The following is a 574,634-nucleotide window of genomic DNA, read 5'->3' on the forward strand; positions in this document are numbered from 1 at the left end:
CATAGAGAAAGCATTCGACAAAATAAACCACGAAAGCCTAATTCAAACAATCGAGAAACAATTCCCGGAAAAAATATACCAAATAATAAAATCATACATAAGCAACAGAGACTTCACAATAAAAATCAAGGACGCACACTCCGAAGTCAAAGACATCAAAGAAGGGGTTCCGCAAGGAAGCGTCCTAGGACCCATATTATACACACTATACACGACCAACATACCAACAACTACCAATAGAAAAATATTGACGTTCGCGGACGACACAGCCGTACTAGTCAGGCACACTAACCCTGTAACAGCAGCCACAATACTATAAGAGCATATCACAAAAATAGAAAAGTGGCTGCAAGACAAACAAATTAAAGCTAACCCTCACAAATGCAACCACATCACATTCACACTGAGAAAACAGATAACACAAAACATCTTCCTGAACGACACGCAAATAACACAAACAAGGCAAGTCAAATACCTTGGACTTCACATAGATACACATTTCACATGGAAACAGCATATCAAATCAATAATAGACAAAATACAGACAGCAAGGAGACGGATGCACTGGTTAACAAGCCGAAAATCCAAATTAAGCACAGAAAACAAACTAAAAATATACAAAATAATCATAAAGCCAATCTGGACATACGGAATTCCACTATGGGGAACAGCAGCAATGAGCCATATAAACAAAATAGAAACAATCCAAGCCAAAATCCTTAGAACAATGGTAAACGCCCCGTGGTACGTTAGAAACGAGGACATAAGGAAAGACCTCGGAATACCAACGGTCAAGGAGGAGATTACCAGATTCGCAACAAGATACAGAGAAAGAATAGAAGCACACCCGAACCAGCTGGCAGCTGAAACGTGCAACACAACAAACATCGCAAGAAGACTAAAAAGGAAACACCCAATAGACCTCATAAAAGATATAACTTAGAAAAAAACGAAGATGGTACCCCGCTGGGGGTAGCCGCCCACATGCTATATTATTTTTTATTTATATTCTTTTTTTTCTTCACCAACAAGATATAACACTTTACCAAATGTCTGCAAGGACAAATTGTAAAATAACCAAAATAGAATAAAAAAAAAAAAAAAGGTCATATAAAAAAAAAAAAACAGTCATTCGAAACTTGAGACAATGAGTTTAGGCTCGAGGCGACAACCGGTCGCCGAGCGTAGCCACGGTCACGGGATAAACATTCCACCTAACAGAGATATAAAGTAACATAGCTTTCCTTTAAAGAATTGGCAGTACAGACACTTGACAATAAGACATTCCAACAGCCCCGCAGCTCGCCACACACAGACCCCATTCTTTGGGCCAGATGATCGCCAGATGCCGATGCATCGTTTACAGTTTATGTTCAGATAACCTGAGGAACCGTTACAAATCTTAGGACTTAGTTAACTAAAGTCCTTCAGATTGACAAACAGTCTTTATTCTATCAGCCTGTAAATCTGTCACCTATTGCGGGAAGATATGGGAAACCTGATTTGGTCACGTACGACGTTGCCTGCTAGGAACTCTCTCTCTAGGGCGGCTAGCATCCTTTTCTAACCGCCAACATAGAAAATGACCAATTAACAGCAACGTCTATTTCCCTCACCCTCCGAGTGGAGGCTTTCTTTGACGAATCCGATGATCTCGTGCCCTTAGGCACACCCCATCATAGTTTTCCTCTGCAGCGTCGTCGTGACGGAAAGTCATTCCTTTTTCTGGCAATCTCATTAGCTAAACGCCTAGTGTGCTAGTACTATCGGAATAATCTCCATCTTAACAAAGAGTCAATCAAACGATCCTTGTATCACGAGTAGTAAGTCGAGTCCGACTTAGATTTTGAAGCAAAGTATATTCGTTATCCCGTGGACCGTGGATTCGCTATATCGAACCTAGGGCCATTGTCATTAGCGTCCAGTTACCGCGTCCGCTTGTCAATCTCGTATCAGCCATATTTGTGTAATAAACATCTGTGCGACAACCATGAACAACACTGGTGGAGATTCATTAAACGCCCTTAACGCCAACCCGACATATATATATATATATATATATATATATATATATATAATCAGAACACTTATGTAATTCTTTCTATCCATTTAAATTTGAAAAAGGTGCCATAAGATTTATAGAAATATAAATTTAGCATTTGGGGAAAGTTAAAGACATTCCCAATTTCACCTAAGTAATATTTTAATGCATAAATTATTCTAAAGGAATGTATGACTGAAGAAATTATAACAATTAAAATATCAAATATCAAAATAGTCGTTGAAAAAATATATTGAATGATATGGAAATTACTTTGATTAAATATACGATATTTAGATGGTACTATGTGCAATTAAAGTTCTACTGCCTAAAACGACATCTGATACGTATTTGAAATTTCAGAATTAACAAAGCTATACTTATTTCTAAAATTTTCGATGTAGGAAATAAATATAAAGGAATACAATATAGAAGATAATCCTGGTAAAGAAACGAATAAATAAACTATATAATAATAAGCAGACAGTGGATTTTTATGCAAATTTATATTTTTAGGAATGCAATTTGAAGAAGTTAAAGCCCTTGCATCTATAAATTTTTCTTAAATATAAAATATATAAATATATAATATAAATATTTGCATTTAATAACGAGAAATGACATACCTGCGATTTGTTACGAATTTTTCAAATAATTGCCCCTCAGTAGGAAATTTGGAATCCAAGAACAACTTTACGCGTTCCCAAATATTTGCACGATTATGAATTCTCAACCAATACCGCGGAACCAAAAAACATCTTACGGATGAAGTAGCTACTATTCTTCGATTAACCATATTTTCTCCTAATTCATAGGTAACAATATTTTATTATAGAAATAATTTTTGTTAAAAAAATTCTTAGAAAAATAAATTTAGTAAAATATTACCTAAGCCGAAACACGCACCCCTGTTAAACGTACAAATTTGCATAAATATTGTACGTACGTCAGTCGGATAACGTTGCTGAGAGGTTGATGAAGGTTCTCTCATTAACATTTCTGCTACATCCGTAATTTTTTGCCATTCATTCATCTGTAAATTTATATGTTGTCAAGATCAATGTCCAATTTATAAATTTTCTATTTACAGTCAGTCACGGTACTTACATATCAATGAAATTACTAAATTTCTAAAAAGGAATTAAAAAATCAAAACAAAATTTATAAAAATTTTGAGGTAAAATTACATTAGAAATGGCAAAACCATGAATTTTCCAATGCTAACATATTTTACTTCTAGTATTTTATATCTTTTCACTTTCTTTTTCTTAATAAAGAAGATAAAAGTAGTTAAATTGTGTTTTAATATACCAAAAAAGCTACCATTCGTAGAGGTACCATTTTGTTATAATACGTTATATATAAAGAACGTACGAATGTAGATTTTTGTAACTGACTGTACTTATATTCAACTTCCTTTCCTGCATTCTTTGTCTTAAATAATATGAAGATATAATAGTATTTGCCGATGTCGTACTTACAACATCTAATAATGTAGTTGTAATGACGCTTGAACGTTCAAAATCCATTCTCCTATCAGTTGCTTTCGATGATAGTAAGAGTTGTGCATAATCTATGAGATCTCGACTTCCGTCGATATCCTCGTCCATGTCACTTGCCTTTAAAATTAGGTGAAAAGTTATAGTATGAAATACATTCGGTATTATTGTACATATATTATTACATTATACAGAAATCCGATTTTAATCTACAAATGCGAAGTACTGATAAATTGTCTGCTGTAAGAAAAAAATGTTTTGACAGGAATTGAGTCTTTAACAGTCTTCTTATAGTAGGCTCTAGAACTAAAATACAAGTAAATAAAATAAGAATAAAATAAAAAATACAAAATTTAGTCCTATTCCCTGTATATTATTGCAAATTACATTTATCACTATTATTAGGCATTACAAGTATATAAAGCATACTTTGGTAGTTTCATATTCGTATTCTAATTCGTCCATCTTTGTAGCCATTTCTAAGCTCTTTAATAATCTGGGTTCCTTCTTTGCATTATTCTTTTCAGGATCGTATAATTCGTATTGAGTTCCATAAACAGAATGTGTTTTACGAACAATCATGTGTTCTATCAGACGACATTCACCTTCTAATAGAAAATGGACATGATTCACCATTCCTTTACCGTCACCTAGCAAAACCTTAAATAATTATTTTGTCATTACATTTACACTTATTCCGCTTCAATAGTATTTAACGAAAAATTTGCAGAAACTATCATAAAGAAAAAGATATATCTTCGATGTTTGAATTATCTTATGAATGAAGAAAGAACTAAAAACCACATTAACATAATTAAATTTTATAATAATATCGTATTTGGCCTCGTTTCAATCAGAAAAATCTCACTAGTGCGATAATGAAATCTTTATTACGAAAGAACGAAATACAAAATTTCGTTGTTGTATTAGCATTGTCCCATCGCGAGCATTTATAAAGTCTTTAGTTACTAATGTAATATAACAAATGTAAGAATATTTAATTTTTGTTTTTCTGTGATATTAATATTATGAGTATTATTTTATGTAATGTAATTTTATACCTCATCAGGTTGAAAATCCTTTAATTTACTGAGAATACAACATTCTCGTATTGTTTCTTCATCCCAACATTTAAAATAATTGAAATGTACTAACGCATCCTGCAATATGTCCCACTCTCTTTTTAAAGGAGACCGCAAAACGTCATCGAATTCTAAGCGAGGAATGCGAATCAAATCTACTGCGGCTATAAGCAAAACAAGATTATGTTTCTTACATATAATATTTTTGTATATTTTGCATATTTTTACAACCTCGGTTACTTTGTTATAAAGCAATATATCTGCGTTACTTTTAGTAACACAAAAAAATGCTTAAGGAACGATTTGTTTGACTCGAGAGGACAGCTTATTATGTTGCGAAACATTCTTTCTTCATGGTCACATTTTTCGAGGTTTAAATATTTTCGTAATTTATTTTTTAATGAAACCTTATATATTTCTGTATATCAGTTGTTAAAAACTGGCGATAAATTTTCACTGATTTCAGCAGTACATCCAGTATATACCGCTTAAAGTTAGAGGTTTATCAAATTTAGCTCCTTAATCCTCGTACAAACTCTAATTTTATCTAACTTTAAGGGGAAATAGACAAAAATACTACGTCACATACGTGCTACTGTTCGGGGAGGCAGAATAGCCTGCTACGAAAGGAGGAGAAATTGCTATTTTTCGGTGTCAACGCGACGCAGTTAGAAAATGCTGTGGCTACGGAAACAGACAGTAGAGGGGAGGGGGCGCATAAAGGCATAGTAACTACCTCATTCTCGAGCAAATAGTTATCGACGAGTTAGCAACTTTAGTCTCATTCATCAAAATCAAAGTTCATTGTCCGCTACCTAACTATCTGCAGTTGTATTGAGGAAAATATTAAGTTGGTATGATCACTAGTTCCTACATGCTAAGTTGGTACGACTTCTTACGACGCTCCTTTGTCTTAGGCGTCGACCACGTGTTAATTATCTAAGTATATCCGGTGTGTTCACATGGTCGTACTTGGTGGTGAAATACAGAACGTAAAAACTAAATCTGAGTGAATCAATAAATACCAAACTCCAAAATCTATTCAATAACAGGTTATGGGCCCAGGGCAGTAAACAACGACAGTGAAGGTATTTATTTGTTGAGTATTTTTGGTTTCTGTAATTATCCGAAAAGAGACCACGCCATGGTTGACCAGGAGAAGATGAATGATGTGGACAAAGACATGAACCCGATCCTCAATAAGGACAACTATGACTATTGGAAGACGATGACGGAAACTACGATGGTTTTCTTGGGTTCTTGAGATGCGGTGGATCCTGGTTTAACGCCAGCAGAAAGGCTAATACCCGAGTATGTTGAAATGGATAACAAAGCAGGTGCTTACATTTTCCGGCATGATCGCCCCGAATATCTTACGGACATCAGCGCTCTAAAAATAGCGAAGGAGTACTGGAAGACACTGGAAGATATTCATGGGAGATCAACATCGATGGACATTGTTTTATGCATGCGGGAACTGGGCACTATCGAGAAGACCCCTAGCATGGATATCTCCGCGTACTGTAGGAGGATTCAAACCCTGTGTGACAAGTTATCCAAAGCCGGTATAAAAATTGAAGATCATATCGTGGCGTGTTTCCTTTTGGCTGGCCTCACGACAGATTCAAATTACTCGACGTACTTCAGAGTAACGAAGATTGATAAGGATCTGACCTCGAGGGCGGTGAAGTCCTACCTTCTACTCAAAGAGAGAAGGATCGACGGAGCTGCGGAGTCGTCCGAGCAAGGCAGTGCAATGGCGACCAGGAGACAATGGAAGCCCAAGGTGGCGTAACGAAATAAAGATGGCGCGAAGCCGAAGAACAGAGACACACATGACCAGAAATGTTACAAATGTGAAAAATGGGGCCAGTGTCAAGGGGAGAAAGGAGATAGAGAGGAGAAGAACTCCGAGAAGAAGAAGAAACAGGAGAATAACAAGAAGAAGAGGGGATCAGAAGACAAACCAAGGTTCAAGGGATTTATATCGACATTGGCCTTATCATCCATCAGTTTGTTGTTGAAAGGGGGAAGATCAGTTACCGTGACTCAGGCGTTTCAAATCATATGACTCCGGACAGGCATCGTGGATTTCACACCTGCGACCGGACATATCAGGAGTAATAAGGGACGTCTGGAAGTTAAGGGGAAGGGAACGATCACTGTAAAAATGACTGAGTCCTGTGATGGTTAGACCCTATCTTTGTCGAATGCTCTGTGGGTGCCTGAGTTAGATGTAAATCTAATCTCAATCAGACAGTTGGCAAAGAAGGGTGTTACCACCGTGTGTACAAGGGATGAGACTATTGGAACGCATGATGATGGCGACGTTGTGTTGCATTCCAAAGTAAGAGACGATGTGTACTACTTGGAGACAATCCCCAATGAAAGGCACGTCGCAAATGTCTTTGTGGAAAACGATCAAGAGGGGCCTAGCCACAGTGACGAAGACATTGAAGTCATTGAGGCAAAGGCATATAGGAGTACTGTATCGTGGCATGAGAGGTTAGGTCACTACATGGAAATACAATGAGGAAAATTCCTATAAGAAGCGTGAGGGAAGATTCCAAGAAACATGATGAACTGTGTGGAGTTTACGTGAAGGGAAAAATGACAAAACTGCCATTCTCGAGGACAGCTCATCACATATGTCAACGCCCTTTGGAGATCGTCCACAATGATGTCAGTGGCAGAGCTCAGTGCAAATCGTTAGATGGAGGTAACTACTTTGTAACTTTTATTGATGATTTCTCTCGTTTCATCAATGGAAAGAGCGAAGTATTCAGGTGTTTCAAAGAATATGAGATGGAAGTGGAGGCACTGCATCAGTCCAAGATAAGCACCCTCCAAACTGACAATGGCGGTGAGTACACAGGGATCAATTTTGAGAACTACCTGAAGGAGAAAGGTATTCTGTATAGGAAGACCGCCCCTAGGAACCCTGAGCAAAATGGCGTTTCAGAACGATCCAATAGGACCCTGGTTGAAATGTTTAGTTGTTTTCTCATCCAGTCACGGCTCCCTGATTATCTGTGGGGAAAAGCTATAAACACTGCGTGTGACATTAGAAACTTATGCCCATCCGCTGCTGTCAAGGATAAAAATCCATTGGAGTTGTATGTAAAGTTTGGTACCTGATAAACCCAAGCGGAAAGAAATATGATAGTAGGCAGATGAGGGGATTTTTGTAGGTTACGACCGACAAGTCAAGGGTTACAGGATCTATCTACCAAGGACTAAGAAGATGTCTTGTCATGTTCGGTTCGAAGAAAATGTGTTTCCCTGCAGGGGTGTTGGTGTGATCACGAGTAATATCAAGAAGAAATTCTTTGATTGGGTATGGAATGTGGAAGATTTTGAATCTGAAAAGGGAATTGAGCTAATTGATATTGAGGTCCAAAATGATGGTGAAAATGATGAGGGGGAAAGTGATTTTTCATGAATAATTTAATTAATGAAAATAATCAGGAGGAAGCTGTAAGTGTACTGATTGTGCCTAGAAGGTCAGCAAGACTACATAAGCTAAAGAGTTGTAACAGTTGTGCTCATGTTGCAACGGTTTGTAAAACTCAAAGTTTATTTGTGTCTGTTAATGTGCACGAAGCCCTGAGGGGACTCGATGCTCAAAAGTGGGCAGAGGCAATGTTGAAGTAGTTGGACAATCTCGTGAATAAAGATGTGTGGGACATGGTGTTAAGACCATTGGATAAAAATGTCATTGACTGTAAATGGGTCCTTGTCGTCAAAAGGGATTCTGATAGATATATAGCTGGGCTTTTAGCTTGGGGATTCTGGCAAAAACCTGGGGTAGACTATTTGAAGACCTTCAGCCCAATTGCAAAACGTAGGACCCTGAGAATTTTATTTGCTCTGTGTGCTGAGAATGAGTGGAACTATGAACACATTGATGTAGAGTGTGCATACCTCAACAGTCCTTTGGATGAGGACATACACATGGAGCAACCTGAATTTTTTGAAATCCTGAGAAAGGACAGAACTCAATATGTATGTAAACTTAAAAAGAGCCTGTATGGACTGAAGCAAGCTGGAAGAATGTGGTTCATACATAGTAATACTATTCTGAAGAGTATGAATCTGAAACCATGTCTGAGTGATTCATGTGTGTATGTGAATGTATCCAAAATCTAATTGTCGCGGTGTATGTGGATGACATTCTTGCGTTTGGAACATAGACTGCGATTGGTATGTTCAAGGCTAGTATTAAGGAAAAATTAAATGTTAGGGTGCTGGGTACTGATACTCAATTCTTGTCCATCTATTTGAGTAAGCCAAACAGCACTACTGTTGTGTTTGATCAATCTGTGTAGATAGGCCAAAGGCTGAATCTATTTGATATTACTCATGAGACTGGAGTGTTAACACCACTAGCAAAGGAGTATGAAGCTGGTTTTGATATTGAGTGCGATGAACCTTTTGACAATAAGTTGTATGAACAAGCTGTTGGGCATATAGTGTATGCCGCTACCGTAAGCCGTCCTGATGTCGTATGTGCAATAGGTAAGCTAAGTCAAAGATGTGCAAATCCTACTGTGTCTGATTGGAAAGCAGTGAAGCATATTTTTAGATACCTGCTAAAAATCAAAGATTTAAAACTAGTATACCAAAAGACAGGGCAACCTTTGAAAGTGCTTTGCGATTCAAATCTTGCGGGGGGTTCAGTAGATATAAAATCTAGAATTGGGTATTCATACTTGCTAATGGTGCAATATCTTGGTTGTCAAAGAAGCAACCTATTATATCTCAGTCGACTTGTGAAGCAGAATTTGTAGCAATGCAGGAGGAAGCAAGGGAGACTGTGTGGATATCCTTACTGTTAAAAGAGTTCGATCAATTGACATATTGTCCCCGCCCATGCAAAATTTTCTGTGACAATATTAGAGCTATTTCATGGTCCAAGGATGAGGTAGTCACTGTGAGTTCTAAACATGTTCAAGTCCATTACTTCTATGTTACTTCTATGTTGAGAATTGCGTGTCTAAGGCTATTTTAGATTATGTTTATGTGCCAAGTTCTGAGAATATTGCAGATATTCTTACCAAAGATTTAAATAGGATTAAGACACAATATTTTACCAAAACTATGGGTCTTGTAGAAACTATGATCAAGGGGGAGTGTTGAGATAAATGTTAGGTTAATATGATCACTAATTCCTACATGCAGAATTGGTACGACTACTAACGACGCTGTTTTGTTTTCGCGTCCGCCACGCGTTAATTATCAGAAAGTATCCGGTGTGTTGTAATGGCTGTACATGGTGGTGAAATACAGAGTATACAAAACTAAATCTGTGTGAATCAATTAAATATCGAACCTATTGATTTATAGCGGGTTCTTAGGTCCTTAGCTGAAAATATACTTTGAGGATAATCTGGCAATCATCTTATCCGAAGAATAGCGAGCCACGGGACAGAAACCGTTGAAAAGTTTACTGTCGAGTGCCGCTATATATGCATTCTATACATTCTTGCATCTTTAAATGTTGCACGAATTCATAATAATTCACAATTTAATAATAATATTAACTTGACTTGATACTAAAACTTAACAATACAAGATTATTTTCAATATTATATGGTAGATAAATTTATAATAAAATGCAAGCAATAGATATGTAGTTCTACTATACATACATACTTTTTGTAAATACTGCTGCTGATCTTGGTATTTCATGCAACAATGCGACTTCACCGAATATATCGCCAGGACTCAAAATGCCCATATCAACCTCTTCCGAATCACCTAAGCACAAATAAAATTTATAACATTTCCTTACGCTTTTATAACACAACTACTTCTGCTCAGAAAATTTAAGGAATCTTTGTGCAAGTCAAAATAAGACGACAATAAAGAATAGAGATATTGTATCTAAAACTTCGTTTGTTAGTTTATGTAGTTATTTGTAACTTTACAAAACAAAATAAATTTGTAACATATTACAGGGCGACTATAAATACAAAATAAATTTTGTTTTGCTTTACATAATTCGAAAAATTTTGTTTTTCGTCTGTAATTTTCATTTACGAAGAATTTGAAGATTTATATAAAGGAAAATTTATTTTACGTACCAGTCCAGCGATCAATAACTATTTTCGATACGCTGACTTCTCCGCTTATAATGAAGTAAAGATTTTCAGCTTCGCGACCTTGTCGCACAATTACGCGATCAGGTCGTAAATATTGATAAAAGCATACCCTCGCTAAAATTTCTCTCAAATGTTCAGGATATTTTTTGAACACGTGAAACTTTTTAAATAATTCATATATATATTTTCTGTCGTCCGATGATCGGTCTTCTGGCCTCGTTAATAAATAAGAACGATCCTTAAATATAAAGTGTAACTTTTATCTAAATTATTTAGATAAATTATGATTAACGACACTTTCTAGTTTTATTGTATTTCATATTATAAGTAAACTGCGGATGTTTATATAAATTCATATTTTCAAAGAATAGAATTGAGGAAGCAGAAGTTAAGCAAAGATTTTTCCTGCACTATTTATAGATTGTTAGAGAATGAATAAGAGATAAGCGTACGTAAAATTTTCTTAAATTTTTTGTAAAACGAATAGTCGATAAAGTGGACAAGCGTTATATATTACATACAAATGTTATCAGTTTACAACTGTACATTTAAACAAAGTGCTCGCATTTTTATAACACAAACTACATAGACTAAAATAACGACAAAAACATTGTTAAATATTTATTACTAGATATTATTACGTATACAATACTCGGTATATTATTTATATTGAATATATTGCTAAAATATTTTGCATATCTGTATTATGGCTTAATTCACAAAAATTTCTTGACCCATCATTTTAATAATAAAAATACGCATAAACAATATGTTTTCAGAAACCCTCGAAATCCTAAGAAAAAAAAAAAAAATAAATGGTGAAACAATCTCTTTTCGTTGTCATATAGTTTAAGAATGAATAATTTGGTATGTGAAGCTTACTATTTTATATTCATAAACATCCGCAGTCTAGTTACATATATAAATATAAAGGAAAAGAAATGTTGAACCTCTAGAGTAAGAGCTTTCTTTTCGTGTTTTTTTTCTTGTGCCTTCCGAATATTAATTGTAATATCGTCACTGACTTCTTCAACTACAGACTTCTCGGTTAACCATTCGATATATTCCAAGACCAGTCTCACTGCAGCTCGGAAAAGATAAATCCCCTTTAACCTATTGACCTAAACAGTTATTATCATTACTATTATCGTATTAGTTTAATATTATGTTTTAACATTATTTTTAATATTATTTTCAGTGATCATATCGTTGGTTTAACGGAGAAATAACATCTCGAAAATTGTTAATTTTCAGATATCTGTAAAAATTGATTCCACATTATTTTGTACCTGACTGTAAAATGTAAACATATTGTAACTATGCATTGTATTTACTAGGACAGAATTGAGATAATTATTCATTACTTTTTAAATTATTCTTACTTTTTAAAAAACTGTTTTAATTCACAAAATCCGTTTACGTCATTTTTAATAATAAAAAATACCCGCAAAGAATATTTTATCATAAATCCGCAAAATTTGAAAAACAATAAAAATAATTAGTAAAACAACATTTCTTTTGGTTATACAAAAATTAAATTACCTGCAATATTATTATTTACAATTCATTCAGAAATTTTCTAACGATTTAAACTTATTAATATAAATTTGATTAAGTTTGTTTTTTTCTAAATTAGATATTAAATTAAATCGGACACCAGATAAGGGTAATAAATAACATAACAAGATTTGATACCAAACAACCACTACCGCTGTTCCTAATAGAACTAGAACCGAACAAAAACAACAAAGAAATCTATGACATTAAACAAATCTTAAACACAATAATCACAGTTGAACCACCCAGACAAAAAAAAGACATACCTCAATGCATGCGGTGCCAGCAATATGGACACACAAAAAACTACTGCAACAGAAACCCGGTGTGTGTCAAATGCGCAGAAAAGCATTTAACAACGTACTGCCCATACACGGGAAAACTAAACGAGGTAAAGTGCTACAACTGCAGCGGAAACCATCCAGCCAGCTACAAAGGCTGTCCAGCCAGAAAAATACTTCAACGTAAACTGTCTCCGCCACTTCGAAGCGGGGCATACAATTACTATCACACACAACAAGATAGCGCAGAAATTGAGACACCAATAAAAGTACAGCACGTAATGAACAACAACCATAATAATACCAACACCACTGGCAGTCGAAGCTACGCGCAAGCAACCAAGGAAGTAACACCCGTAGCCAACCAAAACCACAACAATAACACCAACGACGCTACAGAAATAAAAGAACTATTAAAGCAATCCATCAAAAGCACCGACATGTTAACAAGAACGATAAGCGAACTAAAAGAAGCATTCAAACAGCAATCATTACAAATTACAGCTATGATACAACTGATAACAACCATGCTAAGCAAAAAGTAAAAACGGACATACTAAAAATAGCTGCCTGGAACTCTAACGGCCTACAACAAAGGGCCATTGAAACCAAAGCATTCCTGTACCACAACAACATAGACATACTACTCGTATCAGAAACGCATTTCACAACAAAAAGCTACATCAAAATACCGCACTATACCATATACGATACCAAGCACCCCTCAGGAAAAGCACACGGAGGGACCGCAGTGATAATAAGAAACGACATTAAACACCACCTACACAGCCAAGTTAGTAAAGAACACATACAAGCAACTACCGTTACCGTACAAACTAGCAGCAACCGTCTACAGCTGTCAGCAGTATATGCACCAGCGGGACACTAAATCACAGCGCAAATGTGTGAAGAATACTTCCAACAATTAGGCGACAAGTATATCGCAGCAGGAGACTACAACTCAAAGCACTCAACATGGGGATCAAGAATCACTACACCTCCAGGTAGAACCCTGGAAAAACACAACAGGAGAAACAACCTCAATATATTATCCACAGGAAGACCGACATACTGGCCGACAGACCTGAGCAAAATCCCTGACCTACTCGACTTTGCAGTCACAAAGGGACTAAATGGAAATAAAATAAATATAGCATCCAGCCTCGAGCTTAGCTCCAACCATACACCCATAATAATAACATACAGAAACAAGCCAATACTCTACAACAACTCAGAGACGCTATGCAACAAATCCACCAATTGGCAAACCTTCAAAGAAATAATCGAAAGCAAAATCAACTGCAACATCCCATTGAAAACGCCCGAACACATCGAACAAGCTGTAACGACACTTACAGAAACTATACAAGAAGCAGCACGGGCCACCACTAAACCTGAAACTACCACTATACAAACAAAACAAATCCCATCAGACATCCTCGAAAAAAGAAAAGCGAAAGCAAAATGGCAAAAACATAGAACAAAAGAAAACAAAAAACACCTAAACAAACTCGCAAAGGAAATAAAAAACAAAATAAAAGAGCACAACAACAACGAATTCACAAAGTTCATAGAGTCACTATCTGCACACGAGAACTACAACTATTCACTATGGAAAGCCACAAAAAAAATAAAGAAGATAATAAAACCAGCCCCAGCAATCAGAAAAGCAGACAACACATGGGCAAGAAGCAACGAAGAGCAAGCCGAAGAATTTTCCAACCACCTATGCAACACATTTACACCACACAACATCAATAACAGCAACCACAATAACCATACGGACGACGATGCGCTAACCACTAGCACCGCAATTGACAAGCAATACACCATACCTAAAACAGCGCAAGAAATTGGAAACATAATCGAAAAAACAACAAAGCACCAGGAATCGATCTAATCAATGGTAAAATCTTGACAAACCTCCCTCCAAAAGCGATACGACTAATCACTATAATATTCAATGCAATACTAAGAATATAATATTATCCTAAATTATGGAAACAGGCACAGATCATAATGTTACCCAAACCAGGCAAAGACCCACACGAAACAACATCTTACAGACCAATATCACTACTTCCCGTGCTCTCCAAAATACTAGAAAAAGTAATATACGCCCGACTAAAACCAATAATAGAGAAGGAAAAATTAATACCAGACCATCAATTTGGATTCAGAAACAAACACTTCACCATAGAACAAATGCACAGACTCGTCAACGAAATAATACACACGATAGAAAACAAACAATATTGTACAGCCCTATTCATGGACATAGAGAAAGCATTCGACAAAATAAACCACGAAAGCCTAATTCAAACAATCGAGAAACAATTCCCGGAAAAAATATACCAAATAATAAAATCATACATAAGCAACAGAGACTTCACAATAAAAATCAAGGACGCACACTCCGAAGTCAAAGACATCAAAGAAGGGGTTCCGCAAGGAAGCGTCCTAGGACCCATATTATACACACTATACACGACCAACATACCAACAACTACCAATAGAAAAATATTGACGTTCGCGGACGACACAGCCGTACTAGTCAGGCACACTAACCCTGTAACAGCAGCCACAATACTATAAGAGCATATCACAAAAATAGAAAAGTGGCTGCAAGACAAGCAAACTAAAGCTAACCCTCACAAATGCAACCACATCACATTCACACTGAGAAAACAGATAACACAAAACATCTTCCTGAACGACACGCAAATAACACAAACAAGGCAAGTCAAATACCTTGGACTTCACATAGATACACATTTCACATGGAAACAGCATATCAAATCAATAATAGACAAAATACAGACAGCAAGGAGACAGATGCACTGGTTAACAAGCCGAAAATCCAAATTAAGCACAGAAAACAAACTAAAAATATACAAAATAATCATAAAGCCAATCTGGACATACGGAATTCCACTATGGGGAACAGCAGCAATGAGCCATATAAACAAAATAGAAACAATCCAAGCCAAAATCCTTAGAACAATGGTAAACGCCCCGTGGTACGTTAGAAACGAGGACATAAGGAAAGACCTCGGAATACCAACGGTCAAGGAGGAGATTACCAGATTCGCAACAAGATACAGAACAAGAATAGAAACACACCCGAACCAGCTGGCAGCTGAAACGTGCAACACAACAAACATCGCAAGAAGACTAAAAAGGAAACACCCAATAGACCTCATAAAAGATATAATTTAGAAAAAAACGAAGATGGTACCCCGCTGGGGGTAGCTACCCACATGCTACATTTATTTTTATTTTATTTTTTTTTTTTACCAATATGATATAACACTTTACCGAATGTCCTTCAGGACAAATTGTAAAAAACCAAAATAAACTAAAAAAAAAAAAAGATGATTACCAGATGTCGATTCATTTTCACTATATGTTTCCAACTAGCCTAAGAACCCACTATAAATCTTAAGTTTTAGTTAGCTAAGATCCTTCAAATGGACAAACAGTCATTATTCTAACAGTCCCTATATCCGTCACCTACTACAAGATACGGGAAATCTGCTTTTCTCACGAACGACGCTTCCCGCTAGCAATTTTCTCTCAAGGGCGGCTAGCATCCTTTTCTAACCGCTAACATAGAAATTACCCAATTAAAAGCAACGTCCATTTCCCTCACTTTCCGAGCGAAGGTTTCCCTCGACGAGTCCGATGATCTCGTGCCCTTAGACACACCATCATAGTTTTCCTCTGCAGCATCACCGCGACGGAGAGACACATTCTCGTGCAATGCCGTTAGCGAGAAAAACAACGTCTTTACGATCAGTGAATACACTTGTACTAATCAACATTACCTCGATTGTATAACAACAATGGCTAATTCCAGTGAATATTCATTACATGCCCTTAACCCTAATCATAATGACAACCCGACATATATATGTCGGGTTGGGGTTAGGGGCGTTTAATGAGTCTTCGCTGGTGTTGTTCATTGTTGTTGTACAAACGTTTATTACACAGATATAGTTGGTACAAGATTGACAAGCGGCCGCGGTAACTAGACGCTAATGACAATGACCCTAGGTTCGATATAGCGAATCCACGGTCCACGGGATAACGAATGTACTTTGCTTCGTAGTCTAAGTCGGACTCGTCTTACTACTCGTGATACAAGGATCGCTTGATTAGCTCTTTGCTAAGACGTAGATTATTCACCGATTGTACAAACACACTAGGCGTATGGCTAATGAGACTGCCCGAAAGAGAATGACTTTTCGTCACGACGACGCTGCAGAGGAAAACTATGATGGGATGTGCCTAAGGGCACGAGATCGTCGGATTCGTCAAAGAAAGCCTCCACTCGGAGGGTTAGGGAAATGGACGTTGCCGTTAATCGGTTAATTTCTATGTTGGCGGTTAGAAAAGTATGCTAGCCGCACTTGAGAGAAAGTTCCTAGCGGGAAGCGTAGTATGTGAGGAAAGCAGATCTCCCGTATCTTCCTATAGTAGGTGATAGATTTAGGAACTGTTTAGAATAAATACTATTTGTCCGTTTGAAGGACCCGAGTTAACGAAATCCTAAGATTTGTAGCGGTTACTCAGGTTAGCTGAACATAAACTGTGAATGATGCATCGACATCTGGCGATCATCTTACCCAAAAGAATGGGGTCTGTGTGTAGCGAGCCACGGGGCCGTTGGAATGTTTATTGTCAAGTGTCGGTGCGACCAATTCTTTAAAGGTGTTAAGTCGAGCAACACTCTGCCTCGACCGGGCCACATACCGCGGGCAGTCCGGCAACCAGATGTCCGCACATCATCACCGCGTGCCATGAATAGCCTCAAGGACCCATCCTTATTGTTTACTACGAGAAGATTCGAGAAGATTCGTTCTATCACGTATGATGCTGTTGCGCCGCGAGGCTTAGTATGGATCGTGTTTCTAACCGTCGCCCGCGATCCTCCAACGTCTTATATAAATCGTCTCATCTGCTCGACGAAACATACAATGTATCGACGAGCGTATGGTTGCTGCCAAGCCGCGAGTTCCAGAAACGTCGATTACGGTCCGTTCTTTATTTTCACAAAGAAGTCGGCCTAAATGATCATCGACGCGAGCGGTAGCGTGATCCGAGCGCGGTGCGGGTCGTCTCCCCGAGAGGATAAGGAATTTATCTAAGGGCAGTTAGTCTCATTTGAAAATTCATATTGCATACATCGAGAGCTCTGACGAATAAATCGCTAAGTCTAACGAATATCGAGAAATATCAAAAGTCGAGTTGAATTTCTGTAACGCATTAACTGTATTCATCGCTAAATAATTTGTGACGCTTTTATTATTATTTAATTTATTGTTAAAAATACAAACAATATTAACCTGTTAACACAGTGTTAAATTCATTGAACTACCCCTGTTATCTTAATCGAAACAAGGGGAATGATTATTTCGCGGCGTTTATACGATTATACGAATCGTAGCGAGAATTTACGCCTCTCGCTGACGCGTTTTCCTCGCGTCCGCATCTCTGCGCGAACGGTCGTAACATAAGGAAAGCTATGTAACTCCATGTCTTTGTTAGGTGGAACGTTCATCCCGTGACCGCGGCTACGCTCGGCGACCAGTTGTCGCCTCGAGCCTAAGCTCATTGCCTCAAGTTTCGAACGACTGTGTTTGGGTTATTTTGTAAATGCTACAGTATTGAGGTTTTCCAAGTAATTCCAACAGGGGGGGGGGTTGTCCTTTTATCTCCGACATATATATATTATGATTTTTATTTTATTTTATTTTATTTTTGGTTCTTTTACAATTTGTCCTTATGGACATTTGGTAAAGTGTTATATCTTGTTGGTGAAGAAAAAAAAAATAAAAATAAAAAATAAATATAGCATGTGGGCGGCTACCCCCAGCGGGGTGCCAGCTTCGTTTTTTCTAAGTTATATCTTTTATGAGGTCTATGGGTGTTTCCTTTTTAGTCTACTTGCGATGTTTGTTGTGTTGCACGTTTCAGCTGCCAGCTGGTTCGGGTGTATTTCTATTCTTCCTCTGTATCTTGTTGCGAATCTGGTAATCTCTTCCTTGACCGTTTGGTATTCACAGGTCTTTCCGTATGTCCTCGTTTCTAACGTACCACGGGGCGCTTACCATTGTTCTAAGGATTTTGGCTTGGATTGTTTCTATTTTGTTTATATGGCTCATTGCTGCTGTTCCCCATAGTGGAATTCCGTATGTCCAGATTGGCTTTATGATTATTTTGTATATTTTTAGTTTGTTTTCTGTGCTTAATTTGGATTTTCGGCTTGTTAACCAGTGCATCTGTCTCCTTGCTGTCTGTATTTTGTCTATTATTGATTTGATATGCTGTTTCCATGTGAAATGTGTATCTATGTGAAGTCCAAGGTATTTGACTTGCCTTGTTTGTGTTATTTGCGTGTCGTTCAGGAAGATGTTTTGTGTTATCTGTTTTCTCAGTGTGAATGTGATGTGGTTGCATTTGTGAGGGTTAGCTTTAATTTGTTTGTCTTGCAGCCACTTTTCTATTTTTGTGATATGCTCTTATAGTATTGTGGCTGCTGTTACAGGGTTAGTGTGCCTGACTAGCACGGCTGTGTCGTCCGCGAATGTCAATATTTTGCTATCAATTTTGCTTTCAATTATTTCTTTGAAGGTTTGCCAATTAATGGATTTGTTGCATAGTGTCTCTGAGTTATTGTAGAGTATTGGCTTGTTTCTGTATGTTATTATTATGGGTGTATGGTCGGAGCTAAGCTCGAGGCTGGATGCTATATTTATTTTATTTCCGTTTAATCCCTTTGTGACTGCAAAGTCGAGTAGGTCAGGGATTTTGCTCAGGTCTGTCGGCCAGTATGTCGGTCTTCCTGTGGATAATATGTTGAGATTGTTTTTCCTGATCTGTTTTTCCAGGGTTCTGCCTCGAGGTGTAGTGATTCTTGATCCCCGTGTTGTGTGCTTTGAGTTGTAGTCTCCTGCTGCGATAAACTTGTCGCCTAGTTGTTGGAAGTATTCTTCCCACATTTGTGCTGTAATTTTGTGTCGCGGTGGTGCATATACTGCTGACAGCTGTAGACGGTTGCTGCTAGTTTGTACGGTAACGGTAGTTGCTTGTATGTGTTCTTTACTAACTTGGCTGTGTAGGTGGTGTTTAATGTCGTTTCTTATTATCACTGCGGTCCCTCCGTGTGCTTTTCCTGAGGGGTGCTTGGTATCGTATATGGTATAGTGCGGTATTTTGATGTAGCTTTTTGTTGTGAAATGCGTTTCTGATACGAGTAGTATGTCTATGTTGTTCTGGTACAGGAATGCTTTGGTTTCAATGGCCCTTTGTTGTAGGCCGTTAGAGTTCCAGGCAGCTATTTTTAGTATGTCCGTTTTTACTTTTTGCTTAGCATGGTTGTTATCAGTTGTATCATAGCTGTAATTTGTAATGATTGCTGTTTGAATGCTTCTTTTAGTTCGCTTATCGTTCTTGTTAACATGTCGGTGCTTTTGATGGATTGCTTTAATAGTTCTTTTATTTCTGTAGCGTCGTTGGTGTTATTGTTGTGGTTTTGGTTGGCTACGGGTGTTACTTCCTTGGTTGCTTGCGCGTAGCTTCGACTGCCAGTGGTGTTGGTATTATTATGGTTGTTGTTCATTACGTGCTGTACTTTTATTGGTGTCTCAATTTCTGCGCTATCTTGTTGTGTGTGATAGTAATTGTATGCCCCGCTTCGAAGTGGCGGAGACAGTTTACGTTGAAGTATTTTTCTGGCTGGACAGCCTTTGTAGCTGGCTGGATGGTTTCCGCTGCAGTTGTAGCACTTTACCTCGTTTAGTTTTCCCGTGTATGAGCAGTACGTTGCTTTTCTGCGCATTTGACACACACCGGGTTTCTGTTGCAGTAGTTTTTTGTGTGTCCATATTGTTGGCACCGCATGCATTGAGGTATGTCTTTTTTTTTTGTCTGGGTGGTTTAACTATGATTATTGTGTTTAAGATTTGTTTAATATCATAGATTTCTTTGTTGTTTTTGTTCGGTTCTAGTTCTATTAGGAACAGCGGTAGTTGTTGTTTGGTATCAAATCTTGTTATGTTATTTATTACTCTTACCTGGTGTCCGATTTTGGCTAGTTCGTCACATATGTTGCTTGTGTTTGGCTTTGGGTGTAGCCCTCTGATAACTGCTTTATAGCTTTTGTCAGTTTTGAGCTGGTAGGTGTGGTACCCGGCTTTTTTTTCTTTTAGCACTTTTACCACTTTTCTGTAGGTTTCTGGGGCGTTGGTTTGCACTTTTACCTGGTCCAGTTTTAATTGTTTTATTGAGTAGTTTTCTTTGCCTGCCGTGTTGTTTAGCAGTTCGAGGAGGGGGTCCATTATCCGTGCGTCTATGTAAATTGGTGGTGGTTTCGTGTTGTGTGTTGTTTTTTCCGTTGTGTCTGATTCTTTCTCTTGTGGTAGTGCGCTGAAGGGGTTTTTTAGAGGAATTTCCTGGAGCCACTGCTTACTTTCTGTTTCTGCAGTTCTCCTAGTGTTTGCGTTTGTTGTTAGTTTTCTTCTTTTGCTGGGAGTTACGACCTTCCAGCTTCCGTCATGTTGTGTCATTTCGTTGTTGTTGGCGTTTGTATCGTCGCTCATTTGGGTGATTTCCATTTCGGTTTCTGTGCATTCTTGAACTTCCATGGTTTTGTATATGGCGTATGTTTCGCGGTTGTTTGATATCCTGAGCGGTGGCACTCGTTGCATTTTTTTGTTTTCCCTGTTTTTCGCGCTTTCGGGAACACTTTCTCTCCATGTCCGGTTTCGCGGGAGAAACCTCTCCGGGCACCCGGCACGTCTGCACTCTTCGGCAGTCAAAAGGAAACTGATATATATTATGTGTGTATATTTTATATTATAGATGTCATATGTCTTTCTTAGATAGTAAAACACGTAAATATCCGCAATCTTTTTATTAAAAAATCGTAGGACTACATTTCCATGCCTATGTCGTTGGCAATCCTAATCGCATAAGGAACATCATGTATTGATACATTGCTATGAATACGTCGACCTTTTCTACCTATATCTTCAATTAAAGTCTTCTTGTACTCTAGCCACCTGGAATACGTGAAAATATATTATTATAATTAAAGCTTAGCAAATATATGTTATGTTTTCTTTTAAAATCAATTCTAATGATTCAGCAATACACGTGTGTGTGTGTGTGTGTATTGCTGTGTATTGCTGTGTATTGTTATATATATAGAATCATTAGAATTGAATTGAATTGAATTGAATTGAATTGAATTAGAAAGGATATCGGGGCCTTTCCTTTGGAATGTTCGGGAAGATCCCCAATACTTTAGTCCAGACTTTTTATTATAGCTGTACTTAAATAATAAAACTAAAAAATGGTTGTTTATGATTTAATCCGAGTATTGGTGCCCGAAATTTATGACATTGGACTTGGGCTCGAAGTGACATAACGGATCGCTGAACATAATCACGGTCACGGGAGGGACGTGTACCTAACAGAGGTATGGAGTAATTAAATAGATTGCCCCGAGGGGTACAGAGAGATACGGAGAGGAATATATAAGGGCAGTTCCACTTGGATTGAGATTCAGTCAGATAAGTTTTATTTGTACTGTGGACAAGTACGTTGAGTCACACCCGAATCGCGAATCAGTAAGTTGAGTTCAACTTAGACTGTGGAAGAAATCACATTTGTTATCCCGTTGACCGTGGATTCGTTATTAAGTCTACGATCATTGCCTTTCACATCCCGAGTATCTAATTACCACGGTTACTTGTCAAATTCTGTCATAAACATAATTGTGCTAATAAATACCTTCGCTCTTGCATAACAACAATGTCTAATCCAAAGAAAGATTCGTTACTCACCCCTGACCCTAATGGTAACCCAAAATATATATGTCGAGTTCTCATTAGGGTTAGGGACGTGTAACGAATCTTCACTTGAATTAGCCATCGTTGTTATACAATCGAGGTAATGTTGATTAGTACAAGTGTGAGTATTACAGAATTGACAGCGCTGATTGGACACTTGAGATACTAATGACAATGATCTTAGGTTCGATAACGAATCCACGGTCAACGGGGTAGGAAATGTACTTTCTTCCAAAGTCTAAGTCGAACTCAACTTACTTGTCCACAGTACAAGTATTACTCAACCAACTACTTGTTAAAACGTAAGTATTCACTGATCGTAAAGACGCTGTGTAACTCGCTGATGAGATCGTACGTTCTTTTTTTTTTATTTGGTAGACTTTTTACATTCAAGCCTCATTGAAAATTATAAGTAAATTATTTTAGCATGGTACTGTAACTTGGATTATAAGAGTCTATAGTATATTTGATTCTAGTTGAATTTAATGCTTCAATTTAAAGGGTATTGTCTTTTCAGTTTGCGGATCTGATCCGTCGTGTCCAATAATTAGGTAACTAATGGGTTTTGGTGGTAGTTAACTCTTATATTATATCTGTTTCTGAACTTAATTATTTCTTCTTTGACTGTGGATACATTAAGATCGCAATGAATTGTTTCGTTGGTAACATACCAAGGTGCATCTATTAAGGATCTTGGAGTTTTTGATTGGTATCATTGGACAATTTCTATGTTGGAGTTGCTCGCTGTTCCCCATAGTTGGATACCATAGGTTCAAACAGGTTTTAATATGGATTTGTATAGCATTATTTTACTCTGCATGTTTAAGTTGGAGCGTATGCCAATGAGCCAGTAGAATTTTTTTAAGTTTTGTTTTCAGTTCTTTGGATTTACCTACGATGTGCCGTTTCCATGTCATACTTCTGTCCAGTATCATGCCCAGATATCTGACTGTATCTTTGTTTGGAATTAAAATATTATTTATGGTCACCCGTGGGCAGGGAGGTCCCTTTTGATTGCCGAAGGGTGCAGACGTGCCAGGTAACCGGAGAGGTCTCTCCGTCGAAGCCGAAAGTGGAAAAGAAAAATAGTGCCCACGAAAGTGTGAAAAGCGGCGAAAACGGGGAAATGCAACGAGTGCCACCTCTCAGGATATCAAACAACGGCGAAACATACGCCATACACAGGGGCATGGAGGTCCAGGAGTGCACAGAGGACGAAATGGATGTCACTCAGATGAGCGACGACAGAAACACAACCAACAACAAACTATCAAAACAAGACGAAAGCTAGAAGGTAGTTGGAGTCAGCTGTCATACTCTTCTAAGTCTGCGTTTTTCTGCGATTTTTATTATTATGTAATGGGGATATTCATGTTCATTGACGAAAGACTTAGTAGGGGTGCAAGAACGGATCGCGTTTATTATGCTGGTGTTTAATTATCCGTGGCTGCTTCTACATCTTCGTTTGTTTTTAGGGATATTGAGGTTGATATTGAATGATTGAATACTTCTCTAAAGAGCTGCCAGTTTGTGAGTTGCTTATGAACAAAGCCATTAGGTTGGTTTTGGATAATTGTTGAGTTCATTGTTGCTATGATAGGTGAATGATCTGAAGAGAGTTCCACAGAAGAGTTGATTTAGATGTATGTTGGAGATATTTTTTTAGTTATGAAGAAGTCTAATAGGTCAAGTAGTTTGTTAGTGTCAGTGGGCCAGTAAGTGGGTTCGTTTGTACTGAGGTAGTTAAGTCTGTTGGCGTTTATGGATTTCAAAAGATTTTTGTCTCTTACTGTGGTAAGTCTGCTGCCCTATTGCGTATGTTTAGCGTTATAATCTCCTCCAGCTATGAATCTATTGCCCAGGTCTTCGAAGAATTTATCGAAGTTTTCCGTAGAAATAGAATGTCTAGGAGAACAATATACTGCTAATGCTGTGATTGGACCATGCCAATCTTCTATCGCTACGTTTGTGGCTTGGAGATAGTCCTTCTGGAATGATGGAATCCCATAGTGTTTTATGCTGGTCTTGATGATAATTCCGGTGCCGCCATGGGCCTTTCCACTGGGATGTTGAATGAATCCGTCGTCTAAATTTCAGGAAAGCATCGGAACATGATCAGATAAGTGACAAAGCTACCAAGGAGCTTCCCATAAAACCGCTCTGCGGTATTCCTGGACATTCAGCAGGCGTTTGACAAAGTGTGGGATGAAGGACTTATGGAAGCCGCAACATTCCCAATAGAAACTAGCATACTCTAAGGCAGTGTCCTTGGACCTCTGCTGTTCACCATTTACACTATTTTTTTTTTTTTTTTTTTTTTTTTCGTGGAGGAAATCCTCACGGACACCCGCCGCTTCTAGGGGGAAGAGCGGCATGGTAGTGTCGGACTCCAACTGACTAAAACCTCCACGATGACCGTCCCTATTGCGACCGAGGGGTGCCCGGGAACCGCTGTGGCGACACACCGGGACGGAGAGACCTCTCCGGTTACCTGGCACGTCTGCACCCTTCGGCAATCAAAAGGGACCTCCCTGCCCACAGGTGACCATAAATAATATTTTAATTCCAAACAAAGATACAGTCAGATATCAGGGCATGATTCTGGACAGAAGTAGGACATGGAAACGGCACATCGTAGGTAAATCCAAAGAACTGAAAACAAAATTACAAAAATTCTAGTGGCTCATTGGCATACGCTCCAACTTAAACATGCAGAGTAAAATAATGCTATACAAATCCATATTAAAACCTGTTTGAACCTTTGGGATCCAACTATGGGGAACAGCGAGCAACTGCAACATAGAAATTGTCCAACGATACCAATCAAAAACTCCAAGATCCTTAATAGATGCACCTTGGTATGTTACCAACGAAACAATTCACTGCGATCTTAATGTATCCACAGTCAAAGAAGAAATAATTAAGTTCAAAAACAGATATAATATAAGAGTTAACTACCACCAAAACCCATTAGTTACCCAATTATTGGACACGACGGATCAGATCCGCAAACTGAAAAGACAATACCCTTTAGATTGAAGCATTAAATTCAACTAGAATCAAATATACTATAGACTCTTATAATCCAAGTCACAGTACTATGCTAAAATAATTTACTTATAATTTTCAATGAGAATTGATTGTAAATTGTCTACCAAATAAAAAAAAAAAAAGTATAATTAGTCCATACCTCTGTTAGGTAAAAACGTTCATAACGTGACCGCAGCTACGTTTTGCAATTGGTTGTGTCACTTCGAATCCAAGCTCATTGTCACAAATCTCGGACAAACATAATCAGATTAAATCATAAACAATTACTTAAGTACAGCTTATGATAAGATTCTAGGCTAAAGTATTGGGGTATTCCCAAGGATTCCGAAGAAAAGGCCCCGATGTCCTTTCGTCTTCGACATATATATCGACATATATATGTGTGTATTAGAAATTTACAAACTATTAGATTGAAACGTATTTCATGAAACTATATGCGTTCGTTTTTGGGTTAAGAGAAATCAGATTATCAGTCAAATATTTAAAGTTAATTAAAAAACAAAGCTTCGTATGAAAAAATTGTATTCTGCGTTTTTTTTTACTGAATTTGTTATATTCTTTTAATTATATTACCAATTACAGAACATCCTATATGTATTAAATTGATGCATATGAAACGTCGTTTCTTTGAAGATTGAATTTGACGCGCCAATATTATTCGCTAAATATTGTCCTATCGTTAATTAATAATCAACCATATTAAAGATAGAGAAATTTACTATAACACACATATATTTTAACATTAAGGATATATATACATATATATATGTCGGAGATGAAAGGACACCGGGCCCCCCCGTTGGAATTATTTGGAAAAGCCTCAATACTGTAGCATTTACGAAATAACCCAGGCACAGTGATTCGAGGAGTTCCCTTTTGACTGCCGAAGAGTGCAGACGTGCCGGGTGCCCGGAGAGGTCTCTCCCTCGAAACAGGACATGGAGAGAAAGTGTTCCCGAAAGTGCGAAAAACAGGGAAAACAAAAATGCAATGAGTGCCACCGCTCAGGATATCAAGCAACGGAGAAACATATGCCGTACACAAAAATACGGAAATCCAAGAATCTACAGAAACCGAAATGGAAATCACTCGAATGAGCGACGATACAAACGCCAACAACAACGAAATGGCACAACAAGACGGAAGCTGGAAGGTCGTAACTCCCAGCAAAAGAAGAAAAATTACAACAAACGCAAATACTAGGAGGGCTGCAGAAACAGAAAGTAAGCAGTGGCTCCAAGAAATCCCACTACAAAACCCCTTCAGCATACTACCACAATAGAAGGAACCAGAAACAACTGAAAAACCAAAACACAACGCCAAACCACCACCAATATACATCGATGCGCAAGTAATAGGCCCCCTCCTCGAACTGCTAAACAATACGGCAGGCAAAGAAAACTACTCAATAAAACAATTAAAACTGGACCAGGTAAAAGTGCAAACCAACGCCCCAGAAACCTACAGAAAAGTGGTAAAAGTGCTAAAAGAAAAAAAAGCCGGGTACCACACCTACCAGCTCAAAACTGACAAAAGCTATAAAGCAGTTATCAGAGGGCTACACCCAAAGCCAAACACAAGCAACATATGTGACGAACTAGCCAAAATCGGACACCAGGTAAGGGTAATAAATAACATAACAAGATTTGATACCAAACAACCACTACCGCTGTTCCTAATAGAACTAGAACCGAACAAAAACAACAAAGAAATCTATGATATTAAACAAATCTTAAACACAATAATCATAGTTAAACCACCCTGACAAAAAAAAAGACATACCTCAATGCATGCGGTGCCAACAATATGGACACACAAAAAACTACTGCAACAGAAACCCGGTGTGTGTCAAATGCGCAGAAAAGCATTTAACAACGTACTGCCCATACACGGGAAAACTAAACGAGGTAAAGTGCTACAACTGCAGCGGAAACCATCCAGCCAGCTACAAAGGCTGTCCAGCCAGAAAAATACTCCAACGTAAATTGTTTCCGCCGCTTAGAAGCAGGACATATAACTACCACCACACACAACAAGACAGGGCAGAAGCTGAGACACCAATAAAAGTACAATACGTAATGAACAACAACCACAACAATATCAATACCACTGCCAGTCGAAGCTACGCGCAAGCAACCAAGGAAGTAACACTCGTAGCAAACCAAAACCACAACAATAACACCAACGACGCTACAGAAATAAAAGAACTATTAAAACAATCCATCAAAAGCACCGACATGTTAACATGAACGATAAGCGAACTAAACGAAGCATTCAAACAGCAATCATTACAAATCACAGCTATGATACAACTGATAACATCCATGCTAAGCAAAAAGTAAAAACGGACATACTAAAAATAGCTGCCTGGAACTCTAACGGCCTACAACAAAGGGCCATTGAAACCAAAGCATTCCTATACCACAACAACATAGACATACTACTCGTATCAGAGACGCATTTCACAACAAAAAGCTACACAAAAATACCGCACTATACCATATACGATACCAAGCACCCCTCAGGAAAAGCACACGGAGGAACCGCAGTGATAATAAGAAACGACATTAAACACCACCTACACAGCCAAGTTAGTAAAGAACACATACAAGCAACTACCGTTACCGTACAAACTAGCAGCAACCGTCTACAGCTGTCAGCAGTATATGCACCAGCGGGACACTAAATCACAGCGCAAATGTGTGAAGAATACTTCCAACAACTAGGCGACAAGTTTATCGCAGCAGGAGACTACAACTCAAAGCACACAACATGGGGATCAAGAATCACTACACCTCCAGGTAGAACCCTGGAAAAACACAACAGGAGAAACAACCTCAATATATTATCCACAGGAAGACCGACATACTGGCCGACAGACCTGAGCAAAATCCCTGACCTACTCGACTTTGCAGTCACAAAGGGACTAAATGGAAATAAAATAAATATAGCATCCAGCCTCGAGCTTAGCTCCAACCATACACCCATAATAATAACATACAGAAACAAGCCAATACTCTACAACAACTCAGAGACGCTATGCAACAAATCCACCAATTGGCAAACCTTCAAAGAAATAATCGAAAGCAAAATCAACTGCAACATCCCATTGAAAACGCCCGAACACATCGAACAAGCTGTAACGACACTTACAGAAACTATACAAGAAGCAGCACGGGCCACCACTAAACCTGAAACTACCACTATACAAACAAAACAAATCCCATCAGACATCCTCGAAAAAAGAAAAGCGAAAGCAAAATGGCAAAAACATAGAACAAAAGAAAACAAAAAACACCTAAACAAACTCGCAAAGGAAATAAAAAACAAAATAAAAGAGCACAACAACAACGAATTCACAAAGTTCATAGAGTCACTATCTGCACACGAGAACTACAACTATTCACTATGGAAAGCCACAAAAAAAATAAAGAAGATAATAAAACCAGCCCCAGCAATCAGAAAAGCAGACAACACATGGGCAAGAAGCAACGAAGAGCAAGCCGAAGAATTTTCCAACCACCTATGCAACACATTTACACCACACAACATCAATAACAGCAACCACAATAACCATACGGACGACGATGCGCTAACCACTAGCACCGCAATTGACAAGCAATACACCATACCTAAAACAGCGCAAGAAATTGGAAACATAATCGAAAAAACAACAAAGCACCAGGAATCGATCTAATCAATGGTAAAATCTTGACAAACCTCCCTCCAAAAGCGATACGACTAATCACTATAATATTCAATGCAATACTAAGAATATAATATTATCCTAAATTATGGAAACAGGCACAGATCATAATGTTACCCAAACCAGGCAAAGACCCACACGAAACAACATCTTACAGACCAATATCACTACTTCCCGTGCTCTCCAAAATACTAGAAAAAGTAATATACGCCCGACTAAAACCAATAATAGAGAAGGAAGAATTAATACCAGACCATCAATTTGGATTCAGAAACAAACACTTCACCATAGAACAAATGCACAGACTCGTCAACGAAATAATACACACGATAGAAAACAAACAATATTGTACAGCCCTATTCATGGACATAGAGAAAGCATTCGACAAAATAAACCACGAAAGCCTAATTCAAACAATCGAGAAACAATTCCCGGAAAAAATATACCAAATAATAAAATCATACATAAGCAACAGAGACTTCACAATAAAAATCAAGGACGCACACTCCGAAGTCAAAGACATCAAAGAAGGGGTTCCGCAAGGAAGCGTCCTAGGACCCATATTATACACACTATACACGACCAACATACCAACAACTACCAATAGAAAAATATTGACGTTCGCGGACGACACAGCCGTACTAGTCAGGCACACTAACCCTGTAACAGCAGCCACAATACTATAAGAGCATATCACAAAAATAGAAAAGTGGCTGCAAGACAAACAAATTAAAGCTAACCCTCACAAATGCAACCACATCACATTCACACTGAGAAAACAGATAACACAAAACATCTTCCTGAACGACACGCAAATAACACAAACAAGGCAAGTCAAATACCTTGGACTTCACATAGATACACATTTCACATGGAAACAGCATATCAAATCAATAATAGACAAAATACAGACAGCAAGGAGACGGATGCACTGGTTAACAAGCCGAAAATCCAAATTAAGCACAGAAAACAAACTAAAAATATACAAAATAATCATAAAGCCAATCTGGACATACGGAATTCCACTATGGGGAACAGCAGCAATGAGCCATATAAACAAAATAGAAACAATCCAAGCCAAAATCCTTAGAACAATGGTAAACGCCCCGTGGTACGTTAGAAACGAGGACATAAGGAAAGACCTCGGAATACCAACGGTCAAGGAGGAGATTACCAGATTCGCAACAAGATACAGAGAAAGAATAGAAGCACACCCGAACCAGCTGGCAGCTGAAACGTGCAACACAACAAACATCGCAAGAAGACTAAAAAGGAAACACCCAATAGACCTCATAAAAGATATAACTTAGAAAAAAACGAAGATGGTACCCCGCTGGGGGTAGCCGCCCACATGCTATATTATTTTTTATTTATATTCTTTTTTTTCTTCACCAACAAGATATAACACTTTACCAAATGTCTGCAAGGACAAATTGTAAAATAACCAAAATAAAATAAAAAAAAAAAAAAGGTCATATAAAAAAAAAAAAACAGTCATTCGAAACTTGAGACAATGAATTTAGGCTCGAGGCGACAACCGGTCGCCGAGCGTAGCCACGGTCACGGGATAAACATTCCACCTAACAGAGATATAAAGTAACATAGCTTTCCTTTAAAGAATTGGCAGTACAGACACTTGACAATAAGACATTCCAACAGCCCCGCAGCTCGCCACACACAGACCCCATTCTTTGGGCCAGATGATCGCCAGATGCCGATGCATCGTTTACAGTTTATGTTCAGATAACCTGAGGAACCGTTACAAATCTTAGGACTTAGTTAACTAAAGTCCTTCAGATTGACAAACAGTCTTTATTCTATCAGCCTGTAAATCTGTCACCTATTGCGGGAAGATATGGGAAACCTGATTTGGTCACGTACGACGTTGCCTGCTAGGAACTCTCTCTCTAGGGCGGCTAGCATCCTTTTCTAACCGCCAACATAGAAAATGACCAATTAACAGCAACGTCTATTTCCCTCACCCTCCGAGTGGAGGCTTTCTTTGACGAATCCGATGATCTCGTGCCCTTAGGCACACCCCATCATAGTTTTCCTCTGCAGCGTCGTCGTGACGGAAAGTCATTCCTTTTTCTGGCAATCTCATTAGCTAAACGCCTAGTGTGCTAGTACTATCGGAATAATCTCCATCTTAACAAAGAGTCAATCAAACGATCCTTGTATCACGAGTAGTAAGTCGAGTCCGACTTAGATTTTGAAGCAAAGTATATTCGTTATCCCGTGGACCGTGGATTCGCTATATCGAACCTAGGGCCATTGTCATTAGCGTCCAGTTACCGCGTCCGCTTGTCAATCTCGTATCAGCCATATTTGTGTAATAAACATCTGTGCGACAACCATGAACAACACTGGTGGAGATTCATTAAACGCCCTTAACGCCAACCCGACATATATATATATATATATATATATATATAATCAGAACACTTATGTAATTCTTTCTATCCATTTAAATTTGAAAAAGGTGCCATAAGATTTATAGAAATATAAATTTAGCATTTGGGGAAAGTTAAAGACATTCCCAATTTCACCTAAGTAATATTTTAATGCATAAATTATTCTAAAGGAATGTATGACTGAAGAAATTATAACAATTAAAATATCAAATATCAAAATAGTCGTTGAAAAAATATATTGAATGATATGGAAATTACTTTGATTAAATATACGATATTTAGATGGTACTATGTGCAATTAAAGTTCTACTGCCTAAAACGACATCTGATACGTATTTGAAATTTCAGAATTAACAAAGCTATACTTATTTCTAAAATTTTCGATGTAGGAAATAAATATAAAGGAATACAATATAGAAGATAATCCTGGTAAAGAAACGAATAAATAAACTATATAATAATAAGCAGACAGTGGATTTTTATGCAAATTTATATTTTTAGGAATGCAATTTGAAGAAGTTAAAGCCCTTGCATCTATAAATTTTTCTTAAATATAAAATATATAAATATATAATATAAATATTTGCATTTAATAACGAGAAATGACATACCTGCGATTTGTTACGAATTTTTCAAATAATTGCCCCTCAGTAGGAAATTTGGAATCCAAGAACAACTTTACGCGTTCCCAAATATTTGCACGATTATGAATTCTCAACCAATACCGCGGAACCAAAAAACATCTTACGGATGAAGTAGCTACTATTCTTCGATTAACCATATTTTCTCCTAATTCATAGGTAACAATATTTTATTATAGAAATAATTTTTGTTAAAAAAATTCTTAGAAAAATAAATTTAGTAAAATATTACCTAAGCCGAAACACGCACCCCTGTTAAACGTACAAATTTGCATAAATATTGTACGTACGTCAGTCGGATAACGTTGCTGAGAGGTTGATGAAGGTTCTCTCATTAACATTTCTGCTACATCCGTAATTTTTTGCCATTCATTCATCTGTAAATTTATATGTTGTCAAGATCAATGTCCAATTTATAAATTTTCTATTTACAGTCAGTCACGGTACTTACATATCAATGAAATTACTAAATTTCTAAAAAGGAATTAAAAAATCAAAACAAAATTTATAAAAATTTTGAGATAAAATTACATTAGAAATGGCAAAACCATGAATTTTCCAATGCTAACATATTTTACTTCTAGTATTTTATATCTTTTCACTTTCTTTTTCTTAATAAAGAAGATAAAAGTAGTTAAATTGTGTTTTAATATACCAAAAAAGCTACCATTCGTAGAGGTACCATTTTGTTATAATACGTTATATATAAAGAACGTACGAATGTAGATTTTTGTAACTGACTGTACTTATATTCAACTTCCTTTCCTGCATTCTTTGTCTTAAATAATATGAAGATATAATAGTATTTGCCGATGTCGTACTTACAACATCTAATAATGTAGTTGTAATGACGCTTGAACGTTCAAAATCCATTCTCCTATCAGTTGCTTTCGATGATAGTAAGAGTTGTGCATAATCTATGAGATCTCGACTTCCGTCGATATCCTCGTCCATGTCACTTGCCTTTAAAATTAGGTGAAAAGTTATAGTATGAAATACATTCGGTATTATTGTACATATATTATTACATTATACAGAAATCCGATTTTAATCTACAAATGCGAAGTACTGATAAATTGTCTGCTGTAAGAAAAAAATGTTTTGACAGGAATTGAGTCTTTAACAGTCTTCTTATAGTAGGCTCTAGAACTAAAATACAAGTAAATAAAATAAGAATAAAATAAAAAATACAAAATTTAGTCCTATTCCCTGTATATTATTGCAAATTACATTTATCACTATTATTAGGCATTACAAGTATATAAAGCATACTTTGGTAGTTTCATATTCGTATTCTAATTCGTCCATCTTTGTAGCCATTTCTAAGCTCTTTAATAATCTGGGTTCCTTCTTTGCATTATTCTTTTCAGGATCGTATAATTCGTATTGAGTTCCATAAACAGAATGTGTTTTACGAACAATCATGTGTTCTATCAGACGACATTCACCTTCTAATAGAAAATGGACATGATTCACCATTCCTTTACCGTCACCTAGCAAAACCTTAAATAATTATTTTGTCATTACATTTACACTTATTCCGCTTCAATAGTATTTAACGAAAAATTTGCAGAAACTATCATAAAGAAAAAGATATATCTTCGATGTTTGAATTATCTTATGAATGAAGAAAGAACTAAAAACCACATTAACATAATTAAATTTTATAATAATATCGTATTTGGCCTCGTTTCAATCAGAAAAATCTCACTAGTGCGATAATGAAATCTTTATTACGAAAGAACGAAATACAAAATTTCGTTGTTGTATTAGCATTGTCCCATCGCGAGCATTTATAAAGTCTTTAGTTACTAATGTAATATAACAAATGTAAGAATATTTAATTTTTGTTTTTCTGTGATATTAATATTATGAGTATTATTTTATGTAATGTAATTTTATACCTCATCAGGTTGAAAATCCTTTAATTTACTGAGAATACAACATTCTCGTATTGTTTCTTCATCCCAACATTTAAAATAATTGAAATGTACTAACGCATCCTGCAATATGTCCCACTCTCTTTTTAAAGGAGACCGCAAAACGTCATCGAATTCTAAGCGAGGAATGCGAATCAAATCTACTGCGGCTATAAGCAAAACAAGATTATGTTTCTTACATATAATATTTTTGTATATTTTGCATATTTTTACAACCTCGGTTACTTTGTTATAAAGCAATATATCTGCGTTACTTTTAGTAACACAAAAAAATGCTTAAGGAACGATTTGTTTGACTCGAGAGGACAGCTTATTATGTTGCGAAACATTCTTTCTTCATGGTCACATTTTTCGAGGTTTAAATATTTTCGTAATTTATTTTTTAATGAAACCTTATATATTTCTGTATATCAGTTGTTAAAAACTGGCGATAAATTTTCACTGATTTCAGCAGTACATCCAGTATATACCGCTTAAAGTTAGAGGTTTATCAAATTTAGCTCCTTAATCCTCGTACAAACTCTAATTTTATCTAACTTTAAGGGGAAATAGACAAAAATACTACGTCACATACGTGCTACTGTTCGGGGAGGCAGAATAGCCTGCTACGAAAGGAGGAGAAATTGCTATTTTTCGGTGTCAACGCGACGCAGTTAGAAAATGCTGTGGCTACGGAAACAGACAGTAGAGGGGAGGGGGCGCATAAAGGCATAGTAACTACCTCATTCTCGAGCAAATAGTTATCGACGAGTTAGCAACTTTAGTCTCATTCATCAAAATCAAAGTTCATTGTCCGCTACCTAACTATCTGCAGTTGTATTGAGGAAAATATTAAGTTGGTATGATCACTAGTTCCTACATGCTAAGTTGGTACGACTTCTTACGACGCTCCTTTGTCTTAGGCGTCGACCACGTGTTAATTATCTAAGTATATCCGGTGTGTTCACATGGTCGTACTTGGTGGTGAAATACAGAACGTAAAAACTAAATCTGAGTGAATCAATAAATACCAAACTCCAAAATCTATTCAATAACAGGTTATGGGCCCAGGGCAGTAAACAACGACAGTGAAGGTATTTATTTGTTGAGTATTTTTGGTTTCTGTAATTATCCGAAAAGAGACCACGCCATGGTTGACCAGGAGAAGATGAATGATGTGGACAAAGACATGAACCCGATCCTCAATAAGGACAACTATGACTATTGGAAGACGATGACGGAAACTACGATGGTTTTCTTGGGTTCTTGAGATGCGGTGGATCCTGGTTTAACGCCAGCAGAAAGGCTAATACCCGAGTATGTTGAAATGGATAACAAAGCAGGTGCTTACATTTTCCGGCATGATCGCCCCGAATATCTTACGGACATCAGCGCTCTAAAAATAGCGAAGGAGTACTGGAAGACACTGGAAGATATTCATGGGAGATCAACATCGATGGACATTGTTTTATGCATGCGGGAACTGGGCACTATCGAGAAGACCCCTAGCATGGATATCTCCGCGTACTGTAGGAGGATTCAAACCCTGTGTGACAAGTTATCCAAAGCCGGTATAAAAATTGAAGATCATATCGTGGCGTGTTTCCTTTTGGCTGGCCTCACGACAGATTCAAATTACTCGACGTACTTCAGAGTAACGAAGATTGATAAGGATCTGACCTCGAGGGCGGTGAAGTCCTACCTTCTACTCAAAGAGAGAAGGATCGACGGAGCTGCGGAGTCGTCCGAGCAAGGCAGTGCAATGGCGACCAGGAGACAATGGAAGCCCAAGGTGGCGTAACGAAATAAAGATGGCGCGAAGCCGAAGAACAGAGACACACATGACCAGAAATGTTACAAATGTGAAAAATGGGGCCAGTGTCAAGGGGAGAAAGGAGATAGAGAGGAGAAGAACTCCGAGAAGAAGAAGAAACAGGAGAATAACAAGAAGAAGAGGGGATCAGAAGACAAACCAAGGTTCAAGGGATTTATATCGACATTGGCCTTATCATCCATCAGTTTGTTGTTGAAAGGGGGAAGATCAGTTACCGTGACTCAGGCGTTTCAAATCATATGACTCCGGACAGGCATCGTGGATTTCACACCTGCGACCGGACATATCAGGAGTAATAAGGGACGTCTGGAAGTTAAGGGGAAGGGAACGATCACTGTAAAAATGACTGAGTCCTGTGATGGTTAGACCCTATCTTTGTCGAATGCTCTGTGGGTGCCTGAGTTAGATGTAAATCTAATCTCAATCAGACAGTTGGCAAAGAAGGGTGTTACCACCGTGTGTACAAGGGATGAGACTATTGGAACGCATGATGATGGCGACGTTGTGTTGCATTCCAAAGTAAGAGACGATGTGTACTACTTGGAGACAATCCCCAATGAAAGGCACGTCGCAAATGTCTTTGTGGAAAACGATCAAGAGGGGCCTAGCCACAGTGACGAAGACATTGAAGTCATTGAGGCAAAGGCATATAGGAGTACTGTATCGTGGCATGAGAGGTTAGGTCACTACATGGAAATACAATGAGGAAAATTCCTATAAGAAGCGTGAGGGAAGATTCCAAGAAACATGATGAACTGTGTGGAGTTTACGTGAAGGGAAAAATGACAAAACTGCCATTCTCGAGGACAGCTCATCACATATGTCAACGCCCTTTGGAGATCGTCCACAATGATGTCAGTGGCAGAGCTCAGTGCAAATCGTTAGATGGAGGTAACTACTTTGTAACTTTTATTGATGATTTCTCTCGTTTCATCAATGGAAAGAGCGAAGTATTCAGGTGTTTCAAAGAATATGAGATGGAAGTGGAGGCACTGCATCAGTCCAAGATAAGCACCCTCCAAACTGACAATGGCGGTGAGTACACAGGGATCAATTTTGAGAACTACCTGAAGGAGAAAGGTATTCTGTATAGGAAGACCGCCCCTAGGAACCCTGAGCAAAATGGCGTTTCAGAACGATCCAATAGGACCCTGGTTGAAATGTTTAGTTGTTTTCTCATCCAGTCACGGCTCCCTGATTATCTGTGGGGAAAAGCTATAAACACTGCGTGTGACATTAGAAACTTATGCCCATCCGCTGCTGTCAAGGATAAAAATCCATTGGAGTTGTATGTAAAGTTTGGTACCTGATAAACCCAAGCGGAAAGAAATATGATAGTAGGCAGATGAGGGGATTTTTGTAGGTTACGACCGACAAGTCAAGGGTTACAGGATCTATCTACCAAGGACTAAGAAGATGTCTTGTCATGTTCGGTTCGAAGAAAATGTGTTTCCCTGCAGGGGTGTTGGTGTGATCACGAGTAATATCAAGAAGAAATTCTTTGATTGGGTATGGAATGTGGAAGATTTTGAATCTGAAAAGGGAATTGAGCTAATTGATATTGAGGTCCAAAATGATGGTGAAAATGATGAGGGGGAAAGTGATTTTTCATGAATAATTTAATTAATGAAAATAATCAGGAGGAAGCTGTAAGTGTACTGATTGTGCCTAGAAGGTCAGCAAGACTACATAAGCTAAAGAGTTGTAACAGTTGTGCTCATGTTGCAACGGTTTGTAAAACTCAAAGTTTATTTGTGTCTGTTAATGTGCACGAAGCCCTGAGGGGACTCGATGCTCAAAAGTGGGCAGAGGCAATGTTGAAGTAGTTGGACAATCTCGTGAATAAAGATGTGTGGGACATGGTGTTAAGACCATTGGATAAAAATGTCATTGACTGTAAATGGGTCCTTGTCGTCAAAAGGGATTCTGATAGATATATAGCTGGGCTTTTAGCTTGGGGATTCTGGCAAAAACCTGGGGTAGACTATTTGAAGACCTTCAGCCCAATTGCAAAACGTAGGACCCTGAGAATTTTATTTGCTCTGTGTGCTGAGAATGAGTGGAACTATGAACACATTGATGTAGAGTGTGCATACCTCAACAGTCCTTTGGATGAGGACATACACATGGAGCAACCTGAATTTTTTGAAATCCTGAGAAAGGACAGAACTCAATATGTATGTAAACTTAAAAAGAGCCTGTATGGACTGAAGCAAGCTGGAAGAATGTGGTTCATACATAGTAATACTATTCTGAAGAGTATGAATCTGAAACCATGTCTGAGTGATTCATGTGTGTATGTGAATGTATCCAAAATCTAATTGTCGCGGTGTATGTGGATGACATTCTTGCGTTTGGAACATAGACTGCGATTGGTATGTTCAAGGCTAGTATTAAGGAAAAATTAAATGTTAGGGTGCTGGGTACTGATACTCAATTCTTGTCCATCTATTTGAGTAAGCCAAACAGCACTACTGTTGTGTTTGATCAATCTGTGTAGATAGGCCAAAGGCTGAATCTATTTGATATTACTCATGAGACTGGAGTGTTAACACCACTAGCAAAGGAGTATGAAGCTGGTTTTGATATTGAGTGCGATGAACCTTTTGACAATAAGTTGTATGAACAAGCTGTTGGGCATATAGTGTATGCCGCTACCGTAAGCCGTCCTGATGTCGTATGTGCAATAGGTAAGCTAAGTCAAAGATGTGCAAATCCTACTGTGTCTGATTGGAAAGCAGTGAAGCATATTTTTAGATACCTGCTAAAAATCAAAGATTTAAAACTAGTATACCAAAAGACAGGGCAACCTTTGAAAGTGCTTTGCGATTCAAATCTTGCGGGGGGTTCAGTAGATATAAAATCTAGAATTGGGTATTCATACTTGCTAATGGTGCAATATCTTGGTTGTCAAAGAAGCAACCTATTATATCTCAGTCGACTTGTGAAGCAGAATTTGTAGCAATGCAGGAGGAAGCAAGGGAGACTGTGTGGATATCCTTACTGTTAAAAGAGTTCGATCAATTGACATATTGTCCCCGCCCATGCAAAATTTTCTGTGACAATATTAGAGCTATTTCATGGTCCAAGGATGAGGTAGTCACTGTGAGTTCTAAACATGTTCAAGTCCATTACTTCTATGTTACTTCTATGTTGAGAATTGCGTGTCTAAGGCTATTTTAGATTATGTTTATGTGCCAAGTTCTGAGAATATTGCAGATATTCTTACCAAAGATTTAAATAGGATTAAGACACAATATTTTACCAAAACTATGGGTCTTGTAGAAACTATGATCAAGGGGGAGTGTTGAGATAAATGTTAGGTTAATATGATCACTAATTCCTACATGCAGAATTGGTACGACTACTAACGACGCTGTTTTGTTTTCGCGTCCGCCACGCGTTAATTATCAGAAAGTATCCGGTGTGTTGTAATGGCTGTACATGGTGGTGAAATACAGAGTATACAAAACTAAATCTGTGTGAATCAATTAAATATCGAACCTATTGATTTATAGCGGGTTCTTAGGTCCTTAGCTGAAAATATACTTTGAGGATAATCTGGCAATCATCTTATCCGAAGAATAGCGAGCCACGGGACAGAAACCGTTGAAAAGTTTACTGTCGAGTGCCGCTATATATGCATTCTATACATTCTTGCATCTTTAAATGTTGCACGAATTCATAATAATTCACAATTTAATAATAATATTAACTTGACTTGATACTAAAACTTAACAATACAAGATTATTTTCAATATTATATGGTAGATAAATTTATAATAAAATGCAAGCAATAGATATGTAGTTCTACTATACATACATACTTTTTGTAAATACTGCTGCTGATCTTGGTATTTCATGCAACAATGCGACTTCACCGAATATATCGCCAGGACTCAAAATGCCCATATCAACCTCTTCCGAATCACCTAAGCACAAATAAAATTTATAACATTTCCTTACGCTTTTATAACACAACTACTTCTGCTCAGAAAATTTAAGGAATCTTTGTGCAAGTCAAAATAAGACGACAATAAAGAATAGAGATATTGTATCTAAAACTTCGTTTGTTAGTTTATGTAGTTATTTGTAACTTTACAAAACAAAATAAATTTGTAACATATTACAGGGCGACTATAAATACAAAATAAATTTTGTTTTGCTTTACATAATTCGAAAAATTTTGTTTTTCGTCTGTAATTTTCATTTACGAAGAATTTGAAGATTTATATAAAGGAAAATTTATTTTACGTACCAGTCCAGCGATCAATAACTATTTTCGATACGCTGACTTCTCCGCTTATAATGAAGTAAAGATTTTCAGCTTCGCGACCTTGTCGCACAATTACGCGATCAGGTCGTAAATATTGATAAAAGCATACCCTCGCTAAAATTTCTCTCAAATGTTCAGGATATTTTTTGAACACGTGAAACTTTTTAAATAATTCATATATATATTTTCTGTCGTCCGATGATCGGTCTTCTGGCCTCGTTAATAAATAAGAACGATCCTTAAATATAAAGTGTAACTTTTATCTAAATTATTTAGATAAATTATGATTAACGACACTTTCTAGTTTTATTGTATTTCATATTATAAGTAAACTGCGGATGTTTATATAAATTCATATTTTCAAAGAATAGAATTGAGGAAGCAGAAGTTAAGCAAAGATTTTTCCTGCACTATTTATAGATTGTTAGAGAATGAATAAGAGATAAGCGTACGTAAAATTTTCTTAAATTTTTTGTAAAACGAATAGTCGATAAAGTGGACAAGCGTTATATATTACATACAAATGTTATCAGTTTACAACTGTACATTTAAACAAAGTGCTCGCATTTTTATAACACAAACTACATAGACTAAAATAACGACAAAAACATTGTTAAATATTTATTACTAGATATTATTACGTATACAATACTCGGTATATTATTTATATTGAATATATTGCTAAAATATTTTGCATATCTGTATTATGGCTTAATTCACAAAAATTTCTTGACCCATCATTTTAATAATAAAAATACGCATAAACAATATGTTTTCAGAAACCCTCGAAATCCTAAGAAAAAAAAAAAAAATAAATGGTGAAACAATCTCTTTTCGTTGTCATATAGTTTAAGAATGAATAATTTGGTATGTGAAGCTTACTATTTTATATTCATAAACATCCGCAGTCTAGTTACATATATAAATATAAAGGAAAAGAAATGTTGAACCTCTAGAGTAAGAGCTTTCTTTTCGTGTTTTTTTTCTTGTGCCTTCCGAATATTAATTGTAATATCGTCACTGACTTCTTCAACTACAGACTTCTCGGTTAACCATTCGATATATTCCAAGACCAGTCTCACTGCAGCTCGGAAAAGATAAATCCCCTTTAACCTATTGACCTAAACAGTTATTATCATTACTATTATCGTATTAGTTTAATATTATGTTTTAACATTATTTTTAATATTATTTTCAGTGATCATATCGTTGGTTTAACGGAGAAATAACATCTCGAAAATTGTTAATTTTCAGATATCTGTAAAAATTGATTCCACATTATTTTGTACCTGACTGTAAAATGTAAACATATTGTAACTATGCATTGTATTTACTAGGACAGAATTGAGATAATTATTCATTACTTTTTAAATTATTCTTACTTTTTAAAAAACTGTTTTAATTCACAAAATCCGTTTACGTCATTTTTAATAATAAAAAATACCCGCAAAGAATATTTTATCATAAATCCGCAAAATTTGAAAAACAATAAAAATAATTAGTAAAACAACATTTCTTTTGGTTATACAAAAATTAAATTACCTGCAATATTATTATTTACAATTCATTCAGAAATTTTCTAACGATTTAAACTTATTAATATAAATTTGATTAAGTTTGTTTTTTTCTAAATTAGATATTAAATTAAATCGGACACCAGATAAGGGTAATAAATAACATAACAAGATTTGATACCAAACAACCACTACCGCTGTTCCTAATAGAACTAGAACCGAACAAAAACAACAAAGAAATCTATGACATTAAACAAATCTTAAACACAATAATCACAGTTGAACCACCCAGACAAAAAAAAGACATACCTCAATGCATGCGGTGCCAGCAATATGGACACACAAAAAACTACTGCAACAGAAACCCGGTGTGTGTCAAATGCGCAGAAAAGCATTTAACAACGTACTGCCCATACACGGGAAAACTAAACGAGGTAAAGTGCTACAACTGCAGCGGAAACCATCCAGCCAGCTACAAAGGCTGTCCAGCCAGAAAAATACTCCAACGTAAATTGTTTCCGCCGCTTAGAAGCAGGACATATAACTACCACCACACACAACAAGACAGGGCAGAAGCTGAGACACCAATAAAAGTACAGCACGTAATGAACAACAACCATAATAATACCAACACCACTGGCAGTCGAAGCTACGCGCAAGCAACCAAGGAAGTAACACCCGTAGCCAACCAAAACCACAACAATAACACCAACGACGCTACAGAAATAAAAGAACTATTAAAGCAATCCATCAAAAGCACCGACATGTTAACAAGAACGATAAGCGAACTAAAAGAAGCATTCAAACAGCAATCATTACAAATTACAGCTATGATACAACTGATAACAACCATGCTAAGCAAAAAGTAAAAACGGACATACTAAAAATAGCTGCCTGGAACTCTAACGGCCTACAACAAAGGGCCATTGAAACCAAAGCATTCCTGTACCACAACAACATAGACATACTACTCGTATCAGAAACGCATTTCACAACAAAAAGCTACATCAAAATACCGCACTATACCATATACGATACCAAGCACCCCTCAGGAAAAGCACACGGAGGGACCGCAGTGATAATAAGAAACGACATTAAACACCACCTACACAGCCAAGTTAGTAAAGAACACATACAAGCAACTACCGTTACCGTACAAACTAGCAGCAACCGTCTACAGCTGTCAGCAGTATATGCACCAGCGGGACACTAAATCACAGCGCAAATGTGTGAAGAATACTTCCAACAATTAGGCGACAAGTATATCGCAGCAGGAGACTACAACTCAAAGCACTCAACATGGGGATCAAGAATCACTACACCTCCAGGTAGAACCCTGGAAAAACACAACAGGAGAAACAACCTCAATATATTATCCACAGGAAGACCGACATACTGGCCGACAGACCTGAGCAAAATCCCTGACCTACTCGACTTTGCAGTCACAAAGGGACTAAATGGAAATAAAATAAATATAGCATCCAGCCTCGAGCTTAGCTCCAACCATACACCCATAATAATAACATACAGAAACAAGCCAATACTCTACAACAACTCAGAGACGCTATGCAACAAATCCACCAATTGGCAAACCTTCAAAGAAATAATCGAAAGCAAAATCAACTGCAACATCCCATTGAAAACGCCCGAACACATCGAACAAGCTGTAACGACACTTACAGAAACTATACAAGAAGCAGCACGGGCAACCACTAAACCTGAAACTACCACTATACAAACAAAACAAATCCCATCAGACATCCTCGAAAAAAGAAAAGCGAAAGCAAAATGGCAAAAACATAGAACAAAAGAAAACAAAAAACACCTAAACAAACTCGCAAAGGAAATAAAAAACAAAATAAAAGAGCACAACAACAACGAATTCACAAAGTTCATAGAGTCACTATCTGCACACGAGAACTACAACTATTCACTATGGAAAGCCACAAAAAAAATAAAGAAGATAATAAAACCAGCCCCAGCAATCAGAAAAGCAGACAACACATGGGCAAGAAGCAACGAAGAGCAAGCCGAAGAATTTTCCAACCACCTATGCAACACATTTACACCACACAACATCAATAACAGCAACCACAATAACCATACGGACGACGATGCGCTAACCACTAGCACCGCAATTGACAAGCAATACACCATACCTAAAACAGCGCAAGAAATTGGAAACATAATCGAAAAAACAACAAAGCACCAGGAATCGATCTAATCAATGGTAAAATCTTGACAAACCTCCCTCCAAAAGCGATACGACTAATCACTATAATATTCAATGCAATACTAAGAATATAATATTATCCTAAATTATGGAAACAGGCACAGATCATAATGTTACCCAAACCAGGCAAAGACCCACACGAAACAACATCTTACAGACCAATATCACTACTTCCCGTGCTCTCCAAAATACTAGAAAAAGTAATATACGCCCGACTAAAACCAATAATAGAGAAGGAAAAATTAATACCAGACCATCAATTTGGATTCAGAAACAAACACTTCACCATAGAACAAATGCACAGACTCGTCAACGAAATAATACACACAATAGAAAACAAACAATATTGTACAGCCCTATTCATGGACATAGAGAAAGCATTCGACAAAATAAACCACGAAAGCCTAATTCAAACAATCGAGAAACAATTCCCGGAAAAAATATACCAAATAATAAAATCATACATAAGCAACAGAGACTTCACAATAAAAATCAAGGACGCACACTCCGAAGTCAAAGACATCAAAGAAGGGGTTCCGCAAGGAAGCGTCCTAGGACCCATATTATACACACTATACACGACCAACATACCAACAACTACCAATAGAAAAATATTGACGTTCGCGGACGACACAGCCGTACTAGTCAGGCACACTAACCCTGTAACAGCAGCCACAATACTATAAGAGCATATCACAAAAATAGAAAAGTGGCTGCAAGACAAACAAATTAAAGCTAACCCTCACAAATGCAACCACATCACATTCACACTGAGAAAACAGATAACACAAAACATCTTCCTGAACGACACGCAAATAACACAAACAAGGCAAGTCAAATACCTTGGACTTCACATAGATACACATTTCACATGGAAACAGCATATCAAATCAATAATAGACAAAATACAGACAGCAAGGAGACGGATGCACTGGTTAACAAGCCGAAAATCCAAATTAAGCACAGAAAACAAACTAAAAATATACAAAATAATCATAAAGCCAATCTGGACATACGGAATTCCACTATGGGGAACAGCAGCAATGAGCCATATAAACAAAATAGAAACAATCCAAGCCAAAATCCTTAGAACAATGGTAAACGCCCCGTGGTACGTTAAAAATGAGGACATACGGAAAGACCTAGGAATACCAACGGTCAAGGAGGAGATTACCAGACTCGCAAAAAGATACAGAGAAAGAATAGAAGCACACCCGAACTAGCTGGCAGCGGAAACGAACAACACAACAAACATCGCAAGATGACTAAAAAGGAAGCACCCAATAGACCTCATAAAAGATATAACCTAGGAAACACGAAGATGGCACTCCGCTGGGGGTAGCTACCCACATGCTACATTTATTTTTATTTTATTTTTTTTTTTACCAATATGATATAACACTTTACCGAATGTCCTTCAGGACAAATTGTAAAAAACCAAAATAAAATAAAATCTTCTCCTACAATTAGTAATTACAGGATACGAGGAAATTAAGTGGTATAACCATAACATCGTGATTCGATATCTTTGAATCGCTGGAGATTTATTTAAAAAAGTTGCCGTACTATTGATCTAGATCTTGAAATTCAAAGTTAACCTTTTTTTGTTAGGATTGTATTCTACTCAAACAAAAAACAATTGGTTCGAGAAACATTATAATAAATTGTGTTTTTTAAACAAAATAACAGAAAATATGAATCTATCTTGGACCGGTTTTTGGAATGAATATCTGGATACTTTTCTATATGAAATAACTAGATGCATCGGCCAACGCATAAAGAAATGCAATTCTATTTTTAAAAAACATAGTCGACCTTCATCTGCCATGTACGTGTCCAACTGCAAACATACCAATAACATTAAGTTGTGCTCTCTTCGATGCCATTCAACTTTTGTTTGAAAGGTCGTTTTTTGTACAATAAGTAATTTCATAAAATCATGAAGTTAGTTGCTTTATTCTATTTAAGGTAGGTTATCTTACGTGCTAAGAAATATTATAATTTCCTGTTTTCTCATTAATATCACGTTATTTATTTTGTACCTGACTGTAAAATGTAAACATATCGTAAATTATGTCAATAGAAAAGCCAATGGTACTTTAACATCATTTTTCGAAAAAACAGTTGAGTCGCAATCCATGATTCCTTTGACAAATTTGGTCCCGTGATGAATAGAAAACGATGCAAGTAAAAAAAAATCTAATCTTGAATTTCATCTTTTTTTAACAAATCTCCACCACTTCAGAGATGTAGAATCACTGTGGTAGTCATGTAACTTGCCTTTTTTATCCCTATGTATGAAGTATATGTATACATAGTTGAATCTGGGGCTGCCGAGTCGATCCGAAGTTAAAACACTAACGAAGTACAGGGTATAAGTTAAACTGCTCGCTTATGCTTATACCTAAATCACGTCCCGAAATCCGGAAACTTTTGGTTTCGCCTCCCATCAAACTTTTTTCGACCCGTCCCAATCCCAGATACTCAGGTATCCGCGTACCACTATTTCAACGGTATGTAGAGTAATACAGTATATATGTACATGTATATCATGTCAGTGATATTGTATTTTTTTAGTTGCTAAAAAATATTGATATTGATAAGATATTTTAAGTGCAAACAGTTTAAATGAATTTAACTGAATTTACTTCTCAATATAGAATATATTTTTATAAAATCAACAAATGTAATAATAATATTAACGAAAACTTTCAATTTTATTCAAATACGTATCTTTCACCGAAAATTAAAAGAAACTAATTATACTTACCCTTTTTGGAATTAATGATCTTCTTGCTAGTATTTCAAGAAATGATTCACGTAGTGAAACTCTTCTACTGTATAAACGCATCTTTCATTTTCTTGATTAACTAATTGTAATATTAATTTAATATAAATTATAGTCACTTTATAATTTCATAAACATAATTTAATTTTGTTCAATGCTGAATGGATATGCGATGTGACTTGACGTTTTTTCACAACATGTGTGTTGTTTTATCGATAAAGTTATACAGAGTGTCTTGTAAACGTGCGACTACTGTATAGTTTCCTATACTATACGTATATAGCACGTAATATAGCAAATTTATATTCCATTTATGTTTAAAAAAATGTTATATATCATAATGCTATGCAATTATTGCACGATGTGACAAGTTATACATATGTACGGCGTGTATTAGGAATATTTAGTAATGTAATTTCCTTTGATTTTTCAAAGTCTACTGATTCTTGATCTGTAACATACCTATGTATAAATTGCTACGTAGTTTTTCTGTACAGATATTAACATTTTGATTTACGTTACTATTATTATCTGTAGCGAGAAATGTTTCAAATAAAAGTCGAATCGCTTCAAGGGAGATATATTGCGATACTATCGGTTTTTCTGTAAGTGGGCACAAAAAAGTTATGTAACGATCAACTTTTTAAGTAGAATTTTTAATCAATGCAGTTCGAGATTCTTTATTATAAAAAATGATTAACCTATTTATGTCAAAAAATTATTAATTTAGTGGATACTTTAATTTTTATTTTGTAAAATTCATCGTACGAAAGACAAGGAAAGATGTAACTCTTTCTACTTTTGTATTCCTCTTCCATGGTGGACATTGGTTCGGTAAATATTCATTAAAGAATGTTGGAGTATAATTAAGATCGACCTTGAAATTCAAGTTTATATCGTGTTCTTCTAATCATCACGAGGATGAAAACTGATCAAAAGAACAATGAGTTGTAATGTAACTCATGTTCTCTTTAAAAATGTAAAGTCTTATTAGCTTTTACACTGACATTTATTTTATGTTTATATTTTACAATCGGAGAGAAAGTAAATAGGTAGAATGTTATTAACAAAGAAGCAAGATATTATTTCTTAGCATGTGGAATATTCTACTCAACGTGTCAAATTACTAGAAAATTGCTTACAAATATACGAAATGATTCAAACAAAGATTGAATGACATAAAAAAAGACACGATTTGGTATCATTAATTTTTCTGCAAGTGAACACAAAGAAAACATGAAAAACTATTGCGTTTTTTAAAATGGAGTTCTATTTAAGCCGTTCAGATGCCACATTAATTAACTTTGTGTACAATATTGTGTACAATATGTTGCAAACAATATTTTTAAAATTCACCTTGGAATTTAATATTGCTTATGTCATCTCCTTGTAATAAATGGAAATAAGTAATTTATTTTTTGAGAATGAAACATTAATCGCACATTTACATAATGAAATTGTGAAATTGACAAAAAGTGGTATTGATCAGTTTAGTCAATGACAATGAGAAGCTTAGTGCTTAATGTGTTAAACGATGCAACTCGTTATCCCATACAGAAAAGTGTATAGAATCATGGTGAAATGATATAAAGTATGCTTTACGGCCTTTTGCGTATTTTACAAAATAGCTTTGTAAATATCGCTGAAATTCCCAATGAAAAATTAAGTATTTCAGAAGTTATAATCCCATTGGAAGTCATTCTTTCCCTTATCCGGAGGTCTACATATATAAGAATTCGAGAACTAAATAAAAAAACGAAAATTTCTTTACTTAACAAAAATTATTAGTATAATTGTTAAATTAAGCCTTTTTATGTTTTTTTAATAAATGTTTCACAAACTACATTGCATTATTTAATTAAAAACAGCACCTTATCTATAATTTATATTAATTGATATTTTTTGTACATTGGGTATGTTATTGTCGTTAAAAAATTATTTTGTTGCAATTTAGCATTACAAGAGCCTATACACAAGTATAAGCAAGAACCTATTGAATACCACGCTACAAGAACCTATTTAATTTTACAGTTCTACGGTACATTCATATGTACTTTTCTATCCGAGATGGACGGAATACTAATTGTAAGTTGCCTAAGAAAGAAAAATTAATTGGTTTTAACGAAAGTTGTCTATCGGATTTCCTGACTTAACAATTTGACCTTAGGAGTTTCTTTCTTGTTTAAAGCAAAGGTAATGTGCGAGCACTTATTTTAAATTTGGATTGATTTTGTTTTCTTTCGCCTAGCTCTTTAATATTTTATTTAGATAATCTTGTAGATTTTTTATTGGAATTTCGATATTTTTATGTGTGACTGGTATCGTCTGCAAAGCTGTATGTACCTGTCTCCGGTATTATTGGCATGCCTATTGTGAATACAGGGTAAAGAACAGGCCCATAGACGCTTCCCTGTGATACCCCAGCGTGAATTTCTTTGAGCGTGAAGGTTGCGTTACCAATTTTAACGTAAAAATATCTGTTTGTGACGCCTCTATTTACACGTCTCTGAGAATACGTCTGTACGCACGTCGTATAACTATAAATAGTTAATAGATATAAATATCTACAAAGTTGTTGGAATAAAGTATATATTATAACTTGTTACTTCAGTGTTATAATCAGTCAACCACCTCTATTATCCTAAACGAAATAGGAGATCGACCAATTCGTGGCGTCGATTATCAAATTGTAACGAGAATTTATGATTCTCGTTGACGCGATCTACCGCGAACAATCGAACAATGTTTGTCGTCTATTTTTCGCCCTAGGTAGTTATTGGTTTAGTATCGTCTGCCTTTGTAATTTCTGCGTCGCTTTCGTTCCTTGTGGCTAGAGTCAATGTTTGTTCATTACTTGTTTTTAAAATAGTTGCATTTGTTTGTGCTGTTGGTTGGTTTGAGACATATCCGTATCTGGTTGAAGGAAACAGCTTCCTTTGGAGCTCTTTTCTTGTCACACAACCTTTATAATTTACTGGATGATTGTTTTTACAATTTGAACAGATTACATTTCTTATTTTTTTACCGTGTGTACACTTGTTCGAAAAATGTGTCCTTATAAATTTGACGCATGTCAGTGGTTTATTACAGTAACTTTTCGTGTGACCGTGTCGTTGGCATCTGGTATATTGTGATATATTTCTGTTTGCCCTCGGTGGTTCTATGTTTATGAACGTACTACATATCACGTTAATGTTATAGACTTCTTTGTTGTTTTTGCTTACTCAAGTTCTATAAGGAATATTGGTAGTGGTGCTGATATGCCGCTCTTGATCAGATTGATTACATTACTTATTTCGCGTCCTTTTTCCATCAGGTCTGCCTTAATATATTTTATCGTTTTTCTTTCGACTGCCGAAGCGTGCATACGAGTGTCTAGTGCCCAGTGAAGTTCACAACAAGTGACGACCCTGCGTCGAAAATGAGTTGAAACAGAAATAAAGCAAGTGTTTTCTTGTAATTATATGTCCTGCTTCTAAGCGGCGGAAACAGTTTACGTTGGAGTATTTTTCTGGCTGGGCAGCCTTTGTAGCTGGCTGGGTGGTTTCCATTGCAGTTGTAGCACTTTACCTCGTTTATTTTTCCCGTGTATGGGCAGTACGTTGTCAAGTGCTTTTCTGCGCATTTGACGCGCACCGGGTTTCTGTTGCAGTAGTTTTTTGTGTGTCCATATTGTTGGCACCGCATGCATTGAGGTATGTCTTTTTTTTGTCTGGGTGGTTCAACTTCTAACCACTTGGGATTAAATTTTACATTAACTAATCTTATTTCTGTATTTGCATTTTCCGGAGTGTTAGTTGTTCTTTCTTTTTCCTTGTTTGATTGACTAGTTTCCATTACACACTGACGGTATTTTCCGTTTCGATGTCCTCACTCAATGTATTTGTAGAGCATAGAATCCATAAGTTATGATTGTTTATCGTCGCGTCTCGCGACCCGCGCGATTCATAGCGCGAAAGTAAAATTGATAAATTCTCCTAAACCGAGTGTTGCGTCGGCAGACTCTCTATCTGGACCAGGCCTCACATCGCGAACGTATGACAGCCAGATGTCCGCACATCCTTATTCCGTACCTCTTAAGATTCTCAAGGATTGACCATAAATCTCAGAAAACTCTAGCCAAAGTCTTTCAGATCAAACAAAGGTCTTTTTATGAAAGCGTTTTCTGGGGTTTCTGGTTTGGTTTTGGAAAACACGTGAAAGTTAGTTTTTCACACGTGCGATGCTTCCTACTACCAACTTTCTATCAAGGGCGACTAAGACCTTTCCTAGTCCATCGGCAATCTTAGTAGCCAATAGAAACAATATCTATTACCCTCACTTTCCCGGCCAAAAACCGTCATCAACGAATCCGCATTCTTAGTTCAAAAAGGGTACACCCACATCGAGCTTTCCTCCTAAATAGTACGAGATGGGTCTGTTACTGCTCTTACATACCTCGGACAGTCAACATTACTGTTGTTTCGATCATCGGGCAGTCAAGTCTACAATTCTAACAATTTCTCGGCATTCAACACGCTAACTCTATCAACTCTCGGGTCAATCATTGTACTTTCCAACACGACGAAATCAAATAATTTCTATCTACGCTGTAAGTGTTGTAATCTGGTGGAAATATATATATATATAATATAACTGTAGCCTACAGTTGCATTCATTGAACCACCCCCGTTATCCTAACCGAAACAAGGGGAATGACTACTTCGCGGCGTCGATTAGCCGAATCGTAGCGAGAATTTACGCCTCTCGCTGACGCGTTTTCCTCGCGACCGCGTCTCTCCGCGAACGATCGTAACACCGAGATAATTTAAAACGTTTATTCGAAACCGTGTTTACAGTATTTAAAGTGAAAGGCAGTTAAAGCCACTAAAAATTATATCTTGCGAAAACTCATCTAACTATGTTTTTATATTATGTTTTTATAACGATATTGTTGCGACCGTTCACGGAGAGACGCGGTCGCGAGGAAACGCGTCAGCGAGAGTCGTAAATTCTCGCTACGATTCGGCTAATCGACGCCGCGAAATGGTCGCTCCCCGTGCTTCGTTTAGGATAACCGGGATGATTCAATGAATGCAACTTATTCTACGGTTGTAGAATAAATATGTATAGTTGTATCAGAATAACACTTACAGTTTATATAAGGTGTTGGTTTAAATAGTATCGGAAGTTACCACTAGAATGTTCGAGTTAGATCTTGTACAATGTGACTGATTTGGACGCGACCGTACAGAGAGTTTTCGACTGCGACTGATCGGTTAAAATGTTAGATTGCGACTTTAGATCGTTGTAGACGTGTTGACTGATTTGACGACGAAGACGAACTGACTTGATAGTGACGATGCTGTGTCGAAGGTGAGCTAAGGAAGGGTGTGTCTAACGCACGGAATCATCTGATTTGTTGATGACAGTTTTTGGTTGGAAAAGTGAGGGTAATAGAAATTGTTTCTATTGGTTAGTAAGACTATCGATGGACTAGGAAGGGTATTACCCACCCTCGATGGAAAGTTGGGAGTAGGAGGCATCGCACGTGTGAACACTTAGCGTTCACGTGTTTTCCAGACGCTAACCGGAAACCTTAGAAAACGCTTTCGTGAAAAAGCCCTTGTTTGCGATGAAAGACTTTCGCCAGAGTTTTCTGAGATTTATAGTCAGTCTGCGAGTATCTTCAAGAGTACGCAATAAAGATGTGCGGGCATCTGGCTGCCATACGTCCGCGAGGTGAGGTCCGGCTCAGGTAGAGAGTCGGCCGACGTAACAGATATTATGACAATTTAAATTGTAAACGAAGTCGGCAGTTGAACAAACGTTGGGGATCTTCCCAAACATTTTCAAAAGAAAGACCCGATCTTTTTTCATCTTCGACGGATATAAATGTAGCGACTCAGAGAAGTCAGCATGAGAATATTTACCGTTCGGTTATCGAATAAATAGTTATCGTTTTGTCTATCTAAGAGTCAGTTATCATTTTGTCTATCGAAGAATTAGTTATCATTTTGTTTATCGAAGAATCATCACTTGTCAACCGAAGAATCATCATTTGTCAACTGAAGAATTTCATATCCGTCAGTCAATTATCAATATCGAAATCAAGTAAGATTTCAATAAATCATTTTATATTGTTAATCTACTTTCGAACAACTTTAATCCTCTCCCGTGCCAGTATTCCCGCACATAGCAGGTTAGCCGAAAGTGGAGCTTATTGCCAGTTGCATTAAACGTGAGTTGACGCTACCTTCTCGTCGGCGACTAAATAGAACGTAACATTATTTGTCATTATTGGTGGTTGTTCGAAGTACATCGTCCTGCATTTTATATGCACTATATTTTCTGCCCAGTATACACTACGCAGGGAGGGCGTAAGCCTATGGGGGCTAGCAAACCCATGTTCCCGCAGCCAGGGAGGACCGTCGGAACAAGCGTTCCGCTTACGTGAGTCCTCTATGTACTCCGCAGGGAAGTATGTGCAAGCCGAAGTGCGGCCATACTCTCTCTACGCGATCTTGGGTAGTAGCGCACCCACGATCCTGATGCGAATGAAGGGACCGCCGGGAGAATTCCCTGGATACAAAAGTACCGCAGGTCCCCGCTTGCGTGAAGTCCCATCTGGGTCTGTTGAATGCCCAGTTAGCAGGTCGCCGGGCCAGCAGTGACGTGGCCGTACATCCACACGGTGGTCCCACCAATGACATAAGTTGGTACCACAGGCGGTCGAGTGTTAGCCCGGAGGGAGTAGCGACCACTCTGTTCGTCCAAAATTCGGGTATGGACTCGTGGTGGCAGTGGTTTATAGCCGAGTCGCTGGCTAGGCGGCCGCCCCCCCCCGAAGGCGTGTGCCCCCCTCGTGACTTCGGAACGGTTACGCCGGCTGGTGAGCAGCGTACCAACTGCTCCGGAACCGTCCCGGGAGACGGTAGGGCTTAAGGAAAGATAGCCCCGTTTTACCTTAGACGAGTGAAAGCCCCTGCAGGCCTAACTACTAAAGGTAGCAAGAGTACTGGGTACACTTGTGCGTCGGTTGGGCGTATCCCAACTCCATATGGTCCTAGAGGACCCGGATCCTGTGTAATGTCCGCATCGAGGTAAGGCGCCCGTAAAACACGACACTACTAGTTGCCCAGTATACACCGAGTAGTTAAAAAATTATCCGAAAAAAAATAATTTGAACTCGTCTGTTCGTTTCGTATCGCGTCACAGTAGTCTATAAAACGGTTAAAAATGATGAAAATCGCAGTTTTCTACGATTTTCTGTAAGAAAATGTGAGGCTTGAATATCCGGGACGATCGCCTGACCTTTGCCACCCTCGGCTGGCCAGTGAAAGAATGAAGAGCCGGAAATAATGAAATTCAGGCGACCGCTCCATAGCGTATCGTGTTTTCTTACAAATACATACATAATTTCAGTCCGTAAATTTTTTTTCTGCAGTTGGGTCATAACAAATTCACAATCATATGAAAGTATGCACTACTAAATGATACAAAATTTAATATACTTAGACTTAACTAATTAATACGTAAGTGCTATGGACAAAAACATTTTGAAAACCAACATTCAAATGATACTTTGTCTATAACTGTTTTTAAGGATCTATTAGTAACTGTCTATCTGCTTTATCCTCACCACTGGGGTGGTTCCCCTTTGAACTAGTGTTACGAGTAATGTGACGCAATAGCAGCTTTTCTTTCAAGATCTATATCGCCTTCGTGCCATAGAGACAATGCTAACGTAACAATGAAAATTTTTTATTTTTTATCTTTTGTTAATAAAAAATTCATTAATATATTGGTGAGACTTCTCCGATTGAAACGAGACGACGAATGATATTGTTATAAAATTTGGTTATGTTGTGCTGACATTGTGCTTATGAATCTTCCTTGATTATACTTGTTGCTGTGCAATATCCAGTTGCCTCCTAACTGTTAGAATATAGGCTGAGGACCTAGCGCTAAGGCCCAAACCTTACACGTGTTTAATGGGCGAATAAATAGACACGAACACGATACACCCATAGCACACTAACACTTTGTCTTTTCTCTCATTTTTTTCTTTTTCTTGCGCCATTACATGTTATTATCTTTAATGCTAAATATGTAAACAAAAGGCAGTCGCTGGCTACCTCAGAAGGAAAAGTATTGCTCATCAGTTATTTATTAAACACCTCTTGTTAACTTATCAATCTTAATACGTATAATCTTGATAATTTCAACTATAGATTGAAAGTTAGAGAATTAATAAGTTTTACTAAGAAAAAATAAAAATCGTGAATCACAAATTAGTCATGATGTCAAATCTGATCTGCAGTTAATTTTTTCGTCCATTTTTATTATTTTTGTAAACGAATACATACATATGGCAAAACAGATACATCACGTTAAAAATATTATTCGCAGCTTATCAACTACTAAAATTACTATTAAAATGAAATTTAAATTTTATTATAAAAAAAACATTATCGAAAGGAAAGTAAATTTAATATTAAATCTAAAAGGTTATTGTACATAGAAAATATATCAAAATTATTACATCCATTACCATTCCACTGATCCATTATCCACTGAAGGAACTTTATTTAATTATTCCGTGATTTTGTTATTCTTATACTTGTGTTTATCTCAGATAAAAAGGTATGAACTTTTCGACCGAACTATACGATAAAAGAGACTCTTGTAGCATAGAGTCACAATGAGTAATACCTCGTTTGTGATTGAGCTACATAGGTTTTAGTGCGGAACATCTTCAGTACTTGTCCACTGGAAGCAGCACTAATCTGGAAACAACCAGAACCGCAAATGTTAGTACTTTCATTTCCTTTCTGACAGAACTATGTAAAAAATTCAAAACATAAATTGAGCATTATCGATTATTATTATTATAGTTTGTACACCGAAAAACGTTATTTGATATGAACTCTGTATTATGTATTATTTATGATGTTACCACTGACTTGCATTACTTGTACATGTGAAACGTCAAGGCACATTTCAATGAGTTTATGAACCCAATGAATATATACATATTATGCTGTGAATTCATCTAGCGTGACTTTTGGTTTCCATAAAGGCTTGAATTTCATATAACTAAGTAATAATGGTAAGAAATAATACAAACATTAATTATTTTATACACATTAGATACAATTTATAATATTTTAAATATATATTTTCGAAAAACATTTGTTTCATAATGAGGTAATGTTGTAAGCTAATGTTATAAAAGATATTTACAAATATCTTTCACAACTTTACCTTATTATGAAACGAGTTTGAACTAAAGAAGAAAGTGCAAATTTTCATTGCTTGATTCAATATAACAATGTTAAAATAATATGTTTCAGAGTTTTGGTTTGCCACCACTTGTTCCAAAACCTACTGTAAACGACCAGTTCAACATTCACGATGACAATTATGGTATACCTAATCCAATGGTTTCAGGGTACGACTAAATTATTACACAATTTTATTAACAGTTGAATTTCTAACATTTAATATCAATCATATTATTATTTCTTGTTAGATTAACAGCATCTAGGCAGCACATAGGTTATGCACATCCATTGGAAGCATCTGAGAGAAGTGTAAAAAAAATAATTTTATTTATTGGAGTAACAATTGAAAATCATAGGGAAAGAACAGGACTGTTGATTTTTTTATTTCATTGTCACTTTATGACTAGGAAGGGATATTTTAAAATAAATTAATAAAGTACATAGTTGAAAATGGGAAGAGTTTGTTAAATTCAAAGATATAGTCAATGATGTTTCTTAGAAGCTAAAGATATAACTATTAACACTTAGCCAACCCCATGTGCCACAGCGAACCATACGTTTCTCACTGCAATAAACAAGCCAACCTATACACTGTCCATTGCATATTTTTCCAAGTATTGAGGACTAATTTTCACTACTTAAAAGACAAAGAAGTTTAAAAATTATTTAAGTGGTCAATTATATTCTGCGGTAATGATTTTGCTTAACGATTTCACATATTGTTTATACAAAACATCAAATTAAGAATGCATATTAAAAGTATAAAAAAATAGAGGTAAAGTTAAAAACATTAAAGATGACTAAAGATAAATAACATGACTTGAACGTGAAATTAAAAATTCATAATACATTTTAGTATTTTTTTTATGGTGTGGTATCGTTCAATTATAATTTTATTTAGTCATAACTGATAGTGTACCTTTTTAATTAATTTTTAAACCATTAAATTGGTGTATTTTATTATGTACTGTACTTTATAAAAGCGAAAAAAGTGGCGCAATTAATTGAGAGCAGTACTAGGTAAACAATAATTGATAATAACAAAAAAAAAAAAAAAAAAAAGGAAAAACACGTTACTAAATTCAAAAAAGGAGATCTCCCTGTTCGGTCATACAGCGATATATATATTTCACAGAGGAGAGATCTCCCTGTCTTGTTGGCTAAGTATTAAAACAAATAATATTTTTATATTGTGGTAAACAATATTTTTAAAATTATAGAAAGTGGGAAAGAAATATATTTTTCTAAATATATATATAATTTCAAAATTAAATAAAAGAATAATTTTGATAATATAAGAATATTATTGTAGAATTGTTGACAATATACTCCATTTTAAACTACTTCTCTGTAAAGAATGAGAATTGTGACTTATTGTCTTCTCTTGTGATTTTCAATTATTTGTACAAAAATTTATAATATATATTAAATATGTGTATACTTTTTAGTATGAGAAGAATCGTACTCGCATGAACATGGTGTTATTAAGAAATACACAAGGATTACATGCTCCAATGCGTCTAGCAATGGAATTAAAAGCTACTGAAAAAATTGGAAGACTTCCATTTCTTCCATCATCACACATGATGAAAGATGTGTTACTTGGAAAGGATGAAGAAATAGGGTAAATTAATTAATATATTTCATCTATCTAAATTAAATAATTTATTAGGTAGAGAAATTAATTTGTTACCTTTGATACCTACATTGAACCAACTACAGATCTGCCTGAAATGCAACATTTTCCTCTATTTTTGGATTTTAAACTATCAATTTTAACTATGAATTGACAAAACAAGTAACATAATAGTAATACTCAAATGTAGTAAGAATTTGCGCTATTTAAAGTGACCCAAAATACAATTTCCTGTCATTTAAATAAACTAATATTGGCCTAAAAGTAACAGAGATAAATAAATGCTAAATCATAAATATCTAAAAGCCTTATACAAAAAAGACATTGAATTAATTTCTATATCTAATATAATTAGATTGTATAAATTTATGCATTTATGTGAGATTTAAAGTTATAAAAATAAACAGAATGCTTATAAGGTAGAATAAAAGAGTAGAGCACTCGTTAGAATTTTTAGTAAGTAAAACAATTTTGTATTTAGGTTTCCTTTCATTATATTCATAAAAATATGTATTTGCATAAATATTCCCAATCTATTTATAATTATACATACATCCTCAGGACATTAGTTTATAATTTCTGAAACATTGATTAATACAAATATTAAGATTTTAATAACTTTTTATACATTTAGGTTTGAAGACATATTAAACATACCTGAATTTAGAGAACAAATGGGGCAACCACATGCTATTGTTGAAAAAAGTCTTGGAATATTATAAACATGGATTTCTATTTCTAATGAGTTTGACTTTGTATTATTGAATATCTTAAGTAACAATAAATGTTTGGTTCTTATAATTAGGTAATTTATTTTAAATAGCTAGATTTATTTAAGTGAAAAGTTAAATTTCATTATATATATATATCTGACCATACGAGATGATTTATTCTGCTATTACATATTTTCTTAACTTCTTGAATTGCAACACGTAATTCGTTATCTTTCGTAACTTGCAAACACATTTGAATTGATGTAAGAATTGTTTACACTTTATTTTCCTGCTTATGTATTACAAAAGGAATATGAAATTTTTCCTTGTATCTGAAATAATAAATACACATATTAACGCTATATTTCATAATCCTTTACTCGCAATAAAATTATATAATTAAACTATAATTTCTTTTAATTTACTCAAAAATTATTGTATCTAATAATTGTTTTTCTTGCTTTGACATAGATTCGAGTTCAGGGTTTTGTTTATGATTGTTCAGAATGTGATTCTGCGGTAAAAAATACCCTTAATAATTTTACTATTAAAGCTGGATGTCTAAGCAATACATTTTCCTTTTTTAAAAATAAATGACATAAATACTAGCATATGCAATATATTAATCTCCAAATAATATTTATTTTATTACATAAACAAAAGTCCATATCATAAAATTATGAAATTAAAATTACATAATAATAATTGTTATTGTACATTGTCTTTATCAGAAGTATCCAAATTATCTAAATATTCATAAAAACATCTTTTAGTATTTTTAACTGATGCAAATAATCTCATATGTGCTACATATTGTGCAATATCTGGGTAATGTTCAACAACAGTTTTAAAAAGCCATTCAAATTGTTCAGAAGTTAAAGCAATTACTTCTGATATACTTAAAATCCCACCTAAATACATATCTAATACACAAACTATAATTTAAAAGTTTACATGCATTAAAACTTAATTAAAATTTCACCATTCATAATAAATATTATCTATACAACTAGAAATATATTAACATTTAAAACATTGTTATTCTCTTTCAAATTTATATTTTTTAATAAAAATTGTATAATTCTAGTTATAATAATAAAATAATTAAAAAATGATAAGTTTTATAGTGAGGATACTTACTACTGATACCATTCTGTTCCTTTCTTGAGATATAAACTTCTTCAAACTTCATTGGAGAGAAGCATGCACGAAGTTCAAAAGATTATCAGTAATTAATTTCATGCATTTGGAACAAAATTTTTTAAATAAATCACGATTATTTTTATAAACAGGTAAAAGTATTTATTTCTGACAATTTGTATATCAGTAACATTAACAGCAATAACAACTTACAACTATAAATATAAATTACGTTTCGTTAAAAATATAAAATGATCTTCGATATATTATTGAACTATTAACGCTTAACTATGTTCCATTATTGGTAAATCAAATTCAAGGTTACAGATAAAGAGAGATTTACATATGTATTAAATAAAATAAATGTGGTATAATTCATTATATAAATATATAAACGCATTTAAATATGGTTTTTAAATAATATTAATTATTCTCTCATATACTATAAAATATTCAAAATTTACTTAATTACACCTGAATGTCTAAATACAATATAAATGCAATAGTTTAAAAAACGATAATGATTTTAAAAATCTATTATTTTTAATCGAATGTACGTTTTAAAAACTTAGTAGTATTTAAAGCAATGATCTTTTGAATTGATTGAAGCAATGGATTTTTAAATATTATGTGTTTAAATGTATAAATCTCTTATTTAAATATTATGATTTAAAATATTAAACAAATAAAGTTTAAATTATTCACGATAAAAACTTTAGAAATGTATTATATTTAATCGAATATATATTTTAGAAACATAATAATTTTCGAAATATTATAAATATCTAGATTTAATTACAAACAAAAGTATATTTGAGACAATATGTGTTTTATTTACAATGTATTTAAATATTGTAATCCAACGTAAAACTTAAATTATTCAAGTTACAATGTTTTTCATAGAACATTAACTGTATTACAAAACATTACTTAAAATTTAAAATTTGTAAGAAATCATACATCGATCATTTTACGGGCGATGAAATTCAATGTTATATGTGTTATATGTTATATGCGTTCGATGTAGGTATGTAATAAATTGGGTAATAATTAGAATTAATTTCCTTACAACGTTATTTTGTGATAATAGATTTTGTTTACTCCTCGTTTTAGATAACCTAGCATAAAACCGCAGTTTATCCAAAGAAAAATAAATATTCAGCACCACGACAGACATGAAAGGTTATCGCGATTAAATTACAGAATTATCAAATAGCCAGTATAGTTCAACTCCGTATCCAATTGCGAGATGCTTTTACTTTACTATTAAATATTAAATTAATTTGAAATTAATCACAATATCATCATTTCATTATCAGGTTCATTATTTAAATTTTTAATAGAAAAATATGATAACCTTCGTATTACACAAAACATAATTTCATATAATATTGAAAAATATGGATATTAAGATTTTGGACGGTGGATTTAGTTCACAATTATCCACTCATATTGGTGCAAAAATTGATGGCGATCCTCTGTGGACAGCAAGATTTTTAGCGACAAATCCCGATGCAGTTTATACTACACATTTAGATTTTCTACGAGCAGGTGCAGATATTATTGAAACAAGTACATATCAAGCTTCAGTTCCTGATTTAATGAAATATTTATCTGTAACTGAAGAGGAAGGTATAAAATTATTACACAAAGCTGTAAATCTTGCTAAAAATGCAGTGAATGATTATATTAAAGAAATTATAGAGAACAATGATATTGAAAATAAGAATCCTATCATTGCTGGCTCTTGTGGACCTTATGGAGCTAGCCTACACGATGGTTCTGAATATAATGGAACTTATGGTAAAACAACACCTCGTGATACCATCATTGAATGGCACAAATCACGTATAAATGCTCTTGTAGATGCTGATATAAATTTATTAGCACTAGAAACTATACCTTGCTGTCAGGAAGCAGAAGCATTAATTGAACTTTTAAGAGAATATCCAAACATTAAGGCATGGCTTTCATTTTCTTGCAAAAAAGACAGTCAAAACATAGTAGATGGGAGTAATTTCCAAGAAACTGCTTTACGTTGCTATAAAACGGCATTACCAGGACAAATAGTTGCCATTGGTGTAAATTGCATTGCTCCAGAAAACGTAACTCCTTTACTAAAAAATATCAATACAGGGCCAGCGAATGAGTTTATACCATTAATCGCATATCCTAATAGCGGTGAAATCTATTTACAAAGTGAAGGCTGGATAAAAAATGGAAACTCTGCTTCATTTGAAAATTTTATTCCTGAATGGCTAGAACTTGGAATACGTTATCTTGGAGGATGTTGCAGAATGTATGCAGAAGATATAAAATCAATTAGAAAAGAAGTAAGGAATTTCAAGAGAAAAGGGGAGTCATAATGGATTAACTGTTTTATTTAATCAATTATTTTAAATATGTCATTATGTTAAATGAATTATTTTTTTCCTGTTTATTTTAAGTAAAGTTCTGTGACCTATATATTAAATATTTAGAAAATATATGCAGGTTTTTATATAATCTTATATTTTGACTTATAATATATCTTAACAAAATATATCAAAATTAATAACATCTATATATATATTACGATTAACAATTTTCAGTTAATATTATTTGCTACTAAGGAAGGAAGATATATATGTTTTTTTTATATATTCATTGCACATACATATATATTGTTATATTTTTTTTGTCATAAAACAAACTGTGTATTAATCTTGTTCATTTGTTGTGTACTGCATTACAACAATATGAAAACACTATGAAAACTTAAATTCAGCACTATTAGTAATGATAATAAAAAACAACTTCCAACTTCTGTAACAAAAAATATCAATTAATATTTATTATTAGTTAATGCTTATCACATCAATGTCATTTGCTAAATTTAAAAGTGTTAGGCATATATATATGATAGATATCATAACACGTAGTTTATCGTAACATACGTAAACACGTGACTAAATTTGATCTTAATGTAAAAATTGTACAGTGTAGGTACAAGAAGAAAATTAACGGTTTTTGGAACAATTATACTTAAGCTTTTGTTCACGTTAATATTTATCTCACTGATTCGTTATGGACTTTGGAATAAGTATATTTCATAAAGCCAATTGTAGAAATTATTGCCTCAGACTCGCAAACACATCTAAACGGCCAAGACGTGCGTGAAATAATAAAAGTTGGTTTTCTCGATGTTACAAACGCATTACTATTACACAAAATTATAGTTATATTTAAAATGTTTAAAACTGAAAAATAATTTTATATTTTTATTTGTGAATAGATATTCTTGATATTAAAAATATTTGATAATAATTTTAAAAGAGAATCATGCAAGAAGTGAAGGTGTTAGATGGTGGATTTTCTACACAATTAGCAACTCATGTTGGTGATATAATAGATGGTGATCCTTTATGGACTGCACGATTTCTTGTTACAAATCCTAATACAGTTATTTCTACGCATTTGGATTTTTTAAAAGCTGGAGCAGACATAATTCAGACAAACACTTATCAAACATCTGTTGATGGTTTTTCAAAGTATATGAATCTTTCAGAAGAGGAAGGTCTTAATTTGTTTTCTAAAGCTGTAGATTATGCTAAAGAAGCTATAAATTTATACAAAGATGAGATAAAAAATAAAAGAAATGTTATAAATGCAAATCCATTAATTGCTGGATCAGTTGGGCCTTATGGAGCCTGTTTGCATGATGCTTCAGAGTATACTGGAAAATATTGCTCAACAGTGTCAGAAGAAATTCTTATGAATTGGCACAGACCACGTATTCAAAAATTAATAGAAAGTGGCGTTGATATGTTAGCTATAGAAACAATTCCATGCAAGCAAGAAGCAAAAGCACTGGTTAAATTATTGAAAGAGTTTCCAAATAGTAAAGCTTGGTTGTCTTTCTCATGTAGCTACGATGGAAAGAGCATAGCAGATGGCTCTCATTTTCAGGACATAGCACTATGGTGTTACAAGGAAGCCTTGCCAGGACAAATTTTAGCAATTGGAGTTAATTGTATCGCACCACAAAATGTAACTTCTTTATTAAAGGGAATAAATGAAAATTGTAAACAAGACTTTATACCACTAGTAGTATATCCTAATAGTGGTGAAAAGTATACAGTAGATCAGGGTTGGATGAAACAAGGAGAAGGATATTCTTTACAGGAATTTATACACGAATGGCTTGATTTAGGTGTTCGATACATAGGTGGATGTTGTAGAACAAATGCTGTAGATGTGAAGAAAATACGAGCAGAGGTAGAAAAATGGAAAAGTAATTAAATGTTGAAATTCTATTACATATATTGCACATTTACACTACAGGATAAAAATAAATCCTTAAGAATATGAGCAGAAGATTTAAAATATTTTTATACATATTTATAATTAATATAAAATATTTCTCCTATAATCATTTTTGGATTACATTTTATATTGGATATATTTTAAGAAACTTTCATTTCTAAATGTAAAAATATATATGTACATAAATTGAGAAAACAGTTTTTTTGCACAATTTCTCCTTTAATAAAATACATGTATAATATATTTTATATATATATATATTTAATGATCAAGCCTAATAATATAATTAATAAAATTTAAAGATCTTTAAATATTCTTTATAATTAAAGCTCAAACAAAGAATATGTCAAAAGATTCCATAACTATTTATTAAACATGTAAAAAATTGGTTACAGAACAGTATAAGTTTCTTATCGATCAAAATACATTCAATTTATTAATATAAATTATATATTATTTATATCATATTTAAAAATTCACATTTCATGTATGAAAAAATATTTAAACAATAAAACAAATACATACTTCAATATTGAACGTTTTACAATATTGACATTATTACAAACAGTTATACATAATGTGAATACCTATATATTAATTCTCCAAAGACTGGAAAATATAAATCAATTCATTACCTATATAATATAAACTTCCTTCTACATTTACATTTACATTTTTGTTTTCTATATCAACATTAAATACACAATTGGGTGGAATATGAGTTTTACCTTCTAATATATTACCGGGCCTAGTCTTTATCCTCGGTCCCATGAGAGGATCATTATAGCGATACAGAGAAATTGACGTTGGATCTAAAAAAAAATAAACAATTTAGTGAATACTGTAGGTTAGGTCAAATCAATTTGATTTATGCATACTCTTTATAATTTTGTTTTCTTTTAAGATTCGTGATATTATATCCTCTATAGTGTCTCCATCTGCTATTATAATGTCCATTCTAAATAAACCACTGTACTTCTGTGGATTTATGATGCATATTGACACTCCTTGCTTAGTAGAAAAATTCATGTAAGGTGCACCTGGACAACATTCCTCCTTCGTTTTTTCTGGAGCTTCATCCGTATACCTTATCATGATATCCTCTAGCTAGATGTGAATAGAAAATTATTAAACCTAATAAGAAATATTAAAAAGAATATAATACTTACATCTAATGTATTTTGAAGATAATTTTTGTTATCTTGGAGAATCTTAAACTCATCAAAATCTAACGTTAAATTCAATGCACTTAATCCGACAAGTTGCATTTTCTCTTTCATAACTTGTACAAATGGCATTACCCGTTTCGTATGTTTTTTTAATTCCTGTAGTTTTCCCAATTCTGTTGCAATAATTTTATTTTCTGGTAGTTTATTGTCATTTTTCTGAAAAATAATTTTGCATAAAATATTTTAGTATAAATACATAAATTAATTATATTTATAGTATTCACATATGGTATGAACAGAAGAATAGATTAGAGCTTAACGATTAGTAACTTAGAAAAAGATAATTAATGCGGGTGAGAGTGCGATAGGTAAACATAGGAAATAAGAGAAAAAATACTAAGTTGGAAATATGTCCTAAGCCAATAGGCGAGAATTATATATAATAATAAAATATTTCGAATATTCTATTATATATTACTTACAAGGTATAAGTCTTTCATTGTGGATAAAATAGTACTTTGCCAAGGAGGATATGTTTTAGCTACCCAAATAGTACCTTGATTAGGTTTCTCTGTAACTGGCGTTTCATTTTTTCTCTTAGGTGCTTTCTTTGGCGTTAAATAATTTTTTAAAAGAATCCTAAACGAATGTGCAGCATCCATAAGATATTGTGATGATTTTATAAGAACTTCATCTATTTCGCCTACTTGGGGCCATTTGGCATTTAATATACTACCTTCCTATAAAAATGTTATTTCATTATTTTTAACATTAATAAGTTCATTATTAAATTTTAGTTATTTCATTTAAATTTGTTGTAGTCATTGCTTAGAAGTTGTATTAAGTAGAAAAAACTTACTTTACCAATTAGAGACCACACATGTTCTGCTACATGTGGACAAATTGGAGACAAGAGAATAATTTGAAGTTCTATGAATTTCATAATTAATGTCCAACTAATGCCATCTAGAGAACTCAATTGTAAATATTTATCTCTTGCTGCTTGTAATTCAAAGAATCCTGTTCTTAGTGCTTCTTTGTATAACATTTTCGAATAATTTTCTCCGGTTTCTTGTATTTTCAAGTTCATTTCACTGATATAATTGTAAACTTAATATAGATTTTATAAATTTTTCAAAACGAAACTTTATAAATATTTTCATAAGTACCTTTCGAAAACTTTGTCATTAAATGTAGATGATTGTCTTTGTTTATAGGTATCTTTCGAATCCAACACTTCTTTAACCCATTCAATAAAATTATATAATCTAAGAATTCCAGCATCAGCCATGTTTTCTACGAAATTAGCATCTTCTACTGAATCACCAGCATCGGCTAGACAAAGTCGCATACCATCTGCAGAAAACTTCTCTACAGCTTCAGTAAGTGTTAAGAAGTTACCCTCTGATTTAGACATCTAAGAAAATTACTTGTCATTTTCTCCAGTAATTGTAAAATGTATTAAGAAAATCATATTTTTTACCTTTGCTGAATTTAAGAGGAGATGACCATTCGCTCTGATACCTTTTGGCCATAACTCAGATTGTTTAGGCCAGATTGCAGTATGATTATAAATAAAGAACGTTAGATGATTTTGTACTAAATCTTTCCCAGATACTCGTAAATCTACTGGATACCAATAATGAAATTCACGTCGCATATGATCTAATGCCTCTTTCTTTATATCTGTTTTCGGAAACTTTACATCTTTGAAAAATATATAATCCCATACTTCGGATGTCATTTCATTAGCTCTATAAAAAAATAATTCAAACATAATTTCTTTTTATAAAAAAACTAATGTTAATAAATAACTAAAAGTTAATGTTAAAGCAAATAATAATAATTTTGGTAGAAATTTGGAATTTTACTTTATATTGTAAGTATTTGGTTTTTCGCCTTTGAAAGTCCCTCCTTGTAATAAATGTGCCACGGTATAATAAGCCATGTATATTGTTGAGTCTGAGAGTGATTCTATCAACCAACTTTCATCCCATGGTAATCTAGTACCTAGAATTTATACTTATAATATTATATGGTAGAAAAATTACATAACGTCTTTTCCTTACGAAGTATGTAATCTTACCAAGTCCGTAAGTTCTTGAACATGCATATTCATGTAACCAATTAAGACAGGCTACAAAATTCTTCCTCACTTCTTCATGGAAGGTATTGAGATTATTTAAAGCTTCCATTGCTTCGTTTCTCCAAGTTTCTTCACCATAATCCAAATACCATTGGTTACATAAAGCTACTACACACTCATCATTTGATCGTGAGATTATAGTTTTTTCAGGTTCGTAATATATAACTGCTTTCCCCTCGTTTATCAATTCTTTTTGTATTAGCTTTTTAACTTCTTGAACTTTTTTTCCTTTATATGGACCAACTAGCAATATACCATCATAAAATCCTTTCAGATATACCATTTCTTTGGCTTCTAATAGTTTAGCTGTGTCATTTTGAGATTGGATTTTTAGCTTATTGTATAAAAATATCGCAGATAAATTCCCGAATTCGGGTATTTCGAGAATAGATATCTATCATATACAATTTTGTTAATTACATTTTAGCTTATAATTTGATACCTTTATCATTACAAAAATACACTACACTTACAGGATCATAAGGCAGCACCATTTCATCAGTTATACCATATTTCTCTCTAAGACCTTGCTTCTTTTTTAGATCCATTAAAGCTGCATAATCATCAGGAGAATCGCTAGGTACAGAGGTAACAATTCCAGTACCTTTGTTTTCTTTAATAGTTAACATTGGCAATGTGTAAATCACTTTATTAAATGTAAGAGGTGCTTCTATTGGTAGTCCTAATATGTCCTATCAATTTTATATTATTTATTACGTGATATCATTATAAGCAGATTTTTCCTTATAAATAGTAAAGAAGGATATTACTTTTCCAGTAAGTTCTAATGCTATTTGTATCTTTCCCTCCTCTTTAAAGAAATCTTGGTAAGCCATATTGCGAGCTGCTCTTTTTGTTGAAATATAAACATCTCCATTCAATAGTGTATAAGCAATGTAATTTATATCTGGATGAACCCAGCAATTTGTTTGACCATACATTGTTTCTGGTCTTAAAGTGCCAGCTACTAAATAAACTGGTTTGCCAGAAAGAGATCTATAGGAATATATGAGATGTTCAATACTTAGATCAAATTTTGTAAATTTATTTGTAATACCTACTTTAAACTTGGAGGATAAGGTTCTTGTAGTTTCATTTTAATTAGCGTATATTCTTGTGGTCCTACACCTTCTCCAATTGATCTATCGTGATCCATACAAGGTTGTCCATCTTTTGGTGAATAAATTGAATATCTTTTTCCATATTTTATTTTGTTTCTAGCTTTTAGATGTTGAAATTGCCAACGTACAAATGAATCAAAGAATGGGTTTGCATCAGTTGTAATAAATGTTCTACGCCAATCCACCTAGAACAAGTTTTACATTGTTTCTTTTTCCAAAAATTATTACATATTTATTATTAAGTTATATATTTTTTCTTACATGTAAACCAATTGATTTTAAATCTTTCACAGCAAGAGGTGGAAAATAGTCTAACCAATATGTAGCATCAGCAAATTTCTTGATGTCCTCATCCTTTAAGCCAAGTGTTTGCATTATTTGCCATTGATATTTTGCAGTAACATTTTTTGCAACTGCTTTACTCTAAAAGTAATAATCATTTAAGAAATAAAATATACGAATATTTTAGGAATTAATAATGGATTTTTTACCTTTGTTCCTTTGCTTTTATCTTTTATTATTACATCTTCTATAACTTCCTCAATTCTTTTTTCGTTTGGAAATTGTGGTGGATATCCATATAATTCCATTTCTCTCTTTAACTTATCAGCACATGCTTTAATAGGCATACCAGTACAATGAAAGCCAAATGGAAAAAGGACTTTCTTCCCTAAAAGACGGTTGTACCTTATCGCAAACTATAAGTTATATAATAAATTAAAACTTTTATTTAATTTATACTTGTATAAATTATCTTGTTATTATGAAATGCTTACCTCACATTTTGATAATGAAAATGTATGACCAAGATGAAGTCTTCCATTCATATAAGGGAAAGGAAATGTCGCAAGAAACTTTTCGTCAGAATTTGTCTTTGGTTCCAAAGGTGCATCTGCCTCAAATATTTTCTCAGCTTCCCATTTTGTTTGCACATCTCTCTCAATTTTTTGAAGATATTCTACTTTAAATGTCCCCTTCCTTTCTATTGCCTATTTGTAACAAATAATTATAAATATTAGGTTGGTATATATGAAATGTTGTTTCTTCGAAATTTGAATTTGACACATCAATATCAGATATTAAATTTTATTTTATCGTTAATCACAGTAAATAAGAAATTATAATCAATATTAAGAATATTTACAATGAATATGAAAATTAAATAATTAGCTGTCATTAATAATCAAAATACTCGAGAAATATTTTTATGAAATCTTACATTTAGAAAAATGCCATGAAAGCTTTTAGAAACATAAATTTAGTGTTTGAGCAGGTTAAAAACCTATTTTGTTTGGGTAATTTTTAATGCATAAATTATTTTTAAAAGAATTGTAAATAAAGTTTGTACCATAAATTCTTATTTTATACAGCACGTAAATTTAATAAATAATTTTAAGTAAAAAGCTTTCAATTTTAATAAATAAGTAAATATATAAATTAAAATATAAAAATTATATAAATAAGTTAAAATATGGAAATTTTAAATAAGATTTAATTAACATTTAAAATAAAACAATTAATCAAACAATATAGTCCCTCTGTTTAAGCAGTATAAGAAGCTAAGTGATTGAATTTTACATTACAGCTGGTAGATTTTATCCTTATAGAGGTTATTTATCTTAACTTGTCAATTACTATTCAGATTTTGATTAAGTATATTAATAATAAATGAATATAGTTTCCAAAAAAGTAGTATTAGTACGTACCATTTTGTTAAAGTTACAAGATCCAACAAAATCTGACTTAAGTACGTAAGTGTTGAATACCATGTGTTAACGTTCTTACAAGATAATGAACAGGTTCAATGGAAAATGATGCAATTTACACAGGTAAACGAATAGATGATAAATATTTCATTAAATGATACAGCACTTGATAAAATATAAAAATAAACTTTTTAAACAAATTTTACTGAACTATATAAAGAAATCTATATCAGAAAAAAATATTTTCATGTATATTTAATGTTATCCATATATTTTATTTAAAAAGTTTTTAGTTTATAGCTAAAGTAGTGATGAGAAATACTTATTCATCAATTTAAAATATGTATTTCATTACGTATTAGCACAAAAAGGCAACGGTGGCAATGAAACAGATTTGGAGAATTGATCAAAGAAAATTCAAAGAGATTATAATAGAAAATTACGAATGTTCGATTGTCTGTATACGGGACAGAAATCTAGGAATGGAAAGAATTCCGTGCAATGGCGAAAGGCAAGCAATAACGTTTTACATTACGTATTAGCAGAAAGAAAATTTAGCTACATGCTAAAATCTACAGCGCGGTAAAATTTATATAAAAATGCAAGATTTTTATATATTTAAGAATTGATTTCATAAAATGAAAATAAAAGATAGTATATTAGAATAAACACCAATCTTCAATAAATATGAAAACATAAGTTTTTAGTAAATAAAAGGTTTTATTTATCGTATTTAATTTATTTATATTTATAAAACATATTTTAAGAAGCATAAATTGTATTAATTTTACTTCACAGTTCTTTATAAACAATATGGATTTTATTGTTATTTCATATTATACGTTTATATAAATATGCTTACATACGTGTAACTGATTTTAATCCTAGTATTGAAAAACATTTTTCCATTATAATTGCGGTAGCTTCTGTTAATAAAATACGGCCGATATTCACGTTCACTATCTCCCCAAGTTCGTTTTTTTCAACGCAATAACAGTTATCATAAAATTCCGAAAAAGCGCATGAAATTTCGTAACAATACTCGCAGAGCTGATGCAAGTATAAATTGTTTGTAATTTTTATTAGTACATCAGGAAATTTAATTAATACTTTGGCTAACTTCCACTCCTTCTCGTGTTCTAGTGAAATTGGAGTATCCTCTGCTATTTCACGTAATTTTTCCTGCGAAATATTAGCGGCCCTTGCAATAGAACGTATTCTTGTTAAAGCATATAGCAAGTACACTGCAGTATTGCCTTTATCTTCCAACATTTTATCAAAAGAAAATACGTATTCGTGATTTCTGTTGTGCGATAAGTCTGCATATTTTATGCACCCATAAGCAATAGATTCTTGAGCAATTTTTAATTCTTCCTCCGTAAGTACTTTGTCACGTTCCTTTTCTATCAGTTTCTCTAGTGCTCTCTTCAAACCTTAAATAATAAATAGGGATGTGAAAAAATTGTCCTAATTATAACATGATGAATGTTTTATAAAGTTTCATAACTTTAGAAGGTAAATCACCTTCATCAAGTAAATCGCTTAATTTTATTGTATCTCCAGATCTAGTTTTAAATTTCTTTTTATCATTGCCAAGAACTACACCAAATCCAACGTGGTCTATTCTATGACGACTTTCTATAATATTTGCTCGCTTAGCACAGTTCTTTAATACTTGAAAATGCATAGATTGACCAGCATCTGTTACATATATTACCTATATATAAATGGAATACACACAGATATAAAAATAATACATTTTATTAAAATATAATATTGAAATATATGCAAAATATACCCAATCTGCTTTTTCTTCTTCTAAACGCTGCTTAATAGCCGCCATGTCTGACGTATCGTAAGTAAAACCACCATCGGACTTTACAATGGTCAGAGGAATTTCATTATTCTGTTTGCTCCACATCACTTTTCGTCCTTCATCTTCTTCTAATAGCCCTTTCGCTTCTAAATCCTTTACTATAGCTTCCATATGCTTTTGATAAAAAGATTCCCCTCTTTCTATCAACTTGATATCTAGACGAGTGTATATCTTCTCGAATTCTATACTTAAAACATAGATATTTTACATTACATTTATAAATATTCCAGTTTTTAAATTTTCGCATCGATTGTTTTACCTTTTCTGGAAACATCACAAATCAGTTGCCATGCTTTTATCATATCAGGATCGGATGCTTGTAACTTAACAACACAGTTGTAGGCGCGCTTTTTAAATTCTTCATCTTCATCGAATCTCGTCTTTGATTCCTTATAAAAACTCTACAAATTTTATAATAATTTATTAAAATAGTTCTTTACAACTATAATATACATAGAGCTAATCGTAAAATAAAAATGTATTTAGAATTACTTGAAGATCCATAATAGGTGGAGAGATAGATAAACAATCAGGGAACTTATCTTGAAGATGAGCTATCAACATTCCAAATTGAGTACCCCAGTCACCAATATGATTTATTCTCAATACATCGTGTCCTAAAAATTCTAACAATCTTGCGATGCTATCTCCAATTATGGTGGACCTTAAATGTCCAACATGCATTTCTTTAGCTATATTGGGACTAGAAAAATCTACAATTACTTTTTGTCTTTTTGTATATGGTGGAAATGCTTCCCCATTTTTCACTAATGTGTTTAAGGTTGATTGTGCAAATTCCCTTTTTAAATATATATTTATAAAACCTGCACCAGTGACTTCCAACTTGGAGATTAAGCTTGATTCTTCCACTTTTGACACAATGTTCTTTGCAACATCTTGCGGCTTTGTTCGAATTTCTAAATACGTATATGTATAAATATAAAAATACGTATATCAATATATCCAAGATATTAAAATTTAATACTGATATTATTATATATCAATATTAATACGATGTTTCTTACCATTGTTATTGAGTTGTTTAGAAAGTGGCATGGCACTGTTACATTGGTAATCTCCAAATTTTGGATTATTACTAGATGTTATAATTACTGGAGGATCACAAACATCAGGATATGCAACTGAGATTGCTTCTTTAAATAAATTACACAGCGTATCATATATACTGATTACATTGTTGTCTGTCATTTTCAATTTGTTTCCTAACTTTGCTCTTTCAGCTTTAACAGTCTGTTAAGATCAAACAAGAATGTATCATTATTTTATTCACAATAAAGTGAAAGTCATAAAATTATTAGAAGTATTTTAGATAAAACAGACCCTCTTTAAGATAGCCACTCTGTATTTTAATTTAATATTTTCTTGTTCTAATTTTAGATATTCATCTATAGGTACAGAATTTATCATAAAATTATTAGTTGTGACATTTTGTCGTAAGAATTCAATTTCCTTCCTTAAAAGAGCTATTTCTATTTCCTGCAATATACATATGCAAACTTTATAACCTATATAGGAGTTAAATGACAACTTTAAAGATTACATTTCGCAGATTTTGTTAAATTCTTAAACAGCAAATACAAATCAATAATGTACTTTACCGCCTCGGTTGCTCTTTTGTGGAAATTTTCCAAATTTATGGTGGTCATTCTATTAAAAGTTTACTTTCAGAGATTCTACAAAAATAATGCACGTGGATCTTCCAAAAAATCTGATTTCTCCGTTACTTAATCCAAAATTCGGAATCAGATCATATTAATAGTAAATTACAAATGTAAATAATATATAATATGAAATTAAATGTAAGAAAAAGATTTAAAAGATTTTCATAATTCTATGTATATATAGATACCTGTGTACATATGTACTTATTTAAATTATAGCTCATATAAATTAACGGGTCTTTTTACAGTAAATATTTACATAATTTTATTGTACAAAAATACAAATGTATTCAATAAAAAACTAAAAAGTCGCTTAATTGACAACATATATATTAATTTTTTCCGGAAAAATACATTTAATCGATAGATAAATGTAATTTACCTGCTAAAGAGCAGAAATTTTTCATTATCACTTATGCAATGTCTGTATAATTTTTAAGTAAAAAATTTGAAATTAATTTAAATAACAAAAAATATATTAATTTTTATTCAAGATTATACACGTGATGAAATGTGAATTAAAATAAAATGAATGGAATTACTAAAAAGATATAATTGTAAATTATGAAATATTATGGGATGTAAAACAAAATAGATTTTGTTGACTAAATTACTTAAAAGGGTAGTTAAAGAAATAGAATTTCTTTTTATATCAATTATTTATTTTCCATACAAATTATAAACATGTTTTTCAAATACTGTACATATACTGAATTCTATTATATTTTTAAACCTCTAATTTAATGATATATCATTTCGTTCTTTATTTACTTGTTAAATCAACTACTTTGATCCTCGTTTCGTTTTATTTATGATAATATACAGGTAGATCCCATTCTTTCTGATCATTATTTCATTTAATCATTTTTATAATCAAGCTCAATTCTTTGATATGGCAGTTCCAGGATATGAAGAAATATAAATTGCAAATAGATCAGTGAGTTTCCTATTTTCGTAAATAATTTAGCTATTATAAGAATCATAGTCGATGTTTTCATAGAGATAGTAATTTCGTAAAGTTAAAATTTAAAAAATTGAATTATTTTCAAATCAATAACTATTTATTTAAAAAACATTAATATTTTAACTATTTTATTACTGTAATTTTTAATGACTAAACAAATTACTATAAACAAATAATTTTTACACACGAGTCTCTATGAAAATACTGATGAAAAACTACTACACCTTTTTTTAATTCCAAAAGATTTTACGATTTACAATAAATGAATTTTTTGTTCTCGCCAGAGTATTTTATGCAGTACACAAAACGTAGTCACTGGAACTTTTTCTTTTGATGATTTCTTTTTTATGTAAATATGTACAAAGATATTTAACAAATTTCGTCGGTTTGTCATCGATCGTATCATATATTGTGTACAGTGCAAATCCTTTCATTTCCTCCCTAATCTACTTCTGCGTTTTTTATCTTTATGGATTTCAAATTTTTTCTTTTTTATCTGATATCATCAATATAGAGTGAGAGAGTGCTATTTTCTATCTTCACAGAAGACATAGATAAATATATATTTTCATAATCTTTCCTTATAAATGTAATTCGCTTATTTTAAAATCATTATTCGTTAATGTTAATAATATTAGTGTCGGTGCTTCTTTTTTGCGATTTCAAACTCCTCCCGTTTTTCCTCGTAATTTTCTTTTTTGTTAAAATAAAAATTCGCATAACCAAAACGATATTTGAGTATCTTCTAAATATATTGCATAATTCCTTGCTTTTTTAATAATAACGATTTATTCCGGGTCGAGTTAGAACCATCAAATGTTTCTTTATTTAATTAACATCAACAAATTCATTCTCATCGCAATGTATTATTATTTTCGTTTTATATTCTTCCATTTTATGTTCTTCCATATAAATACTTTTCAAATATTAATAATTATTAGTAGGAAAAACTAATAATCAAATTTGAAATCAGTCACGATTTTCGAAATTATATTAATGGTTCCAACTCCGTCTTAATATAGACACAATTTAGCGCAAAATTACAATTTATAGATACAATACGTAAAAACGAATCTTACAATGAATTATTACAAAAAAAGAAAAAGGTAACAATAAGTAAAAACTGCGAAAATTGTGAAAGCTGCCAGTTATTGAACGAAAGCCACATATATTATTATTTAAATATGTAAGTTCCTTCGTTATTCAGTCAATCACTTAGCGAATTTAATTCTCACCCCGAATAAAAAGCGACATATTTCTGACTAAAAGAGAGATCAAAATACATTGCCACTTGTTGCGTAAAAATTAATTAAAGTAAAGAATACAGTAAGTATTAATTATTTTCTTAAAAGTATACATAATTTGTTTCTGTATTATCTTAATATTCACTGCTCCATAGGCAAGTCCTGTTTCAGAACAAGGAATTGATCAGATTAAAGAATACGAGAAAAAGATTCCTGTGCATTCACAATATGTGTAGTCTCTGTGAGAGATGTGATTAAATAAAATTAACTGTAGGATTTTTAATATATGGTCCTCTACTCTTTTATGTGATCGTTACTGAAAAACAGAATCTGAATGTCAAACATTTCTGGTCCATACATCGAAATGATATTAAGTACGAAACACAAACAAGGTTTTGGATGAACTCTGTTGAAAGTGCGCTCAAATTTAGAGAGCTGCGATGAAGTCACGTTATTATGTAGTACTTCTTCATAAAAAAACTGGAGAATTACGCTCAAGGAACGGATTTTATTTTTATGCTCTTGAACTAATTTCAATGTTCTCCGGTTGAAAAGCATTAAGATGATTGTATCACCAAGTTAGAGAGAAGAATATCTCTGTTCAATGGACGTCATCCGTATCTAGTGCGCGCAATCGATAGAATCTGATGTACTTGCTTCAGTAAATGTGTAGTAGAAAGATAAAAACAAACGAAGTACGCTAAGTAAGAAAAGTCATTCGTGTAAGAACTATAGAAAGAGCAAAAGAACAAAAAAAGGAGAATAAGGAAGAAAGATTTTAGAGTAAGAAATAAAATGATTACAGGAAATACAAACACATCCCTCTAATCTAAGTGTCGCTGCCTAAGAGTGGGTGGGTTTGCACAACTGTAAGTGCGTTTATTAAAAGACTCTTTCAAAAAGTAAAAATCATTATTTTCTTTCATCTGATCATTGAGGATTAAAAAGCTTTGCAGCAAAAAATTCTTACCGTTAGTCGTAATACAGCTAAGAAAAAAAAAAAAGAAAGAAAAAACAGTTCTACCAACAAAAAGCTTAAGAAAAGATCTGTTGTAATGATTACTCCTCAACCTTACTTGGTTGGATAATTAAAAAAAGAGAAAAAGAGAACTATAATGATAATTGTAAGCAAGGAAACTTAAGAAATCATAATGGCATTATCTCTCTATTCAACTTCCATTTCGTTTAAAACTTAGAAATCACTTAGATAACTTTATACACGATCATTTATAACAATGTAAATCGTAATCATTGCATTAATATTTAACATATATATTCTTATATGTAATATATGTATATCTGTGTGTGGATGTCTTGTCTGATCTATTTCCTAGTTTAATAATAAAACTATAATACTAAATTATGTTGGTACCACGCCTTTCCGAGATCAGAGTCTGTTTCTCATATTATTCTTATTTTTTATGTATTTTTTCTATTTTTTTCTCTTCTTCATTTTGGTATACATACACTATATATCCCCGACACGCATTTTTTTTTCCATACCAAATTTATTGTCGTTAATTTCAACTTAACTTTTATTATATCTCTTTTATTAAAATCGCGACAAATTCGATCGTTTGCAAGCGAATGACGGAATATTCATAAAATATATATATTATATATATATATATATATATATATATGATTATATCTGTTTTAATATAAAATTTACAATTTCGTCATCTGGAACGCGCTTCCTGCGAACCACAAGCAGGAAATCCTTTCCACGATACGTTAAAACACGCGTACCAATTCTTTTTGCTTTTAGTACAATTTCTTTCAGCTTTTTGAATCAAACTCAAGCTCGGGCTGGCCAGTACTTCGAACGTGTGAAGGTGTACGTGTATCCCTGTATGTATGTGTAATATATTTATGTATCGTGTATTTCAAGTTCTCTTTAAGGAGTTTTATAGAAAATGTTCGGAAATACTGAACAAAACAACACCTAATTAGAATTAAAAATTACATGATAAGATTAAAAATCATGCAAAAAAAGTACATTTATACAACAATCGCCCAATCTACTTTCTGTTTGTAAAAATAAACATTGAATAAACACATGATTCTATATGTTTCATATATATTTTTTTTCTTCATTTAATAACAGAACATTTTCGATAGAAACTCTGTTATACATAGACGCGAAATGTATGTACTCGTGTATAGTAAGAGCGTGTTTACAATCATGTATTCACGCTTAACCCCTTGAAGCGTACATTTTAATGACCTTTACAAAAATTTACAATTTAGAAAAAATGAGAAAATAAAATCTTAGAAATATGTACATATTTCATATGCAAATGAATTAAAATCAAATTTTAGTATTCACGCAATGCATGATATGAATATCATATTTATTCTACAAATATCATATTTATATCCCTGGTAAAGGATGAAAAGACGAATATGAAATGAAATAAAAAAAACTTAATATTCGTGGTTATATGAAATAACCATGACGCTTTAAAGGGTTAACATTTTTATGTATAATCGTGTGTATGCGCGTATGGATGAATTTTTTTATGTGATGGTAGGCACTGATGGGGGTGGATGGCTGCATGGCGAGCAGGTTCAAGCAGGCTAATCCTTGATCAATCTGTATATGTGATGCTGTGCACCGTGCTCGGACGTCGACACCTCAAACACGTATGCTGTGCACAATAAAGTTTCCTGCGTATCCCTGTTCGTTACAACCTGCAATTTAAAATAAGAAATCAAAACATTTTGATATTTATAAAAAAAGAGGGTAGTAGATCGATTTTTCACATCGCTGCCGAAAGCTTGAACAACAATTCGAGACATACGGTGTGAACTCAGAATTGTTTCTTTCTGTCTTAGTATGTTTAATTTAAAATATATATTAGATGTATCTAATTCTTAAATTGTATATTTTTTCTACTATAGTATATTTAATTTCTAGAAACAGCAGAAAGAGTACGTAATTTAAAAATTAAATATACTCCATATTTTCACGTAAATTATTTACGTAAATTCTGTATAGCATAGAATTTTATAAACAACATTTAAAAAAATAAATAATTATGTATTACTTTATTTTAATAAGCAATTGATTTTTCTTCGAGTTATATTTTATTACTTAGCTGTGAAATATAATAATTCCTTATTTTATTTAATATTTTGTATTTGAAGAAATGTTTTCTGAAATATTATTTGAAATAATTTCTGATTTTAGTATGACAAAACTGTCAATTCTATCAAGCTGTAAAAAAATTTACCTATATTGTCTATAACTCAAACATATGCAAAAAATATAAAAAGTTTTAATTAATATTAAAATCAAAATTATTCGTTATTTTATTTAAAGGAGTTAATTAAAATTATTATGTATTTGTACTTAAAAATAATTTATTTATTTAAAGTATATTTTAATAACAGATAATATTTTAAATTACTTCACTCTCATAGTCGATTAAGTGATTATGTACAGTAGCTATAAAATGTAAATATTACATACATATTTGTACGTACCTTTATTTTTCAATAAAGCGTTTTTTATTAGGTTCTTAAGTACGAAATTTTTGTAATCATATGAAGTTACTACTAACAATAAGTGATACGAAATTTATTATAGTCTGACTTAATAAATAGGTATATAAATGCATTAATAATTGCAGTGCTGCACAAATACTTTTTATAATTACTATACGTGTTTAAATAGCTAATTATCGAAACTATCAATTTTCGAAATTGTATATGTTGGGAAAAGAGAAAAATATTCTGGTAAGAAATTGTATATCATACCTGGAGAATGGTGAAATTCTCGAGAACGCTATTCATCATGTACTTTTCCGGCAGGTGCTTCAATTTATGTATAAAGTTGATCATATACTCGCACATAGGTGAACGGCTAATACGATAGACGAACCTGCCATTCTCGAACCTAGCATATTCTGTCTCCACTTTTTCCACCACCTGTTTTCCGAAAGAGCAGACTTTGGTCGAACACGTTATCGTCATGTTCTCGTTACTCTCGTACCTATAAAAAACAAGTTTAACCAGTGTGGAAGATTCCTTTGGTAATTTTTGATAATTAATTAGAAATTATTTTGGAAAAAATGGAAAATTGGTTCCAATCGTAAAATTCTAGTACAAATAATAAGTTATTTTCAAACAAAGTGTATTAAAATCTTTGATAAAATCTTTATTTGATGTTTATTCGCTCGAATACATTTTTTTATCTTAGAAATTTATAAAGATAATTACACATATACATACGCATTAGAGACTTTACTTCTGCTCGGTCAAACAACTTCAAACACGAAATGAGAGACTAATACTACTAACGTAACGATTGAATGTAAAATTGAATAGAATCCAATGTATCCGTAATTCCGTAATTCAGCGTATTGAAGGGAATTCCCGGAATTAATGTTATCGATTTATTCTGAATTGAGTAGATTTTGTGCAATTTTTCCATGAAATAGAGAATAAAATAAAAACAACAGCCGATGGTCGGTAATTAAATTCCAGAAAAAAACATAAACCAAAATCACAGTACAAATCCAAGAAAAATATATCAAATAAAGCTTCGAATACTAATGGTTAAATTCAAATTGAAATTTATCGAAAAGTGTCGTTTGAATCGTATTTGATCAAATTAAATTACGTAAAAAGAGAATTATATGTTCTTTCTAAATTATGTAAAAAGAACTATAAAAGGTGTATAAAAAAAATCTTATATATCAGTTCATAAATTTCATTGCCGTCTAAGATTTAAGCTGTTTCTGTAAAATGCGTGTAACTGTGATATTAATAAATTTAATTATTTCATCTATTAATGCCCTAATCTATGTTCTCATTGTATTTCTTTTATCATGTATGCCTCAAATCTAATCATGGAAAAACACTACTTTCTGTTTCACAAAAGAAATTGCTTATTTCATTTAATGCGTGCTGCAAGAAAAATAAAAAAGTTCCATTAAACGACAAATGGAACAATTAAAGACTCGTAATAAAAATTACATTCGTCTATGTTTGTTTTCTTTTAACGGAAACAAAAGACTATTTTAATTTATCTTAAATTTTTGTTCAAGGTATCTCAATTTTCGAAAAAGTTCAAATAATTTCATGAGCCTATATGTCCTTAAAATTCTCCTATATAATCATATATATACATAAAATCAAAAAATGAGAGAAATGTACCAACTTATCATGTTTTTATGAACTTCAATTAGTAAATTACTGTGGGAGGCAACCCTGGTTTGTTTTAGATCTTTGTTAATTAAGCATTTCATTACTTACTGGCTTGTTACGCCGTAGAAAGCTCCAGCCTCGTCCTGAATGTTTGTATTGAGATCAGCCCAGAATTTAACCAGGAAGAAGGCCGCCTGTGGTCCCTTGTCGTAAAGTTCCTTCAGGCCGCCCTTTTTCTCTGGGAATTTGTCATATATTTGCCTGACATCAACAGCCTCTAGCAATGGATCCGCGTAAGTCGCGGATCCTCCTATGTGGACGAACAGGTGCTTGTGGTACTGTAAAGGAAAAAGACGAAAAAAAAAAAAAACAATTCGAATTGTTTGTCGGGATGAAATTGCGACTTTCGGTCAACAATGCCTATCCCTGATTACTCCAAGCATTAATTTAATGGGGGTAATTTCGTCTTGTTTTAAATATCAGCCGACACTGAGAACTCGAAATGAGCGAATAACTATTCGATTTTATTGCGACTACTTCGTACAGATGGAAAAAAGCTCCCGTTAATCTGGATATAACGTTGAATATACGATTTGTTAAGTGGTATAACAGTTTTCATAGTTTTCTTTTATACCGGCAGAAAGTTTCAACCGAGATGTTGTAAAAAGATTAAAAAAAGTTGAAGTAGGAATGGTGTGAATTCAATTTTGTACATAGTACTTGTACATGTATCATATTGTACATAGATATACATACACCTATATTCTAATTTTATGAAAGACAGTTAATTGAAATACCGTCAATATGTTTCAATATGACAATAAGTTTATATTTATATAACATTTCTTTCTTATTTTTAGTTATAGAATATACCAGTATCATTTTGCGGAACAAGTACATCGAGTCACCTTGTATATTATTTAATTAATAGTTTTGCTATTTAATTTCACATATACATCAATATATAAATCGTTAAATGTGATGTTTGGAAAGCATTCATCATAAATAAAACCACTTTTGCCACGTTTATTCAAATATACAATATATTTTCTATAAAGAAAAATGGAGATTACAAGAATAATACAATGTATGTAAGTAGTACTATTACAAATTTTTCCCTCGACCATTTATAAACATCGAATGAAATAAGGATTAATATTATAAAAATAAGAAGTTTTGTTCATTATACGTTATCGTAATATATGTTATTCTAGTAAGCTTTTTATGGTTTTTAAGATTTTTTCTATCTAATTGTTTCTTCTGTAATTGTATAATATGTAAAAATATCTAAGATATGTAGGATAAAATATATAGGATAAACGAAAGTAATGTAATATGTAAAAATATCTAAGGAATTTAAAAAACAATATTCATGATATTATAGTATGTATAACAGTAATCCACGAGAGAGTTAACAACTTTCTCTAAAATCTCCGATCTTAATTACCCCAAAATTAGAAAATTCAAAAAACAAAAGAAGAAAACGATTGAATCCAAAATAATTCAATGATCTTAACAGGATTTAATTTTTCAATTCCCATTGGCACCTACAAGCACCATATTTTATCTATTTTATAATACAGTGGAATCTCTGTAATTTGAATCTCTATAATCTGCGAACATTTACAAGGCTATAATTTAGTAGAAAATATGGTAAATCTGAGAATTTATTAGAAACATTCGAAAATTATTATTTCGTTTGAAATTCTGAATTGTAAGGAATTTATACATTTAATACTACATATGTATAATACTATCATTCTCTCTATCTCTCTGGATTATCGTTTCCATTTTCTTGGTATTTGTATTATTAGGTTGTAACATCGACGAAAATATCCGATTTCATCATACGAACTTCCTAAACTTCTCTTTCTCTCAACAAATATTTTTGTTTCTATAGATCATTTTATATATCGCTTCAAAAGAACGTAACTGTTGTTCAACATGAGTTCAACAACATCTAACGAATAATATCAACTCAAGAAAAATTGTTTATTCAACGAATTTATACATATATTTATATACGCTTTTTATACAAAAATGATAACATAAGGATATCGTGCAAAATATAGCGCTATCGAACAGGGTATTATTCTTTATATAAACATTCACCGAAAATAAAGAATAAAATTTGTTTAAACAAACTTTCGTTTTTTAGAAAATCCATCTTTATATCTACATTATTTATGCGTACAACATGTATATTGCATTGTAATCTTACATGAATACAAAATTCTAATCAATTAATCATTTTTTCCTTGATACTTCTAGAAATTATGTAGTCGAATTTAACTCGGATCTTCTATAATTCAAAAACCTTTATAGATCGAAATACATATAATTTCAATTTACTTTAATTACTTTACTCAATTATTTGTTGCGCATTTAGGTATGATGTTTTACCTGTTTGACTCGAATTTAAGAAGCTTAACTTTTGCAAGTCAAAGTGCACGTCTATAAATCTGTTGTCTTTACAATTCGATAATAGGTAAGTACATGTTGCGATGAAAAATCGTATTTCAACCTGCACCCCATGCTCCTCACCCTCGCATCACATGCATGAGCTTCACATATATCCTATACGACGTAAACTATAATTTATCTTTCTAAATAAATAATTGGCCTTTAAAAGTTGAATTTGTCTTCTTTGAAACTCTACAATTCGGAAAATTTTAATCTTTGTAGAATTCCTCTATAAGCTGTTTTTGTTTGAAAAAATTTCTTTTGTTCGAAAAATTCGATAAATCAAAACTTCTTCAAAGTACCTTCAGATTCGAATTATTAAGGTTTGACTGTATTTTACATATATCTCAAAAAAAGTTCTTAAAGTTTGTTATCTTGTGATATTCAAGATAAAAATTACCGGAATTTTGAATTATAGGAATTAAAAGTTTAATTCGTTTTCATTTTTACCATCCGTACTTTTTTCCACTTTCTGTACGAAGCAAATGACCATTCATTTGACAGTCAAGCTGAATATTTGTGGCCATTTTATTTTGCACAGGAGTACTTACAATATCCTGGTCTCTCTGTTGCTCCATGTAGGCCGAGAACTCTACGAGCCTAAGCTTATGGGTTGCGATGGCACGTCCTTCCCAGGGCGGGGGTGGTTGAGCCTGGACCATGTCACCGCTTGAAACCGCTGTCGCTGGTTTTCCGGTATACGCCGGCTGCGAAAACGGTTTGACATCTTGTGACGTTCCTGGCTGCAGACCCGGTTGCCAGAATTGCTGAAAACAGGACATCTGCTTTTTTCCCTTTGTAACGCTGAACAAATTTACCAAGCGTCTCTCGTCATTCAAGCACTACAATGGTTACGGTTAGTATTTGCATATATTTATGTTTTTTTAATCACATAGATATTCACTTTTATTTTTACGATTATTTTTCTTTATTAAATAAAAAATTTTGAATACGTCTTCACGATGTGATTTTATTTACCTTTCTCATTTCTTAGTGAAACATTAGTAATTTGTAAAATATAAGGTGAATACACTTAGGCTTGATGCAGATGAGCGATTTGCGTCAGCATTACCGCTGCGTCGCGCTGCGCCATGTCGCTGCAATTTGCTGCTGCTTTTTGGAACAGCATATATTTGTATGAAGCAGTTTACACGGGATACAACTTTGAATGGCAACTGTAAGCAGTGAGTTTGCGTCCATCGAAACTGACGTTTGGACTGCTTGACCATGAACGAAATGCTGACACTCGACAGTATATTGCTTTATATTAATTTATATAACCCAATCTTTTTACGCGAGCGGTTTGTGGTTATTATATTACTTTTTGCACTTAATTCATAAAAAGATTTTGGGGTCATATGAAAATAATTACAAAATTTTCTCTTGGTTTCCCTCATGTCAGTAATAAAGGAATGTATTCAATATTTTCTCTTTGTCATAGATTGGATATAGCCTTAAACCACGCATATAAAGAAAACGCAGTTTCTAATAATGTTGGTAATGAATTACCGTATCCATGGATAAATTCTAATTAAACAAATATACAATATGAAAGCAAACGCAAAATGTTGTGACAAATTAACGCAAAACGCTCTTATAAATTGAAAGAAAAATTGGACGCGTAAACGTTGTGGCAAATTGCTGTGATGCGTGACGCGTTGACGCAAACTGCTCGTCTGCATTGGATTTTATAATTTTTACTGCATTGTCTTCCATAACTATAAAAACCACCCTAAACTTTTCAATTTTTGTATATTTGAAATAATATTAAGGAACATATATATATTCTTTTCCTTAAGAAAAAAATAGGTTATTGAAAATGCCTCGATTAAAATATGAAGCACTAGAACCAAAGGGATGCAAGTGCTACTTTTGACATTTTTGAATTAAAAACAGGAATAGTTAGTTAAATCGTTAAATATAATATTGTAAATAATTTAAGTAACCCAACTAGAAAAATTATCTGTTAAACAAATAATATCGAAATAAGTTCATATCAAAGGGATGCAAATAATTTATATTACGCATAAACTAAAAGATACAATTCGTTAGAAATTTGTGTATACTATATGTCAAGCATTAAATATAACTTCATTTTCATGACTTTACGTGGAATTTTTTTAACAGCTTTGAATTTCAAACTCAATTTTTTCGATATACAAGGAAATGTCACTTGCATCCCTTTATTTCTAGGTGCCTCTATATATGACTAGACTGCGGATTTTTCTGCCTATTCACATGTTTATGAATATAATTAAGAAAATAGAATTTAGATAGAAAATTGTCTTATTTATTGAATATTATAGAAATTACTATATTCTGAATATTTTATGCATTTTTATAAATTATTTGCATTCTACGTATTTCTTATAACTGTATTAAAATCCGTAGTCTAAATATGACAAATACTTTCCGTACCAATTGTATATATACTATATATTCCACAACTTCTTAATTTCACGAAACTAAAATAGCTTCGAACATGTTAGTTGTTGATCTTGAAAGAAAAAACGATGTATCTTCCAGTTTCTAATGCAGTATTGTGATACTGGCTTTTGCAAGATAAATTTTACTATACGTATTTAACATGTTCAACACGTTCAACTTTCTAGAAAAGTATTTTCGATCCGTGGATCATAACTCAAGCTTTATAAAAAGTATTTAAAAGTATTATATAAAAAGTATTTCTGTCTAAATATTTTGAATTTTTGGTTACTTTTTGTATTTTACAGTCTCATCGCAATAAATTTAATATTAATTCATACATATAAATCTTTGATATACAAATATTAAAATAAAATGAACACTGATGTGCAAATACATTTATGTATATATAAAAATATTTCTGAACAATTGTTGTCAACCAATAATGCATACTGTTTATTAGAAGCATACAGTGACGAGCGTGTAAATAAGAAACTTATTAATTGTAAATAAGTGCATACTAATTATAAATATTATGATGAGATTTTTCTATGTTTTTCTAATAATATAGAATTTTTAAATATATTTCTCGTAGTTTTTAAAGTACTATACACGTATATGGAAATTTTTTAAATTCCTATTCTGAATAATAGCTACAAACTAAATCAACATTGGAACTACCACAGTAATCGAAATAATCAATCCTAATTGGTAGGTTTACAACTGTACAGTTTTGGGAGTTTAAATGAACTTTTCTTCCTTGCATTAAGTATATATCTTTTCATGTACTTCACAATTTTTTTAGTATAAATCTTATTGGTTAGTCAGTCTTAAATTTGGCATAGCTTTCTCTATTTACATGCTCGCTATCGTAACTTATGATCCACTAATTAGAAATATCAATTGAACATATCAAACAATGCAGTTGGTAGGTTCCGAAATGTAATAGCAGGAAGAGATTTCATTTTTCTTTGTAAGCCATCGAGCCCTTGGGTGAGCAGTCATCGTGACACTTTGCAACAGGGCACAGAAAAATTTACTAAAAAAAAATGAACATGATACTAAATGCACGAAAAATTAAATTACAAAAGAATAAAAAAATATATGTATGAGAAAAACGTACGCGCATAACAATGAAGGATATATATATATATAGTAACTGTATTACGTGAAGAGAGAAAGACAGTTTGGTAAGACACAACGACGCCTCACAACATATAATTAATGTCAAAAAATTTCATATACAATATGCACACTCGTATATGTATGTGTATATATGCCCAGGTGATATACATACGTAAAAAAGATAGAGCGACGAACAAATTGAACAATACACAACAAGGGCCCCCAGGGGCGTAGCAGCAGAGAGCAAGGGGATTCCATTTATATGAGGGTGGTTAGTTTTTTTTCGCACAAGCTTCCATGATTGAGAGAGAGAGAGAGAGAGAGAGAGAGAGAGAGAGAGAGAGAGAAACAGCAGGAAGAATAATAAGGAGAGTAATCGAAGGTGGAGATGATAAAAAGTCGCGTAAACACTGTCCTCTTACAGTCCGCTAATATTACCGTCCTGTAATGTTCTTCTTTTTTAAGTGACAATAGTAAGCTGCAAGACGAATGAGAAGAAGATTCGGAAGAACAGCAGCCGACTGGATAAGAAAAAAGATAGAAATTGTAATTGTGTATGTATGTAGATGTATATGTAAAAGTGAAAATTAAGGAACTAAAGAATTGAATTTAGAAGAGGTGAAGAGGTTATTTGCATCGTTTGTATAGAATTTCACTTTTTATACTTTTACCAAGCATATTTTTTAAGAATCATCATACAATAAAATGAATTGTTATACAAATTTATATTTGAGGAATGAGATAAATTTGAAATAATGATTGGTCAAGTCTTCCAGAGATAAAAGAAACAAAGTTTTTGAATAAACATTGTTGTATGAATTGATAATGATTGATTAATAATAATTTCAGAGGTGTTTGAATGAGTAATTCCTGGATATTGAAGCAGAAAGAACGGAGAACAAATATGAGAGTATTTTCTTCTACTACGTGTATGTACATGTTATCCACGAGATATTTAATAAAAATAGGTGAAGTGAGTTTAAACAAATTCACACGTGTGTGATCGGCCTCTCGCAAGCGGATTAGAAACGGTTACATGGCGAAGCAGTTAGAATGAAAAGAAAATAGATACAATGTCAAAGAAGAAGCCAAACTGACAGTGTGTGTGATAGCAATTAAAGTTTACATCCTCAAGACGACGAGACACCGATCGTTCGTCCAACGAAAAATAAAAGCGATTATGAGAGGCAAGAGATGATCGAGAGATCGCGAGCGTCGTTGATCAGGAACACATTTTATTTTCTAAATCAACTTCCGTGTTACCTCTTTTTATGTATACATGTAATACATCTCCACCTTGAAAATTATGATTGACCTAACGATCGTAGTGATATAGATGAATAAATAGCCTGCGGATGTTTATGCATAGGCGGAAAATTTAAAAGTACATAATGTATAGCATATAATTAATATATAAAATATTCGAAATAGATATTTATAATATCTATCTTTCTTTTTACACTTACAAAGATATAAATTTGTACAAAAATCCGCAATATATTGATGATTAGTTTGCGAATGTTTATGCATTCATAAAAAATTCAGTGTTGCAAAAATACACAGAATGCATATGATATGCAAAAATATATAAAGTATCCAAAGTATACTTTTGTATAGCATATCCTTGCCAAAAATTTCTGCTTAGTTTCCATTTCCTTAATTAAATTAATAAAACACAAATTTGCATAAACATCCTCAGTTTAGTGCTAGTGTAAAAAAGAAAAGAAATCTGTGGTTTTTAGTTCAATCTTTCTCTCTTTACGTATCGTGTCGAGCAAGCGTGTCTCGTCGTCTCACCCCAAAGCTCGTGGCTCCTTTTTTTACTTTTTTTCTCTGGAGTATTTTTCTGGTTGCGTAATATGTAAACAGAAAAAATAGACTGTTCAAACAGAAAAAAAATTTGTTCCAAGGGGTGCTCCGTGATCGGGACTTACCGCTCCGGGATAGGAGACAGGGGTGGAAGCATGAAGGGCAAGGGGCCCCACGAGGGCGGGGGGCATCTTGTTGTGTATCGCACTCCCAGCTGATACTATCTGGGCGCTCGACATGCTCGACATAGTCTGCAGCGCCTTCTCCTTGGCGGCATGATCCTAACAAATCGTCAAACCGATTACAACGCATTGCCGACTGTCGGTGAAATCTCGATGGTATGATTGTACTTGTTTGTTTTCTTTTTTATCGAATTATGAGTTTATTGTCTCTCCTGTTTCGTAAGACTTTTATATTAGTTTTTGAAAAATTATCTATTATTTCTGATGGCTTGGTATTGCTTTTTAGTGCATTTGCTGGTATATTGATGAGTTAAGAGCAGGTATTTTTTGCATATAGTGATATAGTGATGTTTAATGCAACACATACATGAATCAAATGCACGTCGTGGGTTTAAAGTATTTATTAAATTACATTTACAATCTTCAATCCATGATAGTCTTTTAAATCAATACATCCGTAAATATCATGTATACATTCGAAAATATATGTATACATTTATTTTTTATATACACATAGTTGTAGTTCAAAATTTGATAAAATTAAAAAGAATTTTTTATAATGTAATGTATATATAATTTATATATATTTTATATAATATAATGTCATATAATTTAATAATATTAGTGTACTTGTTGATTTTAATAAAAAATTACGTAAATCAAAATCTGTTTTTTCATTACTACAATATATTAACATTTTTTTTGTGCTTATAATTCACGATAGTTAAGCTTTAGCATTCTGAACTTCTTATATTTGTTTTATTTTTTGGTTATAGCGGTGGATTATATTTGCTATTGTTGTTTGATTGTTACTGATGAATGTCTTGTCTTATTGATGATGGTTGTGATTAACCTTGCCTTATCTTAAACTTTTATAGGTATCTTCAATAATTTAATAACCTAGCTTAGATTATCTAATTGTATAGTATGTTTTTTAATTTATATTTTGTATATTTTGTAATAAAAAACATCAATGGCATCTAAGGTGTAATATGTAAAATATAAATTAAACTTAAATATCCGGAAATTAAGTAGCCTAATCTTAAATCCAATTCAAACTGTTCACATATCACCTAGTGATACTAGTTAAGTGTTAGGTTATCGTACGTATTAAATCATAATCGTTGCAGTAGCTATAATTCTGATTTAATAGAAAGTTTAATTTATTGAATAATAATATAAGCGGGCACGAAATAATTTTTTATAAAATTATTTATATAAAAAAAAAGTATAGAATAAAATTTTTTTTTCGGAGCTTAGTTTTCGAGAAATTTAATTTGAAAATTCATGCATATAGTATTTTTATTAGACATTTATTAATGTATTTCAGAGAATAATTATAAAAATTAAAACATGTAACACAAATCTTTGGATAAAGTTACATCCGAAATTATAAAATCGTTAATTTTTTAACGCCAAAGAGTTAGCAGAACATTATTGATGCTTATATAAGATGAGGGGAAGGCTTACAAAATATTAACGTAATATTAAGCCTATTATTTTTGCGATTTAATTTAGACATAAGAGATGTATGTAATTTTTGTAATATTGTATTTTTTGTATTCTTTTATGTTTTCTTTCTTAATAAAGGTGAAAATAATAAATTATGTTACATTTTAACAATGTGCGCCTTAATGTGTCAAAAAAAATTTGCAGCGCTAACGTTCCTATTAGTTTTACTATAATATTTTATATCTAAAGGAGTATGTAGACTTTTGTGACTGACTGTATAATAATTGATTTGTACTCATTTAAATATGAACTGAGAAAACCACAAGATAAGGAGTTAAATTTGATTGAGGAGTTAACGATGATAATTGGTGGTGATAATCTTTTGCGAAGGAAATTTCCGGAGTAACTTGATTTTACGATCGACTTTGATTAGTTGCAAAAGCAAATACTTTTTAGAAAAAAAGTAAGTATTTAGAAAAGAATTGTTCAGATAATGTTTATTTTATCGTGTTTAAATTTGTTTCGTTTAATTGGAATACTTAAAGCAAATATGTTATTGTTATTTTTTCAGGATAAATAAATAAATATATATATATATATATATATATATATTGGTATTTTGGGAAATTGTATTATACAATTTGTGTATATTAATTGAACTATTTGTCAGATATTTTTCTCCTAATAATAACAGCATTTGAGTCTGCTAATTTGCTTCTACCAAAAATTTCACTTTTATGATTCAGTATTTTCACCACTGAATGATTTTTCTAAAGAAAATGGGACATTTAAGAATTGTAGATTTAATGTGTTATAAAATTATTCAAAAATAATTTTTTTATATCTTTCATTGTTTTATATACTATTTTGTATACGTAATTATTTATATGAGGACAGACCTCATCGATTTTTATGACCTTGAAATATGTTGTCAAGATCAACATTCTGAACAGCTTTTCCCAATACATGTTATAAAGTTATAAAATTAATATCGCACGACATTAATTTCTGAGATATTAACTTCAATTAACTGTAGTTCTCATTACATTTCGTTTTTACACATAAGTGGCTGTATTTTTACACAGCCCAACCTAAACAATTCATTGATGTTAATCATTTTTAATAAAAATAAAAAAAGATAAATCAATGGGTTGTAGGATGATTTAGATTAATAATCGGCGCTGAGTCGTGCCGTGAGGTGGCCAATAATACTAGCATGATCTAATTTTTATTTTATTCGATTTTGTAAATTTATTGTTACCGCTAAGTTGCATATGGAGGATATGTATGTATATATTGTGTGTCCATTATTTTGATGAATTAAAGGTCAAAATAAAATACAATATTCCATATATCAATAAATTTATCGAAAATTATTTCACGCTAGCATTGGATACTACTCTAACCCAATCCATAATCCATTATTTTTTGGTTATTTTTCTCATCGATAATTATATAATTGAACTATATAAAGATGCTGCCGCTTATTCCAGAATAAAATGTAATCGTAACATAGAAATCTAAATTCTATTCAAGTTTTCTGTGAACATGTCAGGAACTAAGGCCAATCGGTGGTAACATGTATATGGAAAAGTTGTTCGGAATGATGACTTTGGCAACATATTCTAAGGTCACCAAAATCGATGAAGTGTCTTCTAATATAAATCAGCTTTGTATATTTCTATCTAGAATTTTGTCTGTTGCCAAATGACTATATGTATAGAACATGCATATGTGCACAATCCTGGATTATTGCAAAAAAGTAACGTATGTATTGCATATTCTGTTGGTTGCATAGTACGATTTCTGAAGTATTTTAACATCCTAAATATAAGCATTATAATATCGTAAATGTAAAAAAAGACATAATAGATTTATAGCACATAAAAATTATGAAACAAAAACTAATTTTTGTCTAGATATATAGAAACTCCATTTATTCCGTTATAACGATATCTTACTACACACACTCCGGTATGTATTGTCTATGGTATTAAATATATTCGAATACTGGTAAAATACTAGAAATGTATGTCTGCTACATTATGTTGCCGAATTACAATATTATGCATTTAAGGATTAAATTATATGTTTACTAAACAATTATAATTTAACAGAAAGATTGTACAACTTTGGTAACATTAAGAATAACCAAAACTAAAGTTTCATTTTCTTACACATGTATATTTGCTTAACATTTTTAGGATATTTCCTATTCATAATAAACTCTTAGTATTCACTGTTGACTATATAAATTTTAAATTGCACGTATGCCTTAATATAATTGTTAATATATCGGTAGTTACATATAGCTTCTTTATCGTGCCAAGCATTAAATTAAATTGCATTACGACATAAATCATCTATAATTTTTTTCAATTATGGAGTAAATATAATAACTGTTTTCAGACTTCTCAGCAGATACGTTTCAGTATCGAAAATTTCATTATTAATACATTGTTGGTTGGAGATATATATATAGAGCTTAAAATTAATGAAGTGTTTCTTATAAAATTTGTGATAATTTATCATTCACATTTGGTTATGTTAGGTTTTTTTCTGATCTTTCATGTATTGTAAATATAATTTTATTACAAGAGAAGAAGAAATCTTCGGTAAATGTTATGCAATTTTATGCTTTGATTGTTCGAGTGACAATATTAGTTATTCGGATGATGATAGTTCCACAGAATACAGTTCTGATTCAGATGATATGAATATTAAATCAACAAGAAGACAAAAAGATCAGAAAACCATAGTAATCGATTCTGATGTTGAAAATGGAAATGACACTCACGACGTTGGGGAATACTCCTTTGTTTTTACAGAAGAGTAGATTGAAAACTACATTTTATGAAAATTAGGATACACTACCTCGGCCACAGGCGCAAAACTTTGCACAAATTCTACAGTCCACAATCTGTTAAAGCAAACTAAAAGAAGAAACAGAACCTAAATGCACGAATAAATTGTCTATAAAAATCAAACATAACATAAAATAACAAACAACACTAATGAAATTACTAACACACACTACCAAAAAAAAGAATATTCCATTAAAAAATTTAAAATTCCCATGAAGGATCGAAGAAAGCTTCTATTTATTCCCTACTGTGTATCCACACAGATCAAACTGTAAAATTAAATCGATGAACGATTTCCCCTGGTTGCCTGCATAATTTCGTTCTCGCCGCTGAATTTCCAACCTCCTCTCTCGCCCCCTTCGTTCTGTCGCTGTTTTAAGCCCGACCTGAACGCGGTTGATGTCATCGATCGCTATCGAGTGAAACGGCAATGCAGTTGATTGCAGAAACAAGGCTGGTTTTGGGTCGCGAAATTCGCGGGAATTTTGTGCTTTTATCGGAAAGCCGTCGTTTTAATCAGCGCCACCCCCGCGCTGTCGAAAATTGCTGACGAAGCGAACGCGAGAGCTTCGTTCCCGTGATATCCGGGAAATTGGCGTGTACCAACCCTTCCATGATCCCCTCTCACGTTCCTCCACCCCTCCACCCGGTACAGGCCTTTTCAATTTCGTTCATAAATCCGTAATGGAAGAGCCATTACAAGCTCTGCCCATTCGAAATGAAGCGTGCCGCGTAACAATGCACAGCGATAAAGCCTTTCTCTTCGGTCAACGTGTACGGTGAAAAACTGTGAACTTTTGCCTGTTGCCTTTCTCTCTCTCTCTCTCTCTCTCTCTCTCTGTTCTCTTCTGTCCTTTTATATGTAGCAAGGAAACACCATTTTTGCGGAATCGGCTGCTGCATTGGTTCAGATTGAATTGTCGCTTCCTTTTATTGATTGATTTAGTTATTTGGTTGAGATTTTGTTGTTATTTGTATTATAGTGAGATTTGGAGGGTCCAGTTGATTTAATGAGAATGATGCAGGCAGATGTTTTGAATTACAGCGAATAACGAAGGTATTCAAAGGTAGGTTATTTTTCTTGTTAATTCTTCATATTCTTTCGATTTTTCCATAAAATTTTTTGACATAATTGTAGTAACCATTGATTCCAATTCCAGTGCAGATATACATATATGGATTTTTCATTACCTTTGGAGAATTATCTTTTCTACCCTTGGCGGTAATTTCTTTCCACGCTCAAATCGAGATTTATTTGGAATATTTCTATCACTATTGTATTATTCTATTTTGCAATGAATTGCTGATTTACTTCTGTTCAGACAAGCCGCAATTTCTTTTTGCGACTAAGGAATAAAAATTTATACCAGAGGAATTGATCTCGCTGCATTATTTTAGTCGTTCTCGACTCAGTCGTATTTTTCTAATATTAAAAAAATATTTCAAGATTCAACAACATATGAAAAAAATAATATTTATATGCGTGACTTCTCGTTTCAATTTATATCAAACTCTTTTTCAAGTATTAAAAATTCTTTTTGCAGCTTTTGTTTATGTATTTTACGAAAAATCATTTAAATTAAAAGTGCAATAATCTATAAACCGTTGTAAACTTACGACATTTCTATGAAAAATTTCAAATTGGTTATCTTGGCTACTCTGGCAGTTCTAATAACTAATTCTACTTTTAGTTTGTAATTATTACTAATAAAAATTTGAAACCCGCTCTATATTTGTAATGATTCGAATTGCAAGAAATGTATATTTAAATCCTATATTACAGAAATAAAACTTTTTATAATATAATTAGTTAAACTTACACGTAAACATTTTCCATTTTAAACATTTGCCATTATAAGGCTAAAAGCCACTTATTTCTCTTTATTCATCAGATAGTTGAGTGCTTTCACTCACTCACGTCACATTCACGAATACACATAATCGTAAATTCAATTACGCATACACAGAAAACTACATACAATACTTCACATAAAAATCGACAACGCCGCTCTTATACATATGTAAAATGTATAGGTACTGCTCCTATTTTGCACGCGGTGCGATTTCTTTGAAAGGAATGCAGACGAGCGAATTTTCGAATTTAATAGAAAAAAGGGAGAAAACGTACGGGAGAAAGAAAGGGTACAGATAGAGAGATAAAGGCAGATAGAGAGGGAAAAATTATTATCGTGAAATCGGGCGCGCACTGCATGCGAAAAATCCATTTCATTCCGCGGGACCGTTCTTTACCGACGAATCTGCAGTAGAAAATCAATTCGGTTAATTGAGAGGGTGGCTGTTCTCGTGTTATTTTTTTCTCTTCCACCTCGTTTTTTTTCTGTTTTATTTTCCATCTTCCCTTTCTCTATTTTTTCCACCCTCCTTTTTTTCAATTTTCGCTTGTTCTCTGTCTGTTACGGTACAATCGCTCTGTCACGGTACAATCGCTCTGTCCCTGTCCGCGGCCAGCCCCTCATCGCGCAAATACACGCGAGGAATGCAGGATTGGCCCGGGTAACGGGCTGGACATGTTTATCGACATTCTGAAATGCCGTTCGCCCGTTTTTGGGTGTATCGTCAGTTATTGGGAGGGCAGAGAGAGAGAGAGAGAGAGAGAGAGAGAGAGAGAGAGGGAGAGAGAGAGAGAGTCACGTTTACACCGCAACAATCAATTATACTATAATGCTCGATGCAGGATTATTTTGGGAGATATAGATGATGCCGCCTGACTCTCCAAAGAGTGTGCTTCCTAGAAAAATTCGTATACGGCGACTAATCTATTAAGTCTATTATAATCTATTAAGCCAATATACGTAAAAAAGGTGAAACGAATTAATTGTTTCAATACTTTCAATTTGTTACGATCTAACTCTTGACTAGTATCATTGAGTCATCGGAGACTACAACAGGTTGGATTGAATTTGCATAATTATGTAGAATACGATACACCTCACTCATTTCAATAGCTTTGAGATATGTTGTCAAGATCACCATCTCGAATAACTTTTGCATATACATACATATAATATCGCTCGGCTATAATTAGCCGAGATATTAACAAAAAAAATATGAGTGAAAAGATCGGAATTACACGACATTCTGGTATAGACTTCTTCGAAAAGAATCTTTATTTTTATTGAAAATGGCTTGAATGAAAATATTTGTTTTAATAATTTTTTAATATAATAACGATGTTGATAAATATAGAATTTTTTGGAATTGTTTAAAAGTTTATAACAGTAAAAAATTAAAGTTGGACATATGTTTGACTATCAAGGGTTAATTTGTATTCTATATGTTAGACATACAGATACAGAATATAGGCTAAAATGATGTATTGTAAAATGAAGTGCAATACAATGATTTAATCTCCAAACTATTATACATACGTCACCTACAAGTGTATGATACCACTTAGATACATTTTAGATGCATTGATAACCGTACAGTGCAAACGTGAATAAAAATCATATGAGTATACGATTGCAAACAACGTATTTAGTTCAATGTGTACTAAAACGAGCTCATGCAACGAAAAAGATTCTAAAATCTATTAATTCATTCTAACATAGCTCTTTGTATTTGCTTTATCTTTAAATTCATTTTATCTTTAACAGTAAACGAACATTTTAAAGCTATTCATTGGCAATTTCCATATAATCCTCTAAAAAAAATCCTACGAACTCTTCAATTGTCCTAGGACATCATACCACAAACTTGGAGAATTTTAGCGTTCCACGGAAGTTAACGGTGTCGTTTCTAGTGGTTCAGAGAACTTTGATAAGAGAACGCTGGCGAATTTTGGAAAAAATACGACGACGGTACGGTTCGCCGCGAATGGTCTTTAATGGTCGCTCGACCGCGTAGAAAATTAAATAAGGTGTGACCACAGGAAACGTAAACACTGTGCCTAAAAATTCTTTTCTCGCAGAATAAATCGGCCTCCGGTTGGGTAGCATAAGCAGGGTCACCGGCTGGTGTTTCACACCCCACGTGAAACGCGGAAACCAGAAAATTACGTCACACACTGGCCTGTCCTGCCACCGGGTGCTTCTCTGAATAATGCTCGCGGTATGCGACCACTGCAGTACCAGATGCAGTCGCTCTGTAATTCCGACAAAGCTTCAAGCTTTTCGATGTGCACACTAGGTTTTTTTTGAAATTTTTTGACATCTTGTAACTCTGATCCCCATTTTTTGCGGTTTATTAATTAACGTAGTCAGATTTGTTAATAGTTTCACAAAAAGATTTATGATTTTTATTTGTTTTCATCTTTCCATAAATAAAATCCGTAGTATTTTGGGAATAGATCTTTTGTATTAGGTTAATGCATATGATATACTATTTAGTGTTTTCCATTTTTCAAGATATATTGAAATATTAAAAATTTCTCGCGTTTTGGACTTTTTTCCATATACTAGAAAACACTTTTTATAACGATTCTCTTTTAAATCTCCTCTATAACCATATTTCCAAAAACTTGTTACAGCTACTAAATTTAAGACAAACTGTTCCTTCATTATGAAAACGAAACCGATTCTAAAATCATGCAATTCTGAGTTAAAATTAACTATTGTTTTTTCATTTCTTCTCTTGTACTATTTATAATCCTTTTTTATTGTTTTTTTTTTTTTCTTTATAGCAATATTTCTATTAATTTCTTATGATAATTTATTCCCTATAATTGTCTTCATTATGAAAACGAAATCGATTCTCCAAAATCACGTATCCAAACAAATTCCTTCGGTTGAAATTAACTGCTTTTTTCCACCATCTCGTGACAGATACATCGAAGCTGGAAATAAACTCATGCTTCAGCAACGCGTGCCTCTATACGTTAGTGCTGATTAACTGCGTAAAACACGGTCGAATTGCTTAATTTACACGTTCGTTTTGTCTTCTTTTTATATTTGTGCATTCACTATTGACTGTTCCCTGTACAAACAATACTGTGTTGCATGGTTCTCTCTCTCTCTCTCTCTGTCTCTCTGTTTTCCTCCGGTTTATATCGACGGTCCTCATCGCCGAATGAAAGCGGTAAACGCAGCGTTCTGTGATTTATTAACAGCCACGCAATTGTTCCCAAATCGCTTTAATAATTCAACTGTTGATTAAACGGGCCCGGGTTCATTTTTACGCGTGATTTATTCCGCTACAAACCTTCCTGTACGTCGTTCTTGATCGAACGAATTCTCTATTGACAATTAATTCTGGAGCAACCCGAATTGTTTGCGGATGCAAATGAAAAAGAAAAATTTGTGTAAGAGATAGAAGAGAGAGAAGAGAGAGAAAAGAGAGAGCAGAAGGAGGGAGAGAAAGAGAGAGAGAGAGAGAGAGAGAGAGAGAAATAAATGAGCTGACGCGAAAAATTGAAAATATCAAGTGTCGTATGCGTGGATGTGCTGTTTTCGAAAACTAGATATTGGAGTCATATGACTGTACATGAAAATGACAGAAGAAAAATGTAATAAATGCATTCTTATAAATGTTTCTGATATCTATTTAAAAGAGAGTACTTGCTTAACACATTGTTGACCGGATGATTTATGCAGAATAGCCTGTGATCGGTTATTTTTAATGCAATTTTAATTTCTGTATAATATTTTCAATGTTCAGTCTTCAATGAAAGTAAAAGAGCATTCTCCAGCACCGTGAGTGCCATTTTCACTTTCAGTATTAGAATCGATTACGGAGGTTTTACATCTTTTTATTAGTCTAATATTCGTATCGTAGTGAATCATAACTATATATTTTCTGAATGATTATCATCTTCCGAATCACTAGTATTGTCATTCGGATAATCAAAGTATCTGCATAAAATTCACCGAAAACTTCTTCACCAAAAAACTCGCGATGCGCCATTTTTGAAAATCAAATCATAACATAATTGTGTTTATAACATTATAATTTGATATAAGTATTATAATATTATAATTTATGTACATAAAAGGGTAGGAGAAAACCTAATATGATAGAAGACGAATGGTAAACACTTTATGAATTTTACATTATAACAACTTCGTACGGTGGTTCTAACTGCATATTTTTCTCTAAATACGTCGGAATATGTTTCCGCTCAACAACATTCAGGTAACACAATGTATATTGATGTCTCCGGCCAACAATGTATTAATGCATATAACATAGTTGAAGAGGAGAACAATGTTTCGAATTAATTAAACATTTCTTAAATAATTGATAAATTCACGAAGTTTTGTAAAATTTATGAATATTTTTAATATTAGCAGGATTAATTACTATAGTACAAAAACCGAATAAGAAATGTTTCCTTTGTGTTAAATATCATTACATTTTAAATGTTCACATAAAATTTCTTTCCTATAAAATTAAAATATGATCTATATGTTATAAATCATGTTCTGTTTCGTATAGATAGTCTTCGTCTCTGTTTTTGCTCAGAAATATTTGAACGCTTCTTTAATTTTTATAAACTACCTTATAGGTAGTTCCATTATCTTAACTGTTTGTTTTCTGAATGATATTCTAGCGTTATGTAACTATTATAAAACATTACAATGCGAAAGATTGATTTTTGTATGTAAATTATAGAAATGTCATGCATTGGAGCAATAATTGATCCATTATTTAGAATATACTCCATGTATCAATGTATTACGAAACATCCTAAATCTAAGGTTAAAGATTGTTATTATTTTTTAATAAATAAATTTTTACAAATTATATATATCTTTACTTTCTGCTTCCTTGTTTTTTTTTTTTTTTTAATCCGGTATAGTAGATGGACTAATGACAACTTAATTAAATTACTAAAAGATATTCTTTTTATTAATGTTTTCTTTTAAAAAGGGGTGTATTGTATATTTTTATCCGAAGATATTTTTTCCTCACATGCCCTCCCTGCGACACACACGGATTTAGATTATATAATATTTCTTAAATATTTTTGCTTTGATTTCACATTAATTATGTACTGTTGTTAATGTAAAAGCTGTAGCATATCCTTCGAAAAGAAATATAACAGAAAGATTGGTAAAATTGGTTCAACAATTTTTGTCACGTTTCAATACATTACGGCAAAACATAAATCAATTTACTTACACTGTTTGCTCGTAAAAAATTGTAAAAATAAATTTACTTTTCACCTTATTTTGCATGTTTCTTCCCTTAAACACATCCATAAATCGATGTTTAATTCGAATATCTTATTTATAAATATTGCAATAGATAATTTTAGTGTGAAATAGTCTTCTGAAAATTTATCATATATCAAATATTATTTTTCTGTTGTTCACATTTAATTTCCACATATTCGAATGCATATGAGTAGTGTGTATAAAGCTAAATAAAATTATGTTTCAAATGTTTCATCGCCAGATAATATAAATAATAATTTTTAATAATTCTTCTTAAATAAGTAAAAATGATACTTTTTATTATTAATTTCTCTGAACAAACAAAGATAATGATTTTTAGTACTATATTTGCTCCTTTCAAAAATAATACTACAATTTAATAGTAATACGAATATTCATTTTTAAACAATCAGAAATAATAAATTTTGTTATTACTGCTTAAATAAAATGATTACGTTTTACCTTTGCAAAGCGTATATAAGTGTCGATAAAAATGTTTGACATTGTTGTTACGCGTTTATTAGGTATAGATATATGTAGATGAAAAAATAAAAGGAAAATGAAAATAAAAGTGTAAGAAAAATACATGGTACAAGAGGTATTCAGATACTCACCACTTTGAGTTTCGCTTGGATCTCGCGAAGTTTTCGCCTAGCAAGCACTTGTATGTGCGAAGAGACCTGCTTTCGCGTTCTCGTCTTGCCTGTCCTCAGTTTGATGTAACGAGCAATCAGCTCGTTTCGACCTGTAAAACACCAAAAAATAAGCGTTTAGAAAACTGCATTTGTTCTTCATTTCTGACTCATTTCAAATTTATACTATCGTTGGATCATACAGTTATAGATGATATACAGTGTAAAAAGTATCGACACATTATTTGTATCATACTCGTATTTGTTATAGCATTTATATATTAATTAACTGCGTTTAAGTATAGATACATGTATTAAATTTCTTATGATGTAATAGTACTTTCATATGATGATAAAAATTTGATACTATGAAAATGTTCGAAGTCGAACCTCGATAAGTCAAACCTCTATAAGAAGATTACAATTTTTTCCATTCCCTTCCACTCCGCTACGAAAAATTCTAAAAGTAGAAATAAAACTTACTTTAATTCAAATTATATGCTATCTGCATTATTTTACCTCTATAACTCGAGTTTAGAATAGGCAGACTTTTACAACTCTAAATTCATCTTTATAAGTTGAACTTCTATCGCTCCTGTTTCTGCAATTCGATATTGTATCCTCGTCTCCCAACTATTAGAATTGTTTCAACATAACATAAGGCGGAAGACATAAGACGACACAAGCCGTATGCCTATTTCTTCGCTTTTCGGCTACGTGCATATCCATGGAAGTTAATCGTTTTTCATCAATAGAACATATAATTGCTGTCATCTCCCACGTCTTTTACTTTTGAATTTATGTACATTGAATAAAATGAGTTCTAACAGGAATCTTAAAATTCTAACGCTTTCTGAAAAGGTGAATGTAATTGTGCCTTCATATAAAGCTTCTGTCTATGTTGAAGTTTCGTTTGTTAAACCTCCTTTACTCTAAAATTTCGATAAGTCGGAATTTCTACAACTTCAAGATTTTAGTTCTTCCTTTGAGGTTCGAGTTACCGAGATTTGACTGTACTTTGTTTAGTCACTGTTTCTGTAGTCATAGTTTGGGGATTTAACTATTTCAGTTGAGCGTACATCGTATTATTTATCGTCTAAATTCTGCATTTTAAATAATAAAGATTTATCGTTTAACATACAGAATACAAATAAAACTCTCATAGGCAAGACATTGATGATTTATTTATATTATTTATGTAGATTATTTATTACTTATATTATATATTATTTATTATTATATTATATTATTATATATTATTTATTATTATATTATATTATTATTATATATTATTTATTATTTATAATTCTTTTACCATCATGAACTCATACACAATTCCACAAATTTCTATAATATTTCTTAATGTCATTATAATAATACATTATGTAACCAAGAGAAATATTTCCATTCTCTTTCAACAAAAATCTCCTTAAGACTGCCGAAGCGTGTAGACGTGTGTCTAGTGCCCAGTGAAATTCACAACAAGTGACGACCCTCCGTCGAAAGTGAGTGGAAACAGAAACAAACCAAATGTTTCTTAAACTTACTCGTGAAAAATCCAACACTTCTAATCTCTAATTCAAATTATAGCCTCTCGACTAGTTATTTCTATTTGAATTAACTAGCTGGAAGATGGCCCAAGTAACCAGATCAGGCCCTCACGAACAAAACTACAACCGCACCGTTCTACCTCCTCCGTGGCAAAAGGATAATATATCCCACCTTCCAAGCCACACCAAGAGCATCAAAAAACGTGAGCTTGCTTCAGTCAAAAAAAATGTAAATACTAGTCAGAAGGAACCGACAACAAGACACATTACCGCTCACAACAGATTCGCAATATTAGAATCTACAGACAATTCTACGGATATAGTTGAAACATCAACAATTCAACACACACAAAAAAATCCCCCCCCCTCCCGCTCCTCCAATCTCCATTCATGATATTATCGACATTCAAACAATGGTAAAGTCCATAGAGAAAGATATTAACAAAAAGGATTACATACTAAAAATAAAAAACAATCAGGTTAAAATCCTGCCGGCCAATCCATACTCCAGGATTAGAAATGGATACAGAAACCAAACAAAGTTACTAAAAACCCTGAATGCAAACTTCCACACATATCAACTAAAACAAGAAATACTTTTTCGTGTGGTACTACGCAACATCCACCACTCAGCTAACTTAGATGAACTGAAACTTGAACTCTTAAATCATGGCTATGAAGTAACCAACATTAGCAATATAAGACATAGAATCACAAAAAACGCTATCCTTATTCTTTATCGACTTAAAGCAAAAAGCAAATAACAAAGAAGCCTATAATGTAAATCGTTCAATGAATTCGGTAGTAAAGATTGAACCATCTTTTATAAAAAAGGAAATAGTTCAATGTAAAAAATGCCAAAGGTACAGCCACACGCAAAAATATTGCGACCATAATCACCGCTGCGTTAAATGTGCAGGTATTCACCCTACAGATCAGTGCACTAAATCTTCAGAAACTCCTGTGCAGTATCCTACGAACTATAAAGGTTGCACAGCCTACAAGACCGTGTATAAAAATAATTACCCCAAACCCAGATTTAAGGACCTAACCAACCAAGCACTTAATCCACAAAAATTCACTACCCCTTCAATCTCTTACGCACAGACAGTTCAAGGAAATCAAAATAGACTAAAAGTCCATAGTACTCAACCACAAAATAGTGTTCCCAAAATAGTGATAACTTCAATAGACTTGAAAAATTAATCGTCAAACAAACAGAGCAAATTAATAACTTGCTATCATTGCTGACAATCATCGTGGACAAATTAACACGCTCCGACGTAAAATAAAACCAATACGCACAGCTCTTTGGAATGCTAATGGTCTAGCTCAGCATAAATACGAACTAGAATTTTTCCTAAAACAACAAGAAATTGACCTAATGTTCATATCCGAAACTCACTTCACCGATAAAAATTAACTGAAAATAAATGGTTATAACTTTTACCATACCCAACATTCCAGTGGAAAGGCCCACGGCGGTACCGGAATTATCATCAAGACCAGCATAAAACACTATGAGCTTCCATCATTCCAGAAGAACTACCTCCAAGCCACAAACGTAGCGATAGAAGATTGGCATGGTCCAATCACAGCATCAGCAGTATACTGTTCTCCTAGATATTCTATTTCTACGGAAAACTTCGATAAATTCCTCGAAGACCTGGGCAATAGATTCATAGCTGGAGGAGACTATAACGCTAAACATACGCAATAGGGCAGCAGACTTACCACAGTAAGAGGCAAAAATCTTTTGAAATCCATAAACCCCAACAGACTTAACTACCTCAGTACAAACGAACCCACTTACTGGCCCACTGTCACTAACAAACTACCTGACCTATTAGACTTCTTCATAACTAAAAACATATCTCCAACATACATCTAAATCAACTCTTCTGTGGAACTCTCTTCAGATCATTCACCTGTCATAGCAACAATGAACTCAACAATTATCCAAAACCAACCTAATGGCTTTATTCATAACCAACTCACAAACTGGCAGCTCTTTAAAGAAGTATTCAATCATTCAACATCAGCCTCAATATCCCTAAAAACAAACGAAGATGTAGAAGCAGCCACGGAATATTTAAACACCAGCATAATAAACGCGATCCGTTCATCCACCCCTACTAAGTCTTTCGTCAATGAACATGAATATCCCCATTACGTAATAATAAAAATCGCAGAAAAACGCAGACTTAGAAGAGTATGGTAAAGTCATTGAAAACCTGAATACAAACGTAAGCTAAATAACGCAACAAGAACACTAACGAAAATCCTTAAAAATTACAAAAATGACTGTTTTCAAAAGTATCTTGCTAATCTGTCTCCCACAGTTGACTCCAACTACTCACTATGGAAGGCATCCAGGAAACTCACTCGTCCTCCGCAAATAATCCCTCCAATTCGCTGTCCGCATGCTGGATAAGCGCGTGGCCCTATACAAAAAGCCAACTTGTGTGCAAGTCTCTTAACTAATGTCTTCAAACCGTATTCCTCCACTATTGCCGCCAAAATAACTTCCAGATGTCTTCTCCTATTGAAGCTTTCTCATTTCTGGAAGTTATTGAATTAATACGTCGCCTAAACCCCAGGAAGGTATCGGGACATGATCAGATAACTAACAAAGCTATCAAGGAGCTTCCCAAAAAAGGAAATGCTCTCATTACCTCTATTTGTAATGCAATTCTTCACCTTGAATATTATCCGAAATCCTGGAAAATATTAATTATCCTTATTCTTAAACCTGGATAACCAATACACGAAACTAGCTCTTATCGCCCAATTAGTCTTCTACCCACTTTGTCTAAACTATTTGAGAAGATGCTAACGAAACGACTCCTTCCAATCTTAGAGGAGTTGAAAACAATGCCGGATCATCAATTCGGCTTTCAGAAGCAACATTCTACGATAGAGGAAATTCATTGTCTAACACAAAATTACCCAAGACTTAGAAAATAAATAATATTGCACTGTGGTATTTCTAGACATTCAATAGGCATTCGATAAAGTATGGCATGAAGGACTTTTGTTCAAACTGAAGAAAATCCTGCCATACACCTACTACTCCATCCTAAACTCCTACCTAACCAATAGACAATCCATGGTAAAACACTTAAAGGCTATAATCTCAACATTTCCAATAGAAGCTGGCATACCCCAAGGCAATGTCCTCGGACCTCTGCTGTTCAACATCTACACTGCAGACTTACCAACTTTGACAGATATAACCATAGCGACATTTGCTGACGATACAGCTTCAGACCCGACAATTACCTCCTCTATTCTCCAGCGAGGTCTCGACTCTATGGAAGAGTGATTCCACAAATGGCGCTTGGAAGTCAACGAAAACAAATCCAGTCAAATAACTTTCACGCTACGAAAACAAACTTGCCCACAGGTAACGATAAACAATAAACCTATTCCAGATTAAGAGTCAGTCAGTCAAATATCTGGGCATGATTCTGGACAGAAGATTGACATGGAAACAACATATCTTAGATAAATCCGAACAACTCAAAGCAAAATTTAAAAAAAATCTACTGGCTCGTCGGCTGACGTTCCAACTTAAACACGCAAAGTAAAGTTACATTATACAAGGCCATATTAAAACCTGTTTGGACCTATGGAATCCAACTATGGGGAACAGCAGGTAATTCCAACATAGAAATTCTCCAACGATTCCAATCGAAAACCTTAAGATCCCTAATAGATGCACCTTGGTGCGTCACCAACGAAACGACACATCACGACCCCAAGATACCCACAGTCAAAGAAGAAATATCCAAGTTCAGAAACAGATAGAATATAAGAGTTAACAACCACCAAAACCCATTAGTTACCCAATTACTTGACACGTCGGAACAAATCCGCAGGCAAAAAAGACGTTACACCTTAGACCTAAGCACTAGATTCAAGTAGAATCAAATATACTATAAACACTTATTAATAGTACCACGCCAGATAAATTTACTTAAAATTCTCTACGAGAATTGATTGTAAATTAAACGCAAAAAAAAAAAGAAAAAAAATTACGATATATCAGAGAATCTCAACGAACGACAAACGAGGAATTCTTTGGAGCAACGGTATGTGCAGCAACGATCGAAATAAAGTTTTAAAAATATTATTTTATTATAATTTTAGAAAACGAAATTCTATTCTGCAAGAGCGATGCATAGACGTAAATGAAGAATAGACTACCAAAATAATAATATTAACATGGTGAAAAGTATCTAGTACAGAGTTACTAATACTCATATTGGTAAGTTCCAATTTTAAACTTTCTTTTGGCCACAGCTGTTTATCGAAACGAAGTGACGTGATTCTGGTTACTTCATGGTAAATGGTTATTTCAATTACGACACGTTTGATATCGTCTGGCGCCGGTTTTATGGGCACAGCCGTTAAGACTTTACGGCTGTGAAATCTAAGCAACGATAAGGTGCCACATAGAATGCCATTTACTCGATTCAATCGGCTGGAAATCAATTCATCGTTCACCCCCGCCACCCTCCGTTTCTATTCTCTCTCGTTTGTTTTTGTTCCTACCTCTTAGATTACGTTTCATGATCGAATATTGCTTGTCATTTCCCGCTGGATTGTCCCATTGAGATTGCATCGATCGAGGCCATTTTTCAATCGGCCAACCGATTCATTTCCAACGTTTTCGATTCGCGAGAAAGTTTACGGATGTTCTTTAGTCGATGTATAGATACGAACAGGTGGATTTATTTTTTAGAAGAGTTTTTGATTCTTTGGATAGCTTTGCAGTGAATATTATGGTTGGAAATATTATGTAGGAAATTTGGTACTTTTAACCTGTTAATCATGGAAGATGAATTGTCTTTTTATATATACATAATTCCATTTTTGTTACAAATAAGATATATCATATTTATATTTCTAAAGATTAAAACTGCCATAATTAAAATTGATTTCTCTCTACCGTTAATTTTTATGTTATAATTGTACAAATTGTTACTTAAGGGACTACTCGATTGTGGGACTGGGATTTCTATTGAACGAAATTAAAATATATTAATGTGGTTGTTTGGTTAGGAATTGGGTTTCTTTAATTGAAATTTATGTTGTAGAGGTAGCTGGTGACAAATGATAAGCAAAAATTTAAAATTAGACAACGATTTAATTTTTTCAAGAATTTCTATGTCCCTTTGAGTGGGATTGTCGTGAATTATTATGAGCGAATTGAGATATTATATTTTTAGATAAAGTGCAACATTTTATTGGAACTTTCGAAGAGAAACTTTTTCGAGAAATATTCAATGAAATTAAAGTGAATTATAGATGAATTTAGATTTTGTATTTTCAGGAAAACCGGAATTTTTTCATTGATTTTTGCGTCTTTCGGATACGAATTTATATTATAAAAGGTATTTAAAAGTTCGGGTTTCTACAGAAATACGAAAGAAAGATTAAAATACCAAAGATATCGAAAGTAAAATAAATAGTATTGAAATGCTCTGAACTTAAATAGAGACAGAAATTAGATATTTGTTACGTATATTCTATACAGTCTCTTGTCCTTAAATTTCTCACAAATGCATAAAAATACTCAAGTTAAAAAATACTTCTTCCACACTCCATGATTATTCCTCATACTTGACTTGGCTCAAGTCGTTCATTCTTCCATTTCATTGGTCGATATCTTACGGACAACTCGAACATCCTCGAAGACGTCTCGAATAGAGTGATGGTGGTTGTTGGCAAAGGAGAGGAAGCGGACATCGTAAGAGAGATGGCGAGAGGGTGGCATGGCAAAGGGGAAAACAGGCGGGGGAAGGTTACGGAGAACTCTGAAGCATCGGAAGGAAAATATTCGAGATTCCAGGCGAACCGCGTGATGACTCAATTTCGCAAAGACCGTTAAATGGCCCGCTATGAACCACGCGCCGCTACTGGTCGCGTTCCTCCTCTGTTTTTGAAGGCCGAACATTCTTCGAACGGGGGTTGTTCGCATCGAATTGGATCCGCGTGGAAAACCATGTTACAAAGGAGCTACTTCGAGTTTATTTGTCTTTTCCCGGGTTTGGTGTATTGAAACGATCATTTTCTTGAGATTTCCGTTTAGATTTGACCAATTTTCCAGCGAATAGCTTGTCGAAAATATTTAGAGAGTTCTATTCCTTGAAGTTAATTCTTTGTTTAATATTTACACACACTAATATTTTGACTGTCGCAATAATCATAAACATTTCTTCTGGCTGGAAATGTCCTATTCTTGAATAGAATAGCGATTTAAGTGTCAATAAATGTATTTTTTTGGAAAGCCGTACCTCTTCACTGTCTTTTTGCTGAGAAACAACATATAATTTATGCGACCCACATAGTTGAAGTTTGCATTAAAATTCATGTGAATCATACGTTGATTCATACTTTCTCTGGCTATTGTAACTTCCAGTGTTTGAGAATCAATTGTTCATATTCGCGGCTATTGTGGTGGATCCTCCGTGCATTATATTATGTTGTGCTTCTCATAGCAGGCAACGTGTTAAAGTGCGTTTAGGTGGGTTTAAATTAAGCAAGCAAATGCTGGTTATTTCTCCACTTTAGTAAAATAAAAGTGCAAACGTACATTCTTTTGTTGTTTGACGATTATTCATTGAATCGTAGATTGAACATCCAAATGCTCTATATAAGAATGCATTTATAATTATAATTTCTTCATCAGATATCGTTATTACGAGTCCGAGTAAAAATTGGCGTGAGGATAAGTATATGGTATGAAATGATATGATGAAAATAAGTAGATATACGAGTGTACAGTCAGTCGTAAAAGTCTACAAACACCCCTTAAATATAAAATATTATAGCAAAGATAAATAAAATATTAAAGCATAAGTTAACTCCACGAATTTTCTTGACGCATTAAGATATGTACTATTTATGCGTAATACAATTTATTCAATTTCATTGTTATTAAGAGAAAATAAATAACGAAGAATAAAATGCAACATCACAAAAATTAAATACATTTGTTATATCTACAAGAAATTATACAAACAGTAGGTTTAATATTATATTAATGACTTGTAGATCCCACCTTCCTTAAATAAGTTAAATAAATTCAAGTTTTTGTAATTTCTGATAGGTTCTATCCTAAGAATTTTGTGAGTTAAATTAAATTTTTTCCTTTTTTTTCATTCCCTTTAGAAATACATTAATAATGATTGTTACGCTTGTCATCTAGTTACTTTCATATAAATTTGATAGTAATCAATAATGTGGTAGAATTTTATATGTTTGTAGTGGTAAATATATACCATTTCTATATAAAAAATTGCTTATAAGCTGTAATTTAATCTACTATAACGTTGTCAAATATATGTATTATAATTTAGCGTGGCATAAGTTATATTGAATATACTTTACGAAATCTATTCTACAAGTGTAGTATTTGATTTAAAATATTTAAAAAATTGTGTATTTCTTGCAAAATTAACGATAAATTGGGTACGCTTTTGGCTAAAAATATAGGTTAGCTATAAAGAAACTTGAGTTTCAAAGCGTTGAAATCCAATAAAAAGAGACTACAGAGTGGACTATTTCCCTGGAGAAATTTCAAGCTATTTCACCGTCTATCTGCAATCGAATGAAGTTACAAAAATGGCGGTGTGATATTACTCTTTCTTTTTTATTTATATATTATTAAGAATTACTATCTCCCTCTTTAATGAATTAAGTTTATGTTGAGTTATATAAAAAAGCAACCATCTACTCTAAAATAAAATTTAATAGTAAACTAAATTCTATTGGACTTTTTCGCGATATTACGGAAAGTAAGGCCAAGTGACGGTAACATGCATAAGGAGAAGTTATTCCGAATACTGACTCTGACGATATATTTGAAGATTGATCATCAAAATCGGTGGCATCTATCCTGATGTAAATAATTACTTAAAAAATAATTTTTAACAATAATATTTCAAGGTTCAGGGTCACTTCAAGGTCATAGATAGGTGTCGTAGATAGGTCATTCAACTTGTCTTAATATCAAAAAAGGTATCGAAACTCATATATTCCAATTTTCAAATTTGGTGCATAAATATACTTTAGTTAGCATAATTGATTTCTTAAAGACAAAAAGAAAAGAGAAAAAAAGACTGGTAGAGATATGGCGAATTTAAGGATTGAAGTACAATGTTCCACACATAGATATACGCAACATCGAGTATGAAGAAATTAAATCTGCTTTAGATATCACCAACAATAGAAAAACGTTTAAGAAATCCTTTTTTCCCAAAGAATCTTTTAAGGGACGATTCGATGGAATAGCGTAGATCAATGGGCGTCGCGGGACGTAGGACGTAGATGAGATCGACAAGATCCACACTCAATACACTATCCATGAACAGTTTCAGTGGGGAAAGTTACGATCAGAGAGTGAAAGAGAAGATACAAAATATATACAGAGATAGAGAGAGAGAGAGGAGTAAATGCGCGACGCGACGAGCAATCAACGTAAATCACTTGGCTGATGCTCAATTTAACAAGAAAGGCCATTATGATCGCAAACTCGAAGTAACGAGCACGAAGAGAGTGCTGTCCCTGTTCCTCTCTGGTTATCCTACCGTTGGCTCTCGCAGAAATCCGCCGGAAACAGCGTGCAAAGTACCGTTTATCGCAAGAAGACTCGTTACGCCCGTATGTGTAAACGCTTTGTGTAAACGCTGCACAGTACTTCGAAAAGAGACATTTCATGATCGAAACTCAATTTGTCAATTTTTTTCATTTATTTACTAGATTGTTTAAAGATCCCAAAGTGTTTTTGACAGTTGGTACATTCTTTATTGTATTTGGTATGTGTTAATAATTAGAAGCAATAGTTAGTTTTTATGCAACAGCTTATAAATTTTAACTACCTTTAAAACGATGCAGCAATAATAAATGTTAGGATTTACTATATATAGAATACTATGTACATGAGAAACTTTTGGCAAAGTAGATTGATTGACAGAGGTGAAGAAAATAACGAAATTAATATTAATACTAATTATGAGAAAATTTCTTAATTTTTTGACTTTCATGTTACTTTATGATTGAAATTATTTTATCATGAAGTTTAACTAAAAGCAAAATATTATTATAGCATTATTTGCCTGTCAAATAATTTCTCAAATAGTAATCATAATTTATAACTTATAACCTTAAACCCTATAATAGATCAAACAACAATAACTACAATGGCCCGCAAAAAATATTCGAACATTCTTAAAAGCTTTCTATGCATATTTTGATTATAAAAAATATTTTGAAATTTCGTTAGAGGCACAACTATCCTGATTATATTCATGCAGTTTGAAACGGATTTGGTAGTGTATATACAAATTACAAGATATTTGTTGGAAATATACGTCTCGTAAGGATCACTAACTTATACAGTCAGTTATTCATTATATTAATAAGTCACATTTTTAGCACTAATGGTATGTATAAAAGTGCTAGTTATGTTGTTGTATACTAACTTTTCACCAATTATAAGTGTATATTTGTAATCAAAGTCTTGTACCTTCTACATACATTTTCGGATTGATTTCAAATTTTAATATTATAATCGAGATAGCCGTATCTGGCTACAGTACTAATGAAATTTCAGAAAGTTTCGTATAACACATATAATACATTCATAAAATTTCTCTATGGTAAGTGTTCGAATAATTTCTTATACAAGTACATACGTACATATACAAAACCCATGAAGACAATTCATATCTGCCAATTCTACTCTAAAACAACACAAATGCGAATCATCTACTTTCATTGGAAATTTTCGCTTTAATACAATAATAACTGGAACTTGATACGCGAGGTATAACTTAACTACGATTAACTATTGAGTGAACCATTGAGGGAGAACGAAAGATGCAGATAAAAAGCCAGTAGAACAACGAGGATCGAGATTCTGTTCTCCATCTGTTCGCTACCAACTCGTTTAAGGAACATAATACTTAGCCTTGAGTTTTACTACGCGTTAAGTGTATTAGATTTTCGCAACAATCAGTGAAACGCATTTTTGGAAAGAGAAAAAGAGGTGGAACAGGCACCTATATAGATCGTCTGATAACAACACGTGAACAAATAGAATAGGATGGACGGTAAGATTTACCAAAGCTGTGATTATGAGAAACCACAATAGAAAAGCGTTTATCGTAGATTTTTGTTTCTTATGAAACTGTTGAAAGAGAAGTAATCCATATGTAGTGAGAGACAAAAGTATTTGAATAGTAGGAGCGTAGAAATAAAAAAGTAAAACCTTCTCTATTAAAAATATGCAAATGTAATTAAAAATAATTAAATAAACAATGGCTGCAAGAAGTATTGGCACATATCCTTATTATCCAATAAAGCATTTTTTATTAGATCCTACATTTTTCTGAAAAAAGATTGTTCTACTAACGAATTTTGGATGTTTCTCCTTAATTTTCTTTGGTATTCAAATAATTTGTCCGGGTATTGCATCGTTTGATAGAAACTTTCACAATAGTAAATATACTACGAACTATTCGAACAACCTAAAGCATAACTTAAGCCAATCATCATGAATTACCCAAAAAGTAGCCAAAAATGGCTTTCGTATTCCACAATTCTTTTTAATATTCAGCTAAGAGCAATATTCGTTCCAACACCCTATTATTTGACAGAAATTCATAAGTATCTGCGAGCATTGCTAATGATCTAATACATATTGAACTTAATCCCATCGTTAATAATTACCCAAGAACCACTCAAAAATGTCAGTTTTAAACGAGTACATATACTCTTTTAACCTTCGATAACTGAACGACGTCCATGATCTTCGCGACCGTCTTGTCGACCAGGCAAAACATTAACGCTGAAACGCTAATTAGTTTGACGGAGTAATAAGTAGGTCGAGGGTGTGCTTAAAGAGATAATTAATTAGTAGGCAGGGCTTACAGCGAGCATTCTTGGCAATCCACTTTCAATTAGCCGTCCCTCTCGAAGAGAACCGCCAAGTGCATAGCCAGTGTTACGCTGTGTTGGTCCCTGGTTAAAGGCACACGGATCAGTGATCTTGGTGCTTGGCCTTCCGTTGACGGAAGGGATCGCTTTTGACATGTCGAGGATCCCAGCGTTGCAGTGGTCCTCCGGGCTATTCCGGACTTCACCACTGAGTACCATCGTTAATCGATGTTCTGCAAACAGTGGTTCTATGCCGGCGCTCCTCCAACCCATCCAAGTGCGTTTAAGCTCGTTTAGTCAATTAGTAATCGTCGAGCAATCCGATCGAGTCGAGGGATACTCGAAAACCGGCCTTCAAGCTCCTTTCACACCGCCCGCGCCCGCGCCCGCGCCTCTTTGAATACTTCAAAAAAGCTTTTCCTCCGCTGCGAAGTTTGATCTAATGACGCGATTCACGCGAAAGGTGGTGAGTGTTAAATTAAATGGATATTGTAGAACGATTTCATGTTGATTAGGATATGGTAGATCATGGATTCTAAACATCCCTATTGCACGTGTATATACAAGTGTATATGCCTGATAAACGAATCCAAGTTTTAACCTGTGTATTTTTTCGTACATTCTTCTGATGGGCATGTGTTTCTGTCACACGTGTACGAACGTGTATCTAAATTCACAAACATTCATAACCGTTGAACAGCCAAATGTAAAATGACCTTAGACGTGGTTTACCATTTGCTTGTTCTCAGAGATCGGCGAATTGACGAGACGAAAAACATGTGAACTCGAGTAACTAATTTCATGATCAGGCTGACTATCCGTGTATTTTATTACCGTATTCGTGTACACGTGTATTAGAACACCGATCTAATTACAATATAATGTTAAGGGTATTTTCATATACATAAATATATATAGATATAACAGATATATGTAACTTTTGTAACATTGCATTTTATATTTTATTGCTCTTTTTCTATAAATAAGAAATGGAAATAAGAAATTGAAAGTGCTAACGGAAAGATAATGCTAACGGTTTTACTACAATGTTTTGTATTTTATTATAAGTGATATATGTAGACTTTTCCAACTGACTGTATTTTCAGTAAGAACCCAAGATGTTGTCATGATGGCCGATGCATTCGCGGCAAAACAAAGTATTCGGACACGACGCAAGTGAGTCGTCAAGCAGCTGATCCGGTAAGACCATTCAGCAAGAAATACCATGCCACTAACACAAAGCTTCACAATCGTTTGATACACCAAAAGCTGCATCCTCCTCCCTGTTTGATGGGCGTGTATACTCGTCGTCTTTTCGTAGACGAGAGGGCGAGGAGAAGATAGAAGTCGATAAGTGTCCTTGCGCCAGAAGGAGGATCCTCTCGCATCTTGACACGGTGACCCCCACCCCGTTCTTCAAAGCCCCATTGCAAAACCCCTACCAACTCTCCACATAGCCAGTCCTCTCTTCTTATCATCCCTGCCCGCCATTCCATCCATCTTCCTTTCTTTCCATTTTCTTCGCTGCTATGCTACCACTACCAGAGAGACCATCATCCTCTCTACATCGCTATCACTATACACACACGCGCGCGCGCGCGCACACACACACACACACACAAACAGGGAGTATTCTCTACAGAGGTAGTAGTAGAGCTAGGAGGATCCAGCGTCGTGGCACACCATACCAGAAACCCCTTGCTCGCTCCCTTTCCGGGACCATCCCCGTCCCCCAAAACCCGCGCCTCGTGCTCTGTTCACTAATTGCACATTCTTCGCATAGTTTCGCCACCCTCCGCCCATCCCCAATCCCCATCCACGCCAAGGACGGACGCGAAGGGGGATTGTAAGCCCTCGACACATACAACCACTCTCTCTGTCTTTCTATCTATCTCGCTCTCGTTTCCACGGTTCTGCGTCGGATCGTCTCCCTTTAACCTTCGACGCTTTTCAGCGGCTGTCTTTGTCGCTCACATGGACTCATATGTTCATAGCACGTACTATATCGTGGAATGTGTCCTTTTTGCTCGATGGTAGTATCTCTCTTGCTTCATCCTCCTTTCACGGATACCCTCGTTCGAGCATCCCCCATACTTTTGTGCCGCTAACTCAGTGAGTCCACGCTTTCCGGAAATCACGTGTGTGAAACTGAGACTGTGTGTTTTGTGTCACCAAGTACGGTGAGCGTTCATATACAGGAGAGGCGAAGGCTGAAGGAATAAGTGGTGGGAGAGAGATACGATTATGGGACGATTTTTATGTTGTGATTCTTTGGAATAAGCAAAAATAATATAAGAACACGGTTTTTCACTTGTCAATAGATCTTTATATGAATTCTTTGGAATATTACAGACTTATTTTGAAAGTAAAATAAGAACGTTTCTCGAGTGCTTATATTTATGCATTTATCGGCAATTCAAAAATGCAAAGATGTATAGCATGCAAAATTACATAAAAGAAGAGTTAAGTAAAAAAAATAAACAACACTACTTCCAGTAACAATGGATAACCTGCAAAGTTAAATAATAATTCTAGTATGCGGTGGATGGAATAAATAACATTCCTTTCTTCAATTATGTTAACATAAAAATGTGAAATTGCATAACATCCACAACCTAATTATTTCTATCAAAATATTGTAAGAACCCTTCTCGACCGATGCTGAAAATGTTTTTTTTTTTTTTGCTTAGAAGATTTTAAATATTCGTTATCCTGTTTTTCATTTAAAACAGTTATTTATAATTGAATTTTAAGATGGAAAGTTGTTAGGGATTAAGTTAAATAATAAGAAGTTCGTAGTGTTTTTATTATGCATTTCTATCAAATAATGAAATAGTGCTCTTAATTGGATATTAAAATTAATTAAGAAGGAGACATCGAAATTTCGTTAATAAATCATATTTTTACTTTTTTCAGTGAAACAATGTTGAATTTGAGATATCCGATAAATTTTAAATCGTAACTGGAATATTGGTATTTTTGAAGAAGTTGTTTTTCCAAGAAACTCTGTATCGTAGTTGAAATGTTCATCTACATTTGTTGCATTCATTGAATATGATATAGTCTAATTGTTATTGATCTTTACGAAACATAGTTGAAAGATTTGCAAGAGCAATTATCCCATAAGGGCAACGATAAAATGCCGATTTTGACGAACCCTTGCAAATTCACAGTGCCGTCAAAAATGTTAGGGTCATATCTTTCTGTATCGACAATCATCCACATTTATGGAGTGAACGCAGGCCTTAATGTTGGAATTGAAAATACATTTTTTGGGATACATCCTAGAAAAGTACCAGAAATAGAGGAATTGTATCAATGGACGAATTTTGTGCTTTGAACAGCGAACATGTCTGTGTAAACAAATTTTGAAAAATTAACAAATCATTGTAGTGTTAACGGAATTTCAAAATGTTTCATATTCATACGAGCAAACATAAGGCGATTATTTATGAAAAAATGAGAAGAAAAAATAGAGTCAAATTTTTTCACACGATGTTTCGTTTTAGAGAAAATCGAATTCGAAACTCTATCGAGTATATTTGAACATGATTGATTCCAGACTGACCAGGAGTAAATAATAAGCAGGAGGTTCTTCTATAGGAGTTTCGTGCGAAAATAAGTTAAAAATATGAAATACAATTTTTTTACAAGATATTTCTGAGAAAAATAAATAAAAAAATTTATCATACGTCTGTACCAGGCCAATTCTTAACTAAATATGTTCAAACTAAATATTTTTCTGAACATGAAGTACAAACTTTAAATGGAAAAATTTTACTCCACATTGTGATTTATTTTCGTATGCAGAATAACTTTCTGCTGATTATTTACTCATAGTTTGTTTACTCCAGTTTCAGCAAAATTAGCAAAATTCAATGACAAATCTGTTAGCTAAATTTTCTCGAAAACTATATCTCCGACGAGAAATTGTTTTTCTATGCTTTTTTTATTTTCCTATAAGAAGTTACCTTATGTCCTTTTGTATATGTTATTCGGGCAGACCTTGTATTTTCATGAAATATCTGTATAAATGTTGAAATTTTTTTCACTGTACGTCTATGGAACTTTTATTTCAGCGTAGAGAAACCGTAGACGGTTTAATCGACGGAAACGCGGCAGGTTTCAAAATGGCGCCGCCATCCCACAGACGATCAGAGATTGAATGGGGGGCCGTGGAAAGGTAAAGGCGTCGGGATAAGTTGTGGCTGTAACCGGAAAATAAATTTTCTCTCGGTAAAGCTTGCTGACGCGAGACCAGACACGTTCGCTTGTCGTTGAATCTGCACGCTTTTCTCACGTACAACCCTATAAAACTTCCTACACCGATTCACGCCAATACACGCTTGCCACTTTGGTCCCTTTTTTTCAAACGGTGTCTATATTTCAAGATGGATTGGTTAATCGTTTGCTCTAAATCAAAACTAAATACAGAAGAAGCACAATTAGATTTGTGAATATGTAATTGTAATTATATTCTAGTCACAGTATACGTACGTATATGTGGATATCTTTTAGATATCCTTTAAAATTTTTAAATAATGATTGAATTTGGTGAAAGTGAGATCTATATTGAGACTATAATAATTTTTAGTTTATTACTATCGAGTATGAACAATTTTTGATTATTTATAGGAAGTCCATCTGTGAAATGATTCCTGATAGGAACAATATTAATTCATTCAAACAATGTTAATGAAAATATTTACGATATATAAAAATAATTAGTAGTAAAGATGCGATAATATAGAGCAAAGTATGATTATCCATAAAAAGATTAATCAAATACAAATATATGAAATTAAACATATAAAGGTCAAATATGAAATTTATTCAAACCAGGCTTTGTTTTCTAGAAAATCGATATTAAATCGATATTAAATATTAATGGTAATGAAATATGTGTACATGTATCGAATAATAATTTTGTATGAATACATTTAAAAATTCTGATCGATTAATCGTTTCTTCGACACTTTAAATTAATTTTCACACTTCAAACGTAAATGTACGTATAAAAACCTGCTCCTACACTGTATTTTCACAACTCTTATCTTTAATCATCTATCTTTAAATTTAACCGCGATACGATAGCTAAAAATAAACCAAATCGCTAATTAGACGATTTTTAAATTATCGAAAAGAAAGAAAAATAGGTGAAAAGCCTGATAACGCGGGGAACACGATTTGAAACAATGGCAAGAGATGCTCCTGCGCAATTATTTAACATTTAATCAAGCATAATACATTTACGATGTATATTTCAGCAACGCGACGTTTATTTAAACGACGAGCAGTATTGAAATAAAATGTTTGCAAATAAATTCGGCCTGTACATGATAACACGTACTTTTTATGGAGTATGGCATATATATTTCTCTTGTTCTGCGTAATTTTTGTGACGTATAATAATTCTGAAAAATATTCGGTGCTTGCTTATTTTTCACAGGATTTTAATTACAAAATCATGAACAAATTGAATTTAAATTAGCGAATGATTTTGTTCTTTATTATCGCCTCAGTGATGTATAATAGAGCATGTATTGCGACACAATTAATGATTTTTAAAAACCAGTAGCCGTTTGTATTTGTCAAGACTTGTACACATTTCGTCACTTAAGAATCACTAATAAATTCTATATCTTATTATAACATTTAAAATCATTATAATACAGGTATTATTGCCGTTTTTATAAAATTTATAATTAAATATGACATTTAGTTTCTCGAGCCAGTATTTCTAGAGTAAGTATTTGTTTTCAAACTTAACGTTTAAATGGTTTGCAGAAATTCATGATATATAATTCTCTTGCAATTTAAAGAAAGATAATGCAAAAAATATAATGTAAAATATATTCACTGTCAAAAATGAACTTTTCAAACAATCTAGTAAATAATATGTTTGAATTTCTGAATTATATTTTCGTTATTTTATGTTCATTATGAAGCCATTTAATAAATACAATTTTGGTTGCATAATTTGTTTCATAAATTTAAATTTATAGATCCGAAACCTTAAGTGTGTATATGATTTTGTCATGTTATATGTAAGCACGTGTTTGCGTTATATTCTGTCGTATATGTGTTTTTTAAACATTTTGGTAAAATTTACACGTTACTACAGATTGGCCAAAATATACTTATGAGTGGTAGTATATACGCGGACGATTTTATTCGATTGCGGTGATTTTATGGAGGACACAGGAAACGAGATTCGCTCACGGGAAGTTTTCAAACTCGCCGAACGAACACGCGTTGCATTCTCTGTTCATTCATTTTCCTCTATTTTTTTTATCTCTATCTCTTTTCCCTTTGTTTTCTCTTTTTTTCTTTGCGCCTTTGTTAAATAAAAAGAGAAAACGATTCGTATATATGAAGGATAGTTTAAACGTTAAAATAAATTTTTTGCAGCAAATCGTGCGTGATGTGGATGTGATTTTTTTGTAATGTATTAAACTGTCAAGTTGCTTTCTGTCATCCTCTTTTTGCTTACGGTTTTCAATATAAATCCTACCAAAAGTATTTGTAAATTCATTCTAAACTTTTGTGACATTTGTTATTTTCAATAAAACTTTAATTAAGTATAAATATTTAATATAATATCCGATATAATATTTAATATAAATTATGAATTTCCAATTATCAACAATTTGAGAAAACATTATGAACAATATTAATATTTTCTTTTTTTAAAGTAATTTATAAAAATATCAATTGTTATAATAGTTTTAGGTCCTTGATCGTTACACAGCTTTGTGGATTTATCACTTATTTTCGAAAGACTTTAATCTAGGATCTTGTTCTTTTTTCCACCTAACCCCAACTATATTACATCGAAGTACTTATTTCCCTATAAATTAATATTATACATTATCAATTGTGTATTAATTTGTATATTAAATCAACAAACAATAATTTGTTAAGAGGCTGCGAATTTTTCTGCATTTGCGAAAACTTTGAGCGTGCGAAAATTCAAAGAATATAATATAATATAATACGTAAAAGTATATGAAGTATCCAAAGTGCACTTAGTATTTGTTATAGCATTTAGTATCTAGGTAAAACAAATTTTCGTCTCCCTTTTTAAAATATATTCGTAAAAACATGTATTTGCATAAATATCTGCATTGTATTTATCATTTTGTATCTAACTGATCTTCGTATCTTAACATCTAAACATTTCTTTATTTTTACGTCAGAAACATAGTTTCTAACATTTTACTTCTTCATTCTCTCACTTCTTTCCCTTCTATCTTCAAAAACATCAAAATTTCCCTGAAAATAAACTCTTCCAAAATGATGGCGTCCCTTTTCGAGGTTGGTCCGCTTGTTTCCAAAAGCTGCGGATGGTTGCTCGCGATCGAGCTAGACGGCTCGTAAAAGATGATCGTAAAATGAAAAGGGATTAAAGGCAATGGCCGGGTTTCACTAGCGAGAAGGGTAGCCGAAAGAGAGATAGATAGATAGAAAGAGATAGGGGGAGGGAGGGGAGAGAGAGAGAGAGAGAGAGAGAGAGAGAGAGAGAGAGAGTGGTTGAAGGAAGGGCGAAACCAAGGAGTGTATATCTCCGGATTTACGAGCACGATAAACGGGATTATACGCCTTCCGTAAACCTTGAAACGATCTTTCGAGTAAGCGCATAGTTTGCGTAAGGCTGTTATTTCTCTCCGTCTCCATCCTTCTCTCCGCTCCACGTTGTCTTTGATTTCGTTTCCGACGCGACGTTTCCTCCGAACGTCCTTTCTCATCTGTTTCCAATCGATATTTGATTTTATCTCCTTCCTCTTCGTTTTCTTCTTCATTCTTCGTTATTCACGTGTAGTTACTCTTTTAGAATCTTTTGTCTTGTGATTGATTTTTCTGTTAGTTTTTGTTGTTTTATGTTCTGATTTAGAAGGGGGTTTAAGATGGATTGAGAAATTGAAAGAGAGGAGGGCTGCGTAGAGGTGGATTTAGTTGGATAATGTATTTTTAGGAGCTAATTTTAGAATACTTGAATCTATATTTGGTAACACTGTACACTACACAAGTAGTAGGCCTTCAGGTTTTGTTCAACCTCTTCGGTACAGGGCTTGTGTGCCGCGTAATGTCACTTGACGGGAACCGGAATATTCATTAAAACTGAGTGAAATGTAATAACTATTTGTTTAAAAAATTGTACAAGAGTTGACAGGTTACAGATTTATAATAAAATGACCAGAACGATTAAATAGGAAGACATAAACAGATGTTTACAGGTGAAATAATAATTATTTGCAGATTAGAAGAAACGTTGATTCTCTTAATCAAACGATAGTGTGCATGTACTTGCAGTTTGTAATTCATTGAATAATTTCAGTGTCCGACTGTTCCGTTTTTCATTGTTGTAAAAGAAACGTTTATTATTCTGCGTGGATTAATTAATAATAATATTTTTTGTAATCAGACTGTATAATTATTTGTTTCATCTATATAGAGATGAGCGTATAAATAGGCAGGTGGTTACTGCTAAATCCAACTAATTTTATTATAGAAAGTTTTATTTCTATTTTTTCCTAGTAGTCTAAATTATTACATTTTGTATGATATTGCAGGAGGTATCGCAATACTTATGAATGAGAATATATGTTAATAGTAAAAATAACTTATTTGAATTTTTACTTTCTCATTTTTATCTATGTTTACTGTGTTTCTTTTCTAGTTCAGTTTATATACCTAAAAGCAAGTGGAAATATCCCTTGAATCCCTTGAATTAGCAATGTGGAAATTTCAAGCCCTTCTTTATAACGAGAAAAATATCGAGAACGTTAAAAAAGATATTTTTTGCATGAAAGAAGTCTTTGTGGAGAGCAATCTTCATTTTCAGAATCTTTAATTTAAGATTAAATTTTTAAAAGGAAGAAATAAGAAATTAGTTGCAAGTATTTTTTTAGTTGTACTTCAAACTTCTATACGTCTTGATGAACTTCGACAAAATTTCAGACTAGAAGTTTACCTCCAAAAAGTTATTAATTAAAATTGCTTCTACAAACAGTTCGTTATTTACAATCCTTCTGTTCGTAAATTACAAAGTAACCTATAATTATTCTATCAAGTATCATATATAATTTCACTTTATAACTCCTCTTTACCATTTCTCTAAAGATGTAGATTTCCAAGAAGTAATTAGAATTTAATGGTTCATTTAATAAAATATACAATATTCATAATTCTATTGTAGATTAGTACAATAATTTATAGCGTTATTAAAATATATATATCGGAGTTATAAATGAATCTCTCAATTACAATTATGGTATATGTAGGTATATATATATTTTTTAAATAGAATTCTATCTGTCTGTTTATTGAATTTATTTCCTAGCAGAATTTTTAATAATTAAATAATTATATAATAATTAAATAATTTTACGCGCATTCCATGTTTAACTGTTTTGAAGCGAATTTCTATTAAAAGAATGGTTTGAACGTAATTTTTAAAATGCGATGTAAATTACGTTAGGATTTCACCGATTCTTTTATAATATGATATTTTATCAATTTTCTTCTCCCTAAATAATATTAGGAAGTAACAGAATGAGTATCAAACGAAACCATACATTACAATTAAATTCAAATGCCTTCCTTTTATGAATTTAAACTTGGACGTAAAGGCAGTAGGAACTACTTCTAACATTGATACAGTTGATGTATAATTGCGTAATAATTTTCCACTTTAATTGTAGTCCTGAAATAACGCCTCCAAATGAAGGCCTCATAGTTCTTTGTGGTAATAGTATCATTAATTTGATCTGTATTATATTATATTATATTATATAATTGGATTCATTTTATATATATCAGTGAATGTGTTTCTGTATTTTAATATATATTTTGATATATACAATATATTCTTGTTAATAGAATATAAATTTGTTATATGATAAAACGTATATTGGTAAAATGTAAGAGTACATTCAAATTCTAAAGCGTTTTTGAAAATAATTTATTAACTATTGTTAAGATTATTCAGTGTATGTGGAATTAAGGAAATGCGTGGGTAAATCGTAAGGTATTGAAAGTATATATATTGTGAATAATAAAGTACAAAATGTGAAATACAATGTAAGCCGATCCAGATTCTTTCGCTAGCAACGTTACCCTGAGACTAAAACAACTGCCGAAACCAACGTCGTACGTGTAGCGCTTATGGTCTGTCATCGACGCATTCTTTTGTCTACGCGCTATCGATGACCTTAGCGCTTGAGAAACCGAAGACCAGATGTAGAGTTTTCTCAGAAGTGACGATCACTTCAACAACTATGAATCTATTAGGATTAAATATTAAATGCCGGTGGGATCGCGAAGAGGTGAGCAAAAATATGTTTCAGTATTTCCTTTCCAAGTTATTTTTCCATCTAAAATAACTTTCGTCCTATCTACACCACCAATCGTAATCACTGTAATTCTCACTTGTAATCACTGATAATTTCATTAATTCAATAATTTTTCTATTGGTTTGCGCATTTACAAACGGGATATTGAAGGTTCTTGTACAGTAAAACACCGTTGCAATCTAAATTAGCATATGAAGGAGGCGGCAGGAAGAGTAGAGAAGGGAAGAGGATGGTAGAAAGTTCAAAGGAGCAGGGAAAGAAAAGCTCGGCTGCCTCGCCTTCGAAAGGAGATACAGCCCTGGTTTCTGGGGATGTAAGGGGGTGCAACGGCCACGAATTAATATTCATTACCTCGCGGAACGGCAAAGCGGCCTGCTCCGGCTTGTACAAATATGAAACGACGTTGTTGCGCTAATTAAAATACCTGGCCGCTTTCTTGGCTGAACGAAATCCGTAGCATCCTCTTTTCTTGTATATTCCACTGGAAACTGATGGCCACCCTCGAGGAAACGAATCTACGGCAAAGACGTTTCCATCCAGCTGCTTAAGATCTCAATCGTTTCGTTTCGTTTCCTCTATTCAAATGTGTGTATGAAGGTACTGAGAAATATATATACACGTGGAGAAACGTGAAAGGTTCTTGTATTCGAAAAATTTCTGGCCCATTCATCTATTTAGAGTATTTATGTTGATGAATGTGTGGATGTTGAATATTCGACGTTTATGATTTTTAAAGTGTGTACAGTAATCTCTTTTGAACTATTTAGGAATCTTGGCAGCTATTTGGAACTAACTTTTAATGAAAACCGACTGACAATTAACACGTTTACTGCGGATCCAATATTAATTATTAGAATTTTTATGCTAGTAGGAGATTGTGTTCGTGTTCGAGAGATTTCTGGAGCAGCTTATGAAATATACACGAACACGTTAAGGATTGAATACTTGACATTTATGTCGCCCGTCTTGATCAAAATGTTCTACGTAGCATTTTTTCATCTTTCAAGATATATTGAATAGGATAAGGATACTTGTAGTCCCCCTGGTTTTTACATTTTAGGTAAACATACAAAGATCTACATGCTTACTTCTATGTATTGAATTTGTTAAACTTTTTGAAATTTCACTATAATGAAACAGGACTATCATAATTATCGTAAAATTTGAAAGCACTCTGTAAATTTATATTACAAGTTACGAGACGCTTATTGCAAACATATACTTAACAACAAATTTCAAGTATTAGGTTTAAATATTTTCGTATTTCCTGCAAAACATATACTTACATAAATTATTAAATATATGCTTACTAAATATTTTGTAATTTGTATGTACGTCTTCAGATTTATTTCAAATTTTATCAGCATAATCATATCAGTACTAATAGAATATCAGAATGTTTCCTATACCAGACTATATAATGTTTCCTATGACACGTTCACAAAATGTTTCTACAAGTGACCCAATACCGAACCAGCGTACAACATATCTACAAGAAGTGCGGATAGAGATTCCACAATCGAGTGCAACGAACATATAAAAGAGCGAGAAGGATATAGTCAGAAGACACATACACGTACGTGCACACACACAGCCAAAGATAAGAGGACACGACGACGAGGGATGTAATAATCTGCGTCCGCATTGTCCGTCTTGCTGGCATGGCCGAGTCCTTTGACATCTCGCGGAGTTTAATTAAACTCGAGCGTATAATAGCTCCCCGTCGAGAAGGCGAGCCGAGGTCCAACGGCGTTGTCCGACGCCTGCTACCGAACGTAGCGTCGCGTCTAACATTTCGCCGGCACCTGCGTCGTTTTATCCTCTCATATAACGACTACGACATCCGTCGGACGCAGAAACCGCTTCGACATAGCTATTGTATCGTCATGCGCTATACCTCACTGTAAATTTAAAACTTGCTGGAGAATCGCGTTATTTAGAGCTATTTCTTGTGCGTGCTGTAAGGCAGAATTATTTCAGTCATCTAAGCTTCAACATGTTAAAATTTTATCTTCCCCGCAGAATAATCAAATTTATTGTACGTATATGATATAATAACGTAGAAATTGGGAAATATCCGTGTACTTTAGGTTTAGCAAGAAAAAATATCAAGAACGAGAAAATGATTCCAGTAACCCATGATCTTAATAAATATTATATAGCAACTAATAAAACAAAAAAACGATATAACTTCAGAAATAAAGTAATAGTCACAAGCTACTAAATCATAATAATTACCACTTACAATGAGAATATCATAGTAGAAAAATAGTTTTCTATCTTATGTAGCCATAGGGTCGCCGAAATGTTAATATGAGTGCAAGATATATTTAATTTCAATAGTTATGTTTATTTATCTGATATTATCGTAATATTTAAATAATGATTAAGTGAAACGAAGTAATTTGTGGAGTAACGAATGGAATTGTAATAAATTGTGTAAAAATATGTTATATTAATGTTGCAGAATGTTTTAATGTTCTACAAGATTATTTTGTTTCGTAAGATCGTGATTTTTGAATGTTCTTTCGGTAATTAGAATACTTAATTATTTAATTTGGAATAAGATAATGTTTAGGTATTTGGATTATACTAAAGTGGGAACATTACTGTGTTTGGAGTTGGCGGAAGTTTAGATGAAAGTTGAAGATTTCTTGGTGAAATGATTTTGATGCTTTAGTAGAATTGCCGGGACAACGGCTTTAATTGTAAGGAAGTAGGTCATGGGAGCTTTAAGAATATAGCAGATAGTTTCCCGGAAAATATACTTGAGTAAAGTTAAAAATGAATGGTTTGAGTAAAATGAACGCAAATTCAAACAAATTAAAGAAAATAAATTTTCCCTCTGTTTTCCTAGAATACATGTTGCATTACTTATAATTTATAAAGTTTAAATAAGTAATAAAAAGAAATTTCTTTTATACGTTATACAAAAACTTCTAACGACTAAAATTAACTTTTGTTAATAGATTTCAGACATATATTCGTTTTTTCTTACATCTGTTTATTAACAGTTTTGGAAATATTTCATGTCACAGTATAATAATATTAATTTAGCAGGAACTTAATATGAGAACTGAATCTTTTAGTAGAACTTTTATCGTGATATATTAAATTTATTAAATAAATTTTATTAATCTTATGTAAAACAAAGAATAGTTATTCATTAATTTCATTGCGCTTTCATTATAATCATGTTTGTAGTAAAATGTTATTGTTTATATATTATAATATTCACTACTAGGTATATATTGTAATAACGAATGTGAAAATGAAGTTTACTTTTGTAACGAGCAAAATTATATTTACAATGTTTCATCCTACTGAACTTAATTAACACAAATTATTTTATATAAATATATACGAAAGTTATTTTGCAGTGCTCATGTGGAACGAATTATGATTAAAACGAGACAAACACGAATTACATATATCCTGGATAAAATTCAAGCACAATCTAAGGTTCATATAGAGTACAATAATGTAAATAGCCATTAAAATCAAATAACTCCATTGACATTCACTAATTATTACTCTTACTTAGTTATTATCAAAATAATGAAGTAAGTAAACATGGGCACCAAAATTATATAATTATTTTAATGGTTAAAAACAAAGTTATATTTGAAGGTAAACTTGTTTGCAAAATGAATTTTTTGTTACTGAGAACAGTATGTTTAAACTTAACAATCACGTGAATTTTGTCAAGAACTATTGAAACATAAAATCGAAACAAGGGTGTCGTCTGAAATGTCATTATGTTGCAATCAGTCAAGGAAGATAATTTTTGTAACATAATAATTATCTGTAATACTATGTATAAGATCAAATTAATAATGTCAAATTAAATGTTTTACATTGTAAGCATACAATATTTTTCCTAGAAGAAACTCGAACCCCCAGGCATCTAGAAATATGTAGTTACAGAAGTAAGAAAAATAAGTAAAAGTTATAATAAATGTAAGTGAAATAAACCTTCATTGAAATTTTAGAGACAACAATTAATAGAAAAATTTACAGTATTCTAAATAAAAGTACTTATTTTGTTGTATATATTAATTACGACATTGCGGATACATCAAACTACAGTGATTTTTTTTTTAGTGTAAGTATAAATGTATTTTGTAGAGATGGTAAAAATATTTAAACAGTCTATTATTCATTATATGCATAAACTTCAATATGTATTCAGTAGGACCATATTTAGTACTTATTGTATGCCTAAAATAGCTGTCCACGCTGCACAATAATTTTGTATTAAATATGTGTTTGCAATAAATATTTCGTAAATGCTTTATTTATGTTTAGATTGGTTTCAAAATTTTGCCAATATAGTGATAACAGTTGTATCTGATTACACTGCTGACATAATACGCATGTATATTTATACAAACTATGAATAGCAAATGTTAAATTCTCAAGAAGGGTGTAAAAATTGTTGAACCTAGGAAAAAGTCGTTCGCCAAATCTTGTGCTGGGTGTATAGAGATCCTCTTGTAGCGAGTGAGTTTCATCTCTTTGCGACTTGTTTCGCGTCTTTTCAACCTCAACGTCGCGGGATAATCCCCAAGAGGAGAATCCACCGTGCCGTGTCAATGCCCATAATTTCACGCTTCAACGACGTCTCGGCATCGGATTATTGGATCGGATATCAAGAAAGGAAGAGAGAGTGGTCCTAGCGATCGTTGTCCCGCACCAAAAAGAGTAGAATGGACGTCCTTACAACAGAACGAAGACCCTGGGGGACTGGCCATAGCCTCGGAAAAGATGAAAGACCGATCGAAATTGCCGGCCGGAACACTGCTTCCGAATCTTTTTAACTCTCGAAAATTCTTCCTCTCGTAGCTTGACCGATCTTTTCTCTCGTTTGACGGCAGTCTTTTATGTGTATTATACATTATCGAATATTTTAATAGGATTTTATATTATGAGAACAATGACTCTTTCCCCGAAAATATGGGTTTTTGACAGCTGCTCAAGATTTTTTGGATTTGCAGTAATAGGACTTGAATTTCATCAAAGCGCATAAATTAACGATGAATTAATTTTTATTGTGTAAAAGTGTTGATACTAGTTTTAAAGTGTAATCGTATTTATATTATTTTTAAAGGGTAAACGTGGATTTTTCGTATCTGGACTAGTTCAAATAATGCATTAGGGCACCGCATTATTGCGGTACTCATTATAATATAGTTGTGTTCATAAAAATAGAAATATCCATTAAAAAATCGCGGTTGAGTTATAACTTAATTACAATGACTACAGAAACTATGTATTCGCACACCACTCTAGTATATATATTAAACATATCATTTTAATACTTTCATATGATTACACAAATTTAATATTATAAATGTGAAATGTATAAAATCTGATAAATGCGTCATTGGAAATTAAGAGTATGTATAAATAAATTTTGTAGTCGCTGTAATTACAAAATCAAAAGGACGATACTTTTAATAATCAAAATACGTACATGACTAAATTCAAATTCTCCACTCTTCCACTAGAATTTTTGAGTCCATTAATTGAAAATCTACATACATACATATATTAAGAAGAATCTTCTCAATCGTTGACTACATTTTCAATTGAAAATTATTCAAATAGATCCAGAAATTTGCGCATTTCGTAGACAAAACAACCCTGGCAGAAGCGTTCGTTCGTTTGGCTCGCGGATCAGGACGGTTTCAGAATTGCGAGAGAAAGCGTCGCAGTCGGTTGAGACACTCTCCTTCCGCCACCGGTCAATAACTGGACACTACCTTCTCTCCACCCTCTACACAACCTTGTTCCATACCGCATTCGTGGTCTCTCATCCTACCTCTCTCTTTCTCTTACATTTTGCTCGCCTAGCCAACCTCTGTCTGTCTGTCTCCTACGTCTTCAAGGAAAATGCAACGCAATAGAATACGTTCTTGTTATATCAGATACGAATATTGCATCTTCTTCTACGGGATTATAAAACCCATGATGTGAAAATGTTTATGTTATCGAGTCGCTTTATTTGTTCGATTATGAGATCAACGTTTGAAAGGGTGCAGATTTTTGGAATGTTGACAATATATGTATAATTATAAATGTACGTAATCATTATAATCAATACATAATTATAAAAATGATAATTATATATAATTTAGTGAAATTTTTGTGGAAAATTAAGAAATTATAAATAGATTTAAAATAAATATTTTTATTTTTAAAGGACAGTTAAAAAAGTGGAACCTACATACAAATTCAATTCACCTACTGGGGATTATAGTAAATAATTTTAACTTAATTTTTCATATTTTTGAATATTACATGTATCTATTCTTGATTCGAATTTCTCATAAACGAAGAAAAAACTGCAGTCCAACTATACAATAAAAATATTTTACATTGAATACTTTAAAGTTCATTTTTGCATATTATGTTGCTAGTTATGTTTTACAAGTTTTGAACTTATAAAAGATAATATTAAAAAATAGGCGAATTTTGGTATTGACATGGAATAAGAAATTTTGTAAATGAACGAAAAACTTGAAATTTTTGTGGTAATTAAATTGTTAAAGAATTCAATTAGATATAAATTATTGGTGTGGATTTTTATTTATTTATTTACATATTCTATTTTAATGTGCTAGATATATGCAGATTATACATGTTCTCGACATTTATACCTTTGAATTTTATTATTATGGAATATTATAAAATAATTGATCCAGTTGACTTACGATTTTTTAGAGATGTTTTATAAACATCATTTTGGAATTCGTGTCACAGTTATGAAAATAGCTGACGGTAATTATTATCGGTATATCAAGCACCTCACCGATAGGCAGAATTCACTGTGGTGGTATCGACAGTTCTTCTGTAAATATCTCGAAAACTAAAACAATCCAGCCATAACATATAAAGTAAAATGTTGTTTAAAATGTTGATTCCTACAACATATTTAAAAATCGTCGAAAAAGGTGAGGTGGTTGAGATATCGATAATTACCATTTATTTCTTTAAAATTTCATTTACGTTATTACCAAACTTATTAGTGTTATGTAATTAGTTATGAAATATTCATCGATACTAATAATTTGTAACTTATAATTCAGCAATTTTTTATCCAATAAAAGCTTACACTAAAGTTCTACAAAGAAACAGTGATTTAACTTTTTCTACTAACTGATCCGCCAATGCAGTTCTCGTAGAAAGACGAAACTGTCGGCAAAAACTATCCTGTGTAGTGACAGTGGCGACACTAAAGCACGTGAAGAGACTAGTTCCCAAACATTAGCTCGGGCTTCGTCAGCGTTTACAACGCGCAAAATGATTTCCAGCTATTCCTGTTACAAAGGTATCGTGTGACACAAAGGACTCGGAGAATCGCTTGATGACCATTCAGAAACGAACGGTTGCTAGCGGGAATATGCGGGAACCGATTCTCCCGACTATGATTCATAGGCAACTATACCACCATAAACGACTTTCTTGAGTGGATTAACCGGATCACCCATAAACCAGAATATATATATATATATATATATATATATATATATATATATATATATATATATATATCACGTGTGTATCCTTGTTAAAAATTAGGAACCGAATAAAATATACTTTTACCATGTTTTCTTCATGTGATCTTCAATATTGGATTATCAATCAATAATACAATTTTTAATAATTGGACGAAAATACATTTTTATATACGTATGCGCATTGTACATACTCGAAACGTGATAATCAGTCTGTACTAATTATAATTCGGAAACCTCTATAAGATTATAATTTTGTTTTTGAACTATATGCATATTATTTTACAAATAGGAAGGGATTTTTATTTTTATATATAAGAAGATCCTTGACTTTTAAACAACGCTCGAATATTTTTAGAGGTAGAAAGATTTAATATATCAAAAGAATTGTACTTTTACTATACTTTTACACCTTTAATTTAAGTATAAAGGAAGACTAATAGAAAGTTCTTTCTGTTTGTGGATACTAACATCATTGTGTATATTTTCTATTATCTTTTTAAACACTTGTTGAATTTTTATTAGGAGTGAATCTATGTTTATTTCACACATTATTTTTTTGTAATAGATTTGTCATGAACATTAATAAAAATTATACTGTTCAACTAAACTATGTTTTGTATTAAAAAGAACTAATTCTGATAGCTAATTCTGATAAGTCAAAAATACTGCAGAAAACACGTTAGTTTTATGTATGTTACAAAACTAAGGTGAATCTAACATTATTTGCATCACTGTATATACTTATACTTTCTATATATATTTTCAAATTTGTTTCAAACTTTGCCAATATTTATATATATATATATATATATATATGTAACTATGATAGTCTCACAAGTCTATTAAGGAATTTTCAAAATATTTCATGCAATACACACGATATGCTCATAAAAGATATCCATAAATATTCGAATACTTTTCTGAACCTGTATATATATTACCTTTTATTTATTAACCTGTATATCAAGGCACACGATGGCAGTTCTCGTGAGCTTCGTTGAATGAATATGCTCCTAACAGACGTTACCCGCCCGTGTTACTAGATAACTGGCAGGACGTATGCTTGCGGATCTCTGTGTCAGTATCTATTGGGCGTTTGAAACTTCTTGGGCAACGAGAGTCTTATCGTTGAAGGAATTAAGAATGCAACAGGCGCTGCTTGTTTACACGTTACGTGTTTGGATATTCGTGATACCAATCGAGAGGATGCATTATGCTGAACCCGTAATAATTTATCGCACGATACTTCCAATGATTATGCATTCTTGAATTATGCATTCTTTGTATTAAGGTATACGTAGTAATATATGTACATTTTGTACAACTTTATACATGGGTATTATATATTTTCTATATATATATATCATTTGTTATATATAAATATTATAGGATACATATTATAGTAGATTCGCACAAAGAATGAAACATAATCTAAACCTAACCTATTTTGTTTGGCATTTCTGTAAGAAAATGCGGATCGCCCGGGGCGACCACCTGTCCCTCGTCACCTTCGGCTATGAAAAAGCAAGCGTCACACCTAAGGGCGTTATAAATTAAGCACTCATCCGCATGGTGTGTGGGTCAGCGGACCCGATGTGTTGCGATTGCGATTGCCTGAGTTCTAGGAAGAGACAGCGAAACCACGTGAGCCTGTCGAAAGCTATGCCCTCTCCCTCGTTAGAACATAGGCTAGCGGGATCTGACCTTCTGCACGGCTGCAACGCCGAAGGTACTCTGCATTCATTGTGCAATCGTCACCACGTATGAACGTAAAAGCAAAATCACGCGAGCTCTTCATTTTCCGGCTTACAAAACGTGCTGCAAACAGGACTACCATGAATTCGCTTTTAGTGCTTCTTGCATATCAGAAGTGGGATTCGTCCACGTGCTATAGTGCGAAACATTTCACAGTGATCGCATGCAGTGCGGAGTGCGGAAAAAAAAGAAAGGAAAAAGAAGAGGGAATAGGAAAGGAAGAATTGAGTAGACCAGTACTTCATGGTGCGTCCGTTGCGAACTCGAGGAGGAACATGATTCTTCCCCGGATGTCTCGCCGGATGCGGGAACGCGGAAAACGTGAGAAACGTAGACCGAGCAGTGTGTTTAAAACGGCTAAAACGATTGTTGGAGGAAATCCCTCGTTCGCGTCCGCGTTCTCGATTGCCGACGCGTTCGCGTTCACGCTCGCCGCGAGCGTGTCGTATGACCCCGACCAACGACGGTCGATTTAGACCGCTTGGAGCGAATGCTCGTGGACCTGAGCCAACCGTTCACACTCACAGGCGCGCATGCCGACACATACTCGACTCGGCGACGAATCATTAATTCCTGTATCCGACCCCCTGGAAGGCGAAGTCGTGATTGTACAATGAGTACAATGACGAACTTGCCAAACGGTATGGTTGGGACGATTTGATGGTGATGCGGTTGATCGTCACGCCACTGCGGGGCCACGCCAGGCAGTGGCACGACACCCACCAACGAATCACCACCACCTGGGCGCAGATGGAGGTACTATTGGTAGCCTAGGACCCGAAGACAATGCCATTTAGCCGTTTGTTCAAGGAGGCAGCGTTGTATGAAGCACGGCCTAGGCAGAACTTACGAGATTATTGTTTCCAGAAGCTATGTAAATTGCGGAAATTGGACATCGATATACCCGATAAATATCAGGTGGATATGGTGATCGGCGACATACCAGACGACGCTGTTACCCGCACCGTGCGCTTTGCACAGCATGATGACCTCAACGCGTTATATGGAATTATGAACACCCTCGACGACATGCTGTCGCGAGGGCGGTAACGCGGGATCGACCAGTGCCGATTATGTCGGGAGGATCAAGGCCACGTCCGAGGGCCATCAACGGAGACCGTTGAAAGGCGGTGGAACGGCCGGCGATAACCGAGAAAGGACGAAAGGGACATCTACCGAAGACCCAGAAGAAAGGCGCTGCAACCGATTGCAGGGCAGACGCGGCCCGTTGTGGGAATACAATCGGCAAAGGCTTTTAGTGTGTGTTCGATTGGATGATGCAGACGCGATCCGGCTTGGAGCGTAACCGAGGATGAATACGGCTGGCTTCGGTTATCATCTTAGAACGAAACGCGGTCATAACCGATCTCGGAACATAATCGGGAGGGAGATGGACCACGAACATACCTGCAGGGAGAAGTAAGTGGAGTGAGCCATCGAAGGACGTTTGAGAGGAACCACGGCAGCGGTATATCAGATCACGGATGGACTCGGTTACCTGCATCGACTGATAGACCAAAGCTGTCCTCGCACCATAGTCATCACGTTACCGTGCAGAAAGGACCTATTATTTACAGTATCGGGAGTTCCTGTAGATCTGAACTGATAATTGCTTTTTTTGCAGATAGCAAGTCCGAGGATGGATTCATAGTCAGGTTGGCCGAATGTAAGAAAATGTGAAGTTCCAACGGTTGAAGCGACCGCCTGCCCTTTGTCACTTTCTTTCGGCTATGGAAAAGCAGGGGTCAACACTGTTACTTCACGAGGCTTAGTATAGATCGTATTTCTAACCGTCGCTCGCGGTCTTACAGCGTCGCAGACGGATCGTCTTATCTTATCGATGAGCGTATAGTAGTCACCAAGCAGCGAGTTCTAGAGAAACGTCGATTTCGGTCCGTTACTTTATTCTCACAATGAAGTTGGCCTACGTGATCATAGGCGCAAACGGTGGCGTAATCCGAGTGTAGTGGGGATCGTCTCCCCGAGAAGACAAAAAATTAATCTAAGGGCAATCAGTCTCATTTGAAAATTCATACCGCATATATCGAGAGCTCTGACGAATAAAGTCGCTAAGTTAACGAATATCAAGAAATATCAAAAGTCGAGTCGAATTTCTGTAACGCATTAACTGTATTCATCGCTAAATAATTTGTGACGCTTTTATTATTATTTAATTTATTGTTGAATATACACGCTATATTAACCTGTTAACAGTGTTAAATTCATTGAACTACCCCTTATCTTAATCGAAACAAGGGGAATGACTATTTCGCGGCGTCGATTATACGAGTCATAGCGAGAATTTACGCCTCTCGCCGACGCGTTTTCATCGCGACCGCGTCTCTCCGCGAACGGTCGTAACAACACTTAAAAACGCTATAACTTAATGTTCATCCGCATGATGTGTGGGCCAGCGGTCCTGACGATTTGTGATTGCGATTGCCTAGCTTCTAGCAAGAGACAGCGAACCCACGTAAGGGTGCCGAAAGCTGTGTCCCTCTCCTTCGCTAGATCACGGGCTCTGATCTTCTGCACGGCTCCGAGGGTACTCGGTACTCATTGTACAATCGGCACGAACGTAACAGCAAAATCACGCGAGATCATCATTTTCCGAGTTTATAGAACGTGCTGTAAACGGATTACCGTATGTTCCGCCCTTAGTGCTTCTTACATTTCATTAGTTTTACGTTCTAATCTTTTCTTATTTGTTATATTAATAAATAGATTGCGGATGTTATATATGTTATATACAGGGTGGACAATAATATAATTGACTAATTTCAAAGTTCTGCCCTTCTGATGCACAATGCCGCATCTCTTGTTTAGTTTTAGCAATTATTTTATGGATACATGGCAAAATAATTACGGAGCGTTATATAGTTCAAAGGAGTTGAGACTTTTTACGGAATTTTTTTTTTTAAGTACAGTGTATGTCAATAAACCAAACACAATTGAGCAGTTATTTGAAAAAAATATCTAAAAACTGCTATTCAAGAAGCAATAACGAATACTATGTCTTCCAAAACGTGTGAAAACGTAATGAAAAATGAGATTAAGAGGGCTTGACTTTCTATAGCATCTGGAGGCATATCCTTCTGATATTAAATTCTATATATAATTTCCAAGTATTAATACATGACTTGTACTAAAAGACTGTTTGTTGCTTTTAATTTGTTTAAAAGCTATTAAAAATGAACTGAATAGTCAGTTACATATTGTAGTTTTACGTACACAATGTATGTTTATAGAATGTAAATGGAGATAATATGGAAATAATGGAAATAAAACTTAAGCACATAAAAATTTCTGGTGAACTGGTAGGACAGTTCCGTCCTCTTCAATTTTGATGATTTTTTAATATGTTAATATTTGAATATATCCAATATGATTATATTGTGTAGAAATCAATATTTTGACCAATTTTTACCTATACATATAACTGCCAGTCGGTCTTAGTTTCAGAAATTTTCGCAAAAATCTCCCGGTACCATTAGAGTGAATTCTGCCCATAGTTGGCAGGGTATGCGCCAGCATTGGGTCGCCTGGCCGCAGGCAGCTATTTTTCTGTTTACAAACGAGGGTTGAGTGAGCTTAAAGGCCTTGTGCACAACGTGCAGATGCAAAGCTGCAAGAAATTTCTACTGTAATTGTTAAAAATTAATATCCTCAATGTATTGGATTTTGGTTGGAATTTTTAATTACGTCGCCGTAAAGCGGCCGGAAATAATAATAAATTAATTATAAAAATAGGCGAATTATTCATTCAGTACTATTTTACAAAATATAATAATCATTATTATTTCACGCAAGCGTTGCCAGTCGTCTCACGTAGGCTGGATGAAAAATCAAACACAAATCTAGACTCAATACATTGATGATATGCATTCGCTTGAGTTATAAGTTATAACAGGTACTTTTTGTAACCTTGGCTGGAAACCAATACTGACGTATACGTTACCACAGATGCACAGTTATAGTCAAAAGAATATTGCAGTGGTACGTGCAGCTTTTTGCGAATATTTCGGAAATTGACCGAGACCGATAATTACCTATATAACAAACAGTTGTTCAAAATGTTGATTTATATATCATACTCAAAGATCATCGAAGTTGGAAGAGACGGAATGTTTCTATAAGTTCATCATGCGATTAGAAAATTAGAGAAATGGGTCTTTTGTTTCGCATTCTTTGCATAATGCATATGTTTTGCATATTTATGTTTAAGAATATATGCAAAAGCATATTGTATAACAGGTATATCCTTATGTGAAATTGATAGCTTATCGCGTAACCACGTAAAGTGTAAATAACAGTAATATGTAATCAATATCAACATAACAATATAGAACAACATAGAACGACAACTCATGTACTGCAATTTTGAATAATTGGTTAAACGTAAGACGTAGTCGTATTTCGAATTAGAAGAAACGGGGAGCAAACAAATGGGAAGATTTTTTAATTAAAAAAAATGTATTTAAAAAGGCAGATGAGCATTATGTTTTACGCACTAACAACATCGATTGACAACTGAAAATTTGGACAGAGTGCTTGTAATTTGCGATAACATAAACTATACATACCAGAATAATTGCAAAAGTGTTTTAAAAAATCTATTGTTAAATATTGTATTGTAGATAATATTCGCTATATTTCACACATTTTTCGTGCATAAATATTCGCAGTCTAATTATAAGTATCTATAAATACATCTTAAACTCTTTTAACTTCATATTTAATTCTTAATGGTAATTACTTTGTTATGAAATGTTATGTGAAATGCACAATTTCTTATTTGTATTATATAAATAGTATATGAAATATTTAAATTATATTGTACAGAAAAGGCTGTAAGTATTAATAAATATGACGTTGTAAGTGTTCTTTTAAACTTTCAACAATTCTTGACATAGGTATCTGTATCACAGTATAGCATAATGTCTTAGTCTTGAGTCATTATTATCAGCGTATTGAAAACGAGTTTTCTCGGTACTCTAACTTTTTCACTGAACAGAAGCTGGTGACGCAATGGTTAACAGGTTTAGACACTGGTGTTCGTTGCAATGTTTGTCTACTGCATCCGGTATGTAAACGATCTTAAATACCATAATTTACTGGGTGAGTCTAGAGAATTTTAGTAAAGAATTTCGAGATTTCTATTCTGTATTCAAGATTGAATATTTCAAAGTTTTAGGAACAAACGTGTTCCAAGTTTTACAAGTTCATTATTGTTGAATATACACCTCAAAGTTTTAGATGATTATAATATACATCGTGATTCATAATTAATGGAACGCGTGAAATTAAAAGAGAATTCTGTGACAGAAAGTAAGGCGAAATCAAGAATAACAAAATTGTTGAGGTTATTAGATGTGTGAACAGAGGAACGCGTGGATAAATTGTAAAATAGAAAATATATTTTAATACAGAAGTATAAATACAAGCAGGAATATAATTTGAGCTGGTCCAGATCCGCACGCTAGCAGTGTTACCCTATGATTGAAAGCCCTTAAGCCATCGTCGCCTATCTACTGTTTATGGTCTGCTTTTGTCCCAATCTTTTGTCTATCATAGAAACAACATATCTTAGATAAAAGCAAACAACTCAAAGCAAAATTTAAAAAACTCTACTGACTCATGGGCCGACGTTCCAACTTAAACATGCAAAGTAAAATTACACTATACAAAGCCATATTAAAACCTGTTTGGACCTATGGAATTCAACTATGGAGAACAGCAAGTAATTCCAACATAGAAATTCTTCAACGATTCCAATCGAAGACCTTAAGATTCTTAATAGATGCCCGTTGGTACGTCACTAACGAAACGATACATCACGACCTCAAGATATCCATAGTCAAAGAAGAATTATCCACATTCAGCAATAGACATAGCACAAGAGTTAACAACCACCAAAACCTTCTAATTACTCAACTACTCGACACGTCAGATTCGCAGGCTAAAAAGACATTACACCTTAGACCTAAGCACTAGATTCAAATAGAATCAAACATACTATAAACACTTATTAACCATGTCATAGTACTACGCCAGATAAATTTACTTAAAATTCTCTAACGAGAATCAATTGTAAAATAAACGCAAATAAAAAAAAAAGAAAAAGAATCTTTTGTCTATACGCTGTCGATGGTTTCAGTGCTTGAGAAAACTAAAAAAAAAGACCAGATGTAGAGTTTTCTTAGAAGTAGTGACCACTTCAATAAAAATTATATTGGAAGCTTTATTTTTGCGAAAATCGTATTTGAAAAGTTGTCGAACATACGGACTGGATAGAAGTGAATAATAATTAACAGTAAGTTGTGAAAACGAGTAAAAAATATAGAACATAATTAATTTTGTATTTATTTCCTTCTTCAAAATATTCAATCTCTAAATAACAATGAAAATCAAATATCAATTAGTTCTTTAAAATTTTTCTCTTAATTTTTTATTTTAGTTAATTTTTTCAAATAGGAACATATCTCCTTTTTGGAAAAAGTATGAAATATAACGAAATATTATTTATATATCTGTATTTTCTACAAATATTTTAATACTTTTTTATATTCTACTTGTTTGGAATTTTTTAAATATCCTAATCTCGAAGGGGAACTCTCCAGAAAAGGTGCCAGATAATAATATTTGAATATTCTTATTTTTTATAGCAGAAATGGCCAATAAGTCGAGCGCGATCGACCGGTCGATCGCAAAGCAATTTTTGATCGATCTGAGTTGACAGGAGACGATTTCAACATGCAAATGCAACTTAGTCATGACTCGTGGAAACAAACGGTCGTAGCAACTTTTTGTAACTATAAATATTATTAATAAAATAACACGTTTATTTAATATCCCCTTTTCCATTGTCACTTATTAGTACACAAGTTTTCTAAAAATATCTACTTTCGAAGTAAAAGTATGTAAAAACATAAATATTCATATTTCTCTTTAATTAAGATTTCAAATTTTAGGTCACATCAATTACGTGATTATTAGCGACACCATGGGAAGCGGGTGCGTTGCATATTATGGTATTTCACATTATATTATTCTATTGAATAGTCTAGCTTTTTAAATAGGTATATCTCAAAAGATCGTGCCTTTTTCTATCTTCTAAGTTATCTGTGAGAAAGGGTTCCAATGCGTGTGTCTGTCGGAATGTAATGTGCATTTTCGGCAACTCAGGATCAGGTGGTCTATTTTTGTTTGTGTATTGCACTCTTCGCATTGCAGGGTAAGTTCTTTTGATAAGAGGTATGAGTGGATGATCTTGGAATGTCCTAATTAGATTCAGCTATAACTATTTGATTTCTTTTCGAAATATCTAATAATATCTAACCATTTTCGAAATATCTAATCCCCTCTTTCCAGAATGAAACGAAAGCAAAACTTTAATATCCATCTTTTACATTTCTACCAATTTTTTGAAATATCTAATCTATATAATATAACAGTTCAGAAAAGTACTACATATCTTGATATTTAAATTAACTTTCTTCGCTTGTTGCAAATATCTAAAGAACTTAAAATCTTTTCGACAATTATTAAGAATAGGGCACACCTTAATAATAATTCTTAATACTAAGTTCCTCAATACTAATAATCTTTAATACTGGATTCCGAGATATTTGAAAAAAACTCGAGCGAAGAGATTACGATTACACTACATTTGACTAGATTCTGATATAGGTGATCATCGGAGAGCGGCGACCACATTTTTATACCCAATCTAAACCATTTTCATGGCCAATCTAAACCTAATTCATTGATAATAATCATTTTTAATATAAATAAAGAAGAAAAATACATTAATGGATCATAGGTTAAGATACAACATCGACAATATTACTGTGAAGTAATTTTCGATGAATCAATTGATAAATGGAATGTTGCACTTTATTTTGATTATTTTTATCTGCAATCGATAAAAAAATGTAACAAATATACTTATCGTTACTGAAAAATTGTTTGCAGAACAGAAATTTTTTTGAGTAGATTGTTAAGTAACACATGGTGTATTAAACATAAATTTGCCTTATAATTTATAAGTTGAGAACTAAAGGTAAGCAATGCGCCACAGCGGTTATATGCATGTGTAAGAAAGAATTACATACTCGGAATGCAAACCTTGTCGATATATTTTGAAATCATCAAAATCTGTGATAAGTAAAAGACGAATATATATAATGAAATGGCTGTTCGTAAGGATTTATCAATCATAATCGTATACGAATATCTATACACACACACGCGCGCGCGCGTATTGATTTGGCAACTAAGTGATTGCGGATTTAGTCATTAGGATTTGGTCGTTAGGTGTTAATGACAAACCCAACCAAACCCAATATTATAATACAGGATAATTATATAATATAATAAAATGTGTTATATGTATATTACATCCAATTCTCGTTTTCTCTGATCTCAACAAGAATAAAACACATTGTATAAGAGGTTTCACCGGCTACCGGTAAAGATCTGGTGGGTTCACGATTTATCTGTTTAAATACGACCCGAGGCGATGCACAGCCGCGCTCGTGTTTAAACGGCTTGCTACCTGATCTTTCGCGTTCTCGCTCGTTACCTCTCGCTCGCCGCGTGAAAGTTTCCACTGAACTTGCCATAAAATCATTTCCTGCCGTTTACGTCGTGCACCTTTCGTGCAACCGTATACACAAGTATAACGCGTAAATTCGAGCGAAACGTTCGATGATTTTATCCTGGTTGACGCTGGAAACGCTCGCGTTAATGGAATTCGTTTTTAACTGTTGAAGTTTTAATTAGCACCGTGCTCCAGGTAATTAGAGAATCATTTGCTCGAATTACCTTATTGCGGACCCTGTTTGATATTTATTTCAGATATAATGTTTCAATGTTATATAGCTGGTTCTTTTGATTCTTGCCGTTTATTGTGTCCCTTCACTTTTTATCAAAGTTTAAGTTAAGTATATCTCATATAGCTTCAATATAGCTTTGATAATTTTTAAATGGCTTCTTTGAAGTATGATATGCTAAACCAAAAGAATTTTAATACGATTCAATACACGTTCCTATTAATTTAGTCCTTTTTTTTTAATTAAGCTTAAGCATTATTTAATTTTCAAATAGCATTGTTGTGCTGCAGATGACTATCTATACTAATTTATGCTGGATTACTGAAATTTCGGATATTTAATTTTATTTTGTACTCTACGTTCTAACTTTAAATTGTTATTGTCGTCAACGATTCAATGATATTTAGTTAAGAGGTAAATAAAATATTTGAAATCGTTTTAGATATATTAATGAATCGTGTTTCAAATTTTAATATATTATCGCTCTATATTTTCATGCAAATAATTAAAATAATTAAAAAATTAAAATGCTACAAGAACGTAATAAAGTATTGCTTTTGACTATAAGTTTCTCATTAATTTGTGCATTTTACTAATATTAGCCAGAGATTAGCTAAATAATTGAGAGTGATAGTGTATATGTATAGTTTCTTTAGAACAACATATATGTATTTAATCAAAAATATGTTCATTGAGATTCTTTAATTAATTTCATCGTTCTAAATTTTTAAGAATTATTTGGCTCTGGAATTAAACAATTTTTTAAATGGAATTGTCACAGTTTCTTCATTTAGTTTCTCTCCGTTTTCCTTATCATCGTTTAAGTGAACTACAGAATGTCTTCAAGCAAATGCTAAATTTACGTTTTCAGAAATTTTCATGGGATATTTTTTAAATATAAGCTCATATAAAAAATTCAGACATACAAAACTGAATATTAATTAATAATATGTATACCAAAATATTTAAATCTATAATGAAAATTATAATATACCAAGATAATTATAATTTATATAAAGGGATAAGGTAGGTATTTAAAAATTGTTTGTTTCATTTTTGAATCTTTTTTCTATTCTAAAAGTAAATGTTTGATGGATATCAATTTTCTACCGTAAAAAAGTTCCCTGCAAAGCATTTTTTTCTCGTTAAACATGTCTGAATTAAAGGAAATTTAATATGATCAACATTTTAAGCTTGGTCATCTTGCAGGTTGCCCAAAGATAAAAGATGGCAGCAGAATTTTTTGCACATGCGTCCTCATTTTCGAGAAGAAGTATCTCAAAAATTTAATAAGCATGCTTGAATTTAAATGTTTTTTTTTTTTTTTTTTTAAATAGTTTATTTAGCCAATATTTGATTTTTTGTACATTTTTGAGATTCACAATAAACAATGAATTGAGTATAGTGTGTTTAGGCAAAAGTACCGATACGCGTCGGTACGACGTAGCCATGGTCTAATATGTGTCGTGGATTTTCGGTTTTTGCGTTTATTTTTTTGTTTTTTTGGGTTTAAGTCGCATTGGTGCGTGATTTTTGTGTATTCTTGTGTGTGTTGTATTTTGTCCTGAAACTTGGCCGCAAAACAGGACTCCTCGGTGTATTACTTTTATGCGTTGTGGGATTTTGGGGGGGGTGATGAGAGGAAAGGGGAGGGGGGTGTTAAATTATATTATTTACAATGATTACAGTATTTACATATTTACAGTACTTACATCTAGGTTACACGATGGTAGTAATGGTTTTTTGTAGAATTGGTAGTTTTCACTTATATTTTCTTATGGGTTTGGAATCCACCAATATTTTTTTGTGTTTCTTCTGTGTTTGTCTTTAGTGTCTTTTTGGGGGAGGGCCATGTTGTACCTCCACCTGGTGTCTGCAGTCAGTCCGTTTAAGTTTTCCTCGTAGAGTATTGTTTTTATCCCTATTTTTCTTTTTATGTGGAAAATTATCGGGATATTGTTTTGGTCTTGGAGGTAATTTTTTTCGTCTAGGTATAGGAACGCTTCTGGGGGGATGTAGCCTGTTGTCATTGTGTTTTTGTAATATAGTACGTTTGGGTATAAGCCGCTGAAGATTAGGCTGTTTTCTTTTATTTTTGACGCTTGTGCGAAATGATTTCTTGCTAGTTTTAGTATGTGACAGTCAATGCGGTGAATGTTGGCTAGGTCGTAGATTTTTTTGTTTTTTATATATTTTTTGTATCCGCTCTGTTCGGATCTGTACGCATTTTGGCAAGCTCTAATGCATTTTCTTTCGAAAACGCGGATTCTCTCCATTAGCGATGCTGGTATGTTGTACCAGATTGGGCAACCGTATGTTATAATTGGTCTAATTAGAGCTTGGTAGCATAATGTTTTTACATTGCTCTTGAGATGTTTCGAGTAAAATAGTCTTTTTGCTCTCCAGAATGCTTTATTGGCCTTGGCGAGTTGGGTTTCTATGTGTTGTTTGTAATTTAGTTTGTCATCTATGTTTATGCCTAGGTACTTTACGCAGTTTTTGTGTGGTATGATTGTCTCTTCGGATGACTTTTCTTTTAATTGGAAATTTTTGCAGTGTTTTCTTTCTGCTGGGCCGATTTCGCTGGTTTTGGGTTTGAACAGTATGCTTTCGCATTTGTTTGCGTTGATTCTTAGTTTCCATGTGTGGTAGTAATCATTGATTTTGTCGAATAGTTCTTGGAGGTCTGTGTTTATTGTTTTAGTTTTGCGGCCTGTTACGTAGATGATTAGGTCGTCTGCGAAGGCTATGGAGCGTTTGTGGGTAGATTTGTTCATGTCGAACAGGTTTAATATGTCACTGTTGTATATGTTGAAGAGTAGCGGGAAGTTTACAGTTCCTTGTTGGAGTCCGTTTTTTATGGTGAATTCTTTGTTCGATGTATGGGAACCCTCGGTCATTAGGAATGTTCTGTTTGTAATCATGTCCCATATTATTTTGATTAAGTATCTCGGGAAGTTTTTTTTTATTAATTTATAAATGAGACCTGTGATCCAGACTGTGTCGAAGGCTTTTTCGAGATCTATTAAACAGGCGGCTACTCGTTGTTTTGCGTTTAGTGCCCAGCAGATGTCTGACGTGAGTTTGTTTGTCGCGTATAGTGTGGAGTGTTTGTGTCGGAATCCAAATTGGTTTTCTGGTATAATGTTTTTTTTACTTGAATTTAAATGTGATTCTGTTTGTCTGATCTTTTTATGGGACTTTTTATGTTCTTGTTCATCTTCGTACAGGAAGTACATAAAATAAAATAAAAATCTTAGAAAATCGTAGAAAAGCGTAAAAAATCTTTGAATAATAATATAATTACAGACGATTCTGCAAAACTTCAACAAAATTTTATAAATTAATTTATTATATAATATTAATTAATATTGTCAAAAATCAAATTAAATTGATGGATTTTAATATTTAGTCTAGGCAAAGTACCACGCAATTTAAAATAATTGAATGATTTAATTATTTAGTAAGCTTGCAAATTTGTGATACAATCTTTATTAACAGAAATAAAGTAATTACTTTTTTGAACTTAACAGATTCATTTCACTTTTAGCTATTTCATATTAAAATATATTGTATTCTTTTTCAGATCGACTTCATAGACTTTGAATACTACTTCTTTAAATTCTTCCTTAATATTAGCTATATATACATATATTTATTGTTTTTTCTTTTTGAAACGCTTATAGGGGATTCGAATTGATGTACATATGTAGTTGGTTAGTAATTGAAGCTACTTGCGACGTGCTTGAGCCCATCACTATAAATGTTTTAACATGATAAATGCGTCTTTTGTAAACAGTTTTAATAAATTTTTACTACATATACATATGTATATTAGATTGTAATTTTGCGTAAACATATATGCTGATTGATCCATCGTTTCTTTGATACTTTAATCGTGTTATATAAAACCAGCACGTGCTAATATATACTTATCGACGGGAGTGAATGTTGTGTTCTTTACATGAGTCATTAAGAATTCTAATTGACCCTAAAAAATCTTAGCTTTACAATAGGTGGAGAATTTTATTAATAGAACAAATCGGTTTTGACTTTTTCGTCATTTAATATCGAAGTGATATACGATTTAGTATTGCAAATATGATATCTCGCGATCTGTTATTAAGATGTAGCATTGTTTCTAGTGTCAATTGTCTAGTGTTAATGAGATAGTTAGACCTTTAGTTACATATCTTTATGTAAGAGTGTTAACCTTTTGTCTTATAAATTGTATTTAGTTATAATCAATATGCCTCATTTTAATGTTATAGCGATAAGCTTGTACTTTCATTTTGTACGGGTTGTATTACAGATTAATTGATGCTTTGTTCCGATGTATTGTTTTATACATATAGTCTATACAATATTTCGTTTAACATAGAATACACAGATTGATTTATATTTTTTTACTATTTTTACATTATTTATATAATCGATGGGTTTGCAACCGACACGACGTTCAAGCCTCTAAAAATAAGACCATGAAAGAAAATCTTTTATCTTATAATATGTATCTTTTCGATCGAAGCAATTCATTCCGTACGCCTTTGCCCGTATCATTAAAGGTAACAGAGATATCGTTTTGTAACATCTGATTAACAGAGTTACTGAGACATTGTAGCCATTGTGGTCGCTAATAATCGCTAAATTAATGAATATATGTTGAGTATGTTGAATAAGTAATGTTGAAGCTTAATTATCGCGAACAATGAACCTAAAAAAAAGATTGTAATACGTAAAGCCGAATTTACGCTGTTTCACGTTCGAGAATCAATAGGGATGATTCTTGCACAGTGAAAGTGAAGAATGAAACCCGGAATATTTACACCGCTTCACTGGATGAATACTTCAAATGAAGGCAAAGGACACCACTGAAACGTGACACACCGATATTAATGAAACTTTGCAGATATATAATATAGCTACAAATATTCAACACGTATCTGTTTTAGCGTCAATTGTCCACATTTATTGGATGAAGACAGCTTTTGAAGTTGGAGTCAAAAACGCATTTCCTGGATTACTTTGAAAACTATTCACGGTAGAGAAATGGTGCAGATTGACGAATTTTGTGCTTTTGAATGAGAAATATGATCGGGTTCATAGATTTTTAGAAAGCCCATTTGTTTAAATAATATATTAAAAATTGTTGCTTTCTGTTAATATTTCTCGTGTATATTTATCGATTTTCACGTAAACTTGTTTATGTCGACTACATATCCAAACTCAAAACACTAATAAATCAAGGTTTTGATTTTTTTCAAATTAACGAATACAACTCTAACGCCGGCGCATCGTTTCAAGCTTGATATTTCTACCTACTACAATGAAAGTATTCTCACGAAAAAATGAATTAAAATAAATTAGAAGTGATTAAAATTGAAATAAATGAGAACTATTAATAAATTATTTTACAATCATAAAAATATAATGAACGAAGAATAATATAGCATTTTCTAAATGTAGGTATAGTAAGAGCAACAACAAGCTTGTTATGTTTATTTTATCGTTTTTGATACAAATGCTTTATAATATATCAGCTCTCTCAAAAGTTATCTTATTTTTACGATATAAAAAGTTGAGTTTTCTCACTCTCTCTATCCCTTCTCCCTTCGTAATATTAGGGGTACTTAAATAAAACACCTAAATGGGTATTCGGGATTTTTCTAATTGCATTTTAAGCCTTTCGTATAGACCTAATCCAATTAGGGTAAAGGTAACTGCACCTATAGGAAACAGCACTACAGACCTCTTATATCTTATGTAAAAATTTATTACACCACAAATCATTTGCAGTGCACTAAAAGTAATAATCTGCTTATTAGATATTTTGTATTTAGAATAACGTGCCAAATTAGCTTGAGACGTTTTAGAAAATATCGATAATAATTATATTCGTCAATTTGTAAAAGAACTAATTCTGATTTATCCGTATTCGTTTCCATATTCATTTCGTACGATATAAGTATGAAATATGTTGAAACGCGAACTGGTTGTCGGAATATGCATTCAGTACACGCTTATATTTCTTGCTAGTTTCGCTACGAGTGTATTATCCATTCTGTTCATCCAAAGTAGAGCTTGGCTCTACTCTGTTCAGTGTTCACTTTGGAGGAACATTGTGAATTAAACGAGAATGAAAGCGGCGTTTTTTGATTAATCACCCGCGGTGTTCGTCTAAAGTAAAACAATGTAAATTCAGTTTAAGAGAAAAACATCTTGATTTATTCAATTCTTTAGTACAATTACCAAATATACTGGGACAGAATCGCCTTTAACTTCATTAAATTTTGTACTTACTATTATATAGCAGTAAATATAATAAATGTTATATACATTATAAAAAATGTGTATGCCTTTGAATGTTATGTGTGTTGTCTATGTGTATTGATTCCAATACAGGCTTGTGTGACTTGAAGAAATTTGTATCGTTGACTTTAAATGAAATCCAATGACCATTTTAAGCCGACGGTATGCGTTTGATTCACTTGTAGTCGTTGATACAATTTCTTTAAAACCACTGAATGCATATTCTTTACTATTCGTATGCGCCTCATTAAATAGTAATATATCATTATTTGTTTAAAAAATAGCTACTGTTAACTCACAAATGTGACTAGTACCTGTACTAAAAGGCTGATGAGAAACATAAGAAATAATAAAGAGTTTTTCGAAGAGCAACGTAAATATGGTATGAATATCATTATCATTTGCTAATAATAATACATAATAGTAATTCCACAAAAACCGTTCAATTCAACGGACAGATAGTATGTCCTTTTTCTTTGGTCCGTTTAGAGAGGCTGTGTCGAGAGGCGAACAAAGCGAAAAAGGAGCAAGACTCCTGGTCGTCCGCGTCCGGCATCCAATAAACCAGTAGAAATAGAAGGATGCGCGTTCTGTGGAGCATGGAGGAGCGCTTAGAGTTAGAGAAGCGTTTAGCTTCTTGCCAGGTTTCTACAGGAAAGAAAAGAAAAAGAGCCTGTGTAGCTGCGGTCGAGGAACGTATTCGAGTTTCTTCGACCAGTGTGGGTCAACGTTCCGTGACCGGACTGAGCCGTAACTATCTTTTCTTGCAAATTTTCTTCATTCGTCCCTCTTCGCGAATCGCATCCCCCTCCCCCAGCGAAACCGCTGTTTCAAAAGACGCGCCGCGCTTTACGATCATCCGCCTTGTCGACTAAATTTCTCTTGCAAGACTGTATATGTATATTATTAATTTTCCAATTTCATTACTACAATGCGAATTTTTGATCCATCTGTAGGAATTTAAAAGCACAAAATTGCAGAGAACGCTCATAATAAGAAAAAATATATATATTACGTAGAAGAGGAAGGGGGAATAGAGAAGGGATAGAGACGTAGTGGATATATGTGTGGAAGTTAGAAACTCAAGTGCAAATTAAATTTATTTCATAACCGAGAGGCTTGAAATTAATAAATTGTCATTGTCATTGCTATTGTTATAAAACATTTCAAGTATAATGTTTTTTTGACACGTTAAGATACATATTCTGCAATCTCCTTAGCAGTTTGTAATTTCTGGCGTAATGTTATCCTAAGATTTTTGAGAATAAAATGTTTTAGATTTCCAAATTTCTTTTAGAAATACATCAATAATAATTATATTAATATATAAACATAAATAATTTTATGACGTTAATGTGCGTTTTTACTTTCTTTGGTAAGTCAGACGCAAGATTCGATAAATAGGCACTGGTGACTAACTGTAAATGATCGTTAACTCTGAGACAAATTTAAAAAGAAGTGTTTATATAGAACATCGCTATTTTTCACTAAGGTTTAAAATCTTAAATATACAGTTTTGCACGGGTTTTCCATATGTGTGTAATAAAATCTTGTATGACTACATAATTTCAGTTTTCTTTGAAACTGTACCAATGCAATAATACGAATCACTTGTCATTATAGTGTTAGTGAAACTTCAAAACGTTTTGCATAACACATATAATATATTCAGAAAATATTTTTATAAGTTCAAATATTTTTGCGAGTCATATAGAAAAAGTTTTATCAGTATATTTAGAAATTAGTTGAAATAACATCTTTAATATCTAAACATAAATATAAGTAATATAAAAGTAAATATGGATATCTATTCTATAAATTGTATAAATAATATCTAAATAATTATAATAACATCTATAATATATATTTAATAATTTGAATAAGATTAATAATATATATAATATAATATATATTAAAATTTCGTTGTATAATCTATAAAATGCTTTTTATCAACAATTCATGATAGTTCTCCTTTTTTATTTCTTTTATCACTTTATTATCTTTATATTCTTCATTGAATTAATTTGTTTGAATTATTTGATTTCATGTATTTTAACTAACTATATTTATATTTTAACTAACTTCTCAAATTGTAATGCAAATAATAGTTCGTCAGTTAACATTAAAAATGCCCGCGAGTCCAAAGATTATCTCGATCGAGTCCCTAGAGTGGAATTTCGAAGATCGAAACCGAGTTATGCTGTTCCGCTTCCATTAAATGATTAATGTTTCGAGGTACGTCTGATTAATGTTTCAAAGTCGCCATCGATGCGCCCCGACTAAGTTCATAGTTGGTGCTCAAAGCCAAACACGAATTCTCCGAGGAACCATTCCGATCGAAAGATACTGCACGCTGCGGCACTTCGTTTCACCAAGCATAATCTGCGATAAAGTTTCCACCAACTAGATAATACTGCTATTTATCATCGAAATCCTAGCATTTGCGACACCTCCGCGCATAGTACTTTTGTCGATAGGCAAGACGATTAAATTCAAGTATTATCGGACTTTTTACACTTTTACATTCTATGATTTCTACATATTAGGTTATCTTGAAAGTTTCTGCTGTTTTATGCAGTTCAAAATAAGAAATCAAATTATCTATTGACTGAAGCCACTATAAAATGTGTTATATTATTTATCATTTAAGATGATATGTTCCTATCAAGTCTATCTTCCTTTAAGTTATCCATTATCTTTTATTTTATTTACGTTTTCCACTGGATACAAGTTTCGACATAAAGTTCATGGGCTAAAATCGGAAGAAAAAGGAGAGATTTTGTTTCATCATCTGAGTACTACATTTGAAGTTTTCAATTCTATTTTTGTTACTTTATTCTATTTATCTTTATTTCTATTTCAGTTACATGATTATTTCGTAAATTGGAAATTTACAAATAAACTGTGAATTGTTATGCATTCGTGCGAAATGAAAAAATGCAGAAAAAATGGATATAATGCATAAAAGTATATAAAATATCCAAAATGAAGTACTGATTTACAATGTTTAATAGGTCTATTTTAGTGTGTATTTAAAGTGTATAGTTATGTCTATAAAAATATGAATTTACGTAGAAATTCACAATTTAATTATGTATCCAGGAACCTTAAGTACATATATAATTTTATGCGGGATTTTCATACTACGAAGGTATGAATCGACCAAAGTTATCCAAATTTCTATGAACAATATATTTACGTGTTTTCAATCAAATAATTCGGAGAATCCTAAAAAAAAAAACAAATTAAAAATGAAAAATATTTAAAAGTACCCCCAAAAAATCTGAAAAATTCTTATCCTCGACACAAAATCGAAAAAGAAAGAGATCATCGCTTTTATTTAAAACAGCAAAAATTCATTGAAAATTATGTGAGGTGTAATAACATTTGGATAAGCGCGGCGAATTGCGCAGTTTCTGAGGCTGATTCACCTTGACGTTCGTCCGCTGCGGAAACGATCGCTCCTTCGTAGAGAAATCTCGATGTGGGCGTCGACGTCCTGATGGAAAAGAAAGAGTGGAAAGAGAGGCAGTGGGGTGCGAGGAAAGGACGAGAGATCGAAGGAGGTAAATTGCCCCAAGATATTTAATCCCGTGGAAAGGCCGAGGGATCCTTTATTGGCTTGGCGAGTGAGCAACGGGCAAGATAAGTTTCCCATAGGATCGATGGCCAATCGCGTTAAGCGATTTTCGCGCCTCGTTATCCTTTGTTTCCATCCGCGTTCGACGGACGTCGATGTTGTTACTCTCGGTCTCTTTCTAGGTTTCTCTTCCTTTTCTTTCCTATCTTAAGCGGGACGATCGACTTTGTATCGTATCTCGTATTCGACCAAACCGATCAGTGGCTTATTACAACCAGATTGCACAAGTGTTGGAGATTCGGACGTTGAATTTGAATTTTTGGAGTTGTGCATGCAGTTATGTAAGGGTTCGATTTGTCATTCATAATTGTTATAAAAAGTTCTTTGCATCAGCAGACTATAGGTATTCGTAATAATAATTCTCTTAATAATGATAATAATATTTCTTATTATTCTAATGGGATAATAATAATAATTCTTTCCTCTATTTCGCTTTTTAAGAATTGTAATCTAATAGTATAAGGAAATACACATTAAGAGACCCTATAAAACAGGAGATATATTTTGCGCTGTCCGAATTCTCTATTTTACAGAATCGATATAGCAAGTAAACTAAAATAAATTCTATATGAAAGTAATGCAGCTGATTTTGTATAGAAATAACTGTCACACAGTATGCGTCACAATACTTATCATATAAAAGTTATTTCATAACTATGATTTTTGAATCAATTAAAGAACGCATACATTTGCATGTCGGGAATGAATCAAGCCTGCAACAAAGTGCAGAAGGCAAGCGTAACAAAACAATTATCAATATGTAGTGTTCTTGTTCGTCACGTACATACATGTATATAGAATCTCTTTAAGCAATTTTGCAGTTGCGTTAGATGGGTGTGCGGTAGCAATTTTCTGATCATAATGTATAATGGAATTGCTACATAAATAATTTCTATGTTTAGAGTCCAATTGCTTCAATAAAAATAGATAAAAACTAAACGATATTGTAAAGTTAATTTCTACTATTGTAGATAAGATAATGTTACTGCTATGTACAACACTGTTTAAGGCTTCTAAAAGTAAGCTATGTCGAAGCGAAAAAATTTCTAACGTTTCGGTAACATTACAGGAGTATGAGTACATCTTGACTCCTGATGAAGTTAACTGCAATGTTGGAGAAACTTTGGAAACGTTTCCCTTTTGGACACAGAGTATTCTTGGAATCTTCAAACAGTATTATGCCCAGCAAATGTTATCCACGACAATGCCAAGTAACAATATTAGATGTGACAATTCGAGCCGTGAAAGCTTTAAGAATTGTCCTACTAGAATAAAATGAAATTTCCTCGTGTAATACAGCAAATAGAACGAGAGAGTGACAAAAGTCCCGAAAGGACGATACACAGCTTTGTCGATTGTTGTTCTCCTTGTTTTCATTCGTTGTTAGCGAGCCAGACGTCTGAATTAAGCTTCGTTTTCATGAGCGGCCACGGGCCAAGATTGAATTGCCACCCGTCGGCTTTTGCCGCGGAGTGCTTTCGAAAATTAAGCGACATTGTGCCTTAACGAATAGGGATTCAAGCCTACGTCTGCCTGAAAAAAATATGGCAAGAAGGACTGGAAGCAGGATTGAGACTAGAAAAAAGAATTATTGTCGTAATCAATTTTTACTTTATGATATGATTCGTGAAAAATTTGTCTTTCTGTTGAAGAAATTTAAAGGGTAGTAAGTATGATATAATATAGGTAGAAAGATAGTTTGTATTCCCTTTTATAAAATTTTATCGTTTTAGTCTCGATCTTAGCTTTATTTCAACCGAGAAAAGGAATTTGAGTATTTTAAGAAAATCTTCAACACAGAGGTGGAACGAGAAATTACATATGTCGATGGCTATTTTCTCATATCTTCGTCAAATTTCAGAAATTTTGTAACTAAAACAGCAAGATTCTGCCAAAAGTGATCCAGAAAGCGCGGTAGGTCACAACATTAAATTTCATTGCATCTCTCGGCGAGTTTTAATATTTAAGGAAAATCTTTGGCATAAAATCGAAACGAGAAATTACACACACACACACACACACACACACAAATCTAAAGTATTTAAATCAATCTTAACTTCAAATTAAAAAAATTTGTAACGGTAGGAAACTACAATTCGAAAATAAAAAATAAAATAAAAAATAAAATAAAAAATAAAATAAAAAGTAAAATAGAAAATAGGAAAATAGAGCGGCTACAAAAATATTTGCATATACTCTTCTTTTCCAATAGTAAATTTTTGTAATCATATGAAACTTATGAAGGTATCTGCTACTAAATATAAAATTTAATATACTTGAGGTTTAAATCGTTAAATCGCAAATAAAAAATACTATATACCTAACCTTGTGAATTGACGAAAAGTTCGTTAAGAAGGACCGAAAAAAGATAGTGGAAAATGGGAATCTATATTAGGACAAAGATGCTGGTCAAGGGGCTATCTTTCGAGGCGTGGCATTATTGCCTCGGTGGTGAGTTCATGGCGGTTAATGGTGGCGACTACGGTGGTACCCGTGGTCGTAGTAGGCAATATCTGGTCGGTCACGTAGACTGACCTCAGCATCGAGCAATAACGAGCTCGGCTGGACATTTCTACCATCGCAACGCCCGTACGTGAAGCACAAGGAATAGTCCTTCGTGCAACGATGTTTTTCTTTACCGAGATATTCTTTGCGAATAAGTCGGTTCTTGGAAGCAAAAATTGCAGTGGCTATTAAAAATATTTGCACATACTTTTATTTCTCAATGAAGAATTTCTTTTATCAGGTTCTTTACATTTCATTCTCAGTATCAAGTTTTCGTAGTTATATGGAAGTGTTACTAACTGATACGAAATTTGATATATGTACTTGAGTCTCATTACTTAATACCTTATCAATTAGTTAATTAATTAGTTAGTATAATAAATGTAATGGTGTGCAAATATTTTTTCTAGTCATTGTAATTTGTTTGAGTAGTACTTTAAACCTTCTGCTAGGTTTGAGCTTGATTTGATAGTTTTGTCCCTTAAATTTTAGACTTTCTTTTTTACAGAATTTAGTCAAAAAACAATTATATTAGCATGTTTGCTGCAACTGTACATACAGTTTATGCTCTTCTTCTTTTTACACTGCCTTAGGTAATAAAATGATTAAAGTATTTCTAGCGTAAAACACAACAACAACATAACAAATATATTTTTTGATTTGGATCTTGTAACATAATTAACGAGAAAGATAGATGGCAGAAGAATAATGTGTTGTTGCTACTAAACTGACTGGATACACAAGCTCTACATACTATACTAATCCTCTTTGGCAGGTTTTCAATATTAATAATTGGCCGATTAGTATACAACGGACCATAGATAACGCGGTATTATGTTGATAAAAATATCATGTAATATGCTTTTTGAACTCGTCTTAACATTCGCTACAATCTAATAAGAAAATAAATATATGAACCCAATTTAAGAAACCTATGGTGACTTTGTTTTCGTTATGAAAACGAACTATTTTCGAAATTTTTATTGTGGCCACTTCTTTTATATTAAATACCGATAAATTTTGGTTTGAGATTTTGTTTTGTTAAATAACTGTAAATGGTTGAAAAATTGTCCGCCGTATTAGATGGGATACTCTGTATACTCGTGCCACTTCTTTCTCCATCGTCGTGTTCTACTTCCGTATTTTTATTTTTTTATTTTCTTCGCTCTAGCGAAAACGTCGAAGAGAGATTTGCCAGGAAATTGCTCGACTCACCGTACATCTTCCCTTCGTCGGACAGGATGATTTTGCGTCGGCCGCATGGCGGATATATAGTGAGAGCTTCCTGGAAGCTCTGCTCGATATCCGGCGACCATACACCCTCCGCGTCCGCTGCCGATAGGTCCTTCTCGTCCTGCAAAATACGAACGCCACGGATAGGATTTCTCATAGACTCTTTAGCTTATACGGAAACTCTCGTGAAATGTATGCGATCGTCTAAGATTTTTGGTTAATCTGTCTATGTATCATTTGAAGCTTTAAGCCTCATTTAGTTGGATTTTATATTATAATAGCTTGATTTACTTCATATAGGTTATTTAATTGTAAGATATTCGATTTAATTTTATATTCCACGTTGTATATTCTCTCTATTGCAAATTCAGTTCCATTAATTGTAATCGCTTTGTTCATTGCTGATAATCGATGTTTTATTACATCTTAAGATTAGATAACCTAACTTAAATTGTTATAGTCAACATTGTTTCTATGAGTATAATTATTATGATATTGAAGAATGGAGGAAAATTTGAATTTATACAGCCGTCTCCTTTTTATGAAAAAAATCTATAAATTTAAAACATCAGGTAATTACATACATAGTAACGTGATCAATTCTATATCTATATCTATTGATATTTATTGATATTTTGAGCAAATTGAATGCATTTTCCGTTTTTATTTTCTAGTTATTTTGTTACAATGTTATTCATTCATATTATACGTGTCTCACGATGCATATTCATATACAATATTAAATGAAATAAAATTTGTTAAGAATGTAATTGTAAATTTTGTAAACACAAATGTATGTAATAAGTGTGTATATATATAGTACTGACTATATATATACACGAAAATCTACATATACCTATCGAATATTGTGTATTTCATTTACCAAGGAAACTAAAAACACAGTTTCACGTCACAAAATTATTTATATTTACGTATCAATATAATTTTTATTAATGTATTTCTAAAAGGAATTTAAAAATACTAAAATATTTAATTCACAAAAATTATGGAATAAAATTACATCAAAGGCCTTTAACTTTTTTGATGGCAAGGAGATAGTAAGACATTATTGATGACCTACAGGTTATTAATATAATATCAAGACGATTTTTATCATTACATGGGCATGTTAACACACATATGTGATATTTAAACATTATATTTTATGTTCTTTTATCTCTTTTTTCTTGATAAAGATAAAAGACAATAAGTTGTGTTATATTTTGACAATATCTGTCTGAATATGTCTGAAAAATTCGTAGTGCTGATGTTTTTACCATAACATTTTATATTTTAATAGATGTATATACAGGGTGCGCCGTTAGAATTCGGACAGAATTCAATTTGTAGTTCCCACCATATTAGAATTCAGATGTTTGTGCTGATTGACTCTGAAGTTAGTTAAATATGTCAATAAGTCTTCTATAACCTCAAAATGACAGAACTCGTTAAGCAAAACCCGGAATACGATAGAAGAGCGGCGATTATAGAAAGTCTTCGCGCCGGGTGGATGCCAAAGTGAATCGGAGGAACGACCGTTGGCTGGCCCACAATCTCGAAGATGTTCCTGTTGTGGGCAAAACCAAATTTCCAGCAAGTGTTCACGTTTTGAGCGTTGTCTCAAGTGAGGGCGACGTCATGCCTCCGCACTTCTTCCAAAAAGGCGAAAGAATCACAAAGGAGGTTTATTTGGAGGTCCTGAAGACAGTAATAAAGCCGTGGATGGAAATTACGGCTTCTGGAAGGCCGTATTTATTTCAACAAGATGGCGCACCTGCTCACACAAGTCATCTTGTTCAAAATTGGCTCTCTGACAATGTGGACATGTTTTGGTCGAAAGATTTCTGGCCTCCTAACAGTCCCGACCTAAACCCATTGGACTATTACGTGTGGGGCGTTATCGAGAGACAAACTAATAAATGCAGGCACCCCAACGTCAACTCCCTACGAGCTGCTATCGAGTCAGAATTCGCGACAATTAAACGCGACCAGTTGAAGTCAGCGTGCTCGCGCTTTAGAGCAAGAATAGAGCAGGTCATAGAGGCAGAGGGTGGTTACATAGAATAAAAGTTCTCAGCAAGGACCCTTTAAATGAGATATAACAACATTTTCATGTGTTTTTGTGTATTGACTTAAATAAACAACTTTCTGCACAAAACTTCTTTTGTCCGGATTCTAACGGCGCACCCTGTAGATTTTTGTGACTGACTTTACATTCTAACATTTATAACCGACTATGTATAACGTTTATCAACAGGATGATTGAATACAAGTTACGGTTGAATTAAAAATTTCAAAGAATGAGAGAGGTTAGTGCTGCACGAACAGAATAATGGACGATTACTTGGGTCGTTTAGATCAAGCGTAGAAAGACAGAAGGTGAAACGATTCTGCGAGCAGGGGAAAGTCTTTTCTGAGAAGTCCAGTCACGTTTATAATATTGGCTGGCACGCAATTCCACTGGAGCTAAGACCTCGTTTGTGTTTGTATCCTAGCAAGTGTCGGAGTCATAGATGTGTAAAAAATTTTATTCCATTACGTGAAAAGTAAATTATTGTAATTGAAAGAAGAATTTATGGGATTTTTAATCAGGATAAGGAATTAACGGCAGAAAGGGATGAATATTGAAAGAATCGTGATTAAAATTTTTCAACAACACTTGCCCTTTTGTGAATTTAGTTATTAATAAACCTTTAAAATGTTGAAGTGTCTCGTATTAAACCACCAAGCTTTTCATATCTTTTACTTGTTTACTTGTTTAACCAAGCAACTTGTTGCTTTTATTACATTATTTAGATGCAGTTTGGAAATCTTTACAAATTTTGCGATTTTATGATATATTAAATTAAATTAAACGCGACAGTTATGAACGTGTGATTTATTGTTTACACAGTGTAAAACAAAATATAAATGTTGTTATGACTGAATTTATCTTGAAATCATAATTAATGCAGATGAAATAATTCGAAATTATTATTTTACTTAGTATATCATTAACGACTGAAAAATTTACAGAAGAAAGAAATATCCTTCGGTAATTTACAATTCCGAAACGATTTTACTTACTTATAGAAAACCATAGAGTAATCTAATTAAAGAATCACAGCTTAAATTGAGATTTCTAGTCCATCGAATAATATTTCTTAATATTGTAATATTAATTATCTATACCATTAATAGATTCATTTTCTGTGTATCTGTCGCAGTAGAAGTTAATCATCATGTACCTTTAACGAATCATTTTGTGACACGTTATAAAATGACATAATTTCGTAATTTGCTGTTGAACCAAATACTCAATAAAGATTGTAAACAACGATTGTTAATACATGTACATAAATAAACTTTTCTTTTCATGCAAGATTCACATGACTGATGGTGGTCATAGTGACCTTTCATAATTGTCGACCTCTCATTGTTAATTAACCCCTTGACACCGAGCTGCATATCTTATATAAATCGTACATTTATATAGAATAATACGAATCAGTTATTTAAATCATTTTTTGACTCGTCAACTTAAAATTGAGATATCATATCATTTATACTGACAACAGGCATCATCAAAATATGATACGCCAATTTACACAACTTTGGAGATTTATAGTGCAATGGGAAATATTCGACACTTTCACTTTTTTATCTGTATACTTAAAGTGTAAAAACTGCTAAATATTTACAAAGAAACAATTAACAAACAAGTTATAATTTATAATGTATCATTTAAACAAGTGGATCTTTACAAAACTTGTTTACATAGGCATATTCGTTGCTAAAAAGCAGAAAATTCGTTCATCACAATTCTTCCAATTTTCTAATAGTACTTATCTCGATCTTCGCCAATCTTTTTACCTGTAATTCTACCTTCATTTACAAACATGTATAAAAGATCTGAATGTAAGCAAATGGTCTTCTCTATGCTCCTAAGTACTTGAAAACAACTTCATCTATAAGTGAGAATCAAAGTGAGTAGAAAAAACAGTTTTTCGTGACATGATGAAAAATTCGTACCGAATAATAATGAAATATCTGCACCGAAATTGATATCAATATTTGCTGGTTTAACAAAGAAGTACTTGCACAACTATGTCGAAGGAATTTATAGAAGGATAAAGGAACAGATTATCGTTCGAATATTTATCGTTATTCACAGTAAATGAACTTACATCGCTAATTTCGCCAACGTCGAGGTTCTTGGTATCCGAGCCGGAGCCGTTCGCGTCGGGCGGCGGCCCGGAACTCGTGGGAGTCCACGGCGCGGAAATGGTGTCGGCTGCAGCCACCGCACTGCCTGTAACAATCGAATACATCCAATACATTAATCCCTTACAATCATCAAGCTTACAAATATCATTAGAAAGTGGAATGAAGTACGGATAAATAAATAAATAGGTTATTTAAGATAAAAGTAGGATAAGTAAATCTAAGATAAAATAAATACACATACTATAATGTATATCTAGTAATAAGATAGTTGAAATGTAATATAGTTATATTGTATTATGTATTTAATGTAGGGAGAATTCCGAAGAAGAACAACGTAATTATACATTAATTTCCTATATAAACTTGTCAAACATAGAAATACCAAAAAAGAGAAAGAAACAAACCGCAAATAACGTATTAAACTGGATAAATGCAATAGAATCCAACACATATATGCCCTACAATGTTTTCACATTAAGAAGAAAACACGGGAGGAAAAGAAGAAAAGAGAAATTAAACGCGTTACTAAAACCCAGTAATTTCTTCAGATTTAAAAAAGGATGAATCAAAAAAAAAAAAAAAATTAAACGAAGTAACTGTATTACTAAACTCGATAAATGTAATATAAACCAACGCGTACTTATTATTATTATTATATACTATTATTATATTATACACTTCAAAAATTAACAACCACTCAAACCCAGAAATTTCACATTCAAAAAGAGGAAACAAACATTACAACGATCAAGCTACAGTGGTGTGCAAAAATTTTGATGTTCTAACAATAAGTCAGATAGAGTTTTCACTTAATATTACGAAACCAATATTTAAAAGAATTTTAATTAAAATTAAATATAAGTACATGTAAAGGGGTAGAGCAAATAACCGCTATTATTACTTAAAATTCTTTAAAAAATCACTCTTGGAATCGAAATTTCTTGGACAAAATCTATTTACCCAAAAACTTTCTCACAATACCATATAAAGTTTGGTAAATTCAATATAAATAATCCTAAAACAAGTCCAAATATGTAATCCAAAAGAATTTTAATTAACATAATATAAATAATATAATATATGCATAAAAAATAAAAGAAAACAGTACAATTAATGAACAATATTATTAAATAATAAATATCAGTACTATTAAAACTTTTGTAAAACGTCGCTTTTGTATATACATATAGAAATAAAAAACTCTGTCTTGCTAGAAACTTTCTCATACCACTGCATGAAACTCTTCTAATCCAATATAAGCTGTAATTGTAAAACAAAATTGTGAAGAAATTTAAATCTAAAATATAAAAGAATTTCAACTAACATTGTATGTATAAGTGCTTAAAATAAATAAAGGAAAATAGTAAAACTAATAAACACTATACTAATTCAAAATTCTTTGACATATCGCTTTTATACAAATACAAATAAAAACATCTATCGGACGAGATATTTGTTGATAACTTGTTCACTCCACTGCATTAAACTTCTTAAATCCAATAGGTGTAAATAATCGTAAACAAATTACTGTAAACGCGTCCGGAGTCGTGGCCGCGCGCGTATCATATCGAGGCGGCCTGTGCCGGAAGTTCCGCGCGCATCGCAACGAACGAAGAAGATTTACAGCGTTGCACCGCCGACATATCTCGGACTCCGGGTCGCGGCCGCGTGACGGAATCCGCGCGGCTCGTTTTCAAGCCTGGAATATCACAATCCGCCACACAACCCGACCCAACCCCTCGCCCAAGTCTTTCACCAAGCAAAACAAAGAGAGAGACAGTCCCAGTAAAATAGAGAGAGAAAGATACCCACTGACAGTCAAATAGAAAGAGAAACCTTATAGAAAGAAAAAGAGAGAAACCTCTATATAGGAAAGCACGCGCGAAAATTTCACTGCAGTTTGGCGAAGGTGGAACAAGAGGGGTTGCACACGAGAGGTGGGAGTATGGACGGTGGTGGAAAAATCAGCACGTGAAAAATCGCGGCACGAGCGGTCGTTGGCGCGGCTTTCTAGATTCTCTATACGTCGGAGCAACAAGTGTTTGCTGATATCGCGTATCAGTGCTTGGTTGAGTGGTGGGAGTAGATTGGAGGCGGAACACTCCGCCTACAGGGGGTGGAGTGTGTATGTTAAGCCCCCGGAAGAGCCCCTGGCCCCTCGCTTCCGACCGCAATACCGGATCCCCTTTCTCACAGCAACGAACCCCCGTAACACGCCGGGGGAAACTGCATCCTGTCGCGTTCCACGCGAGCCTCTAATCTCGGGGAACTGGTGGCGGCGGCGTTGGCGACGGTACTTGACTTTTGCGCTTCTTTAAGGGAGACGTGACGGGATACTCTTTAGGTGGAGAAAGAGAATAGGAATGAGAGACTGCAAGCTGTATTTTTCGCCTCTTTCTCCAGGTTAGAATGTTTAAATTTTATTTTTGAAGGTTTTACTGGGTTGGATGGAGTTATTACGTTGCGAACTTTTATTAATTGAAGTTTATTTTGGGAAATTTGCCTCGACGGGACGGTTATTACACTGAGAATTTCAATTCAATTTTATTTGAAAAGTTGATTAGGTTGAATAATTTGATAATTGGACAGGATTGTTATACCGTAAACCTTTCTTATTTTTTATGCTTAATTGAACTTGATGGAATGTTACATTGCAAACTTTCATGAATAGAGTTTTATGTTGGGAGATTTGGCTTGACGCGACGTTGGACGCATTGTTGTATACATTGGAATACATTTTTGTTTTAGTTTGAAAGATTTCACTGGAATAGATGATTTGACTGGGTGGGTCTATTACACTGGAAACTTTCACTAATGTGATGTCTTCGTGTAGAAAATTGACGTCTAATACGGGAAACTGTGTTAGTAGATTGCAGGAGTTGTTGCAAATTTATACCTTTAATAACTAGAGGAAAATAATGGAATCATAATAGAAAAATGTATACACCAACTTGTTATAAAACAAGTATAGTAATATATATTCTACAAATTTATCCACTTTTTAATTTTCTATAAATGCAGAAACATTCGCAGTCTATGTATTAGGTACATATAGTCCTATGGATTGATTTGACTTGACGCCAAGCATTTAAATCTGACATTTTGAAACGACACACACGTTTAAGACAGGCAACCAGCTAGTGCAAGAATTTTATCCAAATATGTTACAAACTGCAGAAGAGCTTTAACAAAATTTGCAATCTTCTGCTTTTTAAAAGTAACGTTTTTAACAATACAATATATACAATATTTTACGCCTGGAACAAGAAAGTTCCGTATATTTATATAATGACTACTCATCGCTAGAAATTTTCTGTGCTTTATCAGTAAAGTATAAGAAACTACTGTTTATGCAAATTTATATTTTTATGGACACAATTAAAAGAGTAGAACTTAAGTGGAGATGTGTTTTATCTATTGAAAATCATAACGAGAACTCTATTTTAGATACTTTATACAATTTTCTGCAGTTTGTGCATTTGTGTATCTGTAAGAACGCTAAACTGGTAGACAAACTTTGATTTTTTTTTTTGTTTTTATATTTTCTTCATATCGAATTTATTACGTCGCGCGAGATGGTCCGTGCGACGTCCCTCATGATCTGGCCGCCAAGGCCTATATATCGTTACATTGACCCGCAATAAACCTAAGGAACCACCATAAACCGAATCTTTTTAGCTTAATTTCTATTCATATAAGTATTTTCGGTTTATGGATGGCCCTTAAAACAGTCCTTATGTTTATTGCACGCTGCTACTAATTACGGAGAAAGCGGGTGTTTGTCTAGCGAAATAGCAGGTTGTTCCCATGAACAAGGACACCCATGAGCCACATCTGCAGGAGACTTTCTCCTCAAATTTTTACTTATTAACGTTGACTATAACCAATGGGCATCGCGGATAGTTATCCTCACTTTTCTACCGAAAAGTGTGAACAACGAATCCGCGTTCTTAGTTCAAAAAGGCACACCCACATCGAGCTTTCCTCCTTAATAGTACGAGACGGGTCTACTTCTGTTCTTCCAATATTCGTATAGTCAAGTTAAGGGTATTATCCTTAGAGCAGTCATCTACTGTTCTTTCCATCTCGACGTAGTCAACTCATGAAGTCAGTCAACTCCTGACCCAATAACAGGATATCGTCATCACTACAATCTACATCAAGTTAAGTCAAGTCAAGACATCAAGCTAATATTTTATACTTAGACGACGTAATATCAAGTGTTATAAGTTATTGAAAATATATATATTATAAAACTGTTGATTACAGTTTTATTACACAACAAACACCCCTATTATCCCACAAGAAATAAGGGGATCGATCTGTTCGTGGTGTGGATTGTTATAATCGTAACGGGAATTTACGACTCCCGTTGACGCGCTTCAACGCGAACGCGTCTTCTCGCGACTGGATGAAAATACAGAATTGATTTAACTTTCCTACGTACTTTATATCTATATTTTAACGCTTAACAATTCAAAAAATTTAGTATAGATTTGCAGTTACAGTAAAATTCCGTTTATATGAACTTATCAAAAAATAAATATACATATATGTAATTTGTACACTGTGTATGTGTAATTTCTACATACAATAAAATACTGTTTTGCGCCTTTTCTTGTATTCCATACAATAAGTCTAACAAAATTCAAGTTAAAATATCTTTTAAACCAATCAACTTTGATCGGCCATAACCGTTTGCATCAATAAGAGTAACTAAAATATTAAATAATCCGAGATAAACAAAACGCTCTGTATTTATAATCCAAATTTATATAATAGGAGACCAATTATTCTTTTCACTATCTATAACTTTTCGTTCATATAATAGGAATTCGTCTTCAGAGAAGCAAGTAATTTGAACCAATAAGAATTTACTTAATACATTGACTGTTTGACCAATGTGCGTAATTTTTATGTGACTGAAATTTCTTTTTTTAAAACTCGTCAATCTTTCTAATGCTGTTTGAAAATCATTTGCACATGACATAGACGTGGTGTCACATCAGTGTCATTAGTAAAATTTCGTTCAAATAAATGGAATTTTATTATAGTTTTACCGATTATGTTCGATTGACAACTTATTGTCAGAGATAGTACAAGAAACCATCTAGAAACCATCGAGACTTCAAACTGTTAAGATCAATGATTTCCATAAACTACAGTGGTTTCAACAAGTATTTGTACATACTCTTATTTTTCAATAAAGTGTTTTCAATTAAGTTTTATTGGGTTGGCAGCTAAGTGACTGCGGATTTTGTCATTACCATCTAATGACAAAATCTGCAATCACTTAAGTGCCAGCCCAATATATCTCATGTTCCTAACAATGTTTTTATAGTTCATATAAACTATTAAATGATAATAAACCTTTAAATACTTAATATACATACTTAATATACATACACCTAATTAATTGGTTGATTAATTAGTATGTAAATGATTTGATGAATATAGCGGCGTATAGATATAATATATTTATATTTTAGTATAAATATAAATACTTTCTGTAGCTAATATAAATCCATCATTTTTCAATAGATCTTTCAATACATCCCAAATTAATTTACTAAAAATACTCCCCTTCCTAAGAAAGATACACAAAAACAATAAAACAAACTTGTGTTCCACGAGCTCACTGAATATTCGCAGGGGTTGGATGAGAGTGCGCACAGGCACAATATGCAGCTGAAAATGAGCGGAGCTTTAATAGAGATGCGAGCACAGACGAACAGAGACAGTCAGAGAGAAGTCAGAGAAACAGAGAGTCACGCATACGCATGTGTGACCATCAGATTCATATATCTCTGAACTCCGAGCTCAACCTGGTGTACGCCCTTATGTGAATATCGCGTACCTATCCCCGTATAGGCGATTTAATCGTCCATACAAATAGGTATGCATGTATACAAATACGTATAAATGTATACATACTTGCGTATAATGATATACTTCCGTACATAATAATAGAAAAATAATAACGAAGTATTTGCATAATGAAATAATACTTTTTTTTAAGTTTCTGGATTATAAAGGTTCTACTGTGCCTATTTATAATTGAGTTTCTCAGAAGGTAAACTGATCAACTCCAATTTTTGTTACTTTTTTGATTCTACACGATTAATATGTAATTCTAAAAAAAGAAACAACTACCCGCAAGGTCATTTGCCGCAAAGAAATAATATAAATAATGACAAATTCCAAGGAAAATTTGAAAAACAGTATTTGCAATATCGCCAGCTTTCTGTATCTTTCAGTTTATAGAGTTCATCAACGTGGCTTTTGAACGATTACAACTCTGCTGTATTTCCTATATTTTTTTCTTATCTCGATGCAAAAATACAAAAGCGTAGTGAAAGTGCAATTGCCTCTTCTGATGTTTTAAATTCTTTGAAACCTTCGAAAATATTCAAGAGCCATTTAAAAGTCAAAATCCTTTTTTATTTAAAGTAAATGAGTTCTCTCTTATTTATAAAATAATAATATTGCAATGTATTTGAACGCTCACTTCATAGTGAGACACAGTTATCATGACTACATTGATAAAATTTGAAATTAATCTAAAAATGTATATAGAAGTTACAAGATATTTTAAATACGTTTGTGAAATACATACTTTCACTAAATATCATGTAGCTTCTACGTAGAATTTAAGATTTCTTTCACATTTTATCAATACAATTAATAATAATAATATTTCGCCGCAGTGTTGAAAATATTTCATAGAACACACGTAATATATTCACAGAAAGTTTCTAGAAATGTTTCAACAGTTTCACGATCCACTGTATATCGTATGTAGTTCAAGCATGAAACTGTAGTCTTATAGAGGTCTTTCAATTATACAGTTTCGAGTCAGCAAAATTCTATTCTAGTTGTACTAAAATAATTTGTCTCTAAATACTTGTGGAGGGTAGTGTACTTTTGAGCAGTAGTATAGTCAGTTTGCGCTCGCGCGTACACGCGGAGCGTAATGCCAGAGCGGCAGAAAGCATAGATCATGGCGGATGACGCATGGTTGCATTCGGTGTGCCCGTCGGTCGACGGGGCTCGAGCCCCGTCGCCAGAGGGATGGAAATGCGCGGATGAAGGATAGGGAATGGCCGGGTCAACCGTGATACGGCGCAGGAACTCGAGCAGGGGGTGGGAGAAAGCATTTTGGAATGTCGTGGCTACTCCCGGTCACGGGAGATCCCAGGACACGTCCTTGTCCGGCAATGCACGCCTTGCACTCTCGGCCTTCTCTTCTCCGCTTTCCTCATCCTACTTCGTACGCATAACTAAATTTCTTGCTTCCTTTTCGCTTCCACCGCGACGATTTCGGGTCATCGTCTGGTCGATTTCCAGAATTTCAGTCGGAGGTAGTTTCAGTAGAGATAGTTATAATTTTGCAGTTCTGTGTTGATAGACAGTGGATCGTGCATTTGAACATTTAGGGAACGCTTTTATGAACATGCACATATTATTATTATATGTATTATACAAAGCAGCTTATTTTACTAACCCCGTAACGAGCAGACGTGAATATTTACGCAAATCCATATGTTTATAAAAGCAAATAAAGGGATAGTATGTAACCAGAAATTTGTTTTACTTGCTAAATATTATAATAGGTGCTGAACCTTGCATATTTTATGTAGCTTTGCATGTTATGCGTGTAGATTCTGTGCATTTTTGCAATCTTAAATTCGCCATAAATGCATAAAAATTTGCAGTCTATTGTAGCAATGAGAGATAATGATTATATTATTAAAAGTTTTAAATGAATGGTAAAATGTATAGAGAAACTGTAGAAACTTAATGTTGAGAAGTTCGTTTTAAAGTATACATACAGACTAACATAAATATTGAAACTTAACAGTAAAATTAACAGTTTTATCAGTAGCAAATTACATTTATCGTTCAATATTCTCAAATATAATGTTTTAGGTTTAAAGTGCGTGAAAGGATTAAATTTAACATATTTTGTATATAGATAATTAATTTCTTTAACAACGTCCATCTCCGAATCTTCTACTAAGCATCATTTTATCAAAAAATTTAAAAAGCCACCCTACATCTGTCTTCATCTAAACCCATTAAATCTACTGCGCTGTTTACTTCAAACATAAACATAAATCAACGCCATGCAACCGTTTTCTTTAATATAAGGTTATTCAAATGGTGTGTCACATCCTTCAAGAGGTGCAAAACCGTTTGACAGATCTTTCATGTGTATCTCTCTGATAGATCTCATCGGAAAATATAAACAAATCACCATAAAGTACTGTAGCAATGTATGCATATTATGAAAATCTATTACACAAATTCAAGTTTTTCTCGAGCTTTTTTTCCCAACTAAAATTAGCCTTTTGGGCATACAATTTGTCGAACTGTGCAGGAAGTCGAAAAGACTGGCTCGGTTTGTGATGCAACACGTACTTATTAACGTTCAGCTGGTTCTTCTGAAAGTATTGCTGATGTATGTGATAAAAAAAAAAAATTTTATGGATGTTTGACATCTCAATTTCTTAATTATATCAGTGATAAACAGTATTCCCCATAAAAAATCACTTTTCAAATAAACCTGCCACACCATTCATTCGAAACTCAAACAGCAATCGACAGCATTAAACCAATCTCTCCAGCCATCCCCTTAAAAATCGTGGGGCACTCGAGCGGCATGTCCCGCCGCTCCTATCAGTGACATCCGTAAATCGTTCGAAGCAGCTTTATCCTTGAGCAAACACGTCATAGAACCGCGTATCCGGTTCTTGGTCCCCGGGGGTGTAGTAAATGGCGTGTTCGTGGGTAGTAGTGGTTCTGGCTAAGCTGTAAATTTGGCGTATAACCATTCGGGGGTAGCTCTGGTCGAGTAGGCCAGCTTTGCCAGCTTTGCCAGCTCTCGTGGATGGTTGTGTGCCTGGTAGGGATGGGTACGTGTCTATGTATGTACGTGAGGATGTATGAGGAAGGGTGAGACAGGAGATGGGGGTCGTAGAAGCATTCATAGCAGGGACCAGAGGGTGGCTTCGGTGGAATGCGTCCCGTTTAATATCGCGGAACATTATATATCGCCTCTCTTGTCCCTACGTTGCCCGTACAGCACGCTATAACACGTACAAACACACATACACGTGGATCACACGATCCACCTACGATCCCTTGGCGACATTGACCCGTTCTACGTTTTTCCAACATATGCATGCGCTACGAAAACTCGACGAATTCTTCCTGCTGCGTTTATTCGCGCCCTCCAGGATTTTTTGAGTGCGTCGGATGGATGGCATTGTGATACCACGCATGGGCCGATTTGAGTGAACTTAGGAACTTTAATACATTGTTGACTAGGACTTATGCAGAAACGCCTATGGCTGGCTATTTTTCATGCCTGACAATATTGGAATATCGCCAAAATGTTTGTATTACCAAAATTATTAGATCCGATTCAGACAAGTAACTTTTATTCGTGCAGCGTCGGTATAATCATACCTGACTTCGTTGTGCTTAATTGGGAATACAAAGAAGGGCATATGATTGCAACGACAGCACGCAGACAAATGTCTCTCGACTGCATCGGGCTTTAATCTTACAAATTTTTTTATATTACTATTCGTTATATCAGTCTATTTTAAAGTCATATAAGTTTTATGTGATTCATTCTGTTAATGATACAAGTTTGCATGACAAACTGCCAAATCTAAGAAGTCGTTAACAAAAATTGATTGTGTAACTTAATTTTCACTTTGGGTCTTGTTAACCAAAATAGTTATATCTATAAAATCTCCTAATTTTTGTGAAATGTTGTATTCAATCCACTCTAGAGTCCACTGCGAAGGTAAAAGAGCATTCTTCGGCACAGCTAGGATTATTTTCACTTTCAGTATTAGAATCAATCAGTAAGGTTTTCTGTCATTTTGATTACTCTAATATTCATGTCGTCTGTATCAGAATTATATTTTGAAGAACTTTCATCTTTCGAATCATTAGCATTGTCGCTTGAGCATTCAGATAAAGCATCGGTATAAAATTTACTAAAAATTTCTTTTTTACTCAAAAATTCGCGATACGCCATTTTTGAAAATTCAATGGTAACAAAATTGTGTTTATAATATGTAAAAGATCAGAAAAGAACCTAAGAGAACAAAAGGTAAATGATAAACAAAATCGTAAATTCTATGATGGACATTTTATCAATTTTAAGTTCTAATAACTTCGTACGATGATTTATCTTTCTTTAAACACGTTTGCATATGTCACACTCAGAAATATTCAACAATATTCGGGTAAAGAAAGACGTATTGATACGTTTTCGATCAACAATGTGTTAATAGATGCGCAATCATGGGCGAGGTATCTCGTGACACAATATTGTTCGTATGATGTTGACGAACGTGTTATCTTACGAGTTTTTCTGTATTTACTTGTATGTCTGTATGTACTTATATATGCGTTACATGTAGGTATGTACAAGAAGAATAAAGAAAAGTGCTTCTAAAAAATGTCTTTCCGCCGCCATGAGGTTTCGTGAATTGATATTTTTTTTAATTAGGACTCTCATCCTCATAAATAAATAGCAAGATATCTCGTTCCGTGGTTGCGAAGCGATGAACATATGAACCGGTCTGTTCTTATATTAGCTTCTCATGATAAAAATCGTGGAAGAGTTGTAGAAATCTTCAAAAAAGAAAAACATACTAATTACTGAACTATCGGATTTTTATGCATGTTAAGTATACAACAAAATACCTATTTAAATATGCGTAAAAAATATGTGAAATATATCAGTAATATATAATCATCAAATTATAAATCGAAACTACTTATTAAAAAACATAATTACTATATACACTATCACATACATTTACAATAAACTGATTGCTTGCTATTCGTTATAATAAACCACGAATATTTATGCAGTTTATGTAGTACGAAGATTACATAAAATATATCCAAAATGTATCAGTCGTATCTTTTAGTAGGTGAAAAAAATCTTTGCTTAGATTTTACTTGTGTTGATAAAGATACTTATCTGCATAAATATTTGCAATTTAATTGTAAATAATTGCAATAAAAAATTTCTTGTTAGTTCTTAAGGCTCCGTCTATTCCAATTTTTCGCGAAATTTATTTCATAAAAATGATAAAATAATGATAATTCTCATATTATTTCTTTCATTATAAATTTACCATTATTCACACGCTCCGTAACTGTCGCGAGGTACAAATGAAATTACCATAAAATATCAAGATTACATCAAAATGTTTCCACGTTGCAATTAAAACAGCGTGCTATATTTTCGTCAACGGTGCGAGAAGATCGACGCTGAAATGCAATTGGTCGATGTCAAAGATACCAAAAGAGGAAGGCAATAAGCGAGAGAGAGAGAGAGAGAGAGAGAGAGAGAGAGAAAGCCAGGATTGGCCGGTGTAACATGAATGGATATTATAATTTTCATACCTTTGTGAGAGGAATTAAATTACCATTCACAGGATATTATGGCGACGATACTGAAGGTACATAGTAGTTTTAATATAATATAATTAAATCTACGTTTAACCCACATAAAGGGATATTCTCGTTGGAAAATACTCCAGGAAATTAATTATTATCTTGATGTTGCGCGCTTGCGAGCTATCATGCCGTAAAATTTATTAAGAGGCGACGCTTCACGGATCTATGCGTAGATAAATATTACGACACTTACGAAAACTTAAGTAAACTTGAAAAATCATTAGGGAGTAATCAATAACCTTAAGAATTATTATATAATTTGAAATAATAATATAATGTAACTGACAATAGTCTCGTCAATTTGTAATGAAATTAATTCTTCTCTTTCGATTCTGTTCTTTCGTTCTTCATTATCAGAATCTTTTCATTCCAAGTTTTTAGTGATGAAATCAAGTCTAATATGTATTAAAAAATTTAAATCAAATTCAATACCTAAGATACGTTACACAGGGTTTAAATAGTATTTGTAAAATATAATGGTTCGTTCATTGCATCACTTACATAAGTATTCATTTTCGTGAGCTCGGTTTTTGGATCTCGGAACGAGTACTCACAAGTTTCGAAAATTTACTTATAATCACTTCGATATTTGAACGAGTCGAAGCCCTTGCAAGTAGCGATAAAATCATGAGAGTTAGAAACGCATTACCATTTCATTGAATTCGTCTAACAGACTTAGGAAAATTCTACGAATTACAAACGATAGGTAAAATTCTTATAAAATGTAGCTGAATATTTGCACTTGTAATTATTTAAGAACTAGAAGACAGGACGAATGATTTTAAGCGAATGGAAAACTTCTAGTAAGGAGCTGGTAAAGTTTTGAATGTTTCGAACCTGTTTGAGCAGTGGTCGATTTTACTTGGCTTATTTTATTTCTCACAGTACTTATCTAGCGTTTAGTTTTGAGTCTACTTAAAAGTATTGATTTTTTTTAGAAATGTTTATAGAAATGTATATAGATATGTTTATAATCAGCCGATATTCAAACCTCTTTACGACGTAGGTAAGTACTTGAGCCTATTACAACAAATCTTTTAACACGATAAATGCACCTTTGCAAATAATTTTAAGAAATTTTTGCTATCATACGTATACGAGTATTAGATGGAAATCTTGCATGAATACAAAATTCTGATCAATTAATCGTTTCCTTCATAATTTAGATTAATTTTTACGTTTCGCATAAAAAGTCCTAATATGTACTTATCAACAGGGGTGAATGTTGCGTTCTTTACATGAATAATTAAGAATTCTAATAGACCGTAAAAAATTTTAGCTTTGTAGTAGGTGAAAAATGTTATGAACAAAACAAATCGGTTTTGACCTTTTCGTCATTTAATATCGAAGTGACATATGTGATTTAGTATTATAAAAATGATATCTCGCGATCTGTTATTAAGATGAAGCATAGTGTCTAGTGTCAATTGTCTACAGTTATTTTTACCTTTTATTACTTGTTTTTATCTAAGAGTATTTAACTTTGATCAATATATTTCGTTGTATATATTAGATTAGCTTATACAATACCTTCATTTTGTATAGCTCATATATGCAAATTAAATGATACTTTGTTTCAGTATGTTTTATTTTATCTAGTCTATACTTTTTTCCCAATATATTTCGTTGTACAGGTTTTGTAGGTTAGTTTATATATTGATGTTTGAGATATTCAGAAGTCAAATCCATTAATTCTATTTTCTGTAAATCTTCCATTAGTAAAATCAGATTATGATATTGGTTCATTCTTTGTATTATTCTCTAATAATCATTTTATTATTGTTATGTATCGTTTTATTTATTTGAGAACCGATAAAGAATGGCATATAAAAAATATCTTTTAGCATTATTTGTAATCAACACAATTTCATCATCAGAAAATCATACATGGTTTTGAAAATTTAAGCTAAGATTAAGTTACATATTATTATATCGTCAACAAGTGTTATAAATATGTAAATACGTACATGTAAGAAGTGCACAGAAGGCAAAATTCAGAACTTGATGTTCACATGAACCTTAATTTTACTTAATTTTAAGGCAAGTTTGTTTTATTCGATTATTAAATTATCTAGAAAATAGATTTCCTCCTCAAAAAACAAGGTTATGTAACATGAAGTACATATGTAAATTCTTCGAAGAAGAAACTTTCATAATTGAGTGTCAAAAAGTTTAGTTTCTCCAAAATAATGTTATAGGTACGGAGAATCATCCTAAAAATCTTCGTAGATCTTATAAATATATTATTTATATTAAATTAATACATATTTATTTCTTGTTACTATTATGTCATAATGAGAAACTATAGTAACAACTAAATAAATAACAGAATGATCTTGGTACAGAACGCTTTATGATTTCAATGAAAGTTTGATGCATTTTATTTAAACAAAAATAACCTTCTTACAGGATGTCCTGTTTTTATAGATGATTGCATACATTAACAATTATTATTCCAGAACATTATAAAGAACTTTTACTAAATATGTATTAAAATACTATTATAGATTTAAGGAGTATTAAACAAATACTACAATGTAAGATTAAATCGTAATGCTTTGAAAAATCTTATATTTTATAGTAAACGTGAATTCACACGCATAACAAAGTATGGATTAAATTTAAAATTTATGCAACTCTGAAAAAATGGCACTGGACTCTCTATCATTAGCTGACAGTATGATTTTATTAAATTGCTAGGAGCCAGTCTGAAGGGTAGATTCTCGATGACCTCTAAATTATTATGCTCAAGATGAAAGGTCTTTTATACGTTTTATACTGTCCGCAAATAAAAACGGGAAGTACTTTTGAGGAATTGATAAGAAAGGAACAAGAAGAAAAGACGAGACTGTATAGAGGCAATATCATGACGTTGATTCATGTTTTAAGGTATTATACTACACCGGCAATTAACACTTTCACTACCAATGACGTAGTATTACGCCTTTCAGCTAAGTAGAACGAAAGTTGAGAGACGTCGACTTTACCTTTTCACCATTTGAGAGCTTTTAAGTTAATAGTGCATCTTATCTCGAAATGTGAAGGGTAAGATGCTCTATATATTTACTATGTACATATGTACCTTTAATCGGGAAACAAGATATTCTTCCATGAATTTAATATTTACGAAAATTTCTAGGTTTTTAAATTTGTTAAATTTTAAATAGTATTTAAGAAAGTGTTTAATTACAATTTTTTAATTTCTTAGTTTCTTTATTTGAACAGATTAATACTTCATATTTATTAATTTGTAGAGTAAGGTAATTAAGGTAATTATAATATATATATAATTAAGTATATATAATATAGTTATATATAATATATATAATATAGTTAGTTATAATATAGTTATATATAATATATATAATTATATATATAATTTAGGTTTTGCATTTATTAATGTAAACGAGATATTCTTTGAACTTAATACAAGTGCTTTATAATTATTCATTTGTAGATAATCTGGTTTTTAAAATTATTCAATTTATTACTGTAAACAAGACCATTGTTTTTTTTAAACTAATCCAATTAACATACGCAAGATATTTTTCTCTAAATTTAATAATTTCTTATTCCTTTAATCTTAATCTAATACAAACGTCTAATTCATTATATGCATAGCCAGCTCTTGAACAATTTTTAAACATTTTCTATTAGATATTTTCTATACTATACATGTTTATATTAAAGATACTTCTTGTTTTTCTCATTTTATTAAACTATAAAAGGGTTATTCGAGACTGCCCTTTACGCAAGACTAAGCAGAGCGTAATCTTAAGAAGCGTATAATCTTGAGAAGCGGTTCTAACGACGCTTATCTTTGAATTATTAAAGGGTAATAAGGTGACGTGCTCTAAGTACACGTTTTACGGGTCACATGACACAAGGGTAAAAGAATGTTTTCCGCTTTGACAAGATGTCGTTTAAAAAGAAGAAGAAGAAGCAGCCGAAGGGTTTGCGCTCCGTATGTGCTACGTACGTGATGCTCAAGATACTTTACAAAGTGAACGAGCTCCTTCTCGAGGACTTCCTGTAAGGTGAGAATTCTCATCATCTGTGTGTTCTTCCGAGTTGAACTCGGCGAGGATGAACGTGATAAATGGACGAAAATGATAAATAATGTTATTATTAATCTATTGTGTTTATTATAAATTTATTACAAAGAAAATTTTCATTATAAATTGGTATTAATTTATATTAGTATTAATTACATAAAGATCTATATTACAAATTGACATTATTTGTTTATTATCATAATAATTATAGAGGATGATCTATGCAAGTGGAATGAGTCATTTTTCTTTTCTAGTTCGACATAGTATAATTGTTAAAGCGAAAAGAAATCTAAATGGCATGAAAAGTTTATTTTACAAAATTTTAAGTTAAAAGTTAATTTTACAAAACAAGTAGAAGTTTATCCTATTGATTATTACATTGATTTTATTATTTCCCTGTTTGTGTACGTCATTTCTATAGAATATTGTACAATATTTATTTAATAATAAATTTCTTGCAAATTTAATAATAAATTTCGAAGCACAATAAATACTTATCTCATTAAATTTGGTATAAATACTTTCCCTATACTCGGCCTTACGAAAATCTATTATCCACAACCATTTAAAATCACTGGAGCCTCATCTATTTGCCTCATCTATCTATCACGACTATAGACCGCGTTGTCTATAATAAAGCTAAACATCTTTCCCCTCGCATCCCGCGTTATTTCATTATACAGTGAAAAGGTTCAGCTTGACTCGAACCTCCCCTAACACTTGAATTACCCGCGACACAGCCTGCATTCAGGCTGGCAAACAGCAATCAAAAGACGGCCGATGCAATTAGAAGAGCATTAAACACACGAGAAAGTGTCCGTCCCATCGCTAACGTTCGCTCTTTTACCTCACAGAGAGACAGTTAGATGGAACAAAAACTCCAATGGTGGGGAGAAAAAGGGAAAAGAAGAAGCGACGCGCAGCGAAGAGCCGTAAAAACTCGAGAATTCAACTGGCAAGTGGGGAAGGTTAATTTCCTGGAGCACCCGATAGAAAAAAGCTTGCTTCGAGGCCACAGGTGCATTCATTCAGTGCATGACAGTAATTAATCTCTCCCTGGCCGTTTCCCGCTTTTCTCTGCCACCCTCTTTCTCTCTATCCCGCCACTGTTTTGCCCCTGGAAAGACGGAGAAAAAAAAAGGAAAAAGTCGAGCCCAATTCGCGCCTCGTTTCCTCGCATATATCCACTTGTTCGCGGCCACATGAGCTTCAACAGTGATTCACCTACTAGTACGAGTGGAGAGGGAAACCGTGAAAAGATAGACAGAGAATGACGCATGCGCACTTCGCAGAAGAAATAATAAAGGTACTAGAAAGGTTCCCTGCCTCGCAAGTTATATCACGAGTCGTAAGTTTACAGTAGGTCGAGGCTGAAGAGAATTGAGAATTGAGAATAATCTCTGTCTTTCTTTCTTTCTTTCTTTCTTTCTTTCTTTGTTGTTTCTTCTTGTTTTCTTATTCGAATTTCCCGGATTATACAACTGGTACTTGTGACGCCCGATGGGATGAATTTTTATTTTGACAGTTTGATTCCTGGTGATATACTTAACGTAGAATTAATTCTTTATTGGTTTAGATGCGTGTAGAAACTTTGAAGTATTAGGTCGTCCCAAAAGTTTGTTCTATTGGAACAAAATGGATCACACATAATTCAATAAAACAATATAAAACAAAAAATGTGCATCTACTATTTCCTTGTAAAACGAAAGAAACTTTTGGGAGAACCTAATAGAATTCTACTTCAGTATACAAGAGGAGAGATTAAGAAATTTCATTCGCGAGAGAATGGACTATTATATTTAGGATTTAAGGATGTAATTCTATGATATACAAATTTATAAGTTTATGTTTCATGTATACATAAAGGGGAATGATAAGAGTTGGTTGATTTTGGACCTTGTTATCAACGATAAATTTTATCAGTGTATGTATCGATATCTTTTAAAGACTATGGAATGCATAATTGTTTATCGAGCAGGGAACTTATAGCAAATAAACGAAAACTTTGAAATATTGCCTTAGCACGTTTCTCTCTTCGGAAAGTGATCTATCAGCCAAATAATTACTCCCAATATATAGTAGTAAGTAAATTCTTTCTAGGTTGATGTCATGCATATTCGACAAATTATGAAATTATTGTTATATGAGAACAAGGAGCCGCAAATGCCTGCGAGCCTTTGGAATAGTCAGAATGTTTTATGACACAAAAATTCATCCTCCATAATAACTAACATTTCTAGTACTAACCTAATTCTACTCTATCTAATTCTTTCCTATTTACACTATATTCACCTTCCCAACATAAAGGTCCATCTTTTACAAAAAATATCATTTCCATTAAACGCAACTCTATCATTCGTGCTACGTAGCTGCCGCTCCCAATAAATCCCAGTAAAAGAGCATCATCACCACACCATCGACAAAAGCCACGAAACGAAATAAAAACTGGCTGTTTACAGTTAGAGACTATGCGGTAGGTTGCCATTGATGCTAGAAACAAGACGGGAAACTGAAGAGCGACCTCGCGTCTCCCTTTTTGCTTGACTTCCATCTTCACACGTATTTTTTCAATCCTTAATTGCGATTCCGCCCAACCTGGCAGGGAAAAACAGGAAGGAAAGGGGATCGACAACGAATGGAGACTCTTCAATTAGCGGATCGTCGCGACGATGACGGTACGCATGTCGTTAATACGCTTTTCCAACCGTTAATGACCAACTGAATGGAACTCTCATTCTGTACGTCGTCAAAAAGAATCGGAGTATCCGGTGCATTCGCACACGTTTCCTCGGTTTTCGGCAGCTTTTCAACCGTGTCGGTTCGCGACAAACCTGCGGAAAACCGATTAGCGAAGCAATTACCGCAGCAGCTAGTTCGTTACGCTAAATTAGAACGAAATAATTTGTTTTCGATGAAAAGAATCTTCGTGGAATTAACGTAAAATTCGCTTACGCGCTCTTTAATGTGGATACTTTTTCTATGGTCCTCTTTTGGAATTGTCTCTCTTTTATAGCTGTTGAATTATGTCTATTCTACTGTGTTTTTTTTTTTTTACATGTTATGATTCGTTCGTTAACGACGTCATGCGAGGTTGCGTTTCAGTTGTGGGTCTTTCGAAGTTCACTTTTCGACTTTGTTGCTTGTTAGATTGGGACTAGTTCGATTTAGGACATCAGAGAGAAATATTTCTATACAGCAGTGATAAGATTCTCAATTTGTTTTACCTAAACGCGTGGTCGGACTCGGACAACCTCAAAGAAAACGCCCAGGAAGGATGATAAATCGAGAAAAATTTGAAGAACTTAATTACGTTTATAGAAATGTACCCTTAAAATACCTCCATCTACCAACAAAATCCACATATCATAAGACGTTGTTTAATTTTGCCTTAAGACATTTTTTCTATTATTAATATATTCAGATCAATTAGTTTACATAATTCTACCTCATATATTCCAGTTTATTGATGGTTTCTCTTGCGTGAAGCATCAAATCATAAATATACAAATACTTAAATGTAATTTTTAAGTGTGATCTTATTTATAATAAACAATATACACTAAAAGCAATATTTGTCATTAGACTGTGAATATTGTATTTTTACAAACATAATTTAAAAAATGAGATCTAAGCAGAAATTTATTTCATCCACTAAATAGTATAAAAAGTCATATTTATACTTGTACTTGTGTAAAAATTTTAATCATGTATCGAAGTTACGATAACAGGTATACATAATTTCCATATAAGAAGTTACACACAATGATCTATTCTACTGTATCAGTATTTCCGACGGTTTTTCTACCTATGTAGAGAAATATTTTTTATCCAAGTTATAACTTCAGAATCAAACAAATTGCAGTTAAAGAATTTTCTAAGTAACTATGCAATTTTACAAAATTTGTATATCGAAGGCACTAATTTTATTAATGTATATATGTATAATATAAATAATATATAGTTAACATAACACAAATAATGTAAAAATATAATACAAAGAAAGAATTAATTCTATTATAAAAATTAATATATATACGCGTGTGTGTGTCTTTTTAAATAAAACCTCAATTTCAAGTTAAAACAGACTACAATCATTTCTCTTTTAACTCTTTAATTACATACTCATGTCAGACAGAGGGCAATTTCAGACTTACATTTATTAATTCCCGTTTGACGACTGCACACGACGCGTCCCGGTTCTCTATCGACTATAATACGGTTAATGCTGGTTCTTTAGCAGCGGTCGCAGCGGGGGTCGCGGCTCTTTCCTTATTCTCGAGAAGCATTCAATTATAGACTTCAATTCAAAGGCAGCGCATTAGCATACGCTGAATAATTCATGGTCGAACGGTTAATCCGGCAATATGTAAATTAATCCCACTAATTGCGGACAACAATACGAACGTTGCGACGCGAATCGTTCGGCGATTTATGCGCATATTTCGAGGGTCAGTTTTTAACGAGACTACGCGACAATTTCGCGGTTTGAGAGTCGATCGAAAATGAGAAAGGGAATCAATGTAGTAAGCAAGGCAGAAAAAGAAAGATAAAGAGAAAGAAATAAGAGAGAGATGTTCTATCGCGAATTATTATTTTATCTGTAATTGCTCTGCGAGCGATTTACGAAACGTTGCGTCGCGTCGCGTACGCTCGAACTCCGATCGATCCATCTTCATGATTTAATGGAAGGCACCGTGTGCTCGACGAGCAATGTCACGATGGGTTCGACCGAGTATAAATAATAATAATTGCTACGAGGAAACAGCAGTGACAAAGATACATCTGTAATTAACACTCAAATCCAGAATAAGTTCCGTTGGAAATGCAGATTAGGTTTATGCACGTTTGTGTTGGAGAGATAATGTGATGAGAGAATAGTGTGATGAGAGTGCAAATAGGGAAATGTATTGTGAATATATATTCAGCTGATTTTGGAAAGTTAAAACCTGATTAGTAATGATAAGTAGGGAAAACTTATACAAAACCATATATGTATGTACGAGGATAAAATTATCCACTATCTATTATCTATTCTATCACATTTCATTTTATTTTGTATTGTATTTCGGCAGATAAAAACTATCAATATTATTATGGAATAAAAGATACAATATAAATTAAATACTTAAAAATTCTCATATCATTTATAGATGCAATAGAATTACCTCACAGTTAACAAATACATATGTATATAGTATCATGTAATTCTTTTTATTTTAATCCGATAACAAATTTAATAATAATTTGTCCCAGAAAGTTTTACGAATTAGTCTCATTAATTATGGTGTTCATTTCAAATAGCACGTATGAAGATCACATGTAAACAATATGACAAGTCGATTTTCATTGAATTTCTGATTCCCATAACACTTGAAAGCTACAAACAGAATTATTTTGTACACTTGAAAATATAAACCTTCTGGAAGTAACTAATAAATCCACGTTGTTTTGTAAGAAAGAAATAATATTATTTTATTTATTACATTAGTTCAATTTAATTAACATCAGTCTGCATAATTAATGTTGTGTTAATAATTATTTGAAAGGCTGATAAAAGCACATTTAATCAACGAAATCAAATGAATCGTATTGAATTTTCAAATTACTCTTCTATAAAATATAGGAAATGTTATTCACCTGTGACCTTCGAGCGTAACAAAATCCATATCATAAATACAGCATAGAAAAATTCTTATGTTGAAATTATATCTTTATAAATATATTTAGTAAAAATTTGTTTAAAAAAATTTTGATAAAATTTTCTGGTCCAATTTTGTATTTTGTACTGAAACAAAAAATTTGTAGAAGATGTTAAAATAACATGTGCAATTGCATTTGAAAGGCAAAATCGTTGAAAATAAGTTAGATTATGACAAAGCTTGGGCATTAAACCTGGCGTATGTACGCGTTACACCTGGAAAAACGATGTGGGTGTATCATGCACAGTGGAAATTTCATTTTAATACCGTCTACTTTGTACATAAGCACGAGTGAACTACACGACTCACGCCGCGAGAGCTAGTATCGTTTTAAATGGCGAATAATGCAATCTCCCTACAAAGACCACAGAGACACTGTTGCAACGTAACGAGGCCTCAAGACGCGGAGAAGAAGAGTGATTACGCTTCCCCTCGAAAACACCACTGACGCCGGATTACCGGGAAAATTACAACGTAAATTTTGTGATGCGGAAAACAGGGCTAAAAAATGGAGTAACGGGCGTGAAAATGTGATTTAGAAAGTGAGCTATTTTCATTACTCGATGAATATTTTCTTTATATTAGGCCAAACAATAACATTATTCATCTATTAATATAATAATATTATTCATCTAATAATATGTGGAGAAAGGTCACAGAATATTATAGTAGTTAAACGTTCTAAAGGATAGTATATACTGTCAAAATCTTCTTTCCCATTTTTGTTAGAATTTGTTAATAAAACTTCAAATGATTTGTGTTCATGTTCATATACAGTATCGTGCAAAAGACATATAATAGTGATCTCACTATGGTAACTAGTCATATTTTTAAGAAATATTCCTTTTGTGGTAGTACTTATCTATAGCCACTTTTGGTCGACAATTTTTTAGAAATATTTCAAGAAATTGAATCCTAAATTAATATTATAAAATAAATATAAACGGCATACAATAAGCTACAAAATTTAAGTAAGAATTAATAAATACAGTAAAGCTGAAAGCAAAGGAATAACTTGGAGGAAATGTTCGATAATTACAGATAGAATCAAATTTGTAGACTTTTCTACTAGTTGAACTCGCACTTGATTTAGCGGACGTCTTGCATTTTTAGGGAAATTTAGAGTTGTGGAAATATATAGAAAAATATAGTATAATGTCAAGAAACATAAATATACAAAATATTTATCATTGCCACGATTTTTCACGCTCTTCTGCTAATTGATTAAAAATTATTTCAAACAAAAGTTGACAACAAATTGTAGTAACAAGAATTTTCAAAAACTTGATTTTTTTAAATGGTACTACGTAATTTTTCTCATCTGGTATCGGAGACTCATTTAAAAATATCTTGTATGGAAGTTTCAAGAAACATATAATATATAGGAAAATATATAGAAATTTAAAGAAATATATAGCAATTTAAGAAGTCATAATATTGTTACAGATGAAGAACATTCGGCCTCCACCTGCACTTTTTCAATTCTTCATTTCTGGGATATCGTTTGTGATATACGTCCGGAGGGTACTTTTCTCAGAAACCTTGAACAGCTACTTTTTCATATGCACACGAACTCTTGATCCACTTCTACCATAAAATTTCGAGATTTTCACGGCATAAGAAACCGAAAAATAACGCTCTTACGACAGAATGGTTAGAATGTTACGAGGAGTGTCACCGTGTCATTTTTTTTTTATTAATCAAGTTACGAGGCCTTTCTAACATTCTCTATGACATCCTGATTTCGCATTAGATTCGTCTGCATTTTGTCTAATCTCATAAGAGTTCCCCGGCTGGACGTCGGGTTCGTCCGTGCTTTCCAACCTCCTAGCAGCTCCCCGATTTCGCATCGAGTTTGTTCACCAAGTTTCAACCTTCTGCGACTCCCTTACTTTGAGCCAGGTTCGTCCGCAAATGACTTCATTCTAGAGGATCCCTGATTAGTGATAGCGGATCAGGTTCGTTCTCGTGAACAATAAACCTATGGCTTCCTCACCTCGCATCAAGTGTATCCGCATAGTTGCTAATATACTGCAACCATATTCCATAAAATATTACATAATACTAATAATACAATATAAATACCGCCGGTGCGGTGTGCTGTACAAAGGTCTGACTCGTAACAATTTATAAAAATATTATTTTATTTTATTTTGTTTTTTTTTTTACAATTTGTCCTTATGGGCATTTGATAAAGTGTTATATCTTATTGGTGAAAAAAAAAATAAAATAAAAATAAATATAGCATGTGGGTGACTATCCCCAGCGGAGTGCCAGCTTCGTTTTTTCTAAGTTATATCTTTTATGAATTTATAAAAATATGTATAAAAATTTGAAGAAGCATGAAATATATTATACTATCTGATGTTACAGTGTATTATATAATGTTTTATAAGTATCTTAATACTTAGAGAATAGACTGGTTAGAATCTACAATACAAAATTTAATTTATCGAGTTAAAAATCGTTGGATCTAATTCAAGATTTTTATTCATGAATCTACAATTTGATTCCAGGAGTTTACAATGTATGGTCGAAGGTATGGATCGTGAGCAATGAAGAATGAAGTATTCGGAGCACGTGTGTAGATCTAAGGTGAATCCCAAGTTTCCACGGTCAGAGAGTACGCAGTCCAGCAAGAACAGCTCAATGTCGATGTCACGACTTTGGATGATTAAATTCAAGATAGCACCTGCATGAACATATTCTGTGAAGTTTTAGGTCGAGGTTGTGATCTCACAATGTGATTGCTCGAGAAGTTCTGCCATGTCTTTCGAACGATTTAAATTGAATCTTATTCTGTTAACCTCTTGCCTTATGACATCGAGTCATACCCCTGGCAGAGATTATATGAAGAAAGTTCGTGCTGTTTTTAAATACTGTTTTCTCATCGTTAAACTGTACTGTACTCTAGCAATTAGAAATGTGATTATGTATATTTATTTAATAGAGAATTTACCATTGCATAACACTTATGAAAATTAATCGTTTAAAGTCTTGAAAAAGTAATTTCTATATGAACGTACCAAAGTCCGTCGCAATCAGAGATGATATAGTAAGCGAACATTACAATCGAAAGTGATTCCAGAGATTTTCATGATTTCAAAATCGATAAGACGTTAAACAGAAATTGAAGCGCTTTTTCGATACCTAAGAAGAAAACTTTTATAAAAAAGAAGTAGAAAAGTAGTTGAATCGTTAGAAAAAGATAATAGAAAGCCGAAGGTGACTACTTTCCTGAGTAAACTATCGTTTGACCTACTTTGTCTTCTCTGTCACATTTATCTCACACCTATTAAAATGGCACTTTCTTGGTTATTTAATAGTTGTGATTATAAGTACATAGATTCATGAAAATTTTCGAGTATAGAATTAGAGAATTGACGATTGATTGAGGTTAGGAAAGTTATTTTGTAAATGAAAAATCTTAATTATGTTTGTAGGTTAGGTTGACTTTAACTATAATCCCAACCTTGTTCGGAAATATTAATTTTTTATATTAAAACTAAGAAGTAGATAAAAAGATCTAATCCATTGACAGGAAACATCTTTTATGAATTTATTGTTATGTAAAACTTCGAAATTTTATTAGCAGTGTTAAAAAAAATATTAGAAGCTATTAGAATTAATAGCATTCAAAAAGATTTCTCATTTTGTAATTATTTATGAATAAAATTTCCAAACCTTATATATTTTTAAATACTTCATGTTGATGTACCACATTCAGATAAAGTTTACTTTAATACATCGAATTTGAAACTAATTCCTTTTAATCTTTAAGGAAATTATTTAACTTACTGTTGATTTATCTTATATTTTATATTATGAAAAAAGAAAAATTACTCATAATCACACTTAATTTCTACATCATTTATATTTTGTAAGAAATTTATTTTTATAAAGATGTCCAAAAGTTTATATAAACTTTTATACAAATGTTTATACAAATATATTTTTCTGTTCATTTTTTCTTAACTAATGATACCACCATCTTAATTTAGTAAACTGCAAACTGCTTCTTTTTAAGTAATATTAGTCTTACTTTAATCAATTTCATCTTGTGTTTCCATATCAATGTCAAAAACAATAATTTGGGACAAATATTATTCCATTCAGTCTATAGTATTTCCAAATCGTATTTCCTGAGATCGACAATAGTTATCAGAAAAGCTATTAACTCATTTTGTGTATATTGCTTAAACTAGATAGGCGTAGAACTGTAGAAGATTTAATGTAATACTAGCAGTTCTTATCAATTCGATTTATACAAATTTTTTAAAACTTTTACGAATACAAATTTTAGATTTATTATTTACAAATTTCTTCCAAGCTAAAAATAAAATTACGCATACATTTTCCGCTGATTTCTGGATATTTATGAATATATTCATAAAAGATATTTGATAAATATGTAATATCTTTCTTATGAAATTCAGTCTGAAGATTAGCTAGAATATTTACTATATGCATATACTTTATTTGTTACAATGTTTAAAATAAACAAAGTTGAACAAAATGTTTGTCGAAAATGACTGCTTTCTATACCCACTTTATTTATAACACTATGATTAGTCTGCGGCCATCTGTGCAAATTTATATTTTACAAAATTAACAAATAAAATTTCAGCAAATATTTGTTTTACTCGCTAAATATAATAACGAATATTGTACTTTAAATATGTTAACTGTCTTTGCGTATAATGTGCGTTCTACTAGTATCTTTAAATTTTCCTTAAATGTATAAAATACTACAGTTTAATTGCAATGAACCATTTGTTGCTCCTTAATGGATTAGTAATTCACAGACAATAAACCATTATGTTCACAACAAAAGAAACGCAATTTGCAAAATTCATATTAGGTTACGTTCGATGGTTGAATCCTTCAGAGTCTGTTTTTTATAGGCCATTTCGTCGAACAGCTGATTTCTACGGCCTAGCAGTGGAAACGTTATATCCATGGTGTCGGTTTACATGTAACACGTAACACACTGGTACACGCCGTAGAACGATACACGAACGCAATAAAATGATCAACAGCGCAGAAAAGAAGGTACTGGAGAAGCGAAATCGTGGTCTACTCGTTTCCAGTAATGTCCGGCTTGTCGATCGTGCAACTTAGTCTCCTCTTCGATCTTTCTCCTCTCAGCTACAAAAGACAGTGCAGTCAGAGTCTAGAGACAACAACCGGTTCCCCGTCTCTTTTTTTCTCTTCTTTCTCTTCTTCTTCGTCTTCTCCTCCTCCTTTTTCTTTTTGTTTTGTTTTTTCTCTGGTTTTTTACTGTTTGGTATTTCTTCTTATTATTATTTTTCTTTCTGTTTATCGTCTTCTTGTTGAAATTATGTTAAATCGAATCATGATAAATATTTAAAGATTAAATATTTTAAATATTTTAGAAAAAAGAATATTATAGAACTGAAGCTTTTCATAGTACTTAACTAATTAATATTAAACTCAATTAACAAAAATTAAGGTAAATGTACAAATTGAACTCAAACTCTCCGATATCGATGATTTTTAAATATATGGTGGAGAGCATGATTTTGTATAACTTATTTCTATACATATAACCGGCGGTTTCGCGCAGTTTCCGAGATATTCACAAAAAACTATCGATACCACTACAATGAATTTATACCTATACTGCGTGTAACAATGCATGCGCCAGTACTGTTGGTTGCCGGCGGTTGCTTATCTTCTGTTTACAAACGAGGGTCGGCTGAGCTTAAAGGCTCTATCCACAACGTGCATATTTGCATATGCAAGACTGTAAGAAATATTTCTCCGCAGGGAGGGCTCACTTATGTGAGTCTATGGGGGCTGGCAAACCCATGTTCCCGCAGCCAGGGAGGATCGTCGGAACAAGCGTCCCGCTTACGAGAGTCCTCTATGCAGGGAAGATCGCCGGGAGTGTAATGCGCTTGACCGCGGTTATGCTCTCTCTACTTGGCCTTGGGTAGTAGCGCATCCACGATCCTGATGCCAAGGGTGGGACCGCCGGGATAAGTTCCGGGTACAAAAGTACTTTCAGGCCGCCGCTTACATGAGTCCCATCCAGGTCAGTCGAGCACGGTTAGCAGATCGACGGCCGGCAGTGACGTGGCCGTACATCCAATGACTTAGAATGGTACCACGAAGGTCGAGTGTAAACCCGGAGGAAGTAGCGACCCTTCTGCTCGACCAGTTCGGGTTTGGACTCGTGGTGGCAGTGGTTGATGCCAAGATGCTGACAAGACGGCCGTTTATGTCCCCCCTCTGCCACCCTGAACGGTTCGTTGGCGGATGAGCAGCGTACCATCTGATCCGGAACCGTTCTGGAGAGACGGTAGGGTTTAGAAAATGCCCCGTGCGACCTGAGATGAGTGACAGCCCCTGCAAGCCTAACTAATATAGGTAACAAGGTACTGGGTACCTTGCGCGCTGGTTGGGCGTAATCCCAACTCCTATGGTCCTAGGGGACTCAGGTTCAGTATGGCGAAAAGTCGACGCCGAGGTATGCCCGTAAAAAACAAGACACACTAGTTGTTGCATCCACATGTTTGAGTAGCGGCTTTATTTCATCGGTGTTTACCGTGTATGCCAAAATTGTGCTTTCACTCGTGGGGTTTATTACCACGCCGTAATCATTTAGGTGTTTTAACAACGTTCGCAAATGTTCGCGGTGTTGTTTCTCGTTTTCCGAGGCTACCAGGAATTCATCGATGTACGCGTAAGCAAAATCTAAACCGGGCGTAATTCGTTGACGAATCTCTAAAACGTTTGTGTCGCATTGCGAAGTCCGAACGTGGTATTTACCGCATCGAATAGCCTGAACGGGTTTGCGATCGCTGTCTTTTTGATGTCCTCAGGTGTTATCGGAATTTTATAGTACGCACGGACGAAATCGAGTTTTGAGAAGATTCGTTTACCATACAGTTATTGCGCGAAATCTTCGAAATGCGGCGGCGAATACCTGTCAAGTATGGTATGGGCGTTCAGCGCTTGGTAGTCGCCGCAAGGCCGTAGTCCTCCGTCTTTTTTGGGGACAACGTGCAGGGACGACGCCCATAGGCTCTTCAAGGTTCTAACCTCTCCTTGCTCCAACATCATCTCGAATTCCACCTTCACTTGTTTGAGGCGGTCGGAGGTGAGGCGTTGAGACTTGTAGACCGGTAGACCTGGTGTCGTTTTGATGTGACGTTTCACGCTGTACCCGGGTTCTTGCTCTTCCGAAAACAGGCGGACGGGTTAGGTCCGGGAATTTCACGAGGAATTGGTGGTACATTTCTGGCGGCACTCGATAGCAAATACCGCCGGACGACACCAACTAGTGTCGAATGACGGCAGTGCAGTGGTTAGCGCCTTAGGTTAGGTTAGGAACGTTCAGGACCCGAATTCAAATCCCGGCGACCGGAGTCCAATTTTTCTTTCCACGTACAAAAATGAGAAGAAAAGCAGCAGTACCCCAGCAGTGACTCTACCGACAGCAAAACCTATCTCGGCCTCTACAACAGCGGAGTAGCACTATCACGACGACTAACACATACACTTCACATTGATTTACCGGCAATCGTTTCTATCGACGCTATGTCAGCCTTGGACGAGTATTCCGTCGACGACAGGTTGGTGGTCCCGTCGACGAGGCGTTTGTTTCGCAGGTCCATGAGCAACCTGTAGTAGCTCAGAAAGTTCATTCCAATGATGGGCGTGTTAACGTCCGCCACTACGAAACGCCATTTAAAGGCTCGCCATTTAAAGGAGACAGGTTCAGGGTCACCGCGATGGTACCATACGTCGCGATTCGTGTCCCGTTGGCCAGTTCGTACTCGTTTCTGTTCGCGGGTCCGCATGATCTGTTGCGCAGATACACACATAGGTCGGCTCCAGTGTCTTCGACACTGTTCGACACTCCTGTTGGTTACGAATATACGGCAGGATATGGAGCCGCCATCACGCGCCGCGTTCGTGAATGGCTGCTCGCGTTTCTCTGGTTCCAGCTAGATGGAGGACGGCACCTTGTTGCGCGGCTTCGGAAGGTTTCGTGGTTTAGTAACAGGCTCAGGTACTGCCCTCTTTCTCCAAAACGCGGTCGTCGGCGTTTCCAGCGTCGTTTTGGAGGACGTCATCGACTGTCGGCGCTCAGCACGCTAATTTCCGCTTGCAATTTGTTTAGCTCGTCTTGTATGCCGTCGTAGTCGTAGTTTATGGTTCACTTGCTATTGCTATCCGTCCTGTCTCTGGCCGGATCTCGTGAATCCGGTCTGCTATTTCGATCAGGGCGTTTGCATCCGTGTTCCTTGTGTGACGGTCAAGATTCGCTGGGTGTTTACCGGAAGACGGTCTTTCCAGAGCGTCAGGACGAAGTCGTCCGGGACTGAGGGCGGAAAGGGGAGGGGGGGGGAGAGTGGCCAGCTCCTTTAAGCCCCTGTAGAACTGTGACGGCGTCCGATCTCCCATTTCTTTTATTCTCGAGCAACTTCCACATTCTCGTACTGTCCGAATCGGTCAGTCTTTTGATAAGTTCGTTCTTCAACCGTTCGTAACGTTCCGTCCCCGGCAGGTCGAGCACTATGTCTTCGACTTGTTCCATGTATCGTTTCTCTAAGTTCGCGATGACAATGTTAAATTTCGTTTTGTCCGTCACAATGTGCACGGACTCGACCTGCGCTTTTAACAGGATAAACCACAGCACGACTTTTTGCGACCAAAATTGCGGTATGCCGAGCTGTTGTCCAAAAGCATCCACATTGGCGGTGGTGTTCGTCGCGGACACTTTCTCGCCTGCACTTGTCATCTCGAGCACACGTGATCCCCGGAAATGACGTCTATATGGCACTAACACGTTCACCTATATCGCTTGAGATCACATCGGGGTAACCAATTTGAGGTGTAGGACGTGAAGGGTGCTAAAGGAATAATCGGCGTATTAATTTAACTGTGCATTTATTAATGTTACTAGCGCGTGTTGCCTGGGCCGGACTCGAACTATTACCTCGCACTCTCTGTCACGAGCTTCCTTCGTTTATCTTTTTTATAGGGTGCTGAGCTCCCCAGAAGAAAAAGTTTTCTTCCGAGGTAGGGAAACAGTTTTTTTTTGCCGGACGCCCTTGTCATCTTCCGTAAGTTCCAGGGTTTTCTTCTTTACGACGTCCTGGCCTGGACGGGACGGGGCCATGCGGCCAACACATGCGTTTTAACCTTGGAATTTTCTTTACGACCTTGTGCCGCTACAATGTAAAAGCGGCCCGTTCGTCCTGAGACGAGTGAACGCCCCTGTTGGCCGGAACTGGCACAGGTAACAAGGTCAGGGACTAAGCGGTTCCAACCGGACCAATGGTTGGGTAAATCCCAATTCCGACGACCCTGGTATGGATGGGTCTGGTATATCTTTCTAGCCCAGGAACGGTTTCGTTAAAAACCAACGCTGCGTCTACATTTGATAGGTGCAGTTCATAATACTTGTAAGAAACATCTTCCCGCAAGGAGGACCGCCAGAAGTGTTGCGGCTGTACCCCGCTTGCGTGAGTCCTTTAAGTAATGGCGAACCCATGGACCCGAGCCAGGATGGAGCCGTCGGGATAAGACCCAGGACCGAGACCATCGTTTACCTGGTCCCATCTGGTCCTGTCGAGTAACGGTGGTTACAGAGAACCCGGCTGGCAGTGACGGGGCCGACGAGCCACTCCGATAGTCCCACCAATGACTTAGATTGGTACCACGGGGGCCGAGATCAGCCCCGGGGGTTCCCCCGCTTTCGGTCGCTTGGTATTGGACTCGTGGGAGGTGGTTTATAGCCAAATGGTAGCTAGATGGCCAAAGGAGGTCGCCAGGCGCAGGCTCTAGGTTTCCCTGAAGGACGTCGGCGAGAGAGTAGCGCCAAAACTGCTTTGGTACCGTCCTGATGAGACGGTAGGGTTATGGAAATACACCCCGTTCGACCTGAGACGAGTGAAGGAGCCTACAGGCTGTAGAACTGATACAGGTAGCAAGGTGAGGGACCAAGCACGTGGTTGGGCGTATCCCAACTCCGATGGTCCTAGAAGTGCCCGGGTCTGGTATAGCTTTCTAGCCCAGGGATGGAATCAGTAAAAAAATAACGCTGCGTCTACTTGATAGGTGCAGTTCACGATACTTGTAAGAAATATTTGTCATAATACAATTACAAGCAAATATCATTTATGTATTGAGTTTGAATTGGTATTAGTGTTTATTTTTTTATTTTTTATTAGTTTTTATTATTTTATACATTTGTAAAAATTAACCTAACTCCAAATCCAATATGTACATTGATGATATTCATATTTAATTAAACTATAAATTGTAACAGACATTTCTTACAGACTCGCAAATGTACAATGTGCAAGGGGTCTTTAAATTCGCCTGACCCTCGTTTGTAAATAAAAGATAAGTGGTCGCCGGCTGGCAACTAGTACTGACGCACATGCTGTCACGGACGCACAACTGTATGCAGAATTCATTGTATTGGTATCGATAGTTTTTTGCGAATATCTTGGAAACTACTGTTTTCAAACTGTTGTACAGAATCATGCCAATCTTCACCACATATTAAAAAATGATCGGCATCGGAGAGGTTGAATTCGACCTATACATTTATTAAAATTAATTTCATTTTATTTTACATTCTCCATGGTAGAGATTCTCAATAAAATTAAGTTGAATTAAAAATTCCAATATTACTAGATTAAGTTATAATCTGAGCCTAAATTATTATGGTTCACGATGACTAAATGATACCAGTTAAGAAATAATGATCACATGAAAATTATTATTTCTGTCTAATTTTTCTCCGATAGATCAGTATCAAATCAATTTGTTATTACTTGGCAATGAACGCTTATCTTGGCAGTAATTATACTTCGTGTAATCTTCAAGTGGATTGTGAAATATTATCATTCCCGAAAATGAATGTAGATGCTGTCAAAACGTTATGTATTTTTGTATGTATTAATTCTAACTTTGTAAATAAATTGATCCTACAATGAGTCGCACTAATATTCGGTCATCGAGGTGCGATATGTTACATATTACTATATACATATACCTGTTTATAATAATATAATATAGTAAATGCATAAGTATATTACATAAGTATAGTGCAGCAAGTATATTATAAATGCTACTACGTATTAATATTATAAGAATCTACCAGATAATCTCGTATATTATAAATGCTAAATTGTAATAAGCGAACGACCATCAAAAATATAGATAGACGTCATTCTCCTTATTTTTATGACGAACGGGTGTATCAGTTTTGAAAATCATCGATGATAACCAGATACAAGGAACGCTGAATACATATTTATCGACCAATATAACCGATAAAACAAGGAACAAGCGAAAAAACGAAAAGCGCAACAAAGAAGAAGAAGGCAATAGATAGACACGCCGCACGGATACACCGTTAATCAATTTGCATAAGAGGAAAGCCGATTGGGACATTAGTGAGTGTACAAAGAAGCAAACTAGTTTGGCAGAAAAATAAGAGAGGAAGAGCTGGGTACACCGGAGCATAATTCATGTAATTACAGGAGAGCGCATTACGCGGCAACTATCCAGCAAGGAAAGCAGGAAACGTGTATCGAACGATCGTAAAGTTGATTCGAGCCTATACAACGAGTGACAGGAAAATTAAGTCGAATGACGTAAACGAGTTCGGCGTTCGAGGTGTTCTCCGTCTTTGTCAATCGTGTTACATGGTAACCGGAATTGTAATTTGCTGTGATGGCTATAAATCGATTAATATTATACGTAATAATCTATTTGTGATTTATTTTATACCCTGCTGAAACAAAATTCACTAAAAATTCATGATAATGAAAATAAATATAAAAGAAAGAACTGAGGTAAGAAATGTTATAAATAATAATGTTATAAAATATAATATAGATTTTTATTAATATTGACTTAACATAACGACTACCGATGAAATCAATTATATTATATTATTTATATTATATACATATATTTTTAAAAATTGTACATTTTCCGAGATGCTTAAAATTTACTCTAAAAGTAAATTATTTTCTAGGATTCGAGTATCCCCATTTTATTTAATTTTATTTAATAAATTATGCTATTTAAAAAGAACGTTACATACAATTTTAGTCTCAAAATAATCGTTTTTTAACCCTTCTTTAATTCTATTTTAATACTTTTCTTAATATACCTATAAGCGATCTATACAAACAATATTTTATTGGAGATCATAAAAATTCGAAAATTTTATTTGATTTTGAGATTTAATATACAGTAGCTGTACAAAATATTTACACATATCTTTATTTTTTAATAAAATGTTTTTTTACAAGGTTCTATCATTTTCATAATACCGGATTTTTTTACTCCTATGAAAGTATTACTAAATAATATGAAATTTATACTTGGACCTAATTCATTGGTGTGTAAATCCTATAATAAATATTACTGTGCCTAGACATTGTTTGTAGCCACTTTATATGTTTATACTCTTTTTAAAACATTACTTTCTACAATGTTTCACTTGGAATATTTCAAAGATCGAAGCAGAGAGAGAGGGGGGGGGCGAGGATAAACGCGAGCAAATAGCGGAGACACACGTAAAAGGTGTCTTCCAACCTTAGTTTCCTTTACCTGGCTGTTGTATCCAGCAGCCACGTCTCAGGAGGATCATTTAACCGAAATAATTGCCAAACATTGTTTACCTTGTTAGCCGTTAGAAGCTAGCTCGTAAACTTGTGCGAGTTAATAAGCAGAAGCAAGCAAGCAAGCAAGCAGCCAGCCAGGCCGGCGGAGCTAAGCAAGCTTGAGTGCGAAACCGTGTGTAAATTAGCGTCTTCAATTTGTAACCATTCGCTTGACTTTACGCCGCAGTTCCGAGTGGCTTCGCGGAGACGAGAGCCGGGATAACGAGATACTCGCGCAACTGAAACGCAGTGAAACATCCGGAAAATTATATATTTTTACGCTAGAGAGATTGATAGAGGCAACGGAGAATCTTTTTGTGAAAATTGGTAAAATCAGTGATGGAGGTAGCGTTTATGACGGAATGTTTATTTCGATATACAGTAACTATAAAAAGTATTGATGTACTGTTATGTTTATTATAGCATCTATATGAGCATACATTCAGTAATTAAGTCCAAGTACATTAAATTTTGTATTATGAAGTATACAAATTAAGCAAGTACTTAACAATGTCTTCGCGTAACTACAAGAATTGGATATTATGAAAATGAAAGGTAGAATCTGATAAATAAAGGCCTCGTTGGAAAATACGGATATGTGCTAATACCTTTTTGTAGCCGCTATATATTGTTTAGTTTCAGAGCTTTATTAGAGACTTAGAATACTTGTTAAACTATCCAGAGATATTGCGTTCAATAGGTTTATACCTGCATATAATATTAAGTCTAAGTACATATCGAGTTTGAATTTAATCCCTGAGTGGTCAGTAGTCATTCATTTTAACGTTTACGTTTTTGTAGAATGCATGTTTACTTCTAGTTTTATTAAAAATTATTCTTTACTATTATTACTAAGTTTATTACTGAATTCTTTTATGTAATTGGAACTGTAATCAACTATATTTAAAAATGAAAACTATAATTATGATGTCCTTATTCCTCAGGAAAGTGCATAGGAAAGTTTGTTTCACCCAAGTAGCAAACGGTGTACAAACTATTGTGCACGAATCCTCGCAACAACTGTACAAAAGTCAACAGCCACACTCCAAGAACCCATAAAACCAAGTATGTACATACATATAAAGCTTTCTCTGAACAGCGTCGTTCCACGACCAACAAAAGCGCTCGTGTCACATCTCTAATTGACAGATCATCGTGGAAATCCGTGTAGCAAGTGCACACCACAGTGGATCACCTTCACGCCAAAGCTAACCTCTTCCTCCTATATACCTGTATCTCATCTTTCGCTCTATCTCTCTGTACATGATCGAAGATCGTGGCAGTTGGAAGCATGCGGATGTCGGAGAGAAGAAAGGAGAGACAGCTAGCTAGAATGCAGACGAAGGGAAAGCGGAAAGAGGAGAAGGAGGAACGAGAGGCTGCCGGTTCAGCTGCATTAATTAAACTAGCGGAGGACAATGAGCCTGTCTGCCGGCTCGCTTGCCTCGCTGTGTAATTCACGCCTCTCACGGGAGAGGCAACCCTTCGACTTTGCTTTCCAGGTTCAACCTTCCTATGGATAATTACCTACGCCCAGAGTCTCGTCTCTCTGTATCCCACCTTCTCTCGTTTGTCTGTTGTTTTCTTTCGTTTTCACATCCGCGACTTTTCAGTTCTTTTGCGACACGCGTCGCGCGTGACCGAGCGTGCTATTGCACCATGATGAGCTTGTTGTCTTTGGATAAGTTGATTAATTTGAATGAAGCGAACTGAAAGCGATATCGAGATATCTCGAGTTTGGCAACTGTATCGATGGAAATATTTTGAGGAGGATTTTCAACATTGATGAGAAAGGATTCGCTAGAAAATGCGAAAAGGTTAAATACGTTATCTTCTTAAATTTTTAAATAAATATTTCAATTTGTATTATATCATAAATAATGCATTTCAATTGATGTCATGTTCATTATTTAGTCATGTACAAAAGTTTAAAGCTAAGCAAATAATTGTGAGAATAAGACATTGAGAAATAGATTATCTGAGACAATAACTTTTATTTATTGATTGCAAATTTGTCCTATACATGACATTTAAAAAAGGTAATTAATTAAATTAACTAGAAGGTACATAATAACAGTCGTACATAGTAAGTAAAAGTCTTGGTAAGGATGCATATTGACAAATCTAACGAATAAACATACTAACAAATAGGAAATAGTTTATATAGTGAAGCAACAAATATTTTATTTGATTTCAAATAAATTAATTTCATTTGCGTATAAAATGATGCATGGAATATTTACGTTAATTTAAAAATAGATTATGTATCTTTCAATTTTCTAAGTCCCAGAAAATTTCTATTCCACGTATAAACTGACGTTTCAGCCAGTTTCCTAATCAGAAATCAAGCAGAAACAGCACCTAAGTACAAGAGCAGCTAGAAAATTAACGAAATGCAGCTTTAAAGCACCGAAGCATCAGAAGAGGGCAACAAATCCGCATCCGTTTCTCTCAGCCAAGAGCATGCAAGAGGGAGGGGGAATTTAAGCATCTTTGGAAGGTGAACCGCAGCTGCTTACTTCAGAGTTGAGAACCACGATCTGTTGCGCTCGTCGTCAACCAAGATGGAGTTGAACGAATCAAAGAGAGAAAAGACGAAGAGGAAAGTAGAAGCAAAAGACGATACCCAGCCGCCTCTGTGTGCTCCTTGAGAATCGGCTCGTTAGAAGGTTAGACGGAGAAAAATGCTGCCAAACGATCGACTGATCCTTCTCTTTCTTGTTTCTTCTATCTATCTATTTCCCTCGCGACTATTTCGAGAAAAAATTTCGAGGATTTTGCGGACACTTCAACTTCTCGATCTTTCTACTTCGCGAGATTTCGAGAACACGGAAAGATGGAAATTGATAGAAATCCTGGTTGTGTACGCGTAGCGCGTGAAATGTATATCAACTTCTTAGAACACAGGATTTAAAAATCCGAAAAGGCTCTAATTATACTGAAATTTTATTTCAAATTTCAACCACTTTGGAGAGAATTATGAACACCTACTAACCAAATTAATACGTATCTTTTCTTGTGCATCACGCGTGTTAGTCATATCAGTGGCAACACGAAACCGGTGGAATATATTGTAAAGCGCTGTACTTGGAGGTGTGTTTATATTTTAAGGTGAGATCAAAGATATTCTATTGTGCATGTATGTAAGCACCAAGAAGGCGGGAAGTTTTTTATTCTACTATGTCCCAAAGAATGTTAACACATTCAGTGCATATACAAAATGTAAACTAAATTAACCTAATTTCGCAAGAAAGCGATTAATACAATAAAATTTGTATTTAACAAGATTATAATTTAATATGCATACATAAGAAAAGTTTGTTGAAACTATTTACAAGGATTATAATATACAGTATAATTAATTATAATAATTACATATTGGCTCCACAGTTTGTTAACCTATGTAAATCTTATTAATTTGTTAATCTAAAATAGATAAATAAATATATATATATATTTACATTATATTTAAATGAAGAGCTAGAATGAGCTAATCACCCTAAATCAGTTAATCGGATTCACACGTTTTTCGATCATCGATTCAACAATTCCTGAGGACGAACAAGTTTTAACCAACTGTCCAGAACCGCATGATCTCAATTTGCAACTAATATACTTAGAATACATTAGTATAATATATATACAATACAATAGAAATATATAGGTACCGCCTATGTATTAAAAATTATCCCGATTAAATTTCGGATTCGTTTATCACACGTAAACACGTGTATTTACATGCACGTGAAATAGGGATTTCTACAGATTACATTACATTACTAGCTTGACATATTTTGTCAGATTATGGTTGTTGGATTGAGATTTATTTGATTTCAAAAGGAACCTGTAGACAGTAACGATTGGTTGACATGTTATCAATTGAAGAGTACATGATAAATATATTTTTGTTGATTTTTTAATTTTGATGTTGCTTGTAATTAGTAACTAAGATAGTTCTAAGGCAATATAAGCTTTTTAAAGGTAGATAAATCTATGAAATTTTGTTTAATTAATAAATTTTATCATGTACTCCTCAAATGTTACTGATTATCATTGGCTGACTTCATATGTCGATTAATCGTTAACGTCTAAAAGTTCCAACACGAATAAATTTCGATCTGACAACTAATAAACTAATATATTTAATATTTAATATTATCATGCTTTTCCCCTGCAATTTTTAATTGTGACCGAGAAAATCATAAGGAGTTAGAAATAACAATATTAACCAATTGACATTGATTTTAGTACTTAAAATTGATATACTCTACGATAAATAGAAATATCATTCATCTTCAATAAAATCGACATTCCATTTATATAAAAATACAATACGAGAACAGAGAAGATTAAATTGGATTTTAATAGATTTCATACATAGCAGATTGCATACCAATGCACTTTATATATGTGGAATAAAAATAACGTAAGAAAAATAAAGTATAAACTAAGGAAGTAAGAAATGAAATTTAAATAGGAACTCGAATCTTTAATCTCCGTCTGAAGGCAAAGTCTCTTGCATAAAAACTTTCCCTACCACTTTCTACATACTTCTCGACAAATAATTATTTCTCTCCTTTCTAGTACCATGAACCACCTACCACCCTAAACACAAAAAAGAACAGGAACACGCGAGTAAAGAAAATCTAACGACGATTAAATTCGCCTCTGATTTCATTTTAATTGCGAGTCATTACGTCGATTCCGCGATGGTTAACCTAGTTTCCCGTCTGGAGGATAGATGCACGCGACCTTTCGTGCCGGGACATCCTACTTAAGCTGCGTTTCCACCATCACTTATAAGAATCGAAATGCACTTCCTTCTCTCCTTTTATTTTCCATTTCTAAAAGAAAATACTTTTTGACCTATTATACGAGATTATCTGGCAATCGCGCGATACAATTAGCAAGAGGATGCTTCTAAGTGAAAAAATAAATCGGAAATGTAGAACATTTTCTCATACAACTCTCCGTTTTCCAGAAAATTGAGTTTGAGAATTTGTTTGGTACATACGAACTTAGCTAATTAGCGAGTAAATACGAATAAGTAATTAATAGGTTATTCTATATGCGAAAATAAGTTAAAAATGTAGAATAATATTTTTCCGCTTAAAGCTTTGTTCTCGATAAAAATAAATTTTGATCGTATTTAGTTAACAATTGGCCTGCTATACGCGTGAATTTTATTTTCTCGGGAACGATGCAACATATAAAAAATTGTATTCCACATTTTCGATTTATTCTTACATGTAAAATAATCTCTTGTCAATTATTCGCCTCTGTCCAACTCGGAATTAGTCAAATTCAAGTATACATACGGAACTTCCAAACTCAAAATAAATAGGTACAAACTAATTACTGAAATGTAAAAAAAATGTATAAATTGTTAATTTGTTTGTTATATCGTTATAGAATGTAAAATAAATAAAAAATAATACGTATCTTATGAGTGTCTATGAGAACTGGGGAGTTAATTCTCTACCATTTACGAATTCAAGTAGAAGTAACATTTTCAAATAGATACGAACTAGAATGCATTAAAACCTAGAAATTATTAATCTAGTTATATCATGGAAAGTAAGTAAAAGAAGCAAGTAAAAAAATAATACTTATAGGTTCTTATGGGAACTGCAGAGCTAATTCTCTATTGCTTCCGTAAAACTGTTTCCGTCATCTAACGAATCAATTTCTCTCCCCACACTAAACGTTGTATATTCTCCAATTTTTGAAATAAAACGCGGTTCTCAGAGCGGGACAGGCCAAGGGAAAGTTACAGGGGTGCAGCGTGTCGATGAAGTTTTCAAGTGGGCGATTTAAGCCGCACCAGCCCAGCCAGTAGCAGCGGTAGCCGGATTATCGCTGCGAAAGCACAAGCAGCTTGTCTGGTATGCCAAAATCGATAAAGTACATCCACCTGCGGCCCTCCGCCCCTCATCCACCGTGGAAATTCGTTTGACGTAAAACAGAGACGAAGACGAACATCCTTTATCGCGGTTTTCAAGCGCAACTTATCTCCACGCCAACAAACTTACGTCAGTTGCGAACCTTCACGCGCCACAGAAAATTCTAGTTAAGTAAAAAAAATCGCTTTCAGCTTTGTTCATTGTGACGATGGGTTTTTATTAAAGATTAATGCTCGTGTGAACAACATTTATCAATTTTAATATATATATTTTATTTCATCGATATCATACTATCCTAATACCATAGAAAACGACACATTTTTTTATAAAGATATTACAAAAAAGGTTTTATAAAAAGTTCGCCAATTCATAATATAATTCTAGGTTTATCAGTAACTTTTTAACTAAAATAAATCTTGTTTAAAATCAGCAAGTCTATAAATATTTTTGGACAGCAATATGTATATATATTTCACTAGAATATTTTCCGAAGTTATTAGACAAAACAGGTTCACATGTATATATATATTACATAACGAAAAAAGAAATATTTAATCAAATGCAAAAAAAGAATTGATTTAATGGAAAACTAATTTAAATTAATAGCTAATTTGTACATGAAAAACTTTCGCCAAGAATCTAATTTTTCATTTTTACGTATCGTATGTAGTAGAATATAAACATTTTTATATTTCATCTCAATTTATAAAATTAGATATAAAATTTATAAGAATGTATTAGAATGTAATTTGTAAGAATTTATAAAAATACAATATTTGTAAGAATGTATAACAATATAATTTAGAAGAATTTACAAGAATATAAAATTTATAAGTTTTATTAGAACAGAGTTTATACGAATGCAATATTTATAAGAATAAAATCATTGCATATCCATTTATTCATAATTTCCTAATTAAAACGCATCTCATAAAAAATAATCAAATAAATAGCGCGATTGAAATGAAGATATCTCAGGAGGGAAATTCAAACTTTTTTCATATTAATCTTTGTAAAAAAATCGGGGAAATTAATTAAAATTTGAGAAAAAAGCTCGCTCGATATGAAATTGAGATTAAAAACTTAAGGAGGATGGTCAGGATTCGATGTAAATCATCCCGAGTGATTCGTGAGGCGAGCTCTGGTTTACGAACACGTGTTTTCCTGACCGCCTATAAAGCCCTGTTAACTCCCGGGATCCCTGAAGATCATTACGACTGAACCCAACCGAATACGGAAGAGGCTGCGCAACACGCGGCTGTTTCGATGAGAAATGTTCCGAGAAGGGGAGTTCGTCAAGTTTTCACACACGTACACGTGCGCAACGCTTCTAGTTCCATGGAACGCGAAATCACCTACAATCCAGTTTAGATCACACATATGTGAATATTTGCAGATGCAGCTCTTAAATTTTAATTTAGTTAGATCAATTTTTATTTCATTTCTATTTGTAAACTTTAACAACGGTGTTGGTCCAATTATATTTTCTAATGTTAAAAAATACAGTCATTCAAGAATGCGTTTGAATACTTATAGAGAAATTTTGTATTAATATATAATACGAAACATTTTGAAATTTCATTAGGACTGTAATGAGATACGACTATCATGATCATATTGGTAAATTTTGGAACAAATTTGTAAATGCATATAGAAATTGCAACAATTAAGTATATAATGAATAGTCGAAAAAACTAAAATATACTTGACTGATAGATATGTAAAAAGTATATAAAAGTATATTACATTTGCAATTTCTTAAAACATTTACAGAAGCATATTAGAACAAAATTTTGATTGAAAATTAATTTACGATAAAATTATTTCACTTGAAGTCTCATTTTGTGGAAAATATAGTGTTTGAACATATTTAGTCACATTCCCAAAAATAACTTTGTTATTCTTCGTCTTATTATTTATTTTTAAGATATTTCTTTAACCGTATTCGTACCACGAATTACAGTCTACAATGAATGTATATAGTTTGCAAATAACAAATGATTATGTTTTTGCCAACGCATTTATTTTATACCAATTTAAAAATGTAGAAAAATTATAGGAATAGATAGGCATAACAAGATTTCTCACGTATAATAGAGTGCCTCGTTGTTGAAAACGAGGTCAGTCTGATTCACGAATCGTAGCAAAGAATGAATGCTCGGTTTATAATTTCATTAAAATTAATCCGGTGTTGGAGGAAGCAGATCGTTGCCTAATTGAATTTACGCTTTATAGACTTTTCTCCTCGACTCTTGGTAAAGAATCGATGAGCCTTGTGTTCTAGTGGAAAGTGTCGAGACGAAGACGAAGAGCCTAAAGAGGAGGCGGCCAGTGGAACGAAGAGGAGACCGTAGTAAAAGAAGAAAAAGAAAAGAAAAGGAAGAAGAAGAAAAGAATACACGGAGAAGAGTAAGAAGAGAAAGACGAGGTGGACGAACGTCGCCGACCGCTATTTATATTCGATGCAGCGGACGTTCAACTTACAAGCACCCCCGCCTTACGACGTATCCTCCTCGACTCTTCTTGTTTCTGGTCTTCACGCGATGTATTCAAAACGACTGTCTCGAGAGAAAGTTGTAATTTTCTATTACTTCATTCTAAGTATCTTTTGGACACTTTTAATCCTTTGTAATCCCGTATTATCTTTCATAAGTACCGTAGGACCTTAATTAACCTTTCGGAGCGCAGAATTTTAAAACAAGACAAGATTCTAGGTGCACAGAAATTTTATTTAAATTAACATCACTCTGGATGAGTTATGAATATATATTGACCAGATTAATACATACTTTTTTTTCTTACTACATTTATAAAAACAATTTTCTGAAAACAATAAAAAAATCAAAACACGTAAGAATTATTACCTCATTTGAAACGTTACAATGTAAGCAACCTATACTTGACATCGTAATAATAATTTCATCAATTTCATATAATTGAATTAACTTTTTTTCTTGTATACATAATCAATATATCTAAAGATTTCTAAAAAAACGTAAACAGTAACACGCCCTAAAATTAAATATGTACAATCTGAAAAAGAAGAAAAGAAAGCGGAGCTCACATCGGAAGTTAATTATCCATCCAGTTCGTGTTCACGTCGAAAGAAAATGAAAAGAGTGGAAAGACGTTGAAAGAAGAAATAAGAGCTCGAGGTATTTAGCTTTCTTTGCTCAAGTTCTTCGCTAAGGAACGAATTGGACGAAGATGAGCAAGATGAACCCGAAGGAGGAGAAAGCTGGGTCGTGTAAAAGCAGAGAAAACCATGTATCATCTTTGGTCGTAATTAGAATCCGTTTCGTGGAAACGAAGGCGACCGTTCTTCCGCTCGTGATCCTCTTGCAGTCGAAAGGCGTGTGCGCGCTTATTAATACGATTACATAATGCTCGCTGCGACACCAGATTTCATCCTCTTACGTGTAAAGTGCTCGGAAAATTATTCGAAAGCCTTTAGATTTTGGAAATATGTTTTGTTCATTATTCTGTTAGCGAAAGAATTGAAAAAATTGTATTATTTAAATTTTAGTCATTTTTGGATAAATTAATTTGGCACGAGTCTCTTTCTAATATAATAAATATAAGAAGTCGCTATTTAAGTCAATCTAAAGTATTTTACATTTGACTAATTTTTATATAAGAATTAGTATTGGAAATATGATTATTTTAAGAAATGAAATAATTTGGTAGGAGTCTCTTAAATAAAAATCACTATTTGAGACATTTTATTTTCAGAAATTTTTGAGCAATTTAATAATAGGAATTGATTCCCTTCTTTTCTTTTTTTTTTTTTTTTTGAATAATTTAGTTTGATATGAATCTTTTTGTAAAATGGTGTGAGAAACATTATTTGAAATATTTTGCACTGTACCATTTTTGTAATAAGAATGAATTGAAGTAACTGAACCCTCCTAAGGATAATTTGTTACGAGCCACTTTATACAAGCCATTTCAAATATGTACGTACAATGTACGTACAGTGACTTACGAAAATATTCGTACAATTATCCACACCTTTCATGAACATATTACGTGTGTTATATGAAACATATATAATTTCAAATACCAACAGATAAATATGAAGTTTCAAACAATTTTGAAAATGTATACTTAGAAGTTACAAGATATCTAGTACAAATATAGGTACATATATGTATTTTTCACAAATCACAAAAGTATTTAAAGCAGTAATCATCCACGCTATTAATAAATCTGACTATTCAGTGGGATCGTCTTTGATATTTTTAAACATCAAAACGAGCATTCATACTAACTTTTTATTAAATATAAGTTTGTAATAAATATTTTGCAATTTCTGTACATATTTTCAAATTGGATTCAAATTGGATTCAAATTTTGCCAATATCGCAATCGCAAATATTGCAATCGCATCTCATTGTAGAGTTAATGAAATATCAAAATGTTGTATATAATACATATATAAAAGCTTTTTGTATAAACATTCGAATACTTTTGCGAGAAACTGTATCTCCATTAAAAACAGTAGATTTGCAAATAGAAATAATTAAATAAATATTATATCTATGAAATCCTTTATTTGGTTCGACCATTCGATTTCGATAACGGGTTAAAATTGAAGAAGATCGGTGCTGAAGACTGATCGATCGATGACGACAAAATGTCAACCGGTAGCGCGATTCGTTTAAAAATACCAGGCACCATGAGATGAAAGAAAAAGGACGGTTCAATCGTATCTTCATGCTGCCTGTCAACCTCCGTTAACCTCCCGTATCCCTTCCTTCAGTGATTCTTCTCTGTCTCTCGTTAGAAGGTGTGAGACTTAACGATCTCGTCAACTGGCAACACTCCAGCATCTTTTCGCTACGTTCGCTCTTCTATCTCTGTCCAAGCTTCTTGCTCTGGTAAACTCTAAACTTTAATCCCTCGAGGATGATTTCCGTATGTTACATATACGGACCGTATCGTCCAGAATGGTTTAACTTATAAAACAAATCGTGTAATCAAAATAGTCTTCATTCAATGTCTTCATGGACGCAAAATAACAAAAGTAAAATTCAAAATGTTAAACATAGGATCTATTCGAATTACGACAAAACAAAATCTCTTTATTTCCCGATTTTGGCCCATTTGTTGAACAAAACCTGTAGTATACGCTATACGATATTGCACTTGGACAAAACAAGTGGTAATAATTAAAATCAATTCTCATCTACAGCCAGTCTAGTCATATGTATCAACCATCTTATTCATTGTACATAATTCTCATTTAACTGGATCACATCATATTTCTCGCGACAATACACGCAAAAAACATTTTCATTATTATTTCTTTTACGTTCGTTTGTTTTAGCTTTTTCGTTCCTTATTCTTTGTTCTCAATTGTTATCGCCAAAAAAGTAAACGATGGTTTATCACCATTGTAGTTCAAAATATAATGCTTTACATAGTTTACAGGATAATTTTATCCCATATGGTTATGTCCTATGATGCACGAATATAATCTGCTTATGATTAAGTATGAAAACGAAAATATTCACCAAAAATTGTCGAAATATAATATAGCTAGATGCTGTTAATATATTTCTAACCTACTGATAATCAAAATGCTGTAACATATTGGAGACACATAAAAGCAAGATCCGAACACTTTAAAACGCAAGAAACTTAATAATTTACTGCAGGGTACGTATTCTGTAATAAATCTCCGTTGAGAAACATTTCGATATAATGAATAAATAATCGTGGAAGGATCAGCGAATTTTTTTACTTTTTTAGATAGAGATAAGCATAATATACGGTTTTGTTACTTATTTTACTTCTTTAATTCCTAATTTTCATTCTTTAATTTTTAGAAACAGTGGATTAGTTTGTTGTCAATATACATATTTATGCTTTTCATATTTCTATATACTCTATGCTTTCACAAACTTATATATACATATTTTTCTATGTTTTGTGATTATTCGAATTTCTGTGTGAATTAAAAAGCATTTGTTAATTAATCTAACCTTGTTTTAGTCTTCAATTTTTTAAATCCCCATAGCACTCTCATTTCAAAACACAACAAAATTTTAAACGAAGTTTCAACAAATATTAGATCTTTTAAAAAATAAGCAAGTGTCTGGATTATTTTTGAGCCATAGTGTATTTTATGGTATAGGGGTTGTAATAGATAGGGAGTAAAAGCTGTGTGAATAAGATGGATATCTGTGACTTAGATGGGTGATTGGTACTGTAATGCAGAATTGATTTTGTGGCAAATTGATGAGTGATGAAAGAAAGATTTATAGAAGGGGATTCGTGAACAGCTTCGTTGTTGTAAGATAGCGTCGATATTGATATAAATATTATAAATCGAACCTTGTTGCCATATTTTATTCGTTATACATTCGCATACAACAAACAGAATAATTATTATACAATGAAAAAATTATCTTGCTTTTTATCATATTTTGTTACCAACGAATTTTTAGCATGACGAACTATAAAAATATTTTCAATTATCCAATCTTTTACTGTATAAAAGAATAAATTCACTTTATTTTTATTCATATCGTATTATCAAAGTAGTAAAAAGCAGCAAAGCTGTACTTTAGATACATATGATTATTTAATTAATTATGAATGTGCTTCAATTGTAACGTTAAACTAATTGAGATGTGATGTGATGTACTATTCAAAGTTTAGTAATAACGTAATAAAATTTAATTATTATCATTATTATTAGAAATCTCATAAATATTAGTTAATTAAATTATTATTGTTCTTCAAAGATAATAATAAACTGTTAAAAATTTAATTTTTAATTTAAAATTGATTAAAATTACAGTTACTATCAAAAATAAAACTTTCCCGCTTAATTTCGATATTATTAGAAACCGTAACGATTATTTAATGAATTATTAATATGTTTCAGTCATAATATTTTATCTTCACTTTAATTATATCTGGCAATATGATGAAGCTAAAAATTGATTCTTTATAATTCTTTATAATTTATTTATTTAAACATTTATAATCTATTATACATTTTCAATATAACCATTGTCTAGACGTTTAAACTTATCTCTAGATACTTTCACGTGAATACTTAATATAATATCGTCTACTTGACATCGAGGAAGTGATCGAGGAAGTCTACATATAACGAAGAAAAAAAAAAACGGAATCTTAAGAGATAATGAGATCAGCGAACATGTCGCACAGATTTAAATCGAAATTAAAGAAATAATTAACCAACCATAACAACTTTTCGATCATAATATCAACGTCGTATGTTACTAACAAATCAATATTTCTTTGAAGCAAAAGGATTCTGGAAATCCTATTTTACTTGTGGTTAATTAATCAAGTGGAATAAATCTTCTATTTAATGAATATTATTTTTTGAATATAATAAAAAGAAATACATATCCTCTTTTCTCAATTCATCTTTTTATTTCTTTGAAATCGTATTCATTTAAATATTTAATAATTTAAGAATTACTTATTTGATATTTATTATTTTAATATACACATACTGATTCAGCTTAGTTTACACAATATTTATCAAATTATTTACCTTCCTATTTCACCCTTTCTTTCTTCTAGAAATAATCATTTATCTTTTTATAATACTGTATTATCAATTAAAAATCAAAGATGTTGTTTAAATCATTATTTTAACACATGCGATGAAAATATTTCACTACTTGCCAGAGAAAACTTTTATGGTTATATTGTACGTATGTTATATAAAATATTTTGAAATTTCATTAAGACTATAAACGAGATACGAAAACTGCAATTATATTGACAAAATTGGAGACCAATCAGTACACATTCATATATAAAGGAAAAAGTTCATAGAAATATATAAGTTACAAGCTATTTACTGTAAACACATATTTATTGAAAAGTTGGTACAAAGTATGAATAGTCATTTTAAAGATATATATGTAAAATAAGGTCGCATTGAATAATATTACAACATATTAATGTAATGAATAATTGACATTTAAACACTTTTATGATGCCTATATGCCTATTTCTATAGATGTATATTTTCCTGATTTGTTTCAAACATTATCAAAATGGTCATAATAATTAATATTACGATGCTGATGAAATTTCAAAATGTTTCGTATCTATAATACACATAATATATTCATAACAAGTGTTTACTATCACACAGTTAAATCTTTTATCTAATTTTTTATTTTAACGTGAAAATTAATTTTTCTGATTAAGATTATCTTAATCTATGCTAGAAATATAATAGCAGCGTTAAGATTTTTTATTTAGAAAATAATTTTTCTAATCTTAACAATTGATTTTCTAGTTCTACACTCTACTCGTAACATATCCACACCTTCGTCGTTCTCAGCCGTACTTCTTTATTAAGACACTTGCAGCAACCCTCCACTTCCTTAATTACATCATGTTTTAGTTTCTATTATTATACTTTTCCGCGTAGTACTAACTATAACTTATTTGCAAACAATCCTTTCACATATTACTACATTACACTATAATAAAATATGCATAAAATTTCTATCGAAATGAAACAAACTTCACTCTCCACAAAAAAATCTGTCCTATCAAAAAATTAAAGCTTAACCTTTAATATACTTCCATAGTCTCCCTCTCCTGCCGCAACTTAGATTTCAGTTGTACAAACAATTGAAAGCCACAGTAGGAAAATATAATAAGGCATATCTTGAATGTTTTTTTATAGACGAATAATTTTAAAATTCATTGTATGCATCGTTTATTGCAATTTTGAAAATTCAATACGCTATTAAATAATTCTGCGTATATTATCAAAATCGTTCCGTCGTTTGATTTTAGGATTAAATATACATCGTTTCTGCTATTATGCCCATTTCAAAATTATCTGTCGTTATAATATGGAGTACGCAAATTTTATTTTTATTCTTCGAAAGGTTCAAACTATTTTCTTTTTAGCATTATTGAGTTAGAAATACCCATAAAACCATAAAAATAATCATAAATAATAACCATAATAACCATAATAACAAATAAAAATTTGAATTAAAATTGTGCTAAATTATTTAATTTTATGATGTGTAATCTTCATTTATGTTCTATATTTTACGCAGTAAACGTAAATGTTTATACGTAATGCAAATGCAAATTAAAACGAAACAAACTAAAATTAAGTAACTTAATCTAAACTCCCGTGGATGATTTACGAATTGGGGCTAGAAGATTATAAAAAATTGGATTACGAAGAGAAAAAAGGGAATTTTGTTTCAGAAACACTGTATGTACCACGAAATAATTGGACTTTGGTAGGAGTCAATGTCAAATATCATATAGTGACATTTTATATATATCACATTTAAATTTTCGATAAATGAATAGAAGTTCGCGGTCTAACGATTAATTGAAAGAAAAATTCAATGAAATTTGATTATAAAGAAAAAAAAGTTTGGTTGAGAATCGCTGAATGTATCATGAAATGATTGGGTTCTGGTGGGGTTCAAATGTCATACGGTGACTCACCATCAAATCCAAGCGTCTGCTGTATCTTCTGCCACGCATTATGTGTGTACTATACATATGTTAGTAAATACGTATATATGTGTGTGTATATATATATACCGGCATCTACACCGCGCCTTAAAGAGCTTCAAAATCAACTTCAAATTTATAAGTTATAAATGACGAGGAAAAAACTAGAGACCACGTAAAGACATTGCTCGACATTATTCGTCGCAAAAGGTGGTCTGTGTACTCTTAAGAATATCGGTTATCGGATTTCATACTATTTACATTGATTTTGACTCTGTAGATTGTAGATTATTCTTTGGGTTGTGATAAATAAAGGGTAATAGAAAGTATTGTTCTTCATTAAAAATGATATATGTCACACACTTGCGAGGAAAGCGTTTCAACTCGGAAAAGTACGTTTTCCAGAAGAAACAAAGAACTGTTTTTGAACATAATCAAATCAAATTTATGGACAAGAAGAATAATAATGCTCGTACAGCAGACTCAAGTGTATTTTTTTCATTCCTGGTTCTTAACCCTGAGAAACCACCCTTCTAGTCAGGACGCAACTCATAATCAGACGTATTTATAGAATACAGTACAGTGTTGTGAATCGGAAAGAGCGAAATATCTGTTAAAAATAATACTTCGTATTATTGGCATAAATAAATCAATTCACATATATTGTAAGTTAACATAAATTTTGAAAACGTCTGTTATAAATTAATCCAATCTACATACAATTTCAAGTATTACCAACATAATTACGATAGTCGTATCTCATTACATATAGCACTATTGAAGTTTCAAAAATTAATATATGTCTATATACTACACATTGAAATGAAATGAAAATGAAATGAGTTGCTACACATGATCCATTTGATTATATTTATGATCAACTTGGAGAAAAAAGAATACAGTAACACAAATACCTTTCCTAACCTGTCAATTATTATCGTAACTTATCCTGTTCGAATAAATTCATCAATAAACCTACTTCACCCATTCTAACCTGTAGACCGTGAAAATGGTAAGGACATATATGAACATTGCCATCAAATATAATATACATAGATTCTTTAGAATTCAAGGTATCGAATGAAACAATAATCTTCGAAAATTTTAGTTATTTTTAACGATTCCTCAGATTTACCACATTTTCCAATGAATTGTAGCCTTATAGGGGTTGCCGAATTGTTCTGTAATCTTATTGTATTTTGAATAATGAAATGTTTTCTTATCTTAATGCAAAGAAATCAAAGTACAATAAAAGTACAATTCTTTTGATGCATTAAAAACTTCAAACCCTTTAAAAATATTCAAAAATTATTTCAAAGTCAGGAACTTTAAAACATCTAATACATTATATGCGGAATATCTTGCACGTCTTGAACATGCCGCGGGCTACATACCTTTTTAGTGATTTCGTGAAATGTACCAGACACTACTAAAAGTTACATAACATTTGAAATTGTTATCAGATTCTTCTATTGCCAGCAGATAAACATTGTAGGAGTGAACACGGAATATTTTACTATCCGCATATGAAATGATAAAAATAAAAATACTCTTCTAGTCATGAAATAATATGAAGTACATGTGTACATATTTCATATATTACAACAAAATTGTAATCCCAATGAGGTTTTCGAATGACAGAGGTTTGGATTACCGAGGTTCGATATATACATATGTGACTGTTCGATTTCACGTTAGTTCGGTTACAGTCACGTAGATATGTAACGGGTGTCACGATTGTGCCGGCTGGCACGGAAACGACCGGTAATTCCGTCGCGGTAATTAAATCAGGTAATTAGGGCAGCTTCGGTGGCACGGTGAATATCGCTGCTGTGTCTCGTCGCGATCGTCCCTTCGTGCTTCGATGTGTCGTTAAACGTCGCCGGTAAGCGTCGCTATTGTCAGTTATTACTGTCAAACTTACCGGGACGTACGTGTTTCCTTGATATTAACGAGACGCTTTATTGACCTATCTTGGGGAACAGGCTGTTGTCCGTCCGATTCTATTTCTGAATTTACGCGATCACATACAAACTGGCCCCAATGTCGTTTTGGATCGATTTGTAACCTGAGAGCAACAAATAATCGAATCGATTTCAACATGTATTTACTCGTGAATCCATGTTAATTTCGGCACTGAAATTTCTCTTTATGAGAATTAATTAAATACTATTCATAAGAGATTTGTTTTAAGTATGTTGTTTATTTTTGTTATTATAATATTTATGTATTCGTTACTGATTGTATATTTGTATATTGTATACATATCATTATTGATCAAAATAGAAAGATTTACATAAATTGATAGAAAATAAAATATTTATCAATTATACGAGAATTTCTTGTAATTATAAAGAAATATGTTTAAGTCTTTGTTACAAAGTTATTACTATTTACACATATTCATTGAAAACAATATAATTTGGCAAAAGAAATAAAACATAAAAATAAGAGACTACTCTCATAACTTTATTTATTTTATGTGCAACTATAGATTATCAAAAGAAATTTACGATTAGTAATAATTAAGTTATTTTCGAAATTTGTATTATCATTATTCGCTGCATACTCGATATCGATAAATTTTGGTTTAAAACATCTTTTGTTACATAGCTACAAATGGCTGAAAAATCGTATTTTGCATGAAGCGAAACATTCTCTATACATAAAAATGTTCTATGGTAAGTGTTCATACGAAAAATATTCCATCCTTTTAGTACTTATACTATGTATATATACATTTCATTTCACTTTAAAATATTAAAATAACTCGAAGTGCAACGAATTACAATATATCTCATAGCTTTTGTTTTGAAAAATATAGCAAATATATATAATATAAATATAACAAATATAACGCACGTTTAATAGACGTGTAGGAAAAGTGATATATTAATTTGGTCAGTACGTATTCATACAGTGGCCAAGAAAGTATTTGTACATCATTGTATTTATTATAGCATTTATGTACATATGTACTAATTAATGAAGTCCAACTATCATTTTCTTCATCATCATCATTAAATATCATGCTACTAGAAAAATTTAATACTATGAAGATGATATGTGAAACCTGGTCAAAAAATACTTTATTGGAAAATAAAAGTATGTACAAATATTTTTTATAACCACTGTAACTCATCTGGAGCGGCTGTTTTTAAATAAGATTTCTACAACTAGAATTTTTTGTATCTTAAGATTGTGTGCTCTAAAGAGTTAAACGAACTGTTTCTCTCCGCCACAAAGCAAACATGTCGTACACACACGATTTTCGATCCGACAGACGACGTTTTCACGTCGGTCGAGTCGATCGAAGCACCAACACCGGTAACAACGAGAACCACAGCAGCACGGAAACAAGACGGAGAACGATTCTTCGTCTAACTGTACGCGATCACGTGGATATGTTTATGCCTGCAGTTCATGCGGTGATTTATACTGACATCGATACACCTTTCTCCCCGCATAGAAATGTCAGTAATGCAGTCGATAGAACGCCGTGAGCTATAATGTATTGTCGTTAATGAATCGCTAAAGGGATCAGCATTTCATTTTTCCGTGGCGACGTTTATGTGCCGCGAATTGACAACACAGTAAATCCCGAACGAATTTCTGTCAAGCTATAGCAACGTTACGTACGAAAAGGTCGTACAGGCGAGATTTGTTCGCAGCCGCTTCCAGGATCCGGCTTCGAGCGTTTTACAGACCCTTACCAGAAATAGATAACGGGCTAGAGACAGAGCCTCCGAGCGTGTGTCTATTTTAGAGACGACTTATGTGTCTCACGATGTCGCGAGTATATACGCGACGTTAATGACACGCGCAAGCGGTGCTGTTCGCGTCTGATGGAAATGTTTGCTTTGCCATTTCTTCGAAAAATATGCTTAAGATTGGAAAGATGCGTTGGCTTATACGGCTGTTTTGTACCAAACTTTCATTCTAATAAGACTTTTACTTTATTTTTGAGTTAATTATGTTTTTCAATCGTTGAAAGAGATCTTAGGATTTATTAAAGATATCTAACGCAAAGGTACTATTACTATGTACTGAACTAAAATTTCTACTGCAAAGCACATTTTGTTTCTATTATATAATATATTTAACTATTTTTATTTCTTTTGCCTAATTACTCTTTTTTATAATAGCTTACTATGGTATTTCAATCACATTTTTAAAAGACTAGAAGTGATTTCTTCTGATATCATAATAAATATTAGATATTTACCATTTAACACGTATATTGTTCATCACATATTATAAAAAATACATATATATATATATATATGAGGGTGTTTCCATTGAAGTTTGAACTATTCTTTTAAAGTAATCGCCAAAACTCTATGAAACACGCCGTGAAAAGAAGAAAATAAATATTTTATCTTACACACAGTTTATCATTTACAAAGATATAATTTAAATTTATCAGACTAGTCCAATTGATGAAAACTATAAAGATTAATTTCTAATGTGTATTTAAATATACATACTATATATGAATAATTATCTAGAAGCAATATGATGAAAGTAAAATAAGTATATGTAATCATTAGATTGCAAATGTTGGTGCAAATTCATATCTTTATTTTTCAAAATTTTGAGTATTTTATTTTATTTTTTTTTATATGTTCTTGTATATCAAGTGCGCTAATCTCATTTAATGTTTATAAATATTAATTTTGTCAAAAATCCTTACATGTTTTTAATAACCATAAAAAAGAGAAAACTATATATAAATTCATTACATTTTAATATCATATTTAGTAATTGTGAAAAGAAGAAAGTTACATACCGCTATTTTGACGCAGTTAGTAGGTTTATTTTTAAAAACAGAATATTGGAAATAATCAGATAACTATTACCCAATCCACCTCTCCTATTCTATCATTTCACCCTAGTATCAATCTCACTCCAAAAACTCCATTTATCAGAAACCTTTCGTCCAGTTGTTAGACCAGATAATCGGCGTTTCACTTTAACAACAACCACTCCATGCACTAAGAATCCAAAAGAAAAGTTATCGAGCGCTAGGAGATCCGACAACAATGGCCTCTATCGAGTCAAGAAATTATTATCATTATGATAAACAATTTGCCAATCGTCGACATGGTACGAGTTAAGAGAACTAGCCTCTTTCTCTCTCTCCATATATATATATATACATACCCTATATGTTGTATATACAGTATGGTACAAAAGTCTTGGGTCATTTACAATAATGATTTCATAACGACAACTAATTATAAATAAAAATAAAAGTATTAAGAAATATATGTTTAATATACAGGATATTTCGTTTAATTGGAGACGATAGAATATCTTATGAAGAAGTTATCAACAAAATGTTTTAACAAAGGTTGTTTGGTTCGAAGCAGGACATCATATGGTGAAAGTTACTTTTTCGCAGATTCAGTAACGGGGCAGGAGATTTAAAGTGAACTTTATTCTTTTAAATGGAACTATATAACTAAATGGAATTAATACATTAATCGATTCATATTTATATTGAAAAATGATCATTTTGGTAGATGTCTTAGCTTTAATTTGTTATATGAAAGAAGAGAAGACGCGAGATCTTATATACTACATAATCTTGTGTTTACTTTGTAACGTATGAAAGGCAAAGATAATGTTCTTGTAACATGTAATTAGTGCTAATAATGATCTCAATAAATATTGTGTCTTATATTATATCATTAAATTGTGTCAATGTAGTAAATAACTGATTCTTCAAATTCTTTGATGACTTTCGCAAAGCGTATGTTGGCAATTTCCATGAGCATTTGCAGATTCATGTAAAATTTCACCAATATAATTGTGATATTTGTATCTGATTATTAGAATTTTTATGTATATATGACAAAATATATATATATAATTTTCAAAGTACTGTATCTACTCGTTGTAATATTTAATAGATAAAACAAACCTTTGCCCAGATGCTAATCTTTTAATTGTATCCATAAAAGTATGAATATGAATTCGCATAAAAATCCGCAGTTTACTTTCAAAAGAAATCAAGAAATTTGAAAATGTTTCATATAACAGCTGTACTATATCCATAAAAGTTGTCTATAAATATTAAAATACTTTCGCGAGCTACTGTATACTTATATAGACTTATATATACTTAGATATATGTAATAGAAATGAGAAAAAAATGTAACCAAATTTTATCTGGTAGGTGGACCAAAACTTTTGCACGATCCTGTACATCTCTCGATATCCCCGTGAGAGTTGTATCACACACAAAGCGAAGGATCCGCCCGTAATTTCAGCATTGCACAACAATAATGATTCCCGAGACAATGGCTCGTATATATTGGGTGGCAAAAGCGTTTCGCGTAGGCCGAGCATCGTGCAGGTAATGCACACACGGATGCACGCAGTCCGTGAGAAATTATTACCATCCACGAGCATGAGGCTACGACACGAGAAATTCTGTTGTCTTTCCGCCGTGAATAACTCCGCACGGCTTGAAATTAATCGTCGAGCGATCTTAATAAGCGCGTTAATGAGCGAGCTTCGCAGTCACCAACCCCTCACCCTCCGCGGCTACTCTTTAAACGATACTCTCTCGCTGACAACTCTCGGCCGCTTTAATAACTATTTTACCTTTAATTAAGCTATTTCTGACTAATCTCATCCCCCAGTATGCTTTACTCTGCTTTGCTGCTTCTTCGTAGTATACATATTCGCTGTTCGACTCTAGAAGGTTTTTGGCATTATTAAATCATTGAATCAAGTATAGCTTGTAATTTTTATTCGAGATGAAAATTTAAAATCTGTTTTATATATTACTAAAATAAATATTATAGAAACATAAAAAATAAGTATCATAGAGTTTTAATTAAAAAAAATAGAAGTAAAACTTTTCATAACAGTTAATTTTAATAATTTAACTTTATTTGGTCCTTGTATCACATTTAACTTAATTTATATCGCTTATAATTTTTTTTAAATGTATTTTAAATTATGTTTTCAAATAAAAACTATATCAAATAAAACGGAAAATCCGTTCTGTACTCTCAGCCACATGTTTTAAAGTGAAATAAATGTATACCGATATAAATATTGCATAATATGAAATAGCAAAAATTATAGAAATAAGGTTTTTCATAATATAATTAGTTGAGTTTATATACAATGCCATGCAAGTAAACATTTCTCTGTTCACAATGCAATAATTATTAGGAGAAATTATCAGATAGTCTTAAAATAATGAAATGCATTCGCCGTTTGATCATACAGAGTTCTTGAAATTATTAGATTATGCATATTAAGTTCATTCTGTGCATTTTTACACATTAATATCTTTTATAAATGCATAAAAATCCGCGCTCTAAGTATTATCAATCTAAAATTAACTACAAACAAGGGAACACATCGAATTATCTTAAGAAATTCTATTATCATACATATTTTCTAAATGTATAACGAAAAAAGATTTGTTTCTTCGCGAAGCATAACGAAAAATCGTAAACTAATGCCTGGAGAAATTATCCGTCGGCATCTGGACGCGAGAGGAACTATTATTTCAGGATTCTTAAGAGAATGCAAGTTATTATCACGTCACTCGTTATACCAAGCAGTCAGCCATTATCTTTCCGCTTTTTCCTTCTAAATAAACGACGTTAATTCGTCTTAATGCGACGCATCCGGCGATACGCAAGCCTTGTTCTTCGAAATCCTTCGGAAAGGGAAACGATACGCGCGATGCATCGCTTTTTTCGGCGCGCAAATATTCCACGCCGACGATTCATGATCACCGATTCCGCTTTTCCTTCATAGAAACGATATATCAAGTACATATTACGTAGATGCTCGTGAAAGTTTTCAAATATCGTCAAAATTTGAGAATACTGAAAAAATTGAAAATATTCAAAGAATGGAGATCGAGCGTGATTTTTTCATATTTTCGCTAGAAAATGAAACAAGTTGATAAAAGAAACATAAAAATCGAGTTAGAGAACATAAAAGATTGCATTTTTCAATAAAATTTATATTAATAAAATTAGAAAATTTCTTAAGAAACCGTACATTTTATTTTCGAATTTTGTTCGATAGTATATTTATATTGTATTGCGTATGTATTTTAAATATACGTCCATCTTATAAAATCCCCATTAAAACTTGTAAGCCTATTTTCCATCTTTCACAAACGTCTAGAAATTCGAAGATATGGAGAAAAAAATTCATGTTCCTTTATTTACAAATTTACACTTGATCGTATATTTTACATATTCTTTATTTTATATTCTATTCTCAAATCCTTTATCGGAACTAGCTATAGTTTTGTAATTACTATTTAATCAACAAAATTTACAAACAAATACAATTTAAAGTTTCGCGTCTAGTTTCAATCTTGGAATTTCAATAGCACGGTAATGAGCACAACTAACGTAATTATATTGGAAAATTTTGAAACAAATCTGAAAATATGTATAGTATATATTTGTTCTTCCATTTCTAAAAATAGAAATAAAGCTTTTCATAATAAGTAGAACTTAATATTACATAATAACTAACTTAAATTTACAAATAAATAATTATATTTATATTTATACTCGCCATAATTATCAGGAGAAATTATCGGATAATCTTGGAAGAGTGAAATGAAATACGAATAATTTATACACGTATTCCACATCCTCGATTTGCTTTCATCGCGTGAAATCACTTTCGTTCGATACACGATCCTCTCCTTTCACGATGTCAGTAATGCATGATATTCGATCAACACTTTTCGCGATTTGTCACATGCATATCATACTCCCCCGACGTTCCTCTATTATATTCCTTCGCACACGTGTAACCGCATAACATATAACACTTTGAGGTTATCGTTACTAAATCTTGATCTTTCAGACCACCGTCAAGTAAAACGAAACCTTGATATATACCGTGTCCCCATCCACGTAGCAATTTCTTGTTTACGATTTCTCTATCCACTTACTAGTTTCGATTTTTCGATAGTTCTCGACTTTTCGTAGGATTCACAATATTAAATTAAAAATAGATTTATCAAAAATATATGGTTTATTACGGGGAAACCTATATAAAATCGTACAGCAGAGTAAAAACTGTAATATGCGTATTCGTCAACAGAAATCTATTACAAAATCTTGTAATACACTGTCTTGTTTGCAAATATTTCGATTTTACTTTCAGCGATTCTTCAACGTGTATTATGGTGTTGCAGTAATCTGGAGGTGTAAGTTAGACGAAAAAATATCTTGACAACATGTATTTACATTATATTTGGAAAATTGGTGCCAATTATTTTCATCTTCGTATTTATTAATATAGTCGTTTATCAAAACAAGGTCGTGTCAGGACAAAATTAAAATTAGTTAAAAATGACGAATATTATGATTCATGAATTTTCCCTTCAAGATTACTATTTCGTATAAAAAGGTATTAAGGTACTTGTGTTTAAAAATGATCAATTTGAAAGATACTGTACGTATAAAGATATAGACTTATCGTATGAAGGACAAGGGAAGATTTTACTTTCAAAACAGTATGTATTCTAAGCTCCTGTTCTCTTTATATTTCATAGGTAAATTCAAGAAAATTAAAGTTAAAATTAAAATTAAACTTTCAAACTGATGATTTTTACATATATTTACCTTAATACCTTTCTGTAAAAAATAAAGAACTATATCAGTTGATGCATAAAAAAATATGTAGTTCTTCTAAAAAGAAAAAAAAGTGGACAATGTTAATGACCTTGAAAGATAGCGAAAGATTTCATTAAGGGAAAAAACATGAATCATAGTTTTCGACCTTTTTAACCAATCAACATCGTATCTTGACACATTTTTTGTATCAATGAAAGTAATTAAAATATTAAGCAATCCAAAATAAACGAAACATCCTATATAGTGAAAAATAGATAAAAATGTTGGAAGGGCTGTCATTTTGTAATAATATAAAGGTGTGGCGGCACTCGACAGCAAAAATACCGCCAATCGACACTAACTAGTGTCGGACAACGGCAGCGCAGTGGTTAGCGCCTTAAGTTACGAACGTTCGGAACCCGGGTTTAAATCTCGGCTACCGGAGTTCAATTTTTCTTCTGCGGCATCAAAAATGAGAAGGAAAATGCAGCAATACTCCAGCAGCAACACCGGCGACCCGCAGCAGAATCTGTCTCACCCTACACACTAGCAGTAGCACACGATCACCACAACTATATCCCGGCCGGCAACAAACAAACATGTACACCTCAAAAGTATATTTAAATGAAACGAGGAAGAACATCAGAGCAAGAAGAAGAGCAAAAGCAAACTCATTTACGCTAAAAGATCTTCATTTGACAAACATAATCGAACATTCGTAGAGATTAGACCAAGCATCTAGCCTCTTAATCCTTTGCGCTCGAGAGGCGACAGTTCCTGTTTATGTTAGATTTCGACATCTCCAATTGATGAGAGCACAGTATTAGTTCCGTAAAGAAGTTCCATAGCTCTTTAAGTTCTTTTTTAATGTAAAGTGCTACACTTTCAAATGGAGATAAAGTACTTAATCCCAAATCCTTCTGAAACTATGGTTCTGACAACGTGTCCAGTGTTAGTTCGGATTCGATGATCAGGGCAAAAGTATTATAATTTGGAAGCACTAAACAGATGGTTTTCGGAAGTGAAATTAGCTCAGATGAAGATGAATTTGATGTTGAACTGTTGAGAAATGAGATCAATTGTATTCATAAAAGAATTATTAATAGAGAAAATGAAAGTAGTGATGGAGATGGTGATACTGTCATCACATTCAATTTGGCAAACATGGCATAATGTCACCAAGGAAGAATTTTGGCCAAACTAAGGATACATTTTGTTGAATGCTTTATAAATTATCATAAAAAAATACAGCAATTAATATTATAAAATCATATTTTCAAAGATGTAAATATAGATAAGTTATTAGAATATAATGTTTTAATAAGTTAATTTGTATATAAAATCATTTTACGCTACCTGTAACACACGTGTTACATATCATATGCACTAAATCACTTCGAGCTACTACTTGGCCCGACTGAAAAAGTCCTCGAGCGCAAAGGGCTAGAATGCTCAATAGTTATTCCCAGGTCAGTCTTCACTCGACATCGAATTGATATCAATCAATAATATAAATGCAGTTTTATAGAGCATTCAGATATTCGATTTCAGATTCGAATGCTAGTATAGACAATAATTTTATTAAGGTGGGGAAGAACGAGCATTCGTTCGCTTGATCTAAACAGTCTAAACGTACTATATCGTACGCGTATAGCCACAAGAATGAGCGATTTGCGGCATTACGATCAGTTCTTAGATGAGGCTGCCAATGAACTGTGAGCATCATTTAGAAAACCTGAAACCCGCGGTTAACTCGCATGTACCAGTTTTTTTTCGGACCAAAGAAGGATGCCGAAAATATCTTATCAGGACTTTAAGATAAAAAAAAGGCTCTAATTGTACAGGAGTTTCATTTCAAATCACGACCGCTCTGGATAAGTTATAAACTCGTGCTGATCAAATTAATATACGTTCTTTTCTGTGCGTCTGTTAAACGTGTGTTGGTAATATCTGTGAAAAAACAAAATCGGCGGGATTTGTTGCCGCTAGCTTCGAGTTACCTTAATATTTCAAGCTAGGATAAGAAACATCCTATTGTGCATATATAAATACTAAACAGCGGGACAGCTTATTCCATTATGCTTGAAAGGGTGAACACATTTACTACGTATAGGAAATGAAAAATTAATCGGTTTTATCAAAGATATGGTTCAATCAATCAAAGTTTGTATTCAAAACAACAAGATTGCGATTCAATATACCTAAGAAAAGTTTGTTGAAACTATTCGTAAGAGTATAACAATTATGTATATTGTGTATATTATGTATATTATGTATATTTTCTAACCTTACGATATGTGCATAATACCGATTTAGTATCACTATTAATCAATGAATAACCAAAACAAAATATATACAGTGTTCCCACGTAACTGGAACAGATTCTATCTTCTAAACGGTTAGGAATAGAAGAAGATGTCATAAATGAAAGTTAAATTGTATCAGGCGATGCATAATATGCAACTACTAATTTTATGAACTTGAGGTGGTGTTGGGTCCGTCGTCATGATACTACTACCTCTGGCGTATAGGTCCCTGTGAGGTACTGCTGCTGGTGTATAGGATTTCTATCTTCATTCATTCGTGTTGTCTTTTTTTTTCAGTTAGGAAACGTGGAGAAAAAAGTGGACTACAAGTGCCGGGATTTAAACCTGGTCTGAAACATTCGTAACCAACGGCGCTAACCACTGCTCTATCGTCGTCCGGTTATAGTTTGCTATCGAGTGCCGCTACAAACTTTTGTACATCGGTGCACCAGAAAAATGCAACTGCACTTTTTTTTTAAATTAAAACCTATATTTTTGACTGCATCAACCGATGCAGTTCCTTGTACTTTACATGAAAGTACTAACATACCTATGTTCTAAAGTTATTCATTAGGAAGTTATCGAGCTAACAGTTCTCTGAATTATTTCACTTTCTCAGCAAGTGTTCGGACGGTTCTCCATTGCAGTCCAAGCACTTTTTCATCCGCTTTTTGACGTTGCGCAACAGATTCCTGTTGTCTCTTTCCGTAATTTTGGATATTTCTTGCTGAATGCGTTGTTGGAGCTCTTCAAGATTAGTAATGAGGTGCGAATTCACCATATCTTTTCTTCATCCATAAAAAGAATTCGGGTGGTGTAAGGTCCGGTGATCGCGGTGGCCATAAGATCGGTCCTTGTGTACCAATCCATTTCACTCCATAAGTTTTATTTAAATATCCGGCAACTATCTGTGAATTGTTGAGGTCACCAGACCTCACGCCGCTCGACTCTTGTTTCATAATTTACGATTCAACTGTATTTTTCTATGATTAAATAATTTTTTAAACTCAAAGATAAAATGAAAAATTATTATTGTCTGTGATATGTCTATCAGATACAAATATTATGTACAAACATTTCCTTAAAATGTTAATAAAAATATCTGTTTGTTGAAAGAAAAGTAAAATTGATATAAGAAAATTTGAAGAGTAGGTTTAAATATGCAGATAATGACAATAGACAACAGTAATATCTAATGACTGTTGTCTCGGATTATGACTCAAAAAGCGCAAAACTAAACGATTTAAAATCTCTCCAAATTCTCGCTATTGACAAAAGATTTCCAACATCAATTACCAAATCGTTTCTGACCCACATCTCTCGCAAATCTGACAATTCGCGTCCTACTTAAAGGGCAAAGTTCGTTGATCAACGTAACCAAGACCAGAAAAAAAGAGAACGAGAAGAGTATATATAAAAAAAAAAAAAAAGAAAGAAAGAAAAGAGTTGGTTGAAGCCAGTCGAGCAGCGAGGAATTGAACCACTCCTGATTTTAATGGTAGACGAACTTTGCCGCTCGCGAAGTTTGAAGTTGCAGGTAACTCGATTAATGGATACTCGGTTTGCACGGGGTTACTCGTGGCCGTGTAATTGAGTCTAATTCACACCGAAACTCGTGATTAATGATAAAGCTAACTCGCTAAAATTTCCACGGTGTATGTACGTCTTCCTCCCCCTCTTACTTGTACCTCTTACTTGCTATTAATGAGTTATCGATTTTCGAGTAACCGTCGAGGCTCGATGAAATATTCATTCGTCGAGACTAATTTCGATCTAGCTGTTTCTGTTTGAAACAGCTTGATGCATACAGTCCTTCGTCGACGCATCGAGCGATGATAATTAATATTGAACGTTGCATTAATGGCACGCTGCACGCGCGCTTCAAGATGATGAAAGAGCGTGCCTTCGCCGGTAAAATTAATTGTTGATCAAATTCTGAGATTGGTAAGAAGGTGGGGAGTCGTATTCTTGAAATATAGAGCAACTATGAAATACAATCTTTTTCTGTTTTATTAGGGAAAGTAGTAATTTTAAGAGAAATAAATTTGAATTCTTTTAATCTTATTTAGTCGACTAGGATGTTGATGTTAAGTATTGTAATAATGCAGAACAAGTAATCCCTTATTAAATGTTGTAATGAGACATTGTTTAACCCTTTCGTTGTTGCATCTAAACAACGAGTGAAATAATTAAAAGATTCAATTGGAAGATTTTTATTCACTGGAAGTTTCAATAACCTTGAAAGAAGAAAATGTGAAAACTTATACGAAACCTCTAGATTTACAACTTTTTTTTAATGTATTAAACAGATCATGTACGCAAAATTGTATTTATTATCTTAAACGCCCTCATAATGGGCATAAAATAACAAAAATAAAATTCAAAAGTTCAAATGTAATACTCGAAGTAGCAATAAAATAAAATCTTTCCCTTCTCTGATGTTGATCCATGTGTTAAGTAAAATCTATATCGTGTCTGATCAAAACTAATAATAGTAATATTGAAAATCGAATATCGAAAATCATCAAGTTTTTGAGATCTACAGCCAGTATAGTTATATGCATCTGTCACATCTTATTCATTGTACATAATCTTTATTTAACTGGTTTACGCCATATTTACCATGACATTATACGCGAAAGTTATTTGCATTATTATTTCTTATACGTTTGTATACTTTAGCTTTTTTATTCGCCGTTCTTCGTTTTTAATTGTTATTGGAAAAAAATTAAACGGTAGTTTATGAACAGTGAAATTCGAAATGCAATTTAATAGTTATAAATAATTATTAGTAATAATGACTGCAATTAACGTTATGCGCCATAAGGCATTAATATAATCTCCTACTTACGATTAAATACGAAGACGGAAATAATCGGCATACCTACTGCTTATTAAAACGCTATAATACACTTTGGAGAATCTTCAAAAGCAATATTAAAACAGTTGTATACACAAGAAACTTAATAATTTACTACAGTGTACGTGTTTTGCAATAAATCTCCATTGACATTTTCAATATGGTGAAAAGTAATTGCCAAATGACTTCCAGTTTTTTTAATCAGTTATAGAGATAGGAATGATATAACTTTTTATTTTGCTTTCCAGGTTTTCCTTATATCGATATATCATAGAAATTGATGCACGATGATATTTGCATTAGAGATTCGTATCTTGCTCTATACAAGGTGACAAATCTCACCATAGGCTGTCTGCACAACTTTCTCTACAGATTGCGATTATATATAGTAACACAGTAACGTGTATACTATCCTCCTATCTTAAACCTAGAGGTTAACCAAACACTCTATCCTCCACATCTACAAAGCACATAACCTGGAGATAAACAAATTCCAAGCGAAACAAAAATCAATTTTATTGGAGTCAGCACTATTTCATACAAGCGAACCTTGTAACTTTTCATAAGCACATAGTGTCTACAGCAAACTGCGTGTATTCGCGAGTGCTCGCAGCCACTATTTGCGTCGTGGCAGGCTGTGCTCGCGATCTATTATGTATCAAGCTCAGATGTGTATATCACCATGGTATACAGGACAATGATAGATCAATGCGACACGCTCGGATTAATGGGTTGTATGCTTATACGTATACACAAACCAGACGTTATCTTTACGTATACACAGGCGCTCGTATTTTCCCCTCGTGCTCCCTTCCTATAATCGCGAGCCGTGTTTCTACGTCAAAAGGCCAGTTTCCATCTGGCAAAAGTCATTCTGATAATCGCTGCTCGATTTTCTTGTCCGACAGCAACCTGTGCTTTCCAGAATGAGATCAGTGTGATCAACGATTTATTCGTTGATGGCATTGTTTGCTTTAATGTAGTTTTAGATTGTTATTTGAACATTGTAAGTGATACATATATATATTAGGTTGCTCCAAAAGTTTCTTTCGTTTTATAAGGAAATAATAGATATGCTAAACATTTTTTGTTTTATATTATTTTATTGAGTTTTGCTGCGAGTTGTCCATAATTGTCTTATGCCAGATGATGTTTGTTTATGGGTATGTATTACAATATTTAACAAGTGATATCGATGATTGAGTGCTCGATTTATATGAAATCATAAAAATAGTAGGCTTGATATTATAGTAATATGTATTTCGTAGGTTCTACGTAAGCATCAATAATTCTGCTACCTCCTTGGCGTTAAAAAGAACTAAGTTTGTAATTTCTAATGTAATTTTATGGCCAGATGAAATAAATATTTTAGTCTTTTCAATTCCTTTTAGAAATACATTAACAATAATTGTACTGATTTATAAATATAAATAATTTTGTGGCAAAGCGTGATTTTGGTTTCTTCGGTAAATTAAGTACATAAAATTTAATACTTGTATGTATATTTTTGTCAATGATTATATTGGATTTTGTTATTTTGAACCTTTAGTACTTACGGCTTAAAATATTATATAATAAAGTGTTAGAAATATACTATTCATTGCAAGGAGTACAAAATATCTGATCGGTAAAATTAATCTTTTCAGTAAAAGACAAAAAATTTTGTATCAGATGTTCACTGATTAAATGACATATACATGTCCAATCATATTTGTATAGAACTTTAGATATGTTTCATTTAAAATTAAATACATTTAAAACCATGGAAATTTATCTCTTCCTTCATTTGCAACGAGACATTTAAGTAAGGGAAGGTGTTTCTATAGTGAAACATTTTAAATTTCTAGTAATTTTTTCATTATATAATATTCGATGTAATTTTCTATTTACAATTATGTTATGACATAAACGAATATGGATAAATGTGATTGTGAGAAAATAAACAGTTTAATGGTATACTTTCGCAATTTCAAAGTGTGCTCTGTTAACATACTGTGTCTGAGGAATTGCAAGCTGTGATCTTCCACATTATGGTGCAATTTTACGCAATCTTGCGCGGATTGCTTTTCAACGAAGAGTGATGAGTCAGATGCTCACAGAAAGAGAAACTATATTCTTCTTTAAATAAATATTTCTGCTTAGGCAATATTGCAATAATAATATCATGTTCTTGATTAATAAATGAAACCTATTTTTATTTAGGACAATTTTGACAATTTTCTACATACCTTCGTATATAGAATAAATATATAAATTTGTTGCAATTTGACGCATATAAAAATTCTAATTTCTGAGAAGTTAAATTTTATGAAAACTAATAAAGAAAAGAATAAAGGAATGAAATTAATTAGTAAAATATACGTTATAATATATATATATATATATATCTTTTCATTCATTTATTATTTTATTATTTATTTTTTAAATTAATTTATTATTTTATTAATTATCTTCGCCTGCTGACTATAATATACGTTATAATATTTGGTAAACAAAACTAATTTCAATTAGGATTCTAAATCTTTTATAATATTCACAAAAATATAGAATTTTACAAATATCCGTAATCTATTTATCATGTATTTGTGCAGGATGCTGTTTGACAAATATTGTCTCCAGTTAGGTATCAAATATACATATGTCGGAGACGAAAGGACACTGCCCCCCCCCCGTTGGAATTACTTGGAAAATCCCAATACTGTAGAATTTACAAAATAACCCAAACACAATTGTTCGAGACTTGAGATAATGAGCTTAGGCTCGAGGCGACAACTAGTCGCTGAACGTAGCCGCGATCATGGGATGAACGTTTCACCTAACAGAGGTATAGTATTGCATAGCTCTCCTTTAAAGAATTAGCCGTACCGGCACTTAACAGTAAATATTCCAATGGCCCCGTGGCTCGCCATACACAGACCCTATTCTTCGGGCAAGATGATCGCCAGAAGTCGATGCATCATTCGCAGTACATGATCAGCTAGCCTGAGGACCCGCTATAAATCTTAGGATTTAGTTAACTAAGGTCCTACAAATTGACAAATAGTCTTTATTCTATCAGCCCGTAAATCTGTCACCTATTGCGGGAAGATACGGGAGATCTGCTTTCCTCATGTACGACGCTTCCCGTTAGGAATTTTCTCTCAAAGGCGGCTAGCATCCTTCTCTAACCACCAACATAGAAATTAACCAATTAATAGCAACGTCCATTTCTCTCACCTTCCGAGCGGAGGTTTTCCTCGACAAATCCGATGATCTCGTGCCCTTAGACACAACCATCATAGTTTTCCTTTGCAGCGTCATCGTGACGGAAAGTCATTCCCTTTCTTGCAGTCTCGTGAGTCAGTTATGTCTGTGTCTGTACGATCGGTGAATAATCCACGTTTCAATAAAGAGTTAGCCAAGTAATCCTTGTATCGCGAGAAGTAAGTCGAGTCCGACTTAAACTTTGGAGCAAAGTACATCTGTTATCCCTATGACCACGGATTCATTATCGAACCTAAGGTCATTGTCATTAGTGTCTAATTACCGCGGCCACTTGCCAATCTTGTAACATCCATACTTGTGTTAATAAACGCTACCTCGATTGTATGACAACGATGAGTAATTTAGGAGAAAATTCATTACACGCCCCTAACTCAAGTCTTAACGATAACCCGACACATATATCTACAATATATCATATATATGTAGAGAAGAATCTAGCGTTGCTTAGATAATAGCAAGGGTGCCGTTTAAATGAATATCATGATTAGTTTTCTTTCTAGTATTCACATCAGACTTATTTCACTTATACTTTGCTAATTGATTCAAATACTCATTCAGCTTTCTCATGTGTCTCACATTTATATCATAAAATGTCACGTCTTACAAACTTTACTATTTTCTACTAGCTCAGTACTATTTCATTTACTCGAAAACTTATTGCCAGGGGTAGTATCCATTCGTTAATGCCCGAATCACAATCTCACTTCTCCTCTTCCCACTTCTATGTTTCGGGTCTCGCGGGGCGAATACGTGGGCGAGCTTTGAGCGCATCTGCATAATCGTACGTAAATTGCACGAGACATCGCGCACGGTAATATATTGCGGCCGGAGGGCCGCGTTCATATGCAAGATATGCGCGGATCCGCGTCGACCAGTGTGTACGCGCTCGCACAACGCACGCGAATTCACGTTATATACACGATGCAACGGTAAAGCGGCGCGGCGCGGCGACCGGTTAATTCAGTTAGCGGATACGAAACGGAAGGCTACGCGAGGAAGTTCGATTCCACTCCACACTTCTCTCCTATTACATGTTCAAACATTTATAAAGGGAGCTGTTGCATGTCCAAAAGCAAGCAGATATACGGAGGAGGATAGATCTTCTAGGTGGTTGGAAGCGCGTTTTGCGAGTTGCTTGTCCTTCGGGGTCTTTTTACATGAATCATTTCGGGAATGATGACTGTTAGCAAATGGTACGCAGTGATAAGCTCAAGTACATCGCGATGTTTTGTATGAATAACGTAGATGCAATACTTGAACGATATTAAAACCTGAATCGAAATTTAGATTTAAATAAGAATAAATAGAATACCTATACTACAAGAAGTAGCGGGAATCAAGAAACATAGTAGATACAAACGAAGAGTAAGTGAACGTTGTTATATGTTAAGGCGAAATTTATATTATAATGTTGAACGGGTATATGAATTCTTTACTTGTTTCAAGATTCTATAATCAATATGTATTTTTATAGATTTTATAGGTTTCAAAAAAGGGCCCTATTGCACAACAATTAACCATTAACAATTATTAACCAATAATTAATTACTAATGTAGATTGTTTATTACTATGGACTTAAGTAGACTGCAATAGTTTATAGAAATGTGTATTTTTATAGAACATTCGATATTTTAAATTTCGATAGGAATATATTTTGTCTTGACTTAAGCGGGAATATATGACACATTATAAATGAATTTGTGCTGGCAAAGAATATGTAAGAAATACTTAAAACTTATTTCAATTTAAATTCTAACTATGTATATCTAAATAACAGAAAATTTCATTTTTATTATATGTATGTAGATACTTATAATATATCTCGTATTACAGTTATATACTTTTATACGCGTTCATATATTTATATTTTCATATTTTAATTGCATACTCAGGTATATTTTAAATGCATACACATTCGAAGTCTAATATAACTATCCCGTCTTATGCAGCAAATGTTTAGTCGATAGTAAAAGATATTTCCTCTTCTGAATTGTTCAGAGTTAATCGCATTTTAATGTAAAAATATTATGACATTCAAATATATATAGTAATACAAAATTGTTTGAATATTATAAAATCCAAATACTGTGTTTATTATATATGTCATTTTTGAGGTTGGACTTACCACCATGGTTTGGTATATGTCAAGACATTTTTAATGTTACAGCTGATTTCGTATTACTTACCTGAAACAAAAATATAAGATTCAAATTAATTAAAACAATAGTGATGCATAATTTATATAACATAATTAGAGAACTTTATATTGTAACTTTTTTATGGTTTCTTCCTAAAAATATTGTTCAAGAGTTAAAAGTTAGTGAAATTTTAATAATTAATTACAATCATAATTCTTATCTGCAATTATGATTGTAATATGAATTATGGTGTAATTATATAATTAAATTGTGGATTTTTATTCATTTATGTAACATCTAAACGTGCAAAGGTGTACAAAATATATGTAAAATTTAAAAACATATAACATGTCCAGGGTAAAGTAATCGTTACAAAATTCAGTGGGCGAGACATCTTTATATAAATTTAATTTCCTTACTTACAAACAAAATATGAAATACATGTACGTGAAGCTATGAAAATTTCATAAAAATTCATAGTTTAGTTATAATCAATAAAATTTTTGTCTGCCTTACTTTTTAACAAAGAGTAGGAGGGTAAGTTTCATCGTACATTGATAATTTCATATCTATTCTATGGTTTCTGTTCTCTTGTTACCAGTACTGTAGATTATTGTTCATCGAATCAGTATTGTTACAATGGAACAATGCAATAACAGCGAATACATGATAATATTACTTGCAACAGATACTCATCATTTTAGTTAGGTATAGCTGGGAGAAAATAATATGTTAGAAGAAAAAAGATATAGTTCCAATAATTCATCTATTACTAAATACATATTAACATTTAATGAATATACTAAAATACACTAAATAATACACTACATAAATACACTGAAAACAAAGAAATAAGATAAATAAAAAATCAAGTTGCCTTGCAAAACGAAGGTGCAATTGTATTTTGACATAAAAATTTACAATAAATAAAAAGCCGATTAAAAAGAAATGTAACGGTACAAACATCCTCCATGAGAGGATATTATCAACTCAATAATCATTTTGTGAACAATATTTCTTTCACTTTCACTTTCAATATATCTTTCAAAAGTGACTATACATTAGATTCTACACGCCTTTTTTGCACGTCAAACAGAAAGAAAAATAATGGTTGCAAAAGGTATTTGTACATGCTCTCATTTTGCAGTCGAGCGTCCTTTTCTTAGATTTTATATTTCATTTTCATAATAGAAAATTTTTGCAATCACGTGAAAGTACTACTAAATAATATGAAATTTCTAGTAGCTGGATTTATTTAACTATTAGATATATAACGCAATAATGTATTATTTGCAAGCAATGTATAAATACTTTTTGTAGCGATCGTATGTATCAAATAAAACTGAATATACGCGCGTAGTGTTAATTTTGATAAAGTAAGGGATCATTAATCTTCAACTTTTTTGCATTTTTGTCTGGTAATATACACGAGCCTTTATAACTCACTATAAATCACTTGTTCGTGTTGCCACATCGTTGTCACATCAGAATACAAATATTTGCTGAAAAAGAGAATGCTGTTCAATAAAATAGAAGCTGATAAAGATTATCGGAAGTCTGTAATTTTGGAGTAAAATCATACATCTCACACAGAAACACCTCTATTTTTCTATATAGTGAACTCAAATAACAGATATCTATATATCAAACATAACCTATACTTTTAACAACTATATACATGTAAATATTAAAATACGTAATTTATTTTTCAAATGCATTATTATTCAAATAATGTTATTTAGGGCAAAGTAATAAAGCAAACAACAAATAAAGTGACAATTTTGTTCGAATAAAAGATTATTTCGATAATATTCAATTCTGAATCTTCCGAACGTTTCAAACATGGATGCCACGATGTTTTCCCAATTTTTGATGCTCGTTAATAAACAGAAACGATCATAAAGGATAGTTAATAGGGTGGTGACGCGTCACGGCTTTAATTATCGCGGTCTTCATGCCCTTTTAGTCGAGCAACAGCAGGGGCCACCATGATGCAGTGTAAATGAATTTCGCAATAAAGTTGCAACGGGCAAAGGGTGGCCGTAAAATGAAATAAAGCGTCGCGTCGCCGTGGCTCGTCTTTATGCTTGGTTCGCGCACCGCCGCGTCTCGCGCATAATAAATCACCATTCGCGGCGACATGCGCCTAGAAATCACCGAGCTGCCGCTACTTTGCGTGAAAAATGTTCAAAGAACGTACGATAAAGAACACTCGGACAAAGAACCTTCGGAATAGACGAGCCACTCATGCGAACGAGTCACAGATCATTTTATATTCACGAACTGCTTTCGATTGTTCTCTGTCTCGAGAGTTCGTTTTTCCATCGTTTCACTTTTGTTTTACAATTTAACGATGATTTTTCCCCTTCTTGTGGTTACTGATCGTATGAGGGTGATCGAGGATTCCAGTAGCAGCACATGAAATTTTCCACGTGCTTACTACATGATGTACAGTAGTTCATGGAAATGTTTGAACACTTATTATAGAAACCTTTTATTATTACTAGATATTGATTATGTGTATATACTCTTAATATACATATTACTAACGTACATATTACTTATGTACATATTAATTACCTACATATTACTAATTACCGCTTACTGCGGATATTTCATATCTTTATAAATATAGCTAAAAAATGTAACGTAAATAGGAAATTGTTTTACTTATTAAATATTATAGAGTGTATTCTACTTTGGCTATTTTACATATTTATGCATATTACGTGCATTCTGTGCATTTTTGTATCTTAGAAACTGATATAAATACATAAAAATCAATGGTCTGCTACTTACGTTTGTGTTAATATCAGCGCATTTAATTAAATTACGTAATTGAGAAATAACGACAGGTTATAAAAATATTTAGTCTCCATAACGCGAGATGAAAATAATATTTTAATAAATTCAACTATTCATTATATTGATTGAACTTCAATTCAATGGGATGATTTTTAATACCTATTATATGCTCAAGATAGTCATTCTGGTTGTATACTAATTTATTATCATATATACGTTTCCAATAAGTATCTTGTAATTTCTATATACATTTTCAGATTGGTTTTAAGTTGTAGTTAATTTCAATATATATTGAAATTAATGTTAAATATATTTAATATTTAAACAGTTTCAACATATTGCAATTTTACTACTTTTTGTGTATTCCATATTTTATGAATAACAAAACATTTAGAAACTTCAAAAAAAAAAAAAAAAAAAAAGAAAAAAAGGGAGCATGAAGAAAAGTATCGAGAACATCATGATTAATTTTTGCATTATCAATATTCCACCATATTGTGACTTTCACTTCTGACTATCAGAATGAGTTATCTAAAAAGTGGCAAAATTTAACAAAAATTATTCTTAATGTAAGCTTTTCAACTTTGTATTTAAACATTTTTTTCATACTTTCAATGTTGTATTTCCACATTGTTGTCTGCAAAGATCTGTATCAAAATTATTTCGAATTGAGAAATATTGCAAAGACATTTATATACGAAATTAGAAATATACACGAAGAATTACATGTTTAAATGAAATTGCATTTTCATCGGTAGTTAGAAACAGTTTACTTTCTGTCTTTACGTGTATAATACTATGATATTGCTAGAGAATTCTAAGATAGAAATTGTTTATAACATCCTAATAAATATTCTGTTTCACAAAATTACAATTTTATTTATCGTTTTTTCTTTTCTTATGTAATTGTATAATGTTATTCTGTTCTTTACTCTGTATTCCATACTATATTCTCTATGTTGTATTCTATACTCTCAGGCATCCTTTTATAGAGATAGAATAATAGATAAAAAAAAGTTATTAAAAAGAAAGTTCGGAAGTGCGTAAGTGAACAGTTTGCATAGTGTTTGTGAATATGTTCGTGAAACATACTTCTCTGAAGCATCTATTAAGTTCCCTAAATCTAACCCAAACCAAGTAAATAAATTATGCGCAAACATCGTTTACGAACACGTTTATTGACGAGTATGCACCTTATCATTTCACACTATGAAGTATGAATAATATGTGTCATGTAGCATAAAATATTTTTATTTTTCGTACCAAGTGCCTACTATGTTTTCAAAGCTTAGAATATGCTATGCCAAAATGACATTTTGAAATTGCGAATTTAAAGTAGACTTATATCTAAGATAATATAGATAAAATTGGAAATTTTAGAAATATTCAATTCTGTTCAGTTAAGTTTAAGTTCAGCTTCTTCGTTGAACTTTGAGTAATAAGTATTTCACTTTTTAAATTTATTATTTTTGTGTATTATATGAACCTAATCGACAATTTGAATAAATATATGATTCGGGAATAGTATTCTTAGTTTATTACATAAGAGCTTAAAATTGGCTAATGTAACAAACTCTATGAAAATATTAAATCCTGCTCAGTTAAATTTAGGTTCTCTCAGTTCCTTCATCGAATTTCGAGTAATACGATTTTTGCACTTTTGAAATGCACTAATTTCATGCATTATGTAAACCTAATTGAAGAAATATATTATATAATGTAAGAATGGTATTCGTATAAACGAACCTCAATGTTTTCGAATTTGCGAATTTCGATCAATCTTGGTCTTGAAAATTCTTCTGAAATCGAGCAACTGTTTTTCTTAGAATGATTGTACGAGATGATCTGCAACAAAAGCAGTTCGACGATTTTAAGACGTACAATATGAAAATGCATCTGAATGTATTGTGTAGCTTTCGAATATGTGAATTGTATTTAAATTTTTAAATACCTTCTGTCTAAAAAAGAAGATATTTTGAGATATTTTGTGCTTTCATATCTCGTACATTTAATTTTTTTAAATTTAATATGGAAAAAAGTCTATTTTTGCCCTGTTTATAATTAATAAAAAGAAAGACAAGAATAAAATTGCAACTTATGGAACAAAATATTTATTAGAGGATACTCATTAAGAATATTTATTAAGAATAAAAATTTTTAAGTCCTCACAATATAACATTTCAAGGAAGAGATGAATAAAATTGTAATTGTACAAAATAAAATATTTATCAAGGAATATCATAATACATAATAAATCTTTAGATAAAGGAATTTTCAATAATAAACAAATGTTTTTATTTTGAGAAAGATAGCACTGAATTATTTGAATTTTTTAAATCGTTTGTTTACAATCGTGTCCGCAATTATAATAGATCATTAGCGATTTAATTAAAATCATAAATTAAGTTTTATCATTTTTTGAAAATATTAAGCTCGTTCTACAAATGTTTACAGCTATAATTTTGATTAAAATTTGTTAACTACATAATAAATTATTTCATAAATTATTAACTAATTAAACGATATATGTATTCGTTTGAGATAATTGACCTTAAATGTTGGTGCATCGTCTTTTTCACAAAATCTCCACAAAAATGCATTTCTATCGTTAATAATAAACAACAAACAATTTTTTCCCTCATAACTTCAAAACAGTCCTTTCTTAAAAGCTTTAAAAATTATTATAGAAATTATTAATTATAGAAGAACTCGGTATTAATCCACAAAGACCGGTAAAGCTACAATTTAATATAAGTAAACTTTAAATTAAACTCTCAATTAAATGACAAATTCTCATAACCTACCTCTAAATCATTTCAATCCATTTCGAAACGAAATTAAATATCCAACTGGTCCTTTTGGATCACCCTGTAGAGCCGTGTGGTTTCGCGAGCGTTCGGTCGGTTAGCGTGTTTTCGCGTGCGTTTATCCAATTATGACCGCGCGGGAGACGTGCACAATCAAAAAATGAGTGGCTGGGCCGGCGAACGAAAACGCGTGTTCCAGATAAGCAAACGAGCCGTGTGTCACACACAAGTGTTGTTAAACCGTCAGAGAACTTTTCACGCAGACACTCGACCGGACAATAACGAGGCACGTTCCACTCGTTATCGGTGGTTAGCAGATAAAGTAATATACCTGTTTAAATAATGCCCGCTGCATTCCTTTATGACATTTATCGGTTCATATATTTTGCTGGAAAAAAATTATCAACGCTACACCGTCGTTCCATTATAATTTCGTTCGCGTTTTATCCGCGGAATAATTCCGTGTCGCGATTCAACAGTCGCGTGAACGAAATTGCGTTTAGTGTTTTCGAATTTTCTGTGCATAAACGGATTAATCTGTAACGAACTGAATACACGTAATACATGGTGTGATTTTAAGCGGTTGTTTTTAACGCGTTCGCTGATATTAAAATATGGTTATTCGCTACTTATATTTCCTTCTTGTCAGATAAATTTTTATTTTGAGTAATTAAGTATTTTAACACACTACACTTGCTGATTTATTGTTATTCTGAAATTGTTTTGTTGGAACGCTCTGAAACGCGCATACTGCTCTTCAATTAGTTACCATTTTTCATTTTTCAAAAAACATTGGAAAATTTGAAAATTATCGTGTTTTTATATCTTCACTTTTTTAACTTAAACTTGTTTAATCTATTAACTTAGTAACGTTATTATAGAAAACATTGTATACTTTGTACTTTGTACAGATTTAGTATACAACTATGCCACTCGTATTCGTACACCATTTAAAACAAAATAATTTTTAAAAAATTGCACCAAGTGACTTGTCTTTTTGAGGTATTAGAAGGAATCTAACCCAAAATTAGTGTAAACAATTTTTGAAGAAATTCCAACTGATCGGAATCGCGAAGAAAATATTAAAGGTCACTGTTTACAATTCCTTTATCTGCGCACGTAATACTAATTTAAACAATACATTTCGTAAATTTATGCCAATTATACACATCGTGAAATTTCATCAATTATCTGTTTATGTTCTTATGTTTTCTTGTAATCTAGTTTACGTTAATATTATTTATGTTCAAGTCATACATTTAAAAGTATGAAATAAATACGATTTGGAGCGTTTCCTATGTGAAAATATTCTGTCTCACTTTCTTTACAAAGTTTCTTACTTCGGTTATCTGAAGCATTTCATTAATTGTCATTATTAATTATATAACACATTAATAGTACATTATACTTACCTATAATAATTATATTAGATTTTGTTATCTATAAACATTATACACATATTATTTCGTACCAGAAAGATTATTTCATTTAACGGTGGCAGAATGAAAATGATAAAACTTCGGTTTTCTCGGGCGTTCCGAAATTCTAAAGACGGTATAATATGTGTCCTATTTAAAATGGGATTTAATGTAATATTAACTGCATGTACACACGCACACACGTATGTGATTATTAGTGTGATGATGATGAATTATGTTTTGTTATAGAACACTCTTTCGATTTGTTCACTGTCACGCGTGAATGTGAACATTCGCATTTGATTTCCAAATCTCATCCACCAACATATGATATATGATCTATTATTTCCATTAGGACATAAAAAGTAAAAAAAATATAACGGTACCAAAACAGAACACGAATAAGCATTTGCACAATGTCATACGGGCAATACACGATGAGAATTTCCTCGAAGTATGCATCGAGATGAGGTCTCATGCGATTCTGGCTGGGTCTCATAAGATTTACTCTGGATCTTACGAAACCCAAGTTTCCCGTATTTATGGCCAGTATCCGTTTTGACTTTGAAGTGAACAAACAACTAATATCATCTTTATGCCAAAAATGGTTGCAATTGTTAAGGTATAGCAATAGATATATGTATTGAAGAGGAGAAAATGCCATGTAAAAAAGAAAACGGTGTCAAAGTATTAGCTGATTGTAAGAAATAAAGATCCATTTAGAATTTGGTCTTTATATCCCATAAACATAGGAAATCTCCACATACGTAATATAAGAAAATCTTTCTGGGACGCACGTTTTTTTTGGAATTCATTTCGATTTGCACGGACTTTACCGTGATACGAATTCGTTGTTTATATACAAGTTCATTTTTGGGCACCCGTGTCTGGCGGGATACGATAAAACTGTGAGGCTGCTTTGTTTAAATCATCAGTTTTCACTGCCATACCTGAAACGGATATCATTCTCGTCCCCGTCACCTGATCTCAGGTACTTGATTAGGTCGCACATTTCACCTTCGGCGTATCGGTGAGATAATATTTGTGCAACGACGAAATTTGTTTAATCGAAATGTTTTATTAATAAAAATTTCATTAACACATTGGTGAGATTTACCTGATTGAAATGAGGTCAAACGCAATATTATCTTATTAGCAATCAGCCAATTCTTTGAGACTGTTTTCTTCTTTTTTACATGGCATTTTTTGCTATTCAATACTTTTATCTACTGATATACCTAAACAATTGTAACTTTTTTCGCACAGAAATGATATTTCATTGCTCGGAAGTTGTCCATACTACTCATTATATGTAGGTCCTGCAAGAGCCATATCCCCTCGCATGTGATCTCCTCTCGAGACATGCTTCGAGATAAATCCATAGAGCTTACTTTACGCGTTGCAAATGTGCCAAATCTATTCTCGCCTCCTCACAGAATAAAGGAAAACATCAAGAAGATACGCGAAGGCATACGTGTTATCTATTGCGAATTAATGTAAATATGCATACAGCAATACATATAACGTATCGATATTATACGTATCGAATTATAGCATTATTCAGCAGCGTTATAGCTATATATATATATGTGTGTGTGTGTGTATTTATTTATTTAGTATATATATATATATATATATATAATCCTGAAATTACATAAAAGTATAATTTTGATAATATCGGATGATTTAATAGCGTATTAAACTGATAACTTTTTTATTAAATTTTAGAAATTCTAATGAATAATAACATAAATGAATCAAAACATTGCTCTCCTGTAAAAAAAGAAAAAGGAAAGGAATGAAAAATGTGCCGTATTATGTTTTTCTCCTGTAGCCTTCGTATGATTATTAATTTAGTTTCAATATCAATTACAATGCACAATGGCTCACAAAAGTATTTGAGTATAGATTTTTTTTATTAACACAGAGTGTGCATTATAATAATAAAATTAAGAGTGAAATTATGATTATAATAGTAGAATTTGAAACCAATTAAAAAAAATATATATAGATATTACAATACATTTATTGCAAACATACAACTACAATAAGTTCTAAAGATGGTTTCATTAAATATCATGGTTAAGTGATAATTAATACTGTTCCAATACTTTGATGATCTTCGAGGAGTGTACCTTAAATATCTTATAATTTCTTATAAAATTAATAATATAGTCATGATAGTCGTATTTCGTTACAGTACTAACAAAATTTTAAAATATTTTGTGTAATATATACATAAAAGGTTTCTAAAAGTGTTGCAATATTTTTGTGAGCCACTATATGTACAATTGTAGAATCGGGGGCGAATTAAGTGCAATGTCGCAGTTTTTGAGCTATCCGGTAGTCGGCTGCGCCAATGCACGCGCATTACTCACGGTTCACGGTGCAGCTACATGCGTTGCGTCGTGTATAAGTGCGTGTGCACAAACGCGTGTAAACACTGTCGTGATGCGCACGCGGACCGTTTGAATAATGCGAAGCGCAATTACGCGACTGAACAGGATGACGTGATTCGTTTTTCGCTCGCGAATCTTTTTTCTCGCTCAAGAGCATCATTTTTTAATAATGAACTATAATGAAGACAGAGTGAATTGCATTTCATTCTACTCCTGTGTCGAAACGTTTGAAGATTCTATGTCTTTTATAGGAAGTCAGTAGAATTTCATTCATCCGAATTTTATTTTGACAAACTTTTAGTTGACGTTTAATTAAGTAAACTGTCCAAATTTCATTTGTCTAAACATGAACTATCATTTGAAGTTTGAACACTAATTTTAAGTTGTTTAAAGTATCAACTCCAACTTACAGTAACTTGTTTTACTTATTATTGGAAGATTATAATATAACAATTTAAAAAAATTATGTATATATAATCTATACTTCCTCTTGAAATAAAGGATGTATAAACAATTAATGCATATGAATTCAGATTACCTTCAACGATCTTAATCTTTACATTTAAAAAATATTTGGCATAAGATGTCCGATTTGTCGATATATTAGTTAACTTTAACTTAAAGATATTCTGTTACATAATAATTGTTGTGTAATATTGCATTTTCAGTAAAACAAGATTGGATTAGAATAATATCTTTACAATAATCCGAGAAGTTAACAATAAGGCAGAAGACCTATTGTTTTCTTTAAGGTGTTCTAGTTTATAACATAGGATATATTAGAAATATGCTTTTAACGTGTTTACAGGTATTTATTAGATATTAGATTGTACGAATACAATATGTTATTCGATTCGCAATGAAGAATGTTGTATTTAATGCTAGAATTATATAGAAATTGTCTTCGTTTTGTTGTCTCGATAATAGGTAACAGTCCTTCAGTGTTCGAAAATGTTTCAAAGGAAGGTTTTTTAATAAACTCATAAAAAATATGACTAATCAGTGATTTAAATATAATTCCATTCCAACAGGTGTCTTATCGTGATAATGAAATTAATTATGTATAAATATACAAGTAACTTAATAAATTCAGCGAATTCCGTTTATTTGTAGCATCGGTTAATCGCGACAGCCGTTTATTTGGGGCAAAGCTCAAAGAATAAAATCTAATTTCTTCTCGTATTTGAAACAGCTCGCAGCATATCCCTTATTTGAGACAGATGACTGCAGTACTTTAGAAAAGACAGCATGCGGCACAGCGCAGGGCACGGGACAAGAAGACTACTCTCCTTCTTCGCTCATGGTCACGCGTTGCTAAATCACCTTTTTTTGTAATATGACCCTGTCAATCAAAATGCGTGTTTATCTGTATAATTGTATTGAATCTATTAGAAACAATCAATCAGACCCGCATTTCTTTGCTTGCCATCTTTTCGTAGTCGCACTGCTTATGTTTCGCATTCCTCTTTTGTTTGAAAGAATGAGATTTTTATATAAACTAAATCTTTAATGTTCATTTATTTATTTATTTTTTTTTTAAATAAGTTTGTTATTTTGCTCCGATTGGAGGACTTTAGGACTTTAAAGACAGTTGATGAGAACATTAATGATTTTAAAGACTTAGGACTTAGGAGGACTTTAAAGACAGTTGATGAAAACATTAATGATTCTTTTTATTTATATAATTTTAACTACTACTTTTAAGTACGTATATAATACTTCACATAATTGGGATAGCCGATTAATCGGATCAGAATACGTTAATCCCGATGTGGGACAAATAATCAGAATTCACAATTCTAAATTATCAATATATCGAATATAAACTCCAGTTTTAACAGTTTTCTTAAGATCAACAATTATTCAATGAGAAAGGTTAAATGAAATCAATTATAATTAAAATAATTAAAATAAATTGGAAATTGTTACCATAACTGGTTCCATTGCTTTTGTATCAACCTGTGAATTCAGTAAACTCGGTTTTATCAACGAATTGATTGACGAAACATAACATTAATCTCCGAAAACCAAAAATGCGAATCGACGTGAATTTCAACGCGATTGCCCATGCGTCACGATTTCTTCCATGTGAAGCGATAAGAAAACAATTCACGTTACAATGCAGACAACGTTGCCAGAATGTTTGGCACGTTCGTACGCTATTTACAGCTTTTGATAAAACCTTGAAACAATGACAAAAAGTTTCGTTCTGACGATTAATTGATAATAATTAACAATTCCTGTTATTTCCATAAATGTTCATCCTCCTTCTGAAGCATCTTTTTTATATCGATAGAATTTTTATCGCTTCTTTATATCGATAGAAGATTGATTGTCACGAACTCCAACAAAAATGTCTCTTTGCCAATAAACGAAATCTGTAAAAAAACTATATATGTATCGTATTTATTTCCGTAATTAATTGAAAAATCTTGCCACCATTAACCATTAACACCATTTGGTGTTTCATTAGTAACAAGTCTGTTACAAAACACGTTGACTTCAGTGAATGATCGAATCCCTTGTATTTTCAAGCGTTCTGATCTTATGTTCGACTGTTTTCGAAAGCTCACTATAGCGTTCACGCGTACTTGGCAGGTTTCCAAGTTCAATTTTCTCTTCAAATGAAAAAGTTTTATTTGAAATTTTCGGCCTATTTTAACACATAGATTAAGAGAATTATTCAAAAATTTAATACGCTGTAGACTAAGTCCGTGTTACTAAATTGCTTTTTTTCCATTTAACAATGTCGCGACATAAATTATTCCGTTGGCTTTATACAAAATTTCTTGGATTTACTATCTGTTCTTAAAAAATAATGTATTTTTACACACGGCAGATCGTTTTTCCTTAATACTATTAACATTTTGTTAATATTAACTGCCAAGCGATATAAAAATCAGAAAATCTACAAATATTATGTTTTTTTGTGTGATCTTCAATTAGAATCAATTTATATTCTAGCTCAATTAGAATCATCTATTTAGTATAATTTCAAACAGATTACAAATCAATACTTTTAATATCTAATAAAGGCTTCAAGCAATCCATTCAAATCATTAAACTCAAATTAATAATTCCAAATTCAAATGCATTCAAACCTATATACATATGAACACATCTAAGTCTATGGAGACATCTTCATTTGCAGTAAGAAAAGTGCGGATTTTTATACAAATGTAGGTTTTTATGGGCAGAATTAAATAAACAGAAATAAACAGAGGAATCGTTTTATCTAAAAAAAAGTGATGACTAGGCTGCGGATATTTATGTAAATTCATATTCCTATAAATATAATTTAAAAGATCGACCCTAAGTAGAGAATTGTCTTATCCACTAAAAATTATAACGAGTATCACACTTTTGATATTTTATACATTTTTTCATATTATGTACGTTTTGTGTATCTTTGCACCATAAAATTTTCCATAAATACATAAAAACCGCAGTCTAGATATTCTGTTGTAAGTAAATTATATATTTTTGTATAGTATATATATCTATATGCATTTTTAAACTTATGTATCTTTAAATTTCGCATAAATGCATAAAAATTCATAGACTACCAATAAATAACTCACTCCACTTCAATAAGAACGAGAAAAAGAAAAGAAAGAAAACACTGTGAAAAAATTGGAACAAATACTTCTAAGCCTATCGCTTTCTGGAGCAATCGGAGCAGAAGGCATCGCGATTGTCTGGAGGATCGACGACTCGACAAAATCCCTGGTGAACGCAGGCGAACACAAAGGTTTCGCGAGGACAGCGTCAAAGAAGCAGTCTCGAGGTCGGCGTCAAGCTAACGGAAGCGGTAAATTAGTCAGGACAGAAATCTTCTATTAATATTCCAGCCCATCCTATACCCCCCAGCCTTTTCTTCCTCTCATCCCATTGCTTTCTCCTCACCTCGTCGTGAGTCTCTCGAGTGCCCATTAAAGACGCACTCTGAGCAACACTCTTCCTTTCGAACTCGTTGCTGTAGAAAAAAAAAACTTTCAAATCGTCCAAGAATATCGTGCACTCGCATATACCGCTATACTATAATAAGAAACATTTACACGATTTCTGGAAATGCATATGGATTTTTCTGGACAATATTTAAGATAATTGGTAATATTTGATAGCATATTTGGGGAGAATGAATACTAATTGGTATAGAGTATAGATATAATACGGCAGACTTGTGTTTGTCTTAAAAATCGATACTAATTGATATAGATAGTGAGGAATTAAAATAGATTAGTAGGTACGTTTCGAACGAATTGATAAAAACGTAAGTAGATAGAAGCTTGAAGCCTTTAACAGACGAAGTTTTTAGTACGAAGATAATATATAATATTCGATAGTAACGACTCATAAAACATAATAACATATCACATTTATAAAAGTTTCTTATGTTAAGTGTTTGCATATTTTCACAAATCAAAATTATATCTTTTCTACAGCTCATCGAACGCGATGAATTGGTGCCGAGTGAAAGATTAACGAAGCGGAACGGATTCATTCGTCACGGTTCGTTTTACCGAAGCGACAATCTCGCTTGCAACATATAACCGCTAATTATAATTGCGGTAATTGATCTGTTTGCGTAACTAAGTAAGAGCGCGAACCAGCCCAATTATTCTATGATTGCTTATCTGCCATCGGAGCGGGTCAACGTGAGTCTCGTTCACGCTTGCGCGAGCTTCGCGTTGAAAAATTTAACGTGCAATCCGGAAATCATAGAACCATACGATATTCGTCCTCATAGAGGAAAATTGCCATCAATATACTATGCAAAATATGTTGAAATTTTGTAAAAATGTATACAGATATTACAAGATATTTAGTAAACATATACTTCGCAAAGATGATCAAAGGATTTGAATAATTTTTTATCTACTATGTATTAGTCAATCAGTTAGGTTATTTAATCAAACCAGCTTTAGCACTAATTATACGTTTAAGATTATTATTCATTTCGTATATTAATTTTTCACCAATCGTAAGTGTCTGTTTGCAATAAATGATTTCTAACTTCAATACCTATACATTTTCGGATTGATTTCAAATGTTCTTAATATAATCACGATATTTGCACCCCACTAATGTATGTAAATGTTCAGAATCGTTTAAGATATTACCAATTATGATAGTTGGTTGACACTATAGTATTAATTTTTAAAATGTGTCTTGTATAACACATATAATATAATATGTTTGTGGAAGATGATGATATGAAGTTCAGCAAGTACGTATTCACAGAGGAACCAAATAAATCAGAAGATTCTCACCTTTGAGACATTACGATTAATCTAAGGTTTCCCAGTTACGCAACACAGGATAACGCGGTTACGATTCATTAAATTGTATGTTCACAGGTGATAAGAGAGAAGAAGGGGAGGGAGAAGAAGAGTCAGATTGAGAGAAAGAGAGCAAAAGAAGAAGAGGGACACGGTACACGGAGCGAAATGACTAGCCTGCGGCGTCCTTCCGACAGAATAATTCGACCTTTTCCTTTTCCTCGAGCACCTAGCTCGGCGTTCACTCCAGATTTCGACTAGCTACACCGCTTTCAGGTTGTCCGCGGCGAGGAAATGCAATTTGTAATTTACCGTGTGTTCGTAGAAACGTAATGATGATTCATACGCGGAAAGTGATTCGTCTCGGTCGAGCGGCGCTCGCGAAAACCCAGGAATATCGCTCTCTCGCCTAGATAGGCTTGCGTAAATTCTCCTGAAACCTGCGAAGCTAGTTCCTTGCGCAGTACCTAGAGGTTGCTTAGAACAACAAAAAGTTGCTTTTGCGAATGTTATGTAGATACTTACATAGATATCTTTTATTAGAATTATACGATATAAAAAAATATATTTTACGACGATTTGAGTTACATTTGTAACTCAGTACAATATAACTAAGTACAATGTTTGAGTTATATTTCCATTTCAATATTTTCATATCATAATTGAGATATTTTCCTTATACTGTGAGATCGCAATGAAGAATATTTCTCTATTTAAGAAAATTGTTTTTCCGAATGTTAAGAAAATAGATAGGTATCAAAAGGATATTCTAATATTTCCAATTAAATATTTTAATATGCAAGGGGATGGGAAAAAGTATTTTTCTTTTATTAATGTTAAGTATTAATGTTAAAGTATTTTATTAATGTTAAGAAATATGTAAATATTCTTTATTACAACAATCGATGGATTATATTTTCTATAAAAAGGTATTAAGCCACTTAGATCGAAGACTGACTAGTTTGAAAGATATTTCAACTTTAATCTTGTAATATCTGTCGTGTGAAAGATAAGGTAAGATGCAGTATTTTTATAGTTATATCCTCTTTGTCTTTCATACACTCAATTTGATGCAATTAAAATTGAAATATCCTTTAAACTAAGCATTTTCAAATACAAGTATCGACTGATGTATAAAAAAATTTATAAATGGAAACGACGTTAAAATCTTTAAAACATCATCACTTGCAGAATTGATATTACACGAGGTCGTTCAAAACTATTTAATTTTGTCTGCAATTTTCTACCGTTTGAGGAATACATATAACTTACACCAGTTAAGTTATACCCTGTAGAATCCTACATTGGAAATCTTGAAAAATTTGGAAAAATTTGTAAATCGTAAAACTAGTAAACGAACGACCAAAAGTAACTCATTAAAAAGAAGCAAACAGAGAATTTTTTCTCACGCAAGTGATAAAGGAAGAGTATTGGAAAAGGACGCGAACCAGTTTATAATAGAGGCGCGACAATACTGACTAGCCTGTTGATTCACCGCAATAATGAGGAAATGGACGCAGGGATCCTTGTCTAGAAGGATATCGTGCTTATTACGAAACCACTAAACCGCAAATAGCTAATAGCGCTCATCCGGATGCGTGAAACGCGTAACTGTTCTCTCAATTCTTTTTTCGTTCTTTTTCCAACCGATCGATGAAATATCCTTATCACATTAGACCAACGAACGATTAATGTGCCATTATTATTTTACACATATACGCTCTCTCTCTCTCTCTCCCTGTTTTTTCTCTTAAATATCTTCCGTGTTTTTAATCCCGTTTGAAACGAATCTTATCATTTTATATACAACCAGTGAATAAGCAATTTTTAATATCATTTTAAAAATATGAAATGTTCAATTTCTTTCTCCCTTCTTTGTCTTAAATATTTCCTATATCCTTGGTCTCGTTTTAAATGATTTTTATGGATTAATTATGTACCGGTTGTCCTAGAAATATAAAATTATGCCATACAAGCAATAAGGTAAGTGGTTATCGTATTCTTTTAAAATTTAATAATAATCATTTCTAATTATCAGTTCCAATAATCAACTCAATTATGTTATCAAAACTGTTCTCCTATTTAGTTATAGGGTTGAACGTGTACTTTCACGCTCCATCGAACATTCCACAAGTGATTGTTTACAAAATTTCATAGATCTATAACCTATTCTTGGGAAATTGATATATATGAAGCTAAGAAGTTGTTACTTTTTCAATTAAATTATATCGTTATATTATTTATATTATTATAATAATCATATAATAATAATTATTATATTATGTAATTAAATTATACTATCTTAGCTATCAAGTGATGTCAAGATCAAGAATTCAACAAGAATATAATTCTTTTTATATTTATACATAGTAAATATTCTTTTTCTCAATGTAGAAGTGTTAAGTATCCTAATTATAGATGTATTATAATTTGTTTTTCCACGTACAAAACTACAAATATAAAATGTACAATTTACAAATACAAACATTTTTCCATATGATTTTATAACATATTGTATAAATTGGAAATTTTGTGAATTATCCAGAATCAGGTACATCTCGCCGATATAGCATTCTATTATATTTAGAAAAATGAGGTACTTTTAGGCGTTATATTATACCTATGTGAAGTTAAGAATATCTATGTGAATTATTTGCTAATTTCCTAAAAACGTTTTCTTCTTCCTTCGTTTGAATAGCTCTTATGGAATTTAATAACATTTACTTGAACAACTTTGTGTTACAATACAAGCTTGTATTGCGTTAAATATCAGCTATAAATATAAGCTAAGTATTATTTTATTTGTTATCAAGAAACACGAAATCAATCAGAAAGATTTTACCAAGTCATTCAATTGTTACATAACTGATAACCATAACATTATTAAACGAAATCGTTCAATTAAGAAATTCTTTCTTCGAATTCGATTATCTCAAAGCGGTATCTACTCCATTAAAGGACTATTATTTAAATACCAAACACAGTGGTGACTTATGTTTTAGTTTGAAACGAATAAACGTTAGCCTCGGATTCGTCTAATTTGAATAAATTAAAATGCCCGACAATTCGATTAAATATTCATATGATCACGCCTTAATGTCCTCTAAATGCTTTAAATCGGATGAAGACACGGACCAGAGGGTTCTTTCATGAGAAAGAGCATTTCAAGCGTGACCAAGCGATCGAATCGTGACCGGAAGATGGCACACGCTAAAAGTCGAAGAAGGATCAAAGACCTCTCCGAAACCGTGATTTTCATCCTTGTCGATTCATTAAGAACACCGACTGTGGAACGAAGTTCGCGACCCATTTACCTACATCTAATTATGCGAACTATCAAGTGTCCGTGATAAATAACTGTGGATTTTTATGCAAGTTTATATTTCTATGTACACAATAATGAAATAGAATTTAAATAGAAATTTGTTTTACCTAGTAAAGATTATACCGAGTACTGTACTTTGGGTATTTTATATATTTTTATATATTATATACACTGTGTGCAATTTCTGTATATTTAAATTTTGTATAAATGTATAAAAATCTGCAGTTAAGTGATGAAAAATATTAGTGACGGTGAAAGTAAGGGTAATTAGTCAATTTTCAGGATTCTTCGAATACTGCATATATTATGTATAATTTCTCAAAACTTTATATATATATTTTTAAAAATATCATTAACTAACATTTTCGAGGATACTTACAACAATTTAGTTATCGGAAACTGTATACTATATATATTTATAACTTTCCGTTTTTTCTGAAATACACACAATAATGGTCTTTTAACTTCTTGGCTTGTGATATTCAGTGACACTTACGAAACACAGATTATGATTTTAATTCGACCAAAGCAGGTTTCGTCTTGAGTTCAAACTTAGTTTTAATTTCAAATATTTTAACTGAAAATTAATAAATATAATTTAAGTATTGTATTAACATTCATTACACTCATAACATAACGCTCATAGTATCGTTGAATTGTAGGTGGTCCATAGCAGTTTGGGCTAGATATTACGCTTAATTTTAGAATATCTTATAGGAAACCGGGTTACTCAATAAAATAGCGTAATGTGATGTACCACATCGCCCGTCTCCCTATGATATCGCTAATAACATTATAATTCATGAGACATTAAATCCTAATTAAAAAGAAAATCCTTCTTCGAGTTCTATTTCTTTAATTGTATATATATAAATGTAAAATGTACATAAACATTCAGGATATACTTATAACTTTTCATAATTCTTGCTCTCTGTTTAATCACATATTCTTCTTAAAAAAAGAAAAAGGCACTTTCAAAATAATGAGGACGAAGAATCAAATTCTACAAGATTTATCCATATTCTAAAAATTGTATTGCATTGAAGTTAACAAATGTATTTTATATAAAAATATCTACTTTTACATAAAATAAAATGTCAACAAATAATCTTGACAAACAAAATCTCACACAATTTAGGAAGAAAATCTAAACAATACATGTTTTTGAAATGAATTTGTATTGAAAGAATTTTCAAATAATTTTGACTTATACCAAATCTTGTCACTAGTACAAATCATCAGATGACATCATTTCTGAAACTAAGTCAGTGTATGTAACGTATTATAAATCACACGATGATATCATTCGCGAAATTACGCCACTAGTATGCAGTACACGAGCGAATCTGGCATCGAACGAAGTGTCAACGATCGTAAAATGATAAACCTAGGTATAAAATCGTCAGACGGTTCAAAGTAATCAAGATGAAAGTTTGTTCAATCTGTTTATGAGAAGATTCATCGTTAGACTGCGAACTTTTATGCGAAATTCGAACATACAAAAATGAACAGATTGTACATAATGTACAGAAATCTATGAAACATCCAATGTAGAGTATTCGTTATAACGATCAGAACTAGATATTATATATCTAGTAGGTAACAAAAATCATTACCGAGGTTTCAATTTTTTCGCTATAATCACAAAATTTTGAATCTGCATAAATATTCGTAGTCCATTCATCACTCTGCTAATAAGTATATTCTTCTCTCAATCACGAATTTTACAAGAAAATATATATGTTCAACGAAAAAGTACTTAATTATTTATGTACATATTATTATGTATATTGTATATCATATCATGTATCGTTATATATGTATATCGTTTACATGAAACATTTGCTTATTTAATATTATCTATCTAATTTTCTGAATAGCAACATCTATATAAATTAATCTTCCCATTAATTGATTCTTAAGGATATTTCCATTTAAAGGCATTATTTGGAGGCAACTTTTAAGATTAAAAATTATTATTAGGTTATTATATTGGAAAAGACTTGAAATTTCTCATACATGTTTAATTATATGCTTAGAGATGAAATGTATATTTTATTCAAAAATCAATATTTCAATTAGAACCAACCCTACAGTTTTTTATGTAGATGTAGATTCTATTCATGAAATTTCTGCTGAACATTGTAACCTATTTTACATTTCCCATAGAAAAAGTTCAAAAAATTTGAAAATTTTGAAACATTCACAGAATTCTATTCGCAAATTTACATTCGTTATTTACAGTCTACATGCAAATTTCTCAATCGAAATTCATATTCTATTTTTGAATTTTTTACCGAAGTAGGCATTTTACTTGGAAATTTTTAATTGAAATCTGTATGTTACTTATAAATTTAACACGAAACAATCTATGTATGAATTTTTCACGATACTATTCATTTTATTCGCAAATTTTCTGCAGATATTCGCGTTATTTTTAATCGAAATTCGTGATTTCCACGCATAAAGTGAATTATTATCAAAAAAGAGAATAGAATTAAAATTTATTTAACCTTTTATATAATAAAATTACAATTATAATATTTTATAAAGTTAAAAAAGGATAAAAGGGTATGTTACGTATTTTAACTTTACAAAAATTATTTCTATATCTTTTTCTAAAAAATATCTTATAAGAAAATTTGTAATCAAATATCGTATATTCTATTCGTAAATTCAACGCAAAACAATTTATTGTACTTGATACGAAAGTTCTGTAAGAAACGACACATTTACTCTATCTACTTCTTGTGGCCTTCATAACTATATTCTGAATTAGTTATGGAAATAAGCATGATGTTTTTGTATATGTTTCCCCAAAATTCAACGCAAACTAACTTATTTACAGGTTTTTCGTAGAATGGATGGATTTTATTCACAAATTTTCCATAGGAATTCGCATTATTTTTGATCGAAATTCACGTATAACGGATGATGAAGAAGAAAAGAGACGCGATTGGTGAAATAATTCGGCCGCGTCTCGCTGCATGGCGATCTGCGGAGATTTATTAACACCGCATGCATTATTCAAACGTAATTAATCTGCTCGTAAAGCAGCTAATATCGAATATGGAAAATCACTCGTCCCCCGATTGTTTCGCGGAGAAACGTTTGTTTAAACACGACGCATTCATAAAAAGTGAATGGATATGCGGGATTGTTGTGCAAAAAGACAATCACTCATGCCAACGTTATAAATTCAGAAAATGGAGGAAACAATAATTTCACGATTAAATATCTCTCAATAATATTTCTCGGGTTCTTTGTTTTATTTAAAAGTAATGAAATGAATTCACGCAAAAGAACGAATCATGGAATCTCGTAATAATTAGTAATTATATTATTGATGTAATTAATATGTCGTTTCTGTTGGTAATAGTATTATTAGATCTTTATAATCTAATATTTTGTCCTCTTACTGTGTTTTATAGTAATATTTATCGTATTCAACGATAGATGTTATTAAATTTAGGGACGTATGACAATCCTGCTTTCAAGAAATTTCTCGAAAATTTACTATTTACTCCTTTATGCTGTGAAATATATAATCTTCACTGATATTTTTATTCTTATTAAATACTTCAAAAGTTTTCAAGTCACACGCTAAGTACGGCTTACAAAAAATTAATTTTTGTAATAAATAATATTTTCACCGGTAAGTGAAAATTATATGGAACTTCGAGGTAAATAGAACTGATCACGTGGTATCGTAAGCAGCAGCTCCATCTATTAGTTAGCAAATATTAATGAATTATATCTCTCAAGGACAATTTGTATCTGTACATTCAGGAAAGTAGTCTTCAATTTTGTAATACGGAGGGCGGAAAATCATAATGGTGTAACTCCAAGTGTTCTAGGTTTATTGTTATAAGAAGCTGATTACATTTTTCCGAATCAGAAAAATATATCGTGATAGTAAATTAAGATATAAATCAGTCAATTATGAAACTAAAGGAATAATATTTCTAACAGTTGAAATATGTGACAGAGAGTTCAAGTTCTCAAAATCTTAACTTATACCTACTCTTTTATAATGGTCAGCTCAATAAATCCCACCATAAAAGGCAAAAAATTCCATCTTCCTACTGTTAAAAGAAATACGTATTTCGATAGCCGATGATCACTTGATACTAAAATTCCGTTTCTCAGAGAAGTCATTAATTTTAAGAACGTTTGCAGTCTAGCCTTAAAAAAAATATTTCAATTACTAATGATCACAATATATTCCACCTTCCTACTTATAAAAACAAATGTTTCGATAACCGATGGACAGTTAATAATGAAATTCCATTTTCCAAAAAGAACCAAATGCCACGAAGATTGAAGTGATGGAACATGGAAGGAGAAACCGTTTGTCGACGACGACCACAACCCTAACTCGTATTCGCCGCTAATTTCATCGAGGATATTTCAGCGCTGTGCGTTGCGTTGGGGTTGCACCACGGGGTTAGCCAGCGTGTCTGCACCGGAAAGTTATGTCGCTATGTTGGATGGTTGACGCTCGCACATGAACTCGCGACAGCACCTATGCGTCGTTTGCCGAGCGTTAGTCCGCGTCAACGCGAGTTACGAGAGTGCAATGTGTGCAGTACGCGTGTAACGAACGCGTGCGTTTTCGCTAAGTCAGGAATTAATGCGTACGACTTCTTTTCGTTGAAAAGAGCGACAACAAGACAGATGATAGTGGGATTTTGAGAAACGGCAGGAAGAATCTTTAGTTTGGAGAAATATCGTAATCGGTAGGAAAAATACAAGATTTTGCAGTAAATATGAAAAAACCTATGCCTTTATGCATAAGTGATTAAACATACTAGATTATATTAACAGTGGCTACAAAAGTCTTTATTATATTATGGCATTTATATACTATCGAATTAATTAAACCCAAGTACCTCTATATTAAATCTCATATTATATCATTTAGTAATACGTAATGTCATAAAAGCGCAAAATTTTTATACAATGAAAATTATTAGAAAATAAGGATGTGCAGGTACTTTTTCTAACAACTGTATATGTTGCAATCCATTATTTCTATCATAAGCTTTAATGTATACGAATACAATACTTATTACATATTTAGCGTATATATTCCGCTGATTTCTGTATTTCTTGAATATTTTCTTTAAAATACGAATAAACAATAATTTTTTAAACAAAATTCATTCTGAATATTTCTAAGAATATGTACGCGTCTTCTTATTGTTGAAATATTTTAAATAAGTTTTTAAAACAGGAATCTATTATTTTAAATAAATAGCTTATAAAAAGTAGAATTGAATTAAGGAATACGATCCGAATTGAAGGTAATTTTTCCATACAAAATAAATTTATTTTCTACAAACATAACATTGAAATTATACTATACAGGCAAGGTTTTATTATAAGGATATCTTTGAAATTACGTCAGTTTATAGATTACTAAAACATATAAGATTTATATACATAAAATATCATTTATGTTATATGATAAGTAAAACAGAGCAACTTTCATTTAATATCGTAATTTTATCCCAAGCTGTTCTACAAATAATGAGTAATAATAATAAATTATGACGATGCAATAGTACGATAGATAATTGTAAGAGAAAAAATATAATTATTGTATATATAATAATATACACATATAATAATAAAAGAATATATATAGCATATGATACGAAAATAAAACATTTTTATTTGTGTACTTGCCACTATTTGAATATTTTAAATAACATTATTTTCATGGAAACCTTACTACAACATCAAAGACATAACCAAAAGCAATCAATCGTCATAAAAAGAATTCTCACTATATATCGAAAAATGTCAAATACACTACCAATTTTCATTTAATTTAATTCATTATAAATTATAACTAATTTAGTTTCCTTTATTTATTTATTATTATAACATAAAATTAAAATTGAATTAGAATTAAATTAAAATTAAATATTATTTTTCTACCAAATAGACCTACAGACAATATAACAAGCCACTTTCAGATGAAGAGCAACATGGACACGAGAAGATAAATAAGTGCAAGCGCGAAAAGTGGCGTCGCACCATGTTGTCGGCGTCGACAAAGCGATTCGCGTTTAAACGAACGAACCGCAATTTTCTTGCGGTACAGACTGTTTCTGCTGAAGTATTCACGAGGAATGACTGGGCAAACCAAGCCGATGTAAACGAACAACGCGGCCACGAAAGTCCACCATAGGACAGAAAAAGGGTCTCATGAGGTGCAACGACTTGGAAAGGGCGAACTGTGACAAGTGTACCGACGAAGCACGTCCAAATAGCGATGGCATCAATACGTATGTACTTATCAAGCAAAATCTATTTTATTTTATTTGTTATTTCCTTTGTTACTTCATCTGATATAATATTATTTAGCATGAAATTAATGTATTTGGAAAATAAATTATTTAAATATTTATTATTTTGTTTCATACCAGATATTTATTATCTCATATCAGCAAGAAAATATAAAAACGTTTATTTGTGATACACAGATCTTTCTTTAGAACTAATTTACTTTTCAAACAAGATTGCAAAATTTATTGTCATTTACTGTCATATTTTGAAATTTACTTTATATGAAATAATAAATCGAATTCAGTTAAAATTATTCGAATCGGATAATAATTTATTTATTTTATTTTCTATTCTCATCTTAAAGAAGTACTCGGAGGTTAAGACTATAAAAATTAATAGGGTGTGTCGCCGTACAACACTATATTCTCTATACACCGCGGATGCATCAGAATTTGGACAAGGGAACATTTATACGTTTATGGATAATATAGTTATAATTAAAACTAGAGAATGTACACAACAAACAACCAACAAACTGGAAGAAAATTTCGTCAAACCCAAAAAAAGGATGGACAAATGATTCATTAAGATAAACACCAAAAAAGATAGTAATATATGTTTTACGTTAAACAAAAAGAACAGCCCAGAAATAAGAATCAATAATGTGGCAATACGATAAAAAGATAAAGTAAACTATCTGGGATTAGTATTGAACACAATGTTTATTTAGTGCGAGCATATAATAGAAACCAGAAAAAATGGAACAGATAACCAAGATCTTCTACTATTTAGCCAGGGGAAGTTCGAGACTAAAAATTCACTTGAAACGGCAAATACATTTTGTCAATTAAATCGTTGTGGAAATATGGTACACTATTTTGGTCCAAAGCATTGAAATTTAATGCGAAGGAAACTGAAACAGAGCATGCAAAAATCTTAAGAATAATCAGAGAAACTCTGGTATATCACGAACGAAGACATTAGAAAATCCCTAAATATTAACATTGCCATGAGCGAAGTACAGATACATAGCTCAAAATATAAAAGTCGAATATATAACGACATTAATACAATGTTAATAGGTTGCTGCACATCCAGTAGGTCTCATTAAATAACAATTACGTATGTATATACTCAATAATGTAATAACACAAACTCAAAATTAAGCGTCAAAGTGCAAAATTCACCTATTACTTTATATTACATACACGCTTATGAACTTATATATCAATATATTAACTTAGTAAAGTAATATTATATATAATATATTGGTATAGGAGGGTGAGTTTGATTGTCTCAGTCTGAGATTGTGTGAGAATAAAAGTTACGAGTGAGTGAGATTGTATGAATACATCTTAAGAGTACAAATAATTTCTAATGTTAAATACGCAAAATGTAACTACAAATGGAGATGGAATAAAAAGAAAGATAAAATAAATTTTAAATTAAGTGTGCGATCTTGCTTGAACCTATTACTAAGAAACAACGATCAATGAACCGCAGTATGAAAACGCGGGAAGAAAGAAAGAAGTGCAACGTATACGGACGTGCCAATTACGAACTGGTTCGAAGACGGCCATTAGGACATATAGTAAACAAACGACTTTCCCTTTTTATCGTCTCGATGCCGATCGCCCTAACGATCATCGGTGCACACCTTCGCGTGATTTCACAAGCGACGAAGATCTACTTCCACATTATAGGGTGTCCTAGGAACCGCGATACAATCTACAAGGAGATGATTCTACGTGAAAAAATAAATCGATAATATAGAATAAAATTTATTCATACGCTGCTTCGTTCTTGAGAAAATGGAATTTGGAAAATTTGTTTAGTATATTTCAAAGTGAATTTATGCAATCGTTCTATTCTCTTCAATTTCGGTGATTTTCGAATATAAGTTTAACGTTTTAAACAACTTCTGGTGAAACTGCAGAAAGATTAACTACCGTACGATTTTGATGATTTTTAAATATGTCGTAGAAATTGATATCTTGAATAACTGTTTTTCTAGATATATATTTCTATATATATGTATAAAATAAAACATATAATAAAGTTACGGAACGATTGGTTTGCGAGATTTTCACGAAAAGCTGCCGGTATCACTAGAATGAATTCTACCAATATTTTATTATTCTGTGTCTGTGGTAGCGCATGCGTCAGTGTTGGTTGCTGGTAAAAATACATCAGGAAAAAATACACTGCAGTAGTACCTGCAGCCTTTTGCAAATATCTCGGAAATTAAGAGAGACCGATGGTTATAGGAAAAAATTGTTTAAAACGTTGAGCTTTATAACATATTTTAAAATCATCGAAATTGGAGGATACAACAGTTATATAAGTTCGTCTATTTGAACATGGCTAATCTCTGACTGGGTAGGAATAAACAATCAGGTTATTCTACGTTTGAAAATAAGTTAAAAACATGAAATAGAGTCTTTTCGCTTAAGAAGGTCTCGTTTTCGTGAAAATAAAGGTTGAACGTGTTTTGAACACGTACCTGATAAATTTTTTAATTTCTTCGAGAAGCGTCCTGAGAAAAATTTTATTTCAATTTTCGGCTTATTTTCAAGTCGAATCGCCACCTTATCTATTGTACCATAAGTGCTTGGGCACCCTGTACAACCAGCGTTATTCGTCCCTTTCTTTCAACTGGAACGATTGCTTTCTTTACCGCGATTCGCCTGTCTTTGATCTTGACAGGGGAGAACCATGCGCTGATACGCAGTGCACGTTCTTCCCTCTTTTGCTTCGGCCGGTTCGTCCGGATTTCCCAGAGAGCTGTCTGGTGTGCCGAGAATCAACTACGTCAAACCATCGTCAACCTCTTGTTTCGAACCTTAAACAGCATCCGCCGGGTTGTTTGATTACAAAATTATACCGATACTCTTGCCATACCGACGCCATGCCATAGTGCCATAGTTTCAGTCTTCTCTTTCTGCTCGAACGAAGAAAACTTAAGCTTTTTATCGATTCACACCATTTGATGTACCTAAGTCCTTACATCTGGGCATGTGACGAATGCTAGTGATTGGATGCTTGATATTTTTGAGAGATACTAGTACACAACTGGTGGGGGAAGGTGAGTTTAGATTTTGGGTTAAACGATAAAATTTGTTAGAAGGTTGTATTAGTCGGTGTTTATTATTACGTGTTTTGTTACTTATGTTATATACATATATAACATAACATATAACACGCATAACACTATGCAAAAGATTTTAAAATTTTGTTAGCATTATTATGAAATACATACAATAGGAAAATTACACATATAATAACATCAAGTGAAATAAATATTTCTTTAGATAATATTCCTTTATTTTTATAATTTTCTAACCTTTTCTAGTAAAATTCTATACTTCTACTTCTCTGGTTGTATCCATAAAAATTTGAATTTGTATAAATATTCGCGGTGTAATTTAGAATATTGCAAAGTAATAATAAAAATAGATGTTTACATTATAATAGTGAAATTCTTAATGGCAGGACGCAATAAAGCGAATTAATAGAATTAGAAAAAATGAATGGAAGAATAATTTTTTATATTGAAATCTGATAATTATTATAGAAAATCAATTGCAGTTTCTACTAAAATGCTTTGACGCGAAATATCGTAAAATACGCAATATTTAAACAAACATCACCGCCACAACTTACTTTGGTGGATGTGCGTCCACTATGACGGTGATCTTATTTTTGGATCGATTCACTGTGAGGATATAAATAGACATTAGTACACGGATCTTTTTTACGAATGGCGCTTTTTGTAATAAAAATAAAACATCATTTACCAACCAACAGATCTCAATACAACCAAATACATCTTTTGACGATTGAAACGAGTTTCGCTAATCTTTAAATAGCTTAATTTAGGATCTGTGAAACTATTTGCAAGTCAACTATTTATTCAATTTAAGAATACAAAGTATATAGATAGAGGAAGTCCATGTACTAAATTCGACTTAATTTAGTTTATGATTATTAATTTTAAACGGTATTTGAATAAACTTTTTGAATTTAAATAAATAAAAAGATAAAAACAAAACTTCTTATAATACAATTACTTGAATTTACGATTTTCTTCGAAACTAATATTTTCCCAACGATATTTATAGAAAGGATAATTTACAATTCTTCCATTTCTCCTTATAAATCTTACAATCTTGAAAATTACTATAAATTACACGTTAGTACAAATTTTCATCTTCTAAATAATTTCCTCCTTCGCATCGAAAATTAAATCCTGCCTATCCACGTAAATTCAAAATGGGCCATAATGTTTCCCGACCATAACAGAAGCTTATACAGGACGTTTAAACAGCGATAAGCATAAATCTCGATCGGTGGAACGTGGCCAATTATAATTATCCATAATGAATATAATATTTCAAAATGATTACGCCGGACGTTATCTGAAAATTGTTTCATGCATCGTCGAATCAATCTCGCTTATGAATGCGATTTCTTTCCGTTTCCGCATGCAAAATTGATTTCCCGGCGAGCAGGACGTCGCACCGCGTTGCCATTAAATCGGCCGATTCAACGCGATTGTTATAATATACCGTATTAAGTCTATTCGTGATTTCCAGCGCCAGGGCTCGATATTCAACCATAATTCCGACCCCGCCGCAGGTGGTAGTTGTGGATCGTTAATTGTTAATTTATCGATAGAGTGATCCGTGTGCGCAACCATTTTGCTTCCAATAATTTCCCAGCAAAATGATTACGGTCAATTAAAGACGATAGAAAAGTACAAGCAGATCGAATGCATCTGTGCAATTTAGGAAGCATGATTATTAAGATAACAATAAAAAGACGTGACTTTTTACTTTGAATATTTAATGAAAGGAATTTGTAAATGTTTATTTTTATATTAATGCTGTGTTAATTAATCTTATACAGACGACATTCTCTTTTCATTCGATTTTAAAATTAAATATACAGATTTATTCCTTTTCTAGTTAATCCTTATCTTTATACTAATAGAATTATATTATAAAGTTTAATAGAACCTATTTTTAATTTCGCAACATCTTATATTGAATCTCATTAAATCTCTATTACAAAATTTACATAAGTAAAGCAATCTTTGGATAATTTAGAAAAAAGATCCGATTGTTATTTTATATTTCAAGTGAATATTTATTATTTTACATATGTAAAAAATATAACTAAGCTGAACAAAAATTAACTATTATCAGTTAATTTAAATGAACATTACCCTTAATCAAATCTACTATATATAAATAGTATCTAATAATTAAAATAGTACGACGAAAATAAAATAGAAATATACAATTAAATTTGAATTTCAATGAAAGTTAGAATTACTATTAATGGTTATTCCAAAGGCATCTACATAGACATAATTGTCAATAAAGAAAAGAAACTAAAATCCATCATTTTAAATCTTAAATATTGTTCAATATTCTCGAAGCAAGAACTTCTTAAACTTTTATGGGACGAGTCTCGCTTTCGAAAACCGTAATTTTTTCGCGACCCACAATTGACCCACAATTTCTAATTTTACAATCGTGTCGGATTTTCCTCGACAAAGAATCTGTCATTAAATAATATCTTAATCTTTCATATGGTAGTTCTGTAAAGTATCCTTTACCGTGTCGTTTATTACACATATTGCTGCGCTGCGCTGTGAGAAAGTGCGATTGAACTACAACAGGGGAAACCGGAATACCGTATACAATTGCCATGTTTGTTTTTCGTAACTATGCTCGCGCCTTTTAATAACGCAACGATAGGTGTTCACGATAAGAAGATATGTATTAAGTACATAGTTGCAAGCAGGAACAGTGCCACTGTTAGAGATTAAACGCGTATTCCAAGTAATTTTCCGCAGAAAACAGTGAACAAAAAATGAAAACTTTTCTATAATATTTTCAATTAGCACACACTTCAGCTACTTCTTGCGATGATGAAAATACGAAATAAGAATTTCTTTTTTTGTTTTGAAAACAAAATTTTATATAACTTTATTTAATTTTATATTATTGTAAACTAACGGAGAAATATATGGAATATAATACTTCCAATTACTTTCCGAAGTAATGCAAACTTAGAGCTTGGATTATTTTGTTGCTAGTAGATCGATGGAAAATTTTTTTGTCTTTATAACGTATAGTTCAAAGATAGCTTTAAGATGATTATTATTGATTATATACAGGGTGCGCCGTTAGAATTCGGACAGAATTCAATTTGTAGTTCCCACCATATTAGAATTCAGATGTTTGTGCTGATTGACTCTGAAGTTAGTTAAATATGTCAATAAGTCTTCTATAACCTCAAAATGACAGAACTCGTTAAGCAAAACCCGGAATACGATAGAAGAGCGGCGATTATAGAAAGTCTTCGCGCCGGGTGGATGCCAAAGTGAATCGGAGGAACGACCGTTGGCTGGCCCACAATCTCGAAGATGTTCCTGTTGTGGGCAAAACCAAATTTCCAGCAAGTGTTCACGTTTTGAGCGTTGTCTCAAGTGAGGGCGACGTCATGCCTCCGCACTTCTTCCAAAAAGGCGAAAGAATCACAAAGGAGGTTTATTTGGAGGTCCTGAAGACAGTAATAAAGCCGTGGATGGAAATTACGGCTTCTGGAAGGCCGTATTTATTTCAACAAGATGGCGCACCTGCTCACACAAGTCATCTTGTTCAAAATTGGCTCTCTGACAATGTGGACATGTTTTGGTCGAAAGATTTCTGGCCTCCTAACAGTCCCGACCTAAACCCATTGGACTATTACGTGTGGGGCGTTATCGAGAGACAAACTAATAAATGCAGGCACCCCAACGTCAACTCCCTACGAGCTGCTATCGAGTCAGAATTCGCGACAATTAAACGCGACCAGTTGAAGTCAGCGTGCTCGCGCTTTAGAGCAAGAATAGAGCAGGTCATAGAGGCAGAGGGTGGTTACATAGAATAAAAGTTCTCAGCAAGGACCCTTTAAATGAGATATAACAACATTTTCATGTGTTTTTGTGTATTGACTTAAATAAACAACTTTCTGCACAAAACTTCTTTTGTCCGGATTCTAACGGCGCACCCTGTATATATAGATAGATATATGTATAAATGATAATATATATTTTTCAAAGTTTCCGAGGTCACCTTCAGAAAAAGAAATTCATATTATATATTTTTTTTAATTATATATAATTACGAAAATATTTATATTAATTTCTTTCATCTTTTCATAAATAAACATACTTTTCTTACATATATTCTTTAACGGATATTGAGATGTAAAATAGCTTCCAATTAGATTTCTTAGCATAGAACATGTTAACTTTACAGTGAAATTTTATTTTATCATAAATAGCCTTATTATGTTTATAGGATGTAAATGTAATGATGGTAAATGGTATAATTCAAGAGTTTTACAGAATGTAACTTTTTTATGAAATTTTTATGATCGAAGAAAAGAATTTTACATAATATATTACATAATATTTATCAACTTTTCCCATGTGCATGGGAACAGTGTTACATAATGTAGAGATAACATTATATTTGAATTTTCTTTTTTTTTCTGTCTTGTGTAGTTTTCTGCAAAAAAGACAATTTTATCCAACACTATGTTTAAACTATCGTTTTTCCATTCAAAAGAGAAAATTTTATGTAATATCATGTTTGAATTCTTTCTTTGATAGAGACTCTTTTAGGCAATTTTAGGCAATATGTACACACATATATATATTTCGCTGGAACTCGTTTTTATGAAATGGTTATTCATAAAGTTCCCGGCACTAATTATAGCTTTAATGAAACCATATGTTGACCATACTCACTTTACCGTATCATTTTGCAAGGTACTTCGTAAGAAAAAGTGTAACGTTAATTAATAGTTAATCTCAGCGAAGCAACTTGAGTATTGAGACAACCGAGTTACCTAAAAGTGTTGATAATAATCAAATTTACTTGTTTAATTATGATATGTTGAATTGAAAACAGTGATTGTGTTATTACATATAATTTAGATAATTTAAATTGATTAATTATAATAGCGTAATATTCGGCACTTTAAAGCTTACAAGCATCGATAAACTTAATCACGGCTCTTTAGTTTAATTTAGTTATTTCCGTATGAATATCACAAAGAAGGAATGTATTGTATCTACTTTTGTTCATAATCTGATTTTTACGTTATAGTCTAGCTAACAAGAAGTACTTTAATATGTTATCATTGAAAAAAGGAATAGTCTAGTATTTTCTAGTTTCAATTCGCAAATGATGAACAGGATTTCAAGTTAAGTTATTCAATTTTAAAGTCTGTTGTGTTATAATTTGTATTCTATACCTTAGATTCCTTAATAATATCAAATTATTATTCCTTAATATTAAATTATTATTTTTTAATATTAATTAATTATTTCTTAATTTCTATTCTATGCTTATATGATATATACTATACGTATACAAATCGCAAATATCATTTATCACGGAAAATATAGAATACAAATGAAAATAAAACATTAACTGAAACTATTATCGTCACCTACAATTGAACGATATCGAAAAGGGGATTATCTATTAAGTTTACACAAAATAAATCATAGATCGATGAAGTTTTATGAAAAATTAAATGGATATTTAAAATTAGAACGATCGATAACTTTGAAATGATCATAAGAATTGTAAAAATACGCATTTAATCTTAAAATCAATCAAAAGAATAATTGTGATAATATATAATTAATTAATAATGTATTTAATTTTGAAGATTCAGAATGTCATTATTATCTTTTTCTGTTACAGTGTTTATATTCTAATAAAGAATATTTGACTACTAATGAAATGTTATTCCTCTTCAATTTTATCACATTAGAAATAATCCTATATGTGTAAGTTCCAATTAACGTCCTTCAACCTTTCACTTTTTCAAATGATTCAATAATTTTTTATCTTGCCATCTGAAGGTTTCAATTCCATTCACGCATGACTTTAATATGATCTCATAAATAACTGGAATAATTTCAACCAACGATCAAGATTTTAATTGTCTGGCGTAACGCGTTAATATCATTCGCTCGATATCTCATCTTACCTTTGTTATTTATATCTAAACGAATTATTAATTTTTCCACATCCGTTCTAATTTTATTAGTTATTAATAACATATTATATTATATTATTTCCAATATTAAATATATAATATTATTATTTTATAATACCTTTAGATTTCTATAATCAAATATGATCTACAGAATTAATTTTTAAAAGTAAATTTCATCTTGCATATTCTACGATGGCGCTAATAAAACCGTTTTAGAATCCATTATATTTTCGATTAATCCCATATTAGCAAAACTATCCTTTTATTTGATACTGATTCTAAATGAGTATATCTTCACCCTCTTTGTAAAATTCAAAATATTGTCGTAGTATTGAAACACTGAAAATAACAAAATACTGTTTCTTTTAACAATTATACCTTTGACTTCTTCAAACGTTAATTAAGATCCAAGATGTTTTTTGCAATTTTAGCATTTTTGTACGAAAATATTTCGTTTTATTTCGCTTTATAGGCGTTGAGTACTACTTTTTTAAATTCTTCTTCATTGATATTAGTTAGTTACTTATCGTCTCTTTCTCACGAAATTCTCACAAACGGCTCGAATCTAGTTTGCTTGGTACTTGAGTCCATTGATTAATTAATTTTATCTAAAATTACTATAATATATCGTAAATAATAATAATAAATATAATTAAAATTATAAATAATTTTATCTAAAAGGTTGAATACCCAAATCGTTGAGGTCGTATAATAGGCAAAAGGACAAGCAAGTGGCACTATCGGACGAATAACAATTTCTTTGCAATTTTCACAATCAAAATGTTTGGACTCGCGCGGCGCAACAGCTGTGAACAAAGAGAGAAGAAGAAGAGAGAGAGAGAGAGAGAGAAAAGGCACATAACTAAAAAATCGCATAAAGACTCCAATATCCATCACTACGATCATATATTCAAAATATCAGCTAATATACAAGTAAATATCCCAATATTAATTAGTTATCTCTTCTTTATTACGAAATATTTATAGAGGGTACGAATCTGGTCTAGTTAGTTCTTAGCTTCGTTGTTAACTTTATCTAAAAACTTCTTTAAATCGTTGAGGTCTCACAAGAGGCAAAAGGGCAAGTGGCACTGTCGAGTTAATAACAATTTATTCGCAGTTCTCGGAGTTCTCTGGCTCGCGTGGCGCAAAAGGCGAGAGAAAAGAGAGAAAGAGAGAAAACGATGGAGAACCATGGTTTGCGCGTGTGTCGCAATGTCCCTTAACGGCTGACGGCTGTTAGAGAACCGGTCGACCTCGATACACCTCAGCCTGCCTCTCCGCTGCGTAGTACACCGGCTAATATACGTATTCTCGATACGAGCACCATGTCCGGTTTCAATGTACACGCGCGATTATTTCTACGATTGGTAAATTTGTCTAATACGTGCGTAATTAGATTCTTACGCGCGTCGTTTCTTTTTCGATCTTTCGGCGATCGAACGGAAACTGTTTCTTGTGTTTCTTGCGTTTAATCAGTTGTAACAGGAACACTGTGTGCAATTGGTTCGCTATTCTGTAACTTGTGAAACTGAAGTCACGCGAAGCAAATATTAATAAGAATTTTAATTCTCAGTTGGTATCGTTGAGTCGTAGATAACCACGTCAATTTTGGATACATTTAATTTAGGATACATATCTTCATTCCAAGATATTAAATTTTTATCTGAATTCTATACTTACACGATAAATATCATTGATGGGTTTCACCATGTAAAATATAGAATTTCTTAATTAAGATTTACAAATTAGTAATTTCAACCAACTTTACTCGGTCGAACCATTCATTTTAATTAATTTTAATTTTAAAAATTTGTCTTTTGATCTGCATTATTCTGAAAAGTTCACTTGAAAGTGTTTTCTTCAAGAAAAATATGCGATTGGATAGAAAAAGAACGTGATTACTGTTGTGAAATAAGTTTAAAATGTGTCCGACAATAAACAAATACATAAATATCTTAATAATTTTCTTTACCAGATATCGACAAAACGAAAAAATGCAACACGCAAGCAATACATAAAAACTAACAACCAATATACGCATCACCACAGTTCTCTGCTCAACATTTTAGTCGAACAAATTATCCACCTTCCAGTTTACATGATCCGTCGACTATTTTAACGCTCGCCTTTCAGACCACGTACCCCAGCCACCAGTAGTCGAGAATATATCGGCCATTTTTCTCAAACTAACCGCAGCGGTCACTATGTTTAGCCAGTGAGACCGGTAATTTTTACTTTCAATTTCTTTTCCTCTCTTTTTTTTTCTTTCTACCTCGCTTTCCCCCTCGCCTCCTTTTGCTATTTCTTTCAGGTATACGTGTCACGGGGAATCGGCACAAGATACACACCGGTAATACGTTGAGGGATTTGTAATTGGGTCCGATCGAATCCCTGCCGATGAAGTTATCGCAAGAAATAGTCCAGGCAATTAGCTTGCTCGATAATTACCGGTGCTTGTTCTGTCTGTTAAAAAGCGACCACGGCCGAAGAGGAAATTGACAGCACAGTTACGCTTGATACTCGTTGCTTTTGCGTACTAAATCACCTATATCAAAACTGCACGAAAAATCTTGGCTCTTATGTTTCATTTTATTAAAAACTCTGCTTCGTTACATGTGCGTCAATGAGTTCTTCTTATTCCATAGACAAAAGCATTAAGGTACTTGTGTGTAGATATGTTTAATTTAAGATATTTAAATTTTAATTTCACAAAAATTTTTTAATTTCTTGTCTTGCATGAAAGACAAGAAAAACTTAAGCGCAAGGTTACTGCTCTCGCGTCTTTCCTTGTTTTCATATATAAAGTTTTACAAAATTAAAATTAAACGTATTTAGATGTTGTAAATAAAATTAAACATATTTAGACACAAATATTTTAATAATTTTGTACAAGAAATAAGAAAACCGCATAGGCTGGTGTATAAAAAAATATAAAATTTAATTAAAAAAAAATTATGGAAACATCTAAATGCCTAAAAATATGACTATGAAAAAGAATATTTCACATTATGATATGTGTCTCTTTGAACCAAACAATTCCAAACAATTCATTCCTCACATCATTACAAAAAAAATATCTTTTTACAACAGAGTTACTGAGACGCTCTATATCCTTTAAATATCTTGTAATTTCTTCATATAAGTATTTTCAGATTTGTCTCAAATTTTAAAAATATGATCATGATAGTCGTGCTAATGAAAAATTCAAAACAATGCTAATGAAATTTCAAAATGTTTAACAAATAGATTATATTCGTTGAAGATATCTACAAGTGGTCGAATACTTTCGTGATCCCATGTATGTATGTATATAGATCTAATAAAGAATTAATTGAAAAGGTGTTATTATATTTTATTAATAAGCAGTTATTAACAAGTGAATAGAGTAATATGTCTTTAGATTCAATAACCTACTTGCATAGGCAATACGAGTATTTAGAATGAAATCAATCATTAAATAAGAATTTTTGTGCAATTAGAATGTTTCAATATGCGTTTTAATGTTTCAAATGCAACAAAACAATAAATCTCGGCAACTAATGAGCGCAATTAATCATTTCTGGGCCCCATTCTTCTTCTTCATCGTTCCAGCACATCTAAGAGACATAGAATCGATAAGAAAGGTATAACGATTAATAAGTGGTGCAACGTGTTCCACTTTCTGATAATGCATAATGAAGCACTGTGTTATAGCATTTATAACCGAGATTCAATTTTTTCTCAGTTATCTTAATATTTATATATATGTATTGTTTTCTTCTTTGTATTTTATTAATGCTTTTATTATTTTGTTAACTGTTTAATAATATGAAAATCATTTACAATGAAAGAGTGCTAGAAAGATTAATATTTAAACTTAGTTTTGATAAGAATTGACAGATGAAAATAAAAAACAGACAGAGAAATAACAAATTTCAAATAACTATTCTAATTTTTATCAATAATTACACTTTTGGTGTCCATAAAATTTCGCCAATTTATCAGATAATTTTAAAAGTTATATTTCTGGACTTTAATCGTGAAATGATAATAAAATCAGATCAACAAAAATGTACTTATCATATTATTTTCCTATGACCTTCGTGTCTTCATATACAGAATATCCCACACGCAATTTGAGGCAAGCTATAGCCCTGAAACGGTAGATACGAGAAGAAAATAATCTCATTTGGCAAGATTAAATTGTTTCGAATGATGTCTGACGTTTCAAATATTTAAAAACCATCTCTATTTTTTCAAATAGATTTATACAATTTTTAGTACTTTTTAATATATATATATATCTTTTAATACAGATCTTTGCATTCCCTATAGGAATGTATTATAAAGTATTTAGATCGAAAATTGATTAGCTTAAAGGCATATCGACTTTAATTTTACAGAACTTATCATATGAAAAACAAAGAAAGACGCAGTACTTTTATATTCATATTTCCCTTGTCTCTCATACACTCAATCCGACGATATTTAAATTGAATTGTATTTTAAACTTGTATTTCAGATGCAAGTTTCCTTATACTTTAATATAGAAAATAAAAAAACGCATCGATTGATCTATAAAAAAATTTATAAGTCTATTTAAAAAATAGAGATGACCTTACAATTTTAAAAATACCATCACTTTCAGAATAAATATATATGCTAGATCATGTATTATTCGAAACTGTTTAATTTTGTCCTAAAATTTATTTTTTATGTTTCACTGTGTTTCAGAACTGAAGTTAGCCCTAGTTACATAGGATAACTTGTATATAAACTTATTGTCCTTATATCGCACAAAAGAATTTGTTAATACTAATGATTTATAACTTGTGACTTGTAAAATTTCATCAATAATATTAGCAGAATTATGTGGAAGAGGTCGTCTTAACACTTGCTTTCTTATGCGATTGCGTTATGCATTTATCATAGTATAGACAACAAACAATCGTACACACGCGATCATCTAAATATCCCAACAAACGCGATTTAATAAATCTACAAACTGTCATCGCCTTCTCGTACCGACAATGCAATTTCATTAATAACGTGATGTTCAACGCGTCGACCGATCGACCGAAACTCAAAACCGATCTCGTTAAACCGATACCTAAATACCGTGAACAAAACCAATCGGGGGAAAATAAAAAAATAAAAAAAAAAGAAAAAAAAAAGGAAGAAAGAAAACCAACAAAACACGAGAGTATAATAGGATAAAGCGCGCTCGACGGAACCGGCATTCAATCTCTATCGCCCGAAAAATAACCCCATCTACTATTTATAAACACGCAAAAACTGAGAATAAAAATAGAAAAATAAAGAAAAAAAAGAAAATAAAAGCAAAACAAAATTCACGTATATATACAATGAATTTTATATAAAAAGTTTGGAATGTGTTGGTCAATCGAGCAGAGGGTGGCAGAATGTGAAAAAGCGACGCTTCTTCTTTGACAAATATATGTTTAATCTTTCTTTTTTTGTTCGTAGTAAATAAACTGTGCGTTTGTATGCGCTAATGCAAAATTTGAATGTGCACAAATCCACAAAATTCACATAATACGCAAGGATATATGAAATATACAATGTGTAGTACTCGTTATAATATTTAATAGATTACAACATTCTCCACCGAGATTCCATTCTTTTAATTATGTTCCAAAAATATGAAGTTACATATATATTCTCAGTTTAGCATAACTGTTCCAAAGTATACAATGACGAACTAATCTCAGATATATCGTACGCCAAATGATTAAGAGGAAAAGCAGACTACCATGCAAATACTTTCGTTACTCCCTGTAATTCTCTCAATTTGCAACTTTGATATGTCCAATACACACGTGAAAAGAGCTAAAACCGCAATCGGCGCGGCAACGGTGCCAATGATAAAATCCCTCTCCGACGCAAACTGCATCGCGTACCGCAGTTCTGTTCGGCTGCATCAGCCAACCGATAGCTAAACACCGGTGCGCGGATCTTGTTCGTGAAAGTAACGGGCCTGCCGGATCGTTTATATTTTTCAATGCAACCACGGTTCTCTCGGTTGGCCGGGTTTATGATTTTGCTTAATTAATGGTCGCCTCCCCCGTGGCCTCCGCCGCAGTCCATCCCTTCAACTCTCTATCGTCCAACGTTAACCCCTCTTCTCTATTCACTATTTTCCCCACCATTGCCAACGCCTCCCCACCCATGCCAGAACGACCAGCAACAACCTGGTGGCCATTAGCCTGCACGGATTGCGCAATTTCGGGAAATTGCGAAGTAATTCGCGGTTGCGGCCAGTCTCGCTCTGGAGGAAGGAGAGAGAGGAGAGAAGAGAGAGGAGAGGAGAGAGAGAGAGAGAGAAAGAGAGAGGAAGAGAGAGAGAGAGAGAGAGAGAGAGAGAGATTCTGGGAAAGCACGGCAGGTTTGAGGTTTTGTTGAATAGATATACAGAGTGTCGATATGTTTTCGAATGATTGATTTGGTTGGTTAAAAAACGAAAGAAAGTTGGGGTAAAAGAAGACAATACAGCTGGAGATCCACCACAAAACTAAGCTGTGCTGTGTCGAGTTCAAAAATATTTGGTTCTAGAAATACACGAAGTTTACGGTTCCACAATTTCCACCAACAATGTTCTATCTATTTCGTATTCATCTATTTCATTCTTATACAGCACAGCTTACAATTAGCTTAGTTTTTGACGGAAACGGTTTCGTATATTACGTGTTGAAGCAGATATTTTTAAACCCATCATAGCATAGTATAGCCTAGTTTAGTTTTTCCGGCGGATACCCGACTTCAACTTTTTAAGACTTTAACTTTTATACAGAATCCTAAGGCAAAAAAAGGACTCTTGGACAAAAAAAGGAAATTGCACAGAAATTTTATTTAAAACTACAAATGCCCTGGATAAGTTTTGACCACGTAGTGACTAGATCAATACATGCTTCTTCCTATGCGTCTATTAAACGTGTGTTAGTGATATCTGTGACTAAACGAAATCGAGAGATATATTGTGAATCGCTATGCTTGGAGTTATCTTAATATTTTGAAGTGGAATGGAAACATCTCATATGCTTATAAATATAAGCACTAAGAGGTGGGACACTTTTCATCCCTCTATGTCCCAAAAAGTTAAGAAAATCGTTCGAAGTTAGTCTCTTATTTATTGTTGTGGAATTTAAGATAGTTTGGGAAGATAGAGTTAACTTATCCTTAAATTGCCAAACGTAACTTTACACGGAATAATTCGTTATATGATGCATAAATGCTATGATCATAGAGGAAGTACAGTTGGTCACGGAAGAATTCGACTGCTTGTAGAAATTTTTTATGAGTATATTCTGTGTCTTATATGGAAACATTTTGAAATTTCATTAGCACTGCAACGAAACTACGATGTTCGTATGGTTTGAAACAAATTTGAAAATGTACAGAGAAGCTACAAGATACTGCAAGTGTATAAGTGTATATAATTTATATATAAACAGTCACACACAATTATCAATTTTATTAACATCAATATGTATTCAATAGATGTGAGCTGACGACCGTATTAAAAGAAATGATTTTTGACCAAATTTCATAAGCGCGTATTTGCGGAAATTTTATACAAGCAGAAAGAAGATTTAGTGAGAGTTACAACTAACAAAACTAGAATTTATGATACTTGAAATTAGTGCTACAATATTATATAATCACATCACTCAAAATTTCACAAAAAGAATTATATGTCTTTTATTTGCAAATATTTGCTTGCGCGTTATCCTTGATTTCTATATATGCTTAAAGAAAGATATCACGTATAGAAATATTTATTATGTAAAAATTGAATACCAACTTCCTCGTATTTCATTCTAATTTCCTATATTCACATTAACTGATTATGCTACTTTGTTATATAAAATATCTCATTATCAAATTCATTATATAGAAAATATTAAATATAACAAAATTTTAAATCAAGTTAAATCAAGTTATGGTTACATTCGAATCGAATCAATAACACGATTGTTTTCTCGATTAGAAAAATTTGATCTATAATACTTAAGAATATATGAATTCTACGAAATTGTCTAAATATGTTAAATTTTTAGTTACATAAAATTATTATTATCCATTTACTAGGTTTACGTTTCAAACACTTCCATTTATAAAAATCAAACACGTGACACGTGCCTTGAAAAAATACGTGAGAGAAAAACCATATAGATGAGTTTGATGACCTACCTCGTGCGAATTGCATTTAGAAATTCATCCAGCCTCCTAGAAGAAATTCACCGTCCGCCACGTGTATCGCGAAAATGTTTTACGCAATAAGCTACGAATACAGTCAAATATTTGACATATTAAAGCATAGTACTATACCAACTCAAAAAAGAAAAAAGAAGCCCGAATAGAAAGATTTATTAAAACTATCAAACTTGAATAAATAAAGGAAAAATTATATAAATTAAGGCTATTTCTGTCAGCAAATTACTAAAATAAAAACTTCAATCCTCATCTAGTGTGTCAACAACACTTTTCATTTACCATCACCACTATTTTAATTAAAAAAGAGAAAAGAGAAAAAAGAAAGGAAGAAAAAATAGTTACAGCAAAAAGAGTAACAAATCGTAAAATAACGTAATAACCGCGATCAATGGCGAGCTATTTAAAAAGAAGGGGGGAAAAATAAAAAAAGAAATGGCTACAATACCGATGCTATTCTGAGTACTGAGTTCCCAGTCTTTCATGAGGATTTCTCGGGCAGGTCAGGATGACGGCGACGTGGGTGCACCTATAATGCAGACAGTGAGATCGTACATGTAGAATTACAGTTGTAGATATCAGAGGAATCATGCGGTTGTTGAATATTCGGAAATTGTGTTGCACTGTGGTCGTCAAATGTTCGTCAAACTTTATGAAATAATTAATACTTCTTCGAATTTCAGCTATTGCAATTATAGTAATATTCGTACTTTTTGGTCTAAAATGTGTATCGTACAGGATGTTGAAAAGAGCATCGACTAAATTTTACAAACATTTTACAAACATGTAAAACATGTAACAAATATATATATACACACACACACACACACCCATATATATATATATGGAATGGATGGGTGGTGCATATGAATAGATGTTCTTTGTGTGTTTTTGTAGTTTGAGTTTGGCACGATAATTAATTATTAGAGCGATCATTAAGTTTTGGTTTACTATAAACTATCAGACACATCACAAAAAGAAATATTTCCTAGAAATTATGTATATTTAGTATTAAAAAGATTTGATGGATAATCATCAAATGAATGAATAGTCATGAATGGATCGTGAATATTTATGCAAATTCATGATCTTATAAACATAATTAAAAATATAAATAGAAAATTGTTTAATCTAGTAAATATTTTAAAGCATAGTATATTTTAGGTATTTTGTATATTCTGTATATTCTTGTTATTACTGTGCATTTGGTACTTCGAAATTTCTCATAAATGCATAGAAATCCGCAGTCTAATCATGAATAATCAAAATATTCACGTGCGCTGTCTAAAATAAATAAAATTGGGAAGAGTAATATAAAACATACTTTGTTCCAGCTCGACAATTTTTCAATGCCTGATTTATTTTGGAAGAAACTATAAGTGAAGAAATTATAGCAGCTCTGTACCAAGAATTTTCGAACTGTAGAAATCACATATACGATATTTTGAAGTGTCACGTATAAAGCTACGTGTATAAAATTTTATTAAAAAAGGCGACATTTATAAAATTTATAATAATTATATAGGCAAAATAATGAAATGCTCTTCTGCAATCATCAATTCCTCGTTTTATGGTTAACATTAAATATAAACAGTTTTTTTTTTATTAACTCCTAGGCAAAAATGACTTACATATAGATACGTTTGTTACAAAATCTTATTTCTGTTTTGACAAATAATTTTTGTTTTTGAAATCTATGCTTCTTTCATAATTCTATAAGATTATAAAATTATGGATAGATTATAGAATATGATTGGTTTAAGCCTTGATATCCAGGAATGTTTAGATTAGTATAACTTTGTAAATTGTGGAATTAGATCTGTTAATTTTTATAGATAATTTTGAATTCGTAATTGAATATCTCATCAGATTGGTCAAAACATTCGTATCTCAATTATTAAAAATTGGTAATAATATAATTAGCAATTACAAGTTTTTTATAAATTGGTATAAATATAAAAAACATTTAATAATTAATATTTAAAAAATGGAATATTTAAATAATTTGTGAGAGCTCATAGCATTTGAATAAAATTATAATGTTTTACAGCAAATATAAATGGAACAAAGTGAAAAAGTAGTATTAACTAATCAATTGATTCCAGTAATCTAATTTCAAGAAATTAAGCATTCATAACAGCGATAATCGCATTCAGGTGATAGATTGAGTTATATGCTGAAAATGATGCATCATTAGAATTCATGAAGGATTTGATGCATAATTGACAAAAAGTAAAAGTGTACTCTGTTTATCTTATTAATATATTCAAATATGTGTTTATATTTGTGTGTGTATATATATATATATATAAATATAATAATATATATAATATATAAATATATATAAATATAAATATATACATATATATATGTATATATTTAATTTTAGAACATGTGTTAAAATGAGTCATTAGTCAGTATAATTAATGTAAAATAGCACTATTTAGAATCTATTAAATTTATTTAGGAGTTGTACCTGAACGATTTCACCTTCTATACATAAAATGTGACAAGGGTTCTGTAAAAGTGAAATACTTTGCCACTATATATATTCGGTTACCATTTTAATATCAGAATAATGCGTCAAATACTTGAATAACATTAAATACCGCAAAGCAACCGTAAGTGCAACGTTCGTGATGTATCGAAGAAAAATACCATGAACGCGATAAATTATTACACTAAGTCGACTCGACACGACATAATGCAATAATAACAACAATAATAACAGCTTGCAAACGCGAGTAGGATTTTCTTGCGCTCGTCACGAAGGACCGGACGTCCTGACTTTCACGCGGACTCTATAGTGAAATCGGCTTATTAAGGTGCGTTTAGACCAGACAAGCGAATGTTTCGTCGTTTGGTGATTGTTCGTCGAACATTCGAATATAATTCCTTATGAAAAAGTAAGAAAAGAATACTTATATATTTTTCGTACAGAGCTTACTTTTTGAGAAATTTGAGTATAAAAATCTATCAAGTATACTTAAACTGAAGGTAGCTCATTCTGGCCTGGACAGGAATAAATAATCGGCAGGAGGTTATTCTACGTATGAAAATAAGTCGAAAATGGAGAATAACATACAAAGCGTCACAAGACTCTTTGTTATGAAAAAAATAAGTTATCATATACGGGCCAACTTTGAACTTACATGTTCAAACTGTTGTTATGTATGTGAATATGAAACTTTTAAAGGAAAAAGTTTATTTCATATTTTTTACCTATTTGTGCATATAAAATTACCTTCTGCTGATTTTTTACTGATACCTAGCCGATAATTAATCAAATACAAGCATACTTGGTAAATTTTCGGTTTCCTTGAAAACTAAGCCTTTTTACTTTTTCATAAGGAATCATCTCACGCCCGGTTGTATATATATTCAGTCACACCCAGTATAAGAGTGTACTTATAATTACAATGTTCTTCATCAGATATTGTTGTCACGAGTCCGAGTAACGACTGAACTGGAAATAACTACATACATATTAAACATTTTAGATGTTCCATCTAATCTCTACGAACGGTCGTACGGACACGTCATGAAGAAGCTCTTTTGATATAAAAAAGTTTACGAACAGATTGCTCGATGTTCATTTGCATCAAACGAGGACGAACGAATGTCCCTGCTCTCGTTTTACGTTCTTATCCCTTTGGTTTAAACGCACCTTTACTTACAATCCGCTCATAAGCGAGCGGGCGACTCGTGGTTACGCTCGCTCGCATCTTCGGAAAGCGTGGAGACGAGGAGCTAGCGAATGAGTTAGTATTAAGAGCAATATAACCGTGCACACGCTTTTCCATATCGAGACCGACATTATGTAACGTGATTGTCTTGAATCACGTCGTTAGAGTGCTATCAAACCGCGTCACAGGATTTTATGGCAAACCGCCTTACAAGAATGATTCTTTGTCTGTGAAGCTTCGAAATAATTATACATATATTTATATATATATATATATTATATATTATTAAACACGCACGCGCGCGCACATACACACACATACGATATGTACACAAGGTATTTTGCTGCACATTTGATTCAGAAGAATTTTATGTTGTACTGTGAAGGTGAATTTTATTTCATTTTACTTAAAATACGTTACGTTAGATTAAACACGAATAATTTTTCATTTGCAGATTTTTGGAATGATTAGAAGTAAGTAGAACGTATTTGTCTAAATATTCGACTCCGAATACTTTGAATTTGTGTTTGAAAAATGGATTTTATTTAATTTCACTTAGGTTAGGTTATATTAAGTTAAATTGGAACGATTTTAAAAAGCGTAACTTTAAAACGATGGGAAATTTTTATCTAGATTGTGGGCTTTCTGGTGTGAGTAAAAATTTGGTTGTTTTGGATTAAATTTGAGTTATATTTGGATTAGGTTACGTTGAATTGGTGTGCAACATTAGAGTAATTTGAAACTGTTTCAAGCTTCGAAAGTTTTGAATTGTAACTACAGAGTTTTGGCTCGTTTTGCGAATATGGGTTTGTTTGCTTCTGTATTGATATTTTAATACGAATTTGACGAAAGTGTTTTTATATGTCGTTTAACGTTGCTTCTTCGTTAATTGTAAAAAGTTTGACACTATAAGAAAATAAATTTCACAGTTTGAAGAATGACTGTGCTTTTAAATTAGAATTGTGAACCTAATTAAGGTATCTTATCAAGCTCAAATATTTTCCAAAACCGCTTATGACATGGTCGTGGTAAGAAATTGACTTTTATTTACATGATTCTTAGAATAAGAAACAAAGATGGTTTAAAAACTGCAAAGTTTAGGTTATGTAATCATTACAGCAAATGAGTGATGTATTAATAATATAATAATAATGATTACCATAGAAATTGTGATCCAATGTTAGTAAAGTGTAGTATTACAAATACCTCTATTGTCATTAGCTATTTTATTAAAAGTGAAAATTTTATATTTTTATTATAATTCAGAATTCTTGCATTCGTATTAAGCTTCATAATATAATATTCGTTTTTGTTTTCTTAACAAAATATCAAAGATTGTCACTTATATATGTATTTATATGGGTTATTTCATGAAATATTATTTTGTTCCATACGTATTCTTGAAATTACTTTATCATAATAAACAAAGCCCGTGAAAAAAGTTTCCCGAATTAATCAATAAACAAGTAAATATTTCAATAAATCATCAAATGTCATAAAACCAAATGAAACAATAATAATTTCTGTTGAGCCATGAAAGAAGTGATAAGAATTTGGTAGGTATATTAATAAACAATGTGTTAATAAACACTCATTCGTTTATTTTCCCTTCACTCTTATTTTGTAGAATAGAAGCGATATTTGATAAAATATCCTGTAAATACCTGTAAATACATATAATTTCGAATATGTTTTTTATAAACAACGTTTTTCTATAAATCGAACACAACAATATACATAATAAAAGGTTAAAGTATTCTCATGACAGAAATGAGATTATTATGCAATAAAAAGAAGAAAAATTTTTGTAGATAAATAATAAATCATAACCTCATTACTAGACTGCAGATTTTTATAAATTTATGGGAAATGTGAAAGCGCAAAAATGCACAAAATGCACATAATATATACAAAAATATGTATATGAAATAACCAAAGCGTAGCATTTGTTATGATATTTAATAGGTAAAACAAATTCCTATCTAGATTTCATTATCTCAATTATATTCGTAAAATTATGAATTTGTATAAATATTCACACTCTATTCATTACTACAAAAAAATGTCAAAAGACAACTTATTCATTTCAGACAACTATTCTTTATTTACATGTATAAGTTATTTACAAAACACAGTATATTATCCCAAAAGTCACGTAACAAAGACGCTAAATTATCGATCCTAAATCTACATAGAGCGTAACAATTGGATCCATTATTAGCATTTTTGAGATTAATCCCATGTTACGTAAGCAGAGGCGTCGATTCCTCGTGATATTCGTAGGCGATTTGTTTCCTGGTGATATTCGAATCACCGAAAAACATAAAATTGTCTCCAAACGACGAAATAAGCGGAATTCGAGACGATTTTCATGCTCGTAAATCGAGCGACAAGAAGGAAGTCGGCGTGTATTTCACGATATAAAAATAGATCGACATACCTTTCGTATCTTCAAAAGTTTCCCGTTTTCTTTAAAAGTTGATTTGTTGGATTTTCAAAAATTTTAGCAGAACAGATCTTAGCAAACTTATATGTTAGAAAAAACGAGTTAAATTTCTATTTGAAGTAAATAAAAGTGTTCCGAAAATGCGTTCGGAAATAAAACATAATTTTGTACACTTATTTTACTAAATATTAACTGTTCATGTTTCCTTTAAATATTCGATCGAAAAAGTGAGATAAATTTCTATTTGGAGTAAATAAAGCGAAATTATATTAAACAAACGCTATTTTTAAATAATATATAATAATTATATTTTAATTTCAAGTATTTTCTAAATATTGGCTAAAATAAGCAAGTTAAATTCCTATCGGAAGTAAACAAAATAGAATTATATTAAAATTAAACACATTTTTGTATTCAACTGTTTACCATTATTTAAATATTTGATTAAAAATTTTGTCTAAGATGCAATATCAGTTAAAAAAGTGTGATTAAATCAAATTCATAGTTAAATAATTCACTCAGAAAGCATCAAAAAAAACATAACTGCCAAATTTTGTACGATGATGTGCAAATAAAAAGCAAAACGATCATTTTAATAAATTGTAAACGAAGTGTTAATTGAATCCGTAATGCAAGCACGTTTTTATAAAAAACGCTTTTCACGGGAAATCGTTCGCTTCGGTTGGCATCATATTTTGAATATTTTTATATTTTTTATATTTTTTTCCAATATGGTATCTTGATTATAAAAATATGTTTTCGCCGGAACTGAGGAAATTCTATGAAAAACATTCCAAACGTGGCCTGCGTGCATGCAAAACGGCTGAAAATTTTTTATTATTCGTTCGAGTGCTCGCGTCTCATTGATATTCCTTCGCGATTGTAAAATCTGTTACAGGTCATTAAAACTGATTAAAATAAACTTTATTTTTTTCGAGAACGTGTCATATGTAAATTTTGATTTGTACACACAGGAAGATTAAAAAAAAAGATTCAGAATTTTCGGGTAGATAGTAAGTCGCCAAATTATATTTCAATGATTTTACTTTGATCATTGATAACATTTCAGTTTGTAATACGATCTTAAAAATTATTTTAATCATTAATAAATAAACTAAGAATATTTATGTTTTTATCGGAAATTTAAAAGTGCAAAAATGTACAGAATATACATAATATACAAGAATATACAAAATATTCAAAGTAACGTATGTATTAAAATATTTAGTGATTGAAACAAGCGTGCAAGTAGTTTATATTTAGGGATAATAACACATATAGCTCCAATATAATTTCTTCTTTTATTACATTCATAAAAATATAAAATGACATAAATATCCCCATTTTATTAATACGTAATATATAAAGACTTAATTGAAATTAGTTCTGACGTTCATTTTAAGAACTAGTCTCTAAGAATGAATTATTACATCCAAAGAATCGAAAATTTGTGAAACGAATTAATTTATCTTCCCTAATTAACAAATAAAATATCACTTATTACAAAAATGTACAGTCACTCTCATCAATATTTGGACTTTAAACACTTTCAAAAACAGAATAATCTCTCCAAAATTAGGTCAAACGACACGAGTCCACCTGAGAAACGAGAAGAACCAGTCTACTAAATGAGGTATAAAAACATATAGGAAAATTTAGGATTGGTCAGAACTGCGAAAAGAAAATAGTAAAGGTCATCCTTTATGTCTACACATATGTACTAAGAACTTTATTGAAATCAGTTGATGGGGGAACAAGCTACAGACATCGAAAGATGTAAGAATTAGATTTACAGTTAGAGATCCAATATCGTGCAAAACTGAGATTTTCTTTAATCGTCAATCAACATCTTTAACCGTTTGTAGCTCATAGCAACGTCATCTGACCAAGAAGAAACCTTGAACATGTATACAAGTGACACGAATCCACAGAACGTTTTGTTTAAACCTTCGCCACAGACTCTAATAAATAATATATCAAACAATCAAGATGAGCCATAATTAAAGTTATTAAAGTATTCAGAGATGAATTATATAATAAAATCATACATTTAAGGAGCTTAACTAGTCACATTTGTCTTGTTTATCATTTGTGTTACGCTTCTACGAGTATAAAAAGAGGAAATACTTATTTCAAGCAGCTTCTTGTTTTTGATAATTAATCGTAACAAATCTTGACAGGTATATATTACGAAAAAAACTCTACACCACTTGTAACAGTAATTCTAACGGACACGTTCATTAGTCATCTCATGAAACTTTTGAACTTAGTGCAACTTAACAAATGCACGGGCCATCTAATTTTAAATTATTCTAAATATAATATACTTCGCAAAAAATACAAATTAATCAAAGATAATATAGAAGACAAGAAAATTTATGAATTGTTAATGTCTATGAAGAAAACCAAATTAATATACTTAATCTTAGTGTTTCGTACATAATATGTTCTTTTATGGTATAAAGAAAGAATAAAGAAGGATAAAGAATAAGAAAGAAGTAATAATATTTATATAATAATTATTATTACTTATAATAATTATTACATAATCCGAAATTCAGAATTAATGTTGATAAAGTAAGATAATTATATCCAAATGCCAAAGTTACGATTAAACAATCTAACAAATTACAATCTTGTTTAAATTTCTATTTTATACTTTATTTGTATACAAAATTTTATTAAATTCTTAACAACTTTTTGATACTGAACTACACAAGAATTTCACTACCATACTATTAAAATAGACGTATTTAAAATGTATAAAAATATCGATTTATATAAAAAAAAGAAGAATAAAGAAAAAGAAATATGCACAATCATCATAAAATAAGAATCTATTCATTCACAATTGAAGTTAAGTTTAAGAATTATTGAAGTCTGATATAATGAATATAATTGAATAGCACAGAAATAATATAGAAAGTGATCCCAACATTTGTAATAATTATGAATTAATTCTTAAAAACTAAAGCAATTTGGAAAAATTCAAATAATTATTTCTTACAAATCACAAATATACTGTCGTATTATTGTATTAATCACAATTATTTAAGATTAATCCTTAAAACGTACACAAGAAAGCTTAGAATCATCCGATACAATGAATGATACTAAAGCGTGAAAAACACAAACTAATCGTCTTTTACCTAGAACTTTCCGAATTGTACCCTAAACTAAATATATTCATCGAAAATATAAAGCAAAATCAGCCATCGAAAAGCGGAAGAACATCAGCAACGGCACAAAGGGTCCTGATAAATGCTGTTTATTTTCTCGTATATTTCCCAAGGCACGGCAACAAAACCGTATGGCAACGCTTTCTTTTGTCCCAGGTGGCTCGTCCTTTTCTAGCCGGTGAAAAAAATCAACGACGAACGGCTTCCGGGTATAAAGCTGAGTATCCACGAAAGAATGCCAGGTCCCGTGGAACGCTCTTCTCTACGCGGAAAGGAATCTCGAGGGTGAACCATGCCTCGGGCGTCATCGAGACATCGAGAACGATGCCCCGAGCATCAAGGAAGCCGCGTGCACGCGTGCAAACCCGACCATACGGATAACATTCGCGAAAAACGTTTCTCCAGCTCGTTATCTTTCTCTGTGCAGTTTAACAGAACCGGCCTTTGACATCTTCCAAATTATAATTTGTAATAGCGATGGGATCAAGTTCAGTATATACTTATAGATCCGAGTCAAATGCAATACTCAAGATTCGCTTATATGGTTAATACTATATTTAATATCAAATATAATATGACGATACATCGTTATTCTGTATCATTTTTATTAAATATTTTATATAAGATTTTTGTGTGAATTTCTATACAAGATTGTATACAGTAAAACCAGTTACAAAATATAAGGTAACCTGTATAAGATCCTGGCAGAATCGAAGGAGCATAATCAGAAGAAAATTACTAACTTTTGTGCTGACATACGAAGCTTATTAGTTAAAACAATTCATTAGAAAAATATCTAAAACCAACCGTGACAATATTATAACAAACAAGTATGAAACATACATTAAGAATTTCATTGAACCTCTTTCAGAATAGCGCATTGAATGATTCAAGGCATCATTTCTTAATTATGGAAGCCATATAACGCTTTAACAAATTCTTAATGAGACCTTAATGAAATTATCCTGTCATTCTCTATTCATTTAATATTTTATATAATAATCATTGAAACATTAACTCAACCATGAACATAAGCTAAACATAAAATACTATATTATAGCTACTGATGAGATCAAGTTCAATATGTTCTTACAAATCCAAATACATACATATGTCCACTTCGAACGAGATTTTAAACCTCGGAACGAGTACTTGCAAGTTCCCCTAGGATACTCTACTTGTAACTACTATGTATATATTCGAACCTCTTGTACATGGAAATCGTATCTCACAAGTCAGAAAGGCATTAGCTTTTCATTGAATTCTTCTAACTAATTTGTATATATTAATTATTATCGTATAGATAAACGATAGACGATAGGCGATAGGATTGCTATAAATTTTATTCGAACGTTTATTAAAAAATCATTACATATTCCGATCGAAATCTTCAATTATAATGAAAACTCCATCGTTTATGTATAATAAAATTATATTTCTTCCATATTTATATCCATCGTCTCTCTGAATCACGGTTCCAATTTATTTTTGGTTGCAGCATTTAAAATGTGCCATTTTAATGTTAACTTCCTAAACCTCTCTTTTCTTCGACAAATATTTTTATGACCGTATAAATATATCACGTCACGTAATATATAGATGTTGATGTAGTTCTCGAAAACGTCATTGGAAATGTCACAACTAGTAAGAAAGCTGATTTTGTATTAAAAAAAAACATGGAAAATAAATACATTTTATCCTAATTTATGAGCATTATTTCTCTCACTCTATAGATTTCTGTAAATTTAATTAATAAAATATTGTCTATATATATACAGACAATATTTATATATTATATACTATATTATTATATATATATATTTTTTTTCCAGAAAAAGTAAAATTTAGATACGAGTTGTCACTTTTTGTAAGGTCGCCGTGATATCGTCACGCGGAAGTTACTTCGGTATCATAACGTGTGCGTTTGTATCTTCGATGGTTGTTGCGCACGATGTAATTCAAACAACTCTCGATGCGCTACCAGCGCAGAAGTCGAGGAGCGTTCCGCGGCTTGAACACGACCTCCATTAGCCTTCTTGATCAGCGTGCTAATTGGTTGACTTGAGCGAACGAGCAATGCGCTGTGCCATGCTGCGACCTTTCGATCCCTCGAATCACCTCACACGCCTATAACCCGCTACATCGCGGCTGTAATTTTCTTTTAAGCCGTCGTAAAAACGTTTCTACCGACTGCGGACTGGACAATGTGAACTGTTGAATTTGCTTCATAATTATCCGCTGGATGGAAAATATTTTTATTATTCCTTCCCTTCTTATTATTTTTATTTAATTGGAAATATTTTATAAAGAATGAGCATACGAATTCTGTGTTGAAGGGATGTTTGAGGATTTGGATGCTGTTGTAGTTAGGTAACAGCGAGAAGTTCCCTTTTAAAGCAGGGTATTTTATAGTTGTAAATAAAAGAAAAATGGAATTACCATGAATGACATTGTATAAAAATTTTGAAATATTTGAGTTACAAATAAGTCATTTCTTATATCCAAACAAAATAACACTGAGACTAGAACTAAGTGTTTGATGTAATACGTTTTAAAATATCGAGATTAAATCTCAAACATGTCCGTAACAATTTTTTTGTACTCTAAAGTGAATAAATGTTATATAAAATCCACAATATTACGTCCTTATAATAAATTAAGATCACCATCCATCTGTTCCATTGTTTGTTTGATCGCAATAAATATAAAAAATCATTAAAAAAATTTTACAAAGATGTGATTGCCCGTATAAGGGTTAAGATAATCAATACACTACCATCGTGTTATCCACAATTTTTAACCCTTCTGACAAGCTCGCTGGCAAGCTCACTGGCAAGCTGCTATCATCACGATAGACGAATATACAGTCTGGGATTAATGGCGATGGATTACCAGCACACAATTAACACGACATAGGTATCCGTTTGATTTTACACGATTCAAGCCGCAGGTAACCAAGCTGGTCGGTTGCTCGCCTCTTCATCACGATAATCCACCTCTCTCTCTTCCTGTTTCTCTCTTTAGCCTGGCAGCAACGCGTTTGGAAGGGAAACGGGGCGCGCATTTAATTTGTAAATGCAGATTGCTTTCCATTTTAATATAAATTGTTCGAAACAAAGGCAGTAATTATGGCGTGCTCTCGTCGCTTTGAGAACGATGGTGTTCGTTACCCTGGCGCCGTACTCGCTCACCCTTTTGCGTTTTTCTCTCCCTCTTCCTTCGTCGTTCGTTCTGTTCATATCTCTGTCGAAACTCGTCGCTTCGGAGGAGAAGGAAAGAGAACGAAAGTGTGGTTCTCGTTCGAAGCGAAATAAAGAAGCAAAATAAATGCGAAATATCGTGGACGATATGAAGCTCGCAGAGAAGAAGTTCGGGGAAATATGGCGCGACGAAGTTTGGAGGTTATGTGAAAAATTGCGAGCTTCGGAAATAATTTTATCGTTTTCAAGTATTGCGACATTCACCTTTTTTCATTCGTGGAAAACCCAGTAGTAATATTGTCGATAATAATTGCAATGTGAAAATAGAGTTAGAATTATAATAATGAGGCGATGATGATTCATAAATTCGAAGTACTATGAAGTACATACAAACATACGAAGCAATTTGTAAATTATAATACTTATATAAAGTAGCAAGATATATAAGATAGTACATGACATATGTACCAGTTGAAAGACAGGTTTCGTTAGATTGTCTCTTTGTCCACGAAGCAGTAGTCTACGTCCTAAGCAATCGGAACTTTGAACGACGCACTTAATTACATACGAATAGTTATATTTGCAATTAGAAATGTTTCTTGCGCTTTAATATTACTTTACTCTTCAACTTATTTTCATGGCTAAAAAATATTTTAAATACTTATTTGAAAAACAAATATTTTATTTCGTGCTTTAGTTTATCAGAATACAAATATTTTATTTGTTAAAATTTACAAAGTACTTGTTACACTTAAAATAATATTTCAAGTGTATTTGCTTTAAACTTTTATCCAGTTCAATGTATCAAATAAATTGTAGCGAGATGTATAGTATAACAAGATCAAATTTATATCGGTATTGATTATTATATTATGTGATATAAGTATTAATCATACGATGTAACGAGAAGGATTAATATTCCGATGTTGCTAATAATGATCATACATAAACAATAATTAAATATAAATAACCAATAGTGAGATTCAATGAACGAAATTTTTCCGTAATTTTTGACCATACTTTGATTATTAATAATTATTATCAATTTCGTGGAACGATGAATTAAATTTTAAAGAAGAGAAATTCATGATATTCGATATTGCTGAAAGTTCTAGTACGACGAAAATTTATATGGAGTTTATTGAATTTTATAATTATGTTTTAACTTTGAATATATCAATTATGTTTTAACTTTGTGCCGTTAATATATTAATATCTGACAAAATTTTACGAAAATCATGAGTCAATATGAAATACATATGCCTTAATTAAGTACCTGATTATAGTCCCGACAAAAAATTTTAATTGACACATTTTATATAAATTCTAATATTGACAATAAAAGATGTTTTCTTACTTCACATCATAAAAACTTGCCTATAACCATTGGTCTTCCATTTATTATCAAACAACTATAGAAAGATCCTCTATCGCGAACCTTTCGGCTCCTGCCTGTCATATCAATCATTTGATTAGAGAAAGGGAGGAGACAAAAGATAGAAAGAGAGAACTATAATTGATTGAACAGACAATGAAATGATTTCGTTAATGTGGCTCTTATCGCAGCGCTTTCTTTTAATGAATCTATTTTTCTTTACGCGTGATATTATATGATAATTTTTTAAATTACCAAGGAAATGATTAATGTATCACAATTGTGATTATGATTATTAGACTGTGAATTTTTATGCATCTAAAGGAAAAAACGGAGATACGAAAATACATAGAATGCACGTGTTGTGAGAAAATATACAATCAATTATCCAACGTATAGTATTCTTTACAATATTTAGCATATGAAATAATTTTCTACGTAATTTCCATTTTTTCAGTTATATTTATAAAAATATAAAAATATAAATTTGCATAAATATGTACAGTCTAATAATTGCTATAAAGGACGAATATGTAGAATAAAGAGATTTGTAATACGAGTCCTAGAATTAGTTAAAATTAGGATTGTTTTAATATTTATTATCAATAAAATCGAAATTTTGATTAGAACACCTTTACGAATCTTTCCATTCCTTTCTGCCAAGTCGACCGTCTTACCCAATTAGAAAAAGAGAAAATACATAAAACGGGAGAATGTTAATTGATTGAACGGGCAATGAAACGGTTCCATCAAAGTGGCTTTTATCGCGACGCTTTGTCAGGAACATTGTTTCCCATTGGCGCGGAACGAGCCAAAACGAGCGTAACGCCCGGAGCCTCGAGTGTCAACCGCTTTGTTCGTGGTGTGCGCGTGTGTAGCGGGAGATTCGAATGCCCGGCAGCGCGCGGAACTTGCCTACCGCTTTTCTCTTTGTTTGCGAACGACGCAACCCGCGTTGGCTATCTATTTACCTCGCTCTCTTCCCTGTTCAATGATCGTTCTTCGCTTCTGTTCACTACGACAACGTCGTTTAGTCTCATTTGTCCGGAAGAGCAGAAACAGCGATCACGTGTAATTTACACTGTTGATTTTTAAACCATATACGTGTTCTTCTCATTTTTACGTCGAATTAGCTTTTTCCTTCTCTCTTTGTTCTTGTGTATTTTTTATTGGATTTGGAACTTCTTACGGACTATTCTTTTAATTTCGACAATTAAAAAGGCTAATTATATTTTTGATTTAATATTGTTTAATTTTGTTTGAAAAGTTTTATGGTCATTTCGTATTAATTTGATTTTTAATAATTCAAATCCTCAATGTTTGAAATTTTCAAAACTGCATGTTTTTGGGGTTAAGTGAAACAATGTATGCTATCGATTACTAATACTAATAAATAGTAATTTTAGTTGACGAAAGATAGGATACATAGGAACGTTTAGTGTAAAAAAAGTTAATATGTCACAATAGGTCAATACCATTCTAAACACACTTGCCGCCAGATTCCAAAATTTATGGACATCCACAAGCTATAGTAGAATACACTAGAAATCTCGCGGGCCACGGAGAATCGCGGAATTATGTTAATTTCGCAACGTGTCTCGCGGCTGATATCTGAGGCAGCGGACCAGACTAGCGATGCAGAGGAAGCAAATTAGAAGGGGGCAGAGAGAGCGAAGATCGTGGAAGCATTCGCTACGAATATCTGCTGGTCCATTCAAGGGTGCATAACACAGAGAGCGGCCGAGTGAATTTACCGGTTTCGCCGCAACAACGGACGATGCTCGGCTTGTAAACGATGCATGACAACCGTTCGCCTGCATCCACTAGTCAAGAGTATTTCGTCCTTCCTGTTCACCATCCCCCTTGGCTTCCATCTATCTCTTCCTATTCGATCACACGTATATCTATACACGTTGTGTGCTATCATAGATGGGTAGAACGAACAAGCATAGTGTTGTATAGTAAGAGAAACAGAGAAGGAGAAAGAGGGATAGATAGAGAGATAGAGAGAAGAGAGGAGAGGAGGAGAAGCAGTCGAATTCCTAGCATACCGCGGGACCAACTGGTTAGCAAGCGATTTACGATATTGTAAACCGATGCGACGGCGGCAGCCGTGCCCACCGCCGAACCTCAATCTAATAGTGGCGACTTCGACCTCCAATGCCAAAGGCACGTCGTCCCGATGGTAACATTGTTCGGCCTGCTTTTACTTCCGCACGCGAACCACCCACGCTGGACCATCGCCCCTAACGAGTTTGCCATTCTCATGATAATACGAGAGGAGGGTGTGCTGGGAATGGTGCAGAGATGGGAGAAAATAGTGATTTTGAAAGTGGTTTCTTGAGATTTTTTCAAGTCGGATGGAAATCTGTAACATTTGTACGCTACAAATGATAAATACATTTCCATTGTGTTTTTGATTTTAATGTCATTTTATAACTAAAAAATAGCATTTTGATGTGATGTAGTTGGAAATGAAAACCTGTTTAAATTAAAAATGCACGTTTTTGTAAAAATAACTGATAAATAGTCGGTTTTATAAAAAAAAAAGGGTGAGTGGTTATAGGGTTGATTTCTTGAATTTTATGGACAAGATTCTTTCAAATTTATAGAGAGTTTATTCTATTAGTAGTGGTCCGAGTATCAATATTAATCCGAACAATAATATGTAAAACAGGTTAAGACCTACAATTAGAGGAATCGTGCATTTACTTTTAACGTACCATTAATAATGTTTCGAATAAATAATTTCAACTTCATATAATGTATACCAAGTACTGCTTTTGATAATTGGTTTACCATTAATTCATATATTTTAATAGCAGTCATGTATATTTAGACGAATTGTACAGGGTGTTTAGGTACTTTATAAGCGCTATGTAGTATATACTGAATGGTTAGAAATTACATATGGCATGTTTAACCAACTCTTAACTAGTATCTACCGATGAACTAGTGGGGATTATAATAATTTTGGTGTTACATTACTTAATTTTGAAATTCTTTGTTTAGTGATTTAGATCTATGATTTAGTTGGATTTCGTTTGACCTTTTCTTGCAAATCTATCACGCAGAATGTAAAGTACAAGATAAAATTGAACATCCTACATTTTAGTAATCTAAAATAAATTATTGTAGTTATTTATGATCCAACGATACTATTTGAAGTTGTTGAGATTTTCAAGACTCGGTGTATCATATTTAACAGTGTTACAACAATAAGTGCAAAAGCTACGCTTTGGTTAGAGAGTTGGAATATAACCGACTAAACGCAAAATAAGACACAGAAAGAGAAAGAGAGATGCATTACAAACGGTAATGTACTTGCAAACATAACATAGGGTTGACGCTGGAGCAACTATGTGAAATAATATTGGAATAGGAATGGAATAATATTGGATGGGATTTTTAATTTAATTTCATTCTCGTACTAATTTCTGTAACGAAGAATGTAAAGTTTAAGATAAAGTGAAATACTCCAAAATTTAGCAATCTAAGATGAATTATTATAGCCATTTTTATCTCAGCTATACTATTTGAATAATGCATTGACCAAAGAGTAGAAACAGAATCGACTAAATTCAAAAAAACAAATAAAAGAGAGAGGCGAGAAGAGAGAGAGAGAGAGAGAGAGAGAGAGAGAGAAAGAGAGAAAGAGAGAAAGAGGGAGAAAGAGAAGCGCGTTACAGACGGTAATCTAGTTGCAAACATAGCTCGGGGTTGGAGCTGGTGCAACCATGCGGAATAATGATATGTAATCGCAAAACAGCCGCGGGCTCGCCAAGGCACACGCGAGCGGACGCGTGCGTACACGCGCGTACATTACACGCTACCGGCTAGCGCACACTATCCAGAAGCTGTTGTAGAACAAGCGGAACGCTCGTGACCGGGTAAATGACACGAGCAAACGAATCGACGAAACGCAACCCCTCTTCTCTACTGCTCTGCTTCCCTCTCTCACGCTATTTCGTTTCGACCCCTAACTTTCACGTTGTTGCTTGTAGTTTCGACGATACATCGTGCCGCTTTCAGTGTGCCGATACCACCACTAATTACAGTTTAATAATGATCTGGTCACGCGTTAGTCTGCCAACAGTGTTGGCGAGAGAATTAAAATTGTATGCTAGAGATGGAATGAGCGGTGACTGAGTTTGCTGGGTGATTACGAAAAGGGGATAGTTCTCGAGGGTCGAATACTAATTCTTTGGATCGTAATTTTTTCGATAGATTTGTGTGTTTTTTATAACTGAAAAACTAAAACTATAAAAATAAGAGAATAATATCCTTGAACAAAATGTAATTTTATTATATTACATAATAGCAAACTGATATCTTTATTAAGTACTTTATCTTTATTAAGTATTAGGTATGCATCGTTGGATTAAAAAATATTGTTTATTCGAATCGATTGTTACAATTTGATGATCATGATACAAAAATAGAAAAGAAATATTCTGTAAAAAAACAGATAAAATCTGTAAGAACCAAAATATATAATTTCCTATCCTAGAAACAATTAAGGAGTAATTGCTCTTCACATTCCTTCATCTTTTGCAATTTTACAAATCTTATGTTATATAAATATAAGGTTCTGCTTAACTTGTATGTAAATTCATAAAAAAGCAACAATTGCTTTCTAAATGATTTAATTTGAGTACACATTGTTCGCTTTCTAATCATTCAGATAATCTGCTAATTTACGTATCATCAAGATATAATGATCAAAGAACTATAAACAATTAAAAAATTCACCTCTAAACTAGTCCCTAAGCTCTAAGATTTATATACAACTATATGTATCTCTTTAATTGTCGAGTAATGTCGCTGGATCATATTACTTAATTTTGGAGTCTTTCATTTAATTTAATTTTATTTCCAGACTTAATTTTTGTACAATTTCGCATTTCTATTAACACAACTAAATAAATGCTATAGAAAGAAAAGAACATTTACTTTATTAGGATATTTTTTATATTTTCGCATATTATATGCTTGTACATTTTTGTACTTTTAAGCTTTTTACAAATACATAAAAATCTGCAGTCTATTTATTATTAATCTCTATTATAAAGAATGTAAAATAGAAAATGGAATTAAGTACTTTAAATGTCAGTAATCTGGCACAAATTATTATATTATAGTCATCCGTAACAAAACAATACGATTTGAGGATTAAGGACTATTTCTTCACAAAAGAGAAAAAATTTGTAAAAAATATATAATTCAATATTTCGAAAAATTTATATTTCAATAAAAAATACACGTTAAACGAAGAAGACAAACGCGAAAACACGCAGAGGGAAGAAAATTGACGCGCGCAATTAGCGCGTAGCTGTAAGTGCGCGGGCGGGCAACGAGCTATGTATATGTGCATGTACAGTGTAAAATTCCATTCCACGATCCCGTCCCAACCCAAAAACGGATTTCCGTCGAAATAACTGTTAACGTTGCGAATTGCATCCCTGGCATGCGTGTTGCACGTGCAGATCAGAAAATTTCAACTACAACACTACCTCTCGCCTCGAATGCCTCGTCCCAACTTTCCTCCCCACCTCTATTTTCATTTCTTTTTCTCTTTCACACTTTCTCTTTATCTACGTACCGTATCTATGTTTCTATTCTGATATGTACATCATCCTGTCCACAACTCTTCAACTTTTTCTCTTTTGCAGATTCTATTCGTTCACTTTTACCCCTTGTTTATGAAACTTCTTCATAAATGTTAATCTGGCAAGCGAAATTGTTACAGTCATATGTCAGGTGACATAAATAGATTTCGCTTACTAATAATATTTCAAAAATCGCAACTCCAGATAGATAAATAAATAAAATCTGGCACAATCTTCTAATTAAAATGTTTCGTAAATCAGCGTTTCGTAGTATACATGATTCAATATCTTTTTCATATCTTTTTTTAAATATATATATGATTTCACTTATAAAAATTAATTTCATTAATATAATGTTGCGAATGATACTCATATAACCTCTAATTAATAACCTATTTCATTTTTATTTGAAATATTTAAGACACAATAAACAATATGAAAAATATCTTAGGCTCCAGTTTTAAATGATTTACTCTGCATATACATATATAAATATATAAATGTATAAAACGTATGTAATTTTGTATGTTCCAATTCATAAGTATTAGGACACGTAATTTAGACAGATACGATTTATAATAAAACACTAGCGAGAAATGCATAAATTTTTAATAAATATTAGCAGATGTCTTAACACTCATGGTCAACAGTGTATCTTTCCTCTTATTTATTTCCCTCACAGCTTTGTTACTTTATTCGGTACTTTATATTATGAGACACGTATATGATACGAACGAAATAACAGATTTATGTAATATTTATGTAATAACAATGGATATACATTTTTACTAAATACCAGCAGGTATCTTAACACTCATAGTTGACTCTATCCTTATTCACCTTCTTCACAATTATTTTGTTTCAATCTCTTCCTCTCTTCATTTATTGATCTCATGTTTTTGCATGTTTCAAGCATGCCTCTTGTTTTCCGATGATACGAATGTGCGAACGCACATCCGGGGAACCGTGGAGGGACCATTTCTATCCTATCGTGTTGTTGCTTCCATTCTCTTTCTCCCCTTAACCACCCCAGTCACCCTTTCGGTGCACACTCAACAGCAAAATGCATACACCTGCGCTACACCGCTCGCGTGCAGTTACATTTTTGCGGTTGACGCAACCACTCTGTTCATCGGCCGCGTAAATATGCCCGTGATTACTTTTAATTCCCTCTATTTGTCGGGGCTGCATGCATCGTTCGTCTGTTTCCTTCTTCCATAATTCACTGCTTTCGCAATTCCCCTGTTTCTGCTCTGACTGTTTAATTGGTGGATCTCTGTTGATGATGATGACAGGGTTCATAAGGCGTTTTCTCGTTATTTAGCTGATCCAAATGGATAATAATCCAAGTATTATATACACATGCAATATGGAATTATGTAAATATAAGAATGCTTGTTGGAGATTTTTTAAGGAATTGTTTTAAAATTGTAAGCTTGATATTGTAAAGAAATAAAGAAATAGTATTGTAGAGATCCAGAAACAGTGTAATTTATTTGTTGTAATTGTTTCTCAAATAATTTTACTAGTTTGTATTGTTCTATGTTTAAACTGTTCTTAAGTTGGATATTTTAGATGCAGATGCAAGAGTTAATTTATTAAGAATAATAATGACCATGATGATTATTATCTTTAAGTTGTTACGTTTATGATGAAATTATAACATAAATTAACACATATTGAACTCATTATGTCTACGTTTAATTTCTTTGTATATATATTTATGTACGTATGTTTTTTTTATAACGAAGTTTATGCCAGTATTGACTATGATTAAATTTTATATTTAAAAATATGAATAAAATACGATTTCGACATGTTCCCTACATTGAGATGTCCTATCTCACTCTTTTTATAAATTTAGAATGTCTTGTTTGAGCACTTAATCAATTACTGCGTTAATAACATATTATCTGTATACTTATACACAATAATAATGCAGCGGTTATCAAATAATCGTTACATATTCGTAATTAAACGAAGAAAAAGAAAGATGACAGAAACTTCAGTTTTCTTGAATGTTGACATTTTATCTAAGGACAGCAGTATATATAGAACGTATTTTTCGAAGCATTTAACTCGAAAGAGTTTTGGTTTATACTGAAAATGTAGATATTATTTGATGTCAATTAAATTAGATCGAAACGGTTCTAAGAGTGTAACTTTAGAATGATTATTTTTCCTCGATTGTGAATTTTCTGATTTGTAATGGAAATAAAAATATGTTTGCTCTGAACTAGATCTAAGTTAGGCTTGGATTAGGTAAGGACGGTTTTCTCGAAATAGTAGGTAATATTCTAAATAAGGAATAGAGGAAGAAGGAAATTTCAAAGAGTTGTAGGTTTACATAGAAACGATACCTTTTTGGAGGACGACAATGAACCTTGTTTTCACGAGCACAGAAAGCGGCACAACCTCGTAAATTTGCCGTGTCGCATCAAGCCCGATAATTAAGGCGAAGCGCCGTTAAAGACAGCGAGCCACGCTGTTTCGGAACTTGGCCAGTAGCCAACGGAAGAGAGACGTGTGTGCCAGGAACACGTGCGTGAAGTTGCCTCACCCGTGAATCACGCGCTCGAAGCGGATCCGCGCCACTGAATTTCTGGAGCGGCCACATGTCCGCGCAACCAAATCGTACGGGACGAAGTCTTGGAAACGACGAAACTTGAGGATAATTTACTCGTTATCGAGAAATCGTTAAGTTCGCGCTGTGCACTACTGTTCGTCTGAGAACAGCCTTGCAATTAGCTTGCACGATATTTCTGGGATTGGGAGTTACGAGTTTCTACGAATCCGTGGGATTGGTATTATACGCTAACATTGTTCAAATTTTTTAATATTCCAAATTGAAATTTGAAAATAAATAATCCTCAGATACATAGCTCGAGATATATACAGTCAGTTATGAAAGCTACATAAACCTACCGAATTTTGTGTATTTGATTTATCAAAAAAACTAAAAACACACTTTATCACAAAAGTTATGTATACTAATACATCAATACGATTGTTACTGATGCATTTCCAAAAGGAATGATAAGAGTTTAAACATTTAACTCACAAAAATCTTGAAAAAAAAATTATACCAGAAATCAAACATATATATACAAAATCTTATATACAAAATTATATATACAAAATCTTTAATTTTATCAGTGCCGACGAGATAGGAAGACATTACCAGAAAACAGTTTTAAAAGTAGAAATATACTAATGTATAGATCAGTATCTGCAACATACTTATTAATTACTACAAAAATATTATTTAAATACTTAAAAAGCTGTGGTCACTAATATTTAAATAAAATTAATATTTTCGTATTTTCTTTGTGGTATTTTTCGCACTATATGGTCTCATAATACAAAAGTTCCGTAGTAAAAATAATAAAACCACATATAACCTAAATCATAACCTAAGAAAAAAGAAAAAGATACTAACCCAAAGATTTCACAATAGTCAATCTTAAAATCCATAAATTCTATAGATTCCAGCGTGCAATCGTAGCATATATCGAGTAGTATCATACTAGATCTACTTTTCAATGAAATACATGTAGCAAGGCGATAAATGAATCAGAATCAAACGTGGAATTATTTGAAAATTCCAATATTTGGAAAATACATCGAGTTTCTCGAATTTAAACGAATTGACTTTAAGTAGCAGATATTCAAAATGACCTCGAAAAGCTAGTGTTTATTGAAATATCAATAATAAAGAGAATTTATTTGGTGAATGAAATGAAATTCATTTAAGCGATCAAATACTTGAAAATTAAATATTCTGTTCAACTTAATCAGATAATCATAAAATGATCACAATATTCCAAAACCGTGTTTGAAACTAACAAATATAATACATTTAATAAAACAATAATTTTTATTTTCTAATCTACCATTTCTAAAAGCTAAATGCAATATAAGACATAGAATCATCTTGAAGACCGCTATATATAATTCAAAAATCCAGAGAAATCGCCTAAGGTGTCCGACCAAGCACGTCTTCTGCTCCTTCAACATCAGAAGAACTGTTGCTTCTTTAAAGGTTAACACCCTATATCCCATTAAGGAAGAAGCAACGATAAACAGAAGACTAACAGCTAACTCAAAGAAGCTGGATAAGAGTCCTTCGCACGAAAAGCTTGAATTTTAGATCAGAAGAAGATGACGTTTAATTCCTTGGACATTTTCAGACCTTCAAAATTTTCACGTATGTATGTTTAATACTAATACTGCTACGATAAAAAAGATTACACCAAAGATCGTCTTTTATAATTATAATGATTATATAGTTGTTATTATATGGTATAATAATTTTGAGCATTTATGATTATTATATCATTTATTTCATATTTTGTTGCGTTGAAGATTTCTGTCGCACTGATAAAACGTCTATAAAATAATATAAAAATAATAGTCTCTATTTATATCTTTTATAGGAAATATAGGAAATGTTCATATTTAAGAAGAGGTCAATTAATTTGTTAGAAAAATGGATAGAACCTTTCTCACAACGGTGACAAAGAATCGTTTATCGAAAATTTCGGTCCTCCCATATTTACTCTGCAATTTGGTATTATAATAATTCTAATTAATATTTTCGCATGTTCCAACAATCATATGTGTTATTAATATTAGTCATTAGTAGACTTTCACTGGAAATTTGAAACTGAAAAAATGCACAGAATGTACATAATAAGAAAAAATATATACAATATCCAAAATATGGTACTTCTCACAATATTTAGTAGGTAAAACAATCTTTTCCCCTAGATTCAATTTCTTTAATTATACATATCTATAAAGATATGACTTTATGTAAATATCGGTAACTATTCATAATGCGGAAGTTTAATTATTCTGTGCAAAATTCAAGATTGATGTCTAACTGACTCAAATAACTCTTTTTATTATACGCTTTAAGTTTTACTTTTTCCTTTATTTTATTTTTATCGCCATTTGACGAGGTTCGAAAGCTCGAAGGAAAATTCAAGGAATCGCGGTTTATCTTATCCACGGTGAAATTTAAATCTAACCGTTCAGAGGAGGAGGAGGCTTCCTTCCCTCGCGAGAGAGTTGTCCCCGCGTAGGAGGTCCGCAAGGTGAGCAGATTGTCGGTTGGCTATCGGAAATATTTTCCAGCTCCGAGAATTTATTGGGCGTCTGTCCGGAAATATTTGAAAATTCCTTCGACGCTCGCTGCGAACCGACGATCATAGAACAGAGCCGTTCGGAGAAAGAGATGGCGGAAAATGGAAGAGGAAAAAAGGAAGGACAAGCTTCTCTCGATCCACGATATTTTTCACACCTTAATTAGTAGCCTAATAGATCAGATTTCCGAAGCTGTAACAAGATACAAAATGTCCGAAATTGATTTGATTTCAGATTATTTAAGATTACCTATGTATATTGACACATAATTATAGATTTTTAGATTTTCGTATACAATGATTCGTTAAAGTATTAGAATAATTGTAGAAATCTTCTGTAAATATGTTACGTATATTTTACAAAATATTTCAAGTTTCATTAGCACTGGTGGATTATATTGATAGCTTTAATGTTTTGCAGTTCCAGCCACTTTCAACATTTTATAATGACTGATTCATAGTCATTGGACAAATTCAATGGCCGTTCATGATATGGCTATAATTATATATTTTTGCAATAAACGTAATTACGTTAATATATTTTAATTGAATTAATTCTTAATATGAAGGAATGCAAGTATCCTATATGCTGAAAATGAAGGAAATGCAACGGAAAATAAAGGTACGAAATACAACACATCGAGCTTCATTCAACCTCACATAAAACTTCAAAGGATAAAATAAGAAGACATTTATTACAAACATGGTACATTTAATCACGAAGGGCTACATACACTTACCGATTTATGACGCTAAAACACATCTTGTTACAAAAATTTTACGCTTGTGTACCACAATGCAAAGTTACCTTTTGAATTTACTCACTATATATCAAAGCAATCCTAAAAGAATTGCAAAAATTAAAACATTTAACTCGCAAATCTAAAGAACTTTCATTTTTAAAATGCATTTTTTGAAATTTTATAATATTTTATATAGCATACTTGCATAATATATCTGTGAAATTTTTTTATGGCTGATATTCAAATACTTTCGTGAATTATTATAAATACATATATAAAGAAATGTATATACGTAGTAAACAAAGTTCGGATTGTATTTAAATGTCTTTACTTGAATGCAACTAAGAGTACAATTTATATTATTTATTCTTTCGTTCAAACATTTACTTTAAAGATGAGAAGTTGCATCATGCACACTTCATTGCTGTGATACAATTTACGAGATTGTCTTTTGAGTTCATCTGTAATTATATTAAAAATTATAGCATCTAAGATAAATTTTATAAAGTATGTTATAGAACATTATTAGTCTAGATGCTTGGTTTATAAAAATCTTCAATTTATGAAATTTAAAGAAAATCAAGTTTGAATTGGTTTATGTATTTCACACTGTGATCAAATGTTACTTAAAGAAAATGTCTAAAAACCGAAGATACTTGAAATAAAATCAAAATCAAAATTTCAAATAGTCATCGAAACTATCAATTCGACAATCCTATTAAATTCAATGTAGGTGTTTGATATTTCAAATATTACGCTTATCGAAGCTGATATATGGTTGATCTATCCACAACGCACGACAAATGAATAAGTAAAGAAAATCTTCGATAGATAGGAGGAAGGAATCGGATAAAAGTCGTAAACGTACCTTTCTCGTGCGAGAAAGCCACGGAAGTTGTAAATTATCAAGAACAATAGCCTTAAACGTTCCTCGGTTACGATAAGACCGCAAGTTGAATCACGTCTTCTCAGACTCTGAATAACCACGTACTATTCGAAGATACGGCAACCGAGAAGAAGAATGCTGATTCTGGTGGTGTCGACAATTCCATGAAAAGCATCGAGTTTTGTTTCTCTGTCCCTTGATTTTGTAATTAGTCTTACGAGGACGTTGGAAAAGCATAAGGAATAAAATGTTCGTGTGGAAAGTCTTCGTTTCTTTTTCACTTACATCTTATGAATTTTATGAAAGAGAAATTTTTATTCTCGTATATTACCAATATTAAATCGAAAAAAGCATAATTTCTATTTAGACATTGGTCAAGTATGATCGATTCAATAGAAATATGCATACATATATGTATAAAATGCCAGTAATTTTAGTGTTAGAAAAATAAAGAAAAAAGAGAAACGAATCTGACGATGGATCAAATTGGTGACGTAAGTGGAAATGAAGAGAAACGAGAGAGACTCGATTGCCACGAGAGAGCATACCACTCTCGGTAATATAAGGTGGCGGAATAGATTACGACCCTTCACCCTCGATAGTACTTCTCTTCTGTTGGGGACGGTCGCCGCCCTTATTGCGAAAGACCACGAGTTTATTGCGAACGACTGTGAGCCTCGTTCACCACCGTGCCGATTTATGGGGATATATAAGCACATACCACCGACAAATTTCCCCATAATCACGTGGTCCACTTCCTAACCCTCCGTTTTGTTACAATTTTCTCGCTTTCCTACTGGACATCCGTTCAACAGAATGTTTCCATGATTGTAATTGCATTTCCAGGATCGTTCTCTGATGGAAGAGAAACGAAGTTGATCTTGGCTGGATTTTCTTTTCGTTTGTGTTTTATTTGCTGGAGGTGAAATTAATCTTTGGGATCGCTTGTGAAACACATGTGCGCTTAACGGTCTCTGCATGGCGTGATAGAGGAGTTTAATAGGCATGGCAATTTTATTTGATTATAGGTTTCATGTAACTGTAAAATATTTTGTGACCTTTTATAAATTACAAGGAAGAGAAGTGTTTGTAGATTTTATTTTCCAGTTACTTGAGATATTTTGTACACATTTTGCTACACGAGCAACTGCAATAGTATTGCAATATAATACATATTTTAATAAGTATTTTTTACTAACATAATGTTGTAAAAATTGTTTCAAGAATGTAAAGATTCATGTCCTTAAATGTTTATTTAGAAACATATATGTACTGTGTGTGTGTGTGTGTGTGTGTGAGCGTGCGTGCGTGTATTATTTATTTATAAATATGGATAAATAAATTACTCGTTGATTATGTAGATAGATTTTGTATAAAAGTAACAACAACACTTAATGTGCTTCTTTAAAAAAAAAAAAACTGCCAATGGACTTATTATTCAACAAATAATAATAGGTACGTAATATTTACTGATTGATACTGACTAAATAAATAATATAATTAAGTAAAGATTTATTTCACGTTAATAAATAATACAACGAGTACATATTTTGCGTATTATACGCATTCTGTGATTTTTTGCATCTTCAACTTTTTCATAACTGCTTAAAAATCTATAATCACTCTTTTCCACTTTTGCAATTATGTATGTAGCTTCAAAACGATTCGTTTACGTTTTGAAAATTTGTATGAAGTATTTAGTTAAGGATTTCGTCTCATTTATTAGGAGAAATATTATCGAAGATAAATCTAAATTTTTAGATTTTAGTAGTACAGTTATCTTTGTTATTTTTTTGATACATAAGATTTTAATTGCTCTAATTACTTTTATGGTTAATTTGCTTTTTATCTAACTATTTCTGCATTAAAAATTTATCTTCTATTTTATTACGAATAACAAATATGTTGAATCTTTAAAATATGTATACTCAGAAATACTAGGTGAAAAACTTTTATTTCGTCAGAACAGTGTGGCAAAAAGAATATTAAAATGTAGAAGCATATAGAACCTGGAAGCAAGATTATACGAAAATGTTTATGCAAATTTCTATCTCATATTCCCATATAATCCGCGAATTTTATAAACAGGAAGAAAAACAATACTTAAGCATTTTTCGATTTAACACAATATACAAAATACTTAAATATTCTAGACTTTGATATAATACAGCTTATTTTTATTATGGAATTTTTCTTATGGAAAATTTTGACTAAAATGTTTGACGTTCTCACAATTTTTAAACAAGTGAAATACCAAAGAAAATAAAAAATGATTTCATTTGATATCACATTTTAATACAAACATTATACCTTACAAGTGCTAAAATTTGTAAAACAAATTAATCTTTTTAAATCCTAATAAAACTAAATATTGTAATTTAAACTCACTCGTTGATAACCTATTGTAATGATAAACAATCAATTAAATAAAAATTCCGAGGAACATCATCTGTTTATCCAATTAAAATTATTTATTCAATAAACTAACGCATAATTATCTGGAAATAACATTTAATCAAATAAAATAATATATCAGTTTTCAAATATTGTATTTAGATAAATATTTCAAGCTGCTTTCAGAGTGTCTTAGAATGTCAGATACGTAAAAATGATAAATTCCAAAATAAATATCGTAAAAATTCAAAATTGAAAATTCTAAATTCTAAAGCATAAGATAAAACAATGACAGTTCAAATATAAAAATTTCTTCATGTCGAGTTTCTCGCGTAACACAAAACGTGATGTTCACGTGGGGAGAGTGAAAAGAACGGTTTCTGTTTAAAAATGAATGCTGTTTCAACGCGGTAAATCGATAAATCCACAATGAGCACTGCCGTGTGACGACCCTGAACTACCCCCTTAGAATCACACTTGTTGCTCGGCACCCTTGATCCGTAAAGTCACCCCTTCTGGCCCGCTCTTTCACCCAATAGAAAACTCCAATATTAAAAGAATTTACGAAGCAATTCCCGATCTCGTTCATATGTAGTTGAATGATGATTCTGGGACGAAAAGACTCAAGCCATTCCATTGACTCATTGTATTGGAATACAGAAAAATGAAAATTTTCTAACTATATAATCTACACTCATATTTTGGATTCCTTTATATTCCGAACTCGTTGATCAATTGGTATTGTCTGTCACTATAGTTGCATATGGATTTTATTGAACTTTACCTTTATAACTTTATAAATTTATGAACTCTATCTAATAACAGAAGATGACTTTTATTTACTACGAAAAATCACATTTTCTTGTACATCTCACTATAAATTTAAGAAAATTCTATATTATATTATTTTATCGAATTATCTTGTTGAAATTGTTATTTCAATGTTATTCTGATCAATAATTTTATTATTATGGAATACACACACATATTACACATAATTTTATTTATACTATTGCAAAACTTATTTGTTCATATTATCGCACGATTCTCATTAGTGTTATTATATGTACAATACGTTGTATGTACACCTACAGAGATTCTTTAAATTATATCAAATTTTTAGTTAGAGGAAATTTTGCACCAATGAATTAATTTTTTTAATTCTGTAATGTCATATATAAAACTATTACGTTTTATCGAATTATATTATACCTTCATTTTCTATTATTTTTTTCTCTGCTATTTTCCTTTATTTTATTTAAATTCTAAACAATAACTTTAAATAATAAACATAATTCCACAAGTTGTTATTAAAATTATCGTATATACAACTAATCACCCTATTATAAATATTCAAGTTCTAGTATGAATTCTTCTTCAAATTTCCAGAAAATTCAAGAGTAGGTTTTGTCCTGACGAAAAGCGAATTTCAAGCACAGGGGTAGCTTTGTCCCATCGAAAAGCGAATTCTATTAAGCAAAACACGGTTCGCTCGTTGTCATCGTATTTCATTCTAATTCGAATCTTACGGGTCTACAACGTATATACGTGCTCCCCCATGCAACAGCCGAAGATGGATGCGTGGGGTGGTTTCTGGAATGGTAAATACGCTTCACTCCCCTTTCAACTATTGGCTCTTATCGCAACTCCCCCAACTGAATTGTTTTTCAAAAGAGAAACGCGAGCATAAAACCACTCGTGATCGTTACCGATTCTATCTTTACTCGACTACCTTTATTAAAATAATCTCGTTGCTGTTTTCATTTCTTATGTTTCTGCATGGTGATTTTCACTCTCTATTTCATATACACAGTTGCTTACGAAAGTATTTCAGAATACTTACAATAGAAAAAAATGTTTTATATATATATCACACGTCTTATATTAAATATTCTGGAATTTCATTGGCACTCTAGTGAGACTCGATTTTCATGAATATGTATATTGGAAAAATTTCAAACCAACCTAAACATGTACATTGTACATACAATCAGTTAGAATTTTGTATATTTGTATATCTTTTTATAAACGAACTTTGACACTCTGTCACAATACATACTATTTCTAATTACATACCAATACAATTACATATTATTAATGTATTTCTAAAAGGGATTTAAAAAATGAAAAAATTTAACTTCTTGTATATATATAATATAAATTTAAATATAATAGAAATCTTGGCATATATATAAAATTACATCAAAAATTGCAAAACCTTTGTGCATTTTATTTTATATTATATTCTACGTAAAATTAATAAAGAATCTTTTCTTCCCCATTCGCGCGCGATAATGAAAAGGTGATGAATTTATGCAGCAATATTCAATAACTTCTTTAAATATTCACGCCATTTAGATTTTATATTAAAGCAAATTACATGCATATATGAAAAAGTTTTAAGAAAAGAAACTTAAAATTCATTATTTTGACAAAGTCGACAATTTGTTGAATCTTTGTAATATATTTATCATTTCATTTTAATTAATTAGTGTTTCTGTTTTAATATAAATCAACATCAATTTTATGTAAATTGCTGCATATAGATAAAGTATTCATCGTTGTCTATTAAATAACCGCAAAAAATTCCTAACCCTAGTATTAGAATTCTACAGGACGATAAAAAAAGGAACGATCTTTGATCTACATGTTTACGCATATCCGGAGAATAAGAGGGAGCATTGATTAAGAACAAGGCAGGCAGGCGTTTCTGTCCATCGATTCATCTCCGAAACCCTTTTTCTTTTACCCTCGACTTCACTCCGCTCTTCTCCTCGATTTCCACTATTGGCAGAGCGATAACTCGGTACGTCGACCATAAATCAAACTGCCAGAGTGTTTCACCTAGCCTCTCCTACAGCAAGCTTCCTCCGGCAGCTCCTTCATCCTGTGGCAAATGATCCGCGACCATTCATGCTTCTTTTATTTTGTTCTCCCTCCCCTCTTCTTTTTCTCTTTTTTATCCCCCCTCCCCCACTTTCGACCAACGTCGTCATGAAAAATAAATCCACTTTTCCGAGTTCTGACACTTTGCTAAATTACTTGACCCCCTTTTGTATTGTTGCACAGAGTGTTTCCGGATCAACATGATATATCGACAGATTGGGAAAATGTCGTGAAAATGTATTTATACGCTCCTCGTTTCCAATATTTTGGAAGAGTGAAGCGTTTAATTGTTCGAGATTTAAATCCGATTTGGTGTTATCATATATCATTTTTTATTATCTTTTACTGATATTACTATCTTATTATAAAAGAAATTTATTACTGTATTTATTACTATATAATACTGACAAATTATATATTATTGACCTATAACGTCAGATATTGATAGCATATTTAATTATTAAACAAAAGAATTAAACAAATTCTTAAAAAAATCTTCGTTTTACGACACAATATTCATACAACATTAACTTTCAAATAATGTCGATGAGTTATCGACGACTATTAATCAGTTATGTCAGATTGCTAAAATTTTGGATATCTAAGTTTATTTTTTACTTTCTTTTCTCCGTGATAGGGATCAGCGATAGAATAAGAATAGATTAAAAATTTTAAAATTAAATATTTTTGTATTTCAATTGTGCTCTCGTTTTAGTAATCAGAAAGCATTTGTAATGTTTTAAGAAAATGCTTAATATAGTCCAATTTATAAATAATCCAGAAACGAAAATTCATGCGTGTCAATAAGAATCTTTTCTTATTGTGTTCAAAGTCGAGATATTTTTTAATATTAGAACAATAAATTTGGATCAAAAATGACCGAAATAGTTAAATTGTTATAGTCCTCAATGGTCCAATGATACCAATTAACAGTTAAACACAGTTAACCAAAGCTTCAGTTGCAATTACAAATCGCAAGAACTCCATTCATGTGACACTCTTTGCCTCCCAAACAATCTATCACCTTTTCACGCAACTCCCGCAGCGGTTTCCGCTATAATATTTACGACCGGTAATTTTCTAGCAATTACCACGAGTGTCACACGGTGGACTCATTTAAACGCTCCACCGTCTCATTCGTCACTCTTCTTCCTTTATATCCTCGCGTAACGTTCGCCACTACGCAACGCTACGAAAATTGCTATCATTACGAAAGAAAAAGAACAGAGCCATACTCGTAATCACGGGAACAATTAAATTAGACCTCAAACAAGTAGCCAACAGTGTTTAATGTCTGTGATTCGCCGGCGAATTTTAATTGCACCGCTGTCAACTGAAGAGAACCAATCCTCATTGGATCAATACCGTTTAAACAGTAAAACTAGCCCGTTAGAAAACCGTGTACATATTGCCGTCAATGAAGCGGATCACATTGGAATAAATTTTATTTGAAATAAAAATACAACTTAATGTTTTGAAATAACGAATCACTTTAATTATTTTATTAATTTTATGATAGAAATAGCACAGTTAAAGTAACTCTATTTTGTGCGAAGATTAAACAGTTTCAGTTCAATCATTCATAGAAAATAATTAATAATTTAGATTTCAATATTAATTTGAATTCTAAATGACGTATTTTGTATACATTTGAGACGTAAATAAACTACGGGTGTTCGTATAAATTCATATTTTCCATTTCTATTTTGGAATAGAAATTTTTTTTATCTACTACTAAATGTTATAAGGAGTGTTATATTTTGGATACTGCATATATCTTTCCGTACTATATATTTTTGCATCTTTAAACTTATTACAAATGCGTAAACTTTTACAATTAAATCAGAAACAGACCCTCATTATTTTAGCCTGTTAAGAATAGATAAATCTATGAAATTCGAGTTATCGTTTCGAGAATATTGCAGAAACATTCCTCGACCTATTGTCAAAATGTTGTTATTTTATCTTCATAATGTGACTAGTAGAATGCGGTTATGTTGGTCTACCTAATTCGAATGGAACTACTACATTGCGCAAAAGCGAGATATCATGCAAGATACAGTTGAATCAATTAATTTACCACACATACCTCCGTTAATTTTTCTTTATCTAATTTCAACTTTGTACCACTTATTAATTGTACATAGAAAGTAAATAAAGTTAATACAGGCAAAAAAAACCTGAACATTCTTTTTAAAGGTGAACCTAAATTCATAGATTTATCAACTTACCTCATATTTATTAAACTTAGACTTATCATCACTAATTCGACTACTAAATATGGACGAAATTGTTGATAGACTTTACATTCTTTGTAGTATTTGTTACTTTCATAGGACTTGGATTCAGAGTATGTACAAGTGAAAAAAAGTGAAGTTGATCGGTATGACTTCTGAGAGGCCCTGTACAGTGTATCAATCGCGGTGCAATAACTGGATGCTTCAATTTACAATCTCGTTACGTTTCTTCTAAAGACTTAGACCGTTTCTCTTCGGTTAATATCCGTCTGTTTCCCGATGCGTGCTGCACCTTGAACTTTGTACCGAGTCTCGACCGAATGAATTATCTTTTCCGCGTGCAATTTCACGCAGGTGCATGCCACGCGATCTCGTTGCTGCCTCGACGCACGTTGTTGCAAACAGCAAAGGAGAGAGGGAGGAAGAAAGGGAATCGTGTTCCGTGATTCTCGATGAGAAATCGTATACTCTTCCACATTGCTGCACGAGCTCCGTTCGCTCATTGCGCTTCGATGTCGACGAGATAAATAGAAATTCGTTTTTAGTGGAGTTGCCCGAGAGTTCAGACGAGGGTTTAATAAAGTGGTTGCGAGATTTTAGTTTGTACTGTTAGATGGAATTACATATTGGTTTATAGTAACGGTAAAATGGGTGGGTTGGTGAGAACAGATTACATGAAACGGTTATTGAAACGTGAAATGTTTTTAGTTTCGTGTACTCTTTTTCTTCTTACTACCATGTACATCGTTCGTTAAAATTCGCTTTGAAAATATTTAAACACTTGTAGAAACCATTTATGAATACATCATATGTATTGTACAAAAATTTCATTCGAGAGAAGATTTAAGCTGAAAAATATACGTATTTGAAGATTCAATTTTATTTTCATTTTCCTATGTTTTACTTCTTCTTATTTATAAATATATTATTCTGAAAAAAACATAGTTTTCAGCTCTGCTATCATTAACGTAACATTTTAATTGTTCAGAAGCCATATTGACCAAAAATAAAAAACTATAGAATACAATAGTTCGATGATGTTACAAACCCTGTTATTTTCAAATTTACCTTACAATTTACAATAGTATAATAATAATTAAAGCAATACTAAGTAATAATCTACGGTCAATCATAAAAGTCTACATACACTACTTAAATATAAAATAAATTTAGTAAATACTTATATTCAGCCATACGAACTTTTTTAACGTGTTCAGGGGCATATTGCTAAAGTGTAACACAATTTATTCAGATTTATCCTTATTAAGGAAAAAGAAGTAAGAAAATATAAAATACAATATATATGTATAGTATCTTGTAAGTCTTCCCATACGTAAATATCAAGAATGGTCGTCCCATCTCCTTGCCATTGAAAAAATTAAAATTTTTATTTGTATTCACGGTCTAATCATAATCATCATTTAATTTTGACAAAATATTATATCGCATTTGTACACTTTTTCTTCGGCAATGTTATAACACACTCGTATTATTGAAAATTGTTTAGTCTGCGGACTTTATCTTTATTACTTTAATCACTCTAAAGGATTTAGTAACGTAGATCACTGAGGACCACCATGGTAGTGAACGTATTAAAATAAAATAATAAACAAGTTCTTAAAGGGATATTGATTGTTAAGTAATAAAGAATTATTAAAATGATTATACAGCTATTAATGACATAAATGTCCATCAATTTCCAAGGTCATGAATTAAATTAATCTTAAAGATTTATTATCGGTATGTCAGATAGACATTATGTAACTGTAATATTCACGATTCCCTTTTCTATAGCATTAATTAAGCACTTGGCAAATTTTCAGTTTTGACCTGTCCGTTTGTTCCAGTATTAAGTATCTTGCGATTCATCGATCAATGCTGTAGGATCTAGAAAATCATTCGCAAGGAATTGTTTCTATTCTGCTACTTCGAATATTACTAACCTGTTCTACCAACCGCCTTATTTGTTACTTTCTATTTTACTATCTCGCGAGATCGAACTGATGTTGTTGATAAAATTTGACAAGTTACCAGTTACCGTTGCATAACACAAAAGAATTTTGTAATACAACAAAGTCTTACACCGATACAGTATGGAGACATGGAGCATTAGCTTTAGTTAGGACGTTAACTTAATCTCACAAAAATTTCCTTATACTTTTTCATAAAGAAATTCTTTGCATCCACTGTTCAAAAAAATTACACGAAATTGTAATTAATTTTTTAATGATAATTCATTTTATCGATTCTATCAATCCTTGTACAAAAAAGATTAACTATTATAGTATTTGTAGTTTGTGACTTCTAAAATATCACTAACGATATTAATCCACTTCTCCCAATTAAAGTTCTATTGAAAATTCCAAAATTAGTAAAGAAGTTAACGAGAATTAAGGTCCGTAAACTTGGACAAATTGAAAAAGCACTCGTATAAGTCTGAGCACCACTGAAGACCACCTTGGAAAGTCAGACGGAGGCAGGGAACTCGTGCACGCAGAAACGAGCAAGAACGAACGACAGAAAAGCTAACAGAGGAGGGAGGGTTTAGGTTAGGATGCGCCAGGCCAGGAAATGCACTTGACGCAGCGTCGTCGCGGAGGATGAGTCATCGGAGATACGGAAAACCGGTTCGCCACGGCTATAAGCCTTTTCCCCTGGCAGTCAGCAGTCCCTCTCCTCTTCTCCTATTCTCTTTATCCGTTGGCGAGTTCTGCCACTCTTTCTTTCCTTCCCTCCCTTTTCTTCCGAGCAGTCAGCACTTCCCTGGCCTGCCTCCATCGGCTACCTCTCCGCCGCCACCTTGTGCCGCTGCTGCTGGCTCGTATAGCTGCGATAGTGGGATTAAAGGTGGATCTCGGCGTCGTCAATCGTCACTTTGTCACACCGCGTACGGTTCGTACCGTTTGCACACCGGGTGACCGGAAATAAATTGAACGTAGTTGTTTTGTCAAATTATAAAGAAAAGAAAAAAAAAAGAAGGATAATAAAAATAATAGGCACGCCAATTGAAAAAACCTATTAAACCTATTGTGCATATAATATATAAGTCGAGAATATAAAAAAATATCTATGATTTGAGAAAAATAATTTTTATATCATAGTGATATAAAGTAAGTATGTACTTCGATTTTTTCGTAGATGTTTTATCTAAACGAAAGAGAAACTTGTAGCGAAAAAAATATTGAACAAATTTTTGAAAATCTTTTTCATAATTACAACGAAAATTCAATTAGACTCAATGATGTAATTTTTCAAAATAAATTATATATCAATTATCGTGTTAATGCAATTTCAAAACATATACACTTAAGGTTCTGTAACTTTCGAATTTATAGATCAAATTACGTGTAATCGAAATTGTATTCAGTAAATTCCTGCAGTCTACATGATGAATATAAGATAATAAAGTATATAGAATTCAACAGTTCAAACATAGTAGATACTTAAATAAATGATAAAACAAAATCTATTTTTTTGTTTTCTAATCTAATCTAACAAGAGGAATATTGAAAATTATCAAGTTCTTCATATTCACATCTTATTATATACTGTACACAATCTTCATTTAAGCGGCTTATGCCATTTTTCTCGTAACAATATAATATACGCAAAAGTCACTTTCATTATTACGCATTTCTCCTAGATTTGTTTGCTGCAATTTTTTATATCTTATTAGAACGAAAACCTTTCATTTTAGCAAAATAGATTAATCAATAATTAATTAGATAACATTAAAAATTTTAACAAAATTGTATTCTAAAATATTCGCGAAAATTCGTATTTAAACATATTTTAATGAACTTGAAATAAAGTAGCGCTACCATAATCAGTTGTTGAAGTTCACTCTAGATAACAAAGTAAATAGGAAGAAAAATAAAGTGCCGCTACAATAATACAAAGATCATGCAATATACGATTTATAAATTTCATCTGTATTTAACTTGTTTCTAAGTCTTAATTCGTTTAATCACTATATTCCTTACTTTATAATAACTTTCTTTTGCAAAGTAATATTCCTATACTTTTATACAATCGACACGTGTGTCTTTATGTTAATTAGCGGTGGCTTCGTTTTATCCATGCAAATGATGTAATACGCATGTATACATCAATCAGAGAAGACGTATAAAGTTGAATGTAATTATCATCGTCATTACTTATTGCTAACTTTTAGATAATCGATAAATTCATTTTCGATTGTGACATCTAAAACTACAATATATTACTTATATTGAAATGATCTTATGCCGGTTTTTCTTATTTCTATTTACTTTTTATTTTAAACAAAATTATTTAGATATTTCAGAATTTTTATTTATGTTTCTTAAAATAGTAATACCATTCCCTTTGAGATTTATATCGTATATTACATATTATATACTTATCAAATTTATGTATTACGCACGCGCTGTTTATTTATTATTTATTTATTCATTATTCATTTATTGAAATATAATATATCATAATAAAAAGAGAATAGTAAATATAAGCAATGCTATTAAATTTTATATCGACAAAATCGATACAGAAATTATCTTCAAAAATTACTTGTCTAAAAGAGTAATAGCCATATTTGACAAATTATATTAATAATTCCATATTTCGAATTGTTGAAATCAATTTTTATTAATTTCAGATTTTTGTATCGTTTTACTATTTAATAAATTTATTTGAATTTTTATGAAATAATTTGGAATTTTACCAATTGTCAGCTAATATGTAATTTACGTAACATGGAAGTGAAACGTAATCCCTTAATTCTATTGAACATCGTATACACCGCGTGAAATTCATATCATCCGTTAGCTATAAGATCATATAATCCGATTACTGTATCACTATAATTATATTAACCTTCGATAAAGATCTTCTTGTTGAACAATTTCCTGTAATTTTCAATTTTTCTACAATAATTTAACAAAAAAGTCTTACAGAATTTTTGTGATATTTTAAATAAAAGATCACAATTTTCTTTTTTCATTTTAGTTTTCTAAGAGAAGAGGGATTTTAATATATAATTAAGTACGATTATGTATAAATTTGTGAATTTAGAGTAGCATAATTTCAATACTTTTTAACATTAAAAAATTTTCCTTTGTAACAATATTTATTTTTACTGTTCATTTAGATCATACTTTTATATTTTTTCATTATTTACTTTTTTACTATTTATTTTTTTATTAGAAAAGACTACAATAATTATTCCATGTTGCTTGTGAACTAACACTTATATCTATAATATAATGCAAATTCTGAAAAATTCGCTTATATACGTTATTTGTAGAGCATAGAATTTCGCTCTTGAGATTAAAATTATCGACTATTCCGAGATAACGAAGGTGGCTTCATATTATGTATAACGACCAATCGATTAAATTACTCGTTTCGGACTTTGTAAATTCGAACTAAACTCGAAACAGTAATTTTCTAATTCAATATGCAGTAACCAACAACTAGTTTGTAAGTGCCTGTTTCACTAAATGAATGCATCGACTTATAATAAACAAAAGACAATTGGAAAAATATTCATGATGCTCATTATGTAATTTTAACTTTTGTACGCTGACATTTACGTTGTTTGCATGATGCTTCAGTCAGATATAAGGAAAGTGAATAATCAATTTTTTTTTTCGTAATGATGAGCGATGCTTAGAATTAGTTTATCATAATGGATTCTCAAATCTGCTTATACATCTAATTTATTCTTGTGACTTCTTGAAACAACAGTGTTAAATAAACAAGAATTGCATAAGGATCAAATATATAACTTATACCATTTTCACGTTATTTTCTTAACTATTTATGTACCTATATTGTTTTCATTAAGTCGCATTATTTTTAATAATAATGTTAAATAAATGAAAACTAAAAAGTTCAAACATATCACTGTTTGTATCTTGTCAACCAATTTTTTATAACCGGGGATGTGATTTACTTTTAGAATTATTTAGTGCGTTCGTACATATTATTAAATGTCTGCTATCTTATGGACCAATTTCAATAAAGCCAATATTTCTATGAATTTTTCATTAGTTGAGAATCTGAATAATTAGCAGAGTAAAAAACTCATTAAGCAGTGCTCAGAGTCTATTTCTAAATAAATATACAATTATATAAAGAATGAAGTAACAAAAATTTTATGCAATTTATTTCTATAATTAAATTTTATAAACAGATACAGTTTTCTCCTTTTTCATGTTTTATTATTGTTGTTCTTTTTTTGTAAAACATAATTTATTCTCTTATTTAACAGTTGGAAGATTATCAAGACAATCGAAATTTTAAAAAGTATTTTTTAATTTTGTTACAAGTACCTTAGAATATTTATCTGAAGATTTTACAATACTATCTAAAACATCTAACTTCGTATAGCATTAAATAATACTTGTAGAAATACAGAATAGAAAACTTTGTACGTAACAGTAAAATCTTACAAAGTGACTAATATAGTCAGTGTAGATTTGCATGACTTTATATGTGTATTTTAAACGTACGTAAAATATTTCGATCGATTTGAGAAAACTGAAGTCAAGGCAATTAAAAATCTTTGTTACTAAACACAATGCTACTGCATTTTCAATTTCTAACTACCAATCATTTTCTTATTTCGATCTTAGTTCTTCAATCAGAAATCATTAACAGTGAATAAAATAGAAATAGTGAAATAAAGATATAAAAAATGAGTAAAACGAAGGATTTAGTATAGTTAAACCAGCCTATAAACTATATCAAGTATTAAAAAGATACTACTACGATAACTTTTTCTACGAAAATACGTATTTTATATTTGCCGACGGTACTCATTTGTGTCATTGATTATTGACAAGTATATGAAGAGTACACAGTACTTTTAAGATGTCGCTACAAAAAGAAAATCTAGACGATTTAAATCAGGAGATTGGGGAAATCGTGGCACTGGTCCACTTCGTCCAAACCATCTTTCAGTAAGAGTGTTATTTAAATATTATCGGACGTTGAAAGCAAAATGAGCTGGGTTTCCATTATGCATACATTATTGTTCCAATCTTTCACTGAGATTCATGGAGTGTAATATTAACGACAAGATATTTGTTAAAAAATTAAGACCAGGTGTGACCATTAATTGATTTAACAAAATGACAGGTCCTAAAAATTGATAATCTACTATACCCATTCACACATTCAAAAAGAATTTGGTTCCGCCCATAAGTATTGTACATGTTTATTGTATGTAATGTCACTTCTAATGAATGCAGCTTTGTCAGTAAACGAAATACGTAAAACAAATTGTGGATTCGATGCACGCTCTATGAGAACTCATTGCGAAAACTCTGCTCTCGGTGGATACTCTGATGGAGCGAGAGCCTGCACTCGTTGTATATGATAAGAATACAGTAATTATTGTATATGAAGAATTTTCATCACAGCACGCTGCCTGATTCCCACTGATGCCGAAATTCTCTTCTACTAGATATTCCTGGATTTTCTTTAACCGTCTTTAAGACGCAGACTTCCTGAGTAACAGTTGAAGCAAACGTAGGCCTTCCCGAACGAATGTCGTGTTTCAAATGAACCAGTTTCGCAAAGGCGTTAATAGAGTTTCTTAAACAATGTATGGTATCTTTTAATTTAGATATCTTTCCGCGTAAATAGTACAATAACAAGTTTTCGTGCTACTATAGTGCGATCATTGGCAATTCCATAGGTGTAACGCATATTTGCCGTTTCTTGATTACGATAATACGATGTCACTTTTACCGCATTGAGAAAATTTTGTATTAGCTCTGTAATTGTCCGCTAATCACGAAGAGGTGTGTAACGAAATATCTCTTGCGACGCCGCGTTTCATAACAGAATAATCCTGCGTTATGACACATGCATAGACTAGAAAGACAGATAATCCATTGCTTCCATACGGTACAATAGCTCCTGAAGCGAGAAAGTTACTTGCTTTAACCGAAACAAAAAATTGCTTATAGCTTTGAAACTATATACCGTTTTCGACTTGTGTATACTGGAATCTTTTTCATTTCACAAGTACTATCTATCCTAGAAGTTATGAACCCCTTTTTTGTCTCACCCTGTATAGTAGAGAAATCATGCATCTGTTATATTGATCTCATGAAAATATTATAAGCATACTGTATTATATAGAGTATAGAAAGTATTGTGCGCATAGGTAGTATACAATGTAAAGATATCAATCCTTACAGATTGTTTTTTAGAATAACACGATCTAACCTACATAATGCTTGAGAACTATTATAACTTATATATAATGAAAAAAGCAAGATACACATATGATATATGTGTACATTGTATGATATACAAATAAACATTATCATATTTGCCTGTAACAAAATTATTCAATAGTAAATTATTTGATAAGGTTAGGTATCGATCATTTTCCAGGAAAAAATGGTTAAAGATAAGTAATCTATTCTAATGCGAAAATTTAGAAGCGTCATAAATTTTGAAAACGCCGAGCGCAACTCGTGAAATATGAAAAGGTAATAGAAATGTATACTACTAATACTACTTATTATGCAATTAAATTATCTCAAAAAAAAAAAAAAAAAAAAAAAAAAAAAAACAATAGATGATCTATTCCAAAATGAACAATCATATTACAATCATCGTTTCGATATTCAAAGCCACTCCATTGCATTTTATTGTAGCTAAATACACGTCTCGGCATCGTCTACGTAGACGTCTTTAAACTCACAAAGCAACCGTTCCAAACCATCACCGGTAATTTATTCCGTTTTTAATTTCCTTCGTCGAGCTTCTGCTCGATGGAGCAACGTGGAGTTTCCACTCAAGGCCTTTTCCAACGAGATCGTGCCAGCCTCTGGTTTAATGACATTTGAAAGGGCCAGGAAAAAGGTCAAGATGCATCGATACAGCGCAGCTCAGGATTCGTGCCGACTTCACAAGATGAGCACAGAATCCGCCTCCATCTCTTTCTCTCTCTCTCTCTCTCCTTCTTTCTCTCTTTCTCTCCCTCCTGATTTTACACGCAGCTCTACCTGTCCATCTCTTCTCTCTGGTTCGTTCTTTTCTCTCTGTCCTCGAATCGGTAAACCGGTGCAAAAGGTAGCAAGCAAGAAGTGAAACCGCGCTCGGCGAACGGCGATTTGTCGGCGAACAATAGAAGGTCAGTGCATTTCAGAACACGGCCGTACAACAGAGCATCGCTCTTCGTTTAAGCAACCAGATGCAATGTACTGGGTTAGATGATTTTCCTTAAAGCAATTCACGTTCCGGCTACCGTGGATCGCGGATTTATAGATCGATATAGATCGATACGTTAGAACTCGCGTGATCCACACGAAACTTTCAACCTACTATCTCGATGTTTCTTCAGGGATATAGTGTTATGAGGTTAGAAAGTTTTGGATGAATTTAGATCTCCCTAATGTGAATCATTTAATATTTCAGTGATATACATAGAAACAAGACAAAATTCAATTTAATAGAAAACTATTTTATTTCTTACTTCGTAACTAACAGAATCCCAGTCTACGAAATTGAGATTGATGAAAACCGTATTTGGTGCTCTGGCGCTACTAAGTTTTCTGAAAGATAATTTTAAGAAGTTAGGCAGATTTAGCTGAATTTTATTAAATATATATAGATTTGAAACATGTGTTACTGAGTCGCCTTCTTTCTGTGTTTCCTTACATCAGGGTTTCTTTATATGATAATTTACCAATTAGTAACATTAATGAATTGAAAAAATGACAAATTATTTTGGTTTATTCAAAATAGCAGTTTAAATAAATTACCGAAATTTTTCAGAACATATCTATACATTATTACATGCAATTCGATTTTTATGAAAATATTCATATATCAATTAGTTATTAAATTAACACTCTTTACACTGAACAAAATACTTCTTTATTTTCTTTTTAAATACTTTTATTTACTTTTATGAAAAATTGTTTATTTACTTTTAATAAGTATTTACTTATTTTTTAAGATAGTATCTACCTCGCATATAGATCATACATCAAGTATTTCTAACTTGTTAGATTTAGTAAGTTAGGTTTAGTAACATAAAAATGTATTGAACAACATTGAAAGACTATTTTATGATCAAAATATTCGAACAGATAAGAAAAACAAAATAAAGTTTATATAATCTTAATATTTCAAATTATAGATATAATTAAACTAATGTTCTCAGAGAATTTGCTCTGCCATTAAAGTAACTCGTAATTGGCTACGTAATACGTTAACTATAAAATGAAGAGTTGAATTTTATCTTAACAAAAGCCTTGTTATAGATTCATTTCTGTAATGGATTTAATGATTAAAATCTCATTAGAAAGTTATCTCAAAATACGTTAAAAATCCATCAATTTTAATTTGTGGCTTCTAGACACGATTTTTTTAGCCTTTTACTAGATAAAATACCAACCGATTCGCGTTAGCTGATTAAGCGATCGTCGACTACTAGCAAAACATTAATAGAATACACGTGTCAGTTATGTCTGAAGGAATAATCTGCGTCACTGTGTTTCAAACTTCTTTGTCAGTGAATTATTGAGACATATATATAGAAATCAGGACCTCAGAAATTGTAGATCACAATACAAGCTATACGTAATTAATGTCAAATAAAAAAAAACCATCATAATGACTAATAATAAGAGCAATTATAAATAAAATTTGTCTAATAAATCAGTAAAATCAACAAAAATTATCTAAAGGCAGAGAGGTAAGCGTATTGCAGTAAACCAGAATCCAGGGCGCTCAGGATTCGAATATAATCCGAATATTCTACGATACTCGATATAATGCAATTTAGGCATTTAATACAATAGATTATTATAGCCAGCATGTAGCAACTACGCGCAAAATTTGAGCTAAATCGATGACCCAAATATCACAAGTTCCTCAGTCTCGCACGAAACAACACACTGTCGCAAAAATCGAACTCTCACTCGAGAAAGTGGCGAACCATTTCCCTTTATAACATCTTCCAGCTTGTAGCAAAACATGGAAAGTATAGGGTAAGATACTTGAAATTATTATGTTGATTAATTTATAAAACTTACGCGATATAAAATGACATTTTAGCTAAATATTTGATAGATTACAATAATTCTTTTTTTTTATTATTACTTAATATGAAACATGAAGATCATATGCTTAAGTTATCTCAACTTATATTTTGTATAGAACATAAGTAAAACTAAAAATAAGCATCATTAGTTGCGCAATTATAAAAACTCACTTAAATTATAAACAGATCAATTTTAAAGAAATAAACAAAATTCTCTGCATCTACTGTTAGAAACGCTAAAAATTTTTTCAGTTAATCAAAATTGTTTGCAGAAACTGATCCAACGAAAAACTTGGAACGAGAGGCTACCGATGGAATGATCTTGCGTCACTGGATACGAACCGAAAGGAGAAAGAACTCTATAACTTGTAGTAAGACGATCTCAGGCCATCGTCTACCTGACGACGTGCCACAGGATTTATTGTCATGGACAAAAGTTGACGTGTCCTGCTGGTCTAACATGCACCTGGAGATATAATAGCCATCTCGCCCATTAAGGATCAGGAAAGAGACTAAGAGATCTGGTTTACGGTTGGAGACGGTTGGTTTACGAAAAGTTGAGAAGGTTAGGCTAAGACCGTCGTTGTGGGTGGTTAGGAGACAATGACGTGGATCCGGCAAGAACGATTTTACTCTTTCGACATTCTACGTGACATACGTGTCATATCCTAAGAACCTCGATGGCCACAAAGCAGTGTTTCCCAACGTGAAATGTAAACCCCCCATAAGAAAGTAATTTTAAATATTATGAGACAATTAAATTCGTTACTTTCGTCGATGTAATTACATAAAAAGACATCATTGTATTTTACGCTACCTGGCATTTCTTTTGTGTAACATTTTTACATGTTTTTATTTGTCTGATTAGCTAAAAGTTGCCTACTATTAATTTAAATAAATTAAATGCTTTGCCATAATTGTACTAGGTTCGTTCGACAGTTGAAAACTTGCACATAATCTCTCATATTTTTTAAATTTATATTCATTAAAGACAGTCAAATTATCAATAATTTTACTATACTAGTTATAGCTTTATTATACTTTTAATTTACTTATTAAAACTTGGTTAACTTAATTAGGGAGGGGGCGGCATCAAAATCATTAAGTCGTTTAGATAAAACGTAATCTAAGAAAGGTTAGGGAACACTGCTATAAAAGATTCCGAATCGCAATGAATGCGTTTTAGGATGTTTGCTTCTTCCCACGTAATTGTAAAAATGCCTGCAAATGGCAGAAATGGTATGAAAAGAAAAAAGCCGTTTCTTGTGATTGGATTGGTTTCAGTTCAAAATTTTGATGTTTATTAATGGAAGCACACTATCGTTCATAAGTATTTGGGCACTTCTAAATTATTGCAAATGACATAGGATTCTTTAGAAACATTTAAAATTGACTTTTCCAGCCCCAATCTCGAATCAAACAAAATAATGAAAAAATGAAATAATTATTATTTATGTGCGTAATTTATCGTTCAGATTTTTCTGCTAAAGATTTTTTCCGTTAAAGAACGTCTCAAAAATCTTTCTTTTTTTACGCATAGAATTATTCTACATTTGATTACATTATTTAATGATATTGTATAACCCTGTATAATATCTTGTTGATGTTTTTAAATACAAATTTAATAAAAGTTGCGCATTAAATAAGTAATTTCTTTTCGATCTTAATCTTAATTAAAGTACGACGAGATAAAATTGAATTTTCTGCAAATGTCTTATCTTTCAATTCTCGATAAACATAACAACCATGTAACTATATTTTCGCAATCTTTATTAAATTATCAAGTAACTATTATGCTATTATTACGAAAATATTAAATATATGGAAAATATTTTAGACATTTTATTAAGGGGACTTATGCAGAAAGTAACACTTGAGCGTGACCATCTTTCATCTTAAGTCAATATTGACACATTCATTTGATCCATCAAACTTATTAATCTCTTAGAAACTCTTAGTACATTAATACTGATTATATCACTTTATTTTACAGTTCTTACATATATTTTATATGATTTCTTATTCTGTTGGTGATACATCTTTGTTCGAAAAATGAGAAAATCAAAAAGGTCGTTATCAAAAATTGATTCTGTTACTTGGCTAACACTCTGCAGGTTATTAATTGTAAAATCTTCTAATTTCTGTAAAACGTTACTTTTAAACCGTTTCTGTGCAAGTAAGGGAACACGCCCCAGCGCAGTAAGTACAATTTTCACTTTCAGTATCAGAATCGAACACGAAGGTTTTTTGTCGTTTCATTAGTCTAATATTCACATCGTAATGAATCAGACCTACATGTATATATTCTGAAGAAGTATTACTTTCCGAATCATTAGCATTATCGCTTAAACAAAGTATCAGAGAAAGAGTTACTCAAAAATTCGCGATACACCATACAAAAGGTAAAAAAAATCTAACATGGTAAAAGGCGAATAATAAACACAATCACAAATTCTATAATGGACACTTTATCAATTTTAAGTTTTGACAATTTCGTACGATAATTTTAATTATATCTTTCTCTAAACACGTTTGGTATAAGTATATCTCTGATCAACGATGTGTTAAAAGTCTAAAACAATAAATGAAAAATTAAATAAAAATGTAAAAGTCAAACGAAACGAGGCATAGAAGTTGCCTGAGAGCGTTTCGCGCAACGACGTGTTGCCGACCGATAAATTAGATTCCGAAATGAGTCGTAAAACGAAGCTGCGGTTTTACGAGGTTCGTCGAAACAGGACGCGCTGTACTTTGGTGCAGGTTTACAAATACGTGGATCAATTCCAGGTTTATCGTCCAGCAGCGGCGATTGGCCGACTCCCTACGTTGTATCTACACACGTAAAACGCAGTTACGTGTACGATCACACACATGTATGTACATCGTATATAAACGTATATCATATACATAATGCACATAGATTCTATATTCCGGCTGTGTACCGCCATAATAATTCAGTCTCGAACGTCGCTCTCTCCGCAGTGACCGCAACCTGCAGAGCCGACGAAACACGAGCAAATCAACTGTCCCGGCTATTTTCCGCCTAGTTACGTAAATTAATACTAGTAACGATACCGAAATTATTGTTTCATCGAGACATATGTATAGTTGATGTGAGAGATCCTGAGCCAATCAACGATCGATGCTTTTATGTTTTGGGAATATTCGTCGGTTTTACGCTGTAAAAGTGTACGATTAGTTGGAAATTTGATAATCGTACTTCGGGGAATTCTAAGGTGTTCTATAGTGACATGTAATTATGTAAGTTGCGAATAACGGAGGAAATATAGAAAAATGTTTAGCTCATTAGTACGTCCAACCAATTCAATTACGAAAACTATCTTTCTTTGTGTTTAAGAAATTAAATTAAATTTACGACTTAACCTAATAATTAGTAATAATTAATAACCTAAAAAAAATCTCAAAAGTATAATCCACGAATTGCAGATACAAAAGCTCCTGATTTCAGAGAGTAATAAAATTGTTAAATCGAAATTTCGATATATGTTTTAATGTTTTGCCATTTATTAGACGATAAATTGAATCAAGATTTGAAGAAACATCTACCATTTGTTAAGCGATTAGTACAACTAGTGGAGCTATTTAAAATTGTCAACGAAATCTTTCTGTCTAAAACCTAACTTCTAAAATGGCTGCCACCTACAACTCTGTCAGCTTGATAAATGCGACTGTCCTTGCTTATTATAGAACTGAAAATTTGAAATAAGAAACGAAATAGAAGCGAAACAGTAAAACGAAGGCTAGTGTACTTTTAAGAACCACAAAACAAGAAAATTTTGAAAACTGGAGTCTTGCAAAGCGAATTAACATCATTAATAAAATTTTACAAGTTACAAATTGGTCAATTGTAGCAACTTGACATTTTTAGGTTATGTACAACACCAACCATAAATAGTTATTCAAAAAATATTCATCAATTATTTTTTCTTAATTACTGATTTTCTCATTGATGTTAATAATATTAATAATACTTCTATTATTATTATACTGTACTATTACTATATTATTAATATTGTATATTATGCAATATACATTACATAATAAATAAACTGCGGTTTTTGCATATTTGGAGGATTTAAGGTTTCAAAAATCTAGAGAATGTATATACACAATATACAGAAATATCTAAAATAGAGCATTTGCTAGCTATAATATTTAGTAAATTAAACAATTTTCTACTTACACTCCATTTCTTTAGTTATATTTATAAAAATATAAAATTGCATAAACGTAATCTGATCCGCAGTATAATAATAAATAAACAGACTTTATTGATCTAATTAATTTGCAATTTACACCAATGATAATGTCATGAACACTAATAATAATAGTAGTATAATAGTATAATTATATATTTATATAATTATATATGTCATATAAATTACGTATTATATATAATATAATAATATAAATAATATTATAATATAATGCATATATATGATATAATTAAGTATATGGTAATAAATTAAAGTATATAACATATATTATTAATTAATAAAATTAATAATATTATTATATTATTTATATAACTATTATATATGATGTATATGTAATATATGATACAATATGATGATAATGATATATATATATATATATATGTGTATATGTTATATTTATACATATTTTATACGAAAATAAAACAAATTAAAGAAGAAAATGTTGAAGTTGTGCGATGTTTCGATAGCATGACCGTACTATTTTAATCGGCGATAAATTTAGAGTATTACACATAACATAGTTTAGTTATCAAGAACTCTTTACGTCAGTATTAAACATGATGACGAACTATTTTTATCTCAGATAACGTTACTTTTAAGATGAATATATCTGCAGAATTAATCTATCATCGAACACGTCATTAATCTTCTAAGAAAATTAAAAACAGTAGTTTTGTGACGCCAATTGAATCTTGTGATAAATATACTTCTTACTTTCTACAACTATGAACTTAACTTTCTTGAGATCAACTGTGTTTAAGAGTGATAACATTACACAAAATATTTTCGCTTTTAGCGCGAAATTCAATAAATATCGAGACTAACATTCAACTCTTTGCTGTCTAGTCTTTTATTTTGATTTTGCGTGATAATATAATAGAAAACTTGCTGTAGATAGACAAATACTTTTGTGAGTCACTATATTCCAGGAAAGAAGTTTCACTGTGTGCAACACCTCGAAAAACCTTGATTATTTCGGTACTCTAAAAGAAACGGAGCTCCACGATAAACAAATCTTTCCTTTTCCACGTTCAACAAGGCGATCGAAACAAAAAAGAATTATTTCCCCATACGACCGTATCACAAAGCAGTTGGTTCTGGACGATGTGTAATTGCGATTACAGGCTTGTGATTACGAATTCACCGAGAAGGAGAATTTCGCGGTCGGTATATGCTACACATGTGCACACTGAACAGCGCACGCACCGCAGTTACTAGCCGTGGCAGGATGGAAAACGGTGATCGCAACAGCGGCACGCAAAGTGAGCCGACAAAGGCGTCTTATCGCGGCTAATTTATATTTCAAAAGGTTACTGGTGCCATCGAAAGAACGTAGAAACTCCCGACGCTATTCCCAGAGAAATTCTATCCGCCGAAAGATTTATCAATGCCCGTAGCCGATTTCGCGAACATTTCCAACGAAATCGTCGACTCCACGGTCGGTCTAACATCTTTTTCTCGATACCTGTTATAGAATAATACAAAACAACTTTAACCCTTAACACAACGACAGACGTAATATGTAATTGTAAATATGTAGTTCCTTCTGTCCGGAACTATTTTATCCTCGAATAAGGTAGTGATAAGATTGTTCAAATGTGAATGAATGTACTTTCTCTCAGACAATTTTTCTTTTCTTTCTACTTTTTGCTGAGAAGCACCATATATTTCACGCGACTTACGTAGCTCAAGTTTCTCACAATGGGCAACGTGTTAAGAGCAATCCTCAAAGAAAATCGCATTTATAGGTACATAATTAAATATAATATAGTAAGTTTAAACTCTTTGAACAACTTTTTTCTATCTGAATCAAAGACTCGGTTATAGTTTACAGTACCATAAAAATAATGTTTAATACATTTCGTAATATGACAAAATCTTATTAAAGACGCTAAAAGTAAAACTCAATGGTTATATAACGTTTATATAAAATTCTATTTTATTAATCTCTACAGTAGAAATCTATCAAAACAGCCCATTTAGTCTCAGCTAATTATAAATACATAAATCATACATTATTAATTTTTCGAGAAATAATCACGAATACAACATCGCGAGTAAAAATCCAAAGAACCGTTTCGAAAACACTCTACTTCTTCCTAGAAACTGTCCTATCCACTAGAATCGTAAAATGTTCGATTCCTCTTACAAAATTTTTCGAAACATGAAACAAGAAAAAAGAGAAACTGGGTATATAGAACGATTTATAAAAATAACAAGATAAGAAAAGAAAGAAATAAAATAAAAAGAAGAAAAAACGGCGCATCGAGTAAAAGCAAAGGGGAATCCGAGAGAGGCGCATTGATAGCGGGATTTTATAGAATCCGCAATGGTGAGTCATGGATGGAAACCGGTCTTAAGATGACGAACGTTCATCATTGTGAGGCGATCCTAGCGTTAATTGCTTCGATCTTCAAGATCGATCGATTAACTTTAAGAACATTAACACATTGCACGCGTTTCACTAGATATTTCCATTACGATGAAACTAAAATGTTCAAATTGGATCGAGGAGATATGTGTTTTTCTGCTTTTCATTATTAATTGCGTGTTGAAGAATCGGTAAATTAAGGCGAACGTTGTGAATTTATAAATAGTACAAGATGGCGGAGTTTTTCAACAATTTATGTAAAACTTTTTATGCGAACGAATTGGATTTTGATATATGTAGCTGCTTGTTTAAATCAAAGATATAAAATCAAAACTTAAATTCAAGGTAAACGTTGTTCCCATAAGTTCAAAATTTAAGTTTAAGACGAATATCACTTCCATAAGTTCAACATTTAAATATAAAATAAATATCGTTTTTATAAATTCAAAAATAGATAATATGTAGGTTTAACATGTACAGATAATACTACTCATAAGCATATTTCTAAAACTTTTTTAAATATTATAAATTTCTTCATTAATTCTTTTATTCGTTTTATGTATAGAAATATATACAAATAAAATTTCATATTCCATTATTCATAACTACATAAAAATAAACATAATTTATATAAATATATATACACACATATTGAGGCATTAAAATGATTCTAACGAACAACATAACTTTTAGGAAGAAGTAGAATTTCTAAATCGGTTCTCCGAATTCTTCGTCGTGGCGTACGTTTGTCATAACTATTCCAAAAATCTGGTGGTATCGAGATATTAGCTACGAGAACTGTTTGAAATTGCAATAAGATGTAACGAATCATGATAGTTTCGTTCGGTGTCTTGATTGAAATGAAATTATTTAGAGTCAAAAGACATGTCTATCATTTCTTGATAAAATGTTTTCAATTCATGTGTATTGTTATCGTTATCGTTATTAATGCATTTGTTAAGAAGTATTTAGTAGAACAAATGAATATGTTTTAATTCTTAATGTGAAACAGCAATGTTAATTAATATCAATCGCAGAGGTTAACGAGCTCATTGAATATTTCTTTAGTTGGAATAAAAAAAATTCTGAAAGAAACTGAAGTTTTAAATTTCACATTTATAAAAAGATAATTATACATTGAATAATGTATATTAATTATATTTCTTTGGGCATTTTATATCAAGATATTCGAACAGAGCAATTCAAAAACATTTCGTATAAAGGAATGGATTTGAGAAATGAATTTAATTGCAAAATTTTTATCGTATAAATGTCATATAAATATGAATGAGATGAGGTCTTAAAATAAAATTTCATCTATTTGAAAATACTGTCATTTCTATTATGTTTACCGCAATCGAATCTTTACTACCTATTCTAAGCAATATAACTCCACAAATCAATACACAATTTTCCCAAATACCATGCCTCTTACTAACTCAGCTAACATTTAACACATCATAAATACTCATTATCAACAAATAAGTATGATACATTTCCCCAAATTTCGATATATTTTCCAAGAAAGCTTCCATGAACTTAAACATCGATCAATTCTCATCAGTGTTCTCATGAAGATGACGACAGCGCACAACTTCTACCAAGGAAGGATAGTTTACCTCGCGCGGATCTCTTCCACGACACTATTCAATTTCTCATTCAGGATATCATGCATCATCTTTGAGCTTAAAAATTATCTCTTCGATCTTCCAGGATTTCCGTGCAACGCGTCTTGCACAATCTTCTCGAATCGTCATAAATCATGTCGACGGATTGCGTGGGCGACTATGAAACACGCTCTACCCCTCCAAGATGCATAGTAACATTTTACTGGATTTTTACGCACCGTCACAATTCATCCGATAATGACATGGCCGAGTAAAAGTATAGTCGAGCCCGGTAACCCGAATCTCAAGGAAAAGAGCTAAGATCTTCCAGTAGTGGAGTTTATGGTGTTAAGAGAGATTTAACAAACGAAAACGTCTTAAGAAGAATTTGTACAAAAGTTAATGTTTTTCGAATTTGGAACTAACAAATTTACTTTTCAGAAATCGATCGTTTATTTAGACAAATAAACGACAATATAGGTTATAATATGTAGCGCGTGAGTGACACGCATGTGATGCAAGGGTCAGAAATATGGTGAGTGTTGGTTCAAATGAGATTGTTTATTGCGAGGTGTACACATATCTATTATTTCGAGTTACGAATGAAAAATTTGTACGTGAAGAGATTAAAAGAATGCACAAGCGTTATGTTTATGATATGAGCGAATGAAATAACTCGATATACATTAAGCTTTAGAATTCGCTAAAAAATTTTATTGGAAATTTTATAAACATACGTATTAGCTTATTTCAACTAATTTTTCTCTTTTCTTTTTTTTCTACTTTAAGATATTTTGTTAATATTAATAGGTGGTTTTATCGAATTCTATGTCGCATAATATTATACTTATTCCAATTTCAAAAACCTTTAATTTAAAACTTAATATTTCGATTGTGTAACACAGAATAAAGATATCACAGATTTTTCCCACAAATATCGATTTCAAAATAAATAAATTTAAAAATTGATAGATTTTGGAATTAATTCTCAACAAATTAAAAAATTAGTCAATTTTCAAGTTAATTTTCAAGAGATCTAAGAATTAGGAAACTTTCGAATAAACGCGTAAGTTTTTAACAATATCGATTTCAAATTACATAAATTTTAAAATTACTGAACATTCAAATTAATCTTCAATAAATGTAAAAATTAATAGATTTTTAAACGATGAAACCACAAGCATATCCGCTGGATTGGTATTTGATATGCAACCAAAAAAAAAATGCGAATACGTAATTTCATTTTGGAAGATTCGAAGTAACGAGAGAGTACAAAAAGGAACGAACTCACTCATTAGGCGTACATAATCTGGCATTCCGTGTGTCGGACGCATAAAGAACGCTTCTTAAAAGTGTGTTCGGAATGGTCAAAAAGTCTGCTTCATAGACTTCAAAATAGACTTACCTGAAACAAAAAAGGAAAGAATTCATTAGTTATCGTGTAATATTTAGAAAATGATTTCTATAAAGATATAAAAGAAATAAAAGTTAATCTTTATTAGCTAAATTTAAAGCTAATTTATCCATTAATATTAAGTTATGATTCCAATACACTTCAGTTATAATGCTACACTAATGTTTCTATTAATAAAATATGATTTTTCTTACATAGGTATCTCTTACGGTGTTGTCAAAATTTCAATAATTTGGAATATCTTATTTTCATTATCGTACAAAAATATTAAATGTTAAAAGGAAACTTTATAAAATAGAATAATAGATTATTAATTATACACTAATAATTAACTTTCATATGAAGCTATTATTGCGTACAAGTGTATAATATTTAGTTTGTTAAAATGAAATTAGTTAAATTTTAATTAGCAACTATGTAAAATTAATTCTTAGGTACTCTGACAAATATAATTAACCATTTCTACGACTCATTATGCCATTTGTAGAATATCTTTGTACATTTCCTCCTTAAATCGTAAATTTAATTAGTTCAATGACGGAGAATTCGGAAAATAATTCGAACGCGAAAGGAATCGCTAATAAAATTGACCTTTCCGTTGTGCTCCAACGATCCACGATGCTTTCGAAAGGAAGGAGGGGAAAAGCCAGAGAGAAGGAAAGCGTGATTATTTTCGATTCTTAGAAAACCAGGGTCTCAACGTTGGTGAGCAGCCAGGCGTAGGCGATTGTGAGAAATAACAAAAAGGTATGTTACCTCCCTTCGAGTTGATGCTTTGTTTCATTAACCCTGCCACGTGGATAAGACAGACGAAAATGCAATACATTTGGCATGAAATTATATGTAACAACGTTTGTGAATACATATATTATAATTTAATGCTCAATTAATATCGTTAGGTCATAAAAATAGATTCAGATTAGATTATTTAATTTTTAGATATTTCATTCTACATTTATTCTATAATTTATGTGATGAAAAGACTGCCGGTTTTGATGCATTTATATAGATTTTAAAATGTACAGAATATGATATGTAAAAATATCTAAAATACCTAAAGTAAAGTACAGTCTACTTTATTTACTACCAGGCTCCACTTTATTAATTATACTTATAAAAATACAAATTTCCATCAATATCCGTCTAATAGTAAGCACGATTAATAATATTAATGACATTTCAATAAATCTAATAGGGATAAGTACTGTAGTCATCTTTGACATGACAATAGTACTAGAAGCTGAAGTAAAACAAGTGAATTATGTACCTATTTATTCGATAATTTTAGATTTTTGTACTATTACATACTATTAAAATTTATTAGAATTACATATAAGTTAATATCATATAATATCTTTTTCACGTAATTAATAACAAGTTTCTTTTTGTGTAGTGTAATTGCTAGTCATTCAAACTTCGAAGAATTTTGGGAAACTTATAACATGATAATTCGTATTATAATTGTAAATTGTTCAACGATGTATAATGTATAATGTACTGTATGATATTTTCTCTATGAAGATTTAAATCACATCAATAAGAAATAAATTAATAAATACAAAAATCAATAAGAAATAAATTAATAAATACAAAAAAACCCTATTATACATTAAACAACTAATTCTACAAATTTTCTTAATTTTTTCATTTCTCACAGTTTTAATGACACTCCTAAACGAATAATTGAAAAATACACTTTTTTAATTGTTTATATTAAAAAGGGGAAAGAATCGAGAGATAACGAAAACAGGCTATTAACTACCCTAGTTATTAGCAAATTCGTGAATGAATATACCGGTTACATGATATTCTTACAACATAGTTTTATCTATAGGTGATAATAGTGCGCAAGTATTGAAATAGTGAAACGTATCAGAGTTTACCATCAATCCATAAATACTAATCGTATTATATAATAATAATGGGAAAAGCGTACGAAGGATAATAACAGTTAATTAGACGAAAGTGTAATTAATGCGATAATGAGTTTACTCAAACTTAATGGAACGTTGATTTTCCAATTTTTCCAAAAGAGATACATCGGAAAATAATTATTTTATTCCACTTGAAAATGTATCGGAATCTAACAACGGATAATACACATTCAGTTTCAATAAATTTTAAGTAATAGAAAGGAAATAGTATAGATTTATTATATTAGATAGATACTAGGTGCGTCAGATTGCAATATTTCATTCCTACGCTATCAAATTTTTGTAATCATATGAAAGTACGGAATACTTGCGATAATCGCACAGAAATCGGCGCCCAAGTTTTGCAATTATGCGACGGTGGACACAATTCTATTTCTGAAAGCTGAAATCTTAGTCGTGCCGAACATAGAAATGGACAATATCAGTGAAAGAAGAAGAAGGATTGAGAGTCGAGGCGTTCGGTAAATATTTAAAGGCTCGCGATAAGCTGAAATCTTCAATTCAAAAATCAAACTTTCTCATTTTTGATTTGTGTTGAACGAAACTTTTACCAACATGTTTGTTACATTTTTCTGATTAAAATGACATCAAACACAATATAATCTGGCGCATAGTTGCTTACTTAATAAATGATCATTAAATACATATCAATAAGTAAATATATTATAAGTAAATTATATCGTGTTTGTTCTCGTTTTAGTTAGAAAGATTTCACAAATACCTTAGTAAAAGTACAATTTAACGCTTAGCCAACCGTACGGCGAGATCTCCCCTCTGTAAAGGACATCGCTGCGTGACCGAAAGGGGAGATCTCCCTTTTTGACTTTAGCAAGGCGTTTTCTTCTTTTTTGTTGTTATTATCAGTTATTGTTTACCGGGAGTTGTTCCCTATTAACTGCGACACTTTTTCTGCCTTTATAAAGTACAGTATATGATAAAATACACCAATTTGGTGGTGTTAAAATTAATTAAAAAGTTACACTATCAGTTATTACTAAATAAAGTTATAATCGAACGATACCATAGTATACAAAAATATTAAAATGCATTATGAATTTTTAATTTCACGTTCAAGTCGTCTTATTTATCTTTAGTCATCTTTAATGTTTTTAATTTTACCTATATTTTTTATATTTTTAATATATACTTTTAAGTTGATGTTTTGTATAAATGATATGTGAAATCGCTAAACAAAATCATTACTGCAAAATATAATTGACCACCTAAATAATTTTTAGACTTCTTTTGTTTTTCAAGTAGTGAATATTAGTCCTCGTTACTTGGAAAAATGCACGGTGGACAGCATAAGGTTGGCTTGTGCGGGCGCGGTGGACACCCTATAAGTTGGCTTGTCCAGTGCGGTGAGAAGCGTATAGCTCACTGTGGCGCGCGCGGTTGGCTAAGTGTTAAGAAACATTAAAAATAAAAAAAGTTTCGCCTTAGAATTAGTATCTAGATACATTGTCTCAGCGATATCTAACATTGGATCATGTTACACTACTCGACCGCGGCGGGCCGTCGAACTTCGTGGTGCGTTGAGAGTTACCTCTCCCCTCCTTTTCGTAGTGCGGATGACGACAGTGGAAAAGGTTATTTTTCTGCAATTATCGAATATTTCCCTACTAAAAATGATATGAAATTTATCATAGTCGGGTCTAATTAATTAGTACATAATAAATGTAATAGTAAACACATTAATTACTTTTCTAACCATAAATACAAGTACTTTCTATAGCTGTAAATATAAAAAAAATGTAATTTTATTATGGTTACAGAAGTTCTCTATGATAAGCGTAGGAATACTTTCGTGAGTGACTACATGCCAAACGATCTATCTTTTCTATTGTAATTTTCTCTATCTTGTCACAATAATCTCCCGGCGCTGCTTATACATTACTTTGAGAGAAGAACCGGGCACGAAGAACTCCGGAAAATGACGATCTTGTTCTAAAATAGAAATTTCAACATTTTTTATTAAATGCATTTACAATATGGCCCTCGATCGTTAGTTTAATTAAAAATTTGAAGAATTACAACATTTGTCATAATATGATGTAAAAGATAAGAATACAATATAAAAATATAAAACATGTAGATATAGACTATCAACGAGTCAATCGTGAAAATTTTCCATCGGCAATCGGCGACTAAATTTGGTACGCGCTGTGTCCACGTCTGCATATCAACAGACGCACCGCGATGCAAATTTGCAACTCGTTGCGCAACCACGTTGAACGGTCGTAAAAATACAGTCAGACTATATCGATCGATGTGTAATCGATGAATCTAATAATGGCCGGGCGCGATTATTCAAGATCGACGCCGGTGCACGCGCAAACCGATCGCGAAATCAACGCCGGCTGGGAAAGATATTTTCCCCTGGCTGGGTTTGGTTGAAGTTGGTTGGTGAACTGTTCGCGATGGTAGGCGGCGAGCGTGGGTCTATCCGCCGCGATTTAAATATTTAACTCTGCTTAAACGTCAGCGAGCCAGCGCAACGCTGGCATTACTCGCGTGAGCAATAATTCCCGTCCGCGAGTAAACTCGCTTGGGAAAATCGAGCGACCGCGTGAACCATCCTCCCATCTACTTATAACTGGCTGGCGGGAACGCGCTGGGAAAATTTCATTTTGTATGTTTGTTGCAAATAAAGTAATAAAGGAGAAAACAAAAAGAAGAGAAAATGGAGAAAATGTTCATTATTTGGATTTATGTATATGACCCGGCTTTTTGACAGTAAACAGAAAATTTGATTTATTATTCTTTTCCCCTTGTTTAGTATAATTCATACAATTGGCATTAAAAGATTATACAATTGCTACGTATATGAGACAATGTACTATGGAATAACATATAATTCATTAAATATCTACTACAGTTGAGAACAGAAAATGAATATAAAATATTCACTCTGTCGATGATCGTGCACTACTTGAATTTGATGAAATCGATGATGCACCACATATGTCTTAGAATAAAATCGTTATCAATTAATAGTTAAGAAACTAAAAAGATGTAAACATGTGAAAGGTAATAGCATAATAATATAATGATGAGATATATAAAAATTCAAATTTCAGATTATTCTTACAAGAGAAAAACATTTTCATTGTAAAAGGGTCCAATATACATGCATACACTGGACTCACACATCTAGGCAAGTATTTGAAATCATTTCTCCAATCGTACATCTATCATTAATAATATTCTTTAATTTAATGAAATCAGTTATATGTATTTGGAACAACAAAGTCGGCTACATTAAATAACAAAATCCTAAGCTGATATTTCTGAAAATTATTGAGTTGAATGAAATGTATGACCTATAGCGTGGAATCTCACATATCCAAATCTTTATTATACAAATATTCTAACATAATAGTATTAATAAGAGAGCGAGATGTTTCATTTAGTTGTTACGATGCTTATTGTAATTTAACGTCTGCCTTAGGAAAGCTTGGTTATTATCATTATTATAAGAGTCCAATGTTTTATAGCAATAATGTAAAGAGTCAAACAAAAAGTATTTTTTTCCTATGTAGTCATATTACTCATAGAAAAGATAATATTGTTGAATTGATAGAGTAATACTTAATGTAGTTTAAAAAGTAGTAGATGTGAAATACATATATCTCCATGTGTTGAAATTAACTCAAATGGAAATATCGAAACACACGTTATAAATATTATTTTTTTAAGTATTCCCTTCTTATATTGGAACTGTAATGTTACTTTGAAGTCGAAACAATTAAACAATCTAAGTGCTTAATTTCTAAACAGATATACTTCTCAATAAGGGTAACTGCATCATTTTAATAGAAAATTGAAACTGTTAATGCTAAGCAAACAATTTTGGATGAAGGAGATTGAATTAAATGCTTTGTAGAAAAATTAGATAGATATTAAATTTATTACAGAGATTTTTAATAATTTTACTGAATTATCTACAATTTGAAACATTCCTTCCAATGTATATGAAATTACAATATTAATTTTTAATTACAATATTATCTTATTAAGTAGGTATTATTAAAATGTTTCAAATTCTTAATATTAAATATTTCCTTAATATTCACAATTCTTTGCACATTTTCATGCAATAATCTTTACCTAACAATTTCTGCTTTAATTTTTTTTCTCTAATATTTCTTATATAAAATTCTCCAACATTTGATAAAGAAGAAATAAATATTCTGCATTCTTCAAATATTCTAAGTTGAAATTCAATATAGAATTAGAGATGATTTTATGTTCAGATAAAATAATCGAAGAAAATATAGAATTAAACTTTACAAACATTATCTAACGGAAGAAAGCTAGCAATTGTCACAACGTATAATTCATCTACCCACAATTACTTGAGATTAAATGGATTGTTCTCTTGAGATATGAATTATTTCCTCTATTAAAATGCCTCTTGGAAAGATCATATAAAATCTAGTTCGAATTATAATATTTTCCAAAACCCCTTCACGAAAATAAGCTCTTTCAAAACAAAGACTTTCAATATATATTTATATATAACATGCCAAAAAATTGGGATTACTTTCTCAATTGTACCAATATTGCACTACCTAATGTTACCGCTAATTTTATTATTAGTCTGAAAGTAATGCCAAAGACATTAATGATATTCCATTATTCCAAAAGTTTCTTTCATTTTATAAGGAAATAATACATGCACAACATTTTTTGTTTTATATTATTTTATTCCAATAGAACAAAATGGATCATACATAATTCAATAGAATAATATAAAACAAAAAATATTATGCATCTACTATTTCCTTATAAAACGAAAGAAACTTCTGGGACAACCTAATATAATAATTTCCCTTAATTCGATAGATCTTGCGACAAAAAGTTTTCGGTAATAACAAAGACCTAAGCTGATTCCTTTTTCAATTCTTAGATGTTATAAAACATCCAGTGATTCCAAACTTTGGGTTTGTTGTTTCATATTGTTTTACAATGTTTATTTAATATTATAACTTTATTATAATTAATATCATAATTATATTTTACATAATTATTATAATAATAATATATATATAATATATATAATAATATATATATAATAAAATAATATAATTATAATAATAATAATAATTAGTATAATAATTTTATAACTATAATTACAAATTGCATATATTCGTGATAAAGTGCAAGCATATAAATGTTTTTATCTTACAATAGTAGTAAATTATTTGTGTTGCATTTAAAAGATACAGATGTATCTTAAATTTGGAAGTTTCGATTGTCCTTAATTCCAGATGTATTATTTATTTGTTGCAATTTCGCAACGGTATTAACTAGCAAACTATCTATCAAGTACACAAATGCTATCAAATATGGAACGCGTTTAAACTTTGACAAATTTATAAAAGTTGTAAATCATTAGTGGATGTTATTACATTTTTTGTCATTAGGAAACATTACTATTTCAAAAGCTTAAACGATCTTATAATTCTGAACAAAGGTAGCGGAGCTAAAATTGAAAATAAATCGTTTCTTTTACTTTATGAGACACTCCAAAAAACTTTGAGGTATGCTTTTGATAAAACGAAAAACGGATTAGAGGATTTTGAAGAAATATTGTCTACAAAAGAATTTATACAAATATTTGTAAGCGTTTTCTACGGGTAGGATATTACAAATTCAAAAAATGCAGAAACTGTTATAATAAAAAATGTGTGTGTTTACGCGCGTACACGCTCAATAACAAAACGGATAAAATTAATAGCTAATATAAATTTCTATAATTTTCTACACACATACAAATTTTTATATATTCTTAGTATATAAAAGATATGTAAAATATGCATTAGTATAGACCTGGATATACCTATAATATAAAATATCTTTGTTCACTGAGAAGAAAGAGCTAATATTAATAGTTAATATAATTTTTTATAATCTTCTACAAAAATTTTTACATATCTATTAGTATGAAAAAATATAAAACAAGTATTAGTAGAAACGAAGCTACGAATTTTTGGAATTCAAAGAACTTTATGATAAAAAATATCCTTGCTCACTAAGCAAAAAGACAAAATTATTTAGCATTTTGCAAATGTGTACTGATGATTTACTAACCGAGCAAAGTCGGCTTAAGACTAATATGTATTTAGAATGTAGGCGTTGCTATTAAAATTTGTAAAATTGCCAATAGCTTACGTGACAGCTAAGCTTCTTCGAATCGATAACTGCCTTGAAACGTTCTGTCCTTTAAGCTATTTTAAATAAACAATTCTATATCTGTAGCCCATTTCCTGCTAAATATCTTTTCTTCCTAAATATATTACGTATTGAAAACGATCAAAATAGCCCAATATAAATACATTCAAACTTCGAGCAATACCTATGCTACAATCATACACATGATATATATTAGTGGAAAAAGAATCGTTGAACTATTTTAATAGATTATTAAGAAATTCAGTAACTTAAGACAAACATGTGTTCTTTAATAATTATTCATTTGTTAATTTTCACAAATTTCATAATTAATCATTCATATAAGCTAAATTCAAAAATTAAACATTTAGATTACGTATGTATCATAATTCATTATTCTTAAACAGCAGTATGATACAAATAAGTAATAAAAAATACACAATAGGCTATTTATAGGGAAGCATAAGATTTCAGTTACTATAAAACAGATAACAACATTGATTCTATGACCGCTTTTTAGTCGATATAAAATAACAAATTATTTATAAGAGTGATATTAGAATCGATATAGGAACTGTAAGAAGAATAGAAATTTCAGTTTCTTATAACAGTTTCAGTCTCTTCTAGCCCTACAAAACATAAGAAATATATATTTAAATCTTATATTACAACAAGAAATTAGAAGTAAAATTTTGTATAACGAAATTAGCAGACTAAATTCAAAATTTTCTATCTTCTGAACTTCTCTGGAAATTCCTTTTAGGTATCTGGACTGCTTCGTTAACGATCAGGAGACAGATTAGAGAGGTGGAGAGGACCGACCGGAAACGAGATAATCGAAATTGTATGCGCGCCAAGAAGTCGGGCCGGGACGACCGACTTTGCGTAGAAAGCAAAATGCGCTCGAATCACCACGCATCCGGGCTCGAACCACTTGCCAAAGTCCCCACCATTGTGGAAACTTCATTCATGGTTCGCCTCCTGCAGGTGCGCGCGCTTATTAAGTCACTACCAAAGGACGTAACGCGTAAAAATAAAAATGTCAGTCTCTGATGCTTGTTTCTCTACCATTCTCCTAAAATTATTATTGAAATGCGCGTCAATTTTCAGGATTATGGATCTTCTGATTGTGTTCTGGAATGTATTTATGAAATTGAATCCATTGATCTCCTATTGATTTCTACCCATAGTCAATTACAAAAGTCTACATACGATATAAAATGTCTTACCAAAACGTTAGATCTATGAATTTTAATGATATATCAAAAAACATATTGTTAAAATGTAATACAATTTATTTACTCTCAGCTTTGTTAAAAAAAGGAAAATAGAAAAATATAAAATACAATGCAACAAAAATTATATACACCTATTATATCTACATGTAATGATAAAATTAGACTTAATATTATATTAATATGTTATAGATCTTCCGTACATAGGCATTGATAACATTCGTCGTTTCTCATGTAATTTTATCAAGTCAAACGTTCGAACGATATGTACTGCGTATAAATAATTATTTGACAAAGTCTTTAGTTTCTTTGATAAGTCAGATATACAAAATTTGATAAATGTACATAGACTTTTGTAGCTGACTGTATTTGAACTACTTAGATGCTTATGATCATTAGAGATTTCAAGATCGGATTCCGTACGTTCAAATTAGTACGAGTATTGCTTTACATGAAGGATTTGTTGCTTTAAATAGTGAATTGAAAGAAATAAAACATGTAGGAAATTGAAAGAAAGGAAATTAGTATTCTACATAATAGGCTACTTGGTAATAAAATTTTAGATTTGAGTAGAGAAATAATCATCTTTCATTATAACATAATTGTAACATAATTGTAGAATGTGCACTTTTTTATAACTAAATCTTACAAATTTTGTAATATATTATGTTACGTTGAATTATATTTTATTTATACCTTAAATAACTTCTAGATATGGTTTTCCCATATATAGTAAATACTTCAAAGAATGAAAATGCCTCTAAGATACTGCAGCTTTTTATAAATTTTATGAGATCTTTTCCCCTTTTTGGCTAAATCTTAATTTTCTCTATATCTCCTATATCGCAAAAATCTATGAATCTACCCACCGTAAAAGATTTCTTTCTGCCATATTTCTTTTATTCTATATTGAACATAGAGATACATATAAAGGTAGAGAGCGTGAGCGATCTGAGAAAGCGATAGAGAAACAGAAAGAGAACTCTGCATAGAGGCTTCTTGTGTCTTTGTCTAATAACGCATGCACATTCGTCTAGTAGATATGTAGGTGTAACTCTCATCAACGAGCAGTGTGCATGCCTGATTAGACAAGGACAGAAAACGTCTCTATGCAGCGTTCTTTTTCTATTCCTATATCACATCCACTTACACCGTCTTACGTGGTAGCATATGACTCGCGTACTCTATCTTTACATCTCTATAGTACTAAGACGACAGGAAATCTAAAGATTTTGCTAGCAATAATAAAGATACTCTATTAAAAGAGGCTTAGCGTATAATTACCTCATTTAACGTAATACCCGTAATAATTACCAGTTCCAAGATATTCGTCTTGAAAGAGTATCATTTATCTGAAATAAATAATTCATTATTTAATAAATTTAAGATAAATGATATCTGTATGTAGCGCTTTCTTTTAATATATATGTAAATATTCCTTTTCCTTTTATATACATAAATATATCTGTAGGTAATATAAAACAACACTTTCTCTCTCTAATTATCCATAAATAATAGTTACAGTTACTATCTGTTTCACTAGGCTGCGGCAAGTTTAATTAACTCACTCTAGCTAATAATAATCTTACGCCTGCAATTTTTGAGTAAGAAAATGATTAAAACAATAAAGTAACTACTTCTAGTATGGATTTATAAAATTATTTAAATCCTACTAGAAGAGTAAATAGGCTTCTATATAATGTACGAGATATATATAGATAGGATTCAAACTATAATACGTCTCTATCATTGTACACTGATATGTTGAAAATAGTGGTATAAGAGGAGAGATGGTTCTTGCGCAAATGTAAGTCAGAAATATAAAATGACGATTTCTAAGGTTTCTTTCCCGAAAACATCGGATTTGGTAATTCTCTAATTGTAAATATAATATGTGTACATATTTGACTATTCTCTGATTGGATAAACAATAGCAGATTATTCTATATGTGAAAATAAATTGATAATGTAGAACAAAATTATTTCGTTTAAAGGTTCATTTTCGAAAAACGGAATATGTAGATTTCTATGTATTTAAATTTATAATTATAAAATTACATTTCTTCTATTTTATATTATTAAAATATATTACTTTAACGACACGTATTTCTAAAAAATTTAAAACAAATCAAATTATTACAAATGAGAAGGCTTTCGCAAAGGACCTTGTAATGGATTCAAATTAAAAATTATCGCAACTAATTGAATCAAGTCATATTTTTCATTGAAATGAATTCATTCGTTACTTGGATTTCCAATATTAACAATAAAATACTAGTAACCAGACTACAAATGTTTAATCAAATTCATATTTTTATGCGCGTGAAATTGACAGATAGGTTCTAAATAATGATTTGTTTCAATTATTAAATATTATAACGTGTACTTTATTTTTCATATTTCATATATTTTTGCATTTTTCTTAGAATTATTTTGTGTCCTACTTTTTCACATTGTTACATTTTATTAAAATACACTATTGAATTCCTCAAAACACCCTACTATACAGTGTATTAGAGAGATTAATACAAATTAATACGACTCTACATATTGTATTAAGGATTCCAATGTAACTTTAAAAGAATGTCAAAAATTGAGAGTTTGATTTGCTTTCCTATTGAATACTTTTCAAGAAGTATTTTTTATTAACCAATGAAACATTTTACTTCTGATTCTTATCGATTATCACACTGTTAACTTTCACTCAAGGATTAACAAAATATGGTTTTTGTTATATTTATATATGTACTTATGTGTTAGTATCGCGTCATCCCATTCGTTATAGCATCAATATACAAAAGCATTATGCTAACTATATAAAAAGATTCAGCACTTAAAGAAAGAATTTCCATTTCGAGAAACACTCCACAAACATATAAAAGTCGTAAATCACTAATGAAAGTTATATATTGTACTCGTAATTAGTAAACTACTAATTCTCGTGCAGATAAATATATTTATAAATAAACTAGGCAAATACCACCGAAACAGAGATTTACTTTATCCTTTAAATACTACATATACTTTTATACGTTATGGTAATTTCTTCACAAATGTATAATTATTAATACTGTATTTCATAAATTTAAGCGATTTAAGAAACGCTTTTCGACTAGAAAAACAATCCACTTGCATTGAAACAGCTGAAGAAAATTCATCTACATGCCCAATTCTCTCTTCCTTAACCTAACTCTAAAACCAAAACGCCAAGGATAGCGAAATAGAAAAGTAGAAAACAGAGAAGAAACTGCTCGATCCAAACCTAACATTCCCAAAACGTTCTTCAGGATGCATTAAAGCCTCAGAGGGAAGATCACAAGAGAGTTCGTCGAGGAAATCCGAAAAAGCACGAGAAAGAGAGATAGACAACTCAGAGGCGTGCTTCGACTGCGAGTACTTTCTTCGCGTGAAACTGCACAAACCTCTCGCTCGAAAGGAACACTCGACTATTTTAACCGTGAAATAACTCAGTCGAGGGTTCAGCCAGGAGGGTTCCGAGTGGAAAAGAGAAAAAGAAAACGAACGAAAGAGGAAAGAGGGAAGAGGGAAGAGGAGAAGAGCGACTGTGGCATGATATGTAGGTCCTAAAGATAGAGCACCCGAAACAACCATAAACCTTTTTATTCCAGTTGCCCTGTCCGACCATGCTTTCTCTTGTACACGATCCACTCCTCTCCTCCACGTGTAATGTTACTTTTTATCGTGGAAAAAAGATTTTCCCGAAGATTACGCCACCACCCTGAGAGGAACACGGTTTTTAATTTGCTGGATGGTACCAACTCGCTCGATTTCGTGATAAGGTCCTAATCCGGAAATGTACAGTCGATCTTTCCCCCCCCCCCTTTTTTTTACTGTTTCTTATTTCATTCTTTTACTGTTCCCTTGTCTTTCCTCTTCATTTCCATTTTTACTGTTCTATTTGTCTCCTTTTATAGGGTTGAGGGGATTGTCTTAACACGTTAATTGAATTACTTTTTATCAGAGCAATGAAAACTAACTATCAAATAATATCTTCAAGTTATAAATAAACATAGTAACTTATGTTAGATTAGTAAAAATTTTATTTTGCATTTTACATTATCCACGAGAGAGATTAGTAATTAAATTAGATTAAATTAGAAGTTTCAAAATTAAGTAATTTAACCTTAAATAGTTATAGTCACAATGGCATAACAGCTTATGAATAATTCAGGGAACTTCTTTGCATCATATTTTTAGTTAACTATGAATAGGTTCAAGAACGTATTAATAAATGTTCTACTATATGTTAAACCAATTTAGAACAGACAAATTTTAGTGAAAAATGGATTCTGTGCACAAAATATAGGTAAAATTCAATAGAAAATTTAAAGCTTCTAATGCACCTCGATGACTTATTTGCGAATATCTTTCCAAATGTAGGTAATAGATAATAAATGGCTTTTCGTAAACTATCGCAAGAAAGGTAGAGAATTAATAGATATTAAAGACAGAATTAAAATTACATTTCATGAAAATATAGTTAGCATTTGTTATATTTGTAACATTATTTGCAGCACAAATGTAATTAATATTTTAAAAGATTTAGTGTATAATTATAAAACTAATTGTATGCATTGAATAACTTTTTGTTATTGGAGAAAGATAGGTTAAGCGATTGCTTTCATGATATTTGACATTATGTATTTCTTTTTATATTAACCAGTGCATAGAAGTCAATTATTTAAAGTGTAGTAAATTTTATTGAGCAAAAATGCCTTAGAACCTAAAATATTCTTTTTTAAAAGAAATAGCATATTATTTAAATAAAAGCAATCGAAGGTAATAAAATTTTCTCTCTATTCTTTTCTCTACTCTACGTAAGTAACGAGTTACAATAGAAAAATATTTGTAAAATAAATTTATATGGAACTATGTTGTCGCAAAAGTTTCTTCCGTTTTATAAATCCATTACATTTGTTTCAATAGAATAAAACAAAAAATGTTGTGCATCTATTATTTCCTTATAGAACGAAAAAAACTTTTGGGAAAATCTAAGCTATATGTATGCATATAGCAGGACGTAAAAATGAAAAGAAATTTAATTAGTCCGAAATTCCAAATATTTTAACTTTAAATTTAACTTTACTGTTAACAACATCATAATATTATCAGAATAAGAATTACGTTATGGTGTTAACTTCAATTTTAATTTAAAGCGCAATTTTCAACGTTCAACTTCTTATTGTAATACGAAACCATATATCATAATTCAATTAAAAGTAACACAGAGTACACAGATTATATGAAAATGCTTAAAAAATGTCTTTTGAAAACAGAATACATACATCGTATTACGTTTAAAATGATTAACAGCGAAGAATATAATTTCAAAGAAAAATTCAAGTACATAAGAACCATTAGTAAAAACCAAAGCCATTAGTAAGAGCTCGTAAAAATTACCAGATAAAAATGAAAACTCATGTTATATTTGTAACAACCTATTGTTATATACTGTCTTAGAGAAACGAGCACCATAAAATTTTAACTCTGATAAATTACCTATTTTTACATTAAAATTGTTACATTCTGTATCTCCATTGTAAATATACTACCTATATCAAATCCGAAAATGTTAATGAAAGAGTGACACAGATACATTTTTTCCCGAAAGTAAAAAATATAGTTGGAATAGGAGAAAATATATCAAATTATACTAAATATTCGAAATATATGGATTATAATATTTGTAGTTTAAAACTTAAGTATTTAATGTTTTAAATAGTTTAATATTAAGCTTTCTTAGTATCTTAAACTAATATTTTTAATATTTTGAAAATGTAACACCTGGGTAAACTTACTTTATTAGTAATAGCTAGACTGCAAAAGTTTTTACTCGTTAAGTATACAAATATATGAATAATGAACATACAAAATACGTCAGCAATATTTTAAATAGAAGTCTAGATTTTATCTAGACATTATCTAGATATTATCTGCGATACAATATTTAGCAAAAAAATATTTAACCATACTTTTACAGTTATTCTAGTATGTATAGTTTGTGTTATGATAAATTACGATATTTATTGCAAATGTATCTTTAATACAAAAATTAGTGTACAGCGTGAATAACTATAACATATAATAAATGTTAAATATGATCCCCCTGAGTATTGAGGTTTATTAATTTAATGGATAATTAGCTGTTTGAATAATGATCTTTGCGAAATACACACTTTCACTAAATATCTTATTATTTTCGGATTGTCTTCAAATTTGACCAGTACATATAATCAGGACAGATGTGCCTCATAACAATACTAACAAAATTTTAAGAAATTAAAAATTTGAATTTTTCACCTAGCAGATAACAGATTTTCATACTAAGTGCTCAAATATTTTCGTAAACCCGTGTACGTGTAAAAATAATAACAATTTAACTGGGGGTACTTATGCAAATTCATATTTTTATAAACATAATTTCAAAAAGGGATCTCAACTAGAAAATTGTTGTATCCACTGTAAATTCTAACGAATATTATGCTTTCAATATTTTACATACTTTTACGTTGTGTTTCTTGGACTATTAAATTTTCCGTAAATGCATAAAAATCTACAGTCCAATAATAATAATTATCTTATTGTTACTTTATCAGCAATAACACAACGTCTTTACATCGAAAAGATCAAGTTAAATGGAAAGTATTCAATTCCACTGAAATGAGACTCATGATGACTAGCCAGAAAACTCATTTAGGAAAAGAAAATCCTTTGATACGTTTCTGACCATTCGAAAGCGACCGTTCGAAAATGATGCCATTGAAATTACTCCATCGTTACATTATCAGAACTACGGAACAGCGATGAATGTTATCATCATTCGCATCTTCCAGAGATAGACGATCGTTTTTGCCCTGTTTCCCCTTCTACTTTGGGATTTCGCTGAGCCGACTTAATGCGTTTCGAGTGAATCAGCTGATTTTTCAGCAGACTATGATTTACGAAGCAACCGACCGTTCGAAAATTGATCAAACACGGCTCGAATCCCCTATCGGTCGTTTGAGATCCTATCGAACGATGCCGATCATGTTCTTTAAACTTTCCTTTACCGAGGGTGAAAGTTCCTCCTGCAAAAACTACCATCGAAACCTTCAGCTCATGGAAACATTGGAGACCTTTTTTCTCTTCCGATAGTTTTAATTCATGATGGCTTGAAGTTAGAAGAGATTATAGTAAAACATATGGTAAAGCTCAATAAGATATTAATTACTAGACTACAGATATAAGTATAGGCAAATTCATATTCTTATGAGTATGATTAAAATAAATACCTTATCCTATAATATATAATAATCCTACCCTAGGTAGAAAATCTTTAACCATTAAATATTATCTACAACAAATACTATACTAAAAATATTTTTATTTATTACGTGCATTCTATACGTTTCTGTACCTTCAAATTTCCCATAAACGGATATATGCATAAATGCTAAAAGTCCGCAGTTTACTTTATTTATATTTGTTTGTTTTTTAAATAATATTCCGTTTGCGAGATTCTTACACTGTTTTGATACTTAATAGGTTGATAGAATATAATGGTAGTTTCTCTGACTGACGTTACACGGGTGCGGTACATGAGACCCAACGTCACCGAACGTTAACGAGCGACGACTGTTCGCAGGTAAACGGTGTCATTAAGAAAGCAAGACGATTAACCTTTTCAAGAACGGCGCTGCTCGAGCGAGCATTAACGAAAAAGGAGGGAAATGATAGTCGCTTGGTTGACCTATAATTAAATCGCTTCGACCAGCGACGATCTTGTTGAAACGAATATGCACCACAAATGTCGAAACGAATTTTCATGATAGTAGCTGTTGTATCGATGTAAATGGACATTTCAAGTTAACAAATGTATTAAATAAGTATATATACTCCTGTCCAAAAGTTTCAGCACATTTTCTGAACGAAACAACATTTTTCGTACATTTTTTTAAGGAATAAGAACATTATAAATTTAGATTGTAAACTTTCACGATGATTATTAGATGACATATTTGTGATTCTTTGGGAAACGATCGAGTTGTTAATGATACGTTGCGCTTTGAAACTGTTTTAGGTCTGTCGCTTTCAGGAGTGGAACTGAGCTGCAACGTTTACATCAAGACGGAATACAGCGCAGCGTACTATTAAAAATACGATCGAAATTCGGAGAACTGCAAATATGTAAAATATTAAAATTATAACTCATTTTTAAATATAATTACATAGTTACAATTTCAAAATTAATTACTGTTTCGATACTATAAAAGCATAATATCTTACGAACAAAATATTTATTTACATAAAGTAGTCTTTTATTTTGAACCCCAATATGCCCCAAACTTATTTTAGGAAAATGATAAAGTTAGAAAAATGTCTGAAAAATTATCAATACATAACTAAGCTCATTAATTTCAAAATAACGCGAGTCCATTTTTCGATACTATGCGAATATAACTATCGATATAACTATCCTCAATTTGTTATTTGATCTATCTACCAATCTACTATTGAAAATAATATAAAATTCTCATCCCTTAGCTACTCTACTTTCTAACACAATGACATACATACCATTATAGGTTCACGAAATATAATGTTTTTGCGGCCATCATTTTGAAAACATTAATCGCGCATTCGTTTCAATAATTCAAGGGAAAAGCCAATTCTAATATTCAACCTGTAAAGCAGGTTTGCAATAATGAGATACCACTGAAAACTGCAAAATATCAAGACAGTCGAAGTAGTTGTCCATACCTTAAAAATTGAATACCAAAATATACCTAACACACTGAAAACCTACAAACAGTGATTAAGTTTGAAACACATTTTTTAATTAAATATCATATTTGGAATAAACTAGTTAAAAACATCACAATAAATTATTCGATAATTTTCAAAACAGAATAAGTTTTCGGTTTTACGAATCTTTTTACGAAACAATTAATTACCTGACAATATTATGTTTCAACTAGTATTTCTTGATTATAAGTAGCCACGATAATTTAAGTTAGGTCTGAATTAGGTTACTTAAAACTCTAAAATAAATTTTATACTTTGTATTTCCTAAAAATCATTTTATATTTTAGACGATAAATATCATCGACAATAGATATCAGTGATATTTAAAAATAAATCTGATCTATTATTAATAAATATAACCTAAACTATTATAAACATTGATATCAATAACTGACTAAAAGTTAAAAATCCAAGGTGCCAATTAAGGGTTGAAGATAAAATTAAATGAATTAAAGAAGATACACAAGAAAAATTGACGTTCTTTAAATATCGATTGGTGAACTTTCGCTTTTTCGGATGGCTCCGATTCCGATTACTAATTTTATTACTTGATTTTTCTAGAGGTTCGAGCAAATGCGAGAGTTATTACGAGTGCGGAAAATATAACACAGAAAATAGTCGATAGGTATGTTTGTTTAAACGACTCTCGTTCTCTCCCCTTCGAGCATTCACGGTACGTAAAGTCCGGAAATTACGAATAAATTGTTATTAGCTTAAGCGGTAGAACGATACTTTATTGCTGACTAGTTTATCGTTTCGAGGGTTGCAATTTTTTAAGCTGTTTACGCGGGTCATTGGACTTGCATGCAAATTGATAGAAGTGTTTTAATTGCCTTGGAGTATAATAAATCTGTGATATAACGATCGAACTACGGGAAAATTGTCTCTATTGCAACAAAATTCTGATATACTATGTAATTTACGGTAATTTACTGTGTGATTTCTTTCAACAAAACGATTAGTATATCGACATGATTACTGTCATAAAGAGACTTTTTGGTTCACTTTAGGAGCTGTTGTACTAAGTTGAGCTGTTCTAAGTATTTTTAAAAAATTTTAATGATGTATAAATTATGCGGTATACCAACTTCTAATATGTAACTTGCAACACTATGTAGAAGTGATTTGAAGTAAAGTGACTAAAATTTTTATCTAAAAATTAACATTCTAAGATATTTTTCTCATAACAATTAAAATTAGACATTAGTTGTTTTGCATAATTCTTAACTATCAAATAGTTTAGGTTTTCAACTCGTTCAATTCCATTCCTATATTTTCAGCACATTCATTGTTCATTAAAATGATTAAAATGAACGTACAGAAAAACATAAAAAGTAGTCTTATATACCTATATGTGTAATTTATTTATTAGTCTATATGTACCTCTCATATATATTTTGATATGTACATTTTAAGAATGAGCAGTTACATGACTGATGCTATTAATGTTCAAGAGAATATAGAATACATTAATATTTATTACTATGATTTAATACCATTGAAAAACATATCTTTCATATGAACTTACCTGACGATATACTGAATTTTAAAATTGTCTTTTTATAAAATACGATACAATTTTTTTATTATGTTCTTCACTTATGACTTTCGTATTCACCTTATTCTCCTCATCATAGTCTCAAAACTTGAAACATCTATGACAATGGGCGGAAACTTGCCTTAGAAAGAAAACACCTTTTAGTAGTGATGGATTCAAGAGGTACTGGAAAGAAGTACCACGGAACAGCACAGACGCAAGGAAAGTAACTGTTGCTCTTCATAGCTCACCATCACGCATTACTGTATTCTTTCATTCATATATCCTGACATTTTCGGCCAATACACGTTCTTATCTTTATGATTGTTTTGGGTCTATCAGAAATAACTAATCTAACCGGCATCCCTTCCACGGGACTTCTCTTCATCTTCATAGATACTATACATCACAAAGAGATACAAAAATTGAATGACAACTTTGAATCCTCTATAAATATTAAAAGAAAAAAAGAAGTGGTAATTTTACGTAGATCCGAATTTAATTGCAACAAATTCAATCCCTCTACGAATATTTTGGCAAAAGCAAAAAACATTGCCCAGTAGAATCGATCACTTGAACAAGTTCGAAATTTTATCAGCACTTTGCCAGAAATGCTCCTTTCGTTCAGAATCGTTTTTCTCAACCATAGTTCTTAGATAGTTACAAGTGCAAATTTTGAAATAAAATATGGGAAACTTGTTTATCGTCTATAATTCTATAGAATTTTTCTCTTGTAAGAATTCAATGAAACGGTAACGCCTTTCTGACTCTCGTGATTCAATTGTTAGTTGCAAAGGATTTGATTCCTTAAAATATCAGAATTATAAGTAGATTTTCGGAACTTTCCGAGTACTCGTTCTGAGGTTCGAAACCAGCTCATGAAGATCGAATACTATACAAACACGATGATATTATATCTTCTAATTAGTATTCGAACCCCATGAAGCGAATCCTGGTTATTGGATTTGATACGAATTTATAAATACATATTGATCTTAGTCCCATTACTATTCAGAACTTGAGAAATACATGAAAGTCGACGAAAACTGATCTCGAAAAAGAAAACTCTCTTTACTCAATATACAGCAAAATGAAAAGGATAAGGCAGAGAAAAACGAGGTGGTACGAAGCAGTAATGTAAACGCGGACGAGTGACACGTGCCCGAAGAGTCATTATTCCATCAGCATGCCGGTTCGTCGACGAGTAGAGACGCACACGTGTTTACGTGTCATTACGCGCAAGTGCAGGCGAATGACGCGAAACGAAAGTCATAGGTTTGAAGTGGGAAATGGCCACGAAGAAACACGATGTGACGAAAGCGATTAAGCGTTCTTCGCATTGAACGACCGGCCGGCGAAACAAAGATCTCCGTCTATTTACTCGCTGTAAAATTTGTGGACGCTTAACGACGCGTAAGTACGTCATCACCGACATCCCTATACCCGTGAAATTTATCGAAAATTTTAAGTGATCGCAATTAATCGTGCAATGTACGTATCATTTAAATGTATGTATTTCATGTATCGCTATGATTCTATTTATGTGTTTTGTGATTGCAATGGTGTATATTTCAGATATGGATGTATAGCTATGAAATGTATTGATATTGACGTTGAATCATACTATGCGACAAAAAGAACATATCTCAAAAATTTAATGTATGTAGTATGTAGTAAATACATACACACATATATTTTCGGTGCACAATATATTATCATAAAAAATAGAGAGAAAGGGACCTATTACGTATTTAGAACACCACGTAAGTTTAATAAAAGATAAATAAATATATATATAATAGAGATATATAACATAAAATATATATAGAATGTATCTAACATATTTAATAATAAATAAACAACGATAATATTCTATGTTAGATATAATTAAAATATCTAATCATGATATAATATCATTCTTTGTGAATTATACATTTATATAACAATATATAACTTCACATAAAAATATATACAGGCAGAAAGTGAAAATAAGACAATAACAGACATAAAGAATAGGCAGCACAGGTTAAGAAGAAACAGTTCATTGTAACGATGTATCCGCAGTATGTATCTTATTTTAGCCGTAACCATATAACAAATGGAAATTACACTCATCAAGAGTACACTTATCGCAAGTATGGTCATTAATCGTGTATGGTCACGGTCATTATAATTACAGTGTCATAAACTCATCACATTACACGATCGTGATTACGGTAGTAAAAAGTCATGCAGTTCCGACGTATCTTTCGTTCACGTCTTCATTTTCTTACAATTACTAGTAAGAAATTTATCATTAATTACCATATATTATCATATTAAATGAATACTCAACAGTCACAATCAGACACTTGATATTATCACTTTGACTTACGTTTATACTATTCATCTATAACGAGAAATATTGCAAATCGAAGTTCAATCGTTTCTAACGGGACACATTTTGATATTATTATAAGTTTCTTATATGGATGCATAGAAAAAATATTAAGGTAAAATTCTCTTCTTTTTCTTTTTTTATTTTATTGCTCGATATAATAACTTTGTCATTCTTTATAGAAGAAAGATTACCTAATCCCAAACTAATGGTCACCCTTATGGTTCGAGATTAATAACTTTTTGATATATATCAAAGTATTTACATATATCAAAAAGTTATTAATTTCATAATATTAAACTAAAATATCTCTTAAACTAATGATATTTTCTACATAAATGGGATAATACTTTTGTAACAAAAAAAAAAAAAAAATGATTGCGAGAGTGATACAGTAACAAAATACGATTCCATTTATAACTTCCGCACTCTTGCTAAATAATATATATTTCATCCTCTTTGCAATTTCTTTCATGGATCTAATCATGGATACTTATGCCCTCTTATAACACAATCGAAGAAGTAAGAATATTTTAAAACGAAATATATTCGTGTATCGATGAATCCCTGTTACTTTTATAATCCACTTCAAATTTGATTCATTCCCAAAAGGAATATAGTAACAAAATTAAATATAGTAACTAAACGTGACTATAGATCTTCAACTAGAAGAAAGGACCTGCGCTGGACAGCCAGCTACGCAGAGTGCATGCAAGAAGATGCAATCCCGGCACATCTCGCATCTGTCGTAGCGTATCCCCCACCTAAGAGAACTCCCTCCTTTCAGATATCGTTTCTTTCAACGTGGTGGAAACAGGTACAGCCGGAAAGCGGGCAGCGCTCGGAAGCTGCTGCATTAACCCATTAGGTCTTGATATCTTATTACATGATCCCCCAAAAGTCTGGTACATTTTAAAGCTTTGATCGTCTACATCGTACATTACCAATTTATCGTACCCTAATTTTTTTTACCACAACATACATTTTTTCAATTTTTTTCAACAAAAATTCATACCACTTTTTATATTTTTGTAAATAATTTGTTCATCTAATGAGACAAAATAGTTTTTCACAAGTATTATGCTATAGGGATCACAAGTTTGGAATTCTTATGTATTTCATGCAACTAGTTATTATAGTTATTCATAATATAAGCAATTTTATTGAATTGAAGGGCATTATTAATGTTATTTGTAATGTTTATTACGAATTAATAATTTAGTAAGCGAGTATCCAATCCAATAGAGGTGCAATTCGAAAAGTGATTCTAAATAATTGGCTGATAGTTATTGGAATAGTAGAATGGAAATATTTTTTGTATGCAAATTTTTGTATATAATATTATATAATTATATTATCATATTATTTCTTATCATTATTTCACTTTTACATATTAATTTTGTTTTAGTTTCTTAACTACTTGTCGATAACAATTTCATTTTAAGATACATGTGGCATCATCTGTTTTTATCAAATGCAAATACATAGTGCAAGACCATAAAAAATTAATTCTTTATTTTCATCTTCTATTCTTAATTGTAATACATATTTAATAAATTATATGTTACTCCATAGTATATTATCTTATATACTCATTTTCGTTTTCATTTTCTTCAATACAAATTCATATCAAGTCCTATCTTTATATATATATAATATGTTTTGTTGCTTCGTAGGTATATATATATATAAACAATTTTTCATTTATCATCTATTTCTAAATAGTTTTCTTTTCAACTATGCCATATTGGAATACTCTATTTTGCACACAAAGTATACAAACCGTAAAATGAAAATCAGAAAACTAAGAAAAACAGAATTCTAATACTGTTGAAATAAAGAATATCTATTTAATTATCGTTAGTAATCTATAAACGTCAGAACAAAAAATACGAAATATCCCATGATACGATATTAAAAATATGAATTAATGGAGAAAGAAGAGGAGGAGAGTGGCAGAGGAACTGCCGCTTCGCAACATGACCTCGACGACTCTCGATGTCAATTTCTCGTTACATTACCTCCCCTTTCTAGGCTACGCACACCAAAGGTCACTGTGCTCCATCTGGTTTCTCTTTGAAAGATGAAAGATGAAAGAACCCAGTGCCAGGTTTTACTGGAATTTCTCCTCGAATCGAAGCCAACCGCCAATTAACCCAACAGGCTTGTGCTAATTGGCAGATTTAATTCGATATCATTTTTCAACGATTGTACAGTGATTGCATACGGTCTCAGCGTTTATTATCGAATCAGTTTCGTTCATTTTTAGATTTTGATTTACGTATTTTATTTAACTTTATTTAATCGTATATTTAAATTTAATTATTTTATCTAGCTTTATTTATTTTTAGACTTAGATTTGTTTATTCTTTTTAGTTTTACTTATTCTTAGAGTTAGATTTGTTTACTTTTGAATTTTTTTTATCATTCCTTATTGTTTTCAATCAGCTGTTAAACAACTCGTTTAAAAAGTTTTTTTACATAATGTCTTTCATGAAACTGGATAAGATGGAGAAGATTCCAATCACTAAAAATCAAAATAATACGAAATATTCAATAATTCAAGAATTAAAAATAACGATTGTTAATACAGTGGAAAGTCCGAGATTTAATAGAAAAGGTTTTGAATAGTATGGAAGGGAGAATTTTTTATATGGCATTAACTCATCCTTCAATAGCAATGCCATTCAATAGCATTGTTTGCGTAGATGTTGTAATAGTATCATATATAGTATATCTTACATTTAAAAAAGAAAGATAATATTTTTAACAATGGTAATAATAAACCAGCTGAGACCGAGATAATTTTATAATATTGGTCAGCAGTGTATTTAAGCATACACAAACCAAATAAATATTCTAAGTTAATTTTCTGGAACAAAAACATCGTATGGAAAAAATTGTATTCTCATCTTTGTCTTATTTCTTATGTAGGATCACAATATACAAAGTGAAATTTCTATCATATTTTATTTGCTTATTTGACTATTCATGTAGTTCGTATAGTATAATATATTCATATAATTTTTAACAGTTTAATAGTTCAAATACTACTATAAAAGAAAACCTTTTTTTTAGTACTAAAAGTCGCGAGTAACACAACAAAATTTTGCCCTTTTATTTCGTTTTATTCAAACGTTCACCATTTCCAAACACTTCCTCTTGGAAACAAAACCGCCGCTGCCTCAGAAAACCTTCCAACAGACATCAAACTATCTAACCATCCGCGAGAAGGGGCAATTTAGGAATTAATTCGTCGAGCAATCTCCACGAATAGCACTACTTCCGATAACTCCCGGGCAATTTCTTTTTCCCGCTTTGGAAGGCTAGCAGAAGGTTCCATGATGAAGAAAAGAAGAAGAAGGTCGATGCATTTTGAGAGGAACGAAGAAAGAAAAGAAAGGGATGATGAGAAGATCAGACGAGTCGGTCCCTCTCTTCGTCTCTTTCTCTCTTCGTCTTGGCTCATTTCATCTGCTCGCCATCCTTTGTTCCCACGCCTCTTCTTGGACCGTCTTCTTCTTCTTCTTCTTCTTCTTCTTCTTCTTCTTCTTCTTCATCTTCTTCTACTACAACTACAACTACAAAATTCAACTACAACTACTACTACTACTATTACTACTTCTACCACCGATCTTGCCCGTCGTTCATTCGTGATTCACCGTTACACACAAAGGGAAACTTAGACGAAGCCTTGGCCAGTTGGAGAAAACGAAGAAAAAAGGAATTATAAAAGAAAGAAAATCACGTGGTGGTTTGGAGGCGAGACGAGAAGGTTGTTACAGGTTCAGGAGGATGTGAGGTTGTGAAAGTCGCAGGTAAAAATGAGCGAGTTTACTAAGGAAAAAATTTTCTTTCGCGCCTCGTTTCCTTCCTGATTCGTTCGGTGTTTGTGAGGGAACCGGTATGAGAAACCGGACGAACGCGCCGCGGGAAACATCGTGGCGTATGAATATTGGAAAAGTAACGGGACCCAGGAGGCGAAAGCTTGGACGCTTGCGTCTCAACCTCGTCGCGGTCCACGGCTTGACTTTGAAACGATAGTGTTCTTCTTTCAAAAATTAACCCTTTAAACTACGGAGAACTAAATTCTTTGATGAAAATAATATGAGTAAATATATAATAATAATATAATCAAAAATAAGAAATATAGTAAAAAACATCTCCCATACTTCATAACAACTTCCATAAAGCTTTTGCTTATGCATTAGAATTTGAAATTGAAAATTGAGCATGCGTGTGTTCCAGTTCCATTAAAGAAATTACAAAAATAATGTTTTAATGAATTTCTTCTTTTCTTATTGAACAAAGAAAAACTAATTGAAATTTGAAATATAACGTAAAAATGATAGAAATTTGAGGCACAATAATTGAAAATATTCTAACAAAGAAATACTTCAGAAACGAAGATCTTAGGAAAGATCTCAGAATCGAATCAGTCGGGAAGCAAATGTACAATACACCAAAAAATACGAAGAGAGATTAGTCAATTATTATCCAAATATCTAAGTAAACGATCTATACAGTCAACCTATCTTAAAAATATTAATTAGAAAACACCCAAACGACTTAACAAACTGGAATGACATAAGTTAAAAAGTTAGGTAACTACATGCTGCTGTCATTAACGCGTCATATATAAATTTGCCAAATATTTTCGAAATAAATTGCAATCTACGATAAAGAGTTTAAAAAAATTACAAAATAGAGAAAGATAGAAATAAAAGTTTGAATGGTTATGTAAAAGTAAGAACAGAGTGGAAGTGAAGGAAAATTGCTACAGAAAATTCAATAAAACTGCAATGTCCTGATGTGATCTATCGTCGTGTACGAAAAGATCAGACACATGGCGGGAGCTAGTGGGAAAAGGGTCGAAGATGGAACGATGAATAAAATGTGTTCGCGGATTTAGGGGCAAATTTAGTGCCTCAATGTGGGTTATGAATAAAAAGAGAAATTTATTGTAATGTAAATATAAAAGAAGAATACTATTGAAATGAACTTACTATAAAAAATATTTTATATGAATAATGTCTTAATTTAATCAAAGATTAATGTAAATTAATTGTTAAATATGATACAATATTCAGTTAATAAATCATTATAAAATATGTACCTACACGCCACATATTATTCAGAAATCATAAAGATTTATTGACAAAGCATAGTTATGTGATTGTTATAAGGAATGGATCTTTTGAAGCATTGATCACATATCTGAATAAAGTAATAAAAAAACTCATTTAAAAGTCAAGAAACAATAGCATTGTCGTAATCCTCACGTTGCACATGGTTAGTAAATTTAATAACACTTATTTGAAACGTCGTTTCTTGTTCCAAATTTTGAATTCCCAAGGTAAAATCAAATGGAATTGTAAAATCAAATGGAAGTAGTAGTTAGTAAAAGAATTATAAATAGCATTGATACAAAAATAATCGATATTGTTTCGTGTATATTGTGATAGAAGTAACATTAGATAGAATAAAGAAATACAATTGTATACAATTATTGTTACAACTCAAATTTTTCTTTAATACCGATAAACTCTTATTTTATTCGATGTATAATATTAAAATACTGTAAAAACTATAAAATTTAATCTAGCAGAAAACCTCGAAACAATAGCCAAATACTCTGAGTCAAAATATTAATAATTTTGTACTAGTTGAATGAAAAAGTTACCAAAAAGAATTAAAAAATGATTTAAAAAAATCTAATTATACATCAAGAAAATACGATAAAATTTTTATTTTTTCTAAATTACACATACAAATCTAACACTAGTTATAAAATGACCGAATACGTTCTAATTAGTTTGAATATTTAATATGCATCTTTCTAATCACGAATGGGTTTAAACACCAGGCAATATTTGTCCAATAACTTCTTTCCAGTCATCAACTTTAACTTTGCATTGGTATCATTAGGTCATAAGTAAGGTAAGCTTCTAATTTTTGGGCAATTAAAATTACGATTCATTTCTAAAATTAATATGTATACTGTATTTATATTTTACGATTAAATAATATAATTTCAAATCTGATTTAGATTGGTTACGTGTAATCTAACGATACAGGTTGAAAGTTAAGAAAGGTTAAAATACATTGCTCCTAAAGATATCAGAAATCGTCTCACACCCAAGTCTCCATCCTCACCCTCGTCGGCTTCGCAAAGCCTTTTGACTCTCCATTCGAGGTCACATCCAGAGACAAAAGCGAGGTATCTGAACGCGAGCACCACGAAAAAGCGTTTTTCGGCGGAACGCGGCGACCGTAAGGTATGAGTAGATTTCGAGCCGAAAGCCAGAGCCGAAATAAAGCAAAGAAGGAACACGGTGGATAAATTGACCGGTAGCCATTCTACCAATGGAGGGAGAGAAAGAGGGTGACCAGGGGTCAGAAAAGATCGACCAACCATGCCCGATTCTCTGGATCTCTCTCTAGCTCGCCGAAGGGAAGATAAAGGAGGGGTGGCAAAGAGGATGGGTGGTGAGTGCATTCGGCGAAAGGAGGAGAGAAGGTTCCGTGAGAGTACGCGAACGATAATTCGGAGCCGCGCGGCCGACTCAAAGGACCCGCGGGACGATATATCAATGCCCTGCTTGCAGAACAATTCGAACTATCCGCGATACACAAAGAAAAATACCAAATCGAATGCCTGGAATAGCGGTGAGCGGCTTCTTCCATCGCTTTTCTCTCTTGCACCCTCTGTTGGCTTCATCTTTCTCTCTCTTTTTAACATAAAGCCTTCCTGAGGAGAAAGGAGGTATGGGTAGGTGTGTTCTGTCTTCGTCTTTCTATTGATAGTCTCTGCTTTGTGCAGGTATGTACTTGTGTGTACGTGTGTGTGCGTGTAGGTGTATGGAGAACGTTTTCCTCGAGTTGAGACACGTTGGACTGCCCGATGCCAATGGACTAGCTTCGAGGACTATGTTCAGGGACTTTAGGGGTATTTGGCAATATGTATAAAGCAGAAGTTTAGGTGTGTGAGATAGGGAGATGGCAGTTGTTAAGGCATAAATTAGAGGGTCGAATTTTGGAGTTTTTGGATTGTGGGAAAGAATGGGATGTAGGTTTCTATCTAGCGAAGATGGCGATTGTTAGCGTTGTAGGTATAGTGCGGATTTTAAGCATTTATATAAAATTTAAAGATGTAAAAATTGCACAGAATGCATATAATATATAAAAATATCTAAAATAACTCAAATACAGTACTCGTTATAACTCTTAATAGATAGCAGGAACATCTATTTAAGGTCTATTGTCATAATTTTCTCCATAAAAATATAAACTGCATAAAAATCCGTAGTCTAGTTATTGGACTTAACTTCTGTTAAATACTGTTTTCATATACTTAAACAGATAAATGCTTATATTTAAACGGTCAATATTAAGATTTTAATTAAGCTTGGAATGTAGAAATCGCTTATTGACGACTCCATTTTGATTAGTTTATTATAGGGATAATTATAATTTCGTATTTATACTGTACTTTGTCCTACAAAAGAAGTAATTGTATTTGTTTACGAGCGTATGTATTCACGCGTGGAAGTTCACTGAATTTCTCAAAATGAAGTTCACTTCGATTTTGCTCCTTCATTTTTTGCGTTTTGAGAGAATGATTTATGACAATATATCCGTAGCACTCAAAGGATTAAAGTCAGAAATTGAGTGAGAATTACGTATAAAATTTGTGTATCTTAAATGTAAGAGATTGAAATTGCTTTTTCGAAAAAGGCACAATGGTAAGCATATGCATGTACTTCTGTTTTAAAAAATCAGGACACTAGCTTACTTTTCATAAAAAATAATATTTTATAATTAAAAAATTACAGATATAGTGTATTACAATAATTTTATTCCTTAGGAAAGGGAAGAAATTGAACGTTATAATATGATTAGCAGCAAAATGCATTTCGGGCAAAAATATATCTGAGGAGATAATACATATTTACAAACAAAAAGCTATTATAAAATTTATATAATAATATAATTAAAATATATAAGAAGATTTATACTAATCTACGCCGTGTCATTTACATGCTCGACACTGTATTAAAATTGCCCTGTATATTGACACATTTCAATAAAAAAAAAGAACGTAACATTAGTGATTCACTTTGTTGACATACAGAATAACATCTAACATCACAGTCGAAGAATTATCAACATTAACACCCTTCACTAACATAATACAAATATTCTAAATCATTTACTCAATCTCAAACTAAACACCGACTCGCCTCCTATTTAACCTTCAAGAGTCCCAATTGAACCCTTCAAACAACTTCCATCGACTGCTTACCACCCTCCATAAACAAGCAATTACTTCTCTTCGCACTGTCCTAAGTACCTCATACTTCATTCAAACATCCTTTATAGTCCATATTATGCCTTTCCTTATCCAATCATCTCCTGTATTACCACTCATCGATCATTGATTCATTGCGAGAAAACGAGATATTTGCCACAAAATAAAATGAAGGTTTACTTCTTTTACTTTTAATGAGAATTTTATACCATCACATTATTATGCATCTATTATTTTACATTATCGTATAAAACATATTAGAATATGATGCACGGCAAACGTTTGGCAATAGATGAAAATTATGTACCAGAATAGTCATAAAATTAGGAAAAAACTAAAATCTACACGTTCTGAATGCAGAAATATAATTGGAGACATTTTTAAAGACATTAGTCCGTTTGCTAACTTGAAACTATTTCTTCCTGTCTCCTTCAAATGTATTGTATGTATCTAACGTTTAATAATTACGAGTTATTTTTCACTAGCAGTAGTCAATATATATTATAATAACTAATAGTTAATAAATAATACTAAAAATATAATATAAAATATTTTACATTTTGAATTTTCACTACAATTATTAACTAAAGTATTTGTGGTTCTTCAGGTTTCGATCGTACATTTAATAATGCTTGCATTATGTTCGCAAATTTCGTGATCATTGCGATTTACTTCTCGCTGTCAGACTTGAACATGTCGATTCTCCAGAAAAGTGAACTACAATGTCCGCGAAACATTGGAATAAAGCGCAAAGCACTACTAAAAACACGATCAAAATCCAAACAACTACAAATATTCATATATCATCAATATAGATTTATTACACATATTATTTAAGATCAAATTTAATTTTATGTAATTACAAAAATGTGTTACTATGAGAATGAAATAGAGAACCTGATAATAGAACGCTTTATTGGAAAATGAGGATATGTGCAAAAATACGTTTTGTAAGCACTGTATATCGTTTTCAGCTGCTATATAAACGCAATAAACGCAGAAAGGACAAATCCAGCAGGCAGATCCACTATCTGGCGCAGAACAGAACTATACGTCAATCGAGTGATGGAGCAGCGGTTTGGTTATAATTGGATCAGTTTAGTTAGGTATTGCAAATATTGGCAGCCAGGGAAGCTGGCGACCCAGTGATGAAACCTAATTGGGTAAGTCGGCCTGGCTTGGCGCCAAACGAACCGGCCCAGCTTCGAATTCTAGATAGCCCTGTCGATGATGCCTTCCCATCTCTAACCTCTCTCTCTAACCTCTCTCTTCACTCTTCATCCTTGCTTTCTGTGTATTTCATGATGCCGCCTCATCCGTCGTCGCGACGCACGGAAATTGACACGTAAATACAACAGTGTTGGTGTACGTGAAAATGAAAATGGAGGTTGGGGAATTCGTTCGAGCGACTGGTTTAATTGGACTGCAATGTTGCGATGGGACGCGACTACGCGACGTCCAAATTGCATTGGAAGAGGAACGGACCGGCTACGGACCACGAGAGGGGAATGATGATGAGAGATACCAGAGAAGGGGATAATTAAAATTACCTAAACAAGGGAACAGTGAAGAAGAAGCAACCATAAAATACATATTTATAAAACATACAAATGAATACACCTAAGAGTATGATGTAAATCAATGTAAATACAAATTTGGCAGAAATTTAACACGGACTTCTAATAAATTTTGATTGAATACTTTAACACAAAGTATTTAGAAGACTTTTTATATTTCATTGAAACCAAATAATATTTAGAACGATTACAATGCAGATATAGAATCTTAAATAATTGTAAGAAAAATTCTACAATATACTCCCATCGTACGTAACGACACATGGTTTTGTAATATTTTCTTTCTTTGTAAATTTTTTCCACAATTAATCATGATAAATAAGTAATGTGTGGCTTTAATAAAATCAGATTTTACCACTGTTTACATAATAGTAGGTTGAAAGAGAATATATTCCAATATACAACATATACAAAAACAAATGAAAGATGTGCTATTCACATAGATATGTAAATTAATTCCGAAAATACGTTTGTTATTTTCCTGGGACATTCTATACTATTTTATTCATTACTCTTAAGTACATATAATTGACTTCCTTATTCCTAAGTAACAATATTTTTATTATTTATATATTATCTTTTAATGATATACATAATAATAAAAAAAAGTCACCAACTATAACAAAAAATTATTCCATGTATAAATTTAATATCTCCTATGTTGAATATACTTAGAAATATTACACGTCATCATTGACCAGTTTTAATTTTCCAAGCATAAAATTCCATTAAAAAATAATATTTCATCTATTATTTGAATCGTAGGTTCTCTAGAAGAATGACGCAATTAAGGAAAGTAATTTTTTCAAAAAATCGATTTGAAATAGAAAATACCAAGTAGAAAATTATTTATTACTCAACCTTCTAACAATAAAAATATTTTTCTTTTTATATAATTCCATTAATAGACTATGAATTGAGAGAAAAATATTATTCATGTATATTACTTACTACTTAGAAGAAAAAGTTATGCAGTTTTTGTGCATTGCCATATTCTTTTTGTTCAATAATATGATTTTATTAGATAATTATCTGTGTTAAATATTGTTTGAATATTGTTTACTATATAATATTATATATTAAAATATATACTGTATGTATATAATATAAATATGATAAATATTACAATAATATAGTAAACAATAAACAATATTACAGTATTACAAAATGTAAATATAAAATACATATATTATACATTACATATATAAACAATACTTGGAACGTTATATATTGTAATATTATTTATTGAATATTGTACTGAATATTATATTCTACTAAATATTTCACTTTTAGTCAATTTTTGTAGGTATCTCAAAACTGACCATCTTTGAGATGTCTCGCTTTTTGGAGAATCGAAGACTTTTTATATTTTTATATATATTTTATATATATATATATATATATATATATATAATATATTTTTTTATATATTTCTATATAAAATTCCTATATGCCATATACCAACACTAAGAATTACATTCCACTTCATATACATATTCTACTCTTAGTAAATGTGCCATGCTTCTACCGAATTTAATTTTCTATATTTTTATATTTTTTGTACGTTCTATATTTACCATATATTGCATATTTTTATATATTGTACGTTCTTCACGTCCTATACGAGTAATAAAGAATTATATAACCCTAAATACATATATTTCACTTTTTGTAAATGACCCTACATAAGACTGAAGAGGAATCTGTAGCCTTGGACGTTCTTCCTGTCCGCGAGGAACGCGATACTTTGAAAAGAAATTTCGGTACGGGGTGAACGAACCGTAGAAAAGCGACGTGCTCGCCGCTCGGGATGCAGCGTGCATTGTAAACGAGCCGGGCGACAAGTGTGCACTTGATAGTGTTGACCTTTCAATGACGCTAAGCTACTTCTCATCGTTGCCGTTACCATCTCCTCTTTCTCCCTGTATTCTCTTCTCACGCTCCACCTAGACTGTAGACAATCCACGGCTAATTTTCAAGAAATCGTTAAACATATCTTACTCCACCAATCCTCTCCTTTAGTATCACAATTCTAATACTAGACTTTAACTAAAAACTATCGCCTTAATCAATACGATTAATAAAAATAAGTTCTTAGGAAAATTTTGTAGCTTCTCAATTTTTTCGTAGGTAAAAACAAAAATTGTTTTTAAAAAACCTAGCTTCTAAAATTTTTCATAACTTTCGCAGTGTTACGTAACTTTTAACTTTTCAAATTATTTAATACCACAGACATATTTTCAAGATTTCAGTAATTTATGACATTTTTTGTACAACTCTGCAGTTTTTGTAACCTTTGAAGTTTTTTAGCAGTTTTAGTTTGACATTATTAATCATTTTCGAAGCTTTATGTAATTATCTATGTAATTTCCCAATATTTTCATAATTTTCATAAATTTCACTCAAAATTTAGTATTACTTTCGTATCTTACAAAAGATTTGTCTTGTTCTAGAAATTCTTTTTCTGTAAATCTTGACAATTTTGGTAACTTCAGTAAATATGAACATAAAAATCAGCAATTCTTGATAATCCTAATATCATAACAGAAGTTATATAATAACGAAGAGACGAATGAGATCAAATCAAGAGGACAGACCGGAATAAACGTTTAATTTGGGGTTAAATTGCCACAAACATGACACGATATGAAAAAAGGCACCGGAGACTGATCGTGATTGACGACTATCAAGCAGATGAAACTATTCGCTGGTTCCACAGAATACTGAGAGCAAGCGGGTGGGAAACGTAAACGGGCGTCGGAGGTCGTGGCAAGTTCGAGGTTAATCGTTCGTTTGGCATGGACTGCCCACGTTATATAACATTAAAACGAATAAGAAAAAATAATATTAACGTAAATGTCAAATATATATCTACTAACTGTACCCATTAAAGACATTAAAGTATACCCATTTGCATATTGTTTACTAGACAAGGACGAATTTTAGATTTTTTAGTACAATATAAATATGTATGCACAACTATAAATAGTCTGCTGAATTTTGTGCATTTTTATAGTTTCATAAACATAACTAAAGGAATAGAGTTTATATATATATAGAGTATATAATATATACTTTATTTTGGATATTGTTCTTTGCATATTATACGCATTATGTACAATTTTGCAAGTTCAAATTTCTCCTTATATATATATATTAGGAGAAATTTGAACTTGCAAAATATATATATAATACTAATATTACATATACTATTACATAATATATATGATTATATATTATAGGATAATTAATATAACAAGCAATTATTATTTGTGATTTATCTTTGTCACAGGTTCCCAAACTTTTATGAAATGATCATTTTTGGATTGCTCATCCGGCAATTTTCGATAAATAAAATTCTCCTAATAAACATGTACACTACTCATATTTTATTTTCTTCTTACATTATATTATACTCTTATATTTTGCGATCTACTCTTTGGGAATTTATAATCTATGGGATAATAGCGATTAATTAGACTGCGAATTTTTCTACATCTATAAGAGATTTGGATCTGTAAAATCCTATATAATGTACGTATGCAAATATATATAAAATATTTAGACTATAGCATTTATTATAATATCCTAGATGAAACAATTCTCTAAATCCCATTTTTTAATTATATTCATAAAAACATGAATTTGCAGTCTAATGATAACAGTGTTGATGTTACACACATGTTGAATATCTTTTTATTGCACGATTTGTTATGATAAATTAAAAAGTTATAATTCCAAAATTTTAAATATGCGATTTTGTTCGAAATTTTCATATAAAAATAAAATATTCTTATTTACATGCTTCCCACAGCCAACAACAAGTAAACAATTTAAAACAATCCATTAATTCCACAAGAAGGTGATAATTATCGCGTTTTGTTATTAATTTTTCATTAATTCGCACATTTTCGTAATGGCTACGTACAGTTACTGCAAATCGAGCAAAGTGTCCGGATACTTATAAGCGGTAGTGTAAAATGAGTGACGAAAGGTGAAAGGAGAGAAGGCGGAGGATGCTCGATGCTCGCGCGTACGCTCGCACACGCGATCATAGGTGCGTTGTATACATATGTATAGACTGGCTATACAATCTGACGGTGGATCACGTGAGCGGAGGGCCCAACGACTGCCACGGCCCCAATGAATAATTCATGTCGAGCCATGAAGTCACGGGGACCCATGATCGTCGTCGTAACGCACGCAGCGCTGCTACGCTTGCTGCTTCTCTCTCCACGAGAATCGTTGCCTGGCTTTTACGCGGCTATTACTTGCCTTCGTTGCTGTCTATCCTTGCCGAAACTAGATTCAAGGATAAAAGAAGCTTCCACGTTGATTGATTTTTGGAATATTTTTCGTGTATAACGGTTTTAGAATATTAATTGTGAGAATGAAGAAATTTATTGATTTGTTTCTTGAAATTTAGAAGCTGTTAGGTTTGAGCATTAAAGAAACAGATAAAATTGTGCAGAACAAATTTCGAGATTTAATTGTGAAGAATAAATCCAAGAATAAATTTAGAATACATTAATATAAAAATAGAAGTATTGCATTTAGCATTAAAGCTACTAATTAACGTAATAAAGGATAGAACTTATACCAAGGAAGTCAAAGTACAAGGAAAATTATTTTAAACTACAAGAGAAATACAAAATCTTTCTACGTGTTTCGCAAAAATATCATTCAAATTTCTAAAATTACATTTTTGTAAATCAATAAAATTTCTATGAAAATTATGAATTGAGTTTTAAATGTTATATTTTGTATACGTTTGTATCATAAATTATATATCCAAATCATTGTGCTTAAAATGTAATAACATTTAACCTCAAAATTATTTTAATTTCAATTACTTCTTGATAATGCTAATGTGTATAATGCAATTAGCAACTATCTGAAAAATATTGTCAATAAATATTTACTGAAATCGTAAATTATTTCAAACTAATTACATAAGATCATATATTTTTTAAATAATGATTATTCAAATGTTCTATTCAAATAATGTTCTAGTCTACAGTATACTGTTTATTTTATACCAAATTCGTAGAGAAAGATAATACGATAATGTTTGTAATCGACTTAGTTGACTAAGTATGCCATCTACAATACATACTTCCAAAACATGTGAAAGATATTTACGAATCGTTGAACATTTATATTCATGGATAATGCACTATTCTTTATCTTGCATCCACTTCTATTGTATTCGTTGTTAGATTTACGATGGTATATAGTTTACCTCGCCCTTGGATCTTAATTATAACTGAAAGTACAGTTATCTTCTTGTTTTATTCACTCGTTTATTGCTGTATCTAACTTAATTTCATGCAGCATAAACTTACCATTTTTCAATCTGACTGATTTCGAGTTCGTAACTAATATTAACAGGATTATATATACTTTTTTCATTATAAACTGATTAAAGAATGTTATAAAACTTGCGAAGGAAGTGGAAAGTTCGTATCATTGACTTTCATTAATAGCATTAATAAAAAGTAGCAGTTTATAATTGCATTCTATTATAATGAAGACGCAAAAATCTTTGTGAATGAAGCTTTCAATGACTTTTTTTAAAAGGCTTTAGAAATGTATGCCTAATAAAAATATAATAATAGTAACAAATAAAACAATAATATAACTCTTCAGACTATAGCGTCATACAACAACATATTTATGTTCTTACATACAAAGCAACAATAAAACAAGTTTCAGTCTTTGGACGTACCAACTTTATAATAATGTTTTGTAGTATTTTATTTTTCATTTATTTTAATAAAAATCATTTTACAGGAGATTCGGGGACTTTTGTAAGTGACTGTATATCAATTAAATATTACTATTCAGTTATAATAATTTAACTCAGTTTCGATCTTCCATTTACGAATATATTCATCAGAACCAATTCCAATTTCAACGAATTCGAGAGACTGGACAGGTAACATGTAGGTAAATACAAAATATAGAACAACATTTTCTCGTCCGATACTTAATAAATTTTCAAACTGGATATCCTTGAAGATAAAGCGACATATAAAAAAATGTTATTCTACATATTCTTATTTTTTATAAGCCATTATATCATATCCACTTGTATATACATGCTATTTGGCCAAACCCTATGTGGAAGCAATCATACTACTGCAATAAATAGCGTCGAATATAATTTGGAATAGGTATCAAAGCATAAAGCGAATTAAGGCATTGAGAGCAATATTGCTTCACTCATTCGTAATTTTAAAAATATTGCTAGTCATAACATTAAAATATTGGCTTCGATTTGAATTTTATATATGAAACTATATGTACATGTTGGTACCTTTTTTTGTATTATACGGGGCATTATGATGAATTCAAAAAGCATATTAAAAATATATAGTAAATGTATGGTATTTTTGTTTATATCATACCACGTTTTTAATAATGAAAAGTAACATTCTATGTATTTACATTGTTTGAAAGTTAATCGTTAGATTAAATTGGAAAGATACGTACTGTAATACATATTTCCATGACTATAAACTTAATATTGTCATATCCAGCTGTTACAACATTAACGACAGTTAAATACTACTATAACAAGTTCTCACAATTTTCTACATATTCAACAATTATGTTAATATTAATTGATACTTGGCATGAAATCCTTCATCTCTATCTACATAAGTGTAATAGATGTATATAGCGTAAATAAGTCGGCCTTGCTGTTTTTGCTTTCTTTTTTTTCTTTTTTTTTTTTTTTTTTTTTTTTTTTTTTTTTTTTTTTTTTAGCGACTTCAGTTTCTTCAAAAATCATCAAGCACCGTGGCAGTGAATACTATAAAGAAGATCAGATTCAGACATCGAATTCTCGAGAAGCGAAATAATTTCGATCCAAGTGTATCGTGCTTTGCTTACACGAGAATAATTCTTTGGAAGACGCGAATAGAGAAGAGAGAGGCGATGAGGAGAGAAACAGTGCGTCAGCTCCCGCCAGAAATAACATGGATATACTTAGACGGCCCTCCGTGCAAGATCCAACCAAACCACGCTTCTCCGAGGCCAATTCGAGTCCTAATGAAAACTACTCGCGTCGACTCTCTTCAGGGTGAGGGGCCGTGAACGTCCAGACCCCTCGTTCTACCTGATCGTTATCCATTTCGCCGTGGATCGAAACAACATTTCAATGACTCGATTCCAAATTGCGACTTCCACGTACTGATGGTGATTGAAAGTTAGAAATTGTCGGTTTTAACAATTTAGCACTACATATTATAAAATGGCGAACAATCCAGAATAAATATCCGCAATTTAGTAATCTACCATAGAAATAATGTTTAAGAAATTCTATATTATACTGCAAAATTTTATTGGAAATGGTAAATTTAGTAAATTTTAGTATTTATACAAATTATATTGCATTATATATTAATTCTACTGTCCTATAAACATAATATTTAATAAATTCTATTAGAAATTAATCACAACATAATCTGTGTAATTAAGCAGTTCTATAAAAGTAATTGTACTATAATAAAAATATCGGAAGTTCGACAATTCTTATGAATATAAAATATTCCTTTTGTGTTAATTTTCATCCGAGTCACAATCTCTTTTTACACATGTAAAAAATTAAAAAACTTTAATAAACCTACAACATAAAATTATTATATATTTTATCATTCATTTTATAGTATTACAGTATCACATACAGTTAACTGATTCAACTTTCAATTAATAACAAATCCTACTTATAACTTTAGTAATTACTATTTATTTTCACAAATTATGTACCTATTAAAAAAAGTAAGAACGTCGGTAAAGAAACTGCGTAAAATATAAATTTTTATTAATTACCGTTTAAAAGAACAAGACGTGAATGAGTGGTAGATAACATGAATGATAGAAAGATTTCAATAACGATAACTTTGCAATTTCTGTAACACGGAGTAAATGCACAAGCGTATATACTGTCAGAAATATATCTACCTTAGTGTAAAAATAAAACTAGAACGAAAAGGTTTCACATATAAGTCACTAAGAGACCGATGTTATGATAAACCGCTTGCAAGCTAAAGAAACCGCCGCGCCGTGCGGTTGCAAGGAAGGACCCACTACTAATAAAGAAAAGTACCGTTTCGTGGATTTTTAATGAATACCATTGCCTTAGTAATGGCCTATATTGTTACCTATTGGATAAAGTCAACTTAAATATATCGGTATAATTTATTCAAATTCTTTTAACACTAGAACAGATGATAGTCTCTATTATATTTGTATAAATATATTGTATATAAACAATTATAATCAAGATAAAAATAAAATGGAAATATATAATTATATATCTCAATAAATATAATCTCAAAATAAATATAGTAAATGTAAAAGTCAACATTAAATTTTCTTAAAAGTATCTCCACATATATGTCTTTAGTAAGTAATTCCAAAAGAAAAGAAGCTCAAACACATCATTTTACATTCTTCTATTAAATGTTCTTTTCTTATCTTTGTGAATACGCACTCTGAATATTTAGGTAAACAAAAGAATTAATTTTTAAACAATAGAAAATCCTTTTTATAATGCATTGAATTAATCTAATATAGTGGCCTCATAACCAGGAACTTCTGTAAACACAGTATTAAAACTTAATACATATCTCAATACCTTTTCAATGCCTCAATAACAAACAATATTTAAAATTATAAAATAAAATTACAAACGTATTAAAGCTTTTATTATTACGACTAATTCTTTAAATTCTATATCATTCTATTAGATATAAATCGAATTCCAATTTTAAATTTAATTTCTCGTCTACTGTTATCTGCTGTAAGCATGCAATTACAATTTTAAAAAATTATAAAACCTCCAAGATGAGTAGTAAAATTTTCGCTATCTTTCTTTCGCCTGCATTCCGTCAGTTCGACAAAGAAGCTCCGAAATATATCTGTCTGGTAATAAGTCTGGTAATCAGACACCGGAATATACAGTATCGTTTTCACGTATTATTATTATCGGCTAGATTAGATTAACGAGCCAGTCATTAACTACGTTTGTATCGCGTTGAGAAGTCTCATTGGTATTTTCTCTTCGTCGACTTGTTACTCCCCCCTTTCTTTCTCGCCCTCTCTTTCTGCATCCTGTTGGCCCGATGCTTGATTTGTCATAACCACTCTGTCATCGTTCATGGAATTCCCCGAGCAAAAATTACTTGTTCCTCTGATTACTTCAGATTCTTTCTTAAGATTCAAAACTGTTTTTAATTTACAGGAAATTAGATTTGCTTTTAATTCTGTACAATTAATAATACAAAATTATTCTAGATATAGCGAACTTCCATTACATATTATCATATGTTATTAACCTTTTGCGCTCGATGACTTTTTCAGTCAGGCTAAGTAGAAACTCGAGTTGATTTTGCGCATATGTGACGAGTGTCTTACAGGTAGTATAAAATGATTTTATATACAAATTAACTTACTAAAATATTATATTCTATTAACTTATCTATATTTACATTTTTGAAAATATGATTTTGTAGTATTAATTACTGCATTTTTTTATGATAATTTATGAAGCATTCACCAAGATGTATCCTTGGTGTGGCCAAAATTCTTCCTTGGTGACATTATGCCATATTTGCCAAATTGAATGTGATGACAGTATCACTATCTCCATCACTACTTTTATTTTCTCTATCAATAATTCTTTCATAGATACAATCGATCTCGTTTCTCAACTGTTCAAAAACAAATTCATCTTCATTTGAGCTGATTTCACTTCCGAAATCCATTTTTTTAGGGTTTCTAAACTACAGTAATTTTTCCATGACCGAATTTGAATTAACGTCGAAAACGTTGTCAAAACCATAGTTTCAGAAAAATTTGAGATTAAATATTTTATCTCCATTTTAAAGTGTAACGCTTTACACTTCCTAACAAAGAGCATAAAAATCTAATGAACCTATTTATGAACCAATACTGCGCTCTCATCAATTGGAGATGTCGAAATCTAGCATAAACAGAGACTGTTGCTTCTCATTCGCCACTCGAGTTGCCGCATGAAACGCCGTAACGACTGAGAGTCGCCTCTCGAGTGCAAAGAATTAAATTTTTTAATTATTGAGATAGATTTGTAGGTAGATTTGTTCCTCTCTTTTTTTTTCAAGAATAATATATTTCAAACTTTGCGATATGGTAACTCCGTTTAAAATAGATTGTACAATTTTTGATAATTATTTAGAAAGCTCCCGCTTTTTTGAATTTCAATAATTTTTTATGTTCTCCGGCACATGATTCTGAATAACTTTTACTTGTACACGTAGGTGTCTTTCGTGTCTTATATAGTTTCCGAGATATTTATAGAAAACTGTCGGTGCCACTACAATAAATTCTGCCTATAATTGTGCGTCCGTAATATGTATCTTGTGACGTATGCGTTAGTATTGATTGCTTGTCACCGCGCCATGAGGAGGCCGGATAAGTCTCAAACATAATTTTTATCTTTCGTTTATAGTTTAGAGATAGACGCTATTTTATTCGACTGCTTCACGGTGCGGCGGCCGGCAACCAAACTGATGCATACGCTGTAACGAATGCACAATTATAGACAGAATTCACTGAATAGTACCGACAGTTTTTTACAGATTTCTCGGAAACTAAGGCCGAGTGGTGGTTATATGTATAGGAAAAAGTTGTTTAAAATGTTGATTTCTATAAGATATTCAGAAATCATTGAAATCCGTGAGGTGGAGATAAGGATAATTACCTAATAATTTATAATTTAAATACCTCACTTATAATTTATAATAATTTTTAATCTATAAAAAATCGAATAGTGCAAATTCAAAATAAAAATCGTAAATTTTTATAGTTTCATCATTCAAATCGTGGAGGTTTTTGGTTTAGTTCCAAGCGTAGGTGAGCAGCCTCGTGGAATCTAAACACGCGCTCGTATCCATTTGTGATTAATAATTATTCCTAGAAAATACGGACGGTAAACCGAGCGTTTGTCAGGTTGAAGTATCGTGTACGATAATGTACAAACTGTCTCAGATTTATCTCTATTCGTTCGTGGGACACCAAGGGACATTCTCAGAACATCCATCAACGTACACGATCGCGGCATGCAAAGTGAAAAATAGTGTGAACACTGTGCTCTGAAAGACTGATGAAACGTAATGTTGAAGCTTTGGAAGCTGGCCAACGGACAGACATTATCGAAGCTAATCTAATTTATATTATTCTGAACAATCGCAGAAGCTATGAGAAAATTTCATCAGTTCCAAAACCCTTTATATAATACCACTTCAAAAGTTCTATGCACATGTATGTAAACAAATGAGTCGTATTGAAAATTTTTGCTATTTAAATTTTTATATGTGTGTGTTTTGTTACATACACGAGCGATCATTTTTATATTATATATTTTTTGTAGATTACACTTATAGATGAAGAATTTAAATTATAAATTATTATAAGGTTGCAAATTTCAATTACAGAAATCATATTAATTAGCTACACAAATTGAAAGATACGGAAAAATGATGATATCACAAACACTACTTTTTAAATCTACCTTAGATTCTATTTGATTCTATTGAGATTGGACCATTTGTGTAATTATGTGATGAAGGTAAGAAATTAATAGAAAATGGAGTTAAATAGTTTAGCTTCTGAGAGAGACTCAAATATTAGGATATCTTCTGGTCTTATATATAAAACGTAATAATAGATTTAAATCGTTAAAAATACGTTTAATCAATAGACAGTAACAATCAATAGAAATAGATTTAGAAGACAATTTTATTATATTATTAATAATCAAATTATTAATATGTTATACCCCAGTACGTATTTATTACACTAACAAATTTAATAACGTTAGATATTTATACAATAGTATTTGTATAACCTTTATTAATCAATTCTCGTGGAATAATTATATGAATAATTATATTGTTATATCAGATAAAGGATATTTTATTAGCATTATTAGAAAAATTCGTAAAACGCAGATTGTTAAAACTATCCTATTAAATCGTAACACGATGTAGAACAATACTATACTTGCGTAATATTTTGTTTTCCTTACATTCAAAGAAGATTAGTATAAAATAACGTGTTAAGTAAAGATTTCATAAACTTATCTGATTTTTATGTAACTTTTAAAACGATGGTCTTTTGTTGAAATTAAAAATTCTATTATGAGAGATCTCACTTGTTTGAAATTCATAATAAATTCATAATTCATAGAGTTTCATAATTTATCGAGTAGCAAATAGAGGTCTATAAATTCACTGCATCTTCGCGTAATTCGTGTTACTGGATAATTTAGTAAAGCCACGTTAAATCTTATCTTATGAACCATAATCCTACACTTCGTTTCATTCTAAAATTATCTTATGTAGAAACAAGTGCATGCATCGGGTGGAAAATGTTAAGTATATACTAGAAACTCGACAGTTTTAATCTATTTTTATATTAATTACCTTTTTTATATTAAAATACAAAAAAAGAGAAAATTCGTCAAATTTTAGCAATCTAACATAAATCATTACAGTCACCTACAATGCAACGATACTATTTAAGGATGAAATAAAAAGAATTCCAATTTCTCTATTGCACCATATATTCTACAAATTCAATAGTTCAACATATAAGCGCGCGAAGTACAATTTTCCATCTCTATCAGCCACGCCACAAATCGCTGGCGAATAAACCAAACTTTCACTATTCACTAATCTTTCATAATACCTCCGCGGGCAGATCCCATTTAAAAAAAAAGACCAATTCCAAGCCTGACGAACTTTATCACATATCGTATCATCAAGGTTGAAAGAACGGATTATACATGTGACAAAGCATCGTTACTTTCTCACATTTCCCTCGCCGTACTACCTGTTACATTTCCATCGAAGTTGAAAGTTGACCGCGTACAAACACACAGACAACTGTATACGTTGTTATATGATTGTTTATGTGCGTCACAATAGCTAGAGTTGGAACGTGAACACGTGCGCACGCGTCGACATGCAATGGATTATGCAGTCTGCACTTAGAAAGTTTCTCGTGGCCGACGATTTTCTACGCTGAGCGGTCGGACTATTCCGAATTATGGAGAGGAACTTACTGTCTTAGCTGAGTAACTGTTCTATGTATGTAGAAAGGAAAACTTGATTTAATTAACCCTTTAGAACTCAGTGTGAGTCGGAAATTATATTAATATTTTCTATTACATTAATTATTATATTATACATTATTCTATTAATATTTGTATATTTATGCGTGTGTGTATGTATGTGTTTGTTTGTTTGTTTCAAACGGGCATGTTTTAATTAGAAAATTATAAATGATTAGGAATGATTTTATTCCTCATTATTATCGTAATTGCGTTTAATAGCATATTATGTGATTCAACTGATTTTTAAACGCTAATGTGCAATAGTAAAGCAGATACAACTGATAAAACAGATGAAAATGAATTGCATAAAAAGTAGAATTGATCAGATTGCCTTGTGAGAGGCTCATTTTATAAAAATATTCTAAAGGAACTTTGCTTCCATAAAAAATTGGTCGCAACAAGTTAGTTTTTTATACCTAGATATACGTAACTCTTTAATATATGTATGCATATGTCGGAGTTCGATTCGTATGAAATTGAAATCCGTATTTCACATGTTCTTAATTTGAAGAAGATTGAATATTGTCACAAAAAGAGAGTGTTAGAAAATAATTTGCCGGTGAAAGAAAAGAATAGAAGAGATAGAATTACATGAGAAGAATAGGCATAGAAACGCGGCTTGTAAAATCGTTGAGAATCATTGTATTGTTAATTTGTTAATATAAGTTGTTAATTGTGAGGTGTTAAGTGCCTCTGTTTCTTCGTCGCTGAGCGTTTTCTAATTTAAATAATATTTTCAAAAAACGAAATATACGAACATATAATATATAACATAATATACAATATCAGTAGAAAATGAACTAATCTTATTTCAGCGAAACGAGCCAGGAGAAATTATTATTATGTCTTTCGTTTTTCTTTATGGATAACCATAGTACATACTTTTGTTTGTTTTACTCACGAATAAAGTGCAGTTTAGTGCTAATAAATCTTGAGTTAATGCATTGACGTTTAAGACTTTTATGACCGATTGCAAGGAACTGTGTCTTTCATTTTGTAAAGGGTACATGTTATTGGCATCGTATGTTTCTTTGCCGATAAAGCAGATACAAGTTGATGGAGAAGTATGATGTAGTTAACTGATAATAAACTAAATATTATACATTGATTTTAGAGAAGAGTATAAAAAATGTCTAAAACATCGCAAGAGAATCTATGAAAATTATTAATTATTTACAATGATGACCATATATATGTTTATGTTTATGTTTATGTATATGTATATACAAGGAAATAATTATCCTAAATTTGACTAATTGTATTACAAAGAGTTTTGATTCCATTCTATCTTTTTTATAATCATTCTTTTCTATTAGTACTTCTATGATATTTTTTCTATGATATGAAATTAAAAATGTACTTTGGAGCACTATAAATATAAAACGGCTTTGTAATTTTTATTTCAAGCAATAATTACAATTTAAATTAGGACTTTCTCTCTTTATATGCTCACTAATGAGAGAATTCTTTATTTTCTTTATTTACCTTTCTTTATTTTCGTCTTTAAGTAAAAAACACGATCGAAACCCAAGCAACTACAAATATGTCATTTTAACTACAAATATTAAAATATAATATGTTAAAATATATTGTCAAGATCAACGTTCTAAATTCTTTTTCTATACATTTTTCCTTCTATGCATATAACTGCGACGTGGCATTAGTTTTCGAATTATAACGTAATTTATATTTAATACTATATGTATTATTTAATAATTCATTTTATAACTTTTTATTCTGTATATAATTTTTCAATGACGGTAGCTATGTATGACACATTTTTCACCAAATAGAAATCAAAATAAAGTACAACATTCCATACATCAATTGATTCATCGAGAATTATTTCAAGCGTTACCAACTCTAGTCCAACCTAAGATTCATTAATTATTCTATTTTTTTTATACATACAACATTAAAAATGGTTATTTATATTATCAATGGTTTAGGTTAGGCCATATAAAAATGCGGCTGCTAAATAAAAATACCAGAATGAGATATAATCGTAACCTAAATTTAATTGAAATTCTTTGCGACTATCTTAGAAATTAGGGCGTGGCTGCGATTATGTGTAAGAAAAAATTCTTCAGAATGTTGATCTTGACAATATTTTTCACAGTCATTGCAAACGATGAGGTCGCTCCTGCTCCGAATAATTACCATATTTATTTATGGACTTTTTCAAGATATTACAAACTCTACTTTGTAAAAATATTCAATATTATTTTAAATTATTTAAATAAAATATAATATCATTAAATAAAAGGCAGCCTATTTTATGTTCCTGTTTGGATGTGTATATTGCTGAAGGTTAGGCGCTTCGAGAATATAAGTAGTAAAAGCGTAGAGAATAAAGAATATAAGAACATTTTAAGGTTAAGTTTAGGTTGCAGGTTTTAAGTCTAAATATTAAGTACAAAAAATGTTAAGCTTGGAGAAGTAGACCATAAGCGTAAAGCAAAGAAAACTATAACAGGAAGTTAGTCTTAACCTGAGGAAGCAGAAAGTCTATGAAAAAAGAAAAATAGTAATAAATAATAACATATAATCTCTTTAACTGTACTTAAAAAAAAAACTACATTTATTCGCAAATAAAATTCCTCCGACAAGGAAGAAATGACTAAATGACCACCAACAGAAAAACGATACGTTCCCTGCGATAATGAATCTCCCCTATCGCTCCCTTTAGAGCCCATTCACAGTGATTTCACCTAATCAAACTAAAAAGACGTTTTCCGTTAGACCCACGTAATACCATATGCAATCATACTATAATATAGATACGTAGTACCATTGTAAAACCATGACAAATACAAATCTTAATCGGAATCCTAACGAAATTTCGCGCTTTACGCTTGACGAATTAGAAATACACAATAAAATTTTTCAAATGAATCTGTGGAATGGAAAATGAAAATGTAAATAAATTGCCTGCAATACTAAAAATAAAATGGCAGTTCAATGAAAAATTATTCCTAAATCTCTGAAAGAATTCTTAATATTGAGAAAATAAAATAAGATTATGAGAGATAGAAGGAGAGAAGGAATAGAAAAACGTGAAGTGTACTAGCGTACTATTATCCGGTACGACGGCGATAAAACGGAGCCATAGAGAAAACGTTCGTCGCGCTCATTGTTCATTAAAAGTGGGGAAACGACGTCGTAAACGCGCCCACGAAACGTCCAGATGACCAGATCGCTGTAATTTCCATTCGACCGTGTTAATACAATGATGCCGTCGTCGTCGTCGTTGTCCATGTCGTCTTTTTCTCCGCGACGAGGACGACGACGACGATGACAACGAAAGAAGAGGAAGAGAAATGAGGGTTTAACGCGCCCGATTTTGCACGCACAAATAGCGTTTGTATCTTGTAGGAGGACAGAAAGGAACTCGTGAACACCAAGCTGTAACTGTAAAACCCGTTTGTATCGTCTTTCACCTATCACCGAGACTTTTTATCTATCGAATCGGGAATCTGTACGTGAAGGGGTATCGATTAGTATATTCTTACAATAGCATAGGAAATTTGTGTGTGTGTATATATATGTCGGAGATGAAAGGACATCGAGGCCTTTCTTTCGGAATGTTTGGGAAGATCCCCAGTACTTTAGTCCAGACTTTTTATTATAGCCGTACTTAAGTAATAAAATTGAGAAATAGCTGTTTATGATGTGATCCAATTATATTTGCCCGAGATTTATGATAGTGGGCTCGAAGTGACATGACGGGTCACAGAACGTAGCCACGGTCACGGAAGCGACGTGTACCTAACAGAGGTATGGAGTAATTAAATAGCTCCCCTTAAAAACAAAGATTGACCCGAGGTACGGGGAGGAGTATATAAGGGCAGTTCCACTTGGACTGAGGTTCAGTCCAATAAGTTCGACTAGTACCGTGAACCAGTACGTTGAGTAACACCAGAATCTTGTATCAGATCGCATTGGTCATCCCGTTGACCATAGATTCGTTATCGAACCTAAATCCATTGTCATCAACATCTCGATTATCTAATTGCCGCTATTACTTGTTAAACTCTGTAATAATCACATTTGTATCAATAACTATCATCGATAGTACATAACAACGATGGCCAATTCCCGTGAAGATTCATTATACGCCCCTAACTCAAATGATAACCAGGCATATATAATGTAAGATATATAAAACATTCCGAGATTTTATTAATACCACAGTAAAACACAATTATGATAATTATATTGGTAAAACCTGAAACCAATCTGAGGGCGTCATAGTAAATTTTATGGTAAATTTAAAAAACAGTGCTTGTAAGTCATCACTTTTTTGTACTTTTCAGTATACGAAGTTAATCAAAGCTTCTGAACGGTTTATGTACAGTATATGTACTTTTATATTATATATATACTGACCATCCAATACAAATGCGGCAAATTGTATTTTCTAAACGGCTAGAAATGGATAAAAATACTATAAGTCAAAATTGACTAGTATCCAATAATACATAATCTAGAAATAATTTAATGTATTTTTATGCATTAATGTACCGGAAAAATGCGACTGCTCTCTTTTTTATAGAACCCTAGTAGTTTTAATAGTTTTAACTGGCCTAGCTGTTGCGGTTTTTTTAATCTCTACAAAGTGTATTAAGTTACTTGTGTTCCAAACTTAGTTCAAAAATTATTACAGTTAGAAGTTTGAAAATTGTTTCGGATAATATGTAGACATCGTAGGATATTTATGCTATAATAAATATACTGACGGTCCGCCATTATATATGTATAAGTACTTATGTATTATTATATTATACGTATGTACATATATATAATATTTATACGGATATCAATAGGAACAATGAATACTACTTGACGAATGAATATAAAGATGATTAACTCATTTTCTTTAGATGAATTTTTTTTTGTTCTTCTAGTTCTGTATTAAAGTTTCACTTTATAGAAATGCAATTGACGTAATTCCGGTCAATGTTAAAGTGGATTATGTGTACCATGCATACGGGTACCAGTAATAGAATATATATATACACTTTGGCAGTGTATATGAATTTAACCACTTTATTTATTTAGATGATTTATTTTAGTTCTATATTATAGATCGAGTGAAATGCAATTTTTGATGGTATTCACGCTGATTCCAAATACATTAAATTTGTACCATGTGAATGACTATGGATTGCGGTACAATTACTCAGATGCCTAATAATATAAGAGACTCTCTAATTTAATATATATAATACAATTTAAATTCTTTTTTAAATAAATTGCAAGCAGTTTATTAATTTCTTAATTTTTCTTGGCGCTTGGTGTCGCAAGCATAGGCAACTTTTTAATGCATAAATAACTATAATCAAAATTTCCATTGTGATGTAAATATAACAACGTTTTAAAAAATTAGCAAATCACGAAATGACTAAAAGGGTAAACGACAAGTGAAGTATGATTACACAAGGACATATTGAAAATAAAAATTTACAGTTAGAATATAATTAAGAACGGGTCAACAATTAAATTCACGAAAGTTTTAAGCATCTTGTATGATCTACCTCTATAATATCTCGAATATCGATTTATCTCTATAACTGTTTCTTATTTGATACGTGTATAATACGCGAATCGTATACCTGAGACATATTTCAGTTTTAGTTGAAAAATTTTTGTATCGTAAAATATCAATTGTCAATCGTAATATACATACACACTTGCAATACATTCAAGAAATATACGAATAACTTTTAATAGCATATATAAATTCCAAATAATCATATGTATGTGTGATACTAAAAAGACAATATTGAAAGATACCAAGACAAAGTTCTAAAAGATTCTCAATTCCTCCAAAAATCCAAAGACTAGCACAGAGCAAAGCATAAGATGAAAGATAGGATGAAAAGTCTCGGAGAAAATTTGATCGCGAGCATCTTTCTCGACTTCTAACGAAGGAAAGAAGAAAACTGGAAAGGGTGAAAGGAGGGTTGATAGTGATAGTGATAGTGGCAGGGGCAATTTAATCTTTCTCCGGTGTCGACGCTTCTATATCGTTATGGAAGACGCGACGTGTCGCTGTTTATTACATTTTTCCTCACTTACTCGACCATCTAATGGACTACTAGAAATAGTACGAAGAGTATGAGGGTGGTTTCAACCATCTCTCATGCAACAATCAGTTATTATAAGCCTGTCGCTTTCGATTCCTATCGAGTTTCTACCACCATTCAACTTTTCGAAGGCTTTTTTTTCTTCCACTTCTTTCCCTCTTTCTCTTTTACTATTATATACCCATCCAACCTGTTTTTTTCCGCAATTAATAGCACGCGATAATTAATCATTTTTAACCTAGAAATTAATTAAAGACGCTTATTATGATTTCGTACGGAATTTATTATTATCAACCCCATTAAGGATTTCGAGGTTCCTTCAACTATGAGTGAAATTCCTTCCTTCCTATGAGTGAAATGGTATATAACATATTAGACTAGGACTATAAAAAATGCGATAAACCTGAAAAGTCATTAGATTTATAAAAATCTTTATAATTACTATGCCGTTTGAAACCATGGATTATAAAGAATTTATATATCCTATATCCTATTTATAATAAGGATTTTGTCAATAATGTATTTGACAATACCTTATTTTATTAATAATAAAATGGAACTTTTCTCTCAAACTCAAGTAGATATTATTAGATTTTCCATTCTATTTTTCTTTGGTACCATACGTGTTATAAATGGTTCAGATTGAAATTTTCGCAGACTTCATTGAATTCCTATGTGAAAAGAGCTTTCTTAATGAGGTTTACGTCAAAAGATTGTACACTTCAGTATATAATTTTCAATTCATTATTTCTTTGCAACTCTGATAAATGATTTACCAAAATTATTCTGGTTGATTGAGTGTTGCTTTGTTAATTCTGTAATAATAGATCAATTATTATTGTTTCACATGAGAGCAGCAAAAGATGTATGGATTTATCAACGAGATGTATGTACAATATTGTATTGTACAGTATTGTATGTATGTATATATATTGCATGTGAAGTTTTTGAAGCTGCATAAAGAAATAAAACTTCTCACAATACAATTATATAATTGAATTTATGAATACACATATGCTTACCATTGTAAAACTTTATTATCTAATTATTTATTCTTCTATTCTTCATTATTCTTATAAAACATCACGATTACTTCTTGAAACAGTATAGAGTTGTAGTCAAAAGAAAGTTCAAAATTGAAACTTGCATGTGAACATTAGTAACTTTGTACTAGATATTATACTTTCCTATCCGTGTGATTACTATTCATGTTAGTAACCATCATCTATTGTGGGAATATATATCACGACTATTCATTACTCTTGTAAAATATAATTCCGTTTCTTAAGATTATAATAAAATTATAATGAAATAATACCTTCTAAACTATCTTTTGTTCATCACTGTACCTCTTTGAAATAAGTAAAATAAAATAAAACACAATAAAAAATTTAAAAAGTAAAATACACGTAATATAATAAAACATCTGTTATTTGCTAAAACATGTTACTGTCTGTTATAACTAAAGCAACTTTAAAACGAAATAGTCATTACTAGTGACTAGATTCACAGGAAACTTCTCGATCACCTTGGCGAATTTGTTGCTGGATGACCTCGTAAACGGAATTGCCAAGGTATCAACTTGTTCGAGAAATCCACCGGTACGACTTCCTATTGATCTTTCACCTTTCTAACTAACTACTCGTTCGCCGTCGATCCTCGTCGTCTCAGTATCAAACCGTTACGTTTAATCGGCGATGGATGACCACTGCATTGTATTGCAGAGCAATCTTATTATTTGAGATTTTCGCATAAATTCCACAAAGTATTCGCATAAAATGGAATTTTATAAATAAATGGTTAAAACTAAAGAATGTTACATAAATTTAGAATACCTAAAACTGCAAATTAAAAAATTTAATACACATATTCTTGGTAAATTTATATACCAACGTTTTATTCTTCTCCAATGTTTTTAATATTATGTTACACTATCATAAACCAACAAAAACTTTCAATTTAAACACAGTACTCAAAATAATTCGAATCTTTTTAATTATTAATCAAATAAAAGGTAAATCAAATATACTAAACAAGAAATATCTTAAATGTAACTAATTAAAAATTACTACGTATGTGTATTTTCACAAGATGCTACACGGAAAATTTTTATACGAAATCAAATTTACCTTCGTATGAAATGAAACAAAAATAAGATTCTGTTTAACCTGTTAACTGACCATTTCTCAATCAGAAATTCCCCTCGCTAATGAGTTAAAAATTAATGTAAAGTTTCAATCCTCGAAAATATTAGTATTAATTATTTAACACATTTTCAGTACAAATATAACAATGTCTTTGAAAAATTAAAGCTGTAAAAAGACATTTGTAGATGTTTTAAAGTCGCCTTATATGCATACATAGATAATTGTCTATGACTTATGTTGCAAAACAAAACATCTTGAGGAAGAGGTTTACTTTGCTATCCTAGAAGAACTTTTGGAATTACATATTGTAAAAAGCGTTCCATTAGAAAATAAGGGTAGATGCTAATATCTTAGTGCTCATTGTATTTTTTAATCAAATGACCTAATCCAAATACATTGTTCATATTAAGCTAACGCGGTTTTACGAAACACCCTGTATATATCGAGCAACAATCATCACAGAAGATATTGCGATCGAAATTACGCAGAGGTCAGCCCCGCGAGAAATTTACCGTTGGAGGGAAACTTTTTTTCTAATCACCAGACTTTCTAGTCCATTAACTGTGTACGATCGAACCATCCATGCATCGCATCAAGTGACTACGAAACGATTTTCATTATCGATTGCGAAGCTCCTGGGAATATAAAATGCGGATTACTCGTTTTTTTTATTTGTTTGATAATACATTGCATTTGTTGAATCATGCAGCCTACGAATATTTTATCGATAGAATTTTTGTTATTTATTATTTATTTCAAAGTGGCTAGCTACAGTTACGAGCGAGAAAAACTTGAATTTGTTGACTATTTTATTATATATAGAGTTCTATTGTACAAAAAGGTATTTTTAGTAGTGAATGAAACTATTTATAATTGATATCTTTTTTACCGATGATTTAATAATAACGTTTATAGGAAAAACGGAATAAGCAAGAATCTATCACTGTATTGAACTGAGAGTTTGAGTAATAATAATTCCAGTTGATGAAACAATATTTAAACAACACTTCTTGACAAAATTCGAAAGTTATATGTACAGTTGCAAGCATACTAACAGAAAAAAATCCTCTTATTTTCGCAATTCTCTGAAGAAAATTATTTATAAATGTACTAAAAGAGTTTATTAACACATTCGCTACCACTGGAGAGATTCACGCCATTTAAAATTCTGTTCCTGGTTGCCGCTGACGTGAATTCATGTCATTTCAAATTCTGTTTCTGCTTACCGCTGACGTGAATTCACGGCATTTCGTAAACTTTTTTTGATAGCCGATAACTTATAATACTTAATGATTTTTAGGATATTGTTCGCTTGAAAATTATTTTTCAGGCAATGGAAATTGAAATAATTTTATAATATAATTTCGCAATACAGTTAATATACTACGTAATTGGTTAAAGAATACAAGTTAATTATTCATTTGTTGGGTTTAGTTTGTTACATAATACGTTGTGTAGCTTTCAGTATTCCGATATTTCAACGTCCGTTTTATTGAAATACAACATTATATACATATAGACAGATAAGCGGGGAATCTCATTTGTAGCTTCTTGACTACAGACCTTCTGAATCGAAGAAGAAATATAAGATAAGAGACAAATAATTTTCAATTACCGCAGCTGAATAAGAGAAACGAGCTTTTCTGCAACGGGAATTCGGCGGATAGAATAAATATTTGTAGATATAATATAACAAACCAATACTTCTAAATTAACTCCCATTTTAATGGCAGAACTTGCGGCAATCAATTATAGACCTATGGAAAATGTGGGCAGCATTCAGCTGAGACTCTCGCGTGAAAGATACAATGAGAAATAAAACTTTTCATAATAAAATTAGTTGTTTTTTCCCTATATGTATAAATTTGATCAAATTCTCACAATACAGCGTAATATGCAATATATAGCATGAGAAACTAAGATAACAGTTATTTATTTCGTATCTTTTTTAAAATTATTTTTTAACATAAAGGAATCAAATTTCCTGTTTGGTTTTATTGCCCAAGGCATAAACATGAATCATACATTAAAAAGAAAAAAATCAAATCATTATAATTTAATAAATGTAAATAAGAAATTCTCGGTATCTCTTAATATCTTATCACTGAATTGTAGATTTTTATGCAAATTTAGAATGTTATAAATGCAATTAATAGAAAAGAAACGAACTTAAATAAAGATTCTAAATTGTCAAATGTCTCTTTAGACAAATTGTACAGAAATATATGGAACATAAAGAGAAAAGCCTGCAAAAATTACAAGTATTCTACTTTTGATGTATGGATTGTGTGTATTTTTGCACCTTTAAATTTTACACAAATGCATAAAAACGCGCAATCTATCTATCGCTACGATATTCTACAATACCAAACACTAAATTCATAATTCGTCCCCACAGATCTAGGTACCAACAAGCAAAATCACCATTCTATTTTCCAAAAATTTCTCATTCGAGGCGACGCGCACGCGGCAATTACAAACAGCAATAACAGGAACTCGACTCAAATGATTGGAGAAATCGGGCGTATCCTCGAGATCCTCGAGATCGGAGATAAAGGGATCGTTTCTTTGTGTCGAGGAGGCCCAAGGGCCATTTCCAACGCAACCCCGTGGAGAGAGATTCGATGATCGAGGAAACGGGTTTCCACCTTATCCATCTACTACCTACTCGATTTCTATTACCTTACCAGTGGACCAAGGAAAACGCAAGAGCCCTCGGGACAGACGAAGAGCGCTAGACGCTATGACACGCCCCTCCTACCGAAAACAATAATCTTCGCTGCATAATATTTACGGTGGCTCATGAAAGTATTTGAAGTGTTCATACTTACATCAAACATTTTGCTTGTGTAAAACATTCTGAAATTTTATTAATGCTATATTTAAACTTTAGTATCATGATTCTAATTTGTAAAATTTGAAACCAATGTGAAAATGTATACAGGATATCTCAGTAATCATGAGCATTTGACAAAAGAACAATTCTATGTGAAAAAACAAGTCAACATACGGAATACAGCATTTTTATATAATGTTTCGCTTTTGACCAAATGAAATTTACAAATTGATCAAATACTCCTGTACGAGAACAGTTCTTAACTGAACACGTTTAAACTCTACTGTCTTGGAAACATTTGCTACTTGTTTTCTGATTATTTATTCGTATCTAGTCAGTAATTAACTAAGTTCGCATATACTAAGCGAATTTTTTAATTTGATTCTACCAAAAACAGAACGGCGTATGAAAAAATGTTACTCTATGCAGGGTGTTCGGCTACTATTTCAACATAATTTAAAGGGTAATTCTTGAAACCGAAATAAGACAAAAATCAAGAATAAAAAAATTGCGTTTTCGGTTTTGTGTTTTAGTTATTGACAATTAAAAATTGTCGGCCAAAATATGTTCGTGTAAGGTTTGCTCCCGCGCAAGGATATTTTCGATTTATTTTTTCACTTAGAATTAACTCTTTGTCAATTGGATCGCGGTTATCGAGAGAGCCTATATGTATATTAAGCGGGCATTCTGATTGATAATAAATCGTATCGTAAATTCTTTCTGTCTGAGAGAGAGGACCTATCTAGAAGGGATACGATTATAACGAGTGCGTGTTTTATTTGCTCGACGCGGATCGGTCCTTTCCGTTGTGGAAGTATATGATTTCCGAGGAAATTTATTCTTTCCGACGTACGCGATGATCGGCATTGTCAGCGGTGATTCTTATCCATTACAGAAACTTAAATAACGTCAGTTGAACTTGTGATTTACTGAAAATACGAGTAAAATCTTTTTCATCTAAAAAAAAATAAACTGTCAATTATAACAGGGTTAAACAATAGTTTTAAGTATTTCAGCGTATTAATAAGATATTTACAATATTGTATTTTATGTATTAACATAATAAAAGTGCATGATTTTTTGTAAAAATATGCCAAAAACCAATTTGCTAAGGAATATGATAAACCTAAGAAACCGTTACAAAATAACTAAAACCTTCAAAGATCATTATTTGGAAATTTTCAATTGTAAGGAATTTGTATATTTGTTAGTATAACGAAAACCGCCAATTATGAACCTACGAGTATAATATAATTTAATTCCTTCCTCATCTGAATCCATCACATTTCTGTATCATGGTATTCTTGTTATTTGTATTATTACGCTGCAACATATAAAATGTTCGATTTCATTGTATCTACTATTGAAAGTTTTCTTTTTCTCAACAAATATTTTCATGTTTGTAAGTCATTATATGTTTCACTCCAAAACAACGAACATCATTATTAAGGTTTCCTTTATTTACTTAATATGCTGATTGAATAAATGATGTTAATTTTGAAAAAATTATGTATTCAACAAATATGTATAAATACATATACGTGTCTTTTATACAAATGTAGATATTAATATACCCCTTTTACATAATGTATCGTGCAAAATATAGTGATATTGAGCAGTTTATGATAAAAATATAAATAAAAAATAATGAATAAAATTTGTTCAAATTTTTTTCAAAAAGTTGTTTTCTAGAAACTTGATTTTAATATGTATATAATACATAATATGTAATATTGCATCGTAATCGTACGTGAAAACAAAATTGTAATCGTTTAATTATTTCTTTAACGCTTTATGCAGTCAAACATCGATGAATCGGATCTCTATTATACTTCGAAAACCTCTATAAGACTATTCCACTCCGCTGCGTAAAGCTCTACAAATCAAAATGTACAATTACTTTACTTCAAATTATTTAGCACATTTTTAGGTACGCTATTTTATATGTATAACTCGAATTTGGAATGAAGCTCAATCTCTGCGAGTCAAAGTGTAGTTCTATGAGTTCCTTTAGAATTTGAAATTATACTACGTGTTTCTCATATAGTGTCCTACCTACAGTGTCTACGAAGGGTATTGACACAACATTGTATTTATTACAGCATTTATGTACCAACTAATTGGACCAAAGTAAATTAAATTTTGTACCAAATTTTAGTTTAATTTTAGTTTAATTTAATTTAATAGAATTTTCAAATATTATCAAAAATATGGTACCATGAAATGTAAAACCTGCTAGAAAGACGCTTCATTTGAAAATAAGGCTATATATAAATATTTCTTGTAACCACTCTATATGACGAAAATTATCATTCATATTTCTAAATAAATAATCGTCTTTTAAAAGCTGAAATTGACTGTCTTCAAGCGTCTATAATTCGAAAAATTAACCCTTGTACGAATCCTCTCTAAGCCGTTTTCGACTGTTAAACCTCTCTCACTCAAAAAATTCGATACGACACAATCTTCGCAACACAAAGATTTTAGGTTTTTCATTGAGATTCGAGTTACCAAGGTTCGACTGTATTTTTGCAATGCATCGACGTGGACTGCTTTATGTAATGGCAACAAAACAGAGTCGAGCCCGCACCGCAAACTTGGGTCGAGTGAAAACTGATTAGCATCCTTCGTTACAGTACATCGCACGCTGAAATTGGGCTATTTTATTACGGATATTGCGTTCCTGGGAAACGAAATAAGTCCACGGCTTTTGAATTGCAAATTGAAACCGATCCCTCGGTGTTCGGGTTTAAGTATTATGAATACATTATCCCGGGGGGAAATTTAAAAATTGTTATAATGAACGATGTAATCGCGGAAACTCGTTCGCAGTTTCTGTGTTACGGAATAATTAAAACGCTTCGAATACTTTGAATATATTGCCAACATTTTTCATATCCCTCGTGTGCTCGATGAAAGCAAATATTCTTGAATATTTTAGAAAACTGTGGAAAATTTATTACGTTCAATAAAAATTTCTAAATTATTTATTCGTGTTAAATAAGATTAAACTTTTGTTAAGAATATAGGTACATTAAGAATATTGGAATATATCTAAGTAAATATATTCTTTGACAGGCTTATAATTACACTTTTACTTTTGCATTTATTATATTAAATATATAAATATAATAAAATTCAATTTTAATATAAAATCGAAGTACTGTGAATATTTGTCGATACATATCTATTATATATTTCTATTATAGATTTCAGAGGAAATTTTGTAAACTTAAATTATATAAATTACAACGATATGGAATATTTATGAATTCGGAGGACATGACATTTCAAAGATGTTTTCTATCTTTTTCAATTTTAAATACTTTTCCATAATTCATTATTCCAAGGATCAATATTCCAAAGTCATCTTCATTATAAAAAGTACAATATTAAATATTCAAATATCTTCTAAGAATTTTTAGTTTATCTTTACACGACTTAATAAATCCCCAGATTCATAAAATAGAAAATTCAACATCCATTGTAGTAAACTAAGTAACGTGATTTATAATTTAAATAGATTTACCATTTATTATTGACACATTTAAAGATCATATTTTAATAACTTCATTTGTTTTTCTCACGAACAATATAGTCTTTATCAGAAATAGCTTTGCCTCCGGCTTTGTTATAAATTATTATTTGGACAAAAAATTCTCAAAAATCGAGTGAGTAATCAGTGAATATAGTTATGCAATATTCTCTTTTTAAGTGTAAACATGCGACAAATTCGACGAAAATAAAAACGCAACAGTTGCATCAACAGAATGGTTGAAGTAAGCGTTAGAACGCACAGTATGCGTCATTAGTAGTGACTACGAATTCTATTCTACGAATTTTATATACCGGAACCGATTTTAATCTCACAATTAATTAACAGAAAGAATCAAGATCTCCCTATAAAAATGAATTCGATTCGTCACGTATTTTGGGTTATATGTATGACACTGCCTTTAACTAAACGCAAACTAAACATCACGAAACTGTGGAAAAAGTCTCTTCGACTTTTTCGTGTTCTTCACACAATAAATCACACTTTCAATTTTTTCTTACAGAAGGTTGCCGATTAATTTCATATTATCAAAATTATCTTTCTATTATATTCTGAGGCTATATATTCGCATGTATTTTTCACTCTCTTTGTAATTTTAAAAATATTGCTAAAAATATAGCGTTTAATAATCCTGTTGCATAATAATTAATTAACTAATAGTAATATTATTAGTAAATTGCAAAGATACAAATCGTAGGTTTCCCTTTTTACAATCATATAATTTTTTATTTTATTATCAAACCTATTACCGTCATGCAAATGATATTACTAATACTAATAGTGTTTAACTTATTACTTGTAAAATTTTATAATATTATTTGTGCAGATTTAATCTATCAATATAAAAGCAATCTATCCAAGAGCTGCAACAAACATCTTCAAACCTCGCAAACTAAGAGCACACACACTCATATATCACAGTACTATCTTGAAAGCACGACACAAATCGTACTATCCGAAAGAACTTCAAAGAGACTAAAGAAGAGAGAACTTCATCATATACTGGGTGACCGGTTCCTACGATAGAATTGCTCGATTGTGGCACGGCTAATATGCAGACAAACTGCACTGGGGGTGCAGTATTTCTTCACAAAGAGAAAAGTAGATGACGAATAGGATAAAAAGGGATGAAGAGGGACAAGAGATGATTCGAACGTGAGGGGAATTCTATCATTCTGTGTGTGTATACAGGGTGTCTCGGTAGCTATGGCACAAACATGGTACAATCGGCAAGGATGTGATTCTACATGAAAAAATAAATCGAAAATATAGAATAAAATGTTCTCAACGAGATACTTCGTTTCCGATAAATCTTTTCTCCAAGAGAATAGGGTTTGAAGATGTTCAATTAAAAGTTGACCTGGTACACGCACACTTTGTCAATTTTTAAATTTCATTTGTTTGGAAGCGGAACAGCCCATGAAAAAGCTTTATTCCATATTTTCGACTTATTTTCACATATAAAGTAACGTTTTGTCGATCATGCAGTCATGTCTAGTCCGGAGTTAACCAAGTCCAGGTGTACTTAACAAATTTATAAGTTCGATTTCCTTGAAACCGGAGCGTCGAATGAACATATTTTGTTTTATACTTTTGACATGTCTTTTTACGTAGAATCACCCTATATAGGCGCATACACATGTACGCGCATAAGGGACTAGTAGAGGTAGAGAGGGGAGGAAAAGGAACATCGGCCAGGTGGTAAAGCCACCCCATGATTTTCTGACCCGTGAAACTTCCCGGGGGAGTGCTCGACCCCGTACTAGTTCTCAATCACGCGATTGAAATGCACACGTTTCTCCGCATTCAACCGGCAGATACGGGACTACACGTGTACACACCGATAAATTCTCTAGTGCTATCTGTTGTACGAAGCATGTATGTACTCTATCGGCCGTCTTATTACCGGATATCGAGTATCGATTACTGGCAGAAACATTCTCTCTCGTTTCGTAATAACAATCGTGACGTCGTGTGCTCCATAACGAGGCATAATAGCGAAGTACATAAGCGAAAAGTAGCTCTCGGTGATCTAAAAAAAAAGGAATTCATAATTTGAAAAAATAATGGTGCACTAGGTAGTAGATTGTGTTTATGTGAATTCATATCTTTATGAATATGTAGTTTACTTTGGATATTTCACATTATATGAGCTGCGTCTATATTTGTACGTCTTTAAATCTTTCATATATACATAAAAATCATACATTTATTTTATACATTTATTACTGTGCTTTTTATTGTAATTATGATTTTTTGTACAATTTAATTTTTCAATGATTTCGGACAATATAAGTGGTAATATAGCTTTAAAATTAAACATTTCAAAATTTCATTATTATTTCTCCCACATTTTCCAGGTTAAATTTCCACCACTGATATTTATTACAATGAATATAAAGTAAAATAATTAATTTTTTATTCTGTCTTATGTTTTTAACATACCAAAATTTACTAATATCTACAAGAATTTTTAATTATTTCAACTATTTAAGGGCCAAAACTGCTAAACAATTTCAAATTTCACAAAAATGAAATTATACAATCTATATAGATAATACATAATACCATTTCAATTATCATTTCAATTCGATTTATATTCATGTATCATCCATGGCATTATTCACGAAAACTCTAAAATTCACATATCAATTTCACAAATTTATACAAATACAATTTATATATATACATAAAAAAAAATCGTGCAGAACCTAACCCCAACCTAAAGCCAACCTAAATCTAATATCAGTAATTCGAGTTAAAATATAGAAGAAGTCACAGCGAAGTAGCATGCATCATGACACTGCTTATCAGACAATTGCTTATCAATCACAAGGATCATCAATCGCGAAGCACTTTCGTTTTTAATAACTCTATCTTTCAACAACCAACATTATCAGCTTACCACTATATTTATATCTTTCATCCTGCTTTTTCATTATTTTCTTTGTATCTTTTTTTTTTTTGGAATATCAAGTTTAAATTGAACTTTCATACGCGCAGTCAGCGCGATTCGCCGGCAGATTTCAATCGTGCAACGGATCGTTGAAACAACCACGTTCACGATTGCAATATTACGGAAATATAATATTACGGGCAAATGAGCATGATACAAATCAACGCGTCGTGTACGATTTTCATCGATGAAATTTTCATGGTCGAACGAGTGAGCGAGCGCGAAACGCGCTGACGTTTAATTTACTGCTTTCAATTTTACATTATTAATGACGAATGGAGAACAAAAAAAAGAGAAAAATAAAAAAAATTTGTCGAACAAACCTGGAAACTGAAAATACAACGGCGATGCAGAGACTGGCAGTTTGGTTTTATAAACGAACGATCTAGATACGATCAACGCATGTACGTGACATTTATTTAAAAAACTAACGTCACGCGAAATTATCTCTCTCGGACGAAAACGTGTCCGTTGAATAAACAAATTGCTCGAGAACCGCCACTTGACTTGTCATTTTTTGGAATTGCTCGAATGGTATTCTGATTTCTATTACTTCGATGTTGCATTATTCTGTATGTTACATATTTATTTATTTAGATTACGATGTTTATATACATTCATATTTTAATGAGCACAATTTTAAAAAAGGGAATCAATGCAGAATTTTATTTTATATAGGAAATATAACGAGTACTTTCATTTAGTTATTTTATTTGTGTATTTTGTGTTCTGACACCTTAGCATTCCGCATAAGTGCATAAAAACCCATAGTCTAATTATACTATTGTATTTTATATGCTTGTCTTCATATATGTATTTTTCATATACTTATTTATAGATATACTTTGTGCTGTACTTTTCTTAACAATATACGTTGTCGATTTATTTATTTATCTATGAATTTATGCATACATATATCTCTGATGTTATCATTATTAGTGTGCAAATTCATATTTTATGAAAATTTAATTATAAAAATTTAGTTTAATTTTGAAATTTTCACGAAAAAGTATGATCTGAAAAATGAAACCAAAAAAAAAAAAAAAAAAAAAAAAAAAATAGAAATAAAAGTAGAACATAATCATGGCAGTCGTATCACATTTTAGTGCTAATGAAATTTCAAACTTTTTATGTAACACACACAAGGTAAACGTTTTCTGTCGCGAGCGCGAAACAAATAAAACTTTCTACGTCACTGTATGTCAAAAAACCGTTAATTTTGCACCTATTTAAATTTCACTATTTATTTGAAAATAATTTCTTGTAGACATTATAAATAAATCAATTGAAACATAATATGTTGTAAATGTAAAGAAATTTCAACCGTCGTTAATTATAAATACTAAAACATAAAAATTCTGTATTAATTATTATTACATATTTCATACTATTGTAACCACATCGGTATTATTGAAGCTAATATTGCTATTAGTATAAACAAATAAAGCATCATACACAATAGAACTTCTACTGTCTAAACTTCCGTTATCGGAATACATACTCTGCTAGTCGAACATTCTATTATCCGAACTCCCCGACACCATAATCTGTTTGATACTGAAACAGAGGCATTACTCACAGTTTTGCTTCTAGTGTTGTGCATGTACAGGGTGTGCCAAATCTAAACGATCAAACTGCGAGGGCTTAATCTACAGGTAAGAGGGCGAAAAAATGTTATATAAAATTTGTCAATAAACGCTCTGTTGCAGAGTTATAAAAAAATATTGCACGCATGAAATGGGTAACGATGTAGTTATTGAAACTCAGCAAAATCCTCTCTGTAAAACCTTGTAGTGTAATTAATTCCATTGTTTATTGACGTAAAACTTGAATCCAAGCACAAGAGCAACAATTACTAGGTAATCATTATTTTTATATTATTATATTTTATAACTATTAACGATATGTAATTGTTACCACATGATAAAAAAAAACATGTAACTAGACTTCAAAACTAAAACTGAGTGGCGTGGTATTTTTGCATATAACTTGAAAATTAATTGTATAGGAAATTGTATAGGAAATATTTGTTCGAAATATTGGGCTTCCTCGTGAGGATCAATCACCTTGCATATAATCTAATCTATGTAACCGTTTTGCAAACTTCCTTATGCTTTCTTCATAGGAAGGAGTTGATTTTAATGGATAGAAATGTCTTTGCAATTTCCTTCAATTCATACAACGTAGCTAACCGAAAACAGAACTAGAACTAAATAAACTAACTAGAACTCGATCTGCACTAATTTCTAAATTCAGACGAGGGGCCAAATGTTTTATAAATACATAAATCAACTTTTATAGACTGATTTTGTCGTAAATTGTGTATGGAAAGCCGATATTATTTTTTCACTGTCCCAATAAAAGCGCTATTAGTAGCTTCTGAAGTGATATTGAAATAACTAGAATAAAATACAATTATATGTACATATTGGGTTGGGACATATGGTTCATAGTGTTTTGAATTGAGATTCAAAGATAATACATAGCTTTATAAAAGAGCGTATATACCATGTGACGTCTCGTGCGGTTTAAGTTATTTTCAATTAGCGTTATAATTTGGTCATATTCAATAATTATAGCCTGGTAAAACGTTGATCAAAATTTCCACTTCTGAACCGAAACCACTTTGGAACGATATGCTCACTTGCAGTACCATTTCTATAAACGATACATTATCTTTTTTGTTATTTGTACAACGTTTTTCTCCTCCTGCATTAAAAATACATCAAATGACAAAGATATACCTTGTTTGTTATCGCCTTTACTTTTAAACACACTTAAAATTCTCAACTTAAAATGAATAAATTTGCCTTTCAAAATATGAATATATATAATATGTTTAATTCTCAAATGTTGGCGTTTCAAAAGCTACTATTGAAGAGCACTACAAATTTTTATTCCAACCCAATCATTATCCCGCATACTGATTATTTTACATGACGCTGTAATTTTGTCGTTAATCGTCATTTTAATCGTATAATTTTAAGTAAATTGCGATTCTCATTACATAATATTCCTTTAAATTTTACGTATCCAAAGGTTATGTAGCATTATAAATAAAAATTAAAAAATCGTAAATTTTTTTAACAAATTGTAGTTCTTATTACATAATATTTCCCTAAATTTTATTCCAAAAATTTGTTACAAATAAAATTACAAAAATCGTAGATTGTAAATGTAAGTTTTTCAAATAAGCCGCATATTATTGCATGCTATTCTATTATATTTCTTTATATTTTGTTGCCCAAAAATTGTCACTTTAAGTTATCTCAAAATCAATCAGAAGGCCTTCCAAATTCGTACATCGACAGATACAATTTACATGACAAAGATTTAATCACAGTTAGTTCACGTATCGTTCATAGTTACGAAAACAATGAAGATTAATTAGACAAACGAACATCGGTTCTTGCACAAACCATTGTACGTGCAGCCGCTATTTAAATCTCAAAGACAACAATTTAAATTAGTTTTGAATCGGTGGTGGGCCGGTTACACCGGTTTAAGCGCAGAAAATCTCCGATGGCGTGACGTTCGACCTTTTGCAAATCGATCTAGGAACGACGACCTTTTGTGTAGGTTTTATTAGGGTCACTAGATGGTCGAACAGACCGTCCTTTGCCACACACATGCGGATCACCGAGTTAATGTCCCAGACCCGTTTCTGAATTAATGAACACTCGACAGAAGCACGCGCCAGTTAAACCGTTCCAGAATTTCCGTGTAACATTGAACTTTCGATCAACTTTTGTTTTTGTTTTAAGAAAAACAATTGAGATATCCTTAACACATTTCAATTTGTGACTTTCTTAATTAATTCAAGTCTTATACATATATAACATCAAAAAACTTGGAGGTATATCAAAATGTATTTAATTTTAATGAAGTACATAGTGTGTTTCTAAGTGAATAGTTTGAATTTATAAATATAATTTGTCAATTCCACAAGGAAATACCAATTAACTGAATTAAATTATTTCAGAATATTGGTACAGTATTGAACTTTCGAACGATTTTACTTTTTGTTTTGTGAAAAACAAAGTGAAATATTCTTGGTATTCATCTAATTAACAAAGTAGAAATGAAACTTAACGTGCAGGAAGGGTCGTATCTTTACATTTTCCATAAGTTTCCATAAAAATATTCAATCTAGTAAAAATTCACATATGTAGAAATCTAACTAAAAAAATGAAATTTCTAAACAGAAATTTCTTACATCCTCTAAATATTATAATAATTAATAACTACAGTCTGAGGCATACACATCTGAAGTTTAGCAATAACATCTCAAATTGTTAGTGAAAATAACGAAAATAAAATCGATATCCATGATGAAAAAAAAATCCCCAACTGTTCCAATTCTTCAACAAGGAAAATTAAAGGATATTAATAAAATAATCTACGAGACATTCCCTGGGCAGGACTTTTCAATTTGAGATATTCGATAAGCAGAACAAAGAAGAATTGTGTAATTAACAGGGGTGGAAAATGAAATTCGACGTTCAGAAGGAGAATCGCCGCCATTCGTGGCGCGAGTGGCACGGCGCGGCGCGAAAAAAGCAAAGGGATAACTGCCGAGGAAGACGTTAAGGGGGAAAAAGAGAAAGACACAGCGTACACCTTCGAAGGTAATTTTAGTTACTTGACAATTTGGCACCGTCTACGCCAAATAGAAAGTCACGCGCGTACCGGCTCCTCTTGGAAAGAGAAAAAGATAGATGCACACAGTTCTTACAAGAGCAAAAGAAACCGAGAGAGCAGAGAGAAGAGAGGAGAGTGTACAAATAGAGAAAGAGAATGGCACAAACGGTAGAAAGGGAAAGAACAGAAGAGAGAAGTCGCCGAGTAGAGGGCTGTGGTACGCGTGATAATCTATTTGCTCCTTCCGTACTGCAACGGGACAAGAAGTCCTATTTATATCGCGAAGAAGCCTCGGTTTAATGAGTCTAGCTGCTGTCACGAGTCTACTAAGATACGGTCGTTCCTCTATTAAACAAAAGAACGTCGAATTTACGATAAAATAGGAAAAGAACCGAAGAACACACACGGCAATATAATATTACAATCGTTAAAGACATCTCAAAATTTAATTATCGTTACAACGTTTCGAGGTTAAGTATTCCTAGTGCAAACATTATTGCTCTTCTTATTACTGACATTTATTACAATAAATAATTGATTTTCTATCCTTTAGTTTATTTCTAATATATCAAAATTTATTAATGCGAAAATTGTGAATTATTTCAGCTATTTAAGCGCTCTCATTCAGTACGGACCATACAAAAATAATAAAAATAATAGTCTAATATAAAAACAATATTAAAATAACTTATTTAAATTTTGTACACTGTACATGTCAAACAATACGCAAACGTTCTTTAAGAAAAAAACATAAGCAATTTAATACTCGTGTATTATTGATATAAAAATAATAAGAAGAATGATCTAAAGCAACTTTTCATATTGTATCAACAACATCAAATTAATTTGTTCAGCTCTTGTGCACTGTAGGCATTAAACTATGAACAAATTTTCTTTAGCAAGACGAAGAACTTTCGCTATGGAATAAAATTAAGATTAAATAAACTGAATTCTAAATAAGATTTTTGCTTTAATCCTACCACTATAGCGGTCATTTGTGAAAGTACATATGAATAACTGTAGAACATAAAATATCTTGTTAGCCATTCACAATACGTTAGAAATAGTAAATATGATCATCACGTGTAATATTATACATATATGTATGTATATATAAATCTGGTTAATCGTAAGTCAATCCTCTGATAGAGAGTACAGCAATGTTGACAGTAGACACGCAAATATAACGTACGTTGAAAATCGTACTGCAAACCAAAAAAAGGTGGTTTCTCTTGCAAAGCTAAGTAATGAAAAGAACGTGTGAGATGACATTTTCTTGTAGAAAGGTTCATTTCTGAATAAAGTGATATCGAAAAACTGTACGTATATAGATTCGTAGAAATATACATGGATAATCTTACGTCTAACAGATATCACTGTAATGCTTAAAGCACAATGATGATTAATAATAAAGCATAATTTTTGAAGTCACGACTTGTTCTTTCAAACATCAAAAGAAAGTAAGAATATTACAGTGGCTCATGATTATAATGTCTTTTTTCTCTATATCGACGTTTGCCTAGTTAATAAGAAAATATCATTTTTACATAAGGCAATTAACATAAAATGCAAGCGAAAATTTTCGTCGTATATACTATACATGAAAGTACACATATATGCATATATACATATAAATCATACCAATATATTTTAATAAACACGAAACAAACAGCTGTCTTAAATACTTAATTTTGCAGGTGATACAGAATCTTCACTTAACTTATTCTTTATTTATTATTCTTTTACTTAGTTTACAGCATAACTTTTATTTTATTCAATAATATAAGATAATTAATAGTTTATAGGTTCTAATTCTAATACATCCTACTTTAGATCAGTTTAGTATCTATTTCAATCTGTTAATTCGTAATATAGTTGATAGAATTTATACATATATATGTATATGAGATCTAATATATGAGACAGAAGATAAGAAATATATTGTCTAGTTTACTGCTCATTATATAAAATCTGTGTACAATAAATAAATGACATTTATGTTTTTTTCTAGCTATAATAATCATTGTAACATATTAAGTAACAATCAATTCAATAACGCTATCATAGACAAATACATAAAACCATAATCCCTCAAACTCCGTAGTGTTCGCATATTAGGTAATAAGAGTCACTGTACATTATAAACTAACAAATACAAAAAAGAAATTTCTTCAAAAATCCAAACAGTCTTAAACCAACAAAGACCAGAAGTCAAAAATCACATTCGCAGTATAACAGGGATTAGCTACCAAAAATATAAAAAAAGCAAAGGATAAGAAAGTAATGTTATTGAATCTTCAATATTTGACATATACCGATAAGACGTATAGATAAAAAGCTTCTGGTATCAGGCGTAGAAAGTGTGTATGAATTTAGCGAAGGTGATATGAATATCGAATTCATCGATTACCGATTACCGATTACCGATTACCACGCTACCGGTTCCGTGGTTCGCGTGCGTGCACTGCTTCTCGAGAAGAAAAACGAGCTGTTCGGCTAGCGGGAACAAGGAGGGGGTAGAAACAAGCTTGAAGAAACACACAGGTTGCACCTGCCGCCGCTGCAACGTACTCCCGAGATATGCTTTCCCCTCCTAGGGAACCCCAGATGTTTATCGGGCCCCCAGTTAAAAAGTTGGATGTATATCGGGCCCGGGCCTCGGAACGAGCGTCGACAATTTTTAACCGGCTCGTTTGACTTTCAACACGCACCGCCATGCGGACGCCACTTCCGCGGACAATCACGTGTTTATAGAAATTAAAGGATAATTATGTAAGTATACGTGATTTTAAGTATGTATATTGCGAACGATTTAGAAAGTTCAATATAATGTAGAATTACCACATTATTGTTATTATCATTATTATTATTAAGACGTTGAGCATATGAATGTAAGTTAATGTTTAATAAGCTGTATCAATTAGAGAAGAATCATAGGAAAAATGCAGAATATAGTGTATAGAAATACATACATATTATATAGATATAACTATATATATGTATATTTTTTTTTCTTTTATTGCTTTAGATACAAAGTTATTCAGCTTATTAAAATATTGCAATTACTCCACTTTTGTTCTGAGTACCTGTTCTAAATGTTCAATTTAGCAACTTTACTATTCCAGGATTCCAGGATAATATAATTTCCCATTATATTTCATGATCACCGTATACATTGTGTTTTTTATATTCCACATAAACATTACATATCATATAATTTTGTTATTATTACCACATACGACGTAACATGAATAATGCATTTATTATGTTCTAATGCGACGTGATCATATAACGTATTCATTAGCAACCGGAGAATATGGCTTTAGATATATAAATAAATTTAGAAAATTTGCAGAGTATTAATATGTGTTGATTAAATAAGTAATATACTACAATTTTTCTATCGTGACTTTTTTGCTTTGCTTTCTGTTTACCTATAAAATAAAGTTTTATTATACTTTCTACACAAATGGAGATTTACTTCCATATTTATTATCAGTTATAATTTTTTAATTCAATTCAATGCTTAAAAATTGTTTAATTATAGTGTGACACAATATCTCTTAATTTACAAAAACTGCGTGTAATAACGGGTTATTATAATTTTTAATTTCAATAAATGAAACTACTTTTCAATAATAAACCATATTTCAAGATGACAACACTAGAAAATGAGATTAGATTTTTGAGTATTATTATACTCCAATTTAGGAATTGGTATAATATAATTTTCACTTTTTTATGCGTTAAACATCATCAATATAAGACAACTGCTTCAAGATAAAGTTCAAATATTCCACATAACTCTCCACTTCGTGAGAAAAAATGCAAGATAAACAATTCCGCACGTGAGAATATTCCTAATATCGAATAATCATTTCTCAAAATATTCAAATTTCATTAGCATACATTAACAAACAACTGTTTATTTTCCTATGACGAAACGAAGTACATATGTACTTACTATATTTCCACAAACTTTCAAATTACGACGCAACTGTTGAATACACAGCGATCGCCCCTATCTATTGATATTTCCATTCAAACCACGTTTTCAATTTCAGATATTTCTTCAATCAAGTTGGATAGGTGCGAGCAGATAAGATACGGATAAAGATAATGCATCGGTGTTAACAAAATTTACAGCTCTTTCTAAGCCTCAACCGTACGCCGGTTATTATCACGACGTCATTAAACTCAACTATTCCAAACCAAATTAATTTTCTATCAAAACTTCATTACTTACAGTCAACTCCCGCAAGATGCAGTAATCTTATAAAACACACGTAAATCCATTTTATTAACGTGAAATGTAAAAATAATCAAAATAGTATTTGATTTTTTAAAATTGTAGATTAATTCCGATAAAAATAGAACGTAAACGTGAAAATATAATTAACACCGTGCTAAACAGTTTTCATGCATATTTTGTCGATAATTTCACTTCCTTTGGCGTCGATTAAACCTTATAGATTGTTGAGGTTCGCAAACGTAATTAAAATTCTAAAAATTCTGTGCTTTAGTATTTACCTACTCTGATATATGTACATTGGAATTCTAAATATAAAAATAATATGAAGAAACCAACATACAGTAGCCCATTTAAATTAAAAAATTTACAATAGTTCACTGATTAAAAAAAGAACAAAATGATTTAATATATTAGGTTACAGATTCCCTAAAGCTACTTTTCAATGAATTTAAGTAATTCGAATGAAGATATAACTTTAAAATTGTTAAAGACTTTCCAAACTTTCATTATTGTAACGTTCCCGAAATTAGGTATCCCTAATCACAAAAATGACTGCATTTTATTATTAAAATTTATTACGATAAATAAAATAAATAAATAAATTTGACCCTTGTCTTATCTCTAACATATCAAAATTTACTGATATAAACATTGTTGATTATTTCAGCTATTTAAACCATTTAATACAATCATACCATCGCAAGCATTTAATACAAATTATTCAAAAATAATAAAAATAATAGTCTAAAGATAGATTATTATTGAATATTAATGATATAAAAATAATATTAAATAAATTTATTTAAATTTTGTGTATTATAACGTGTTAAATCATGAAAAACTTTCTTTAATAAAAAGCATAAGCAATCCAATACATGTGTATTATACATATAAAAGCACTAAAAATAAAACTCTAAAAGAAAGTTACCATTTAATGCCAATAATAGATATAAAAATATCGCATTAACTTACTTAAATTTCATAGACGCGTAAACAAACGTTTCCAACTAAGAAGCATAAACAGCCTAGTACACTTGAAAAGAACAGGTCACGATTATCCTAACATCTTGATTTTATTCATAAGAAATTGTTGATTGTAGCATATGCTATTGTATGACAAGTTTATAGCAACTATAAGGTGGACACGAAAAACCGGCGTTCCGGCTAACTAGTTTTTAATTGAAATACAAACACAATGACAGGGACAGGTCAGCGCAAATAAACTGACCCAGAATGAGCAATCGACGGCAACAGTCTTTTCCCGACAACGTACCTGGTCGTACCCGCTTATCCGCCATGATAACAAGTATCTGATTAAATTTATGTAATAGCGTGTTATACTATGTTATTGTGGAATTATTTCGATAACCTACTCTGATAACGTCGTAGTATTAAAGTCACTGTCATTTCGACGATACTTTTGCTTGAATCAACCGTCGTTCAATAAGTATGAAATTTAAAATAAATCATAGCTGCATACAATCTCAGTTTACGTCTAGAAGACTCACTAAAAGCAATCTGGTTTGCATTTACTTTCTACAATATTCATTAAATATTCTTTGTATATTAACAATCGCGTATTTTACATTTAAAGCATTCGCTGAAACGAGAAAGCATATATCTAGCAAAGTTTATAGGTGAAATAACGCGGGAAGTATGAATCGGATAAAAAGCTGTCGAAAAAGATGCATTAATTGTAAAAGAATTTAGAAATATCCAGACATAAACAATAACAGTCTACGTAGACTTTTCTTATGTATTAACTTTTTATAATATACCTTAAAAATATTCGCTAACATAAGAAAAAGTATAATAACATTTATGAACAATATTACGCGGGAAATATGAATCAAAAACTTTTCTTATATATTCGTTTCTAATAACATTCGTTAAATACAACTGCGTATTTTACGTTAAAAATATTCACTGAAATAAGAAAAAGTATAAAAATATTTATAGATGAAATTACGCTAGAAATATAAATAGAAAAGACATAGCAATAATTGTAAAGCAGCCCACGCGAACGCGTATCCCGACGGCGGCAAATTTGAGTCGCGAGAGACGCGAAAAAACAGCACGTTAGAAGACACATCGTCGTTCAACATCTACACTCCCCTTCCTTTCCACATACACACACAGGAAACATGGTTCCATGCAACATATGTATATACACAAGCGCACGATTAAAAGAGAAACTCACTCCAGAAATAATGCACAGTATCCATCCAAGTCGCGGTGGTGGAGGTAGGTTGCGCTCGTCCTGGATTATCAATACCCGAAAGAGGTTTGCGTTCAAGTTCCTCGAACCTTAATCTCAGTGGTCGTCTCACGACAACATACTTTCGTCGCCTTCACGCCAACATACTTTCGCACGGTCTTCGAAATCTCACTCACTGGCCGAGCTTCGAAAACTGAACGTGTCCCACGATAAGAACACGATAAGTGTACATTCCTCTGGGATATATTTCGCGCCGTAGGTTTTCCCGCGTTTAGTTTCGTGGATGCACACGCGGCAAAGGTAACGCAGCTAGAGCGGGACGCATACACGTATAGCTGAGAAAGAGCGGGGAAACGAGACAGAACGAGAAAGAAAGACCGAAACAGAGAAAGAGGGAAATAGAGAATGACAGAAAAAGAGAAAGACACTACGTTCGAAGCAATGGAATATGTGCACGCACTTCTCGCTTGGTCCTGTCTAGGGGAAAGAAAATCCTGCCACCACTGCTCCACCTCTAATCTCATACAATATACGTGTAGTCGCGCGCACAATTTTCAAAACAACAGGTTACTATGTCTGTATCTTTGACTTTCGGTAAACTTTTAGTTTCTTTCGTTTATTAGTATCAGGTTTTAGTATGGAGCGTAAATCGGTGCGTTATAGTCGCGCGCGGTTTTTCCGCACGCACACGCCGCCGCGGATCAATAATTCACCATACGAATTCACCAGAAGCGGGTGAGCGAGCGGGCAGGCACGCAGGCACTAGGCAGAGAGGCACACGTTTCTGTCGTGGCGCGCTCTCCTCGGGGAAACGCACGCAGCCCACCACCACCGGCACACCAATCGCTCCTAACCTCCTCGACGCGAGTCTCCGTCGCTGGCTGAGTCCCGTACACGTTGCCAGAGAGACTGCACACGCTTCGCGTAACACACACGTATACACACGGTTGCGTTCTCTTGACACACAGCTGACACAACGCTCGTAAACACGCGACAATCGGACAAAGACGGATGCACCGCTAAACCGCAGGTATAAACCGGCACGACTCGAGCTCTTCGTTTATCAAACTGATCCGACTATCATTTTATCACACATATCTCTCTCTCTCTCTTTCTCTCTCTTTCGCTCCCTCTACTTTCCTATCCTTTCTCTCGCACACTCTTTCTCTCTCACTCACTCATACGTATATACTATCTCTTCCTTTTTTAGTCGGAAAGCAATAGTAAGAGCACTAGCAGCAACACCGGAGCAAGCAATGCGAACATCACGGTCACCGGAAGTATGAACCTGACAATCACGACATACAAGGAATATGACGAGGATCGGTTATGTGTTTTTTTGCACTGAATAACGTCGCCACACATATACATCATTCACGCACTCTGTCGAGTTTAAGTTCCTCTTTTATATATTTATCTTTATCGCACAATAGGTTTATACGTTCGTCTCTTTCTTTCGCATGAGCGTTTATCGCTCCCTCTGTCTCTCGCTCTCGTTCGTCCGTCCGTCTGTCTGTCTGTCTGTCGGTGTCCGACAGTGTGTATATCGCCGTCTCGTCGCTGCTGTCGAATCCGTTCCGTGCGCGGCCCCTGTGTGGGACGCCGCCGCTGGGACACACGGGCGTGGACGAGTAGACGCGCTCTTTCCACGATCTTTCGACACTATTTTCTTTAATGTACTTACCACTGGGCGAGCTGACGTGGCGTCGCGCGCGCGCGGGGCCTTCACACCACGGGTAAAATTCGCACAGTAATATTAGCGCGCAAGGCTGCACCCCGGTAAATACGAGCGCAGTCACCACTCTTGTTTTTGGTATGCCAGGAATGGCACAAAGAATCTGGACAACGCACACGCCTGCTGCGCAGCCGGTCTGCGCACACGCTGACACCGCTTATGCGGCCGCGGGAGAAACCAGAAGCCGAACGTGCCCGATTAAGCACGAATCTCCCCGAAGTCAGCCGATTACCTACCCCCACCGCGATATACAAGATTCGCATTACCCCACTCCCCGCGCACGAGATCAGTCGCGTCACGCACGTAATAGAGGTTGGATGTTGTTGCTCGCTTACTCGTTTATTCTCTCTCGCTCGATGTTCGAGGGGCACTTGTTGAATTTCAGAGGTTACGTTTTAGGTTTTTCGAATAAACCTTTTGATAAATGGCAACACACCAACCGCAAAACAGCCACCTTTATCTCTCTTATACGCGTTTTTTCCATGCAATCTGATATTGGACATACATACGCTATCAAATATAATGCACTCCTTTTTTATTATACGTACGAACTGATCCGCTTGTGTAATAATAAAATATATTGTACTTTGAAAATATACTTTGTAATTCGTAAATTGTTTTGAGAATAAGAATCGCTCTTTTATATATTTCATTCTTTACATTAAATTTAGTTACATTTCTATCGTTTAACGATGATCAGGTTACAGTTTTCTACATATAAACAGGTTCATGTGTACCTTTTGCGTAGCAAACTATCTGGAGTCGTTTATGTACATGAGAATTTAAGAAATTAACTGAGCCTTATGACGTTTATGCTCCGTTGGAAAAAGTGTTTTCACCTTCTGTCACCCTTAGTATTTAACCCTTTATTCTTGTGTAGTATTTTTCTTTAGATCCTATTCGTCAGGTTCTCGCCTTTCTTCAGACTTTTGCTCCAATTTCAAGGTCTTTATGTATGGAATTTTCAGTGAGTATATAATTGATGTGCGCCATAAGCGCCATACCTTAAATCACGTTTACCGACAAGCAAACGATATAATTTCCTATCAGCTGTACATATCGATTTCATATTTAAGATTTCAATTTTATAAAAATGAATTCTTATACCATAAAAATGGTAAATATTTATTACAACGTTATATCACAAGTATATTTAGTATGTTAATAATTTTTTAACAATAAAAGTTAATGATATATAATTATAAAATAATTATTTGAAAGAATTAAAATATTAAAATATAAATGAATTAAAAATTAGTTATTCTCAAGCTTAATTTATAAAGATGTAAGCTTTTTTCATATTTTGTTTTATAAATTTGTAAATTAAAATTCTTGTTTTAACATTTACTGATTTTGTTACAAAAATATATAAATTGAATATATTCTTGTAAACTTATCAAATCAGTAAATTCTTTACTGCTCGGATAATTAACTTTCTACCTTATCTACAGAAGTCAATTGAACTTGAAATCTTATCGGAAAACACAATAAATTGTGCTGTGTAATTTTTTACTTGTACGGACATAAATATGCTTTTAAATATAATTATAACATGAAACTAAACGTCCATTGTTATTCGAATTATTATGTATCTCATATATACATATATGTAAAAAGACGTACGAGAACAAATTGTTTTAAAAAATAGAAAGTGAACAAAAAATATCTCCCAAATACGTACATATGAACCTACAATAACAGTTATAACTGTGATTATTTAAGTTTATAATCGCAAATAAAATTATTAACGATAAATAAGCTTGATTTGTGGAATTGGATACGTTTTTATCGCTTACAAAATATATAATGTATAAGTATATTAAAAATTTTTTTTATTTAATATTTAGTGAGAACATAATTTTGAAGTTGCTTTTTTAACTTTTTCTCTCAATGTATAATAAACTACAAATTTTTAGAGTAAAAGCCAATAACATAGTAAAAGTTTGTTCACTTATGATTTATTGGAAATTTACTCCACTTATAGTGTTTACGTCATTTACTTTGAATAATAAAAAGTACCAAATATATGTGTAGTATAACGAAAACTTGTTAAGTTATACTATTCGTAGAGAAAAAGAAAGTTTATGTGTATCACATTTATATATGCAACAAACCTTTCAACCACTCAACAAAACTGACTGACGCATAAAGTGACACAAAAAGAAAATAGATGTCGTATGTATACAATAGTTCACAAAAGTATTTGAACATAGGAAATTTGATGTCAATTCTATGTGTTATAAGGCACGACTGTCATGATATGATCTAATTGGTCAAACTTAAAAACAATCTGAAAATATGTAACATTTACCGTAAACAGATATCTAGTAAAAAAGTTAATATACGGCATAAATTCCCATATTAAGCGTATAATGAGTGTTAAAAGTTGAGTATTGAATGTTATTAATATAATAGAGTGACAGTTTAAACGGTTTTATGATTTTTACAGAATATATACAATAGAGCCTCCCTTATCCGAACTAACAGGGAAACAAGATTGTTCGGATAATGGAATTTTCGAATAATTGAACAATCATTTTTTTTTTTTTTTTTTTTTTATATATGAAATTTCATTTCATCAAATACAGATTGAAATTAGTTGACAGATTCTATATATCAATTGATTTATCCCATATCTTTTTGGTTGTTAAGTAAGTCATATAATGTTCTCAGCATAATTAACTGCATAGAGCTACATTCTTTTTGTACTTCGAACCATCGAACCCGTTTTCGAATGTCACAAATGCTTCGACATGAGGAGGTATCTCTGTATTACTTCTTTCGTTTGCTATTTCCATTAGTATAAAGATCATTACTGTCGTCTTTGTTGCAATAAAACCATATCGTTACATCAGTGTATTTAAGATTTTTGTACTGTTTCCAAAATCTGTGAAATCTACGTGCTTTAGATTTCAAAATTTTCAATGTCATGTTTTTTTATTATCTGCGTTGCTTTTCCAACATCATGTATTTTTGATCATTCTGTTGCACTTACATTACTTTCTAGTTTTCTAATTATGTCGTATTTGTTCCGATAGTTAGAACGCTAATAGTTTTATACTAAATTCTTATAATCAGAATTCACTTAATCGAATAAGGGAAGGAATACATTGTATATGAATACTAATGAAGTATATACCTCAAACCGAAAAAGACATCCGTTACTGGGAAATATTATGCTCGGATAATGGGTACCCGAATAATACAACGTTCGGATAATGGGTGTTTAGATAAGGAGGCCTCTACTGTACATACATACTTGCATTAAATGGCATGTAATTTTTATATCGATATATTCGAATTTGTTCTAAATCTTACAAATATAATCAGGATTTGACTGCAAATATTTATACAAATTGAAACTTCTATGAACACACCTAAAGCAATAGTACCAAATAAAAAATTTGTTTCACTTAATATAAATTGCAACGAGCCATGTATTATCGATATTTTATATTATATGTTTGCATATTAGAAGCATTCTGTACCCTTTTGTATTTTTAAATTTCATAGAAATGGATAAAGATCTGCAGTTTAATTATGATACTCGAATCATTACAATGTTAATGAAATTTGAAAATGTTTCGTATATAACACACATAATAAACATATAAAAAAAAAATCTACAAGTGTTTGGATACTTTTGTGAGTAACTGTATAATATTTCTGAATCGTTGATAGGTGGAAACTGTCGGTATCTTTGTGCACACACATGGATCGTTTATCGGGCCGATTTTAAACACGACAAAACGCTCGTAAAATCGAATGTCACGTATCAAAATGACGGTCAAAGCGTGCCTTTTGCAGGGAGACAAAAGCGGTCGTAATTAATGCTTTTAAACGCGCGTGCTGTACTGCACCAAGCTCCTTTTGTCAGTTGGACACATTGTACCTCGACAAATGTTTACGAACGACCACAGGGTAGCGGAGCGTGCACGGTGACAGTGGCTGGCAAGCCGCGGGGTTGAAACGCGCACAGTTTTCGTGCGGATTTTCACCGAACGCGACACATTCAATGGGGGGAAAGGCACGGTCCGATTTCACCCGCGAGGTTTAATTACTTAATTACGTTAACGCTCGATTTTCGTAACGTGTCGACGAGCCACGCGCGGGCAAAACGATTCCGTTAGTTTCACAGCAATTTCGTGCCCGTGGCTGTCTCTTCACCCTCCATTGAAGTATACCCGTACGATACACAGTTGCAAATTCGTTTTAGAAACGAGGACGCGTGGTAAATGAAATTTTCTAATGAAAATGAAATATGTCTTCTTTTGCCGTAACTTACATCTTTGGTATGAGATATTGTGCAGATTTATGTATAAATAGAGCAGGTTTTAATCTGTTTTGACTCAAAGCATAATATTTATAATTAAGTTAATCAAGTATTGATTACAATTTATAAATGTGTCTAACGTAATATTTTGGATAAAATAGTGAGTGGTTTTGTAACAAATATCAAAACAAATATGAAATAATATAAAATATATGCACTATATATAAATATATAAAATTATTATATATATATATATTTTTATATTTATCTTGATATTTAAAGTTTACAAATTTATTTAAAATTCAAACATATATATGTACATTTGTAGGTATATATTTTAAATGAAGTGATAATATACATGTACATAAGTATACATATATATTATAAGTGAAGAGATGATTTATAAGGATAACATTTTTTATTATAATTTACGTATGTATGTAATATACATAATATACAGTACATGCTAACTCCCTTTTCAAAGGAGAAAGGCAGGAAAATGAAGTTATCTATCTATCTTATAAAAAATTATAATAATATAACATAATGTAATATAATATAATATGTGTATGTACATACATATGTATAATAAAATTCCGTATGAAATTGCTTATTCATGATCAAACTGACAATTATCTTTCTTCCCATGGTCTTCATTTATTTGAGTTATTTCGGAGGAAGCATATGCGGCATGATTGGTATGTTGTAAACCTCCCTTAATGTCGATAGTTGTAAAGTCGTAAAATTTCCAGCAATACTCTTTTCTGCGATTAAAAGGCACTAATTTAAAATTGTCAGATCAGTCGTTTTGGCTGTAGTGGTCGTGATTGCAAAAGATTATCAACTCCTTTCATGTAACAGTTGCGAGAAAAGTGGCAGTGCCGTAAATTAGTTATTGTATAATAATATATATTTTATACATATTAAACCATCATTATATTCTCTTAAACTATAATAATTACATATAATTAACAAACAAATACATACATAGAACAGTTGTAAGTAAATAACTCACTTTGATAAATGAAGATGTTATCTGATAGGTGAACAATTTTGATATTACTTCCACAGAAAAAAATGTTATACATCATGTAACTAATACTACTTATGGTAATCTGTGGATTTGAGCATCAATAAAAAGATATAATTATTCAAACGACAATAGATAAAACTTAAAGAGAAAATATACGGAAAAATTCCAATAACAATCTTATAGATATGTGTCGCTCAGAAGTCAAGCTGATCAACTCCACTAGTTGCTTTCTCAATTTCGTTTCTCAGAGCTCCTTTGCAAAATAAGCTACCGATTATGTAATAATATTAATGAATTTGCAAGATACAAGTTACAAGTTGAAAAGTTTTCTTTGTTACACAAACAGTTTCTATAATTATATACGTTATAAGAACTAATTATTATTGGTGACTTAATTGATTATCTTAACAATAAACAATAATATCAATGATTTAACTGATAACTTGTCGATAAAACTGAAAAACTGTTTCTATATTCAACGGGAAGAATTCTATAAACTATAACTTGTAACTTACTTCTTTTAAAATAATAACTAAATTTATGATATTACTAAGGCTAGACGTTTAAAGGATTTGTTGGAAAAAAATAAAAATACAATTTGAAATTCATTAATGAAGTTTCATTTAGGGTATAAATAATACAAGCTACATAGAATTAATGTGAGAATCGCTAAAACATATTTTTTTTATTGATATTTTTTAAAAGTGGAGCTTATTGTAATTTCATCTTAATGTAAAATTACTGGTTAATTTAAATAAAAAAATATTTAAAAAACGAAGTAATAAAATTAAATATATATGATATAGAATTTCGAAATCTCGAAGGCATGCTTATCTAGATAAGATTTATAACCATCATAAGGCTATGTTCTAACCGAATACAGTTATTTTATAACAACGTCATATTTGGTCTTATTTTAATCAGGAAAGGATAACCAATATGTTAATGAAGCCAAACCATGGCAATGGTATATGATGCTCCCCCTCTTTCGAAGGAAAAGAAGTTTTACTTGAAACATTTTATAGAACAATAGTTGTTAACAGTAGTGTGTAAAGTTTTAAATGGGACACTTTGTACATGATTTAATATTTTGGAAAATAATAAAAAGACAAATCAAACGAGATACATGTATATACATATGTGTGTCACATCACAGTAGACATGTTTGTTGCGTCGCTTTATAAAAATTTTTGCTGTGTGTAAAATTAGGAGTTGGACATAATATTATATATAATAATTGTTATATAAATTTATTAACTGGAAACTGGAGCAAACCAGAAATTATCATTTTGCGAAAATGACACCTATTGTTCCTGCATTTGAAACTGCACCTCAGGACACAGAAGCTGGTCAATTTCAGTTTCCGTTTGGATTTGTGACGTTGCTACTGTCATGAATCAACTTTCCTTTTTGCCATGTGGTACGCCAGATGTGACGGTCCTTGCGAGATTCCCCGTAGTCCGGACGCCAAGACCTATCCATTGTTCTAGTAACTCGCAGCAGGCCTAAGAAGACGACATAAACCGAATCTGTTCAGTTTCAGTTTTCTCCACTTAAACATTTTCGGTTTACAGATGGTCCTTATGTTTGTTGCACGCTCTTACCTAATACGGAGAAAGCGGGTGCCTGGCAAGATAAGACTTTTCCCATAAACAAGGATGCCCACGAGCCATATCTAGCTCTCCTTGTCTTTACGACCTAATTCATTTACCAATGGGCATCGCGGATCGTTACCCTCACTTTTCCACCAAAAAGTGTGGACAACGAATCCGCGTTCTGAGTTCCAAAGGGAACACCCACACCGAGCTTTCTTCTTTGATGGTACGAGACCGTTCAAACAGTTCCATTTTTAGTTCCAATTCAGTTACAATATTGACCTTTGTAATAAAACTATAAGTCTAAAAAATAAAGACTATACTAAAAAATCAACAGTTGTGTAATTATTCAGATTTTACGTGACATTTTTGGCGATCCACTGCCAGGATCCATTCGCTTCAGTGAAAACGAAATTACGATTTCGGCGTACGCGCATCATTGAAGATCGAAGGATCAGCGGACCACTGCGAATCTTTGCTACTACGAAGCCCTGCAGCAACTTTCAACGTTTCACTACGGTGAAACTAGACGAGAGGACTACGGTCAGCGCAGAGCAAGGGTACGAATAAGATTCGGAATCCAGAAGCAACCCGAGAGGAATAACCCCAGAGACTCCTCAACGGCTATAGCTACTACGGTAAGCTAGAAATCTGGATTCGATTGTACATTACTGTACGAGAAAACCAAGTTTCTCAAGTGTTTTGAGGCCAAACAGTAACGATACTTCTGACTCGTTAAGTTCTATTAAAATCATGTCTACATCGCGAAAAGACGAAACCGAGACCGTTTCCGCAACCGGAGTTACGGACAATTCGATTCGTGCCAAACTCGACGCGCTATTGAAACAAAACGCACTTATTATACAACTTCTGGAAGAATGGGACAATAAAGACAAGAAGCGTGCGGCAGAGATTGAAGTGCTAGACAACAAAATCTCGAATGTTATGACAGGACACAACGTTAGTACGGAGCCAAGCTCTCTGATTACCGTGGACGAAGTTATTACCGCGAGAGACAGAACTCCACCACCGTCCGCTCCAATTCAGTCAGAAGCAGATAACTACCTCTCCTACGAAGATCGTTCACCGCAATTCGCCTCTCCGAGGTTACGGGCCAAAGACGCGGTAGCATGTTTACCACAGCTAAACGGCGAAGACGATATCGGAGTGGAAGAGTTCATACGTGAAGTGCGCGAAGTGCGAGCATTGTGTTGTGAACCGACAGTATTGCTCAAGATGATCAAGTTCGGTAAAATTACTGGTAAAGCCGCAATGGCCATTTGCAATGTACCAATCCGCGAATACGAACACCTGTACGATGCCCTAAGACGAAACGTAGCCACCCAAACCTCCATTAGGGAACAGCAAGATCAGCTACGCGAAACGATACAGAGACACGACGAAAGCGTTCAGAGCTACATTATCAGGTTCCGCAGAGTGCTTAATAAACTACAGTGTAGTGTAACGAACGAGTACTATGACGAAATCAGTAGGCATACAATGAACGACAGAATCTTAAGAGACTCCGTAACAGACTTCATCCGAGGGCTAAAACCCGAAATAGGACGGATATTACTCGGTTATCCACTGTCCAACATCGCCGAAGCCGAAAAGAGAGCCTCCGAGATCGAGCGATACTTCAGGGAAGATCGAAATCGACAACCAAGACCAATGGAACGATCACGATTCCCCGAACAGCAACAACCGACGACCAATTATCCTAACCCAGCCATAAGGAAACCAATTCCAACACCTTATCCGACGCCAAGGAACTTCCAGCAAGCCGAACGAATGCCACTCGCCCAAAGGACTCAAATGAAATGTTTAAAGTGTAACCGAATCGGACATTTCTCTAGTCAATGTAGAAATTATGAAACACCCAGTCAATTTCCGAAACCACCGGCAGTCGACAATCTCGGGACACAAGGAAGAAGCAGAGGAACAAATAGACCAGACATACGAATTAACGCCACAACAGGAAGACTACCCACAGTACTTTTACGATCCGACGGACAACGATATGCTTTATCAATGGTGGTGAGTGCCAAACCAAAATAACCGATTTTATCGAAAAGTCAAACACGAATTATTTAAAATGTATAATAGAGAATTATCATTTTCAATACATGTATATTATTCCTAATCAAACGATCAATGATATATGTATTGTTGTACATACGTAGTATTTAAAGAAGGAAAAAGGGGAATTTTTCATTACGCAGTACTTGAAATAGATTCCTGAATGAAAAAACTTACAAGGTATTTGTTAGAACTTTTGCCAAGGAATGTGAATACTGAACAGTTTTTCTGATATGCTACATATTTATTGTTTAAATGTACAAAGACATAATTTAGATTTATATAACAAAAAAACAATGAAGTATACCATATAATTTTATTCGCAAGTAAATGTATAAATAATATGTTTAAACCAAAAATGATTAATAATAATAATATTTAATATAAAGGAATTAGAGTAGAAATTTGAGACAAGAATGTTATAATGCCTAGAGATTATAACTATAATATGTACCAAGTATTAAGCTCAGTAAGTGATGTTTCTTCTACTATTGAAACAATATCTGTAGACTGGAACATGAATTGTGGATAACTGATTTCACATTATTATTACAGTAAAAATTACAATGCCCTTATTATTGAATAACACAAAGTTTCAATACAAGTTTGTTTTACTTAAGTAGAATTTAAAATGGACAAATATATGTTAAAAAGGTGTATTCATGGCTTTGTTCAATATTCACATTCATATTAATGCATTACAAAGATAGATTAAAGTTGAAATGAAATATTTGATGAAACATGTGTATGTATTTAAAGTTGCACTCCGAATCGATATTTTTTTTTATATACAAGAGTCGGAAAGGCGTACTATATAATGTAGGCTTCAGTATAGTATTTGTAGGATGCTTAAAAAAAAAAAAAAAAGAACAAATACAATTCGATGATCCAATATGTAAACTTCTTGATGCCTGATGACATAATCACGTAAATTGATTGAAATTATCAAAATAATAAATAATAAAAATCATAAAGCCGCAATCAGTCTTCAAAGAAGGAGACTCCGTATTAGTACACAACGATCATAAAAGACACAAACTTGATGTGGAATGGTTGGGACCGTACACGATTGATAAAGTATGTACTCCATACTATCTAATTCAAGAAAAAAAAATATACACGGCAATTTAAAACCCTACTTTCTAGGTCGACACTTCTCTTTGCCAGAATAACAATTTATGTATCAATCTAACCTTTTCTTTTCGCCGAAATGAAATCTTAGTTAACAGTCCCACCAACACCCAACACCTATACCTCAACCAATACATGCCACCCCAAAGAGAAGAGGAATCAGCTGCAATTTCAAACCACATCGAGTGCGATTTCACAAAGGGCCTCCTGAAGAAAACTTGAGGGACCAAGTTCAATCTAAGGAGGGGAGAATGTCACGAATCAACTTTCCTTTTGCCATGTGGTACGCCAGATGTAATGGTCCTTGCGAGATTCCCCGTAGTCCGAACGCCAAGACCTATCTATTGTTCTATTAACTCGCAGCAGGCCTAAGAAGACGACATAAACCGAATCTGTTCAGTTTCAGTTTTCTTCACGTAAACATTTTCGGTTTATAGATGGTCCTTATGTTTGTTGCACGCTCTTACCTAATACGGAGAAAGCGGGTGTCTGGCAAGATAAGACTTTTCCCATGAACAAGGATGCCCACGAGCCATATCTAGCTCTCCTTGTCTTTACTACCTAATTTATTTACCAATGGGCATCGCGGATCGTTACCCTCACTTTTCCACCAAAAAGTGTGGACAACGAATCCGCGTTCTGAGTTCCAAAGGGAACACCCACACCGAGCTTTCTTCTTTGATGGTACGAGACCGTTCAAACAGTTCCATTTTTAATTCCAATTCAGTCACAATATTGACCTTTGTAATAAAACTCTAAGTCTAAAAAATAAAGACTATTCTAAAAATCAACAGTTGTGTAATTATTCAGAAATTACGCGACACTACAATGGTCAGATTATATTTGGGTATCTCGTTAGCAGAACAAATACTCACTGGTACATTGATATTATCAAAATCGTAATTTTTAAAAATTCTCTGATCCTTAATGAAAAAAGGATATCCTAAAATGTTCGTATTCCGTTATAAGATGTAGACTACGGATATTTACACAAATTCATATTTTTATAAGTATGATTAAAAATATAGAATCTAGGTAGAAAATTGTTTTATCTACTAAATATTATAGGGAGTATATAATAGAGAAGATATTTTGGATATTTTATCTGTATTCCTACGTTCTAAACATACGGTGCACTTTTGCATCTTTAAATTTTCCATAAATGCACTACATGCAAAAAAAGTCTATCGATTAATATATGTAATTCGTTTATAGATAATGGTTTTATAAATATGCAATAGCTTTTCTTCTTTTTTTCCTTTTTTCAGGAAAGCGGCGGGGTAGTGTCGGAAACTTATCAACTAAAATCCCACGTGGCCTATCTAATGCTTAACAGGAGTGTCCCGGAACCTCAAATATGAAATAGCTAGGTTAATTGTCAGGTTCGTAGTTAAATAGTTAAATAAGAGGAGTGTGTAAATACATAACTATATGTATTTAAGGGTCGTATGGTTGAAAATGCAAGGCAAATAAGAATAACAATGGTAAATTACCTTCGTTTCATGCCCGATAGGCTGAAAAATAAATACTAATAATTGTTATTATTAATGATTTTATTAAGTCATTTTATGAATATGTAACATCATCTCTTATTTTATATTTTGCACATCTAAAACAAAACCAAATGATAACTGTCAAAGATTAAAGTAATATGCGTTAACAAAAAATTAAAAATTATATAAAGTGGAAGGATGTATGTAATTGAAAATTATTACGTCATTCACTTTACCTACAAACGCAATACCGGCAGATTTTCAATTATTTCGATTTCAAAATAAGATTATTAACATGTAAAAAATTTAACACACTGAAGAATATCGAAAAGATAATCGAACTATTTGCATTAAAATCTTAACAATTCCTTAAAAGAATTAGTTCTAGAAGGTGACAAATCTATAATATTTTAGATTATATAATCTTGTAAAGTTACATATCGCACTCTTGTGATAAAAGTGAAACAACTCAAAAAGCACGATTTTCAAATTATCATTATGAGATATTCCTCGACCAATTATGAAAATATTATTCACTTATGTTCATAGAGATGGTCGGTAGAGAGCAATTATCTCGATGTGCGTGATTCATGTGGCATTATGCTGTATAAATAGGTTTTATGTGATATGAGATGTGCCCTGACTAGGAGGGTGCTTCTCCAAAGGTGTTTCTCCAAAAACTAAAACTGAAGAAAAAATATACTTTTACTTGTTTTATGAGAATTATTCTTCTCGTTTATAAATTTGATTTAATTACGTTCAAAACAATTTTTCGCTTTTTCTAGGAAACAAACTTTTCGAGTAAAATCTCTTTCGTCACAAGTGTATGATATATATGTATAATTCCAATATTGTTTTTAATTGTATAAAGTTATCAGTAAAATAAAATATGCAAACATAACAACACTTATGGAATGATTTAGTACACAGAATATAATGTAATAATTATTTGGGAGACTCGACACATCATAAAAGCATCTAAATTGTTTCGTCACATGTATAATTTCATATGTTTTATTAATTTTATTATTTTTAATATATTGTAAGTCTACTATTACAAATAAATTAAATATTTTTAATACAAAAATATATGTTAATACATAATATGTACATATATGGTATATGCGAATTTGAAAAAAGTTAGATTTAGTTTTTATAATTGTATTTTGCATTCTAATGTACTTGTGAGATTGTCAAGTAAATTGTTAGTGTAATGTCTGGAACAAAAGTGTCTATATTTTGTTATTTATGATAATAGAAAATAATACAGTATGTAGCAATAAATTTAAATTTCGATATGCTTTAAACGGTTTGCTACAATTAGCGTTACTATCTATAAATGCATATACTAATTGTAAAATAAAGCGTCTTTTTTAATTTCTGACTCATTATGTATAATCTTTGTAAAAAGCGCAATAACACTAAGAAGATTTCAACATTGTATCTTTAAAAGCAATTTACACTCATTATGTTATTTTATTAAACAGAGGAGCTATAGAGAAAAATTTAATGATTTCAATTGTAATCATGTTCCTTCAAAATTTACAAAACTTCAACATTTAAGTATTTATGAATATAGATTCTACTCCATAAATAGTATATAAAGTATATCTAAGTGATCCAAACAAAACAATAATTTATTTTTAACCTATTAGTATGGTTAAGGTTATTTGATGTATGTGGAATCAAAGAAACGCGTGGGTAAATTGTAAGGTATTGTAAGTATATATATATTGTGAATATTAAAGTACAAAGTGTGGAATACAATGTAAGCTGGTCCAGATCCGCACGCTAGCAATGTTACCCTGAGACTAAAAGAACCCCGAAGCCAACGTCGCACATGTACCGTTTACGGTCTGTCATGGACGCATTTTGTCTATGCGCTATCGATGCCCTCAGCGCTTGAGAAAACCGAAGACCAGATGTAGAGTTTTCTTAGAAGAGGCGATCACTTCAACAAGTATTAATGATTTTGCAAACATCCAAGGATATCGCAAATGTGTTAAGTAAAAGCAATGTTACAAATATAATAGAACTCCATTTATCTGAATTCCATTTATTCGAACGAAATTTTAATAATAAAATTTTAATATATATACTCATAAATAATAATCATCAGAATATAATAATCCATTTTATTTCAGTTAACGACGATATAATACATAATATAATACATATGTAATTAAAAAAATAATATTTTAGTTATTCCCTCCTGTTAGATTGAATCCACTTTTCTGAACGAAAGTTCACAAACACCTACTAAGTGTTTGTCTTCCGACGGATTGAAATAGGTAGAGTTTCATTATGCGAGACATTGTCGATGAAATTAAAAAAGAAAAGTTTGATTACATACAGTAAAAGTAATATATAATAATATAAATGTTATAATTTTGGACTCTTATTGGTGTATTTCTTATTTTATGGACCTCTATTGTATTTTAAATTCCTTAAATCGTTAATTAAATTTAGCAAATTAAGAACTAAAACTTTAAAAATAAAATGAAAACTTTTTAAATAAGTTGCTTAAAATTAAAATTCTTAATTTTAAATTGTTTGAAATTAATTGATGATTTAATTAAACGTTTTTTAAATTGTTAATCAAAAATAAAAATGGATTGTAAATACGGCAATACAGCAAGAGATTTAAAAGGCCGTAATAAAGAATATAACGTGTTCTTAAAATGCGAAAGGTATTTGTAAGAAATTTTAAGAGATAGACTTCGTAAAGAAAAGTAGGGTTTTATAAAAGCATCCCTGTTCCACGGATAATACGGGAATTCCTCGAATGCGCTGTTCACGCGATATTTTAATACTTTTGTAGCTTGTCGTTCGTACAAGTAAATCATTGCTGTGATAAGCTCTACGAGGAATCTCACCCCTGCAAAACATCCACCGGTTATAAGAAATGTTTTTCAAGTTTATGATGCGAAGGTTGGAATGGCTCGAACGTCTTTTACCCCTTTCTTTTTAAGTAATAAAATCGACGACGGAAGATACGAGAGGCGTCGTAAAATTTACAATAAAAATGCTACGACACTGAGAATTATTATTGGAAACAATGTAATGAAAAACCGTTGCTATGAATATTTTATTTTATTAGTATTTTCCTGGTAATCGTGTTATGATGGAACAATCTTAAAGATCACATGAAATGTATTTGCCATATTTAAAAGTTATATTTTTATTTTACATCAACTTTGTATTTTTTCTATTTTTTCTTTTTTTTTGTATCCTCTTGAATATTTTAAATATATATAAACATCATAATATATTAAAAATACCCCTTGTTTTTTTAACAAAATTTCATGAATTTATTTCATGAATTTATTAAAAATTGTAAAAATTGTTATTTTTGGTCCCTGCTTTTTTCTTTTATTAAAAGAATAAATAACCTTGAAGATCTTAAGTAGCCCTAATTCGATGATCAAGAACTACACAATTTAAAAAATTATAATTAACCAATCAAATTTAACAATAATCTGATAAACAAGTTGGAGTCAAACCTACCACTTAAAATTACCTAAATCTAAATCTAATCGGAATCTGCAGTTCCCAAGTCTATTCAGTCGTATTCGAAAAAGCGTTCAATTATTATGGACAGTGGCGGGTTTTGGGTGCTGCAAGCACGGTACCAGAATCGAGTGGAATCCAGCTGAGAAGCCGGGCCCGGTAGACGTCGAACGAGTAGGATTATTCGCCGGTGGATCGGGAGCTGGAGCCGGGACACTGGGGTCGGAGCCGGGGCCGGGGAACAATGTCGGAAACGACGAGGACGGTATGCCGAGATATGCAGGATATCGCGCAGAACTGCGATCCTTCGAGGTCGGGAGCAGAGGCACACGGTTATAGAGCGGTGTGCGCGAGTAAAGCTAGATACATATCCCCCGTTGCACCACTACTACCACCGCTACTATCACCCCTATCGTCGGCTCTCTGCACCAATACCTATGTAACACCGTCACTAACACCGATGTTCAGCAGCAACGCGCACCGAGAGAGAATACGTCTAAGTGTATTACCTTCGGGAGCGCACCGTTCCACCTAAATATGTAATAATATCTACCGGAGATACCGGCATTCCTCGACCTCGAGAAGAATTCGATCAAAATGTGTCGCGATACTCTGCTGGTATGCCAGGTGAGCTACGCGTCTCTCTCCCTGCTCACCCGCCTACTCCTTTCCTTTCCTCCGCCGTTTACGCTGACTACGTCTTCTTCGGCTTGTTCGACCCACACTCTATGCCCTACACCGACAACGCTGGCTTGTTCTGTTCGAACGAGATCGAATGAGAGAGATCGATGTCTCGCCATGTCGGGGCCGTTTCTCATTGTTAATGGAGAGTTGCTTGATCCTTAAACGTATGATTTTTTGGAAGTGTAGCCGCTTTAAATGTAACAAATTACTTCCATGTTATATTTTATGGAATGTCATAGAAAAGTTATGTACACATATTGACCACAATGGACAAACATACGACATGTAATATAAATAAATATTGTTTGTAATCGTATCATGGTTTAGAGAAAGAATTCTTTATTAATATACACAGTGGATTGTGGATTTCTGTCATTACGTAGCGGAAATTATTACAGCTTCGTTTGGATTTGGAACATGTGTGATAATTGGAATACTTATTCCCTGTTAGTACTGTTAATTATTAATTTTGAAATATTCATTTTTCCTTTCATTTTTTTTTTTTTAATTATAAGTTTGAGGTCCCATGCACCTTCCAAGAGTATTAGTAACCGCGATGATGATAGTCAGTGGAACAAACACATATCTATCTATAATAGATAAAATCAAAATCCTTCAGGAAAAATAGAACTTTTTTACATGGATCTCTTTTTGTAGCATATTTAGTGAAGTTGGTAAGCCATGCTGTATTCTTTTCGTGCTATACTTACGACAGGTAATTGGGATATGATGGATAAAGTTTCATATATCGCAAGCATCGCAGATATTTTGTTCAATTTTGGTAAGAGTGTATCCGGTTGATGTGACCTATTCTTATTCGTGACAATGTAACTTGATCAGGGATACCATTGTTCCAACATTTGAAACACTTTTATTGACGGATAATCATTAAATGATTTAATAAATATAAAGCGCATATACATATTGAAATTGTTTGATAATAAACTGAAAACTTTACAGTGATGAGGTAAATAAGGTAATTAATCCATAATAATATAATAAAATAAAGAATAAAAAAATAAAATAATACGTAGATCGTTGATTGTGTGAATAGATGCTATATATATGTATAAAAGTAATGATCTTTAACACTCCTTTAAAAGATGCGATTTGTTACGCAATTTAATATATGATATTAAAATAAAAAGATAGTGTTTTATATAAAGGTTTTTTGATTTTGTAGCAGTTATATATGAGAAATATTTGGATATCTTCTCTTCAGTTGTTATTTGCGCAGGTTTCAACACCAAATTAAATGCAACTGAAATATACGATTATTTACCAAGTTTTACATAAAACTTTGTTGTCATACAATATTTCTTAAATTTAAATCTATTAAGTAAAGAATTAAACTGCATATAAAAGATAAATACCTACTAATAAATTATTCTGCTCGACCGAAATCGGATCAATATTTCGTGATGTACGAAACTATTTCTCAGCGGAAAGGAATTTGAGGGTTGGGAAATTGTTAAACCCTTAAGTGCATGACTCTTTTAAATATAATAAAACACGTGTTTTTGCTAATTTATACGTTATCAAATCATACTTATATACATAATTATATATTTTACATGGAAGTAGAAATCAATAAAGATTGACCCTTATATGCATAATTTTTCTAAATAAAACATTCAAAGAATCTCAATTTACAATACTATTAACAAATAATTTTTAGAATCTGTATTAATTCTTCTGTACTTTGTTTTGTGTGAAAGAGATATTATTTAACTATTTTATTCCTATTCTCATCGTATATTTGACGTAGTTAAATGCATGAAAAATTTCTGTAAAATTGTGTTGAAAAAAGGCCATTTTATTATTCTTATATTTGACGTAAGTAGATATGTATTTGTAGCGATTATCGAGAGAATGAAATATATATACACATGATAAAAAAAAGTTTTAATCACAATATCAACCTTGATTGTCTCGTTTATACGATATTGCTAGAATATTACTGCTTTGACATTTCTGCTTTATTCGATATATTGGTTGAAACCAATAAACTTAATTAATGATAACAGTTTCATTGTTCAAATTACTTGTAATTAAAATCGATCGAGAATCTATATGTTTATTAGCTCTCATAATGTCGAATAAAGTGAATCAAAATAATTATATGTATTGTAGATGTTGTTCACCCAATTCATGCAGAATTTGTTTTATGGGAAAAAAGCAGATCTGTGCCAATACTTTTCTTCATTATTATATACTACGTATAGATTATATACCTATAATAAATGAAAAGAAATAATGGAATGCTATATGAATACTGCATAATGCAACATTTGATACATTTTAATTTCAAATTTTTGATAAGCAATTTTCCAATTTAAGATCCATTTAGACACAACCGTGCCATGTCCTTTCCGTATCCGTTTCGTATTCGCTCCATATCCGGGCATTTATGTGTCAATATTTATGATTTATACACGACTAGGGAACGGGATTAACTATTTCCAACTATATATTTATTTATATTTAAATGAGCTGTTAGGAGAAGAATTCTTTTGACTGGTGTGACGATATAAATCCCAACGAATTGAAGAGACCTCTTTTCTCTCATCGGAGGTTAATTTGCTAGAGTCTTTTTAACTGTAATAGCTTATAACAGACTTACTATAATAGCTACATTTATAGACTAACTGCAATAGCTACACTTTTGGATGAAGAGAAAAAAGAAGTAACAAAGGAAAAGACGATTTAGTGTATATCCATCATAACAAAACCGTGAAGGAAAAGGAGATTTTCATCTTTACAAGTAATTAATAAATAGATCATGGATTAAAATTTTATAAATACTCCAGAATGACATAGTATTCTTCTAACTGATTAGACAATACTCAGTCTTCGCGTTTTTCGCTATAAAAAGTAGCGTCACGCAGGGACATGACGAGGCAAACAGAAAAAATGTCGAAGACTAGCAAACGTGTCCGTGGCATGCATGTCCGGGCGATGGATGAATGACAAGCACGATACGGATCATGTATAGATTGTTATAATCAAAACTATGGGGGCCGGTTCGGGTTCGAAACACGGAACGGACATGGCTCGGTTTTGTAAAGATGGGATTACAATAGTCAATCCTATATCCTTTTGTTTGATTATAGGACTAACTATGTATTTTTGCATCCTATTAAACATTTGAAAAATGCCGATTATTATAATATTAAATATATCCTTAATTGTTTATAAAATTTCATGGATTTGTCACATATTTTAAATGCTGTTCATTCTTCAACTATCTTAGTCACTATATAGTATCGACATAAACAAATCAATAAAATATTTTGTAATTTTCTTAAAAATCTTTGTTGACATTTATAGCTGGTCGATCGTATTATATTGTAATAGTGGTAGACCGGTTAGCAGCTTGTCAGCTCAGAAAACAATGGTGCATCGGCGCAATTTTATCGATGTACAATCGGTTGAGCAAGTCGATACTCGAGTTGATAAATATCAACTACTTTCCTTCGGCACATTTCACAATGTACGCCCATCTCAAGTTTGTATTTGTATTGTTACTGTTCGTGTAATCGGGCTGCTTAAGTATTCATCCTTTGTGCGAACTTTTGATATTACTTTCAAACAAAGATCCTTTCACATTGAATTTCTATTCATATCAACAAAAATTTGTAAGTTTTGTGAGACTTGCAAAGATTTTAAGACAAGGTAAATATGAAAACGTCATGTATTTTAATTATATTATTGCCTTGACCGGCTATAACCTTGTTTCATTTTTCAATATCGAACTATACTTTAATTAGTTAACTAACATTTAGCTCTATCAGATTATATACTTATACTTCGTTAACTTATACTTATACTTTGTTTTTAATTTAGATTATAACTAGACTGCGAATATTTATGCAAATTCATATTTTTATACATACAAGTAAAGAAATGGAATTTAAGTAGAGATTTATGTTTGTTTAATAAATATTATAAGCAGTACTGTGCTTTGAATATTTTATATACTTTTAAATATCATATATATCCTATGCATTTATGCATCTTTGAATTTTGTATAGATTTATAAAGATCTACAATTTAATTGTAACTATTACAATCTGTGAGTAAAGTTATTACTCGTCACTTTTAAGAAAGCGCAAGAAACTTTATCTGAAATCTAAAAAGACCCCCCCCCCCCCCCCCAAAAAAAAGAAAATAAGTCTCAAGGGAAAGTTGTAACGTGTACATAATGTACGAGGATACGGAAGATGCATCTGGCATCGACCAAGATTTCTTCAACGCGTTAGCGCTGTTACATTCGACGGAGGATGACAGTGCGGAGAAACTTCGTAAAATGCTGGATACGTCCATCCAGAGGAGGTATGGCTTTGACAAAACTTTGATGGCTAAGATGCCGAAGAAATTTCTGCAGAATACGAAAATCCGTGGCAAGTCGTTCGCGAATTCGAACGAGAAATCCGAAATATCTTGGCGTAAAGGAGGTAATGATAAAGCCTTGAGAAAAACCGGGAATCTATTGCTTTCTACGAATAATACAACAGAAATTAATTGGAAACCAATGAAAATATTTGATGCGAATATTGAGGATTGTAGCGAAAAAGGGGACATTCCGAGGATATCTATTCCTGATGAAGGATCTGGAGATGGACTTTTATGCAAGGTTTCTGCGCTATTTAAATTCAAATAATTTAATAACAATAATTTAAATTATCATCATTTTATAAAATGCAGGGCCCGTTGGGAAAAGAGGGAATGTCAAATTTTAACATTTTTATAAAAAAAGGAAAATTTATTTTTCAATATACATACATATAGTGGCACACCATATTTTCTCATTTATCAAAATGAAACATCATTTTATTCCTCATATTGTTCTGCATCATTTTCAACTTTTATTTATAATTCTCCGTTTTCTCCATTTCTTGCATTGCTTTTCTTTGATATTCCCCATTTTTTCATTGTATACCTCAACTTGTTATAACCATCGTAATACTCAGAAGATGCTAATTTTCAGTACGACATAGCATACAAAAAATTTCGCACAGCAAGCAATAGTCTTAAAAATAAGTTACACAGCAGAGTGCAATATAATAGAGTAGATAAGAGGGGAGATAGACACATAATAAAAAAGTGCTAAGTTTAGATATAAGAGAAAATGTAAAAGCGTGACTAGATAAAAGATGTAAAACCGAAAACTCGTCCAATGCCGAATTTATCTAATTTGATTAATTATAAAAATTCCAAATATGGTTTATGCTTTTTATATTTGAATATAGATCCATCAACTCTCCATTTTTATTTAACCTACAATTATAACAAGCAACTATTTAGCTACTCTTAATTACCCCTAATTATCTATACATATAATAAGACAATAGACGGGTTGTGTCTCTAAATTGAACAAAGAAAAATAAGAGTCATTTAGGAACAGCTCATAAGCTGTACGTATAGTGGAAGAAACTAATTTTTGAAATTTGTATCTTTCTGTTTGTCCGCCACATTACGTAAAAACTTTCGAACGGATTTTGATGGGGTTTTCTCTATTTGTATAGTTTAGTATCCGGGAAAGAAAACAGGGTATGTTTCATCTCGATCCGTTTTGTAAAAATCGAGAAGTATGTTTTGTACAAGTCAAGCAACGGTGGTTATAGCTTATGTCGTATTTGTTTTGAAATCGAATCTTTTATAATTTAATATTTTTAGCTATAGGGATTAACCTAACTGTTAGCATAAAAAATATGTAGGTATTTCATTCAGAAAAATTCATCTGCTTAAGAATTGTTCCGTGTATTAGTAATCTACGCGAACCAAGTTACAGACAAAAGTTAGATGTATAAAAGAGCATTTATACAATAACTGTTTTAACATGTTTATTATAATTTCATTTTATTTAAATTTCATTTATTTAAATCTGTAGATCTGTAACGGAGCGAAGCTAGGTCCACTGATACTACTGGAGTGTCAAGAATGTCAAGAAGTCTATCACCCCCTGTGCCATCAACCCCCTGTCGTCGACATCGACGTCTACGACCCGAGAATCGTATGGCGGTGTAGAAAATGTATGGAAACCTACTCTCTAAACTCTGTCATTGCGTCCGATGAAAAGAAAGTGAAAAGGTCTCGTCCACCGAACGACGAGGGCAAAGCCAAAGAACCTTCTGCAAAAGTGACCAAGTCGGGGAAATTGAATGGGTATCTTGTGAAAGATGAAACTGATACCGCTGATCAAACTTCATCCGGTAAATATATGTATCCCACTGTTATATACAGGGTGTTTTGTAATTGATAGTAGAAGAGGGTAATTCTAGATGAAGAAATAAATCAAAAGTATAGAATAACATTTTTTCATATTATTATTGTATGTGAAAGTAGTATTGTTCGTGAAAATATTGTTTGAATATTTGTTTGTTACTTGTTACTGCATATGTATGTTTTGATTGGCAGGATTCTGCTATAGATTAGCATTTCCACTTATGTTTATACGTACTGCATTGGATGAAGCAGAAAACACAACGTAATAAGATATTCATTCTAAAGAATATAGCAGAGTAAGCATGATAAAAGTGCTCCAAAACCAAATTAATCTTGTGATACGTTAATCGAGAAAGTTTTCTAAGAAAACCATTTCGACGAAGCTCTAGTCCTCTATCCCTATTATTAGAGTAAAAGATGTATATAGTATTTACAATCTTCGTCGCTTTCATGATTGATTACAGAATTTACTCGTCCAACATTGAAGATTTTGTCAAGTATCTCAACAAGGCTTATAATATGTATGTATCACATGCATATCTAACATATAATAATATGATCGCCGTTTACACATTCACAAAAATATCATTTTATTCCTGAACAGCCAATCGAGTTTGACGTATATTCTATACTATAGCGCTTGTACGTTTTGCTGCTAATATGTCATGATCAAAACTAAATTTAAATTATGTTATTATTTTCTCTCAAGTAACGCAGGTTAATATTATTTTCGGAATCTATTATTTCTGCTAAGTACGATACTGCTTGTGACAATTAGTAAAATTCAGTAAGAAAGATTTTAAAATTTTCCTGTCATACTTGAAAAATCCGCATTGTTTGAGATTTCATCCACAGCTGACTACAAAGTGTTAAAAATCGAGCTTCTTGGTATAAAATATAAACTATCAATGCTCATAATAAAGGTATTATATTCTTTCTTCTGTAGTTTGCAGTAGATAAAATAAGTATCTCTACGATTAATATACGATAATATAATACGAGGAATGCTTCTACTGTACGAGGAATGTTACCACTTACTGGATACTACCAACTACCACAAGCAATGTCATACTCTCTAAATCGGCTATACACGCAAGTACATACTTAAGCGGTATACGCGTACAAATTTATTGCACAAATATACTTTACGGTCATATAGCCTCCATACGACACAAGTATATTTAAATAGTGTTAGTATACGTTTGAACCCTGTAGTCGATGGACGACGACGATGTACTCGCTTTTGCCTCTTTCGCCTTAGTTTTCCGACTTGTACAAATCTGTGCTTCTTCTACACACGCTCAAGTATACTTGAGTATACGCTATTTGTGCAATATGTATAGAGTAGTAGTAATTCATATATTTTCAAGTGGCCTGTACAGTCAAAATACTTATGCAATATTATCATATACACGCTCATGTACATCTATTCGTGCAATAAATTTCTACATATATACGACTTTATACACATGGAAGGGTAAAAAACTATATAAAAGTTGAAAAAATTACGAGTAAGAAATAAACATGACAGGCAGCTTCTATTGTAAAGATATAGATATTGTCACTCTATAACTTTAATAAAAAATTTGTATTTTTAAAACATTCCTAACTTCTTAAAACAATAAAAAACAATCTGTAAACCTTCCAACATGTAACACTCTAACTATGGTATCTGAGATTTTCTTCATAATTCTTTATAGGATAGGACAAAAGATATCAAGCATGAATCCAGATAAATGAAAGATATGAATCATGTTTAGGTTAATAATTATGCTAATAATAGAAGTAGGGACTAAAACTTCGTCGAAATCTTTTTCTAGGAAACTCCCTCGATTGACGTATCACAAATTAGGTTGGTTTATGAGCACTTTTGTCGTGCTTATTCGGCTACATTTTTTAATTAATTTAAAAACATTTTTTATTCTGTCGAATACGCGGTCCTGCTTTTCGTGTCGATGAAAATTTCTATAAACACTGTCTAGTGTGTTCTGTTAATTTCAAATTTCTATTTTATCAAAGGCTGAAACCATCTTTTTTCAATATTATACTCATGATACTTGTGATTTCTTCGGAGTACATAATTGTAATTAAACAAACTAATGTTTCAACTTATATTTGTACATTAAATATTAAACGAGCTTCTGCCAGCAACTTCGTTCGCATAGATTACTAATATATGGAACAATTTTTAAGCAGATGAATATTTATGTATGTTAACAATTAGGTTATTCTCCTTAGTTAAAAATATTAAATTATAGAATGTTCAATTTCAAAACAAACACGACGTAAACAATAACCATTGTTCCTTGACCTTTACCAAACATGAAAGCGCATACAACTCAGATGCCAGGCTACTTCTCAGTTTCTACAAAACGGATCGGGATGAAACATATTTTTTCCTATTTTTTTCCTTGGAAACTAAACCACACAACAAAGAAAAACTCATCAAAATCCATTCAGTAGTTTTTATGTGATGCGAGTACAAACAGACGAACAAACGGACGAACAAACGGACGAACAAACGGACGAACAAATAGACAAACAAAAAGGTTCCAAAATTAGCTTTTTTCGACTTCCAACCCTTCTACTGTTCTATTTTATGTATAGATACTGTACAACGCACAATGAAACAGGAATTATTATTAAATATAAGACACCCTGTATATTTACCTTTTTATTCTTTAGTTTTATTCATATATACTAAAGAATATTTATGACTTTAGATGTTTCTCAAAAAATTGGTTGTATTGGCGAAGATACATCGATTACAAAAAGTTCTGTCTTTTCGAGCCAAAAGACGAGGACGATATCGTCGATTCAGTTAAGAAAACGAATTGGATCCAAACTTTCAGTCATTCGATCCATAGTAAAATGATATTTGTAATGCTAGTAATTAAGAATGTTTCAAATTGTCTTTTATTAGTTTTCAATAAATAAATCTAAATTGGATTGATATTTTATGTATAAATGTATAAAAATGATTACTGGTTTGAGATTATAACTTCTTGTAATTTAAACATTTAAGTTTTCATTTCAGATTTGTTATTTTGCATTATCAAATTCATAGTGGTGTAAATAAATCAAATTTTGTCACCATTTATTATAATTATATTCCCAATCTAAATTAACAATTAAACTTATTACATGAAATTTTGGAAGGTTAACAGAACGTTAAAAATGTCTATCAATATCATATTTAAACTAATTGGACCACGATACAGAATATTATTTAAACAAAATATTTGAGAAATGATTATTTTAGTAACATATCATCTTATTTGATTATTAGTTTTTTAGTTTATTTGGATACAGCAAATAACATTTTCTTGGATTATTTTATTATTTAGTTATTAAATGAAAATGTTTTATTTTATTTTGTATATTGCACTTGATTAGATGTTTCCTGAAATATTATATCGACTTCTTCATAATGTCTGACATACGCAAGCTTAAACACATGCATAGGTGCCATTTAAGGATAATTAAAATTAAAACAATTCTGAGAAAAATGCTTTCACGTTGTAAAATAACTTGGCTATGTTGTTCATAACTCAAACATATGCAAAATACAATATTTAAAATTCGAATTAACGTTAACAATCAAAATTATTTCATATTTTATTTGAAAAAATAGAACTAATTTAGTAAATAGGAATTATTAGTATTATATATACTACTAATACTAATATACTATACTTACTAATAATTTATTTATTATACTACAAAATCTAGCAGTAAAAAAAGAATTTCCAATGTAAAATTCCAAATACATACACATACTTAGAATAAAATAAAAAGCAGAAAAAATTGAACGGCCGAAAGGTACATGCACAGTACGCTTTATTATTTGCTTGTTACATGTACAATGGAAAATCTGTCTCGAACGTCTTTCGCTCTCTAAAAATCAATCCACGCAAATTAATACTTCACTCTCGCGAAACAACGCTTCAGTCGCGGTACAGGATGCCTTATTTAAGCCGATTACAGACGTAACTTGTTACACTACACTACACCAACTCAACCAAACCAAGAAATCTCTCCAAAAATAAAAGTAACGAAATAAATCGGATTTCGAAAAGAACAACACATATTTGATTATTCATTAATCAATGATAATTCACTATTGGATTATCGCATTATATTTTAATAATTAAACTGCGGATATTTGTGCAGATTCGTATTTTTGTGAAATTGAGTTGAGATTTGTTTCACCTACTAAATATTACAACGAATACTCTACTTTCAATATTTTATATAATTTTTGCACATTATATGTAGTATTGGACTCAAGTAAGTGCAGATTCAAGTTCTTTGTACCTTACGAGCTCTTCATACTCTTCATAAGTATTTCGAGAAAAGAAGCGATAGACAGAATTTTAAACAAACTTGAACGTAAATGCGACAGATTCAAATCCCCTACGAATACTTTTACAAATAAAAAAAGGACTCCTAAAGAGGATCGAACGTTGCTCGAATAGGTTCGAAACTTTATCAGCACTTTAATAGAAATTCTACTTCATTTAAAATCACTTTTCTTGGCTGTCGTTCTTAAATTGTTACAACTATGGATGTTCAAACAAAATTTATAGGAATCCTGTTTATCGTTTATGATTCTACGGAATTTATCTAAATATAGGAATTCAATAAGACTCTCCTGATTCGATTGCTACTTACAAAGAGTTCGATTCATTTAAATATCGAAGTACGTAGTTAGAAGTAGATTTTCGAAAGTTACAAAGAATCATTCGGAGGTTTGACACCAACTTATAAATATCGAATACCTTGTACTAGTATTTGAAGTGAACTTTGGATACTAAATTTGATTCAAATTTATAAGTATATATTGTACTTGATTTTATCACTAGATTATATTTATTCTATGCATTTCTTTATTTTCAAATTCTCCGTAAATGTATAAATATCCGCAGTATATTGGTAATTTACGAGTTTTATCTGTCGTCACACGTTCATTCCGTATGCTCATTCGTTTTCTATATTAAGGTCAACGGAGTTCAGTTACCTTCAACAGCCATGCTGAAGTTTTAATCGGATGTGATGCTCGATCACTTTCGCTCTCATTAATCGTGCGTATGAGAGAAGATTGAGCGCGAGGCGCCAGAAAATTACAGAGAGTAGCGAATGTCGTGAGTACACCTTGTCCAGTGATAAATCGCGATTCTTTTTCTTTACATCTTCTTTCCACTTCTTATTTGATTGATGTTAACCCTTTACCACTATTGTTAAATCAGTTTAGGTTTGAGTTAAGTTGTTTAATTTTAACGTTCTTGGTTTTAATTTATATCTTACATCTTATGTAATACAATGACTACGAAAGGTATTTTATAAACGGTATAAGACCCTTATTTTCCAATGAAGTTTTTTTTTTATCAGATTATACTTTTCGTATATAATACAAATACTTTTCGTAGCCACTGTAAGTGTCATTGATAGTCTTCGTCACGTAAAATATAGAATATAGATCGAAATGTATTACTACAAAATGAAGTAGCAGAGTATCATTAATAAATTAAATTAACTTTATATAACAAAATTGTTTAAAATTTTGTGAGTACGCGACGGTACGATTTAAGAATTCACCATTCTGTCGTATTCGATTTATAGAATCTAAATAACCCATATAATCGTATCGTACAGTTAAATTAATATACTTTTGTCATTTTGAGTTTTTTACTGGAATCAAATTATTTTAACTTTGTGTATTTGTATAAAAATATTCAACGTTTATAACTTTCTTGAAAATAATATTAATCGAATTATAATTCGATAGATTTGATTATCTTTATTCATAAAAAAACACAATGTATCTTTTTTAATTGTACTTGTGATGGTAAATGTAATGAAATCACGCCTCGGTAGTATCATCTTTCATTTTCAATATTGTATTTCATTTCTATTAGTAAGTTACAGTATTTGCTCATTTTTTTCATTTTTCATTGAAACGATACAAATTCAAACTGACGTAACAAATTAATCCATTGCATTATATTTGTAAACATAATTTTTCAATAAATTTATTGCTTCTTCAGAAGAATACTGGAATAGATAAAACCTAATAAATCTTTCATATATTCTAAATAAGTTGGTACTTAACTTTTTAAATACCAACCACGAAAACTTTTTTTGAGGGTGAATTTATTGTTTATTGTAATTTGTAATATTACTAGTGTTTATTGTTATTTTACCATCGTTAAACTTTATCACTTTACTACATACTTTACTACAAAATAAGCAAGGTTTAAAAGTGCATTTATAGAATATTTTAATATCTACCAAATATGCATATTATGCTATTCATGGTTGTATGACACTATGGCATGCAATATGTATCAATTTTTATATAGAAACATATTTTTAGGGTTGTATTTACACAAAAAACTGAAAATAATAATTTTATATCAAGTTCGCAGGCACCTTTATATGGTTCCCAATGCATAAAGTGAATCTATATTCTTAGGCATAATGATCACGAATTACAAAACTTCTTCATGAAATTAGGTGATCGATCAGAATATGAGCAAATTCTGTGATAATACCTACATATTCTCAGACGTTACATATATGAAAAATTTTTAAATGCAAAACTGTATAGAATATGAAAAAATATATAGGTAAAATATCCAAATTATAATAATCCTTATAAGATTCGATAGGTAAAACAATTTCCTACCTATGTTTCATCTTTTTAGTCATATTCATAAGAATATAAATTTGCACAAAGATCCGCAACCTATATATAACAAAATCGCTATTCGAAATTAAAGAGGAACAGATCTGGAAAAAATGTAAACAAATTATATATTACTATTTTTTAACTACACTAGCTTAACTAGATGCTGTATAAATATAACAATATGTATACTTCGCGAATTACTATACAAACGCAAAAGCAGTATAGCAAAACAGCTGTATATTTGTGCCGATTATCACAAAATTGTCGATTATTCAAATAATTGGCGTATCGCGAAAGAAAAATTATTAAGATTTCCATTTCTGGACGTATTGCTTATTAAATTAAAAGAATACTTTCGATATCTAAATTATGTAAAAATAAAACATATCATTCGTATGGAAATGTTGTTTAAAATTTTTCATCTCAATAAATTGCGAATCTTTTCTAATTTCCCGCTATTTTTATTGTAAATGGCAATAAATCCACATTTTTATACAGAAATCAAAGTTTCGATCATTGTATCGAATCGATATGTTCTGGTTGTTTCATTATTGCTAATTAATACATTCGATTAAGTTTACAAAGTTTCTGGTGTGCGGAATTCCTGAATCTTTAGTAAAAACAGGAAAAAATATATATGTATATACTCTGTGTCTTATAACTATAAAACCATTCTAAAAGTTGTAGTTCCTATGCAAGTACGAGGTAAAAGATACAACACGACAGAATCTGATTAAAAGTATGCAAAATCGAACAGTTAAACTTATTGAAAATAGAAGGGATTTCACATATTATTACGTAGATTACTCTTACAATTTCATTTTATTATACTCTGATAACGATCTCGATTTTTGTGTAATTAAATATTTTGTTATATTACTTCTGCAGTTATGAATCTAGATTTGTACGTTTTCACTTGTAATTGCCTTTTTGCCAGTGAAATTTAATCTGTTCTTGTTTATCTTAAACAAAATATGGTTTCTTAATATGATTTAAAACATAGAACGCTTCGTTCCTTTCTTTTTATTGTTGATAAGGGTTGGAAATCTAATAACATATACAGAATATAAAATTTTAGAATGGTTCTATAGTTACGAGACATAGTCTCGTATCTTACTTGCAAGTAACTGTACGTAAAATGTTGACCTTAAACTTAATATTGTCGGCCTAAGGAACAAAAAACACGAATAATATCCTATGAGTAGAGCAAATATTTTTAATTAATTTCATTATAGTTTCAACTGCATTTCAACTGCAATGTTCTCTCTTTAATCATTCCGAGAGCGCGAATGTATTATCATAATAAAAGTCTCTTACAATTTTCTTTATCGTGTATTCTACAAACTCCATCTTTCCAAGATGAGATTTTAAATACCTGTTGAAACTTGCGTCGTCAAATGGTAAAAAGCTCCTCTCGAAAATACTAATGTGCGTACATGCAAGCAACGATTTAGAGATATTAAATAAATGATACATATGTATATCTCTAAAATTTGTCCCGACATTTTTCATTTTTCATCTCTTTAATCGTAAACTTTATGGGATATTCCGATTTAGACGATTATTTTTTATTGATTTTTGGTACGTGACAAAAAAATGATATTGTATGTAGATATTTCGAATAGTTCATGTCAATATCACAATATAGCAAAATAGAGATTATATTAGTTTTAAATAAATGGTGGCACAGATTGAACATCTTATGACACAAATGAATTGAAGTTTTTTATTATTATTTTAAACTAATATAAGTTAGATATCGTCTGTACTATTATAAGTAATGTACATACAATATTTGTCAAAACGTCGGTCTTTGCGACTGTTTTTAATCTTAAAAGAGAAGAAATCGTAGGTAACGATATAATTCTAATTCAAACAATAGTCAATGTCATTCTGTATACGTGCAAAAGCGCAAGTTAATTGATGGTTTTCGAGAGAACTGTGCCACCAATTTAAGAAATACTAGTTTAGGCAGAATGCATTCAAACTTTTCGGCGTCATTATAATTAGCTTTAATTAGCTTACACCTTAAGTACTTCATAAGTATTAGGACACAATACGGAAAATGAGATGAACCTAATAAATTTCATTTTATTAAATTTTTTAGTTTAATAACATCAGTAACATCAGATTAAAACCTTTGGAGTTATCGTTAGACTGCAGAAGTTTATGCAAGTGCATATTTTTATAGAATGCAAGTAGAAAAAACGAAAACCCGATAGAAATTTGTTATGTGACTAAAAGACTATAAAAATGTGTTTTTTTTTTCTTTTTTGTTTTCCACTCTTTGCATAATGTAGATATTTTACACATTTATGTCTAAATACATATGCAAAAACATATTACATGCTTATGTGACGTATTTATCCTATTATATTGATTTAGTTTATCATAACTGTATAAAGTGCTAATAACAATAATATGCAATCAATGTTACATATGGACTACGTTAAACTGTGTATTTGAAATTTCGTATGGTTGGTTAAGCGTCAGATATAGTACCACGTGTTTCGAATTAAGATAGTTCGATTTGATTAATTTGCATCGTTACCTGCAACGTGAACCGTGTAGCGAGTAGGATGGAAATGTCTGAGAACTGTTCTTAAATTTTGTGAGATACAAATATTTGAAAAAACTGACGAGTGTTATATTTTACACGCAAATATTATCAATTAACAACGGCAAATTTGGACAAAGTGTAATTTATTATTAGACATAAATAGATATTAGATATTAAATATCTTGCTAGATATTCAATTGTTAAATATTTGAAATTTTAAACATACATCAAATGTGTTTCAGACATATTTTATTTATTTTTATGTATATATCTGCATATTTTATGTTGATAAACATCCGCAGTCTAGTTATTGTAATTGGTTTAAAATTTTATAATATAGAGCATCTGTATAATGTATATATATGATATAAAAATGTCGTTAATTATAAATAATACAATTAACGTTTTTTTTCTCAGGATTCTGATATTATCAGATTGTCCATAGTATTTGTTGTTTTGTGGTTTCATATATTTCAAAAATAAGAAATATTAATAAAAATTAATAATAAAAATATTTAATTCATTTAAAATATTCTCAATGAAGTGATCAAATCAAAGAATTGTGAATGTCAGTATAGAATTGTCGATTAATTGTTTTTTATAATTTTTGTAAATAACTTTTACAAATATTTTTTGCTTGTTCTGAATAATACGTCATTCTGAAATTTAAATCAACAAATTGCGGACTTCAATATATAATTTACTATTTTCCACGATTCCTGCATAAATAACATTTATAAATATTTTTCACATATTCTGAACTCGAAATGCATAATTCTGGTCGATTAATCGGTTCCTTAATAATCTGGATCAATTACCACATGGTACATAAAATCAATAAGTGTCCTAGTACTTATGAATTGTTAAACCTGCTGCTATCTCAATTTTATGTATATCATATATCTACATAAATATTTTAGGAACACATTTTTATCACCTATGCAATGAAAAGATCCAAAAATCGAATTTCGAATCGAAAGCTTTCTAAACTAGAATACCCTCATAATCTTCGATCAATCAAGATTCTATATACCAACTGTTACCATCAACTCTCTTGATCCGAGTATGAATCACGATAAAAAATTTTCCTCGCTGTATTTTCAATATTTTCGACTATGTTCGTATCTGTATATATGTATATGTGCATTTGCTCTATGTACACACGAGGCAGAGAGAGCAAAGTGTAAGTGTGGCGGTTTTAATATATAATTGCTAGAATTATAGTGCAGGTATCACTCTGCTCCAGAACCCGTTTCCAATTATGTACTTTACAGAAGAGACTTGTTCAAACAGCCGCACGGAGACGTTCAGCTTATTTCATGACAGTGTTATCATGCCAACTGGCTGACATAATTAAATAGAGATTCTGACACAAGTCAAGGTTGCTACAAGTCACAATCTGACATCGACGAAGACGATCCTATTTTATATGAACTGTGGTACCTTTCTCTGCCGCTTGAACAAGCGAGTGATTGTTTATATAATATAATATAATGATAATATTTATATACAAGTTTTCTATAAAATCAGATACTGAAATGAATAGCGATGGATACAATATCATTTAGTTAAATGTACGTATCCATATTTATAGTAATTCAGAATATATTTTCACGTAAGTTGTCATACGCAAGAGAGAGGAAGATTCTGAAAAATTGTTTGGGAGATTATTTTGGAGAAAAATTAATTTTTCAATAAAAAATATATTATGTTAATTAATGATTAAATTAAGAATTATTTTAGCTATACTGTGTGAATACAAATATTTTTAGTTTTGTAGGTTCATATAAATTTTCTATTTATAATAATTAAAATAATTTTATTAACTACTTGACAATAGAAATCCAAGTTTAATTTCCAATATTTGTTTATTTATAATCACGCAATTATTTTTTGAGCTAACAATTCTATTCTTCGAAGATAAATGCAATATTTTTTATTTTGATACTTCAATATTCTGAAAATATAAAATTAAATCACAAATGTCGATTCCTAGTATTTATCTATCATATAATGACTTTACATATAATACAATTCAATAGAATTTTAGAAAAATTAAGATTGGATTTCTTAATTTAGATCTTATTAGTCTGTTATTTACATGCATGTATTTATAATCCCGTTTATGTTATATAATATCTAATGTATTATACTCATAATAAAGTTTCAAAATAATTATAGAATTATAAGCAATTATAATCCTCTAAAACGTTTTATCGCACTGATAATAAGATCACAAACCTCGAATATTACAAACATTGCATTTGTAGTTTTATAAATTTCATGTAACAAATATTACATTGATACTGATACTTTCATTAAATGTATAAGTTTATTACGATATCGATAAAATTGTAATTTATTAACTAAACATACATTAAGAACAGAATCTTCATATATAAAATCATTCGTTATAATCTCCCAAAAATTTGTACATCCTCTTTGAAACATCCTATATAGCGCAAAATAAACTATTTTTGCAATTATCATAGAAAAACAGTGTATGTTTCATTTTCTGTGCATCAAGTACAGAAATTCGTTCAATTTCGAAATAGTACATATATTCAAACAAAGTAAAATTATAAAAATGGTTAATCATAATGAATAATGAATAAGTTAATGACTAATAATGAATAAGTTAGTGATTCATTAAAGATATTTTGTTGTCAAATCAAAATCTACGCCAATATGGTACATATACATACAGTATCTTTAATACATCACTTGGCACAGATTTTAACATTTGTACCGATAAATTAATTAGTAATAGCCCGTAATTATTTCTGTGTGACGATTATGAACGAAGGTAGATATTTACAGAAAGGCAGCCCCTCTTCCGATGATTTTTTAATATGTTATCAGTGTCATCATCCTAGGTAGTGTCGTGAAGGTTTTAGTTGGAGGTCACTGTTTATTAAAAAGTTATTATGAAAAAACGTTTACTCAAAAATACATAATTTTCTGGGCACCATTTGTATTTAGTAAAATGTATAAATGTAAATTGAATGCTCTTGTTTATCTTTCTTATTTACCTTTATATACTGAAGTTTATGCTATTAATATTCCTTATAACTCCTGTAGAACTGACTTTTTAAACTTTTTCAACAACAAAAAAAAAAAAAGGTAACTCACAATCAGTACTGAACAGCTCGTTGTATTTAATTTCGTTACTACAAAATGACGTATGTTATGCAGTAAAAGTGTGGGCACAGGAGGGATTTCGTCCCAGCTCCTGCACTCTCACCCCAAAAAGATCTAAGCTAATCCAACTCCTATTTCAATTTAAACAAAAATGAATAGATACGGTAAGTTTGGTTTTTACGGGGTACGATTTCACAATACAATTTAGGATGATTTTGACAATATATTAAAAGATTATCGAAATCGAAGATGGCTCCCTTCTTATAAATATCTATTGAAACGAGTATAAACGCTTGCTTTTGTATTACAATAAAAAACACCAATATATGTTGCTCGAGTAATTGTACAATTTTCTTACAATTTTCACATGCTTTTGAACACTTGGCAATCGAATTTATAAAACAATAATTTAATATATTTCAACAAAAAAAGAAATGTCATGTAATCGTTTTTGTAAATAATACAGAAATACATTGATGACATGTGTTTATCAACAAAAGAGTAAAAGCAATATAAGAAAAAATTCCTTATACCAAATTATACAATGTAAACATACTTCAAGCTAGTTGCATTTGAAACAAAATTTTTAAGAAACGTAATCATGATCTTACTTACGTAATATTCTCATAATTATATGTGTAATGTTTGGGATTTATACAACTGATTCCAATAACAACAATAGTACACTTCATCACAAACAGTTTTTCCTTTTTCTTATTTAATACTTTCTGTGAAATATTTAACGCGAGTATCTTGAAAGGGTGTAATGTGATTATAAAATTTAGTACAAGTACAAACAGTGATCTAAATTAACTTTTTCAATTTGCTCCGTGGTTTTTGGACGTAATATTCATGCTTTGGTCAGGAATATATCGTACAAGATAGTCATCAATTTCACTTTCTGTCAGCATTTTCTATTTTCGTTGAGATTAATTGAATACCAATCGATTGCATTTAAAGATTATATGCTACATATATGAACATGGTAATTCATCCTTATGCTCATAACACAGTATTGCTATAATCCATGTTACGTGAATATTGAGTAACTTATAAATCTCTTTTGGTTATATTTTTCCTTTCATTTTTATATGACGTGTGATTTGTGTATTATATGGATACGATAAAATATATTAATGATATTACAACTGTACAATGATGAACAATATTTCTACTGTATCTTAAATTAAAATTACATACAGTTATTTCATAAACGTAGGTAAATGCATCCTACATGCTAACAATGTGTCAAAAATTCGTGACATGATAACGATGCTTCTCTTAAAGCAGATAAAAAAAGATAGAAAAAAAGAAAAGAAAAAGTTGTAAAAGGACTAGAATGCAATACTGACTAGAAATCTCACATCTTAAAGAACTTTCAGAGAAGCAATTTAAAATTCACTATAAAAGAGCATTTACTTTGTGCTAATAATAATTCTTCTTTTTTCTTTTTGCAATAGATGAACATAAATTAAATATGAAATTTCATTATTTTGGACTTTTAAGCTTAATATTGTTTGTATGTAGGATACATATTTGTCCCGTATCACTACAAATTCTCATTACCTAAAAGGCCATTTAAGATTTTTTCTCATTGCCTGGGAAGATACCAGTGCCATACTTTGGAAGCGCTAGATTTTTTAAAATATATTTTTTCCCTTTTAGCTTTAATCTTCAGTTGTGCCTTTTCATATGGAAATAATTGGAAAGTGTATTTATGATAAAAGTCATTGGTAACTAAGAAATGCTAAAGTAAAAATTATCTTACATATCTGCAGCATTACATAAAAGAATATAATTAATACTATTTTGATAAAATCTGCTAAAAGAAAAAGTATTGTGCTTTAAATCATGTATCCACTAAATATATAAAATATCTTTTAATAAAAATTATTATCTGTGATATATTTATTCAAATACTTAAATATGTCACAAATAAATATTTTTAAAAGTACTGTTGAGTATAAATTATAATTTAAATAAATTTATAATCAGTCAAAATAAGCTTATAAAAAGAAGAAATATAAATTATAACTACTATATAGATCTTGCATTCGTAATTGTTTTCCTTAAGATAAGAATATTGAATATTTGATTTCATTAAGGTTTTGATTTCATTCATATAATGTACAATTATTTTATTAAGAAATATTTACCAATATTCATCAGTGGATACTCAGCTATATATAGTATGGTATTATATACTTTTTCATTTTTGGCAATAGCACTTCCAGACAGTGGCAGTAGGCACTTTGATGACAATAATAAGATAATAATGAATATAAAATGTTACAAGTTAATCCACCTTTGAGGCAGGTAAACCATTTCCAACAACCAGCTGCTCCTTGGGAAAGTCTAGAATTACGGTTACATGAAAACCCATATTTGCAGAGGCAATCACATACTCGCAAAAGGAAAACCAGCTAAATGCTGTTAAGAAAAATATTATAAGTTTTATACAGTGCAACTAAATTTTTTATATGTAGCGAATTATATGTATGCATCTCATAACCATGACTTATTTATATTTTAATGCATTACTAAAGATTTTGTAAATACTTATATCTAAATTTTGTATATAATATCAATATTTGTAATTATTAAATTTCTTTAAAATATGTTTATTTTCTTACCGAGATCATGACACAGTAACCTATGCTTTAGAAAGAAAACGATGAGACCAACAGTACTAACAAGACTAGTTATAAAAAGTGCCTGTTTGTATTGAAGACTTTGTGCATTTGGAGTTACAAGACGACCCAATCTCACTTCTGCTAGCATATATGTTAAAGAACTGATCATAAAGCTAATGAAGATTTTTTCATGCACATCTAAAAAGTAGCATTTCTTGTTAAATCAATTTTTAGCTATAAGATGATTATATACATAACTTATGACATGTTATTAATAAATTCTAGTATTTTATCTTTTACACTTTAGTATACAAATAATCTCTATTATATCTTACATTATTACTCACAATAATTTTCTCTGTTAGAAATATATGTAACTCCACATAGCGCTGCCACTTCTGCCATGCTTAACCAATAACATAGATTTAAAAGTCTAAATCCCATAATTTTGGAAGGTACATCTTCAACTGTTTTAAGTATTTTATAATAATATGAATGATATACAGTAGCAATAATTAGGCGAGGACCTATGTGTAGAGCTATGCTTATGCGCCATAAATATCGTTGAGGAGATATACCAGTAATAGCTGAGATTGATGGAAGTACATTATAAACCTAAAATAAAACATAGATAAATTAGGAGAGCTAATAAAATTTAATATATTGATCAATCATAATAGATATGTGAATTCCATACCCTGCAGTGTGTTTCATGGATATCATCTTGTTGGAAAATATATGCTGTAACAAAACAGACTAAAAGTGTGACCAGAGGTAAAGACACTGTTGCCAAACACAGTTTTTTAAATGATATTGCCATATATATGGAACTTTTATTATTTCCCACATTGTTCAGTTCCATAGTGAAATTATCTAATATTTTGGCATTGACGCACAAAATAAAAAGTGAGTTTAAGAGGATGCAAGATCTGAATTAATCTATATTAAAATCATTTCTCCTTTCAATTTTCATTAAAAAAATCAAAATGTTCTTTTAAAAGTTTCATAATATGCCTGTAAATAGAAAACAAATTTTACATTAATGAAACAGCATACCACCAAGAAGCATACTGAAATGTAATCAATATTTTCAATACATACATGCAGATTATCATACATTACACAAAGCAAAGTTAACATTCCATTAACAATATTTAACAACTACTCTTAACATTAATATATCACATACAAATATATTTTAATCATAACAAAATTTGCTTGTAATCACATTATTTATGCATTTTAATAAACGTTTCAAACAAATATATTGCAGTAAGATTTATGAAGTAAAACAAAAATAATTCTGGAAGATAATAAAAATGGTAATATGTCAGATTCTCTTTACAAATGTTACATACAAAATGGTAAGTATATTTAGTTAATTACTCTATTTTCAGAATTGATTTCGCGGATAACCTACTTTTTCTATTTATAGCAAACAAAGGCACTGTCACGGGCCACGGATAACGCGTCGTTCGTGACATTTGCCTGGAGGCGATTTATTATATTTATGACTATGACACTCCTGCACGGAATCCGCAACAATGATCAACTTTGTTCACGCGACCAATGATTTGATGAGTGATAGAAACTTCTTTGAATTTATTTGAAAGCTATCAATAATTTTACCAATCTTTCTTTCCTCTTTCTTTTTTTCTCTGGAGTGTATGAGAAGTTACTTTACTTAAATGGTTATATTTGTTCCACACAATAATGCACTTATATTATATATCCACTTTGACAGTGTATTTGTTAACTCATTTAGTGAGTATCTGTTAAGGTCCTATTCAAGTATTTATGATTTCTGGTTTTGAAAAGATAGCCGTGTATTCTAGTATATACATAAAGGATAATCAGCACATACAATGCACGATTAAATGAGATTTCAATGCTGCATTTATGTCATTTATGTCACATTTTTTAATCAATAACAATTTATTTAAGTCAAGATTCTGTCAATTGTAACTTGTTCATTCATATTCATTTATGTTTTTCATGCAGAAAATCAGGATAATTTACCTTGTTCCTTATGTACAAACGTGTCGTCTGCTAGCCTGCGAATTTCTGTTCGAAAGGATGCCATCTATGATTTTTATAAATGCTTCTGGATGCTACTTTAAGCTAGCGCCAATTTTAAACTTTTTTATTCTTCAATTATATGAAAATATTATGTGTGTATATATATATATAATCACATATATATTAAGATAATATATATTATAAATATATTATAAAAACGTTATGTTAATAACGAAAATTAAGAAAGTATAGGGATATTATATACTGAAAAAATATAGAATAATTTTAATTTTATTAGAAGTATAATTACAAATATCCTAACTGAAAATTTATCTTGCTTGGTCTCTTTCATATGGTTCCTGTTCCATCTCATATTCAATTTCGACCCTTGGGTGGGCTCTCTTTTGCGATTTCTGTTTCCTGACAACTAGTTTCTTCGCTTTCTTACTGGTTGTAGGTACTAGATCCTATAATAACACGATAATTTTAAATGCAATCATATTATAAATAAAAATAAAAATAAAAGATTATAATATTAGTTACTTCAATATCGTTATTGTCAGATACAAAGTCGTCAGATAATTCGATCTCCTCTTTTTGTCCTGAATCACTGTCCTCGTCCTGTTAAGGTGGATCAATTAATATTAAACAGAAAATGGCGATGTAACGCTCAGTAATTCATATTTAAACGAGGATAATACATATATTTATATCTAAATGAAGGACAAATTACCATAGATACTTCTTCAATATCAAAATTATCATCCTCATCTTCGTCATCAGTTTCTGCTTCTATGAAATGAGGTGTATTTGCTTCCCTTTCTCTCTCTTTCTCATCTGCTTCTAATTCTAATTCTACTTCTTTCTCAATTTCTTGTTCCTTTTCTTCTTCTCCTTCACTCTCAGCCTCGCTTTCACCTTCAACTTCAACAGCTTCAACAGCTTTGTCAAACACTTTTTGTGGGAAATTGTAAATATCATTATACTGGAAGAAAAATTACGATGAAGAAGAAAATTTAGATATTAGAATTTATATGTATATTTATAAAAAGAAAAATGTGTACCATGCCCTGTTTTAATCTTTCCATAAGTTGCTTTTCTATTGCAGTTTCTAACCTTGCAGCTATAAGAGCCTTTTCTTCTCTGCGCCTTTCTCTCCTTTCAATTTTTCTTTGAATTGGTACAATTTGTTTTTGTCTTCTCAATCTTATTCTTCTCATACGTAAGAGATATTGTGTAATTTTTATAAATCTTTGCTTGCATTTTGCTTTTATGAAACCAGGCCAATATAATAAATTTTCATTGATTTGCTGTATTGCTTTTTCAAAATTTCTGGAAAGCTTCACCCTTTCCCACGCATTCTTTGGGAAATGTATTCTATAACGAATAGAATGTACAATTAATAATAATATTAGACAGTTTTGAAAGAATATAACATCTAAGTTAAATCTTTACCTTTCTGCTGTTCTCATGTATAAGTAAATAATACCATTTTCTTCCCGAATTGTGGCATACTGACTGTTTGCAAGAGGACAAGACGCTCTACTGCATAAACCCGTAAGATTATATTCATTGCGACAAAACCTCTGCGTCTTTGTACTACAAAAGTAAAAAATAAATTCTATCATACAAAACCATTATTCTGCTTTTTAAGTCATACATACTTTACTTTAAAAGAACAGAAGGATTTATTGATGACACTCCACACGACCTAAAACAATTTATCATTGTATAAAATATTAAAAATCAATATAAGCAGTTTTTAATGTACTCACATCGTCGTGTTGCATTTTTTTTATATTATTTTTATACTATATTTTATATATACTTTTATATTATTACGTTTTGTAAGGAGATATTGTAATAGTCATTTAAATGTTTATAAATAAAACTTATAAAAGAATACACGTGCATTCAAAGATTCTTGAACGATATAGGTTACACTTAGTTCACCGTATGTAATTCCTAATTCACAACTGATGGCGCCACAGCCTAGAGCAGACATTTTTAAATTTAAACTACAAAAATTCATTCATATAAATATGTATAAATTGGAATACATTATACAACCATTGAATATATATATATATATGTATATGTATATATATATATATATAATGTGTATATACATTAATATACCAGATATACATTAATGATACCAGTGATATAACAGACGAAATACAGATGTACAGCATACGGTATTACAAGATTACAAGAACATTTTTTGACTCATTTTCGCAAGCACTATTTATAGTTATTTAGACATAGTTAATGATGTTAATTAACAAATCAACATTCTGGCTATTGATTTCCAATAGAATCCATGAATAAAAATAAAGGGACGTCGTCCTTAGTGTTTTCGAAAAGATAAAACCTAACATACTAGTCAATACTATTATACAACTATATAAAATAGAATCGATGAATCAAAAATAAAGGAACGTCGTCCTTACGTGTTTTCGCAAAGATGAAACCTAACATACTAATTAATACTATTATAATGGTTGATTTCCGATTATAAAATCTGCAATCTGGCGACGTTTTTTCATTGCGCTCGATTTTTAAAAATTCAGGTTGATTTCAAGATGCAGTACTCTTATTTTCACAGTAATGGAAATTTTTGCATTAATTAATATTATTATGAAGGTACATACAAAAATAATGATTAATGAAATTCGCAAAAAGGGAAAAGTAAATTTAAAATATTTGCAAACATTTTGCTCGCATACTTTATTGTTATAGATAAAGATGTAGATATGTATTTCTTACGTTTTAACAAAAGCATTAAGTAAAATTAAATTCAGCTAAATATTATTGAAATAAATTTATTAGTCTTGCACTTAAATAACATTAATAATAATATAAAAATAAATTAGTCTTTTCACAATTTACAACATATTAATATATGAAGTATAACATAGAATTGAAATATTTTATGTATAATTGAACAGTATTAATATAATGTTATTCTCTTATATGATACTAGTATATGAAATACAATGTAGAATTGAAATATTTTGTGTGTATAATTGAACAGAATTAATATAACGTTGATCGTACAGCATTAATAAATAATTTACATGTAGTTTATTAATAAATTATGAAAACATTAAAATCCATAAATAATAAATAAATGATATAAAAATGTATAATAACACTAATATAATGGAAATAATAAAATTTATGTATATATAGTTAACATTAATTTTGTTGCAATTTCATTTGCATGCTGCTTCTTTTGGGAATCCATGTAGATCCGAGTCAGTTGTAGCACAGATGAAGTATTTGCAATTACTTACAAAATTCCACTGCTGAGAAAACAGGAGAACATGAAGGATACTTATCTCGAATGAATTTGCCTTTACTATTTTTATTTCATAACATGCGATTGAACAATTTTAATGAAGTAAAAAGTAATATTACGCAGAATCGCGTAAATATTTTTTTTGTTTTAGGTCTTTTACTACATCCTATAAAAGTCTCCACCCTTTTTCTCAGGCGTCCAACTCGTTGTTTTAATGCCTTGTTTTCTTTTACTATTGAGACTAGCTTTCTTTTAAGATTATCCAAGTTCTTCTTTGTATTTTGATGGGTGTTTTCATAGTTATGATCATGGAGAACTATTTTATATGCAGTTAGAGATTGGTCCTTCTCCATTGGATTTGCACTCGTTAGTGTATTATATGAGAAACAATTCTCATTAACTGCAATAAGAAATAATGTTCAGTATTGTATGTAGAGATTTTAATCCTGGAATATTAACATTTTATATCACACAGTCATGTCAAGTTGGATCATTCATTAACATCTACTATAAATGATAAAACTTTGTTTTTTACAATAGTGCATCTAGGTAAAAAGATACATCCATACTTTGGACATTGTGTGTAATCAAAATAAGTAGTGTATTTGAAGCTTATTTCAACTTACGTATCTCTTTGCCACTTCTAGGAAAATCAATGCATTTTATAGCAATACTTGGTTCAAGAACGTTTCTAATTGTTGAAGATGATGCAGAAACACCTTCACTTTCATCTGGAAACAAAAATCATATATATATGTCGGAGATGAAAGGACACCGCCCCCCCCCCCCCCCCCCGTTGGAATTATTTGGAAAAGCCTCAATACTATAGCATCTACGAAATAACCCATACACAGTCATTCGAAACTTGAGACAATGAGTTTAGGCTCGAGGCGACAACCGGTCGCCGAGCGTAACCACGGTCACGGGATGAACGTTTCACCTAACAGAGATATAAAGTAACATAGCTTTCCTTTAAAGAATTGGCAGTACAGACACTTGACAATAAGACATTCCAACAGCCCCGCAGCTCGCCACACACAGACCCCATTCTTTGGGCCAGATGATCGCCAGATGCCGATGCATCGTTTACAGTTTATGTTCAGATAACCTGAGGAACCGTTACAAATCTTAGGACCTAGTTAACTAAAGTCCTTCAGATTGACAAACAGTCTTTATTCTATCAGCCTGTAAATCTGTCACCTATTGTGGGAAGTTATGGGAAAGCCTGATTTGGTCATGTACGACGTTGCCTGCTAGGAACTCTCTCTCTAGGGCGGCTAGCATCCTTTTCTAACCGCCAACATAGAAATTGACCAATTAACAGCAGCGTCTATTTCCCTCACCCTCCGAGTGGAGGCTTTCTTTGACGAATCCGATGATCTCGTGCCCTTAGGCACACCCCATCATAGTTTTCCTCTGCAGCGTCGTCGCGACGGAAAGTCATTCTTTTCTGGCAATCTGATTAGCTAAGAGTCAATCAAGCGTTCCTAGTATCACGAGTAGTAAGTTGAGTCCGACTTAGACTTTGAAGCAAAGTATATTCGTTATCCCGTGGACCGTGGATTCGCTATATCGAACCTAGGGCCATTGTCATTAGCGTCCAGTTACCGCGTCCGATCGTCAATCTTGTATCAGCCATACTTGTGTAATAAATATCTGTGCGACAACCATGAACAACACTGGTGAAGATTCATTAAACGCCCCTAACGCCAACCCGACATCAGAAGTGGGATCGCCACCGTCTACAATTAAGGAGCAGCTTCTCGCCATCGTGAGTCAATTGAAAGAACAAGAGGCGGGTGCGGAACCTAAGGAAGTATCACCACCGTCTACAATTTCGAAGCAGCTTCTGGCCGTCGTGAATCAATTGAAGGAGCCAGGGGTGAGTGTGGAACCTAAGGACATCACATTACCGCCGTTCGATCCCGATATCGCGGGTACCGACCCTGTCGCATGGTGCTCACTTGCCAGTTGTCTCATGGAAGGAAGGCCCATGCGATACAATGAGTTACTTTGCACCGTAAGTCGTGCGCTGAAGGGCGCTGCCGCGGGGTGGCTCACGCAGGTGCCGGTCGATGCAAGCCTTACCTGGCCAAGATTTAAAGAACTTTTTCTTACGCGCTTTGGTGGTATCGAAACGACAACCGAAGCGCTAATAAAGATGGCGGCCGAACCTCAGCTGGAGGGTGAATCCATAGGAGCCTATGGTGTTCGTCTCCGTTCCCTCCTTGGGGCAAGGTGGGGTCATCTGAACGGGGTCGAGATGATCAACGCCGCCGTTCTTCATCACCTGAGTTTGCGCGACGAACGTATCGAGAAATTAGCGCTTACAAGCGACATCAAGACTCTGGACCAATTTTTGACGGAAATGAATGCTTTCCACTACGCGAAGAAGAGGCTGGCGCCTCCGTCAGGAAATCCATCAGCAGGCCCCGAAGTTAAACGGCAGAAGATACCTGACCCCCGAATCAAGTGTCGTCACTGTGGTATTCCCGGGCATAAGATAGCGGAGTGTCGTACGAGACTGAGAACCGAGAGACAGGAGAATGCACGACGCCAGGAGAAAAGCCGACCGGCTGGATCGTCCAAGGTGTCATGCTTCAAGTGTCGCGGAGAGGGCCACATCGCACCCAACTGCCCGCTGCTGCAGAAAACAAACCGCAACCCCGATAACGAACGTCGAGTCAACTCCTGCGTGGTGGAGTCTTCAACTGGTAAATTAAGCCATCTGGGTGAGTCGTTCTCGTTTTATTTCGATTCTGGAGCCGAATGTTCGCTAATCAAAGAGTCCGTAGCCTCGAAATTTTCCGGCAAAAGAACGACCGACGTAGTAGTAATGCGAGAGATAGGAAATCACCGTATTAATTGCACGTCTCAAATTGCATCCATAGTACGTATTAATGGTTTTGCGTTGGAGATAATTTTTCACATCCTTGCCGACGGCTATCTAAATTACGACATCATGATAGGCCGCGAAATTTTGAGCCAAGGTTTTAACGTAAATATTACCCAAAATAGCCTCAGTATTTGCAGGGCAAAAGCTGCCAATGTTTACAATATTTTTTTTATTTCATTTTGGTTATTTTACAATTTGTCCTTGCGGACATTTGGTAAAGTGTTATATCTTGTTGGTGAAGAAAAAAAAATATAAATAAAAAATAATATAGCATGTGGGCGGCTACCCCCAGCGGGGTGCCAGCTTCGTTTTTTTTCTAAGTTATATCTTTTATGAGGTCTATTGGGTGTTTCCTTTTTAGTCTTCTTGCGATGTTTGTTGTGTTGCACGTTTCAGCTGCCAGATGGTTCGGGTGTGTTTCTATTCTTGTTCTGTATCTTGTTGCGAATCTGGTAATCTCCTCCTTGACCGTTGGTATTCCGAGGTCTTTCCTTATGTCCTCGTTTCTAACGTACCACGGGGCGTTTACCATTGTTCTAAGGATTTTGGCTTGGATTGTTTCTATTTTGTTTATATGGCTCATTGCTGCTGTTCCCCATAGTGGAATTCCGTATGTCCAGATTGGCTTTATGATTATTTTGTATATTTTCAGTTTGTTTTCTGTGCTTAGTTTGGATTTTCGGCTTGTTAGCCAGTGCATTTGTCTCCTTGCTATCTGTATCTTGTCTATTATTGATTTGATGTGCTGTTTCCATGTGAAATGTGTATCTATGTGAAGTCCAAGGTATTTGACTTGCCTTGTTTGTGTTATTTGCGTGCCGTTCAGGAAGATGTTTGGTGTTATCTGTTTTCTCAATGTGAATGTAATGTGGTTGCATTTGTTAGGGTTAGCTTTGATTTGTTTGTCTTGTAGCCACTTTTCTATTTTTGCGATGTGCTCTTGTAGTATTGTGGCTGCTGTTACAGGGTTAGTGTGCCTGACTAGCACGGCTGTGTCGTCCGCGAATGTCAGTATTTTGCTATTGGTAGTTGTTGGAATGTTGGCCGTGTATAGTGTGTATAGTATGGGTCCTAGGACGCTTCCTTGTGGAACACCTGCTTTGATGTCTTTTGCTTCGGAGTGTGCGTCCTTGATTTTTACTGTGAAGGTTCTGTTGCTTATGTATGATTTTATTATTTGGTATATTTTTTCCGGGAATTGTTTCTTGATTGTTTGTATTAGGCTTTCGTGGTTTATTTTGTCGAATGCTTTCTCTATGTCCATGAATAGGGCTGTACAATATTGTTTGTTTTCTATCGTGTGTATTATTTCGTTGACAAGCCTGTGCATTTGTTCTATGGTGAAGTGTTTGTTTCTGAATCCAAATTGATGGTCTGGTATTAGTTTTTCCTTCTCTATTATTGGTTTTAGTCGGGCGTATATTACTTTTTCTAGTATTTTGGAGAGCACGGGGAGTAGTGATATTGGTCTGTAGGATGTTGCTTCCTGTGGGTCTTTGCCTGGTTTGGGTAACATTATGATTTGTGCCTGTTTCCATAATGTGGGATAATATTGTATTCTTAGTATTGCATTGAATATTATTGTGATTAGCCGTATCGCTTTTGGAGGGAGGTTTTTCAATATTTTGCCATTGATTAGATCGATTCCTGGTGCTTTGTTATTTTTTGTTTTTTCTATTATGTTTCTTATTTCTTGTGCTGTTGTTTTGGGTATGGTGAATTGCTTGTCGATTGCAGTGCTAGTGGCTATCGCGTCGTCGTCCGTATGGCTGTTGTGGTTGCTGTTATTGATGTTGTGTGGTGTAAATGTGTTGCATAGGTGGATGGAAAATTCTTCGGCTTGCTCTTCGTTGCTTCCTGCCCATGTGTTGTCTGCTTTTCTGATTGCTGGGGCTGGTTTTATCGCCTTCTTTATTTTTTTTTGTGGCTTTCCATAGTGAGTAGTTGTAATTCTCGTGTGCAGATAGTGACTCTATGAACTTTGTGAATTCGTTGTTGTTGTGCTCTTTTATTTCGTTTTTATTTCTTTGCGAGTTTGTTTAGGTGTTTTTTGTTTTCTTTTGTTCTATGTTTTTGCCATTTTGCTTTCGCTTTTCTTTTATCTCTAATTTTTTCGAGGATGTCAGATGGGATTTGTTTTGTTTGTCTAGTGGTAGTTGCTGGTTTTGTGGTTGCCCGTGCTGCCTCTTGTATAGTTTTTGTAAGTGTTGTTACAGCTTGTTCGATGTGTTGGGGCGTTTTCAGTGGGATGTTGCAGTTGATTTTGCTTTCAATTATTTCTTTGAAGGTTTGCCAATTAGTGGATTTGTTGCATAGCGTCTCTGAGTTGTTATAGAGTATTGGCTTGTTTCTGTATGTTATTATTATGGGTGTATGGTCGGAGCTAAGCTCGAGGCTGGATGCTATATTTATTTTATTTCCGTTTAATCCCTTTGTGACTGCAAAGTCGAGTAGGTCAGGGATTTTGCTCAGGTCTGTCGTCAGTATGTCGGTCTTCCTGTGGATAATATATTGAGATTGTTTTTCCTGATGTGTTTTTCCAGGGTTCTGCCTCGAGGTGTAGTGATTCTTGATCCCCATGTTGTGTGCTTTGAGTTGTAGTCTCCTGCTGCGATAAACTTGTCGCCTAGTTGTTGGAAGTATTCTTCCCACATTTGTGCTGTAATTTTGTGTCGCGGTGGTGCATATACTGCTGACAGCTGTAGACGGTTGCTGCTAGTTTGTACGGTAACGGTAGTTGCTTGTATGTGTTCTTTACTAACTTGGCTGTGTAGGTGGTGTTTAATGTCGTTTCTTATTATCACTGCGGTTCCTCCGTGTGCTTTTCCTGAGGGGTGCTTGGTATCGTATATGGTATAGTGCGGTATTTTTGTGTAGCTTTTTGTTGTGAAATGCGTCTCCGATACGAGTAGTATGTCTATGTTGTTGTGGTATAGGAATGCTTTGGTTTCAATGGCCCTTTGTTGTAGACCGTTAGAGTTCCAGGCAGCTATTTTTAGTATGTCCGTTTTTACTTTTTGCTTAGCATGGTTGTTATCAGTTGTATCATAGCTGTGATTTGTAATGATTGCTGCTTGAATGCTTCGTTTAGTTCGCTTATCGTTCTTGTTAACATGTCGGTGCTTTTGATGGATTGTTTTAATAGTTCTTTTATTTCTGTAGCGTCGTTGGTGTTGTTGTTGTGGTTTTGGTCGGCTACGGGTGTTACTTCCTTGGTTGCTTGCGCGTAGCTTCGACTGCCAGTGGTGTTGATATTGTTGTGGTTGTTGTTCATTACGTACTGTACTTTAATTGGTGTCTCAGCTTCTGCCCTGTCTTGTTGTGTGTGGTGGTAGTTATATGTCCTGCTTCTAAGCGGCGGAAACAATTTACGTTGGAGTATTTTTCTGGCTCGGCAGCCTTTGTAGCTGGCTGGGTGGTTTCCGTTGCAGTTGTAGCACTTTACCTCGTTTATTTTTCCCGTATATGGGCAGTAAGTTGTCAGGTGCTTTCCTGCGCATTTGACGCACACCGGGTTTCTGTTGCAGTAATTTTTTGTGTGCCCATATTGTTGGCACCGCATGCACTGAGGTATGTCTTTTTTTTGTCTGGGTGGTTCAACTGTGATTATTGTGTTTAAGATTTGTTTAATGTCATAGATTTCCTTGTTGTTTTTGTTCGGTTCTAGTTCTATTAGGAACAGCGGTAGTGGTTGTTTGGTATCAAATCTCGTTATGTTGTTTATTGCTCTTACCTGGTGTCCGATTTTGGCTAGTTCGTCGCATATGTTGTTTGTGTTTGTTCTTGGGTGTAGCCCTCTGATAACTGCTTTATAGCTTTTGTCAGTTTTGAGCTGGTAGGTGTGGTACCCGGCGTTTTTTTCTTTTAGCACTTTTACCACTTTTCTGTAGGTTTCTGGGGCGTTGGTTTGCACTTTCACCTGGTCCAGTTTTAGTTGTTTTATTGAGTAGTTTTCTTTGCCTGCCGTATTGTTTAGCAGTTCGAGGAGGGGGTCTATTACTTGCGCATCGATGTATATTGGCGGTGGTTTGGGGTTGTGTGTTATTGGTTTTTCAGTTGTTTCAGTTGTTTCTGGTTCCTTCTCTTGTGGTAGTATGCTGAAGGGGTTTTGTAGTGGGATTTCTTGGAGCCACTGCTTACTTTCTGTTTCTGCAGCCCTCCTAGTATTTGCGTTTGTTGTAATTTTTCTTCTTTTGCTGGGAGTTACGATCTTCCAGCTTTCGTCTTGTTGTGTTAGATCGTTGTTGGTGGTGTTTCTCTCGTCACTCATCTGAGTCATATCCATTTCGGTTTCTGTGCATTCATGGATTTCCATGGTTTTGTATATGGCGTATGTTTCACCGTTGTTTGATATTCTGAGCGGTGGCACTCGTTGCATTGCTTTGTTTTCCCCGCTTTTCGCACTTTCGGGGGCACTTTTTTCCACGTCCAATTTCGACGGAGAGACCTCTCCGGGCACCAGGCACGTCTGCACTCTTCGGCAGTCGAAAGGGAACTGATGTTTACAATATAACCGCCGAAAGTAAAATCGATATTAATGGGGTCGACACCGAGGTGCTCGGTAAAGACAAAGACCGATTGATCTCCATCCTCGAAGAATTTAAAAGTTCATTTATTACGGGTTTCCCGCGTGCACGTGTAAATACGGGACAGTTAGAGATACGTCTGATTGATCCTAATATCACCTTACAAAGAAGCCCCTACAGGCTTAGCGAGGCAGAGCGAAGCATAGTGCGCGAACGAATAAGCGAATTAATTAAAACAGAAATCATAAGGCCTAGTAACTCACCGTTCGCGAGCCCTATGTTACTCGTAAAGAAGAAGGACGGCTCGGATAAGTTGTGCGTAGATTTTCGAGAGCTAAATAAAAATACGGTCGCGGACCGATATCCTCTACCTCTTATCGCGGATCAAATCGCGAGACTGCAAAGGGCGAAGTACTTCATTAGCCTCGACATGGCCAGCGGGTTCCATCAAATCCCCATTCATCCCAATTCGACAGAATATACAGCGTTTGTCACCCCCGACGGGCAATACGAGTATACGACGATGCCGTTTGGATTGAAAAACGCACCGTCCGTTTTCCAGAGGACTATTCTCAATGCCTTGGGCGGCCTCGCCCACTCGTACGTCGTTGTCTACCTGGATGACGTCCTAATTTTCGCTGAATCGGTAGACCAGGCTCTAGAAAGATTACGCATCGTACTAGGTACCCTCGTAAACGCCGGGTTCTCCTTCAATTTTTCGAAGTGTTCCTTTCTCAAGACGTCTGTACTTTATCTCGGGTACGTAGTTCATAACGGAGAAGTTCGCCCAAATCCGGGTAAAATACGAACCTTGAGTTCTCTACCGGCACCAACGACCGTCGCTCAACTTAGGCAGTTCATAGGTTTAGCCTCCTATTTCCGAAAATTCGTCCCTAAATTTTCACAGGTAATGAAACCGTTGTACGCACTTACCTCCGGTATTAAAAACCTAACTTGGACAGATAGACACGAAACCATAAGGCAAAAAATAATTTCCATCCTGATCAACGAGCCGGTGTTAATGATATTTGACCCGAATTACCCGATAGAATTACATACTGACGCTAGTTCGGACGGATACGGCGCTATTTTAATGCACAAAATCGACGGCAGAAACCGAGTAATAGAATATTACAGTAAGAGAACGAGCCCCGCGGAATCCAGGTATCATTCATATGAACTAGAGACCCTGGCAGTTGTAAACGCCGTTAAACATTTTCGCCACTATCTACACGGACGGGAATTCCTCGTTGTCACTGATTGTAATTCGTTAAAAGCAGCTCGTAATAAAGTAAGTCTAAGTGACAGGGTTCATAGGTGGTGGGCTTACTTGCAAACTTTCACTTTCGACATTATGTACCGAGAAGGCAAACGAATGGCCCACGTAGATTTCTTCTCGCGTAATCCTGTAGACACCGACCGCGCCCCCACCAACAAGATCGAAGAAAAGAAAATTAATCTGGCCGAAATCTCGGAAGATTGGCTACTAGCGGAACAACGTCGCGACCCTCAAATTTCTGAAATCGTCAACAAACTGCGAAACGACGAGCTCGCGGAAGACATTGCGAGTACGTATGAGTTACGATCCGGTACCCTTTACCGTAAAATACAAAGGAGAGGCAAGACCCTCTGCCTGCCCATCGTACCAAGAGGGTTTAGGTGGTCCGTCATTAACCACATACACCAGTCAATTATGCACTTAGGTTGGGATAAAACGCTCGAGAAACTGTACGAGTATTACTGGTTCGAAGGGATGGCGAAATATGTTCGCAAATTCATAGAGAACTGTCATGCTTGTCAGATTTCTAAGGCGAATTCAGGCAAAGTGCAAGTTGAATTACATCCCATACCTAAGACCAGCATACCTTGGCATACCATTCACGTAGACATAACGGGAAAGCTGAGCGGCAAAAACGACTCGAAAGAATACGTCATTGTCCTGATCGATGCCTTTACCAAATTTGTATACTTACACCACACTCGTAAAATAGACTCACTTAGCACCGTTAAGGCACTTAAGTCCGCCATATTTCTATTCGGCAGTCCCTCTCGGATAATAGCGGATCAAGGGCGATGTTTTACCGGCAAAGAATTTCAAGATTTTTGTCGGGATAAACAAATTAAACTCCACCTAATAGCAACCGGTGCTAGTAGAGCGAATGGACAGGTAGAGCGTACTATGGGTACATTAAAGAATATGTTTACAACGGTAGAAACGACCGGGCGATCATGGCAAGACGCGATCGGCGAAATACAGTTAGCTTTAAATTGCACCACTCATCGTGTGACTAAATCGAGTCCGCTAGAATTATTAATTGGTAAAACAGCGAGACCCTACGGGTTACTACTATCTGAAAATACCGAAGAAAAGGAAATAGATATCTGCAACGTAAGACAACAGGCCATACGAAATATGGAAGATAGCGCTAAGTATGATAAGGAAAGATTCGATAAAACGAAAGCCAAAGTAGTTAAATTCAATCTCGGTGACTTTGTATTAAAGAAAAACGAGGAAAGGAACCAAACGAAACTAGATCCGAAATTTAGGGGTCCATTTGTGATAGCGGAAATTTTGGAAGGAGATAGGTACATTTTAAAAACACTAGACGGCAAACGGTCATATAAATACAGCCATGATAGGTTAAAGAAAATGTCAGATAGTCGCGTTCCTACTGAGTTGGACGTCTGCGGTGATGACGAGAACAGTGTCCATGACAATGCGAGTACCTCGGTCTCAGAGGATCATTCTGACCACAGCACTTAGCAGAAAGAGTTTGCATATGCCCAGTGTGGCGATATGGCAAAGGACAATGTCTTCATACATGTCCAGCGCGGTAATCAGGTGTCGGATCGAACATAGTGGCTCACATACGCTTACGGGGGGCATACGGCCCAAACAAAGTAAGTGCGAGATCAACACACCGTTACCGAATTCAATTCAAGTATCGTTAACACTACGGAGATAACATCTAACATAGTGTTTGAACAAAAGCTCAGTGTGGTATCATGATCCAGAGAACTGAGGGCCGTCTAGGTGCGAGATCGAGAATGGTCCATCATGTCATTACGCCCAGACTGATGATTCACAAAATGCGACTAGCACTTCGAATATCAATCATAACGTTACGGATTTCCACTCTCTTTTAACTCTTTCTTTATCAAACGTCCGACCAGAATTTTGCTGTCAAACTGGACCCTTGACCTATTTTGACACTTAACTAAATTGTAAATAACGACAGTTGTACCGAATCTAACATTGGGGAAACCCAATATTCTAGATACACCCGAGGACGTGTGATAGTCAGGATGGCCGTGTCGGAGATGAAAGGACACCGCCCCCCCCCGTTGGAATTATTTGGAAAAGCCTCAATACTATAGCATCTACGAAATAACCCATACACAGTCATTCGAAACTTGAGACAATGAGTTTAGGCTCGAGGCGACAACCGGTCGCCGAGCGTAACCACGGTCACGGGATGAACGTTTCACCTAACAGAGATATAAAGTAACATAGCTTTCCTTTAAAGAATTGGCAGTACAGACACTTGACAATAAGACATTCCAACAGCCCCGCAGCTCGCCACACACAGACCCCATTCTTTGGGCCAGATGATCGCCAGATGCCGATGCATCGTTTACAGTTTATGTTCAGATAACCTGAGGAACCGTTACAAATCTTAGGACCTAGTTAACTAAAGTCCTTCAGATTGACAAACAGTCTTTATTCTATCAGCCTGTAAATCTGTCACCTATTGCGGGAAGTTATGGGAAAGCCTGATTTGGTCATGTACGACGTTGCCTGCTAGGAACTCTCTCTCTAGGGCGGCTAGCATCCTTTTCTAACCGCCAACATAGAAATTGACCAATTAACAGCAGCGTCTATTTCCCTCACCCTCCGAGTGGAGGCTTTCTTTGACGAATCCGATGATCTCGTGCCCTTAGGCACACCCCATCATAGTTTTCCTCTGCAGCGTCGTCGCGACGGAAAGTCATTCTTTTCTGGCAATCTGATTAGCTAAGAGTCAATCAAGCGTTCCTAGTATCACGAGTAGTAAGTTGAGTCCGACTTAGACTTTGAAGCAAAGTATATTCGTTATCCCGTGGACCGTGGATTCGCTATATCGAACCTAGGGCCATTGTCATTAGCGTCCAGTTACCGCGTCCGATCGTCAATCTTGTATCAGCCATACTTGTGTAATAAATATCTGTGCGACAACCATGAACAACACTGGTGAAGATTCATTATACGCCCCTAACGTCAACCCGACAAATATATTCAACGGTTACGACAATAAACTATAACATCTAATATACCTCACGGTCAAACGTCCTATATACCTATCCTCTAGGAACTGAACTGTTCCATGCTCACATTGGGAGAGCAATAACCTCTAATGCAGAATACATCACTCACATTGATACCGACGATGCCATCTTTAGCGATCAATGTAGTGCCGTCAGTTTGTGTCCCCTTAAAGAAGGTCACCAATAGCGACGCGTCGCTTTTGTCATCGTTGAATCAGTATGTCTGCTGGCGATATGGCTCCGTGATGAACACTATGTCAACTCTGGCTTCGCAAGCATGCTGGAACATTAATTATTGTACAAGTCTGCATCTGCTTAAATTAATTATTAGTACCTTTATCTTGGACATACTATGTCATTCCTTCTTCTATCCTTCACGGCCGGGCATGCCAATGATTTGGTGACATGCCTCAGATTTCTTCTATTTTCATTGGCGCAAATAGCGCACCTAAGCTCCTTGGTGCACTTATTAATAGTGTGGTCCTTATCACCACACTGCCTGCACAGCTCCTTACCTGGGCTCACCACTGTACACCTGGCAGCATTATGTCCCAATATGTGACATCTATAATATCTCACTATGTTGGACAGAATCCTAGCTGTCGCTATTGTCAGCCCTGTTTTAATTCTAATCGGCCTGTCTTTAATGGATTAGTTCTTCCCTTGTAGCTATCGGGTCTATATTTTTAATTTCGAGTGTTTCTCTGTTAGCCAGGGGAACTATCTCTGTACCCTGCCGCATAGTTTTTTGAGGCTGTCAGCGACCTCGCTCGCTGTTACTTTACTGGTGAGCTGGACTAGGATATGCCCGGCTCTAGTCTTCCTCACTACTGTCGTCTCCTCAACGGCGCTCTTCACCCTGACCACCTCCCTGTAGGAGTCAACCCAATCGGTGCCCTGTTTGACCTTAACAAGGATCGCCTCCCTTCTTCTTCTCGGCGTCCTCTCTCTCGCTACTCTTACCGGAGTCCTGCCATTAAGCCCCTCTGTGTCCATCGAGTTCTCCTTTGGCTTCGGACTCTCCTTCGTCCCTCGACGCGCGTCCATTCAGATTCCTCATCTCTTAACACTTCCGCGTACGTCATTTCGTCCAGCCTTCTAGGTTTTTTGCTAAAGTTTGCCTTTTTCTCATCCAAGGGGGATATCCCTTTACGCTTAGCCAACTGACTAAACTCAGTCTGGCTTGCCACAGATACCCTTCGTCGACTGACCTCATCCTGCTCCGTTGGAGTCATCTGCGTTGCAACCGTTCTACTGTCACGCTGTTCACCACCGTCTCTGCGTTGGAATTGGTCCACTCCCTCACTTTCTTAATCTCCTGCGCGCTCTCACAGCTTAATTTCTTAAGCGTGGAATCCCCCTTGCTCAATGCTGTCACTCTTCTTACCATCCTATCCATATTAAGAGTTAATATTTCATTAGCCCTCTCACGTCTCCGAGGTCCTCCTTCCTCGTCAGCGGACGACCCTTCCTCCGCCTCTCGATCTCTTCTGGGTCCAGCCTCTACCTTCAACGACGTCATTCTCTCCTCATCGTGCTCTATCTTCATACAGGAATCGGCCATTCTAACACTTCTTCTTCCAGAGTGCGGATGAACTATTGTCTCCTCAAGTGTCCTACCGATACCATTCCCCTCCAACACTTTTAATTGGTCCCCGGTCGCAATTATCGAAAGAGGGGCGGCCCTGAGACCTACCATCCTCTCCTCGTTCCTCGCCCAGTCTCTGGATGATCATCGGAGCGAGCCTGGGGAGGCACCACCCGCAACACCCCACCCCGCGCTGATAACAATCAACTTTCTTGCACGACGCGATGTGCGGTCATGCTACATCGCGCCCCACCCTCCGTGTGGCCGTGCAAGATTGATTCTCCAACCAGGCATTCTGCAACACCGCGCTGCTGATATCGGCCAGCGTCTAATGATCTTACCTGTGAGGTGGGCCGAATTCGCCTTGCTACGATCTCTGTCCCGTCCTTGCCTATCGATCCTCTCTGGATAGTACCTTCGCTGCCTTTTCAGAGCGTCATCTGCTCACAGAAGGAGGTAACTGCCCTTTTGCCACTCTCACTCGTCAGTAATGCTCTAAGCACCGCCAGCAGCGAGAGGTTCATTCCTATTTCCGCGGTGAGAGCGTGACGCGGTATTGCCCACGCCGGACAATGCTCCAGCGTATGCTGCGCAGAGTCCACTCCTTTATCGCAATGATGACACCTTGTGGTTTCCTGCTCCCCGATTCGATGTAGGTACTCACCGAAACATCCATGCCCGAAAGGATGACCTCGACGACTCTAAGCCCGGGCGCGCCCGCTCTCTTATCGAGACTATCGCACCAACTCTCGAGCAGGTTCTGTCGCGCCTTAACTCTAACATCGGTATTTGCAGGGTCAACTCCACCCAACAGATCCCGTGTGCGGAGGTATATCTCATGGCACCTCAGGGCTTATAGTTCTAATGGGGGAAACCCAAAGAGCACTGCTGCTAACATGCGATGATGCGGAATCCTCTCACCATTCTGATGACCATCGTCCTATGCAACCCCCTAACCGACAGGAGGTTGCAACGGTTGGCCTTCAAGTCCGCCTCCCAGATCGGAGCCTCATAAAGGAGTTTCCTTGGCGCTTATCATACCAGGCACTTGAAGTGGGTACCGAAGATCCAGTGGCTGTCGAAGATGAGACCCAGATATTTCATTTGGGATCCCACCTCGACTTTCACTCCTCCCAGTCTCAGGTGGTACCCCATTGGAGGCGTCCCGTGATCTGCTAGTGTCATCTGCGTAACACGTCAGTGCCCAGTCCGGGGGCATTGTAGCACCGCGTCGTACGCGAGATCCCAGAGGAGTGGTCCTAAGACAGACCCCTGCGAGACCCCACGGTTCACGGGCCTCTTAATCATCTCTTCGTCCCGGCTGGTATAGATGATACTCTGGTCCCGGACATATGCCCGAAATACGCCTTGCAGATTGGCAGGCACCCGGTAATCTATAAAATTAGGAATCTGCCATGTTTGGTTGCAATTGACCATATACAAGAATCTATGTATTTAAGCTTAAAGTTATGGGTCTGCTCTGTCTGGTAACACACTACCATAGACAAGAATCTATTGAGTTCGTACTTTTTCATTGTACGTTTCTACGGAAAAGTTCATGTCTACTTTTTTCTATCCGAGATAGATAAGTATGAGAATAACAAAATCGCGCAATAATGAAACTGATTGTTGCCTAAAAAAGAGAAATAATTGTTTATTATATTTTTTTTAAAGAAGAAAAGAGAATATTCCCTTTCTAACGATAATGAATCAGTAGAATGATACAATAATATTTATATTTGTCCATACACCTTGTCAACTGTGCTGATATGAATATTTCTTCATCGTCTCATGGAATCACATATTCTTCTTCCTTAGTGACTTTACGATGATGTTTGTTGAGAAAAATTCAATGATCTTACATATGAGGTCATTTATTGTTGTAAAATGTTATAAGTTCGTCAGTTCCTACGGAAGTAAGTGAAACAATGTCGCTAACTACCGGTTATTACCGACCGTAAATAAATATCGAATTTCTTATCATCCATAGTGCTTCTCAAATTACCGAACATTATTGAATTGTGAAAACTCACTTTATTTGACACATTTTAGTCAACAAAAGGAAGATGTTAAAAATATCTATCAAAGGACGGTACATGTTAAGGTTAATCAATTCACTGAGCCATAAATAAATAAGAACCATTCAAAAACGTACTATTTTCAACTGTCAATTATTTATGTAAAATTAAGAATGCGAAGTTGAGATTTTATGAAAATGTAATTTTTGTCATTCTGAAAAAGTATGCAAAATGTCATCCCCAAATGTCTATTAGTTTTTCCAAAAGGCTATTTAACAAGTAAAAAGGAGCCTTCGTAGCCTTTCATTTCTATAATTTTCAGAAGTCGCATAGTAACTGACACTTTTTGTTCCTAAAGCTTTAAGCTTTTCTTTATTGAGCTATCCCGAATTTAAAAATAGCGTCTTATTTTGACCATTAGTTGCTGAACGGAACCAATTCTTTGCGTTACTTTTCGGTCTCTGACCGAACTGTTACGCTTCCCACCACGCGATGGAATCATACTTCACGGACATATCTTAACTTTATTAATTTTTGGTTCAATATGAATGATGAATGGATATGAATGAATTGGTGAATGCATGTTTCAAAGAAGAAGAAAGTTCAACCTCTATATTACGTTCATATCAGGTAGCAACAGACCCTGAGGTGACGGCGCTCCGACTTTCGAGTGTTCAATTAATGATTCGCAGGCAATAAAATAAAAAAGTGCGTAAAGTTTAAGAAAAGGAAAGAAGTATGCTAAAGAAAGAATCGCCTCTACGGTTTTGGTGAAATGGACGGGGGGCGAAGGAAAAAATCTGGAGGATCAAGGTCTTGGGATCCACTGGAGAATCTCAAGGCCCTATTCCTCCGTAAGATTGAAGAGTTCTGCCGGGAGCTCCTGGGCGATCGCCAACAACTTCCCGAGCACGGAGATACCCCTCGCGATCGACGGCCGAAACGTTGGCTGACGAGGGGGAATTCATCCTAATGGAGAGCAGGCAGAGAAGGCAGAGGAGAAGATCGGTCGCGTCCCCACTAGCAGCGCCGATCAGAGGCGCGAAGGATGTTGGTACACTTTTTCCCGTGGGGACTAAAGCGCTGTGACCCCAGGATCATTCGCGCATGGTGGAGCTGGAGGTTTCCGAGGAGTAGTTGGAAGTTACCGTTCAGTAAAGTTGGAGCGCGTAAAGCTCCGGGTCCCCGTCCGTCTCTGCAAGGGTTTGCCGGGGAGTTGACCCCGAGGTATCTGGTTCGACAGATACCTCGCCTGGGGCGAATTCCTCGGCCTGTGAACGGAAGGACGGATGATTCTTCTCCCGGAGCCGGGACGACCTCCGGATTTGTTCTCGGCTTTCCGGTAGATGTGTTTGCTGGATTAGGGAGACAAGTTGCTCGAGACAAGTTGCTCCGTCCGTCTTGCGGAAATGGCGGTGGTCTGCATGGTTGCTACGATCAGCGAATTGGGGCTAGAGGTGTCCTCTCAGAACTTTAGGTCTTTGTGGGAAGGCCAATCACGGGACGCCTCCAGCTGGTTATCACCTGAGGTTTGGGGAGGTGGTCGAGGTCGGTACCAGGATAAAATATCTGGGTCTGACCCTTGATGGTCACTAGATTTTCAGCAATCATTTCGATCGCTTGATACCGTCGGTCGAGGCGGCGGCGAACGCTCTGGAACGTCTGCTGTCACGGTTAGGAGGATTGGACGGCAGGGTGCGTTGGCTGTACGCCGGGGTGGTGCGAACCAAGCCCTTCTACGGGGCTCCGATCTGGGCGGCGGACTTGATGGTCAACCGTCCTTCTGCTGGTTGCATAGGGCAGTGACCATCAGGGTGGTTAGAGGAACCATCTCGGCGGTGGTGGCAGCGGTTGCGGTGGTGCTCGCAAGGTTTTCTCCGTTCGAGTTGCAGGTCTTGAGGTGTCGTGATATTTATGTCCGCACCCAGACTTTAGGGTTCAGGTTCGACAGACCCGTTGGCACGCCAGTCTAAATACGAGAGCGGTCGCGTCCGGGCTAAAGGTCGTCGAGGCCATCCTACCAAATTGGGACGTATGGTTGGACGGTGGCGAGCCTCCCGTAACGTATAGGATCACGCAGATGCTCACAGGGCACGGATGCTTCGGGGAGTACCTGCATCGGATCAGAAGGGAGACGACTACGCGGCACCATCACTGCGTTGGTGGAGTGGACTCGGCCCAGCACAGGTTGGAGCATAGCCCGACGTGGTCGGTCCTGGAATTAGGACTGGATTTCTCACCGCCTGTGGTGCTTAGAGCACTGCTGGCGAACGGGAATGCCAGAAAGGCGGTGACCTCCTTCTGCGAGCAAGTGATGAGATGGAAGGAGGCCGCAGAAAGAAAGAGGGTGCGAAGCTGCCACTCAGAGAGGTTAGAAAGACGGTGGCGGGGCAGAGGTCGTGGGCGTGCATTGTCCAGACGGACTCAGACTGCCTTGCCATCTGGTGGCTTATCAAAAAAAAAAAAAGAAAGTTTATTTATGTGGCTTATTGCTGCTGTCCCCCATAGTGGTATTCCGTATTCCAAATTGATTTTATTATCGTTTTGTAAATTTTTAGTTCATTTTTCTACGTTGAATTTAGAATTTTGACTAGTTAACTTTTTATCCATATTTTGTCTATTATTGATTTAATATGATGCTTCCATGTACGTTGTGAGTGCTTTGTTTGTGGTGTGTGCGTGCCATTCAATTGAATATTTGGTGGTTTCCGTTTTCATAATGTAGGTGTAATATCGTTGCGTTTACTGGGGTTTGCTTTTATTTGTTTATCTTGCAACTATTTTTCTATTTTTGTGATATGCTCTTGTATTAATGTGACTGCTGTTTCTGGATTAGTGTGCTTGACTAGTACAACCGTATCATTCGCGAATGTCAGTATTTTGCTGTTGGTAGATATTGGTACATTGACCGTGTGTAGTGTACATAATATTGGTCCTAAGACGCTTCCTTACGGTACCTCTGCCTTCGTGTCTTTAACTTCAGAGTATGTGTCCGTTATTGTTACTACAAAGGTTGTATTGCTTAGGTATGATTTGAGTAAGTAGTAGATTTGTTCTGGGGAATGTTTTTTGATTGTTTGTAAAAGGCTTTTGTAGTTCACTTTGTCAAATGCTTTCTCGATGTCCATGAAGAGGGCCGTCGACAGCAAATACTACCGGACGACGGTAGCGTAGTGGTTAGCGCCCTTGGTTACGAACGTTCGGGTCCCGGGTTCTCGAATCCCGGCGCCGGAGTCCGATTTTCCTTCGCAAGTTTGTTCAGATGTTTTTTGTTTTCACGTGTTCGATGTTTTTGCCATTTTGCTTTCGCTTTCCTTTTTTCTCAAATTTTTGCAAGGATGTCTGGTGAAATTATTTTTGTTTGCCTGTTATTTGGTTCATAAATAGTAGTTGCCCATGCTGCTTCTTGTATAATTTCGGTCAATGTTGTTACCGCCTGTTCGATGTGTTCAGGTGTTTTTAGTGGAATGTTTCAATTGATTTTGCTCTCGATTAGTTCTTTAAATGTTTGCCATTTGGTGGTTTTATTGCAAAGCGACTCTGGTTTGTTATAAAGTATTGGTTTGCTTGTGTATTCTATTATTATTGGTGTATGATCGGAGCTAAGCTCTAACACTGGGTGTAATTTTTAGTTTATTTGCTTTTAGTCCCTTTATAACTGCAAAATCAAGGAAGTCAGGAGTTTTGTTTAGATCTGTCGGCCAGTTTGTTAGTCTTCCTGTGGATAATATGTTGAGATTACTAGTTCTAATATATTTTTCTAGTATTCTACCTAGAGGTGTATTAATTCTTGAGCCACATAGTGTGTGCTTTCCATTCAAATCTCTCGCTGCGATGTATTTGTTACCTAAGGATTGAAAATACTGTTCCCATTTTTGTAATGTCATTTTGTGCCACGGTGGTGCATATACTGCTGACATCTGGAAGTAATTGCCGTTAGTTTGGATTGTAATGGTGGTTGCTTGAACGTATCCCTGACTAATTTGACTGACTGATGTAAGTGGTGCTTAATATTATTTCTTATTATCACTGCGGCCCCTATGTGTTTTTTTCCTGAGAGGTGTTTGGTATCATAGATGGTGTAAAATGGTATTTTCATGTAGCTTTTCGGAGTGAAATGTGTTTCTGAAACAAGTGATATGTCAATATTATTGTTATACAGAAATGTTTTAGTTTCAAGGGCCCGTTGTTATAGGTCATTGTAGTTCCAAGCTGCTATTTTCAACGTGTCCATTTCTATTTTTTATTTAACGTATTTGTAAGTAGTTGTAACATAACTGTAATTTGTTGTGTTTGTTGTCTAAGTACTTCTTTTGCTTCTTCAGAAAAGCTTTTCTGGGAAGCAGCGGAGTAGTTGTTCGGGATTTGGGATGGCCGTCGGTTACGTCCCGTGACTCTCTACATAAACTAGCCTTTATCCCTTGGGCAAGATGGCCACCAGATATTTAAACACCTTACTGCGGACCCTCATAAATCTTATGGACCCATCATAAATTTTAGCATTTTTTATAGTTAAGGTCCTTAAGACTACACAAGTATCTTTTAAGTTGACACATTCGTTTGAGTTATTGTTCATTGCAAGAAAATACGGGAAAGTAGGTTTCCTATGTACATCACCACCCACGAGCTACTTTTGATTGGTGGCGGCCAGCATCCATCCTTACCCACCAGCCTTTTTCTTATCCAATTGGCAGCAATGACCGTTGCTCTCACTTTCCTAAGCAAGATTGCCATCAACGAATCCGCTGGTTCCGTGCTTTAGTCACACCCATCACTAATTTTCATCCGCGACAGCACCATTACCGAACGACAGTAGTTTTTCAATCTCCGATCGGTCAACATCTTGTCTTGCTAGTGATTTTCTTCGCGTATACTAAATAGTGCAAATAAATCAACTAAACATAATACTACTAGTGTGTCTTACCATATGTTTTACGGGGTCATACCTTAGCGTCGACTTATCGCCATACTGAACCTGAGTCCCGTAGGACCATAGGGGTTGGGGTTACGCCCAACCAGCGCGCAAAGTACCTAGCACCTTGCTATCTGTATTAGTTCAGCCTGCAGGGGCTGTCACTCGTCTCAGGTCGAACGGGGCGTTTTCTAAGCCCTGCCGTCTCTCCAGGACGGTTCCGGAGCAGTTGGTACGTTGCTTACCCGTCGACGAACCGTTTAGGAGTGGTGGGGGGGGGGGGGGGACACCCGCACTCCATAAACAGCCGTCTTGCCAGCATCTTGGCATCAACTACTGCCACCATGAGTCCAAACCCGAACTGGTCGAGCAGAGGGGATGCTACTCCCTCCGGGCTCACACTCGACCCCCGTAGTACCATTCTAAGTTATTGGTCGGACTACCGTGTGGATGTACGGCCACGTCACTGCCGGCTCGGCGACCTGCTAGCTCTGCTCGGCAGACCCAGATGGAACTCATGTAAGCGGGGACCTGAAAGTACTTTTGTACCCGGGACTTACCCCGACGATCCCACGCTTGGCATCAGGATCGTGGGTGCGCTACTACCCAAGGCCATGTAGAGAGGGCATAACCGCTGTCAAGCACATTACATTCCCTGCGACCTTCCCTGCGGTGTACATAGAGGACTCACGTAAGCGGGACGCTTGTCCCGACGGTCTTCCCTGGCTGCGAGAACGTGCGTTTGACAGCCTCCATAGACTCACATAAGTGAGCCCTCTCTGCGGAGAACATAATACTACTCTGCATCTTCAATTTGCTTCCACCTTGAGCATTAATAGCGTTCACGGTTCACGATATCAACCGATCAGTTGCAACCTGACTGATCGCCAATTAGTTGAAAATTTACATCAGTAGTATCAGAATCATACCAACTAAAACTCCACTATGGCTTTCCTAAATGCTTAACAGGAGTGCCTCGGGACCTCTTACGAATTACAGCCAATGCACTTCAGCGCATCTTATCCCATTTTTATGAGAGCCAATCCCACAAGTTAACTTGGACGTTAGGAGAGACCATTAATCCTAACACCACTCCTCCCTGGGTTATCGTATAAGTCCGTGAAGGCCCCAGTGCCCGCCCGGTATGATGACCCTGTTGTCGGTTAGGCCCAAATGTAATAGGTCCATTGTCCTCCGCTGCTTGTTACCCGTCACCCAAGGAGGAGGAGCACAGCTCTAGACCGCCCGCTCGCTTCTCTCTCTCCCTTTCTGCCTGCTCCGTTGCAGACATAACTTGATCGCAATAGGAGCGGATAGCATTGTACTCCTGTCGTCCTCACGGCATCGCCTGCACAATCACCGAAAGGGCCAAACTTTCGTCAATACCTCAGCGTGTGCTACGCCGTGTCCTTGCCCTTCCCACAGTGGTGACAGGTATCCGTCATTTGATCTATATGTGATTGGGAGTCCACCACGGCTCCTCCAAGCCTCCCATCTTGGGAGAACCGCTTCCATTGCTCGGTGCCCTTCATTTTCATCGGTCAGCCGGAACAGCCATCGGTATCACGACTCCACTCCCGCCTCCCACCGAACGTCTCGAGCCGCTTGTGCGGCAACTTTTCCACCCGAGTCCCCTGCACTTAGGCGCTTATATTTACACCTATGTGACAATGCCTGGAACTCAAAGGAAGGAGAAGCCGGCAGAACAGTCGCCGACGCATAGGATACCATCCGGTACCCGATTACGATTCTGATAGCCGTCATGCTATGTAACCCTTCTCTTCAACAGAAGGATGCTATGACGATTTGCCACCGGATCGCAAGCCCATACTGGGCCCCAGACAAGACTCGGGTCCTGACGACACCCTCGTACAGTCGGCATACCGCGACTCTAGCTCTGCCGATGTTCGGCAGCAGACCGCATTGGCTGGAGATCAAAATGCGGCCTGACCGTCCATTGGCTGTCGATGATGAGTCCGACTTGGCCGGGGAGACTCTTAAGCCCAGTCTGTGTGTGGCCCACACCATGCAAACCGCTGCGACCTCTTCTAGACGTAATGTGTTGTACCATCCGCGCTCTTTGGTCACGACCAGTGTCATCCGCGTAACACATCATGGCCGTGCCTAGAAGTACCTCGTTTTACGCGATGATCCACGGGATCGGTCCCAGAACCGAGCCCTGCGGGACCCGCTATGGCTCGGATACCACCGCCAAGGCGACCGTGCTTTCCCGGATGGTTTGAAAGAACAGGTTTTGCACCCACCTCGACCATCCTAGATTAGTTTTGAGGAGGCGCATATTGTATATAGTTTCCTAGATCCATGGCCTCCTCCACGCCAACCTTTTTTCTCGCAGAGTTAAGAGCAGGGATTCCCGTCCTTCCCCCGAACCTCTTTCGTTCGCTTTCGTAGGATCATCAGACGGTTCCTCTGCCATGACGGTCCCGCGAATGTCTCCTTTCTTTCTCTTCCTTGATGGGGCACACGCCGGCGGTCCCATCTTATGAGCTGCAGGTGCCCTGAGCGCCTCGCAAAGTGGAAATTTTAGGGCAGCGGCAGGGCACCTCCTCGCTCGCTGAGCAGAGCCACCCTACGCAGGGAGGGCGTGAGCCTATGGGGGCTGGTAAACCCACGTTCCCGCAGCCAGGGGGACCGTCGGAACAAGCGTTCCGCTTACGTGAGTCCCTATGTACTCCGCAAGGATGATCGCCGGGAGTATGCGTGCGCTTAAGTGCGGCCATGCTCTCTCTACGCGGTCATGGGTAGTAGCGCACCCACGATCCTGACGCGAATGAGGGGACCGCCGGGATAAATCCCTGGGCACAAAAGTGTCGCAGGTCCCCGCTTGCGAGCGTCCCTTCTTGGTCTGTTGAGAGCCCTGTTAGCAGGTCGCAGGGCCAGCAGTGACGTGGCCGTACATCCACACGGTGGTCCCACCAGCGACATAAGCTGGTACCACGGGCAGGATGAGTATTAGCCCGGAGGGAGTAGCGACCCCTCTGCTCGTCCGAAACTGGGTATGGACTCGTGGTGGCGTGGTTCATAGCCGAATGCTGGTTAGGCGGCCGGTCCCCTGGGTGCGAGCCTCCCCACTCGTACTCCGGAAACGGTTACGCCGGCGGGTGAGCAGCGTACCAACTGCTCCGGAACCGTCCTGGGAGACGGTAGGGCCTAAGGGAAGGTGGCCCCGTTTTACCTTAGACGAGCGAAAGCCCCTGCCAGGCCTAGCTAATAAAGGAAGCAAGTGCACTGGGTGCCTTGTGCGTCGGTCGGGCGTGATCCCGACCCCGATTGGTCCTGTCCGGGGACCCGGGCCCTGTATGAGTTTCTACTCGAGGTAAGGGTACCCGTTAAAGATACAAGGAGACTACCTGAGCAGAGCCACCGCACCTATAACATAAGTGCCCCCAGTTCTCCGTTGAGGTGCATGTCCTCCTTAGGGGCATGCCCCATCTCGACCTGAAGCATTGTATGGATGTAGCGGCACTGGACAGCAAGAATTTCCCAACGGGTTCTGTCCCGTGGCTTGTTACACAAAGACCTTATCCTCGACCGGACGACGGCAGAGCTGTGGTTAGCGCAGTTGGTTGCGAACGTTCAAGACCAGGTTCGAATCCCGGCACTCATAGTCCGGCTTTTTACACAATTCCTAACTGAGAAGAAGGCAACGCGGATGAAGACAAAATCTCATACACCAGCAGTGTACTATCACGACCTATTCACCTCAAGGGCATCCGCCCTTCGGATGACTTTGAACCTTGTCGTTGACTACCCGATGGTCACTCTGTCCTCCTGGGCCTGCTTCCTAGTTGTCCTCAGTGGGCATCGTGCCCATACGATTCCAAGACCGGTTCTTGTGATGCGGATGTCCTCCGTCTGTATCTTCTCCTCACTACATCCTCCTCTCTGTGTCAAGGTCTTCTTTAATTCCGTCTTGGCAATTGAGATATCCATCCCGACCACCTTCAACTCCGTGCTCCGATAAGTGCTGCCACTGGAACCATAGCCGGATCGAAGACCTTGGACAATCGTGCAGCAAGCGCGACAGTCTTTTCTCACCCCTTATTGCCAGGGATTTCGAGGATGACGTCATCGGCCATTGTTGTTCTGCGGGGCGCAAGAGGCCCTTCTGGAACTTCTCTCCGAAGACTTCTCTCTCATTCTCCGCCTCCTCCTCAGTACCGCCACTCATCCTTCCATCACCAACGAAGCTACGGAGTAGCTGGCGGGAACTATCCTCTTTACAAGATCAGTCACGCCAGCGGTAGTGGAACTTGCCGCCTCCCTAAGTAGCTTAACATTCGTAGCTTTTAAATTATTCGACGTGGTCGCCACCTTAGAAGTCTTAGTCGCACGTCAGATCAATTTCCCTTCGATATCCGCAGCAAAGGTCACCTTTCTGACAACGGGTTCCTCCTACTCCTATGTCGCCCCAGTCTGTGGACTCCTCGATGCTGACTTTATCGGTGAGCGGAGGAGTGCTTCCTTAGGTTGTGCCCCGCCCATTTCCTGCCTCATGCGTAGCTGCATGGGCTCCTCCTCCTTCCTCTCGTTTGTTTTAATATTTGTGTTTATGTTTGTATTTGGTGGGGTGCGAATTATCTGGGTCTTTCGGCCCCCATGCATCGAAACTTCTGGGGGCTTCCATTTCCTGTGGATTGGGAGGTACAACATCACCGCGCACCTTAGCTTAGGATTAGGAATATTTTATAGAGGTTATCATCCTGGTGGTCCGGCTGGTAAAGGACCTCTGGTCTATTGAGACATAACCAATGAGGTAGGATTTTTGGCTCGGATTCCTCGGAATCCTATTCCTGTACTGCCATTCGCCAGCGAATCTGCAGCCCCTGAGGGATTGGAAAATGGCAAGGTGTAATAGAAAGAAGAAAGGAGAAACGACCCCGGCTCTTAGCCAAGATGCGCCCCCCCCCCCCTTAGTCTCACAGCCAGGACCATTTCATGTCCATTCTCGAGCCGGAGCTGACGCAAGTGTGGCAGGTTGTTAATCCGCGACGGCCGCCGGCCCATGCCATTTAGTCCATGTTGCCTTCTTGCTTCATTCCTCTGGAAAAGTGGGTTCGTGCTCTCATGTCACCTTCCTAATACAGTGGGCATCTTCGCCTGGAACCTCACGTCAAAGCTTAAGGATAGGTGTGTGGTAAAGGAACAGGATGGAAAAAGATGTTTAGCCATTGCTCCGTTAGCTACTGGCAAGCCAATGTTTACCAGGCCCCACGGACTTGGAGGAGGAGTTGATTTTTGGCACTGGTGAGCGAGAAGACTGCAGTGCCACATCAGCACCTCAAGTTCCCTTTCGACTGCCGAAGAGTGCAGACGTGCCGGGTGCCCGGAGAGGTCTTTCCGTCGAAACCGGACGTGGAAAAAAGTGTCCCCGAAAGTGCAAAAGCGGGGAAAACAAAGCAATGTAACGAGTGCCACCGCTCAGGATATCAAACAATGGCGAACCATACGCCATACACAAAACCATGGAAATCTAAGAATGCACAGAAACTGAAATGGATATTACTCAAATGAGCGACGAGAGAAACACCACCAACAACGATCTAACACAACAAGACGAAAGCTGGAAGATCGTAACTCCCAGCAAAAGAAGAAAATTAACAGCAAACGCAAATACTAGGAGGGCTGCAGAAACAAAAAGGAAGCAATGGCTCCAGGAAATTCCTCTACAAAACCCCTTCAGTGCAGTGTCACAAGAGAAGGAACCAGACACAACGGAAAAACCAACACACAACACCAAACCACCACCAATTTACATAGACGCGCAGGTAATAGACCCCCTCCTCGAACTGCTAAACAACACGGCAGGCAAAGAAAATTACAACATCAAACAACTAAAATTAGACCAAATAAAAGTGCAAACGAACACCCCAGATACCTATAGAAAAGTGATAAAGCTGCTAAAGGGAAAAAACGCCGGATACCACACCTACCAATTGAAATCGGATAAAAGCTGCAAAGTAGTAATCAGAGGATTACACCCAAGGACAAACACAAGCAACATATGTGAGGAACTAGCCAAAATCGGACACCAGGTAAGGGTAATAAATAACATAACAAGATTTGATACCAAACAACTACTACCGCTATTCCTAATAGAACTAGGACCGAACAAAAATAACAAGGAAATCTATGACATTAAACAAATCTTAAACACAAAAATCACAGTTGAACCACCCAGACACAAAAAAGACATACCACAATGCATGCGGTGTCAACAATATGGACACACAAAAAACTACTGCAACAGAAACCCGGTGTGTGTCAAATGCGCAGATAAGCACTTGACAACGTACTGACCATACACGGGAAATATAAACGAGGTAAAGTGCTACAACTGCAATGGAAACCACCCAGCCAGCTACAAAGGCTGCCCAGCCAGAAAAATACTTCAACGTAAACTGTCTCCGCCGCTTCGAAGCGGGACATACAATTACTATCACACACAACAAGATAGCGCAGAAATTGAGACACCAACAAACGTACAGCACGTAACGAATATCAACCGCAATAATACCAACACCTCTGGTAGTCGAAGCTACGCGCAAGTAACCAAGCAAATAACACCCGCAGTCAACCAAAACCACAACAATAACACCAACGACGCTACAGAAATAAAAGAACTACTAAAGCAATCCATCAGAAACACCGAAATGTTAACAAAATCGATAAGCGAACAAAACGAAGCATTCAAACAGCAATCATTACAAATCACAGCTATGATACAACTGATAACAAACATGATAAGCAAAAAGTAAAAACGGACATACTAAAAATAGCTGCCTGGAACTCTAACGGCCTACAACAAAGGGCCATTGAAACCAAAGCATTCCTATACCACAACAACATAGACATACTACTCGTATCGGAGACGCCTTTCACAACAAAAAGCTACACAAAAATACCGCACTATACCATATACGATACCAAGCACCCCTCAGGAAAAGGACACGGAAGGACCGCAGTGATAATAAGAAACGACATTAAACACCACCTACACAGCCAAGTTAGTAAAGAACACATACAAGCAACTACCGTTACCGTACAAACTAGCAGCAACCGTCTACAGCTGTCAGCAGTATATGCACCACCGCGACACAAAATTACAGCACAAATGTGGGAAGAATACTTCCAACAACTAGGCGACAAGTTTATCGCAGCAGGAGACTACAACTCAAAGCACACAACATGGGGATCAAGAATCACTACACCTCGAGGCAGAACCCTGGAAAAACAGATCAGGAAAAACAATCTTTTTATTTCATTTTGGTTATTTTACAATTTGTCCTTGCGGACATTTGGTAAAGTGTTATATCTTGTTGGTGAAGAAAAAAAAAATATAAATAAAAAATAATATAGCATGTGGGCGGCTACCCCCAGCGGGGTGCCAGCTTCGTTTTTTTTCTAAGTTATATCTTTTATGAGGTCTATTGGGTGTTTCCTTTTTAGTCTTCTTGCGATGTTTGTTGTGTTGCACGTTTCAGCTGCCAGATGGTTCGGGTGTGTTTCTATTCTTGTTCTGTATCTTGTTGCGAATCTGGTAATCTCCTCCTTGACCGTTGGTATTCCGAGGTCTTTCCTTATGTCCTCGTTTCTAACGTACCACGGGGCGTTTACCATTGTTCTAAGGATTTTGGCTTGGATTGTTTCTATTTTGTTTATATGGCTCATTGCTGCTGTTCCCCATAGTGGAATTCCGTATGTCCAGATTGGCTTTATGATTATTTTGTATATTTTCAGTTTGTTTTCTGTGCTTAGTTTGGATTTTCGGCTTGTTAGCCAGTGCATTTGTCTCCTTGCTATCTGTATCTTGTCTATTATTGATTTGATGTGCTGTTTCCATGTGAAATGTGTATCTATGTGAAGTCCAAGGTATTTGACTTGCCTTGTTTGTGTTATTTGCGTGCCGTTCAGGAAGATGTTTGCTGTTATCTGTTTTCTCAATGTGAATGTAATGTGGTTGCATTTGTTAGGGTTAGCTTTGATTTGTTTGTCTTGTAGCCACTTTTCTATTTTTGCGATGTGCTCTTGTAGTATTGTGGCTGCTGTTACAGGGTTAGTGTGCCTGACTAGCACGGCTGTGTCGTCCGCGAATGTCAGTATTTTGCTATTGGTAGTTGTTGGAATGTTGGCCGTGTATAGTGTGTATAGTATGGGTCCTAGGACGCTTCCTTGTGGAACACCTGCTTTGATGTCTTTTGCTTCGGAGTGTGCGTCCTTGATTTTTACTGTGAAGGTTCTGTTGCTTATGTATGATTTTATTATTTGGTATATTTTTTCCGGGAATTGTTTCTTGATTGTTTGTATTAGGCTTTCGTGGTTTATTTTGTCGAATGCTTTCTCTATGTCCATGAATAGGGCTGTACAATATTGTTTGTTTTCTATCGTGTGTATTATTTCGTTGACAAGCCTGTGCATTTGTTCTATGGTGAAGTGTTTGTTTCTGAATCCAAATTGATGGTCTGGTATTAGTTTTTCCTTCTCTATTATTGGTTTTAGTCGGGCGTATATTACTTTTTCTAGTATTTTGGAGAGCACGGGGAGTAGTGATATTGGTCTGTAGGATGTTGCTTCCTGTGGGTCTTTGCCTGGTTTGGGTAACATTATGATTTGTGCCTGTTTCCATAATGTGGGATAATATTGTATTCTTAGTATTGCATTGAATATTATTGTGATTAGCCGTATCGCTTTTGGAGGGAGGTTTTTCAATATTTTGCCATTGATTAGATCGATTCCTGGTGCTTTGTTATTTTTTGTTTTTTCTATTATGTTTCTTATTTCTTGTGCTGTTGTTTTGGGTATGGTGAATTGCTTGTCGATTGCAGTGCTAGTGGCTATCGCGTCGTCGTCCGTATGGCTGTTGTGGTTGCTGTTATTGATGTTGTGTGGTGTAAATGTGTTGCATAGGTGGATGGAAAATTCTTCGGCTTGCTCTTCGTTGCTTCCTGCCCATGTGTTGTCTGCTTTTCTGATTGCTGGGGCTGGTTTTATCGCCTTCTTTATTTTTTTTGTGGCTTTCCATAGTGAGTAGTTGTAATTCTCGTGTGCAGATAGTGACTCTATGAACTTTGTGAATTCGTTGTTGTTGTGCTCTTTTATTTCGTTTTTATTTCTTTGCGAGTTTGTTTAGGTGTTTTTTGTTTTCTTTTGTTCTATGTTTTTGCCATTTTGCTTTCGCTTTTCTTTTATCTCTAATTTTTTCGAGGATGTCAGATGGGATTTGTTTTGTTTGTCTAGTGGTAGTTGCTGGTTTTGTGGTTGCCCGTGCTGCCTCTTGTATAGTTTTTGTAAGTGTTGTTACAGCTTGTTCGATGTGTTGGGGCGTTTTCAGTGGGATGTTGCAGTTGATTTTGCTTTCAATTATTTCTTTGAAGGTTTGCCAATTAGTGGATTTGTTGCATAGCGTCTCTGAGTTGTTATAGAGTATTGGCTTGTTTCTGTATGTTATTATTATGGGTGTATGGTCGGAGCTAAGCTCGAGGCTGGATGCTATATTTATTTTATTTCCGTTTAATCCCTTTGTGACTGCAAAGTCGAGTAGGTCAGGGATTTTGCTCAGGTCTGTCGTCAGTATGTCGGTCTTCCTGTGGATAATATATTGAGATTGTTTTTCCTGATGTGTTTTTCCAGGGTTCTGCCTCGAGGTGTAGTGATTCTTGATCCCCATGTTGTGTGCTTTGAGTTGTAGTCTCCTGCTGCGATAAACTTGTCGCCTAGTTGTTGGAAGTATTCTTCCCACATTTGTGCTGTAATTTTGTGTCGCGGTGGTGCATATACTGCTGACAGCTGTAGACGGTTGCTGCTAGTTTGTACGGTAACGGTAGTTGCTTGTATGTGTTCTTTACTAACTTGGCTGTGTAGGTGGTGTTTAATGTCGTTTCTTATTATCACTGCGGTTCCTCCGTGTGCTTTTCCTGAGGGGTGCTTGGTATCGTATATGGTATAGTGCGGTATTTTTGTGTAGCTTTTTGTTGTGAAATGCGTCTCCGATACGAGTAGTATGTCTATGTTGTTGTGGTATAGGAATGCTTTGGTTTCAATGGCCCTTTGTTGTAGACCGTTAGAGTTCCAGGCAGCTATTTTTAGTATGTCCGTTTTTACTTTTTGCTTAGCATGGTTGTTATCAGTTGTATCATAGCTGTGATTTGTAATGATTGCTGCTTGAATGCTTCGTTTAGTTCGCTTATCGTTCTTGTTAACATGTCGGTGCTTTTGATGGATTGTTTTAATAGTTCTTTTATTTCTGTAGCGTCGTTGGTGTTGTTGTTGTGGTTTTGGTCGGCTACGGGTGTTACTTCCTTGGTTGCTTGCGCGTAGCTTCGACTGCCAGTGGTGTTGATATTGTTGTGGTTGTTGTTCATTACGTACTGTACTTTAATTGGTGTCTCAGCTTCTGCCCTGTCTTGTTGTGTGTGGTGGTAGTTATATGTCCTGCTTCTAAGCGGCGGAAACAATTTACGTTGGAGTATTTTTCTGGCTGGGCAGCCTTTGTAGCTGGCTGGGTGGTTTCCGTTGCAGTTGTAGCACTTTACCTCGTTTATTTTTCCCGTATATGGGCAGTAAGTTGTCAGGTGCTTTCCTGCGCATTTGACGCACACCGGGTTTCTGTTGCAGTAATTTTTTGTGTGCCCATATTGTTGGCACCGCATGCACTGAGGTATGTCTTTTTTTTGTCTGGGTGGTTCAACTGTGATTATTGTGTTTAAGATTTGTTTAATGTCATAGATTTCCTTGTTGTTTTTGTTCGGTTCTAGTTCTATTAGGAACAGCGGTAGTGGATGTTTGGTATCAAATCTCGTTATGTTGTTTATTGCTCTTACCTGGTGTCCGATTTTAGCTAGTTCGTCGCATATGTTGTTTGTGTTTGTTCTTGGGTGTAGCCCTCTGATAACTGCTTTATAGCTTTTGTCAGTTTTGAGCTGGTAGGTGTGGTACCCGGCGTTTTTTTCTTTTAGCACTTTTACCACTTTTCTGTAGGTTTCTGGGGCGTTGGTTTGCACTTTCACCTGGTCCAGTTTTAGTTGTTTTATTAAGTAGTTTTCTTTGCCTGCCGTATTGTTTAGCAGTTCGAGGAGGGGGTCTATTACTTGCGCACCGATGTATATTGGCGGTGGTTTGGGGTTGTGTGTTATTGGTTTTTCAGTTGTTTCAGTTGTTTCTGGTTCCTTCTCTTGTGGTAGTATGCTGAAGGGGTTTTGTAGTGGGATTTCTTGGAGCCACTGCTTACTTTCTGTTTCTGCAGTCCTCCTAGTATTTGCGTTTGTTGTAATTTTTCTTCTTTTGCTGGGAGTTACGATCTTCCAGCTTTCGTCTTGTTGTGTTAGATTGTTGTTGATGGTGTTTCTCTCGTCACTCATCTGAGTCATATCCATTTCGGTTTCTGTGCATTCATGGATTTCCATGGTTTTGTATATGGCGTATGTTTCACCGTTGTTTGATATCCTGAGCGGTGGCACTCGTTGCATTGCTTTGTTTTCCCCGCTTTTCGCACTTTCGGGGGCACTTTTTTCCACGTCCAATTTCGACGGAGAGACCTCTCCGGGCACCAGGCACGTCTGCACTCTTCGGCAGTCGAAAGGGAACTGGAAAAACAATCTCAACATATTATCCACAAGAAGACCGACATACTGGCCGACAGACCTGAGCAAAATCCCTGACCTACTCGACTTTGCAGTCACGAAGGGATTAAACGGAAATAAAATAAATATAGCATCCAGCCTCGAGCTTAGCTCCGACCATACACCCCTAATAATAACATACAGAAACAAGCCAATACTCTACAACAACTCAGAGACGCTATGCAACAAATCCACTAATTGGCAAACCTTCAAAGAAATAATTGAAAGCAAAATCAACTGCAACATCCCACTGAAAACTCCCCAACACATCGAACAAGCTGTAACAACACTTACAAAAACTATACAAGAGGCAGCACGGGCAACCACAAAACCAGCAACTACCACTAGACAAACAAAACAAATCCCATCTGACATCCTCGAAAAAATTAGAGATAAAAGAAAAGCGAAAGCAAAATGGCAAAAACATAGAACAAAAGAAAACAAAAAACACCTAAACAAACTCGCAAAGAAATAAAAACGAAATAAAAGAGCACAACAACAACGAATTCACAAAGTTCATAGAGTCACTATCTGCACACGAGAATTACAACTACTCACTATGGAAAGCCACAAAAAAAATAAAGAAGGCGATAAAACCAGCCCCAGCAATCAGAAAAGCAGACAACACATGGGCAGGAAGCAACGAAGAGCAAGCCGAAGAATTTTCCATCCACCTATGCAACACATTTACACCACACAACATCAATAACAGCAACCACAACAGCCATACGGACGACGACGCGATAGCCACTAGCACTGCAATCGACAAGCAATTCACCATACCCAAAACAACAGCACAAGAAATAAGAAACATAATAGAAAAAACAAAAAATAACAAAGCACCAGGAATCGATCTAATCAATGGCAAAATATTGAAAAACCTCCCTCCAAAAGCGATACGGCTAATCACAATAATATTCAATGCAATACTAAGAATACAATATTATCCCACATTATGGAAACAGGCACAAATCATAATGTTACCCAAACCAGGCAAAGACCCACAGGAAGCAACATCCTACAGACCAATATCACTACTCCCCGTGCTCTCCAAAATACTAGAAAAAGTAATATACGCCCGACTAAAACCAATAATAGAGAAGGAAAAACTAATACCAGACCATCAATTTGGATTCAGAAACAAACACTTCACCATAGAACAAATGCACAGGCTTGTCAACGAAATAATACACACGATAGAAAACAAACAATATTGTACAGCCCTATTCATGGACATAGAGAAAGCATTCGACAAAATAAACCACGAAAGCCTAATACAAACAATCAAGAAACAATTCCCGGAAAAAATATACCAAATAATAAAATCATACATAAGCAACAGAACCTTCACAGTAAAAATCAAGGACGCACACTCCGAAGCAAAAGACATCAAAGCAGGTGTTCCACAAGGAAGCGTCCTAGGACCCATACTATACACATTATACACGGCCAACATTCCAACAACTACCAATAGCAAAATACTGACATTCGCGGACGACACAGCCGTGCTAGTCAGGCACACAAACCCTGTAACAGCAGCCACAATACTACAAGAGCACATCACAAAAATAGAAATGTGGCTACAGGACAAACAAATCAAAGCTAACCCTAACAAATGCAACCACATTACATTCACATTGAGAAAACAGATAACAGCAAACATCTTCCTGAACGGCACGCAAATAACACAAACAAGGCAAGTCAAATACCTTGGACTTCACATAGATACACATTTCACATGGAAACAGCACATCAAATCAATAATAGACAAGATACAGATAGCAAGGAGACAAATGCACTGGCTAACAAGCCGAAAATCCAAACTAAGCACAGAAAACAAACTGAAAATATACAAAATAATCATAAAACCAATCTGGACATACGGAATTCCACTATGGGGAACAGCAGCAATGAGCCATATAACCAAAATCGAAACAATGCAAGCCAAAATCCTTAGAACAATGGTAAATGCCCCGTGGTACGTTAGAAACGAGGACATACGGAAAGACCTGGGAATACCAACGGTCAAGGAGGAGATTACCAGACTCGCAAAAAGATACAGAGAAAAAATAGAAACACACCCGAACCAGCTGGCAGCGGAAACGAGCAACACAACAAACATCGCAAGAAGTCTAAAATGGAAAAACCCATAGACCTCATATAAGATATAACTTAGAAAACACGAAGATGGCACCCCGCTGGGGGTAGCCACCCACATGCTATATTTATCTTTATTTTATTTTTTTTTTATTACCAATGAGATATAACACTTTACTAAATGTCCTTCAAGATAAATTGTAAAAACCAATATAAACTATAAAAAAAAAAACATCAGCACCTTCTATTGCCCTGTTCTCTAAGTACTGCGTACTTATCATCTGCTTATCATTTGCTCGATTATCATCTTTATTAACATTTCAATGTTTTTGATTTCTGTAACATCGTTATTGTTGCTATTTTGGTTTTGATTGGTTGGTTACTTGTGCATAACTTCGACTACCAAAGGTGTTGGTGTTTCTATGATTAGTGTTCAATACGTATTGTACGTATTGTACGTAGCTGAAGGCGACGAAGAATAGGCGGTCGCCTCGGGCGCTCAGACTTCGTATTTTCTTACAGCACAAATAAAGTATCTCAAGCAAAACCTCGAAAGAATCCAAAAAGCTAGAAATGAATTGTGTAAAAAGTTATGTAAAGTAGAAGCATTTATATAAGGCCAAAATACATGACCAAGTACGGAGATCACTATGAAGTCAGCACAAAACAATCTTGTTCCGAATTCCATAGTTTCTGAAAAATCAATTCCTGCAATGATTCTAGGATAATCCAAAAGAGAGATTTCCGTTAAAGCTGAGGAAGATCCGCGCCCGAGAAGACACAAGAAAAGTAGCCTAAAAAAAGATAGACGCAAGTCTCAAGAGTCAAGAGAAAGGATGAAAAGTATTTGGGATTTCCTCAAAGGCAGAAATTTATACCTGAATAATACAAGTGTCTGACTCAAACGTTTTGAATGTTTCTCCTTTATAGAATCTATTGGTATAGAGATATACATACATATTAGGTATATCTAATATTTATATACAATGTATTGTATTTTTTTAAATAAATTATTATATTCTGATATTTTATAGTATTTTCAATCCTGCTTTATATGTGTCATCGTTCAAAAATATAATAAACAGTTAATTTCTCTTTCTTAGGTAACTTTTCCGTAGATCTGTACAATTAAGTAGGTTTTTATAGCATGGAACTCAATAGGTTCTTGTCTATGCTAGTGTGCAACCAAACAAGGCAGATCCCTAACTTTAAGTTTAAATACATAGGTTCTTGTATCTGCTAACTTTAGTTAACCTCAGCATTTGGCCACGTGGTGCAGCACCCGTATTGTAAAACAACTAAAACTACGAGCGTGAGCACTCTCATATAATCATTATTGGAAATACAAATAATACATATTTAATTATGGTTCATAATCAATATTCATTTAAAAAACATTTTTCTGTGCCAATGAAATGCTCTATACGTAGTTATTTTAAGTAAATGGTAAAAATTATGAGAAGTAGTTTAGTTATTGAGTAAGCTCGGTGCTTTATATTCTTTACCTTTAATGTACACAGTTATTTCTTTCACCGAAGGATGGCGTTAAGTATAAAATCCTAACTACTTGATCGCAGTGTTCTATCATTGACTTTCTTGTCTGTGATAAACTGCATTTAGCGGTAATTGATAATTACAAGAAACTATTACAAGAAGCTATTTGCGCTGCAAAAGTAAATTACCTTCTGTACATAATAACAGTTATGTATGTATGTATGTTATTGTTACATCTCACAAATTACTTGCAAAGTTGACAAAATTATTAATAAATATTATGCATACCGTATTTAATTAGTTCTTACTATGGCATATTTATGTTATGTCACAAGTTAATAATTTTACAATATAACACATTCTATCGAGTAACAAACAAAGACGAAAAGAATTTATACTTTTATTTTAAACGGTCGCTTCTTAAAACGCAGAAAACTAACCTAATCAATTGAACATCTATGTATGAACTAAGATAATCGAAATAATCAGTTGATTTTTGTGTAACAATATAAATATATATAATTCGGAAGGATTTGGACATCTGCGAACGAATCACTGGATAATGGACAAATTTATTTTCGTGCGTTTATCCAACGATCCTTACGATGTTGTTAAAATTTCATTTCATGTAGAACCGTGTGCTTCGATCCATCCATGATTCCATCTACGGTAAAGTCAAGCTTTTTAATTAAACAATGTTTCTTTTGTTCAATACTAAAATTACCGACTTGTAATATCTCCCTAAATGTATTATAGGTATGCTGTACGTTAGTAATTTTAATTAGTAATATGTATGTAAGTATGTATATAAGTAATATAGAGATGTAATATGTATAAGGGTGTTAATATTTCCAACCAAATAAAAGTCGACACTAATTTCGTTGCAAGTATCTGTATATTTTTAACTATGTTTAGTAATTATGCATATTTCCGAAGAAAATAAAATATTTGAATATCATGCAAATGACGGGTTTGTAAGTTCAACTGTTATGATTTCTTCGTCAAAACCGACGTTCAATGTAAGTGTATTTCTTACAAAGATATTTTTTAATGTCTTTTTGTTTGTTTATAAAATGCTAGAATGTGCGCTACTTTATAGGTCTTAATATGTAAAGTAGATGTTTGGAGAATACTTTTATCGAACATAGAGAGATTTTATACTTCTATACTTATAATTTACATTGTGAATGTTGCACGAACAAATTATTTGTTAATACCTATCTATACACATCGGAGATACAAATTTCTTTCATGACATAGCGAAAATTATTACAGTTCCTTCGAGTTTACGATATTTGAGATTATTAGAATATATATATTTACTATATTATTAATATTAAAATATCAGTTATTTCAATATTTAAAAAATATTGTTTACGAGTAATCATTAAATAGTTTAAAGAATATGAAAATATACATATATATATTATATTATATATATATATATTTTAAAAAGTCAATATATATATAAAATTATATATATATAATTATATTATATTAATTTTATATAATATATATAATTTTATATATATATATATATATAAAAGACAAAAGCTGTCGATTGATGAAATGTAAAGTTAGTTAATCATTTCTGGAGGATGATATAACGCAATAATGCATACATCGTTGATTAAACAGATCTAACAATAACTTATGGTCTTTTAAGGAAACTCAAACGAACTTATTATCAATGTAATATATTAATGCTATTTGTAATTTCTCGCATCGTTAGCATTTCGATATTTGTCGCTGGATATTTGCTTGATTTGATTATTTAATATTAATAATTGAAATTGCAAATGAAGAGATAAAATTACTTAAAATGGCCGATATATTCCGTCGTTGCAAATTATTTCCTATATATCAATCTTTTTATATTCAAAACAAAATAAAATAAAGTTCTCCAAAAACCATTTTCCTATCCTCAGTTCTCAACTCCACTTTAAAATAAAATAAAATAAAACAAAATAAACAAAATTAAATTAAGTAAAATTGAATAAAATGAAATAAAATTAAAATAAACAAAATTAAATTAAATTAAATAAATTTAAAATAAAATTAAAATAAAATAAAATAAAATAAAATTGAAATAAAATAAAATAAAATTAAATGAAATAAAATTAAATAAAGGTAAATAAAATGAAATGAAATAAAATAAAATAAAATAAAACAAAATAAAATAAAATGGAATAGAATAAAATAGAATAAAATAAAATGAAATAAAATAACATAAAACAGAATAGGAGTTCGCTAAGAACTCGCTAATGGTAATGCTGGGTGTCGCGATGTAAATTATTGAACTTGCGTTAGAAAGAGCAAAGACTGTACATACGTAGGTGTACCTATATTCGAAGCCCGGAGGCGTTTGTATGTTTCTGGTTCCATGTCCGAGAGAGCATGCTTCCGCCTGATCGCCCACATACATTTTCGTTAAAACGCGTGTTCCGTTCGTTTCATTAATTTTAATGCCCGCCGAGCATTCTGTTCATTTCTGTGCAACATATGAATATGGGATTCGCCTATATTCCTCTCTCTTTCTGTTCATCGGCGAATAGCGCGCAGAATATACAGACGAAATTCATCAGTGTGTACAGGAGAAACTACAGGTTGATACAGAATTACAGGTCAATAAGAGAAGTGAATAAGAAGTGATAGATCTTATCTTTTCTTTGGGAAAATTCGTAAAGTAATGCGTAAAAAATTGAATTCTAGTTCAGAACACCATCTTAAATGAATAATAAAAATCTATTATATGTATATTGATTCTCTAAAAATATGATAAATGTTATTTTTGGTTAAAACTTTCTCGTTAACTTATACATTTTACTATTACTAATATAAACGCTATTACTACAAATCAATCATAGTATTTAGATGCAGCAGTTACAAAATTATTGGCACATATCCTTATTTTCAAATAATGAGTTTTTTATTAGGTTCCATGTTTTATTTTTATACTATTAGATGATACGAAATACTATTATATATTTGGATCTAATTAATTAATATAAAAATGCTACAATAAATAAATGTAGTCACTGCATACGTAAACATTTCTTCCAGGTTTGTTTGTTCACCAACTTTTATTGTTTAATTGCCATTGCCAAAAAATACTATCTTTTACATGGATGTGCTCCAGGATGTAGGAACATAATGTACCGTTAACAACTAAATGTGAAGACGGAAATGATTGGCAACAATTTTCGAAATATACTGTAAATAAGCACTGTAAATATATTTCCTAGTGTACCTTATCTATTGATTAACAAAATACTGTAATAAATTTTTGAGAAACGTCAAAATTAAGATTTGGGTACTTGAAAACAAAAGAAATTCGATAATTTACTGTAGTATACGTGTTTTGTAATAAATTTGTATTAACAAACACATTACTACGACGAAGGGTAACTGCCGAATGATAGTTAATTATTTTAATTAGTCTAGTTAAGTACGATGTACGATCTTGTACAAGTTTCCCTCAATGTAACTTGGAACCATCGAGCCAGTAGAAGCATTCCTCATAGAAGCATAAGGGAATAAGGGATGGTAAGAATGAAATAATGTACGTAAATGTGAAATAAAATTTATTTTGTAACAAATCATATTAAAAATGTTAGAGTATACATTTTTAAAATACAGTTGTTTTTTCATTTTATTTTGCTTATGAAAATACACTCGTCATACTCGTGAAGTGAAATGTATTTTTTTCAAATAGCGTCGCCTTCGGGAAAACGAAGCCTGTGGCTCTAGTTCCTTGGCCTGCCTCTTCCTCTTAATCGGCATTTGCTAGAATGCTTTTGTCTCTTATTGTAAATGTCAATTTCGGTTCTTGCTTTCCATTATGTATTCTTTGCTTAATCGACCCGTAATTCTGAAACGCCTTGTACACACACGAGCCCACGCGTATGTACATACATGTACAGGCCATACACGTACACACTTGCAAACACGAAGTGGTTCGGTTTTCCATGCCGGTGTCGGCTACGTATGAGAGAGCAGCGAGCTCGCTCATGCGAACACGGCCCCGGGTTGGTTGATATTAATTAATAATCAGAAACAGATGCGGCCTCAGCCCGTTCCCGGTTCCGTGCGAGGCGGCTTCGAAACGATAATTATTTAAGTCTCTCTCCTCGCCTCCATCGGCCCACCGCCACCAGCCTTCTCATCCTCTTCCACTTCCTCTTGCATACTCCCACAGCCAGCCACCGGGCTCATCTTCTTCCTCTTCCGTTCCTCATCCTCCGTAGAAGTTGCGAGCGCACAGCTTCTCCAGCGAGCCCAGCGCGGCGTGCTAATTAAAGAGCATTCGCCTACGAATTTTACGCGGCTCTCGGTTCGTTATGCACGGCCCGTTTGCCCCGGCACCCTTTTCCACAGCCTCCGTTAACCCCAGCAATACCCCGGAGACCTTGTGCCACATTTTATTTTCGATTCGGTTCCGTCCGCGACCGATCGTGCTTCTCCCGAGGCGGATTTACGGATCAAGGGAACAGTAGTGGGGTTATGAAGACAAGGAATAGAAGAAACGAGGGATCGAAGAGGTTGGAGGGTGAAGAATGAGAAAGAGGACAATGGAAAGGGATGAAAAATCAAGGAATGAAATATAGATTGGCAATATTTCAGGATCTGATTTAGTATTTAAAGACAGGTCATGCAAACGAACATTCCCGTTTATAAGTATTAGGACACTTAGAGGAAATGAGATTTCTAAATAGTGAAACCAGCAAGCGTCCTAATTTTTATAAACGAATGTATATTCCGTTTGACTTTGTTTATGAAATATATAGCGAGTTTTACATTATAACCGTATTACGTTATTTCATAGCAAGCAGAATTAGCCGATCTAGATTATGATTACAGAGAACTCGAATTCATGTAAACGACGAAATAAATCGCACACTTGTCTTTTTTTGCATTTCTAGAGTTTTGACTATAAAAATATAGCAGAAACGCTTCTCGTCTGATTACGAAAGCTTGAAAATTAAATCATAAAATGTTAAATACTTACTATATCTCGTAAACCTGCTCAAGCAAGATATATAATGGTTACAAAAGGTACACACAATCTTATTAAAACATAGTACTCTGAAAACATGGTTTCGATATGATACGGTGCAAAAATTGCGACCGTCCTCCTATAATACCAGAATCTTACGATCTGATTTCCATACAGTACGACTTAATAAACTTGAACAGCCCTTCTATTGCACGATATCCTTCTAACGTAGTTTCTATACAACACGCAACGCATTAACCACGTTATGAGAAGGTTGACTGTATCTGCACACCATTGTATTTATTATACTATCATTTACATATTAACTAATTAAAGGATATTAAATTTTATATCGTATGACTACGAAAAGGTGATATTACGAAAATGAAATATATATAGAACCTGGTATAATGATGCTCTAACTTTGGTTAATAATTTTGTCTCTAAAGAAAAATGAGACCTTCGATCGCATAGAATAATTTTATATTAGTAGAAAAATAAAATTTCGTGAATCAATATTTTTTGTAGCTAGTGTATAATTATACCGACTTTTGTTATTGCTTTTAGCGTCTAATTCATCTTCTAAAATATTTTTCACGTATTATAGGAAACTCCGTAGCGGTAGGAAATGATAGAGCGAAGGAACAGGGGAATTTCAAAAGAGAGAGAAAGAAAGAATGATTCGCAGCGCGTAGATTTGGGGGGTAGAGGATGAAGCTGGGGACAACGGGGAGAAAAATGGAGGCTGGATGAACAACGAACCGCGTCTCGTCTCGCGAGATCTCGCTGGTTACGAATTACGAGGATTTGGAGCAGAACGACATGCGTTAAAACACGTCGAACTGGATTGGAAAGAATGTGTAGGAATCGTTAGGTTGGGGTTGATTGAACTTCTTTTCTATTGGTTTCTTTCTTTAGGGGTGGTAGTGGGTTCTAGGGATTTTAAGTATTATTGAGATAACAGAAATAGGTATAAGGTCGATCAGGATACTGGCGGTGGTATTTGAGTGGTATTTTGTTCTTTTTGGGTTTTATGAATGATGTCGGAATCGTACAAACTAATAACTGTCTTACAATGATATAGCAAGACAATTTTTATTATCAGTCAATTTTTATTACGCAATAATGATTGTATAGGTTGATTTGTATGATGTGTAAAATTGTTTCAACGTCTCTTCCTTTGACTTTTTAATTGGTAGATAAGTATTCATATATCAATACTAATTTGTATGAATAGAGTAAAAGTACCGATACAGATATTTAACTGTTTTTTAAAGGTAATAATAAACAATGACATTTTTGCAAAAAAACTTCTTTCTTCTTATGTAGGATCTCCATTTCCCGTCAAATTTTGATATAGGCAAATAAAATTAAACAAAGAGATTCATTCTTCTATTTAAAATTAAAATACGGATAATATAGTTTTTGTTCACAATTTAAATCATTATTAAGTCAATATTTAATATCCATTTTTTAAAATACCTATTATTGACTGTTTAAATAGCTACTACTGTATCCTCTGCAAAATATATACTTGTATTAAATATCTCGTAACTTTTATACAGATCTTCAGATTTGTTTTGAACTTTGTCAATATTATCGTAATAGCCTGTTATGATGCTATTGAAATTTGTAAATCTATCCTATAAGCTAATCCATACTGTAATCTAATACATATATTCATAAAGGTATACAAGTGTTCAAATACCTTTGTGAACTGGTGTATGAAAGAATTTATTAACAACCTGAACTTTGTGCCTTGTAAAATTGTACTAATGATATTACCTATTTCAACTATGCAAAAATACCGAGAAATCAAACTTTAACATAGAGACCTACGGCAATTCATCCTCAGGAAGAACAATGAAAAACAAAAAAAGGTGGACACATCGTCTGGAACCAGAAAAGAAAAACGATGGGAAAGAAAAAGCTCGAACGAAGGGTGAGAGCGGCGAAATCGTTCAACGCAGGGTAAATAAAGTTTTAAATTTCCGTAGTTCCTTTCGCGTTTCTCCTCTCTTGGCGCCTCCACTATCTGCATAATATATCTCTAATGTGACGGAGGGAAAAGAGGGTGGCAAAAGTTGCCTCTGCCCGGTATAATGTAAGGAGAAAGGAGAACGAAGGGAGTTGGAGACGACGACGACGAGGGCGATGCCGGTGGAAGCGAGAGAAACTGGCCCTCGTGGAAGGCACGGTGCTTAAATAACGCGAGTTTGGATTTATAGTAATACTTTTATGAAATAATGTTAGTGGCGGATATTAAGGCAGACACTGGGAGCGTCGCTGGCTGAACGCCATCCCTTTCCTTCTTCTCGTCCTCCTTCCTCGACTTCTTTCCCCTGGATTCTCTCCTTATTTTCCTTCTGGCGCACTCGTGAAAAACTTCCGGCGATCTTTCTGCTTCTGTCGGTAAGTTTCGTATGAATTTGCTGGTTACGGTCGCGTTGTGGGAAACATAGATGTGTGCAGCGCAAAGAGAGGTATGGTTCCTCGTTTGAAAATTGGACATGATGTGTATGTGTATATGTATATACATACATACGTACGTATATACATACATACGTACGTACATACATACATACATACATACATACAAACATATACATTGTACATTAATATATACAATACATTATATACAATATATATTATAAAATTACAAAATTTGATAGATGACCTCTTCATTGGGAAATGAGAGTATATACCAATATATTGTATAATCCTGGTATTTAAACACTTTAACGGATTTTTAGTGTAATAGTATTCGAATATCAGTAAAATGCATAAATTAATGACAAAATTATAGTCGAAAACAATATTTATTATATTTTTATAGAATCAACATATATAGAATACATTTTTATTATTTATGTAAGGTGGTATTCTGATTTGAAATTCCATTTTTTACGTATTATTTGGGGATTCTTTCCCAAGAAGCCATAAGACTTTTTTGTTTCACTTATTTATACACATTATTCATTAATTTTTTCAAGTGAAGACAATCAAAATTATATTTTTGAAATTCTTGTTTACGCTACAGGCGTAGTCATACTAATCAAGGTACTTTTTTATTTGTTCTTTCAGATAAGCATAATCGCATAACCAGGGAATCGCATCAGCCAGTAGAACAGCTTTTTAAAAAAGATTTACACAATGATATGTACCATACATAATTTTGATTATTTTCATTTGAAAAAGATTATACATATTTTTCAAATTCTAACAAATATGCACGCAAAAGGTCGCTAAAAAAATGTCTTATGACTTCTCTGGAAATTTTTCAAAAGTATCTTAGAAATGACGTTCTAAATCAGAGCTCTCTTTTGAAAACTGACCGACAGCAGATATATTAAAATTAAATACACTAATATATAATTAGAAAAATAGAATTTAAGTAGAAATTGTTTCAGCTATTAAATATTGTAAAGAATATTATACTTAAGATATTTTATATGCTTCCTTGCATTTTTAAATTTCTCATAAATTTCTCATAAATCCGCAGTCTACTTATAAGGCTTGCAAATATTATTGTTTGTTCAAATGTTTGTATTTTGAATCATTATCTTACATAAATACAAAAATTCAACCTTCTAGTCTTACTTTAATAATTTAGATCAGTTATTATGTTCTATTGTATGACATTAGTAGGTTGCGATTTGGAATGCATTTATGGAAAATTTACAAGTGCAGGAACACATTGAATGCATAAAATATGCAAAAATACATAAATCTTCCAAAATAGAATACTCGTTATAACTTTTAATAGGTAGAAAAACTACAAATTTGCATAAAAATCCAAAATTTATGTACAATAATGTGCTTATCTAAGCACATTCTAATGCCTATTGCATATCACTTGTAAGAATGACGATGGTCTATTGATCGATAACAGGATCAAGAATGTTAAGAGAGAATTTTTCAAGAATTCGAGGGAGCCATTTCCGGTTTCGGCTGTTCGAATGTATTCGACGAGGAGGATCGGTACTTATACCCTCGAACGAAGGCGACACTTGGTCGTGATTGCGAGCGACGGAGGGTGAAAAAGCTCCGGCCACCTCCTTTTTACACCTTTTGCCACTCTTGTAGGGGACAGTTAAGCAGAAGATGCGCGAAAGAAAGGAGGAATGAAAGTAAGTGGAACGAGGTGCTAGGCGTAAACCGACGCAACGCGACGGTCCGCTGATTAGTCGCGAGATTTCGCTCGTTTTGTTTTCTTTTTCTTATTCGTTCTTGACGAACATTCTTGTTTCACGACGATAATAGAAATTCCTCTAGCAGAAATCAACGAAATAAGGTAAAAATTTTGTTCTCTTAGATTTCGTATCTTTTATTCTATAGGTTTTCAGGGAGTAAATAAAGGATTCTCTTGGATGAGTCGATTTGATCTTATTCTCATGTACCCAGGGAAGAATTTTAAGTTCTTTTGATATTAAGATGTTTTATTGTTTTTAGATAAGGACAAGGATAATTTTATTTTATTAATATATTCTATACGAGCAATAAAAGTATAAGTAGTTACGTAACTTATGTTATTCAAACAAATAAATGAAGTTTAATTTGGAAAGATTGTTGTGATATTGCAGTAAAACCTGTCATATCCAAATTAATAGGTATACTAAGATGGCCGGGCAATAGAACAATCAGTTTTTTGATATTAAATTTCCTTGAAACAGAGATAAAAACATTATCAATTTATTTCAAGATTTAAAAATCCTATATTCTACTGGCTGGTAGGTTACATAAATATTTTCTGTAGAGATAACATTCTTTCTATCCTGCTAACTAATCTTTTTCAAACATCTCGAATGCTTCAGCATAAGGCTACGTCTACTTTATATATACAGCAAAATATGTTATACATATACATAGTAAAGTTATAATAATAAAGATTAACATTTTATAGAAACAAAATTAAAGATAATATATAACATTTTTCTACAATATTATTGTATTTATGTACATATACATATGTATAATACTGGCGTTAGCAGTGTCTAACAATGTGATTTCCTTTGATCTCTCAAATTTCACTGACATTCGATGCAAACATGTAACTTACTATATAACAAAGATATATAACGTGTTACAAAAATCTTATATAAAATTATGTTATCTCAAATTGAAATTCGCATTTGATACGAAGCGAGTGTTAGAAAATAATTTGTTGATAAAAGAAAGGAATAGAAAAGACAGAATTACATAACAAGAACGAATCTCCATAGATTTTCTATAGTCGTTGAGAAATACTATATTGCCAATTCGATAATACTATTGATTTGAAAAGCATTATTAATTGTTGTTTATTCATTACTGAGCATTATCAATTTAAATAATATCTTCGAAAACTAAAGAACACATATGTATATGTATCAGTACTTATCCCTCAAGAGGTTAAACTCTGTTTTTTCTATCTACACAGACGACGCCTTTGGAGAAGGACAAAAGCACGTAAAGGGCCCCGGCTATGGACAGCACATTAATATACGCGACCGAATTAGCAAGCAAGTTAAACGGCGTGGACGTAAGGCGTGCTGCAAAGCCCGGACCTGGAAAGAAGGTGTCAAAGTAGCGGGCACACAAAGGTTTCGCTTAATTCGTTTTGCACACACACCCTCGGGGGCCTGTGCCGGTATTCGCGTATTTTTCAGACGCGAAAAAAGCCCTCGGAGCTTCAGAAGCAGCGGGAGTGGTGCTCGTATTAGCGCCAACGAGTCAGAAAACCCTCCCGCGGCTCGCGTCGCTACAATATTTATGGGGTTGCTCGTGCGAGCGAGCGATTCCCGTTCGCGCGAGTTCGCCTCGTTGGGCGCTCAAGGTCTGAACAAGTCCTAACGCGTGCGCTCGCGAGAGCACCGCAACTCGGGATGAGACTGGGACGAGCGTGAAAAATTAATGAGCGAGCACCGTCGACAGAGAAAGCCTTGAAGAACGTGTCTTGTGAAAATATGCGCTCACGAGATTAACAACGCGTTTGTGTGCAAAGTGGGCCGATATTCAGGGGCGAATTCACCATTATAGGCAACCGTGGAACTTGATCTTGCGATGAGTTGAAATACTTCGCTGATCATATACATTCTGATTGTAATTGTTTCCCGATTTTGATTTATTATGCATTGTAGATATGTATCTCGCTACCAATTCACCGATCTGTTTATTCAATTTCACATCTTTGTGAAATTTTAATATCAATTCGCGTATACTTCCGCATATCTGCGTTTCCGATTTTTTGGATCTCGTTGTCGCTAAACAAACTAGTATTATTCACAGAGAAACTTGTCATACGATATCTCTACATCAATTGAATCTACCTATCTTTCTTACAGTTTCTCTACAGAGTCATTGATAATTCGCAATATTTTTACATATATACCCTGTTTCAATGGGCATACTCATACCTTTGTTATGAATTTCACAACTTCTACAAATACCCGATTCTTGGATTCTGGAAATGGATCTATTATTGGAAAACTCTAACAAATTTTAGCCTACTTAGCATTTTACATTATAAGGTATATAATTATGATTCATATAAAGAAAGTTATAGATTTATGATAAAATAAATGTAGGAACGAGCGTGCTTTCCTGAACATTGTGGAATGTAGTGTTAAAGAACGTTTCAGAGAGTGCCATTGAAATTATGTTTTTGTTTTAATTAGTCTTTTGTTTTGTCTTTTGACTACGAAGCGACTAGACACGAAACGAGTCAATCGCGCAACGTAGTTAAGTAATGATTGTTGTGTTAAATTAATTTTAGTTCACGTAATAATATCTAGTACTTATTAAAAAAATTTATATTCTTTCTCATTCTGTTACTATTTTCATTCTGAAAGAGTATCATAATTAAAAAAATTGATATAAGTATACTTTATAAACAGTATATATAAATTTTACAAAAGCTTATAATAGGAATTTGAACAAAAAGTTTATTTTTAACGCAATTTTTTCTCTTCCATTGTGTGAAGTGAAATGAAAAAAAGGAAATTCGAAACACGAAGAAGAAGACGAAACACTTGGCTTAACATTAAATTTCATGTGGGCCCGATCTAGGACAGTCCATTCTTTTGAAGATATTTCACATTGAAAAGTCCGTGGTGAGCATATTCCTTCTGTTATATACCACTTCCTCTGACCTCCCATGTGTTTGTTCCTTTGACCACTAAGTTCCGATTTACTGAAATCGTGTTGCACAAAATTGTTCCATCGAATAATCTTAGTTTTAATCTTACTTTTAATTTTATTCTTTTTTTTTACAAATATAGTGATTCATGAAAGTATTTAGCATTTATAGAAAAGATGTATATATTATATATCAAAAAGAAAATGAATTTATGAATATATTATATATATTATACGTTAAAACTTCCTAAAACTTCACTAGTACCATAAGTACTGCAATGAGACATAATTATCATGATTACATCGTTAAAATCTAAAATCAATCAGAAATTATAGAAATTATAGAATTTATAGAATTTATAGAATTTATAGAAGTTACAATATTTTCATTATGAATTGTACATATATTTCTATATAAACTTCCCTACGTACTATGTAAACGTACATTCAATACGGAAAAGGTTTGCCAAGAGAAAATATTTTTCTCATTTTGAGAATTAAATTCAATCACGTATTTTAACTTTTAAATACATAATCCGTTTAATTTCATAATTGATTAACTTATACCTGTATTCTCTGCCACGATACATTATATTCATTATGAAAGCATTTGATAAATACAATTTTAATTACACAATTTGTTTCTTAAATTACAAAGTTACAGGCCTAGAAACATACATATACAGACCTAAAATTTTTCTTACTCTTCGAATACTTGTGAGAGTAATTGCAAACCGTGTCTCTATGCAATAAACAAGCTAGTAGCGAAGCATGAATATGGTGTCCTTGTTTCAACTGTCCAGCGCGAAAGAATCGTAGAATTACCGGAGGCAGGTTCGTTTCCGGAAGAATGATCGATAGAATGTCCTCAACGAGAGTTCAGCAGGAAAACGCGATGTAGTTGGAAAAGGTTTAACCGTTTCTTCGTTGGTCTCTTCGTGTGCAATCGATTCTTCCGGTATATCGCACGGACCACTTCAAGGGGCAAGAAAGCACGCGTGAACGCTGCAACCGGTTAGAAAAAGAAAGAATGAAGAGAGATCGACGAGTAACCACCCCCAAACAAACGTTCATTTCGCTCTGCCCACCCGTGGCTATACCGGTACAATATTTACGGGCTCGCAAACCGCTCAGTGATTTTCACTTAAACGGATTCGCTTCGTTGACGATTCAAGATATATTTGAGCACGTTGTTTCGCGCTCGAAAGCAAACACACGCCGATCGACGGACGACCAGCAAGAAACATTCGTTGTTTGTAGAGCGTAAAGATATCGAATTTCGGCTAATTTTTAAGTTTTTCGATTGGAAACAAAATACAGTACCTTTCGTACAACATAAAACATGGAACTTTTACAACACTGATTCGCTCTAACATGGTTTGAGAATTGGGGTAGTCCTCGTACAACATGGTATTCTTACAGCATGGTTTCGCTCTAACACGGTTCGAGAATTGAGGAAATCTCTGCACAAAAAAGCACGTAATAAGAATTTTTAAGCACCGCTTTTTACAATTATTTGATATTTTTCATTTGCGCAAGCATGTATGTTATCTCAGATTTGAGTACGAAATTTTGGAATATTGACACTTTTAATTCATTTTTAGTCCGTGGAATATCGGCTATTCGCGTTCAAAAATTTTCTGACAGCTTTTTGAATAAAAGCTCGATGTCATTTTTTTATAAGTAATATAGATACTACTAATATGTAATACCTTAGATTAATTATTAATCGTTTTAATAAATATACCTATGAAAAAGTAGTATATGTTAGCTATCGAAACCTAATCCTCATTTTTACATTAGTTTTTTGTTTCGTACAATACGCATTCGCACAACACAGTACTTTTTCAGTTATTCTATATGTATGTCCTCAAAATTACCACATTTGCCCATATCTGCAAAAGATTAACGAATTGTTCTATTCTCGGTCTTTTAAAAGATTTTCACCGATTTTTATAAAACGGTGTATTCCTAATTGTAGTATACAGTTTACAGTGTACAGATATTTGGTCTTTTTTATTTTGATGTGATCAATTTAAAATAAGTCAAAAGTGTGTTTTCTTATAAAGTGAGCAGAATTATTCATATACATGCAATTATTGAATTCGACAATTTGTTTAAATTTCTATTTATACTATAATTTAATAATTGCTATTTCAAAAAATTTAAAAGTTTAATTATTACACTATACGTACCTATTTACAAATATTACTGGGTGGATATTAAAGAATATTAATCACTTGAATTTAATAATGCTTCATTGTATTTATAGTAATTTAGGTATTGGTTATTAATGCTAGTACATAGACAAGTTATAAATTCTAAATTATACAATATCTAATTATAAATTGGCTTGTGCATGTAATTATTGTTTGATATAAATATTTGAAAGCTATTCTATGCATATGTATAGCGCCCGAAAGCACAAGAAACGTATTTTTAGATTCTATATAATATAGAAAGAGATAGAAATAAACCGTATTATGTATAACAAAAATTCGATAATTTTCAGAACTGTTTTTCAATTCTCCTAACAAAAAATTGCTTTATTATAGATTGCTTAATTATAGATTTTGAAATAGATATTTTTAGTATAAAATAATATTTTTTTATTTAATTTGTACTTTACAATTTGTCCAGCTGGACATTCGGTAAATTTTTTTAGCAGTATAAAATAATGTAGGAGAAAGAGCCAAAGAAAGGAGTACTCCTTATATATAATTACATACTAATACATATATATGTATATGTATTAGTATCTCTCCAATATGCATTGTAATTTATCATTTGTTAAAAAGGAGAAAAATTGAGTAAGTGTAAGGACTTTCATTTATTGTTTTATTGGAATCTTCTCATTTCGTGTGATCAATTTATATATAACTTCATAACTTCAAGATGATCAGAAAATTTATTATAGTTTATTAACAGGTATTGAATGTCAAGTGAAAGTTCACATTAAACTTGTAATAATTTAATATTTGATGAGCACAATGAAATTTTCATTGTGTGTTATTTATCATTCAAAATCAATTATTATGATATTTAATTGTATAGTAGTAACTTAACAAAATATACTCGAAATATTTTAATATTTATTATATCTCATATTATTACTTTTATTCTCAAAATCAGGTTTATAAATATGTATAACGCTACTATTCTTTATATATTATTATCATAATCATATTTTATCTTTTTTAATTTCTTTATAGAAATACATATTCATATCAAATGTACATATCAGGTATACTATAGAATCATCAGAATTACTAGAAATTAGGATTTCCAGAAATTTTTATTCTATATGATAAATTTATTGATAGATGGATTTATTTACAGTGGTTTAAACAGGAAATGATGGTTATTTAACGTGATCTTAATGTGATATAACTAAGACAATTAAATTGATAATTCATAATTCACAACTAACAATTAGGAACTCACAACTTGGCAACTAATGATTAATCAACTCGCAAATCGCTCTCAACTCTCTCTCGACTCAACTCTCTCGACTCAACTGACGACTCGCAACTAATGAACTCCTTACAATTAGACTCTCAATTAACAATTAACGATTAATCGTCTTCCTCTCTCAAGTATCCCTTTGTCATTTTTTCATACCCTCACCATGCATGTGTTTCGCAATTGTCCGCGATCATGGTCACATACACCTTCTTCGGAGTAGCTATTTGACTGAAGGACCGAGGATATATTGATGGACCGCTGGGCCCATTGGAGTTTCTCGGCCCTTTCGGCCTGTCGGCACTTAGACTTTCTTGCGACATTGTATATATTTCTTCGGGTCTTAGACAGTCTTTCCACGATACTACAATACTCTAATATTTTTCGAAATATATTGTATAATTTCACATTCTTTATGAAGTAACATTTTATTCATTACGTACTCTATTATACACATATCTTCTATTTATTATATTTCTAACATTCTATTCATTATATCCTTCTTTGTAAAAGAATACTGCTTGCGATTTTTTCGTGCAATCGGCAAGAAAGTAGGCAGCCATTATGTCGGATTAGTATTGTGATTGTGTAACCGACGTGATGTGACTCCATTATAAAGTGTGCTCACGCGTGTCGCATTATGTCAACGAAATACCATTCAATATGATCGCCCCGGCTCCCTTTCCCTGTCTTTCGTTCATTGCCAACGTGTCCCGACATTTGGCGCTCATTGACATTGAATTCGTATGCTACGCATCAGCTATAAAAAAGAAAGAAAACGTTGAAAAAGTTGAAAACGTAGCGAGTGAGGCTCTTTACTTTAAAAAATTCGTACTATCTTTTTCTTTTGAAAATTCACCAAAAACATTTGAAAAATTATTATTAAAATTTGTATGCATTTATGAGAAATTTGTAGATGCAAAAATGTACAAAATGCTATAACATGCAAAAATATAAGAAATATACAAAATGAAGTTCTTGTTATAACATTTTGAAATAAATCTTTATGTAGGTTCCATTTCTTTAGTTATAACGTTTAGTTTACTTAATAAAGATATGAAATAGCATAAAGATCCGCAATTTAATTAATGTATAATATTCAGTAGCAAATGGTATGCCATGGTCAGACTGCAAATGTTTACGCAAAGCCACATATTTGTAGAGTACAAGTAGAGGAACGAAGGCTAAATAAAAATTTATTATATGACTAAGAAATTATGAGAATATGTTTTTTCTTTTTATAATACAGTTTAGAAATGCCTCTTTATGTTTAATTTTTTATGCAAAAATATATTGCATAGCATGTACCTATGTGATATATCGTCACTTGTTTCAGTAGACACAGCTTGAAGTTATTAAATTTTCAGAAAATACAAGAAATTGTGAAGATAAAATAAAACATTTTCATAATCGATCGAGGAATATTTCCATAATATAATACTTCCATAATATAATTTTCCATAATATAATTAATAACTTCCCATAATATAATTACTCGATTCATAAAATTTTTGAAGGAAATCTGTGATTTATTTTACTACTAAAATCATTAATGTTATACAGAAGTATTTAATAATACATAATGGTAATTGGTGACACGTGTCTTGTGAAATTTTGTTAGTAATAATACTCCAATTTCAATTTCTAAGCAAGTTGGTCCAGATAATTAAAATTTTCATTTTAAAATACACATAAAACAATCAAATTTGCTACTCAAACTACGAATCAAATGCACACTTAGTTTCCAAATTTCACGAAACCACTCACGAATTCTCTCAAATACCTTGGAACTACTTTAAACATAACCGCACAATATCTCAAGCCATTTTTCAAAGAACCAAAATCCTCCAAAACGCATCTCTTTTTTCATCTACCCCCGTTATAGATCGTGAATCCTCCTTAAAATATTTAAAATGTGTTCGAAGATGGACATCGAACTCTTCAAAGTAGAAAGCAGTAAAGCATAGTACGCTGTTAGAAGCGAACACAGCGTTGTACGGTTTACTACGTGTCTTGTATTTTTCTATTGATAAACATTTCAATATAGCGAAAAGTATCGGCCAAATGATCGCTGGGTGTCTTTTACTTAGTTATCGAGATAAGTATGATACATGATTTTATTCTGGTGCTTACAGTGATTATAAAAAATATTTGCACATACACTTATTTTCAAATGAAGCGTCTTTTTATCAGATTTTAGAGTTAATTTTCATAGTATCAAGTTTTTAATAATTTCACAAAGAACATATTACTAAATGATACAAAATTTAATATAATTTAATATATGTGTAAATGTTGTAATAAATACAATGGTGTGCGAATACCTTTCGTAGCAATTATTTTGTAACAACTAAGGTTTTGTGTAGGTTTTCCCTACTTTGCATATCTTTTGTCTATATTTGTATACTTCATGTGGGTAGATATCATATCTGTATAAATACATGTAGTCTAATTACATGTTACATATTACAAAACTGCTCATAAAACCTCCAAACCCCATGAAATCACTCACGAACTTCTCCAAAATCCCCTCAAACTACTTCAAACACACCATATAATTCATAATTCTCCTCTCAAACCAATCTTCAAAGGGCTTCTTCAATTTACCAAAACCCACAATTTTCTTTCATCCACCCACTCCATAGATTGTAGATTCTTTCTAAAATATTTACGATGAAGATCAACGTTGAAGCTTCTAAAGAAGAAAGTAGAAGGGCATAAGTACGCTGTTGGAAGCGGAAACAGCGCGGTACCAGCGATATTCGGTTCGCTAGGATCCAGTCGACGCTTGCCGTCATACAATTTATTGGTAAACTTTGCTAGCTTGTTAGAGGGTTACGTGCGCTGGGATAAGAAATATCTAGAGTGGTATCCAGGGCCTACCATCGCCAGCACTCCCCCTTTCTCTTTCTCTTCTCTATCCCCACGTTCGTGTTACCAACATTCTTTGTCGCTGTGTGCAACCAGCACCGCAGACAGTATACCTGGAGCAGCTAGCAGCAGCATCAGCAGCAACGGCGGCGCCCCCCCTTGGCTGGTTGTAGGGTTAGAATACCAGAGTTGCCTCCATCGGGCCACTGGTCTGCACCACTGGCTTCGACGCTCTGCCAACCATCGGCAACCTCCGCTGTCCTCTTGTTCCCCTTCTCTGTCTCTTTCTCGTTCTCTTCGTACAGGCAACCTTTTGCTCTTGGCGGACTTGCTGCCAAGAATATGAATATCACACCGTTACCCTACGGATACGCGCCCGATTTCTACTCGCTTGCCTCGCGTACCTTTTATTAGAGGTGATTGGAAGTGCAGGTGTAAGTGGAGGCTGGGCGTGTTTATCGGAAGATTGGATTAACTCTGTGTGAGTTTTTATTTTTGGGTTCCGATGAACATTGATGTTTCATTCTTAAATTTCAATTTTTATATTTGTGTAGTTCCAAGTTCCTATATTTCTTTAAATATCGAATCTTCCTATTTATATAAACATTTCTATGTTTTTATACTTCTTTAAATATTGAAAATCAAATCATAAAACTACCTTAGATCCCGTTTTTAGAAGTTAGTTTATAACTTAACTATAAGCTAACTATAAGCATGTTATATTAAAATAATAAAATTTCGAGGTTTAGTACAATTATATGAACGGTTACAATTCTTGAAATTGTCTGAAATTACCAACGTCACGAGATATTTTCATGTACATACCTAGTTACGCTGTTTAACAGGTTATTGTATTAACAGCTGCAATGCGGCAGTATCCTACGATATCTTTGTATATATCAGCTGTAAGAACGTAGAGATAAAGAGAAACGTAGAGGTAAAGAGAAAGAGAACATAGACATAAAGAGAAAGAGAGAGATTGGGATATATTTATATATCTACATATGTACATGTATAGCATATTTCCAAATTGCAAAAATAAATGATGATCAGACTGCGAATGTTTATGCATTTATGAGAAATAAAAAAATACGATAGGATAGTGGTCAATATTTTAATTTAATTTATTATTTATTCTCTACATCAATTGCATTTATCTATTGACACTCGTCCGTTAAATAATAATAAAACAACTGGGAAACTACTATTCTCTGTTTAATTAAACTCAACCTCTAAAACGCCTTAGCCAGCGTATTTCAGATTTTAACGGTAAAACTTTGTTTATATATTATCTACATTATATATGTCTATATATAACATAGGTCGTTTGAAACATTATTAAAAATAAAAATCCAAAATACGGTTTCGCTTGATGAATTAATAAAAAAATTAATGATGCGTTTACTAAAATAAGCAAAATAAAAATTAACTTTACAAAGTAATCAATTTCACTTTCGACCGTTGCCAATCTTGCCTTGTCAAGAACGGTAGATATTTTAAGATGAAGTATGTTAACTTTGACTATTTGTTAACAAATAGTCTATATAGTTCGCATAAATAGACCAAATGTAAATATTTCTGACCTATTCCTACACTGTATCGCAGTAGCATATCTGTTACTGTTCCCTTCCTATTTCGTATTTTGGTCATAATTTCTTAATTAATAATGTTTTATACGATTTATGTTTATGTTTCTTTTCCTAGTTAGATCTACAGAATAAACTGATTGAGACAACTTTAAAATCTAGGACACCCTGTATATACATGTTGAAAGAAGGTGAGTGGATGAGAAGGTTGAAATTCCCTCGGAATTTCGCTGCCAACAGTCTCTGTGTGCGCTTTTATACTTATGTATGCGTTTATTTCTGCTGTGTGCATCGTACATATATAATACGTAACGAACGAGGCAAAAGAGGGATGAGAGGAGGGAAGAAAGCTAAAGGAAGGGAGAGGAGCGAGAGAAACGGTGCCGGGGACAACAATCATAACAATCTAGTTAAACGTTATAAGGATATCTCGCGCTAAGAGGCGTGCCAAGCGTTGCATAAAATCAAATTGTACGCCGAGCCGAGAAGTTATTGTCGTTTCTCATCCTCCGCTCAGTTTTCGTCGCCGAAAATTCAGCCGTTGGATCTTCTACCTCTTGGAGTTTCCCTCTTCACTGCCCCTTTCGTCTTCCTTCGTCTCTTCCTTCTGCTACACCGTCCCCCTTAACAGTTCCATCGGCGTCCTTTTCTTTGGAATTCGTTTTTTTGCAGCAAATCTTGCTCCATTGAAATGTGTGTAAGTTAACCTGTTTCACGTCGTGGCGCGGCCTTCTTACCGTAAGTAGGATCGGGATAGTGTAAAGTTGATTTTATTGTAGATCCTTCATTATGCATAAAATCAAGGAAAATTTCTAGCAAAATTCAAGTTTCTCGTGTGAATAAGGATCTCATTGGTTATTTCTGATAGATCCAATACAATCATAAAGATAAGTACGCCGATAGTGTTACATACATATGCAAATAAGACTATATAGCGTAACGGTGAGCCATACAGAACAGTATACTTCCCTTTGTATTATACAATGCAATTTTGTATTCATAAAAATGTATGTATAATAATATAATAAGAAATAAATATATAATAACTAAACATCGACCCACTGAATATTATTTATCAATATATCGAATAATATGTGATTCCTGCGAAATATACATTTGTATAGTCTGTTTCATTAACGATACTTGCTTCTGAACAAATTTTCTGTTATAAAGTTTAGGCACAGTATCAATTTTTTAAAATATATAGCATCTCATCCTTAATTACCCTAACGATGTAAGTTTGTGTTATGTAAAAGACAGAAAAGAGGAAATTGTTCGCATTGATCATTTTGCTGTCTATGAGATAAATAATCGAGATGGTAATTAGAATTTGGAATTTTTTGGTTAATAATTGAATTTTTTTTAGAATTGCTAGTAAAAAATGTTAATGATAAATAACAAATCAAGATTTGTTGTACCATAGATAGCTGAAAATTATAATAGATTATTGTTTTTAACTGTCAAATATAAATTAAGTTACGGTAGTAAGTAAAATATATGTATGTATGTATATCTAAACAATTTTTTGTAAGTGAATCATTTTTTATTAAACAATAGTATACGTTTTAATATACTAACCACTCTATTAATCTAAGTAATTGCGTAAGCAGTTTTGTCACGTATTTAGTTTTGTATAGTGTTATGTATCTATAGAGTATAATTTTACATTAATTGTAGATTTAAATATATCGTTGTTGAACTTGTTACCAAAATATTAAAACTTTTAATTGCAATACTGATTATTCTTTATACCTTGTAATTTTGTAAAATTTTTATGTATCGTATAATTATATGCAGTAACGATCATTAGTTATATCATTATTTATGACATTAATACTAATTCTACCGACACTTTACGTATACTTATTCCTACCGTGACCGGTCTTTAAAACAACTTATATTTTTTAATATAGAATGAGGATAATAGCAAATTTGATAGTAAAAAAATATAATTTCTTTTATTTAGGAATAAATAATGTATATTTTATTCTTCTTCACCAAATTTTTTTACAAATTATACATTTCCCAATTGCACATTTTCCATATACATATTTTTTACATTTTAGACAGATTTTGTTAGTCTTATCGTTTTTGCAATATTTTATCTGGCACTTTTTTCATTCATTTGAACCTGTACTTACATTTGTGATTGGTTCTGCTGGATCTTCTTTGCCTAGCTATTGCCCTTTTTGATATGCAATGGTAAGTTCTTCTCCCAATTGAAATAAAAATTCTTGCCCTCAAATTTCTTCTTCCGTGATGTCTTTTTATAAAATCCATGCATTTATCCCAGCTAAGTCTACGATTTTGAAAAAATACTTGTAGAGGGCATCTCCGAGATTTAGGTTTTACAGTGTATTTTCTGTCCATTGGGCCGATCATATCTACACCGAATTTGATGCTATTATATGATCTAATTGTCATCGGTATACTGGCATTATTTTTTTCATTTTCTACGGATATACGCATTGAATTAAGGACCAGTACTTTTTTACTTAATTTAGTTTTCTAAATTGTCAGAATACAATTATTTGAATGATGTAATTCTATTGAAAAGCATGTCATATTGTCCTTTGTCTGTTTTGCCAATTTTGGGTAGCACTCTTCTATTTGCGCGAATTGTTCCGACAATCGTAGTTGTTTTTGCTAAAAGTTTAGTCGTTATCGACACGCTTGTAAAAGAATTGTCCATGGTTATATTTCTTTCATGTCCTGTATACGGTTTTATTAATTCCAGACTGACAAACTCCCCAAACGAAACTGAAGATTCTCTCATTTCATCTTTTCCAAAATATGGAAAGCCTTTATAATATATTTGCTACTTACATTGGACGCTATCCAAATTTGTCCGGTTTATTGGGCATGTAATGAGTAGATCTATACCTTGATTATGTCGGAAACAATTGTTTGTCGATAGTAATATATGGAATTTATATCAAACTTCAGAAATCAAAATAAATTTATCCGTTTATAAGCTATGGCTTCTTTGATTGCTGTTATCAAACCGAATAAATTTCATAATTTCCGTAAAGCTATTTAAAGTTAGTTTTTATACAGAAATGCAATAAATGTATATAATTTTGCAGTATATACATTCCATTTAGTTTCCAACACTCGGAATGCTTCTGTTTCCGTGCACTTTTAGTTTCAGAATTGAGTTTTCAAGAGACTACTATTACAAAAAGATATAAATCGTTCAACTGGTCAAATGACCAGTCGCGATAGGTAAAGCGCACTACATATTTTTCTCAGAAATCAAATAATAAGCAAAGAAGTGAACAATAACAAAGTTATTGTGCGTACACTATAAAAAAAGTCGTGAAGTTAAATGGCGGTATAATAACGTATATAGGAAATTCTAAACGAAATTTAAAAAACAGTCATTTGAGCGGTCGCGGTAGGTTTAGTGTTAATTTGTGCCATAATAATTATATTCCAATATCACTTATCGAGTTTGATTTTATAAAAGACGAGACACTGGATATCGTTTTTATAAAATTATTTTATTATTCCATTATTATTATTATTATTCTATCCAATGTTTAATATGTTATGAATAATAACAACAACGTATATTTATATCTTTCCCCTTATTCTGACATGTATCATCAAAATTATACTATTATATGAAAGAATTTTTCATTTCCGAGAAAGACCAAAATTTGCCCATTTTCAATATAAGTTTTTGTCCTCAGCTACCAATTTTTCGCATTACACCTTCCCTAAAGTCACTACATATTAACGATGTTCTATTTCGACTCTATTTCTGTAATAGATACTAAGAATGGCGATATTGGTTTTTCAAACTATATATACTTAGGACATTCGTTGAAATCGAATTCTGTCGTCGTAATGGTCCCCATGGAACGAACAAGCGAATTCATAATGAGACTTTCTATTCCGTCAACGATATCGGATAATTGCGTCTCTACTGTCGATCTTCGAAATAAGGTAATGGAGAACTCATGAAATCGGCTTGAGAGGTTAAATTGAAATTGAAATCACTCGAAATTACTTGCAGTCTCGAGGACTATCGAGAAGGTTGATACCCCCCTCTCTGCCCTTTGAATGGAATATTACTCTCGACGGTCGAAACAATCCGTTTCGTTCGATGCATTCACGCGCGATCGACCAACTACTGCAACTAGGAAGAATCACTCTTTTTGCACATCTTTCCTCTTTCTGTTTATTTTAACCACTTGGGTTGGAAAAACGTCTAGCACGTGATAGCTGCTTCGGGTTAAAAGTAGATTGTGCGTATCTCACTCCGTGATCTGACTTTCTTATTTGATAACGATTTTAGTAATTTGGCGGAATAAGGAACCTTAGCGATTTCGAGGACTTTGAAATATATTGTCAAAATCAAGATTTTGAGTTACTTGTTCCTATGCACATAATCGTTGCTCGGTTTTAATTTTTAGGATATAGAATAATAATTTCTGTTGATATTATCCACTTTACAAATTTTTGTTCTGTAAACAATTTTTCAATAACAGCGGCTATATTTATTACATTTTTGACTATCGGAAAATTGGAATAAAGTACAACATTCTATATATTTACCGTTTCATTGAAAATTATTTCACTTTAGCGTTATTGGTTGCGAGCGGCAGCTGGATATCATTATTCAATATGATTATCATCAATGAGTTAAATTTAGGTTGGACTATATAAAAATGCGGTTACCGTCAGGTGACTGTCTACGCCGGAATGTAGCGTAATCCCGACATTGCTACGGCTTTACTTATTTTTTGTCGTCATTATCAGTTATCATTGAAATCTAATTGTAATTAGATCATCTTAAAATAATGCCGCGTAAGGGAAATACACAGTAGTGTCAGTGATTTTTGTACTCTATCCGAAAATGATATATGTAGTATCTTTTTTTTGTTTGTATTCATTTCAAATTATTTAAATATAGTTTTTGTGTAAACTGTTCATTTTTTATTATTACAACATAATCATAAATTCATTCAAAATATTCATAGTGACGCAATAATTTTGTTTGGTAGATTATCTAAGAATTTTCCTTGATCTTTAGTACTTTCTTTTTCCTCTGGAGAGCTTGAACTGGAAATTATTATTGACCATAGTTTCGAAACTTACAAAGTTTCAATGAATTGCCTCTAATAGAGATTAGGCATTTACGAATATGCAAGAAAAACTCGAAAGTTATGTAACATAATAGGGCTACATTGCAAAATAATTTTAAAAATTGTTTGCGTTCACTATAGTCACTATATTCAGATTCGCTATTCATTATATTATACATATATACACATAAGAACACTTATTATTACTTTGTTTTGTTCTATATAAGCAGTTATTCTATTTTAGTGTTTTATATATTTGTTTCACACTGCGAATTTTTATCGTGTAAATAATAAAATATTAAATAAAAACGAAATATATGTATGTATATTCTAATGTTAAGTATTCTAATGTAAATTATTATCGTCGTGGCTCGCTATGACCCAACGATGACAGTTATGGGTTAAACAATTATTTTACATGAAGATATTAATTCATTTATTGATCTCACATATGCAGATTATTTTCGCTAAATAAGAAATAATCGGCTCTCAATGAACTGATGGAGAAGACGTGAGTTAACATGGATAATATTTTCAAAATTGTTATTTTTTTAATGTATTTATAAGCTTCAGCATCAAGTTGTGGACTACAATGAAATTATGGAAGAATTTAAGAACCTGTAGCATTCATAAAAGTGGACAATATCTGTCCAGTTAACAAAGGTCTATGAATCAATGCTGTCAGAGTAATTTACGATTTTCTGCTCTGCTAACCAAGGAAGTGACTTGCTTCCATTCATTAAATTTATGTAAGTAAGGATCATGTATATGCAATTTCACCCTGCAATGAGCGAAAATTTGATGAATGAAAAATATAAAAGACAGTAAAATTATCTTGAAGGTCACTTTTTTTTATTTTCTATAATAACAGATTATATTATATAATAGAAATCTGTAAGTCAAAAATAGATATAGATATTTATTATGTATAAATTGTGAAAATATTATATTTTATATTTTTGGTATTTTTGGTGTGTCCATACTATATATAACAATTATCACGGAGAATGTAAAATACAAAATAAAATTGAATACCATTAATTTGAGTAATTTAACATAAATTACTATAGTGATACTGTTTGATGGTAAAATTTCCACAAATTTCTATATCTTCTTCAAATATATTATTCGATAATTAGATTTTCATAAATTTCCATATTTTCCTCAAATATACCTTTTTTTAATAATGCAACATAAATTATATTATAGTCATGTATAAACAACGATACTATTTGATGATTAAATTCCCATAAATCTCCATGATTCCCTCAATGCATCAAATTCTCATACACATATAACTTTACGTAACAATGACAACAACAAGGAAAAAAATCTGCTTGTTACAATGACTGAAATACAGTACAATGTCTCAGCACGTTATCGAGTCTTATAAAAAGAAAACGAACAAGCGCATAGTTACAGTAACTAGATTTCACCTTCGCGGTTAAAGAAGAAAAGTCGTCGCTTCGAGATGAAGTATTTATTATTCGACCGGATCGTCACCATGGGATATCAAAAAGATGCTAGATATACTGCCGTTTCGTGCCCAGAAAGGGGCCCAAGGGATTCAGTTCTTTTAATTATAAAGGGCACTATCGATAATTGTCGTGTAGTTGGACCAACATTGTGACTGCATGTTTTCCCGCCACGCCCTTCTCGGTGTTCGTCGCAGCGGGCGATTCTTTTCTCCGTGTTTATTCTGCCGTGGGACTATGCCTCCTCAGATCTTTATTAACCGTACCGGAATCCCGATTCTAAGATTGATTCTGGCCGATTTTAAACTCCTACTGGTCTTATGTCGATCTTTCATGAGAACCAGTTCTTTTACGACTGGAAGCTACAGTTGCTTACGAAAGTATTCAAACACTTAGAGGAATCTTTTATGAATATATTACACGTCTTATAAGAAACATTTTGGAATTTTACTAGCACTGTAATAAGATTCGATTATCATGATTATCATGATTATGTTATAGGATAGAGTTGGGAACAAATTTGAAAATTTGAAATTATAAAGTCTTTAGTACAAGTGTATATTTCGCAGAGATCACAAAAGTATTTACACAGTTAATTACCTGTTATATCAATAAGTCTCAATATTCAGTGGAACTATCTTTAACATTTATTTTTAGACTGGAAATTTGTATGCGCATTCATATTTTTAAGAATATATGGTAATGAGAAAAGTTCAACTTCGGTAGAAAATTGTTTTATCTACTATATATTATAGAAAGCACTACACTTGGTATATTGTATATATTATCTCATACTATATGCATTCTGTGTAACCTTAGATTTTCTAATTCCTTACAAATGAATAAAAACACGCAGTCTACATATTATGATTTAAGTGTTAAAAATGTTCTGTAGTCAGTGCCCGGATACTTTCCTGAGGCACGTTTGAGTTTGTATTAATTGACCCCTGATAAAAATGTTTCTAAGTAAATACTGGTTTGCAATGTTAATAATACACGATGTATTTACATATACTGCTGCTCATAAATATATAAATAGTTTGGTTGATTTGCATTAATTTTTAAATAGTTGATTTTTCTTGAAATAGGTAATGATTTTTATTGTTTTTATCGATATATAGGATATTGGGATTATCAATTTATATATCATAAAACTATAGAAAAATAATTAAAAATTCTATCTTGCTGCTTGAAAACCCAAATAAAATATATACTTTTACCTTTTTTAATACATTTATATCTTTTTAATTGGAAATAATAAATTTCAAGAACATTCAAATACAAAGTTAAACATCACAGCAGAAGGCGTTTATTTGCATAATATCTATTCACAAAAGTTTTCATAAAGTCACTTTACTATTAAAAAATATTCGAAGAGACATGCGTCCTTGACTTTTCACGAATCAATCGTTTCAATTAATCAGTTGCCAATTTAAAAATTACCTCATCGACTTTGCTCTAAATGAAAAATAGAAAAAATCGAAGCAAGAGAAGTAGAATGAAGGTAGGAAAGGTAGGAGAAGAAAGAGATGAATCTGGTCTTGTTCGTGGAAACTCGATAGCCAAAATATTGAATTTCGGTGGAAAAGGGGCGATGGACATGGTTGCCTTTAAATCGAGGATACAAGAAGTCGCGTAACAAAGAGGGTGACTCTTTTCACCTTGGTCTGTTCCCTCTTTATTCCTCACACGTGTTCCTCTTCTTATTTTCTGCAGCAAGCCACGAGGTTCCCTCCGAATTACGCAAGGAATCCCGCGGCGAAGCCCGATTCTAATCGATTCTTTGACTCCAACACGCTTTAACTCTGCCCCACGGGCATCCCTTAACGAAGACGTTGCCCTTGCTTTCCTTTGTCGATATGTCACTTTTTTCGAACGAACTTTCATCGTTTGGGCGACTATTCCATGATACACTGTGGGAATTTTGGTAATTTTCTATGTATTCGATCGTTTAATCGTAAATGCTATCGTTGGATCATAGGTGACTATAAGAGATTAATTGTGACATCACTTAATTCTGAGATATTTCCTTTTAATTTATTATATTATTAGTTGATCATTTCTATTTATAATTAACAAAATTGTGTATCAGATACAACAGCGAAACATGAAATTATGTTAATTAAGAAAACTTTTAAAGTTTCTAAATTTAATAGTATAGAAAAGTAAAACTTAAGTAGTCTTATTGTTATAGTAACATATAGCTTAATGTTATACATTGATAATTTAGTAGTACAATAAAATTCTTTTCAATTGTCAAATCTGTTCAAACATTTCTATAACCATAATATACGAAGAAATTTTAACATGTTCCGACAATAAGCAACAATGAAAATGTGCTAAAGGGGGGTGAACACTTGTGGACGGTGTGAAAAAGCTTCCATAAGTAAGTACGTTGTCCTTTCAACCAGCGGCGCTACAGAAAATAAGACATCGAAAAGCAGGGGAAACGTGGAAATCTGTGGCACTTCCGGAGCCCAGCGGGGTCTTTCGGTATGGCCCATTGAAAGTTGACCAAACGCCACAATGTAATTCAGTCTAGGGTCATCGTATAACGTGCTAACGTGCGCTAATGCGCCCTTAACGAACCCCTTAATCCAATTTTGTGCAAAGTAACGAAATTATGTGGCAGTGAACCGGAAGCTGTGGCCAGCTTACTGGCCACGTTTCCTCCTTGTCCTGTTTCGAATGTTTCTCATTCATATCGTCAAGAATAACAGTCATCGATTGTATGTCGTCCTACCTTGCTTTTTCTTATTAAAACTTGTTTTTCAAATTGTAAGCTTGCTAGGGTTTCTGATGGTTTATTTCTTTTTTAATGTAGAGATGCTTGTTTTACTTTATCTTTATCCATAACTGCATTTTACCTAGATTGATATTAGAAGCTACTTATTTTAGATACACTCGTACGTTCTCACTCATTCCATATATTTTACATTTTTTCGCATTATTCATTCTCGCATATTTGCAAAATATTAGTCACATGATATACATATAGAAAAATTCATGAATAGATTATATATTAAGGTTTAAGTTTACAGATTGTTTATATCACATCATGGAACTTATAATAATTAGTTAATATTCTAAATTAACTTCCTTGTCCTAATTAATTAGAATAAAATTTATGAAATCTATAAAATTTAATTTATAATATTAAACAGAATAATATTTAGTTTTGCTGTTATGTTGTTCTAAGCAGAAATGTTTTTCACCCCACATCTCTTCCATAAACCCATTACGATTATCGTCAGAAACTGTCATCGAAGCACTATATCCGATCAACCTTGAAATATTTGAGGGAATCGAAATTATCAGTGGTATCTTGCGAGATAAAGCCTTGCAACAGTAGCTCCGGGATCTGTTTAACAGTCATGGGGATCATCCATATGTACCCCAGGATGCCACCAAGGAGGATTGTCATCAGGGAGATCTGTTATCTCAGTGCCACACGTTTCTGTGTGATATTCTCTGCCTTTCTCTCTCTCTCTCTTTCTCTCTTTCTTCTACTCATATGTGAAACTCTCTCTTTCCTTTATGGTTTGTTCGTGTGATAATAGAGATGTCATTCTGTCTGTGCTTTGACAACCCCATAACACGGGCGTTAGCGTTGCTCGTCTGAAACCGTAGCACTCCACGTTCTCTAGGGATCTTTGGAAACTGTCGGTGCACGCCGCAGTTTCGTGTTCTGCCCTTCAGCCTCCGTGTTACAAAGTTGTTAGTGTGTTAGAATCTAACGACGACATTCCTTTTGTAATGAAGAGGTACACTTTTTAAGACAGTTTATTTCTCATTTAAGTCGATAAATTCGCACTACTTTTAAAATTACTCCGATCCGAATGGTGAAATTCTAGATACAAAATTAATATGAAATAATAAAAAATCATAAGAATGTATTAGATTTAAGGGCGTATATCCTTTAAACATAACTGATAAAGGAAGTGTTGTAAGATGTCAAAGATGTAACTATTACGGAAAAGATATTTTAATATTTTCTTAATAATATAACGTGCAATATTCCACTCTATATAATATAAAATTGAAACGGAGATGGAAAAACTTACGTTTAGTTTTGAAATCGAATAAAGGTACCTTTGGTAACCAATACGGTATTTATTGATATACTGAATTCTGAAACAGTATTCTTTTAAAAAGTGGAAAATTTAATTTATTGTATTCTCTTCTGGTATCTATTTTGCACATGGAAGTAATGTGTGTCAAACTAAACTACAAGATTTCTTTCAGTCAATTGTATTCCTTAAATCATTTTCCTTCCTGTGTTATAATCAACAAATTTTTTAAGTTTGTAAGTTCTTAAGTTCGAAAGTTGTCTTTTTATACTTCACAAATTTCTCAAATTTTTTTTGAGATCCTTCCAAATATGAAATCTTTGTTAATATGTATGATTTTTTGTTTCAATGGAAGCTAAAAAGTTTCGTAAAACCTTAAACTTTTTCCGCTTGCCCAAAGAAAGCTGAGATCGGAATAGAATAATTCGAAGACTACAACAAGATTAATATTAGGAAGTCTGGAACAATATTTTTATTGAGGAAAACAAATTTTTTGAATAGGAATAAAAATGATCAAGGTAAGAATTATATAATTTTTTTAAAAACAAACATTTTTTTACATTAGATAGTTGCATAACCATCTATATAAAATCATAATTTTATAATACAAAATTTCAAAAGTCTAATTCTCAGAACAAAAAAGTATAATAAATAGAATTAATCTTAGAAAATAGTTATATGCACGAGATGGATGGCGGAAGAAGAGCACTCGACAATTTTGATGGACCAACAAAGAGGAAAAATGACGGAACACGAGTAACACGATCTGCCATCCTGTGACGATTCATCGTCGAGTGTTGAGGATCCGATAAGGCGGCTTTTAAAGTCCTTTAAAAAGCAATACATCGTCGAGGCGACGGAGGGCGAAAAGAGAGAGAGCTCTCAATAAATATCTCATGGATCCTGCCAGCACGTGACTCTCTTATCCTGCGATCTTAAATACTTGGCTGCGCGTGTCGGTCATTCCGAGCATCGCATTAACTCACACAAATGATTCTGTATTATAATAGATCCCGCGATCTACTGATTTAAAATTGCTCAAATCACACGAATATTATATAAAATCTTTATGGTCATGTGTAAACCACGGTTCTTTAAGCAAAGTTATATTTTTATGATCACAACCAAAGTAATAAATTTAAACAGAGATGCCATTTGTTTATTAAAAAGCATTTACTGGATATTTTATATATCTTTGTATATTAGGATATCCATTAGGATATACCAGGATATCTGTGCATGTTTGAATTTTTAAATTTCTCATAAATATTTAAAGGTTATATCGATGGGTAAATTTGGGTACAGAAGCATTTGAAAATTTTGTGTGCAAAATATTGCTTTTGCACAATCTACGAGCCTACAGAATTTATGTTTCATTTAGTAATAATTATAAAATATTGTAAAAATGTCTAACAACTGTCATGTTTGTATACGATATTTTTGCACCATTTGCGAGTCAACAGACTTAAAGGAATATACAGAAAAATATAGCCTTGAATATAGAATTGCTGAATGTAATATAATACTTTTGAATGTAATATATTACGCTTATGTAATCTTTGATTTTAAATATGTATTTATTCGATTGCAGATTTTGATAAATTCATATTTTTATGAAGACAACTAAAACTAAGTTATATACAGGATATTCCATCTAACTTCAATACTTTAAACACTATATCATTATACATATATGTATATGATCTTTAACGATACACTATTAAGTTCTGTTAATAATAGTATTAACAGAATGTATTATAGAATACATGTCTAATGTAAATACATTTCTATCTATCACGCTTATTACATGCACGAAAGTATTAGTATATATTATTAGTATACTAATAGTATATACTATTAGTATATTGTCATTTAAGAGATTTTGAAATTTTTTTAGCGCTATAATGAAACAGGACTGCCATAATTATATTGATCAAATTGGAAATCGATCTGAAATTGTGCGAGTATACAGCATGAATATCGAGATTTATTAATATAGTGGATAATTGATTGTTAATATATTCTTGTAAATCCTGCGTCATACATACATATATATTTGCATTAAATATCTTGCAACTTTTATGTACATTTTACGAATACGATTATTATTGGACTGTAGATGTTCATGCAAATTCATATTTTTGTGAGTGCAAATAACTAAATACTAATTAAGTAATATGTACAAGGAATATCAGAGTTTTGATATCTTATATATTTTTACATATTATGTGTATTATATGTATTATGTGTATTTTTATACCTTCAAATTTTTCATAAATACATAAACATCTGCAGTAATATCATTAAATATATTATAGTGATAATGAAATTCCAAAATGTTTCGTATAACACGCATAATATATTCATAAAGGGTATCTACAAATACTTTCGTGAGCAACTGTATATTAAATACATTTTCACCTACACCTAATTTAAACCTCTTAATGCAAAAAATTCTCAAACGAATGAAATTCTAAAGCGTTCACGGTGCAGATATGTATTTTCACTTTCAATTGGTTTCCACGTAGACCGCTGAAATTGGTCAGGCGTCATTGGAACGGTAGAGTTTTTGCCGGGCCCGACGATTTATTTGCAACGGGCAGCGGCATCAATCGATCGGCTGGCGAATACACACGGCGGCGGTAGTCGTGTAGTAAACCTGGTTATCGCATTATCTCGGACACCGGAGACCTGCACGAGGGAAATCTATTCTATGGGGAACTTGCATTTCACGTAGGGACCCCGTCCGATCGGCTCTATTATACCAGTCGAGCATATCGCGCCATGTATCTACGTGCTCCGCTCTGCAGGCCTAGCACCGATAACATTGACGTATACCGATAATTTTGTAATATCGTCGTTCGCCTCTGTCTATGTGTCTGTGTGTATATATTGGGGAACGTGGAGAACGCAGGTGTATACAGAGTGTTCCAGGTTTTTTTCCGCCTGACACCAATAAATTCCATGCGTAAAAATAAAATATCGCATACTCACAGATTTTTAGTTAAAAAATTATATCAAAAATATAAAATAACAATAAATTGGTTTTTCACTTAAAAGTAGAACGTCTCAGGTTTTTTTCGTAAAATAATGTCAGCATATTCTCTGAATAAAAGTAAGAAACATAGATTCCCAAATGCTTTATTAAAAGGTTATAGCAAAAATACGTAATAATAACATATTCTCTTTTTTGTTTGATAAAGCATAGAGATAAATTGGCAATATCTATATTAAAATTGCATTTTAAAACGTTACTCGTTCATATATAATAAGGTAGGGTTATTTGAGTCATTTTGAGCTTCACCGTCTTAAGATTCAATTTTGAACTTTGCACGTGGTATCAGCATGCGTAGGACACCCTGTATGGATGATACATTTGTATGCGAATTTTTTGAAATATTGGCAGTCGAAATTGTGTTTGGAATGATATGGGCATTGGGAGAGATATTGATGAAGTTCTATGGGCTTGTTTAGTTAACGATTTTCCTTTGGCATATCAATTGCTTATTGCAATATTGTTTATCACGTTCTGCTGTATTGTAAATTTTATATTGTTTCACTTTTAAGATTTTTTCATAATAAAATAAAACTCGTTTTAAGAAGATTACATATATAGTATATTTCTTTTCTACAGAAATTTAAATGAAATTAAAAATTATTTGTATCAAAACTTGTTTCCAGAAACATGTAATTACTCGTTATTAATGTGCGTGAAATTCACGAACATTAGTTAAATAAATTTCTATCCTTGAAATTAATACAAGTTCTATCTTCGTATAAAATTATTGTTGAGCTGTCAATATACAGTATACGATATTATGTATTTCACTGTTTATCACGCTGCTAATAAGGAATCAAATATGTAATCTATATTCAAATATGTTTCACTTAAAATTGTCCATAACCGAATTCGACGAATTACAAGGAAAATTACTTAACTTGGCTCAAATATTCTTCTGGTTCAATAATCCTACTTTATCTTATAAAACATGTATCGTTCGAAGAGTATAGTGGATACATAAAATAATTGTTCGCCATTGTATATATTATAGTTATTACTTCACTAATTAATTAGGTTTAAGTACATTAAATTTCGTTCTGTTTAATTATGCTTTCATACGGATACGAAAACCTGGTACTATGAAAATGAAATTTAGAACATAATAAAAAGACAAAAGGACATTTCATTGTAAGATAAGAATACATAGAAATATTTTTTGTAACCACTGTATGTGATGATGCATATTTAGCACTGGAAAAAATATCATAAACATAAACAAACATTACGATAACAATTTACAAAAGCAATATGTTTAACAATAAATTAACAAGGCCTAAGAAGCTCGTAATACACCTAAATCTTCCAGCAAGTATCGAATTAACAATCAGCAGAATTGGTTCCTTGATTAATAAACGACTCGATTGCCGCGCGTTCTTAGGCATGCGAACACTTTTCATCGCACATGTTCCTGAGAACGTTTGACTTCTGATTGCAGGGTGAATTTCTCCTGAGTTTGCTGCATTGTCGCGGAAGAATAAAGGGGGAGGCACTGCGGCCTGAGGGGTGCCAGTTATTTTTCACGGTCTCCTTGGCCCCCTCGAGCCAGTTCTTCCTGTGAAGATTTCAAATTACAGGGTTCAGAAACGGCGCCCCCGTCGAGGCTCGCCCTCTGTGGGGGGCATCACGAAAACTTGCACGGGGACACCCTGCCTGGACGTCACTCGGTGCACGTGATTTTTTGTTCCACGCTTTTCTCTTGGCATATCTTCCACTCCACTTGCCGATATTATCGACATGACCACCCGATCGTGGGTACGCGGTGTCGCGTACCGTTGCTCCAAGACCGACTCTCGACAATAATCATCTCTCTTTCAATCGGTGATATCTGTAAGTCAAAGTTTCTTTACCTCTTTCTTCCCAATCTCTTGTTTCTTTCTGCTGATGTAGAAGTTCGTTGAGTATAATGTTCCTTAAATGTTTTTTAAGAAAGAACATACGAAAAGTAGATTTAGTGTAACTAAGTGCCTATATCGAATATAATTTGTATCAACTCTGTATATTTTTAATCGATTGATCAGAATCAGTACTTAAAAATTTTCCTTAACTTACGTTATAAAATACTTAAATAACCAAATAAAATCTTTGCGAGTCTTTTTCTTTTTAATTCAACCTTTGTGCAATTGATGTTACGTATATACAACATTATGTTTTTGTAAATTATTGACAAATTAAAGGATAAGTGTATTTATTCTGGATAAAACTGATCTCAAATTTTAGTGCATTACACGTTAAAAAATTCAAATAGGAAACTGAAAAATAGTCTGTTCTGAAGTTGTTACGTTACAACGTTAGTCAAAAATAAGTACCTAATTATCCAAATATGTATTTTTAAACAACATCACAAATGAATATCCCCATTCTTCAACAGAATCACGAATCTCGAAGAACACAAATATATTATTCAGTTATTCACGAACGTGTAAAAATGTGGAAACCGAAAAAGGGTTGCATGTCTCGCCGTCCAACGTCGTGTTGGATCGCGTGCACAGTGCTTGCAATCGTTAAACGGGGGTGTTTAAAAGAGAAGGAATTTTCTTTGTGTACGGGACACGTAGACTGACGGTCGGTAGTAGTGTAGAAAGACGAAGAGACGTATTATTAACCGGACGAGGAGCGGCAATAATACGCGACACATCGGCTCGGGGGACCAAGGCAAGACGAGCAGTCGAGTGAAAATCACAGCGGGGGACCAGACACGCGTGTCCCTTTGACGACGATCTCGTACAGAGGGATGATCCTTTCATCTCGCCGACATCTTCGGATACGTCCTTATGGTTCGCTTTGCACATATTTTCATAGATATGTATTTGCATGTATGAAGAGAAAAGTACGTTTCCGAGTCTTCGAGTTGGCCATTTTCTGTCCCCGAAGGATGAAACAATTTGATTTATTATGTTAGTTGATTTTATATTATTAGGTCTTACTTTATGTTACTATACTATATATTTTAAGAAGTAAATATATTTTTATGGAGTAAATTATTTATGGCGTATTGAAGTAAATGAAGTATTATATAGACCAATTAATTCTAAACTATCACGAATAAATTATATGCCTCATATTAGCCATTCTGAAGTTTCACTAGCATTGTAATAAGAGACGATTATTATGTTACACTAACAAAATTGAGAACCAATCTGAAAATGTATACGTATTATTAGCAACAAAAGTCTTGCAGTTAGTATACTTTATCAAATGTCATTCTTATTCAAATAAAATATTACCGAAATTCACCGCAAGGTCAATGTGTTTTATTTAAAAAACAAAAAGTTCTGTTTTATAGATTATAAGATAAATATTATTTTATGTTACTATATATATATATTGTTTGCTTAAATAAAAATATCTTTTTTATAAGACATACGAAGATATCGTAAATAATAATAAAATAATATCGTAATTTTTAATTTATTTCAAGCTTTACCTATATAACCATGAATCTTGACACATTCATATTTCATTCCAATGCTAATATAATTTCAAACTGTTTTGTATAACACACATAATATATTCATAGAAGGTTTCCAGAACTGTATAATACTTAAACCACCGTATTTTTATATTCTGTAACGATCTATTTTATAATATAATCTTTTGCACTACAAAAAAACGGAAACTGGCATCAAACACGATATATCAAGCTCCAGCTCGGAACAACAGCAGCAAACCACAAAAGCCACAGCATTCATCAACGAAATCTATCCTGCGTTTCGCATCGATGTATTCGCGGATAAACCGCTAATCCGCACAAGTAAATTTCACCAGAGAACAGAGCATTTACCGCAACTGGTTTACACCGGCAGCATTAATCCTATTCGCATTGTTTTTTCCAGCAGATCGTGCGCGAACGAGCGGCATTCGCAACATGCAGAAATTACTCCACACAACCGGTTGAAAACAGAAAGAAAAAAAGAAAAAGAGACAGGCAGCGGAAGCAAACAGAGAAAGAGGACGAATGTGATAAAAAATAGTGATGGGTCCAAGTACATCGCAAGTAGTTATGTAGTTACACCACTATTGTTAGGTGGATTTATGCCCTGTTTCAGGTGTTTCAAATAAAATACAGTAATCTACGAAAGTTTCGAATATTTGTACAAACATTTTACAAATATATAGTGTGTGTTATAGGATATATTTTGAAATTTCATTAACGACATTCGACTCTTATGATTGTATTAGTAGAGTTTGAAACTTTGAACATGTATGTATAATGCTTATAGAATTGATGTTGATATTCCATTGTATTTAATATAGCAGTTGCATATTAATTAATTAGGTTTATTAATGGTTATATGAAACATCGTATCATTTAGTGTTACTTTCACACAACTACATTTTTATACTATGAAACGTACACACATAACTTTATAAAAGAACGCAAAAGCGCATGTGCCAATACATTTTGTAGCCCAGCCAATATAGAGACCACAAGATATTTAGTGCAAGTGCATATGTATATATTTCACAGAGATCACAAAAATATTATATTAGTCAATTATATTATTAATACGGCTATGGTATCCCATTATACTGCCAAAAAAGTAAGAAAAAGTTTTACATGATACATGTGATCTAATATATTGTTTATAAAACAGCGTTTAATCTTTTCGCAATAACATTTAAGAAACAAAAATTGACGAACAAAAAATCTAAAGCAAACGAACTTAGAACAAATAATAATGAAAATGAATTTTGCGTCTGAGAGAAATTTTCGTTTTCTCTTACGTGAAATATGGTGTAAGTAAATGAAAACTGTATGGAAATAAGATGTAGATGAGCATATGACACAATTGCACCCACTGTGAATTCGCAGAACCAATTAAGTTTCACCAATTGAATATTACTATTATTAGTTTAGATCAGGGACAATCTCATATAATATATAAATGTTATTAATATAAATATTATGTGTGTTATGAAAGCATTTAATAAATGCAATTTTGGTCACATAATTTATTACATAAATTTAAAACTTGTACACTCTTAAATATATGGTTTTGTACGTATTTTCTATACGAATCGAACTTGATCCCATCGCTAATAAAAAGGGCTAGAATTGAAAATTCTCTTTGTCTCTCTCTCTCTCTCTCTCTCTGTTTCACCCTTTAAAAAAGTGCGAAAGAGAGTAAAAACATGGAAGGAGTGGGCAGACACGAGGTAGCGTGTGCGTGAGGCGTTTTTAATGCGTGTTACCCAGCGGAACCGCAATCCGCTTTTGCGGCGGCGGCCACTGGTCGAGCTGGCCCACTGGTTGCCAGTTTCCGGTAACGCGCTTTGGCGCAAACTGGCGGCCACGGCTGATTTCGAAATTGCAAAACATTTTCACACTCTTATGGTTTCGACGCCACCGCAGTCCCTGTGTGTTTGCCTCCTTTACTGTCTGCCTCTGTTCCGTTCACGTCCTCATCCTACCGTTGTTATTCTCTCTGAGTGTATATTTTTTCTCGTTTTTCTCTTTTTTTCGTTTTCCTCGCTTCTTCTTCTTCTGTCTCTCTCTCTTTTTTAATTTGTTTCGTTTTGTTTCGACGGTACACTCGTAATTCCCGCGGTTTTGACGCTCTTCGTCAAAGCTGTGGAGAGGCAAAGCGAATACGTCATGGCTGAATTCAGCCGACGACGTTTTGATGCGATGAAAGGAGCAACCGAGAGAAGTCGCGTAATTGTTCCACGGTTCGATCCGATCCCGCGTGTTTTTGAAGCTTCCACGCTGACCAAAAGTTTAGGTCAGGTTTGGGATACAAGATTAGATTTCCGGCATGAGTTTGAATAGAATGGAGCGGCTTTTTATTTGGAAGGACATTGTACAGAATATTTAGATGATATTACAAAGAAAAACGTGTTTTTTAGTAGCACAGATATTTTTTGTAATTTTTTACGATTTTTGATAGTTTGGAGCATTCACTTTTTTGATGCGGTATTTTTAGTAAAATGTATGATCTACACTAATTAGTTACATATTACAAATATTACTTTATACGTCATCTCTTTGTGATAAATGGATTATAGATTATTATGCATTTGAGGGGATTTTGATGTTGCAAAAATACACAGAATACATATAATTTTCGAAAATATGTAAGATATCGAAAGTATAACACTTGTTATAATTTTTAGTGGATAAAACAATTTTCTACTTGAGGTCTATTCTTTAAATTGTATTTATAAAAATACGAATTTGCATAAATACGAGAAGTCAAATATATGGTGGATATAATATTACAATGTACTGTAATATCGCTAATATTACAGTATACAATAAGAAATGAATTTTATTTAGATAAGTAGAAATTTACTATTGAGATAAAGTCGTAGCCTTTTACTTTATCGTCAAAGATGAAAATCATTTAATAGAAGTTAGATATGTACAACGTATATTGTGATAAAATTATGACCTAGAGTCACAGACCTTTATATTTAGACGTCTACTATTAACAATAAACAAAAAGGCAAATTTTCCTACAGTTGAAAAGAATTCGATTCTGAAAAAATTAAACAGTGGTTATGCTAAATATAGGAACACGTCCTTAAAGTTATCATTCTGCTTCATCTACTCTTTTTATAATCTACGATTCAAGGGCGAGATAAAGCTTAATTCTGTGATTGGAATATCGGTACGCCGATTTCCTGTTTAATTTTAAAGCGTTTAACCAAATTCGGCCCGTGGCAACAAGAGGTGGAGAAACGGAGCATTCGAGGGTCGTGTCATTAAATTATTCCGGAACGTGAGCCCGACGGGTGTCCTCGATCAGTTTCTGTGCGTAATTCGACAGAAGAATAACTCGGAACATCTGACTTGGCTCGCGATTCTTCGTGTCGCGCGACATTGTAGAATTAAATGTTGTACGTACTTTTTATTGTGATTTGATACTAAATTCTTGAAATTTCAGAAAAGAAATATTTATAGTAGCTATAAAATAATTTTGTACACATCCTTGTTCCTTTTATAAGAATTTATTTTTGATATTTTCATTTTATAAAATATACAAAGTATAATTATATAAATAATATTGTGGATGTATAATTTTGATTAAGAACAATAATGTGGTATAAATGTAAAAAAAAGATTATATTACAAAATAATAAATAAAATGCAATTTTTTTGTGTTTCCTTTAACTAATAAGAATGTTCTAATTGGGATTCTTAACAAATTTAAATGATTAATTTCTGTTGATTTTTGTAATTTTTAGAAATAGATTCTTGTATTTAAAAGCTTTTGATTTTGTAGTAATACGAGTTCTATCGTTATACTTTCATATTTATTTTTCATCCGGAATTATTATTTTTATATTTACGATTTTGGTTTTATGTTATTTATATTTTAATATTTATAGATGACTGATGGTAATTTCGTTCGTTTGCTCGATTAGGTCACATATGATTCCGAAACTAAGCAAAGAAAATTTGTCAACGAACCGAATAAATCCATTGGTTAAATCAGTTGTCCGGCAAACAAGATTCTGGAACGCGAATGCTATCGCAGAAGGAGAGTCAATTGTTTCTTTTCCTTCCGCGAACATCAAATTTATACATATAAAGAAAGAAATTGCATTTTTTGAAAGAATAGAGTTATAATACAATAGAGTAGAATTAGACTATTTGCTAAGATATTTGAAAGATTAACTAATCTATTTTTGCATCTTTTGACGTAATGTACAATTTACTTTTTCATTTTCGATTCCAAGATCTTTCCTAATATCTTCGATAAATAATATAGAGCAATAATCTGTCAAACACTGCGATATCCGAATATTATTAAGTGATCTGCGAATTCTTATGCATTTGTGGAAAATTTTGATGTACAAAGATACGTATAATATATGCAAAAATATATAAAATATTTCAAGTATAGTTCTCGTTACAATATTTAAGAGCTTTCTATCTTGATCCCATTTCGTTCGCTATGTTCATAAAAATAGCAAATGTCATAAATATTTGCACTTTAATTAAAAGATTGTGCCTAAGCATCCAAACGAATGGCCAATCTTCTTTGGCAAGTAAAAATTGGTACTAAACTAACGCACAACCACTCGACTTTGAGAAGTTAGATTGCTTACCATCTCTCACTACCTTTTACATCCCCTTCTCACGGCACTTTGTCGTCGACCCGGTTTCTACGCTGGCACGTGCAAAATTTTCAAGCGCCCTCCAGGACATCGGAATCGGGCAGAAGCACGCGATTCGAATCACTGACTCCGAAAAACGATCTTTCTCGTTGAACGTGCGTGTCGGCAAACAGAATCGTTCGCTGGAACGGTTCCGTTGCGCCAAGCCTCCGGCCATCTCTCTCTTTCTCTCTCTCTCCTTTCTTTGTTCTCTTTCCGCCTTTCTCTGTTTTTCTCTTTCTGCCTTTCTCTCTTTTTCTGTTTTTCATCGTAGACGGGCTTGTTGCACGCGACCAAAAAACGTCAGCGGCAAGAACCTTCGCGGACAGCGATTTTTTGAACGCGTCCCAAAACTCTGTTTCGCTTTCCGTTCCAGCAAATCCCGATTCCCGATAAACGCTTCGTGTCAAAATGTTGTTTTGCCGGCGGCGAATCACATGGAGGGAGTTGAACGCGATCTTTGCAGCCATTTTGTCGGCCATTCGTATGGAAAAGTGAGGCATACACGTTGGATAATTGACGAATGAGACTTTTGAACAGAGGCTGCGTTTGGTTGCGTCTGTTCATACAACGCAGGGGCATGCGATTGTTAATTCATTGACTCTTGTTTTGATGTGGAAAGAAAGATTGATAATGGCTTTCTCTTGGTAATTTTTAGATCTTTGATCGTACGCTATGTTAATGAGTAATTAGCTTTGGGTAATGTATTGGAAGAGCTTGTAATTACCGCATGCTTGGAATACGTTGAATCGGTACTGATAGGTTTGAATTTAGTTTTTGTTAAAGGTGAGATTGGTACTGTCCGAGAGATTTAATCAGAAAAAGATAAATGAGATGTTCTTTGTGTGAAAAATGAATTTTACTTCAAGAAGTTAGGTGGAGTGATCGGTGGAATGTTTTAGATCGTATAAAATTAAAATGTAAAGTATTGTTGAGTGAATATTTATGGAATGAAACAGGAATCGACGATACACATTATACAAGGATATATACAATATCGATACTACGTTACAATTTAAGACACGAAATGTACATCAAACAAACGCTAAAACCTTCTTATTCACTACGAATTCTAATAATCCTAAAGAAAATCTTGTCAAAAATATCTGAAAATCCTTAAAATCATCCATTATTAATAATGTCCTGTCCATTGCAGATAGGAAAATATTTAAGAAAGAAGAACTAGAACCATTGCCAAAACTCCTTCATACGGATATAGTTATCTTGAGAAAGGCATCAGAAGTTAAGGATATTTGAAAAGCCGAAAAATCATTCACTATTAAAAAATCATATATGTGGAAGGTATTGACCAGAAATCGGAAGTGCCGTAGCAGTTGCGATGCATAGGCATCGACATAAGAATCGACATAGGAATCGAAGGTACACATTGACTGGTGTACGCGTGCGTCAAAGAGAGAAGGAGAAAGAGGACGAACTATAATGTCAGGGAGACGTCCCGTGGCGCTAGACTGTGACTAAATCCGCAGTACCCATGCAGTGTTTACACTCGAGATGATGCCTCCTAATGCTAATACGCGGTGCAGCGCAGCCTCTCCTCCGGTTTCTTAATGCTCAATCGCAATCCAATGAAAAGTGTATGAATGGCAAACGATTATCAAGTCGAGCGGGCGCCCTCAATGTGTCCGCCGAGGCGTCCGCGCAACCCTGCTGCGTTAACCGACGTCGAATCCGGACCAAATGGTACGAATTCGCTGCGTTTCCCTCTCTTTTTCTCCCTTCTACGTTACATTCGTTGATTCCCTTTCTTTCGTTCGCTTTTCACCTCGTCCATCGGCACTTTTCTCTCTATTACTCTTTTAGGTTGGCCGCCAGCTTTTTTTGTGGATTCAGCCGGTCATAGGACAGAAGTTTTGCAGGGATACGTAACGGAGAGCACGTGGTAGGATTTCCGGCTCACTCAACGATTAGGTTCGGGTCAGAGAGCAGTAAGAAACGCAATTACCATTGTTAGTAAATGCGAGATGTTGGGAGATTTGAGGAGATGGAATCGTTGAGATCGAAGGTGAAATGGAGAATAACAGATATGGTGATGTCAATTTGATATTGGAAAGAAGAAAGCTGGAATATTAAAATGGTAGAGAAGCGATACCAAAACCGGACTCTCGATTTATCATTTATATATAAGGTGTCTCAGTAATCATGATACAATCGACAAGTGTGTGATTCTAGGTGAAAAAGTAAATCGAAAATATAGAATGAAGTCTGTTCGTATGACTCTTCGTTTTCGAGAAAAAAGATTTGAAAATCGATATTTGAAGATCGGTCAAGTATTATAAGTATAATAATTAATTGGAAACAGTAATTTTGATAGGTTAATCATAACTTCCGAAGAGTAATTTCTATAAATAACAATTTGGAAAGAATAATTTTAATAAATAATAATTTCGAAACAGTTATTTTGTTGTTCTGATAAATAATAATTACGAAATAATAATTTCTATAAATAATATTTCTAAAACAATAATATAAATAGATAGATACTAATTTTGGAAAGATAATTCCTAAAAATCGTAATTTTAAAAAAGTAATTTCAATGCATAATCGTCCCAAAACAGTAATTCGAATTCTCGTGTCAACGTTTTAACACGAATTCTCCAACCGATCCCCGTTCCCCCTTGGGTAGTTCACTCGAAAAGAAAGCGGTTTGTCGTCGTGGCCTTAACCACGATTCACGGTTCAAGCTCACGCCGATGATCCCTTTTATCCAATCCGCGAGAAGCCGCGAGGCGTTAAATCCCCCGGGAAAATCTCCGTAACTGAACTCGCGTTCCCGCTAAGTCGGTCAGCTCGGTCCAGCCGAGTGAGAGGATCACAATACCAGGCCGTGGAATCGGGTATCCAATCCTTATTCTGTCTTTCGACGTTGTCCCAGGCCTCTCTGGAAATTAGTTGCGCGAGAAATTCATGTTAATGTCGAGCAATCGACCGCAGTGGTCCGTGAGAAAATAGTCAACGTGACGAACAGATCCGGAAATGTTTTCAAAAAGAATCTTTAGTGTAGCTCTGTTACAAAGTGTTTATTTTTCTGTTATTTGGCCTTGGGTCTGAGAATGATACTTTCTTTTTGGGGGGTGGAATGATGGTAGGAATTTCCGAAGAATGTTTTTTGTTGATTGCGATGGTTTGGATTATGACGTCATGTTTGAATGTGTTTTAGAGATACACGTGTGATTAATCTGTGTAGTTTTTAATACAAATGTACACGAGTAAGTAAAACAGGTTTATGTTCTTATAATTCTACGTTTCGAAAAGAACAGTACAAAAATAACTATAAAGAATAAGATATGAATATAGTATTTTTTAATTATTTATGGATTCTACATAAATCTTTTTCATCGCTAAAGCAAAAAAATGTTTAGCTGCGCCGCAATACGTTCTGTTTATTCTTTAAACTATCTAAATCTCAAGTGAGAAGACACATTTGCATCGTTACGTTGTTGGCAATAATATAAAAATTAATTTAAATTGTTGGTAATAATATTCATGCAAATTCCAAAGGTATCTCACATAATGATGATCCAGTTACTGAAATTTGCTTATTATGGTATATAGGACCCTTTGTTATATAGCAATGTTCAGATATTTATTTTCCAATTCCGTTATAGTTTGGTATTCCTATTTGTAAAAAGATATGAAAAGACAGAATTATCGGAAGGGACATGGAATAGTAAAGAACACAAGCAGATAATATTGTTTGGTTAACAGAACATTTACGTAGCAGAATATGTATAAAAAATTATATGGATTAAAACACGTAAAACAGAGATCACTAATTTGAATTGAGTCGTGGAAGTTTATTTGAGAGTAATCAATCCGTTTTGGAAAAGCGGATAAGTTCGGAGGAATTTGAGCGTTTCTTTTGGAAGATATTGGGCATTTTGGGTTAGCTTTCAATTTTAAAGGTGAGTTAATGATCTATTTTGATTTCGAAGTGATTGGTAATTGGAGCAGATTTAAACGTTTTTTCTTCGAATTTTAAAGTTGATGGATGATAAATAAAATGCGGATTTTTATGCAAATTCATATATTTATGATCGCGCTACATAAATAGACATTTCTTTCACCTTCTCAGTATTGTAACAAGCACACTACTTTGGATATTTAATATATTATTATATATTTAAATTCTCCATAAATACATAAAATTTCGCAATTTAGTGATTAAAGATTTGTCACCTATCGATATATTACCCTTGTACGAGATATTTGTAGTTAATTTAATATTTTTTAAAATCTTCCATAGTTTGTAAGATAAGCTTAACTCGAAGTATTAACTCGAAAACAGATTTTTAAGTCTTATATATTTATTTATGCATCTATTTATTTATTGATTAACGAAAGATTTGCGTCTTAACATATTTTACATATTAAAAGAACATATTTTAGCCAAGATGATCCGATTTTTGACAATCTGTAAACATATTGAACATTCATTACTTCAAACAAATTTGAGGTCTTTTAAAAGGATATGGGTAGTTTTAAATATATGTAATATAATATAATATAATATAGTATATATTATATAATATATATTATTATAATATAATATTATAGTATTAATATATATATAATAGTATCATATAATGTTATAGTATAATATATAGTATATTATAGTATATAGTATATATTATATTATATATATTACATATAAAATATATATAAGTATATAATATATATAATAAAATCCTACATAATTTTGAAATGATTTCGATGGATTTTAGCTGTAACTTTTATTTACTTCTTTCATTTTCACAAAGAATTTTTTTAGAAAGGTGTATCTTCAAAAATAGAGTTTCAGAAATGTCTTTCATTACGTAAATAAAATTAACAAAAACATACTGAATATAAGGATAAATATAAAAATAAATTTCGACAGATTTACGTTTTTTAAAGGAAATTAGTTTAAAATTATAAATGATTATTCTATCGCTTTTAAGTATTGAGCTAATTTCTGGACTGTTTGCATATTAAGTAGACATTCTATCTTTCTAAACTAGATTTGGCAGAAAAATGAGCGGACGAAAAGAGCCCGAAAGTCAGGACGAACCTTATGATCCTTATGAGCATCGAACGCCTCCGAAACCAGTCTCGTATAACCATTTCTTTAATAACTTTTATGAAATTTTGTATAAAATACATTACTGCTCACAAGTATTTAGACATTGCAGTACATTTACAGCACCAGTATGTGAATTTTATATTAAAACAGAAATTAATAGCAAATTAATAATTAGGAGCAGAAGACCTTATGAAATCAGCAGATTGTAAACTTTTAAAAGCTTACTACAATTAAATTATTAATATTGTGATTATATTAATAATAAATTATTAACTTATTACACTTAGGTTGCGTGCAATTATATTGCATTTCAATAACCTACGATATCATTTTTTGCATTTTCCAATAATTATCTAACAATGTTCTTTATTTACCATATAATTTAAATCGTGGAGTATTTTCAAAGTATCATAATCATACCAATGTAAATATCACTATAAAATTTAAAATAAATTTCAGTACTTTCAAAAAACTCCTTTCAATGTAGGTAAATACTTACAAGGAGAGTTTTACTTATAAGATCTTTGTGTCACCCATTTAGTTGAATGTTTGAAAAACTGGTTTTGAGAAAATAATAAATTTTCCTTAATGAAGTTGAATATAAAAAGTTTTAGACGAAATTTATGTGCATAAAGTTTGACAATTATGAAGGATAATTTCATTCTTGAATATTGTTTTTTAAGAATCAATTTTATCGTGTCACAATATTCCATTCTATTATATTTTATTATATAGTTTATCACATGTAGCTTGTTATACATAGCGATGGCAAGCATAAAGAACATATTATTTTAGATCCAATTGCTTTGTTATGTAATTGTAATTTACTAATGGACTTACGCCTCGCTAAAAATAGTTAAGTGTTCGATTGCTTTTGAGCAGTAATGTAATATATAAATACACTAATAACCCGAAAAATCTCTACGATGTCGTCTCTATTCTCTTGTAAAATCTCTACAGTGACTTTAAATCTCTGGCGAATTTGGTAAAAAGCGCAGTTGGGACTGGGTTATTTGCGATGCCAAATGCGTTCGCAAGTGTTGGCTTACTTATTGGAGTCGTCGGCACGATTCTGATGGGATTACTAATTACAGGATCTCTTCACATTTTAGTTAAGATTCATAACAAGATGTGCGTTCAATTAAAGAGACCAATTTTGCATTACGACGAAGTAGTCGTCGCTAGTTTAACGACAGGCGTTCAAAAGACTTGGCTATCTCCACGAATTATTATGTTTGTAAAATTTATATGTTGCACATTTGCTGCCACAATGACATAACTCAGAAGGTTTGCAGTTTTTGAGATACTAGCGTAGAGGAAGCAATCCGTTCTAAAAATGGTGTTTAATTAATTCCATGTTATATTGCAAGATTTCATGCTATAATGTTATAGGACCTTAATTTTGCTTGTTTGCTTTAATTTTGTTGTAGTCGTCGTACTTTTTCGTTCCAATCTCATTTTCATTTAAGCAAGAAAATGTTAAGCAAGCAATTTTAATGTTTTAAGAACCTTTTTAGCGTAAAATTGAAACGAGAGAAGTCATATACATTAACAAAGGTTCCGTAATTGAAAGAATCTTAAAAAAAAAAGCTTAAGAAATTTCTTAAGAATAAGAAAAACAAGTTTCAAACCTAAAAATTTACACATTTGCAAAGTTTGTGAAGAATAAAAAACACGTAAAGGATTAAAATTAATTCAAGAAACAGCAGAGTTAAGGAAATCTTGCAGTTCAGTTCGACATACATTATTTTCCGCCGTTCTGTATCTAACGAGTACAAGAAAAAAACATAATAAATGATTAAACAAAAATTTCATTTTCTAAAAGAGAATAGCTTAAAAATTCAATATATCAATAAATCACATATTACCAAAATATGACTGTATTTGTTTTTAAGATTAAAATAAGTTTTCCCACCTCCTTTATAATTTTAGAATATATGGAATAGAATATTTGCGCGCTAGAATATTAAGATATTGAAAATATTAAAGTATCTCTTTCATAATATTTATATCTTTAACAATTTATAAAACTTTGTTGATTTATCATTTATTTTTAAAAGGCTTATATCTTCCGATCTAATAGACCCTTCTTATTTTTGATTATTTCATATTAATTTCGTATCAAGATTGTCACAGTTCAGAATCGGAATAGTTTTAAAGACAAATATAAATTTATCGAATTAAATGAAAATATTATAACATTTTTTTTTAAGTTCGATATCTTATTATACCAATTAAGCAGTTTAATGTGTGTTTTCAAAAAATTGTAACGATTCAAATTTTTTCCATAAAAACATAATTCCTAAATTATGTTATTGTTGCAGCAAATGAAAGATATGAATTCATTCTTGTATAAGATGTATGGGCCAATTTATAACGAAGATTAATAATTTATAGGGTATCTTACAACTGATATGAAACCAGTCAAATTGTTTTATGTGATAAAAGAAATAGAAAACATAAAATAATGTTTTTCACACGAAACTTTATTTTTTAAAAAATTTACTTTAACCTTATCCGTTGCATCTAGTAACTTTGTAATTTATTTTACAAAGAAACATCAATATATTTTTTAATATTCTACGTTATTGATCATTGACGATATTTAATAAAGAAACATTATCAGTAGATAAATAGGGTGATTATGAGAGAGGGATTACGTGATACGGAAGACAACGAAGTCATTAGGTGTTCAACATAATTCTGATATTAATATAATATATTATAATAATACGATTCTGACTACTAAAATATAAAAGTGTCAAAGAAAAAAAATACTTAATGCAAAGGAAAAAGACAAAGCTTAATTCATGACTATATTAAAAACATAGTTATAAATTTATAAAATTTCTATGAAGGATTATAAGTTAGGCATTCCAATGATACTATTAATTTTAATGGGAATAAATTTAAGTACTTTTTGGAAAAAGTCATCCGCTTTTTTCTTAAGTTTTAAGTTAAATTTTCAGGCCACAAATCAATATCAAATTAAGATGAACAAAAAAAGCAGAAAAATAAAAAATAAAATTCAGTGTGTCAAACAAAAGTAACATAATCAATATTTTGGTCACGTTATAATTGGTTCATTCACCCTTCCTGCTATAATGATATAAAAGAATTCAAGAGAATAACAATTCTCCTTCCTCCTCTTTGTATGGTACTTCATTGGAAAATTTATTCGAAATTTTCAGATATTTTGTCAATGCAACAATCCTAATGTGTTATATAGGGATCGGCGCAGTGTACGTTGTATTCATATCTGGGATAATACAAAAATCTTTTGATTCTGAAAGAACCCTAGATCAAGGATATTACGCCTTGTTCCTGTTTCCACTCTGCTTTGTAATAAACATGATGAAATATTTGCACGACATCGCGGTTATTTCCATTTTTGGTAATTTATTGCTCTTTACTGCTGCAATGATCGGCGCAGTATACGCTTTGAAAGATGGAATTGGCGAAAAGTGGGTCATGATTGGCTCGGACATGTATTTGTATCCGAAATTCGTGGGGACGGTTTTCTTCAGCATGAGTTCTCCTGGAATAGTAAGTTTTCACCTATATTCAGTTAACGATGGTGAATCTAATGTTCAATTTTTAGACTAAATGATTAAAAACTAACATCTTATATAATTTATATTATTACGTATTATATATTACATGAAATAGTATATATTTTGTTGCTACGAGATTGTGGACTTTTATGCTAATTTTTATGAACACCATTACAGAAATAGAATCTGAGCAAAAATTTGCTTTACTCACTACACTTCTGTATATTATATGCATTCTGTTCATTTTTGCATCTTTCAATTTTGTATAAATAAATAAAAATCCACAGTTTAATTATGTAGTAAAATAATTTATACAAAACTCCTTTGCCCTATAATAAAAAATGTTTGTTTTTACAATTGAGGATAATTATTCTTAGGTGCTAGCAATACAACACGATATGCAAAAGCCATGGAATTACACGAAATTCAGCGGAGTATTAAACCACGCTATGATGCACATAACTCTTCTGCATACTTTTATCGGTGTTGTTGGCTACCTGAAATGGGGCTGCGACTCAGGAGGCAATTTCATTCGAAACCATCCAGTAAACGATCTGTACAAATTTTTGCGTATATTTTATTCTTTCAAACGAGACACACCACCGTTCAAAGGTATCAGGACACTTTTTTATGTTTAACAAGATATATTTGAATTATAAAACCACGGATAAAAAAAATTTAACTGCAATAATTTTATTCCTTATAAGCATTACATATAACAAGATATGATGAGCTCATTAACCTAATTTTTCAAAACTAATATACAACAAGAAAACTAGAGTTTGTAATTATACAGTCTTGTAAAATTATATTATTAATTGACAAATTCTTTATCTTCAGTTCTATCAATGGGGTTTTTACAATACAAATTATAAGGTAGATTAAGAAAATTTTCTATACCAACAGAAAGATTTTTTGTGAACGCTAATATTTGAATGATAAATATACAAGATGATCAGAAGGTTACTGACTGATACTGATTTTAATTGTTTATTATTTTAAAATTAGGTAGAAGCTCCATTGATTTTAATTGTTTAATATTTTAAAATCATATAGAAGCTCTATCTCTGGAAGTTTGTTAAAAGAAATTTTGATGTTGTTTTGCATTATTCAGTTGTAATTTTTTCTATACTCTGATTATGTTGGAATATCCAATAAAAGCGAGAATTTCTGTTCGTAAAAAAACGTGATCAAATTAAGATGTTGATGGATAACAGTAGAGTATGCGCGGTAAAGTATATCCTCATGCTAGATGATGACGAACTCTTTAAATTATTGTCTTATTAATCCCCGCATTTTTTCGTATTATGAAAAAAATAAATTTTTATCTGATTTTGTCTGATACTTGTAACATTTTTTTATCCAATTATTGTTTTTAGCTACCTTGTATATAGTAATATACGTTTTTTTCACTCTATAACAAGATAGTAAACGTTGTTTTCAATTATTAGTTTATCATTAATTTATACATTTTAATACAAATGAATCAAAGTGTCGGAATATTTATGAACGGTTGTGTATTCTATAATATAACCAATAACACGTTATTATTATTTTATTTTGATAGGGGAACAGTATCTGCATTCGTGATGCAGGGTCTATCGATATATTTCACATATGGATTACAATGCTATATGCCAATTATTATCTTATTGGATGAGTATATTATTCCAGCACTTGATAAAAAGTCAATCTACGGAACTTCATGCTGTTGGAATCTGACAGTTCGTTTGGGCATCAGCCTTATTACGTGTATATATGTAAAAAGTTTTCATTTTGTGTAAAGAAATTCTTATACCTATTGTGCTCAAAACGATTAGAGGATCGCGTTTGTACATTTCTTTTATTGATTGCTTTAAAGTTAATCTTTATCGCAGTACCATGTAAATCTTATTTATGTCGACATGTTTTAATAGAATCTTTCATAGTAGCGATTCTCTAATTGTTTGGAGTTTTTAAATTTTATCTCCACTTACAGTTACGTTTCGCCTACGTTGGCATTAGAAATTATTTATATATTTTCACTCAGTTTTATTTAATATTAATCATGTAATATACAGAGCATCCGATTTTAATGTACAAATGCGAGTTACTGGTAAATTACCTGCTGTATAAAGGAAAGGGAGAAATTGAATGGTTTTACAGAGAACATAATCTGGTATAATTATTTTTTCTCGAGATGAACGCGTAGAGATTGCGATTCACGTTTTCTTAAACGGAATCATATAATTTTTGATATATTGATCGATCTGTTTTGACATTCTTTATAGAAAATTATTAATCTATTCATGGCGAAAAATCATTAGTCTAGCAGGTATTTTAACTTTTATCTTGTAAAACCTATCGTACAGAAGAAGTACAAAAAAGCAAAGAAAAAAGCAAATAGTCGATTTTTGTAAACCTTATGAAATACAAGAAAAATAGCGAGGCACAGCTTTTAGTATTCTTTTTATACAGTAGATAGTTTACCATTAATTCGCATTTATAGATTAATATCTGACATCCCGAATACAAAAGTTTATGAGTAGGTAACTCACTAAGGCTTAAGGCTATACAGTGGCTATTAAAGGTATTTACAAACCATTGAAATTATTATAGCGTCTACATACTAATTAATTAGATCGAAGTATATTACATTTTATATTATTTAATATCTAATATTTTCATATGATTACAAAAATTTGACATTATAAAATGTAGAACCCTACAAAGAAAATTCTCCGTAGGAAACTAGGAGTATGTGCAGATACTTTTTGTAATCACTGTAGATTGTTTAAAGTATAACATTAATAAGCTTATATGGTTGTCATATAACAGAAACTATTGAATTTTTTTTTTAAGTCTACGATCGATGAGTGTGAATAATTGTTTCGAGCAGCATACTTTAGCTTTTCTCAGTTTACCTTTAGCAAAAATAATTTTATCGTGATATATAACTTCATGTCTTTCGCATCTTTTATTCCTTTATTTATTCAACATGATTGTTTATATTGAACAATAATTTTGCTCAGAGTTTGATTTGTTTCTTTTCTTTTTCTTAAAAAAAAAAGATCTTTTTCATGGCGCAAAAAAATATCTTTAATAGGAGTTCTTCATCCTCTTTTTGTTTAAAATGTTTATGTTTCATGGAAAATAATTTCATTTAGAATTCTGATCTTTCTTTTCTCTTTCAGTATTTCATATTTGTTTCTTTCATTTCGCATACGTTACTTCCTTTTAGAAAAAAGCCTTTCTGTTTGCGTTTGTAGTATGTTATGTAACGCATAATCTCACTATCGTATAATTGTCTTCATTCCCCTCACTCTTTCAATTTTGTATTTGCTTAATTTTACAAAATACTTAACACTATGCATATCTAATCCCGCTGCGTTTTTCAAGTGACCTACTCAATTCTATTTTTCTATTAAGTACAAATTTGTTAAATTTAAAAGAAAAAGATATCTTTGTTACTAAAAGCAATTTTTGTTTCTATGTGTAATTTTTCGTTGCAACATTTTGTCAAAGATTTTGTTAAAACATTAAATATCTTTTTGTCTGTTAAAACAAAGGTATGATTCAGATATTACTCAGAATATTTTGAAATAAAAAACGTGAGGCCTGTAACAGAATTAATGCTACACTTTTAATATTTGACAGAAATCTAAATCTTATTGAATATTCATCTTTAACAAAAACGAAAGAATACGACGAAAAAACAATCTTAGAGAAAATTTCTCTTTTTTCTTTTTGTTTCCTTTCTCTTTTATATTTTCAAGGTAAGCTCAAAGGGAAGTTTGATCAGTTGCAACGGGTTGAATCTCCTCTTTCTCACGAGGGAAGTTCGCGAAATCGATCAATCGATCCGATGGCAGTCCATCACAAGCTAGATATTACCAAAGTTCCAGAATCTATTTTCGTGAAATTTAGTATAGATAGCCCAGTTTCTCTCGTGGCGCGCCATAGCGGAACTCTTGATGCAAGTATTCATCGTTCTAATAAAGGATGCTTCGCTGGGCTAACTACCGATCTTGTGATTGATTCTTCGTCAGTAAGCGGACGAGTAAAAAAATCAGAAAACTTTCATATTATAATATTTATGCAAATATTTATATAATATCTTAATCTTTCTACAAATAATATATATTTCACGGATTATTTTCTCTTACTGCGAATGACATTGGGTATTAAACGACATTGATTGTTAATGGGATTTAATTTAATATATTCTATGATTATTTTGCGGATATTTAACTAATCAAATAAGAAATAAACAAGTATTATATTTATGATTTTATTCAATGCGAATTTTCCTGTTATATAATATTTGAAAAAATTGTCGAAAATTCGTATATATTTTTTAAGATTAAGATTCAGATTAAAATATTTTTGGTGAGTTTGTAGAACCGTTCCGTCCTCTCCGATTCCGGTGATTATTGAATATGTTATAGAAATCAACATTTTGAACAACTTTTTCCTATACATATAATCATCGGTTTCGGTTAGTTTCCGAGATATTTGCAAAAAATTGCAGGTACTACTATAGTGTATTTCTACATACAGTTGTGCGTCTGTGGCAGGGTATGTTAGTATTAGTTGCCGGCCACCGGCTGATCATCTTGAGTTTGTAAACGAGGGTCAGCCGAGCTTAGAAATCCCATGCATGACGTACATATGCGAGGGTGCAAAAAGTGTCTGTTATAACTCAACTCAATTAAAAGTGAATATCATCGATGTATTGGGTTTAGGCTTGGGTCAGATTTTTCAATAAGGCGGTCGCGAGGCGACCAGCAACGCCTACGTAAAATAATATGAAATTAATATTAAAATACTAAACGAATAAATAATTGATATTAGTTTACGAAATAGAATAATTTTTATCATTTCACACAGACGTTGGCGGTCACTTCGCAGCGGCTAGATTGAAAATATTATCCTAAACTCAAACCTAATACCTTGCTGATATTCACTTCTATAACAGATATTTCCTGCATTCTTGTTGTCCCGCATATGCATGTGGGAGGGGACGTTAAGTTTGTCTGACTATCGTTTATAAACAGGCCAAGGCCGAGGATAAGCGCCGAGGATAAGCGGCCAGCAACTAGTCTGATGGATAAGCGTATCCATAGACGTACAGTTATAGACAGAACCATAGTGTAGTGATATTTACAGTTTTTCGCGAATAGCTCGAAAACTAAGGTTGGCCGACGGTTATATGTATAAGAAAATGTTGTTTAAAATATGAGCTTTCTAGCCATATTTAAAGATCATCGAAATCGAAGAGGACAACACGATTCTACAAGTTCACCATATTTTTTCATTTCATAGAAATCCTTTTCGCTTCGTATGGGTTTCTGTTTCTTTTTGAAACAGTTTTGAAACTGATTGCATTTTTATGAACATTTGCGGTCTATCAGTTATATTTTCGAGAATCCTTTAAATAAAAAACGAGTCTACTATGGCATTTTAGCGTTAATCAAACGAGTTAATATTTCATTTACCTCACCTAATTTTTCGTTTAAAAAATTTTCTATCCTTATTTTTATATATATATAAATAAAAATCGAACTACCGTGTAAGATATTAGATTCTGAAATTTGTAGTCCGATGTATTATAGAATACACATTCTATAAATATAGTCAGACTTTTGAGCGATCGTATAAATTTGACGAAACGTAAATCAAAATTACAGGTTTGTTGGCAGCGATAATTCCTAAATTGGATTTATTCATCGCTGTGGTAGGAGCTGTTTGTTCATCGACTTTATCAACCATTATTCCAGTTACTCTGTATATTCTGGTACATTACAACAATTATGGCACGCTGAAATGGAAATTAATTTTAGGCTTGTCTCTGTTGACTGTTGCATCCTTTATCACATTGTGTGCCATCGTAGTCAATATAATTTTGATTGCCGAATATTTCAGAAGCAGGTATATTATGACATAAAATTATAAAATTGTAATATGGAAAATGTTTATTTAAAAAAAAAATTATACGAAGACCACGAAAAGCGAATGATAAAAAGTTCCATAATACTTCTAACCGATGTGACATTATATGATATTAAATCTAACTTTCAACATTCTTGATATGTTCGAGAGGCTAGTAAAAACATGTAGATATCTAACACCCAAACGAAATAAAAAGATATTTTTGAGACTGGTTGGAATTATATTAGCATTTTAAAATCGTTTTCCTGTAAAAAATAGAAATGTAACTTTGTCATAATACTATCTAGTTTTCGTATTGTATTCATATTGATAGACATAAAACGAAGATTTCCTGATATTAATTAAATATAAGAAATGATACAAATTTTAATTATAATAAAGTTCTACAAGTAAATGTGATTGCAGGAAGTTAGTATTAAGTTTAGAACTCTTAGAACCAAAGAGCCATAAGAGCCAGAATATGTAAACGAAAATTACGTTAAATATTACGTATTAATAAATTCATCATCCAATTGTTTTTATACTTATCTAAAAAATGGACATTTCACATATTACAGTTTCTAAATCCTATCCAAGTTTAACCCAAACTTTTAATTTTACAGATATAAGTCGTAGAAGAGAGCTACGTTATTAATGTTTTAAATTGAGGTAAAAATCGCGTAAAACGAAATGGTGAATTAAGTAAATTGCGCGAAAAATTTTCTACATTTCTATTGATTTAATATTAATTTTGAAATGATAAATGTAATAGCTTTTTTTATATTTACGAAATAAAGAAAATTTTCATAACATTTCTATTATTTGACTAGAAAATATGTTAATACGCAAGTATTACCTTCACGCAAAATTAGATAAACCTGAATATGATTTACCACGAGCTATTATGAATTATTATCTTCTTTGAAATCTTAGATTATACAAAGAACCCAAAGATAGTTAATATTACATTGATTACGTATAATTAAATTAAATTACTTTTTTGTCTCCATATCAGTAATTCCCTTAATAAATGTCTTCGTTAATTCTTTGTGACACAGAATATTAAAAAAAATGCTCTGATTATAGAGAAATTTTATTTAAAATTACGACCACTCTGGATGAGTTATGAATACATACTGGCCAAATTAATGCACGTTCTTTCCTGTTCGTCCATGAAACGCGTGTTAGTAATATTTGCAACAAAACTATATTGCTGAGTTATATTATAAAACGCTATGCCTCGAGTTATCTTAATATTTCAAGCTATGATAATGAACGTTACACTGTGCATAAATGTATAAGTATTAAAAGAGCGGCATATATTTTGTCCCACTATGTACTAAAGTTCGTAACATCGTCATTTTTCAGTACTTTTAAGTTATGGAATTGATCAGTATAGTGTTTTAACAGCTTATAAGATATGGTTAGGTAATCATATCCATTGTGTCACAAAGAGATAAAACTTATCCTATTATACTCCAAAGGGTTGAGATGTTTTACCAATGAATCCAAAAACGAAAAACAAGAAAAGAATGAAATAAAGAGAAAATGACAAAGGATACTGAATTTTCCATAAGACGGAAGACACCACCGAGGCAATTGGACAAAGCAACGCGTAATCGCGTCAAATCATTCAGCCGTCAATGGCTTATCAGATACGCATGAAGGACGAGGACACGCATGCAAAGGCATTCGAATGCAGGGACGCGTGTATACACGCGTACAAATGCTGGAGTTAACGGCTGGCTATGAGTGGGAGTTCCCTCGAAGGGCAAAAGGGAAAAGGAGGTGGTGATGGGACACAGAAAGGTGCTTCCGTCACACTGGAGAGAGGACGCAACCCCTTTTAGTGGCTAGCACGGCGTCTCTTCGCTCCCTCTTACCCTAACCAACCTCACACCCCTTCAGTTTCACTCTCCTTCTCACTTATTCTCTTTATTTGTCTCTCTTCAGCTTAAGTTTGCTCTTACAGACTCTGGCTCTGGCTAGCCGTTCATCCGTTTGCCAGTTCAAGGTGGTTGCGTTCATTACCAGAGAATATAACGGGTGGTGTGGGAGTTTCAAATGACCGACCTCGTTTGTCCTTTCTGGGTTTCGAAGAATGTACACACACTGTGATCGTTCCGATGAAGTTGCTGAATCGATGATGTAGAGAGATGTATAAGTATTATATAAGATATAGATATTATATAGATATTATATAGATATAGATATTATATAAGATATATAAGTATGTATAAGTAAGTTAGAAGGAATTAGATTTAGAGTTTCTGGGATAAATTAACGTGATGTAAATTTTTGTTGATTCTTTTAGAGTTTGGAAGAGTGCTTGATGAGTTTGGTGGATCAATGTGGAAATATGAGTTATAAGTAGACTGCGGATTTTTACGCATTCACGAGAAATTCAAAAGTGTAAAAATGTACAGATGCATATAATATGCAAAATATATAAACTATCCAAAATATATATATATAGTATCGTAGTCTCTATAATGTTTATCTAGTAGGTACACAGTTCCAGATGCTATCTCTTTAATTATATTTATAAAAATGTATAAATTTGTATAAATATCCGCAGTTTAGTTATAAGGGATTTGAACCTTTATAAATAGTGTACTTAACCTTTAATATAACAAAATGGGTCATTTAAAGATCTCTGTACTGTTTTTACTGTTTATCAATAGTTATTGCCAGTGTTTTCGTTATATGAATAAGTAGAAATTCTGGTAAATAAATATACAGGAATAAAAGTTATCATAAAAAATATCAATAACGAAAAAAAATTGACAAACAATTTCGATCTATCTTCGCTATGCTAAGAGTTAAGAAGAATCAATCAGACATATAGACTATGGACTTTTATGTAATTTTACATTTTTATAAACATAACTGAAGAAATGAGACATATATAGAGATCTCTTTTACCCATAAAATATTATTAGAAGTACTTCACTGTGAATATATTATGTACATTTTGTACATTTTTGCACCTTCAAATTTGATCTAAAAAATCTGCATTTATGATATACATAAATCTTTGTTGACATTTTTTGATTTGGAAGAGATTAGATGATTATCTTGATCAGTTTTACGGATTGATGTGAAAAAATGAAGGAATTAGAATTCCAATATCTAAGAGAAATTAGCATGATGCAAGTTTTTGTTGACTTTCTTAGGGTTTCGGAAAATGTTTGGTAACGGTTTTTACGAATTTGATGGAGAAATGAGTTAGGAAGAGTATTCATGAAGAAACAGTATGACGTAAATTTTATTGATTTGTTTAGGTTTTAAAAAGTGTCTGGTGATTGATTTAATGAGTTTAATTAGTTGAGTGATTGAAAGACAGGGTGACCCATAAGATCGGGAAATCGCTTCGGCGCAGCGGTGGATTTTATTTTCGAAAATAATAAAAAGTGTTCATATAAATTTATGCCCTATTTGATTCTGTTCTTGAATTATGTTGGAATAATTTTATTGAAAAATGGAAGTAGTTGAATTAATTTCGCAGAATTTAGTATCTGAAGAACTGAAGAAATGGCGAGGGTAAGGCAGTCAATGATAAAACGCCTTCAGCCTTGTGTTCGGATGCAAAGAAGTCATTTTTGGCACTTCTTGCGAAGGTAGGCAGATACATGTAGTTTGTTAAAGAAGTTACTGTAACTCGAAAACAAGATCAAATTGGACATACGTTTATGTGAACTTTTTTTATCGTTTTCACGTGCAGAATCCACCGCTGAAGAGTTTCCTGATGCTACAGGACACCCCGTATAATGATACGTACATATACATGATTCATAAAACACGAAAAATATATTTTGTCATGTATCTTTCTCCAATAATTTTCATAGTATTTATATTCTAGTATATTACCAAAAAAATAAGAAGTATCATGTGATCTTTTATGACCAAGATGATGATATATAATAACTACTTTAAAAATAGGCAATATGTTTATACCTATATCTCGTTTTATAAATGTCTAAGAACATAACTAATATTATAAGATATAATATAACATATAACAATCAATATTTTTTAAATATTGAAAGAAATAATAAAAAAGTACATTTAGTCCCAAAACAGAAAGGTAAAATTTGATAATATAGGTTAACATAGTTAATATAGTTTAATAACATATGAAATTTTTTAATGTATATATATTATATTATAATTTGTATATTTTCTCTTTAAATCTTCACGTCTAAATAATTTTCTGATATATTATGAAACGGAATACGGAGAACCGCGTGACTTCCTGCGACCAAAAGAAAGAGAGGCAATTGCTTTGCACCTGTTAGCGTACAGCCAAGTGATTAAGAGAGGATTATAGGCTCGGAATTGGACGAGCACGTGCGTCTCTTTTGCGGTGTAAATAACGAGTCGACGAGGGGGTGTCTCTGAGGTTTTTTCTTTTTAATTGGTACAAACGCTGGCCATCCCTTGAGCAAAATTGCAGGGTTTAGCCGTTGGTTCGAGTGCACGTGCATTTGAATGGTCGCTAATTACCCGAGTGTGAGCGGGGAATCGATTCTTTAAGTTTCAGTAATAAGAGCGTTCAGGATTATTTCGAAAAAAGATGTATTGTACTCGTTACAGAAGCTTCTAATAATTTACTTGTCATATAATATAATATATCTTTTTAAGTTTTATGAAACATTCTTTCATTGATATCATTTCATTCAATCGATCATTTATTTTCAATTGAATATATTAATATATTGATCGATCCATTGAGTAGATCTGTAATAATTATCAATTTAGCATTTGTTTCAGTCTCTGTTATTTCTGTGATAGAAGCATACATATACATAGAAAGTTAAATTATACAATATTTGATACAATATAAAGGGTGGTTTTAAATTTTTGTTTTGTTGAATCTTCTCTACAAATTCTCATTATGTGCCATTTTGTACGGGAATTTCCCCAATTGTCAATCCATGTTAAAAGCGAATTCGTATTGCAGACGTATTGTTTAAGAAAATACCTGTATATAGGCTATATCTTTTTAAATATATACATTATACATTATTAACATAATTTCTTAACAAATAATAATGAATCATCAATCTTTGTCAATAAAAGGATATACTGAGCGTTCAATGAAATGTCATGCTCTATTTTTCAAGCTCTTCTGATAATATAATGTAAAATAATGTTTCGAACAAAAGTTGATCCGTTTTGAATCAGCTATAAATTGAAATACTTAATAATTTACAAATGAAATACTTAAGTTAAGGCAAGCTTAATCATTTTAAATGGCACGGTGTATTTTTGATTTCATAGCACTGCAACTGATATCAAGACGAGTTATAATAATACGATCTCTGGAGGAGTGTGAATTTAGAAATTTTGAATTCATTAATTCATAAGAACATCAACACGTGCAATTTGCTTTAATAGGGTGTTAGGTCAGATGTTTACAATAACATTTGCGATGTCAAAAAATTGCAATATACATTGATGTAACTTCTGAAAATATATAGATATATAGTAGAATAGTGTAACACTAAATATATTGAGTTTCAGTAATATATAATTGATTATTATAATATCCTTGGCTTATCCATTGTCACCATTCATTTTCTTTATTCAGTTTTCTTCTCTCTGGCAAGCTTCCGATTTCTCGCTGAAAATATTGTCACCTCTCGGATTTCTTCGAGTAATACGTTTGTTACATGGTTGGATGAACCATGCATTTAAATACTATGAATTTGTTATTGTGCCTGTGTACAATATTGGGCAATACATAAACTATTTGTTTTCCTTACTTCAATAATATTTACAAAATTATTCTAAATTTAAATAAGACTCCATTCATCAGCCAGTTTACAAATGTTTTAGATATAATTATCTATTCGCGACATACTTTTACCTAAACCATAATGGATGGTCCATTCAACCATATAACAAACATATTACTCCGAAGAAATCCGAGAGGTGACAATATTTTCAGCGAGAAATCGGAAGCTTGCCAGAGAAAGAAGTAAACTGGATAAAGAAAATGAATGGCGACAATGGATAAGCCAAGGATATTAACGGAGTTCATAGAGGGTGGCGTGAAGAAGAGATGATTATAGTGCGTGGCAACCGAAAAGGGGTGGTTTGCTTCTGGTGGCTTTCTTCTCCGGATATTCTCTTCTGCTGCGTACGAGAAGTCGAAGCTAAGGTGAAGAGCCTTAGCTCCCGTTCGCACTGTCGGAAACGGAGAACCGGTCTACCCTTATCTCGAGTTTGCAAGACTGCTTCCAGTAATACCGTGTGCGGGCTAGAACCCCTTACGAGAACGAGAGCCCCGTGAAATATCGCTAAACGGCTTGTACCCCTTTCTCCTACTTCGATATCGCTCCTCTTTCTCTATTATCTGCTTTCTCCTTCTGCTTTCGGGTATATGTACGTACAGTGACTATATAAGGCATTCGCGTACCATTGCATCGCAGTGCCTTCATAGTACTACAAAAATTTGACGTTATGAGAATGAAATGTATAGAATCTGATAAAAATAGGTTTCATTGGGAAATAAGAGCATGTGTCAATATCTTCTGTAGCTACTGTATCTTTTTAGATGAAAGTCCTATCATTTCTCAGGCTTTGGATCCTTCCTGAAAATCATACCTAGGCTGTGGACATTTATGCAAATTCACATTTTTATAAAGATAATAGAAATAGAGGAATAGTAGATATGTTTGTAGTTTTTCGAATTTCAATCGCGTTCTTAATAGTACACTTTGTTTGTATGTTTCGAGAATATTGCAGTTCACATTTTTAAAATAGGCTTGAAACGTTGGAACAAGTCGCAACATACTATTAAAAACATGATTGACAATCGAAAAACGACAAATGTATTATCTTATAATCATTGTGGATGTTTGCATATTCTACATACTTTTCCCGAGTAATTGAACTAATATTATTTTATAAATTAGATGCTACGAGCTATGAGTATAATATTATAAATATCCCAGAATCTAGTAATTGATAAAGTTAAAGTTCAAAAAATTAATAATTATTAATAAAAAAAAGAAAGTATATTTTATAATTTAGGTACAAGTTATTTGATTAAAACAATACAACATTTAATGATTACAATAATTACATTTGATTATTGTATTTGACAAAATATTCGTCATTTGTGATGGCATTTAGAGAACTATTTTCTGGCTCAGTTTCGTTTCAGCTGTCAGATTGATAAGATGTTTCTACGTGAAGTAAATAGTTAACTGTGTGTATTAGTGCATCTGTTATCCTCAGTGTAAGTGTGAGGTCAAGTAAACTTGCCATTCAGCAAGTTTAAGTTTTGAATGGCAAAAGCAAAGAATCTTCAATTAAAACTTACTAAAATTGCTGAAAATTGCGCTACTAACAAACATCAAAACAATATAAATACAGCAATTATGGCAAATTTAGTGAAAGTTGACAAACCGTCAGAGAGCGATCGGAAACACGCTAGAAATAAAAGCAGCTCACCTAATAATCTGTCAATGGACATTATAGATACAGGTAGCGATAAATGGTTGACAAGTGTGCCTGTACAAAACCTATACAGCATCTTACAGGAAATTCCAGACGAAATTTTAGAAAATGCTATGTTAGAAAGTCCTAAACCATCACTGATATATATTAAGACTCAAATTATAGAGTCTCTTCTGGGTCTCCGAAAAGAAATAGAAAATAAAATCTTCACTTTAAAACAACTAAAAAATAATTATCAAAATGTAAGATAACATCATCGAAATTTACAGTAAGATTGTTCTAGCCTTGAAAGAGAAGACTTTCATATATACTACATAGTTCAAAAAAGATAAAGATTATCCTTCTATAAGATAAAGTTGTAGTTAGTATAAGGTAGTTTTAAGGGCGATGCAGCCTAAAATAAACACTGATACAATTACCAACGAATTAAAAGAATTCAAGCATCAGGTAAGGCATAAATAATGATAAATAAATAAATAACAGTAAAACAGCTACTACCACTTTTCTTCGTCGAATTCGAGCCTAATGACAGCAATAAAGAAATTTACAAAATCGATAAATTATTAAATGCTATAGTATCATTTGAATCACCTAAAATAAAAAAGGACATTTCTCAATGCTTATACGTCAATTTTATGGTCATATCAGAAATTACAACTCCGGCATGTGTCAAATGTGCAGGCAAATACTTACTTCGAATTATTTTTTTACAGGACTCTTCTAATTATAAAGGTTTTCTTTAATTATATTATCATTCTTCTAATTATAAAGGTTGTATAATAAGATAAAAACTACAACAAAGATTATATACTAGACTTAAATACAAAAACGATTACAGATAATTCAAATCTGCCCCCTCCAACAGCAATATCGCTACAAGGTATCGGTAGAACACAAATACAAAGCCTTATGCTGAAATTCAGAAAATTGAAAAAGGAACGTTTCTTACTATAAGAAACTATGATTCAGCGTTGGACACGATAAAAATAAAAAAATCTGTTATTACAATCAACTAGAAATACTGAACTGATAACGACAATGTTTCTCTAGCAAGCTAAACTCTTAAGCCAGTAAATTAACACAATGATTGAATTTCTCACACGTGTGCTTGACAACAATAATAATGAATACTAATAAATATTACGCTAAAAATTGTAATTTGGGACGTTAACGGGCTACAGTACAGAATTCAGGAGTTCAAAGTCTTCTTCTTCTTCACTGACAAAATTGATATAATCTATATTGCGGAAGCTCATCTTACAATTAAAAACTATGTTAAAATTCCCTTCTGTAATATCTATGACACTTAGAGAAGCTATATGGCCTCTCCCCTAATGAAGACGCAAATTATTCTTTATGGAAGGCAGCTGCAAAATTCAGAAGGCCTTAAAGTAAATGGCAGCTGCACGAGAAGCATAGTAGAAAATATCATTACTTTTACCGAACATCTCCACAATACATTTCAAGAACGCTCATTACTGTTTGCTAAAACAACAAGAATACTCGCTATTATTATTAAATATTTTCTCATTAAAAGGAACATAGCTCAAGTTCTTATGATAGTGAAACTGAATAAGCATTGAACCTTACTGTCATTCTATAGATCAATTTCTCTACTCGCTATAACGTTAATGCTATTAGAGAAATTAATTCACAACAAAATGAAAAAGATAGTAGTAGAAAATGGCTTAATCCCATCACATCAATTTCATTTCAGAAATCAGCATGCCGCTATATAACAGATCTGGCTAACAAACTAGTAAGCTAACAAATAAACTTACATTCGCTTTAGAACGCGAACAATAACATAGGCACAAAAAAACATTCGATAAAATTTGGCACGAGAGCCTTTTATGTAAAATTAAACAAATGTTTCCTCCATTCTATTACTTGCTCATTGTATCATACTTAGACATTTACGATATCAACGCAAGAGTTTCTCAAGAAAGTGTATTGGAACCTATTCTATAAACACTTTATACTGCCGATATATCTACTATTTAAAAAGCGAATCTATTCATATGTGCTGAAAGTACCATCACATTAATCATTCACGAAGATCATAGTGCAAATTCTTCCGTATTGCAGCACTATGTGCAAAGGATTTTAGAGTGGTCAAACCAATGCAAAATTGGAGTAAAGGCTAGTAAAAGGAAACATATCACCTTCACTCTAAGGAAAAGAAATCCCCCTCCAAAATAACTCAGCAATGTTATGATATCTCACAGAAAAATAGCTAGCTAGGATTGCATCTAGACTATCGGTTGACATGGAAACATCATGTACGCAAAGAAATCGATCAAATCGATTAGAAGAAGAACATGTACTGGCTTATCAGAAAATTCTCTAGATTAGGTGTAAACAATAACATTCCAGTTATTATAATACTTAATTATATAGTACTTAGAACCATAATTAATGCAAGTTCCGTGATATCTGCAAACTCCAAATAGATTTAAAAACTTCATCAGTAGTAAAAGAAATAATATGCCTGAGAAGTAAATATAAAGTAGAATAGGTGACCATCTCAATAATTCAGTTAAGTTACTGTATACTGTAAGTGAGCCTAACCAGAAGATTGCAAGTGAACACTTCAAAGACCCTCTTCCCCAACAGCAAAACACTATATTGAAACTCTTGCACAGAGACACTATTTAGAGGCATTTACTTTCTGCTGAGGAAACATCTACGTATTACTTCTTTGAAACTCCGCTATAATTTACCGAATATATACGATATATTCCCCAAATTTGTCATCCTTTATCTTCAAATAAGATTTTAACAAGTTGTTTGTTAAAACAGCTTAAGTTCTCAAACAGATTTATTCGTTACTTTATTTCGAATAATTATTTATGTTTTCTTCAACCTTTATTGACTTTTATGGAAAGAATCAAAATCCGATGTTATCCTGGAATTAGCCAGTTAGTTGTTTTTGACTAGTATACTCGTCACAAAGAAATGGCAATATTTTGTGTTATGACGAGTACTGTTAGTAATAAAATTAAAAAATAAAACAATCGTTTCAGTACAACTTAATTGTACATTATAACAGCCACACGTACTTTGTGTTTAACGAGTATACTCGTCATCGCTCACTTTTTGTGACACATTTTAGATGCACACTTTTCAAAGAGGTCGCAACAGCTAAGTGGTTAATAGGAAAAAGTTCGTATCCCAGTCATTAAAAACTCAAAACCGTCGAAAAGCAAACGCTGAAAGAAAAACGCGTGGGCGTGCTAGTGAACAGTGCGGGCGGCGCTTGATCGCTCGTTAAGGAAAGTAGAAATTCTGGAAGACATTAATTCAAATTGGCTAAGCAAGGCAACGTGCGCGAAATGCGGATTCACAGTTAATCGCGTTATATTTTCGAGATCTCTCGTGTCCGCTGGAGAACGCAACCCTTTCGATAACAGTAACGACAACAGCTCGTTATGTGCCGCCATATTTAACCCTTTTCGTCTCTTGATCCTAATTTTCAAACTCGTCTGCTGTCTTGTCGTGGCTCGTAGGACTATTGAAGAGGAATCCGCCGTGTAGACAGAAATGAAAGAACCAACAGAGAAATAGAGAGAGAGAAAGATAGAAGTCGTAAACGAGGTCGAGTGTCGGCAGCGTATAATTTCGATGACAAGCAAAAGGGTGGTTATATTTCTCTCTCTCTCTCTCTCTCTCTCTCTCTCCCTCTGTCTCTGTCTCTTTACGTAGACTGCGAGTGGTGAGCCACCCCTCTGTGATTGTATTAATTCAAACTACCCTCTCCTCCCATTTACTTCTCAGTTTCCCCTTGTTCCTCCCTTGGTTCGTCCCGCTGGTTGCCACGATCTCTTTCCAGGTCTCTTTCCTCTCTCTTCCGTTGTAGTTCCGCGATGGCCCTCACATCCTCCTACCAACCCATCCACTTCACCCCCTACCAGTCCACGACCCTCCTAAAGCACGACTTCCGGAGGCAAACGAAGCGTGCGAGCGTCGTGTATAATGAAGCGAGCTCGTTCGTTTCCTCGCCGTTGTTCCAGGCGTCGCGTCGTCACCTTCTTCCGTGTTCTTTAGATATCTATGCTGCTCTGCCCTGAAGATGCCTGAATATGGCCAAATCTCAAATATTTAAAGCGGCTCTTCTATTATTGGAATTATTTCTGTACTGTATATTCTTCTGTGTCTATATTGTATCGATTATTTAGAGCTATGTACTGGTTACAGAAAATATTTCGCATCATTGTATTTAGTATACCATTGGCATAGATGATATATTTGTCAATGAAATCTTCCACATTGCTCCTTCTATTCTAAGGTAATGAAACTCATAATAGTAATTCTTTGAAAGCGACAAAATTGAAACCATAATCAAATAATTCTTGTTATAATGTTTATAATATCTAGAGAATAAAATAAATTTCTATTTAGGTTCAACATGTTCATTTGTATTTACAAAAATTTGAATTCCTATAAACATCCGTACTCTAATTATCATATTTTTATTGTAAGAAATTTCCTGTTGAACAAACTCCGCCAGTTTCAAATGATTTTCATGTTCCAACCCACACGTTTCGTTTATCTGTCATACACATACATGCGAATCATAAAGACGTACTTTCTAAGCTGTTGAATACCTGAGAGGATGCAAACAGGTACGCAATGTCGCAATAAAGGCATCTAGAAGGAAGATTTCTGTCCTTAGAGTGGTATGAGCGAAAAGCGGAACCAGGTTACGGGGGTTTTTAATAAAATCAGGCGATCGTTGAGGCGTGTCAAATGGAAATATGCACGTTCGGTCGAGGGATTTTGCGGACGGGAGAGAAGCTTTCCCGTTTGTAAAATGGGGGTGCGACTCGATAACGATGGAATTCATCCACCCACACTCTCGAACGAACGAAGGGGATGAGGTTGGAGGATAGATGGGGGGAGAGAGTAGACAGGGATGATGAGGAAAAATTATTTTTTTCCTTTATTCCTTCCATTCGCCTGAACGTGTATCGTAATCAAGGAGGCGCGAGGTGGATTAGCGATTCGATATCGCGGAAGGTTTTTTCAGAGTAGCCTGACCGAAGGAAATTTTCCGCGAGGCCAAACAATATTCTCTCGCTTGATTTGAGAAAAAAGTTCGATCTCCGCGCAAGCGGGCTCTATCTACAATTCCCGCGGTTTCGTTTCAATCTGTTTAATGATGTGATCATTTTGAATTTTTGAAACGGTGAGACGATATTCTCGTGATTAGAAGAATTAGAGAAAAATAGGAAATAGAATTTATTAGCAATTATTAAATATAAACGTGAAGATGAATTTATTTCTTGGAACAGGCAATTGAATATCCCAATGTTTTAATTATATAAGGGAAATGATATTATGAATATGTTGTATTATGTGTGTCGTACAAAACTGTTGAGATCTCATTTATAGATCGTGTTGCGTAAATTACTATTACTATTGACATCTAAAACTTCAAATCAACCAAAAAGTGCATGTAGGTGTTATAACATTTATTTACTTGGAAATTAAATACAATTAAAAGCGAGGAAACTAAATTTTACTAACTATACATATATCTTTTTGATTGTGATTTTCTTTTTTAATATATTCTTTTTATTTGTGTATGTGACTAGTATTTTCATAAAAATCTGTAATTGCGTTGATAGAGTATTTACTCACTCGCTAGATTCCGGATTGAAGGTAAACTAATGAAAAGTAACAAGTTCTGTTTATCTGAATGTTTATCACGCGACGAATGACGAGTTAAATAGTTTGTTTTTAAATTACAGATCGCTTGAAAATTGCTCATAATCACATTTGACAAATTACAAAACAAATTACAATTAGTTTGACTCAAATAGCCATACTTTATATTATCGTTTTTAGTGGACAAACGAATATGCTCTTTTTGTTATTTATATTTCCTTTAGTCATGTCAAGAAATGAAATGTTTTACCTAAAATAAAATTTAACATAAAGCAATCAAACTCAAAAATTGAATTCCATTATTTATAATCGATGAGATTGTCGCAGTATATATAGATTCTGACTATAATATGTAATCTAACATTAATTCAAGCGTATCTGATCAGCAAAATATCCAGCAAATATTTTCGAGTTTATCCTTCCTCAAGAAGAGACGAAACTTCAAGATTCGCTGTTCACAATTTGCGCAAACTCCCTTCAACCCCTCGCGATCTATGGAAACACACCATCCGTTCGCACGTCAAAGTGTGTCACGATGAAAGCGTGCGGTGTACATGGTAAAGTCGATAAACGTGACAAATGCGGAGGGTACACGTTCGACAACCGATCGCGTCGAAGGCAACGTCGAAGTTGCTTCGAACACTTATGGGCCACCATTCGTTTTACGAGGTTTCTTATCGGGCTGCTGCCAGCCCATAAACGCATCTTTCCTATATACGGGGCATTCTGACGCATTTACGTGGTGAATGTCACCCAGTGTGTATTTATCGAGTACCTCGCGAACGCATAATACCGGGTTTATCAGCTGGCGAGAAATATTTCGCGAGAGAAACGCGACGTGCACATCGAAGAAGATTTGGATGTTTAGTGTGGTTGCTATTCGGTTTATGTTGTATTAAAAAATGGCAAGTCAAAATATGTTGAATGAAAGAAATACTGAAAATCAGTAGTAATAAATTATGAATAATAAAGATAATAATAACAACGATAAAATAATAAAATTGTCTTATACAGATGTGCATTGCAGATTTGTATGTACTTATCAAAATTTTAAGGTGCAAAAATACACAGAAAATACTGTACTATAATACATAATACGTAAAATAATTTTCTATATGAAATTTAGTCGTTTAATTATATCTACAAAAATATGAATTTTCATAAAGATTTGCAGTCTAGTTATATATATAAAATAATGTAAAAATTACGGATTAAGTAAAATATAAATATATTTTTATAAATTTTAATGAAAAGGCAAAACTGACAAGCTGTATTGGATTTGAAAGTTGCTCTAATATGAAAAACTTCATATGCGAGTCTTATTCAGTAGTTATAATATCTATATAACTAACTTATCATATTTGAAACATGTGAATTGTAATTTTTTAATTATGTCATTGTTGCAGAAAATGTGACATATACATGGTGTGCTAATAATTGTGGTATCATCGAAAGAGCTGATTGTACATGGAAAGATAAATCGGAAATATAGAACAAATTTTTTCATATAATATTTCGTTTTCGATAACAATTATCAATTGAGTAGGATAAACAGCAGAAAGTTATTTTACATGAATAGATATGTAAAAGTATGGAGTAATGTTTTCTCTATGAAATAGTGTTTAAAGAAAATAGTTTCAAGAAAATAGAGTTTGCATATACCTAATTAATAAATCTTCAAATTCTATTTTCTCGGAAACGAAGCGTCTTATGAGAAAGTTTCGTGTTAAATTTTTAACTTATTTTCACATGTAGAATAATTTCCTGCTGATTATTTGCTTGCGTTCAGTTCGAAATTAGTCAAGTTCAAATATTTGATAAATTACCAAACCTAATTTTCTCAAAATCAAAGTGTTATATGAACAAATTTTATTGCACATTCTGATGATTTCTCAAGTAAAATCATTTCCTTACCGATTGTACCCTAATTACTGGCATATCCTCTGTCTTTCGTGCGATCTTCGCATCGTATATGTATAAATGTTCACAGCTTAGTAATTTAAGGTTTTCAGTTACTACGATCCACACAGAAAAAAGTTCAGAGTTTCGGTGGTGTCACTCTGTAACCCCAAGATACCTCCTACCCCTTGAACCATCCTTCCACTCCTCGAAAGACATCTCAGTATCCTTATCTACTAGCTGCAGGTTATCGCCGAGGTCCGAGATTATGAATTAAAAGAAAAGGAGAGGTTGAGGAGGGTGGATAAGAGGCAACATCATCCCCGTTTATCCTCGATTCGAGAGTATAACGCGTGCGAGAGCCACATCGACGAGGGTAAACGCGACGAAAGCCAGACAAAGACTTTCACCGGCTAAAAGAAGGACAGAGAGAGAGGGCCGTCTGTCGTTTTGTATATCTACCCTCGTACGGTGGAAATTTCGTTACGGGGGTGATTTTCTGCGGGGGATGGCCAGCCCCGTCCCCGCTTTAAACCTGATTGGATGCAGAGTTATCTCGCGCTGCGTTACTTCCGGATGATTGGTCGCTGCGGTCGTCATGACTACCTCACCACCACCACCGACGCCGCCACCCCCACATGTAACACCCCCGGCACCCCTCTTAGCCACCAACCACCCCTTTGTCGTATCTTTGTCGCACAAATGCCGATAGTATGTTTCTTACTTCGTTTCGCTCGTTTCGTCCCCGTTTCAATTTTCACAGGCCTCTTTTTTTAGACCTGTCCATTTCTTTTTGTCGTTAAAGCACGCGGAGACACCGGGTGTTTAGATAACACGCGACAGGATACAGGCTGGACACCCTCCGAGACGAGTATGCTGAGGTTGAGAAGACTCGTGTGGTGAATGGAAAGGCGCAAGCGTGAGAGGGTTGTTTTCAGGTATGAGAGTTGGTTGTTGATTGGAGTTGCTGTTGAGTCAGAAAGTTGAGAGTTGTTGGATTATGTACAGTTGGTCACGAAAGTATTCGAACACTTGTAGAAATCTTTTATGAATATATTATATGTGGTATACGAGACATTAGTATTATCATGCTCGTATTAGTAAATTTTGAAATGAATCTGAAAATATAACAGAAATTAAAAGTTATTTAGTACAACCATATAAGATTCGTAAATTACTTTCAAATTTCACCAGTATATTCGTGACAGTTCCACTGTTGCGCTAGCGATGTCTGTACGTTTTTTAAAATACAGGTTTTGGAACATTAATTCATTTTTATAGAAATATTTATTTAGTGATATCTATGAAAATATAAATGGTAATATGGAATGTAATTATTATTGAAATTAAAATTAATTATTAACTTCACATATTCTAATACTGTGAAAAAAATTGTCTTTTTTTTTTAGATACAAATGACAAGTAATTATGAAATATTTAAAGATAGCAACGAAATAATGTTCAAGACAAGAGAGAATTTTAAACGTCATAAGCTCAATGTGTTACCATTTGTAGCTTAATAGGACATGCAACTGGCAAATCGATATTCTCAATCTGCTTTGATGCTAATAGAACTGACATTCTTGGTATCGGACTTTCTTTATCGCAAATTCTGTACCATGATGCACTTATTATTAGTAAAAACTACTTTTGTATATTCAAGTATTTTTTCAGTTTAATCTGTTCTTTCTCTTTTCTTCTTTAAAATTGTTCATTTTTAAAAAAAGCGTAACTCTATATTCAAGATTTTTCTAATTTGTTTATGTTTGGAATTTGGATTTATTAATTGTAAATAATTTACAATTAATAATTATAGATAATTTTTCGTTCACATTTTGAAAAAAACTAAACTTTCGTTGTTTATTTATGGAATTTGTGTAATCTTCTTCATCGTCTAAATTATTATTTGATCGTTTTCTTAAGTTAAATGATTAAAGAACAAACTTTCATGCTGTATAAGTAGGTATATATATTCTAAAAGAAGATTCTTTTAACAAATGTCTCTTAAATATTCACATTTTGTTGTTACATATATATATATCTAATCTACGATCTAATTCCACTATCCAGTATTTACTTACTTAATATTAACTCAAATCTTTTAAAACAATGACCATAAAAAGTATAAAATACTTCACTAAAACATAAAGGTACATGCAAATATTTTTTGTAACCATTGAATATAATTATATATCCAAAATCTCTTCACTAATTCGTCTACAAAAAAACAGCGTATTATATGCAATACTATCTATCTACGTATATATACATTTCCCAATAAAGCATCATTCAAGAAGGCAACAGGAATAAACAAAGACACATCAAGTCCAACAAGCACCCCAAACGACCGGAATCGAGCGTGGATAATAATAAGGCACCCTTGTACGAACAATAAATCTCTAGCCAACAACATAACCTGTCGTCAAAAGGATCACTATGGGCGTGACTGTAATGTCGTAGCTCGTTTCGATCGTGAGAGATGGAGACGTCAACTTTTGTACGATTCGTCTCGGACCGCTGTCGAGAATCGAGGCATCGAAGTGGCGTGCAATGAACATTTAGGATTCACGCTAGAGCTGTCGGATGTGGCTGCGTCCACGAGCTGACGTATACGACGACAACGCGACGAGTCGATTTGTGGCGCGTGTTGCCTGGCCATCCCGATAATTCCGTTCATTGTTCGCTATGGGACCGACTGAAGCCACGACGAATCGTTCGCGCAGCTGAAAGATTGTTTTGCACGTGAAAATCGGTGAAATATTATACAGTGGGTGCAGAAAAGATATTGCCATACTATTGTATTTGTTATACCACTTGTAGACTAATTCATTAGATAACTTCCAAGAACATTAAATTTCGTATCACTTAGTATGTTTTCGTACGACTACGAAAATTTGATACTGCAAAAACGAAGTGTCGAACTTGATTAAAAACCTGTAGTCACTGTATATTTCGAATCTACATAAATATTTACTTCCCCATTAAATGTTATAATACTCCGCTTTTAATACTTTTTAATACTTAACGCTCCATTTCAATACTTCACTGTTTAATAATTTTTTATACTTTTGCATATTATGTGCATTTTGTACATTTTTGCATCTTTAAATTTTTCTCAAATTCATAAAATCATTAACAACACGTGTCGTACTGCAAACAAGAAGCAAATGTAGGAAAAGTTTTCTTAAATGTTTTGGAAAACGAATGTTTGTAAAAGTAGACGAGCATTATATGTTCTGCATACAAAACGTCATCGAATAGAAATTACAAATTTGAACAAAGTGCTTGCAATTTATTATAACAGAAACTATAATATACCAAAATAATTGCTGAAGTATCGTTAAATATTTATCGCTAAATATTAGCTATATCATATATAATGTTCGATACATGTATGTATGTATTAATCTTATATGAGATATATTGTTGTCATACTTTGAGTAGGTATTTTATGTTTATTGTAAATGTGACTTTGTAAATTAATCATCTGAATCTCCTTGATATTATTAGGTCTATGAATATAATCGAGTTAGGTAATACACGCCGTGGCACGTTAGGTCACATGCTTGTTGGTGTCTATCGCGTGCATACTATTTGCGCGCAAAAATTCAGCCATGGTGTTCGGTTTCGCGAATGTCTGCTGAGTCAGGAACCCGACCATCGATCACTTATTGTTAGCGACCGAACAGGCGTCGTATCGCGACTGCACTTATTTGCTTCGACACCCTTTTCGCCGACACAATTCTGTCATTTCCATAAAAAGTCCCTATGCTGATAGATCGACGCTTTCAATTCCGCACGAACAATCGCCGTGTAATCCGATCAAACAATTATTTATTTCCTTTGAAATTTACGATCGATCCTTGTTTCTGAGGACTACAATATTGATTTCAACGCTTCTTTTTCAGATATTTAGCTACTTTTAACAAGATCCGTTTTAATTACAAAATCTCTCATAAAATCGAATTGCAATTATTTTTATGCCTTATAATCATAGCTACGTGAAATAGAATATAATATGACGTTATTAACTCGATTTTTAAAAGTCAATGGAAATGGTCTTTGTAATCGTCAAATCAACAGTCCGATGATTTCTTATTTTCAATTTCTTTAATTTTTGTATTCGAAATTACATTAACATTAGAACTACTAAATTCTACAATATTTTGAGTTGAAAGAATCTATCCAACTGAATCGAAGTTTATAATTCTTTTTTTTTGAAACATTATGACACATATTGTTAAAATGTAGCCCAATTTGTTCATCTTCACCTTTATTATAAAAAAGCAAGGAGATATATAATGCAATGTTACAAAAATTATATAACGCCTATTAATTGTATCTTCATAAAATTATAAAAATAGTAGACATATTATATCTATATATTGCTATATCCTTGGCTTTGAAAAAATTTAAGGTTTTGCAATCTTGATTGTAATATTATCCCAAGATTTTTGTGGCTTGGATGTTTTAATTTCTAAATTTCTTTTAGAAATACATTAATCATCATGGTATTGATATGTAAATAAGTATAAAGTGCGTTTTCAGTTTGCTTACTAAGTCAGATACACAAATCAATCAATTCACAAAGTAGTGATTACAAGTACTACTCTGTAGATACAAACTATTTACTACGTAGAACATTTATATACATGCCTACTGATTAGTTAATTCCAAATGTAATCAAATTTCGTATCATTCGATAATACTTTCATATTATTAAAAGCATTATGATACCATTAAAATGAAATGTAGTATTGGACATATTGTATTGATATTTTTATAGATACAGTATTTTATATAAGCAACACGGACGTGGGACAATACAAACTACGACATTGGTGTTATCGGAGAGGTATCCGTCGCAAAGAGTTTCAAAGTACGAGTAATTACATCGGCGGTTGCGGACTTTCGCGGAAAGGATTCTAGCTGCGTGTAAACGATCCTAGGGTCGTGTCCTGGAGAAAAACAAAGAGCTCGTCGGTGAAACCGTGAACCACCCAGAAGTGTAACACTAGCCCCGGCTCGCGGAGAAGGTTCGCGCGCCTTACGGTGCAGAAATGGCTGCTTGTATCGTGCAAATCCTAGACATGTTGCACGAAAAAATGCGTGGTACGCGTATAAGGTGACCCGACGACCGGTCACCTGCCGTTGGATACCAAAGACACTTTATACTGGTGGCGATATAGGCTTTAAAAGAGTCTGACAGATGACCGTCGATGGGAAATGGACCACCATGTATGTGATGAAAATTATATATACCATATACATCGTCGTTTGTTGGAAAGAATGACGCCGTGAGAATTTTTAGGACGATGGAATGAGGGTTATGTTGCGGAGGATGCTGTGAAGGTATGTCAGGAGACAGGTAGCGTACGAGGTAACAGAGCGGATGATCTGCACTTAAAATTTGTTTCCATAATAACACAGAATTCAGATTGTGTGCATGGTTAATCCCACTGCAATATTAAAATGTTTGTTACGACACGGTTAAAAATAATACGAAAGAAGAGGGTTTAACATAGAAGAACCTGACTTTTGTTTTTTTACGTCAACACCTGCTGCTTCCTTCCTGCCATTTTCGACCTAATCATGTTTTTCTATAATTACAAAATTCTTTGAATTTGAAGAAAATGGAAAAGGATTAGTGTTTATATGCACGATATCTTGTTAGAATTTTACGTTAAAGATATTACAATTTTGGTAAAACGTCAAAAGTCATTTTGCTTGTTGAAATAAGAGTGAAATTAGAATATAATGTAGGAAGAGGGCTAAATGATTTTAGAAAAACGAGTCGTTTACTTAAGTGTTTAATGTGACGAAACCGGCCGAAGTCTCGGATCTGGACGTCTTGCCGTTTTCTCGGCGACTGACTAAAACCGATCATCGACGGTTCGAGATCGCGGAATGTTTAGATCATTGGTGCTCGGCACCTGACACGGTCCTCGAGAGAGGTTTCCGCGTCTTGTTGCTTACAATAAAAATCACAGGTGAAGTCTCGCCAGTGTATGTGTGTGTATGTAGGTATGTTTTTCGAACGGGCATTGATCTGTTTTCAATAGAAAGAAGAAAAACAATTGGAAAGAAATTGTTCGTAAAGTGAAAATGATCCCGCGAGCATTTTTAAGACGATGGAATCTCGGTTAAAATGATTGTCCATGTTCTATATACATGATAATTTGTTACTAAATACCTATCTATTTGCGGTCTGTAGCTTCTATATACTTTTTCAGATTGTTTTATAATTTGACTACTATAATAATGGCAGTCGTCATAGTGATTATGAAATTTCAAAATCTTTTATTTTACACACAATAAACATTAATAAGTTGACTATCGCGCCTATCGTTAGCGCTGACTGAGATGTTTGTATAAACGATTTTCAATTAACGTCAAAAGGCTTGATGAGTTTTAAGAAAAAAGATACAGTCATAGTGGAAGGCCATGAGATTTCGATCCAGCATAGTAAACGCATTAAAAATTGAGATGTAAAAGATACGTATATATTTATAATAAAATACAGAAGTCGATCATTTTTTCTTCACACGCATAAGAAGATTCAGAGAATAGGTCGAAACATACGAAGCCCTTTATTTCGGATTAAATCCCGCAGGCGTTTCCTAACGAGCAAATCTCCCCATCTCCATGCTGTTTATCCTTACCTAGTACACGTTGGGCGTTGTTTACATGCGTAACAGCCCCGGTCGTGACATTACTTTGAAGTGTCGCATCTGCGGTTACCCAAGAACACCCTGCGGTGAATATTGTGGAAATGGGTAAGAGAACTTTGCGTTGCTATTTAATCCCTTCGCATTGCGCCCGTTCGCGCCCGGTAACGCGATTTCGAGTGGAGATTTTAAATGTAGGACAGAGGAAAATGTTTCATTGTGCAACGCACCCTCTCGATCCCTTCTTTGTAAGTATCTTTGTGCACCGCTTTTAAGAAACATCTTCGAACATGGTAAGGTGAATACTGTATGGGTTGGGCATTTGTATGCTTCTTTTTGTCACTATTTATTCATTTTTTAGACATAAGTGGGTATTTGTGATGAGTGGTTGGAAGATGTTTTGTTGTATTTTGAATGTGAAGTGTTAGTTATCTAGGTATTACGATATAGTTTATGGCTATTGAATTAGGATTACGTGTAGAGTCTTCATTTTTATAAATATAATATGTCACATACCTATTTATACTTATATATAGTATGTTAAATAAGTAGAAAATTATTCTTGGTTGTATTTTTCCATCCCAAAAATCGCATAAAAGCAACATCTTCAAATAGAAATATCCATTTAACTTTACTCGTTGATGTGTTAATTGAACACGAAATGTCATCCTTATAAATAAAATATATATAGATCCCTTACAAAATTAAAAATGTAATACTATATGTTGGGTTAAAATAATTTTTATACGATTCCGTTTTACGATGCATTTTATAATCTTAATACAGTAATCTTTAAAACGCAATCTTTTGGTTGTCTACATTCCACTTAAGGCTTATTATGTGTTCAAAAAAGAAAAAAGGATGTTCGTGTGAAGCAATAGATATCTACCCTTTGCCAAAAGGTTCAGCCGCTCAAATTTAATCCTACGCAATCCCACTAGGCGGCACACATTCATTCACATCGTCTCTCCACATAAATCCATGGAAACTTCTTCCTTTTTCTAATCTCAATAACACTTCTGCTTCCCAACACTGAGCCCGCAACAGCAGTTCAAAGTGTTTATTGTGATATCTCGTATAGTGGACCCACTCCCTCGTAACCTTTCCATTGGCTCATGTGGGAAAGCTCGGATTTCGTTCGAAGAATGCCAGACATTACAAACACTCATTTTCTGGTATCAACTTATGGAGCACAGGTAGACACCTTGGCTTCTTGATGCTTGAAAATGTTTTCCTTTCGAATAACTTTCGTGTATTACGGTATATTATGCTAACCTTTTCGTAATATTTGATTATTTCCAGGGATGAATATAGATTTTATCAAAAATTATGATTTTGATTATTTATAAAAGTAAAATGTAATAAATTTTATATCATACTCTTCAGATTACTAATTTTTTACTGAATTTATGTATGCAGTAGATAACCTGTAACTTTTATGTACATTTTTAAAATGCTTCATTATACTGGTAGTAATGAAATTTCGGATAAGTTCTACACCCTTGGACAAAAAGATAGCACATGTGTGCTATCATTAATTTCTCATAGATAGAGTCCGAATTTCCCAAGTTTGACGAATGGCATATAAACAGTACCTTGTAGTAATAAGGTATATGAGCTTGAAACTGTATCTTCGCTATTCCTCTTGTATTTATCAACAATGATTGTGAAATCCGGTCGGCGAAATGATAGCACACCAAGCATTTTGTTTCCATTCCTTAGTATTTCTGTGTATTCTGAGTGGTGTAGACGTAGTGAAAAGTAGAAGAATTTCATTAGAAACCTTACAAATTTCGATTCAAACAATGGGACGTGGAAAACAGCTAAATAGTGAAGAGATTCAAACAGTTTTGAAATTAAAGAAAGAAAACTTTACTATTTCTAAAATTGCAAAAGTTCTCAGTAGAAGTCGGAAAGTCATTTATAATTTACTGAAAGATGTAAATAATTATGGAACAAAAAAAAGCAGTGGGAGACCTTCCGCGATTAGTACTCGTGAAAAACGTGCAATTTTACGTGCCGCGTCAAATTCGCTTCTCACGTCACGTGAAATTGCAGAAAAAGTTGGCGTAAAAACTAATCCTCGGAATGTCAGACGTGTACTACAACAATCCGCGCACATAAAGCGGATGAAATTAAAACGAAGACCAGCTCTAAAGCAGATTCACAAGGAGCATCGATTATATTTTGCAAAAGAACATATACGGTGGAACAAGAAGTGGAGGAAAGTTATATTTACAGATAAAAAAAGATTTAATTTAGATGGCCCAGATGGATTCAATTTTTACTATCATGATGTAAGAAAAAAAAAATTGTCACAAATACGGCGTCAAATGGGTGGAGGTAGCATTATGCTTTGGGCAGGTATTGGGTATAACGGAAAGACTGATTTAATATCAATTCGCAGCAAGATGAATGCTATAACCTATCGTAATTTGATACAAAATCAAATTGCAAAGTACGCAACACATATTGCGAGACAAGATTTTATTTTTCAGCAAGATAATGCTGCAGTTCACACCGCTAAGGTTGTGAAAGAATATTTTTCAACAGAAAATATTGCAGTTTTGGACTGGCCTGCATGCTCCCCCGATTTAAACATAATCGAAAACTGTTGGAGTAAATTAAGCAATGCCGTTTATAGAGAAAATAGGCAATTTGAAAGTATTAATCAGTTAAAAAAGTGCCTTGAAGAGGAATGGAGAAATATATCGCTGGATTATATTAGAAAACTATATCGTTCTTTGCCGAAACGAATGCTGGAGGTGGTGGAGAATAAGGGAGGATCCACACATTATTAAATTTTAAAAGGTTTTTTATTTTTGTACAATTTAGTAGATAATAAACACTACAACTTTTGAAAGTGTGCTATCATTTCGCCGACCGGATTTCACAATCATTGTTGATAAATACAAGAGGAATAGCGAAGATACAGTTTCAAGCTCATATACCTTATTACTAAAAGGTACTGTTTATATGCCATTCGTCAAACTTGGGAAATTCGGACTCTATCTATGAGAAATTAATGATAGCACACATGTGCTATCTTTTTGTCCAAGGGTGTATGTATCATATCGTACATTCATTATGCGTTTTCTACGATACGTGCCGAAACACCTTTGTGACGTTATACAGTGGCTACAAAAAGTTTTTGCACATATTCTTATTTTCCAATAAAGCATTTTTTCACCTGATTCTACATTTTCTTTCCATAGCTTCAAATTTTCATAGTCATGTGACATTATTACTAGATGGTATGAAATGTAATATAGATAAACTTGTATCTAATTAATTAGTGTGTGAATGCTATAATAAATGCAATGGTGTATAAATACTTCCTGTAGCGATAGTCAAATTTGAAACAAAATCCCCAACTCCATCATTTGAATATCTTAAAGTACGCTCTTTTCCTACTTGAAATTCCCATTATCTTTCAATCATCTTTAAAAATTTAGCATAGTTGCAGCAAAAATTTCGCACAAACTTAACATATGCATGCATACATATATACATAAGTATATATACGCGTTGAGAACTTAGGCAAAAGCGAAGGCGAACTTTAATAAAGCGTCAACAGACGCCGGTACATCGTGTATCCCGGGGTGTCGAATAATGGGATGGTCGTGTTCAGTATCGCTATAATGGTGTTCCTCTCTCTCTCTCTCTCTCTTCACATTGACAATAGGTCGGCTAGGTCAAGTGTGCGTATACTAATCATGTTCCTGGTCAGGGCCGAGGGCCGAGAATGTACCGAGAAAATGTGAACTATGCATGAGGTACAATGCCCCTCTCACACTTTCGGCCAGATGCTACGGATATTTTCGGACCTTAGCTGAATCAGAGTACTATACGTTACACGGTGAAACGTTGCTCCACATCAATGAAGATGGATTGAAAGGGAAATAAGAGAAAATAACGAATTTTCGAACGTAAGTTCGGTTTTTGGTAGTTTAAAAAACTTTCCTGCGCATTTAAAGTGATTCAAAAAATCCATTGATATTTGATATTGGCCAACACTTTGGGTTAAATTATTTAATTTTATAATCTCAAACTGTATTTTATATTTTTTATACTTCTTAATGCACAAATTTTTCCCCTATTAGTAAAAATTATTAAATTTTGTATGAGTAAGAAACGTTTAATCAACATAGCTTCTAAAAACAATCCTTCGATGTAAAATCAACTTTTATTATTTCTTAGCGTTCAATATCATGAGCGAATTTCTTCACACCCCACTGAATATACAGTCGATGGTAACGAAATATGTATCGTCATCGCGGAATCGTTGATTAGTTATTTTTTACTCCTCTCGATGACTATAAGTTCTTTAAATATCAGATACTTTTCGTTTAACATTCTGCATATGTACTTATAGTATCTTGGTAGCTTTCGAACACATAAAAATGAATGATTAAAATAATCAGCTAAACTAGAAACAATTTATTATAAGCATATGCCTTAAGTGAGTGAATAATACATATATACGTATAATATACAGGGTGTCCAATTTTAATCTATAGATGCAAATTGCTAGTAAACTCGTTATATAAAAAATGGTTCAGATATGAAGTGAATGGTATCGAGAGGGTTATAATCTGATGTAATTAGTTTTTCTATAGACTAGTAGAGGTCATACGAAGGTGACATATGTTTTATTGAATGGAATCATACAATTTTTAACGCATTAATCGATCTGTTTTAACATTCTGTATAAAAATTATTAATCTATACATATCGAAAAAACATTACTTTATCAGATTTTTTAACTTTCATTTTGTAAAACCTATCGCATAAAAGACAAGGGAAATAAATAAATAAATAATTATACTGTATGTCTTTCCTTGTAATTTGCAATTTTTTATAGCTCATTTCTATATAACGTGTATGTGTCTATCTACTGAGAAACTACGTAATTACACCATGCCAAGTCTCCCTCGAAGTCAATTTCTCTCTGAAGATCCTTCTGTACAGCAGGTAGTTTACCAATAATTCTCATCGATTAAAATCAGACACCGTATATCTAATACAAATATAATATAAGTTGAAATTAAATAATCTAATTCAAGCCTAACTCATAGTGTTGTATCAAGTGCTGTGTAGTTTTTTCGGTTGTACTGTTTTGGTGTTACGTTTTAAGGATCACTGTGAAACTCGATCTACGTTAATTGTAGTGGACAAGTGTATGATAATAATCGTCTTATTTATCGATAGCGATGTTTGTAATTTTAGGGGAAATTTAAAAGTATAATAAAGGTATATATGTACAAAGTGCACATAATGTGTAAAGATATTGCATGAAACATCTATAACAAAACGCTATTATACCTAATATTTAGCGAATGAAGCAGTGAATGAAACGAATCCATGTTTGCATATCTTTAGTTACATTCACTAAAATATAATAATATTAACATTCACAGTATATTCACTATATTGTCTACTTATTTACACATTTCACTTAAAAAACTCATCAAAGGAAAATTCGTCTAAAATCATCTAAAATCATCCGAATCGTAATTTCGATATACTATGTAAAGGTTTCCATCAGTCGTGACGAAGTTACCTAGTATCAAGAGATCGAACCGACGATGTCCATCATCGGGAAAAGGAGGAACAGAGGGAGAGAGAGAGAGAGAGAGAGAGAATGATAGACGCTCGGCAAAGACAAACGAGAGGTAGGAGACGCGTTATCGGATAATTTTCGTGGATTCCGAGCTAAACTAGCGAAATGATGGATCGACTTGCAGAGGAGCGGCTGAGTCGGAAGATCGGTAACGTGTGAAATTTTTGAAAGGCAGGTTAAGCGCGATCTCGCGCTCGACCGTGCGTGCACGTTAGGTACACACGTTGCTCCAACAATTTATGATCTTCCAGTCTCCCTTCTCTTCTCTTTGCATACTCCTCATTTTCTGCAGATTCAAATTCTTTTTAGTTTTTATCAAATTTCATCATTTCCTAACTCTGATTGCACATTAAGAAAATCGTTGCTGATTGCAAGCTTTTCATTTTAGAAGGTAAGAGTGGTTTATAATTTGTTAAGGATTAACATTGTTTCATTTATCATTCTTTTTGTCAATTTACATTATCGAATTTTGTTTTTTTAACATTGCGGTTACGAAAGAGAATCTCGAAAAATGTACTTTGGATATATTTCCTTCGTTACTTTTCCATTCGTTTAAATCTTACAATTTTTGAAAATTTAAAGAATATTGAAATATTCAGAGCTATGATAAACTATTTCGTTTGCAATTGTGAAGATTTGTTTCATATCTTTCATTTGCGTAGTAGATTCCTGAAAGGTATTATCTAGAATTGTAGATAATAGAATTGTATTATTCTAATACAATTTTGCATTTTAGTACAATACAAAATACTAATATTAAGGCAGTGTGATATGATGTTATACAATAGATATTAAAGGTACAATCAGATCTTTGTAATATTTGTTTTAATTCTTTCATACATTGGAGAAACGACACGTTATTACAATTGAAGCTTCAAATGATTATCACATTGCAAGAAACCAATATTTTTAATGTTAGTTAAAAATTCTGTACTAATTTATCTATTTAAAAAGTTCATTTATATCTTTTTTCTGTTAAATGATAAATAAATTACATTTGGTATTACAAAACCTTGTGTAGACGATACTCCAATATTGTATTTTCCAATACTTCCAATACTAGAACTAAAATTTGTATAATTATAAGATTTGTGTTTGTTCCCATATTTATAATTATTCCTACTTTTAAGTAGACTTCAGAAATAAGTCTATTTTTTTATCGTTGATATGTACAGTGATGCACAAAATGAAATAATATTTGACAGTAGTAATCGATTATATTACCTATAATATATATACCACAAAATAAATAATTGCTACAAACATGATGAAATAAATTGATATAAAAATTATCAATTAATCCTCATACATATAAGTACCAATTTTAAACAGCCTTTTCTCTGCTTCTCTATGTAGTTCCCATATTCTGTTCCATTTTTTCTATACTTAGTAACTTTGATTATGTATAAATGTTATAATATAAGTTTTATAAAATATTACGTCTTTCTAGCATTCTTTTAATTATTCTTACCCTTTTGACTTTCTCTCCAAATTCAAGTTTGTCAATCTTTCTCTTTCTCTGTCTGTCTGTGTGCCTGTCTGTCTCTCTCTTACCGTGTCCGTGGATTTCCCCATCTTCCCTGGTAACAGCAACTCTCGAAATCGCGTCAGCATTTAGCCAGCAGTATATTAGGCGAAATACAAGCGGATATCCTCTCACGGGCCATTACTGTTACCTTTGATCATCGCATGACCGGAGAGTGGTTAACGCTGCGTCATCAGAGCATGAATTTCTCTCTATCTGCCCAGTATAATTTACAATCCGTGCCGGCTTTCTCGCTGAACGTCCGAACCTGGATAGACCTCCTTCTCCCCAACCCCATGGAATCACCCTACTAGCCACTGTTATCGATGTAGGGGTTAAACTTTTCGTTCACGCGCTCTGACTGGAGTTAAGGCTCCTCTCTGTTGCGAATTTTTATATACATATGTGTATAGTGCTTATTGGGGTTTTGCACTTTGAACATAAAAAAGCAACATACAACATACTGTGGTTACGAAAAGTATTGGCATATATTTTCATTGGAAAATAACGATCTTTTATCGGATTCTACATTTCATTGACATAATATCAAATGTTTGTAGTCATATAAAGGTACTACTAAATGATACAGGTCTTGATATATTTGGACGTACTTAATATCTTTATATACACGATTACAGAAATAAAACTTCTTCAAAAATAGAGATTCGTTTCACTTATTAAAAATTATAATGAGTATTCCACTTCGGATATGTTATACATTTTTCTATACTATATACATTCTGTGTATTTTTGTACCTTTAAACATCCCATAAATACAAAAGTTTCATTTCTTAAACTCGCATTTTATAAAAATATTTTATATTTTCATAAACATCCGCATAATCTAATAATAATAGTTCGATCGTGCAAAAGGTGTTGAACCAACCAATTCAAGCTATCACCAAGATCCTCTTACATAATTCAACTAATATTGTTAGTAATTTTTTAGAAGTGATAAGATAAGGAAATGTTCTTAGCAAATATTAATAAATTATTTTATACAATATTTGAGGTTTGTAAAAATAACGTAGCTATATAATATGCAATAAAAGTTAACTTTACGTCGAAAAGATTGCTTTTAGTACTTACGATGATTAGACTTTATTATCCTCTTGATGATGAAACCTTTAACTCTCTGAGGCATAGCTGTTTAGGACAAAACAGATCTTTAGTTACACAGAAATTTTATTTAAAATTACGTTCATTCTGGGTGAGTTGTGGATATATACTGACCAAATTACATAATACACGTTTCTTCCTATGCGTCTGTTAAACGTGTATTAATCGTTAATGTGCGAAATCAGTGAGGTATATTGTAAACCGCTATAATTCGAATTACCTTAATATGTCAAGGTAGGATGAAAAATATTCCACTCTGCATACATATATAAATAGGTACTACAAAGACTTATATTTTAATATTTGTAATGTATAGATCAATTCTGCATAAGAATATTCCGGTCAATTTAAATCTATAAATGTTCGTTTTCCACTTACCCTAGTAAAATTTAGTGAAATGAAAGTGTAAATGATCATTCTAAAATGCACTCTAAAATGCTGCACAAAATGCTTGTTCGATTTTTTTAAGTGCAGAGGAGCGAGTGAGTGGTTTCATAAAGCATTCCTGCAAATGTTTAGTTTAGTGTAAATGACGATAAAAAGCAATCGATGATGTACGACTTCCGACTGTTTTTAATATTTAATGAAGATCATCTTTAGCTAGTGGCACTCTGCAGAGATACTTTAATTTAAATTCATTGTCACTAATTAAATACCATCCATTGACTTCGGAAACTAATAGAAATTTGATGGTCAAAGATAAGTTTTCCATTGAACATAACAATGCAGGTTTAACGTCGATGAGACAATAGTCTTTAAGGGGAAATATTTTATTTGTTATACCGACTTTGGAAAAGAAGAAAGGCATAATTCGATGCGTATATTCTCCTTTTTTATGAGTGTACGCCAATTTCTCCGAAACGGCCTGATCAATCCGGATGATTCTGTTTGCATCTTACAAAGCGTGTTCTCTCGCTTACCCGGATACAACACTTTCTGAATTTGATTTTGTAAACTATCTTCTTTACAAAAATCCATTTTTTATGGGTGTTCGTCCATTATTCAGGATTGGATCGAACTATTGGGATAAAACCTTTTGCATCTTTTGCACCTTCTATGGATCGTTTGTAAATTCTTTCCCACTCCTTCGCTTTTAATTATTGTTATTACAAATGATCTATTGTTATTCGCCGATTTCATTTCGCTGTGTCTCTTCGTTTTTTCATAAAGTCGTCTCTGGAAGATATAAAATTCGATAGTTTCTTCATAAAACTGCCTCTGGAAGCGTACATTGTCCGTTCCTCTACATAGGCTTGTCGCCCTGAACTGTCTCGATCCATGTTGTTTCAAACATACTTGGGTCGTTTCGTTACCTGTTAGTTATAGGAAGTATACTTTTCACAGTATACCTTTCACACATCTAAGAACGAGGTAGATTTGGCACCTTAAAACATTTTTGTCAAGACCAATGACAGCCCTATTTGCTGTAGTCTCTTGTAATATATGTAACAATATTACTGCCCAATTTAGCATAAGCGGTAACATTCTTCGTTCAACGTCCCCATAACCTCACGTCGCCTGAAATGTTGCTACTACTGGAGATATCGGAATATAGCTGTCGGGAACTTTGAATTTTTTTCTAATCATCAGATTTTATAATATTGACCGTTTAAGTAAAAAATGTGAAATAAAAGATATTTTTCCAAAAAAAAATATTACCGTCTTGGAAAAGCGTTAGAAAGTATGAAATAATTTCTATTTTATTTGTTTTTTATTTAGACACATACGCAACAGCGGCATTGGATTACACATTTACTTACTAAATATATTGAAACCTTCTCTAAAGCAGCGCAAGATTAAAAATACTACTAATATACAGTCTATTTCCATTTCTAACTGTATAACATCAGTAATTGTAACGATTGTATTTTAAGTTAGTAACAAGCTTGTTGTATATATAATTCCATTAACCTGTAGGTGCACTATTAATACATCGAGCATTTGCATCCTCACGGATACAAGTGGCGTTTTCCAGTTTGGCAACTATCAAACAATGTTTCTGGTGACTTTATGATATACTATAGAGATTACCAGATTCGCAACAAGATACAGAACAAGAATAGAAACACACCCGAACCAGCTGACAGCTGAAACGTGCAACACAACAAACATCGCAAGAAGACTAAAAAGGAAACACCCAATAGACCTCATAAAAGATATAACTTAGAAAAACGAAGCTGGCACCCCGCTGGGGGTAGCCACCCACATGCTATATTATTTTTTATTTATATTTTTTTTTTCTTCACCAACAAGATATAACACTTTACCAAATGTCCGCAAGGACAAATTGTAAAATAACCAAAATAAAATAAAATAAAAAATAAAACTATATTGCAATTTAAGGTAAATTTATTGAGGTTTGAATAATATATGTATATATAAGCGAGTCACAATTTTTTACCATACTGGAAGCATTTTAAACGGGTAATCTAACTGTCGTTGTATATATGTCTAAATAAAATATACGAATAAAATAAAAATTAGAAGTTGGTAATATTTCCTTGACCAAAATTTTTTTTCATTTATTTGTTCAAGAAAATTGCAACGAAACTCCCGAAATCGAACATACTAAATTAGCAATGCTCGGTTTAATCTCTACGAACGTTGGTCCACGTTCATTGTGAGGGCATAGAACATTCTTAGAGCATTTGGACGTTTGATTTTCGATTGGGTGACTTCGGTGAACCGAAAGAGTGCTCGTTTACATTTTCATTTTATTAAATTTTATTAAAATGGGGAAAGAACGAGCATTCTCTCGCTTGGCCTAAAGTCTAAAATAGTCTAAACGCACCATACTGTCCAAGCAAGCCACCGTTTGCATGTTAATTATTAGTCAGTGGAGGGCATCGTGGAGGCTAATGTTTCACAAGCTTTAAACGTCCACGGTTTCGGAGCAGCCTGTTGCATGCTGGCATACAGAACTGACGTCATTTCCACCACCGATCGCTGCACAACCCAGAGTGGGGTGGAAACTGACTGACTCAGGGGCGTTGATGGTAGTGGGGCAAAAGGGGGAATATAACGCTCGGAGGGCGTGCTTGACAAAGGCGTGGTTACTGTGTCCCCACCCAACAATAAACAAGCGACTCTGACGTTAATTTGTTTGTTTTACCCTTCCATGCTCTCTTTCGCTCCTCCGTGCGAAACCTACTCTCTCCTTTTTCCCGTTTCGTAGTCTGCCTTTCACCTGTCCTCCTCCTGCGCGGAGACAAACGCACCACTGCGAGACATTCAACCTCGAAGCGTTTAGGAAACACGGCCAGATTTGGAAGATTTAGAGGATTTTTTATTTTATTTTGGTTATTTTACAATTTGTCCTTGCGGACATTTGGTAAAGTGTTATATCTTGTTGGTGAAGAAAAAAAATATAAATAAAAAATAATATAGCATGTGGGTGGCTACCCCCAGCGGGGTGCCAGCTTCGTGTTTCTAAGTTATATCTTTTATGAGGTCTATTGGGTGTTTCCTTTTTAGTCTTCTTGCGATATTTGTTGTGTTGCACGTTTCAGCTGCCAGCTGGTTCGGGTGTGTTTCTATTCTTGTTCTGTATCTTGTTGCGAATCTGGTAATCTCCTCCTTGACCGTTGGTATTCCGAGGTCTTTCCTTATGTCCTCGTTTCTAATGTACCACGGGGTTAGAGGATTTGAGAGAAACGTTGTACATAATTAGTCAATTGGATGTTCGACACGATGACAGAGGCTACAGCTGGTAATTGGGGAAGATGAGTTAACTCGTCGCTTAGATCGCCCATTTCTTGGATATGAGGAGCATAAGAACAGGAGGAGTATAAGGCTTTTTACGCACGTATGGTTAATTTATAGTAATAGGTGAAATATATAAAATATCCAAAGTATAGTGTGTATCTGTTATAATAAACTGTTATAATGTAATATACGTATTTGGCAAGCGAAACAAATCCTTACTTAGGTTTTGCTCTTTTAATTTTGTTTATAAAAATATGAGTTTGCATAGGTATCCGTAATAAATAATGTTCTTCATTTTTTATGGGAAAGCATTTTTAACTCTGAACTGCTAAATACAAAACGCAAATCTTTGCTAATCTACATCTAGGTTGACCTTTACACATAAATATAAGCTATAAGTTGAGATTCAAATTTTCATTGAAATGTCTCAGAATCCCATTGGAAAATTAATATACAGATAAATACAATTTATATTTTGCCGTAGTAAAGTTTTCAGATAGTTTCCGAATACTAGTTTTTAAATATTTTAACCAGTTTAAACTTGTTACCTGTAAGGACTAGTAATAAAATAAGATAAAATTAAAACTGCCAAAATTAAGTAACGCAAACTTAATTGTCATAGAAAAAAATTTTTTTTCTGATTGGTTTCTAAACATAAATTGCTTTCACTCCTCAATAATATTTCAAATATTTCGACTGTCATAACAATAGTTAGGCTTTCAATTGTTTTACAAAACTTCGTGAATTTGTTATCTATTTTTCAAAGATTTGTGATTTTAAACCTAAAGATTTGTTCCTTTTTTTAATTATGTTATGTTAAAGTACTTCCTTCTGGCTATAGATTAGAGTTAGACAGATTTCTATTACATGTTAAATGAAACCGACTTGACAATAATTAATTTTCTTTATTAACGTTTAATTCCGCGATTGTACCTATATGTTGTAGGGAATGACCTGGCTAATAGGGTCGATAGAGAGGTTAAGTTGGAAGTGAATGGGTAACTCAAGGGTGGAATTGTATTATAGGAATGGAGGAATTGATGAGGTTTGAGGAGGTGTGTTGTGAGTGATTGATCGAGAGGAAGTTGAGGAAGGTGTTGGTATTTGGTTGGTTCATTGTTTAATGGATCCTTTGATCGAGCTGCAGTAACAGCATTTGAATTTCACTAAATTCGGATACAAATTCGAAGTACCTATCACTTACTATTGTACATACCTACTTACTTTGGATGGAATTGACGGGACATAAATTTAGATTATTGAAAGACACAGGAACAATACATTTTTTACGTGTATTTATATTTTATTTTTATATTTTTTGTATAATATATACAATACTGTCTACGTACATTCATTGCTTAAATAGTATTAGACTTAATATTAGATTTACTGCTTACATCAAAATTGAGTTTTTCTACGAGTTTGAGAAAATCTTTATAATCTGACTTAATAATTCAGAAGTTCTAGAATTAAAAATAACAAACTTGTCGGGTAAAAATAATTTTACTGACTTGATGATTGCAAGTAAGTCCTTAAGAAGCATGTGCTTCAAAAATGTGTAATTCGTATTAATATATAGAACATAATTAGAAATTAAAAACTTAATATTATTATTATTAAAATATATATTTAATATTTTTAATAATATTTTTAATAAAATAAAAAATAATTAAAAATAATAATTTTAATTTAATATTTAATAATTATATATTATATATATACGTATAAATTAAATTTACATAAAGTATAAAAATTTATTGATGTAGGTAATAATTTTTAATTTTTATAAAATAAAATAAAATTAAATTTGTTTACTACTTATAATGATCGAATAATAAAATAATTTGTATATAAACATTTATAAGTTTTATTGTTGCATTTTTAGTCAATACTTTTATGTAGGAAAACAATGAACTTTAGTGTCAATAAGATGGAATCGTTAAAGACGGTGCAAGAAAAACTGTTATAATAATTTATGTAAATTTTAGTAAATTTCCCTAAATTTACAACTTGAAGCGATTGTCAATAGAATTTAAGTTGAACAGAAAATTCGAGTAAAATGGTGATGCGGAGATGACTTGTTTTAAAAATAGTTGCATGTTTATCTAAATTAATATTCTACTAGGACTTTCGATCCAATCGAATGGGATATTGATATGCATATCTATATATAAACTAAGTAGACTTTTTAAAGGATGTATAGTTTTGTATACGGAGTAGTTGATTGGAAATGCGCTTGAACATAACGTTTAGAAAAGTTGAACATTCGAGAGAACTAAAGATCCATGGTATTCTTTTGAGGTTCTTAACCCATTTTTAAGTACGAATACTTTCTAAACCCTTCTTTAATATATCTACGAATAATATACATAATATCTATCTATGTATAATATCAATAATATAAATACATGTCTATAATGTCGATAAGTTTGTGATGTACCTCTATATATATAAAAATTGAAAAAATATCTATGAAGTATCATCATAAAAGTATGTAGGTAAAATACATGACTAAACAATAGATATTCTTCTAATTTCTAATTATCTTAGATTTTCATTATTTCGATTGAATTTCGATTCTCTCCTATTAGAAGCGGATGATAATTACGCAAAGTTATGATTAGCCTTGTCACGAACATTATTATCAAAAAGATTAGACAGGGAATATATGTCAATATTAGTAAATAATTTCTACTTCGAATCTTTCGTACCAATTTAACGACATCGATGTTCTTACTTTTACAAAGTCGTCGAACACGATTGGTGAACACATAGAGCTATACATAAATTAATGTTATCCTTCTTTTCTTTTCAGAGAGAGAAAGATTCCTTTATGACATAAGGATTATGATATAAGGATATAGATAATCACAATCTTCATGCCAATTCATACTTCTATAGACATAGCCAAAGAAATGAAACTTAGAGGTTCGTTCTACTTGCGTACCAATTTTGTGTATCTTTATATTTTTGTATACTATATGTATTTTATATGTTTTTGCATCTTAAATTTCCTGTTCCTTAGCTAACTGATCATGAATATCAATATCAAAGTCACATTTGAATCTTAACATTTTGCGCTTCATTATTACTTTTGTTTTTTTTTTTTTCGTGAAATAATTATTTCGAGGAGCTTATTATTTAAATCGTCTTTTTGAAAATCGCCTTCACAGTGGCAATACGCCGTTTGGATATTCAATGCTCACCAACTAGAAACTTTAAGTGAGGTAATAAAATTCATTGCCTCTTCTGAATGCTCATGTTAGAAGTACTCTAAGTGAGCACTTTGTCCGCGTGGCGTGAAAATGTTGCTCAACCTGTTTCACAGGAACTCGTACGTATAAAATATCGTATTTAGATTATTAACATCACATTATACGGATGTCACATTTGTTTATTTGATAAGTATTCTAGAAGGTACTCGAAGATAACAATTTTTTAATAATAAGTTACTCTATCCTATTGTCTCTATTCTATCTTTTTCTATTTAAAGATAAGGTAACGTTGTTGCTATATTAAATTTATGGATATAAATTGTAATATATATACATAATATATATATTTTTAATTTTTAATTTTATTAATTTTTTATAATAAATATTAGATACACTAATACCTATGCATTAAACCTTATCTTCGCATCAACAAATGTTTATATTGAAACTAAATAAATTCTTTCAAAAAAAGATATAAGAAAGAAAATTAAATGATGAAAACAAAGATGATTGCAAGAAAAGGAAGGTGTGATTACTACGGTAAGTATTCCTTCATTCGGTATAACATAACTCGACATCATAACAATTTTATTGCAATGACTATGAAGCAATCATAAAAAATAAAATCAAATTATTGCGGAATTCGATGTGGAAGACGGCCAACCCTACTGCAAATATTCATCTGCAATTATGTAGTCTGAAATGATGTATTCCAAAAAAGGCTCGTAAATTCATTGAACTGAAAAAGTCAGACGACACTTACGAAATTAAGAATAGAAATACAAAGGCCATACAAATTTCGTTCATGTCCGTGCAATAATAAAAGAACACATACTAACCTATTGCTAAAAGTATCAAACCAAAAGAGAACAGCACTGATCTGAAATGATCGTAAGGTGATCCTAAATAAGAAAGAATCTCGAAAAGACAAACTCCAAACTTTTCCAATTTATTTAGCTGTAGTGAAGCAACGGCGCACACTGTAATTAACGTCTGTTATACATAAATACATTATAGCAATGTAATTATTGTATATTCGTAACCTCTAAACCAAACATTATTTATAACATTATTTATAAAAATAAATATCTTTATAAATAATATTAAAGAAATGGAACCTTAACAGAAAGTTCTACCTATTAAATGTTATACACATTACCTACTATATTTTGGATATTTTACATATTTTTCCATTCATGTGCATTCTGTGAATCTTTACACGTTTTCCCATAAATGTATACAAATCCGCAGTTATTCAATACTATGTTATACTATATACAATAATATTGATTACTCAAAAACGAACTAGTCCAATACGGTATTCTATGAACTTACGCTATATGATAGTATACTATCATAGTCGGTAATACTAGAATACGGAATTTTATGTAAATTCATATTTTTATGGACACGATTAAAGAAATAGAACTTACATAGAGATTCCTTTTATCTATCAGGTATCGTAACAGGTGCTCTACTTTGTATATTTCATATATTTTTACATGTTATACATTTAGTACATTTTTCATCTCTAAATTTTGCACAAATGCATAAAAATACGCAGTCTATGAATAACCGTCAGAGGTGCATACGTGTTTAAATCAATAAAATGAGAAAATATGGAAGGTGTGACTAATCACAGCCAGTGACGAAATATTGTGCCATGCTGATGCAGATCCACCCTAGATATGAAATTCGTTAGAATCGATCTTAGTCGAGCGGCGGAGGGATGCTCGGAAACGGGGAACGACTTGACCTTGGCTGGATTCACGCGTAGCTGAGCTAACGCAAAATCGAAACGCGTTACTTCCACAGCGTGGATCTCCTAAAGCTGGCTTCACATCGTGACTTGCAGTCTACAGCCTCCTCGAACACCTACCAAACCGACTATCCCTAAAATCAGTTGCAAATTCAATGCTTTGCAATATTTTCATTCTATTTTATCCGGTTTTAATGTGTAAATAAAATTTGCCTTTTTTCCGGTACTACAGTAGTCTTATGGTATAAATCGTGAGTATTAGAGAAGAATATTGGTAGATATAGAAGAGACAGTAAATGAGAAAGGGAAAGAAAAAGTTGTGAACTGGTTGAGGAAATTGGAAAGCAAGAGGATGGAAAGAGAAAAAAGAGGAGTCGAAAGGTTAAAAACTAGTATAAGAAGTAAGAATAGTAAGAAAATAATATAGGCTATGATCTAATTAGCGATCAATAGCTTCAATAAATAATTAGTTGGAAGTTCCTTTTCAATAGAGATTAAAGAGAGAAATAAGTAGAAATCATATTGGGAATGTGATTTGTGATACGTGTTATATGTGATGCTATAGAAGTTATTACCGCGATTAGTTATAGTTGGATTGCAGAAATTTATGTAAATCAATAATTCTATGAATACCATTAAAGGAACAGAACTTAAATAGAAATTTGTTCTCTCTATTAAATATTATAACGCTTTATATTATTGTATTTTTGTGCATTTTTGTATCTTTAAATTTACCATATATGCATAGAAATCCGCAGTCTAGTTATGATTTAGGTATA

General features: G+C 32.8%; 12 protein-coding genes and 2 long non-coding RNA genes across 27 annotated transcripts in view; 7 read left to right on the plus strand and 7 right to left on the minus strand.

Annotated features, from left to right (window-relative positions):
• Positions 1–11,933, minus strand: part of LOC132909474 (uncharacterized) — a 20,069-nt gene extending 8,136 nt beyond the window's left edge. The window contains exons 1-8 of the mRNA XM_060964329.1: positions 11,677–11,933; positions 10,709–10,964; positions 10,278–10,382; positions 4,602–4,786; positions 3,970–4,200; positions 3,523–3,660; positions 2,930–3,074; positions 2,668–2,845 (exon numbers count right to left, since the gene is read on the minus strand). Of these exons, the coding sequence (XP_060820312.1) occupies positions 2,668–2,845; positions 2,930–3,074; positions 3,523–3,660; positions 3,970–4,200; positions 4,602–4,786; positions 10,278–10,362 (962 nt within the window). The 5' untranslated portion in view covers positions 10,363–10,382; positions 10,709–10,964; positions 11,677–11,933. The remainder of the gene's footprint in view (positions 1–2,667; positions 2,846–2,929; positions 3,075–3,522; positions 3,661–3,969; positions 4,201–4,601; positions 4,787–10,277; positions 10,383–10,708; positions 10,965–11,676) is intronic.
• A 9,473-nt stretch (positions 11,934–21,406) lies between these two features.
• LOC132909706 (uncharacterized) lies at positions 21,407–60,036 on the minus strand. Its single transcript, XM_060964669.1, has 10 exons — positions 59,553–60,036; positions 41,213–41,383; positions 40,245–40,500; positions 39,814–39,918; positions 34,138–34,322; positions 33,506–33,736; positions 33,059–33,196; positions 32,466–32,610; positions 32,204–32,381; positions 21,407–21,629 (listed from the first exon to the last, which is right to left on the minus strand). Exons 1-10 carry the CDS (start codon positions 59,562–59,564, stop codon positions 21,500–21,502), a joined length of 1,551 nt encoding a protein of 516 aa, XP_060820652.1. The 5' UTR covers positions 59,565–60,036; the 3' UTR covers positions 21,407–21,499.
• LOC132909712 (proteasome maturation protein) lies at positions 55,726–58,500 on the plus strand. Its single transcript, XM_060964683.1, has 5 exons — positions 55,726–55,888; positions 56,133–56,230; positions 56,312–56,372; positions 57,512–57,687; positions 58,334–58,500. Exons 1-5 carry the CDS (start codon positions 55,886–55,888, stop codon positions 58,419–58,421), a joined length of 426 nt encoding a protein of 141 aa, XP_060820666.1. The 5' UTR covers positions 55,726–55,885; the 3' UTR covers positions 58,422–58,500.
• A 489-nt stretch (positions 60,037–60,525) lies between the features above and the next one.
• Positions 60,526–62,062, plus strand: LOC132909710 (homocysteine S-methyltransferase-like). The gene has a single exon (XM_060964681.1). It carries the CDS (start codon positions 60,953–60,955, stop codon positions 61,916–61,918), a length of 966 nt encoding a protein of 321 aa, XP_060820664.1. The 5' UTR covers positions 60,526–60,952; the 3' UTR covers positions 61,919–62,062.
• A 187-nt stretch (positions 62,063–62,249) lies between these two features.
• On the plus strand, positions 62,250–63,899 carry LOC132909711 (homocysteine S-methyltransferase YbgG-like). Its single transcript, XM_060964682.1, has one exon. The coding sequence runs from the start codon at positions 62,874–62,876 to the stop codon at positions 63,831–63,833; it is 960 nt and encodes a 319-aa protein (XP_060820665.1). The 5' UTR covers positions 62,250–62,873; the 3' UTR covers positions 63,834–63,899.
• Positions 63,900–64,364: 465 nt separating this feature from the next.
• LOC132909703 (leucine--tRNA ligase, cytoplasmic) lies at positions 64,365–70,142 on the minus strand. 2 transcript variants are annotated; one of them, XM_060964666.1, is made up of 16 exons: positions 70,000–70,142; positions 69,070–69,282; positions 68,785–68,991; positions 68,555–68,716; positions 68,234–68,478; positions 67,943–68,168; positions 67,646–67,864; positions 67,113–67,566; positions 66,898–67,036; positions 66,510–66,780; positions 66,196–66,443; positions 65,886–66,120; positions 65,509–65,766; positions 65,023–65,242; positions 64,736–64,960; positions 64,365–64,669 (listed from the first exon to the last, which is right to left on the minus strand). In XM_060964666.1, the coding sequence occupies exons 1-16, from the start codon at positions 70,060–70,062 to the stop codon at positions 64,452–64,454; spliced, it is 3,603 nt and encodes a 1,200-aa protein (XP_060820649.1). In that variant the 5' UTR covers positions 70,063–70,142; the 3' UTR covers positions 64,365–64,451. The 2 variants fall into 2 exon arrangements, with proteins under 2 accessions (XP_060820649.1, XP_060820650.1); XM_060964667.1 differs by lacking the exon at positions 70,000–70,142 and having other exon boundaries at positions 68,785–68,963; positions 69,070–69,187.
• A 655-nt stretch (positions 70,143–70,797) lies between these two features.
• LOC132909704 (arginine--tRNA ligase, cytoplasmic) lies at positions 70,798–73,774 on the minus strand. The gene is made up of 8 exons (XM_060964668.1): positions 73,495–73,774; positions 73,217–73,372; positions 72,901–73,126; positions 72,368–72,792; positions 72,135–72,276; positions 71,798–72,057; positions 71,524–71,716; positions 70,798–71,432 (listed from the first exon to the last, which is right to left on the minus strand). The coding sequence occupies exons 1-8, from the start codon at positions 73,540–73,542 to the stop codon at positions 70,858–70,860; spliced, it is 2,025 nt and encodes a 674-aa protein (XP_060820651.1). The 5' UTR covers positions 73,543–73,774; the 3' UTR covers positions 70,798–70,857.
• Positions 73,775–74,197: 423 nt separating this feature from the next.
• Positions 74,198–401,155, minus strand: LOC132909708 (protein scalloped). Of its 9 annotated transcripts, none has more exons than XM_060964676.1 (11): positions 400,926–401,155; positions 336,062–336,129; positions 271,409–271,489; positions 159,803–159,927; positions 155,619–155,757; positions 100,968–101,098; positions 88,866–89,021; positions 83,934–84,149; positions 81,028–81,257; positions 79,528–79,762; positions 74,198–78,459 (listed from the first exon to the last, which is right to left on the minus strand). In XM_060964676.1, the coding sequence occupies exons 3-11, from the start codon at positions 271,443–271,445 to the stop codon at positions 78,346–78,348; spliced, it is 1,383 nt and encodes a 460-aa protein (XP_060820659.1). In that variant the 5' UTR covers positions 271,446–271,489; positions 336,062–336,129; positions 400,926–401,155; the 3' UTR covers positions 74,198–78,345. The 9 variants fall into 9 exon arrangements, with proteins under 9 accessions (XP_060820659.1, XP_060820658.1, XP_060820657.1 ...); XM_060964675.1 differs by lacking the exon at positions 400,926–401,155 and adding an exon at positions 399,224–400,456; XM_060964674.1 differs by lacking the exon at positions 336,062–336,129.
• On the plus strand, positions 193,631–195,874 carry LOC132909603 (uncharacterized). The gene is made up of 3 exons (XR_009658568.1): positions 193,631–194,081; positions 194,178–194,819; positions 194,904–195,874. It is a non-coding gene; the product is annotated as an uncharacterized LOC132909603 (long non-coding RNA).
• On the plus strand, positions 400,138–401,592 carry LOC132909713 (uncharacterized). The gene is made up of 2 exons (XR_009658592.1): positions 400,138–400,271; positions 400,452–401,592. It is a non-coding gene; the product is annotated as an uncharacterized LOC132909713 (long non-coding RNA).
• A 19,371-nt stretch (positions 401,593–420,963) lies between these two features.
• On the plus strand, positions 420,964–425,877 carry LOC132909461 (integrator complex subunit 12-like). The gene is made up of 3 exons (XM_060964317.1): positions 420,964–421,410; positions 422,668–422,989; positions 425,726–425,877. The coding sequence occupies exons 1-3, from the start codon at positions 420,979–420,981 to the stop codon at positions 425,875–425,877; spliced, it is 906 nt and encodes a 301-aa protein (XP_060820300.1). The 5' UTR covers positions 420,964–420,978.
• Positions 425,878–435,319: 9,442 nt separating this feature from the next.
• Positions 435,320–440,143, minus strand: LOC132910153 (post-GPI attachment to proteins factor 2-like). Of its 4 annotated transcripts, none has more exons than XM_060965658.1 (5): positions 440,047–440,143; positions 438,725–439,041; positions 438,375–438,642; positions 438,028–438,225; positions 435,320–437,824 (listed from the first exon to the last, which is right to left on the minus strand). In XM_060965658.1, exons 2-5 carry the CDS (start codon positions 438,887–438,889, stop codon positions 437,691–437,693), a joined length of 765 nt encoding a protein of 254 aa, XP_060821641.1. In that variant the 5' UTR covers positions 438,890–439,041; positions 440,047–440,143; the 3' UTR covers positions 435,320–437,690. The 4 variants fall into 4 exon arrangements, with proteins under 4 accessions (XP_060821641.1, XP_060821643.1, XP_060821642.1 ...); XM_060965660.1 differs by lacking the exon at positions 440,047–440,143 and adding an exon at positions 439,657–439,848; XM_060965659.1 differs by lacking the exon at positions 440,047–440,143 and adding an exon at positions 439,448–439,631.
• A 176-nt stretch (positions 440,144–440,319) lies between these two features.
• LOC132909460 (protein MAK16 homolog) lies at positions 440,320–441,822 on the minus strand. Of its 2 annotated transcripts, none has more exons than XM_060964315.1 (6): positions 441,716–441,822; positions 441,502–441,645; positions 441,111–441,423; positions 440,780–441,031; positions 440,590–440,667; positions 440,320–440,513 (listed from the first exon to the last, which is right to left on the minus strand). In XM_060964315.1, exons 1-6 carry the CDS (start codon positions 441,772–441,774, stop codon positions 440,376–440,378), a joined length of 984 nt encoding a protein of 327 aa, XP_060820298.1. In that variant the 5' UTR covers positions 441,775–441,822; the 3' UTR covers positions 440,320–440,375. The 2 variants fall into 2 exon arrangements, with proteins under 2 accessions (XP_060820298.1, XP_060820299.1); XM_060964316.1 differs by having other exon boundaries at positions 441,711–441,790.
• An 87,132-nt stretch (positions 441,823–528,954) lies between these two features.
• On the plus strand, positions 528,955–535,689 carry LOC132909467 (proton-coupled amino acid transporter-like protein CG1139). Its single transcript, XM_060964323.1, has 5 exons — positions 528,955–529,284; positions 529,670–529,848; positions 530,860–531,044; positions 534,962–535,202; positions 535,629–535,689. Exons 1-5 carry the CDS (start codon positions 528,955–528,957, stop codon positions 535,687–535,689), a joined length of 996 nt encoding a protein of 331 aa, XP_060820306.1.
• The last annotated feature ends 38,945 nt before the right edge of the window (positions 535,690–574,634 follow it).

The sequence above is a fragment of the Bombus pascuorum genome, chromosome 8 (genome assembly GCF_905332965.1).
Source record: "Bombus pascuorum chromosome 8, iyBomPasc1.1, whole genome shotgun sequence".
NCBI classification, from domain to species: domain Eukaryota; kingdom Metazoa; phylum Arthropoda; class Insecta; order Hymenoptera; family Apidae; genus Bombus; species Bombus pascuorum.

Coding starts and splice junctions, on each gene's coding strand:
- LOC132909712 (XM_060964683.1), top strand. Junction 56,231..56,311: donor CCTAATCCAATGGTTTCAGG/GTACGACTAAAT, acceptor ATTTCTTGTTAG/ATTAACAGCATCTAGGCAGC. Junction 57,688..58,333: donor GGAAAGGATGAAGAAATAGG/GTAAATTAATTA, acceptor TTATACATTTAG/GTTTGAAGACATATTAAACA.
- LOC132909706 (XM_060964669.1), bottom strand. Junction 32,611..33,058: donor CAACTACATTATTAGATGTT/GTAAGTACGACA, acceptor ATAAATTTACAG/ATGAATGAATGGCAAAAAAT. Junction 32,382..32,465: donor GGGTGCGTGTTTCGGCTTAG/GTAATATTTTAC, acceptor CCTATGAATTAG/GAGAAAATATGGTTAATCGA.
- LOC132909710 (XM_060964681.1), top strand. CDS start 60,953: ATGGATATTAAGATTTTGGACGGTGGATTTAGTTCACAATTATCCACT.
- LOC132909711 (XM_060964682.1), top strand. CDS start 62,874: ATGCAAGAAGTGAAGGTGTTAGATGGTGGATTTTCTACACAATTAGCA.
- LOC132909703 (XM_060964666.1), bottom strand. CDS start 70,062: ATGGTATTCAACACTTACGTACTTAAGTCAGATTTTGTTGGATCTTGT. Junction 68,992..69,069: donor TTTCATTATCAAAATGTGAG/GTAAGCATTTCA, acceptor TATAACTTATAG/TTTGCGATAAGGTACAACCG. Junction 66,781..66,897: donor CCAAATACTTACAATATAAA/GTAAAATTCCAA, acceptor ATTTTTTTATAG/AGCTAATGAAATGACATCCG.
- LOC132909704 (XM_060964668.1), bottom strand. CDS start 73,542: ATGACCACCATAAATTTGGAAAATTTCCACAAAAGAGCAACCGAGGCG. Junction 73,373..73,494: donor ACAAAAGAGCAACCGAGGCG/GTAAAGTACATT, acceptor TGTATATTGCAG/GAAATAGAAATAGCTCTTTT. Junction 72,277..72,367: donor CACCTATTATGGATCTTCAA/GTAATTCTAAAT, acceptor TAAAATTTGTAG/AGTTTTTATAAGGAATCAAA.
- LOC132909708 (XM_060964672.1), bottom strand. CDS start 325,351: ATGCGTCCGACACACGGAATGCCAGATTATGTACGCCTAATGA. Junction 89,022..100,967: donor TCCAAGCGAAACTCAAAGTG/GTGAGTATCTGA, acceptor ACGATTTGTTAG/GATCATGCCGCCAAGGAGAA. Junction 84,150..88,865: donor CTGTCTCCTATCCCGGAGCG/GTAAGTCCCGAT, acceptor TCCTGTTTTCAG/CAATTCTGGCAACCGGGTCT.
- LOC132909461 (XM_060964317.1), top strand. CDS start 420,979: ATGTACGAGGATACGGAAGATGCATCTGGCATCGACCAAGATTTCTTC. Junction 421,411..422,667: donor GAGATGGACTTTTATGCAAG/GTTTCTGCGCTA, acceptor TTAAATCTGTAG/ATCTGTAACGGAGCGAAGCT. Junction 422,990..425,725: donor CGCTGATCAAACTTCATCCG/GTAAATATATGT, acceptor TTATGACTTTAG/ATGTTTCTCAAAAAATTGGT.
- LOC132910153 (XM_060965658.1), bottom strand. CDS start 438,889: ATGGAACTGAACAATGTGGGAAATAATAAAAGTTCCATATATATGGCA. Junction 438,226..438,374: donor TTCTAACAGAGAAAATTATT/GTGAGTAATAAT, acceptor GCTACTTTTTAG/ATGTGCATGAAAAAATCTTC. Junction 437,825..438,027: donor GTTACTGTGTCATGATCTCG/GTAAGAAAATAA, acceptor TTTTCTTAACAG/CATTTAGCTGGTTTTCCTTT.
- LOC132909460 (XM_060964315.1), bottom strand. CDS start 441,774: ATGATAAATTGTTTTAGGTCGTGTGGAGTGTCATCAATAAATCCTTCT. Junction 441,424..441,501: donor TACATGAGAACAGCAGAAAG/GTAAAGATTTAA, acceptor TATTCGTTATAG/AATACATTTCCCAAAGAATG. Junction 441,032..441,110: donor AAAGATTAAAACAGGGCATG/GTACACATTTTT, acceptor TTTTTCTTCCAG/TATAATGATATTTACAATTT.
- LOC132909467 (XM_060964323.1), top strand. CDS start 528,955: ATGTGTTATATAGGGATCGGCGCAGTGTACGTTGTATTCATATCTGGG. Junction 529,849..530,859: donor AACCATCCAGTAAACGATCT/GTACAAATTTTT, acceptor TTATTTTGATAG/GGGAACAGTATCTGCATTCG. Junction 535,203..535,628: donor GCCGAATATTTCAGAAGCAG/GTATATTATGAC, acceptor ATGTGATTGCAG/GAAGTTAGTATTAAGTTTAG.